This window comes from Topomyia yanbarensis, chromosome 2, assembly GCF_030247195.1.
Source record: "Topomyia yanbarensis strain Yona2022 chromosome 2, ASM3024719v1, whole genome shotgun sequence".
Taxonomy (NCBI): domain Eukaryota; kingdom Metazoa; phylum Arthropoda; class Insecta; order Diptera; family Culicidae; genus Topomyia; species Topomyia yanbarensis.
Genome location: NC_080671.1, coordinates 168,512,993 through 169,089,708, shown reverse-complemented (window position 1 = coordinate 169,089,708; position 576,716 = coordinate 168,512,993). Strand labels below are relative to the sequence as shown.

The 576,716-nt window shown below is 38.2% G+C and overlaps 8 protein-coding genes and 1 long non-coding RNA gene across 17 annotated transcripts; 4 read left to right on the top strand and 5 right to left on the bottom strand.

Annotated features, from left to right (window-relative positions):
• The first annotated feature begins 18,020 nt into the window (after positions 1 to 18,020).
• LOC131682075 (cytochrome c oxidase subunit 6C) lies at positions 18,021 to 18,645 on the top strand. The gene is made up of 3 exons (XM_058963266.1): positions 18,021 to 18,141; positions 18,275 to 18,441; positions 18,496 to 18,645. Exons 2-3 carry the CDS (start codon positions 18,275 to 18,277, stop codon positions 18,563 to 18,565), a joined length of 237 nt encoding a protein of 78 aa, XP_058819249.1. The 5' UTR covers positions 18,021 to 18,141; the 3' UTR covers positions 18,566 to 18,645.
• Positions 18,646 to 19,513: 868 nt separating this feature from the next.
• Positions 19,514 to 21,655, bottom strand: LOC131682073 (fidgetin-like protein 1). 2 transcript variants are annotated; one of them, XM_058963265.1, is made up of 4 exons: positions 21,352 to 21,422; positions 21,221 to 21,281; positions 20,726 to 21,165; positions 19,514 to 20,668 (listed from the first exon to the last, which is right to left on the bottom strand). In XM_058963265.1, the coding sequence occupies exons 3-4, from the start codon at positions 21,140 to 21,142 to the stop codon at positions 19,568 to 19,570; spliced, it is 1,518 nt and encodes a 505-aa protein (XP_058819248.1). In that variant the 5' UTR covers positions 21,143 to 21,165; positions 21,221 to 21,281; positions 21,352 to 21,422; the 3' UTR covers positions 19,514 to 19,567. The 2 variants fall into 2 exon arrangements, with proteins under 2 accessions (XP_058819248.1, XP_058819247.1); XM_058963264.1 differs by having other exon boundaries at positions 20,726 to 21,281; positions 21,352 to 21,655.
• A 7,637-nt stretch (positions 21,656 to 29,292) lies between these two features.
• Positions 29,293 to 81,094, top strand: LOC131682072 (serine-rich adhesin for platelets). 2 transcript variants are annotated; one of them, XM_058963263.1, is made up of 6 exons: positions 29,293 to 29,538; positions 63,445 to 63,631; positions 63,688 to 63,871; positions 63,939 to 69,626; positions 69,756 to 70,379; positions 80,137 to 81,094. In XM_058963263.1, the coding sequence occupies exons 2-6, from the start codon at positions 63,446 to 63,448 to the stop codon at positions 80,190 to 80,192; spliced, it is 6,738 nt and encodes a 2,245-aa protein (XP_058819246.1). In that variant the 5' UTR covers positions 29,293 to 29,538; position 63,445; the 3' UTR covers positions 80,193 to 81,094. The 2 variants fall into 2 exon arrangements, with proteins under 2 accessions (XP_058819246.1, XP_058819245.1); XM_058963262.1 differs by having other exon boundaries at positions 63,939 to 70,379.
• Positions 81,095 to 97,113: 16,019 nt separating this feature from the next.
• On the bottom strand, positions 97,114 to 105,712 carry LOC131682071 (UV radiation resistance-associated gene protein). Its single transcript, XM_058963261.1, has 6 exons — positions 105,448 to 105,712; positions 103,531 to 104,913; positions 97,959 to 98,110; positions 97,831 to 97,905; positions 97,457 to 97,765; positions 97,114 to 97,394 (listed from the first exon to the last, which is right to left on the bottom strand). The coding sequence occupies exons 2-6, from the start codon at positions 104,908 to 104,910 to the stop codon at positions 97,259 to 97,261; spliced, it is 2,052 nt and encodes a 683-aa protein (XP_058819244.1). The 5' UTR covers positions 104,911 to 104,913; positions 105,448 to 105,712; the 3' UTR covers positions 97,114 to 97,258.
• An 8,318-nt stretch (positions 105,713 to 114,030) lies between these two features.
• On the top strand, positions 114,031 to 119,037 carry LOC131682069 (uncharacterized). Of its 2 annotated transcripts, none has more exons than XM_058963259.1 (4): positions 114,031 to 114,181; positions 114,254 to 114,783; positions 114,848 to 115,004; positions 118,775 to 119,037. In XM_058963259.1, exons 2-4 carry the CDS (start codon positions 114,336 to 114,338, stop codon positions 118,785 to 118,787), a joined length of 618 nt encoding a protein of 205 aa, XP_058819242.1. In that variant the 5' UTR covers positions 114,031 to 114,181; positions 114,254 to 114,335; the 3' UTR covers positions 118,788 to 119,037. The 2 variants fall into 2 exon arrangements, with proteins under 2 accessions (XP_058819242.1, XP_058819243.1); XM_058963260.1 differs by having other exon boundaries at positions 114,037 to 114,181; positions 114,231 to 114,783.
• On the bottom strand, positions 115,745 to 427,672 carry LOC131682066 (uncharacterized). The gene is made up of 10 exons (XM_058963245.1): positions 426,488 to 427,672; positions 349,288 to 349,344; positions 312,131 to 312,186; positions 260,308 to 260,359; positions 231,086 to 231,128; positions 138,132 to 138,992; positions 118,401 to 118,532; positions 118,144 to 118,340; positions 117,841 to 118,084; positions 115,745 to 117,778 (listed from the first exon to the last, which is right to left on the bottom strand). The coding sequence occupies exons 6-10, from the start codon at positions 138,982 to 138,984 to the stop codon at positions 116,217 to 116,219; spliced, it is 2,988 nt and encodes a 995-aa protein (XP_058819228.1). The 5' UTR covers positions 138,985 to 138,992; positions 231,086 to 231,128; positions 260,308 to 260,359; positions 312,131 to 312,186; positions 349,288 to 349,344; positions 426,488 to 427,672; the 3' UTR covers positions 115,745 to 116,216.
• On the bottom strand, positions 345,282 to 432,647 carry LOC131679883 (uncharacterized). Its single transcript, XM_058960634.1, has 4 exons — positions 432,518 to 432,647; positions 427,553 to 427,849; positions 349,288 to 349,344; positions 345,282 to 345,637 (listed from the first exon to the last, which is right to left on the bottom strand). Exons 1-4 carry the CDS (start codon positions 432,645 to 432,647, stop codon positions 345,282 to 345,284), a joined length of 840 nt encoding a protein of 279 aa, XP_058816617.1.
• A 6,467-nt stretch (positions 432,648 to 439,114) lies between these two features.
• Positions 439,115 to 490,506, bottom strand: LOC131682068 (nucleolar protein 4-like). Of its 6 annotated transcripts, none has more exons than XM_058963252.1 (8): positions 489,432 to 490,506; positions 464,916 to 465,000; positions 451,963 to 452,037; positions 451,430 to 451,896; positions 451,211 to 451,363; positions 450,974 to 451,119; positions 439,908 to 440,086; positions 439,115 to 439,817 (listed from the first exon to the last, which is right to left on the bottom strand). In XM_058963252.1, exons 1-8 carry the CDS (start codon positions 489,471 to 489,473, stop codon positions 439,657 to 439,659), a joined length of 1,308 nt encoding a protein of 435 aa, XP_058819235.1. In that variant the 5' UTR covers positions 489,474 to 490,506; the 3' UTR covers positions 439,115 to 439,656. The 6 variants fall into 6 exon arrangements, with proteins under 6 accessions (XP_058819235.1, XP_058819237.1, XP_058819239.1 ...); XM_058963254.1 differs by having other exon boundaries at positions 439,914 to 440,086; XM_058963256.1 differs by having other exon boundaries at positions 451,223 to 451,363.
• Positions 490,507 to 570,873: 80,367 nt separating this feature from the next.
• Positions 570,874 to 571,478, top strand: LOC131682070 (uncharacterized). The gene is made up of 3 exons (XR_009304019.1): positions 570,874 to 571,045; positions 571,139 to 571,170; positions 571,230 to 571,478. It is a non-coding gene; the product is annotated as an uncharacterized LOC131682070 (long non-coding RNA).
• Positions 571,479 to 576,716: the final 5,238 nt, after the last annotated feature.

The window sequence follows — 576,716 nt, the reverse complement described above, 5'->3', positions numbered from 1 at the left end:
GCGGACATGCGACATTTTTAATAAAAGTTTGATAAACTGAAAAATTAAGGTGCGCCTTATAACACTCATAACAATGACAGTGCTTTAACAAGTGAGCTTAAGCAGGGAAGCTAGTGTGATGCGGTTTAGCCGTATATCCGAGAGCAAGGATCCAAAGTGGCACAAAGCCGCTGAGGTTCCGTTGGACGAGGCGTTGATCAACCCGTCGCCGGTGTTATAAGCTAAGTTGTGATCCTCTCGTTTGCCAGGTATACTCGAACATAGGGGCTATAGTTAGTTTAAAACCGACTGAGCGGCAGCGAAATCGAACAATACACCAGAAATCGATGTGTCCTTGGCCTCGGATATGCGGCCAAGCCTCATCACTCTAGCTCGGCTGCATATGCTCACTTGTTAAAGCACTGTCATTGTAAAGTGTTATTTTATTTTTTCAGTTTGTCGAACTTTGGTTAAAAATTTCACATTTCCGCTCTCGGATTCGGTTTATTTAGGTTAAAATAAACCCTTTTGGCAAAAAAAACATAAAAATTAGACCACTATCACTAAAGTCTCTAAACTAGACAGCTACTCTGTGTGCGTTCATGCAATTTGTGGTTATGATGATATAGGAACCCACGATCAGTGCATGGAATACTCCGCTGGCTGAAGATGCTTTTAACAGCACAGATAAAATTAAGTTATCAACCAACATTCACATTTTTTTTTTTTTTCTTAAAATACGTTTATTTAGGCCCAAATGCTGTAGCTTAACGAGGCCGATAATTCATTTTTTTTTATATTACATGTCACATGTTAGTGGGGGAAGGGAAAGCCGTATTTAGGGGCGGCTTGCTCCCCTCTTATGTAAGTAAAGGAAAAAGGTAGGAAGTGGGATACATATTGTGTAATTGACATCGTCGTTTGCTGATTGATCATTGTGGCGGATATGCACACTTTGTTGTAGTGTTGTAGTTTCCAGCCTGTAATCGCAGGGGCGAGGGGAGGGTCGATATTTCGGATAATTATTGGCACTCTATATCATCTGCATGTGCGGTATGTCATGATGTTCTGGATAGACGGTTATCAAGAAGAGTGTGCACCGAAGACTCGTGAAGCAATGCCATATTGTAGATACAGGGATAGGTTGGTGAGATTCTACTGTGAATGAGAGAGGGTAAAATGTATTAAACTTGGACATCAATGGTTTTCAAAAAGATATAGATAAGAAGAATATAGGGGTGGTCACGGCTTGCCAGGACGTCCCGGACTGGCACATAGGGTGATCTACCTCGGGCCCGAAGGGAATCTATTAGTTGGGACCTGGCAACACAGTACTCTGCGCACAGCCAAACAACATGCTCGATGTCGTGATAGCCGTTCTCACAAACACAATGATTATTTTCAGCAAGCCCTATACGACGGAGATGCGCGTCAAACGAGTAATGGTTGGACATGATCCTTGACATCGTACGAATAAAGTCCCGGTTCACATCCAACCCCTTAAACCAAGCATTCGTTGATACCTTCGGGATAATGGAATGTAGCCACCGTCCCAGATGCCCATTGCTCCATGAGGTTTGCCAACTATCGAGCATCCTCTGACGAGAGATACTGAAAAATTCGTTGAAGCAAATTGGTCTTTCGTAAGTGTCGCCTTCTAATGCGCCCACCTTGGCTAAAGAGTCCGCCTTCTCATTGCCCGCAATAGAACAATGTGACGGGACCCAAACCAAGGTAATCTGGTAAGATTTTTCAGATAAAGCACTCAGATATTCCCGTATTTTCCCCAGGAAATACGGTGAGTGCTTTCCAGGCTTCGCCGCACGGATGGCCTCAATGGAGCTGAGACTATCCGAAACGATGAAGTAATGGTCTGAGGGCAGGGTGTCAATGATCCCGAGAGTATACTGAATGGCAGCTAATTCTGCGACGTAAATTGAAGCAGGATCATTGAGTTTGAATGAGGCAGCAAGATTTTCGTTGAAGATACCGAAGCCTGTGGACCCGTCGAGAATTGATCCGTCAGTGTAGAACATTTTGGCGCAGTCGACTTGATGGTATTTGTTATAGAAAATATTTGGGACCACTTGTGGGCGAATATGATCCGGAATTCCACAAATCTCTTCCTTCATGGATGTATCGAAAAATACAGTTGGATCAGAAGTATCTAAGAGATGAGCACGGTTGACGTTATATGTAGATGAATTGATGTTCTGTGCCATGTAATCGAAGTACAAGGACATGAATCGGGTCTGAGAATTAAGCTCGACAAGCCTTTCGCAATTTGCAATCACCAATGGGTTCAGAATATCGCATCGAATGAGCAATCGATATGAGAGGTCCCAGAATCGATTTTTCAGCGGAAGAACGCCCGCCAGCACTTCGAGACTCATCGTATGGGTCGAGTGCATGCAACCCAAGGCAATACGCAAGCAACGATACTGGATTCGCTCCAGTTTGATGAAGTGTATGTTCGCAGCGGAGCGAAAGCAGAAACATCCGTACTCCAACACTGATAATATCGTTGTTTGGTACAACCTGATTAGGTCTCCTGGATGGGCACCCCACCATGTTCCAGTTATTGTACGGAAAAAGTTGATCCTTTGTTGGCACTTCTGTTTCAGATACCTAATGTGACATCCCCAGGTACCTTTAGAGTCGAACCATACCCCGAGATATTTGAATGTTGAAGCCTGAGCAATAGTTTGATCCATTAATTGAAGCTGTAGTTGCGCTGGTTCACGCTTTCTAGAAAATACGACTAGCTCAGTTTTCTCCGTGGAGAACTCGATACCCAGTTGGAGAGCCCATGCAGACAAATTGTCCAAGGTATCTTGCAGTGGTCCTTGCAAGTCGACGGCTTTAGGACCTGTAATAGAGACCACACCGTCATCTGCAAGCTGCCTTAGCGTGCAGGAATTGACAAGACATTCGTCAATGTCATTCACGTAAAAATTGTAGAGGAGAGGGCTTAGACATGAGCCCTGGGGAAGGCCCATGTAGCTAAATCGTGATGTCGATAAATCGCCATGCGAGAAATGCATTTGTTTTTCAGACAACAGGTTTAGCAAAAAGTTATTTAAAATTGGCGAAAGACCATGCTGGTGCAACTTCTCATAAAGAATGTTGATCGAAACTGAATCGAAAGCCCCCTTAATATCCAAGAATACTGATGCCATCTGCTCTTTGTTAGCATATGCCATTTGAATTTCTGTTGAGAGCAACGCAAGGCAATCGTTCGTCCCTTTGCCTTTGCGGAAGCCAAATTGTGTATCTGACAGTAAGCCATTTGTTTCGACCCAATTGTCGAGCCGAAACAGGATCATTTTCTCGAACAACTTCCGGATACAGGACAGCATTGCAATCGGACGATACGAATTGTGGTTGGAGGCTGGTTTTCCTGGTTTTTGGATGGCGATGACCCTCACCTGTCTCCAGTCATGTGGGACAATGTTACCCTCAAGAAACCTATTAAATAAATTCAACAAGCGTCTTTTGGCAGAGTCTGGCAGATTCTTCAATAAGTTGAATTTAATTCTATCTGGCCCCGGGGCTTTATTGTTACATGATAAGAGAGCAAGTGAGAACTCCACCATCGTAAACGGTGTTTCGTTCGCGGTATTGTAAGGCGACGCGGCGCGGTAGATTTTCTGTGCCGGGGCGGAATCCGGACATACCTTCTTGGCGAAATCGAATATCCAACGGTTTGAATATTCCACGCTCTCGTTAGTACTGTTTCGGTTTCGCATACGTCGGGCCGTGCCCCAAAGAGTGCTCATCGATGTTGCTCTTGTTAACCCGTCGACAAACCGGCGCCAGTAACTGCGTTTCTTAGCTTTCATTAAATTTTTCATTCGCTTTTCTAATATCGCGTACACTCGATAACTAGCAACTAACCCGTCGTTCCGGAAGGTTTTATACGCGGCAGCTTTCTCCGCGTACACGTCTGAGCACTCTTTGTCCCACCACGGGTTGGGAGAACGTTTTTGGGTGTTCACGTCGGGTACTCGTTTCGTCTGAGTTTGAATCGCGCTATCGAGAATCGAGTTGGACAAAAACTTATATTCTTCTTCCGGGGGAAGTATCTGTGTTGAATCGATAGTTTTGGATATCTCAGCAGCGTAGCTCTTCCAATCAATGTTTCGTGTGAGGTCATAGGGAACATTGATTGGTGTCGATGGTCTTGAACCAGTGGTGATTGCAATTACAATTGGTAAGTGGTCACTACCGTGGGGATCAGATATTACCTTCCACTTGCAATCTAACCGTAGTGATGTCGAGCATAAAGATATGTCCAGTGCACTTGCTTGCGCAGGTGGTCTAGGAATTCGTGTCATTTCCCCTGTGTTCAGAATTGTCATATTGAAGTTGTCACAAAGGTCTTGAATTGTCGAAGATCGATTATCGTCGTATAGACAGCCCCACCCCGTACCGTGAGAGTTAAAGTCTCCAAGAAGCAGGCGGGGCGAGGGAAGGTGTTCAATCACGTTGGAGAATCTTCGATATCCCATCATGGCCCTAGGAGGAATGTAAATAGAAGCAATGCAAAGATCTTTGCCTTTGATTGTTGTTTGACAAGCGACAACTTCAATGCCTGGCGTCGAAGGGAGGTTGATTCGATTGAAGGAGTAGCACTTTTTGATCCCTAAAAGTACCCCCCCATATGAGTCTTCTCGATCCAAGCGGATAATGTTAAAATAGTGGAAGTTGAGGTTTATATTAGAAGTTAGCCATGTTTCACATAGGGAAAATGCATCACAATGATTGTAATTTAGCAAGTGTTTTAATGAATCAATTTTGGGGATAATACTTCTGCAGTTCCACTGTAAAACAGTGATCAGATCCCTAATTCCGTCTAATAAGTTAGCCATCGAAGGATACGATCGCTGTAAGGAGGGGCCATTGTTCAGTCAACTGTTTTAAAAATGTTCTTACTGTTGGTAGAATAGCAACCAGCAAGCTTTTCATAGGATCGGTAATGTTGAAAGCTGTGAATATCCAGTCCACAATGTCAGAAAATTTAAGGAATCCCGTTTTAGGTTGAGTTTCTGACTGTAAAATTGGAGCACTTGGGATTTTTGGTGCCCCGGGGAGTGCTGGGAACTCCTGGTTGTATCTCAATTTCCCAAAACCAGGAGGTATTATCTTCGGATTTGCACCAGCACTTCCAGTTGATGAATTATTTTTATTTTGTACCCTTGTTTGGGACAACCTAGGACCCTTACGAGGAAGTTCAGGTGAGTTTTGATTAGGTCTTTTCCTAGAGTTTCCAAGCGGAGCCAAAGAATGCCCCTCGCAAGGGTCGTTAGAGGCGTTATCGTCAGTTGGCAAGAGAGCGAATGGGTTTTCGGAGATAAGTGGAACAGCTCTTTTAAGCATTTCTGCGTAAGAGCGTCTGGAGCGATCTTTGGCGGATCGCTTCAGTTTATCCGCGCGAAGTTTGTACGTTGGGCATGTCAAAAGTGCATGCGGATTCTCCCCACAGTAAACACACTTCTCAGCGGGCCTACTGCAAGTATCATCCGCATGGCGTTCCCCACATTTACCGCACCGTTGCTTGTTGCTACAGTAGGTGGCCGTGTGACCTAGCTGCTTGCAATTGGAACAATTCATGACCCGCGGTACAAACAGGCGTACAGGTAGACGAGCTCCTCCCACTTCAACGTAGCTCGGAAGTGCAGATCCGGCGAAGGTTACGCGAAACGAGTCTGATGGATAGTAATTACCATCTTCGATGGACTTTGAATGCAATTGCTTGCACTCCAAAATCTTAACTGATTGAAGGTTAGGGTCCTTAAAGCGGCCAGCCCCATCATTCATCAGATCATCGACAGTTAGACCCGCATCACTTACCACACCGTCGATCTCCACATCACGAGAAGGGATGTAGACGCGATACTCCAGCGTAAAGAGGCTATTGCTAACGATATCATTGGCCTGTTTCAAGTCAGTAACGACTACGCGCAGTTTATCTGACTGAACCTTTTTAATCTCGGTTACGGCCGAGTAACGTTTTGTCAGCTCCCGTGCAACAGTTATGCTGTTTAACGGTTTATTTTTGGGCCGAAAGTATACCACCCAAGGACCAGCGGATCCATCCTGGTAAACCTTGACTCGGGGGGGCTGTGAGACATTGGGGGAAAGTGGGGGAAGTGGATCGACCATAACATTATCTGTCTCAGTATCAGATATACGTTCTTCTTCATAATATTCCTCTTCGGAGGGTGATCCTTCTGTTTGTTCCATTTTGTTGCGGGAGCAACACGCTCGACCGCACTGTTTAACTTAAATCAAAATAAAAAATCAAAAGCAATAAAAAGAAAAAAATCGATAAGAAAAGTAAAAAACGAAACACTTCACCAGTTGGTTCCTGACGAGCTGGTAGGTGAATTGATCCTTCGTTTCTTTTATCCGTCACCCGCGTGACCTTCACACAGTAGAGCTGATATAGCTCGTCTAAACAAAGCCGTCTTTCAGGCAAGAAAAATGTTTAGTAACGCACTTCACTGCACTACTTTAACTGATATCGCAGGTAACAATTATCACTCGCGGGACTGTTTATTAGTAATGCTTTACTGCAGCCTCTGCCACAGCAAGCACCTTCGTACCACCGAAAAAACTAAACCACACCGGAGAGAACAAAAAGCACTTGTTTCCCGGTACAAAGTTGGGTTACGAATGAACATTCACATTAACGCTGTATGATGAACCAGAATAGGGCGGATCCATAAACAGTGTCATTTGTGCGCAATCCGAAGGGACAGAGAATCTCTTTCCAACGAAACGATCAATCAGCCAATTGCATAACTCAATTTCCAATACCTGTTAAGGCATTACCTGATGGTTTGTGAGAGAAGGGCGCGTCAATCCTATTACCACTTGTCAGATAAGAACGTTCACAGCAACAGCATCATCCCGAAGAATTATGCGATCAATGGGAGCATTCTTATTTTGTGACTAGAAGTTGGCGATCCACGACATCTAGTCCAAGTTGCAACTTGAATGATACCCTGATGCTGCCTCCCAACCCAATGGCATATAGTTTTTATACAGCAAACATTATATACAGAATAATGGTTATGATGAATATATTTTATCTGATAGATATGATATTGGGTATGTAATATGTGATATGTAATGAATTGTGGAAAATATAGCGCATAAACAAATGTATGATAGACAAAATACGATGAATATAAGGAATATAGTAATAAAATATAATACAATATAATATGACATACACACTCAATTCGGCTCGGCAATTGGGACTGTTGGGACAGCCGTGTAATCAGCAAATTTAGAAACTGATACCTCAGTAAAGTGAAATTTGTTAGCTGATTTTCGGTGAAATATTTTCCGAGTATCAGCTTTGAAACGTCACTTTCACTGTGATCTCAGCCAAAAAATTGTTTACTGGGACTTCAGCTGTTGAGATTTCGGCAAAAGATGCGAAAAAAAGCTGAGATTCGGCAGAAAAATAAAGTGTGTAATATAATATAAGATTATAATACAATATATATATATATATATATATATATATATATATATATATATATATATATATATATATATATATATATATATATATATATATATATATATATATATATATATATATATATATATATATATATATATATATATATATATATATATATATATATATATATATATATTGTATTATATTGTTTGATATATGAATACATATATGGATATATAAGCGTGATATAATCAAAACATTACTGTTATTTAATATTATTCTGATGAATGATGAATGGAAACAATGATGTGTATCTACAATAAATAACAAATAATCGTATATTGCTGAAAATTAGCAATTTTGATAGTTTGGTTTACGTATACTGCTCCGTTTATCTTTAAGTGTGAAGGCAAATGACTCATGAGGTTAAAGCCTTCAATTAAATAAACAAACAATAACCATTAAGTGCGAAAATCGATTGTACTCCTTCCCATTATGCTTTAAATTAGATGTTGAGTATATAGTTATCACTTTCTCGAAATGCTAGTAACTACCTCCCAAGCTCCCTCACATCACTTGTGTGCGTTCATACAATTCGTATACCCTTAATCTTCTACTAACAAAGAATTATATTGTTCAAATAAAATTTTGAAAAATATTTGTCAGAGCATTCGAGTGATATGAATATGTTTGTACGCTGTCGATTGTAACACGCTTCTGCATCGTCCAATATTTCATTTCAAATCCTTGTCCACTCTTGTCGCGATGTTATGGTTGTATCAATCAGAAGGAAATTCAGAAATCATTCATAACAACTTTCCACAAACACATATTTCGTCTAATCTACTTGAATATTGATTTTCAAAAAGACTAAATGTAGCTCAACTATTTTTACTGTTTCATTATAGATATGACGTATATCAATGCAAGGGCTGATCAAGCGTTCAAAAAGCGTTTTACTGACAATGTTTTTGGTGTAGCGTGTAGCGTTTGCGACCGTTTATGGTTTCAAACAGATTTGAAAAATATTAGCAGAACCGAGGAAAATGTTCTTCTGACATTGGGATCATTTGAATCTGTAGAAGATTTTAGTGTTTGTCAGACCTGCCGTGGAAGTTTGAAACGTGGGGCAGTTCCGAAGTTAGCTATAACAAATGGATTTGTATATCCCAATCGTCCTCTGGGTTTACCTCCGCTGGATCCCATAAGTGAAAGGTTAATTTCCCCAAGATTGCCTTTCATGCAGATAAGACGCTTACGTCATGCTGCAGGAAGTCACTCAATATTGGGTCAAATTATTAATGTTCCAGTGGATGTACCTGAGATGATCCGCGTACTCCCACGAAATATTGATGACGATTATGCATTTAATGTTAGTATCAAGAAGCATTTAATTCACAAATCTTCTTATTTGAATGGGTTTATAAAGAAGAATACAGTGATGGAGTGGCTTAAGTATCTTGTGGATACTCCATTATATCGTCGTTATGGAATAGTTATTGGTAAGGACCAGTTAAATGGTCTCGACCACTTATCGTCAGTATCAGCTGATCCTGACAATGAGTTGGAAATAATCGATTCTTCTAATGATTTTGAGCTTTTGATTGGGCAGCAACAAACGCTTCTTTGGAATGAAGATGAATGTTTGGAAATTGCACCTGCTCAAAACAGGATACCTTTGTCATTAATATTCGACGAATTCGGGGAGGAACTTTCGTTTCCTGGCATATATTTTGGTCAACCACGCGTCTTCAAATCAGATGTTCATGTAACACCATTTATGATGGCTACAAGCGAACTAAGGCGTCGCGACAGACGAGGTACAAAGCCACAACATTTACTTTATATGGCCGTAAAAATACTTCGTCTTCGCGTTTCTGACGGCTTGCAAAATACTTTTAAATGTATGGGTACTGCAAATATAACACGTGGTATGTTGAAGGATAGAAAACTTTTGGAGTCTTGCATTGAGCGTAATTTGTCGTTTCTCAAATCTATCCCGAATTCTGTCCAATATTGGCAACAACGTAAACATGATGTTTTTGCAATGATTCGGCAACTTGGAAGGCCAACAACGTTCATGACATTGAGTGCCAGTGAAACTCGATGGCCTAACTTGTTGCTAATATTACATAAACTTTCCGAAGAGCATGATATCGACTTGACAGATCCAATAGAGCAACTAACTGCACTGCAGCGAACAACGCTCGTGAATGAGGATCCTGTCACCTGTTGCATTTATTTATTCGTTGATACCTTAATGAATATTCTTGCATCTCGAAGACATAGTCCATTTGGCGAGTATTATATTGTCGACTACTTCAAAAGAATAGAGTTTCAACACCGTGGCAGTCCCCATGCCCATATATTACTTTGGCTTAATAATGATCCTCATGAAACAATTTCAGAGGACATGCCTGCTACAGTGGAGTTAATAAATTTTCTTTGTTCCGTTAGTGCTAATAGCAATCAGATCCATAAGCATACATTTATTTGTTACAAGCGGAACGAGAAGCAATGCCGATTCAACATCCCTTACTGGCCTATGGATCAAACTAGAATTTTGTTGCCTATGGCATCAGATAATTCGAACCGTAGCCAATTGTTAATAAAAGCAGGGCAAATGCGCGAAAATTTGAACTCAAAAATGTACACAACACTGGATGAGTATCTCTCCGACTGTAATTGTTCGTACGATAACTATTTAGATGTTATTCGTGCCTCTTCAAAAAGACCCATCGTTCTCTTAAAACGCACAATGGAAGAACTATGGACCAATCCATATAATCCATGGGTTGCTAATAAATTACTCTCGAACATGGATCTTCAATTTATTGTGGACGAATATTCATGTGCTGCGTATGTTGTTGAATATGTCAACAAAACAAACAGAGGTATTAGTAACTTGCATCATGAATTGATCAAGCTACAAGATGAATATCCTGATCAAGATTTCGCTGCACTACTGAAAAAAGTCAGTATCAAAATGCTGAATTCAGTAGAAATGTGTGCCCAAGAAGCTGCTTGGTATTTACTACGACAACCAATGTCAGAAGCCAGCAGAAAAGTTGAATTTATACCAACAATGTGGCCACACGAGCGAATAAAATCTAGAAAACACACAAAACAAATGGACGAGGAAGGCATCGATGATGATTCGACCGATGTGTGGACGCTAAACATAATCCAGAAATATGAGAAGCGCGATGGTCTAGAAATTATTTGTTTGGCCGATTTCGTAGCGTGTTACACGAAAGATAAAAGTAGTAGTAACACGTACAAGCAACGAAGTACTCCCCGAGTAATCCGGTGGAGAAAATATAAAATAACAGAGTTTATTTATTTTATTTATTTATTTATTTAACTTCATCTTTGACGCAGAGCGTCATACAGACTGTTATTTAAACTAATTACATATGTACATTTTATCACAAAAGTCACTGCATATCACAATTTACATTACATTTCATATACATAACATTACATATACATTAACATTTATTTAGCAGGTTCCCATACATTAAATTTCTCGTGAAATTCCCGAAAGCAAGTCCCTCTCGGCCAAGTTGACGGTGACAATGCAGCATTTCTCAGTTTCAAATCTACTCCAACCTTGAACGAAATGAAAGGCATCGAAGCTACTTCTTTCCAGTCTGGCACAAGTTTTTTCACAACGGCAGGGTTCTTTCCGAGCGATTTTGTTACCATATCCGCGATGTTCCTTTCAGTAACTGAATTTTTCGCTCTCGTGAAGAATAGCCAGCAGAGTTTAGCGGATGAGCTGGGTAACGAGCTTGACAAATTACCAAGACGAGAAACATTTCTGGAGCCATGCTGCAGTTGGGTTGATGAGAACGGCGACGATTGATCTGAAGGAGAACTTGCTTCTGTAAACGATTGGGTAACTTCGTACGATCTGCCAGCAATCATTTCATTAATAGCCGCAACCTGTTCCTTCAGTTGACTACCTCTTCAAATAAATCTAATGCACGGTTTTCGGTTTGTGGTTCAGTGTGAACAGAAACAATAGCAGGTCGGACGGGTGCAAAGCTGGAAGACTGCGATAGCAACTTGCGTTTCTCAGAAAATGTCTCAAATCGGCGAACATCGATCATGACATCGGTGCAAGGCGTGCACATCCATAGGATATTCCGCTGCTGTGTACAGCTAAGCGCCTCCTGCACCGAGAGGGCAACACATTCAGCATGGTATTCGTCGGAGCAAAAGCCTTTACAAGTAACAGAGGTTTCGTCCGATTCAATATTTAACAAACATTGGTTGCAGATCATTTTGCTTTTTTCGAGCAGTTCACACACAGAAGCAATCTAGCGATCGGTACCTAGTATTCTGGTCGTTTGTTTCAGCAATGTAGGTAGTGGTGAGTGATAATGGCACCGGAAGTTTTTTCCACTTAAGACACTGAACTTAACGTAGCTAATTTGTCCTCGGTGATGATCGTTTAGGCAAAACTAATTATCTTAGCTGTAGCAAAACCACTTAGTTAACCTACGTAAACGTACAAAATACAAAACTCGCACCGTTATCCAGAATAAATCGATGAAAATAACACAGCAGAAACGGAGGCAAAACAGCGTTACGGTTAAATGATTACAAGCGCGAAATGGTACTTCTATTTCTACCATTCCGGAATGAGGCTTGCGACATTCTTGATTGTAACAAATTCATTGATTTGTATGATCAAAATGAGACTTTCATATTGAATAAGTTGAAACAATATGATTGTAACATTAATCTCGAACAAATCGTCGAAGAATACCTTCGTATAACCGAAGAGAGTGAAACCGACGATCTACAAAAGGCAATCAACGACAAACATAACGAATTCGTAAGGGCCATTACAATGGAGCCCAACGATGACGATATCGAACAGTTGCCTACTGGTGCTTTGGCAGCGGTCGTTAAAAAACGTACTAATGTCATGAGCAAGCAAGATTATTGTGCTATGGTCAGGACAACAAATGTCGAACAACGAAACTTGATTTTACATTTAATAAATATATTGCACAGTTTTGACGGAACAAACACACCTTTGCAGATATTTTTCACTGGTCCTGCAGGATATGGTAAAACCTTCACTCTTCGAATACTTATGGAGACATACAATCGCTTCAGTCAAGCACATAATTCGTTGAAAAATGCATATGTTGCTTGTGCTTCAACGGGAAAAGCAGCTGTCGCTATTGGTGGTACTACAGTTCATTCCGCGTTCCGTATTACAATGGCGCGCAGAAATAATTCTAAACTTGGATTTGAAACACTTCAACTTTATCGAAATGCTTTTACAGGTGTTAAAGCGATCATTATCGACGAAGTAAGTATGATAGGTGCAGATATACTTAATATCATACATACACGTTTGCAAGACATTACTGGAAACTATGATGAAGCATTTGGCGGAATTCATCTTATATTCTGTGGTGATCTTCGTCAGTTGCCACCTGTCAATGCGCGTCCAGTTTACAAGCCTTGTAGGAACTCCATTTGCGGACCTATACTTTGGCAATCTCTAAATTTCTTCCCGTTAGTGCAAGTTATGAGACAGTCTGATGTGGAATTTTCATCCATTCTTACAAAAATTGGTAATGGCGAGGCACTTACTGCTTCAGAAACTGAACGGATCGAGAGTCGATTCCGAACAGCCGAGTGGTGTAGACAAAATGTTCCTAATGCAATACGCCTCTTCCATCGTAATATGGATGTGGAGAGGTATAATACTGAAACATTGCGTGATCGTGAGGGACTTGATTTTACTGTCGAAGATATTTTCACAGGCTACAGAAATACGGAACAACTAGCTAGTGCTAGGGTTAAACTACATAAAATGAGCGTTGTGGAGACAGGTGGTTTACCTTACTTATTGCGATTAACACTCGGCATGCCCTATATGATCACTACCAACATTGACGTTGAAGATGGTATGGTTAATGGTGCCATAGGGGAACTCAAATATATCGAACACTGCGAAGATGATTCCAGTGAACGTATTATCCGACTTTGGATGAAATTCGAAAGTGATGTTATCGGTACCGCTTTGAGAATTAAATCAAGACCTTTGGTATATTCCAAACCAGGTCACTTGAAATTTGATTGGGTTCCTGTAACAAAACGATCAGCCAGTATAAAGCTTGGCAGCATCACTTGTAAACGGATTCAATTCCCGCTCGTTAGTGCGTGTGCACTCACAGTACACAAATCACAAGGAGGTACCTTTTCTGAAATTGTGTTTGATTACGATAAATGTTTAGAACAACAATTAGTATATGTAGGATTATCACGAGTCACATCAATGGATGGACTGTATTTAACTAACTCGAAAAATAATTTCAAATTTCATCACTCTAAGGGTAGTAAATCGCCCCGAATGACTGAATTGAGAACAGAGCTAGTACGCCTGTCAAATCATCAACTGCCAACTATTAACAGTGAATTACTGAATTTTATTGGAGCGATAGATCATAGTTGCAGCTTGATAAGTTTTAACGTCCAAAGTTTGAATGCTCATTTCTCAGATATTACAACTGACAATTTACTAACCAAAGTCGACATTTTAGCCCTCAGTGAGACTTGGTTGAACAATTGTTCTGCTGTGAATATAAACGGTTATAGTTGTATCGCCGAATATAAGCGTCCCAATTCGAGAGCTGGTGGTGTTGCAATTTATCAAAGGACCACTGCATCTACTATGGCTATTGTTCATAAAATTGAACAAGTCAGTGAAGAGCATGACGCGAATTTGTCTCTGGCGGATAATAACGGTGATATTTGTGCAACAGAAGTTATGTTAAAAGGTATTAAAACGTTACTGGTTGCTGTATACATTTCGCCAGATACAACATTTAAAGAAAAGCAATTTTTCGTTGCACGTAATTTATTTCCTTATGCTCGGAAAAATATCCCGATGGTTGTTTCAGGAGATTTTAACATAGACATTTCAAGGCAGGAAAACATGAAATTTGTTCATTTCATGAATGAATGCCTTAAGCTTCGTCTTATCACTGATCCTTCACAAACTACTACAGTTGGCGGTACATGCATTGATCTAGTATTTGTCAAAAACTGCAATGTAGAAAGCCGAAGATATATTTCGTACTTTTCATATCACAGGCCCATACTTTCTTTAATTGATCCATTAGAAAGATGAACGATCACTTTGTTTTCAGTAATGAGAGATGGCGTCTGGTCACGGGTTTATTACAATAATATTTTATTGCGTCTATCACTTGCGTTTCGAAGGTCTATGCCTTCATCTTCTGGGCAAAAAGCACTAACAATATTATCTTTGTCATGTTGGTTTGAGCATTTAAACTGAAAACGCAACGTACTGATCTACCTCAGACGGTCCCCGCACACATCACGCAGACTGAGCAATTGATTCATTGCTCAGTCTGCTAGTGATGTGTGCGGGAACCGTCTGAGGTAGATCAGTACGTTGCGTTTTCAGTTTAAATGCTCAAACCAACATGACAAAGATAATATTGTTAGTGCTTTTTGCCCAGAAGATGAAGGCATAGACCTTCGAAACGCAAGTGATAGACGCAATAAAATATTATTGTAATAAACCCGTGACCAAACGCCATCTCTCTTTAATTGATCCAGAAATTTAACATTTTCAATATACGATGCAGAAAGAAATCATAAACGGTTTATAACGCTACAGCTACACCAATCATGTCAGTATCGCACCCATGGACAACAGTTCAATCCGGAAATAGAGAGCAGAAGTCAGCAGCATCCAACGAGAATCGAATCCAGCGCATCATTCGCCAAAGCGAACATAAACGGTCCTTTTCAGGACCACCATCATTTTAATGAAGAATTAATTAGAAGTCTTTCCTTTTCCGAAAAATCCCATTGTTTACCTACATATTCATAAAAATAATTCAAAGTGTATTCTACTTCACTCCGGTTATGTCTCTGACATTACCCACCCATCTTTTTTTCAAATTTAAAAATTTATGAAAATATCACAAGGCTGTATGATATCCTACTCAATCAAACCTATGAGCTTATAACTTGGCTCAGACCGCTTGTTGGCACTTGATATTTGGCCACGTTGTAGCTAAAGGTCCCCGGAACAGGTATGACTTGATTCCAGAGGGTCTCATCTTCGACCCTAGAACAATTTTTTTTCAAATTTAAAAATTTATGAAAATATCACAAGGCTGTATGATATCCTACTCAATCAAACGTATGAGCTTATAACTTGGCTCAGACCGCTTGTTGGCACTTGATATTTGGCCACGTTGTAGCTAAAGGTCCCCGGAACAGGTATGACTTGATTCCAGAGGGTCTCATCTTCGACCCTAGAACAATTTTTTTTCAAATTTAAAAATTTATGAAAATATCACAAGGCTGTATGATATCCTACTCAATCAAACGTATGAGCTTATAACTTGGCTCAGACCGCTTGTTGGCACTTGATATTTGGCCACGTTGTAGCTAAAGGTCCCCGGAACAGGTATGACTTGATTCCAGAGGGTCTCATCTCCGACCTTAGAACATTTTTTTTCAAATTTAAAAATTTATGAAAATATCACAAGGCTGTATGATATCCTACTCAATCAAACGTATGAGCTTATAACTTGGCTCAGACCGCTTGTTGGCACTTGATATTTGGCCACGTTGTAGCTAAAGGTCCCCGAAATAGGTATCACCTGATTCCAGAGGGTCTCATCTCCAACCCTAGAACAATTTTTTTCAAATTTAAAAATTTATGAAAATATCACAAGACTGTATGATATCCTACTCAATCAAACGCATGAGCTTATAACTTGGCTCAGACCGCTTGTTGGCACTTGATATTTGGCCACGTTGTAGCTAAAGGTCCCCGGAACAGGTATGACTTGATTCCAGAGGGTCTCATCTCCGACCTTAGAACATTTTTTTTCAAATTTAAAAATTTATGAAAATATCACAAGGCTGTATGATATCCTACTCAATCAAACGTATGAGCTTATAACTTGGCTCTCAGACCGCTTGTTGGCACTTGATATTTGGCCACGTTGTAGCTAAAGGTCCCCGAAACAGGTATCACCTGATTCCAGAGGGTCTCATCTCCGACCCCAGAACAATTTTTTTCAAATTTAAAAATTTATGAAAATATCACAAGGCTGTATGATATCCTACTCAATCAAACGTATGAGCTTATAACTTGGCTCAGACCGCTTGTTGGCACTTGATATTTGGCCACGTTGTAGCTAAAGGTCCCTGGAACAGGTATGACTTGATTCCAGAGGGTCTCATCTCCGACCCTAGAACATTTTTTTTCAAATTTAAAAATTTATGAAAATATCACAAGGCTGTAAGATATCCTACTCAATCAAACGTATGAGCTTATAACTTGGCTCAGACCGCTTGTTGGCACTTGATATTTGGCCATGTTGTAGCTAAAGGTCCCCGGAACAGGTATGATCTGATTCCAGAGGGTCTCATCTCCGACCCTAGAACATTTTTTTTCAAATTTAAAAATTTATGAAAATATCACAAGGCTGTATGATGTCCTACTCAATCAAATCTATGAGCTTCTAGCTCGACTTACTTCTTCCGAAACCACGTAGTAGCCAATTTTCACTGGAATAGATATTACATTATTCCAGATACCCATGCAATGATAAATGCTTATCTCCTTGGGGACGTTCAAATTTAGTGTGTTCTTTTTTCCTTCATTCATAGTAGGAATCTCTTAACATTTTCCTGGCATCGTAGAACTAGATTACGACACATACCTTTCTACAATAACTTAAAAGCCAGAACGATTGTAACTCTCAAGTAGATGGCACAGAGAGCATCATAACATCAGAGTGCCAATAATTATCCGAAATACTTTGCTAATCTAAGAGGCTTTCCCTTTCATCACTGACATGTGAAATGTACTGCAAAATATATTTATAAAAAAACAATTACTCTGTTCAGTCTGCTGTCTGGGACTTTGCATCTCCTATACATTATTGGAGTATTCGGATGATGTCATTCGTTTAAAATTTTATTTTGTTCAGATTGAACAATAATCATTAAATACATACAAATCTATTAAAACTTTATTGCAAACCATCCCTAGGTGTATTTTGTTAAGATTGTTCAATAATTATTAAATACATACAACTCTATTAATATTTTACTGCAAGCCATCTTTAGATCTAGGGGGCATTTCCGCGGTGGTTGTAGTGCTCACCCACTTCCTACCATAACTTTACATCACCAACATATAAAATGTACTTCAAAATCTATTTAAAAAACTGTTTATTACTGCTATTTTGGACTTTGCATCTCTTGTACATTATTGGAGTATTCGGATTATGTCATTTGTTTTAAATTATATTTTGTTCAGATTATTCAATAATTATTAAATACAATTATATTAAAATTTTAGTGCATACCATCCTTAGGTGTAGGGGGCATTTCCGCGGTGGTTGCAGTGTTCACCGCTAGGTGGCGCATTGTCGTGGGTATTTTTCTCCGCTTTGTGGTTGGTGTCTTCGCTTGGTGGGTCAACTTACTGTAGGGGGGAATTCACGGCGGTGTTACAAATCAGTATTGGTTCATCCAGTTCATCCCATATATCGTTTTCTAATCATTCCGATTTTTCGCTAGGCCCATCTGTTTGCAGCAGAATTTCTGAGGAAAAATTTTCGTTTAAGTTCGTGTAATCACACTTTTTAAAGGTAAATGGTGCTAGAACGTTATAATTATTAGGCTATTTTCAAGAAAAAAGCTACTTCGGCTTGAAACATCTTTAACGCATATATTTTTTAAACAATATTGATTGTACGCAAATTACATAATACCTACTTTCAGATGTCGGAAGTCACCGCTAAGATCCCGAAACCCGTTCTGCGAGGATTGCACAATGCATCAATCAAACGCAACCTCATAGTTGCCGGTGTTCTGTGCACCATCTCTGTTATTGCCACCAAAGTACTGTACGTGGATCCGAAGAAGCAGCAGTACGCCGATTTCTATAAGTGAGTTTTTTAGCGGTCATAATATATACTAGTGATTATAATAATCTTTTTTAGGACCTACGACCCAAACGCGCACTTTGAACGTATGCGAAAGGCTGGACTTCTGGAATCCGTAAAAGAATAAAAAGTCACCCGGCGAATGGGCAATTTAGTTCAGCCCAATTTGTGCATATATTTAATGAATAAACGAAATATCTAAATTCATGTTTTTCGTCAACCCCAAAATTCCGAATCAGGAGTTATTTTCACAACCTTTGAATGCATTAATTCCATTTGGTACTCTTGTTAAGACAAACAGCAACAGTATGTGTTTAATGGTATTTTCGTTTTTGAGTACACTACACCAGTGTATTCGGTGCTACACTCATTCAACCTTTGGTGTAATCAGTTTATCTCTATTTTTGCACCAGGCTTGTAAAACTTCACTGGTCATCTCTTCCGTCATTTCAACGCTGTCGATCGACCGTCTCATAGAAGAGATCTCTTTCATCGAATGCTCAATCTCCGTCGAAGCTCGTATATGAGACGCTCAAGGAGTTCTACAAGCTCGAATATCTATCTGAAACGAAAAAGACGTTATATATATAATTTTATGAATATTTCCTAATCCTGTCTGAGGCTGTCTGTCGATTCTAATGCAGAAACGCTAATGATGTGACCATCAAGAATATGTCAGACAACCTCAATTGATCCCCTTCGACACACGTTTGGCCTTATCAAGCCATAACGCGGGTGGCGGCGTGAAACCTGCCGAATAAGGGCTGAAAACAGCTTGAAGCAACATCTGGGCCCCTATTCTCACAGTCACGTCACTTAGTGACTAGAAGGAAATTTTCTTCTAGTCACTAGGTGACGTGACTGTGAGAATAGGACCCTGATGTTGCTCCAAATGTATGTGATCCAAGACTCACATGTTCCACTTGCACATCGATTTTTTAAACATTTTTAAGACAAAAAACTGACGGGTAGGTTAGGAAAAGTTAAAATATGTCTCGCACAATTCATCCCCAGTTGAAAATTAGTGCTCTAGAGAAACCCAAATCCCAAGCATGATTATTAATTTGGTCAATAGTCAAACTTCAACATTTATTGTACATCACATAATCAAACAACCTTTATATTTATGTTAGCAGGAAGCACCCGACCCGTACAATCGATCCCATTGCACATACTGTTGAAGGTCATTCTGTGATACGCTAGCGCGAACCCTTCCAAGAGCATTTTTAAAATCTGCATAACAAACAGGACGAACGTCCTCCTTCCCGATCACACCAAGTTGTTCGAACGAAATCGATCGTATTGGTCCCATTGAAGCTTCATGACACAGTACCTTCATATCCGCCCCGGAGAAACCTTCCGAGAGTTGACCGATCTCCTCAATTTCCTCAGATGAAAGTGAGTTCTTCTCATTTGCTAACAGACGGATAAGAATTTGTACTCTAGCAGAAAGTTCTGGCAATGGAATGTACAGTCGTTTTACGAGTCGCCGACGAGCTGCTTCATCGAGCTCTTGTGGCCGGTTGGTAGCACCCACGATCAAAATTCGGTCATCTTCGCCTGTAGCCGCACCATCCAGTTGCACCAAAAACTCTGTTTTTAATCTTCGCGAACTTTCATGCTCCGTTTCCGACCTCTGACAAAGAAGGGAATCGATTTCGTCAATGAACACCACTGCTGGCTGATGCACAGTAGCTACAGCAAACAAAGCTCTGACCATCTTTTCCCCGTCGCCGATCCACTTAGATGTCAAGGAAGACGCACTTATACTGAAGAATGTAGATTTCGACTGTGAAGCAATACATTTTCCGATCAACGTTTTTCCTGTGCCCGGTGGCCCAAATAAAAGAATGCCTCGTGGAGGCCGACGCAATCCGGTAAATATGTCCGGCCTTAAAATTGGCCAAACCACTGCTTCTTGAATAGTTGTCTTGGCGTAATCCAATCCAGCTATGTCGTCCCAGGTAAGAGGTGTAAGGCGATCCATAATTTCACTACGAATCAATTCAATCATCTTGGGATCGATGTTCCGCAAACGATCGTCTATTTCTTCATCTTCGCTGTTTTGACTGTGACTAGAAGAACCTGGTGAGCATGCTGATGGCTTTTCTGATTCGTCATTTTGAACTGGGCAAACAAATTTACTCCCTAATGTACGACGGCCGCCAAGTGATTTTTTGCCATAAGAAAACAGAGGAGTTTTACTTGGTGGATTTATGTTCCCGTATTTCTGAAAAAAGTCATACTAAATCAAGTTAAACAGCTGCAGAGGATGTGTGGATATTACCTTTACGTTTTGAATTTTTAGCTCATCTTTGGCCGTTCGAAAGGAGCTGATTGCTAAATTGTTGGTATTGCTATCTTCTTCCTTTGATGAAACTGGAGAATATGATTTTGACGTACTGGGCGCGGATGGTGTTTTGGATACAGATGCAAACCTTACCGGGGCAAATATTTGGCGCGAAATATCTTGAACTGGTTTTGAATTAATTTTAGTTACATTGGGAAGGTTTACTTGTTTATTTGAAGGGTTAATTGTAGAGCCATGTGAATCTAGAATTGCTTCTTTTTTAAACACATTGCTAGCTAGCCTGTCATCTATTTCCCAAGTATTGCAATCTTCGAAGCGTCCCTTACAAAACCTTCCAGATAAATAACTCATAGGATCGCCCAATGCGATTTCTTCAACATCTGCTTCATTCATCTCCTCACAATCCGGACGGGTTTCTAGTAAATTCAATACTTCTTTGCAATAATTATTTACCGAATCTGGATCAATTACCGTCTCTTGATATTTATCCAAATGACACCGAAGAAGCGAGCAGGCGAAGCGTTCATCGTCACTAGTAAATTTCACGGAAGAATCATATACAAACAGATCTATTTGTATTCAATACCAATTGTTACACTTACCTTTTAAGAGCTTCCGCATATAGTTGGGATGTCGAATTCCTTAATATTTCGACTTTTTTGTAAGCATCTTTCTGCTGTTTAGTTTCCCCAATGGCTTTCAGAACGTGAAGTATGTACGTCTCCGTCTTGGCCGGATTCTCCATTATTGTATATAATTGATCAAAATATCATGAATACCAATGGACTTTTCAATTGATGTGTAGCGAAGGGCACTGGTTTTGTACGAGCAGAACAAAAATTTTAATAGAATTTTAAATATATTATAATCATAATGCCCGCTAATAATTGGTAATCTAACGTCGGTAATGTAGATGCAGGGATACCAGGTTTTTCAAATCTTCACATTTCATAAAAAATGTCTTCAACGGCCAGGATTCTGAATGGGTTATTGATTTTAGGCCAGAATTCTGCCAGAAATCAGTCAGACACCCGAAAAAAATTGTCTTCAAAATGAAAAACATGTTCTCAGTGGGCGGTTCCAGTTCGTACCCACTGAGACGTCCAAAAAATTGTTTCAAAATCGTTCAACACGGGTTCAACGATGGACTTTTATTGAACGGTTATTTGGACGTTGTTCAAATTGGTCCAACGAACGTCCTTCATTGGACGGTTTTGGAAACCAACCGTTCTTAGAGGGTAGTGTGGCTCCAGTGACACCCAGTCAAACCATTCAGAATTTGATTCGGATTCCAGAATGGAGTCAGTATGGATTCCAGATCAAACGCAACAACCGATTCTGAAACCGATTCATTCGGAATCGGTTGTTGTAGCATTTGATTTGGAAACTATCCCGGTCAAACCATTCGGAATTTGATTCGGAATCCTTAATGGAGTCAGTATGGATTCCAAATCAAATGCAACAACCGATTCTGAATCGGAATCGGTTGCTGCATTTGATTTGGAATCCATACTGACTCCATTCAGAAATCCGAAGCGGTTCCGGAATGAGTTTAACTGGGCACAACCGATTCTAACTATAATCGGTTGTGTCACTGGAGCCGGACTACGCACTGAAACCATCCAGAATTCCAGTTCATTTCCGGCTGAGCTTAACTGGGTTATCGTTTAAAGCAAAGACGATGTTTTAAATATAAAGACACGCGGAGCCAAGTTATTTTGCCTACTGGTTTTGGCAACCAGAAGTCAAACCAAAAACTCTGCTGCTTCTTAAAAATATAAACAGTATCAAACTTGCAGCGAATTGAAAACCTTATAAATATATATATATATATATATATATATATATATATATATATATATATATATATATATATATATATATATATATATATATATATATATATATATATATATATATATATATATATATATATATATATATATATATATATATATATATATATATATATATATATATATATATATATATATATATATATATATATATATATATATATATATATATATATATATATATATATATATATAAATACTATTTTCCCCGTCGGAAACAATTTGTGTTGAATTGCTCCAAGCCGGACTTCTGTGTGGAGAGTTTTAAAGTCCCGTGATGTTTCCCGCGGTTGGGTTTACATTTCAGGAAAACTGTTATTTTTGTGTAGACTCATTTCCCGTCACGCGATTTGAAATCCCGTGCTCCATTTAAAATACACAGGCACCCAAATCCCGTGACACATTTTCTGAACTGTAAACTAGCCTTAAGCAGCGAGTTGACTTCTCAACAAAAATACACTAAAAAATCCAAACGTTAAGTTTATTTGCTTCAAACTACTTAAAATCCATATGAAGAAGAAATGCTAATATTATACTGCGCACACATACCTTATATGTGTCAACTGTCGGGTTTTATGTACCTTATAGCTATGAAATGTGAATGTAAGATTAATATTTCTCATAAATACACACATTAAGTTTATGAGTCAGTAAATAGTGTCTATATGCCACCGCTTATTGAAAAAATTTATGTGTAAAATCAATAGGCATAGCGTTTAAATTTTTCTCAGTGTATGATTACGGCATAAAAGCCAACTGTCAAAATTCTCTTTGAAAGGAAATTCTGGACAAACCGTTACTGGCTAAACACAGTTCATTGCAATTAATGAAAGAGAAAACTTTTCTCTTTTGTTTACTACCTACATCTGTTATTGGCGAGTAACGGTTTGTCCGGAATTTCTTTGCAAAGAGAAATTTGACAGTTGGCTTTTAAGCCATAATCATATGTGTGTCGAGACTTGCCCTATCCAGCCCTTTTTTGACAATAATTGTTTACGCCAGCTTGACAGCGACGCCCATTTGAGTGAGGATGTCAGGCGTACATTGAATAAACATCCAACGCATCTGGACTAACGTGGGATGACTTTCTCTTACTGGGCTGTCGACGTAAACGATTATTGTTAAAAAGGGCAATTAAACGTATTACGAACAAACAATTTAGACCGCCATTTTAGCACGTAAAAACTGGATAGTGTCAGATTCCGATGAGAGGAACTCGAAATGCCTCCAATAACTAATTTAGTTATAGGTTTCAAGTCCTTTACGCGCAAAGTGGTTTAAAACAATTTTCTCCTTAAGTGGAACCAATAAAATTTTTTACCCAATATTTTTCTCCACCAATGAGAAATATAGCAAAGATCATTTTTTATGAAATCTTCGAAAATGTGGATGCTTTGCTTCTAGGTTAGGGATCCAAACCGCCCGATTTAAGAATATAACAACCCATCAAAGCATCAAATATGATTTCACTTTTGACAAGAATTAGCTCTCATTTCGAACATACACAACTTTGTACGAAGTAGTTTTATAGAGTTCTATGCAAATCATTTCACATACCACTTGGGTGGTTTATTTTCCTCCAGCTGCCATAGGAAAAACTGTCAGCCAATTTAAACATTTGAAATAGCTCGCATGAAGTATTTATAATGGTTCTGAAATGCTCTTTGTCGCTGTAAAAGTCATTCCAAGACATACAATGCCGGTTGGTCAGGTTCCATCGTGAAAATAATCCGGCTGAAAAATTATTTTCGATTTGTTTTTCTCCACCTATGACAGAACTAATACAGTTACAGATTGACAAGTACTCTATACCGGTTTCGAACGAAACCTTTTGCGCATTACATCTATTGCTATCTTAAAGGAAATATATTTTCTTCCACTTTACTTTCTGCAAAGGCTTTGTTTATGTTATAAAGGCTCGCACAGAGTGAAGCCAAATCTACCTATCGAACAGTCAGATGGCTACCTATCGTGAAAAGTAAACAAACATTCTTCTTTTGGTGAACATGCAAAAAAGGTTTAATGATGAGAAAAATAATATCATGGCGAAATATTTCAATCGTCCAAACAAGACACTGTATTCAGTTCATTATACTTTTTTGTAACAATGTAAAATAAATTACATGAAATAGTATTGTGAATAAAGTGCTATAAGCCACGAAACAGCAGGTTTTCACTCCAAATTAATTCATTGTGTAACTCGGTTGAAGTCACTCAAAGTTACATCAAAAACTGTGGGTGCCATGAACAACCCAGTGAGCAAATTTTCTGGCAGAGACCGCTCTGCTAGATTTCTGTAAGTCTTGGTTTGGCAGCCCTGTCAGATTTCTGCGCGTATCCTGTCGGGTTAGTTGAGCTAGGGCGAACTCGGTTTCGCTCGCGTTTTCTGGCAAATTTTGACAGGAACCGAGCAAAACCCTGGCATAACTCGGACATAAACTGTGCAAAGATCCTGGCAATTCCTACCTGGTAGAATTTAACACGAATCGAGCAAGACATCTGATAAAGATGTGGCAGGAAGCGTGCAGAGATCTTGGCCGTACATTTCTGGCTGGATTCTAGATAAAAGTGTGCAGCATCGGTTGGTCAATTTCGATTTGCTCAACTTTTGTTAACTTTCTGCTTGTCACGCTGACCGGCATCATTTTAGGCGGTGATGCGCATTAGAGCACTCTAGTTAGAGTGCGGCCAAGGCGCGTTTGACGTATCCAAACGAGCAGAAATCTGACGTATTTCTATTGTGAATACGTCAAATTTCATGTTCGTTTGGATACCTCATGGCCTCTTGGCCACACTCTAACTAGAGTGCTCTAATGCGCATTCCTCTGAACGGGACTCTATAATACCACAGACTCTAACTTTCAGTTTTATATGCGGATACAGTCAATTTTTTTAAAGTGCATAAATTACGTAAGCTTTTGAAAATTTTCTACCATTTTGACAGTGCGTACGCAAAACATCCAGCATGTACGCCCTCTATACATATTTTCTGCGTAAAGATGCCAGTTCTGTCTGTTCACCCATTTGCATGTACTGTGCAGAGCCCATCCACCGATGGGCCTCCTTTTACCGATCAATTTGATGGCGAAATTGTTTTGACTCGAATATTGCACGGAATTTAGAAATTATAAATAAAGTGAAATATGGAAATAGTACGTAGAACATCAATACAGTCATGATTCGCTGGTTGGACACTTTTTAACTGGACCGCTTTTTAGTTAGACCTCCGCTAGTTGGACCATTGTCCAACTAAAAAACATCTGAACGTCAAAATCTCGTGTCAAATTTACTTTGACAATCAATCTGACAATATTTAGAGATGTGAATAGATGCATTTACACTGCTAACATCTCCTTTGGAGAGTTTTTGAGATTTGTCAGTCGGTTCAACTAGCGAATCAAATTCGTTAGTTGGACAAGGCTGTGGCCCAACCAGTGAATCACGACTGTATAATATACACTTTCATTATTCGTCTTTTCATATTTTTCCAAATAATTATATTTGAATGCTGTATTAAATCCGTTGCCATTTTACCGCTTTTTTTCTCTTAACTCAAAGCCAACTGTTAATAAAACTGTGTAAGGACAATAGTTCTAAGTGAATTATACACAAACCGAATGAACAAAGTCTGCAACACATGTTTGGACCTAATTTGTCGGTAATAAAAAATTATAAACCTAGAATTTCCGGCAAATGGATATCTATTACTTGTAGTGATCTGTGAATGGTACTCTAGAATTGTTGGGCTTTTCGGCTATTTTGCACTGTCTGCCAATTAATTTCCAAACTTGCGCATTTTTTCTTGATAGTTGATTAAATATTCTAGTTGAAAACGAAGATCGAATTGAAATGCCTTTTAACATTGTTTTTTAAAGAGCGTTGGAAGTAGAAATCGCTGTTAATTGATCGGTAGATGGGTCTTGCACGGTATAAAGTGGAAATATACTATCATAGCATAAACCATGTTTATTTTATGTCTTATTTCTATTTTATCCCAATAATGCATTATAGTTATTTAATAGAAGTTCGCATGATTTTTTTGGGAAAATGAAAACAGATCGATGAGAAGAAACGATTTTGTCAAATATTCTTCCAATTTCATTCTAAATGTTAGCATTAATTTCTGGGGTGACTTGCAACTTACATTTACCACATTACTCTATATAAAATCAATGATGTGAATGAAATTGGCGGAACTCTAACTAAACATCGAAATCCCAAGAGTAACGCCGAATAACTAACTATGCATCGCAATTATTAAATTATTAGACTGCGTAAAGATGCATAAATATTTATGCATTTCAAAGATTAAAAACGAATGAATACTAAAATACATATAATAAGTTTCTTAGTATTTTTTTTACCCGTGAAGCCTTACTTCAGGGGTTAACTTAATTTGAAATGGAATTGTTTTGAAATTACAGATAATTTTTTTTTAACAGTCGCATGTGCTTTCGTGTCTCGAGATCTGTCCTATGTGCTACGAGATGTGCTATGCTAGGACGTATGTGAGATCTATGCAGGGAAAAAGACGTATCGTAAGTTGGTAAAATGTCGTATTGATGGAAAGGGCGTATTGTAACGTTTTGAGTAGTAATAGCAAATACAAATTAAATACGCCAAGCACCATCAAATTATGGCTCAGCGAATACACGAATTATTCTACCCTATTCGTCTGTTTCGCCTTGACAGGTTCCAGCATTCGGAAAATATTGAACCTGGCAACGCTACCGTATCAAAGCAGTCTACAAAAAAAAAGAAAAATGTTTGATTTTTCATGTTTTGTTTTTATCTGTAATGTGTAATCCGGTAGTTTTTCATGTGTACGAAAATGCATGAATTTGAGATAGATAGCGGAGCAATTCTCGGCGATTGGCCAGACAATGGACATCATGGTTTGTGTGATTACTGGTGGAAAGGACCAGCTACCGTAGCGGATACAAAATCACACAGGAAGTAGCCACTGCGGTTTGCTTGGATGCAGAAATCACTCGTTTTGAGCGCTATAGCTTTTGATTGTGAACAAGCAGACAGTGTCATTGGACATTGTGAAGAGGATTTTGAGGTGATAAAGAGAACTAAGAACTTGTTTTTCGATAGATTCTTGCTTAACCTTCCGCCACTCGCGCTAGTGCACGTCACTCTGAAAATCTACCAAAATCGTCTTAAGGCACCAGTAGCTGCTCGTTCAGTGAGCCATTTGTGCGATCTCCGATGCGTGAAAAGAGGACAGGACCCGTTTGGCTGCAGTAGATACATTGGATGAACGGTATATTCTTTGTGCGGATTATGACCGATATGATTAAAATTATGCAGAAGCGCAAAGAGGAAAACAGATAATTTATCATTTTTATCGACTATAAAAAAGACGTTCAATATTATGGGATTTCGATTTGACTTTTTGAAACAGAAAGAACGGGCTGCCTAACTCAAACAGCTTCAATCAAAATCCGTTATATATTCTACATTCGATTGAAACCATAAAGTTGTTTGGGATGTATCAGGGTAGCCAGTTTTAGCATTATTTCATCAAAGTGCGCTGTCACTTTGACACTTTTTCAGGTACAGGGTTGCTTAAAACGTGTCTTCGAAAAATCATCCGAGCATTCCGTATTAACATACAGTCTTGATTCGCTGGTTGTATACTTTTTAACTGGACCGCTTTTTAGTTGGACCTCCGCTGGTTGGACCATTGTCCAACTAAAAAGCATCTGAACGCCAAAATCTTATGTCAAATTTACTTTGACAATTAATCTGACAATATTTAGAGATGTGAACAGATGCATTTACACTGCCAACATCTCTTTTGGAGAGTTTTTGACATTTGTCAGTCGGTCCAACTAGCGAATCAAATTCGTTAGTTGGACAAGACTGTGGCCCAACCAGCGAATCACGACTGTATTTGTATTTGGTAATAGTAATTATCGTTACAATTTCATATCAACCGTATTACACTAGAAAAACTGTAGAAAGAGAACTGCGGAGACTCCATTTTGGATCAATTGGATTCGGGTTTAGCTGTCAAAAGACGAATCCAATCGAACATTTTCTATCCTTATAACATTGGACGTGCTGCCATACAAAATCGGGGCATACGTTGCCAAAAATGCTGTTTTTCTTTCCGCAGTTCTCTTTCTAGAGTTTTTCTATAATACACCACTAAAGCAAGAGAAGAAGCAAAACCGTAGACGATTTGTTTAGCATTTAAAACGGTTTGGCTCTTAAATAGAAATGTAAAAGATTTTCGTCAGACTTCAAACTTAATTTTTTTCGAGCAAAATGTCAATAGGTCGTTTTGAAAACCCATCCTAAAACTTTGCATATTTTTGTTTCTCAGTGTAACTCTTTTATTATTCACCTGGCAAAACTTTTCCAGTTGATAATACATGCCCTGATGCACTGAGAAGCTAAAAAAGTCTTATAATCGTCCAACACTGGTCCAATAATGGATGTCTGTTGAACGATTTGTTAAACGTTGTCCAATGTTGGTCCTACGAAGGACCCTCGTTGGACGGTTTTGAAACATCATTTTTGGCGGGTTGCGAATGAAACCGATCTAGATAAATGTCAAAAGCGACGTGTGGTAACACACACACACACAGTAAACGAGAAACGCGTTTCGCTCTCCAAAATTATTGCTCTTCTCGTTTTCGCTTGCTCTCGCCCATCAGTGTCGTGAAAGAAAATGGGAAAAAATGCAAATGGCGGTCGTTGTTATTGTTCGCTGGTAACAAACGAGCTCGATTTTCGGTAAATGGTGCCCTTTTCGTAGCAGTAAACGACCGGAAAATATCGTGCGATGTTAGGTATAAACTTTTCGAGCGTCTTTGTGTTGTTGGTTGCGGTTAATTGAGTGCTTAAAGTGGATTTTTGCGTGCGGAAAAAGTGTGTCACCATCGACGGCTCCGCTGCGGAGCGAAAAGGCTCAAATGGGTAAGAAGCTGTGCTTGGATTTTCGAGTGATTTCCCCCCAGTGCAGAAAAAGAACCAACGCAATCCGTTCCCACTGGTTTAGTTGACGGAATATTAATATGAAAGGTCCGACCATCGCGCTGTTGGTCCCTAGAAAGAAGGAAAGTGATTTTCTCAGTCGTAAAATTCGAATGAAATTTTCCAAAGTGGAAAAAAGTGTCCATGAAAAGTTCGTGTTCGAAAGTGTGTTCGTGTGAAACAGGGAGGAAAAAGAAGATGTCTGTGAGACGGGATAGAAAAGCAAAGTTCGACTCGAGTAAAATTATTTCTGGTCGACGTTGCTTTGCAATATTGCAGATCGAGAACGAACATTTTAGGTTCCAAAGTTCTGAAAACTGTGATCTTACAAAATTTAATCGAGTAATTTCGTTAGTGACTATGCGAGTTATATGGAGGGGCCCTCCCCAGGAAAATAATATATTCTCATCATAATCGCCGTCGTCGTCAAAATCAAAATGGCTGCTGTTGCCTTCACTAGCCGTCGTCGTTTTGCTGCTGCTGATTGCGAGATGCTCACCGATCGTGGCTCTCGCGGTTCACGAGACATTCTGCTGTGTGCGTGCATGTGAGAAATCCTGCTACCGCGATGCTTGTGTTTGTGTTCATCAATGCTGATACCACTCACCATGCACGCACACAATATTCCGATCCACTTTGCGTCATGATGGAAACCGTGAAAACATCTCGCTCTTTTCGCGTGTCGATTGTTCAAAAAGGGACTATTCGGGTACATACGTAAACAAAGTTAGGATTGAACATTGTTTTCGGCATCGTATACGACGAGTTATTGCTACTTTCATGGCTAGGTTCCGAGTAATTTTTATTTGTTTTTTACTATTTGTGTCTATTTAAGATTCTGAAATTCGTGTATTCCGATGACAGTTAAAAATCTAGTTCAATATTTCATTTTCAAATACAACTGGCATAAAACGAAACGCGATTACAACTACCTACACTGGTAAAACTCCAAACTTAATAATTTTCCTTATTTTTGTTTGCGACGAATACGAGATTCGTTCGAAAGCGATTCGAATGAATAGTAAGTCCATTTGATGTTGATGTCGTAAACGGGAACACAAGCTTCTTTCGAACGCATCTCGTATTCGTCGTAAACAAGAATAAAGGTGAATAATGGGAAAAAATTTAAATAGGACGTAACATTTGGGGTTTTCGATTGATTGACACCGGTGTAGTGCAGTGCACTGAAACTGCATCGTTTTTGCACTTTCTATCAGAAGTGCAGAAAACTGGGTATGTTCCATTGACACTACTGCTAGAAAGTGCAAAACCAGTGCACTCCACTATACCGGTGTCAATCAATCGAAAACCCCATTTCTATTTCGATTATTATGACGTCACTATAAGACTTTGTACTAATTTTTCAATACAGATCGAATGCTGACGGTTTTTACTAGAATATTATGCAAAGAGTAAAGTAGTAAATGTGGAAACGACCGAGTAATGAACAGAGGAGAAAGACCCCAAAGAGAATCTCATTGTTACTTGCGTCCTATTTTAAACTTTCTGTACGTTTTCACATGATATTTGGTCGGTGTTAAGGCTCAAGTTACCTCAAGGCTTGGTAGTGTGCGTAAGAAAAATTTTGCTCAGCTTTGCCACCGGATTATACATTTAAACCTTTTCAAAACTCTAAAAGAAGAATATCAGTCGATTTATTAGATCATCACGATTCAATTCATGCAAAATACCTGCCGGAAAAGCCATCGGCTTAGCTGAATCGTGCTTTTGAAAATGTGGCTGTGGTTTTTTCATTGCGCTGTTGTGTTGCGTACCCCAGCACGGTGTAGTAGTGTGACAAAAAATCACAGCCACTTTTTCAAAAGCACCATTTAGCGAAATCGCTAGTTTTTCCAGCAGCTATTTTGTATGAATTGAATCGTTGTGATCTGATAAATCGGCTGATATGCTTCTTTTAGAGTTTTGAAAAGGTTTAAATGTATAATCCGGTGGCAAAGCTGAACACAATTTTTCCTACCCATACTACCCAGCGTTCAAAACTAACACATGCTCAAAAAAGGTAACTTGAACCTTAAGTCAGACCGGACTAAGTGACAAAATATTGATTTCGAGAAAAACGAGTTTAAAGTTTGAATCGCAGCATTCTTTACATTATGATTGGAAATTAATTTTTGCCATAATTCTTGTTTATTGTTACATATTTCAAATATGGCAAGAGTCGAATGTAGCTGACGAAATTCTTTATCCAATGCTATAATTATCTCATTTTTTGGTGTTTTGCGACTTAGTCCGGTCTGACTTAATACCGACCATTTATGTATGACACATAAGCTATATGTTCCTTTATATTCAATATAACCCATTTTATCAGTGTAGTAGTTATAATCTTTTGTAAAAGATTAGCAGTTTTAGGTCCGAATCAAACGATCCTTCAGTTCTCATCAACGCAGCAGAATGTCAGCAGCGGTCCGTCAGGTATCCAACTTTCAATTTTATCTTGTTCGTAATTTTCAAGCAGTCCCTATTCTGACCATAGTTGTTTAGGCCACCGTGGTAGCAAAGTGCAATGTTTGGTATTTTTTACCAAGCGTATAACGTATTGGACTCGCGTACGTCGATATCCTCTTATTGAGCAGATCGCGTAAACAAATGTGAGCGGTTCTTACACGTTTAATATTTGTTCAATGGAAAAGAAAGTTGGATTGACAAGGTATATTCAAATTATATAGGCGTTTTAAAGGGTCTTTCATCAATGCATCAATATATTAAACGTGGAAAGTTCGCCATTCTCAAAATAAGGGCTCCCAACAGAGAGTCTGCCTCAAAGGGACGATAAGCGCGTTCGAGTGGCAGATTTGACGAACACGAAACAGATTCAAAAACTTTTTATATTCAGATTACATTGTTTTGATTAGTCTCACTCCAAATCAACTCACGTTAAATATCTAATCTGGTATCATGTTGGTTTTTCGATATTATTTATTTGAGTTTTAATCCGTAGGACATTTCTATCTTCGTTTTTCACGTGATTTGCTGTTTGACAGAACCATATATTAGAATGTCTGTAGATGGTTTGTTAATCTTAGTTACATTAGTTACATTGTAGATTGAAAATAGAACACTATTTTGAAGGAATGACTGGCGTTTGAGTGATTTCCAGAGCTATTCAGCTAAGGGGCCGTCCATAAACCACGTAGACTCATGGGGGACGAAGAGGTGTTTACGAAAAGTCTACATTTGTATACAAGAGGGGAGGGAAGGTGTTTGCAAAAGCCTACGTAGACTTCGATTTTTGTTCTTTTCGTAATACTAATTATGAATGAGATAAAAAGAAAGTTCTATTAAACATACTAGTCGATTCAGCTAGATATATTTGGACGGGCACTTAGCTAGTACACTATTGAGGTACCTACTCTGTATGCGACCACTAAATTCAGAACCCTCGACACGTTGTTGTATAATGGAACAAATTCTAGGAATCATAAAATATCGGTTGTAACGACGATCTCTTAAAATTCTTCTCTGCGGATTATTTTGACGGTGAAAGTCACGACTGTCTTCCACCGCAGGAGTCAGGATATTTTGGCATTTAAAATGCGAATCACCTGAGTCTGCGGCAGGTCCGAACGAGCGTAAAGTAACTTTGTACTTCATGCTGTCGGTTTCGATTGTTAGTACTGATTATTTTTCATATGAATACATTTTCTAAAAGTTCCAAAGTTTAATTTTGGAACATTTGTTTTGATACAATTCTGAAGATGTTATTTAGAGTCTTTCGAGATAGTGACTAGGATCAGAGTTTCTTATTCGATGTGTTTCGTTGAACGTATTCATATTCATACATCAATGAGGACGGCGGTCAACCAGGAACGTCTTCCGCCATTTTGCCGTCATATGAATATGATCAGTGATGTACCAAATCGGGTTTTTATAATTTTGGGGAAAAAACCCAAGGTTTTTTCCGGTTAAAACGGTTTTTTCGCGGGAAGATTGGGTTTTTTGCAATTTTTTGATATTTTAGTAATTGAACATTAATGTATTGTTATACAAACATTTTTATTTTATTTATGACCATTATTGTCATAAAGTTTTGCATGTATATAAAAATTCTGAATGGTTTTCCTCGGTTGAATCATTGTTGTAGCTGTGATCAAAATTTCTTCACAAATATTGTGGTTAAATTAGTGATAAAACTTTTCAACACGTTTTGGTCTAAGTCGACTGCGTTTCGTACTGTGAATCCACCTACACGTACTAAATATTTTTTCTACTGTTGCTGATGTAGTTGATGCCGAAAGAATTCGGATTGCGATTTGTGAGAGTTCCGACTACGGTTCATACTAATCACGAATGTCAAGACCACTCGCTTTCTGCATATTGCTCACTTTTGCTTTCACCGAACTAAATAGGTATTTTCTAAATTTTGTGTGAATACCTACCTCATTTTGCTAAAAGTATAGCAACCCATAAAATGAGTAACAAGCAGAATAAAAGTAGTTTAGGCACGATTATTCTAATTTTCAATAGTCAGTGTAACAATGACTATTGTTCCCACTATTAAATGAAGCTGGAATATGGAATGGACCGAAATTGAAGTCGCAGGAACAGAAAATGCTCCCTAAAACCCGCTATAAATATATTATAATGTAAAAAATTGGATTTAAACTTCAAGTTTCAAAATCGGACAGGAGCTTTTCGATTAAGTCCCACAACATAAAAACTGTCAAAAAGTATATCCGGTTCTTACAAAGGACTTTTCTTTATCCGATTTTTAATCTTGAATTTAACGTTGTACGAAATTTTCTGTGAACGAATTATACTGGAGGTTTATCCTTGCAGACTTTTTCGTGTGAAAATATTCTAAGCGATTCTCATGCTGAAGGATCTCTGTCGGATTTTTACGGATGATGTTTATATTCGATTTTTACATGCTAAGATATCTGGAGTGGGTTCAACAAAGTATGTTTTATCCTTGCGACTTTTATTTTCGGTCTCTCAAATGTAAATGGAAACATTAAATGAACCTTATACATTCGATAAATCGAAAAAAACCCATATTTCGTCCAGGTTAAAATGATTTGGGAAAAAACCCGGTTTAAACCCAAAAATAAAAACCCGGGAAGATGGAATTTTTCCCAGCGGTACATCACTGAATATGATAAATCGCATTAAATAAAAAGCTCTGTTCCGAGTCACTATCTCTGAAATTTGTAAATAAACATTGCCTAACTGCAAAAGTGTATCAAATGTTTCAAAAATTAGACACAAAAGAACAACTCATGTTTAAAAGAAAGATATTTGCTTCATAAAATATATTCATGTTACAAACAATCAGTAGCCACAGTGCAACTTAACACTTGAAAAATTGTCCCATCTTTTGAGGTCCGAAGAAGGAATAAACACCTATCTTTGAATACGGGCAGACAAAAAGATCATAAGTTTGCGGGCAAAAGATATTTGGCATGCAAATTAAAAGAACTGCTCATGTTTGAAAGAATGAACCAATCCCTATGTACGAGTAAACCGGTTATACGAGTTGATAACAGGTTTGCTTGCAAGGGACATCCTCAGCAGATTTACACCGCATCAGTTCCTTGAATTAGGAAATGCGCAAACCTATGGCTTCACCACAAAAAATGAACAAAAAATAGCTTTTTGGGAATTTGGGTGAATTTTGGGGAATGGTATTCTGGTGAATGACTTTCTGGGAAAGCAAGTCTAGAGAAAATTTTCAATAGGACGTAAGTAACATTGAGAGCCTCTCTTTGTTTACTTTCTTTTTCGTTTATTACGACGTCATTACAACACTTTGGACTAATTTTCCAGTACATATCGAAAGCCGACGGTTTTTACTAGAATATTATGCAAAGAGTAGAGTAGTAAATGTTGAAATGGTCGAGTAATGAACAGAAGAGAAAGACCCCAAAGAGAATCTCTCATTGTTACTTATGTCCTATTGTAAATTTTCTCTAGAAGTGTTCTGGATAATGGCATCCTAGAAAATGGTACAGGGTGCGTCAGCTGGATGTATCCTTTTTTAACATTGAACAACTCCGCCATTTTTCAACCTATTTTCACAAGTAAATAAGTTTTTTAGGATACTTATGCCGATTGTACGTCGATTCCCGGTTTACCATTTCCCGGAATGTCATTTCCCAGAAAACCATTACCCGGAATGTACCATTTTCCGGAAAACCATTTCCCGGAATGTACCATCTCCCAGAATATCATTTCCCGGAATGTACCATTTCCCGGAATACTATTTCCCGGAATGTACCATTTCCCGGAATACCATTACCCGGAATGTACTTTTTCTCGGTAATTTATACTATTGAAATCTAAAGTAAACATGTAATTTGAACTTTAAGAACAAATCCAGAGCTATGTTGACTTACATATATGGTATTCTATAGCATTTTTCGTTTGGTAGGAGTCATTCCATTTACGTATATTTAGATGGAACACCGAGAGAGCTACCAACTTTTAAACTAAACTAACCTATTCTCCTCTATTCATTATTTCACATTATTCCGCGACAAATAAAATTTGCAATCAAGATATGATAAGCTTTATAGATATTGATTGACTCTGCTGGAATCAAACATGATGACATTCTTCTGCATTCCAAGTTTTTGTTTGGTTCGCTTGACACCTTATCTTTGCTCTCTGATCATATTAATAAAAAAACAAGCTCTCATAAACCAATAAAGTACCAGAAAACAGATTATGCTTAAAAAAGGCAAAGTCTCAAAGAAGATTGTTATGAATTAATAATTTCCAAAAAAGTACTCAAATTTTAAAGAAGACAAATTCAAAAATATTTTTCATGATTTGCTCATCTCCAAAAGAAGGCGAATAAGCTCATAGAATAACAATTATAATTCAAAAAGTTATAACCCCATAGAAAATCCTCCCGATTTTCCCACCGACTAAATCGGCTTGCGTCGGCACAATCGGCCGACTATGCCACCAATTAATCGGTCGATTGTTACACCGACTCTTATGGGTGTTTAACATGGACGTCAGTCGACTCAACTACCGATTAAATATGACAGACGAAATCTGTTGAAATCGGTCTGTTTCAACCAATTAAATCGATCGATTAGTTGATAGTTTAAAACTGGAACCAGATTCACACAGATTAAATCTGGCGATTAATATGGTGACGAAAATTGTCCACCGACGAAACCCAACTTGGTCGTTTAATTAATCTGTCGACCTCGATGCACCCATTTTTGTCGGTCGACTGTGAAATTTATGAACTGTCAAATTTTCTATGAGGAAGGTATGTTAGGACCACTAGTACATAAATCCAATAAAACACCAAGAATATTTTGAAAGAGTACTTAAAAGAATGTGAAACTACATAGAAATAGAAAGTACATATGACACATTCTTTCGTGACGTTACAACGATTTGACGATTCTTCATTCCATTAAATATGTTATAACTTTATCAAATGAACGCCTACATCAGAACTTATTACAGATTCGGAAAGTACACAAAATTTCACTAAAGATTCAATAAACATAAACTGAATATACTGGAAGAGGATTGTTTTATAACTGATAATGTAACGTGACGTTACAACGCGTCACAGATGAGAACTTTCAACGTATTTCCATAAAAGTCAAAATATCTGCTCTATAAGATTTTTAACAAGAACGAATCTTCTATGATATATTTCTAAATAGCAGACGAATAACTAGGTGTCATTAAATATATTTTTTATTGTTTTGTTTCTTATTAAGCATCTTTTAACTTTCGTGACGTTACAACGCTCCTTTCTCAGAAAAGCGATATCTCGTTGCGTTGTAACGTCACGAAAATCTTCAACTTTTCTATAACTCTGTAAGTTACGCTGGTGCTATTGTTTTGAGTAAAATTTTAAACATTTATCACATTTAGCCATTTTTATAAAAATTTACTCGATTAACAATATGGGGTTGTCGAAAAATCACGCTACAGTTTATTTTTTTATTTGTAGCAGAAATAATTGATCAAGCCAAGAATTTTTCTCTCATATCTGTTGTGGATGAATTTGAGTGATTTGACATATTTATTTATTTGACACGGCTCAATATGGTAGTTTAACGGAGCCAGAATAGCAGCTTTTATCACATATTTCACAAACAAAAATAAACTGGCAGTATTGCTTTGTTTAATTTGGTAAGGAATCAAGTTCCCGATCCGAGTTTATAGTATGATATTTGTATTGTTGGGCTTAAGCAAGTGGATTTATATGACAAAGCGAGCACAATTTAAATTCGAATAGATACCCGTCAATATTGGATTTAATACCTCAGGCATTTCGATAATGTAGCTGCTTCGATGATGTATTTGGGCGTGTAACGGAAGAATTGGTTAGTTACTAACTGACGCATGTGCGACTACAACGGAGGTTGCGGAGAACCTTAAAACGGGCGTCTCATCGATGATGGCGAAGTGTGGAATGGTTGATTACTGGGGGAAAAGAAATATTCAGGGAACGCATCATTATTCATGGCTAAATACTAACCCGACAACAAAGTTCGGAAATTCCCTCACAACCTTCCATCGCGTGTCCTGGACTACGTTGCTGTTAGCGTGATTGCATCGGAACGTATCATGTAACCAGCGTCTATGAGAGTACAGCGTAGGTGGACTTTTAAAGAAATATAATGTGACGTTGTTCAATCGTTTATTAAAAATAACTCCTCCAGTGCATTCAAGTGTTGTATATCAAATCTTATATAAAATTTTGTTTATTTTCTAAATCTATAATTAGGTTTGATGAAGGAGTTCATTTGAAAAAGTTATAACAGATTTATAGAATGAAGGTTGGTCAAATCGTTGTATATAACTGTGTCGAATGTGTCGATGGTATATAACCCCTTAAGCACTTAAGGATATATATTCTGAATTTATGAATATCACGCTAGTATAATTTCCTGTTTACGAAACAACTTGAATGCGTTTAAATAAACCATACGTAGGAAAATTTAATACTATATCTGATAAATCATTCAAGCGTCTGATAAAAGTTGAATTGCGTGACGTTACAACGCAAAGTGTATCCTGTTCTAACTTTAGTTCCACATATCCAATAAAAGAAATTGTAGGATTTTTAGAAAAGTATTTTTGAATACAAAGAGAATCCGGAATATAAATTTGGACAAAATTTTAGTTTTTTAATAAAATTAAAAAATGGGCATTTTTCGTGACGTTACAACGCAGAAACAATCAAAACTTCTATTAGTTCAAAAAGTATTAGTGGTCAAATCAAGAAAAAAATCTTTCTAGTTTTACTGTTGTACACTCAATAACGAACAAATCCCTTTAAACAGATAAAAATTTCAATAATAGTTTCATGAAATAGAACTTTTCTTAGAAGTCAATAATTCAGGAGCCATTTTCCGTGAAATTCAACTTACTTTTCTATATATTTTTCAACTATTTGTCGAAAAGTCAATGGTTGGATTACATAACATTTCAATGATTTAAACACTACCGAATCTAGGAAAAAATATTGTAATACCAAAACAAGACAAAACAAAAACGTCATTCTGGTGTACAAGCCCGCGGAATGTGTCATATAAATCAAAAACATGCCAAAAATAACGACAAGGAAGCATGCATGTATAAGAAAGAAAAACCGCAAATTTTTTAGATGCATAATCCATAAAAATCCCAAAATAAATATATCTGAAGCATTGTTTATATGTTATTCTAATTCAATAAAATTCCAAACATATTTCCAAACTACTTTTTATGTTCTAAAGTAGAGAGAATTTCGTATTTTGCATGACATTTGCTGCGTAGCAAGTGTAATCAAAATGAGTGGTGGCAAGGTACGTAGTTTAATTTATTTTCCGGGAAATGGTATTCCGCGAAATGGTTTTCCGGGAAATGGAACATTCTAGGAAATGGTTTTTCCGGGAAATGGTACATTCCGAGAAATGGTTTTCTGGGAAATGGTACATTCCGGGAAATGGTTTTCCGGGAAATGGTTTTCTGGGAAATAGTACATTCTGGGATATGGTTTTCCGGAATATGGTATACCGGGAAATGGTATTCCGCGAAATGACGTACAACCACTTATGCCATTTATAATAAACCAGGTTTAGAATACAACGTCGATTAAATGACCACCCCCATTTGATACACAAAAAACAGCTCTTTTGCGGGCGTTTTGCATGACATTGGACAGCATTTCAGGCTTAATCGCAACAATTTCAGCTCGTATATTAGCTTTGAGTTCGTCAATGTTCTTAGGTTGGCTAGAAAAAACTTTACTTTTCAAGTAACCCCACTGAAAAAAGTCTGGTACCGTTAAATCCGGAGAACGAGGAAGCCATTCCAAATCACCATTTTTTTGAGACAGCACGTCCTGGGAACTTACTTTGCAAGAACTTGATTGTGGCGGCTGCGGTATTGCCAGGTGCTTCGTATTGTTGAAATCAGAAGTTTTTCAGACCTTTTTTCTACATTGGTGGACAAATAAGTGCTCCAAAATCCAACGGTAGCGTGCGCCGTCGATGGTCTCTCCCTCTTTGAAAAAATAAGGAACGATAATTGTTTTGGAACACACTCCGGCCCAAACAGTTCCTTTCTGGTCGTGCAGTGGTGTTTGATGCATAACGTGTGGGTTCTATGTCCCCCGATTTCGACAATTCTGTTTATTTACTCCGCCGTTTGTAGGCGCCGAATGCCTACCATATCTTTTACGATAAGCACGCACAGTTTTCACTATTGAACGATCGGTTTCAATGTAAAGCGCTACGATTTCAGCGCGTTCTTTTGGTGTAAATCGACTCCACCTCAAGCGTAAAAGTTGAGTAAAAGGCACATCTGAAGGTAATTGAGATCTTACCACCAGAGGTGTCATTCCGTTTAGTACGTGAGTTTTACTGAATGGATATCCAGGTGACCGTTATAATTATATTGGGATATGCCAGTATGGTGGTCGTATTTTAAACCTAAGTGTCTATTCTCTGTGACTTAGTTGCAACATATTAAAATTGTAAGATATTTCTGATTATCAAACAAAACAATCATTAATACACCCTACAACCGGAATAATAACTGGCAGAATAGTTGCAGGGAAATTAGTATTCGTGTACATTATGGTTGCCAGCGCTCTCTGCTTTACTTAATAGTCGATTGATCCGCTTCAGACCTAGGATCCCTAGAGTAGATCAGGAATAAAACAAGCAGAATCAATAATTGCATCACTGATTACTTAGCACGCGTTGTTAGGAACATGATACATTGGACTATACCAAATAGAGGACTTAATGTTACACATTTCGAGACAAACTGGCGCAAAATTAGTCCCACTCCAGAGGACCGTTGTTTACTTGGCAGACAGATGCCACTTCGTCAGATTTTGCAAATTTTTGTCTCTGTGGGTCGGACCGAGATTCCTTAAGCTAACAGCTGCAGTTCTATCAGTCCGCTAAAAAAAATGTCGTGGTGTCCTGGGTTGTCGAGGAAAACGCTTATTTTGTCCATGTTTTTCGTTTCTAAAATATCTCTTTCATTGAGTAGTCGCTTTCTTCACACTGATTAAGTTCACAGTTATGACCGACCGCAACTAAAACGTAAACGCACTCTCAAGTAGAATACGAGAAACAAAACCTATTATACACGAATCTCCTGTTATTTTTCTTGTCAACTTCCTTTTCTCACATGGAAGTTAAAAAGAGTGTAATCCATGGCTAAATAGCAAATAAAAGAACAAACCAGCAAATTAAATCATCGCATCTTGCCACATTTATTCTCACGATCTCCTAACCTCATATTTATCGTTGCACCACTGTCATAGCTGTCTTCCTCGCGCAACGAAACCTGTATCACTTCTGTTTCTCTTGCGCTTCCCGCTAGAAACTTCTCCGTTCACTCTCCGCGCCTCGGACCAATGTTGCACTGCGTATTGGCATTGAGCCATTTAAACAATGATAAGTTCCCATTGGTGTAGCGTATCATTCTTTTAAAGCTGCTTCACACAAACGATCCTTATTTGTGAATTTTTGACCATATAACTTATTTTTAAGTACATTCCGTAGATTTTCTGTAGGATTTATGTCAGGAGATTGGTAGTGCCACGAAATTATAGTCACTTTATTATCCCACAATCATTCCCTCACATACTTTGATGTGTGTTTCCGATCAATGTCTTGCTGAAACTGCCATATAAAAGCACGTTATCGTCGGCAAAGGGCAGCATGACATCCTTTAGAATGGCCTTACATTCAAATCTTGCCATTATAGTGGAAATGAGGAAAATAGGACCTGTGCCATTCCACGAAAAGCAGTCCCAAACCTTAATATTCTCGCCTCCGTGGTTCACCGTATTTTGCGTATGTTACAGATCAAACTTTTTGCACCTTGGATGTTTCGTTGAGCATCCGAGAAAAACAAGTTTATCTTCGATTCGTCCCTTCAAAGGATATGTCGTCATGTATTGATTCCTTCTGTAGCTTCCCATAAACGCTGTTGAAAATCAAATTGCATTCTTCTTAAAAGGCTTTTGCTTCGCAATAGTGAAACTTTCCTAGCAATTCTTTCTGTCAGATTGAAATTTTGCAGCCTACGGCAAACTGTTCTCGGACTTACAACATTTCCAATTCGTGCTGTAATAGTCCTGGATGACGCGAATGAATAAGATTCCGCTAATAACGCTTCCGACGGCGAATCGGCGGCCTGTATTACACTGGCTTCACCCAGCGCAAGAGCAGTGTAACAACCGATGAGTCAATATATGTAAATTCATTTAACAAATCATCGTTTGAAAAACTTGGCTATATCCAAAAATGATAAAGTTAGCTATCATGTCGATATATAATTCGAAAGACCAACTCATGACATAACAAGGGGTAATAAGGATAATTTTAGTTATTGAAAGGCAATATGGAAAATTAAAAATTACTGGCGATCATTGTAATGATAATCAAAACAAAACATGCGTCTGGTAGATTACAGTTCTAGTGCGCTACATTAACAAAAACCTGTAAAATCTACACTATTCTACAACGTAAGTCATAGACAAACAAGCCATAACTGAGAAAATGAGCAAACACAAGAATTATTTAAAATATTTAAAAACGACCTTTTAGTTATAAAATATATTTACACGAAATATAATCAATATTAAGTAATGAAAAGTAATAGATCATTATTATTATTATTGCTTAGTACAGTTTTAACCTTATGGATCATCCGCCGATAAACTACACATTCATCTAAATGACCTTTAGTAAGATCACTCAGCAAAATTATGCCGAAAATCCGTTAAGCTAAATGTCCATTATGCCAAAGAACCGTTTTTCAGAAGTTAAAAATTATTATGCCAAATGACCTGCAGGACGATCACTTCTCAAAATTATGCCAGACGTCCATTATGCACAATGATTTTATGCTAAATGGCCCGCTCCCGACAGATAACGAACTTCGCCCTTAAGGCTCAAGTTACCTTTTTTGAGCTTGTGCTAGAATGTGTACGGTGTGATTGTGGTAGTATGCGGAGGAAAAATTGTGTTCAGCTTTACCACCAGATTATCCACGTAAACCTTTTTAAAACTCTAATAAAAGAAGAATATCATTCGATTTATTAGATCACCACGAATTAATTCCTGCAAAACACCTGCAGGAAAAACCATCGGCTTAGCTAAATGGTGCTTTTGAAAAAGTGGCTGTGGTTTTTTCATTGCGCAGTTGTGTTGCGTGCCCCATCAAGGTGTGGTAGTGTGACAAAAAACCACAGCAACTTTTTCAAAAGCATTTATCATTGAAAACACCATTAAATTTGGGTAATATCTGTACTGAATCAACCAAAAACGTAGGTGGTCGGGTTTACGCCACTATTTTTTAAAGCAGCAAAACTGAGCTTTTTCGTAAAACGCTTGTATCTTAAATTTTTCCCAAGATGCGAATAAAATGCTAAGTATAAAAATGTCTAATCTTTAATTTGGCACATAAAACGACATGATCCGATGTGAAATGAGCATTTTACAACCAAAACCATTACTAGGTCGGATTTACCCCACCCAACTCTATGTATAACAAACATACAGATGTGACACAAGGTGCTAAAAGTGCACTAAAATCCTATCAATCCTATTTTTCACGGGATTGTCTGCTATAAAGATAACACCAAGGAGCTGGTGTGGCTTTCATTAGTTCTCACCAGTTCTTATGTCACTAAGTTAGTGTCAAATTCTGATGAGACGAAGCCGAAACGCAAATTGCATCACTAATTTGCTCAAATCAATTAGTACTAATTAAAATCAAAATAAATCACGCAGAGGGTTACGGCAAGGTGATGGTCTCTCGTGTCTGTTATTCAACATCGCGCTGGAAGGTGTAATAAGAAGAGCAGGGATCGACACGAGTGGTACGATTTTCACAAAGTCCGTTCAGCTACTTGGCTTCGCCGATGACGTTGATATTATTGCACGAAACTTTGAGAAGATGGAGGAAGCCTACATCAGACTGAAAAGAGAAGCCAAGCGCGTCGGACTTGCCATCAACACGTCAAAGACAAAGTACATGATAGGAAGAGGTTCACGAGAAGAAAATGAGAACCGCCCGCTTCGAGTTTGCATCGGTGGCGACGAAATCGAGGTGGTTGAAGAGTTCGTGTACTTGGGCTCACTGGTGACCGCCGACAATGATACCAGCAGAGAGATTCGTAGACGCATCGTGGCAGGAAATCGTGCTTACTTTGGCCTCCGCAAGACACTTCGGTCGAACAGACTTCGCCGTCGTACGAAGTTGACCATCTACAAGACGCTGATTAGACCGGTAGTTCTCTACGGGCACGAGACCTGGACCATGCTCGTGGAGGACCAACGCGCACTTGGTGTCTTCGAACGGAAAGTGCTGCGTACCATCTACGGTGGAGTGCAGATGGAAGACGGCACATGGAGACGGCGAATGAACCATGAGTTGCATCAGCTGTTGGGGGAGCCGCCCATCTGTCATACCGCAAAAATCGGACGACTACGGTGGGCCGGGCACGTAGCCAGAATGTCGGACAATAGCCCGGTGAAAACGGTTCTCAATTGCAATCCGACCGGTACAAGAAGACGTGGCGCGCAGCGAGCACGATGGATCGACCAGGTGGAAGACGATTTTCGGACCCTTCGCAGACTGCGTCGCTGGCGACGGGCGGCCATGGACCGAGTGGAATGGAGGAATCTTTTGTATACGGCACAGGCCACTTCGGCCTTAATCTGTTAATAAATAAATAAAAAAATCAAAATATTTTTCTCCGAAAGGAGTTTGGTACTCATATTTTGAATTACTTACAACTTTGAGTAAGATTTCCGCTTAAATTTCGCTATGTTATCAGTTATTCTTAAAAATGCTTTCAAATTTATACTTTCTTTAAAGTAAATCACTCGAATATATTTGAAAAGATATATTACTGTACTAGTACAAGTTTATCCAAAACGCGACCTACAAGAACAATACAGAATTGTTACCTAGCAAGCACTATTTGATCCTCACTGGAGCATTCAGAATTGATTAAATATAAGGAACAATTTGAAATTGTGCTGTCGAAGTTTTACATACCTTAAACATAAACATTAAACTAAATATTCGCACACATTTCACTTATCGTGAACAGATTTAAAATTGCTAAGCCAATGAGAAAATCTAAATTATTCGATTAAGAAAACGACACCATCCAAATCTTTCGTAAAATCTTCATATATCTTATCTGCCCATTAATCGCAAGTCAGTCCCATGTTCTATGGGATTCCATATCTACATGGGACTGACTTGCTATTATAGGCAGTTATGTAATTAATAGTTATATTACCTGAGATTATTATTGCAAAATATCAAAGCTTCACTCAATATAACTCGAGTTAACACTTTTTGTAGTAGTTTTGCTTGAACTACCCATGTTAATAAATCAAGAGTGCTGATTCAAATGGTTCTTAGTGACAAATGTAAACAAACTGAGTTATTTGCAGATCAGCGTGTGATTACAACATAGCTAACAGCATGTGATTACAGCATAACTAAATTGAAAGGACCTATGCGTGGAACATTTTAAAACTTCTGCAACTGTTCACAGGCGCTATGCAAAAACGACGCAAGATTCATTTCATTCTATGTTTTTCCCACTGCACATAGATACCTAGTAAAAACGCCCTAAGCATCAAAATAAAAGAAATTATTTTCTTCTGTTCATGCGACTTATTTTCGAAGTTGAATTTAGAAAGTATAATAAATTAAAAGATAATTGGAAAGCTTAGTTATTCTAAAGTAACGTGCCATTGGTTGGTTTTAACGACTTCCAGCCAATGGTTTGTTTATATAAACTAAAGTTTCCCGCAATTTTTTCTGCAAGACTTCTGTTAAATCCAGTGCAACTATTTACCACAGTAATGAATAGCATTCGTATTCCAGTGCTAATTCTGTCGAAAACTTTGGAGAAATTCAATATTTTGCTGAAAAAAACTTTATGTGCAGCGTCGTATGATTCTTAGGCCCGAAAAAAGACCTATGTGAAAGGTCCTATGATTTTCAAAAGGACGCATCATTCTAAAGCGCTTAAAAACTACATTAGTACTAAACATTTCATGTTTTTAGTATTATTTTCCTAAAGAGCATAGTCCTTAGACTATATTGGCATAATTGTTCCATCAAAACACATATTTGTTCTCTAATAGGCATTTGTTTTAGGTCCATGAAACTTCAGCCTCGTTTTTCTCAGTTCGAGCACAATGTCACTTGGGACCTTTTGAATAAGTACTCTTGAAATAAGAAATTTGAAAAGATCAAGCCACTGATAGTATAAATTTGATCTTTTTCTTGTTAATATGGTGGTTTTAATGCTTGACTTTGACAATTCTTGAACTTTTAATGGATCAAGTGGCGAATGACCTGATTCTATTTAGTCTATTGTAACCTGATGATGTTTACAATACCGTCAATACTCTTGCGAGAGGGGTAAAGAAATAGATATTAATAGATAATAGAATAGATAAGATAATAGATAACACAGAAATAGATATTACATGCATCTAAACTACTTTTAGGTGTTTGGTGATGTGGTTCACGTGGATTGGATTTCTTCTAAAACTACGTGTTTCAGTTTATTAAGTTGATCTAGTTGAGCATTAACTAGTAGCTGAACAGTATGTTTAAGAGAAGGTTCCATCCATAAGAGATTGTCATCTCTGATTCTGAAAACAGCGAATCCGATTCGTTATAAACGAGTGTTACTCGCCATCTTCACGAGCCAGAGCGACAGAGCAATTTAAGAGATAAAAACACCCACCTTCAGTCTGATCATCTCTTATAGATGACAGTCCATCGATCCGAATATTAATAATAATAAGGGTAATATTTTAACCTCTGGTAGTCGCACTAAATCAAAATGTTCTAACGATCGAAAGTGCATTCAATTACCTTTAATTCAACATAATAATATTTCATATCGATGCAGTGCAACCGAAGATACTTGGATTTTACTAAACGTACTTTTAATTTTAAAGGTGAAATTCATTTTTTCACTGTAACTCGTTTTAGTGTTAATTTTTTGAACCTCATTTTCGGATTCAGCACACGATTTTACATCGAAAATGACGACTAGCTTATTTAGTTCAGAAATGCTGTAAACTAGTGTAATGGGACATGCCATCCAAAAGTTAGTAAAGCGTTTCGTCCAGTGAAGAGCTGTTGTGAAAACATGAATAATTCTATACGCACACATAGTTTCTAGCCATTTCAAAAACTTAGATAGGAACATATATATATATATATATATATATATATATATATATATATATATATATATATATATATATATATATATATATATATATATATATATATATATATATATATATATATATATATATATATATATATTTATATATATATATATATATATATATATATATATATATATATATATATATTTATATATATATATATATATATATATATAAATATATATATATATATATATATATATATATATATATATATATATATATATATATATATATATATATATATATATATATATATATATATATATATATATATATATATATATATATATATATATATATATATATATATATATATATATATATATATATATATATATATATATATATATATATATATATATATATATATATATATATATATATATATATATATATATATATATATATATATATATATATATATATATATATATATATATATATATATATATATATATATATATATATATATATATATATATATATATATATATATATATATATATATATATATACATAAACGACATAAACTCAACCGTTTCCACGCTAGCAACTAATCATCATTTAAAATACTGTTTTTTTGTTCAAAAATCGTAAAATGATTTAGAAAATACACGAGATAAGCTGTTTGTTGTAATATAGAAAGTTGTCAATCTTAATAATTCAAACCTTTTTACGGAACATACCGAACTTGTCAGAATGATATTTAAAAATTATAGTAATTAATTGACTTTAAAGGGATCATCCGCAAACAATCAGCAATAATGTTGAAGATATTAAATATGAAGACTTTGTGTCTTCAGGAAAGTTGTTGGCAAAAGCTTGCTCTACAACTTTGCTGAAGACATAATTTTAATACATGCACTAGCATGAAAGTTGGTGTACCTATATCTCACCTTTAGGGAGATTAATCATCGAAATAACAACACCATATGAAAGGGCTTGCAATGTTCACAAATTCCTCCGAGGACATTATTAACTTAAATCTAACGATTTGGGCGTAATTAATAGATCCAGAGATTTTGGCGAAAAAAACACTGCGATGGCGTGGGCATAATGCTTTTAGTTATAAAAGAAAATCGTGGAGTAGAGATGAAAATTTCCGAGAGCCTCGGGAAAACCTTGAGCTGTTGCACAGAAGCGCAGGTCCATGAAGGTCCTAGATTGACACAACGAACGTCAATCTCAAAGACGACATATTGAGGCAAGTTGAGTTCACAGCCACAAACATAAAGCTGTTCGCACACGAAGCGACAGGACACTAGAGTGGCTCAAAAATTACATTTTTCAGCACAGCACTTTTTAAGTTTCTTTTGTGGTCCCAAATGCCTGTGCAAAGTTTGGGAGCGGTCGCTTGCTTCCCGGGTTTGCGCATTGCGTTTAAAGTTTGTATGGGATTTTATATGGGGAAATCAATTATTTTGCATTTACGTTAAAAAAGATCGCTATTTCACTCATTATGAAAATCCAGCTTTATAAAACGATAATTCAAACCTTGGTTAACAACTTTGACGAAGACGGTAACTAGCGACGAGTTTTCAAAAAATAGTTATAACGATTTTAAAACTTATTGTTCAATCCAAATGCAGAAATTAATTATTTCTTCCAACACTGTCATTACACTACGACACCGATGCTTTAAACTTGAATAAATGAGAATATATTCATCGCAGAGACTTGGTACCTTCGAATAAAATGTTCAGAATGAATTGCTGAATAACATAGACGTAGTCACAAAATGAAAACAAGAGAGGGTGTGGCTTGTGTACTCCCCAGTTCCCTGTTTAGATAGTTTAGTATAACATAAGGAGCACATTTTCAACGCAGGTTTAAACCGCCGAATTAAGAATTAATCTTACGTGTTTGAGTGCTACTATTTAAGGGCTCTACTGTTATCTCATTTAAAATGGTACAGCGGTTTATAAGTTTTACATATTTTAAAACCCTATTTCTTAGCCGTTCAGAGTCAGAATTTTAAAAACTTCATATCCTTAGATTCCTTGAAATCTCGGAATTGTTTCTATTGACGTTCGTTTGAGCATCTAGGAGCGAAACTAGGATAGTTTTTTCAAACAAGCGTTTTTTATGAAATTGAGTTAGGTTCACGCAAAACAGAGGTGATGTTGGCGAACCAGAAATATACTTCAGGTTAGAACCCAACGCGATTTCCAGACCTGAGTTAGTTTTTGACCCAAGCAAAAACAACACATAAAATTGTAAGTGTAAATTTTAAATATTGTAAATGTTATTTCCCACAACAAAGATAATATGATTCATATTTGGGTCTATCAAAATATTAAGAAAGTTAAGTGGTTGACATTTACAAGGACGTAATGATTCTTTGTCTTATACAAAACAATCTAAACAGGGACTGGGGAGTACACATGCCCCCCCCCCCTTCTTCTATTCATTTTCTGACTACGTCTATGATATTCAGCAATTCATTCTGAACATTTCATTCAAAAGTACCAAGTCTCTGCGATGAATATATTTTCATTTATTTAAGTTTTTAATGTCGATGTCGGCGATGCACCGGCAGTGTTGGAAAAAGTAACCAATTTCTGCATTTGTATTTTACCATAAGTTTTAAAATCGTTATAACTATTTTATGAAAACTCGTAGATAGTTACGGTCTTCGACAAAGTTGTTACCCAAAGTTTGAACTATAGTTTTATAAAGCTGGTTTTTCACATTCAGTAAAATAGCGATCTTTATTAACGTAAAAGCAAAGTAATTGATTTCTCCATATAAAATCCCATACAAACTTTGAACGCAATGCGCAAACCCGGGAAGCAACCAATCGCTACCAAATTTTGCACAGGCATTTGGGACCACAAAATGAACTCAAAAAGTGCTGTGCCCGCTAGTTTAAATCATTTTTTGAAGCTTTCCCATACAACCGCGAGCCACTCTACATGACACACGCCACAAAAGATATTCACTATGGATTTGGTTCTTCCTATCCCAACGCTATTGCTGTTGCCGCGTTGGAATAGGTAGAACAAAATCCATAGTGAACATTTTTTGTGGCGTGTGTCCTGTCTCGCATTTCAGAACAAGAGAAACCGTGCAGCGGATGGAGTAGAGTAAGCTATGCGAGAGAAAGCGAAGCACGAGACATGCAAAACTTCGCGGGCCAGTAGTCTGTCAGGGAGAGAAAAAATTACTGTTTATGAATCAAGACTTCGACGAAACGAGAATAATGTATAAGTGAAAAGCTGAGCTACACCAGCTACAATGAATTCGAGACAAGATCAGAGCTGGACGATTTCAGTTTAGTTTGATACAACTACATACAATACAACAACACGTGAAATTGATAGGCGAACAAACTGAAGCATCACTCATAAATCATACTAAACTTTCAGTGACTGATAGACTATCAATGAGATGATATTTCAAACTCATAGCTGTCAGATTATTCGCTGGTCATGCGATAGCGTCAATCAGAGCTGCCATTTATACAGATTTATCTGTATTATACAGATTTTTTAGCACAGATACAGACTTGATACAGATTGAATACAGATTTTCAATACACAATACAGATTAACACAGACTTTTAGAATTTTAAAATGGCAACGCTTTTGGCGGACCCTTTCTGAAACCGTTTCAATAACACTTTTCATATTCAAAACAAATAAAAACATGAGTCGGGAAATCAACAGATTGATTTAAAGTGCACAATATAAATTCCGATTTAATGCTTGAATTTCTAGTAGACAATACTTGAGTAATCAATGGTAATCAATTATCAAAATTCTTTTTCTTCATTCAACAAAAACAGAGTTTTAATAAGAAGGATACAGATTTTTTTTTCGAGAGTTGCCCAATGGAGCTGTAGAGCTAGGTTCTCGGAAGGGCTCCCCGTCAGAATCACATACTACAATTTGCAGACGAGACAGGCAATGTCACCCAATAAAACACTGCATTAGGCCAATTGTAGCGGGCCGTAATTCTGAATGTGATATTCATTGTACGGTTCAGGTATGTGCGGAAGTAGGGACTCGCGATCGCATGTATCATCGCGAAGGGTTCGAGCATTTGTACGTTAACGTGTTCGATCGCGTGTGCGTTTGTATGTCGCGTGTGCTAACGTGTATGTAACCTCGCGTATATAAAATCTATTTTATAACCGTGTGCATTTCGCATATTCGCGTGTATTCTTTGGATAATCGTGCGCGGGCCGTGAATCTAATACTTTATATTTGGTGTACGGCTCAGATGCTAAATGAAAGTGAGATCTTCCATATCACGAGTTCCCGGCGATGTCGCCGTAGAGCGTGTGGTCTAGTGGATATGAGCTTTATTTTTTTGATTGGTCCAACTGAATGTATGGACCTAAATTACTAGAATGAAGGCTAAAGATTTCCGGACGTGACCGATTCATGATCGCGCGCGTTTGCGGATTCGCGTTCGTAACTTCGTAAGTACTAAAACGTTCACATAATTACCGGAGTGTTATCAAGTTTGCGCGATAGCGGGCATAGGTGTGCGTAGATGATCGCGAAGGGCTTAAGCGTTCGTATGTTGACGTGTTTGTCGCGTGTGCTCGCGTGTATGTGACTTCGCGTGTATAAATTCGATTTTGAAACCCTGCGGCCATTCATATATTCGCGGACCGTCATTCTGATATTTAGTTTGGTGTACGGATCACATTCTGACAGGGAGTGAGTTATCCCATATCACTAGAGTTCCCGGTCATGTCACCATGGAACGTTTTGTCTAGTGGATATGGGAGCAATTTTCCTTAATTCTTCAATTTTATTTATTTTTTTTTTAAATTAACATGGACCTAGACTGTTGGTACCGAGGATAGAGACTTCCGGACGATTCCGATTCATGATGGCGCGAACGCGGGAGTTTGTAGATTAACGCTTGAGATCGCGTTGGTATGTTTATGAGCGCTGAGACGTCAACCTTATCACCGGGGTATAATCATGCTTGCGAGTTGGTGGGCGTAGGTTGTTTAGAAAATCGCGAGGGGTTCTAACGTTTGTACACTAACGTGATTTTCTAACATATTTGCGTGTGTTGTGTGTTCCTGAATGGTCGCGCGAACCGTGAGTCTGATATTAAATTTTCGGTGTGCGGCCAGAATTCTGGCAGAGAGTGGGATCCCTTATATCGATAAGCTTCCCGGTCATGTCGCCATGAGACGTGCCGCCGAATAGGTATGAGCGTATTTGCCCAATTGGTCCAGCTGAAGGCATGGACCCAGGCTTCTGGGATCAAGGATAGACCTCCGGACGTGACCGATTCGTAATCGCGCGCGCGAGGGCATTTTTGTAGGTTCCCGCTTGAGACCGCGTTTGAGAATGTGTGAGTGTTAAGATGTTGGCTATCACCATCTTTGCTGACCCAGCTGAAGGCGGGAGTAGAATGGCAGTATAGGATTCGAAAAGAAGAGATAAAAGACAATATACGAGAAACGCAATAGATAAAACAGGTACAAGATACAGCTAAAGTTATGATCATCACATGAAAGACATACATTAGTACTTCAAACACTACTAATACTTGAATACCCAACCACCACACATAGCACATCCTTTCTCAATTATCTATTTGTTACTAGTTGATTGTTGTTTATGAGCGGGAGAATAGAAGAAAGATAAAGAACAGAAAAAAGGCTCCTATCAGCCCTCCCGGCCTCCTCGATACACCACTATCGAGGTGTATTGTAATCAACATCTTGAAGCGGGCTTCTTATATAAATATTGGTGAATTATTAACATAAGAACTAATTAACCTCTAGTAGTAGCACTTGGTGCAAATAGAAACCAAAAAGAGCGAAGGGTCCTTATATTTAGATAATGTTAAAACCTCTATAATAGAAATAAAAAAAAAGAATGGATCAAGCGTGCTTGATAATTTATAACCATCTTTAAGTGGTGTCTCAGATGATAATACGCGACTGCGTGATTTTCACCGTCAAAATGTTCCGCGGAGAGAAATTTTGGGATTTTGTCCAAAAAAATCACAAGAGCTTTGGATTGAGTGGTCGCTTAAATATTAGGAACCTCTATGTAGAGCACTCTAGTTAGAGTATGGCCACGAAGAAGACACATGACGTATCCAAACGAGCATGAAATTTGACACATTCACAATACGATAAATTTTATGCTCGTTTGGATACGTCATATTCTTCTTCCTCATGGCCACACTTTAACTAGAGTGCTCTGCCTCAATAGTGTACTAGCTGTGAAGTGTCCGCATAAATACATCTAGCTGAATCGACTGAACAAAACTCTCTTTAAATCCTATTAATAATAAGTAATACGAGAGAAACAAAAAATCAAAGGCTTCGTAGACTTTTGCAAAGATAGAATGTCAGACAAAGGTTGGGCCAACCTCGGGCAGTGCAAAAAAGCCATCAAAAATTTATATTTCTGGAATTCACTCCAAAGTAAGAAAATCTTTTTCTTGTGTATCTCGCCAATGAAGGAGACATTTATTCCGTCCAATTGGATGAAGAATTTCGAAAATTTGCTTTTGAATAGGGAGTACGCGTCAAAGTCAAAATGTGGGGGTATTAAAACTGAAATATATCAAATGTCGGTTAATATACAGTTTTCTCGAAAAGACATTCAGCATGTTCTAAAAGGACTCTTGAAGTAATTGAATCTTCATTTGATTGCATAGTTTTTAGCGCATCTTCTCATCTTCTTTTTAGCGCATCTTCACATACCCCGGAGCCGGGGTCTCCCCTACTAGGCACAGTCTTCCTACTAGTCATGGTTTACCATTCGTGTTCGTGAAATATTGCACGAAATCATAGAATATTATTCGTGTATTCATGAACTGAAAGTCGCAACTTACCAGTCGTGATCGTGAAATAGTTTGCGAAATCAAAATATTTTAGTACTTGACCTAGGATCTATCTTGCGTGCTTGTGATATTTAAAAGATATCACTAATTATTTTCGATTTCATGCAACATGATCATAAAATTTTCACGGAAGCTATTTCACAAAATCTTGAGTATTATTCGTAGAATCATTTTTGTTCCATGTACTTTTCAATGAAATATATATGTCCAGCATCAGTAAGTGGCACGAGCAGTAGTCATAAGAAAACAATTAGAACCTCTCTCGTTATTCATTTGATAAGATCCAGTGTGATGTCCCAACAGAAAAAGAAAACTGCGCTGATCACCAAAAATACATTATAGAGCTACAAATCGTGTTTGTGATACAGTTCATGGAAAAGATCCCGCTTATTAGTCACACATTTATGCTCCTGATGATATTGTCGCGATGATCATGATAAGGCAAAGAGAAATTACGAATATCATAATAAAACTGCTGATGTCATCAACATCAGTCACATCACTCCTCATGTCCAATTCGAAAGTAAGCTTTAAAATAAAATATCATGATAACGTGATATAAATTATAAAAATCAAAATCGTAAGATGTTTAAATCAAGAACGTAAATCATACTACTGGTGACAAAAATATCAAAAATCGGGACTGAGAGTCTGAAATCATGCATACAAAACACATTATTCGTGATTAAAATATCAAAAATCGTGATTAAGACTCATGAACATAAATCACTCTAGTCGTGACTAAAATATCACGATTACGTGAATAGAAGTTATAAAAATGGCGACAAAGATCCTGAAATCTTGAATGTAAATCTTATTATTCTCACATAAATCGTGTTTAGTATCCTGAAATCATGAGCATGAATCACTCTACTCACGACTAAAATACCACGAAGCAGAAATTACGAAATTCGTTAAATAATCCTGCAATCATGAACATAAATCACGCTACTCTGACAAAAAAATCCGATAGCAATCATGAATCAAATACTACGGTAACTTGATGAGAAATCACGAATAAGCTCCTGCAATCATGAACATCGTTTAACTGTCGGCTGTGCCTTCCCAAATTGCGAACAAGGATCACAACAAAAACTAAACATGTACAGGGAACAGCCACAGTAGCCCTACCAAACATTCGAATGTAACACCATATATATGTTCGACGCGGACGAGTTTTTTGGATCACAATTAGTTTCATGGACACGAGGTTTATTATTCATACTTGGTCACGGTTTTCGTAAATCCTTTAGTTCACGAAATAGTGAATTTATGAACAGATTTATTTTCCGTGCATACTATTCAATTGTTATGGGGCATACTCACCGATTGCTATGGGGCATACGATCCTTGTGTTGTGTGACATTTTCCCCAGGGTGAACGAAAAACCTACAATTTGAGCATCTTTGTAGAACGCATAATAATATTTTCATTAGCATGTTTTAACAATACATTAAGTATGAACTAATTTAGCAAGTATGAACTAAATTTGCAATTAGACTCTAATTACTAGAGAAGCCGTGTGGTGTCCGGCGGGCTGAAATCTTTTTGCACTATTTCAACCAAGAATAGAACCTCTGGGAACTGCTCCCATGTCGTAAGAGGCGACTAACAACATGCTAGGAGTTCCTAGGCCGAGGTTTTGTTCCGTACCGAAGACTTAATCTGGGCGGACCTTAAGGTTTTCCATATTACCCTCTTTCCAGTCTGTATTTAGTGAATCACTGACATATACCTTTTCTGATTCGCCTTTCTTGATTGTGTACCAACGTTTTAAGTTTCTTCTGGCGGTTGTATATTAGCCGTAAATGACGAAATCTAATTCTACACTAAGTAACAGAATATATTAATATACCGGCACTTCCACGCCAAGGTTTAACTTCCAAAGCTTTGGCTTAAAAACCGTTTTTAAAAAATGGAAACTTTCATGCAGGAAATTTATTGAATTGGCCTAAGATGGAGCTGTCGAATTTCACAAAAAGCTTTTTATGTTGCAAGTGATCTGTAGTTGTGTTAAATTAGGTATTTTTCTATTATATTTGGAACCGTCTACCGACAAATCTACATTTACGAATACCTCCAAAAGTGACTTCTTGAGGTCTCATGAAGGCCTGACACTAGCTTTATGATACTTTTGCTTTTCTAAACAGTAATAAAAATCTCAACATTCAAGAACTTCACTTTGTCAGAAAATGTAGGGCCATCGGAAGCTAAAACTTCGTAAAATCGCACTCCTGGTCCTTTTTTCAGTGCAGTACTCTACGTCACTCGTTCAAATTTGCACCGCTCTTATGGTAGTCGGTATTTGCTAGTATTACTGTTCTCCCATCCATTCTGGTAGTCAAACGGTGGGATAGCAAAATTCTTACAAGTTTCCTATCTCATGCCTCCACGCGATTCTAAGTCTATTGATGACATTTGGTCCTTAGACCGCAGAATGAGAGGGTGCGAACAGAATGAGAGGGTGCGAACAGATCTAGTCGAGAAAACATTGCCGTAAAAATGAATAGTTGATCGGAAATTAGCCCCAATACGACTAATCTGACTAGTATCTATGAACACGGCTCAATACGTATTGAAAATTCGCCGCGTCTGTTTTTATGAACCTAATTTAAAGCTCCGTTATTGCTAACAAGCCCGTGCATCAGATTAACAATCCTTTATATTTCCCTTCAGTGTTCGGTATTATCGCTCGTATACTTGTATTCCACAAACAATCCGATATGGAAAATAAGAAATACTTTCCTTGATTTATAACATCTCGCGCTATTTTTGCCAGTATAATATGCTGTCACTTGGTAGTTTTCAAGCCAATAAATATATCGTAGAGAAGAAGTAGCGAGTTCTGTCCAAATACTGTTGCAATAAATAGTGATCCGGCCCATTACGCAGATAAGATTAGCTTTTCCAGGCAATACTCCCACGATCGGCTGTGTGGAGTTCAAATTGTTTTTGTTTAGGGAACATAGTATACTCTCGGTAGCCGGCTGCCCAGAGTTTAAAAATAACCAAAAACTAAACAAGATCATCTCTTTTTCGAGTGATCGTGCACTCGAAGACTAACTAAACAACTACCTAATAAAATATGCTTTACAGGTCGCATCGTTTGCTTGGAGCGAATCCTAGACCTGATACCCTTCCAAACCACCAAGTCCGCGACACCTATGGAAGAGTCTGATGAATCGTCGTCCTTCCGTTAAGTAGGTGGAGCATCAACACTTCCTGTCTACCTTATCCTTTATCCTTCCCCGTGAACGATGGAGATGGGGGCGGCCGGCAATGATGGCTATCATGCTGTTGAGGTTTTAATATGGGTCGGATTGGTATGAATTCCTACTTACCACTTCCTAAGCAACTCTTATTAGATAATCAGCAGTCAAACATGATGAAGTCAGTGTGCAATCCGCCAAAATCATCGTCACAACGCAACGCAACGCAACGCAAAATTAGACTCTAATTACTAGAGTAGTTAATGCGAAGATCATAGTATACAACGTTGAAAAATAGCTATTTTTCCTTAGTGGGGACATATTAGACCCGTTTACCCTATTCCATGACTGGCGGCAGGCATCATTCCATTCAATGATGCATATCACACATCACAGAAAAAGCATGTTAGGAAGCGTATCCTCGATGCTAGAAGCCTAAGTCCATGCCTTCAGCTGGACTAATTAAGAAAATACGTTCATAGCTATTAGACAACACGCCCGCGTTCGCGCGATAATGTATCGGTCATGTCCGGAAAGATTTACCTCCATACGTTCAGTTGGACGTTTATATACACAAGTCAACACGTTTAATTGCGACATAACCGGGAACTCACTTTCGTCTACTGTACACCGAAAATTAAGTATCAGATTTACATACAAACGCTCGAACCCTTTGCGATGATACGCGGGTTCTCGAAATCCATGCGCCTGCACAAATCTGAACCGTACAATGAATATCACATTCAGCTTCACGGCCCGCTGAAATGGGCCTTAAGCAGTGTTTGAGTGCGTGACATTGATCGTCTCGTCTACAATTGTAGTGAGTGATTCTGACGGGAAACCCTTCCGAGAATCTAGCTCTACAGCTCCAGTAGAACAACTCTTGATAAAAAGAGAAAAGTTGGGCATGAAAAAGTTTAATTATGTTAAACACAAATGCGTTGGATATTCGGACTACTGGTATTTTCGAAATATGAAAAAATATTCAAAAAATTAAGTCCTTGGTTTCCTTCAGATTCAGCTCTAGTCATTTTTGCTCTACATATTCATATAGTCACACCAAACATTCGAATCAGTTAGTTAGATCAATGACTGCTGTTTGTCAAATGTATTTGTTTCAATGGTAAAATAAATATTAGGGCGCACGGTTCTAATTTTCCCTTCGCTCAAACATGTGTATTTTACCGCACTACTGATAATACGAAACAAACAATTATAGGTCAAATAATCAACAATTTAATCCTACATCATTAAAAAGACCAAAAATGGTTTATCACCCTACCGACTGTGCTGTGCATGATTTGTACTGATGTGTCAATGTATGTGAAAGGCCAAATTATGTCATTAGATAGATTAGGAAACACGAAAATCTATCAGCGAATATTCCCGGGTTGTTTTTAAAAACAAGCATCATCTGCATCTGCAAGTACTGATCAGACGAGTAACTAATGGACATTTCGTATTTGCGATTACACTCCACTACTGCAGTCGACGTTACATTTATTCAATCTTGGGGGAAAAACTCTGCCTTTTTGATTTGTTGTTTATTCATTTACTTTAACTCAGAGGATTATTTCTATTATCCTTTTATTTTACCAATTAGGAAGTTTCCGTATCTAGCCTCCTTCTCAATGAAGCAAGCATTTTCCTTGTAATTGTAATTTATTAGTTTACGATACCCTGTTGATTACATTTGTATACCTTACGTTAGGTCAAGGAAGACCTGATTCAAAGGTTATTCTATTAGCAGATCATCGTGTTCAATAGAATTACGAATATTACAATATCATTTATTCTACGTTATCAATGAATTGATAGGAGGTTCCGAAATACGTCCGTAAATTGCATCACCTGCGGTACACTATGAATCGCAAAAAACGCGGATCCAATGAGAAAAGCTGCGATGAGGCAGCCACTGAAGCGCCACTGCAGCACTACTAAAGTGGAAACGGCAGTAAAAACTGTATGACATGACTCTCGGCCTCTGCTTAGCTCTCAACCTCAAACTCACCGCAACGCGAACAACGAAAAAGGAGGAAACCTCTGCTCGCGCCGCGAGCTGGACGAGAAGTCTTCTTTTTGTGGTGCTGTCGTTGTTGATGTTCCCTATTTTTTTATACGAAACACTGTTGTGAGACGCTGGCCAGTGCTGGTGAGCCGTGAGGATTGCCGTTGCCTATTCCTATACACGAATGGAGTACCCGTGCAGCAGCGGCGAGAATAGGGTAACTAGTGTATAGTATAGGAGTTTCGTGACGGTGTTTGTGTATGAAGCGTTTTGAGAAGGTCGGCTGATTGGGCGGCATTGGTCGGCCACTATTGCGTTCCCCGCGAGGGGGTGGAGGCTTACTTTGGTCAACGGGTATGGCACTGACTGTAGATAGTAAGAGAGGAGTCATTGCTGAAGGAGAGCCAAATACGAGGACATAGATCGTGGAAAATGTTTGGCAAAATCATATGTTTGGCGCAATGATCGATTCGCAACTTTTCGTCCCGTCTGTACATGCAGCCAGCAGTCTTCCAGTGATGGTGGTGGTAGTTCCGGTAGAAGAATTGGCACATGTTTTTGTGTGGCACGAACATACAACACAACGATTATGAGCGGTCTATCTTTCCGAGTGGAAAGCTAAAGTTGCGCAAACCTTTGAACGTTATTCAGCATCACACTCACTCAAATCCATTTTGGAGAATTCCATTCATAGTATAGAGTAATGATAGGTTCTCTTACACTCAAACAAGTATACTACTACCATTCACATCTTAGTCCCAGTCCCTTTGAAGGTTCAATAATTTTATAGGGGAGCATATGAAAAGATGGACGTGGATCACCATTCAGACAAAATTGTTAAAATCCTAATTTTATGACATCTTTAATTTTACTACAAGCCTTCGGAGATCACTTGTACGGAATATTTATTTTACAGAAGCAAAATAAAGACCATTTTCCACACTATTTTATTAATGAGGTGGCCTGCAATCGACGCATGTTTACTTTACTCCCAAAAATCAATATAACAAAAATGGCCTGAGATGGTGGAAATTTGAATTGAATGCCCCATATCACATTACCATTTGAGCTAATGCGCTGATCAAAGAGGGCAGACCCTGCTCTAACCAAAAGCTTCAAATGGGTAAGGTGATAACAGAATCAAAGTGAAAATAGGCCCATTACCCTAATTCGATTTACTGTTTCCTTAAACACTCCAAGCTTCAAAATTAGTCGGAGCGCTAGTTTGAATAGCTATGTCTCCACTGTTCTTCAACAGATCCCAAAAATTTTAACACCCATGTACCTATAACCACTTGAAAATTTAATTTTCCCATGACATGTTTTTTTTAATATTCCGAATGTACTGTATGTAATGCTGGAAAAAATGCGTTGTGCATTGCATACATAGAGGAAATTTTAGGAGTAAAAGCGGTGAAAAACTTTTCAGGGTAAAATAGAAAATCTTGTAATATCGGATTTTCAAAAAAAAAAGAGTAAAATTTTCAGGATCTATTGGAGGTATATAATAATTTCGTTTCGTTTTGTAAACATATTAGGATACCAAAATTTGATCTGTCTGATGTCTACTAAAGCATAGGTATACAGTGAAGACCCGATTTTATCAGCCCCCGACTTTATCTACCCCCATTTATCAGCTTTTTGACCCAGCCCCATATGAAAATTGAAAGTTGGTAGTTTAATGGGCTCTAGCAGACGAACCAAGTTGAATTCGAATAAATCCTTTCTTGAGCATATTTTTCTTATCCTAGAGATCCGAAACATGCAAAAAAAATTTTTTCTTTTGCACTGGGAATTTAAGCTAACAAATCAGGAAAGGTTATGAGGCTATATCTAGGGACCAAAGAAGAATATGTTAAGAGATTCGGTTTCTCAAAAAGAAAGAAAAATATATGTCCCGATTTTGTCATTGTCCCCGTTTTATCAGCCTAAAATTCACCAAGGGGCTGATAAAAATGGGTCTTCACTGTATATCGAATATGGTAGACCATTCAGGGGGAATGGTTTTAATTCGCCTGGCTGCAAGGCAATTCCATGTGCGCTTGACGGATTTGATGGTATTGCAAACATCATCAAGCATATTTGAGCATTAATCTTAAAGAAGCTTGTGATAGCCCTAATAAACATTGTATAATATAAGAGCCTAAGTTCAGGGTATCATCCAAACAATATCTGGAATCTTTGCATATATGGGTTAAAGTTCGCATATATATTTTTTTAAAAAGGAAACAACTGCTTTAAGGTGGTTTTTGCTTTACGATAGTGGTGCATCGAGGAGACCGAGAGGTCTTTGAACCTTTTTATTTAACCTTTAACTAACGGTCAGCCAACAGCCTGAACACACTGGCGTAGCCGACTGCCAGTTCGCCGTGGGTTGTCTTTTTCTGTGGGCTGTTTACAAACATAGTTCAACAGCTTAATGATAGTGTCTGTGGGCACGGTTCGCAGTAGAGGTCATTGTATATATTATAATAATTATAGTTTTTAGTACTAGTGTATAATTGTTATGTGTTGGTCGTATGGCTTTCTGTATGTGTTCGCCTGAGTATTTGTGACAGCTGGGCCAGGTAATGGGTGCAGAAATGGCGTACATGATAGATTAATGGGTAACCTTTTCTAGGATTCGTTGGTCACTTTTTACCGGTATTCAATTCCTGCATTCGATTCGATTGATTCGGGATGATCGGATTGGATAAATTAAGGTACGATTAATTTACCGACGTCATCTATTCCATAGCATGAAATTATTCTGGTAGTGTAATTGCCGTTAACAGAAAATAAGTATCATTTGCTGGCAATTGAACGAGTTCAAGTAGTTTGGTTGTATGTTACATGTGTTCTTTTCCTACTTTATTAGTTAGTTTTTCATGTACTTCTAGAATTTTACTTTTTCAGTAATCCAGAATACTAAAAATAATATCGATTAATTTGTGCGCTTCTACTTATTTTGAGGTGTGAGGTAGCATTATATGGGGGAGGGGGAGATTTGTATTTTGTGATGATGTAGGTAGGGGATCATGTTATGCTACGTAGCTTTTTTAAGGGAGAATCCCTTATCTTACCCGTTTAATCCAATTGCTAAGAACCACCTGATATACGATTCCAAAATCAAAGCGAGAGCAAATTATTTGGTTCCTGTTCTAGATGGTTCATGCTTCGTTTTTTTTATTCTTAAGCCTTTGAAATTTTTCTAATTACAATGGAAAATTCGAAGTTTTTGTTAGCTAATTCTCTAACAATGCATACTCATCTTTAGGGGAAGAGGGTTACTGTCAAGCTACGTCATTATCAGGGGGTATTTAGATGTTTGTGACGAAATGCTACGATGGGGGAGGCGGGTGTTAAGAATCACTTGTTACAATGTTACGTCATCAAAATAATTTTGCGTCGAAACGAGAAGAGATATTGGCATGGAGGCAAAGAAGGAATTATAGAGCTTGCCGGATGCATTACATATTTCGATGCTAGTGCGAATTTTTCCCCAAGCGTGATCCTCTATCATCTCTCGAGAGATTCTTAATCATGAGCCAAACATCCAATATAAACTTTTTCTCTGACGTACGAATACCCTCTTACATACCGAACTGCACGTCCGTTATGGTTTTCAAGTGTACATACAAGCGCACGGGCTCCTCACGACAATACAAACCAAATCGTAATCGTAACCTCGAATATGCAAACGAACTGATCCACACATACCTACATCCACGGTCTCGCATAATAAGAACGTCTTTATGTCGACGTGTTAGCGCTAACGCATTAAATAAAAATTCATTGCAAAATCCCCAGATCAAAACAGTCATTTTCAACTTGCGAAACTTCCAAGGAACTGTCACACTTGTATTTTCGAAACAAATCGCTGCCAGAACACTCTAAATCGAACCAATAGAGGCTACAGAATAAATATTTTTATTTAGGTCCGATTGATAACTGCAAAGGGAACGAAATGCGTTGGTCGACGAAATTTTTTTGAATACTTCGGGCATCATCTAAGATTAGCCACATGCTGAAAATAATATATAGACAGTCGAACACTAATCATTTTGCATTTAATTTTATTTAGAATGGCGGCCGATAGTGACGGTGATCAACAGAATAACAACCAGTGCAGCAGCACGCTGAAGGCAGTTGTCATTTGCGAGGGAAACCTCCATGATCCCGGTTTTCAAACAAGACTAGACGGTCTGGTCGCGAAATTAACAACGCTGGTTGAAGAGCCAGCCGATAACGGGAAGCTTACGGTGGACAAGGTAAATTGCTAGATGCCTACATTCGGTTCGAAGAAATATATTTTTTTGTCCCTTAGGTGGAACCATGGAACAGCGTACGTGTCACTTTGTCCATTCCCAAGGACGCAGCGGTAAAGCTGCGCAAACTTGCCGCCGAGGGAAACAGTGCCCTTCGAGCGCTTGGTATACTGTCCGTACAGTTAGAGGGCGACACTGTTTTGTCTCTACGATTGGTGGGGCAAGAAATAGTGCTGAGGACGGGTAAGCATCCAGTTGTTTATCAAACAGTTTTTCACGACTTTAATCGTTTTATTTCATTTTTATTTAGATAATTCTACCACTGCTGGATCAACTGCTAGCGGTGGTGCCAATAGTGGCTTAGGAGAGCTCACGCGGATACTCTCCCAACAACAGCAGCAGCAGCAACAGCAGCAACAACTGCAACATGGGCAACCGCAGACTTTGCCGCAGGATACATTGGCTGGTCCTTCAAAAGTTTCTCCTCCTCACATTCACCAGAAGCAGACACCATCTTCTGTTGCCGCAGTTCCTGCGACGTCTGCATCATTGGCGAATGGGCCCCTTGCGAGCGAAAGTACCATTTTCAAGTCCCCAAACACTATCTGTCCCATGGATGGCAAATTACCGGTCCACGTACCAAATGTGGTGGAAAGCTGTGAATATCCATTTGAGAGTATGACCCAAGCGAGAGTTATTCAGCGAAGGGAAAACACTCTTGGTGTAGTATCAACAGCTCCCGGTTCTAGTGGTGTCAGTAATAAAGTACCCAGCAGCAATCATTTTATTGCACCCAATCCGCCTGTGCCACCCGCTCCGCCATCGTACCAAGCGGCTGTTGGTACAATTCCTACCGTGAAAAGTACATCTTCGGCAACAGTTGCTGTTGGCTCCAGTGGTGGCAGTACTGCATCTTCTTCGGGATCTGTGGGTAATGTGGCCATGACCAGCCCGTTGCTGGTGAATCTGCTGCAGAATGAGAGTGTTATTTCGCAAAGTCTGGCGACTGGCGGTTCGAAGTCAACAATACCGACCATCAAGCAAGAACTTTTGACAAGCGGCAATAGTGGGATGGGTTCTGGTGTGGTTGTTGAGAAAACTACAGGCATTGTTGGGATCGCATCAAATTCTAGTAAAGTGAATGTTATCAATGACAATGAACTAAGTGTTAACAGTGGTGGTCTACAGAAAACATCGTGTATCGTAACTAATAGTAATAATAACAATCCAGTGCATCCAGTGATCGGTAACTGTGTTGGCGGTGCTACTGTGACAGTCTCGTCGACCACAGCGGCACCTTGCGGTATCGTTTCTACCCATAAGACAATATTAGTGAATAACAGTACCGCTAGTGTTGGAGCAGCGGGCACCGATACAGCGTCCGGACCAGCAGCGATCAGTGCTAGTGCTAACAGAAACCCTAATAATAATAATAATATAATGACAAACACTAGTAACATAAACAATACAGCTAGTAACAATCAGAATGTTTTAAATGTGCCGCCTTCTCTAGTAACTCCACCAATGTCAGTGCCTTCTTCAAGTAAAAACGTTAGTGTGCAACAACAACAACAGCAACCAAGATTTAATCTCGGCCCCAGTGGGGCTGCCGCAGTGAAGCCTTCTATTCAGCAACATGCTATGCGACCGCAGCAGGTGCTGGCAGTGGGAATGGCTCAACAACAGCAGCGACCCTCTCAGCATCCATCCTCTCAACAAGCGCATTCTCTGCAAGCGAGCTTAAGTCGGTTTCCGGCCCAATCACAACATCTACCCTTCAGACAGCCATCAGTACCACAAGCGCAGCAGCCGAATATTGTCAACTCACGGTGGCCAGTGCCACAGTCGATGGACTCAGTCACCAAGTCGAGTTATCAGGAATTCACCCGCTATCAAATGCAATACAATCTAAGTCAACAGCAGTTGAGTATTAAGCAACCTCAACAATTACAAGCGGCACTGCCCATGAGCGGTGGTAGTGATTTGCTTGGGCTTAGTAGTCTAGGTGATTTACCGGATTTCACGAAGAACGATCTCGATTCGCTTCTGCCTACGTTGAACAGTGCTGATTTGGAAGGCGCATTTCTGGACGAACTGGATCTGGGCCTCGAGCAGTCCCTTACGCCCACCGGTAGTGGCGGAGGACTAGCAAAATCATCTGAACGAAAATGGAAGCAGCAGTTTCTAATAAATCCGCTCACCGGGGAGCTAGAGGAAACACACGTTGAAGAGACCGAAGAAAATGATGAAGATGCGTCTAAGAGTTTCCCAGAATTTCATTCGGAAATGTCGAATTCGCTCTATTCCGATGATGACACCTCTTGTAGTACTGGATTCTCCAAATTCACTTCTGACGTCAGCGACACAGAGCGATCTTCAACGGCTGACGGTGCGGGCTTAAGTGGATTCGGTAGTGCACCACCCGGTACTGCAAACAGTTTGTTAGGAAAGCTTTCGAAACCGGCTAAAGTGAAAAAGGATAAACTGAAAGATGGAAGCAAAAGTTCAACAAAAACAAAAGAGAAGAAACCACGCGAGAAAAAGTCGTCATCATCTTTAAAGCAAATCAAGACAAAGGCTAAAATTGTGTCTACGGAAAGTGGTGGCGAGTCGCCTGGAAGTCAGGAGAAAATTAAGCTTCGTTTGAAACTGGAAAAGTCCGAAGCTATCACTGTTAGCTTGGTACAACCGCAGCTAATCGGCGGCGGTGCCAGCAATAGTGGTGGTGGTTTAGGCATTAGCAGTATCAATAGAAAAGTGCAATCATCACAAGTGCTAACAGGGACCAGCGGGATGGGAAATATTTCCAATTCGGCAGGGGTAAACGTAGCTGGTATGAGTTCTGTGCAGACGTCATTATCTTCATGTTCGCTCTCTTCCTCCACTTCTGTTGTCTCGGTTGGTAGTGTAACGCAACAGCAAACACAATATCAGTCAATGGTATCCCAACAAGCTCTTGGCAGTAGCTTTACGGGCACTAACCATAGTGCTGGAATCAACACCTCCAACAGTAGTCCATGCCTGCAAACGCCGTCTCCTGCTGGCGAGGAGCTTCGGGTGCCCCCTTTACATATTAGTTTGCGGGGGAAAAATTCCGTGGTTATCAAAAACTCCCGAAAGGATCGCAAAAAGAGCCAGAGTGGTGGCGAAGAAGATAGCGACGGGTGCAACTTTCAGCTCGGTAAAAAGAGCTCGATCAAACGAAGCAGTCATTCCACCGATAGTCGGATAACTATGGTTAAAACAAGTGAATCAAGTATTCGGTTAAAGATCGAAGACTCTGGTTCGCCTGCTGGCCCTTCCTCATTGCCATCCTCACCAAATCATCACAACCATAACAGTGCCAGCAGCGGAGGTAGTTCATCAATGAGTATGCCAATCGCCTGTGGTGTTTCAAAAGCGAATTCGAATAAATTAGAAGATCTGAGTCCGTCAGTGTCCACGGCGGTTGCCCCAGCATTGACGTCAGGTGATTTGATGGGTTTTGATCAGCAACATAAACGATCAGCGTCGGACTCCGTTCACAGCCCTAATGGGTTAATGTGTCCGGAAAAGAAACGTCGATTAAGTACCGGTTTAGGAAGTAATCTACAATCTGCGGGGACTGTCGATGAGTTGGGCATGAATGCGAGTAGTAACAGTGCAGCCACCAGTATCAATGAAATAAATGAAATATATGAAACTCTAATCTCGTCCACCACGAGTGGTCCTATTGGGTCGACGAATGTTGGCACATTGCCACAATCCTCCCTGCTAGCAGCGGCAACGTCGTCAGCAAAAAACTTGAAGAGCTCCAGCACGAACAACAGTATCAACAACAACAACGCGTTTGGCAAATGCATTAGTAGCAGCAGCAAAAACATAGTCAAGCCAACGCAGTCGAGCCCAACGACGTCGTCTGTGTCATCGCCTGGAGCTCTGGCATCTGTACCGAATACTATGAGCTCGACACAGTCCTCGAAACAGCATTCTCCTGCATCCCCTTCAATCGATGTTGTGCAAAGTGGAAAGTCTCCTCCCACGGAAAGAAATCATTCCGACGGTACCACTGAGGAACAAGACTCTGCCGCCGGTGATGACAGCACTTGCAAAAATAGTAGCAATACATCAACCACTACCTCAGGATCGGAAGTCTCCGTCAATCAGCGAATAAACAATACACACCATCATCATCACAATCGTCCACCGGAACAACCAGGCAATTCTCCCTCAACCAGTCTAGATCAGTCTATAAACCAACAGCAGCCGGCCCCAACGATAGTCGGTGTCAGTAATCATCTGTTGACGCAGGGAGTGCGAGGTTCCCCTGGATCTCAGGCGCAAGGTGAAGATAGTGGAATTGAGTCAATGGACGCCCTGTCGGAAAAGAGTCCTCATCAGGCGTCTCACAGTCCGCAAGGCAATGAGTCAAACAAAATGCTTCGAATGGATAGTCCGAAGGATAAAATAGCTGTTGCTGCTGTAGAATTGAAAGAACCGTTAAAAAACGATTCTGGTAATACGAACAACAACAACAGTCATGCAAGTTTGGACGAGTACATAGATATAGAAGCTGCACTGGCCAAAATGGAAGGTCTCAATGAACTACAAGTCACGACCAAACTGAACGGTGATCATTCGACCTTAATGAAACCAAAACAACAAGAATTGGATTTATTGGGTCACAACGCATTGCTTAAGCTTGACAGTGCAAATCTTAGCAAAATTCTTGACGACATTGACGATGACGAACTAGTAATGTCGGATACTGCTGCTAACTTAAAGGGTAAAAGTATTGAAGTGTCTTCCAGTGAAAACTCAGCCCCGAAGCAGCAGGAGTCGTTAGTGGTTAAAGGAGAAGAGGCAGAAGACTGGCTTGGGAAGACAGGGATAAAGCAACAACATCAGCAGCAACAGCTTAAGGGAGAAGTAAATGATATACTCACTAGTAGTAGTAACAATAATCTGACGGACAAGATCGAGATTAAGCTGGATACCAAGCAACTCGTATTGGAAGATTGTTGTAGCAATAAGGAGGTGTTAAGTTTAGAAAGCGAATGTGATAGTAAGATAGATGATTGTAAAGCTGTAATTAAAACTGATCCCGAGGAGGCTATCGTTAGTAGTTTAAAGCAACAGCAGAGCTGTAGCAAAGGCGACACGGATAACAGCAGTACTAGCAGCAACCTGTCGGACACGAAGCCAGAGAAATCTGCTTGTATAGATAAAGGGGGTGGGCCTACCTTATGTACCACTGATAGTAAGTATGGTGCGAACGGCGAAGCAGATAGTGTTCCCGAGCTCAAGCCACGTCACGAGCAACCACCGCTATACAGTTATTCCAGTGAAAAGGCTCGCGAGCGACGCTCAGCTGCTAGTTCTACTTCTTCCAGCTCCTCCACGGCTACCGTTGTGGAAATAATCGATTTGGATGATTCGGGCAAATCCAATGACTTGGAACCTCCGTTGCAAACCCAACCAAGTCAGCAAATCGATTCGCCACTATCAATTGATATCCCTTTGCATCCAGAGTCGGCCGAGAATCGAGTGCGGACACGGGCTTCTAGTAAACTGGAAAGTCCTCTTGAGCCCCCTCGACAGAGTCCATCCATCGAGTCACCGGCTGCCGAACGGTTGAAGAATACTCTTAAACATGCGTCCACTATAGCGAATTTAACGACGACAGCTGTCGGTGGTGGAGGAGATCGATTAAGCCCAAAAACGCTTCCGAAAGCAAGCAAACGAAAACGCCAAGGCTCGGAAAGCTCGACCCAGTCATGTGTCAGTGATGACATAACTGTCCCAACTCGAGCAAAAAAACCGCGAAAAGCAGCAGTAGCAGCGGCTGCTGTGACGAGCGCCGAGAAACAAAAGAAAGTCGGTGCTAGTCGTAATACACAACATAGGAAAGCAGTAATTGAAACGCCTACTTCGTTGAATACACCAGTGATCCAGACAGCAGCAGCTGCAGCGATGGAAGATTCATCCGATAGCGATGAACCTTTGATAGAGATAGCGGGTAAATTTCGAAACTCTAAACTTACTAAACCAAGTACTTCTTCTACTACCAATCCTTCTACCACTTCTACAACTACTACTTCGACTACAACGTCATCATCAACCTACTCCTCATCCTCCTCTACAACAGGTACTGGATCGTCGGCGTCATCTGGACCAGCTACTAGTGAGAAAGAGAAATCCCTTCGCAATCATAAAATACCGTCCTCAGCTTCCAAAACAGCCAGTAGTAGCGGCGCACAGAATTCGTCATCATCGGCAGCATCATCGAATAGCATCAGCTTGGGTAGTGGAGTTTCCAACGCCCACTCTCACAAATCCAACGCTCATTCCAGGTCTGCTAACAGTGTGCCCGCAACGCCCCATACCACCAGTTCTACTGCATTGACCGACGAAAAAATCAGCACTCGTCGAAGTGTTCGTATGACAACGTCGACTCTTTCGACGGCTGCCATGAACAGCAAGGCAAAAGCAAATGCATCCGGCTCCCCAACCGTGACTCCAAACTCTATTTCCACTGGCGGAGCCAGTAGCACAGAAAACCATCGCGAATCTACACATCATCACAGTGCTTCACATCTCAAAATTAATCATGTGAATCATCTACATTCGTCGACAACCGGTATCGGAAAAACTTCTACGTCTGCAGCAACAGCAGAGGTGAAAGTTAGTGCTGGCACCCATGCGGCATCGGTAGCGTTAGCCGATACTGCTACGACCAACATGGAAGTACGACGGAAAACGAGAAGTGCAGGTAAGTTTCAACGGTACCGCTTGACCGTTTACTAGCATAGATAGATACATGAATGTTTGACATCGATGTCTGATCATTAAGCCGAAAGCCGTTAGGCCGAGTGTAGTTCGGCCGAATGCCGTTAGGCCCAATGTGGCCGAAAGGATCATTAGACCGAAAGCCATTTGACTGCAGGGATCATTGGGCCGAATGGGTCATTGATACTTTATGGACAATTATTTATGATGAAAAACCTTTGACATTTTTCAGGTTTCGGTTTTCGGGAAAATCACCTATTTATGGTTTTCGCAGCTTTCAATTCTAAATAAGAAGTATTTCGCGCCAACTCGAATGTTGGCAGCACCCTCTCAGTTTCTGTATATGAGAACTTTGTCACAAAAAGTCACTTTGCATACTTTGTTTTTGCAAAAATGATCTAGACTGTCTTTTGAAAAGGGTCAAACTTTTTTTACCATTTTTTTTTTCAAATGGCTATAGTCTAAAAATGACAAATCATACAAAAAATTGTAGGAGAGATTTTCGCAAAATTAGCCAATTTATTTAAGAAAAATATTGTAACGAATTTGGTATATATTCATAACAAACTTGAATAAAGACTGGAAGACTGCAGTTCAGTTGTTCATCTCAAAAATGATAAATTTTACGAAACAATTGACAAACTTTTCTAAAATTTATTTAATGTCTGATGTAGTAGCAGCACAATACAAAAATAAGAAAAACTTCGCAAGCTTATGTAGATTCCAGTCAAAGTGTGAATTAAGTGCAAAATTGGCATTTTTGCAACATCCTACGGCAACATGGGAACATAATAATATCTTGGAACAAAATTTCATCCAAATCAAAGATGGTGTTTTTTTTTGTAAATCGACTTTAAATTTTTAAAATCGATTTTTTCAGTGTATTCAAAAATTTGATTAATTTGAGAAACTCACTTCTACAATTTTTTTGCAGGATTGTTCATTTTTAGATTATAACCATTTGAAAATAATTGGTAAAAAAAGTTTGACCCTTTCAAAAAACAGTCTAGATCATTTTTGTAAAAACAAAGTCTGCGAAGTGGCTTTTAGTGACAGTCTTCACGCACAGAAAGTTTCATTAAAATCTGAGAGGGTGCTGCCAACTCTGAATACGATTTAGCACGAAATTCGTCATAACTGTCCAAATGTCCACTTTTGAAATGGATTGCTCTATCGGCTAAATTCAACCATTCAAGAGAAAATAACTATCAAACTGTCCAATTCCAACTAAAAGTTAAAAGAAAATTGCCAAATGGCTCATAGCCTGAGACAGTTTTTTTTAGAGGTGTGCGCCGATGCATTTTTAATCGGCGGCGGCGTAAGCGACATATTTGGCCGGCGGCGGCGGCGTTGGCGGCGTCACGCCGTTGGACTCTATCGGCGGCGGCGCGCCGGCGTGTGTCGGCGTAACAAATATTGACACCTATGTAACTAAAAAAATCTTGGCAGTACAATTCCTTTCCCGAATTTTCGGGTTCTATTGTATGAGGCACATACAAACAGACGTTACAGCTTGAAGAAAATTCTAAAAAAAATCATCGCCCACAATGTACTAGCGACATCTGTTGAACACATTGCACAAAATGTAATTCTCGCAACCACATCAAATTTTTTTAACTGTTGCTCTAATAGTGCCCACCCTGCTTGCGAAATGCAAGATAATAAATGAAAGGTGGAACTATTTTTACAGTAGTAAAATTTGAAGAACGAAATAGAAAGATTGTCGATGTCGCATACTACGACTTCGCATGAAATAATGATTGCAATTGACAAATTTTAAGAATGCAGAGTAACGACTGTATTTCAATGACCCATAATAAATATTTATTGTTCTATATTTGGGAAATTAAGCAACGGTAAAACAGTTTTTGTTTTGTTTGAGGAAATTAATTCTTGTTGTCGTTTCATTGTTTTTTGTTTCAATTTAGTCTTCTTTACCGTCGCTCCCGTAGATACCAGGTATCCTAACAGGAGGCGTTATTAATGGCGTTACTGCGCAGAAATATCACTTTTAATTATCCTGTAAGGACACCTTTCACGGTAGACACATCCCAGTTAAGCTCAGCCGGAAATGAACCGGAATCCTGGCTGGTTCCAGTTCGTATTCCTGCTACAGTGACACATCCGATTCTAGTTAGAATCGGTTGTGCCACTGGATCCCGTGTACGAACTGGAACAAGCCAGATTTCCAGTTCAATTTCGGCTGAACTTTGCTGGGATTACTTCATTTTACAGGCTGGCGTTTACTTTTACTTCTTGTAAGTACCAAATGTCCGCGATGATAAGGCATATTCGATTCCATGGCACTACATTTTCTTTCAACGTAAGATTTGCTTATATCTTGAATGCAAAGTATGCTCGATGTGCTGGAATCATACAGATCTGCACCCTGACGAAACCTAAATATACAGTTATTATCATTCATAATAATTCCACGACTTGATGTTTCAGCTCCTGTTGGGTTGAAGCTGATCATTAAATAAGTCTGATTGAAAATGGTCTGAGCGTATCTCTAGTTTTCGTTGCACCTGCACACCGCAAATTTCTCCAGCAGTTCCGGGGATCTTCAAATTCTAATCCATTGCATACATCTATTCAGATTCGATACACCGAATCAATTAATTTACTAACATCCTATTATGTGCTTACTCACAGATCGGCATCGTGTTGTATGGGTGCAGAAACTAAGTAACGCATTTAGCTCTGTGTCAAAATCTTTTCACTAACGCCACGCTCGCTGATATTGCGCATTTTTGTAATTTAAATCGACCGTTTTACCTACGAGTGATGAAAATTCATCTCGTGTTACATCCTCTTTGTCTGTGATACCGGGCTGATGCAACTGCCACTGAAAATCTTTCTTGAGTGGGGCTAGATGACACGATTAATAATTTATGCGACCAGAAATCTTACCCTCTGCATCGCCACATCAGTGCATCAACGTCGCTAAAAGTCAAGATCGCTCTGCCCAACTATTCTTCAAGAAAAAAATTTCAAAATAGGTCACGATTCAATCAATGATAAATAAACCTCGCATTGAAAATAATTTTTGTGTTTTTACAAAACTAGTTCACGCAAAAAAAAAGATTCCATTATACTCAAATGTTTAGTAGGTGGTTGTACCTGAATATGTTTAATATTTTTATGATTCTAGTTCATAACTTGATGCTACATTGATTTATATTAGCTTTATTGACTGAAGAAGTAAAGAATTGAACGATTGTGCAACGATTTTCGTAAATTCTCGTCGTGTTATCGTGATATTTTAGTCTTGAGCTTACCGTCGGATTTTTTACACAGAGTCACGTGTCTTATAGTTTTCTTAATTATTTCACGGACATGAATTGTGGCTAGGTAATGTATTTTTGGTGCTTAGCGCAGTTTCATTTAATTTCGAAAATTACACTGAATCTTAACAAAAGAATAACAGGGTTACAGGCAGGGATGTCATTATGCCAGATTTATCTGGCACAGCCAGAGGTTTTGGCAGCTTCCAGACAAAAAGACAAATCTCTAATTCTGTCAGATTTTTAAGTTTTGGAAGCGGTTACATACACATTTTGGAAATTTGGGTAAACATGTCCCAAATTTTACAAAAATCGATTGATGCACATTCTACGAAAACTAAAATATATGCCAAATTTCGATGACTATGAGGTCGCTGTCAATTGCCAGATTTTGCCAGATATTTTTAATTGAACTGCCAGATTTTCTTTGAAAAATAGTGGCAACCCTGGTTACAGGTCCTAGTAGTTTCCTTGTAATACTCGCGCCTATGAGACTGGTTGCTAGCAGTTGTACACAATAGCTCACATAGAAATTTCAAAACCAAAGAGTAGAGCGAATAATCCATGAATAATAGTCTGAATTCTTTGTAATTGTTTACGTAAGTATATTAAGATTATGTGAAAGATTTATTACTTTATGAACTATATCATGAACAGTTTCACGAGCTCGACTGGTGAATCATGTCTAACCTATAAGGAATCAACTAGATCTTGAAAGTGGATGTGTTTTTTTTTAATTTGTGGACCATTTCACGAATGGTGAATTGTAACTTATATGCTCGCAATCATAACCAGTTGACAAAGCAAGAATGGATTCATGAATTATATTCCGAGTGTCGTGTAATGATTTTCTAGAAAATATCAAGACTTTGTTAACTTAGTGATCTAATTCACAACCACTAATACCAAATAAAGATCAATATGTGATAAATCATGAATCAGTTAACGTCGTATATTCGGACCATAGACAATGTTCATAGATTTGTGGATAAAATTATGAGCTAATGATTTTCGAGTTCGCGAATTGTCGGCGTGAGAAAACAGCGTCGGCGGCGCGCCGCCGGTCTACCTTTCGGCGTCGGCGTTTGTTGAAATTTACCGGCGGCGGCGGCGTGGCGCGGCGGCGCACAGGTCTAGTTTTTTTTCAAACCAAGGGGGGCGTCTGGTGCAGTGGGTAAAAAAATCGATTTTTTATTCGCTTAATTGTTAGTATTGAACCTCTGGAATAGTCTCGCGCAATCTCGAAGGCCATGTGTTCCTTGTGCGCATTTGTTGTCACGCTCGCAGATCGGTTGTTCCCCGAAACCGCATTTTTTTTCAAATTGGCCGACACGATAATTCAACAACTATTCAATAGAGATTTTTTTATGCGAATTCATAAATATGGAATTGTACACTCTGGAGAATGGCTTTCTGGAGAATTGCACACACTCTTTAAATCTCGTAACATTCGGCCTAATACCCTTTCGACCTAATGATTCATTCGGTCTAATAGTTTTCGACCTTATGACTCATTCGGCTTAATGGCATTCACTGTATCGATTTTGTTGGCTATTTTCGGCAAATTTAAGACTAAGAGAAACGAAAGCAATGATGCTAGCAGAAAGGAAAAGGAATGATCGCGTGGTCGTTCTAGGCGAGGATTTGTGAAGAATTTTTTGCCGGCGTCAGCGGTAAAACATGATGATGAGTTATGTTCAATGACCATGCGGTAGACTTGGGTGACACGCCCAACTCCTACTTAGCAGAAACCAAAGGATTCTTCACATTTCCTTACAATCATGTCCATATCAGCCTGATACAGTAGAACCTTACGCCAATTAAAACATGATAACTAATGGCATTTTGTCTTATGATTCATTCGGGCTAATGGTGTTCGGCATAATGACCCGACACATACCCATCTTAGTTGTTTCTTCCGGGAGCACGTTGCATAGCATAAGTTCGTTTGGCATAAGTTCATTTGCCATTAGTTCATTTAGCATAAGTTCGTTTGGCATAATGTTCATTTAGCATAACAGCAAGTGACACATGTCTTGGTTTGGTTGGCTTAATGCTCATTTGGCATAGTTTGAAATACACATTCAATTCTGTTATATCGGGCGTTCTAATGAGGCTTTGTGCCGCTTCGGATCCTTGATCTCGGTTATGCGACAAGGCATAAGTTTGAATAAACCGGGCAAATGTGCAGATCAACAGCTTACTTTCGAGGACTATTTGGTATACAGATTCAAAGAAATGCTCATGTTGAAGGGGAGGGGGGAGGCTTCTCTAATCTTTCGGCCATCCTAAAAAAAATGATTTGGTATTCTTAGTATGTAAAACAAACATAAAGATGTGACGCACACTAAAATACTGTCAAGCCTATTTTCCATTGGAATGTCTGCTTTAAAGATATCACCAATCATAAATGAGTTTTTTGATATTTAGAAATAATTTAAAATTTTGGTATGTTACAACTAAGTCGCAGAGAACAGACATCCAGGTTCGAACAAACAAGTTTAAAATACTTGTTTTGCCATTTGAACAAATGTCCGCTAAAAGTTTACGGCCACCTTGGGATATCCCAATATACTTATGACGGCCACTTAGACATCAATTGTGTTGTCCGCAGTAGTTTTAGTAAAACTCACGAAGTAAACGGAATAACGACAGAACCACCTCTGGTGGTAACATCACAATTATTATTGGATGTGCCGAAAATTTTGTATTCAATTTTTGCGCTTGAGATGGACGTCTGTTCTCTGGGCCTATATTGATGTTGCTTCTCAATTTTGCGCGATTCAGAGGGAACTTGGCCTTAGTCCCACTGATCTGTCACCTATATTCGTTATGAAATATTGTTTGTTTGGGAGCCATGCATAAACAATGTTTCGCAGAGAAAAATTAGTCTAAAATGCACTTCCCCTCCAAGCATGTTGCAAATTGTTGTTGGTTTTATTATCCCCGCTTTTCCCTAACTGTCAATACGCGACATCATTTATGAACGGCACCTTGGTGATATCTTTATAGCAGACAATCCAATAAAAAATAGGATCGACAGTATTATAGTGTGCATCACATCTTTATGTTTGTTATGCATACTAAAAATGCCAAATCATGTTTTGTGATGGCTGAAAGATTAGAGCAGCAAACCTCTCCCCTCCCCCTCAACATGAGCATTTATTTGAATTTGTATACCAAATAGCCCTCGCAAGTAAACTTTTGATCTGCTCTTTTGCTCGGTTTCCTCAAACTTATGGGTAGATTTCTTCTTTCAAGCATGAATTGTTCTTTGAATCTACCAAAAAGTTCTTGCCTTTGTCGCATAACCGTGACCAAGGATCCGAAGTGGCACAAAGCCTCATTAGACGTCAACGTCCAATATAGCATAATTGAATGTGTATTTCAAACTATGCCAAATTAACTGGCCTCATCCCAGGGTACTCCGGTAACCTGGTTTCTCCGGAAAAGAGGACACCTTTCAACCGGTTTTAAAACCCGTCTTGCGGCATGCCAAACTTGATGATTTTGCAAAACAATTGCACCAGAGAACATTTTGAAGGTTTTTTTTGTCAATTTAGCCACAACCCAGGATATTCTGGGAACCTGGTTCCTCCGGTAAAAAGGATACGGCCAAAGGGACACTTTTTGATCGGTTATAAAACCCACCTTGCGGCATGTAAAACTTCATGATTTTACAAAACAAGTGCACTGGAGGACATTTTGAAGGTTTTTTGGTCGAATTGATCACACTCCAGGGTATTCCGGGAACCTGGTCCCTCCAACAAAAAGGACACTTTTCGACTGGTTATAAAACCCACCTTGCGGTATGTCAAACTTCATAATTTTACAAAACAAGTGCACTAGAGACATTTTGAGGGTTTTTTGGTCGAATTGACCACACTCCAGGGTATTCCGGGAACCTGGTTCCTCCGGCATCTTGCTGCATGTCAAACTTCATGATTTTGCAAAACAAGTACAGTGAACATTGCGAGTTTTTTGGTTGAATTGGAGACACCCCAGGGTATTCCGGGAACCTGGTTCCTCCGACAAAGAAGACACTATTTAACTGATATAAAACCCGTATTGTGGCATGTCAAACTTCACGATTTTGTAAAACAAGTACAGTGGAGAACGATTTGAGGGTTTCTGGTTGAACTGACCACATCCCAGGGTATTCCGGGAACCTGGTTCCTTCGTCAAAAAAGGACATTTTTCGACAGGTATAAAACCCGTCTTGCGGCATGTGAAACTTCAAGATTATGCAAAACAAGTACAGAGGAGAAGGATTTGAGGGTTTTTGGTTGAATTGGCTACACCTCAGGGTATTCCGGGAACCTGTTTCCTCCGTCTATAACCAATTGAAAATGCACTTTTTGCAGGAGGAACTAGGTTCCCGGAATACACTGGGATGTGCCCATTTCGACCAGAATCCCTCAAATTGTTCTTCACTGTACTTGTTTTACAAAATCGTGAAGTTTGACTTACAACAAGACGCGTATAATAATCGGTCGAAAAATGTCTTTGTTGACGGAGGAACCAGGTTCCCGGAATATACTGGGGTGTCTCCAATTCGATCAAAAAACCTCAAAATATTCTCCACTGTACTTGTTTTGCAAAATCATGAAGCTCGACATGCCGCAAGGTGGGTTTTATAACCGGACGAAAAGTGTCCCTTTGGCTGGAGGAACCAGGTTCCCAGAACGTCCTGGGGTGACCAAATCGACCAAAAAACCTTCAAAATGTCCTGCAGTAAACTTGTTTTGCAAAATCATGAAGTTTAACATGCCGGAAGACGGGTTTTATAACCAATTGAAAAGTGTCTTCCGGAGGAACCAGGTTCCCGGAACACCCTGTGATGTTGTTGTTAATTCGATCAAAAAACCCTCAGAATGTCCTCCAGTTCACTTGTTTTGTAAAATCATCAAGTGTGACATGCCACAAGGTGGGTTTTATAACCGGTCGAAAAGTGTCCAGGAGGAGGAACCAGGTTCCCAGAATATCCTGGAGTGTGGCCAAATCGACCAAAAAACCTTCAAAATGTCCTCCAGTGAATTTGTTTTGCAAAATCATGAAATTTAAAATGCCGCACGACGGGTTTTATAACTAGTTGAAAAGTGTCCTCTTTTTCGGAGGAACCAGGTTCCCGGAGTTCCTTGGGGTGTGGCCATTTCGACCAAAAACTCTCAGAATGGTTTCCAATGCATTTGATTTACAAAATCATTAAGTTTTATTTGTCGCAAGTCGGGTTTGAAAAATGGTATGAATGTTTTTTGTTTTTCGGAAAGGGGGGTAACTTCAGTACTTCCAACACTATATACGGAACTACGGTCATTTACGGAAAGATGGTCTTAGTTCCTAAAACTAGACAAATTTTTGATCGTTTCTAAAAAATCACATCAAGTTTGGTTAGAACGCGGCTGAGTACCATTATTTCGAAATTAAATATTTCAATGAAATTGGGGTTGGAGACGTAAGAGTTAACTTTTTTATCAGTGATGAGAGGTTTACGTCTTTGCTGGAACCTTCTTGCAACGAATAACCCGCAGAGAATTTCGGACAACACTGCAGTGGCGTTCACTCTTCTCGTCCGATATGGCGGAGAGCAATGCTCGGTCGGCTTATCAATCGAGACTGGCTTGTCCTCTTGGCTTCTGTGCGGTTAGCCGGAAGTGAAAGTCTTCACCCATCTAAAGCAGCACAACTGTTTACTAACTCAAAAATGTGAGTTCATCAAGCTAAATATGTCGGAACATAACAGGGGTGAATGTGAGTCAATTTGGTAATTTTCATTGATACCCTGACGAGTTACTGATGGAATGAAAAAGTTTATACTTGTTTTTTTTCAACTCAGTCAAAATGTCAAAAAATCATTTTGATTCATATTTCTGTCTGATTCAGCCTATACTCAGGCTTTTTTGCGGCCTATCCTAGAATTGTAACAAAAGTAAATGATCCTATAAGCATAAGGTTACCTTACGTTGCATTTGATTTTATATTATGTCCGAGTGAATGTGGTATTCCGGTGAACGACATTCGGGAATGCGGTCTATTCGGGTTTATCGCATTCAGGTAAATGGTTCATTCTAGTTATGATATTTCGGGTACATGATCCATTTGAGTAAGTGGTCCATTTGGCTAAATAGTTTGCGTTCGAACGTCATTCGGGTAAATGATTTTTGGGCGCAATGACATTCGGGTGAATGTAATAGAACCCCTAAAATTATTGCACGCAAATTCGATGCTGAATGTTAATATATACACGACTCATAATTGTGCCAAATGACCATTATGCAAAATGAACATTCCAATCGAAAGCATGTGTCACTTGCTGTTATGCCAAATGAATTTATGCCAAACAACGTGCTCTCGTGTCTTCCGAATATTATACAGGCGTAAACATACATTTTTTTTTAATAATGACCCGTTCATGATGTTGGTCGTAGTTTAACAATCTAATCTTCTTCCTAGGACTTGAATCTACCACCGAGGGCCGACGAAGAAGGGTGTCCCGCGATAGTAAGTGACCAATCGCTTGCGCCTCAGTCGAGAGTAGCTGCAGTAACACCATCACCGATACCGCTGGAAGCCTTGGTCTTCGTCGCAGCATCCGTCAGCTATACGATTCGCACCAACGACAAAAACACCGTTTCCTCTATTCGCACTTCTTTGAGCATTCGGACGATGAAAACTACGATGACAAGGAAGAGCAAAATGACGGCGATTATGAAGCTGAGCTCAATGACCACAAGAAAAATGTCGTAGATTTTATGGCTGAAGTGGATCGCACAATAGCGGATAATAATAAGGACAGCGACAGTGACGATCCACTAATTAATGAGGAGGTTGATCCTCTCTCAACAAACGGATCCGATCCGGTTCCGCTCGGTACGGCATCCGGTGTAAGCAGCAATAACGACAGAGCGGCAGTTGAGGCGCAGTACAATGGTAGGCCTACTCGATCAAAACATACGACCGCTAGTGATACCGGTGTGAGTAGCGGGGCCGCTGGGACACATGATGATGACGATTCCTATGCCAGTGAAATCATCCTCACGACCAACAGTGATTGCAGTCTGGACGAGTTTGTATCGTCAGATGACGACAGCAATGTGGAAATATCTGTGGTAACTATATCTCTGTACTGATGATCAGGATAAATTTCTTCTTTGTGTGTCTCTTAACGAGTTGCAACTGCGTTGAGAAATAGTTTATTTGCTATTTTTATGGGACAAGTAAACTGAACGTCTGTAAAGTGTCTTATTGTGCAACAAATTGGTTTAATTGTAAGATCCGGAATACAATATTCTAATCGAACCAAACAAGACCACACGCTATAGTGATGCGAATTATACAAATTAAATTGTGGAATATTTTATGGAAAATAACATTCAATCCTGTATTTGATAATATATTTTATATTGAGTAACGAAGTTCTTTTTTTTTGGTAAGGTTGGTTGCGTTGATTGTACTGACCATTTCCAACCTTCGAATATTTGTTCAAGTCCTAGTCACCATGTTGAGTATTATGAGCAAATCGAGTTCTGTTGGTTTGTATTGAACATTGTTGGAAGCCTGTGAAATACTTTGTTTGTAAATAGGAAAGGACGTTTAACCAGTTACAAAGCATTGTGACAAATCCCATTCCCACTCCCCTGATATAGAGTATCTACTGTCAAAAATATTGCCTGCTTGACTTCAATTATAATATATTTCGTTTAAGGTGTACGCTACAAGCTTTTTATTTGAATGATCTTGGAGTCTGACTTAACTTTTTTCACCAAAAAGTTCTTTCCAGTATAACTTAGGCTGAGGTCCATCGGCGTAATTTTAAAGAGTTTATCAGTGGTAAATAAACAACCAGTGTAAAACCCGGTTTGAGAATTATATTTCTTACGCAGCTACTTCGGTGTAGTTACATTCAATACTGAAATTCGGCCCTAATCAGAAAAATCCGTTTTTACGCTGTAGTTTCCTTGTCCGATTCTGATATCGGGATACCATATTCTGAATTATACAATGGAAGTTTGTAGCCAACTTTTACATTCCTATTGAATAAAAAGGGTTTTACAAAGCATGATCTGCTCTTTTTCATATTACAGAAAAAAACTACTTTCACGGCACGTAAAATTTAGCTTCATGCAAACCACTCGAAGAATGAAGTTAAGTGTGATTTATTTTTTACTTGTAGAAAACGAAGCTTACATTTTTGTTCTTCGTGCAAAAATTGCTATGATCTCACTTAATTTGAAAAAAAGGATTAACCTAGAACTTTTTTCAGAACATTGTTCATGGTTACGTAGCTTGTCCATTATAACATGTTCTAATAAATGTCAGTGCGTCAAATATTGGTGGGATCGTAGTAGTAGCCTACCATGTACGCTAAGTATCGGCTGCGAAGGATATTGAAACAGATGTTCAAAGTTTCGCAATGGGATTGTAGTACCAAGATTTCGCTTTGCTGATAAATAATCTTATCATGTTGTAATCTTTATCCGTTTTTACAATATGTTTTCGTCTTTAAAAAAAATAAATTTGTTGTTCCGTATCAATCTCAATTATATTTTGTTATTGTTTTGATCGGCTACCACTAAAGAACGAACAGAAACTCTTGAACTTCTTGTTTGTCTTTTTAATGTTGCGTCACCTATTGGAAATGAGTTTAACCATATTCTATTTTTCATTGCATCAATTGAGGAAATGGCACCCTCGATCTCGGTGTTCTTTTGATTTAATTCATACTCGTAACCCGCTATTAGTGTTTTGTGGTGTTCATATTTTCAATACGCTTCAGATAAAGGATTGATTGCGGCACAATTAAGAAATTAAAGTTGTTAGCACAGAAGGCGACAAGACACACGCCACAAAACATATTCACTGGATTTAGTTCTACCTATTCCAGCGTTGTTGTTGCTGCGTTGCAATAGCTAGAACAAAATCCATAGTGAATTTTTTTGTTGCGTGTGTCTCGCCGCCTCGTGTACGTACAGCTTAAAATGCTTTTTGTATTAGTTCAAAATATCAACCACAATGCTAAGGCTAGTCGCTATTTTATAGTGAACAGAATGCCGCATCGGTTTTGCTCGATAGCTTCCCTTCGGTTTTTCTACATACTACCTTTAGTATACCACATAAAATGATTTTTTATTAAAAAGAAGAAATAATTCATCAGTCAATCCCAATGTTCCCATTATTTGTCTGATTAGTTGTCTGTCTAAACATAATTTAATTTGAAAAACCGGTTTTGGACTTGTAAATTATATAGACTATAATTTCTACGTAACTGATACTGATACTGATAAATATGTACATAGAACAAAATTCAATTTTTTCGAAGGGATCAGTCAAAAACATATGGTAGAAAAATTTGATTTGTCACATCAGGGATTTGTCATGCTAGAGTATAATTTCCGGTTCCTTATAAAGCACCGTGTAACATTCGGACGGAGTAAGAAAGCTTCCCAATCCTAGAGCAAATTGTCATCTGAATTTCCATTCAATTTACACAACCGTCATAAAATACACTCACGCGTGAACTGGCACAGTGACATAGTTTAGTTTAGCTTGCAGTTATTGAACGACTCACTAAGATTAATTACACAAACGCTCTGTATTTACTGATCATGTATACATAGTCTATTTCTTATTATTATAGAATACAGCAGAAAACGCTAAGAATCAGAAGTAAATTATTGAATAAATTAATAACTACAAATTAAATTTATTAAGATCGAAATATCATCAAATACGTTCAACACATTACCGCATCCGTCGCTATAGGTTGACGATGGATGTTGAACTAAAAATATGCTATTTTTAAGAGCAAAACACAAAAAAATCGAAAATTAACAAAAAATTAAAAACGCAATTGAGAAAGGTAATATTTATAAATATTGAATTTAATTTAATTATTTCACAAACACACATTTATGAAATGGAAACATATTTGCTTCCATAACACATGCTGCTTGTTGCTGAGCAGAAAAAAATGAAAAGCATTATTTGTACATTATATTCAAATTGTAAATTTAATACCTAGAGTATGACCCATCTCTCAAAATGCAACCCCTCCCACGCACACACATACATCTACATACACGTTCAATCGATCATTCGTTCATTTTAGGTCACAAGTAAGCATTCATTCCTTTCTTTGTCTTAAATAGAATTTTCATTCTAATTAGTTCTGATACGTTGCTATATCTCACTTTGTTCTTTCTTAAAGAGAGTTCAATGTTACACTTTCCTCTATATATACAAATTGCCAGGAAATAAAATAAAAAAATAGATTCACAAATATACATAAAAGTGAGAACAGAACGTGGAAGAAAAAATCAACACGGTGAACGTAGCGTAAATTTACCGGTTAGGTGTATGACTTAGCGAAGATGCAAAAATGATATACACACATTTACAAGAGGTAAAAAGATTATAAAATATATGAAAACTGAAAATAATAAGAGCGAAAGTATATACATAACAATAAAACACTACACGTAAGGAGACAAAAAAGAAGAAAAAACAGTAAGAATGAGAATAAAAAGTAAGTAAAAAATTTGTAATATTTGTAGATTTGTTTGTGGACAGGTTATTAATCTAAGCTCTATATAAATATTGTTGAATAGATATATCGTAAAATTGTGTTAAAAGAAAATGAAAAGTTGTTTTATTTTAAAAATACACAAAATCTGGATAATAAAATACATATAAATAATAAATAACAATGATAAAATTCAAAAATAAATTTTTCATGATCCGAAATATTCCAACGCACTACTTTAAAATCGGCACGCTTTCAGTCGAGGGTGTCTGAGAATTTGTTTGGTTTAGAATAAAATGTTCTTGGAGGAAAAAGTTAAGTATTTATTGTAGTTTAAAGATACAATATGGTTTTTAAGATTTTTATTCCTCTCGAATGAAAATTCGAACATTGGACTTGCTAGGTGCCATAAACTTCTGCACAAACTGCTATTAAACCGAACCGGCTGCTTTTTTCCAGTATCTGATCAAAAAATGACAACCCTAGTTTTCTTCAAATTGGCAATTTTTTTATGATATATGGTTATGGTAGATTGAAGTGTTAAAGGTTCTTCCATTTCTCAATGACATCTGCGTCATTATCGTGATTCCACTGTTGCGCATTTTTACTGTAGTGGCAAGTCGCCGAATCTGGCCAAAACTTGACATTGGAACCTAATGAACGCTATGTCATCTTTTTCAGACACTCATTGAAGTATAACTGTCCGTCCATTGATTGTAATAAATAATAAATAGAGAGTCTTTCAGCCGCTATTGCAGATTCCCTGTCAGATCGTCAGTTTTTTGGCAAACTTAGGGTGCTATTTGTAGATTGCATACTAACGATTATCATGTTGCCTAATAGGTAGTATAACTCATCTTGCTTGTGAGATAAATGATCGGGAGTGAACTTTATCTATTTTGAATTCAGTAAACCAATAGCATCGTCATTGCCGGCCACGATTATCTTCACCAATACTTAGGATATGGTAGGAAATGTTGTTGTAATATCTGCTAATAGAAGGCCCATGAATCAGCGACGCTTCCATAGGTATTGCGGAGTTGGATTTAAGAACATCTATAGGTCTAGATTTCGCCACAACCACGACATGATGGGATGGTAAGTCTCCGAGTACATGTATACTTTTTTTAGCTGCCTTATAGGACTGCAGCTTATAGCTTAAGATTGAACAGAGGAAGGGCAAAGTTCGAAAACGAAAAAAGCAGTTTTTTCCATACCGCGTGTTAGATTTTCAAAAAAAAATCAATCGGCAGTACTGTAAAAACATTCTACATAAGCTGATTCATTTTTATGACGATCTAATACACGGTGTTGAAAAAAACTGTTTTTTTTTCGTTTTCGATTTTTCCCATTCTCTGTCCAACCTTAAGGGATCTCTAAATAGCAACTGCCTACCAAGTAAACACTGGTCCTTGGGAGGAGGACTAAATTTGGCGCCTGTTTGTCTCGAAGTGTGTAACATCAAGTCCTCTATTTTGTCTAGTCTAAGGTATCCTAACAACGCGTGGTGAATCGTCAGTGATACAAGTAAAACTTTGCATTGATTCAGCTTCTGTCTTCTTCCTGATCTACTCTTGGGTCCCCTAGGTCTGAAGCGGATCAATTAACTCTTAAGTAAATCAGAGAGTGCTGTCAACCGTAATGTCCACGAATACTACATTCCATCCAGCTATTCTACCAGTTATTCTTTATACTCTAGTGTGTATTAATGACTGCTTAAATGATTGTTGCGTCAGATTGAGTTATCCTGTTGTAACATCACTATGCTTGTGGATAATGTTAGGTGTGATCCTCCCCATCAGACGTGCTCTCGTCTTCACTCCTACACGCAGAAAAATATTTTTTAATGTCAAATAATATGAGGGTTGAAATAATAAATTTACCAAGTTGTTCTGTGTTCAATAAAAAATACATGTTTATATAAATAAAACAATTGTTGAAATAATTCTGAAGAATTTATTGGATCAAACATGGAAAATAGTTGGACCAACAAAATTTTTTATTGATTTTATCATAACAACAATCGAAACAACAAACAACTTTGTTGAATCAATGAGCTCATTTTGTTGAATAAAACTAATAAAATATTTGGATCAATGCATGTCAAATGTTCAATACAAAAAACATTTTTTTAAATCAAATAATATCTTTTAATGTTTTAAATATAACAAATATTTGAATCAATGCATAGCAAATATTGAAGCAAAACCAATTTTATTGTATATAAAATATGCCTATTCTTTAATAGGAACCAAAGGCCAACTGTCATGGTGACAAATTTAGAACAAACCAATACTCGCCGACAACAGATAACATCAGTACAAATGAACCTCACAAAGTAAACACTTGCCATTGACTTATTGGCCTTTCTCGAAAAACAGGTTACAAACGCATTAATTTTACGCAGTCAAATCATTCTGGAACCGCTTCGGAATCCTGAATGGATACAGTATGGCCCAGTCAAACCCATTCCGGGATCGGTTAGGAATTCTGAATGGATTCATTATGAGTTCCAGCTCAAAGGCAACAACCGATTCCGACTCAATGCAACAATTTGAGCGAGAATCCATAAGGGATTCCAAACCTGTTCCGGAGTAGGTTTGATTGGAATGAAATGAAATTTTATTACATGCAGCGCATACGATTCCAATCACCGTCCCTTTATGTAGTACCTTTGGCCGTGCGCGTGGTTTATTCCAGATATGCGCTATAATGTAGTGCTTCAGAGTCTCGGCTTTTCCAAAAAGATTGTAGAAGGCGCACGAATACGCTGTGTCTTCCTGTTGGACCAGAGATGGTGAAGTACAGGAAACTGCCCTCTCGAACGGGTATTATTTATCTCTGGTGCGGTGACGTGTTTTCAGTTCTGCGATTGTCGTTTTTAAGCCACACAGGGTGTTTTGTTTGAGTCCTGGAATAGAGGAAGGCACCATAAAACGCACCGTGTGCATTCGACTTAATTTATTCACTAACCTTTGTGCGACATCATGATTATTTTCAAGTTGCACTTGCGCCCTTCGAGTCCGGAAAATCTGAGCACTATAAGAATTTACCGAAATCTGAATTCCCTGAATTAAAAATAGCGAATTTCTCCAGCATTGACGCACATGGAAAAAGTTTTCTTCTTCGTAGCAACTTTTATTTTTTATTTGTTTCAATTCAACAAGAACTGTTGATGTAATGCATTCAGTCCTTTTGAATCAATCAGCTGCATGCTTTTGTTAGAATCACTGATTTGTTTGGAACAAACAATAATTTTGTCGATCTTCGAAAAGCACAGATAACAAAACTTGTAAGATTGATTCAAAATATATTTTGGTTGATCTAACCAAAAAAATAAATTTGGTTTAATAAATTCCTTGGTTCACAATAAAGAATTTTTATCGATTAAAAATGAAGAAATAATTTATAGAATCAAACATGCACAATTCTTTTGCGTGTAATTTTCGTGAACATTCATATCATGTGAGAACGAAAACCCATTAAGGATATTCATTACAATGCATTTAGAACAGAGTCAATTACGGTTTTAAACAGAATATTTCATTTTAAAATTTTTCCTTTTTGCTCATCATACCGAAAGGAAACATTAGAAATGGTTTTACAGCCATGGCGGACAATGACAGCCAACTGAAGCTTTTTAATAGCTTTAGTAGTGCCAATATAAGGCTTTCAAATTTGACAATTGTGCGCTTGAGAGATCTCTCAATTCGACTGTCCCCCATTTTACGGTACAGATTTTGAAGGCAGCATATAATAATGATTTCAAGAGAATAGAAAATATTTCCGCGTGCAGATCATTCATTATTTATAAAAAACTGCGCTCCCCGGCAGACTGACACCATTGACACAGCTATGGATCTCTCCAATCTGCATTGGCAGCTGCAGGATGAAAACGAGAACCGAAAAGCGCTTTTTATGCAGACTCTTCCAGTATACTTTTTTCAGTTGATACCCGCCATTCTTTGCCGCTTAGCTAATGCGCTTCAGAAGGATGTGCTCATTCCTCTTTGATGATTTCGTTTTATCTGCCATTCTCTTCGCTCTTACGTCGGTGCGAACAGAACGATATTCCCAAATGCGCCGCGTGCATTAAAGGGAAGAACAGAAAAAATTCGCGCACTTCGCGAATCTCTGTAGTAGTGTAGGTGTGTGAAATAGGCACATGGTTAGTTCTATGTGAACTCGTTCGATGGCGTTACTGAACTGAAGACTGAATTTTGTTAAAGTGAAGAGGGTCTGCTTTGACTCAACATTTTACGCTTGATATGGAAGTCTGTTGTCTATGCCGAAATTGGTGTTGCTTTTCAGTTTTGCACGACCCAAGGAGAACTTGTCCTTAATTCCACTGCTCTATCATCGATGTTGCGTGATATTCGTTATGGAATATTGTTTGTTTGGGGTCCATTCATAAACAATGTCTCACAGAAAAAGTCTAAAAATAATTGTTGGTTTTATTAACCCCGCTCCACTGGTACGTCGAATTTTTTTTGTTTTTCTCTCGGTAATTCCCCCAACTGTCAATACGTGACATCATTTATGAACGGCCCTTGGTAATATCTTTAGAGTAAAGAGACTGGAATAACAAAGAGACGCCATCTTAATTCAGTGAAAACAATTCAACTAGCAACCAAGCTACGGGTTACAAGCAACACTGCAAATGAGCAAGTCTCACGAAACTTGTTTGTTGTTATTATGTTTGTTTCTTTTAGCCACAAAAAAAAATCTGCTGTGACTTCTGGTCTCGACCTAAGACATGACGTGACAATCGGCTTCTTATTTTTCCTTCGACATTCTTCTTTTCGCACATTTTCACCCTGCCGAAATCTTCTGAACAGTGTTGCTATTTTTATTAATGAAAATGGAGACTTGTTAATTTATTTTATGCCGACAATATTATATATCTTGAATCCACTATATTGATGAAGGGAACCGATTTTCCATGCCATGGGTGTTTAGTAAGGTTTGATGAATCCATTTTCTGAATAGTTTTAGATTCTAGTGTGGTTTCTGTCGTATAAATTTAATTAACCACGTATACGGTAAATGCATGATAATCATTTGTTTCGCTTTGCCGTACAATTTCAGTTAAATTTAGTCATTTTTACTTTTTTAACGATAATAATTGTATTTGTCAAAAGTTGTGACAATCTTTACCTATAAATATAGCAACACCACAGAGAACAGACATATAAGCTAAAACAAACTTTCCCAAAAAACCTGTGTAAACATTTAAATGAAAATACGTTGAAAATCACCATCACATACAGGTTTGCATGCATGAGTCACCATTGTATCCAAGTTAGCATACAAGTCCCGTATAGCGATTGCTAGCCGATCGAAGCGCCGACCAGTGGCAAGTTGCTACTTGCTGTTGTCATTTCAAAGCGACAGTTTAATTTCTTACACAAGTTGAAAACTTTGCTTGTCAGTTCTCAGTGGCAACACTGCCAAACATCATTTCCAGCCCTCTGGCAACCTTATACCATCATATGGAGTTTGACAGTGACCTACATATATGGGGCGTTATAGGTATAAAGCCCCAAACAAAGAATTATGTTCGGCACTATACACGATATTCAAGCAATCCACACGACGTTTTGCATCTTGTGGGATGATTTAACACCGTATTATTCGGAAAAATAACATTTAATAACTAATTACAGCTTTTAATCATTCGATTCAAAGTTAATATTTTGATTTTCATGGCAGTGATGCAGGCTGTACAGAGATGTCGTCCTTTTTTTTTTTTTTTTTTCCATACGTTTATTTGACACGGCATTTGCAAAAGCTTTTTACGCCAGTTTCTTTTTTTTACATAGCACGTTACAAAAATCCTTAAGACTAATTTTAACTATACTAGTACTTTGTCTAAAACTAACACTGAAATCACTTTATTGTTTGCTTTTTTCCTTACATTGTTGTATTTCATAATGATCTAGTATTTTCGGGTGTATTTATTTACTTTTTTTCTGTTATTGTCTAAATTTAAAAACTAAATATTCTAGGACACTTTAATTGGTGAATGATTAGCCTTGGATGAGAGTATGAGGAGATGAATTTAATTAAATTTTGACAGATGCTGTTTTTAGAAAATGATAGATAAGTTCCATGTATAGAGGATCGCGATACGCCAGGATGTCTCTAACAGGAACATGGATTGGTCTTCCTCGGACTTGTAAAGAATCTACTAATTGTGATCTGGCTTCACGATATTCAGTGCAGGACCAAACAACATGCTCAATGTCATGGTAACCTTCTCCACAAGCACAATGATTACCCTCAGCGAGCCCAATACGACGGAGATGCGCATCTAAAGTATAATGATTGGACATGAGCCTAGACATCACACGGATGAAGTCCCGACTTACATCCAATCCTTTGAACCATGCCTTCGTTGATACTTTAGGGATAATTGAGTGTAGCCATCGTCCCATATCTCCATTGTCCCAAGATGTTTGCCAACTAACAAGTGTCCTCTGTCGAGAAGCGCTATAAAATTCATTGTAAGCGATGGGTCTTTCATATATTTCACCATCTAGTGCACCAATCTTGGCTAAATTATCAGCTTTCTCATTTCCCGCAATAGAGCAATGGGCGGGGAGCCACACTAGGGTAAATTTATAACAGTTTCTTGTCAGGTTACTCAGAGATTCTCGTATCTTCCCCAAAAAGAATGGATCGTGGTTATCAATCCTCTTTGAGCGTAGAGCTGCAATTGTGCTGAGACTATCAGTGAGGATAAAGTAATGGTTCGGGGGTAAAGTATTAATTATTTGAAAACTATAGTGAACTGCTGCTAGTTCCGCTATATAAACAGAGGCGGGTTCTGCAAGTTTGAGAGAAATTGAAAAATTATTGTTGAAAATACCGAAACCAGTGGCCTCACTGATTCGTGACCCATCAGTGTAAAACATTTTAAGGCAGTCTATGTGTTGATATTTACTTGTGAATATTTTAGGGATCTCCCGCGAGCGTAGATGATCCGGAATTCCACGAATCTCTGCTTGCATGGACGTGTCGAAGAATAAAGTGGATTCAGGAGTATCTAGTATATTGACGTATGTGGGAACATACCTAGCAGGCGTTATTTCTTGTGACATGTGATTGAAATACACTGTCATGAATCTGGTTTGGGGTTGGAGCTCAACAAGTCTTTCAAAATTTTCAATTACCAGTGGGTTCATAACCTCACAACGAATAAGTAAACGAGAGGAGAGATCCCAGAATCGGTCTTTTAAAGGAAGAACTCCCGCTAGTACTTCAAGACTCATCGTATGGGTCGACTGCATGCAACCTAGGGCAATTCGTAAACAACGATACTGTATCCGTTCCAGTTTAATAATGTGAGTGTTCGCAGCTGAACGGAAACAGAAGCACCCATATTCCATTACTGAAAGTATTGTTGTTTGATACAATCTTATCATGTCACTTGGATGAGAACCCCACCATGATCCAGTTATTGTTCGCAGAAAATTTATCCTTTGTTGGCACTTCTTTATCAGATACCTAATGTGGCCTCCCCATGTACCTTTAGAATCGAACCAAATTCCGAGATATTTAAAGGTCATGACTTGGGCTATCGTTCTACCAACCAACTGAAGCTGAAGCTGAGCTGGATCACGCTTCCTTGAAAAAACGACCAACTCTGTTTTCTCCGTAGAGAAATCGATGCCCAGCTTTAAAGCCCAAATTGATAAATTATCCAAGCTATCTTGCAATGGTTGTTGTAAATTTATAGCTTTTGGTCCTGTAACAGAAACCACGCCATCATCTGCAAGTTGTCTTAAAGTGCATGGGCTGACAATACAATTATCAATGTCATTCACGTAAAAATTATAGAGAAGGGGGCTTAGACAAGAGCCTTGTGGGAGGCCCATGTAACTTATTCTGAGTGTCGCCAAATCGCCATATGAAAAATGCATGTGCTTTTCTGACAATAAATTGTATAAATAATTATTTAATATCGGTGAAAGACCACATTGATGTAGCTTCTCCGAGAGAACATCAATGGAGACTGAGTCGAATGCTCCTTTTATGTCTAAGAACACAGACGCCATTTGTTCTTTTTTTGCGTAAGCGAGTTGGATTTCTGACGAAAGTAGCGCCAGACAATCATTCGTTCCCTTTCCCCTCCGAAAACCAAACTGGGTATCTGATAGCAAGCCGTTCGCCTCAACCCAATTGTCGAGACGTCGTAGGATAATTTTTTCCAACAATTTCCTGATGCAGGATAGCATTGCAATCGGTCGATACGAGTTATGATCGGAGGCTGGTTTTCCCGGTTTTGGAATTGCGATAACTCTCACTTGTCTCCAGTCGTGCGGGACAATGTTCTGCTCAAGAAGCTTATTGAATAAATTCAACAAGCGTCTTTTTGCTAGGTCAGGCAGATTCTTCACCAAGTTGAATTTAATTCTGTCTAGTCCCGGAGCATTATTGTTGCATGAGAGGAGTGCAATTGAGAATTCCATCATTGTCAAAGGCGAATCTATGAAATCGTTACTTGTGGGAGCATCGCGAGTGATTTTCTGCGCAGGAGCAGAATCGGGACAAATTTTCTTGGCAAAATTAAATATCCAACGATTCGAAAAATCTTCGCTTTCATTAGTCACGTTTCGATTCCTCATTCTTCTGGCTGTGTTCCAAAGAGTACTCATTGATGTTTCTCTTGACAAGCCATTAACGAAGTGTCTCCAATAACTAGATTTTTTGGCACGACGTATACTGTCAAATTTGTTTTGCAAAATGAAATAATTTTCAAAGTTCTCACGTATACCCCCTTTCTGTTTCATAATTTCTTTGTAGGCAACTTGTTTAGCTTCATATGCATCAGAGCACTCTTTGTCCCACCAAGGATTAGGGGGCCGTCTATTTATTGTCATTCCAGGATTGCATTTCGTTTGGGCTTGTTCTGCTGCTTCAATAATTAAACCCGCTAAGAATTCATATTCTTCGGTAGGGGGTAGCTCTTCTGTCGAAGCAAGAGAAGTGGAAATTAATGTTTCGTATGTTTTCCAATCAATATTTCGTGTTAAGTCATAAGGAACATTGATTGAATTCGTAAGGCCTAATTCACTGTTAATTGAAACAACGATTGGCAAATGATCGCTACCGTGAGGATCAGGTACAACCTTCCACGTGCAATCTAACCGAAGTGATGTCGAGCACAGAGATAGATCTAATGCACTTGGACGTGCAGGAGGTCTAGGGATGCGTGTTGTTTCGCCAGTATTTAAAACTGTCATATTAAATTCGTCACAAACATTGTATATCAAAGAGGATCGATTATCATTGTAGAGGGAACCCCACAATACTCCGTGCGAGTTAAAGTCTCCCAGTATCAGACGCGGAGCAGCCATGGATTCCACTACCTCAAAAATTTGACGTTGTCCAATTTGAACTTTGGGAGGTATATATATAGAAGCGATAGACATGTCTTTGCCTTTAATGTTCGTTTGGACAGCTACAGCCTCAATGCCCGCAAACAAGGGGATGTTAATTCTATAGAAAGAATAGCACTTTTTAATTCCTAGAAGCACTCCTCCATACGGGGTGTCTCGGTCTAGGCGAATAATGTTGAAATCATTTAAGTTGAAATTAATGTTTGAGGTAAGCCATGTTTCACATAGAGCAAAAGCATCGCATTTTAAATTATGCAGTAAAATTTTTAAGGAATCAATTTTAGGTATGATACTTCTGCAATTCCACTGTAAAACTGTGATGGAATCTTTCATTGGAGGAGGTGAATTACCCATTGAAAGATACAATCGCTGCAAGGATGGGCCATTGAGCAATCAGCTGCTCTAAAAATGTTCTAATTGTTGGGAGGAAAGCTGAAAGTATACTCTTTAGTGGTTCAGAAATATTGAATGCTTTAAAAATCCAATCAACAATTTCAGAAAATTTCAATAATCCTACCCCTGGCTGAGGCTCAGAGGAAGTCGAAATTTTATTATTACCAGTAATGGTGTTCTGTTTGGATTGTACGTTCCCAAAACCGGGCGGAATTGATTTCGGTTTTGAATCGGAATATTTCGGTTTTGGGCGCAGTTTATCTATTGGTGGAGAAATTTTAAGGCCTTTTCTTGGCAGCTTGGGAAAAGAAGACTGTTTTCTTTTTCTGGGATTTCCGGGTAAAACAAATGATGTACCTTCGCACGCTCCGTCAGAGTCAGACTGTTCCGAAAATAGAGATGCGTAAGTGTTTTCTAAGAAGATGGGTTTAGGGGTAGCATTTTTCAACATTTCTGCATAGGAGCGCTTAGACCTCTCCTTCAAGGATCGTTTAATTTTATCCTCACGCAATTTATAAATGGGGCATGCAGGGAGCTCATGTGAGTTTTCTCCGCACATTAAACATTTTTCTGAATTTTCATTGCATGTATCCTCTTGATGTGAACCCCCACATTTGCCACACCGTGCCTTATTGGAACAGTAAGTGGCTGTGTGGCCAAGCTGTTTGCAATTAAGGCAATTCATTACACGAGGGATAAAAAGGCGAACAGGGAGACGAATCTTATCGATAATGACATAGTTGGGCAGCGCAGACCCAGCGAAAGTCACTCGAAATGAGTCAGACAGTCGATAAACTTTTTTATCTCCTTCGTGTGATACTGAATGCAATTGCTTGCATTCAAGTATTTTTACGTCTTTAAGTATGGTGTCTTTGAAACGACCAACCCCATGCTTAACTAAGTCATCAACAGTCAAACTCGATTCTGTGATGACCCCATCAATTTCAATTTCCTTTGAAGGAATATACGCTCTATATTCACGCGTAAAAAGCTCGCAAGAAGCAATTGCATTGGCTTGTTTGAGACTACCAACGACAATGCGTATTTTATCTTTATTAACTTTTACGATCTCTTTTACATCCGAGAATCGCGAAGTCAAATCTTTAGAAATTTGAATGATATTTAGCGCCTTTGCTTTACGCCTAATAAATACAATCCATGGTCCCGTTGACGACTCTGGGTAAATTTTAATTCTAGTCGGATTTACATTTTCAGCATAAGGTTTAGGGGGAGGGTCTGTTACTCGTTCTCCCATCTCTTCATCCATTTTACCTAGTAAGAAAAACTATCACAAAAAGGAATGAAAAATATACCTGTTATCTACTATCTATTAGGTGACGAAGACACCGGTAGAACACACCTCATGTGTTACGTTGTAAACTCGGTGCCCGTTGTTTGACAATGTGACACTTGCTGTCCTTCTTCGTCGCGTTGCTTCTTCAGTAGAGAAATAGTCCTACCTGCAACACTTCAAAACTCTCTCCGATTAAGCTGCTCGTCGGTATCACCACCACAAGCGCGCTCTCTCCGTTTCCACCACCTCGGTAGACAAATGGCTACCTGTGGCTTGCTGCGAAAATCCCACTGTCGATGCGGCACTTTTCGGTGCCACTTGTTTTCCTTATTCGTCGTACCACTTCTGCGGTAGACAAATAGAGCAAATGGGTCTACCTGTGACGCTTCCCTCTCGTCGATTAGAATTGCCCGACGACACCAATACACTATATTTTTTTTTCTGTGTGTACAGGCACGATCACTGTCGATTTCTGCCACCGCGGTAGGCAAATTCGTCTACCCGCGGTTTGCTGTCAAAACACCACTTGTCGAGGATGCCGTTGACCACGCCTCCGACGTATCAACTGTCGACTCACACTTAACAAACTCGTCTCTCTCTCTCCCACAATAACGCATACAGCGTCTCGCACTCCGTCACTCTCTCGAGAACAAAACCTTCCACCTGGAGGCACAACCGTCTCGGTCGGTTGCAAAAACTGTTATGATGTCGTCCTTGACAGGGGGCTGATTATTTCGATATCCCCGCACCTGCAGTAACATTGCGTACGGTGCAAAAAGTCAGAATCAACCAATCAGGAGCTGGACCATCCTGACATAAAATTGGAACAACCCCCCCCCCCCTATTGTCACGTCTTGTCTTAGGTCTTGACTAACTAAAACGTGGTTATGACTGCAGGAATGAAATTTTGCAGCAGCAAAACCACATTAGGCCAATAACAATTGCGATTTTTTCGATTGCAAGCGGATCAACAACACAAAGAGGCGTGGTTGAAGTTTTGTACATAATATGTTCCTGTCTTGTAAGTTTGCTGGAAACAAAAGAGCTTTGCTTTATTTTGCTGATTCAGACCAATAACGGAACGACTTTCTTTAAATGCTTGCATCATTTGGTATTCGTTAACCTCATGTTTCGTCCTTCCATTAAACCATGCCTTTTATCGTTAGTTTTTCTAAACACGATGGTATTGTAACAAATTTCGTTTAAAGATATAACTTTTATCTTTAAAATATTTAATAATTTTAATGGATTGGATAACAATACTTTCTTAAAAACAATGCCACATAATGCTAAACATTTACGATTCACAACTCTCTTGTACGTTTGAAATGACATTGACAGTTAAATTGGAATTCCAAACGAAAAATTGCGTCCGTTTGTTATTCAAGTCTCTAGAGCAGACAATCTAATGAAAAATAGGATTGACAGGATTGTGCGTTTTAGCACTTTGTGTCACATCTTTATGTTTGTTATACACACTAAGTGCCGATTTCTTCACTCTCGCTTAACTTTTAAACCAGGTTCACCACTACGTTTAAACCTGGCTTAAGCGCTAAGCGAGGGTGAAGAAATCGGTCCTAAGAATACCTAATCATGTTATGTGATGGCCGGAAAATTAGAGAAGCAAGCCACACCTGCCCTTCCCCACAAAGTCATTGTCGTAGGTATTTACGATGACAATGCAATGAAAAATTAAATGAATATCTATAGAATCGTAAAAGAATTTTGAAGCTTAACCAAAGTTTCCATTTGTAACAGCCCGAGAAGATTTGAGAAATGTCATCAAGTTTCCATATTGAAAAGGTTGAATTCAGTGTTTCATCTATTTATATTATCGCTTTCCGATGCATTAACTACTTCTGCACTATTTCCCCTATTTTTGAATAAATTCTTTAACGAATTGGTTGATAATACATATTTGAAAACTCCAGTAATTCTACTTTTTGTGACACAATACGACACTCAAAACTTTTTATTAATATCAAAACCGGTCACTTTCAACTGTCCTTGAACTAAAATTGGATCTGAGGCAAACTTACCATTTCTTTTTTCTCCGTTTTTGTCCGAATCGCTGTAGTTGTCAACGGACCGTGATATCCTGTGAAGAGTGCCAATTCTGTATCTAGTTGAGCCATTGACATATTAAATATGTAAAATTACCTGGAAGCAGACTTGCTTTCCTTCAGGCCCGTTAACGAAAGTTGATTGAAAGTGAGTGGAACATCTAATTCTACCGACGATGAACCAGAGACGGAAGTCCGTATAGTCTGGAAGGGTTCCTCGATATCGCGACTCAGCACATTAATCGACGATACGTTAAGAATGTCAGTCAGGTTTGTCAAAGTAGCACGGGGATCACCACGGCTCAGGCATAGATAGTACTTTAACTGGGAAATGTTTTGGTTGAGTAAGAACACCGCGTACAGCAGCGCGTTGGTCGGTGGTCCCGATCGACAGTAGAGAGGAAATCTGCGTGGTAGATGAAGCTAATATTTAAAAAAAAATGATTAAACTAAAACGTGAACAAATATTACTCTCGATCTGCCGTAGGTAAAACCTTGATACAATCGAGCATTTTGGATCGCGATCCCTCATACTTAATTGGGTTTCTGAAACGAGGAATTGATAATATTTTCTTAAATTTGGTACTGAACGTATTTACCTAAGAGGAATATTTAGAGTCGATGAACACATCAGCACAGCATGGGCCACATATCCTAGTGCAACGCTTAGTGCCAGCGCTGGAGTTGAGTCCGTGTAAGATTCAGCATTCGGCAGAGGGACGTCGTTAATTGTATAAGTACCGTTACTGTGCTGGAAAGAAGATGAATAGGGTTGGTAGAGGAAAGCTCAACAGGATTAATTTTCTGCTGAATTATGTCATTATAGCCAGTTAACAATAGACCATTATTGTCTATTGTTAACTGACTATAATGACATAATTCAGCAGAAAATTAATTCGTGAGGATAGCCGCCTGATATTGTTTATTTTTAATATTAAAAAATTGAAATAACTCTCCAGGCTGAATTATTCTCTTAATTTTACTATTTGACCAATCACTATTATAGTGATTGGTCAAATAGTACAATTAAGAGAATGATTCAGCCTGGATAGTTATTTCAATTATTTTAATATTAAAAATAAACAATTTCATGTGGCTATCCTCACGAACGTTTAATTACTTTTAGTAAAATATTCGTTATATAATGAAAACTTGTTATATTTACTCACTCGTTTCTTCAATATTGTGCGCGAAATAGGTATACCGTATACCATAAAAATCTCCAAATAATAGTTCTAAGACCCAAATCAAAGTGAAAGCGGTTTTATGTGATACTTTGAACCGAAACAAATCACATGGATCATATCTTGACATTATTGCTATGCTTATTTTTAATTGAATTAATTTACAAAAAACGCATACAAAATAATTTTACCGCGCAACACCAGGGTAGGTAGTAGCCCGTTCCAAGATATCGATGTTTCGTGATGCGAAAAAAAGTTTTGTTCGCTTTGAGGAATGTATTGCAGCATAGTCCTGCGGAAAAACTCAGGTTATAAAGGCAAATTAACCATCGTGGTTAAAGCCCCTATAAACAATACAAATTCAGGTTATCGTCAAAACCAGCCAGGACCTTCCCAATGAGTTCTATTTGCCTTTCTGAAGTCATCTAGTATGATATAATTAAAATTGGAGTCTTGTCGCTGTGTTCAAATATGGTCCAAATAACGATAGAGCCACTCTGAAAGTTTCGCGAATCGCGTGTCTCAGATCCTCGTTTAATATCCCTCCAGTTCCTCCGGAATATTCCTCCAATGTCATCAGGTTTATCTATTCATATTCAATTTCTTTTCGTGCAAACGAATTCGTTCAATTTGAACATCACTTCAAGACTCAAATTTGCATTGTATCATACAAGTTTCCTTATTTCTACTTGTCAACGATGAGCATAGATGTCGGTTGCTAAGCATTACGTGTATCCAGTTCGTGATATATGAAAGTACTTCATGATCTCGTGCTGCTTCCAAATAGACACGTTGTCAAAAGCACCTTCAATATCAAGAAAATCTGCTAAGCTTGATAGCTAATGCGAAAAAGCTTTTTCAATGCTGTAGACAACGTTGTGAAACAGGGTGGTAGTACACTTCCCCCGCTGATATGAATATTGCATTGCATGCAGCCGGCGCTCACTCAAATTAACATCCCGAATGTAGTTTTCGATTAAAAGTTCCACTGATTTGAGAAGGAAGGAGATCAGACAGATCTATCTAAAGCTCTTTGCCTCCTCACAGGTAAGCTATAGGAATAATTGTTCAATTATGTACCGTTATGCTAATGAAATGTTTTACTGTTGCAAGACTACAAGTAAGAACTTTATTACAAAATATGCTAGAAGTATACATATCATCTGGATATTATTCCATCGTTTCCTGGAGACTTATACGGAACAAAACTTTCAATCACCCATTTGATCGATTTGGTTGTCAAATGCTTATGAATCAAAACTAACTGCAAAGAACTTGGGGCAGTTGACGGCGAGCCTGAAAGTATGTGTAAAACAGACAGTTGCGTACTACATCTTCATCGTATGAGTAGAGTATCTAATCGAACTAACACGAAAGTCCTTGAATTTCGAAAGTAACTTATTTAATCTACTAGTCTCGTTGAGACTTGAGACATTTTATAGAGGCTTTTCGAACCACCTCGCATAGAGGATCGAAGGGCATTTCTGTATGCTTTGCGATTCCAAGTTCTTCTACATAACTTGTTGAGTTGAACAAGTTCGGTATTTTACCTCTAAAAGCACGCATAAGTCGAAGCGGACAAGCCTCTTGGTATGCTGCTACTATGAGTGAGTCTGATTTATCCACGACCTCATCCAAGCCACTTGGAGATTCCATCGTCGGAAGGCACCCATGAAACCTAATCGCCAAGCACTCTTCTTAGAGGTCCCAGTTCATAGATTTGGGATTACGATATGTAACAATATCTAGTGAGATGCTTAACACCTCTTCTCTGCCACCTCATGCAAATGTTAGGCGATTTCCTACATTAAGTATGTGAAGAATTGTACTACTTAAGTATTTCAACAATTTTATAACTCTCAAATTGATATCTGAGTTGTTCAAAAATATTTGATGGATAGTTGCTGGCTTTGTCCGAAGAAAGACAATAGATCACAACCATAGCTGTTGTTAGTCGCCTCTTACGACATGGAACAGGAAACCCAGTGGGTAAATTCTTTGCTGAAATACTGCGAGAGATTTCAGCCGCAGGATATCACACGGCCTAATTTAGCCACTTCTCAAAACTATGCCAAATGCCCGCTATGACAAATGTCCGTTTGCTAAACGTCCATTATGCCAAATGTCCTTATACCAAATAACCTAATGCCAAACGAAAGCATGTGTTTTTGCTGTCATGCCAAATGTGCATTATGCCAAACGAGCTCATGCCATGCCAGCCGAACTTATGCCGAACGACGGGCTCCCGTCAAAATGTATTTGGATATATGAACGTCGTCACCTTGATTCCTAATTCGAGGTCTATCGTGTCGACAAAGCAAGCGGCCACCCAAAAGCAGCAACGAGACGTACCTGGCACTCTACGACAATGACTTGCAAGGGACCGGCTATTTCGCGTGTCCCAGGAAATAGATGAGTAGCGAAGCGCTATAACTACGTAAAGTACATCTCTAGCCGGCCAACACGAAGTCTCAACCAGTTTTTTTCTTGGAAATATGCGGTTAACATGGAGGTGTGCAGCACGTAGTGTTGACCAAAAGTTACGGTCTTTACTATTTAACACTACCCCAATGACGATGTCGTGTTCTGGCTCAATCTGGCTTCGGAACATTACACGAAGTGGACACTGGGTGTGATGGAGCGTTGAAAGATCCAGTAGTCCAAAAGAACGCCAATTCCCCACCCTAACGTACCCCCGCTGCACTTAACAGAAATTTCTGGGTGAACCTGAGGCGGAAAATCTGTTCGAACAATTTCGTGGTGAAAATCGAAAAGGAACTGATCAATAATGCGACCAGAGAATCAAAATCCCAAATGCTCAAAGATTCATCCAACCTTCGTAATACCACCCGTCAGGAATTGATTTTTTTGATTTTATTTTTTAAATGCAAGCATTGGCGTGAAAATAAGCTCATCGTCCTCATCAAGGTTTTGAATATAAAGTTGACAAGCTGAACTCACGCCATGATCATAGAAAACCTCATCAGATTGCGGACAGCACAGGAATGAAGCGAGGTGGCGAAGTCGGATGAGCCAGTTAGAATATTTCATTTTTGTTAATAAATACTATTGTTAATAAATAACATACTGTTAATGCCTAATGTGGCTATGTCACATCGTTTTTTTCTCAGTAGGACTTAAACTAGGGATAGCCCCTATGTTTGAGTATACCGGGCAAACGAGTGGATCACATGTTTGCTTGCGTTTCCGATGATGAGTACGCGGCGTCTTCGTCCGATCCTTAGCAGCTTTGCGCTCCTTTGGATGCTTGGACTTGGATTCGGCTATGCAGCCAAATCGTATCACACCAACTCCGTCTAAAACCTCACTTTCGACAGCACAATATCACTGTAAGTTAATTTAGTTGGTATAACTTATTTGTTAGATTCATGAATAAACTATAGAAGTTTTGTCTTTCTGCCCCCTTTTTATGTCTTCAGAACACAAATTATGCAAACCGAAAATTATTTCCACTTACAGGGGAAAAAGTACCACTCATTAATTTCAATTAAATGGCGAACAAAGATTCTACTTAGATTCAAGCAAAAGTTGTTCCTGTAAATAATTTAGGAATTATATTATTTTCAAATAAAACTACAAAGTAGCGTATCGATTTTCTTTTCACAAATTTACTGTTGCAACATTTTTATAGCGCTTTCCGATAAATAAAATTTCGGGAAATGATATTCTGAGAATTCACGTACACAAAATAGCACCAATTTCATGAAATGGTAACGTTATCAATTTAAATCGGAGACCCTGTGCTGAACCTATTCTTTGTACAGGGATGAGTCCAATGTGAAAACGAAAACATACAAAAGCGAAGTTTTTGCGCAATCACTTCATGAAATTTTCGCCTTCTTTTCTAGCAGACTTTACAACCGATTTATACAGTAAATGACAATGATAGGGTTAGTAAGACGATCCTAGTGACACTAATAATTAATGGGTAGGGGAACATGGGGAGACTTGACCAAGCGCAAAATTCTATTTTCGGCTATGGCGTCTTCTATTCGATTCTTAATTTTTTTCAAAAATATTTTTATACTTGTTTCGATCCCTTAAGGTAATTTTGAAAGTTTGGAGTAAAAATCCTTTCCTTGCAGAAAATATTACGTGATTAATAAATTTGCAATAAATGATGTAATTTTTTATCAAACTTTGTATGGACATATCTACTCGACTACTAATTACTATTAAAGGACTAATATACCATCTTAATCCTTGTGAAGTAGTGAAATGATTTTACATAAACTGGAACATTGGAATAGTTATTACTAGAATTCGCATGAAATTGAACGCAATAACTAATGTTGGGGAGACTTGACCAAGATTTTATGGGGAGACTTGACCAAGTGGCGATCAGCTGAAGAAAGATACGAAATTCCTAATATTTATTATGCTTTGGTATCTACTGTTAATGTTAATCACGCCATAAAAAAATCCCACCCCAAACATAAGTCTTTATATTTTAAAATTTGTAAGCAAAGTTAGCAATAGTAGGACTGATTTCGTGACGTGTGAACATGCAATGCAAGCAGTACAGTTAATCCTTGAAAAGAAATGCATTTAAAAAAATCAAAATTTATCAAATGCAACTCTTTTATATTTTTTACTGCTACCTAAGGATCTCGACAATAGGGAAAAAATAATTACAGTATGTTTATGTCATTATTTTTTGTTATGATTTTTCAAAATTCTCTTGGTCAAGTCTCATTGCGGGGAGACTTGACCAGAAAAAACGATCACAGAAAAACTTTTGTAACTTTTCAAAAATTAAATTAAAAATTCTGCAAAAAATCATGAAAACGCGCAATAACTTTGCGCATTATATCTGGATGATTTTTGGGGGATTGAAGGCTTTTTTAGAGATTTATGCAATTTTAGCTGAAAACCTGGTCAAGTCTCCCCATGTTCCCCTACTCGATACCAAAATTGTCACCCAATAATTCTACGACGAAATTTAAAATTCAACAAGAGCACACACCTTTTTTATACAATAAATTTCGTTCAGTCCCCTCAGCAGCCGGTGCCTAGCGGCCAAAACTTTTGTCCTCAGATCTCTGTAGCTTTCCTTCTCATTAGCATACGCCAGTTTCTGCTGGTACAAGAGTTCCTTTTCTTTGCCGCAGTTCCGATAGCTGGCCATCAGGGCCGATTCGCGGTCGATGTTACTATCGGCCATGGTGTTCAACTTTTGCTGTAGCTTTCGAATGCTGCTCCGAATACGATCTTTTTCTTGTAGCAAAATGCGAGAGCGGAATCGAGCCAGCTCGATTTGCCTACGTAGATCTTGGCCTTTTAGCAAAATTTCGGGTTTCAAAGGTTCACGCTCTTGGTATAGCAGTCGGCTAAGCTGCTTGCCCATCCCTCCCCGATTTTGCTGCGAAGATACGGAAGAGCGATATATTAGTTGCTTGTCGCTGAAAAGGTCCAAGTTAAGACAGTAGGCGCTCTTCATGCAAATACGGTCGGTGATTTCCTTCGCACTCTCGCTCTCATACTTAATTCGCCGCTGACGCTCTTGAACCGCGAGTAGTCTTTTTGCATCGTAGCTGGGTCGAATTTCCGATTTCAGAAATTCCATAAAGAGGTATCGAATTTTCAGGTTACTTTCAGCTTCTGTTGGAGTGGGACTAACAGTTGTCCGAATAGGAAATGAAAGCGTGTTGTCTGGTGAATTTGATTGGATTGGCAAACGTCCTGACGAGCTTGAAGGTGACGTTCCGGTTCTAGTTTTCACGCTGTTTTTATTACCCTCCACATTAAGTAAGCTGTTCGAAGCATACCAACTTGAAGGAGAACTATTTCTATTATCACAGAGCATATCGGGTTTTCCGAGAAGCACGCCTAACTTTGTCTTTGCCGTGGGGGATTGTTCCTCGCTATCCAGAATGTGTTCCGCCGAGGTAAAGAAGCCACCGTGCAGTTGGAATACTAACGTATTTTCTTTCAAACGTTTTTCGCTTCGCCTCGTCAGAGGTACCAATCCAGAAAAGTAGACACCCCACAAGAAAAGCTGTTTGTCCTCTTCTGCACTAGAACTAGCATCATCTTCATCTGTCGTACAAGCCGTTGCATCTTGACCACACAACCTATGCTGCCAAACACGCACACAAACGCATCGAAGCGAAGATTTGATCATCATCTTGCAATGAATCTCCGGCCATATTACGTTGCTGTGGATGTCCATTTTTTCGCTGGTGTAAAACGGGGCGGACATTGTGGTCGTGTGCAGGGTGAAATAGACAGAGCATTTTGAATATTCGCATGCTATGTTGTGTCCGGAAATCTGAATCAATGTGCGCAGTCTTAGTTGCTGAGTCGATAGAGGGGCCCAATCGCGACACCTTGGTCGGTCAAACATTTTCTGGAGGAAAGGAAAGAAAAGGTCTGCTGGTAAAGAAACTGGTAAAAAACAAATACATATATTTATGAAAATGAGAGAATTAAAAAGTATAAAGTATCCAACTAGCAGTTTGTTGTCTGATTAATTAAAATTTTGCCATAAGGCTTCTGTCGTTTTTTGTAAACAAAAAAGATATTCCTACATCCTACGATATAGATATGTAAACAACGAGAACGCAATGTTTGCTTTATCAGCATTTATACATAGCTTAGCCTTTGCAATATGCTGGAGCTTTATAATGTATCAAGTGTATTAGTAGCAAATGAGTAATGAGATTTATTATTCGATTTCACTCTAATTAGATTATGGATACATCATATCAATTCAAATGATTTTAATCACCCTTTGCTTAGTGAAGCATTACAATAGTGGCTTAACATACTGTAGGAATAAGATGCGAGATTCACTATACTTTCGACAGAAAGAGGTCATTAATCAGAAAACTGTCTGTACAGCTGCTACAACAGATTGTATGCCCCAATTAATGATCATTACCTCATGTTTTGCAGGCTAATGTACTGTTTTGGCTAATAATGTATGTTCGATATACTTGCTCTTTGTCTCAGATGATCAATCTAGATAACACCACTATTAAATTCAATAATTTTGCAGACTATTATTTTACTAACAAACAATATATTTTTAGAATACTCTTGTGCGAACTATAAACCAACGCACAACACAAGAAAATAAAATTTAATAATAATTTCCTTTCTGACGTGATTTTCTTGCTTTGACAAATCTCTCAGTATTTATTTCAGTTGTGGATCGTCTTTGCATCACGAGGGTATAGGACGATTTTACCTGCTTCGATTTTACCGAATCATTTACTTTACCATTCACACTCTAAACTGAAAATCAATGCACAAGAATTTATATACCAGCAGGGATGCCAGGTGCACAGTTTGGTCATAGTTTCATAGATTTTCAAAGTGCTGCACTGATTTTTAAAGTTGCACAGATTACCCCAGTGTTCTGTTATAATGCACAGATTTCCACAGTTTTCCGTTATAATGCACACATTTCTACAGTTTTCTGTTATAATGCACAGACTAGAACAGATTTCTTAATTTGAATTCTCCTGGTAAGAAAGCCAACAAACTGAAAAGCAAAGGCCGCAACTTCTGGTTTTGAAATGTTTTCCTTACGCACAGATTTTTACATATGCTGCACACAGCGATTTCAAAGAACATTACCCTTCATCCCTGTATACTAGAGGACACAGTTTAAGGCTACTAATATATCTCGGGAATTTGATTGCAGTATTTTGATCCTCATCTACCTCAAATAGGAGATGGATTTTTGATTTTCCGGGACGAAAAAAAGTCCGCCTTCAAAAATCAAGATTGCTTAAATGTAAACCCAAAAACAATTCAACGTATTTTTTTCCGACAGGGAAATTTTTGTTTTTATTAGGTTTGAAAGCTGTTCTGAAAAAGCTGGTATTTTTAAGGAGCAACAGAAGTTCCATTTTGACAGTGCGAAGAAATTTCGGTGGAAAATTTTTCATGATCAAAATTTGGCAGAAAATCCCGGTTCAAATTCTCTAGGTGTTCAGTAGTCTTTATAAAGATGAGTTAAGGATACTGTACACCTCGGAAATTCGATCACGGAATTTGAACCGGGATTTTGTGCAGGAGATTGATCACGAAAAGTTTTCCGCCATTGTGTCTCCAAACTGTTGACATAAAACTTCGGATGCTTCTAAAAACACCAGCTGTTTCAGAAAGGTACAGATTTCCAAATATTAAAAAAACAACCATTTTACGGTGGAGATAATTCATGTTGAATTGTTCCCGGCCGGGTGTTTTGTGTGGAGACTTTTTTTTACGTTACTGAAAATCAAAAATCCATCTCTTATTTGTAATACACGGGGAACAGTCCCACGATTAAATTCCCGAGGTATACAGTAGACAGGTATACAGTAGAAAGAGTGAAGCCAAAAAAGCCTACCCATCGAGCACAATACGAATCCACCTCTGGTAAAATTGAATATAGGCGAGCTGATTGCAGCAAAAAAGTCAACAACAGATGTTTAGACCAATTATACAACATCTGAGATTTTTCGAAGAAAACCACTCGCAGAAAAGTTTATTTAAAAAAAGTCAACAACATATGTTTAGACCAATTATGCAGCATCCGTGATTTTTCGAAGAAAACCACTTTCAGAAAAGTTTATTTAACAAACGTCCTGATCCACTTTGTTCGACGTTTTATGGAATGTAATTTAATTCTACTGATTTTTAAAATGCACATCATTTGATCTTCCCATATCGATTTGATGGGGTGACAAAGGCATTTGCACATCGACATTAATTACATTAGGTATCTTATTAAGTGCAACAGAAGTATTTTTAACCCTTTCATGCCTAACTTTTTTCTCGTGTATGTAGGGTTTTCAAACTATTTTTCCTTGAAAACGGTGGGGTCAAGAAACACAAAAAGCCTTTTTTCATAAAGTCAAGTGCTTCCTTCGCAGTGCTGGAAGCTGCTCAGTTTGTACCTTCCAATGCTCAATGCAATTCTCCTAGAATATTTACAATAGTCCAATTGCGTGGAAAATGTAGCCAAAGACAGTCTAAATCGATAAGTTTTATCAATTTTCAATAATATTGCAACATAACGAAGACATATGAAAACTTCATTTTTCGTCGTCAACGTAAACTGTTCTTGGCAGCACTGCTCCATTGGAATCCAATCAGACTAATTGCAATAACTTCAGTTCTAGAGCTGGTCCTTGAAACTATGAATACTCAAATGAAAGGCAATAGTCACATTTATTAGCCTTACTTGTTTTTGTGAGCAAATTTTGCCGTAATCAAAAGTTATAGCTGTTTAAAAACGTTGTTGTCCACAAACAACATGGGCATGAATGGGTTAAATGCTTTTTTTGCGTCAAAATGATCGGTGAATGGTACCCGATCGGTGGATGCCAGAATAGAAATGTACAGTAACAAATCCATGATTTTTCACTGTGACAGTACAGGAATTTTACAATATTCTGGTTGCAGTTGAAAATCGAAGAATTGACTTGCGCCTTTTTTCCCCTATTTGCAGAGTGGGCAACAAAGCGCATCTTGTGTACATGTTAGAGAATTGACTTGCGCATCATCTACACCAGTTGCGCTTTAGTTCCGCGCACTGAAAACAGGAGAAAAATCGAAAGGCGCAAGTTCACTATTTCGATTTTTAACTGCAACCAGAATAATTTACGGTAAGTTTTAGCGTTATGCTACAATACAAAAACAATAAAGTTGAACGTTTTTACAGTAAATTTCAATGTAAAATAGACTTTTACAGTAAAAAGGGGGAGGGGGGATTATGTATCTTAACATTAAAAAAATGATTTTTATCCATCTGCATCTAACAATGTTAAAACAGTAATTATTATAATACTCTAGATAATACTTACTGTTTTATGATTGTTTGTAGGGTAATAGGGTACAGAATAAAATTTGGCAAGTACAGGAGTACAAGTACAGGATAAAATTTGGCAACACTAGTAAAAAAATAACACCTAAGAGAAGAGACGACAACAGGCTTCTTGCTCTTCTTAATTTTTGCGACGGCCCTGCCGTAAATCTAAAGACAACAAGCGTTCATCGTTGCCAGATTCCATTCGTATACTTTTCGCAATTGCTGAAAAAAATTGTACCTCAAAGATCGCACCTCAACCATGAATTTACAGTGCTAGCTGCTTTTGAAAATTAAATTTAATTTTTATTCATGTCTCTCTTAACAATACACGTAGCTATATCGTCATTCAGGACTTTTATTCAATTTGCCTGAAATGTTGATGCCCAGTTAAGCTCAGCCGGAAATGAACCGGAATTCTGGCTGGTTCCAGTTCGTATTCCGGCTCCAGTGACACAACCAATTGTAGTTAGAATCGGTTGTTGCACTGGAGTCGGAATACGAACTGGAACCAGCCAGAATTCCAGTTCATTTCCGGCTGAACTTTACTGGGTGTGTGTGAAAAGTAGCCAGAACAGATCCAGCAGCACTGTTTTCCATCCCGCTTGTAAATATAATGAACGCTCATGACTGGCAAAACGACCAATCAGAGGCTGGTTCAATATTGAGGTTAGGACTGGATCAAACTAGTTTCTCTTCACTTATGGAGTTTTCGATTGATTGACCCCGGTGTAGTGGAGTGCACTGAAACTGCACCGTTTTTGCACTTTCTAGCAGAAGTGCAGAAAACTGCACTGAAAAAAATCCAAACATTAATTCTATTTGCTTCAAACCGCTTAAAATTCATATGAAGAAGAAATGCTATTATTATCACGCGCACACATACCTTCTATGTGTCAACTGTATAAACTATGTATGCACACACATAAGTTATATGTGCATAGTGTTATAGAATGGGGTTTTATGTGCCTAATAGTTATGAAATGTGAATGTAAGATTAATATTTCTTATAAATACACACATTGGGTTTATGTACCAGCAAATAGTGTCTATATGCCTCCGTTAATTACAAAAATTTATGTGTAAAATCAATAGGCATAACGTTTACTTTTTTTTGAGTGTGGGTATTGAGATATGTGACGTTTAAAATACGCACACTGAGATCTCGCATTTTTATTTTTATTTTATTTATTTATTTCGTCAATCGATGTAGACTGGTATAGTTACAGTAATGTTTACATTTTTCTTATTTACTAAAATATATATATATATATATATATATATATATATATATATATATATATATATATATATATATATATATATATATATATATATATATATATATATATATATATATATATATATATATATATATATATATATATATATATATATATATATATATATATATATATATATATATATATACGTAATTTTATTATAAATAAAACAATTTCAGCTTTTACAGAATCATTTTCTTATGCGTTAGAATTTCTTTTATGTATAAAATATTGTGTGAGTTTTAGTTTGGACATTGTAAAATCAATTGATTCGCAATAGCGGTTATAAACAGCCATCATTCGATTTATAGGGCCATATTTTGCATAATTTGTGCGATATGGAGTTATTGAGAATATGCTTCGGTTTCGTAGCTGTCGAGAAGGTGCATAAAAGTTCAATTTGGATAAAATTTCGGCTGAATCAATACGATGCGAGACGATATTATTAATGAACGAAAGCATTGCAAATTCACGACGTTCCTTCAATGTTTGTATATTGATAAGCATGCAGCGTGCTTCATAAGATGGCAGAGGAAATGCTATCCAACCTAGTTTACGAAGGGCAAATAATATGAATTGTTTTTGTACAGATTCTATTCGTTCTTCATGTGTGCTTGAAAAAGGGCACCAAACGATGCTGCAATATTCCAATATCGACCTAACATAAGCAATATATAATGTTTTAATTGTATACGGATCTACAAAATGATAACTAAAGCGTTTTATAAAACTGAGCATGTTGTTAGCTTTGTGAATAATTGTGTTATAATGATCAATAAAATTTAACTTGGAATCTAATATAACACCTAAATCCCTAATTCTTTCACATTTTGCTACAGTCTGTCTTCCTAAGGTAATCACAACATTCGATGTTTGTCGTTTTCTACTAAAAGTGATTGAATTGCATTTTTTCACGTTTAGCTGTAGGAGGCTTTTTTGACTCCACGTGTGGAAAACTAGAATTTCGTTTTGGAATGTATCAATATCCTCGGCATTTCTTATCTCCAAGTAAAGTTTCATGTCATCGGCATAGATTAGTACTTTCAGTTTTTTGAGAAGGAAGGAAATATCGTTCACATATAAAATAAACAATAGAGGTCCTAAATGAGAGCCTTGTGGAACTCCTGAGGTGACTTCAATTGGATTAGATTGCTTTCCTTTGAATTTGATTATTTGCTTGCGGTTGGATAGATATGATTCTAACCACGTACGCAGCTCAGGCTCAATTCCCATCTTTTTTAATTTATAAAGTAACATTGGGATGTCGATTCGATCAAATGCTTTACTAAAGTCTGTGTAAAGTGCTTCCACGTAGTTTCCATTGTCCATTGCAATCAGTGAATAGTTAATGAATTCTAGTAAATTTGTTGAGGTCGAACGACCTTTGAAGAAGCCATGTTGGAGGTTAGTAATTCTGTTTTTTATTTGAAGAAATATTTTTTCGTTAATGATTGATTCAAAAAGTTTCGGAATGCTGGAGATTATGGCTATTCCACGATAATTGCGAACGTCAGATTTTTTCCCAGATTTATATATAGGTACTAAGAAAGAACTCTTCCATGTTTTGGGAAACTCTCCAGATTGTAAAGACATATTAAAGAGCCAGAACAATGGAGTTGTAAGCTCGGTTGCTAGGTTTTTCATAAATAATGGTGGAATTCCATCAGGGCCAGCACCTTTTGATGAATCCAAATGGTTTAGAGCATTGAAAATGTCCTCCACTATGACATAACTGACACCAATATCCATAGGAAAATCTGGAAGAAAAGCAAAATAATCGCGATCGCGGTCTTGTTCAGAAAAAGTTGTATATATTTCTTGGAAGAATGTTGCAAATAGGTTGCAGATTTCTTTCGGGCTATTATGTACGTTGTCATCCAAGTGCATTGTTGATGGGAAATTGTCTGATTTTAATTTAGTTTTGACGTAGTTAAAAAAAATCTTTGGACTGGATTTAATCTGCTGTTCAGTTTTGGAGTTGTAATCCGCAAGTGCAGAATCTATGGCAATATTTAGTTTATCGCAAATGTCGAGATATTGTTCCAAGTGCTCGTTATTTTGATTTTTCTTGTATAGCTTGTGGGCTTTTTGTTTCCTATTTTTCAGATTTTTAATTTGCCTATTGTACCAAGTAGGATGCTTCGAGCTACCGTGTCGTCTTTTCTTCTTAATGGGCACCTCTTCATGAATAATTTCGAAAAATATTTTGTAAAATACGTCCAGGGCGGTTTCAATATTCGCTTCATTCCTAAGAGTATTTTGCCAGTCGACATTACCTACCTTCCGTCTGATATTGTCATAATTAGCTTTATGGTATTCAAAGACTTCCTCAAAGTCATAGACGTTGGGTTCTTGATTTTTATGGATGAACAAAGAAAATTCAATAGCAGTATGAAAAGCTTCATTTTTCCACAAAGGAGCCAAAGATTCAGATACACAGAAATCATCCTGAGTGTTTGTAAATAAAAGGTCAAGATAGCAATTCTGTTGATTTTTTACATGATTTATTTGATTTAATCCTGTGCTAGCAGTTTTGTCAAAGATGAAATTCAATGTTTCGTTTTCTCCTACGACTGGGATTAGAATATTTTCATTTTCAGAATCCGGAATAAAATCGGCATTGCGCTGGTTAAAGTCTCCGTAAATGTGAACTTTGACCTCGACCGGAAGTTCAAATAAAATTTGTTCAGCAATTTTGAAAAAGGCTTCATACGATGATATATTAGCATGCTCTGGTGGGAAATATACAGAGGCAAAAACATGTATTTCACCTGAAATGTTCGCTTTAACCCACACATGTTCAAATTCTTTAAACTTCACTGTGGGAAGAATTTCAGAATTAAATTGAGCCGAAACGCCTATAAGAACTCCTCCACCAGATTTCTTTTGAGATTCTAAAAGATTTCGGTCGTCTCTGAATACGTTAAAGCCACTACCAAAAATTTCCTCACTTTTTATGCTATCGTTCCAACTTGTTTCAGTGCCTAAAATAACAGAATAAGAGGAGCTCAATACATTACTATAGATTTTGCTCATTTTAGATGCGCTCTGCATACGATTAAAATTTTGACAATATATCAAAATTTCTGAAAGCGTTTCTGATAAAGTTAATGGCAATTTGTCATACTTAGAAATATCATGCAAAACTATTGATCCGTTTTCATCCGTAACCGGTTCGTCATGGTCTGCCTCTGAAGAGTGCGTTAGGTTGGACGAAAACACGAATGCTCACAGGAACAAGCTGAACAGCGCTGAGAAAAGGAATTCGTCAGGACGGGGGTTACAAACCTATCTGGTGCGAAAGTTGAGTTAAATTGATGTACAACCGGGTATGGATTCAGTGTTTCACCACGTTGAAACCTGATACCACGCTGATTTTCAAACGGAGGCCTAGAGAATTGCACCCTTGCCGCCGCAAGTAGATCCTTATCCCGGGGAAGAGAGTTGCCAGCTGTTGGACGACCGCATTGCGTATTGTTGTTGTTGTTGCGATTATTGCTGCTATTGTTGTTGCGATTGTTGTTACGATTATTGTTGCTATTGTTGTTGTCATTGAGGTTATAGTTATAATAACTGCTTCTGGATATCTGATGTTTATTTGTCTCATTAGTATTACGGCTACGTTGGTGTCTGTTTTTATTGCGATCATTTATTACCCGATGTAACTGCTTTTTATTAGCTTTTCTTCGTGCCATCGCCCTATCTTTCATCTTTTGCTGTTGAATTCTACGCTGATTACGTGTGTCGTACTCCGTCCAGTCAGAGCGCCACACTTTCTTCGAACCCGCCCTCCCCTTAAGCCCACAAGCGGTTTGTTTTCCTCCCAATTCGCAGTGCAAATGATTTGTTTTCCTTCCAATTTAAACGTCAAAACGGCACAATACCAACGCAGCTAGATAAGTCTATGTTCCATTGACACTTCTTCTAGAAAGTGCAAAACCAGTGCAATCCACTACACCGGTGTCAATCACAGGGTGCCCAGATAGAATTCTTCAATATCGGCAGGTCACGGTAGTTATCGGTAGGCCGGGTTGTTGTCCCAAAAACGTAGTATTGACATAGAATTGTAAAATACTGACAACACAGATCTCAGACCAAATCCAACCCAAAAAATGAATGTTGAGTAGAATGTGTCCAAAATCAATAAAAATCGGTAGTTTTCGGTAGGAATAACAAAATATCTTGTCTTGTCTTGGTCGTCTGTGAATCGGTAGGGAAGACCAAAATCGGTAGGACTACCGATAAATCGGTAGGTCTGACCACCCTGGTCAATCAATCGAAAATCCCATTAGAAAAACACCAGGTGTGTACTCAAAAGTGAACTAAATATGCTTAGCGTGTGTGGATCATATGTTTTGTTTTTTTGTTTCAGTTTGACATTTTGTTTTTAAATTAAATTTGTAATCATTGCTGTTTTTGTAATTGCAGTTTGTAATTGTAGTTTTATTGAATACGATATTCTGTCGGTTTGCATCTAGTATCAGGACAAGAAAATAAGCTTTTTGTGTTTGTTTTATTGGTGACGACAATCTGTAAGTATAATTTCTAATAATCTACTTGGTCTTACATATTATATTATAGTGTATTAATCATACGATAACAAGCCGAACGACACCAGCAACTTGCTGAACTCATCAGGCGTTGAAGATAGAAAAAGCTACCCGGTTTTGTCATCAGCAATTCAAAATGAACTTGAACTTTCTGCTCACGGAGATTTCACTTCAACTGTTAGACAACAAATTTTTTGACATGCATGGTCAGGAAACCGATAATATGAAAGATTTTTTCGCCGCTCAAAATGCATCCCTACAGAAAAATGGCCAAAAACGATTGAAAACGAGTGGCGAGCTGTTACCGCTGTTGGGAATAGCCAGTTTCGACGATCTGAAGAATTGTAGTCATTACGTGGATAATCAGTACCAAGGGTTTATAGACAATTTGCAGGCTCGCATTGAAATTATGCCACAGGTTGATGAATCCACACCGACGTCGAGCAACAGGACGCACGCGCAAATGCAAAGTGAGCTTTGTGAGGTTCGGATAAAAACTCAGCGAGAGTACGCAAAAATGGTGAGCCATTCGAAAAAGATGATGGACATTTATCTGGATACGTTACCCCAGGAAGCCGATCGCGGTACGATCAGGTGCGTTTCAAAATGACACTAGTAGTTAATGGTTTTGTATTTTCCTTTAACCAGACTGGGAATCGACGAAGTACATAGAGGAGGAGCGAAGCCTGCTGGTGAATGAGTTCAATAGCTTACTGTACTTCTTGAAGCGAGTTTTGGCGGACGTGAAACGTCGTGAGCAATGCGAGCAAGCTATGGAAATCATTAAGGGAACCAAGGAAACGCTGTGAGTTTTTGTTTTTTTCTTTTTATTTAAATACTTATCAAGATGTTAATTAACTAATCAGCCTAGTTCTGCATTATGACGGATTGGTTGATCTTTAGGCAGAGTAAGGCTGAATAATTCCATCTACTGGATATACATATTATCTAATTGGAAAATGGGGTTGCTTCGATTTTGAGGAAAAGCGTGTCTTGTTGTTCACGAGGTGTACACCTATTTCTTAACTAGCAAGTTCGAGTAGTAGATGATACAGTGCTAAGATATCGTCTTAACTATGTATTAGAATATCCGCAAATATTTTGGTTGTAGTGGTTCATATTCATGAACCAGCTGACGATCTTTCAATTTGTTTTAATCCAGAGCTTTTATATAATCAATATATTTCGCGTTATTTGTATTAGGACCGTTTACTGCAGCTACGCTTAACATTTAAACCAGGTTTAAAGTATCTTTGAACCTGATATAAACGTCGAGCCTGGGTGGAGATTCCGTCTTTAAGAGACGATAACTTTAACTCGAAATTCTTAGTTTTTGACATTGCAAATCCAGACGACATACCCTTTTTAATTTGAAAACTTGTCAAAAAGTAATTAAATGTAAAAATTAGGGTTTACTGATTGCCAATGTTTTACAATATGTTTCATGAATTTCAACATATGTTACAAAACAAAATGTTCTTATTCTACTATTATCAGTAAGTTATTTTCAAAGTCAATTTATATGCTGACTATTTGTTTTACCGCTTAACAAGTGCGTGTAGTAAGTTATATATTTTTCAATTTTCGAAAGGCTCTTTTGTCACCTATAAACATCGTGATAAAATGTAAGCTGATGAACGGTTTTATAGTGCTAACTGTGGGTAATAATGATTACGTTCTTGCTGTCGTCTATTCTAAATTAGAGTTATCATTGCTTTTTCGCGTTTATCACAAGTTCCGGTAATACTTTGGTCGCCGTGGTTTGTTTTTTTTTATTCCGCTTATTAGTTACCTTCCCTGTCTCATTTTTCTAAAACTAGCAAATAAGTAAGATTGTATCTTTGCGGATTACTGTGGCTTTATAAGCGCGTGGTTGTCCTTTATTTCGGCGTTTCCTGGGATAATTGACAGTTGCGGGCATGTGCCAGTAGTGACACATACATTTTTTGAGCGTTTGATGTGGTTTCCAGGTAGCGATTTGTCCGAATTTACAGCTGAGAAACTATCTATAGAGCTCCTATTTGATCGTATTGTAGATGTTGTCCTCTACGGGACCAGCGGCTACGGTTGCACATCGGCTTCCGGCTGGATTGTGGCTCACCAATTGGCACGTGTCGCTGGAGGGAACATTGATGCGAATGCTGGTAAATCGCTTTTCGGAAAGTGATGAGAATATTGGATGGTTTTGCTGGGATTGTGTTGTGGATCCAGGTGGACTATCGGAGCAGATTTCTGCGTAGATGCTTTCCGATGGTGTTCGAGGTTCACTTTCTTGAAGAATAATCGAATCCCGAACGCTGCTGTATGGCAAATCATCAAGAAGGCTGAGTTGAGTTCGTTGCGAACTTTCAGCGAGTTCTTCTTCCCTAGTCAGACTTTGCAAATCTTCAAACGAAAGAACGATTTCAGACCGCTTTTTGTCGTTCGCTTTCAGTTTACATTTAGCTTCAGACAGTCGCTGGGGACTGGCAAGATTTAGCAGATGCTGTAGGCTTGACTGTGATTTGCTGTGCTGTTTGGTCTTGACATGGAACTCGCTGTACAGCTTTTGAGTCATGAACGATTGTTGTTTGGCACTGCTGCGAATGGGAAAGAACAATGTATCTTCTGACTCCGACATGATCTCATCGGAATGATCTTTTTCAGTCAGGTTGATGTTGTTAACCAGATCTGGTTTATCTTTGTTTCTGATATCCATATTGCTTCCACTTTTCAGCTCAATGTGTTGCAAAGAGAGACATTTTTGAAGTCCACCTGCAACCAGATCACCTGGGATTCCATTAACTGTATCGTCATATCCGATATCAGAATTTGCTTTGCTAACGTTGATCCCACTTATGTCCATCTCTCCAAACCGCTCCTGTATCAATCGGGACATATCCTGGTAACGGTCTATGCTGGACATTTTTTTCTCGGATTCCTCTTCCACACCACTGTCGTGCTCTTGGTTTCCCGAAGATCGCAAACCCTTGAACCAACGTTTCTTGCTCGGTGTAAACACTTTCATTTTTTCGCTCATTCCGGAAACCAGTGATATTGGTTGTTGATCTTGATCTTGGCGCTGTAGCAATTGCTGCTGCTGCTGCTGACTACATTCAAGGTTCTCCAGATCATTTTTACTCAAAAATATGATCGAGTCCTCCTTCTCATGACCGGATGTTGAGTTTTGGTTTCGATCTGGTCCGCCGAAAAGTCGCGTAAGTTTAAGCCTTTTCAGCACTTCGCTCTTGGTTGCCGAAGTGTTACTGCCTCCGGATGTCGTTATGTGATTGAGACTGTTGAAAGACTGCTGCTGTTGAACGGCATTGATCATCTGCTGCAGTTCCACCCAGTTGGTATCGCTGTCAACGATGCGGGTGAAATTTTCGCAGTTGAATTGACAAAATTTAAGCACCGTTTGAATGCCACCATTTAGAAACATTCGCTGCTCGTTGTCGAAACCCAACGAGTACTTCGTAAACTTCATCTGGGGTGTTATATGTAGCTTGGTTAGAGTCAGCGATGAGGCGAGCTCTTGTTCATCCAACGGGCAGGCGATGATAAAATGTTCAATACTGGCCTTGGCAATTGTGATATAATCTGGGGGAAATAAATAGTGTAAGCTTTTTTATTTAAAACATTGACCAATACACTAAATTTACCCGGTACACTATTCTGGGAGCTACTATTACCGCTCATGCTTGCAATCAATTTCAAATTCAGCGGCAGATTCACTTCCGATTGCATGATGAACCCAATCTTGTGGACACACTCTCGATTGAGCTGCTTGGGTGTTTTGCTGTTGCTACTCGGATGTCCCAAACTGCTGCTTTTCAGCAGCACAGGAGCTGTGTGCTGTTCTATTTCATAAAATTTACCTTTGGCTGATAACGAGACGTAGTAAATCTGAAATCAAGTTGTGGGTGTTGTATTATAGGAAATACAGCATTACGAAGGATTCCTACCTGTCTATTATCCCCGAGTAGTTGAGCGTACTTGCCACGTTCCTTTTCCGTACCGCCCACGCTGGCGTTCAAAGAAGTGGAATCCTTTTGACTAGAGGATGACTTGTGGTCTCCATCCTGGAAAACTGCCAGCAAGCGATAAACTTGGCCTGCCTTAGCCGTTGCCTTGACGTAGTGCGTTTTTTGGCTAAAATTGTCTGTTTTGGATTGGATTGGATTAGTATCAAATCACGATGTCTGAATGGAGTCACGCGTACCTTGGGATTCAGTGTATGCTGAGAGGTTTTCGAGGCAGAGAAATTTGTAGACGCGTTCACGCACCAGTTGAACAATTGTCGTGTAGATAGTAGCCGTCTGGGTTCCTTTGTCGTTTAGGAATGAGAAATAACCTGGCAAAGAAAAGAGATTTGGAATTTGAAAAATGATTTCCCATACATTAAACATAATTTATGGCATGGTAAATAATATGCACATTTGAGTTAGTTGTATGTTGTGCTGGGCTATTGCTTGTTTTCGCTCATCGCTTTCTAATACATAATACCATCTTTGACCCTTTATCATATTTGATCGCTATTTAATTGTAGATGGTAACGTATAATTTTCAGTGTATAAATCTTCTCTTCTATTTCAGAAAGCATCTGTAATGAAGCAGGGTAATCATAGTGGATGTCGCGCGTTCGTTTTATTTGTATCTCTATGAAAAACGACTTCTGCTTCAATGAAGTAAACGGTACAGATTATAAAAGTACTTGGTAAGGTCTGGTGTATTATATATAACCGATTTATTATATAATCATTCTTATATTTTTACGAAACAAGATTTTTCCTGTTTCTTGCATTTCTGTAAATTGTAACAGCTTATGCATAGAATAAAAATGCGATCTCATAACAGTAGTTTTTGTTTTTCAAATAAATGTGAAAAACTTATGCAATGATGAATTCATTTGGTCAGTTTGTGGTGGTGGTCCATTTTCATTATCCTTTATGATTTAGGGGTGTATCGACACCAACAGACCTCTTGGCCCCAATGGTGCTTACTCATAGCATTACGTTTTTGCACTGGTGCAACATCGGTGTAGTGCAAAAAAATATAAACACCTAACTTGAACTGAGTGTAGCACCTACCTCACCGATGAAGTGCATTATCAAAAATTGCAATGCTATTTGACTAGTTACATTTAGAGATAGACAATAACCTAGCTTTAATCGTATTGCTCGTCAAGTGAAAGTGAATTGGGGTGTCAACTCTGATAAAAGCTCGCTAATGTTCGGTAACAGCGCAGTGGCGACCGTAATTAGTTCTGAAAGTGTACCCCAGAGCAATCCACTCTGGTAGACAGTATGTCCGAGACGCATTGGGCTCAAGAGCATGCCTAGGTATGTTAACTGAAAACGGTTTTCATAGTTCACCAGTTGGAATCTGTTTCGTTATGGAAGATGTCGAAGCGCAAAGCGTAAGTACCGATTTTGGACAGCTTCGATTTTGTTACTAAAGTTTTTTCTTATTCGGAAGATGAACCCTAGCTGCCTTAATCATAAACAAGATATGTGGTTTGAACGATAGTACCGAATCCAGAATGGTATCGGTTGAATTCCGTATCTGTCGACAAACCTTGTAATTTGCTGTTCATATCATTAAAGAAGGGGAGGAATATCACTTTGTTTCTTTGTAGGAATCCGGATGTAGTGACCGTCTTCCATCGAGGTAGGAAGAAGGTGTCCACGACTACTGAGCTTATTTAGCTTCGTTATTTGTAATTTGTTGTTTTAATGGTTACAAAACCCGTCAGCATCGGACTTTATATCAGTTCAAGGATATAAATTTGGGAAACCACATCAAGATCCAAAATAAAAATTAACAAATCGTTAAACTAACCTTAAGCTATTTTTTGCTAAAGGTTTATTTGACACGGTTCAATACATTAACACAACTGAGCCGTGGATCTTTTAAGTTTATACAATAAGTAAAATTTAAAAAAAATACTAAGAATGTCTGCCTGCCAGGCATTCAGTCTGCCTTCTCTTGCGTTACCGTTCGCGTCCATGTCGTCATCGGTTTTGTTTTTTTGCTGTTCACGATCAGAGGTTCTTATTCGTTTCTTTTTCTTAGGGGCCACTGTTGTAAATTCGTCTTCATCGGTATTAGCTTCTTGATTGGTGATGCTAGTTGTCGGTTTGGGAGCAGTTGTCTCGGTCATTATTCCTTCATTATTGCTTAATTGGGTCATTGCTTTTTTTTTTTTTTTTTTTCATAAAACGATTATTTGACACGGCATTTGCAAAAGTTTTTTTACGCTGGGGTTTCTTTTTTACATAACATGTTGCAAAAGTTCTTAAGACTTGTAAGTAGGGGTTTGCCCACTACTCGGCTTCTTGTTTGCCCGGCGTACCCTTCTTTTCAGGGCGGCCTAAATGCTTCTACCTAAATTTCGGATTTTCGTAACAACAAAAAAAGTAAACAAACATTAACTAAATTTATCGTGTTTATTTCACTCCAGCTCTCACTTCACTTCTCTGCGCGCTGAAGCTCGATCTGCTGCTAATGGCGGCGAGCGGTATCTTCCGACCGGCCGGGTCAACAACGGCCGCGTTCTCCTTCGGTCGTATCTTAGGCTGCTCCGGCAGCTGTCTTTAACAATTAGCTAGGGAGGTGAGCTTTGCTCCTTTGTTGGAACCTCCCTAGCGACGGTGACGAAATATCGTCGGATTTGCTTGCTCCCCGCAAGGAATCCGGAAGACACCAGTGTTCTTCCCAGGCGGAGCCGTTGTCCTACCTGCCTTCTTCTCCTTGGCTGTTAGCTGTAGAGGAGAGCAAGGCTCGTTCGGCTTATCCTCTACAGCGAGAGGCGCGGATGCTCAGGATCTTTAACGATTAGCCGGGGAAGCGAAAACTCCTTTGCAGTTAGCAATCCCACTTCGGCGATCCAGCACCACTACTGAACACCTGGACCACGGGCCGGCATTTTTCGACAGGACTTTTCACTGTCGCACACGCGCACTAAACTGTCACAGTTATGGTGACGGGAAACTGTCCCGAAAAAAAGACTATTTTTCAGACGTCTGTTCTAAACCGTGGTCCGTCACTTTCCGTCTTTTTCACGATGGCCGCCTTTTCCACTCCACCGAAAACAAACACCATCACCACAAAACCGCACCGCCACATAACTGTCAACTCCTTTGCAGCATAAACAGCAATCAATATAACAGCAAGAGGAGCGCGGTAACCTACCTAAGCCCTATGTTAGTTATTGACAAATGTTTAACAAAAATTATCTAACCTAGCTGCACGAACAAAACCGTTCACATACGCGTAAATGAACAAAATTTACAAGGAAAACTGAACGGTACCGAACAGCGGTGAGCATAATTACACATGTAAACAAATACACTCTACGGAGTGTATACCCAATAAATGGTATATTTCCACCCAGTGCAAAATTGTTACCCTGACGGGTTACAGACTATCACGTTATAATAAAAATTCACTTTCTCATTCTAACACTGAGGATAATCATCATTTTAAATATTTTTATTTCCATTCTATTTTCTTGAATTTCATTGTAAACCTATTGATAGTTTTTCTGTAGTCTTTGTTTATTTTCTTTCCTTTATTTATATTGTTTGATATAACTTAACTAACTGCGAAGATATCTAAATTGTTTGTGGGTAGCAAGGGAAAAAACTAGGAACATAGTGGGGATAATTATATTTGAATATTTATTGTTTTCAGGAAATGATAAATATGGCCCATGAATGTAAGATCTCGTAAAGCGAGGATATCACGAACAGGAAAATAGGGTGGTTTTCTTCTGGCTCGTAAGGAGTCACGAAAAGGAACATAGGGTGGTTTTCTTCTGGCTCGTAAGGAGTCTATTAATTGGGATCTGGCTTCACGATATTCAGTGCAAGACCAAACAACATGTTCAATGTCTTCGTAACCCTCTCCGCAAGAACATTGATTATTTTCTGCGATTCCAATGCGGCGGAGATGCGCATTCAACGTATAATGGTTGGACATGAGCCTAGACATCACACGAATGAAGTTTCGACTTACATCCAACCCTTTGAATGCCTTCGTTGATACTTTAGGGATAATTGAGTGCAACCACCGTCCCAGGTATCCATAGTCACATGATGTTTGCCAACTAGTAAGCGTCCTCTGACGAGAAGCGCTGTAAAATTCATTAAAGGCAATAGGTCTTTCATAGATGTCACCATCCAGTACCCCTATTTTCGCTAAATTATCCGCTCTCTCATTACCCGGTATGGAGCAATGAGCGGGAACCCACACTAAGGTGAATTGATAAGATTTATTTGTTAATTTAGTCAAGTGTTCTCGTATCTTCTTCAAAAAGAACGGAGCGTGATTATCAAGCTTTAATGAGCTTAGTGCCTCAATAGTGCTCGGTAGTAAAGTATCAATGATTTCCAGACTATAGTGAATTGCTGCTAGTTAGGCTGTGTAAACAGAGGCAGGTTCTGCAAGCTTGAAAGAGATCGAGGTGTTATTGTTGAAAATACCGAAGCCAGTGGCCTCATTGATTCGTGACCCATCAGTGTAGAACATTTTATGGCAGTCAATGTGTTGGAATTTACTTAAGAATATTTTGGGAATCTCAAGAGAGCGCAGGTGATCCGGGATTCCACGAATTTCCTCTTTCCTGGACGTGTCGAAAATAAAGTGGAATCGAGAGTATCTAGTATATTTACATATGACATACTTCTGCAATTCCACTGTAAAACAGTATTGGTATCTTTCACTGGAGGAGGTGAATTATTCATCGAAAGATACAATCTCTGCAAGGATGGGCCATTGAGCAATTAGCTGCTCTAAAAATGTTCTAATTGTTGGGAGGGACGCTGAAAGTATACTCTTTAGTGGTTCAGAAATATTGAATGCTTTGAAAATCCAATCAACAATTTCAGAAAATTTCAATAAACCTACCCCTGATTGAGGCTCGGTGGAAGTCGAAATTTTATTATTTGTTCTGTTTGGATTGTACATTACCAAAACCGGGAGGGACTGGCTTCGGTATTGCATCGGAATTCGGGTCGTTGTTTTTGTTTAGTGTCGGATGCTGCTTGTTAGAGTTGGCTGTAGTAGATGAGTTTTGACTAGTTGCCTCGGCGCATATTTTGCCGTAGTGGGCTGTCCGGTTACAGAATTGGCACTTCGTGGTCTGTTCGGGTTATGTGATCAACGTTGTTTGCTTATAAGTTACGCCATCCTTCGATGATTTGCATTCAGGGGCGGATCCAGAAAACAATTTCGGAGGGGGTCTGAGATTTCGATTTTGAAATGCTCATTGTACAATACGTAATATGTAATAAACTCATTTAATTAAATTTAGTTTTGGTGGTCGAATCTGATTTGGAATGATTTTCAGTTTAGAACTAAATAAAATAGAAGTTGTTTTAAAATTTCGCAACAAGTTAAAAAACTTCGGAGGGGTCCAGACCCCCAGGACCCTCCCATGGATCTGCCACTGCATTTGATAGTCATGTAAGAAGATATTGGTTTAGTCACTCGCATCCTCACGCCGTTGAGATTACTGGTGAAAAAATTTCTCCTGGCGTCATTCGTAATAGATTCCACTCCGTATTGCGACATATTTAGTTTGATCTTCCTTAGTGCGCGGCGGCAAGTCATGGATATTCACGTCCACCATGTCATTTCCCATATATGTACACGATTCTGTTATATGTTATTAAATTTATTTTGTTATTTTTTTGCAATAAAGTATTCTGCCTGTGCTAAACTTCTAGACGTAATCGAAACACAGTTTTGACGTGGTGTAGCTGAACGTACGTAACTACCGCGAGATTAAGCTCCATTTCAACTTTAACTGGTTGCTCCACCTCCTGAATTGGAGGTTTAACACGAGTTTTTTTAAATCGATCGAAAATAACACATTCCCGTAGCACGGGTACTTTTGTTTCCTTTGGAATACTCATTGCACTGAGCAGCCGGGGGCAACGGTACAATACTGTTTGTGCACTGAATATAAAACAAAGCGCTGGCTTGTTTCACTGGTAGGGTTGCGATTTTTTGCTTCTGCTTTGAGCGAGGTCTGAAGATAGACTAACCTTAAACTAACTAAAGGTGAAGCCTTGATTGTTTTGAATCGCTGTTTCAACAAAACTAGGAACATAGTGGGGATAATTATATTTGAATATTTATTGTTTTCAGGAAATGATAAATATGGCCCATGAATGTAAGATCTCGTAAAGCGAGGATATCACGAACAGGAAAATAGGGTGGTTTTCTTCTGGCTCGTAAGGAGTCACGAAAAGGAACATAGGGTGGTTTTCTTCTGGCTCGTAAGGAGTCTATTAATTGGGATCTGGCTTCACGATATTCAGTGCAAGACCAAACAACATGTTCAATGTCTTCGTAACCCTCTCCGCAAGAACATTGATTATTTTCTGCGATTCCAATGCGGCGGAGATGCGCATTCAACGTATAATGGTTGGACATGAGCCTAGACATCACACGAATGAAGTTTCGACTTACATCCAACCCTTTGAATGCCTTCGTTGATACTTTAGGGATAATTGAGTGCAACCACCGTCCCAGGTATCCATAGTCACATGATGTTTGCCAACTAGTAAGCGTCCTCTGACGAGAAGCGCTGTAAAATTCATTAAAGGCAATAGGTCTTTCATAGATGTCACCATCCAGTACCCCTATTTTCGCTAAATTATCCGCTCTCTCATTACCCGGTATGGAGCAATGAGCGGGAACCCACACTAAGGTGAATTGATAAGATTTATTTGTTAATTTAGTCAAGTGTTCTCGTATCTTCTTCAAAAAGAACGGAGCGTGATTATCAAGCTTTAATGAGCTTAGTGCCTCAATAGTGCTCGGTAGTAAAGTATCAATGATTTCCAGACTATAGTGAATTGCTGCTAGTTAGGCTGTGTAAACAGAGGCAGGTTCTGCAAGCTTGAAAGAGATCGAGGTGTTATTGTTGAAAATACCGAAGCCAGTGGCCTCATTGATTCGTGACCCATCAGTGTAGAACATTTTATGGCAGTCAATGTGTTGGAATTTACTTAAGAATATTTTGGGAATCTCAAGAGAGCGCAGGTGATCCGGGATTCCACGAATTTCCTCTTTCCTGGACGTGTCGAAAATAAAGTGGAATCGAGAGTATCTAGTATATTTACATATGACATACTTCTGCAATTCCACTGTAAAACAGTATTGGTATCTTTCACTGGAGGAGGTGAATTATTCATCGAAAGATACAATCTCTGCAAGGATGGGCCATTGAGCAATTAGCTGCTCTAAAAATGTTCTAATTGTTGGGAGGGACGCTGAAAGTATACTCTTTAGTGGTTCAGAAATATTGAATGCTTTGAAAATCCAATCAACAATTTCAGAAAATTTCAATAAACCTACCCCTGATTGAGGCTCGGTGGAAGTCGAAATTTTATTATTTGTTCTGTTTGGATTGTACATTACCAAAACCGGGAGGGACTGGCTTCGGTATTGCATCGGAATTCGGGTCGTTGTTTTTGTTTAGTGTCGGATGCTGCTTGTTAGAGTTGGCTGTAGTAGATGAGTTTTGACTAGTTGCCTCGGCGCATATTTTGCCGTAGTGGGCTGTCCGGTTACAGAATTGGCACTTCGTGGTCTGTTCGGGTTATGTGATCAACGTTGTTTGCTTATAAGTTACGCCATCCTTCGATGATTTGCATTCAGGGGCGGATCCAGAAAACAATTTCGGAGGGGGTCTGAGATTTCGATTTTGAAATGCTCATTGTACAATACGTAATATGTAATAAACTCATTTAATTAAATTTAGTTTTGGTGGTCGAATCTGATTTGGAATGATTTTCAGTTTAGAACTAAATAAAATAGAAGTTGTTTTAAAATTTCGCAACAAGTTAAAAAACTTCGGAGGGGTCCAGACCCCCAGGACCCTCCCATGGATCTGCCACTGCATTTGATAGTCATGTAAGAAGATATTGGTTTAGTCACTCGCATCCTCACGCCGTTGAGATTACTGGTGAAAAAATTTCTCCTGGCGTCATTCGTAATAGATTCCACTCCGTATTGCGACATATTTAGTTTGATCTTCCTTAGTGCGCGGCGGCAAGTCATGGATATTCACGTCCACCATGTCATTTCCCATATATGTACACGATTCTGTTATATGTTATTAAATTTATTTTGTTATTTTTTTGCAATAAAGTATTCTGCCTGTGCTAAACTTCTAGACGTAATCGAAACACAGTTTTGACGTGGTGTAGCTGAACGTACGTAACTACCGCGAGATTAAGCTCCATTTCAACTTTAACTGGTTGCTCCACCTCCTGAATTGGAGGTTTAACACGAGTTTTTTTAAATCGATCGAAAATAACACATTCCCGTAGCACGGGTACTTTTGTTTCCTTTGGAATACTCATTGCACTGAGCAGCCGGGGGCAACGGTACAATACTGTTTGTGCACTGAATATAAAACAAAGCGCTGGCTTGTTTCACTGGTAGGGTTGCGATTTTTTGCTTCTGCTTTGAGCGAGGTCTGAAGATAGACTAACCTTAAACTAACTAAAGGTGAAGCCTTGATTGTTTTGAATCGCTGTTTCAACAGTGCTTTAAAACATGGTAATTGTTGGTTTTTGTTTTATTTCTTGTGTAGGTTCTTCCAGCAAGAGCCTCCAGCATTCAAAACGCTTTTTCGCTGCTTCGTGTTTCTTTTGGTATGATGAATGATCGTGTTCGTTGCTGTTGTCCACTGGGCGCTCGTCAATGTACTCTGGGAGGTTTCTGTCATACGCCTGTTGCATGTTATAGTATGTCCGGAGATGATAGTTAGATGGTAGATGATACCCGATGATGGTGTTGTGTCACGGCGTCGGAGGTTGTACATAAACCGCACTGCCAATTTGAAGGTTCGGTGAAGTTACTCTTGCAGGACACACTGCATAAAGCCCCTGTACACTATATCACAGCCTTGAACTAACTTCTTTCGTGTGACTATGGAGAGACTCTTGTGAAGCGACGGAAAGTCTTCAATGTGTTATACATTCTTTGTGCCCCATTGCTTACTTATTGAATCCAGGGTATCTTTTTGTCCATATGTATGTCAAGATTAATTACTTTATCGGACAATGGCACAACCTCGCTACTAAAGATAACTTCAATGCTTGGCACAACTGTGCCGGTTTTGCTGATGGTGATACCTTGAGTTTTCTTGTAGTTATCATTCAAAGAGTTTTTGGTGGTTCACAAGGTAATTGCATTAAGGTTCTCGTTAATCATTTCCACCTGTCTGTCGATTTCGGCAATTGTTCCCGTAGATCATCTACATATAACTGATAATTGCAATTGAGAGCAGCAAACAGCCTGTTGATGTATATGCTGAATAAGAGAGCACTCAAACAGGATCCCTGGGGTGTGATCGATGGTTCCGTAGTCGGATCATATGGTTCCGTAATCGGATTCACAAAGATCACATATAAATGACTCAGCGCGCTGAATAGTTGCCATCTGATAATTGAGTTTACAGTGGTCGGTTAGAGCCCTGGTCAGCATGTCGCAGTAGAATTTCAAAAAATGTAGGAGATTTTATGAAATCACTGGGCACAGTTGTTCTAGAAACGCCTTTGTTTGGCGACATGTTTAACTATTAATCCTGTTAAGACAGATGTCTTCCGTTTAAATGAAAGAAATAATAATGAAAAACTGCTTTTCATTATAAATCAGATACTAGTATTTCAACTATTACGTATAGTCTTCTTCAGTGTTCAATGTAGTATCTGATTTATAGTGAAAAGCAACAGTTTTTCATTATTATTTCGATTATCTTATCCAACTTGTCGAAATTACCCTGGCCAATTCATCAGCCCAGTCATCTCCAGTAATACCGGAATGTCCGGGCACCCAGACAAGGTAGATAATGTTGACAATGCTTAGTTCTTCGATTTGGGTTTGGCACTCGATCACTAGTCTGGACCGTCATTTGCCTGAGCTTAGGGCCTTGCAGCCTAACTATCGGAGTAGAACTTTATGACTTTGCCTTTATAACGGACAAGCTCTGTTGAAAGGACGATTGTACCCCGCACATAATTACGAAATTTTTTGCTTGGAATACGGTACAGTATCTACCTAGCGTGTGATACTGTTCCAATCTCATTTAACGACAGTAGACACTAGCACCAGCACGTACCTCCATCAGTAAACGGTCAGTGTAACAGACCACTTGCGTTTGTTGTCCATATATAGGGTTATCATACGTCCTGGTTTCCCAGGACATGTCCTGGTTTTTCACTGACTGTCCTGGTGTCCTGGGAAGTCGAGGAAAAAGCTTGATTTGTCCTGGTTTTTCTCTTGTAAGCCTAATAATAGGTGTTCAATAAAAATGAGAGTTTTTTCAGTCAGTCAATGAATATTAGAGAAGGGGCCTTGGTCAGCCGTACGACGCAACTTAGTCGCGATGCTCTCACAAGAGCACTGGACGGCACTGACGTCCTTCTTCCGGATAAAATTCCGGGTCCTGGTGGTCAACTGCTTCGTATCCTTGATTCGCCAATTATTTTTATACACTAAAGCACTGAGGGAGCCGATAAAAACGCACTTTGGCAAGTTAGTGGGGTTTCTTTCTTTCGGCACGTACGATATTTTTTCTGCTCATACTCCAGCGTCTTCTTGGCGTAATGGGAAGACGTCTTGTCCGGCCAGAAGACGCACTTCCCAACCACATGATGCTCCTTTAAGAACGGCAGAAGAATTTTCTCAAGACACTCCTCCTGGTACACTTGTTGATTGATGGCCAGACCGCTCGGCTTGAGCAACGGTTTTGAAATAACTCTGTCCGATATGGCGATGTCCAGCATAACATTTCTTTTAAATTTATGCTTAAACTTGTATTTTACTTCGGGGTGTGTGCCCGACTTGTCGCTGGAATAATAGCTGTCATTTCCTGGAATGTGGGTGTTCGAGAGCAACAACGTCTCGCGGTAGTTGTTCGTCATCCACCGGCACTGCGATTTCACGATGGCTATCTGCTCGTCCGTGTCGTCGGGGGACCGAGTCTTCTTCTGACAGATGATGTCCTTCATCTTGAGGGCTCGGTGAATCAAGGCCGGCATCACGCAAACTCGTCCTTGTTGTCGAACAGCTTTTTCAACGCTTCCTTCTTCTACTTCTTCTTTGTCATTATCTTTGCCGGCGACCGTAACCGGCCTTCCGCTCCACGCTCAGGGATGCCAGGATCTAGTAAACTGTACTCATGGGCACGTTTTCGTTTCGAAAGTGGTCTACCGTAAACTTTTTTCCACGATGGCCAAGTGTTTCGTAAAACCGCACAACTCGCTCGCGGAGTACTTGCTGTTTCGACGCCATCTTCGATTGAACTGAGCACCCGAGGGAAAAGAAACATTTCTCCCATTCCCAGTCCAGAGAGCAATTCTCTTGGAGAGAAAAGAATTTACGCTTTTTTCTTTAACTAGAGAAAGGTATTCAAATCATTCTTATTTTTTATTAAAGACCCGTTATATTTCTAATTATTGAGTTTTCGCTTTATTCACTCTGCTCCAGAGTACGACAAACAAAACTTAATACACTCGAATCTCTCAATTGAACCATTCGATGCATTTTTTAATCTCTCCATAGTAGGGGAGAGAGGGTAACAATGAAACACATTTTTTCTACAATTTAATTTTGATGATAATGCATGTTATTTGTGTAATCAAAAGTGATACATAGTGCCACTATGTTGTTAACTAATACATATATTTTTTCCAGCTGGTAAAATTCACGGGAAATAACATTTTTTGGATAATAAACAGTTGGTGGTAAAATGTATCAGTGTGCCCCATGGGTAGGAACTATGAAACACGATGTCATCTATAGTGAAATATTCTACTTATAAATTTTATTCTTTTGTTTTGACGAAGAATGATCCTAACGCTTTGAATTAAAGTTATATTGAGGCGAAAATCGTTTGTTTACGAAAGAATCCACTATATCATCGCGTAGCATCGAACCACCATATATGCATATTAGCTGCAATCCTGAAATAAGAGACAATTTCTACAAAATTTGGCCAAATTTACTAATTTTGCACTATATGAGTAGTATTTAGTGTGGAAAATCGGAACCCATTGACATTTTGAGACAGACCACAAAAACAAACAAAAATCACTGTTCCCCATACGCCATCGTTTCACAGTTACCCAATGGGTCTATTCATGAAAATTGTGAAATCACACAGAACCATGAGTAGTTACCAAAAAACTTTGTTCGCGGCAAATGTTGAGCATAAAATTTGCTATAAATAGCAATAGACTAAACATTTATTCAATGAATGGTAATTCATAAAGATGGAATAATGTTTATCATTGCAAATTTACTCTGGCTATCACAAAACAAACAAATATCCATTAAAAGAGATAGAGTTGACAGATCTCTTCCAAAATATAGCAACACGTGTAAAGAATTAGAAATTGTGAAATATGAGGGAATTAGACGATTGCGATCATGCATTGTGATTTTATTGCGAATGTTTCATAGTTCCTGCTGATCCACTGTTACCCTCTCTCCCCTACCTCGTTATTTCTTTTTCCAACTTACATTTTACCATGGAAATTGAAAAGAGGCGTTCGTATGTACGTACCATATGAATGAGCTGTAGTCTGTTTGCAACAACATTTGGCAATCGAACAAATCTAACCGATTCCAGTTGTGGACCAAACTCTTGTCGCTATCAATGTAGATGAAACAATGGTTCCGGGATCCGAAAAATTTCCTTTAGTGCCTACCTCTAAGAAGACACATCGAAGTTTTGGCGATTCTGCTTCTTCTAGAGTTCTATTGCAAGTGGCAGTTTATCGTTTTACTAAAAATCCATTTCATAAAAAGGAAAATGGCGAAACAACGATAACTGTCGTGGAATAACTTTATTGAGCGCTCTCTCGAGCTGGTAATTATGGAAAAAAATGCACCGTTACTTTCACTGATGCGGTATCGATCGTTTATTTAAAAATGATTGAAACTCAGCAGCAAAATTTGAACAATCTTCGATCCCATACAGTGGTCGTTTGTCCAATTCGCCCTTGAGTTCGCGAAGTGGAACAATTAATGAAGGTGCATACTCGTAATGCGGATCTGATAGTATTTAAAACTTTGGCCATGGCAAAAAGTTTGGCTATGGGAAACAACATGCAACACTTCGTTGCGCATGTCAATGTTAGAATCAAGATACCTGTTTAGATTGACGAAGATAAGACTGGTGTGAGCCTGCACAATCTATCCCGCGTACAACCAATAAATTCACTATTGATGTCGAAGTACGTAACGGTGAAAGTTTGAAACCTGGAGAAACTTTTTTCTAGGTATATCCAATGGTGTTCGTATCGTGAGAAGCAAATCTCACATCACGCTGCGCACATATGAAGGACAGATCCCTACGTGCCAAACCACGTGTGAAAGCCTCTAATGAAACAACATCAACTGCGAGCAAACCCAACAACATTAACTAAATCACCAACAACCGGAGTTGCAACTCAACCACCGACGAATGCTGGAACAACAGAATCTACACACAGCGTGTCCGATCATTGTGATACTACTTACCAATGGTTGTCATTCGAGATTGCCAGATATAGCACAGGGAAGCTACTTGGGACCGTTGATGTTTCTGCTTTGCTTCAATGACGTTTATTTAATGCTTAAAAATCCTAGCCTGTTCCTGCACAGACGATCTCATAATAATTCGTCTCATTTGCTCAATTCAGGATTTCCGATTTCTCCAACAACAGCATGAAACTTTCGCTGGTGGTGGTGTAGCAAGAACTTCGCGTGTGTGTGTAAATCCTAAAAAGCACGGTGATCGAATTCCCACGAAAAAATTTCTGGTAGAGCTCTTCCTCTCAGACCCACAGAACTTTTTTACTGTGGAAGCTCTGCCTGCCCGACCCAAGATCTTTGTAACTGCCGTAAACCTGTGGAGAAAGCACAGTCGATTGATAGGTAACAGGGGGAGGTAATCCCCTTTCGACTGTCCGACTAGCCTCATATGGTCACCCTATCCATATACCCAGACAACCACTCCTCTCGAGAGGGAATCTTCACATAGAATGTTCTGTAAGGAAAACTACATGTGAGTGTAGTATCGCTCGGAGCAAGAATATTTTCATCCCATGTAAGTATTTGTGATCACAGTCCTGCAAGACTGGTAGCAAGATCAACATGGTTACTGCCCAGTAGCCTGCAGTCTGTATGCAGATAATAGTGGCTCTTGTTTGAGATGTATGTGTAATGGTTTGAAGGGCCTCAAGGGCAGCAGTCGGAGTTGTGGTGAAAGCACCAATCAACGCCATAAGCGCAGATGGTTTAGCTTTGACTGGAACGTCATCGCCACTTCCCCTCTGCCACCACGCAAGGCATCCGTATGACAGCATTGGACGTACAATTGTCGTGTAAATCCAATAGATGTATTTAGGTTCGAGACCTTTCCAACAGTTCGTCTGTACTGGTCGAAGGCCATGTACGCTTTCTTGACTCTGCACTCAATGTGAGCAAACCAATTCAGTTTGGAATCCAATATATCTCCAAAGTATTTGACTTGATCTGCATATAGTAGCTCAAAATCAAAAAACTGCAAGGGATGAACCCCGGTTGTTATTTGTTTCTTAGTGAAAAGAACGATTGATGTTCTGTTTGAGCTAACTGATGATTTAACTTGTCGACGTCACTATTCGACAGCTCTTAATGCTTGTTGTATTAAGTAAAAGATTGTTCCGATACAAAGTCCAGTAAGTATTTGGTAATAGTCAACAAACCCGCAAAGTCGCAAATACTTAACAGATTATCTCTGTCTATCTTAGTGACGAGCAAAGAATGCGGTTCCTAAGCATTGCGTTTATCCAACTTGAAATACATGCAGATATTTCATGACCGCGCGTCGCTTTCAGAATATACTGCGAGGACACATTTTCAAAAGCATCGTCAAAATCTAGGAATACACTCAAGTTAGATTGCTTAAGCGAGAAGGTCTTTTAAATGTTGTAAACAATATCGTAAAGTAGAGTAATCGTCGATTTCCTGGATTTCCCACACTGAGATGCATGTCGCATTTTGTGCACTGGTTAGGGAATCCAGGGGTATTAAGACACTGGGGGTAATTAAAACCACTTCATGGAGATACAACATGTTTCATTTTTTTGCCATCCTCAAAACAAAAATCATTCTAATGATAAAACCGTGATTAAAGCACCAAATAAAAGCGAAAAAATAAAAGGTAAATGTTTTGGAAAGCTTGAGGCTCCAGGGGCAGATCACTTGTGATGCATTTTTAAAAATCAGCGAAATTAAATGCATTTATTTCCATCAAAATAGAAATTCATAATGTATTTTGCGTTGCGTGCAATGTTTTTGCGTTGCGTGCAATGTTTTTGCGTTGCGTGCAATGTTGTTTGTGTTGCGTGTAAGACGTCAAAACCTTACAGAAAAACTAGCCCTACATTTAACAAAACGTCGAACAAAGTGGATCAGCGTAGGACGTTTGTTAAACAAACTTTTCTGCGAGGGAGTGCAAAGCTGATGCAAAAATGGAAATTAAATGCATTTTTTCTAATTTGATGCAAATTTGTTATACATTCTTAGAGTGATCTGCCCCTAGTTGAGGCTTCTATTTTATGGAATCATTTTTGTTTGGGTGAAAACACAGAATTTTTCAAGATACTCACCACTTTTGTGCGAAATGAGCGTACGGACCCTCTATTCCACTTTTCAGCGGCTTGCGGCTACGCACACGATTGCACACGCCACACCATAGAAAATGCAGAGTTTTGCAAGCGATTTGCTTAGGTAGATCCGAATAGCCCGCGTTCCCCTACTCAACTAAATTAACTGCTTAGCTTTCTACCAAGGGGTTCTTCTCGTCGATTTAGTAGTACGAAGTGGACAAGATTCTTCGTAGGATTCTACTAGTCTATGTCAATATACGTGATAGTGCCCCACGGGCGATGAGAAACGCACAATCTGCGGCATTGGAACCCTGTCGCGTCTAGTGATCTAGTGGATACGACCGAGCAGAATCGAGGCAGAAATCGTAGGAAAGAATGACAGGAAGAGAACAGCAAAGATGCCCACAACCACGAGGGCGGCAACCATCCTGAAGTCATCGTCGGCAGCTTGGTGATTCCTATGTTCAGATGACGACAAGTACCGCAGCAGTATGGTTAAGGTGAGTGCACCCCGTTTTACTCCTTTGTAAAGAACCATTTTGTGTTTGGGGAAATTTCAGCCTAGATTTGTGTGAAGTCAAATTTAATTCCACACCTTCTTGTCTATGTTACCGACAGCCACAGTAACTGTGACTGCACTGATACCGCAAGTTATGAACTCCGGTATGAGATACATGTCAATAGCCTTATTATATCAATAGCCGGTATGAGATACATGTCAATAGCCTGTTTTGATAATCGGAGCAATACAACCTATCTATCTATCTATCTATCTATCTATCTATCTATCTATCTATCTATCTTATATAAAAGTCAATGTTTGTATGTATGTGATTTAAGGACTCCCAAATGGCTTAACCCATTCATGCCCATGTTGTTTGTGGACAACAACGTTTTCAAACAGCTATAACTTTTAATTAAGGCAAAATTGGCTCACAAAAACAAGTAATGCTAATAAATGTGACTATTGTCTTTCATTTGAGTATTAATAGTTTCAAGGACCAGCTCTATAACTGAAGTTATTGCAATTAGTCTGATTGGATTCCGATGGAGCAGTGCTGCCAGGAACAGTTTACGTTGATGACAGAAAATGAATTTTTCATATAACTTCTTTATGTTGCAATATTATTGAAAATTGATAACACTTATCAATTTAGACTGTCTTTGGCTACATTTTCCATGCAATTGAACTATTGTAAATATTCTAGGAGAATTACATTGAGCATTGGAAAATAAAAATAGAGTAGCTTCTAGTGCGAGGGAAGCACCTATCTTTATGAAAAAAGGCTTTTCGTGTTTCTTGACCCCACCGTTTTCAATGAAAAATAGTTTTGAAACCCTACATGCACAAGAAAAAGTTGGGCATGAAAGGGTTAACCGATTGCCGTCAAAATTTTACACAGTAGGCATTTGTTATGGAGCGTGTTTGTGTGCTATTGGTTGAGGATTATCTGCCCGCTAGATGGCGCTTCGGAACAAATTGTTCTCTCTAATTACAAGATACCATTGCACATCACACAACACGGGGTAGCACAGAAATAAATACCAGAGGTGAGCGCCTACTAGAATACCTTCCGTCAAATTATGTCAATGCAATATAACAAGGGAGTTGAACCTAATTTTATGAACACGGTTAGGATCAAAGTACTGGACCCCACGTTATGCAGCGCTCAAAAAACGGAAGTTGGAACACCTCTGACGAACCTAATTTGTCGGATCACAGACACATAATGTTCGCCATAGAAGCCAATAAACTCAGTGCAAAAACGCAGGAAAATAAGGAAAACAAATTGCTGTGTATTCCGCTCATACCGGAAACAATCGAAAAGAACGGGGAGTAAGATCTAATCTCCACCAGATCTGGATAATGCAGCAAATCACCAACAAAAGAGGATCATAATCGCCTATATAATGACAGTTGCGCAGTTGTTCCTAGGAAGAAATTAAATCCAATTAAAAAGTTTCATATCATATCAGTAATTTATCTTTATACGTCTTCCAATTTTTAAGATGGTCTCCCAAGGGGCACTTATCATGAATCTGACTCAAAATTTAGTGTAGTTTCAAGATATATAGGGCTCATCTTGCGCATTTTTGCGTCGAAGTTGGTATATCTATGTTTTTGAAAATACCCATATGGAGACGCCCTGTAGCTCATATATCTCCTTACAAATTAATTGCCTAAACAACATCATATTACTGAAAAATTAGTGATTTTTTCTAGTTTTGTCAACCATTTCTGCTATCCGATGAGATTGGCTACTATGATTAATGTTTATATTAACCCTTTAGCGATCAACGCATTCAAATGGGTTTATATAAAAGTAGTCGAAAAAATGATATATGGAATATCAAAACTGATAGCAGAAATGGATTCAGCGACCCAAAATTAGTTAAAACCCCAAGTTTTAGCCACATAGACCAATTTTTATAATTTTGTCACAACTTTGTATGAACAGGTGCCACTGTGCGGCGCCGTTATTGGAATTTCAATGTATAGAACTTTCGTCGAAACGTGTAGGATGGATAGCTACTCCCAGGCCCCATTCGTTGATTCTCTGTGCAATTTCGCTTGTTCTGGTCAATCACGGAGTAGCAACTACGAATTGTACGGTCATTATGCTCATGTTCATACTCAAAAGGGAAAATCTACGAAAACATGCCTACATACCTTAGCGACACTTATTGAGAAAACACTCGATTACAAGGTCAATAAATAACTCACTAAAACTGGATTAATGTATCTGAAGAAAATCATTAAAATATACTCTACTTCGTCCATTACTTGAGAATCATTAACCGTTGTGTATCCGACGCGGTACCCGGGTACCTTTTTGGGTTTCAATTAATGAAATTTCCATGTTTTATCCATAGCTGGAAATCGAAACTTTGCGACATCTTAGAACTTCACTAAGTCAAGCTTTTGGGTTAATAATATTAGTCATATAGTAAGGGGGGGAGTGAGGAGGGGCTCCTGAATTTTTTTACTACGTAACAGGCCGACGTACCCACAAAAGTGAAATACTAATAACTACGGTAATTTCCAACCGATTTTGATACTTTTTGGTGTTTTGGATTCGGGAACTCATCCACTTTTAGACTTGGTAAAAATGAATCCGGTTACTTCATTCGGTTCCCTGGAATCGGGATTTCCGGAAGCAGGTTCCAGTACTGGGATACTATTTGTGAACTTCATTGGAATACTAGCAATATGGGTATCAAAATTCTTGGAATTTCATCAGTAGGCTGTATCTCGTGGTTTTGGAACCATTTGGTGCTTTGACCGCGGAACGGACATTCCGGAGCAGGTTCCCGTGGGGCCGTGAGTGGCCATTCCATTAGAATTCCATTTTTTAAATTGCCATAGGGTCCCGTAACAATAAATAACAGACTTTCGAGACAATTTGAAGAGTTTTGATACTCATATTGCTAGGACGTTATTAAAATTTACGAACCATACCCTAGTACTGGAACATTACCCCGGAAAATCCGGATTACCAAGCACCAGATCCATTCATCCGGTTCAACTTTACAGAATCAAAAAGTGCACGAGTTTCTGAATCCAAAACATCTAAAAGTGTCCAAATCGGTTAAAGGAAGCCATAGTTATGAGCATTTCAAATTGTGGGTACCCGGGTACCCACGTTGGCCTGTTAAAGGTGTTTTTTTTGTTGGGCACATAACTGTTAAACAATTTTCGTTTGATAGACTTTGTGGTCATAAAATAATTAAATTTCATTAATTGGCCTAGATTAGAGTGGTTAATTTGTAATTAATTACCAATAGGGGAGGGTTGCCGGTTATGGGTCACCCGTCATTTTTGAGTAAAGCATTTTTCCAGGGCTGTAAATTTTTACAGAGGATCACATCTTAACATAAATTAGTTTTTGAGTACACTCCGAACCGAAAACATATATATCCGCATTTTCTGTGCTGAGCACAGTGTTGAAAAATCAGTTGGAAAATGGATGTTTTCCCGTAAAATCATCGAAACAATTTGAGTAAAAGGTATAGTCTTACTATTAGAGATTTATTGTACAAAACAAATTTGTGTGAAATCATTGCGCAGTAGATTATGAATGAATATGAAAATTATATGCTTTTTATGTTGCTTGAATTCAATATCAATTTCTAGATCAAATTTTCTATTCAAGTTATGAATGTTTACAACCGTATTGATCTGCATCATTTTTGGTTTCGCTTATTTCAAAACACAAATGTGTACATTTTCACCATTACTTTCTTACATCTTTTATATAAGCATATTGTAATATCAATTTTAAACTCACCAGGATAATCCTGCGGGATTTTGTATCCCTTTTTCCGATTGGTACCGGCCTTCGAATTGAACGCGTGGTATAGCTTGTAATTCCGCATGAGCCGATACAACAAGAACAGCTCTCCGTTGGATGAACTCGGAAAGGACGATTTCTTCTTTTTCTTCCGCTCCGAAGTGCTGGTCGATTCGGCTGAGCTAGATGAGGTCATGGTCTGGTCACCGGAGCTGCTTCCGCCGTTCGATGTGTAAGAGAGCCGCACCACACGAGGAAGTGAGAATTTTTCGAGAAACTGTTCGGCAAATAGTGGCTCAGTAGCAGATTCGTTGCTGAGCTTGGATCCCTTGCTTTCTCCGGTGGAACAGTCCCCACCTGACGAAAGGGAATTCAGCTTGTATCGTTGCCGTTGCCTCAGAAGGGCAGCATTTTCCAGCTCATTTCTCCTAGCTAGGCGAGCATTTTCAAATTCTGCCACCGAAAACATATTGGCGCTAGTGTCGTGCGAATTGAACCGTCTCAGTTTGGGCTTGTGGCCATCTCGACCGGACGAGGATACTATCGCTAGCGGTAGGTTGGTCTGCGAGTTGAAGGTTGACGCTATCGAATTGCTTCCGAGCAGATTGTTTGCTATTGGAGGATTGTTGTTGCTGGTAAAGTTCATGTTATGGCCTATTTTCGCTAGGAAAAACATTGGGTTCTGCTTGAATTTGCCTTTCTTATTCAGTTGCTGTTGTTGTTTTTGCTGCTGCGGGGATGGTTTCGGCATATGCGGACTAGATTCGATCAACCAGTTTGCCAGATGCCGCTGCCGCTCGAACTCGAGGCTGGCCCGTTGCATGTCGGCCAGCTTCAACGCCTCAGTCATAGTGAGATCTGTAAAGTAAAAAAAATCTATTTAAATAGTCGTCTCAGAAAAACTAATTTTTTATTGGTAAAACTACAGTTGGTCAGTGCGTAAATTGCTAACATGGCGCGTCCAAGTAAGACAATGTTCAATTAGGAACTGAAAGCATACGCCTTCCGTTGTGTTTGATACAACAGTTCTTCGTTTCCATTTGTAATACATACTATCACTTTTTCATACAATAGACACTTTATGCAGGCTTTTTCTTTAATATGTTGTATTATTAATTACCTTTTTCATAATTGCCCAAAGAGAGTTGCTTGCATCGGAGGCACTCGTATTGCGAGGCGTGCTATGAATCACTTTGGCAGTCATAATATATTAGCGTGAAGCGATATGTGCAAGGTTTCGCGCCTTTTAAAACGATGCAAGTGTTAGATCCCGTGAATTGAAGCATTGAAGGCTTGTTTACACTATCTACACACGCTCGAAGCTCATTAAACGATGTTCTTGTTTGTTAAGTAATTAAGGTCCAATGAAAACAAAAAGGTATTTCTTCACACTACATACACACAATCGCACATAATTATAATGTGCGGATTTGGAAAAAGGTGGATCCCACTTCACCGATGAGAGAGTTTGTTTTGGTTCACTCATGGTTTGTGCCAAAGTAATATATGCTAGTAAAAAATGAATGTTTTTGCTACCGGTTGTTAATGGCGCCAAAGGCGGTTTAATGGAGCTACTCCGCCAGCGAAATGTTATACGACATAGCCACCAATTTTACTGGAATACGTTCAATTATATTCCATAAATAAGGCCATTACAAATATTTTTTAAAAATTATGTCACCCCCCCCCCCCCCCCCCTTCAAAATCGCTGAAAAAAATCAGGGGGCAAATATTTTTTTTTAAAATAACCAAGATTCAAAAAATTGTCACGTTTTAAAGAACAACAATAGCTTCCATAGAGTTTTGAAAACTATTATGGTAGTTTTAGAAATTATCATCCCATGATAATTTTTATTTTGACCATTCTCGGGTAAATGTGAAGTTTAAATGAGATCATCGATCCAGTCCAACATCAAATGAAACGTTTGCTGGTCGCGGAAGGAAGGACCCATCTGTGTATTACCAAACAAATATCCCGAGCAGAGTCTGACAACAAATTGAGAACTAAACTTGATGTTGTGATGTAGTAGGGAATGATTGCTCAGGTTGTTATCATTTTGGTCGTTTTAACGGCTAAAAGATCAAAATCGAAAGCAGAAAAATTGCACTATGACATCAAACAGAAAACTATTCATGCTATCAGTGAAAGCAAATTGAAAACTCATTGAGATGGTGAAATATTTCATTGATAATAAAATAAGTAATCAATTTGATGTTTGTCAAAGAAATAGAAACAAACATTTTTTTCTAAAAATGTAAGCACATCAAAATGAGATCAAAATATAATGTTATATCTGAAAAAGTTTAAACTGATATCAAAATAAGATTTCAATTTGATGCTTGATATCAAAATATGTTGTCTATTTGCTGTAATTTTGATGTTGGACTTTGCTCGGGATCTCATGGGAAGGCTAATACAGACCGACTTCTGAATCGATTCCATTTTAAACGCAACAGTCGATAGAGACATAATCGATCGTTGCATTCGAAAATAATTTCGATAAAGAAACAATCTGAATTCAAATCAGACTCCTGGAGATTTATATGTGGTTCAATATTCAATATGCATGAGCTTTACCGAAAGGTTTTTGACATTTAAAGATTTCATATGGGATCGTAGTATTCATACCGTATATCCGCAGCCATATGTGCGATTCTTATGAACTTGATCAGATCAAAATCTGCTACTAAACCTTCCATTTAAGGCTAAGCTTGTGAAAATCGAATAAGCCGTTTTCCATGAAGCCGAAGAGACATTAATTCTGAAATATTCCAAGAACCAGAAACATGCGAAATTTTCGAGATAGACGCTGGAATCAAAAGAACTTTGTCTGGCCATCAGCGATCAAGAATGCTCTAGCAAAGCTAAATATAGATCTTACAAATAATGGTATCATCGGCACTTACCACAGAAAGAACCGGGAATCTATTATCGATGTCAATTTTTGTAGCCTTGGAGTAACCGGAAAGATGGACTGAAAAGTGTGCGAGGATATATCCACAGCGACCACCAAGCGATTTGGTACAGCATTGTTAACAGGACTATGGACTACACATGAATATGAATATGTAGGAGATATATAAACGAGTGAAGATGGAAAACAGCGATTTTTCACAGGAACGTGTCCGTCGAAGAACTTGAATTTGAGGGTATCCTCTTCAACCTAAATGCGAACGAGTTCACGGCACTACTAACAAAGGCGTGTAATGCGACCATACCAAGGGATGGGAAACTGAGAAACGGTCGCCGGATGCAATACGACGATTATCGATCTACATATAAGTTACCTCCGAGCTTGGAGAAGTTCAGAAGCTAGAAATCGCTCCGCTGCAATAGCAGGGCAAGTAATCAAATTTACCCGCGCGACGATTGGCAAAAATTGATTCCTTCTGTCTAGTGTGTGATACGTGAACAAACAATGAGTGACAATGCCAAGCAAAAGTATATCACGATGCGGGCAAACTGTATTGCTGTTGACTACACAAAATATCCGGTAATACCATCAATTCATGAAGGGGAGCAAATGTTGAAGGTGAACTTGAAGTTCAACGTAGCTTGCGGTACTTTATGCGGTGCAATTCCACCATTTACGTCATGCGGTACTGAATATGTTAAAAAATATTAGTCAATCAGAATCATTCGCTTCCCAGAACAACCTGAAACAAGTCATCGAATGTAATAACATTTTATACAGTATACCAACGTATATAGATGTTGACAGCATTGAAATAAAGATACATGACCTGGCACCACGTACTAGTTCTTTCGCTATCAAACAAATCCTGTCAAAATACGGAGAGATGAAGAGTGCTAAGGAAGATAGTTGGAGGAACTTCTTCCCAAGACTCCGCAACGGAGTTCGTGTGGTGAAAATGCGTCCGACAAAACCTATTCCCTCTTACTTGACTTTCACATGCAAATCACCTCATGGTGTTGAATATTCTCAAGGACCACTAGTCACGCACCCAGGACAGATTCCTACCTGTCAATATTTTGATCATCCGCTACACCACGGGAAACCTTGCGCAGAGACTGCTAAAGAAATTCCACCTGATACGACCAAAGCCGGTATACAATCATCGTATGTTAAACCACAACCAGTTGGTAAACCAACGACTGCAGACCGGACATTCACAAACACCAGCTCAACAACGATCGGCCCCAGTACCACTAAACCAACTGCCATTACCAACATCGAAGTAACAACGATTACAGCAAATGTTTCTAAACCAACAACCAACACCACCAATAAGGAATCTAATACCGATGAAGAAGGATTTACAATAGCGACTCGTAAGCACAAACAACAAATAAGAACATCCGACGATGAGCAAGATGAATGCAGTACCGATGATGACATGGACGTAAACGAAAACGCAAGAGAAGACGGACCAAATGACCCCCAAGGTGCGCTCCACGGCTCAGTTGTGCTAACGCATTGAGCCGTGTCAAATATATTTAAAATTAAAAAGAAGTCAGAAAGCTCGAGGGAAGCGAGCTGCAAGAACCGCTCTCAACAAAGCAGTCAAGCTGTACAAGAAAGCCTTGCCACAAAGCCAACGCGAATTTCCTTAGGAGAGACCTACAAAGTTGGCATAACAAAGATAAAAGGCTCAGCTGCACCACCTGAAAGGTGCCCGGAAAAGATGGAGGTCACCATCGAAAGGTTTTCCCCACAACATGAATCTATTTTCGCCGTACAGTGAGGAGGATGATCACAAAGATGAAGATCGATTTACCAACAAACAGCTTATCGAAATGGCGAAAGCCATAAAAGTGAAGCGATACATGAGAGCCCGGATATGTTCAAAACGATCCGATAATGGGAAGCGACAAAAGCTGATGTTGCTTCCGATGCCGGGACAATATGGAAATCTTTCAGCGTAGTCAATATATCCCTTGGTAATGTTAGAGAGAAGGAGTAATCCTGAACAAGCTAACGAAGTACGTGGACCGTGAGAACGGCATCTCATGTAATTCGGCTTCCTTATAGGCAGGTCTACAGTGAAATCCATCCAAACGGTTGTGGGAACTGTGGAGACAGCAGAGATAAGGATATCGTTTTTGCGTGGTGGTTCCCTTAAGTGTGAAGAATGCTTCAATAGTACTTGCTGGGAAGCAATCGCCCATTCACTGTACAGCATGAGTAACTCTGCAGGATATTATAGAGCTACTTTCAGTACCGAACACTGATCTACGAGACAGACAAGGGGGAATCACAACTACAACTGACGTTCCTCGACTCGACGCTGTGGAACGCAGTGTACGATGGAGTATTGAAGCTGAACCTTCCCAGAGATATAACGATTTTCGGCTTCACGGATGATGTGGTGTTCCAAGTAATCGGACAATCGCTAGAAGAGGAGACACTCGACACGGAGACGATTGCCCATCATAAAACAGAGTTGGTGATGACTAGCAGCCGAAAGACAGCGCGGTCGTAAAATATATCATCGACTTGAACTTTTAAAGTCACGACGATTATGTTAAGGGGAAGGCTGTGAGAGCAACCACAGCTTTGCTTGAGGCACCAGTGTACTGGGCACCACGAACCAGCGGAAATCGCTGGACCGAAGCATGCGAGCAAACTAGTTTCACCGTCAGGGACAAGATCGAGTAGGTCGAGTGAAGCACCAGAGTGGGTCGTCGAGTTTTCAACGAACCGGAAGCAGCGAACCAGAAGCTACGCTCCATCCGGTATCGCCGAACCCTCCTCGCCAAGTACTGGTTGGCACTTTGAGTAGGATTTATGGACTATGCGTGTAGATTGCGACAAAACTGGGAGCTAAATGACTCGCGCAACAGGCATCGGTATCGGGAGAACTTCCGACGAGGAATTGAGATGGCTCGCGAAAACAGGAACTAAATGATTCACAGAAACAGGAGCCAAATGGCTAACGGAAGTTCACCACTGCGATTAGCCGGATATGTGTTCGGAGCTAAACCGCTCTAATGTATCATTTTGTCTTAAGACTGAATCAGCCTCCCCACGATATAACGCTTCGATGCAGTCTCGTGGAACAAAAGGAAGGAAGAAAAGTGAGGACTGTTAGTAGTGGTTAGGCACAAATGTGAGTCCCACCTAGGACCAATGCAGTTTTGAAACTATTTAACCATACTATAAAACATACAGACATTTTCAGATATCGACGAACTGAATCTAGTGGTATATGACACTCGACACTCCGGGTGTAGCTTAAAAAGTCGAGTTTCAGAGTGATTGCACAGTCTTCCTTATATGAAAAAGGCAAAAAATGAACTGATGATTGCTATACATTTCATAAATCCGTACGACTATCAAATGAATTTCTCTGATGTGGCTACCTACTGCGCAACAAGATGGAGAAAAATGCAAAGATTTCGAAGATGTACACGGAACCGAACCGAATTACTATCATGTACCAAACAAACAAATCTACAAGTCTTCAAGCACAAGCGATAAACCAAAGCTGATGTTTCCACTAGAGTTCGAAAAAGTATAGTATGCACAGGATGTACGTTCGCCAGGCTACTGTATACGAGATACGCAATAGAAAAAAATATCAGAGAAAACCATATCTGAGATGAATAATTCCATTGACGCACACGTTACCTTTGGATTCATTCCAGAATGTTTTCCAAAAGTCCATAAGTGAAATTTTGCAATCCTGTTTCTGTGCATTGTTATCAAGCAGGTTCACCTTTGACCGATTTTCATGCCTTATGTGTACAGTCGGTCCATGTGCCGCCATAACGGAACGAAAACTATTCAAGCAACCAAAAGTTAATACCTTAAAGTACTCTTTAATGTTTAAATTAAGTTCTTAGAGAACTTTCAAGCTTTTATTGGGAATTTAGAAATTGCGCTGTTCGGAAAATTATTTAAAACGAAAACTTTAGCATCCCTTTCCTATGTGAACTTTTGATTGATTCAGTAATGTTTGCTTGAATTTTTCTAGTAAAACAAATAGCTCAACCCCGCTATACGAAATCACCCTGCGGAAACGTCCACGAGAACAATCGAAAGAAAATGTAAAAAGAAAAAAAAATTGTGTTTATTAAAATAAATATTTATTTTTTGTTTGCCCCCCCCCCCCTTCAGAAAAAAATTTGTACTTGGACATAATTTTTAAAAAAGATTTGTAATGGCCTAATCTGCTTTTATATACATTTGATTTGAGTTAAATCCAATGCTTTCGTGATTTTTAAGGTGTACACTCAAGTTTTTTATGCGGTTTTTTTGCGCGGTTTTTTTAAATTTACGCGGTTCTCATTTACGCAGATTTTGAAATTTACGCGGTTATCATTTACGCGGTTTTTGAAATTTACACGGTTTTCATTTACGCGGATTTTGGAATTTACGCGGTATCCATCAATGAGGTTCCCCAGTGGCCAGTTTTAGATATTTATCAGCCAACGACACGATTACGCAATCAAATTTGTTTTTTGTGTTGTTTTATGAATTTTAACTTCATTTGCGAATAAATTGGAAATAAAAGGGTCAGTGCAAATTTTCCTATTATGGTAAATGTAAATGTACCTATTTTGGCCCTAGTCGATTTTTCAGAATTTCAAGGTGTGATTTATATTTTCAGTTGGTTTTCATTTATTATTTATATTGGGACCGAGGTCAACGGTATGTATCAGTTGTTTGTAGCTATTTGGGTAAGAAATCTAAGATCATTTTTTTAATAAAGGTGTGCATTTTGCAATACAGGTCAAACTCGATTACCCCTGGCTTCGATTTTCCGGGGTAAATTATTCGATTATAAAAATAAAGTAACTAAGCAAGCTGGGGGTCGTCTATTTCTTGGATACAGTTTAATTTACATGATGGTGTCACATTTCACAGCTAGCGTTTCTTTTAACCCTCATTCTTTCTAGTTAGAAGAGTGCGCACTGTGCCGCCACAAAGAGATCCTTGTCCTTGTCCTTGTTCCTGTCCTTGTAGCATCATTTAGTTGACCAATGTCGTACCGGATTGGCAGCTGATCACCACTTCGCAAACTCTCCCACTCATGTTTGTCACCAGCGAAGGATCACTAAAGGTTACGTAGATGATGGGTTCTCGGTGGCCTCACCGAGCCTAACATCCATCTTTGCTTGAGCTACCCAAGAATTGAAATCGCCTCCAGTGACTGCCGGGTTTCTTATGAGAATCTTGTTAACCTTCCGGAAGTCGCGCTAGTGCACTGAGTGCATGTTGTTCTGAAAATCTAGCGAAATCGTCTTAGGGAACCAACGGCTGCTCGTTCAGTGGGCCATAAGCGCGACTGCCGGAGGGTTAACCTTTTCTTAACCAACTTTTTTCTACCGCATTTAGGGTTCCAAAATATTTTTCCTTAGAACTGTTAGCGTCATAAAAACAGGAAAAACCTGGCTTAATAAAGACAGGTGCTTCTTTCGCAGTGCGAGAAACTGCTCATCCTGCTTCCGATCTAGTCTAATTGCATGAAAAAGGTAGTTTAAGGCTAGGCAGCCTTTTTCATGCAATTGGAAATTTTATCAATTTTGCCAGACTATGAAAATATTCCAAAATTCCATTTTCACCATTAACAGAAATTATCCCTGGCAGCACTGCTTCAATCAGATTAATTGTAATAACCTCTGTTCTTCTGATAATATTCATAACTGTTAGTGCTCAAATGAAAGTTCCAGTTATTAGCCTTACTTGTCGTCGTAAACTAATGTGTAATCCAAAAATTATAGTCGTTTATAAACGTGCTGTTTATCAATAATATGGACATGAAGGGGTTAAAGATTCCATTGAAATTCTCAGCAGGAATCAATTGTTGAGGGGTATAATGCGAGAAGAGTAATATTGTGTCAAAGTCCACTGGAACTCAGAGCAGAATATTCATCAGAATTTTACACCGGATTTCAATGGAAAATAAAAACATGACTTTATGAGCATCTTGAATAATTCATAATCCTCAGCAGAATTCTATCTTGAGAAGTATTCCACTAGACATCTAAGAAGCTTTTCTCTAGAATTCTGCATCAAAATTCAGAGAAAAAGCCATAGAAATGAGGATAAGAATTCAATCAAAATTCTGAAATAGTTTGCATTCGAATGCTACGAAAACTTCGATCAGAATCCTGGAAAGTAACCAAACAGAATCCTGAGAAACATGTCATCATTATCCCAAGAGAGTGCCAGAAACCGACAGAGCATTTTATGTGTCAAAAAGGCCTACAGTAACCGATATGTGTATTACGAGAACAATGTAGTTTTAAAACAAAGAAAATTGCATATTTGGCAACACTGCCGTCAAAAACTAATATTTTTTCTAGATTCGTTGAACAAATCCTTCAAAATCCATCTCGCTAATTGATTCTAGTGCAAACAGGAATAGAGATATTATCCGAAGAAAAACATTTTTTAAACAATTGAGGTTTTATGGATGTTTTATAACAACTCTTAAATCTTAGATTGCACGTGTAGCGTGCTATAAAACTTGAATTTTTACTTGGGAGGAATTCTCTGCAATATTATGACATCAAAAAGTTTCTTCAATCTTAGCCGATAATAGAGATATTGGTGATATGTGAGCAGCCACCGATTCCAGTTTGTTACTATTTACAAATATTATATCGAAAAAGTAAACATTTTGCGATTCTAGTTGAATTGAAGTGGTGATAATTTTTCGTTACCGTTACCCCCTTTCTTGATGGAGTAACAAATAAACTGTAAAATCTGTGGCCTTTTGGTTAACATCCTTACTTAGCTAGGCTTAAGGACATTATACAAGCGAGCCACAACATAGCTCCTACGCCACACACACCCCTCTCCTCTGCCCAAATATGTATCTGACATGAGCAAATATAAAAATACGTTTTTCAACACACCAACCTTGCCGGTGTACCACAAAACTGCTACTTGAGGAAGCTAGAATATTTTCCTATACAATCAACCCGAGTTTTTGACAGAATGCCATCTGTAGTTCTTATTTTGTGCGAAAATATCATCCCTCTTCAATTGGAGTTTCTTTTCGAAACACTCTTATTTTTCTTCTCCTCATTTTCATTGCCCTTTTACATTTCTTATAAAAGAAATGTATAGAATTCGCTCAAATTTTCAAGATTTCTTCCGAGGCCCGGAGGGCCGAGTCTTTTGTACCAATCGACTCAGCTCGACGATTTGGGACAATGTCTGTGTGTGTGTGTGTGTATGTAACGGACAAATTCTCATTCGTGTTTCTCAGCAATGGCTAAACCGATCTTATCCAAACTAAATTTAAATGAAAGAACTAAAAAACAGTATGAACGCTATTAATTTGTTTTTGATTCTGATGCTTAGTTTCCAAGATATGAATGTTTGAATGCGTAAAAATGGCGTTTTTTGCAGTTTTTTAAATTATCTGCCGAAATTGACAATAAATTTTAACAATTTATATGTTTTTAGACAGCTTCAACGAATACCTTTCGAACAAGCTATAGATTGTTGAAATCGGACTATTATCAAAAGAGATATTAAACATTAAATGCGGACGAAACATTTGTATCATTTCCCATTGCCAGAAATATGACCAAAAACATGTAATCTATTATTAACGCCAAAACGGCTTATTTTAGGTCAATAGTATCTTCGGAGAATATAATGGAGGCAATATGCTCTTTCTTTTGGTATTGTGCCTTTGCTGATTAATCATCTTATGAGTGAGATATTTTCACAAATTTTCTTGGAAGTGATTATATCGAAAAGATGTCTTCAGCAAATTTGTAGCTCTTACTTTTGCGAATAACTTTACTGAAGGCTTCAAATATCTATTTTGAATACTGTAAAAGTTATGGCTTGTTGTTTGTGGATTACTCTTTGTCGCCTATTTATTGTTCAATATAGTAATAATCCATTGAAATAAGCCAAACATTATTTCGATAAAACGAATTTTGTATTTCATTTTTCTATCTACAACCGCTAGAAATAATCACCGAACACTTCCAAGTTGTCTGAAAGGAACTTGATAACTTATCAGTGCAAAAATGTTCATTTGTGCGAACCTTCTGACTGCAATTTTTCTTACTTATAACCATCGGATCGATCTGAAACATATCGGAAAATGAGAAGCGAAATAAATAACTCCAAGCAACGGCGTAGCCAAGAGAAGGTTTTGGAGTTTAACACCATACAACCCCCCCCCCCACCACCACACCCAAAAAAATATTGAATTGAAGTTGAAAATGTATTCATGCAGACTGATTTAATTCAATATTACAATAACAATTATCTGATCCGTAGTTTGATAACCTGTTGTTGTAAACATCATGAGGACTTTTGATAAATTGTCGGAATGGGGTCCTCCTGACATGTAACTGATCTATTGGTCTTGATTTCACAGTTGTCTAATAGCATCAATATCAAATTCCTGCCTGAAAACATTCCAATAGAAAATTCCAGAGTTCTGTAATCAATCATAATCCTCAGATTTATTTTCAAACTGAGCTCGTTTTTGTAGAGATGTACTGTAATAAGGGTCTTTATTTAATGGGAAGCGAAGCTAAACTTGATTTAATGTCTATGAAACATAGAACTGCTCACCAAAAAAATGCATAACTTTCAACATTTGCTAAAAATGTTTTTGTCTTTCTCATTCACTCTAAAATTCGTCAATCTAATCCCGACCCGGAGGGCCGTGTCATATGCCTATCGACTGAGTTCGTCGAGATCGGAACATGTATGTGTGTATGTGTGTATGTGGAAAAAAATGTGACCTCCGTTTCTCAGAGATGGCGGGACCGATTTGCACAAAGTTAGTCTCAAATGAAAGGTACAACCTTCCCATCGGCTGCTATTGAATTTTTTATGATTGGACTTCCGGTTCGGGGTTACGAGTTGAAGAGTGCAATCACGCAGCAAATTCCCATATAAACTGAAATGAAAAATTTTCAAAATCAAATTTGTATTTTTGATGCCAAACGACTTTAAAATGCATGAAACATTGAGATGTTTGTAAAAAATTGACTTTTTTAGACTTTGGTACATTTTTGCCTTTCTCATATAGAAAGGTTATGCAATCACTCTAAAAATTTTCAATCATACCGGCCCGAGGGGGGTATGCAGTGAGGGGTTGCTACTTTAAAATTAAAACTAGTTTAAAATTTCTTAACAAGTTGAAAATTTTCGGCAGGACTTGGACCTCCCGGATCTTTCTCCATGATCCGCCGCTGGTTTCAAGCGATGTTTCAGTATCACATAGTATCTCAAGATCGTGGCTGTCGATCCATTGTATGTATGTGCAAATCGTACTGAACATGTAATATTCATTTGCACCATTGTATTGAATATAACCAGCTATGGAGTCGCAGTTGGGGCAAATGAGACAAGCACAATTGCACCACTAGGTGAATTAAAACAGGTTTTTATTTTGGGAATGCGTCGAGTTGAGACGAAAACGTAATATGATTAATAACGAGGATAACACTTTCCGAATGTAGAGAGAAATTTATGAAAAATGACGATTTCCATTCGACTCTAGCAGTTCCTGATCGATTTTGATGAGCATTTAATTTTTGTTATATGACCAATTATATGTATAGATCAAATGTTTAAAAACAGTAATTTAAGGTCAAGATAACATCATTTTGAAACCGCCAATTTCGGAGGTTTAGTATCATCGATGAGTTTTACAAACGTTAAACAGCGCATCATTTGATAAAATAATTTTGACGGTATTTCGTCCAAGAAGTATTTATGGTGAATTTTCTCAGGTTAATATTCATGACTACAATAAAGTCTCAACAAATTCGCTAAAGACACGAACTTTTTTACGTTTTAACGACATTCAATTAGCTAGAGATTACTGGGTAGGGAAAGTTATGAAACTTAGAGCCATAGTACTCAAGTGAGAGCAAGGATGTGAAGTAAACAGATCGGAAAGCTAGAAGTGGCAAAAGCTAGAAGTGGCAGGGTCATTAGAACAGGCTTAATATCATGCAGGCTTAATTTTTGCCTTCTGATAATGAGGGTCGAGCTTAGGCAGAATAACTACGAATCACCCGAGTTCACTATCATGTGTCCTGATAAAGGTAGACGTATCTATCTTTACCGTGACAACCGGCCGGTGTGTATACACTAAGGCAAAACGTATAGCGAAGTTCATAAGATTTATCTTATGATGAATAGAAAAGTAACAAAACTATGTTTTCTTAAGATTAATATGAAAAACATATATACCTTAACTTTTTATAAGTTATTGCAAAGGCCAGTCGTTAGAATTTCATACGAGCATCGTATGGTTCTCATAAACATAAGAGAAAGTATAATATCGTCTAATGATAATTCAAGGATGTCTTAAGGAGCATGAAATTATAGCAAACCGATTTGACAAAATAAATGCGGTTTCATAAGATAATCTTATGATTTACATACGTGCTACTTGTGGCTAAAAATTATACGATATTCTTATGAAATTCGCTGTATTTTTACCTGAGTGTACAAAGTTTGCTGGAAATATTAAAACTGTTGTAATCAAAATTCAGCATCCGACTTTGTCGCACAATCTAAAGCTTGAATCTAATTTTTAACTGTAAGTTCTAGTGACTCGGTGCCATCGACCAAATTGTGTATCTAAAAATAACAAATAAAATTTCTAAAGATGTAAAAAATCAGTCTACTGATCACAGGATACAGAGCTATTAAAGAAAGTTGATCTAAAACAGTTTTATTTTCGCTTACACTCTGTAATGGCCTTTTTTTGGTAACACTTTTGAATTCCACTATTCAATTGTATCTGTGATAGATACGCGTATTTCTAACACTTCTTATGTACATCATCAGTGTTATATTTCAGACTATAGAAAAAATCTTGGATATTATTTCAGAAATTAATAGCAATCTAAAAACCTGTTATAACCCACCTAGTGGAGCAATTATGCTTTTCTCATTACTCCAAACTATGACTCCATGGCTGGTTACATATAATATAATGGTGGAAATGTCTATTGCATTCTGAATACACTTTGCACCTACGGTGACGGTGAAAGACTTGAAACAAAAAATATCCTACTTAAGTAGCCTAATCAGTATTGGATCAATTTTGGCTTCCTGCTAACTAATTTCATCATGCGGGGGTGGGCTTGTGAGGATGGTGAAAAACCTACCAATGAATCACTCCCCAACATAATTTGGTATGCCTGATGATATGAGGGATGGATGGGGTGGTGGTCTGAGAGGGGCGTAATGAGGGGTGATCTGCGGAGGGGTGGAAATCCCTTTTTGTACAAACCTGGCTACATCCCTGTTAAAATCCAGAAACACTGTCAATAGAAAAAAAGTGCCAAGATCCAAAAAAGCCAAATGTCGTCAAAATAATTTTTCGATGTCACATCATATCTCAACGTTTCATGCACGGAGAAAAATTCGTTCATGAATTCGTGAACGAAAGATCACAGTTTCTTGAACTGAACGATTTACAAAAACCGTGACCAAGTTCCTGAAATTATGAATAATAAACCTCGTAATAATGAAACTATTTGTATTTTCAAAAAACTAGTTCGCTCCGAACATATACATGATGGTGTTACATTCGCATGTTTGGCTATTGTTATTGTTTCCTGGACATGTTTAGTTTTTGTTCTGATTCTTGTTCATAATTTGGTCAAACGATGTTCATGATTTCAGAAGCATATTTACGAGTTTACTATCGCATTCTTCTGTCAGACTAGCGGGATTTATGTTCATGATTTCAGGATCTTAGTCGCAGTTTTTGTAATTTCTGTGATACTTTAGTCACGAGTAGAGTGACTCATTTTCACGATTTCTTGATCTTAGTCTCGATTCTCGTAATTTCTGTTCACGTTATCGTGATATTTTATTCTATAGCTTACTTTCGAATTTGACACATTGAGTAATGTGACTCAGGTTCATGATATCAGCCGTTTTATCGTGCAATGAAAACCGATTTATCACAATTTCAACTAAAAAAGTAGTTGAATTCTTGATTCTTTTTGTTGAAAACAATAATCTAGCTCTGTTGTTTTGATGCTGTCCGTCTCAGCCTCAGAATACGAAGGATTCAGCCTCGGCATGCCCAACATGTACACATTTGCTATCTCTTATTCGATGTATTTCAGTAGGGTGTTCATCATGGCTAGTTTGCTGTCAAAATCAACAATAATTTTCAAATACTATTATTTGAGAATATTGCAAAAATAATGAAAATTTAATAACATATTTTATTTTTTTGCTGAATTCAACTAATTAGGAAAACAAGAATGGTTTTGTTATTTTTTTCATCGAATGGCTTTCAGTGATGAGTAGCTAGCCTGTTATGTGTGAGTTGTGGACCCTGGCATAATGTAATCGATCATATTTCGGGGTTATATGTTTCATGAAGATTTAAAAAAACATTTTTCTAGATATTTAGTGGTATAAATAGAAATATACGACATTCGATTGAACGAGTCACGCGTATTTTTGAATGAAAATGTATTCCATTCAGCAAAATCCGCATCAGGTTCATTGTCAGCAGTCATAAAAAAGCTTGATTTTTTTACAACTCTGCACTAATGTGAGGGGGTGAAGGGTAACTGGAACAACGCGAAAAGAAAGATATTGTCAATAAGAACTATTGGTTTATTGAACATTTTCTTTTTTTACAATTCGTTTATTTGACACGGCTCAATGCGTTAGCTTAGAAGAGCCGTGGGTCTTTTATATATTTACAAGATGTAAAAAATAAAAAATGAACTTTTATTTATTTCGAGCCTGTAAAATCCCGTGCGCGCGACTTGCCAGTGCGAGCGGAGATCTTTTTTCGAGTCGAGAAAATGTTAGTTTTCTCTCTAACTGCATCTTCGGGGTCATCCACATTTCGTTGTCGTCCGTATCATCATCCTGATTACTGCCTTGATACTCGTGATCAGATGTTCTTCCTGGCTTCTTGCCCTTGCGGGTCACGATTGTGAACTCTGTATCTTTGGAGGTAGCTTCTTCATTAGAGTGACAGGAAAAAAATGACCCCTATCGGCCCATGCCTGAGTCGATTGCTAGTCCCACCAGGAGTACTTGTTCCAAATTTGAAGCAAATCGGACAAGTCTAGCTATCGGACCAACGTGCCTGTTGTTTGTATGGGATTTTTCGACATTTTATATGGAGAAAACCCACTAACTCGCATTTTCGCCGCTAGGTAGCACTGTATGCATCGTTTTATCACTAGTGAAAATAAGTGAAAATAAGAAAGATAATTTCATTGTCTACAACTTTGTCGAAGACTGCTAGTGAATCCGGCTTTGTTAAAAAAAGTTATTAAACTTTTAACGAAGTGATGTCTGAGTCTGTTTTGCATGGGGCCTAACGGTGCATGGTTGTGGATCAGTACTTGATTCGCACGAACTAAACATTTTTGTGAAAAATAATCGTTAGGTTTAGGTCAATAGTATGTTCAGAAGATTTATAGTAAGTGATACGAGTTACGTTAGAAAATATTAGTTCCAAATTTTACCGCATAGATGGCGCCAACACTAGCTTTTCAACGGAAAGAGATAGAGATTAGGTGTCTTCCACAATGTTGTAGATCTAGCATTTCTAAATAACTCTTCCGAACATCTCGATATTCTATCTCTCTTCTATGAAAAGTTAGTGTTGGCGCCTTCTATGCGGTCACAGGTGGAACTAAAATTTTCTAACCAAAGCATAACTCCTATTATGTACTACAATTCTTGTGAACATACTATTCAGCTAAATCTAACCATTATTTCACAAAAATGTATAGTTGGTGGGAATCGAGTACTGATACGCCACCATGCACTGCTAGGCCCCATGCAAAACTGACTCAAACATCACTTCGTTAAAAATTTAATAACTTATTTTAACAAAGTCGTATTCACTAGAAGTCTTCGACAAAGCTGTAGGCAGTTAAATTATCTTTCTTATTTTCACTTACAGTGATAATACGATGCATACAGTGCCATCTAGCGGCGAAAATGCGAGTTAGTGTGTTTTCTCCTTGTAAATTGTCGAAAAATCCCATACAAACTTCATTGGTTGTTGAATTTGAAGCGCTTGACGCAGCTTTTGCAGTTGTCATTATTGCCTGAACAGCAGCCACAAATTTGGCAACCGTTTGTGGTTCAGGAAAAGATATTGGAGCCTGGGTGTTGGCATTTCCTCCTGCGGGTGAGCTTTCTCCAGTGATTTCTGGGCAGGGTTGTCCGTAATGTGCCGTTTGTTCACAGAACTGGCACGTGTTAGTTTGATCTTGGTATGTATATAGAGTTCGCTGTATAATGGTATCACCCCCTTCAGTTTTGTACTACAGGGTAAGATAGGAGGGAATGGGTTGGTCTACCCGCATTCTCACCACAAAAACACCATTTGAAATACCTGGAAAGTAGTTCCTCCACGTGTCCTCCGTAATGGGTTCTACTTTTCCGAAATAGGACATGAATCTTTTATTGGCCACTTTGCAAGTACGTGCAAATGTAATTTGACTTCCACGTTTCCGCGTCATCCATATATATATATATATATATATATATATATATATATATATATATATATATATATATATATATATATATATATATATATATATATATATATATATATATATATATATATATATATATATATATATATATATATATATATATATATATATATATATATATATATATATATATATATATATATATATATATATATATATATATATATATATATATATATATATATATATATATATATATATATATATATATATATATATATATATATATATATATATATATATATATATATATATATATATATATATATATATATATATATATATATATATATATATATATATATATATATATATATATATATATATATATATATATATATATATATATATATATATATATATTGGAATCTTGATTTTAGCGGTGTCACAATCAAGCACGTGTTTCAAGTTGTTTTGCGAAATGAAGTTTTTCGCCTGGGCGAATTTGTTGGACGTTACCGGCACCGCGTGTCTGACGTGTTCCAGCTGGATGAAGCTGACTTCCGAAAACCGAACCTGCATTTTCACCTTCAGCAAATGTTCCACATCACCAATACTCGGTCTTATGCGGAAAGACCGGAAGTCAATGGCCACCGTGTTAGGCCGAAGAATCACATTTTGTTGGTGAGACTCAGTCATCTTGATATATCACAAGAATAATAGTTACGGTTCCGTTTGTTCTTCAGACAATGCACACAAGAAAAAAGCAACTGTTTGCGCTGGATTGGGTAGCAGCAGAGAGCACACTGGTATTGTGACTGATGCCTTGGGTGGTTGAGAATAGACTGTATTAAATATTTGTAGTAAAACGAAGGAGCTCAAATTAATACGAGAGCAGTGTTCAAAACAAATCTGGTGCAAAGACATCAAAACTCTCTATAGGGTACGTGGCAGACGCTACTCTAACCAACGGCTTCAAATGGGTAGGGTGATAATAGAAACATGACGAAAAAAGGCTCGTCACCCTATATGAACCTTGCCAGGAAAAGAATTTCGAAAGTTCCAAGGTTTCGTGAATAAGTTTTATTTTATCATGAATCTTTATCCCTGCTTTACGAACTCGTTGAAGTCGTATATATTAACCTTCGAACGCGCCCTGCTTATGATAGATTTATTTAATTTAGTACGCACATTTCTTTCTTGCCGGAAGCTTGAGCTGCATTTGTGAGTTCTTTCAACAATTTTATTACATTCCGTGTCTTCGTATAAAGTGAGAGTTAGATACCCATTCGATTGACCAGTGGGTAGGATTATTATTCAAACGTTCAAGACGGTACCTTTAGTGCTGATCCATCTGAGTTCTGTGCTGATTCATCATCGAACTACAACGGCTAATTTAGTTTGCATTGTAAGCTTCTCGTCTGCTGGATGCTTCGTAACGGCATACTGAGCCTAGCAACTTTATTTAAAACAAATTAGTAACTGCAAAACCTGAAACTGTGGATTTTTTCCTTCCATTTGAGACCAAAAATGATTGAATAAGGGGTTGTAGAGTATTGTGTATTGCGCTTTTGCATAAAAAACTCGACGATAGCTGTAGTTATTGCATGTAATTTGCTTCAAATACAAAGCAGGTGGATTGTGACTGGTTCCAGTAAGGAGGAGAATAATTCAAAAGTTAGAAGAAATGATAGATTTTTCCTGATGAAGTTGTTGAAAAATGCACCGTGCGCAGAAACAGCTTGCAACGCCTTCTTTCTACATAATCAATCCGCATTCTTTTCGCCACCCCGAGAAGCTGTCGTAATAGTACGATAAAACTCGAGATTAATCAATAGTCTGTCAATGATTTAAAGTTGGACAGCTGATCGTTACCTTGTCTAGTATTGAAGGCTAATGTGAGTTGAAGTTTTTGCGCTACAAGACAAGAAGAGTCCAATCAGATCAGCATCCGTCTGTTTATTGTTGGATGGTACTATTAATCTTATAACATTACCTATCATGTGTACAGCGAGCTTTTGTTAAATACAAGCGCATGATAAAAATAAGAAACTATTAATCTTATAACATTACCTATCATGTGTACAGCGAGCTTTTGTTAAATACAAGCGCATGATAAAAATAAGAAACCGTAAAAGAAAATATTAAACAAGAATAACGTTTCTACACACGTTTGACAATCATAACTTTTCAATAATGTCCGTGCATTTGCAAAGGACACACGACGTTAATTTTTCATCCTAGCAATATTATTTTTGTTTCAGTATCATTCGACTCAGCTCGATAAGATCGATACATGTCTGGGAGTTTGAATCGATAAAGTGGGTCGTGAAATATTGCCATTTAACAATTATTTTAATTTAATTGGATCGCTGGAGATACAGTTCTCTCCATTATCCTATTTAATATCATGTATTTATTAGTACTATTAGCGATTTTCTTCCTTCTGTGCAAATCACAACACGAGCCTCACCACTGATGACGATTTTCAACCGTGGTGCGCACCGTTGTTGATTGAGTAATGTCTGTTCCGGACTGACAGATTCAATGGCGATTTCGTAATTGATACGGAGAGCCGACCGCACTAACGGGCTGTGGCTGATCGGGATATGCCTAGTCGTCACACAGTTAGCTAGACGATTGAATACAAATGGCCGAAATGAAAATAAAAGTTTTGCTCCGGTATGAATTAAACATAAGCGCTCGAGAGCAAAAACAAGTGAGGCAACAAAACAACCTGTGGTTGGGCATGTTATACTTTTCCCTAAACTTACTGCCAATGCCACCAACAAACTATAGGGATAACGAACGGCGAGCCACTGAAGACTGACGATTATGATGGATATTTTGCGGAATCACACCAGCAAAAGTGAACGTACCTGGTTCAATTTCAATCATAGAGCGAGTAACAAAAAAGAGATAAGCGTTGAAGTCACCCAACCGTGGCATGAAGGCAACACAGTGATGAATATGAAATTTCGTCGCAGCACGCGATAGTAGCAAAATACCTTTCCTTCTCTCCGATGGGTTGGGGAAATGTGTGGAACCAAATCAAACAACAAAAACCGGTGAAATTGAAACGTTTCTTGCACTTGTCGATACAGAATGAAGGGGAAAGATCGCAAATAGTTATATGTCCATACAATATGCATAGATTACTGCAAAATATAGTATTTATTTTCTGTCATCGTGTAGGCGAACGGTTTCCTCCATAGCAAAATGTATATCATGACTGAATGAGCAGTTTTCAATTTGCATTTTCGCCATATATACCGCAATATTATTAGTGCTTTGTTTTTTGACACGTGCGATGAATAGTAGCCGCAGCGGGAGAAATTGCCAAGGTGTGAACAGAAACCAAATGTTCGCAGTTTGTATAACCATGTGGATCGGAATTAATGGTTCGTTTTAAAGGAAATTGGATGAAGTAATATTGCAAAATAGTGGTCGGCTTTTTCACGGAACATACTACTATTTATTACGACACTGTTGGCAATAGTAAACATCAATTTCCAACGTTACAGAGGGATTTGCTTAAGCGAAACACCATGCTCTAGTTGCCCGGACAATATCGTTGGCCGTCTTCTCGCCAAACTCTGGAGTCAACGATCTTTTGCTCTGATTTTCCTTTTACTTGACGATATGAGATTTAATTAGGTATACTATATCAAAGATGCTCGGTCGCCCAAGCGAGCTGAGTAAAGGTGGCGATCGACAAATGTAAATGCCTTTTGAAACTAATTGATTTACTTGTGTTTTCCCCCAAAAAATATAAATCTTGAGCAGTTATTAGTGATGCCCCTTTGGTGAACTACAAATAATTCGAACTGAATGTTGATAAATTTTCTTTGAACTCAAACAGTGGTTCGATATTTGTTGAATAAGTTAATATTTTTTGGTTGAAAAAATCTTTACTTTATATCGATAAAATTGTGTAATGGAGATAATATTGGTTGCATTTTCGTCTTAATGTGAAATTAGCTTTGAATTTTTTGTTGGGTAATTCATATAAGCGCATGTTAGTTTTGCTAACATCTCTCGTGCTCTATTCATACAAATCAATCATTTTCTCATGTCACAGCTGTAAATAATGTCCGATGGCAGCCCCATCACGGTGTGATAGGAAACCTTAGGCTAACCACCTACTGTTCCCGAAATTTCAAAAACCGGACTAGAAACCGAAAAAGAAAGATTACAAACTGATTTAACGGCAACGACTTTTAGCATGAAACAACGGACACGAATTGAAACTTGGAATGTATTAACCCTACCCCGTCAGGGTAAATTGGCACGAATTGCCAATTGAGATCCTAGGACTGAGCGAAGTCCGTTGGCCGAACTTTGGAGAACACAGATTGCCGTCGGGTCAAATCCTGCTATAATCTGGTCTACGAGGTGAACACGCTCCTCGTCACCGTGGAGTTGGCTTCCTGCTCAGCGCGCACGCCTACACTGCGCTAATGAAGTGGGAGCCTATTAATGAGAGAATAATCGTTGCCAGATTATAAACACGGGTTCGAAACCTTACCATGATCCAACGTTACGCGCCAACTGATGCTGCCGAAATGCAAGAAAAGGAAAACTTTTACAGTCAACTGAATGCTGTCTTGGATAAAATTCCGAAAGGTGATATCAAGATTTACGTGGGCGACTTCAACGCGAAGGTGGGCTCCGATAACTCGGACTATGAGCACGTCATGGGACGTCATGGCCTCGGAGAAATGAGCGAAAACGGAGAGCTGCTTTTCAGAGTGTTGTGGCAACAAGGGCATGGTTATCGGGGGATCGCTCTTCTCCCATCGGCCAGTACAAAAAGTGACATAGGTTTCCCGTGATGGCTTCACGGAGAATCAAATCAAGCCCATCTGCATCAACCGAAAATGAAGAAGGAGCCTCCTTCATGTGCGTAACAAGCGTAGCGCCGATACAGCGTCCGACCACCATCTCCTAATTGGCGAGATCCGGCTGCGTATTGTAGGGATTCAACGACAGGAGAAGATCGGGCGTCGGTTTAACACACGTCGTCTGGAAGATGTTGAGGTAAGAAGGTCCTTCGTCGAGGTGCTGGGGAACCATGCTGCAGATATTCCGGAAGGTGGACTCCCTAGCCGACGAAGGTGAGAAAGCAGTAAAGACTGGCGACATCCATCTCCTCTACGATATCTCACGCCGCCTTAGTGGGACAAAGATTAATGCTACACCCAAAATCCGACGGGTATGTTTCTATTACTTTTGGGTAAGATTCTTTTGTGTTTTCGGTAACAGACCACGCAATTGCGCATTGCGGTATTAAACTCATATTCCCGCAAAGGTAGTAAACGGTGGAATGACGAATTTCGGTTGCTGTTCATGTATGCGCATCACACAATCAAACTTTTTTTGACATTAAAAATGTCTTACTCCACTATCTGGGGCTAGGTGTCATTCTAAAATCTAAACTATCTCCCATGTAACGAAACTATGTAAGGTTTGCACGCTTATAACTCCGATATTACTAGATGGATTTTAATCATTCATACACCAACCGATTCAGAAACACCTAACTTAAATATTGGTAATAATTTAATATCTCCCCAATAAAAGTAGACTTTTGGAAATTGGTAAAATTAAAAAGTTCACAAAAAACGGGAAAAATACCATTCGTGAGGCAGATTTCTCAGACACAGCCGTCAAAAGAGGGCAGCTTAGTTGCTCAATGAAACACGAAAAGTCATAAATAGAAGCAACGCATGTCCGTTTAAATCAGTTGTTGCTCTTATCCCACACGAGCAACGTCGTCTCCGGGCGATGCAATAAGCGCTATCGATTTTCGGTAATGTTGGCATTTGCACACACTCGCACCTAAGTGACTAAACCATATACGGTTAGTTTATAAATAGAGGTGACGCGTACCCGTTTGAATCAGTTTTTGTTGTTATGTCGAACGGGTAAGGTCATGGCTGCAGCGTCTGGGCACTACAATAAGCGGTAGACGCTATGCATTTTCGGCAGCGGTGGCCGTGTGCGGATTTGTCGGGTACCAGCATGGTGTCAAAGAATGATTTGCAAAGTGGGTGGGTGGGGTGGTTTGGATTTAAGGCTCAAGTTACCTCAAGGCTTGGTAGTATGCGTAAGAAAAATTGTGTTCAGCTTTGCCACCAGATTATCCATTTAAACCTTTTCAAAACTCTAAAAGAAGAATATCAGTCGATTTATTAGATCATCACGATTCAATTTATGCAAAATACCTGCTGGAAAAACCATCGGCTTAGCTGGATGGTGCTTTTCAAAAAGTGGCTGTGATTTTTTATCACACTACCACACCGAGCTGGGGTACGCAACACAACTGCGCAATGAAAAAACCATAGCCACTTTTTCAAAAGCACCATTTAGCTAAGCCGATGGTTTTTCCAGCAGGTATTTTGCATGAATTGAATCGTGATGATCTAATAAATCGACTGATATTCTTCTTTTAGAGTTTTAAAAAGGTTTAAATGGATAATCCGGTGGCAAAGCTGAACACAAATTTTCCTACGCACACTACCAAGCGTTCAATTCTAACACATGCTTAAAAAAGGTAACTTGAACCTTAATTCAATACGGTGTGTGCTGCTTAAGAGTGTTGCGTTTGAAAAAAAATATATTTATTTTTATGCATGCGTGTGCGTTGTAACTTGTTAATCCATGTTTACGGCGCTTTGTAGCTGCGTAGGGTAAAGAGCCAATTGGTTTTCATGTTTCATATTTCGGTTATATGTTTTTTATCAGTAAGGGATCTGACAACGTGCTTCTGTAATTATTGCACTGTTCAGCAGCGTAGTATTTTATATAGGAGAGTACACTCAGGTTTTTTACGCGGATTTTGAAATTTATGCGGTTTTCATTAACGCGTTTTTTTTTAAATTTACGCGGTTTTCATTTACACGGCCTGTATCCCCTGCGTGAAAAATCTGAGTGTAATTGCATCGGAAACAATCACATTCCCAGCAGAACTTTTTGTTTTCTAATTTCAAACACTTGTTTCGTACTGCACACAACGGAAAATTTTAAAACAGAACTTACCGTCCCAGCAGCAGTTGAAGCGGGTGTTCTTTTTCGATTCAAATTCAAACCATGTCTTAAGCGTTACTGGACTTAAAATTGTTTTCCCAGTTTAACCAGTCAGAATATCTTTCCTACCCTATGTATTTGAAACACAGTTCTAATTGCGTTTTAAGGTATACAACAAATACGGTTGGGTATACTAATTTAAATTTTAAAATAAATCTGTTTTAAATTATGAAACAAACCGCTGTACTGAAGATATAATTATGTCAGTCCTATTACCACATAAAACACCTATATAACATAAAACGCTGCAGAATTGGTTTAATAATACAATGTTTACACTACAGAGTTATAACACGTTTTAATAATTAGCAACAATAAAAATGTCACCAGGATAGCATAAAAACCCGTTTTAACTGGTAGTGCGAACGTTGCATAACAATGTAATTTATCAAATAATTTCATTTTTTCCACCACTAATCGATCAAGAAATACTTAAACTTAAGATTGTTTACTTAAGTTCATTAGTACATTATTGAAAATTTAAATGGAAAATGAAATTTTGTATTTCATGGAGAATCTGTATATTTCCGTTGGCGGGCGTGGGCTTCCTCATCACAGCTCTCAATATGGAACTTTTCTTTTGAATATATTTTCTGGACAGACCAGCCTATTTTTACTAGATGGATCAGCCAAATAATGCCAATCACCTAGTAAGATACTTGATTAATTAATAGATTACCGTTAAAAGACCTTCAATAAATTATGTTTTAATGGGGAGGGTTTATAGCAAATTGTAACATATGAAAACAGGCGAGTGAACAAGAACGTGTGTCGATATGTGTGATAGATAAAAAAGCTATATTTTTAATGTCACCGTGGTCATGTCCTGTACACAACCCTTTAATTTTTTTCAGTATGTGTCGTCCTCGGCTCTGTTCGGATGTAGGATAATTCGATCGATTGCTATGATAGTATTAGTACCGAGTCAAACCAACCGGAATCCTGGCGGATCTCTGACCAAATTCAGGCTGGACTCTGCCCCAATATTGGCAGTAACCAGCCAGAATTACGGATTTTGTACTGGGTAGGTTGGATAGTGGAATAAAAAGTTTAGGCGGTTTCCGAATCCGGCCTAGCTGCCAGATCCGGACCAGTCCCCAAATCCAGACCTCCCGGATCCAGACACGTGCCCAGATCCGAACCAGCTCCCGGATCTGGACCAGTACCCGGATCCGGACCAGTACCCGGATCTAGCACATCCCCTTTTCCCCTTACCAAGTCCGGACCTGAACCAGACCTGGTGCTTAGATCCAGACAAGTGTCTGGATCCGGACCCTCGGTTCGGATACGTGGATCCAAACCATAGGTCTTGCTTCCCGTACATGACGGGAAGGACTGTTCATGTTTTGTGCAGTCGCTACCTTGCTGTTAACGTCCGTGATAGAAAAGAAATTTCAATTTAACACCAGCCGAAATATCCCACCACTATTCCGAGTCGTTTTTTCTGACTGTGCTTTGAAGCTAGCCGAGTGTGAGCCGATCTTCAAATACGGAATGTGTCGTGTAGAGAAAATCGAATCTCGTCTTTGTCCACATAGTGTTCACTTCACTTGATGCGCAATACAATGACAAGCGAAGTGCTACACACTTCCAGACAATCCGACGCGATAATATTTATTGAATAAGAATTGATGAAACATGAGTGCGACGCAGAAAAGATTTGAATGTGTTGGTATTGCCGTTTGAGGAATTTTTTGTTGTGACCGTTTTAGCATGAAACGTCTTGCTATTAGAGCATTTTTTTCTTATTACCGTAAAGGTATTACGGCCGATTTTTGGGTGTACGATACCCGTGAAAGACACGTCTGGGCAGTTGTTAACTGACCGCGCTGACCAGCTGAAACGCTGGTTCGAACACTTTGAAAACTTTTTGCAAGTGTCGGCCACGTCACCAACAACTCGGCATGATTCGCCAAGGGTTCGACGTATTTCCCGCGTCAACACCGAAGCTCCATCATTGCAAGAGATAGAAGCAGCCATCCGGAGCATGAAATCGAACAGAGCCCTAGGGGTCGATCGCATATCAGCAGAGATGCTCAAAGCTGACCCCGTAGTATCTGTACAACTGTTGCATCTATTATTCTACAATATCTGGGACACCGCGACTTTTCCGGCCGACTGGATGCAAGGCGTCTTAGTGAAGGTACCCAAAAAGGGTGACCTGACTATGCGATAATTGGCGGGGCATCATGTTACTGTGCATCGTTCTCGAAGTTCTCTGCAAAGTTATCCTGAACCGGATACACGAGACGGTTGACGCAACTCTCCAACGGCAGCAGGCAGGATCCGTGCCAGACGATCCTGTGCGGACCATATTGTCACGCTCCGTATCATCCTGGAGCAAGTCAATGAATTTCAAGAGCCTCTCTACTTAGTGTTCATCGACTACGAAAAAGCTTTCGACCGTCTCATTAAGGAAAATATGTGGGGAGCCCTGAGACGCAAGAGAGTCCCTGAGAAAATCATCGGTCTAATTGAAGCACAGTACGAGGCATTTTCGTGCAGAATATTGCACGCTGGTGTCTTGTCTGACCCCATCCGGGTCGTGGCTGGAGTTAGGTAAGGATGTATTCTATCACCGCTACTGTTCCTTATCGTAATCGACGAAATCCTGGTAGGAGTGATTGACCGTGAACCAAATCGTGGGTTGCTGTGGCAATCTATTACTATGGAGCATCTGAATGACTTCGAATTGGTTGATGACGTTGCTCTCCTAGCACAACGGCGCTCTGACATGCAGAGTAAGCTTGATGATCTTGCTGATCGCTCCTCAGCGGCAGGTCTCATAATCAACGTCAACAAGACCAAATCGTTGGATATAAACACGGTCAACCCTTCCAGCTTTACGGTAGCTGGGCAAGCAGTGGAGAATTGTCAAAAGCTTCCAATATCTTGGTAGCCAAATGGCACCAAGATCGACGTAGGCGAGGGCTGCTTTTACGAGTTTAAGAAATATCTAAAAAAACAATCAGATTATTCGACGCACCAAAACCCGAATATTAAACTTGAACGTGAAATTTGTACTACTATATGCCAGTGAAACCTGGTGCGTATCAGTGGAGAACACGCAACGGCTGCAGGTTTTCATCAATAGATGCCTGCGGTACATAATTCGTGCATGGTGGCCTCACAACTCTAATGCTGAGCTTCATCGTCGATGTCATCAGAAGCCGATAGCGACAGAAATTCGGGAACGAAAGTGGAGGTGGGTCGGCCACACTCTGAGCAGGGGCGGAAACGAAATCTGGAAGCAAGCGTTAGACTGGAACCCAGCAGGACATCGCAGAAGAGGTAGACCCAGAGGCTCATGGCGGCGCAGCCTCAACAAGGAAATAAAAGAAGTCGACGAAAGTTTGACCTGGCAGCAGGTCAAGGCGATGGCGGGCAATTGCCCAGGATGGCGATCTTTCACAACGGCCCTTTGCACAACCAGGAGTGCGCAGGCATAAAAGTAAGTAAGTAAGTACAGCTGTAAATGTATGTTTGTGTTTTTAGACCGTGTGTACCAAACGCTCAAATTTATTTATTTTCTTAAATATAAAACTAGTTACCGAACGATAAATGCCTGACTCAGGCAGCACTTTGTTAAAAATTTTATAATTTTTCGTACTAAAGCTGGAGTTGTAGGCAATGAAATTATGTTTCATATTTTCACTTGTAGTGATAAACTGATGTAAACATGCGGAGAAAATGCGAGTTAGTGGGTTTTCTCCATATACATTGTTGAAAAATCCAGTAAATACCTTAAGTACGTTGGTCCGGTAGCTAGACTTGTTCGATTTGGCTCAAATTTAGAACAGATGCTTCCGCAGGGACTGGGAATCGATTCAGGAGTGGGCCCATTGGGTTCTCGAAAATTCGTTTTTTGGGTAGTCTAGTATCCACTGAAATGTTTACACAAATATTTTAAACTTATTTTATATCTGTTCTCAGTGTTAAAATAAACAATTTTCAATGTTGTGCGAATACAAACCTAGACAGTGTCTACAATAAATCACCCAGTGAGCGTAAACAAACAATCTAAAACAACCCATTTTGGACAACAATGTACCAACATCGGTCCATTAATCCATTGGTTTGCATATATCTTCATACATATTAAAATTGGTTGCCATGATTTGAAACCACTGCACTGTTCGGCAGCAGATAGGCATTTTCACTTGAAAACTGATTTTGTAGGCTCAGCGTTATTACCCTTTGTAGGTTTGCGCTGGGCCGCCGTCTGGTAGCCAACTATTGCCGCCGCCGCTGCCGTACCCAAAGCAATGTGGCAGAATTGTTTATTTATTTACCACGAATTGCTATTATACGGACTTTACCAGGTCAAGCTTTGTCAGCGGCAGTACCGAGCGAAAGCCTGCCTCCAGCATCGTCAGCACCGGGTCGGTACGCGATTTGCTGGTTGTTTTCCCTCTCGAATCTTAATTGCGGTTTTCCGTTGAGATGAACACGGCTCATGTTTATTTATTTTAGCATCACATCAGAGCGTAACCTGATAGACTCGGCGCAAACATTATTGTAAATCATGGGTTTATGAGTGATCTAGGGCCGGTTCATGAGGGTGCTTTGTGTAGCGAAAAAGCGTGAACAATGTTGCAGTGAGCGTGTGCCATGTGCCGGCTATGCTGTATGGGCATATCTTTCATCCGTAGCTGGACCGTATCCGAATGGCGGTAAGCTCTGTTCGCTGGCAGTACTACCGCGTAGGTGTGAGGAACAAGATCAACCGGTTGTATCCTTGCATAAATCGTTTCAGACTAATTATAGGTTTGTGTGATAGGAATGGTTGATGGTAGATATAATTAGCAGTTGTATAATTTAAATGACACTAGTATTAGTATAAGTAGTATAAGTGTTGTTTATGTAGGTTTCTCTTCCAAGCAGATTAGTTCGTAGCAGTCAGCTATAAAAGTTATAATTGACACCCTCAATCTGCTAAGCTAGAAATGCTATAAAAATTTATGATAATGATTTTTGATTTAGGTATAGTCAAACAATTCACACTCACCAATATGATCCTTTTAACAATATATTGTTTTTGTCCTTCCTTTAAAAACAACTGTTCAAATGTACAGAAACTGCTCAGCCATTGAAGACTTCGAAGCCTGGAAGTTGTCACTACTAGTATGTACCGTATTCATGATAATGTTTGTACCATCAAGCATTAAAAGCATTTTAAAAATGTTCGGTTTTGGTTCTTTTTAAATTTATTTGAAAAGGAATTTTTCTGAGGTGTGTACGAGGAACATATAAGGGAGATCGTAACTCTCCAGTTCATCTCGAACCGGGACATTGGTAAATCTTCTTCGGGCCCGAATGGAATCCAAAAAGTGAGATCTGTCGAAACAATACTTGGCGCATGCACAGATAATACGTTCGGTATCGTAGTAATTGTCGCCACAAGCTTATCTGTCACTATTTACGAGATCAATACGTAGGAAATACGTGATTGGACAAGAGCTGAGACATCACATAAAGAAAATTGCGACCCACATCCATTCCTCTAAATCAAGGTTTCTTCGTTACCTTTGGAATGATAGAATGTAGCCACCGTGCCAACTTTTTAGCGTCCTATGACGAGAAATATTGAAAAATTCATAGAAGCAGATTGGTCTTTCGTAAATGTCATCTTCCAATGCGCTCGCCTTAGCTAAATAGTCCGCTTTTTCATAAACCGGAATGGAGTGATGGAAAGGGGCCGAAACTAAGGTAATCTGGTACGATTTCGTTTTACGTGTTTTCTAGATTTCACCGAATGAAGAGCCTATACTGAACTGAGGTTGTCGAGAAACGATAAAGTAATAATTGGTGGGCAATGTATCAATAATCCCAAAGGTGTACTGAATAGCAGAAAGTAAACTGAAGCCGAATCATTGAGTTTGAATGAGGCGATGAGGTTTTGATTGAATGTCAGTGGAGCAGTCAAAATTTGAACCGGTGGAAAACATGTTGCAATCGAACTCCCGAAATTGACCATAGAAAATGTGATCTGGCATTCCACACATCTCTTCTTTAACCCTTTCATGCTTAACTTTTTTTAGAGCATATAGGGTGCCGACACTATTTTTACTTGAAAATGACGGGGCCAAGAAACTCGAAAAGTCTTTGTTCATAAAGATAGGTGCTTCCCTCGCAGTGTTAAAGGCAGCTCAATTTTTACCTTCTAATGCTCAATACAATATTTACAATAGTCCAATTGCGTGGAAGACGTAGTCGAAGACAGTCTGCATTGGTGGGTTTTATCAGTTTTCAATAATATTGTAACATAACGCCGACATTTCAAAATTTCATTTTTTTTCGTCAACGTAAACTGTTCCTGGCAGCACTGCTCTATCGGAATCCAATTAGATTAATTGCTATAACTTCAATTCTTGAGGTAATACTTGTAACAGTTAGTGCTCAAAAGAAAGATAATTCCAACAAAACAACGAAAGCTGAAAAAGCCTTCGATCTGAGAGAATAGGCTGAACAAGGACTGTAGTATTTGATGACGAATCTTGTTCGACATCCATTTTGGGATCGTTTGGGTCATTTCAGAAGAATGTATTTATGCACGAGACTAGAGCCAGACGTAAAATGAAAACTGAAGAATAAGAAGGAAAAGACAGAAGAAATTATGGGACTTACACACAAGTCAAAACTGGATAGTAAAGAAATAATGCGGTCACCTATCTTCACCTATATTTTGGAAACCGGACCGAAAAATAGGTGAAAAACTTACTCAGCAATAGATCATAAAAGCATCTTTGTTTCACTTGCATGTGCAAAAAGATGGGTCGGTGCTGTCTGGAATATAACCGGAATACACTGACGGCACTTGGACTGGTAATTCAAATCTAATGATCTTGCAATGTAATCAACAATCCACCAACCAGTTCAAAGTTTCTAAAATTGTTCCCTCAGTATACTTATACAGTACAGTATACGGTAGAGTGCCAATGTTATGTTCATCTTGAACTTTCAAATCGGACACATCTCGAAAGTATTGCCACCTCGGAAAAAGTCCTTATGCAAAATTTGAGCCTAATCAGAAAAAAATATCATGAAACGTCGAGATCTGGTGTAATGTAGCAAAAAAGTGCATTTGTGGTACTAGGAAAAATTTCGAATTGAGGTGGGAATTGGGTTGGAAATGCGGCATTTAATTTTTTTTTGTTGCCAAGTGTCTTGAAAATTCATGAAATGTCAAAATCTGGTGTCAATATCTTTCTCTGATTTTTATTTGCAAATCTTAATTTAAAAATTAAAAATACCAGAGAGGTAACTTTCGTCAAAATATTTTTTTACGAGAAGATACAAGAAACATAATTTTTTTGATTTTTATTTTTTTACGAGAAAATACAAGATCCAGCGTTTCACAGCGTCCACGAGCGCTAGAACCTGGCAACTCTGTATGGATTTAGTATATCATGAAGTCAACTAATCGCATATATAAGCCTGAAAGGTTTGAATATAGTGGCTTGAAATTAAGGGGGAAGGACCATTTTTCGCTGCCTTGATGTAATTTTTTAAATTTTGGGAATCATAAATTGGCTGTTTGAAGAAAATCAGGATCTATAAAACTACAGTACCCTAAAAACCTTCAACATATGAATCGTTGCGAGATATATTTGATTTGATGAAAAAATTCAGTAATTTTCGTAACAATTTAATAAGTTAAAAAACTGATGGTGAGGTAAAAGGGCGCATAGCATATCCGACCCAATAAAAAGACGCGAATGAAGCTTTTTATATAAAAATTGGGATAATTTTTCCATGATTTAAAGAATCTTCAATAACTGCGAGCTCACCGATCAAATTTCGACTGATATGAGCGGTTGAGGAGCAAAAGCATCAGCATAACTGGTTCTAAGGGAAAATATAGAGTGCCGAAAGCTCAGAATAATTAAAAAAGAAACAAAAACTATGAATATGTAAACAGAGATGTATTTCCAATATAAATAGCATATTTACAAGAATTCTTGTAGTGAGTCATCCAACTATGACAAATAATGATGTTACGAGGGGTGACAGTTTGATCATGAACGACATTGTCTAAAAGATGAAACATCCAAGTTTTTTCAACATAATGGAAAACTGAACAACATTAACCGAGGCAGAGGGAGGGGTACTTTTTAGTTATGAAGGAAGAGCAAGAGGGGATGGATGTCCTAAAATTGATTAGTTTAATTTATGGGCGGTAATACATCGGCTATTTAATCAGTGCGCACTTTTGCCCCGTGCTATGCGCACTCTTGCCCCGACCATGGGGCAAAAGTGCGCATTTGAGTATTCATAAGAAAATAATTATTTCTCGGATTACAAGCAAAACCAAGAGATATCTAGTATTACGTTTTGAAGATGTGTGATGAGAGTATTAATTTGTAATCATGGCGATTTTCTAGTGCTTTTTTACCAATAGTTATTTTACGAAAACTGTTAGGTGCGCACTTTTGCCCCACCTTACTCTAAAGGCTATCATAAAAATTCGAGATGACACTAGATCTCGACGTTTTATGACAATCTAAGTCATTTAGCATCAGCAATACGAACTCAATTTTTGAATATTCTAAAGGTCCTTGGGTTTTTTCGCGTGTGTAAATTTTTGCGCTTCAGCCGTTTTGTGCAACCCCTTAATCATGTTCGATTGAGCTCAAATTTTACATAGAGACTTTTTTCGAAGTGCCAAAGCTGTTGTGTGAGATGCGTCTGATCACCGCATTTACTACATCGTGGCTTTGGCTAAAATGGGTAGTTGTTTGTCTCAATGAAGGCAGCTCTTGACCAGAAAAAGGCGACCAGGTAGATCTAGAATTTTCACTGGCTTAAGGGGAGCACTCCCTCAAGATATTTCCAAATATCGATTTTTTTGTTTTTGTTTCAATCGACAAATATAAGCCTTGAGAATATTTTTCCAAAGTTCAAAAGCCTGTTCCCGGAATGTTTTTGCCTTTCTCATATAGAAAGGTTATGCAATCACTCTGAAAAACGTCAACCTAATCCCGGCCCGGAGGGCCGAGTGTCACATCCCATTCGACTCAGTTCGTCGAGATCGGAAAAAGTCTGTATGTGTGTGTGTATGTATATATGTGTGTGTGTGTGTGTGTATGTATGTGCGTATGTGTCAAATAATGTCACTCATTTTTCTCAGAGATGGCTGGACCGATTTGCCCAAACTTAGTCTCAAATGAAAGGTGCAACCTTCCCATCGGCTGCTATTGAATTTTGGATCGATCGGAATTCTGGTTCCGGAATTACGGGTTTCAGAGTGCGGCCACACAGAAATTTCTCATATAAACTATAGGAAAAATTAAAAATAGAATTTTTATTTTTGATGCTAAATGTGTTCAAGGTGCATGAAACGTCGAGATTTGATGCAAACTCGAAAAAAAAAATTTGACTACGATTCACTTTTTTGGATTTTGGCACATTTTTGCCTTTCTCATATAGAAAGGTTATGCAATCACTCTGAAAAACGTCAACCTAATCCCGGCCAAATTTTTTTTCGACTCGCATAAGGTTTCTGGATTTAACAGGGGCGTAGTTGATGGTTTACGGAGAGGGGTTACACCCCCCCCCCTCTACTATTCGCGCCCCTCCTTTAAAAATCTCCTTAAATCACCCCTCAGACCACCACCCCATCCAGCCCTCATACCCCTCCCTTTCAACCCCATCATCTTTAAACCACCACTATATCACAAAGCATACCAATTTAAGCTCGGGAGTCGTTCGTTCATGGGACTTTCGCCCTCTTCACATACCCAGCCCCGCATGACAAAATGAGTTAGCAAGCAGATAACATTGATCTAATGCTGATTAGGCTAATGGAGTATGATATTTTTTTGTTTCAAGTGTTTCGCCGTCGACACGTAGCTCATCAAGTTCGTGGCTGGCATGCCATTGTGTATAAGTGCAAAGTGTACTAAGAATGTAATGGACATTTCCACGATTATGTTGAACATAAAAAGCCTCCGTGCCATAGTTTAGAGAAATGAGAAAGGCACAATTGCACCGCTAGGTGGATTAAAACAGGTTTTTTAATTGGCGTAGGGGATTACACTGAAAATATTAATTCGTAAATATTATGAAATTAAGTTCATTCGTCGTTTTCTGCAACGAAGTGTTTTTTCGTGCCGTTTAGCTAGTGATAGGGAAACCAAGGAGATTTGAAACAGAGGAGAGTTGAAACACTGCCCATTACTAGTGAAATAGTACTGTTAGGGATTCAACAATAATGAATTTTTTATTTATATCGTGCTCACAAATTTTACGGTAAACACATTACAAAAAATTAGCAAAAGTAAGATTTCGTTATAGTCTTCAAATTGGTATAAATAGGATATTAAGTGATGTTTGATCATGACAAAATTATTATCGTGTAGTCTTACAGTTACAGCGTTTTTTTCCATATTTGCCATGAACAAATTGTAAAATGTGGATCAAGCCTTACTTCTCGACTTAGAAGAGTTTAAACACCTTGTTTCAACTCTCCTCGATGATGCACTTCTAGTCTCATGGTAATGTTATAATTACATGGACGTTCCTGAACTAATAATAGTAATCAAGGTTCTTCTTCCCTGAATTGACAACAGTGATCAACATTCTCAGTTTTTATAACGACGGAATATGCATTTGTTCTAATTATTTACCCCTATCAGCTTCTGAAGCTTGGACGAAGTGACCATAATTCAAAATAAACCAAATACTACCGATATGGATACCAAATTACCATAAACCCGTACCACTTGTAGTCATAGGTAGTATCACTGATCATCATATCAACCATGTTACTGAATGCGGCATGTCCTAGAGAAATTGGTTGGAAAATAATATAAATCTTAATAGGTATATGGAAAATGGATATCCAATTTCTTGATTTTTCAGTTATAGTTAAATAGTGGTTTGGTAAAGTATCTTACTGTTATTACTGTTTTGATCAGTGCAGAAATTCCTGTATTTGTAACCAAAATCTAACATAATTTTCATAACATTCGTAGATATACGATGTGAAAAATAATGATAATAATTCAAGTCATTTTAAGAAACTATCTTAGTGATGTTTATCGTTTTGACAATATTTAAAATAATTGGATACTTGTTTCAACTTACATTGACCGCTGTTTCAACTTACCTCGGTAGGAGGAGAGTTGAAACAAAGAGAAAACTGTTACAAAAATTAATATAAAGATGCCTTGTTATTGGTTTGTACCAGTTATTCTGACGTAATTTGATAAAGCATAAACAGTAATAAATTGAAAAATAAGCAATCATCAAAAGACAGTTTTTGTCGATTTAACTGATAAAAACAAAAAATTGTTTCAACCCTCCTCGGTCTCCCCTAGGTTTCGTTCATTTCATGAACTGAATGGCCGCTTGGTGAACGAAAGTTTTCGTAAATTTTACATATTTAGTGTACATTGCACGAATGCTATGGTTGATAATGACATTATTTTTCGTGAATGAAACGAAATGATTATTTTATTTTAATAAATGTTTGTGTATATTACGAATGATTTTGTTGATCGAACGAATTCCTTTTTTCCTTCTTAGGGAAGCCGATTTAGATGTCAGCGGCGATGTGATTTACAATATCTACCAGAAGATTAATAATTTTCAATTTCACATATTGTGGTAAATGTTTTTTTTAATCCTTTTTAATATATTATACCAAATTCATTTTTTCAAGATAAAATGTCAAAAAAATACTTTTTTGTGCCGAAATTTGTGCCAGATTTGTGAAGGAACTAACCGCATACTTAGGCAAATATTCGCAAGTACGCTCCATTTCGGTCATTACCTCATCATCTACTTCCCTTACGGATATGTAGAGTTTGTACGTTTTCGTAAATTGTTCGCAGAGAACAATTTGGTTTGCGTGTTCAAGGTCGATACCCTAAGATACTATCTAGGGGTCGGTTAACTTAGATAGATAAAATTTGTTTCGAAAAGAAGACTCATTGGTATCAGCTCTACCATCCAGTTGACCATTCGGGGAAATTTTCGAATCTACCTCCATTGAGCCTGAGGGGATGTTAGCAGCAGGAGATGCCTTCCAATCGGCTCACATTACCGTGTGGGCCTGGCAATATATATGTAACAAAAAGAAAAAGAATTGAACATTTGTTACAAAAGGCAATTAGCAAACACGTCTTCGCTATGTCATTGGTCATTCATTCCGTTTACGAAGGGTGTCACGGCGACGTACACATACGATGTCTGAAAGTTCCATTACGGGTAGTTATAGAGACAGCACGAAATAAATTCACTAGATTAAAAGGACAATTGAAAAAAAAATGCGGTTGGAAGATCGACATGAACGAAAAAATATCCGACATGAACGAAAAAACGGGTTTAAAGTTTGAATCGCAGCACCCTTTACGTTATAATTTGAAATTAATTTTAATCATTATTCTAGCTTATTGTCACATATTTAAAATCTGGTAAAAGTCTACAGAAGAAATTCTGTATTGAGTGCTATCATTACCTCATTTTTCAAGATTTTGCGACTTAGTCCGGTCTGACTTAACACCGACCATATACACTCAGGCAAAACGTATAGTGAGATCATAAGAATTATCTTATGTAGTGTAGAAAATTACTAAATCTAAATTTTCGTAAGATAAACATACGAGACTGATTATCTTAACATTTTATAAGGTATTGCATAAGCTAGTCACTTTAATGTGCGAGTATTTTGTGATCCTCATAGAAACAATAGAATTATACAATATTGTCCTATTATAACTCGAAGATGCCTTAAAGAAAATCAAATAATAGTAAATAGATTTGATAGAATAAATGCCGTTTTATTTTATAGTGCATCTCTAATTTTTTTTTTGGATTAATAAACTATGAGAGACCTAACTCAGGGAGTTAAACACTAAGTTTTTTTTTACTTTTTTGTTATATTAGAAATATGTATTGTTATAATTGAAATATTTGAAATACAGTATTCTAATTTTTACACAATTTTACCAACATGATTCTAAACACTCACAAAAATGGCCCAAATTAAAAAAAATCGATTCGCAATAGCAATTGGATAATATATAAATTCGAAACAAAGATATATCTTTTTTTCCACTGAGGTGATACAAAAACACATTTTTTTTTAATTTTTCGCTGAAAACGTGCAATATTTTTTTAAACGCTCAAAAAATTAAAACTTAAAAAACTCATATTAATAAAAAAATATGCTTCGATTATTTTATGCTAATGCGACAAATCAGAGGTAGAATGGTACACATAACATATATAAACTAAAAGTGGCAATTGCATAAATCAGTCGTTTCTTCGCCATTTTGGCCAAGAATTGATCAATAATGCAGTTGATGTGTATAGTTGACCTTGATATTGATAATCGATTGCTCATAGTTTATTATCTGTCTAGACTTTTAAAATATGAAAGTTATTGAGCAAAATAGAGTATTTCATGTTATTTCGATAAGTGTCAAAAATGCTAGAATCGAACAGATCATGCTATCACGTAACTAGACTAGGCACCACCGAATACCGCCATAAAGACCATTAAAAATATTATCCTAATGCAAACAGTTTACTTTGATTTAGGTAATCTTTAATATAGTCTAGTATTACTTGTTTATTATTCGTGATTTGCAGTCACTACTTGTGAGTAAACTACGGAAAAAATAGGTGAACATATGGACGGATCAAGCAAGCACAGGTTCATGACGTGTTTATAAGCTCACAGTAATAACTCAAAGTCATTCTCTCCTTCAATTAAGGCTATCGGGCGCTTTGCATATAAACCGCACCAATCTAACGGTATGATTGGAAAGCAGTTTCGAAATTTGCATACCCCTGCGTTAGGGCTACACATGGACGCGGGTTTACTCCGTGTTAATGGTCGGTAATTGTGGATTTAAACTACATACATCAGTAGCAACTTACAGATAGGCTAGCTAACTCTTTAGTTCGGGCTCTAATAGTAATTAGAAAAATAATTTCCAACAGGTACAAATGGTCAGTGACGCGGCTCGTTGGAAGATGTTTTCATAGTTTACTGTGTCAGTTTACTGTTAAGAAGCTGTTAAGGCACAACTTCGCATAAATTATTGTTGTACTACAGACATCTAGGTGTTATTCGCGCCAGCATCGGTTCATTTTTGTTATTTAAAACAGCAAACAACAATGTTTACTATTTGCCAACAACTTGTTTTGTGTTTTTTATCGTTAGGGAAAGTAAACATCACAGTTTTGTCAGTCGTGCTGCCGTTCAATTCTGTGGGACGGGTCGCTACAACCAATAACAAGGCAAGGTCAACAGCTTCTAATGAAGAGGGACTAACTAGTAGTTAGTAACTACGCGTTTCTGTGTCTCTGTAGTAGCACAAGCAATCAGTTCGGCATAAACATGAATAAGCAGAGCGTGATTTTCTTGCATAATTTGATGCATGGTGGTTTCTTTAGCACTTTTAACCAGTTGAACGGTTTCTGAGTTATTGCAGATGATTTCATTATTGTGACCGTGTTCCAAACAAGCAGCATGCAACATTGTAAACTGATTGTACCGCATGTGTCAGACTCTACAGATTCTAAATAAATTGGCATGTTTAACGCTTGATATGACATCTACTTAGTGTGTTACCACATAACTAAACTAAAACAACCTATGGATACGTGCTAAGTGATACTGATCAGTCTCATACGCAACCGTAATTTACTTCTTTTGATCGTGGCGACCTTTCGGATTGATCGTTTCGCGTTTGAGTTGACGCGTGATTTCTTTCACACTCACTTGCAAGGGCGGATTTGTCACCGCCAATGCCGACGGACGTGTATAAGCTACATTAGTATGTCCGGGTACTTATTTAAATGTAAACCCCTTTTTTGCTCGACAAACCTTACTGCATCAGGTAATTTATATGTATATCATATACCGCGTAATTTCCGACACTCCCTCACTTGAAAAGATGGATGGCATCACACGGCATCACGCAATAAAAGGAGTCGTCGCACTGCATGCCAACCGCCTCCGCAAAGGAAAAGTGCAAAAGGAAAGTTATGAGATTTGGTTTTTTGTACCTTGTTATGTGATCGATGAACGATGATGCGAAGATTCATTCGAGGTACTTTTTTGTGTCCTGCCTGTTATAGGGTTTATTGGCACTATGCAAAACATTGGTGAGTTATGCTGTTAGTTTGTTAGTAGCGCAGGTTACTAGTGAATACCAAATAACTCGTCAACAATAGCAACGCAAAAAAACTTTTTTTGCCGTAGTATGTGGCCTTTTCTTTCATTTCATTTCCAATGAAACTATTATTGCATCATTACACAGCTTTTGACTGATGAATAATGCGTTTTTAGTTTGTCTGCAGATAATAATTATCGGATTTTAAGAGAAATTGAATTTTTTTGATATTTGGCCTTCAAAAACAATTAAAATACAAATTGAAAAACAAGCAACTTGAGAGTGTTGATTTCAATACGTTGTTCAAGCGTATATTATTGGAAGGTAAAATTGTGAACAAATGATGAATTAATTAAGTTAATGTTTAAATCATCAAAATCACAATTGAAAAAAAAAGATGAGAAAACACCCTTTATACCTAGATAACAAAAACTTATGAATCGTTCATGTACTCACCATAACATGTAAGTAAACTCTGATTGAAATCCTACCTGAAAAGATAATAAAAGTAATTCAGTAAGAAATGGATATAGTTGTCGGAATTAATCACAGATTTACAGTAATCCAAAAAAGCGTCGACGCGCCAATAGTCGCGTACACTGAAGATAAAATTCTTAAGATTTTCATATGTTACTATTTATGAATCTGTGTAGGGGAGAGAGGGTAACGGTAGAATAATGCATGAACAGAATCGGCTCATTCCTTCATATTTCATGAGTTTTAATTACACGTGTTGTGTTGGAAGACACAAATTGAATGTCTCTAATAGATTAGTATACTGTTTGCTTAGTATAAACATCAGGCATCTTACTCAAGTGTGCTAGGTAAAAAATATTTCAATTTGCTGATGACAATATAGCCAGGAAGACAGTTTTTGTTTTGTGTCATTTTAATGCAATAGTATTTCTATTGACACTCAATTTCATGTTTATGCAGGGAATGCGAAACACTGTTAATCCGGAAAATTCAACAATTGAACAATAAACAAGTAGAACATGAAAAAGTCAACAAGCCAAAAAGTGATAGAACAGCGATTATACTGAGATGCTCATATACTCATGAATTATATACACTCCTATACTACTAACCTCGCTGATATGCAGAAACGTCTGTCTACGGCGTAGGACTAATTGTTGTTATTTTATTTTTACTTCCCATCAGATGTCGATTGATGCTAAACCACATATTAGTCAATTAATCATAATAAACTTAATGTTGCAGCTAGCAGCAGCATTTTAGTCGTTTTCAATGGTTTTCAATTAATGTCTCTGTTCAAACGACGCGAAAGTCAGTGAACAGACACCAGTAGACTATCATGGAGAGCGACTAAAATGTTGTAACTGATTGAATCTATAAGTCAATAAGTTGGGATTATGGCTTCGATTTCATGTTTTCAGTGCGAGACAGTCTTTTCTTTTATTTTTGTTCGCTATGGAGAGATGATAAAAAATCACAGAGAAAAGAGAGGAAAAAGAATCAATCAATTGAAATCGACTCAAGAACACTTTTTCTATCTTTTCCACATTCGATTCGAATGCTTTCGGAATTGCGCTCTGAACCTCTCATTTTCGAAAGACGCTTACGTCTTCGTTATCTGTAGGACTTTGATGCGTTAGATGTAACAGCTTTAGTTGAAACTGTTTCTAAAATTGTGGGAAAATGAGCCTGCAATCAAACACCTGCTGGCGTCGGCGGTAAAACATGATGATGAGTTATGTTCCATCATGCGGTGGATTTGGGTGCAACGCCCAACTTCTACTTAGTAGAAGACAAGGATTCTTCACATTTCCTTTCAATCATGTCCATATCAGCCGACCTAGTCCTAGTTTTCCGTTCTAAGTTCACAACTGATTCGCTCTAGAATAATGGATGTTCAATAAAAAATGGGAATGATTTCAAGACCTATCTGCAATTAAAGTAAAGAGTGTAATTTTTTTTTCTCCAAGAGAATTGCTCTCTGGACTCCCTAGAAATGGGTGGCATGTTTCTTTTCGCTCGGGTGCTTCAGTCAGTTCAATCGAACATGGCGTGTAAAAAGCAAGCACTCCGCGAGCGTGTTGTACGTTTGTTTTAGCGCGTACGTTTGTTTTACGAAACGCATGGTCATCGTGGGAAAAAAGTTTACGGTAGACAACTTTCGAGACGAAAACGTGTCCATGAGTACAGTTTACTGGATCCTGGCATCTCTGAGCGTGGAGCAAAAGGCCGGTAGCGGCCGTCCGGCGAAGATAATGACGAAGAAAAATAAGATGGAAGCGTTGAAAAAGCTGATCGACAACAAGGTCGAAGCGAGTTTGCGTGATACCGGCCGAAAATATCTCTGCTCCCATACCTTGCTTCACCGAATCCTCAAGATGGAGGACGTCATCTGTCGGAAGAAGACTCGGTTTCCCGAGTACACGGACGAGCAGATAGCGATCGTGAAATCGCAGTGCCGGTGGATGACGAAGAACTACCGCGGGCGTCGTCCTTGCTGGACGACGAATGTTACTTTTCAAAGCCGTGGTTCAAGCCGAGCGGTCTGGCCATCAATCAACAAGTGTACCAGGAGGAGTGTCTTGAGAAACTTCTTCTGCCGTTCTTAAAGGAGCATCATGTGGATGGGAAGTACGTCTTCTGTCGGACAAGGCGTCTTCCGATTATACCAAGAAGACGCTGGAGTATCTTGAGCAGAAAAAGATACCGTACGTGCTGAAAGAAAGGAACCCGACCAACTTGCTCTTATTGAGGATATTTTCGGCTCCCTCAGCGCCCCAGTGTGCATGATTAGTTACGAAGCAGTTGACCACCAGGATCCAGAATTATATCCGGAAGATGAACGTCAATTCCGTCCAGTGCTCTTGTTATAGCATCTCGACTAAGTTGTGTCGTACGGCTGACCAGGGCCCCTTCTCCAATATTCATTGACGTTTTTTTGTGGAGAACACTGAATTTGTTGAAGATTTTTTTTTGTTTTTTAATTACATGACTGAAAAAATTCTCATTTTTTATTGAGCACTCGTTACCTATCCGCTTTTTAATTTTATTGCTTTCGTTTCTCTTACTCTTAAGTTTGCCGAAAATAGCCAACTTTTCTCTTTAGGTTTTTGTCGACAAAATAAAAAAAATAAAAAATAGACTTTTCGCAATGATTTTTTTTAAATTTTTGTTTTTTGAAAGATGAAGCAACATTTTTTCAGTGCATATTTTTTCGTACAGAAGTATTCGTTCCCTGTAACTCGTTCTCAGATTGTTTTGCGGTATAAAATACAGTAATTGAACAATTTTTTGAAATTAATGCACGTAGAAACGTCTAGCCCTATTGAAAAATTGTTCTTGTTTCAAAATTTTGCATTTTCATGGAGATTCACAAACCGAACACATCTGCAAAGTTTTGTTCGAATCGAGAATGGTCATGTATTGTGGTCGGCCGGTTTCTCATAGAATCCCTCAACTGCTACCAGCTTTAGGGCTCCTTTTATTACTTGAAAATATTCAATACATAGTGAACCATACAATTTTAGGCGTTTTTTGTTAGTTGATTTAGTTGTCCGAGTTAGTCTCGATTAAACTCGGACATTACTGCAATAGTTAGATTTGGAACGGGCTTCTAATCAGGTGATCTTTTTTTGCTAATTAAAGACTTATTCGAATACAGACAGTGTCTATATTCAGAATGATTATTTAAAGTATCTGTGTTTTCGCCAATCCAGTGTTAAATACCAATTACTTCATGCCAACTTAGAAATATTTCCCGAGATCAACGATTTTCAGGTTTTAATCGTTATTTTCTTCTATCATAAAATGATGTCCATTACCCCGCTGTCGGAAAAACAAATTGTTTTGCTCATATATCTTATATTTCTCATACTTGATTATTGCAGTATTTTTCAGAAGCATTAGAAATCTATTAGAAATTTTACCGTATTTTTACATTTTTATTCAATTTTGCAGTTTGTGAGAAACAAAAAGTGTCCGTCTTACCCACCGTGTCCGTATTAGCCGAATTTCCCCTAACTTATGTCGAGTAAAAAAATTGCCTTGCCTTCTGCTAAGTAGGAGTTGCATCCGGTGCATTGGACAAGTGCCGTGGATTTAAAGAGATGAAGTCGAAACGCAAACACCTGTACTAACTATAGCTAGGTTTTGTAACCGATCTGATAACCATTGTCACATTGAAGGCCTTTCAAAAATGCAATAATTTATACTGCACAATTCGTACTCAACTCTCGGCAATTTGTCGCATTCTCAAAATTAAGCTCAATCCATCGTATACAAGTTCATAGCGAGATTGTTCTGTACCCATTGTGATGCATTAGCGTAAGTTCCCACGATACCCGAATAAGCGTAAAGTAGCGCTACCAACACTGTCAAGTGACAAGAAACTGGTTGAGTGATGAGGGTTGTGCAAAAAAGACATAATAGACAATACTTCAATCATTCGTGTCAAAACTACGTTTTCATATGCAAAATTGAAAGTTCCTGGAAACAATCAAGTTGCGTTATAGTCAAAAGAGATAAACTGCAGTGTGCTGCACGGGTTGTCTTTGAACATAGGTAGGGAAATATGATTGCATAATCGGAGCTAGTGTATGCATTGTACCTATACATAAACTTAGGTGTAAAGACAATGGTCTGCACAAATAGTTATAATATTATAATTTTTATGTTCAATTAGTCAACGACACAATACATAGGAAGTCATAGGATGGAAAAAATATATAATATAATTTCTGTCAAGTTCGAAAAATTACTTTACCCTTATGTAAATGATTCTTAAATATATAGTTTATTGGAATATAGGTACTCTTTTTTCAGTGAAATAGTAAATGATTCTATGACCTAGTTTGCATCCCTGAGCCCTTATGTTCGATTATTATTATACTCGAGTTAACGACCCTTCTTGTAGATACAGCGCACAGTGGCGGGTCTTCAAATAAAAGTCGGACAAAACCTCAAATGTTACCTAATTTGGCTGAAAATCACAATTTAAGCTAATTTTGAGGTGCTGAGCTCATTTTCGATGTCAAAAGTCGTAAAATATTAAATGCACTTTTCCATACAGTGTCATTGAACCTTTCTTATAACTATGATCCCGTTTTCATGATTAATTTTCCGTTACTGTTCACCAATGTCAGCAATATCATAAAAAATGAAGAACACTTCTTTAAATCCTTCGTATAACGTGTTGGTTTACTGTAGATTGTCTAACTAGTTTACACAAAACACCATGCGCCTCCATATCAGCAACAAAGTTTTAAAATCTTCTTAAACCTTTTTGCGCACCTAGGCGCAGAACGAGACCATGATATTCGAAAAGTAGAGGTTATTTCCCATAGAATGTATACTATGTGACCGTTCCGAAATGATTCCGAGATTTGTACAGAATAAATTAGTGAAAAAAGTATTTTTGATCTGACCACCTCAAACATATTTAAATTAAAAAGTCATAGTTCCAAGCAAATTTACCAAATGTATTTTGTTCAATAACCAAGCTCTTTTATTCCTCTACACAATGAAACTAGTTGTGCTAAAATCGCACCAAAATCAAAAAAGCAACATGCATTTGAAGTGAATAGAGACATGGTGGTTTCGGAAATGAAAATCATTAAAAAGTCCGAACTTTGCTACGTTTAAACTCATGTTAAAAATCGTGTTCTTATCCAATGATCATAAAATTTTGAATATACATCATTCAATACATGAGAAATTTAGTAAAAATATAAAATATCAATATTTCAAAAAAAAATTTTTGAGGTTTTGGCCAGCCTCCAGCCACTGTGCAGCGTAGGTAGGAGGCCATCCAACTATATAGTTTGAAAGCATTTCTTCTTCCATCCAGATCAGCCGAGTAGACTGCTCCAAACAGCCGCTCATCCCCGACTTTTGAATGTTTAGCCAGGTTTTAGTTCATCCCATTGTCAATCACTAACTCTCCTTATCGTATTTGTGCCTTCTGCTACTCGTTCAATAACAACTCTATCGTTTATTTTAAATGTGTCAGTTTTCGGAAGCCTTAATCATCATATTCAGTTTAGAAAAACTCCATTTGAGGGTATTCCTATTCTCAGTGTTTACAGTGCTCTCGCTATATTCTAATACTGCTACCACAAGGATTAGTTTTTCAGGATTTGGATGGATCTTTTTTTATTTTGATTATAGAGGTTTTAACCTTAAGGTCATTCGTCTCTTTGGGTTAAAAAAATCTCTAACCCTATGTGCGGGGTTGGGACTTGAACCCAGGTGAGCTGCGCACAAGGCAATCGATTTATCAACTACGCTATGTCCGCCACTTGAATTGATCGGAAAATTAAATTTTTGGATATTATACAAAATTAAAAATTAATTAACACCCGCTGCTCCACACTGGCATTGCAAAAGTCAGTAAAACCACTAGAGTGGAAAAAACAGCTCTACAGTTCACATCACAGACATTTTTGCGAATTGTTGTGATTGTGCTTGCTTTTTATATGGTTTGTTACTAATTGTCATTATAAAACTGATTTTATGCTTGATGATTGCCGCCAATGTACGTCCTGGCGTCGTTTTCTAAAAATCGTTATTTAATTGTTATGATCGAAATTCTAAAGATTGAACTATAGAAGCAGTGAGATGTCCTAGAAGGTCTGTTGATAAAATTTCTAATTACTAATGAACCTAGAAAATATCTAATCTTTAATCAGAAGCTTGAGTTCAATATTTACTGCATATCACTCGCGCCAACGCCAACCCCGTTTTCTGATCCGTGACTATGCCGAAGGGTAGATGCATAAACTTTGCGGACATAGATTCCTACGACAAACAACTTCTCACTTTCAGTTCTCCGACGCTGTGGCACAATGATTTTCTGGGCACGTTGTGCATGTATGTTGCCCATAACCACCACGTATATCGTGTTAAGTATTTTATGCGAATGGCAGTGAAATCTGGCGCCACTGACCCCGATTAATTAAAGTCCGATTTCACGTTTTGCATTCGCTGTATCGGAGCGGAGTACTTCAGAGTTACCGGAGCGCACGAAAAGTGGTTCACTTCAAATGCGTGAGCTACCTTGGAGCGTTCGAGCGAGCTCAGTTACCTAGTCTTTCCAAAATATGTTAATTTTTTTTTCTTTCGCACGCTGTATGATTTTTAGTGTTAAAATCATTATGCTGAGGTTTCTTTTCCCGTTGATGTTCGAAAAGGTTAGTTAGTTTTGCTTCGTAACAAAAAGTGCTAATAACTTTTAACTTGTCGTTGATTCCAATGTGATACTGATGTGACCATTTGTCAAAATATACCGGTTCCAGCCAGACGGCAGTTACCGTTAGGCAAAGCTTATGACCGTGTTCTTGGTGTACGCTAATCCACACACCCGTTGTGTTCATGTTCCACACAAATCTAACAAAGGCGGTACTCCGGTGCGCCGTTCGGTAGCCAAACCAATCAAATCAACATTCCTGTAGCCGGGCAGCCTGCATTCACGCGTACAATGAGAGAAAAAATATCTTCGATTTATTGGACTTCACGCCACATCCGAAGCCTGTATGGCTTCATATAACAACCACAAATTATAGTTTTGCGTGGGCGTCAAGGTTACTGTTTCAATTACCGATGGCGAGACGGCACATTATTCCGCTGAGGTTCGATACGGTCGACTGTGGATGGAAAATGATATGCCTGTTTTATTATGGCAAATTTATTTTTTTCCACCCCCACGCTCTAGCTGGAAGGTAAGTTAAACAACATCTTACTCAGATGGTTAGTCCAATGAGGATCGCAAACCAACACCGTTAGCGGAATATTCAACACTAACCGCAGTAAGGGTTTCTCTATTGAATGTGAATCGTTTTTCCGATACGTTATTCACATAGTGGTACAAAATTTATATCAGCGTCGCTCGCCTTTCGAAAACTTCCGCCTAAGATTGTTTGCAAGACCCCAGTAGGTGAAAATATTTTAAGACCAACTAAGATCCGGTTGATTTATTGTCTTATTTACTTTTCAACGCTGCCGAATTTGTGTTTCATCGATTTGGGAGGTTGTTCCAACTTACAGTACCACAAGACTCGCAAATGTTAATAATCTTGTTCCACATGAACGGAAAATCTTTTGTATAGGATATGAAACTTCGCTTTCTAACGCTAAATTCATTTCTGAAGTAGTAGAATAATATGATTGAGGTGAATAAATACACCTTTAAATCATTCAGAAACGTACAAGGGAAACATGTAAGAATTTAAAAAATATATGCTACTTTGGAAAGAAAGTAACTTCTTGAGTAAAGGTTAAGCTATTTTGGCTATTTCAAATGTTTCCAGTAAGGTATCTATGGAATATAAATTCACAAAAGGGAAAATTTGATCAAAGCAATTTACGCATTAGGGCACAAAACCTAACTTAAATTGGGTTTGATTTTTTGTGTTGCGAATTCATCTCGTCAGTAACTAGCACCAACTGGATGTCTAATTCGACGATGTATTTAAACTGGTAGCCAAATTAGCACTAGTTTAGGCGTTCACTTGTGTCCTGTGAATTGTTTTGATTTTTTTGTGTTTAAAATGTTGCTAATTTGGGTATTAGTTTAGATACATCGTCTAACTTGCATGTCTATGTTTGCATCTTTTTGGAAATATCTCCAAATGTTTAACTTATACACACGAATTGTCTTTCCAAAGCGTCATATTTTTTTAAAATTTTCACGTGTTTCTCCTATACGTTCGACTATGTGATTTTACTATTGAAATACAGAAAAGGTTGGTATTTATTCGGGAAGATTCTTTGGAATCAGGATAGCGACTGGCTCAAATGGCACGTTGATGTTAATCGGAGATTTTTGCCCTGCCAAGTTTGCTTTTTCATTATTTTCCTGATGGGAAGGATTGGGGAAGTGGTAAGGTTAGAGGTAAGGAAAATAAGGTTCTCTTTTGAATCTCTCACTCATTGGAATCATTATTGAGAGGAATTGAAACTGGCCATCATTTTATTAACATGAGCATGAGCATGCTGACCATACAATTCGTAATTGCTACTCCGTGATTGTCCAGAACTAGCGAAATTGCACAGAGAATCAACGAATGGGGCCTGGGAGTAGCTATCCATTCTAAATGTGCACAGTTCGAGAGCTCTATACTTTGAAATGCCAATAACTGCGCCGGCCATGTTCTTACAGTCATCGGGGAAGGAAAGGAATGTTAGTGTGGCAAACGTTGTTACGGAGACCGTGTATACCTCTGCATCTCCACTAGGGTGACAGGAAAAAAATGACCCCTATCGGCCCACCTCTGCGTCGATTTCTAGTCCCACCAGGAGTACTTGCACCAAATTTGAAGCAAATCGGACAAGTCTAACTACCGGACCAACGGGCCTGAAATTTGTATGGGAATTTTCAACAATTTACATGGAGAAAACCCACCAGCACGCATTTTCGCCGCTAGGTGGCACTGTATGCATCGTATTATCACTGTAAGTGAAAATAAGAAGGATAATTGAATTGTCTACAACTTCGTCGAAGACTGCAAGTAAATCCGACTTTATTAAAAGAAGTTATTAAACTTTTAACGAAGTGATGTCTGAGTCAGTTGTGCATGGGGCCTAATAGTGCATGGTTGTGTATCAGTACTCGATTCACACGAACTAAACATTTTTGTGAAATAATCGTTAGGTTTAGCTCAATGGTATGTTCAGAAGAATTATAGTAAATAATACGAGTCATGCTTTGATTAGAAAATTTTAGTTCCACCTGTTACCGCATAGAGGGCGCCAACACTAACTTTTCAACGGAGAGAGATAGAAATTTGGTGTCTTCTACAAAGTTATAGACCAGGCATTTTTCAGTATTTCTACTGAACATCTTGATACTCTATCTCTTTTCTATGAAAAGTTAGTAGTGGCGCCCTCTATGCGGTCACAGGTGGAACTAAAATTTTCTAACCAAAACATAACTCGTATTATTTACTATAATTCTTGTAAACATACTATTCGGCTAAATCTAACCATTATTTCACAAAAATATATAGTTCGCGGGAGTCGAGTACTGATACACAACCATGCACTGCTAGGCCCCATGCAAAACTGACTCAGACATCACTTCGTTAAAAGTTTAATAACTTCTTTTAACATAGCCGGATTTACTAGCAGTCTGCGACAAAGTTGTAGATAATTAAAATATCTTTCTTATTTTCACTTACAGTGATAATACGTTGTATACAGTGCCACCTAGCGGCGAAAATACGAGCTAGTGAGTTTTCTCCATGTAAATTGTTGAAAAATCCAATATAAACTTCAGGCACGTTGGTCCGGTAGTTAGACTTGTCCGATTTGCTTCAAATTTGGTACAAGTACTCCTGGTGGGACTAGGAATCTACTCAGGGGTGGGCCGATTGAGTTTTCAAAAATTCATCATTTTTCTGGGCAGTCTAATCTCCACATTTGCCACGGGAAGTTGCTTTTATTAGTAGGGTGGGTAAAGAGTTAGACACAATCTGGATTTACTTTGATAAGTGATGCAATCTATGTCTTTCTCAAAACTGTTATCATGTGTTTATTGACCTGGGCAGCCGGCTGCCGAGAATTTATGGTAGATTTATTGTTTATTGGATTAATTCGGAAATGCTCGGTTTGTAAAAGATGCAACTTCAACTTCGGACAGCCGACTGTCGGGAGTGTTGCTTGTGTTTAATTGAATGAACCGTTGACGATTTTAATATTTCTTGCTTCTGTATTCCGGTGAAGAACAACATTCCAAGAGCAATATGATATATGAAAAAGCGATTACCTTTACTGCCTGGAGACATTTTTTGAAAAAGATATGCTTATACTTTGAAGGGTTCGTAATATAAGTATAATTAATCGTGTATAAATTTTGGTATTTATTATTATTAGAAATGAAATGACAATTATGTAATCGACCAAAAGCACACCAACGAATATGGCAATAAAACCATCCGCTCCTCGCGCAGGTATGACTACCGCAAACCGGCAAGTGATCCCTGATCCCTCCCGCGAACCCAAAACTCAACCCTCGCACACGACTCAACAGTCATCATTTCACTCAAACAAGACCACGCTTACCCCATACGCACGCAGCTTCGTAGTTGGTCCAACAAATACTAACAGATCAATCCACTCTGTACAAACAAATACCATCCCGATTGCCATCAACCGGCGAACACGTGTTCTCCTTCAACGCCCTCAAATCAACGAACTCCCATGACCACAAACTACAAAACATGTACAATTCTGAAAACGAAATTAAGACCACCACCTACCTGCAACAAAACAAGATCGAAAAAAACCGTTGCACAACCAAGGCGGTTCATCCTCAAAGACGAATCACCCTACAAAAAGGGTGAGAAAGGACGCGGACAAAAATAGATGATAACCTCCGCATACAATAAACAAACAAATAATGTCAATAATAAATACAATTAATGCAATGAAATACCCATCGACAGTGCGCGTGAACGTCTCCACAGGAACCGCGGGTCACCAATCTTGACTTTCCGTTAACGTGCCGCACCGATGATGGGAGACCGACTGACGTCTTGACGTCTAGGGCCAAGATGAAGAGAAAGGTGGGAACTTTTGACACTTCTGAGTGTGTTAGTTTTATACTTGCAGAATAAAGCATGCGGCCGGGGCCCTTGAAGTAAACATAAACATCCAAACGAGCATCATTATTCTTTGGCGCACGATGAAAAATGAAAAAAGGCCGAGTTTCATCTCGGACCTACCGTTTAGAACACTTAGGGACACTTTTTACCTCGAATAAAAAAAACGATTTAATTAACTATGATCGAACCGAAACAAAACTTATGGCAGAAAGGCCCACTACGTCACTTGTTTGTAGTTTTCTTCTTCACATCCTCTTGTTTTTTCGGCTTCATCCAAGAAAAATAACAACCTCACTCTGACACAGAAAAAAAGTGCACACCTGTATCCGTCTTGGTCTAAGATTAGGCAGTTTCAATGCGTGTTGGCATATATGTATAAGCAATGTGTACGATTCTCCATCTGATTTAACGTCATTTGGCAAAAAATCCATTCGATTTAACCTCAATCTCGCACTAACATAACTGCACTAGATTATTCAATGGTAGGATATACTTCCACACACACACACAAAAAAGTTACATGTCAAATGATATGAAGTTCAGTTATCGGATTCACAAAGATCACATGAATTATACTCAGCGCGCTGGATAGTAGCCATGTGACAATTGAGTTTGCAATGTCCCATTAGTGCTCTGACTAGAATACAATTGAGTTTGCAATGTCCCATTAGTGCTCTGACTAGAATACTGCAATTGTGCTTGGAAAATGCAGCAAATTCTTTGAAATTTTCGGATTCACATCCGGCAGAAATGTCTTGTTAATTGTTGGCATGTTCGGATGCAGTCCAAGCGCGAATCTTGTGCTTTATCCAACTTAACGAATGTGGTGGAACTGGTTCTGGAAGGTCGAAGCGCCCGCTCTATCCAATTCGTCCACCCATTCATTTCCAGTAATACCGGAATGACCGGGTACCCCTACAAGGTAGATCGTCGCTGTTGTGCTATCGTACGACAAACGCCATTTTGGGGTAAACAGAATTAGATATGCCACATTACTTGTCTGAAAAATATCTACAAAGTGGCGTTTTTAGAATTTTGAAATTCTACTTGGTTACTTAGATATAGCGAGAAACATGACGAGAAATTGTGAGTTTTTGCTTCCAAATCACTGTATTTAGGGACATGCTCAAGTTATATTGAAGTTTTAGATGTTTTTATGTGTAAAAATGTCTGAGAAACACAATGACATAAAAAAATTCGAAAGCAAAATACACGAGTTGTGAGAAAAACACAGTTTAAGGTTTAAACTGGAAATATAGCATATTTGGCAACACTGTAACCAAAAAATAAATCATTGTCTTCAAAGCGCATCTCACTGATTGTTTATAGAAAAATGAACCCAAATATATGAATAATTGAATCAATTGTCTTCTTTAGATTGTTTATACTATTTATAAATTTCAAAATATTCAATCTGAAGCTTTTAAAATCGTTTTTCTCAAAATGAGCTAAATGGCACTTGCAGGCATTGCATTTATCGCTCATATGAGTAAATGCGCCCGGATAGTTTGCTACTCCGACAATAAAAACTCACATTTTCACACGAAAAGTTATTGGCACTCACACAACTTCTCCGGATAAATACAAAGTGTTATTTCTCCGGATAAATAAAACAGCCGGAGAATGAGAGAATGAGTTTATCACGGTACCCTTTTTTCGCTCGCTGCTTTGCTGTCGTTATTCCAAAACACGAAACAAGTCTATCATACTTCTTTGCCGCTTTTCTTTGTAATTAAGTGTATTTTTTAAGTTTTTATTGATTTCCACGAAATTAAAATTTTATCACCTTCTCCGGTGAGAAGGAAAAAGTCAAATACATTTTATCCGGAAAATCATTCTCACGCTATTTGTGGAGACGGAGAATTTTGCGACTCATCTTATCTCGGAAAAGTTGGACATCGGATAAGCTTCTTCTCGCGTGAGTGAGAGAGAATTACAATGCCTGGGCGCTTGTCATAAGATAGAATAACAGCGACGAGATAGCATTTGAAATGCTAAGTTCTTCGACTTGAATTCGACATGCGATTACTAATTTAAATCTCGAATCTATCGAACTAAGTGACTGTCAGAGCAAAAATAGATTCTTTTACCGCAAATTCCTGGTTGAAGTGCCGATTGTACGCCTTGCAGAATCGCGAAGATTTCTGGTTGGAATATCTACAGTATCTACCAAGCGAATGAGATTGGTTTAATCTCATTTCACGACAATAGATTCCAACACCGTCTCAGCTCTCCAACAAAGAACCCTCAGTATAAAAAGGTACATATTCTTCAAGTTGTCGCTCTATCTAGCCAGACATCCATTCCTCGCGAGGAGGAATTGAAAGTTCTATAAGGAAAACTACGTGTGAGTGTATGGTCACTGGGAGCAATTGTATCCTCATCCCATATAACCATTTGGGGCCACAGTCATGTGTGGCTAGTTGCACGATCTATTGGGTTACTGTTCCAGAGCCCAATAACCTTTAGACGGTGTGCACAAGAAAGTGCTTCTTGTTTCAGAAACATATATAGTGGTTTTATGTTCAAGAGTGCCTCCAGAGTATGTTGCATCATATAAAAAAGTGTGTTAATGCGAATACTGGTGATCATTATAAGAAAATTCACGGTGAAACCATATCTCGGAAAACCAAGTTCATTAAGTTTCTTCAAGAAACCAACGGCGACAAGGTTCCATAGAAGTGATGACAGCACACCACCTTGAGAACATACGCAGACGCTTAGTTTCCTTATCTTTATTTGTCTTAACGATGAGCACAGATGTCGGCTGCTAAGCATTGCGTGTATCCAGTTCGAAGGTACTTCATGATCACGTGGTGTTTCTAAAATGGATTCGAAAGACACATTGCCAAAACAACCTTCAGTATCGAGAAAAACTCCTCAGCTTGATTGCTTTTGTAAAAAAGCTTTTTCGGTGAAGTTGGCGAGTTAATGTAAAGAAGGTTATTCAACTGCAAGTTAAATGATGTACGTTTTCCATGGTCCAGTTTCCATTTGCTTCCACACGTTTAGTTAACCTGACATAGTTTTTTTTTATAATTAGTAACATTATAAGTCATCTGTTGGAGCCATAGATTACAACACAAACACAGGCCTTAGGCTTCAAACGTCTCTTAACGATTTACTCGTACGAAAAGGTTTAGTGGCATGCCCGTCGGTGACAAACTTCTTCCGCGATTTTATTGGCTCGTAAAATACGGTAACATCTTGTAACGGTTCAACCAGAAGCCGAGCACGGGCAGTCAATTATTCAAATTGGTCCCGCTCTTTAGGCTAATATGCGCTGATCAAACTGCAACCCACACACACCTGATGGGCCGTGGCGGCATCGCTGATAGTTTTAAATAATAATAACTATCCATTCAGGCCTAAGGCTGCAGGTTCATAACACAAACAATATTTTCAGTCTGGTTGAACGCTGGGTAGGTTGATCCGAATTTTCCGATCTAAGTAGAATACCTCAATATTAATAAATATTTAATGTACCAGATTCAAATTTGTGTTCGTAGATTTGCGATTGAATAAACCAGTGAATCAATAATGTGTACTGTGATAGGTTTCCTATCATTCTTCGTTAACATTAATTTATCGATTAAGACTTCCTGGGATGGCATACATTCATTCCGTTTCGGTTCCGATGGCCAGTTTCTCTGCATGCGAGGTCCATGTGAACGGTAACCGGTTTCGCTTCAATCCTCTCATACTGTCTTATCTCACTATAATGCAGATCAGTGACATATAAATGTTTAATCGTCTAATAAATCCAATTTCGATCAATAAGTGTTACACGGATCGATTCTCGTCGCACCGATCAGGTCGTCACGATCGAATTTCTGGAGAAAAGGGAACAACGGTATAAATACATACATATGTGCGACGGCACGAGTTTCGTGGAGCTGTTAGCTTGCTGTCCACGGGCAGCAATGCGGTTTATGCTATGCTATGTCATGCGGAAGGTCAAGCACGCCACTTCGCGGCGTAAAAATTTTCAGTGTTATGAACCAAATACCTTTCAGATGCAGCGGACCTACATTCCATTCGGTCCGAGAGGGCACTGTCTCGAGAAGGGTCTGATATAAAATTGAAAATTTATCTTAAAGTTAAGACGTTGCAGATAATAAATATTTAAAAAATTATCACATTGGTCGTTTTAACCCTAAACATGACCAAAACGATAAAGTGTATAAAACGAGAATAAAAAAACTGTCTATTGAAATGCTTTTTCTGCTATCAAGTAGTCAATTTGATGTTTCGTCAAGGAAATGAGAACAAAAGCTTTCTGTGAAATGCAATGTATGGATGCACAAAAAAATTTAAAAAAAATTGAAATAATAGTTGAATATCCAACACTGAAAAAAAAAATAAGATGTCAATTTGATGCCGACATAAAAATAATATTGCGGAAGCTATGCAGTGGTTCCATATTCAATGACATAAATTGAATGGTAGAAAAGCCTGCTAAATCAGGGTGATAATCCACTCAATTTCGCCAAAGTATTCTCTGGGTTTTTGTTCCAATTCATCGACATGCAAAGCAATGTTGACGCGTGGAGGCCGAATGACGTAGGAAATATCTTCATATGCTGCACAAGGAAGAAAGAGGTGAAATAATAACCAACATCGTGACGAATTGTTGGAGCGCTGAGTTGTAGTTGGAGTACGCCGCCGCGCCGGCTATTTGACGATGACATGAATATTCATCCCGTATGCTGGCTTGGCATTCACCATGTTGCGCATAAATAAACTCGACGTTATGGGCACGCTCAGCATGAAATTTTTGCGTTCGATGTGCCGACCAGGCGATGATAATTGGATGTTCTATACCTGTACATTGTTCGGCTGTCGCACACCGACTGTGAGCGGTATGAAACCGGGACCGATCTGAATGCCTTGTACCTGCGTATGTGAGGCCGATTTGTCACCTTCAATTTGTCATGTTGGCTGACATGTCTTGTCACGATGCGATGGAAAATGGACATGAATTTAAAATTCTCGGTTTGTTGGTCAAAGTTAAACTGTGTCGACGGTGGCGAAAAAGGAAACTTGCGATTGCTATTGCGATTATGGGCATACTGACAGGTCCTGCGATAAACTAACGCATACCGGACGAAGGTCCATCTGTCAGTGGCTATTCAAGCGTAACAAGATAAGCTGGTTGGTAGGTTAATCTATTTTTAGCTTACTGCACGGTAGGCGTGGGGGAGGGGTTGAAAAACTTCAGACCTAGTGAAGGTTTATGAGCTATCGAATTGAAACATGTTAATCGATTTACAAAAAGCTCATGGAAATGGGCATAGGTGGTAATTAGATTACCTTATACGCAACTTATTAGCGTTATTCCCCGTACATAGGGATAGAAATTTATTAATCCAAAAAAGTAGGCGAAACGTACCAAACAGTTGAAATCTCTACAATCGAAACAAAAAAATATCTGTACCAATGATAAAAATTATTCCAATCCTGCACTAATTCAAATCGTCTTTTTTATAGTTTTCTTGTGCAATGGAAGTGATAGTAAAATCATTCAACTTTGTTTTTAAATATGGAACGAACCGTTTATTGCGAAATATAGTAATTAATAGTAACTAAACTACATAGAGTATACAAGCTGATTCAACTTAGACGTAGAAAGCGGATTGTCGGCTATAGAAATGAATTATCTCAACCGATTTGGAAATCATTCCCCCTGATAGCTTGACCAATTGCGCCCATTTAGTTTACACAAGGACGTAACCAGCCACAGACCCGAAGGGCCCGAGCCCCCCCCCCCCCCCCCGAAACCAAGCCCGATTTTTTTTTGTTTGGATGCCGTGGTAAAGTTATTTTTAAAATATTAAAGTGTAGTTTCACGATTTGTATGAGCATGTTTATTCACAATGGTTTAGTAGAAATACTAATCCCCTAGCAATTTTTGGTTTTGTTCAGTTCAGTTCGTTTGGATAATTCGACGATAAAAAAATGTTCGAAGTCCCACAAAAGGTTTTTTTTAAGTTGTCCTCAAGAAATTTTTAACTTGATGGTGTGTTGATGCAGGTCGTTTTGATGATTAAAAGATCAAAGGGATCATCCATAAATGACGTAGCATTATACGGGGGAGAGGCAGTTTTGTATTATGTGATGATGTGTGACGACAGGGGGGTAGGGGGTCATGTCATGCTACGTAGCTTTTTTAAAAGCAATGCGGTTTATGCTATGCTATGTCATGCGAAAGGTCATGCACGCCACTCGTGTAGGTGTGGTCTTGTATCTTTGGTCGGTTTTAAAAATTTACGGTGACAAGGGTGGGGGGGGCAAGGTTACCGTCAAGCTACGTAATTACCAGGGGGTATTTAGAGGTTTGTGACGAAATGCTACGATGAGGGAGGGGGTGTTAAAAATCACTCAAAAAATGCTACGTCATTTATGGATGGTCCCAAAATCGAATGCAGCAAATTCGCGCTATGACACCAAAAAGAAAACTATTTCTGCTATCAGTGTGATCAACTTGTCAACTCTCTGTGATGTAGAAATTTCGCAAAGAACAATTATAGCAAAAATGAAATCAATATTTGATGACATATTTGAAAAAAAAAACTTGAGCTGAGATCAAAATAAGATTTTATTTTGTTGCTGAAATTCTTTTCATCCCAAGGTGATGATAAGGATCCTCGCAGTTTTGTCTTATTTATTAACCCTTTAAATTTAAATGGTTTTATTAACTTTTCCTTATTTTTGTTCTAACTACATTCAATTGGCTAGAGATTAGTAAGTGGGGAAAGTTATCAAAAGTTTTTAGCCATAGTATTCAAATGCGAGCAACGATTTGAAATATCTAGATCGGAAAACTGTAAGTGGTAGGCTTCAAATCATACAGTATAATCTTTTGTCTTCTACTGGTGGAAGTTGCGCTTAGGCAGTCTCAGCGAATTATTGCTATACAGTGATGTTTCGATTATAACACGCTTATGTTTTCACATATGTATGCATGGATCTGTGTAAATACATATGTACATGTACGTATTTATGTATGCATATGTAAATCAGTATGTATATATTTAAATGAATATATACACATGTACTTATATATAGTTTTATGTACATACACATACATCCTTCTATATACACTCAAGTTTTTTTTACGCGGTTTTTTTTTTGCGCGGTATTTTTTTACGCGGTTTTTTTTACGCGGATTTTGAAATTTACGCGGTTTTCATTTACGCGGATTTTGAAATTTACGCGGTTTTCATTTACGCGGATTTTGAAATTTACGCGGTTTTCATTTACGCGGTTTTTGAAATTTACGCGGTTTTCATTTACGCGGATTTTGGAATTTACGCGGTATCCATCAATGAGGTTCCCTTTATCGCGGATTCTTAAATTTAAGTGGTCTTCATTTACGCGGATTTTGAAATTTACGCGGTTTTCATTTACGCGGATTTTGAAATTTACGCGGTTTTCATTTACGCGGATTTCGAAATTTACGCGGTTTTCATTTACGCGAATTTTGAAATTTACGCGGTTTTCATTTACGCGGTTTTCATTTACGCGGCTCGTATCCCCCGCGTAAAAAAAAACCTGAGTGTATAACTAGGCGTGATATAAACGAAACATTACTGTATGCCTCTTTGCAAAGGGAGACCATACTAACAGACAATCAATTTTATAATTTTTACAGGCTTTAATCACAGAGAACAGACATCCATGATCGAACAAATACATTAATAATCACACCAGCTTATCCCAACCACCCGTTAAACCCTTTCCAGAACCGGTTCGGAATCCTGAATGGATTCAGTATGGATTCCAGCCCAAAGGAAACAACCGATGACGACTCAATCGGTTGAGCTATTGGAGCTGGAATCCACTCAGAATTCCGAACCGGTTCCCGACTAATTTGAATGGGTAGAGGTATAATTATGTCGGCCATTTTGAAACGTCTATGTGAGTCGCTGTCAATTCAGTCGAACTTAGCCACTAAACGAAATCACGACAGTAGTGCACCTGGTAATGATATCCCTGCATTTCAAAGTGTCTTCGATTTTTACACAACTTTAAAGCTTAAGTTGGACGTCTGTTGCTTTAATAGTTTAACTTTTTATTTTTTGTTTAAATTTGATGATTCAATAATTTTTTTGTTCTATTAATAATATTTTCTTTGAAAATTTGAGTGGTTTTTTTAAGTTGTTATGCTTTAATAATTTTATTTCGTTTGATCAAATTTATCAAATGTTGAACTTTACTAGTTTTATTCATTCAATTTGTTTTGTCAATTCATGCATTTCATTTTATTTTTATTAATTTTATTCATTCTATTCGTTTTTCTTAAACTATTCATTATATATGCGCTGTTAAATTTTATTAATTGATATTAAGGGGCCTTTCAAATGCCTATATATTTTATGCAATCGGAAAACGAAACATGAAACAAAAGTAATAACATATTTTTCATGAGCTTTTTGCCTCCTTAGAAATAAATAAATAAAAATCGCAGAAATAACTATTTTATCCTTATTTCAAAGAAATTCTTGCTATTTTGTGTTCATGCTGCTTTATTATTGCTCATTGCTGGTTTATTGAACGAAACTGGGCTTGATTTGGTGTATTCAGCTCGTTTAGGGTGATTTGTACTTGATTGCCGTTGATCCATTATCGCAGTCCTTTCCATTATCGTTGATCCATTACACTAGTTTACAAAAAAAAAATGAAGCTTCAAGAAAATATATTTTTAGACTAATTTTGGGTCGCTGAACACGAAAACAATATTCATTTTTTTGTTCAAAGAAGCGATTTTGCGATTTTCTGAAAAAACTCGTTTTTGAGCACTTTTTGTAGTTTTTAGTCAATATTTCGTGTCAAAATCATTCAAGTAATATAGTCAATATGAAGGTTGAAAGGTGTCGAGATGCTCTTTCCAAAAACATATAATATATGTCGTTCATATGTAAAATTTTTAGTGCTGCAAGCGACTAAAGTTTTAAAAAAGTGCATTTTTGACCATTATTAAAAGTTATTCATTTTTAAATGATTTTTTGACCAAAAAACAAATTTTTTTCGAGCCTTTTAGAATCTAAGATGACAAATAATATGTTTACGTTAATTTTAAGCCTAATATCACTAACATCGGATGTAAAATGTTGATGCTATGGCACATTGAGCGAAATGGAAATTTTATGATTTTAGCGGACCCCGCCCTGGTGCGGCGGTTTAGAGGGTGTAGCACTGGTCTCATAAACCAGTCAAATATTCGAGTCCCTATCGGGAAGGAGTCTCACTGGGATCGTTGCACTAGCCGCGTAATATTCTGTGAACTGAGAATCTGCTGTAAAACCTGTTGAAGCACTAAAATTCCTTTAATTCGTAAAATATGTACTCACCACAGACAAAACAAAACTTTTCCAGCGATATTTCCACATTTTAAAAAGAGCACTTAGTTGTACAATGAAATATCCAAAACCATTCAAATGCCGCAGGATAGATGGATAGGTCGAGAAGACAGTACCCAACACAAACAATTACTATCAAGTATAGAAGATTATTTCCGCCGAAAGTATGATTGTGCGAAAAATAAAAAGTTACAATTTTCACTCAGTGCTTCATACCATCTACATTTTTCATTCCACTTTTGTGACCTTTGGATTAAAATTTATGCAAGAAGATTATTTATCTCATTAGATTTTAAAAGAATTTTCTTCTGTCCTTGATTTATTATAAAAAATTACTAGAAATATGCATTTTTTTTAAAAAAGGTCGAACATTAGACTTTTTTTTACTTTAGTCGATTGTAATCATAATGTACATTTCTCGGCAAACATACGATTACGGCTTAAAAGCCAACTGTCCAAATTCTCTTTGAAATGAAATTCCGGACAAACCGTTACTGGCTATACGCAGCTCATAGCAGTTAATGCAAGAGAAAACTTTTTTTTCTTTTGTTTACTATAAACATCTGTGATTGGCGGGTAACAGTTTGTCTGAAATTTCCTTTCAAAGAGAATTTTGACAGTTGGCTTTTAAGCCGTAATCATATGTTTGTCGAGATATGATCTACGCATATTATACATTTTCGGAAATGGCACATCAATACCTTTCGAACTGTTTTGATCGGACCCTATTTGTACAAGATATAGACAAATAACTAAAATAGTGCCCAAAAACACCTTTTTCAAAGAAATCTTGAAAATGCTTCTTTGAAAAAATGGACTTTTTTCATATTCAGCGATTCAAAATTAACTGAGGAAACACCTTTCTTCTTAGCTTATCGCGATTACCTTAAAATTGTTAAAATCTGTCGCCTTAGATTCTGAAAACATAAAAAAAAAGTTCTGTAATAAAAAAATAGAGTAAAAACAAAAAAGCAGAAGAAAAAGAAAAACTTTTTTTTAAACTCGAACTTCTTTGAAAGAGAAATAGAGTATTATTTTCGTATTCAGCGACCAATTAATCTAGAAAACACTTTTTCTCGTAATTTCATTTTACTTGTAAACTAGTGTAATCTTATTTAAGACCAAAAGAGCTATGTGAAAAATAGAGCAATTTTCACTCGGTGCCTAATAACATCACCACTTTTTGTCGGATTTTCATGATCTTAAGCTTAAAATTCACGTGAGAAATCTGCCTGTCACACAAGATTTTAAATGATTTTTTTGCTGATTTATTTTTTTTATGAAAAATCAACTAAACATTTGTAATTTTACCAAACACTACTTTTTTGACTTTTGTTGCTCTTAACCCTAAATTGTTGATATTTTATCCTAACATGTTATACATTTTGGAATGGGCACATCAATACCTTTCAAATGGTGAGTGTGTTAATCGGAAGATTTGTTCCTGAGATATTGACCAAACACTGCAACAAGTACTCAAAAACACCTTTTTCAAAAAATCACAAAAACGGTTCTTTGTAAAAGAAAATGGATATGATTTCCGTGCTCAGCGACCCAAAAGTGACTTAGAAAACACCTTTTTTTTTCTTAACTTCGTGCAATTAACCCAAATTTTGTAAACTAGTGTTATCGCACGTCTTTTCTAAAATGCAACTGGCTAGATCTGGCCAAAATGTAACTACACCACTATGAGACTCAATAAAAGGTAAAATCTGTTTATCATGACACTCCATTTTGAACGCTTTAGAATTTGTAGCCTTATCAGTCACGAAAATGTTGGTTTTCTTGCAACAAAAACAGATTCCTTGCCAAGCTATAATTCTTTTTCGTGAAAACAAACTTGAACCTGCTAAGAAGCTTGTCATGAGAAAGATTTGTTTTAAATCGGCTTTCGCATCGTCGAGAAAAACACATCCACTGAGTTTCATCGGCACCTGGCCGTACAGCATACGGGCTCGGATTTTATTTTCTCGGTAACATTTGTAGAATTTTCGTCAACAGTTCAGTGGGTAGTATTCATTTTTTAGGCCAAATCACTATCTGAGAAGTGTGATCAGCCGGAAAATCATTTTTTGGATGACCTTGATGTTTTGGAAATACAGTTGAAGATAAACAGTTTCACTTTGATGCTTCAATAGCACTTTGCGAAATCCAGTAGTTTCTTCTTTCGCTAACTCGAGAATGAACGAAACAATTTCATTGCTCGCAAACAAGGGAAAAACGCAACCACCATTTTCAAGAAAAGCTTTCTTAGCCTATGAAGCATTCTGCTAGCACAGAAAATGAAGCAAAGCAACCTGGCGTAGCGAACGCACACGAGCAGAATCTGCAACAACAAAATGTAGAAGAATCGGTTGCTTTTTTGTTCTATTCCTTCTCATGGCTCATCTCGAATGGCTCGCGGTTTGTGTTGGGGTTTTTACCAACAATTACATTTTGATATCATTTTCTCACAATACAATAAATAGTTAAATTAAAAAATAAAGTAAAATTAAATAAAATCTTCTCCAATTCCGGCATCTTTTCGACTTTCCAATTTTGTGTAATAACTATGTTACTCGCTACAATTTCCGTTGCCCACCGCCAGATGCCGGATTCTGCAACCAGACGGCCATTGGTGGTGGCGATAATTGATTAATCCATGTGAAGTTGTATTAGTGCGAGTTTGAGGTTAAATCGGGTGGAATTTTTGCCAAATGAGGTTAAATCAGATGGCGAATTGAAAGCATAGCGTTATGTTGTCTATACACATTGTAACTGTGTTAGTGTCCTAGACGTCAAATAGGTCAATAATTGGCGAACCAAAGGGTCAACGGTCGAGGATATAAAGTCGATAACCGCCATTGTGTTCACAGGACTCCGTGGTTTATAATTTTGTAGCCGTGGTTTTATTTTAAAGGCCCTGTGAACGAAAAACGCCCTACCGTGTGCGCCCGCCAATTACTTACGCCATAAACCGGGCATAGCCAACGCATCGAACCCTCGTCGAAGCTCAAGTCTCAAGTCGACAGAGTCGAGGGCCGCGTAGAGAACCGATAGAGTGTAACTGCAGAATCGACGGATGGAAGCAGTGGAATGCGGTGATGGAGTAGCAGCGACCACGACTGAAGTGGAAAAGGGGCCCCAAAGAAACCCGAAGAATAGAGAAGTGCTATGGTAGGAGATAGACAGTAAGAAAGTGAGAGAAAAGGAATAAAAGTGACGACAAGAAGGAAAAATAAAGTTGTGTTTGCTTGAGGATAAAGATGAGGTCTATGCTATATTTCACCCTAAGGAGGAAAATTTGGCAAAAACCAAAATTTCTCACTAGAGTGAAAATTTGTTGGTAAAAACCAGTATTTGTACAGGAGGGCACAAATCCTTATTTCATACTATGTTGCGTTTCGGCTTCGCCTCATCAGAAACCGACACTAACACATTGTCGGAATAGATTAGCGCCGGCTTGACGCAAATCCCTTAAAACTAAAACACACTATGTGTTTCAATCAAACGTGATGTCCCGTTCGAGCAGAAGTTCTGTTTATGCCGATGAGACACAAGTGAAGCCGAAACTTGTCTTGGCTTAGCAGGCCTATGCGAAGCGCAACATAGGATGAAATAAGGATTTGTGCCTTCCTGTACAAATACTGGTTTTTACCAACAAATTTTCACTCTAGTGAGAAATTTTGGTTTTTACCAAATTTTCCTCCTTAGGGTGAAATATAGCATAGTGCTTTCGCATAGGCCTGCTAAGCCAAGACAAGTTTCGGCTTCACTTGTGTCTCATCGGCATAAACAGAACTTCTGCTCGAACGGGACATCACGTTTGATCAGTCGTTTGATTGAAACACATAGTGTGTTTTAGTTTTAAGGGATTAGCGTCAAGCCGGGGCTAATCTATTCCGACAATGTGTTAGTGTCGGTTTCTGATGAGGCGAAGCCGAAACGCAACATAGTATGAAATAAGGATTTGTGCCCTCCTGTACAAATACTGCTTTTTACCAACAAATTTTCACTCTAGTGAGAAATTTTGGTTTTTACCAAATTTTCCTCCTTAGGGTGAAATATAGCATAGTGCTTTCGCATAGGCCTGCTAAGCCAAGACAAGTTTCGGCTTCACTTGTGTCTCATCGGCATAAACAGAACTTCTGCTCGAACGGGACATCACGTTTGATCAGTCGTTTGATTGAAACACATAGTGTGTTTTAGTTTTAAGGGATTTGCGTCAAGCCGGCGCTAATCTATTCCGACAATGTGTTAGTGTCGGTTTCTGATGAGGCGAAGCCGAAACGCAACATAGTATGAAATAAGGATTTGTGCCCTCCTGTACAAATACTGGTTTTTACCAACAAATTTTCACTCTAGTGAGAAATTTTGGTTTTTACCAAATTTTCCTCCTTAGGGTGAAATATAGCATAGTGCTTTCGGATAGGCCTGCTAAGCCAAGACAAGTTTCGGCTTCACTTGTGTCTCATCGGCATAAACAGAACTTCTGCTCGAACGGGACATCACGTTTGATCAGTCGTTTGATTGAAACACATAGTGTGTTTTAGTTTTAATGGATTTGCGTCAAGCCGGCGCTAATCTATTCCGACAATGTGTTAGTGTCGGTTTCTGATGAGGCGAAGCCGAAACGCAACATAGTATGAAATAAGGATTTTTGCCCTCCTGTACAAAAACTGGTTTTTACCAACAAATTTTCACTCTAGTGAGAAATTTTGGTTTTTACCAAATTTTCCTCCTTAGGGTGAAATATAGCATAGTGCTTTCGCATAGGCCTGCTAAGCCAAGACAAGTTTCGGCTTCACTTGTGTCTCATCGGCATAAACAGAACTTCTGCTCGAACGGGACATCACGTTTGATCAGTCGTTTGATTGAAACACATAGTGTGTTTTAGTTTTAAGGGATTTGCGTCAAGCCGGCGCTAATCTATTCCGACAATGTGTTAGTGTCGGTTTCTGATGAGGCGAAGCCGAAACGCAACATAGTATGAAAGATGAGGTGTTTTCTTAAGGGGTTATATACCATATATGTGGCGCAAAGTTAGCTAAGTTCGTGATTTTTTTAAAAGTGTTTTATGCAAATTTTATTTGAAAATGTGAAAGACAGTTCGTTGATATCACTATCGAAGATAGAAAAAACAAGTTGAATTAAAAAAAATTCAAGGTTGTCGGAGTTATGGCCCATCCCCCAAACCGAGTTTTTTGGCAGAGGTTTGCGGTGAACGCTCTTCAAGCCGAATCGCTCAACTGCAATCCAAAAACTAAAAAGATTATTGAAGCAAAATGTATTGTGGTGTACTTGAACGGAGCGACTTCCAATAAAAAAAATTATGCAAAAAAAAACATGTTGACCAAAAAATTCAGTTTTGTTGTGTTCAAAATTAGAAACAACAATTAATTGTAAGAATCGATTTTTTTATGGAAAAGGAATCGTTCAAGTGCACAAGAATGTAAGCACAAGTAATTAAAAAAATATGAAAATCGGATATATAGTTTTTGAGATATCACGTTCACCACAACGGTACTTTTCATAAAACTTCATTCCGAGATAATTTCGTTTAAGGTTTTGTGTTAACTTCACTCGTGGAAGAACCAGCGCGCTGCAAACGGCTGTAATTTAAAATCTACGATCTAGATGAAATTTCGCACAGATATTTTTCAAAATATGTACTTTTAGAATATTCAATAAACTTTTTTTCGATTTTTTGAGTTCCAACTTTGTATATAACCTCTTAATTGCGATTAGCCACGAGCGTATGCCGATCCTGAGGTGTTGAGAAAGGAAGCCTCATTTTTTTGCTGAGTAGTAGCGATACGCAAGTTACACTTTTTAGCTGTAGCATCATTTTGATTCTTTTTTTAGAAATATTTCTTCGTCAATTTGAATTAAGTATATTGCTAGGCATTTTCTCGCTATTCGTCGTTATGATATTCCTAAAACGTATTGTTAGGCACGTAATGAGTCTCATGGTAGCCAGACGCCCGGAGACTTCCAAAATTTTGAATCACGCAAAAATTCCAGCACAAAACTGTCAGTCTGTCTCCTCCAATGACACTTGTCTAATACGTAGTACTAGTAGTAACAAGTGTCGGGCTAACACTCATTTTCTTTCTTACTGCGATCTACGTACGAGTCTGGCCAGTGCTGGTATTGATCAAAACACAACTTTGGATTACCAGGAGTTGCACATTGAATGATGATTTGTTAGTTTCAGGCATGATTATCTATTGGTTCCTGAGGTGGTTGCACAATGCACGGGCTGAAGCTATTGGATATGCGATCATCGCAATTTTTTTATAAGGACTATCAACAGGACTATTCTAACATTAGATCAAATTCGTTTCACCAATAGAAATTCGTTTAAGAAACGTTGTTATGTGATAAACGTTCGCGAGCAAAGAATCTACGCTGCTTTGAGCAGTTCCATCTTTTGCACATCTAGTGGCCAATTGTCATCCTTATTTTTATCTGGAGAAGATAAATTTGGCATATGAAATCTCAGTTTATGGTAATTTTTGCAGAATTTCAGCACTTTTTGCAATTTTACAGAATTTTCAATGATTGCTGAAACTCGAAAACTATTTCGCTGAAATTCAGCAACCAAAACATACTTTGCCGTAACACGTAATTTTCAACATTTGCTGTTTGTCGGCTGTTCCAGAAATTTCCAAGCTAAGTTAAGTGTGTATATGTAAAAATCGGTTAGTTCCGTGAACTACAACTTGTCGCATAATTTGATTTATTAGTATAATTTAACTTAAAAATTTGAGTCGTCTATGAAAAATCCACCACTCTATACCAAATTGTGAAAAATGCGCGGGTTTTCGGGAAAATCCCCAACATTGGATCCGACACTACATCGTTAGCTTTAAATTTTGTTCCATTCGATCTTACGTCCTCGTGGTGTGAAATATTTTCTGAAGCTGAAAATGGAGCTTAGACTGGCGGAAGTCGCATTTATCCAGTTCCATCACCTACGTCATTCAGTACCGATTCAAATTCAACATGTTAATGCCAAATGGGATGTTTTGTTTCACAGAATAACCCAAAATACGTGGTTGATGAAAGTGGTAGCGTTAGAATTGAGATTCACGTGTTTATAGAAAACGATAAAATAGAGGTACGTTTACACGATTTTGCACCGCGTATCACACCGTAGGCCATTTGCAAAAAAGAACACATTGTTATTTGGAGAAGTCAAATCCGTTAAACTTGAAGTGGCGAGGATGCGGATCGCAAGACCTAATCTCTTCTAATTATTTGTTTATACAATTTAAAACTCACGGAACTAAAATTAAACAAACCATACTATACGTCCATGAAAGACAAATACATACGCAAAGAAAAGCCTTGGTACTACAATTCCTTTGCGGAATTTTCGCCTATGGAAGGTATTGCTCCGTACCGAAGACTTAACCTGAACCTGGACCATAAGGTTTTGCGTCATAGCCTTTATCCATCTGTCGGTTGAACAATAGCGTAAACAGTGGTAAACATTTGAACACTCCAGAACTTCACTCTGTTAGAAAATGTAAAGCCATCGGAAGCTAAAACTTTGTAAAATCGTACTCCTGGTCTTCTCTTCAAAATCATCCAGGGCAGTACTCTGCAACACTCTTTCGAGTTTGAACCGCTCATATGTTAGTCTTTGCCAGTATTGCTCTTCTCCCGTCCATTCTTCTTCTGGGCCACCGATGGATCAAGAGCCCTTGTCGTTGTGTTTATTATATGTATTACGCATAAGAAACATGTCGTATGCAATGTGGCATTTAACCCAATTATGGAAACGTGTCTGATAGGGAGAGTTGAGATGCCATCTTGTCAAAATGCCATTTCGCAGTAAATTTCTTCACATTCATTTTAAAAGATATCTTTTATACTTTTTCTACGCTTGCTTTGTGCTGCAAACTTTGGAAGTGATCATTCAAGTGTTAATAAGAAGCAATACTCCCGATGGCCGGCATATTCGGCGTTCAAATTGCTCCTTTCAAATTCTCTGAATTTGATCGCGAGCGAATTTTGTACATATTGCTAAGATTATATTGTCCATAGATGAATAGGTACCACTATTATATTCCACGTGGCTTTGTCCTTTTATGAAACACCCCGAGGAAGAATAATTATTAAAATGCCTGTTCGACCGGCATTCATATTTCTACTGGAGGTCGCGCGCTTGAAAACTTTGATCTAAAATGAAATGACAAAGCGCGTGAGTATTTAGCTAAATTACAATATCTACCAAGATATATCCTGATTCATTTCCATACCTACTAACACCAATCCTATCCTGTGACACTTGTGTACGATGCAGAAAATTCCTCGGTCATAATATACACAAAAGTTTAACTAAAATTCCTTCCCATCCCGAAATTGACCAGAATGGGCGTGGCCATCTACGTTATTGATCATACTATAATCTTGGTCTGTTTTGGTTGCACGTTTAGTATGATGTACTATTCCCAAGAATCATACACTTGGTTCAACATGCAATTTCAACAGGCTTTGATAAATCACGGGAAACTCACGGGTGGTCAACTAAGCTAAGCTAAGCAGGAGATTATTTGGCATATATTTTATTTCATTCTGTTGAAACATCTATCTCCAAATGTAATCTGGTACCAGCACGGAAACAATACAATCTGGGGACAGCAAACAATACTGTCTTGCCAGTATACCGGTCTGGTTGTGCAGTTTTGATGTAAAAGCACTGGTGTATTCAAACAGCTAGCTACAAATTATGGTATAGACATATATTGAAACATAGATCCACATATAACGTCGCAAAACTTAGAAAATGTGCAAAAAATCGCATACAAAGATTTCAGTATATATATATATATATATATATATATATATATATATATATATATATATATATATATATATATATATATATATATATATATATATATATATATATATATATATATATATATATATATATATATATATATATATATATATATATATATATATATATATATATATATATATATATATATATATATATATATATATATATATATATATATATATATATATATATAGAAATATCGTTTCTGGCTGATGTTTTGAAAACCGGTATTTTACTCCAAGACTCGTGGGCCCCTCCCGAGATTTTTTTCTGGCTACGTGCTTGTTTGCATGATTTTTTTGACCTTGTATCAGATAATGTATATATGGAAAAATGACTAAGTTGGACTAATGCACACATTACCATTGTCATAACGATTAAGCAAATAATAACTTTCAGAAACTTGTGCATTTGAAATAATTAAATAACCAAACAAAGCTATCAAAAATTTTGATATTTAGCCTATAAATGTTAAGAAAATGCGCCTCAAAGCCCCACGTGTCCCAGGTAACCACGCAAATTCTATTGTTATTTTGGGGTTATATGCCATAACAGCTTGGAAAATGGCAAAGGCGCTATTCGCGTTATCGCCATAGCTGAGAACATCTGGGGGTCCGATTTCAATTAATTCGCCCTAGAGATGCAATCGGGAATTCCAAAATTGATATTCGCTTCTCTGATCACAATTGCGATATACAGTTACTAAAGTTTCTGCGAAGTTTGACATACTGAAGTACTCTTATTCTGTCTCTGTATCCAAGATGTGTGAATTGAGTCATCATCAGTTTAATGTTCCATGAACCATGTGTCGAGAGTAGAGGAAAAAACCCACTGCATAAGGGATAACGTAACGATAATGGTTAACTTTTTTCTTTTCTACAGCCAACACCAAAACAGGACTCAAACAGGAATTGTTATGACATGCAATAATTAGTTTTAGGCTTTCTGTGAATTTGCAACTCCATCTCTGCACGCGTGCTTGCCATGGGCGAACGGCTGGTAGCGCGCACCATTCATTCCTTGAAATGTCATTGACATACGCGTGCAAAAACAAAGCGACTCTCAAGTTCCCCATCGTCATCTTAATAAATTGAACTATCTCACCTCGGGGCTTTTACATAATCGACAGCTGGTTTCAACCACCTCTGCCCTCACAAAGCAAACTAGGTACGATGCACATCGCGAAATGGTGCGATCCTCGCATAGTCAACCAACACGTTTCCAGCATCTACCGTCTTCTTACTGGTAACGTCTCCAGCAAACGGAACGGGTCTCTGTGTGGGAAGTATCTCATTGGCAGTGGTGGCGGCGGCTGCGGTCGTTGTTCACTTCAGGAAGGCTGTAGACATCAACCGGCTGCCTGCAATTTATAATGAGCGCTGCGACCTTGAGAAACTACCACATTCCAAATAAGGCGGCGTTTCTGTTTGCTGGATTCACTGCGGCTGAATTGTTGTGATAATTACGGTTAAAGCTATGAAGTAACGCGAACTCATCTGTAAGACTCGCAGGGACATGTATACAGCGAGACAGTTCGAGCGCGGGATCGGCGGGGTGAAACATGCATAACAAAGCGCGTGCAATTGCGAGTTTTGGATTCTTTCACATTGTATGTAGATTCGTGACATTGCAACGCGAACAATCTGTATCTCTGAACGAATCTTGCAGTGGTTCCCAAGCAGGGGTTTGACAGGCTGTGTTTTCCGAGGAGGTGCGGTCAAGCGTGGGAAGTGCATAACAGTTTACATTTTTTCTTGTCGAAGTTCATATCTTCGTGCTGTTATCATTTCTTGCGCAACAAAAGCATTTCTGTTTTTGATTCATTGTGTGTAAACGGTGGTATGCAGCATGCAGTAAAAACGGTTGGCATTGACTTGGTCAGCACGTTTCGATCCGTATTGTGATGCCAGGTACAAGGTTGTGATTTTCCGGATATGATAGCTCCTGCATGAAATATAGTATATTATACCGTGCATCGAAGCACAGTTTATATGTATTATCCATATTATTGCTTCAAAATTTAGAAATTATTTCATTATGGTAGACTCCTAAATCTACCACCGTGAGTTAGTGGTGTTCTGGGATGGTGTAGAAACAGGATTGTTTGAGTGATTTCTTGTACCTTGTCCAAAAATGGGTCTTAGATTCGATTTAGTTCAACATAGCTGGCAATAGTGCACACATTAAGGAAAAAATGTAATAGTGATGAAATATGTACCAAAACTTCCATTTCGCATGATAGGGTGATGAGCCTATTTTCATCCTATTATGCAACGGTCCGCACAACAAATTGAATAACTTCGGATTGAAGCGATGTTGTCAATATCCTTTCACACAATAAAGGATCGGTAAACTATTTCGTACACCTTTATATATTATTGGATAATTGGAGAAATCTACACACAAAGTCGTTTCTAGAACAACCGTGCCTAGTGATTTCGGAAAATCTCCTGCATTTTTCGAAGTTCCACTGCGACATGCTGACCAGGGCTTTAACGGGCCACTGCAAACTCAATCGTCACATGGCAACTATTCAACGCACTGAGGCAGTTTAATGTGATCTTTGTGCATCCAACTCGGGAACCTCATATCATCTGATATTCAACCATCCAGCAGTAGCGCAATTGCGATTTCGGATTTTGCGCCGTCTTTACATGGATGGACGACCGAAACTCAGAGACTTACTAAAACGCCTTATCCAATGTGGTAAAGTGCTTTAGGTTTACTCGCAGGCGATTTGAGCTGCTTGTGAGTTTAACTCTCCTGCTGTTTGTTTTAACCCATCCTTCCAATTCTACTTCCTCCCTCCTCTTTCTCCTTTCCTTCCGCTCAAAAAGTGATGAGAAGACACGGCAAGGCACAAATCCTCACAAACACATACTGGGAACGTGCCATTTGAGCCAAAATATTCTGTGTCCTGATTCCTAGCACAAAAGCCGTGCATTCAGTCGATTACAATGCAATCTTTCTCCAGTCATCTTTGTAGCTTGCGAATTGTTGCGGAGCTGAGTCGATTGGTACATGAGACTCGGCCTTAGATAGTTTTCAAAGTTTGGGGTATCGTATAGAATACATTTATTTTGCCTGTAAATGGTGAAATACTTCCGTTTGAGCGCTACGAAAAGTCGAATCGAACGCCCAAATTATCGCACTGCCATTTGAGCCAATGATTAGAACAAAGATGGTAGATGCTGCTCTAACCAATGACTTCAAGTTAATAAGGTGATGATAGAAACATGGCGAAAAATATGATCGTTACATTAGGTAAGATCATATTTCACTAAATGTTTTGCATTCAAAAAATAGTAGCTCTCGGTAATGATACAAGTATAATATGAATATGAACTATATAACAAAGATATTACATCACTACTAGGAGGATTACATTATGATCTGTGTATTCATATACAATCAAACATCAAACCTGATTCAAGGGTCAAACATCTTATCTTCGAAAAACGTTTGCTCTTTATCTTCGTAGTGAACTTCAATAGTGTTCTTGCTGTTTTACATTTCTTATAAAAGAAATGTATAGAATTCGCTCAAACCTTCAAGATTTTGTCCGAGGCCCGGAGGGCCGAGTCTTATATACCAATCGACTCAGATCGACGATTTGGGACAATGTCTGTGTGTGTGTCTGTGTGTGTGTATGTAACGGACAAACTCTCATTCGTGTTTCTCAGCAATGGCTGAACCGATCTTATCCAAACCAATTTTAAATTAAAGACCTATCAAACAGTAAGAACGCTATTAATTTGTTTTTGATTCTGATGTTTAGTTTCCAAGATATGAATGTTTGAATGTGTAAAAATGGCGTATTTTGCAGTTTTTTTAATTTATCTGCCGAAATTGACAACATATATTAACATTCGTTATCGAGCACTCAGTCGAGATAGAAGTCTTTTGTCATCGGTCCGTACACTCTATAGCGACAAATAGTGTTAATCCGCGTTCAAGGTTATTTGCACACTCTACCTAGTTGAGGTTTCAGTATTTTTTCCCTTCTTTTGTGTTTCTGTTTCTGTACCGTTAGCCGGCCAGTGAAGTGAAGCAGTGTTCTTCTAGTAAGCCGTCTGGATACCGTTACCTACACAAGCTAAGTATTAGTTTTCGTTTCCCCTTCTTGGTTGTCTTAATAACGTGCACTGGGCAATAGGCCCGTGCAAAAATGACTTCCCCTGACGGCGGTTCGTCTCAAGGTGAGATGGACGTCGAAACAAAATCGGCTCCCCGGCTCAAAGTATATCCGAGCTCGGCCACCGGGCCATTTGTGATCTTCTTTCGGACCAAAGAAAAAAAGTGTTTGAATCTATTGCAGATTTCTCGCGTTCTGACAGACCGGTATTCGGCCGTGACAGAAATATCGAAAATTCGCCCTGATAAGCTTCGGGTGGTTGTTAACAGTTCAACTCAGGCAAATGATATTGCTGGCTACGAGCCCTTTACGAGGGAGTACAGGGTGTATATTCCAGCTAGCAGGGTTGAAGTCAGTGGGGTCGTTTCCGATTCGAGTCTGAATTGCGAGGACCTGCTAAAATATGGGACTGGCTGTTTCAAAGACCCCATGCTTAAGCCAGTGAAGATACTGGAATGCAAACGTTTGCATTCAGCATCAGTCGCAGCTGACGGCAAGAAAATATACGTCAACTCAGACTCTTATCGGGTGACCTTCGCCGGCTCTGCCCTGCCCAATTACCTCCTCTTTGACAAGGTTCGTCTACCTGTTCGCCTCTTTGTGCCGCGGGTCATGAACTGTACTAATTGCAAACAATTGGGACACACAGCCTCCCATTGTAGCAATAAAGCCCGGTGTGGGAAATGCGGTGGGAATCATGCGGATGATTCCTGTGGTAGAGATGTCGAAAAGTGTCTCTACTGTGGGGGAAACCCACATGATCTCCCTTCATGTCCCGCGTACAAACAGCGCGAGGAAAATCTTAAGCGTTCCCTTCAGGGACGTTCTAAGCGATCTTTTGCAGAAATGCTTAAGATAGCTACGCCACCTGTCTCTACGAACATCTTTACCAACTTGTCTACTGACGAAGGCGACTGTGATGAACCCCAGGAGGGAACATCTTCTGCTGTGCCTAGAAGTAGTAGAAAAAGGAAGAACATTTCCTCTTCCAAGCTTCGTCGTAAAGGCCAGAAGGTGTCTCTTCATGGTCCCCCTAAAATAACTACTCAAGGAAGTACTGTTGTAAAACCGAAGCAAGTCGCTCCCGGTCTCAGTAACCTGAGCTCAGAAAAGGAGTTCCCAGCACTTCCAGGAACATCAAAAACCCCAAGTGTTCCCATATCTCAGCCAGAGAAAGAAAACAGTGCTGGCTTAATAAATTTCTCTGACATTGTGGACCGTGTTCTTACAGCGTTGAACATTTCTGACCCCCTTAAAAGCATCTTGATAAGCTTTCTCCCCGCAGTAAAAACATTCTTGATGCAGTTCACTGCGAAATGGCCCCTCCTTTCAGCGATTGTATCCTTCGATGGCTAATTCATCGAACGAGGTCAAGGATTTAATCACTGTTCTACAGTGGAATTGCAGAAGTATTATCCCGAAAATCGATTCGTTTAAAATCTTACTAAATAATTTGAAATGCGATGCATTTGCCCTATGCGAGACATGGCTCACTTCAGAAATAGCCCTACACTTTCACGATTTTAATATTATTCGCTTGGATCGAGAAGACTCTTACGGAGGAGTACTTTTGGGGATCAAAAAGTGCTATTCTTTCAATCGGATCGACCTCCCCTCGACACCAGGCATTGAAGTTGTCGCTTGCCAAACCAGAATTAAAGGCAAAGACCTTTGCATTGCTTCCACCTACATCCCCCCTAGAGCCTCAGTTAGCCACCGACGGCTTTGCGATATTGCGGAACTCCTCCCCGCACCGAGGCTAGTTTTAGGTGACTTCAACTCCCACGGCATGGCATGGGGTTGCCTTCATGACGATAATCGATCTACCCTACTCCATGAGCTTTGCGACAACTTCAATATGACCATTTTGAATACGGGTGAAATGACACGGATTCCTGCCCCTCCAGCGCGTCCGAGCGCCTTAGACCTGTCCCTCTGCTCGACATCGCTGCGGTTAGATTGCATGTGGAAGGTAGTCTCTGATCCCCACGGCAGCGACCATCTGCCAATCGTAATTAATATTGCTAACGGTTCAGGGCCACCGAATACAATCAATGTTTCGTATGACCTCACACGAAATATTGATTGGAAGAGCTACGCGTCCGCGATATCCGAAAAAGTAGAATCGACACAAGAGCTTCCTCCGGAGGAAGAGTACGGGTTCCTGGCTGGCTTGATTCTTGATACCGCGATTCAAGCTCAGACTAAACGCGTACCAGACGCGAATTCACGCGGGCGTCCTCCCAACCCATGGTGGGACAAAGAGTGCTCAGACGTGTACGCGGAGAAGGCCGCTGCGTATAAGACCTTCCGGGACGACGGGCTGCCAGCTAGCTACCGACAGTACGCGATGGCGGAAACGCGCATGAAGAGTTTGATAAAAGCTAAAAAACGTAGCTACTGGCGCCGGTTCGTCGACGGACTAACGAGAGAAACATCGATGAGCACTCTTTGGAGTACGGCCCGGCGCTTACGAAACCGAAACAGTACCAATGAGAGCGTGGAATATTCAAACCGTTGGATATTCGATTTTGCCAAGAAGGTTTGTCCGGATTCCGCCCCGGCACAGAAGATGTACCGCGCCGCGTCCCCTCACAATAACGCGAACGAAACACCGTTTTCGATGGTGGAGTTCTCACTTGCTCTCTTGTCATGTAACAATAAAGCCCCAGGGCCAGACAGAATCAAATTTAACTTGTTAAAGAATCTGCCAGACTCTGCTAAGAGACGCTTGTTGAATTTATTTAATAAGTTTCTTGAGGGTAATATTGTCCCTCATGACTGGAGGCAAGTGAAGGTCATCGCCATTCAAAAACCAGGAAAACCAGCCTCCGACCACAACTCGTATCGACCGATTGCAATGCTGTCCTGTATCCGAAAGTTGTTCGAGAAAATGATCTTGTTTCGCCTCGATAATTGGGTTGAAGCAAATGGCTTACTGTCAGATACACAATTTGGTTTCCGCAAAGGCAAAGGGACGAACGATTGTCTTGCGTTGCTCTCAACAGAAATTCAAATGGCCTATGCTAGCAAAGAGCAGATGGCATCAGTTTTCCTAGATATAAAGGGGGCTTTTGATTCAGTTTCTATCAAAATTCTTTCTGAGAAGCTGCACCAGCATGGTCTTTCACCGACTCTAAACAACTTTTTGCTAAACTTGCTGTCAGAAAAACATATGCATTTTTCGCATGGTGATTTATCGACATCACGAATTAGCTACATGGGTCTTCCCCAGGGCTCATGTCTAAGCCCCCTTCTCTATAACTTTTACGTGAATGACATTGACGAATGTCTTGTCAATTCCTGCACGCTAAGGCAGCTTGCAGATGACGGTGTGGTCTCTATTACAGGTTCCAAAGCCGTCGATCTGCAAGGACCATTGCAAGATACCTTGGACAATTTGTCTGCTTGGGCCCTCCAGCTAGGTATCGAGTTCTCCACGGAGAAAACTGAGCTAGTCGTATTTTCAAGGAAGCGTGAACCAGCGCAACTACAGCTTCAATTAATGGGTCAAACTATTGCTCAGGTTTCAACTTTCAAATATCTCGGGGTCTGGTTCGACTCTAAAGGAACCTGGGGATGTCACATTAGGTATCTGAAACAGAAGTGCCAGCAAAGGATCAACTTTCTCCGTACAATAACCGGAACATGGTGGGGTGCCCACCCAGGAGACCTGATCAGGCTGTACCAAACAACAATATTGTCGGTGATGGAGTACGGGAGTTTCTGTTTCCGCTCCGCTGCGAACATACATTTCATCAAACTAGAGCGAATCCAATATTGTTGTTTGCGTATTGCTTTGGGTTGCATGCACTCGACACATACGATGAGTTTAGAAGTGCTGGCGGGCGTCCTTCCGCTGAAAAATCGATTTTGGGAACTCTCATATCGATTGCTCATTCGATGCGATATCTTGAACCCGTTAGTAATTGCAAATTTCGAAAGGCTTGTCGAGCTCAATTCTCAAACCCGATTTATGTCCTTGTACTTCGATTACATGGCACAAAATATCAATCCTTCTTCATACTATCCCAACCGTGTCAATCTCTTTCATGCTTCTGATTCAACTGTATTCTTCGACACATCCATGAAAGACGAGATTCGTGGAATCCCGGATCACATACGTCCGCAAGTGATCCCAAGCATCTTTCATAGCAAATTTCGAGAAGTCGACTGCAACAGGATGTTTTACACCGACGGGTCAAGCCTCGACGGCTCCACTGGCTTCGGTATATTCAATCAAAACCTCACCGCCTCATTCAAACTCAATGATCCTGCTTCAGTTTACGTCGCAGAACTTGCTGCTATTCAGTATACCCTTGGGATCATTGATACTTTGCCCACCGATCATTACTTTATTGTCTCGGATAGCCTCAGCTCAATCGAGGCTCTCCGTTCAATGAAACCTAGAAAGCACATTCCATATTTTCTGGGGAAAATCTGGGAGCGCCTGCGTGCTTTGTCTGTAAGATCGTACAAGATTACCTTAGTTTGGGTTCCCTCGCATTGCTCCATTCCAGGTAATGAAGAAGCGGACTCTTTAGCTAAGGCGGGCGCTTTACAAGGTGACATATATGAAAGACCAATTAGCTTCAGCGAATTTTTCAGTATCACTCATCAGAGAACCCTCGAAAGTTGGCAAACTTCATGGAGCAATGGTGAACTGGGAAGGTGGCTACATTCGATAATCCCTAAGGTATCGACGAAACCTTGGTTCAGAGGGATGGATGTGGGTCGGGATTTCATTCGCGTGATGTCTCGGCTCATGTCCAATCACTACACGCTGGACGCACATCTCCGGCGTATTGGGCTCGTGGATAGCGGTATCTGCGCTTGTGGCAACGGTTATCACGAAATCGAACATGTTGTCTGGGCATGCGCCGAGTACTGTTCTGCCAGATCTCAACTATTCGATTCCCTTCGGGCCCGAGGAAGATCACCCAATGTCCCGGTTCGAGATGTACTAGCAAGCCGCGATATTCTCTACATGTCCCTTATATACACGTTCCTCAAAACCATCAATATCCAAATTTAAATGCCCCTATCTTTTCTCTTATTATTCCCAGAAGTGCCCTCTTCCGCCTACCGTACCCCAACGATGGTTTGATACGACTCCAAGACGAGACAAAACATCTGTCGAATGAACCAACAACACGAGATCTACAGTACAACATCACACACGCAGCGCTGTGTTCCCGATCCGTATCTGAGCCGTACTACGAAATCGTCTGGAGGAACCCCTGCCGGTTCGAGGAAAACCGCCCGGCGTCCCAATACTTGATACATCCGTTCGAATCTGTAATCCTGGTCGTTGATTCCTGATGCCGGAAACTGAAAGTTTATATCCCCCCCCCCGTTCAGCCTTGTCCACCCTCTCTCCCATGTCTCTTATACACAGATGTATGAGTTCACCCCTTCTCCCCTTGAATATCTTCCCAAAACTTATGTGCCCCCTATCTTCTAGTGTTAGTTGATCAATCCGTTCGAATCTGTAATCCTGGCCGTTAATTCCTGATGCCGGAAACTGAAAGTTTATATCTCACCCCCCCGTTCAGTCTTGTCCGCTCTCCCTCCCATGTCTCTGATACACAGATGTATGACTTCACCCCCTTCTCCCCTTGAATATATTCCCAAAACTTAAGTGCTTAGTTTTAATTGATCAATATTTAATCTCGTTAAGAAATGCCCAACAGTACCACTACTTTAAAATTGCCCTAATTAATTCCCCTTAATCTTGAACCACTCTTTCTAGTTATTTCTAGTTAATAAGCTTGTAAAATGTTCCGCTTAGTTAATAATTAATTTCTCCTACAATCTCCCTTCTAAAAATCATAAAGTGAATTACTATACAAAGAACACACAAAATGACCCGTCCCCCATATCTTACAAATATTTTATTATACCCTCTTGTATATGTATAAGTTAGCTGTAAAGTTTTTTTAGTTTCATTATATAAAAACAAAATAATATTGAAATGTGTAACCCCCTAGTTTTAAGAAATTCAAAATGTAAAACAATGAAAAAATGGCACCTTTAAGCTAACGCATACGTGCCTTATCAAATAAACAAATTGAAAAAAAAAAAACATATATTAACACTTTATATATTTTTGGGCAGCTTATACGAATACCTTTCGAATAAGCTATAAATTATTGGACTATTTCCAAAAGAGATATTTATCATTAAATATGGACATTTATCATTTCCCATAGCCACAAATAAGACCAAAAACAGGCAATCTATTTTTAACGCCAAAACGGCTAATTTTAGGTCAATAGTATCTTCAGAGAATTTGGTGGATGTAATATGGCCTTTCTTTTGGTATTATTTTTTGTTGATTAATCCACCTACGAGTGAGATATTTTTATAAATTTTCTTGGAAGTGATTGTATTGAAATGATGTCTTCGGCAAATTTGTAGCTCTTACTTTTCCGAATAACTTGACTGAAGTCATCAAATATCTATTTTGAATACTTTAAAAGTTATAGCTTGTTGTTTGTAGATTACCCATTGTCGCCTATTTATTGTTCAATATAGTAGTTAAGCATTTAAATAAGCCAAATATTATTTCGATAAAACGAATTTCGTATGTCCTTTTTCTATCTACAATCGCCAGAAATAACCGCCGAACAATTCCAAGTTGTCTACATGGAACTTGATCAATTATCGATGCAAAAATTTTCATTTGCGCGCGAACCTGATGACTGTAAAGTTTCTAAGTCACAAACATCGGATCGATCTGAAACATATCTTATATAATGTGAAACTATATAAATAACTCCAAGCAACGGCGTATCCAAGAGAAGGCTTCGGGATACAACTCCACCCCTTGCCACCCACCCAAAAAAATAATTGGATTGATGGATCTTGACCTGTAACTGACCTATTGGTCTTGATCTAACAGTTGTCTAATCACATCAATATCAAATATCTGCCTGAAAACATTCCAATAGACACTCATTCCAGAGCTCTGAAATCAATCGTAATCCTCAGATTTCCTATCATATTGAGCTTACTTTTGAATGGATGTACTGTAATATGGATTAGGGTCTTTTTAATAGGAAGCGAAGTTGGAAACACAGAAACATGAAACATAGAACTGCTCACTGAAAAATTGCACAGCATTCAACATTTACTGAACATGTCTTTATTGTGGGAATGCGTAGAGTTGAGACGAAAACGTAATATGATTAATAACGAGGATAACACTTTCCGAAAGTAGAGTAAAACTTATGAAAAATGGCGTTCCGTTCGACTCTAGCAGGTCCTGATCAATTTTGATGAGCTTTTGTTTTTGTTGTGTTACCAATTACATGAATAGGTAAAATAAATGTTCGCAAACAGTAATTTAAGGTCAAGATTACATCATTTTGCAACCGCCAATTCCGGAGGTTTAGTATCTTCGATGAATTTCACAAACGTTAAACAGCTCATCATCTGATAAAATTAACTTGACGTTATATCCTCTACGAAGTATTTATGGAGAATTTACTCTTCAAACAAATCTAGTTCGAGACTTGATGTCTTCAGCAAAATTTTGGGGAGTGCTTATACAAACCACTTTGTTGAAGACATGAAGGCTCCGTGTGTTCAGGATATCAACATATTTTTGGCTATTTAAAATAAAATATTAGGATTTTACTTTTTATGATCTTCTACTATTTATAAACAATAAATTTTACATTTTATCCAAAGCTTGAGTTTGTGAAGCTCGCAATAGAAAGTTGTTTAAGATAAAAAAATAGATTAAGGAACATTTCATAAATATCATTTTAAAACTCGATATACTCCCTACACGTAATATTCATTCATGCAAAAAAAAGTTGTTTTGTCAGTCTCATATGAAAATATGTTTGATGGGCTCCAGCAGACGAACAAGGCTGAATTTGAGTAAACCCTTTCTTGAGCATATATTTGTTACCTTAAAGTTGCAAATATTTAAAAAGAAAAAAATATTTTTTTTTAATTTGCGCTAGAAGGCCCCTTTAAGAGAAATTTATATTATATAATCAGAAATAGCTATCAAACTAGATCAAGGGAAGGGAAGAATATTCAGTTTATTATAAAGAAGGAAAGAAATATGTCCCGATTTAGTCAATGTCAGCTTAAAACACACCATGAGGCTGATAAAAACGGGTCTTTACCCTAGTAACAATTGTTGTTTTATGTTACTCTTGAAGTCCTTCTTAAAACATAGAATGCCTTTGTAGTGTGCCATAAAACTAGAATTGCTATTTGGGTACTGTATTTATTATTCACTGTTACTCCCCATTTTTCTGAGGATATTTTCTTTCAATTGCATCGAACTACACCAATTTTTTGGTAGTTTTCAAGGGGTTATTTTATCAACTTCTTCCAACATTTTGGTGATCCTATTCCTATTCGTGCGATAGTTTATGTTACAAGGGCTTCCTAAATTAATTGGTATACTTAAGGACTTATATGTTGCAGATTGAGAAAATACAGAAATTTTGAGCTTTTTTCCTATACAATATTACAAAAGCTTATTAAACAACTTTCCCTAATAAGGTTGTAAAAATTAAAAAGTATTTGAAAATTATTAGTAGCTTTAGTTAACGGGCTAGTGACCGTCGCTCCACAACGCAGTTTTTTTCATGACTTGCGGTTAGCACGATTTCTCGAATTGGTGAACTAAAAATTCTGGAATAAAAGTTAGTTTTTAGAATTTTTTACAGATTTACCCCGCCGAAAATCGCGCCAATGGCTCGGAATGAGACTCGCTGGTGCCCTAAGACAATTTCGTTAGATTTTTAGAGCAGCGTGCACCCAGTACACTAACACAAGTGACGGAAGGTTATCGAAAAGTTTCGTGGAAACGAAGATTCTGGTGATGATGATTTTCTTTAACGGGTTTCGAGAGTTTTTTATTTGGTCTTTGGCATTAGGATGAGCGATAATAATTCAAATCAAATATACTACTGGGAAGTCACTTTTAGAAAAGTCGATATCGAAGTAAAGTTAGAACTAGGCACGCATGCACTTCAGAGGTAGCGTGATATCAAGAGCTACAATTTCAGTTTTTAGTTCTCTGCATGTGTTATCAAAAACATCGCAGTTCTAAATATTCTCAATAGATATAATATCAGAAGAGAGTGATGAAAGTTATGAGAAATGTCTCATCGCTCTGTTAGGTGGATTAAAAACGTTTTTTTTTCATTTTAGCTGCAACCACTTTTGAAAATCATCGTCTGTAAATATTAATTGACAAGAGTAATAGAAGAGGCCATTTCGTCATCCAAAAGAAAGGTTGTGAGAATTCTACACACTGACTATTAATTATGTCAGGACAAAACACATGGTGGCTGCTAGTTATAACTGTCTTTTCAAACTGTTGCAGAGTATCAAGATCATCGTACAGTTAAAACTTACATACATTTGAAACACAGACAAACAGATAGAACGTTATGAGAAAATTCCTCTAAAAATATCATCAAAACATACAAACTACATCTTATAGGTACTCTCCGAACCAGTCATTTGCAAGTGGGTCCACCTTCATATGTCATTGTATCCAACGTCGCATATACGATAGCTGCACCAACTAAAATATATATTTAAATAGACCATTGGCGATTAATTGTGTTCTAGTGTTCGATCTGTTAGTCTATGCTTGATGTGCATGTACTCTTCGATGACGAACTAGTGTGATGAAGATTCATTACAGCTCCATCTCATCGAAAGATTTGCTACCATGTGCTCTATTCTCACGGTCACGTCACCTAGTGACTAGAAGAAAAACTACTTCTAGTCACTAGGTGACGTGACTGTGAGAATAGCGCCCCATTACTCCAGGAATGATTGGTAAAGTGATAAAGCAGTTTATAGGTGAGCATTCCTTCAACAAAATTTCAATCTGATCAAAAGTCAAAGAAGAGCTAGTTTGCCAGGTTTGACTTCATCTTAAAATAATTAAATTATAAGCAGCATGTCACCCAAAATAATTAAATTATAAGCAGCAGGTCACCCTATCTATCGTAGCACCTGGAGAATTAGCATGGTGTTCGAGATAATCATTTTTCATATTTTGTTCAGCAGACTGCCAACATAAGATTACTTGCAATGATCCCTTAGTATGTGGAATGCTGAAAGGATCGATGATCTACTCTGATGGATTGTTCGAAAGATGATGTTAATGTAACTTCACATTGACTACCTTGCACATGCAATTAGTACTTATTCGATCAGCATTCAATAGGCATATATAGGCAGTAATGTCCAATTACGAATCCGAACAACTGAACTTGAGCTTCAAATGGGAACTATCATCAGTGCCACGCCAATTCGAAAAACAACACCTCGCTAGCTAATCCTTTCCGGTGAGTTGTTATGCCATTCATCCGTTCGCTCGTCGTCAGAGTGCATACTGTTCGCACAATTAAATATGTATGTACGTACCGTAATTACTCTCACGCGAAAAGCGTACGTATTATGCAATCATCACTACGAATTGAATGGAACTGTAGCAGTGGGGTTGGAATCTACTCTAATTTTCGAGGTTATCTACCCACTTCGAGTACAAGTGTACCAATAATAATTTACCCCATTACTCCCCAACCTTTCGGAACCAAAATGCGATTCTCTTCTTTAAAGTTTTGCTTGTGCGCCAATGTAAGACACCCAACAATACAATGCGGCTCGAAAGGGGTGATTTAATTTTTTAAATGTGTGATCATCAACTGCTCATAAATGCATCCGTGAAAGTACAATTAGTGCCGTTATAAGTGGGATAATTTTCAAAAGACCTGTTGGTTCCTGGCAGAGGAGTGAGCGACGAGGTGAGATACTCGGGAAGTTTTCGAAAAGCGTGCCGTTTTCGGCTCCATTGGTTCAGTTTGCAACAAACGATTATTCTGCATTTGTAAAGCAGGGGCGGATCCAGAAAAAAATTTCGGAGGGGGTCTGAAATGTGTATTTGGAAATGTTCATTATACAATCGGATTTCATAAAATTTTTATTCCCGAGTTCGGCTCGTATTCGGGTTTTGCAATTTTAGAATGTTCGGGCTCGGGCCGGGTTTAGGATTTTCAAATTTTGGTTTCGGGTTTTTCAATTTTCTAGCTCTCGAGTTCGGGTCGGGCTGGGGTTCGAAAAAATTGAAGCCCGATCATTTCTAATGTACAATGCACAGGTTCTACATGTTCCTTCGGCGCCCTCCTGTTATATCTCCGTTACTGCATATTGCTGTTTTTTTATTCTTAGTATTGGCGTTTGGTGTTCAATAAAGCATCGGAATAAATACACTTTTTGGCCGGTTTTTTAACAATGTACTACTTAAAAGGCAATTTAAAAATCTTCACAACGCCCTATAGATGTTCAAAATCGGTTAGAAACTATAGGAGTTACAACAATATTAAGGAAAAAGGGAATTTTGGCGTATTTTAAAGACTATAAAAAATGAAAGATTACATAATAACATGGACAAATCACGGATATTATTAAACAGGCTACTTTACGAAAGATTTTAGAATAAAACTATCCAATTTATTTATAAACTTGATATAAATTAGGCATATTTGAGCGATTTTAATTCTGGGGTGCGAAGTTACCTTACAAAAGCGTTTAGGTATAAAAAAAAAGTCACGAAACCGTTAATGCTATTGTAATCGATGTCGTGTTGCACGATATTGTTCACCATGAAGTTTTTCACCTGAACTAAACTTCTGGAGTTTCTCGCATGGTGCAATTGTATGTAGGTCACCTGATCTAAATTGAGCTCTACTTTCACGTTTACTAGCTTTTCCACCTCTTCCACTATAGGTTTAACGCGAGTTATCTTAAAGTCAATCGAAATAGTGTTATGCCTTAGTTTACGCTAAGAAAATAATACATATGTTCATATCAGGCGTTAGAAATATGTTTTATTCAGACATTTTGTGTGTCATTTGAAAGCAGGTTGCCAGTAGACATCGGAAATTGATGACTAGCGCCATTTTGAAATCCAAAATGGCGACTTCCGGTTACCATAAAACATTGAAAACAATCATCAATATTGCTGTCATTTTAAAGGGGTCAGTAGGTATCGACAAATGATGACTAACACCATTTTGAATTCCAAGATGGCGACTTCCAGTTACCATAAAATAGTAAAAATCATCGTTATTAGGGTGTTTTTGAAAGAGGATGATCAGTAGATATCGAAAATCGATGATCGAAATTTTCCAAGAAATCCAAGATGGCGACATCCGGTCACCACAAAACAGTGAAAACCATCATCGATTTCCGATGTATCTTGACCATCTTGGATTGCAAAATAACGTTAATCATACATTTCTGATATCTGAGGAGCACCCGCTTTCAAATAACACTCATATTGATGATGGTTCTCTCTATTTTCTGGTAACCGGAAGTCGCCGTCTTGGATTTCGAAATGACTTTAATCATCGATTTTCGATGTCTACTGACCACGCCCTTCCATATTGATATTGGTTCTCTATATTTTGTGGGACCCGGAAGTCGCCATTTTGAGTTTTCATACGGCGTTAATCATTAATTTCCGATGTCTACTGACCTCTCCCCCTTTCAAATGATGACCCACATTGATGATGATTTTTACGAATTAGTGATGAATATTTTTTCTCCTCTTGTTTCTCCATTTTTGCGCTCAGATTTTTTGTAATCCCATTTCTGCTCCGACTGCGACTAAAACAAGTTTTGCTCTTAATAAAATGTATACCGGTTTTGCTCGCAGTGAATTTTTAACCTACTATTGCTCTCAGCCGTTCACATGTCGTAAATTTTATGACAATATTGGAATGAAAATACTTAATATGTATTGGTTTTTTCAATAGTGAAACTAACTTTCAATCAACGTGTAAAATTACAATAAAATTCGTTAAAGGAAGCACGCCAAGTCGTGTGTATTTGTGGACAGATTTAATTTTACATTAATTTACATTTAAAAAACACAATATTTTGTGTGTGTTTATTTGTGAATGTGGCTGTTCGGCCATCTATGGGAGCTGTCCATCAATGTCAGCTTTTTTCACCGAACAGCCTAGATAAGCCGTGTAGTGTCGGTAGTGGTTGTTTCAACCGGCTAAGAATTACACTACGAACTACCTGTTCCGGTGGTAACACCAAACAGGGAACCCCAATTCCATAGTGTCATGCGACCCGTGCTATGGGTAAAATTGTTGAGGGGGTTTAAAATATTCTCAACGGCGAACGGAGCCTGGGAAGAGTCGGGCGAACTCCCCAGTAACTGGCTGTGGTCCACTAGGAGGTTGATAACTCTATTATCTTTCTCCGGACAAAACCAGCTTAGAGGCCGTGTGGCATCCGGCGGGTTGAAGTATGCCAACCAAGAATTGATCCACTGGGTTCCTGTTCCCATGTCGTAGGAGGCGACTGAAAACAGGAGTCCTCAAGTCAAGGTGTTACTCCGTGCCGAGGACTGAATGGATGGCAGGACTAAAATATGCCAGTCGCGCACGGAGTGTCGTGGGTCTTACCCTTGCTGTGTTATGTGAATCTCTGACATAGTGGACGTTCGTTTCTTCGCAAATCGTGGGATTCAAATGATGTTCATGTCCCTAATACCCATTTCGGGGTTCGCTATATGCGATTATAAGCCAATGTGTTTGGTATCTTCTAGTTGCTGTACAACAAGTGCTGATGATGAAATATGTAGTGCTGTAATCGAATATGGTGAGAGTAGCACAAATTAATCTTCAGCATAAACGTACAGCAACTATGAATCTATCTCGCCTTGTGCAGGAAGGGAAAGCTTCCATAGCTTTGGTTCAAGAACCGTATTTCCATAAAGGAAACTTCTATGTTGGAAAGCTACTTAACCCCGTCTTCGTAGCTTTCAACAAAAATGGCATGACAAATCCACGTGAAATGCCTCGTGCATGTATACTTGCGAATAGTGCAATTGACGCTTGTCTTATATCGGACCTCACAACTCGTGATATTTGTACTGTCATGGTAAATATGACTGTTGACAACATAAACAATAAATCACCTTCTGATGATTTCAAAAGGGTTGTATCATACTGTAGCAGAAATGGGTTTCCTCTCATAATCGGCAGTGATGCAAATTCCCACCACATAATTTGGGGCAGCTCTGATATCAATTTGAGAGGCACCGAATTGATGGAATACTTAAGTAGTACAAATCTGCCCAACTTTTGCACGAGCTGGCAGAGAAGAGGTGTTAGATGTAACTCTCTGCTCTGACAGTATTACGCATGAGTTGACAAACTGGCTCGTACCAAACGAGCTCGAACCGTCGTTATCTGATCATAAGTACATAGTCTTTGATCATTTAAACGTCTCGCTAGATATCGTCACCTATCGTAATCCCAAATCTACGAATTGGGACCTCTACGAAGAGGGCTTGGCGACTAGGTTTCATGGGTATCTTCCGACGATTGAATCTCCAAGTGATTTGGATGAGGTCGTGGATAAAACAAGCTCACTCATAGTAGCAGCATACCAAGAGGCTTGTCCGCTTCGAGTTATGCGTGCTTCTAGAGGAACACCTTGGTGGAATACTGAACTTGTTCGACTCAAAAGGTTATGTAGGAGAGCTTGGAATCGCAGACGCAGGGACGGGTCGGAGGCATTTAAGTTGGCTCACAAATCATACAGAAATGCCCTTCGATCCTCTGAGCGAAGTGGTTGGAAAAGCCTCTGCACAAATGTCTCAAGTCTCAACGAGACTAGTAGATTATATAAGTTACTTTCGAAATCGAAAGACTTTCATGTCAGTTCCATTAGAACTGCTAATGGTGAATACTCGTCTGACGAAGATGTAGTACTCAACTGTCTTTTTGACGCACACACTTTCCAGGTTGTACGGAGCCATCACTGACGACTGCCCCTGAGTTCTTTTCAGGCAGTTCTGATTCTTGGGCATTTGCTCGTAGAATTGTGACAACCGAATCGATCAAATGGGCGATTGAAAGTTTTGCTCCGTATAAGTCTTCGGGGAAGGACGGAATTATTCCAGTTCTACTACAAAAAGGAAATGAACACTTCAAGCATATTTTGAAAAAGGTTCTTACTTGCAGTCTTGCAACAGGATACATTCCATTAGCGTGGCGGGAAATAACTGTCAAATGCATTCCCAAAGGTGGCCGCGTCACATATGAGGAGGCAAAGAGCTTTAGACCGATCAGTCTGACCTTCTTCCTTCTCAAATCAGTGGAACGTTTAATCGACCACTACATTCGGGATGGTAGCTTGGGCGAGCACCCGCTGCATGCAATGTAACATGCATATCAGCGGGGGAAGTCTACTACCACCCTATTACACAATGTTGTCTACAACATTGAAAAAGCTTTTTCACAAAAGCAATCAAGTTTAGGAGTTTTTCTCGATATTGAAGGTGCTTTTGACAACGTGTTTTCGAATCCATTGTGGAAGCAGCACGAGATCATGGAGTACCTTCGTTAAGACAAGTAGATATGAGGAAACTGAGTGTCTGCGGATGTCCTCAAGGTGGTGTGCTGTCACCACTTCTATGAAACCTTGTCGCCGATAGCTTGTTGAGAAAACTAAATGAGCTTGGGTTTCCGACGTATGGTTTCGCCGATGATTATCATATAATGATCACCGGTATTTGCATTAACACACTTTTTGATTTGATGCAACAAGCCTTATGTGTTGTTTAGCGGTGGTGTCTTCATGTTGGACTATCAGTTAATCCAAATAAAACCTCAATGGTGCTTTTCGCGCAACGAAGGATTACAACCGGAGCTCGTCCATTGCAGTTTTTTGACTCTGAAATTATTGTCGAAGATCAAGTTAAGTACGTTGGGGTAATTCTCGACTCAAAACTTAATTGGACAGCTCACATCGATTTCAGGATCAAGAAAGCTTGCATGGCCTTTGGCCAATGTAGACGGGCTTTCGGCAAATCTTGGGGACTCAAACCCAAGTACATTCAGTGGATCTACACAACAATTGTTAGACCAATACTGGCATACGGGTGCCTTGTTTGGTGGCAGAAGGGAGAAGTCATGACAATCCAATCAAAGTTAAACTATCTTCAGAGGTTGGTCTTGATGGCGATGACTGGTGCGTTCTCGACAACACCTACTGCTGCTCTCGAGGCACTCTTGAACATAAAACCACTACATGTGTTTCTGAAACAAGAAGCACTTTCTTGTGCATATCGTCTTAAGGTTACTGGGCTCTGGAACAGTAACCCAATAGATCGTGTAACTAGCCACACAAGACTGTGGCCCCAAATGGTTTCTTGGGATGAATATACACTTGCTCCCAGTGACCTTACACTCACATGTAGTTTTCCTTCTAAAACTTTCAATGTGAGAATTCCTCTTCGTGAGGAATGGCTGTCTGGCTGGATGGAGCGACAACTTGAAGAATACGTAGTTTGTTATACGGACGGTTCTTTGTTGGAGGGCCGAGCCGGTGCTGGTGTCTATTGTCATGAGATGAGATTAAACCAATCTCATTCGCTTGGTAGATACTGTACCGTATTCCAAGCAGAAATCTTTGCGATTCTGTGTGGCGTACAATCCGCACTTCAACAGGGAATTTGCGGTAAAAGAATCTATTTTCGCTCTGACAGTCAGGCTGCCCTGAAAGCACTTAGTTCAGCAGATTCGAGATCGAAATTAGTAATCGCATGTCGAACTCAAATCGAAGAACTTAGCATTTCAAATGCTATCTACCTTCTATGGGTACCCGGTCATTCCGGTATTACTGGAAATGAATGGGCGGACGAATTGGCTAGAGCTGGCGCTGCGACTGATTTCGTTAGTCCAGAACCAGTTCTACCACTGTCAATAAGTTGGATAAAGCACAAGATTCGCTCTTGGGCTGCATTCGAACATGCCAACCATTGGCGTAGCTTGCAAACTTGCGTTCAAACAAAGGCTTTTCTGCCGGATGTGAATCCGAAAATGTCAAGAAATTTGTTGCATTTTTCCAAGCACAACTGCAGTATTCTGGTCAGGGCACTGACTGGACATTGCAAACTCAGTTATCACATGGCTACTATTCAGCGCGCTGAGTATTATTCATGTGATCTTTGTGAATCCGATTACGGAACATCATATCATTTGATATGCAATTGCCCTGTATTAATGCAATTGCGCATCCGGATTTTTGGTTCTCCATACATAGATGAACCTATGTACAGAGAGTTGAAATTTAAGGATATGCTTTTGTTCCTAACCCAGTGTGGTAAAGAGCTATAGTTTTTTAGCCGTATTTGAATGACAATGTCTTTTCGGGGGTGTTGTCGTTTCGTTATCTCAATATCCCCTCGGGGGTGTTGATATCTCCGCTCACTGTTTAAGTAGAGGTTCTAAATCCCTCCGGGGGTTGGAAGTTTTATTCCTGCTGTTGTAGCACCTGCAGATTGTTCAGCATCACTCCGGGGGTGCAGAATGCTCTGTTTTAATTGTTCTGTGTCGTTGTTTTCCTTACCCCTAACCTTACCACTTCCCCAATCCTTCCCATCAGGAAAATGATGAAAAGACGATTCTTGGCAAGGCACAAATCTCCGATCAACATGGGGAACGTGCCATTTGAGCCAGACGCTACTGATTCCTGAACTTTCAATCAACGTGTAAAATTACAATAAAATTCGTTAAAGGAAGCTCGCCAAGTCATGTGTATTTGTGGACAGATTTAATTTTACATTCATTTACATTTAAATAACACAATATTTTTTGTGTGTTTATTTGTGAATAATAATAGCAATATTCCAAAAGGCTCTTACTTATTTACACTTATTGAAGATCATTATCTTATTTTACTAAAACACCCGGCCATATTGAATTGATTTTAATTTTCACAATAACTCAATTGCGTAGAAAGCGTAGTCGAAGACAGTCTAAATTTATAGGTTTTATCAGTTTTCTATAATATTGCAAAATAACGAAGATATACAAAAATTTCATTTTTCGTCGTCAACGTAAACTGTCCCTGGCCGCACTGCTCCCATTACCCTACGTTTTTACTAGAATCGAATATGTAAATAAATTGGTACGGTCCAAAATTTCATCAGCTATTTTGGAATTGAACAATATTACTAAACTGGAACTCATAATTTGAAACATTTAAATTCGAATACACATGTAATGCACGAATTTGATTCATCGCAGAAAACGACGAAGAATTCGTGTATTGTACACTGGTTTTTGTTATATTTTAAATATTTCAGAATTTTGACTTAGTGTAATATACAGCTGATGTTACAATTACCTCGTATTCGATAATCAGTGTAGATAATAATAGCAAAAGTTGTACATATAAACTGTATAATCAAAATATATCTATTGCTGAATAAATTTTAGAATATTTATCCTAATTTATTTTTAAATCAAAAGTGTGACCTTTTTAAAAAGAGGTTGGAAATAACTTTCACTCAATGGGGAAAATGCAACAATAATTATGAAGTTACAATAATAACATTATTAAAGTAATACATAATAATCAGCAAGTAAGTTCATTGCAATATAATTTACTTTTCAGACAAGTATCACAGATTTTTTGGTATTTGTGATACTTGTCTGATTTGCTGCAAAGTTGAAGTTTTGCAGCAAATTTGGTAAAAGATTGCTGCAAAACTTCAAAAATTTGCTGCAAGTACATATTGTTGAGTAGACGGATGACGATTGCGTGAGGAATTTGAAAAGAGAATATAGAAAAGCTTAAAACAATCCAATCGTAACCAGGCTTCGGCTCGCTTCCCTCGCCCACCGTTTTTATTCTTCTAGCGAACGAATCAATCAAGCAATTTGGTCTGTTTTAATGGCTGAAGTAAACGGTATTTCTTCTCGGCCCAAGCTCCCTTCAGAGGTGTGTCTAAGCGAAATGGCACACATTTCGTGGCTCGTTTATTTCGTTTCGATAAATTATTTTGATGTGGCTTTTCAGCGTTCCTAGCCGTTGTCTATGGCTATTATTCAGCGATATGGGTAGGTCGTTACTACTTAGATTTTCGACGGCCACATTTACAGCAAAAGAATGGAAGGTAGAGGTTCCACGAGAAGGGGGTAGCGGGGAATTTACTTTCGAGTCGGCTTGTCTATGGGGACTCAATAAACTCAATCAATAGAATCCATATACTAACGATATACGTACGGTATAACATGTCTAACACAAAGTAAATGGAGCTATAGAAGAGGTGATTTGAACACGACGATTGGCAGGAAACCTGTTATCAGGCATTTCTTGACTCGTTAGGTTTGTTGACCGGTTTTCGAGTGACTTAATTTAGTGGCACAGCGTGGTGCGTTTATGTAACGGAAATTGACTGATGAATTGAAAGGTTTATTTTCAAGGTTAGTAGAGATTACGAAATGTATGCAAGAAGTATCAAGCAGATTGGGGATTTCCATTCTATTGGCAATGAATGCGTGGATGGCCTGTTTCAGATTAGTTTCTATAGATAAAATAATCAAACGTACCTTGTGCTTGTCGGAAGTGTTGTTCATGAGTGCGACATCTTATCTGAAATCAAACAGTAAAATAATTATTTATTCTGTAAAGTAGTTTTTTTCTCGTAAATATGGGTGAAGGAAAAGTCTATGAGTCTTCTATCACAAACGAGCTTTCGGGGAAAATTTTCTTTTCTTGCCTAAGAAGTTTAAGTTTAGTTTTTAGCTAAGTAAATCGAGTCGAATATTGTTCAAACAATAAAAAAATAATATTATCTTGACCTCTGAATATTTATTTATACGGTTCCTTGAACGGCACATTTTCTGTGAAACCATTGACCAGTGATCGCAATGGTTGAAAATTGCGTTTTCTTATTTGTGCTTTAGAAGGTGATTTTAGTGATTTGGTGTGTTAGAAATATTTTCTACAGTTCGGTTTTTCATCTCGCTCAGTTCAGACGCCAGAAATCGCTCCGCTGCTATAGCAGAGCAAGTGATCATGCAAAAATTGATTCCTTCTACCTATTGTGGGAAACGTGAACAATATGTACAAAGCAAGAGTACGTCCCGTTGCGGGCAAACTGTGTTGCTGTTGACTACTCGAAATATCCCCGGTAAGACCATCAATTCGTGAAGTGGAGCAAATTTTGAAAGTGAACATAACATATGTTCAAAAAATTAGTCAAGCAGCATCATTCGCTTCTCAGAAAAAAAAATGAAACACGTCGTCGAAGGTAATGACATTTTATACAGTATCCCAATGTATATAGATGTTGACAGTATTGAAATAAAGATACATGGTCTGGCACCACGTACTAGTTTCTCTGTTATCAAAAAAAAGTATGTCAAAATACGGAGAGGTTAGTAGTGTTACGGAAGATAATTGAAGGAACTTCTTCCCAGGACTCCGCAACGGCGTTCGTGTGGTGAGAATGCGTCCGACAAAACCTATTCCCTCTTACTTGGCTTTCACATGCATATCACCTCAAGGTGTTGAATATTCTCAACGAACACTAACCACGTACCCAGGGCAGATTCCTACATGTCAATACTGTGATCAGCCGCTACACCACGGGAAACCTTGCGCAGAGACTGCTAAGGAAGTTCCACCCGATACGACCAAAGCGGGGATACAGTCGTCGTATGATAAACCACAACCGGTTGGTAAACCAACGACTGCGGACCGGGCACAGGACGACCAATAAGGAATCAAATACCGATGAAAAAGGATATACAATAGCGACCCGTAAGCACAAACAGCAAATAAGAACATTCGACCGTGAGCAACATGAATGCAGTACCGATGACGACATGGACATAAACGAAAATGACCGAATGACCCCCAAGGTGTGACAGACAATGCACCTAATATTTCACCACCAAGGAAAAGGATCTCAACACGCAGAAGTAAGATGTGTCAAAAAGACCCGACGAACAGGCTGTAACGATTTGTTTTTTTTTTTCTATTTTTACATATTGTAAAAACATAAAAGATCCACGGTTCAGTTGTGCTAACTCAGTGAGCCGTGTCAAATATATTTAAAATAAAAGAAATATTTTCTTTCAATGAAAGTCTCTTTCTTTTGATTAAAAGGGTGAGCGAAAAAATATTTCTAGAGAGTTGTGAGAGTCACGACGTCAATGGTGCCTAAATTGCTGTTTGTTTACAGAATTGACACATAGCCGTTTGATTCTCTTAAATACACAGCGTGGCCTGAGCACAAGGAGTACTACAAGTCAGTGTCACGATTGATGGAATAGCAAAACCGTAGCGGGTAGCTTCTAGTCTCAGAAACCTGAACTCAGAAAAGGAGTTCCCAGCACTTCCTGGGACGTGAAAAAACCCAATATCCAAGACAAAGGAAGAAACCAGTGGTGGATTAGTGGGAAGCGGGGGGGGGGGGGTGCAAAGGTTTCGGCAAGAAAAAAAATCATATATTTGCCTTTTTTTAGAACTTTGGGTAAAGCGAATTGACCAAAACTTTTGTGTGTTATAATGTATCATTTTAATAACATTCTGTAATTTTTTCATGCAAAAATATCCACAAGCGACTCTGTGATGAAGCTTTTTGTAGAACGTTTCTGGAAAAAAAACACGATTTGCGGTGTTAACTGCCATTCAAAAACTACTTAACCAATTTATTTCAAATTTTGCGTACACATTCTATGTGAAAAATACCTAACCCCTATCTTTATCTTATCTCAAAAATTCAATGAGCTATGTGACTTCAACATGACCATTTTGAACACGGGTAAAACGACACGGATTCCAGCGCTGCTTAGACCTGTCCATCTGGTCGCCATCGCTGCGATTAGATTGCATGTGGAAGGTAATCCCTAACCCCACGGCAGCCAATCGTCATTACTATGGCCTCCGAACATAATGAATGTTTCGTATGACCTCACACGAAGTATTGATTGGAAGACATACACGCCCGTGATACCGAGTACACACAAGTACCTTACGGAGAAGAAGTACGGGTCTCTGGCTGGCTTGATACTCGTTACCACGAGTTAAATTCAGACTAAACGCGCACTGTACGCGAACTCTCGCGGACAGTCTCCCAATCCATGAAGGGACAAACAGTGCTCAGACGTATCTACGGAGAAGACCGCCGTATATAAGACCTTCCGGATCGATGAGCTACCCGATAGCTATAGGCAGTATGCTACTTTAGAAACGAGAATGAAAAATTTGACGAATGCCATAAAATGTAGTTACTGGCACCGGTTTGTTGTCGGATTAACTAGAGAAACATCGATGAGTACTCTTTGGGCATATGCGAACCGAAATAACACCAACGAGAGCGTGGAATATTCAAACCGTTGGATATTCGATTTCGCCAAGAAGGTTTGTCCGGATTCCGCCCCGAAAGAGAAGATCCACCGCGACGGGTGTCCTCACAGTAGCGTGAACGAAACACCTTTCTAGATGATGGAGTTCTCACTTGTTCTCTTGCCATATAACAATAAAGTCCAAGGGCAAGACTGAATCAAGTATTGAATAATCTGCCAGACTCCGCCATGAAAAGCTTGTAGAATGTATTTTATAAGTTTCTTGAGGGTAACATTGTCCCTCATGACTGGAGGCAAGTGAAGGTCATCGCCATCCAAAAACCAGGAAAACCAGTCTCCGACTACAACTCGTATCGACCGATTGCAATACTGTCCTGCATCCAGAAGTTGCTCTAAACAGAAATTCAAATGACCTAAGTTAGCAAAGAGCAGATGGCATCAGTTTTCATGGATATTAAGGTTGCACAGAGAATGCGCAAAATTCGCAAACGAAAAAAGCAGTTTTTTCCACACCGTATGTCACATCTTCATAAAAATCAATCAGCAGTACTGTAACAACATTCTACACACGCTGATTGATTTTCATGAAGATCTGACATACGGTGTGGAAAAAAACTGCTTTTATCGTTTGCGAATTTTGCACATTCTCTGTGCAACCTTAAGAGGGGTTTTGATCAGTTTCTGTTACTATTTTTTCTTCGAAGTTGCACCAGCATGGTCTTTCACCGATATTAAATAACTTTTTGCTAAACTTGTTGTCTGAAAAACATATGTATTTTTTGCACAGGTATATATCGACATGAATTATCTACAAGGCCTTCTTTACAATTTTTGCGCGAATGACATTGGTGAATGTCTTGTCTATTCCTGCACCCTAAAGGCAGCTTACAGACGACGATATGGTCTCTATTGCAGATCCCAAAGTTGTTGATTTGTAAAGACCATTGCAAGATACCTTAGAAAATTTGTTTGCTTGGGCCCTCCAGCTAGGTAACGAGTTCTCCACGGAGAAAACTGAATTAGTGGTATTTTCAAAGGAAGCTTGAACCAACACAACTGCAGCTTCAATTAATTGGTCAAACTATTGCTCAGATTTTAACATTCAAGTATCTAAAGGAAAATCTAAAGGTACCAGTGGATGTTAGGTATCTGAAACCAAGTGCCAACAAAGGATCAACTTTCTCCGAACAATAACTGGAACATGGTGGAGTGCTCATCTAGTAGACCTGGCTAAGCTGTACCAAACACCGATATTGTCGGTGATGGAGTACGGGTGTTTTTGTTTCCGCCCCGTTGCAAACGTACACTTCATCAAACTGGAGCCTCGACCCATACGATGAGTCTAGAAGTGCTGGCGGGTGTCCGATTTTAGGCCCTCTCATATCGATTGCTCATCCGATGCGATCTCTTGAGCCCGTTGGTAATTGCAAATTAGGAGAGGCTCAATTTCCATACATGATTTATGTCCTTGTACTTCAATTACAGGGCACAAAACATCTCTTCTATTTCGTATTATCTCAATCTCTTTCGTGCTTCTGATTCAATTGTAATCTTCGACACATCCATGGAAGATAAGATTCATGGAATCCCAGATCACATACGTCCGCAAGTGATCCCAAACATCTTTCATAGTAAATTTCGAGAAGTCAACTGCAATAAGATGTTTTACACCGGTCAAGTCTCAACGGTTCCACTGTACTCGGTATATTCAATCAAAACCTTACCGTTTCTTTCAAACTCAATGATCCTGCTTCAATTTACGCCGCAGAACTTGCTGCCGTTCTGCATTCCCTTGGAATAATTGATTATAAAATTTTGGGGACATTTGTAATCCCCGATCGACGGTATCTATTATAGCCAATTATTTTCAAACAACTTACACGAGTATTACTGAATTATGAGGCATCGGTTCGGAGTAAGAGAATTGACACTTTAATAAACTTTGGCAGCAACTATCATATACAGTTTATAGTCCTCATACAATAATGAATAAACTACGCTTAGTTCTGAACTGCAACCGCGTAGCACATAGGTGACATTAACCGTTATGTGTCCGACGCGGTACCCGGATACCTTTTTAGGTTTCAATTAATGAAATTCCTATGTTTTATCCATAGCTGGAAATTGAAACTTTGTGACATCTTAGAACTTCACTAAGTCAACCTTTTGGGTTAATGATATTGTTGATATAGTGAGCGGAGGAGCTAGGAAGGGCTCCTGAATTTTTTTACTACGTAACAGGCCGACGTGGGTACCCGGGTACCCACAAAACTGAAATGCCAATAACTAAGGCAACTTCCAACCGATTTTGATGCTTTTGGGTGTTTTGGATTCAGGAACTCATCCGCTTTTGGACTTGGTAAAAATAAATCGGTTTGCTTCATTCGGTTCCCGGGAATCCGGATTTCCGGAAGCAGGTTCCAGTACTGGGATACTATTTGTGAACTTCAATGGAAGACTAGCAATATGGGTATCAAAATTCTTGGAATTGCATCAGTAGGCTGTATCTCGTGGTTTTGGAACCATTTGGTGATTAGACCCCGGAACGGACATTCCGGAGCAGGTTCCCGTCAGGGCAGGAAAATTTCGAAAAATGAATTGATTGCTGTTCGAAGCTTCACGAAGCACCTTCTCAAGCATACCACATGCAATCGATGAGTTTGACACAATCGCTGCGAACATTTAGGGGTAAAACTTATCTCTGCTCGGACGAAGCGAGCTTCGCATCTAGTTCGCTCTTTACAATGTTCGAAAAAGTTCACATTAACCTTAGAAGCACACATCGTCGAACACGAGGTAAGCTCTTGGCTCGTGGTTTTTGCGTTTTTGGAACATTTCCACAGAGTTTCGAAGCGATATTCGGTGAACACATATAAAGCGAATGCCTCGTTTATTTGAGAATCGCGAACATCGAAGTTTTATATCGCTTCAAGCATCAGCATCATGAGGCCACCGCGAACATGTTCGCTACGTGACTATCTGTCTTAAAATCATAAACTGTAAATCTTATTTTGAGTATAAATAAAATGGATTATTTTAAGATTATAATTTAGGATTTAGGGATTAGGTGCGTCGCATACCTTACCAATTTATGAGCCACGAGTTTGAATGAGCGTAGTGGTAGTGAAATTCAAATTCTTTTTTTCGGAATGCAACTATGTTTACTAGCTACTTTGATTGCAAACTCGTCTTTTCTTCTTCAATCGGAGTATGTTTTCCCTGCCAAGGAGTTTAGGTGAAGATGTATAAAGTATGTTTAAGGGGGTAAGGGTTTCAGCGTGAAAAAATGTTTTTTGGTGAAATGACTCTTTTGGATGAAATGATTATAATGTACAAAATAATGTACATTATAATGTACAAAAGTTTTGATCAATTCGCTTCGCCCAAATTTCTAAAAAAAATCGCAAATAGTGTTTTTTAACGCTAAAACCATTACCCCTCTCTTAATAATCTCCCGATCTAAAACAAATTCTTCCTAAAAAGAACAATTTTCGGATGGAATCTCACTGCTGACGTCCGAGTTCAGTTAGACGGCGAACTTCAGTTATTTGCATCCACTGAGGGGTAGTTAGGCGTAGTCCGTTGGCCTTTGTTTTCAACTTGTTGCTGTTTCTAACGTTCTTGTGCAACATTCCTAAATCGGCTAGTCATATTCACTCAATAATATGCGATGATTTGTGTGTTAAACGTTATTTTTAATTTTACCAAATGAATTTATTAACAAATACATGAATCCATTATTATTGTCATTAATTGAATTATAATTTCTTGGCATCTGTACCAAACCAAGAGGAAAGCTTCCAAATGATTTTTATAATATTGTTTTATAAGTTTATTGGTTGATTACCTAATCACAAGAGACAAAATATTTATTTTCAAACATTTTCGACAGAATCTGTTCACTTAATTAATGAAGTGTCAAACTTATTACATGTTCCACTTTTATGAAATTTATTTCCTGACTCCTGTACATGTGTTTTGTGATAAATAATGAGAAGTATATTCCAACTTGTTTGTATTGTATTTGTTAACTAATTACTGATGGAGAAACGCAAAGAACTTACAAACAATGTTCTAGTGATTTTTTTTGTTGGAAATCCAAAAACAATTCTGAAAAGGACAAAATTTGGTTTATCTTCTCCATGATGTAATCTTCTCTTATTTGACTTTTACTATTAAAAAATAAAAGAAAGAAATCTTTAGGGCCCCCTGAAATGCTTTATGTAAGGGAAATCTCGGAAAATGAGAAGCGAAATAAATAACTCCAAGTAGAATGAAAGTCGTTCTAAACTCGAACTTTTTCGAATACTGTCTTTCCATTATTATTCGCTTTTTGTCGCATTCCATATTTTGATATATTATTTTGAAGACCCATATTTAAGATCAATACAATAGTAATTCTTCAAAAGGGCTAATGAGACTTTTGTAAACAAACTTATTTCGCTCATTTTTCCGCGACAGAGTTGAATTTTATGAAAAATACACATGAATCAACATCTTTGCCCTTGGTAGAATCGATTTCAAATGTTTTCTGTGTTGAAATGATAACAAATTAAGAGAAATCAGCAAAACAAAAGTTTGTTCACAAATCTTATTAGCCCTATTCAAATGTTGATATGGAATAATAAAATCAATCAAGATCAATTTCGATTTGTTTTTAATTTTGCGGTGGTGTAATCCCTTAAGTGGTTGATTTAACGGCTTCTTTCAAAATTTATCGAACCTACTCCCATTCGTTCATTCGTTAGAGTAGTTTATGTTAAAGAGAGTGTATTAAATTAATAGGAACACTTAAATTTAGGAAGTTATGACCCTCGCTCCACAATGCAGTTTGCGACAGAATTGCTCAACTGAAAATTATTAAATGAAATGAATGAAAACAAACATTAGACTATAGCATTTTGTACGCATGCACTTCAGAGGTCCAAGGGTTACAATTTCTGTTCTAGTTCTCGGATCGCCAACACATTTTTTTCGATTTTTTGGCCCAGTTCTCAAGGGAAATCCAGTTTTTAACTTTTTGCATACATATTGCATTGAATGAAGAACTTAGATAATGTATTCATAAAGTATTAGTAATAATTCGATTGTCCGTTCATTTAAAAGGCTATTTTCTATAACTTTACAACTGATTTAATTTCACTTTCAAAATTTCTCGAAATATCATGTTCTAAAAGTTCTCAACCGATATAATATTCGAAAATAGTTATAAAAATGTCTCATCACTCTGGTAGATGGATTCAAAGCGTTTTTTTAAATAAGTGCACGAAAAAACATGCGCCCTTCTAAAACATACTTCTGAATCAAAATGGTTTTACTGTTAGTCGAAAACAAGATTTACAAAACGACCAGAACTGCCAAATATGAATCGGGAATGGTCGAGTTTATTGACATTCCCTATTTATTTCTAGGATTCATCATACACATCATGACGTTATTTATTTAACTGATAATCGATTTTTTCCTTTGAATGGATATCGATATCTTTATCCTCAAGAAACTGACATAACTGGTTCCTCAAGAAACTGACATAGGAACATGACTAAGATAAGCGAGCCACTCAATACGTAGTGTACATTGTGTTTAACTTCATTTTCTAGCCCTAATTTATTTCATTTGAAAATTTATCCCCGCCCTGTCACGACATCTTGATTTTATCCCTACTGGTAATATATCAGTAGGGTATCTTAAATAAACTTGTTACGTCACTTTTCAGTTAACCCCAGCATCCATAAGCTACACATTGTCACAATTATTTTTCACCTATTCCACCCTTAATACAAGGCCTCTGTCTAGAATATACTTTTTTTTGCATAACTAGTAGGTAGGTATTTGAATAAAGAAAACTAATATCGTCCGGCGAACATGTTAGCGATGGCCCTCGCGATGCTAAATTGATATAATCCTTCGGTGTTCGCGATTCTGAAATACTTCGAGGTAATCTTTTTTCTGTGTTCGCGAACATCGCTTCGAAGCTCCGTGTAACTGTTTCAAAAATATCGATCACACGAACCAAGAGCTTAGCTCGTGTTCGTCGAAAACTACGCAAAAGCTTTTACATATCTTTCCGAACATCAATGAAATGAACAAGAAGCTTCATTTGTCCTCGCCGAAGAGCATGCAAAAGTATCGCCCAAATGTCCGCAATTACGATGGTAAGCGATTGTGATGCGAAGCTTGTGAATACGAACCAGTAACGCAAAGCTTCGCGCTTTGAAAGTGTTCGAACATAGGTTCGGTTCGAATATTTCCTGCCCTGGTTCCCGTGGGGCCGTGGGTAGCCATTCCATTCCAATTCCATTTTTTAAATTGCCATAGGGTCCCGTAACAATAAATAACATACTTCCGAGACAATTTGAAGAGTTTTGATACTTATATTGCTAGGATATTATTAAAATTTACAAATCATGCAGTACAATACAATCCAGTACTAGGGAACATTACTCCGGAAAATCCGGATTACCAAGCACCATATCTATTCATCCGGTTCAGTTTTACAAATCAAAAAATGGACTAGTTCCTGAATCCAAAAAATCTAAAAGTGTCCAAATCGGATAAAGGAAGCCACAGTTATGAGCATTTCAATTTGTGGGTACCCGGGTACCCACGTTGGCCTGCTAAAGGTGTTTTTTTTGTTGGACACATAACAGTTAAATGTCCAGTCATAAAATACTAAAACAATAAGGAAACGACTAATGGAATCAGCCTGTGAACGACGCACGCATACATACATCAACTTTTGTTGTTCCATTACCATAGTTTGTCGTTGCCTGCCGGTCATCAGCCGAAAATGCAAAAATTGAATCCACTTGGCGCATACAAGTGTAGGAAATTATCGTTGACATTGAGCACCTCTAAACAGCTTTTAGTCGAGTCAAGTGCTCTACATCGGGTACCATACAATGCACGGTGGCGTACACCGTACTTAACAAATCATCCGTATATATGCGGGGCTTGGTCAGGGTTATTGAGCTACCAGTTCACTGGGAGTATCGAAACAATGGGCAAAAAAACTTTTGCATTTCGGAACATGCTATCGATGACCAATCGCTAGCGATATGCCACTGGTGTAGGTAGTGTGGGCGTTAGCTGACCGTAAGTGGACACCTCTAAACCAAAGAGGGTTTTGTGGCTAATAAACAAATGAATGACGGTGTACGGCAAACCAAATTGGTCGTTTAGTGAAGCACTTCCAGGTGCATTGAATGCAGGAGATAGCAAGTCAAGGGCGCTCGAGTATTGGTTGATTTCGGTGGGCAGATGTAGATTGGTTTGTTTAATTGGTGAATCCATTTGCGCTGAGGTAAGCTGCTACCTGTTTAAATGTCAACTGATTAGTTTACTGACAATTTGTTACGTTTTCCTTTTAATATTTCACAACCCCACTAAACAATCAAGTTCTTGATAGTCGCTTAGCACACGTTTTACTTTCAGTCCATGATCCACATTGACCTCTTTAAAAACAAAAGCGAACTAATACTGGCTCTTTTTGGTGCTTGCCAAATTTAAAAAGAAACAAACGATTAAAAGAAACAGTCGACGTCGCCATAACAAAACAAAACAATTCTTCAATTTAGGTCACTCGTTCGCTACTCGCCCAAAAATGAGAACATAATTGAGCATTGAGTCAGACAATGGGAAAACAAATTAATTATCACCACCTATACGCTCCGACCCTGTTGAAGGGGGTGGTGTTAATGATAGCAACGGATCAATTTTGCAAGAAGCTACCTCTCCTATCACCTCATGACCCAGTGCGTGGGAAAACCGGCAGGTACCGCTTAGTGCAATAAACGGCTCTAAAGCGTAAGGCGCTTTTTAAATATTTCTGCTCGGTTCGTTACTTCTAAAACCGTTCTCTTTCTTAAGATACTGGACAATTGGCCTCTACTCTACACTGAAACAATACAACAGCAAAAAACGCTTAAGCAATTTGTTGTTATTGTTTAACACGTTTAAAAATTCTCACCGCATGCATTATGGCAGGATTTGTCCCATTGAGGAAAAAGCTACCCCAGCACCAACGTATACGTTCTGTCAGAGTTTCAATTGGCGGCGAATGCGAATAAAAGTTTGCGGCCCAGCCCCGGATCGAATTGGCGTAACACAATAGCAGTGGGGATTGTTGTTCAGGGTGCATTTTTTACATATCAAGCATAAACAGCTATATGTGATAGAAACTGAATAGAAATTCGGTGTATGTTTCAGAGCTTCAGGGGCAAGCAGGTGAGATCAAGCACCAAAGGGGACTTGATTTGACCAACATAAGTTTTATAATTTCTGCGGAGGGCTTAGCAGAGTTGGTAACAAATTCGTCTAGTAAAAATCCGATCTGGACTCGATACCCCATCTCCATTATTCATATCTGAAAAAATCAAAATAAACCCCATATTACATTGATTGCAATGTTAATCTTATCTTATTGTGGCCTAATTTGAACCAATTTAAAGATTTTGTTGAAGAAGTCGTAGCATTATTCCGCTTCTGTCACTTCTAAAATCACAATGAATACTGTTAGAAAAAAAACCTTTTTGATTGTGCTAAGACCGCATATTATTTTTCGAAAGTGGAAGGAACATGATGAACAATGGCGAATTCCATTTATATCGGGTCATGTTCGGTTTTTATGAGTATTTGAAGATTTTTTGTATTATCAATTATAAAAATAATCACCCATTGCACAGTGGGGAAAAAAGGTACCCCAAACGCGACTTTTTCAAAAAGCTGGATAAAGTATACCAAAAAAGGTGTTTTTTATGTAAAAAAGCCTGGAAAATTGATTGAAGACATTTACAATGACCGCACGGAACAATATCATGTTTTACCCTAATCCCTTTTTTTGTTTCAGATTATATTCAAGACTGAATATATAACTCGGAAGAAAGTTGAATGCGGCTGAACAAAGTTTGTATTCCTTATGTAAAAGAGACCAGACAATCTCTCTTTCAGATAGGTAGGGAAACGGTGCCTAAAACGGACACCTTAAGGTTAAGTAGCAAATTCGGCTCATCCATGGATGCTTTGCTCGCAAATTGCACGTAAACCGTGATTTGAGTTTATGTTGCATCAATATAAGAACTTATACTAATCAAATTTTAAACAGAAATATGTTTAAAATGGTTTTGAAAAAGAGGCCCAAAATCGTCATTTCAAAAGTAGTATGGGAAAGATGGACACCTGAGGTGGGTAAGATGAACATGCAGTAGTGGTAAAGATGGACATTCTCGACCAATATATTTTGTTTTGTGTGTGTCTATATTCAGAATGATTATGTACAGTATCTGTTTTTTCGTCAATTAAGTGTTAAATACCAAGTACCTCATGGTCACTTAGAAATATTTCCCGAGAGCAACAGTTTTCAGATTTTAATTGTTATTTTCTACTATCAAAAATGATGACCACTACCGCGCTGTTGAAAAAACAAATTGTTTTGGTCGTATATCTTATTTTTCTCATACTTGATTATTGCAGTATCTTTCAGAAGCATTTGAAATCTTATAGAAATGTTTCCGGATTATTACATTTTTATTTAATTTTACAGTTTGTGAGAAAGGCAAAGCGTCCGTTTTACCCACCGTGTCCGTATTAGCAGACCTTTCCTTAATAATCTCACGAAACCCATTTTACCCCCAAAAGTGGTAACTCTTATGTAAAAAGTCCAGGTTATCGTTTGAATATATAGTAACAATAAGCGCACGAAACGTGTGTACCCCTTTATCCCCATACCTCTCGTAACTCAAGAATAAAGTAAAATATAGATCTAAATTTCAGAAAGAGGCTGGATGCGGCTGATCAAAAGCAACAATTATTATGCAAAAAAGTTAGAGGAATCAATTGAAGATAGAATAACCGCACGAAACGTAAGTATCCATTTAAACCTGATTCTTCCCAATATACACGTTTGAAGTTATACCTTACTCAACGTTTTAGGAAGAGACAATTCATCCCATAACGTAAGTGTGCAGTAAACCTGGCTCTGCATTTCAGAAAGATACTGAATCCAGCGGATCAACCACACGAAATTTAACTATTTTTTCATTCATTTTGTTTAATAATTTGTGTAAAGCTTGGTGGAAGTCGGAGATCAACATTGTTATCGACGGATGAGATTGAGGTTTATTTCAATTGGCATTGCGCACAAAGCGTGGAAATTTACGAATTCCTTCAGCGTCACATCGGATAAAATCTCGAGTACTTTTTCAAATGGACGTAAGTAACAATGAGAGATTCTCTTTGAGGTCTTTCTCTTCTGTTCATTACTCGGCCATTTCAACATTTACTACTCTACTCTTTGTATAATATTGTAGTAAAAACCGTCGGCTTTCGATATGTACTGGAAAATTAGTACAAAGTGTTGTAATGACGTCGTAATAAACGAAAGAGAAAGTAAACAAAGAGAGGCTCTCAATGTTACTTACGTCCATTTGAAAAGTACTCGAGAAATGTCAAATTAGTTGCTATGTGTTGGATGTTGGAAAAATTAAATATTTCGCTAGGCTGAATTATTCTTCAAAACGATTGAATCTTAAAAAAAATGAAAAGAATTATTGTAAAACTTACATTTTCTACTCAATTATTTTGTGCTTGTAGTCGTGAGACAGAACAATCGATGTAGGTAGTTTTTATAAACACTGTTGCTGTTGGAAAACTCTAGGTAAACCAGGAGCTATCAAGTTTTGTGACCTGATCGCCCGTTCAAGCCGGACGGAAATCGCGATATATTCAACTGACTTGTGTATGTGATTCGTGTTGGAATTTCAATGAAAGAAAAGGCTTAAAGATGTTGCGCTTGCTTAAATCTTTTGAATATAATACAAATACTGTAAATACCCAGAACTGACTGAACTACGGTTCAGCTAGGTGAAATTTTGAAAAACCTGCAAAATGAAAAGGCCTTCTCGGCCTTCTCGATTCACCATCATCAAGGCATATTTCAACCAACATCTTAAAGCATCTTCTGTTATAGATCAATATGAGTAGCTGCAATTATGTTCAACACAATATGAATAGCCATTTTTCTGGCTGATGCATTAAATAGAAATTTTCGATTAAACTAGTAATAATTGATGATAATTAATGCACTAAGGTTTTCCAAATTGTTGTTTTTAATATTGTTTGAAGATTTTTACAATACTGTCAATGTGGCTTATGGGTTCATGGGTTCAAACTAATTTGTTATTGTACAAATAATAATAATAATTAAAAAACTGGTGAATCAGATGAAGAAGAACTGTACATAATTTAAAAGGTAGATACAGTGACACAATCTCATTTTCGTACACCGCTATACGGAATGCTTATATGCATTTTACAAGTAAAAATTAAGTTTACGAGACAGATTTGTCTTCACATCTTGCCCTGAGCAGAAGCAAAAAATCGTCCCGCGCAAGTGAAACGGTCAATTCTACCTAAAAATCAATCGGTGCCTATCACACAAGCAGTCCATATAACAATAGCCTATACCTACTGTGCGATTTAGTGATGAGTGACGGTGCCCAGCAAAAAGCAACCCAGATACGGCCGAACTGTGTTGCTGTTGATTTTTCGAAATGCCCCGTAAGACCAGCCATTCGGGAAGTGGAACAGTTATTAAAAGTGCAGATGAAACTCAATCTGGCTGAAGTGAAAACCCTACAAATGCATCATATCAAACATTGCGTGCTGATTTCGTTCAACAACATTAACCAAGCTGAGTCATTCGCCTCGCGAAACAACATGCAGCACACCGCCGAATGCGGCAATGTTAAATATAGCATTCCCGTATACATCGAGAACGGTGCTGTAGAAGTTCGTGTCCATGATTTGGCTACGCGTACCCCTGACGGCGCGATTAAAAAATGCTTGCAAAAATACGGAGAAGTAGACTCCGTTACACATGAGACTTGGAGGAATTTTTTCCCGGGCATCCCTAACGGTGTTCGTGTGGTGAGAATGCGTGTGACCAAGCCAATTCCCTCATACATAACCGTCACAGCGTTAGGAAGTGACGATGTTCTCATTCATCAAACATCACTAGTCACGTACCCAGGGCAAATTCCTACGTGCCAGTTCTGCACGAAGAAGCTGCACCTCGGAAAACCTTGCGTAGAAACTGTTAAGGAAAACTTAACCAATCCAACTGAAATCAGCCCAGAACCATCTTACGCTAAACCACTAACAGCTGCAAAACCAACATCTTCGGATCAAGCACCGACAACCAGCAACAACAACAACGAAACGAATGCCGAAAAATACGAACATACAATGACGACCGATAAGAGTAAGACACAAACTGGAACATCTGACCGCGAGCAGCAGGAAAGTAGTACGGATGAGGACATGGACATGAACGACAACGCAAAAGAAGACAAACGGATCGAACCTCAAATGGCAGTGGACAACACTGGCAATATTTCGCCCCCCTAGAAAAAGGATCTCAACACGCAGCAGAAAGCTGTGTATGAACGAGACAAAAAACTTGTATTCAACTTAAATTTTATTCCAGTCTTCTAAATAGAAGTTTCTAAGATCATTCTCATTATAATCCGGTTAGTCTCGCACTTTTTATCCAAATACTCCCATTTATTTATATACATATATGTACATTTTGATCCATCATTCCATCAACGAAGAACTTATTTCTAGCACATCTAGTGGACATATAATAACCCATACAAAAAAGTCCACTGTCTCTGCGCTTGGCTGCTGTTATAAGCAAGGATGCAAAATGCCTACCTTTTCTGCGGCTGTATTTTTTCTGCCTACATTCTCATTTCTCTTTTGACGCTGCTGTCGTTCGCTATTGCAGGACGCCCAGCGCTGTACGGCAGTCTGTAAGCAAAGCAGTACCATGACAAAGAAATACTGCCCCCAGTACAGCCACCAGACGCGAGCGGTACAGCTTCTCTTTCCTTATTTTACACTTTTTAATATTTTTAATCTATTCAATATTTTCAATCAAAAACGACGACAATAAATGCGGTTCGTTTACGCCACGACCGGCATCATCGCTTTCGTGTGCGGGCCTCTCCCTTTGACTACGCAGAGAAAAGTGTACCAAGCGAGAGAACAAACTTTACTACGCCACACTCTCACCGAGCAGTCGGAGTACAGCAGCAAAACAAAAATGTAGTCTACTGCTCTACGGGAAAATGTACTCGGTTTGGCTACCGTTCTGGCAAGAGTTGTAGTGATGCGTCGATGTAGCGGGCTGTACGGCTTGTGCAAATGTAAATATACCGAAACAAATGTAGTTTACCAGTACCTTTGGCATCCCTGGTTATAAGGCTTTTACGTCCAGGTCTGAGTTCGATTTTCTCCACTTGAAATAACAGCCATTTGAGTCAAAGATGTTGAATTTGGACTCGTTGACGAAGTTTACAATCTTTCCAATATTCTGATAAAATGTTTCAATGTTGTTTAGTAAATAAAAAATCAATTATTTGTTCTTCTCATTGATGAACAGCTTCTTGCTCAGAACACAGGCATTGTAATTGTCCGTTCTCCATACATTACGAACCGTACCAGAGCAGACTTATACTTAAATGCTATGATTCAATTTATTTACCATGTATATAACATGAATTACTCGATTTTCCCAAATTTTTCTAATTAAAAATCGTTTATTTCTCATCTTAAATTGTTTTCAGTTCAAGTTTTTCGTAATATCTGCTCTACGTTTCGCCACATCAAAGCTTTTAACGACATTTTAAATAGTTGAACGCAGCCTTTGAACAATTTCAAAGATTTCATGAAGTGATTTACCTTCATTTTGGTGAGTAATAATTAGTTTTCGTCCCATAGCGGCAGCTAGTTTACTTTTTTTTAACCATTACGTTAATTTGAGGGAATTTCTTAAACTAGTGTAGAGGAAACTGTGCCAATGAACACTTTTCTGTAGTCATAAAATCTATTTTTCTAAGTAAAACAAAAAATAAAGAAATAACAGGTCTTAAAACTGACTAATGAATTGACTTTTTAAAAGTTTACGAATATGAAATTGTGCCATTTTCACACCAAGTAATGATTTTTTATGTGTAGTGTACGGAAACTTTTACACTTTAGATTACAAATGATAAGAAAATGACAGATGATGATTCTACTACCACATGTACAAAACAATACCTATATTAAATAGCGCAAACATTTATGAAACAATATTAAACATATACACTAGAGGTGTACGAATATGAGATTGTGTCACTGTACACCTCAAAACAGAGGGATTCCATGAGAAACCGGTCGACCACAAAATACGACCATCGTCGATTCGAACGAAACTTCGAAGTCGTGTTCGGTTTATGAATCTCCACGATTTTCTCTGACAATTGCAATATATTGATAAAAGAGCATTTTTTCAAAAGGGCGTAAACATTTCTACGTGCAATAATTTCATTTTTTTTTCGATTACTGTATTTTATACAGCAAAACTTTCTGAGAACGAGTTTCAGGGAATGAATATTTATGTACAAAAAATATACACTGACAAAAATGCTGTCATTTTTCACAAAAACAATAATCTATTGTAAAAATTTAAATGGCCAAAAAACCATTTTTTATTTTTTTTATATTTTGGCAACAAAAACCTAAAGAAAAAAGAAATATTTTGAATATAATTGTATGATGGGGAAGTTATCAGTAAAAAAGTTTTTCTAACAATAACTTCAATCTTCATACGTGATTTTAAATTTCATACTAATTGACATACAAAATTGTAATTTTATTACAGAATATAATTCTAAGTATCATTTTAAATCAAAATGCATTTAACAAAAATCATCCAAAATGCGATAGTTTTTGAGATATTTGGAATTTTTCCAGCAAAACCAGTTAATTCGTGTAATTATGCACTTTTCAAAAGTTATTCGCATTACCCCATCACAAAATTTTAAAAATCTAATGCTTATCGTTTTATAGACGTAAAAGAAACTTTTTCATTGTATTTGGATCATGGATCAATAAAATCTATAAAAAAGTTTTCTTAACAATAACTTTTGACGTAGTTTTATAATTCATACTAATTGCTGTCAAAAATACAATTTTCTTTTTGAATATGATTCTAAACGCCATTTTAAATCAAAATGCTGATAACAAAACATTTCTGAAATGTAGTGGTTCTCGAGATATTTTTTTCAAATTTTGTTTCAACAACTCAATTCTTTTGATTTATCACGACCTTTTCAGAAGTTATTCGCGTTTCTCCATCAACAACAATAGGTTTTTCAAAAGGCCCATAACATTTCCTGTAATTTCTCTTTTGATACCAAGGCGATATTATAACCCATTTGAAAGCTACATGAAAACATCCTGGATATGATTGAACTATTTAATTTAATCATAATAGTATTTTGATTGTTTTCGTATAGCTTTCAAATGGTTTACAATATTACTTTGATGTCTAACGGAAAGTTACAGGAAATTTCATGGGCCTTTTGAAAAACTTATTGTAGTTGATGGAAAAACGCGAATAACTTCTGAAAAGGTCATGATAAAAAAAATTTGAAATATCTCGAGAACCACTACACTTCAGAAAATTTTTGATATTAGCATTTTGATTTCAAATAGCGTTTAGAATCATATTCAAAAACTATCTCAAAAACTCTCGTATTTTGAGAGATTCTTGTTAAATGAATTTTGATTTAAAATGATACTTAGAATTATGTTCTGTAATAAAATTACAGTTTTGTATGTCAATTAGTATGAAATTTAAAAACATGTATAAAGTTATTGTTGGGAAAACTTTTTTACCGATAAGTTCTCCACATTCGAAATGTTACTTTTCACTTTAGGTTTTGTTGATAAAATTAAAAAAAATAGAAGAAATGTTTTTTTTTGCAATTTAAATTTTTAACGCAAATTTTTGTTTTTGTGAAAAATAGCGCAACATTTTTTCAGTGTTTTCTGAAACTCGTTCTCAGAAAGTTTTGCTGTATAAAATACAGTATTCGAACAAAAAATTCGAAATTAATGCACGTAGAAAATTCTGCGCCCTTTTAAAAAATTGCTCAAAATAATCTTGCTGATTGTAGAAAATGTTTAGTCTTCCATGCCCGTGAATCGTGCAATGTTTCATAGAAATCTAAGATGGTCGGTCACGATTTTAAATATTTTCGGACGGATCTTCGTGGAATTCTTCGACAACTTATTTTCGAGATTAGCTGTCACTTCCGCAATTTTCATTATTTTGTTATGAAAATTTGGAAAAAATATTATTCAAATATTGGCCGAATAAATCAATATTTTCTGTATCGACAAAAAAAATAAAAAAATGTCGGTTTTACCGAAAATACATTACTTCCTTTAATGATGTTATAGAATTCCTCATGAAAAATATCGAACATTCCATCGGTATCATTGTCTATTACAGCTGAAACATTGCCATGCCGCGGCAGCGGCTAATCAAAGCTAACGCACGAACCAACCGACCCCCGTCCGCCCATATTTCGCTGAGGTTAGTTAAACTATTAAAACATCATCGCAAGACAAATCTGCAGTGTTGTAAACCTTGCGTAGTATATAGTTAGGTAGGGCACTTATTCGCAATAATTATCAAACACAAAAAAAAGAACAATAAAACTGTGGAAAGAAGTGTGCTTCAACTTTGTGACCGACCGCACGGGGATCACGTATTGTAACTTGTATACTACCTATTGTAAAGCCCAGTCAAGGTGAATGTCAACTCTTTTGCACTGCGAGATAAATGCGCGACGTTGGGCTGGTAATTATGACTGACTGACTGACTGACGACGATTTAACGGTGGGAATTCTATGCGTCGGTAGAGGTTTATGATAATTAGTGACTTGATTTTGCTTAGGATGATGATTATATGCGGCTGTTACCTATGCGACCTCGGGTAAGATCTCGGTTGTCCGCTGATTTGAAGTTATGGACTTAAAAGGGGGCAAAGCTAGGTATTTCATCACAAGTTGGAGTCCATTGCAATATTATCATGATTTGCATTGTAAGAATACACAGATGAACAGATTCCGATGCAAACCACGTACAATCACAATAGTAGAGACATGGTCGAAAGGTAATGACTAAGTCATTTATGATAATGAGTTTTGACTATTTTGATTGATTTGGTTTATTTCTCAAGTGTGCTACTTCTTGTTTAATTAATTAAATTGGACTCTGAAAACTCAAATCCATTAACTTTTTTTAAAAATCTTTGGGAAGAGATTTGATTAGGAATGGCAAGATTTTTCCGCTCACGCGACAGTTCTTAGTCCTTCGGAAGCCGCGATAATGTCGGCCTAACCGAGGATCTATTCAAAGTCTATTTCTATTTCGCGGTCTTCACCTTTCTGCAGTCAAAGTATTCAGGCTCTGATGTCCACTCGTAACAATGAACTAAAGTCCAAAACAGAATGACGGTATGAAAAGTCCAGCTACGTCTCAGTCTTCGATATGGGGGTGCATTGATGCTCACTAATTTGATTAAATATTGTTCAAAATAATTTTGGAAGTATATTGTCTGATCACTACATTGAGAACCTATTGTGAGGAATAACTGCCTGAATTATTATGAGCTCTTTTTTTGAAGAAATTGAGAATAGAAAGTTCGGTTCGAATAGGTTGATTGTATATAAAACATAAACTTGCTCACCGAAAATAAAATATTTCAAGTTAGTGGATATTAATGGTGCATATTTGCGTACTGAATTGAATGGGAACTGGGTCTCAAGTAAGCAGTAATGGTAAAGAAAAGATAAATAAATAATCGAAACCTTTTTCTACGGTCACGATCACAATCATTCGAAATTGTCAACTTTGGCAAATCTTTTAATATATAATTTTGGCGGTTGGTTTCGACTAAATAGAAAACAAGTAAGTCTACTAAGATACTAAACTAAATGTACCCTAGTATTACAATGTTTATGATGTGCTCTGTTTCTATGTATATTTTACTAAATAATGCATTGCAAGGTATAGATTAATTATTATTATTGCTAGATTGATAAAAAACGTCGTCCATTGTTGCTTATTTTTAAGGTCAGTTAAAAATAAATGAAATTTATATTTTAATTTCTGTATTAGGCTTATTACTTATTCATTTTTTCGCTTTTTTAATTTTGTTTTATGCTTTTTTTTCCTTTTATTTTTCAATGTTTATTGGGTTTGTTCAGTTTATTCGTTATTTTTTTCATTTTACTGATTGTTTTCATTTTACTAGTTTAATTCACTTGATTTCACGTTTTCGTAATTTAATTATTTTATTATGTTTTACTCATGTTATTTATTCTTTTTCTTTTGATACATTTCTTTTAGCCATTTGATTTATTTATTTTATTCTTGTCAATAATTTTTATTGATTTGATTTATTTTATTAATTGGATTTAATTAATTTATTGAATTGATTGAATTTATTTTCATTATTTAATTTATTTCTTTAATTTCATACTTTTAATTTATTTGATTAATTTGCTTTATTTAATGCATTTGATTCGTTTGGTTCATTTGATTTATTTGATTCATTCCGCCAATTTCGTTTATTTCATTTCGTTAATTTCGTCAATTTCGTAAATGCCGTAAATTTGATTAATTTAGTTAATTTCGTTAATTTTTTTAATTTCGTTATTTCTTTAATTTCGTTAATTTAGTTAATTTAATTAATTTCGATGATTTCGTTAATGTAGTTCATTTTGTTAATTTAATTAAATTCGTTAAATGCGGTAATTTCGTTCATTTAATGAATTTCTTTAATTTCGTTCATTTGGTTAATTTCGTTAATTTAATTATTTTGGTTCATTTCGTTCATTTCGGCCATTCCGTTAATTTCCTTCATTTCGTTCATTTTGTTTATTTAGTTCTTTCGTTCATTTCGTTTATTTCGTTCATTTAGTTCATTTCTTTTATTTCGTTCATTTCTTTTATTTTATTTATTTCGTTAATTTTACTCATTTCATTCATTCTTTGATTCTTTTAAATCTTTTATTTATTGCGTTTATTTCGTTCATATCGTCCATTTTATTCATTCCGTTCATTTCATATATTTCGTTCATTTAGTTCTTTCGTTTATTTCGTTAATTTCTTTTATTTCGTTCATTTCGTTAATTCCGCTCATTTCATTCAGTTTATTATTTGTTTCTTATTTTATATATTGCATTCATTTCATTCAATTTATTTACACATGCTAGTTAAGCTGAAACAACTGGTTTATGTTTTCCAGTTCGTGCCCAGACTGTTAGAATTTAGTTTTTGGCTCCACTTCAATTTTTTCTGCATGGTGTGCGTCTTGGTTATTTTTCTGTCTTTGGGTATATTGTGCGCAATGAATCCAAATCAAAAATAAATGGCAATAATTATCATTTGACTTTCTCGCGAAATTAAAAGAGAATATATGAATCGTAATATTTTTTTATTTTTCAACTGAAACTGATTGGCCAACTGATATAAGTTTTGTTATTTTTTCATCGAATAGCTTTTACTATTTCTGGTAGATTTTTTCTAATCTTTTAAATAAGATCGAAAGGAGTACATAGAAATGTAAAAATCCCATATATTTTCCTAATAGTTTTTACTTTTAGGAATTGATATTGTATAGTGCCAGGTGTTTGGTTTCTTAACCAAAATAACTAGCGTTCGTTTACGCTTCCTCGTCAGAAAACCATGATTTTGCTTCCCAGAACATCATTCGGGTCTTGCCAATTAGAAAGTATGGTTTTTAGTGTGGCGCATTCTCCTCGTCAGTAACTAACGCCAACTTAATACTAGTTAAATCAGTCCAACCATCACCAAATTGGCGCTAGTTAGACACTAAAATTCAAAATGTCTCACGTCTTGTGTGAACACACTAAACTAGTGCTAATTTGGGTACTCGTTCAGATACAACGCCTAGCTTCGCCCCAAGTTTGTGTTAGTCATCTGCGAGATTAGTTCGAGATACAAAAATCCAACTTAATTTTTTTTGTTTTAGCCAAAATAGTAGAAAAGGATTTTGTTTTATTTCTTTTAGTTTCATATTGAAGAGTTTGAAATTACCTTTAATTTGATATCAACATTATGGAAACCAATCAAGGCGTTCTTTTGTAGTCCGGGACGCCAACTGAAAAAAAAACATGTCGACTTTGCGCGACTCTCCCAAATGAACGAATATATTTTAACGAAAGAAAATTCACATATTAATAATAAAGTCTTAAATTAGTTAAAGAATTTATGTTTCGTCTTCGTCTCGTCAGAATCCGATACTAGTTCAGAGATAGGACTAAGCTAGCGCTGGTTTGATGTTAGCTCCAAAAACTGTTTAAATTGCCGTAAGGTTCTACTGTATCGATTTTGTTGGCTATTTTCGGCGAAGACTAAGAGAAATGAAAGCAATGAAATTGAAAGACGGATAGGTATTCTAAAGCGAATCGTCATGTTTTACCGCGGGCGTCGGCTGTAAAACATGATGATGAGTTATGTTCTATCAATGACCATGCGGTAGACGTGGGTGCCCTAGTGCTTCCTGATGGCCCGCAAGAACAGGAGGCAGATGAGAATTATTTAAGTCGAAACTTGGTTTGTTTAGCAAGCCAATGTCATATGCACTATGCTATATTTCTCCTTAGTGGAGACATTTTAGGCAAAACTATTTTGAAGTAGAATACTTCTAACGTTTCAATATGGTCCCTTTTTAAAAATTTCTGTTGAGATATTTTTCCAGTTTTCAAATGCGAATAACTTCCGTTGTACTGATCGAAATCGCTATATTTTTGCACTACCTGATCGGAAATATGTGCACGTATATTGTATTTGATTCCGTAAAATGTACGTCTATTATATAAAACGAAAATAATGTATTTTGTAAAGGCGGTGATTATCTGCGCTGATTGGTCCGTACAATTCAACCAAGCAGCGAGCGTTGCTAGGACTGCCTCTTTGTTATCCAATGAACTTCGCCAGGTATAAAAACGGCAGATAAGAGAAAATTCGTCAGTTTGCTTTCTGACCTCGTAGTAGCTGCTACGTTTTGTGTCAGCTCAAACTCTTCGGTTTGAATATATTCAATAACTGCCGCCAGGCATCATTCCATGCAATGATGCACAGGCGTGCCAGTTTCATGAATACAATGATCAGCACACATCACAGAAAAAGTTTCGCAGTTCAATAAACGGATTGCATGTGTGCGCTTGCGAAGGGGTGGGTGGGTGCGAGAGCCCCGCTCTTTAAATTATGCATGGCGGGCTCAGATAAACTTATCACTTGGTTAATTTTCTTTTGGCAAGCGGTAGTGCGATTCAGGATGACGATTTTAATAGCATTGGTTTGGTTGTTGTGTTGTGTAAAAGAGATGATGTTGGCTTTTTGGATACTGATATAATATGTTTCTGTCATTGATTTGATGCTCCGGCCAAACTGGGACAACTTTTTACATATTATCTATGTATATGTTATAAACACAGTTTAATTGTATAACATGTATGACGGGACTTGTACATCCACATTAAGACCGGTTTATTTTATGTTCAGCTAAATGATTTTACTTATTTTGCAGTTCAACTAGTGAAATGCTCCATTAGAAGTAATGTCTTGGCGCTACATTCGTTGCAGGGTTATTACGAAAACTCCTCGCTAATAAACTTGCTTGGTGAAGGTTTGAACATATTATGTATAGGGCATTCGCCTTAACTCTTAATGCTGACATTCCACGCGCAAATTCCCTTCTGCTGGCTCTTAACTGTAGAGTAAGTACCGTAAACCGGGGTGACATTGATCACTTTTCGAAGTATTCATTACATGTTTTTAGACGCGACACATTTTTTTCAAGTTTAATATTTTTAAACCATGTACTGATGTATGGAGAACATGATTGGATGGTTTTACCAAAAATTGTCCGCTTACAGTTATTTTTCCAAAAATTATTTCAAGTTGAAGTCCGTTTTCGTATTCTAGGGGTGACTTTGATAAACTACATGTTCACCCACATTAAGTTATTGATGTCAATGCTTTTCATTCAAAAGTTTGTTTAAACTAATTTTGGAAAGATAATCATTGTTAAATAGATGTTAATTGGTATTATAAAAAGTATTTCAGTGTACTGTAAAATTCGAGTACCAAAATTGTATAATTTGTGTCCAACTAGAATAAAAGATTCGGAAAACCTTTAAAATTGCTAAAATTGTTTTATTTCAGTGCTTTATCAATGTACAAAAAGTTTCATCCATTTTAACACGTTGGAATATTGAACAATAAAAAAATGTTGCGAATTTTAGCTTAAAAAAGCTTTGAAATAATTGCCAACTAGTTTCACAAAAAATTTATTTAAAATAAACAAACTCCTTAAACTCAATTTGGCACATTCCAATCTAAAGAAAAATAAAAACTTACTTGTAATTTAAAACTCTTGCGCAAATCTGAGATTGATTTGTTTTATAAAAAATAGACACTTTATGAAGCTTCGTAAAAATAAGGTAAAGTCAAATTTCGGTTTTTTGTAGTTTTTGTACCCAAAAACCGAACAATATACTCATAAAGTATAACAAATCAATATTTTATAAGTTTAGAGTAAAAATCATTTCAAATTAAAATGATTCGGTAAACTATTCTGGTTTAATAAGCGATCTACGAAAAAAATTTCGACTGATCAAAGTCACCCCGATGATCAAAGTCACCCCGGTTTACGGTACAATTTATAGTAAATTTAAAAACTATTTGTTATCCGATTTGGCTCTTAATTGCATTTTGATTCCACTATGCATATGTGTAATTCAATAATTAGGGCCGGTGGGTAATGAAGGTGGTACTATCCACAAGAAAATAATCGAGTTGGTAATTGCTCACTTGAAACTTTGGAACAAACCTAACATTTGAATTTTGCCACGCATGTGTCTCGGGTGCACGTTTGAAATTTTCGAGGTATGACCGAGATTCCATTTGCACAAATGCGTCGCAAGTGATTTATGCGAATGTAATGCAAGCGTTTGTAGAGGTTGATGGGGTAAAATACACCCCTAAGAAAATATAATCATAACTTAGCACATCATTTGGGAGAATTTAATTAATGATATCATTTAGCCAACATTTTACCCTGAAATCACAATCGCTTTGCAAAATATTCAGAAACATGCAAAATATTCAATCTTTCTAAATCATTATAAAGTGCTCTTTGAAAAATGGATAGGGAAAAACGCACCTGTGCAGGGGTGAAATGCACGACAACAACGGGGCACAATACATCATAACAAATATCGAAATAGCTGATTTAAATGCAGAACATAGCAAAAATTGTAGCGTTCGAATTAACAGCCTAATACTACGTTCACACTACGAGTTAAAACATGTTTTAACGCTATCTTGAAGACATTTTTCTTGTTGCTAATTATTATAACATGTTTTAACTCCGTAGTCTGAACGTAGTATAAGGGACCATCCATAAATGACGTAGCATTATATGGGGGAGGGGGAGTTTTGTATTTTGTGACGATGTGTGACGACAGGGGGAGTAGGGGGTCATGTCATGCTACGTAGCTTTTTTAAATAGGGGTTGACCAGATGTCACGACAATCTTACCCATTTCATCTAACTAACATCGTTTTTGATTTTAAAAAAAAACAACGAGGGAGGTTAGGGTTACCGTCAAGCTATGTAATTATCAGGGGGGGGAGGGGGTATATGGAATTTTGTGACGAAATGCTACGATGGGGGAGGGGGGGGGTGTTAAAAATCACTCAAAAAATGCTACGTCATTTATGGATCATCCCTAAGTGTATTCTACTTCAATTCGGTTATGTCTCTGACATTACCTACCCATCTTTTTTCTTCACTAAGGAGAAAATTTTTTTAAACCACATTTGCGAGGAAAGGTGTGCCCTATAACTAAATTAGTTAAGGAATTTGCGATCCTCATCAGTTTGATCAGAACTTTTGCTTACGGGGCATCACGCAGGACTAGGGATTTGTTTAGAAATACAAATAGTGTTTTCGTTTTTGAAGCTAGCGTTAATTTCTGTCACTAAGTTAGTGTCTGATTCTGATGTGACGAAGCCGAAATGCAGATTCTAATTTTGTTATAGGTTTTGTACTATTAACGCACAATTTCTGGTTAGTGGAGAAAAAATAGTTTCTACCTAAAATATTTCTCCACTAAGGAGAAATATACATAATAAATAGTTTTAAAAATAAAAAAAAGTTTAATCATTTAGCATGGAAACTTTTTTTGAACTACGCGCAAAGATCCAGTATGATGACCCCCCTTAAAATTTATCACTGTAATTTTGTGTGTACTATTTTGATCTAGTTTTTCGCCTTTAACGTAGGGTGCACGAACCATATCCATTTCATTAACCGGGATGCTTGTCAGAATGTCGCATTATTTCGTTGATAACTCGATTTATAGTGATTAGATTACAACGTACCCTCATTTACGCTGCCATTTGAACTTATGCTTTCAATAGATAGGGGACAGCAGGTGCTAAGATGTATTAGGGTACAGTGACCCTACTTTATAGAAAAACAAGATTTGGATCGTAGGGTAATTTGGGGAGAGATTTTTAAAAATCGATCCTGCATCAAAGCAAACCATTCAATAATTGATGAAATGATTTTTACTAATTGCGACAAGTTTCTAAAATACTGTGAAATGGTTTTTGTAATGAAAAAAAATCATCAAATTTCCATGAACATTTTACAAAAAAAGGTCATTGCGGGAGAGATGCCGCATGTGCGGGTAAGACGCCGCACCGTGGTCACAAACTGAAAAATGGTGAACAAAAGTATTTTTTGGCTCTCATTGATGTTTTTGTGATTCAGTGTCTTCAGCTGAGTTTCCTGAAGTTTGATTGCACCTATAAATCGGCTAGCACCTTCACTTTCCTTAAGGGGGTACTACCAGTTCCAGAATCATTTTTTGTTCAATATTTTAAAAATATTTTTCTTTCTCAACCTTGTGTAACGGTTAAGTTGGTGTAACTTAATTCAGGACACTATTTATCTATATGCTTGTACGATATACATATCTATGTGTTAGTAGAAGTTCCTTAAAAGCACTGTTTGGCTGTTTCTCCCAATGAATTTATACAACTTAGGTTTGTTCTTGAAAGATTCATTTTGAAAAAGCATCAATTCGTTCAAATTTTCGCGTTTATCTCAATATTGACATCACTACAAATCAATGCGTTCACGAAAATTAGTGCCTGAAACTTTAAAGAGTAAACCGAAGTAACTAATACTTAGATACATGTCGCCCATTTAAATATATAGATAAATAGACTTATAATCTTATATGTCACTGTGTTAGGTCCGTTAGTTTGTGGATATACCTTATTAAGAACCTATACCTGACGCAAACGATCATTTAATGACATTCCGGGGTGAAAAAAATACATTTTAGCTATGCATCTTCTTCCATTGAGAGCATCTCACTCGCAATTTTGATGCGGCATCTCTCCCAATTGTAGGGGAGAGATGCCACACGACGCCATTTTCCTCTAAAATTATGGATGATCGTGCTCATGATCAGAATGCCTTCTAAAAGGTCCTAGCTATTCAACCGATACATGATTTACCAAAAAAAAATCGAACAATTTAAAAAAACGAAATTTTAATGTTGTGCTGAAAAATTTTCGGCACTCCGTGATGCAACTGAACGCACAAAATCATTAATCAAATTTTCGTGAGTCATTAAAATGGATTATTTTACATCTCTAGAGTTATAATTCTTCGAAAGACAAACTCACAATATCATATTACCGTATAAAAGTAACCCCATATACGAGATATAGAGAGTGCGGCATCTCTCCTGACGCGGCATCTCTCCCGAAATTACCCTAATCCAAAGCTTAAATCTAGGATCATGTGTGAACAAACCTTCTATTGGAGCTGATTCTCTGCGCGCGGATTTAACTCTAGGACTATAGTGATAGGATTTGTAGTGAAGATAATTTGAATTGAGCGACTAAAAATAAAAGTCGCAAGGACAGTACATGCTCCGCAAAACCCTCTTTAATTATACTAGAGCCGATTTTCCACTATCGGTTTATTTTGAACCAGGATTACCGTTAGACCTGGTTTACAAGGTTAGCGAGGGTGAAGAAATCGGCTCTTAGAATGTAAACTTCAAGCGCAAGGATCTGAAAGGGGCCTTTCAGCATAAGAATCGCTTAAAAAGTTCTGCTCCGAAATGTATATCGTTACAATAACAATCACGATTGAAAGCTGGCGATAAAAACTAATTTATAAGAATCGGATAAATTTTTTCAGCACCGATTTTTGAAAAATGTATCACTGTTTTTTTACAGATTAACGCTACAACCAAAGCGAGACTTGAATATTCGATTAGCAATTGCACTGGGCAGTGGAGCACACTTCCAATCAAATTATTCGCTACGCAATTTGGTTAAAACCTAGTTACACTACAAATGTGCCGTGCCATTAGGTAGTACATTTGAACGCAATTATTTAGACTTGCATCTGGGCTCTCCTGTTGTCAGTAATGACGACGCACGTCCAATAATTACCCTAGCAAATGTGATGATTTAGACTGCATATCTCTTACCTTCGACTATAGACCTTTTCACGTGGATGGCAGCAAGTTCGACAAATGATTTCTGCGGAAAAGACGGAAAAGAAAGACATCATTATTTTTGATTATCACTCAATGACACGCTTATATAGTGTTTGCTACAGTTCAAATTAAGATATAAACAACTGCACCCAAGGAAGGGGGGTGGGGAACTCTGGCAGGGAAATGTCAGTACCAGTAGTTCAGCATAATTTGATCGTACCGAGATTACGCGGAGGCACTCGGCTTAACTGAAGACCGTACCAGGCGTCAACGTATGGTTTTGCCCAGAGTTCATAAACTTTCTCCCGATTATGCGTCGTGCAGATATCGCCTCGCCATGATCTTAGGTTAATGATGCAATAACAGTGGCACGGTAGCCGCATACGTCATGCTTTCGAGGGTCGTGTTTGATTTGCCAGTCCAATGTTACCAGTCGACAGTTCACTGAGTAAAACACGTTGGCATTATGTGAGCTGCATATCTACTTCTATAACATGACTTTGCGATTTGCATTTCTATGGTCATCAAGAATATTAAGGCGCGCAGGGTACAGTTCATACAGAAGCGTTGTCTGCATGTTTATAACGGTGATTGAACACTGATGGTGATCTTTGTATGATCGTTAAGGGTGTCCATTTTTAGGAGGCAAAAAATGATACTGTTTTTGAGAATTTGTGGAAGGGTAGAAACATTTGAAGATCTCAAATATTTTTTTCCATTAGTCTACACATACACAGTAGGGTGGGGCAAAATGATCGTTTTTTTCAGCACAGCACTTTTTTGGTTCGTTTTGGGGTCACAAATAACTGTGCAAAATTTGGGGTCGATTGGTTTTGACCCGGCATAGCGCACTGCGTTTGAAATTTGCATGGAAATTAGTATGGAAAACCTACTTTTTTGCATTTTCAATACTACAGACTGCAATTATTCCTGCAGTATGCCAAAAAACCAATATGGTAAATCTAAAATATATGATGTTATGTTTGTGTGTTATATGAAATATCATTGGTACACCGGCAGTGTTGGCAAAAAAATGATTTTTGGCATTTATTTTGATCTATCAAACTTTGAACAGCTCTAACTTGTTTTAGAAACATTCTAACACCATATATCCTTCGGTAAAGTTGTTCAGCATATCCTGGACTACACTTCTATCTAATTGCTGGCATACTGCAGGAATAATTGCAGTCTGTAGAATTGAAAATGCAAAATGTAAGTTTTCCTATACTAATATCCATGCAAATTTCAAACGCAATGCGCTACGCCGGGTCAAAACCAATCGACCCTAAATTTTGCAGTTATTTGGGACCCCAAAAGAAACTAAAAAAGAGCTGTGCTCGGTTGATGTAGTTATGATTACGTTTTTCCATATAACAATGTCCCACCCTAATACACAGCCAATACATGTAGGGAAGCCCGGGGTTAGTTGGCGGTAGGGGTAAGTTGGCGGAATCCCATTTTCTCAGTTTCTATTAGACATATAGCGCTGCCCCTCGTTATGTACCTCAAGTTATGTGAAACCCATTGTCCAATGTGTTTTGGTTATAAAACATTCTGTTTTGTGGTAGTTGTGGGCGATATTGTGTTTTCGAGCATACCAAGTAATTTTCCTAAATTTTAAACACTTTGTGTTGTTTAGGGTGATTTTCAATCTATTTCGTAAATGAATATATTTTTCGACAGTGCGTGAAATGAGCTTTCAGTATCCGTATAGATATTACATCTATCCACAAGCAAAAGTTATTTTTTAAATTGTTTTACATTTCTTACAAAAGAAATGTATAGGATTCGCTCAAACTTTGAAAACTTTCCGAGGCCCGGAGGGCCGAGTTTCATATACCAATCGACTCAGCTCGACAAATTGAGACAATGTCTGTATGTGTGTGTGTATGTGTGTGTATGTATGTATGTACAAAATGTCATGTAATTATCTCAGCAATGGCTGAACCGATCTTAATGAAAGGCCTACCGTTGCCATTTGACACTATTATTTTTGATTTTCGATATGTTGTTTACTTTCTGAGATATAGGTCATTTTATCAAAACATGGCAGGTTTTTAATAAATAACTTTCAAACAAAGCAACGTTGTCCCACAACCTGCACATAATTAGTAACCTTGTAAAAATACCTTTCTATCAAGCTATATATTGTCAAAATCCGCGACGCGACGGAGATATTGAACATTTTGTATTTCTATTCCTTGCTTACCAATTTTCACTAATTAAAAAGGAGACTGTTCCATATAGAATATTGCTTTACTGGTGTTTTAGGGGCAAAACTAAACCGATTTTGAACATCAGAGTATGAAAACACATCTACGTGATTCAAGGAATTCGATTTTGAAAACATTTTGTGAATTACCTATTTAATAATTAAACTATTTCTCAAAAATCAATATGTAAGTTCACTTCAAAAACAAAATAATGCGTTCATAGTGATTTTTTTTCTAGAGTTCATGTATTTATCCCTTGGATTAGGCGTTGCGTTCAATCGTGAAGTAAATATTGGATGGTATATAACTATACAGATCATCAAGTAATTCACCTTGTAGTGAGATAAGACTTCTCATACAATTATACTCGTGGCATCACCGAAAGAAACTGTATTTTTGAATCCCAAAACTCTAGCAAAAATTAGCTCGTTGCAAAATTTAGATTATATTGGTTACGGCGCAAAAAATACTACTTACATTATTTATAATAAGGATGTAAGGAATCAATATATCGCATAATATACCTATGAAAATAAGGTCTGGCATGGCCTCACATGCCCTCCCCATCTCTATCTCACTCTCTCTCTCTTTCTCTCCCTCTCTCTCTCTCTCTCTCTCTCTCTCTCTCTCTCTCTCTCTCTTTCTCTCTCTCTCTTTCTTCATGTTGGTGGCAACTGTCACGACTCAGATCTATCTTGCTATTTCTCTATCCATTTCTAAGTTGTGTGATAAGATTCTCTGCTAATCTTTATTAATATTCAAGCTAATTTCATGTGTGCGATGCAATTGTGAAGGTTTGAGAAAACAAAACTATTTTTTGTCTGTTACCCTATTATTTTCTTTGCATTTTAGTGTACAAGAGACTCGCGGAAACAAGTTTAATAATACATCCTACATGTCAAATAAAATATTTGTAGTCCGAGCAAATTTGCAAAATATTTGCCTTATGGGAAAACTATAACTATTTTCTAGGTTAAATTGGCATTTCGAAACGTTGCACTATGGGTAGACAGGTGACTATCGAAAACTACATCAACTCAAATTTATTTCTGTTCTATTCAAAGCTTGTATAAACACTATAATAAAGGAAATTCATGGCTATCTCAGAAAAATATGTGGCTTAACTGGGAGGTGGGACATTCCACGTGCGATATTTCAACTCTTCGTATCTCTATTGAATTTTGAATAAAACATATACTCAAATATGTCATGTGAAAACTAAGAACACCTTTTTGTGATGATATTATTGAAAATGCACATACATTATATTGGTATGAACTTTCATGAAAAATAACGGATCAAAGCCCAAAAATATCCACGAATTAGATACGGGAAAATAAGTCTCCCAAAGTCCCCACTCTCAATGGGGGATGCAAGTACAAGGTGTCTTCTAACTTATCGTCGTCCATATCTGCTCTATATTGAGTACACTTCAATTGAAGTTTCAATGGAAGTCACAATTAGTAGTGAGGCATTGAACAATTCAGCACACGTTTCGTTCGAGTTTTCCATATTGTACAAGTAAATTAGCGAGGTTTACAATCAGAGTTTATGCATTGGACACATAGTTGATCTGACTACATTTTTGCCCTCCTGACAGTTTGAACCATTTTTTTATTTTCACAGGATTGGATTGTACAGGGCTTATTTATCCATATTTCCTGAACGAGAATTCCGAACGAAACAATATGCAAGCTATAAGGATGACTGGAAAGAGACTGCATTATAATCAACTGAATGCACGCCTTTTATGCTATCGACATAGCCTAGACACTTCACACAATTTATTTTAATTCAAATGAAAACTTTGAAATATCTACTTGTCTCTTTTACGAATCGCATTCTCCATCTTTTCCTCTCTGTTCAAAGGGTTTTCGTGAGATTTTGTCTACTTTCCGAATCTGTAATAAGTTTTGATGTAGGCGTTCATTTGATATAGTTATGACATATTTGTCGAATGAAGATTCGTCAAATCGTTGTAAACGTCACGAAAGAATGTGTCATGTGACCATGTCTCACTTTACTATATTCAGTTGCGCGTTAAATTACTGGACCAGCAAATTCTATGCTGCACAATATTTTTCGGGAATATACGACCAAAAAGTAAACTTTGATTTCCAAAGCAAATTGAACGTTCCAGGTTCCTGATAATTAATTAAGGTCTATCAATAATGTTGAAACACTAAATAATCTTAAAACGACGCCGTCAAGTAAAGAAGCGTGAAAACGAAAAGACTAAAACAAAAAAAGGATAGAAGCCCTAGAAATCCCATTGTATATTAATTAGCCTTTTCTCGATAAAATAAAATAAAATTAAATAAGATAAAATTTTCAAACTCATTTCATAACTTTCTGATGCAATGGCTCTCAAATTCGTACAATCTGGATTATCTATTTTCTTATTTTATTCAAAAATGTTTTTTAACTTTAACTTTAAATGATCATTGCATTTTAATTAATTGTTTCATTCAGCATCTTTTTATTAATTTTGTTCATCTGCGTTCATTTAATCTATTTTATTCGTTTCATCACTTGGATTCACTCTGATCAGTTTATTCATTTCGTGCATTTTAGTCATATCATTCATTTCACTTATTTTATTCACTGTTTTCATTCAATGCATTCTATTCATTTTTCCAGTTCATACATTTTGTTTAAAATGAAGAACATTTTATTAACCTGACTATTTTTTCAGTTTTATTCATTTCATCCAAATAATTCTTTTGACACAATTTATTTTTTTTAATAATTTGTAACCTTACAACATCGATAAATTCATCATTTCAATCAATGCATTTTCTTCTTTTTTATTCATTTTGTCAATTCACTTCATTTTGTTTATTTGGTTTGTTTGTTTCATTTATTCATTTAATTTATTTTTTATTCATTTTATTTTCTTTGTTCATTCCATTCATTTTATTCATTTGAACCCTTAAATTAAACTGATTCATTTAATTCATTTGATTCATTTGCTTCACTTGATTCATTTGATTAATTTGATTAATTTGATTAATTTGATTCATTTAATTCATTTGATTCATTTGATTCATTTGCTTCACTTGATTCATTTGATTAATTTGATCCATTTGATCCATTTGATTCATTTGGTTCATTTGATTCATTTGATTCATTTTGTTCATATCTTTAATTTTATTCATTTCAGGTTCTTTTTTTATAAAATATGCGGTTGGGGTAAGTTGGCGGTGCTGCTCGCGGGGTAAGTTGGCGGTACTATTTACAGTGCAAAAAAAGTCGTCAAAAATTTTTATTTCTGGAATTCATTCTAAAGTAAGAAAATCTTTTTCTTGTGTATCTCGCCAATGTAGGAGACATTTATTCCGGCCAATTGCATGAAGAATTTCGAAAATTTGCTATTGAATATGAAGTACGCGTCAAAGTCAATATTCCTGGGTATTGAGACTGAAATATAATAGCAAATGTCGGTTAATATATAGATTTATTGAGAACACATTCAGCACGTTCCAAAGGGACCCATGAAGTATTTGATTCTCCATTTGACTGATTATTTTATGGTGTATCTGTACATACCGCCAACTTACCCCGGGGTCGGGGTAAGTTGGCAGGTTTTCCGCATCACATATTTTTGTCTCTAAAAATGGAGACAATGCATCAAACATTTCAATAAAATTCAGAGATGTTGCCAACAGTCTGCCCTTCCATGCCATGTGTTCTATTTTGAAAAATCTAGCAACATCAAAGCGGTAAGAAATGAGAACTGAAAACACCGCCAACTAGCCCCGGTCTCCCCTACGGATCTTGGAAAATACCAAACGTTTCGAAACTACCCCAAAATGAAGAACTAATCATTCCGTCGATTTTGATTAGAAATAAATCTGTGTTGTACAATTGGTGGGAGTTTCACGGCTAAAAATAATTAGAACTTTTTTTGATCTTCTTAAATGCACAGGGACATACTGCTACTTTTTTCATTTCAACTAGTAACTCTTTTTTCTAGGAAATGTGTATTTTTGGAACTTTAATTATCTTTTCTTGTCTTCCATCTACCACAACTTTTTAAACCCCATTTAACGAAGTATATGCCGAAATCGGTATCGGCATATACTTCGTTAAATGGGGTAGACATGGAGCGGATAGGACCATGACCACCATACAGGGAGTCCCTATGTTCTGACAACAAAAAGCTTCTTGCAACAATTGTAGCCGAAATCAATTACAATCGATTGGTATATATATATAAAAGTGTAGGCCATCACTTTGAATTTGACCTTATTTGCCAACTACATCAAATTTCCGTACTTCTACGTATTTTGTCTATTTTTTTGAGAAAATATAAAAATGTGTTCTTTCAAAAATTATAGCCGCCATCAATTACAATCGATTGGTGTATAAAAAAGTATAAATCATCCCTTAGAATTCGACGTTATTTGCCCACTAAATGAAATTTCTGTACTTGTACGTATTTTTGGCTATTTTTTGAGAAAATATAAAAATTTGTTCTTTCAGAAATTGTAGCCAAAATCAATTACAATCGATTGGTGTATAAATTGCATAGGTGATAGCTTTGAATACTTGAAGCTATTTGTCAACTAAATGAAATTACTGTAGTTCTACGTACTTTTGTCTATTTTTTGAGAAAATATAAAAATTGTTCTTCCAGAAATTGTAACCAAAATCAATTATAATCGATTGGTATATAAAAAGATATGGGCCATCGCTTTGAATTCGACGTTATTTGCCAACTAAATGAAATTTCTGTACTTCTACGTACTTTTGGCTATTATTTGAGAAAATATAAAAATGTGTTTTTTCAGAAATTGTAGCCGCCATCAATTACAATCGACTGGTGTATTAAAATGTATAGGTCATCGCTTCAAATTTAAAGTTATATGATGAATATTTTAAAATTCTGAACTTCTTCGTATTTACTGAATCGTCCTAACATACTCTATTATTTAGTAAATTACATACAATAATGTGTTTCTCCACGTTTGTGCAAACATTTTGATATAATAATATCCATGTATAATATGTAGAACTATTGAGTAAACAGGTAATTTTCAAACCGTAAAACTAACAAGTCGCAAAGAATTTCAATCAACCGTATGCCACGTACATTGTAAAAATCCTATCTCCTAAAAACTCGAAAAAGTATAGTACTTTTTGAAAATTTACTATTTATTGCATATATTACAAGTCTAGAAGCTCTAAGGATTGCATTGGTGTAAGGAAAATTGAAATTGGTTGACAAACGGTCGTGATACGTTTGTTTGAACAGAGAAACTCATTTCGTCTGTACTGACTCCCAATTACTGTTTTTACAATTACTTCAGATACACAAATTTGTTTTCCATCATTCTTTGTTCACTGTTTTTATAAAAGATTCTATTCAATGGTGAAGAAAGAATTAAAATTGGTGAGCAAACAGCTAAGATATTGCAAGTCAAAGAAGCGTTCCCATTTTTTTTCTCACTGACTTTGTTATACTCTTTTACTGTAACTTACGGTAGACAACTCTATTCTTCTATTTTTTAATTTGACATATTCACAAAAGACATATCTTTCTATTGGTGAAGACAGATTTAAAATCGATTATGTAACGGCTGAGATATGACCGGTCAAAGTAAGCGTTCCCATTTTTTTACCCCCTTGGTATTCCGAGTGTTAAAAAATCTTGTCCGGCTGGTACTTTCTGAAGTCATCAGCTCACTGACGACCCATACGTTCGTCCACGGTGTTCTTCAAAACCCTCAGCGCAGTTCGGTGTGCCCTGATGACTCACCTGACTTCTGGGCAGGTTTTCCACTTGTCCTGGGGATGCAGGAAACTGCGCCCAAATTGAAGATACTGGTGCGTTTCTCCGAGCTGTATGACTCGTCCTGGTTTTTGAGTCGTCGGCGGTCCCTTCGTGGCGGGGCCATTCTGCCCGATCGTAGACGGGTTGTTACAAGTGGCATCTGGGCGTATGTAACCTGGATAGGAAAGTGGTTACTTTTGCAAGGGTCGGTAAGAACACTCCACCCTCAAGATTCTTCCAGCACTCGCGAGCAACTAATGACGTTGTTGGTGGACTTCGTCTGTTCGCAGATAAATATCTAACTACCGTCGTTGAGAATAACGATGTGGTTGTTTTCGACTACTACGACTACGACTTGTTGGCTCCGTGTCATTGAACCTAAGCTTTCCATGCTTTCTGTTCTGTGAGAGCGGCTCACAATATGCATTGACCTACGAGTTGGAGCCAGAGTTTCGGCATAGGCCCTTAAAGCTACGGTTCATCTCACGTTTCCGATTTTTAGCGTGGTTGTTCTACGTTCCAGTCTTCTTGGCATTGTGGTGTCAGATGTCCTCGCTAACGTTGCTGTTATCTTTACCGCATTAAAGTCTGAGGAGTTTCTGTGAAAAGTAACATAGGTGTCGCATTGCATAGCTTATGACCCATTCTTCATCTGCCATGCTAAATTGGACAACCTAATATAGACTCATTATACAACATAAACATCACTAAATCAAATCTACAACAATTTCATATCCTTTCTATATGAGAAAGGCAAAAATAAAGACTTTCCATCCACGTAGTAGGACTTTTCCATCCACGTAGCAGGTAAAAATTTTCAGAAATAGTTTTACCCTCCGGAAGTCGCAGTGTGTGTAGATACAAGTGATAGTAGAATTAATTAGTCTAACGAAAAAGCAATAATTTTCCCAAAGTTACACTGAAAGAACAATATTTTTCCTTTTCATTATTTCACCTAAACAACGTCTCACTATAAAAACATTCCCCTAAGATCTACATGAACACTGAATAGGTATTACACGCTAGTTTTAATTAGCCCAAAATTGGATTTCCAAGAAAATTGAGTAGAATGAAAAATGTTAATAAATAAGCCCAAACTTTAGACCGGCTGTCTATGTACATATGAGCTTCTTTGACAATATATAAAGTAACGAGCAAGAGCAACGAGTAGATTAGGATTAATCGTGAAAATATATTAAAAAGTCAAACCTATTTATTCGCAGTGCCAATGGAAGAATGAATCGCTAAATTGGCAGTGACCTTCATTGAATGGAGCGCAGTGAGAATAGATACCTTCTCTATTGTCACTCCCTGTTCCCATTGATAAATAATAGTGAGCATTGTTAACGAAGTTGACTTTGAAGTGTGTCAGCATGATACCACCGCTAGTGCTGTATGTATGTTGATTTAAATTCAATGGCACTAGTAAAAAACACAAATCATGCGTACCTACCACCTCAGGCAAGAAACAACGGCGTATGGATTGATTTAATCCCCAAGGTTTGGTTTTCGCTTATGCTGCAACTTGGTGTTCTTGCGAACCATTTCGTTTAGTTCTCCATACATTAGTAAGAATAGTATTAATAGTAGTAGTAGTAATAATCCGCTATATGTGGAGGGCTCAAAAGTCGATACAGACATGAAAACCGGATTTGGCACTTCGCTGTTTCAGAACTCCCCTTCGACCATCCCCGTACTGGGTCGTATGTTTCCTTCGAAGATCTGTTTACTAGAGTCAGAAAACCAGTTTCTGTGAAGGCATCACATCACGTGTATGTTCAACTTCTACCATTCGGTATCGAAGTTGGCCACAGCTGAGTTCCGTGGGCAAGGTACGAATTTGAAACCGAAACAGTCAGTCAGAACAATCAGTCGCTCAACGTGGAACTCAATTGCGTTTCGAAACCAAACACACCAGACGGTAGGTACGGTCTTTTTATGCATCCAGGCCAAATTGCATGGCAGCAAACGAGTCAGCGATGATATCACACTTAGTTTTTTATTACTTAACATACAGGCACGGTAAGACGGTACCTACTGCGAAAACCAGTTTGAGGCGTTCCACCCAGGAACCAATCTATTATGGAACAAGCGTAAAGCATTGGCATTCGCACGATTCGTCACTTATGGTCATCTAAAACGGCCTCCAATGCACCTATAGGTTGAGTTAAGCCACACTGAATAGTTGGTACGCTAGTGCCATAGAGTTCGTTGAATTTGGTGAAATTCGAAACAAGCCTGATCATGCTGCAGTAGCGGTATCTCCGCAGGGAATGAAGAATATGCCACCTCATATTTTTGCATATGCAAATTCATTCGGTGAAACCGGTGATGGTCAATCGCTTCAGCTGAATCACTATGTTGTGAATCATCTAGGTCCCGTGAAAATCTAAATGGACAATCTAATACACAGTTAGTTTATGAGCTTAAGTTTTTATTACTTTTTTAATTAAAAATGCTAAAATCTTGCGTGTGCACAAAACATTAATGTATTCTTTCATTAAGCTTGTAAATAAGTTGATTCAAGTTTTCCGAAAAAACTAAGATCCAAATGTTTGAAGAGTCAAAAATCCGTAACGAGGTCACACATAAATACTGGTCGAAAAACAACTGAAATTAACTTGTACTCATTAAAATTCATTGCACATCCTGCTTAATAATTCCGTACTGTTTAGCGGAGAATGGCAAGGTGATGAATTAATTGGTTATGATTACTTCACTGAGTGCAGTTTGGATGGCAGCAATGAATATTACTGCTTCCGATGAACAAAGTCAGATTCATGGTTGCCGCATAGTCGGTAATGGTCACATTTAAATTCTCGCTAGATTTTGCTCGGAATCAAATCGCGAGTATATTGTAAACTATATACAGCTCAATATAGCTTCAATCCCAAGATGCTTTCGCATAGTTCAGCTATTACGGGAATCTGAGCAGTAACATTAGAGTTTTCATCTCTCCGGGATTTTCCCGGAGACTTCGATCTAGGGCCTCCGAGTTTCATATACATTTCACTAAACCAAGTGGGATCATGGATAACATGGATTTTTTTTAGTACTGAATGTAATATTACTTTGCATTATACATATATTTAGTGATAGTGATAGCGATAGTGCTGCATCGATCAGACCGAGAAGGCTTATGGGCCTTTTTTATGTTTTGTGTTTTTCATACTTTGTACACCCAAAACGGTGAGCTCAGATTTTCTGTTTTTGGGCTCACAATCTCATTCCCAAAAGCAATTCTTTTTGAACATTGAGCTGTTCGCGCACAATTCGGGATGAGCGCAACGCTCACGCAAAAAAAAACGAGACACACACTCACACACAAGGAAACTTTGTTAGTATATAGTTTCGTATCTTTCTTCTACACCTTACATTCCCCCCACCCAACCACCACAAGCAATCTCATCACTATTGCTGCTGCATTGCATTTTGTTTTGTTTCATTCTTTTCTTCGCTGCTATAAATAGCTCGTGACCTGAAACTTCTAGTAAAAAAAATCTTATATCAGATTCAAGATTAGAACCGACAAACTTCTAATCGGTAAAAACACCTCTCTCTTTATTGCCCGTACCATGACGACACACTGGTGGAGTAGTATAATGGCGTATATAACGCTTCACACTTATGATGAGTGAGATAATATCGTTTGCATCCCGCCGCCGCGTCGGTATTTCAGCATCGCCATTGACGCATTTTGCTTTGTACTATTTCCCCGCTGTTATTAATATTTTGTTTGTATGTATGTGTTGGGAACTAAGGCTTACTAGAAAAAAAGATTAACGGGTAGCATCAAGACTGGAACCGACAAACATCCACTCGCTAAAACGCCTGCTTTACACCTTATGCCATAACGACACATAATGAGCAGTCGTTCGAATGGGCTATATAAACTTCGCATCATTGCAGCAGTGATCACAAATGAGACAGTATGGAGACGATGGTATGTGTTATTCAAGTTATCCCTGCACTACATGAGCCAACAGTGTGTAGCTATGGGGTACGATATTGTATTCCACAAGTATGAGGTTGGTTGAACACTAATGCATCGTTTGGGAGCTTTTCGCACACAGTTCGAGGGCGAAAAAAAAACAGAATCAATTCCGCTCTCAACGATTCGTTTTGGGTGTAGCAGTTCAAACTAACGAGCAACCATTAAAGAAATATAAAAGTAGAAACCTATTAGTGTTAGTGTAGTAATAATTGTAGTTTTTAGTACTAATGTGCAATTGTTATGTGCTAGTCGTGTGTCTATCGGTGTATGTGTTCATCTGAGACAGTTAGGCCAGGGAAAGGATGTAGAATTGGCATATATGATTGAATAGTAGGTATTTTATTGGCTCGGGTACAATTTTTTTCTTCCTATGGTTAGATGATCACCTTTTCCGGTATTCAATTTGACCATTCGAGCATGCGGAAAGATCGGATTGAATAAATTAAAGTACGCGACACACGTGAAAAATTTATTCCCGATCAGCATAGTATGGCAGCATTCTAATAGAATGCACATGTTGTTAATGGTAAATAAATTTCATTTGTTGGCATTTAAACAAGTTCAGCACGCTTGACTAGAGGATTGCTCAGGAACACAATTGTTGTTTCAATTTTTTGGAGCTAGCATCAATCCGGCGCTAGCTTAGTCCTGTCGGCTTCTAATGAGACGAAGTAGAAACGAAAATTCCATAACTAATTTTTTTATCTTTATTCGACGGGTTTTTTTTTATTTACTCTATCTCAAATTATATTCATATTAACGCTCATTAACACAATGAATTCTCTCATATACACTCACGATCTCTTTCATTCCAAAAGTACAAACGCTCGTGGCCTTTGCGATAACACAAACCTTGTCACAAACGCGAACATGCAATTGTAATTATCCATACATACTTACGCTCGCGATTTCGCCAACATTAAAACACCCCGGAAATAGAGGGAACGTTTTAACACTTTAATTAATTAACGCGGTCTCAAGGATCACCCACCTTTCGTGCGATCATGAATCGGGCACATCCGGAAGTCCCTACCATCGGTCCTAGTAGCCTATACTCATGCCTTCAGTTGGACCGGGAACTCAAGCGATATGGGGGAACTCCTTTCTAGTATCTAAACCGTACACTTAAAATTAAGCATCAGATTGACTACCCGCAGGAATGTCCCCAAGGTAATAAATTCTAATTTATCTGCGCCAAACTGTTGGAATACGACGATCTCCGATCAACTTGTAAGTAAACTCCAAGTCTGGAGAAGAAGTAGCCGAAAGAGAGGAACGTAAGTGGGTGTACCGCGCTACAAGAACCGCTCTCAACAAACCAACTAAACTAAACAAGAAAGCCTGCCTTGCAGACGTTTGCATCAAAGCCAACGTGAATCCTTGAGGAGACGCCTACAGAGTTGCCATGGCGAAGATAAAATGCCCAACTGAACCGCATGAAAGACGCCCGTAGAATATGAAGGTTGTTATCGAAGGCTTATTAGCGCAGCATGAACCAACGATACGGCCACTGGCACCGTACATTGGGGAAAATGATTATGAAAAAGAAACTCGAATAACCGACCAAAAGCTGATCGAGGTGACAAATGTCACGAAAGTGAAGAAGGCCGCAGGACAAGACGGTATTTCAATCATGGTACTGACAACAACGATACAGGAGAACCCAAATATGCTCAGGACTAAGCTGTAGAATTGCATCGTCGAAGGTAGCTTCCCCGATAACTGGAAGCGACAGAAGTTGGTAAAATTGCCGAAGCCGGTAAAACATCCTATAGATTTTCTAGGATGTATAGGTCAATATATCTGTTAGATTTTGGCGGAATTGTTAAAGAGAATATCTCTGAATAGGTTTACTAAATACACAGAGAGTGTGAACGGTCTGTCCAACATGCAGTTCGGTTTCCGAAAAGGCAGGTCTACAGTTGATGCCATCAGAACGGTGGTGGAAACTGCGTAGACAGTACGGAAAAAAGAACAGAAAAGGAGATGCCGCTATTCTGGGGTGGTCACCTTAGACGTGAAGAATGTTTTCAACACCCGGGAAGTAATCACCCATTCGCCGCATCGCATGAGGATTTCTGAGTACCTCTGCAGGATATTGAAAAGCTACATTCAGAACCAGTCTTGCACACAATATTCGCTCTGGTTCTGTGCTTATATTAAACCCACACTTAGTGTACAACTTATTCACGATGATTCGTACCAAAACACGTGCACATGTTCGCCTGCACAACCGAATCCCATGTACGTACACGGTGTGCGTATACATGGGTTCATGGCATCCGTTTTCTCTTTCTCGCTCTCATCATCACTAGCCTCTTTTTGCCTTACCCCAGTCGTTCTCGTGTACGCATCCGGTGTATGTACACGGATGTTTGAACTAGAGTTTGCACATCGTTAGCTTGGGTTCGATGTTCGAGGCGAACCTGTACATCGAGACGAAGCATGTTTCAAGTCGAACGCGTGCACGAAATTTTGTACACAGGTATAAACTTGCCGATGTTCATGGGAAGTTTGTTCAGAACCAAACACTGATCAACAAAACAGAAAAGGGAGAGAGAGAGAGAAGAATGATAATTACGTTGGGGTTTCCTTGGGGCTTTTTTCAACTTGGCGCCATTAAACGCCTTTTACGATGGAGTATTGTAGCTGTACCTTCCCAGAAAAGTTAAGATTGCCAATTTGTTGGATGGCGTGGTGCTCCAAGCAGTCAGGGAATAACTAGAAGAGGTGAAGGTGCTCACCGCGGATGAGATAGATGCCGTGGAAGATTGGATGCGGGAGAAAAATCTTGCAATCCTAAACAGAGGTCATGTTGATTAGCAACCGAAAGGTAGTGCAACAGGCAATCACGGTCGGAGATTAAATAATCGACTCGAATCTTGTGGTGAAGCTATTGCGCGTGATAATCGACGTCCGATTGAATTTTAATAGAAACGACGATTATGCATGTGACAAGACGACACGAGCGAACACAGCTTTGGTTAGAATCATACCGAATAATTCGGCGATAAGCAGTAACAAGAGGGCATTCCTGGCGAGCGTATCAATGCCAATTTTTCGGTACGGTTGTCTGGTTTTTAGGAATTAAAACGAGAAGAAACAAGTCGTGCACGCTCAGGCTGTTTGTTGACGTCAATTCCTCATGGTAGTGCTGGAAGTGTAATGGAAAATAAAAACATCGATTGATCTTGAATGTGTTTATGAGGAATCGCGGAGAAGTCAATTTACATCTGACGCAGTTTCTGTCCGGCCATGGCTGTTACAGGAATTACTTGGATAGATTCGGGTATGCAGAGTCCCCTTTCTATCCGGAGTGCACATACCTTGAAAAGAGACAGGAGCACGTGGTTTTTGATTGCCCGTGGTTCGGCTTAATGCAATGCGCATTGTCCCGCTGATCGGGCAACGGAATCTCCACGGAATTTATCGCGATGAAAATACGTGGAACGTCACTAACAAAACTATTGTTCAAATTATGTCGCCTTAGCAACGAAAATAGCGGGATGATCAAACGCGTGGATGAATGGAACAATAGGTAATCGCCCCGTGGAGTAGGTCAGATCCACCGCCAGGGACTAGCTCGAGTAGTTCGCGTCGATGCAACGGAAGCGGGGTATTAAGGCGCCCGTATGCCGGATGCCACGCTCCACCCAAAATCGCCGGACCGACCCCGGGAAGCCCTTAAGCAGGTTAGTTCCACCACCGAGAACTAGATCGATTAGGTAGCTTGAAGTGCCATCGGTGGGTCGTCACTGCTCCACCGAATCGGAATCGCCGGACCGACCTCGACACCCGAGTAGATCACGTCAAAACTGTGAGCTGAATGGCTTAACGAACATAAATATGAGGAGAAATTCCGCGGCCGAGAAACTCTCAGTAGTAGATATCGACGAACTAAGTCGAATGATATATGACGCTCGCTACTCCGGGTCTTGATTGAAAAGTCGAGTTCCAGAGTGATTGCGTAGCATTTCTTTATATGAGAAAGGCAAAAATGCATTTACGATTCCTACACGTTTCCCAATTCTGTACGAGTTGTTTAGTTCTCTGATGTGGTGACATACTCCGCAACCAATTGGAGAGAAATACATAGATTTCGAAGATGTGCAGTGGCAAATGATTATAACGTACAAAGTAAGCAAATCTGCAAGTCTTCAAGCACAAGTGATCAACCAAAGTCGCTACTTCAGGAATTAGGAATTAGTAGCGACTGGCTCAAATGGTACGTTCCTAATGTTTATCGGAAATCTGTGCCTTGCTGTGATTTGTCTTTTCATCAGTGGTAAGGTGGAAGTGGTAAGGTTAGGGATAAGGAAAATAATGACACAAAGAACATAGATAATACGGAAATATTCTTCACTCCCAAAGGAATAAAAGACACTTCTCTATGAGCGGATATATCAACAACCCCAGGGGATATTGAGATAACAGAACCACAACACCCCCGAAGAGATATTGCCATTCAGACGCCTTAAACTATAGCACTTTACTCATTAGGTTAGGAACAATAGCATATCCTTGAGTTTCAGATCTTTGTACATTGGTTCATCTATGTAAGGAGAACCAAAAATCCAGATACACAATTGCATTATGGGAAAATGTACTTTGGCATATAAAATATTTAAAATAATCCATAAAGAATTGTAAAACGAACGTGTGAATGATCCATAAAAAAGGGTGATTTGATCCATAGATTATGTAAAATTGAACCATAAAATGGTCGCAAAGGAGCACTAAAATAGTAATAAAAGAGCAATTAAAATCAACCAGTGACCCATAAAAATATTGGAAATGTTCCATAAAGTGATACATTTTGCGCCATAAATTAACTGACATTGATCCATAGAATATTAACAATGTATATTAAAACACGTCGATATGTTCCATAATATCGACAAAAATGTTCCACGGTATTACAAAATGGAGCAATAAAATGTCAGAAAAAGTTTCATAAATTTGATGAAAATGTTTGCTAAATAATTTTTCTTGGTCCATAGAAGATGTAAAAATGAACATTAGAAATGCTATGTATTGATTCATATATCGAACGTTAAATTATGGTTTATGGATATTTACAAAACGATCCATAAGAAAAGAAAAAAAGAAAAAAAAGGATCCATTAATATGTGCTTATGCACTAGAAAAAATAAATTAAATGAATTCATGCGAAATTTTATGGTAAACTGAAAAAATAAGTTGTGCTTAATAATTCTCATAACAGTGGCAGTGTTTTAACAAGGGAGCTTATACTGGGAGCTAGTGTGATACGGCTTGGCCGCATATCCAAGGCCAAGGATCCGAAGCGGCGCAAAGCCGCTGAGGATCCGTTGGACGAGGCATTGATTAACCCGTAGCTGGAATTGTAAGCAAACCTGTGGTCCTCTCGTTTGCCCGGTTTACTTAAACATAGGGGCTATAGCTAGTTAAAAGCCGACTGAGCGGCAGCGAAGTCGGACAGTGCACTAGAAAGCGATGTGGCGTAGCCACATTTGTCAGTGTTCGTGTATAAAGTGTCCGTTTTCGCTTCAGATAGTTATTCAGATAGTATTTGCGACTCATGCCAGCCTGTATCAGTGGTCTAATAACTCTCAGCGCTCTAATATCATAAATACCCTGATGTTTAAAGAGTTGCCACAATGATTTCAGGTTAGCTAAGGTCAGTTAGATGACTAGTGGGATACGGAAGCTGAAGTTTAACTATAATGTATGCATTGTTTGTTGTAGTTTGACATTACAACCAAATGTAATAAACTTTATTATTAGTTCGAATAGCAAAAATTTCGCATGAATTCATTAAATTTAATTTTTCTGGTGCATAAGCACATATTAATGGATCGTTTTACATTTTCTTTTCTTATGGATCGTTTTGTAAATATCCATGGACCATAATTTAACGTTCGATATATGAATCATTTCTAATGTTCATTTTTACATCTTCCATGCACCAAGAAAAATTATTTAGCAAACATTTTCATCAAATTTATGGAACTTTTTCTGACATTTTATTGCTCCATTTTGTAATACCGTGGAACCTTTTTGTCGATATTATGGAACATATCGACGTGTTTTAATGTACATTGTTAATATTCTATGGATCAATGTCAGTTAATTTATGGCGCAAAATGTATCATTTTATGGAACATTTCCAATATTTTTATGGGGCATTGATTGATTTTAATTGCTCTTTTATTACTATTTTAGTGCTCTTTTGCGACCATTTTATGGTTCAATTTTACATAATCTATGGATCCAATCACCGCTTTTTATGGATCATTTACACTGTTTTATGGATTTTCAGTTTTGTTTTATGGAACATGGACAACTTTTTTATGGATCGTTTTTCAATTTTTTATGGATCATTTTTGTTGTTTTAGCGGCGCAAACTTAGGGCTGCCATTGCATTATTGCCGGGCAGTTACATTTCAAATGATATGAAGTTCCGTAATCGGATTCACAAAGATCACGTGAATGATACCCAGCACGCTGAATAGTAGCCATGTGATAATTGAGTTTGTAATGTCAAGTGAGTTACTGAAATTGTGCTTGGAAAAATGCATCAAATTCATTGACATTGAAATTTTAAATTCTTGGATTTAAGTTCGACATTCAATTACTAATTTATTCTCGAATCTGCCGAACTAATAGATTCTTTTTATGCAAATTCTCTATTGAAGTACCGATTGTATGCCACACAAAATCGCAAAGATTTTTGCTTGGACTACGGTACAGTATCTACCAAGCGAATGAAATTGGTTTAATCTCATTTTACGACACATATACCAGCACCGGCCCGGCCCTCCAACAAAAAAGCTTCATCAGATCAAAACTACGTATTCTTCAAGTTATCGCTCCATTCAGCCAGACAGCTATTCTTCGCGAGGAGGAATTCTCACATTGGAAGTTCTAAAAGGAAAGCTACATGTGAGTGTAAGTGTATACGCGTCCCAAGTAATAATTTGGGCCACAGTCTTGTGTGGCTAGTTTCTCGATCTATTGGGTTACTGTTCCAGAGCGCAGTAACCTTTAGACGGTATGCACAAGAAAATGCTTCTTGTTTCAAAAACACATATAGTGGCTTTATGTTCAAGAGTGCCTCCAGAGTAGCAGTAGGTGTTGTCGAGAACGCATCAGTCATCGCCATCAAGACAATCCTCTGAAGATGGTTTTACTTTGATTTGATTGTGATAACTTCTCTCTGCTGTCACCAAACAAGACACCCGTATGCCAGTGTTAGTCTAACAACTGCTGTGTAGATTCACTGAACGTACTTGGGTTTGAGTTCCCAAAATTTGCCGAAAGCTCGTCTACATTGGCCGAAGGCCATGCAGGCTTTCTTGGATCTGAAATCGATATGAGCTGTTAAATTAAGTTTTGAGTTAAGAATTACCCAACGTACTTAACATGATCTGCGAAAACAATTTCAGATCAAAGAACTGCAACGGATGAGCTTCGATTGTAATCTTCCGTTGCGTGAAAAGCACTATTCAAGTTTTATGTGGATTAACTGATAGTCCAACATGAAGGCTTGTTGCATCATATCAAAAAGTGTGTTAATGCAAATACCGGTGATCATTATATGATAATCATTGGCGAAACCATATGTTGGAAACCCAAGCTCATTAAGTTTCCTCAACAAGCCATCGGCGACAACGTTCCATAGAAATGGTGACAGCACACCACCTTGAGGACATCCTCAGACGCTCAGTTTCCTTATCTCTACTTGCATCAAAGATAAGTACAGATGTCTGTTGATAAACATTGCGTGTATCTAGTTAGTGATATGTGAATGTACTTCATGACCTCGTGCTGCTTCCAAAAAGGATTCCCCCACTAATATGCATATTACATTGTGTGTAGCGGGCGTTAGCTCAAGCTAACATCCCAAATGTAGTGGTCGATTAAACGTCGATTGATTTGAGAAGGAAGGAGTTCATATTCTCTTTGAAGTAGAACTGTAACGATTCCATCTTTTCTCGGAGACTTGTACGGAGTAAAACTTTCATTCGCCTATTTGATCGATTCAGTTGTCACAATTTTGCGAGCAAATACCCAGGAATAAGAACTATCTGAAAAGAACTCAGGGGTAGTCGTCAGTGATGGCTTTGTACAAATATGACGCGCTGCCAAAACGTCCGCCAAAAATGATCGGCGAAGAATAAGGCGAGCTAAAGGAATATTTTTTTCAAAATAGCAAATTGGAATACATTTCTTGTGCTGCTTAAATAAAAAAATTTACTATATTTATTTAAAAATATTTGTAGCGGCCTTGCTGGCAAAAAAGTTGTACTATGAAATCTTCGAAAATATACACTAGACACAGTAATTGTCCATACGGGACATAGCTTATAAAACAGATGCCAACAAGACGCATACGTTTTTCGAATATTTGTTCAAAGTTGAGCTTTGTTTATCCTTTTGACGTTCGTGTACGAATCCAGTGTTGCCTATTTAATAAATTTCAATTGACTATGTACTGGAAGAAAACTTTGTTAAAATACTTATAAGAGGTGCCAAAAATTTTCCGTGCAAATTCTCCTCAAACTCAAAACACTGAAATCATGGTGTATAACCTCCCCTCGCCGCAAGAACACATTACAGTTTACTACTAATCGATAGGACAAACTTCCTAGTTGACTCAAGCGGATTTTTTTACAATTCCTCCATGATGATTGTATATAGTTAATTTTTGCTAGTAATTGTATGCTCCCGAATTTTCCGCTCGAAATAGTCACGTAAATACTCCACATAGTTCCACAAATACTCAATTGGGTTTTAAAGCAGCTTAGAAACAAAAAGTAGAGTACATTGGGGAAAAAATGAATCGTAAACGTTTTAAATCTACGAAAATCGTTTGATTGAAACACATAGTGTGTTTTAGTTTTAATGGATTTGCGTCAAGCCGGCGCTATTCTATTCCGACAATGTGTTAGTGTCGGTTTCTGATGAGGCGAAGCCGAAACGCAACATAGTATGAAATAAGGATTTGTGCCCTCCTGTATAAAGACTGGTTTTTACCAACAAATTTTCACCCTAGTGAGAAATTTTGATTTTACCAAATTTTCCTCCTTAGGGTGAAATATAGCATACTACGAAAATGTTCAACAGATAAGCGAGCAGGAGAAAAGCGCCTTTGAAAGCATGTCGAAAACTGAGTACAATTCCCCGCCCCGACAGACACTACGGTTAGCTTGGAATTCTGCTCAAATTATTCTGTTAAATGATGGATGGCACTGACAGTAGTAGATGCGATAGTGAAGTGCTTTTTTCCTGTGATTTATGACTTAACTTCTGGCTACAAGTGACGCGACCGGGCAGGCCAGCAACCATGCAACATGTTAAAAGCACCCAATCATAACTTATCCATCGTGTCATGCTTATGCATGAACAGCACCTAGGTTTAGGTATGAGGGTAAATGTATTGCATCCATCACTGATAGCCGAACGACTGATTAAAACTGGAGTTTCCAGTATATATGCTGTACGCGGTGTTGTCCATTTTCCACATCATGTTACAGGTATGGGCGATTTCGCTTATTGCCTTTCGCCTGCAGCAGCAAAACCCGGTGAACGAACGACCTTCACGTGATCTGAGGAACTTTTTATCAGCATATTATTAATGATCTGCTTTTTTTAGTTACATGATGGGTGGTTATTTCTGTTTTGACGTGCTGATGTACATACTATAATAAAACTGATAATAATTGACTGAGAGTATTTTCTATGTTCATGATATTGAATGTATCTTACTGTCAGTTAGGATTATTACAATTGTAATTTTAATTGCCCTACACGCTGAAAATCAACTGCGTAGTCCGTCAAAATAGAAGGTCAAAATTCCGCAATGGGATTGTATCATCAAAGGTTAGAATATGAAGAAAATTAATCTCTTTTGATATGAGAAGATCGATTTTGAGAAAGTTTTGATGATTATGACTCAACTCAAGAGACTCTTCATTATCTATAAATAACTTGAGCCAGAAGAGATTAAAGTTTGAAGCGATCATTCCCTACTCTTTAATTAAATGATACTGACAACCATAAATTTTCTTCTTCTGGGCGAACTGAAAAAAAACTCGTTTCGTTATTGACTTTTCGCGGTTGTCTTGGCTTCTAAGAGAGTAACATCTTCCTTTCTGCTGCGAATGCCAAATTTTTGTGCAAATTAAAACAGCATTCTTTCGGTTTAGGTCAATGTTCTCGAAATCGACAGCAATCTCCGACTCGAAAAAAAAACAAAAGCACACGCTGGAACCTGTCTTTCTTCCCGATGCGAATGGGATCCGCAAGAAGATGTAAAGCGCAAAAAGTAAGCAAAGATAAACTGGTCAAATTCACGTGCCACGAAAGCTGGGCGATGTTCAGATCGTACGTAACGGTGGAGAGCTGGTGACGTAAAACTGTGGGAGTCGTCCAACTGTCTATTAGCACTAATAGACGACCCAGCGCATGTGGTAGAATCTAGTCCATCGTGGGACGGTATTATCATAATGAATGGGAATTAATCCTAGAGAGGACATGTTTCCCGCACATACGGCAACAAAGTTGCTCGACCGAGTGCTTCAATTTTTCTAAAGGCGACAGTCACTATTCATTCGTGTTTATCAGGTTATTCTGTTCTACCAAACCAGTGTCCTGCTCAATATCTATGCGGGAACACTCATTAAGAGGAAGGGGGTTGGTTATGGAAATTATAAAGTGCGGCCCAGTTAGGAATTTGCTTCGAAAATGTTTCTTTTCCGGTACAGTTTTAATGAAGTTAATACGAATCTTCTACCAGAGGGAGAATAGATTTTGCACTTTGTAGATAATAATCATTGTATAGTTTGTGATCGGTAGCAGCGTTGGCAGATATTCAGAATACTCATCGTTGTTCTAGAGCTGATGTTCGCGTAGAACCATATGCGAGAAGAATGTGTTAGTATTCGTACACCCTAAATCCGACCAATAAGTTTCTATTACATTTCGATAAGATTATGTTACCATGCAATTGCACATTTGCATAATAAGCCCATCCTACAACAAACAACGAATATAAGCAAATGTTCTCAAATTCTAACAATGTTGTTCCAGTAAGACTTGGGACTAACAATAGTTAAGTTTATTGATGAAAATACTGCCACTATCATCGCTTAATATAACCGAACTACCGGAAAGATAAACAAAAAGTCAATTACGAATTAGTGATGTCAATGGTTGACGAAAATGTTTGTAAATAAGTCAATGGGCAAAATTGCTTATATATAATATTTCTTTTTTCGAGTGAATGGGATTGTGATTGTTTTGGAGGGATTTATGTTCAGGACCTCCTTTTTACAGCTCTTCAAAGTGCAGTTCAGTGCAAATTGCGTTCTGTTTCACATAACCTAGTGATATTTTCGCCTTACGAGGATTAAAATATCATCTGGAAATCCAATCACTTCGTGTCCCATTTTAGTTAAAGATTTCAATAGCCCGTCTACAACTAATGAGCACAATACGGGTCATAGAACTCCACCTTGAGGGCATCCCTTGTTTGTTTTCACAGTCAGTGACGTGTTTCCAAACGTTCAAGTTATTTCACAGTTTATAATTTATTATTGTAGATTTATTGTGTAAATATCGAACCCATGTTTCCTCATAGCATTCCGCATTGAACTATTACCGAAAGCATGTTCGATGTCAAGAAAAGTCGCAAGTGAGATATCATTTGTTTCAATAAAATTCTCTAACTCTCCAACCAATATGTGTAACGCATCTATTGTTAGTTTGTTGCTTTGATATGCGAATTGAAATTCGCTCAGTGCAGTGTTTTTCAAGTACTCTACTTCAATGTGTAAGTCAATCATTTTCGCAATTATTTTTAGAAATATAGAGGCTGATTGGCCTAAAGGATTTTGGAAGTGATGTACAGATTTTTGTATAAATATTATCTTTGTTTATCTCCAGTCTGTGGGTATATAGCTTAATATTAGACATGCCTAAAGGTTATCGTCATGTATGGAATTATCTGCTGATGGAATTTTTGTAGCATTATTGGCAGTATTCCATCCATCCCCGGCTATTTGAACGGTTCGCAGGAGTTGATCGTTTATGCGGCCTTTGTGTCTGTAAATACAGCACCCATTGTTTCGTGAGCTTTGTTACCAGCGTCATATGAGTCAGGCTCTGCTTCAATTTGATTCTGTGTTTGTATATTATTAATCGGAAACGAACCAGGAAAATATTTCTTCATCATGATACTAAGCGTTTCTTGGGAATCAATGGTGAATGTTCCATCGTCCTTCTTAACACTGCCTAACCCATTTGTACGACCTTTTTATTTTCTTGCAATGACGGAAGTTTGTTCAACACGCTCGTTCATCAGTCTCCAACACTTTCTTCGAGATTTCATAATTTCTGCGTTTGTACTGTACTTTTTGTACTCATCTCTGTCCAATTAGTTAATCCGGTTAACAGTTTCCTGCTAATTGAGCTTTTCTAGGGCTTTGTTCCAACATGGTGCGTCCTTATTAGTTCTACGTGTTTTGGATGGACAGTTTTTATTGTAAGCTTAGGAATTGAGAATATTTTAAACCTCTCAACTATTGAACCATAGCGCGGATCGCATTAAACTTTGGAATGGGGGTTACCTGTAGGTTTTCACTATCGGAAAACGTGGTCCACAGTGCAATTCTTAACCGGTTGAAACCACCACTACCAACACTAGACGATTTATTTAGGCTGCTCGAACAAAGAAGCTGACGTTGAGGGTCAGAATCCCGATCCCGATCAGAAAATCCCGATTTCAACGGATACAGCGATTAATGTATAAAGGTGAAATTTTTTCAAAAATGTGACCACAACTGCTTGGATTTGTAGTTCTATGTCACTAACAGTCATTCAAAGTCTCTTTGGCCACATTGACCACCATCGACGGATCCGGAAGCCCAGGCAGAAATATCCATGAATAATAATTACATCGGTTTCTCGGAGATGGCTAGCCCGATTGGACCAAACTTAAATGAAAGCTTTTACTATCCCGTAAACTGCTATTAAATTTAATTCTGATCTGACTTACGGTTCCGGTGTTGCGGGTTGTGGTATGTGGTCACATAGAAAATTCCGATTCAAAATGATACCTCGATGAAGGCAAAAAGGTAAAAATTTCGCTAAAATGAATATATCTTTGTGTCAAACAACTTGCATTAGCAGTTCTAGGTCACTGACGGCCAAGCGAAGTTTCCTCGACCGCATTGACCATCATAGACAGTTCCGGAAGTGCCCCGGAAGAATCGCTACAAACGATCTTCACAAACTCTCAAAGTCTCAAATGAAATATAATTACGTCATAGATGTCTATAAATGGTATATAATCGCCATAGATGTTTATATATTTTCGAACGGATCGATTATATGGTTCCGGAAATATAGACCGAACCTTTCGATCACATATGAAATTCCCACATAAGTCGGAACAACTTTTTTTGTTAAGGGGACCACATGAAATTTCAGAAATCAAATTAGTACTTTCGATGCCAAATATTTCCAAAATGCATGAAACGACTAGATTTTATGTTATGTCGAAAACATTTTCCGCTGCTATTGAGTTTTATGTCAATCTGAATCAGTTTCCGGAGTTACGGCTTTAATTCTCAAAAAGGCAAGTGATCTCAGAGGCCCGGCTAGTTACTGTTCTAGAGTTTCAATGAACTTGTAATTTGAAATACAAATGATCGAATTTTTCGGAGCTTCGATTCTCTCACTGATAAAACGACAAAAAGGAAACTTTCGATTTCGTTGGGTCCGAGGAGTGATGCTTCTTGAAGTCACAATTATAGCTTGCCTTTTTGAGGGTTAAGAGTGCGACCACACGTATAAACTGATACTTCTATAACAGTCGAGATCAGCGTTTCTCAACCTTTTTCATACTACGGACCCCTTAGAAATCACCCTGGGTTACAGCGGACCTCCACGGATATACATCAATTTTGTATGCTATCAATATGTTATTTTCAGTTTGTTAAGAAATAAGACATGAAATTTCAATATGGACTCGGAAAATATAGTTTTCTTCGCGGACCCTCAGGAACGACTTCATGGCCCCTAGGGGTCCGCGGACTCCAGGTTGAGAATCACTGGTCTAGATCACTAATGACACCCCGTCGCTTTGAAATTGGCCACACACCTAGAAAAAAAAGTGTAAATTTACGTCTCCTGGCCCTGACATAAACTAGCATCAAAAATGACTTACTTTTAAGTTTGATTTTAATTTTACATGATGTTGAATTTCGTAAATCACGTAATTTTACTCCACATATACGTTTTTTTCTGAATCGCAGTAAGTGTAATTTTATGCCATTGCGCATGTAATGTATATGTTTCATGTAAAATTAAACGGAGCACGGTTATATTTCGTGTTACGGTTTGTTAAATTCTTTCATGCTTGCAATTACGTCAACGATAAAATTCATATTTTTTTGGTGTGCGCCTACGACGGTTCCTGAGTTCATAGAAGTGGGAATTAAATAGGAAAATTTAAAAATCGAATTTATATTTTTGATGCCACATGTTTAAAATGCATGAAACGTCGAAATTTGATGAAATCTCGAAGAAAAAAATTGACAAAGATTGACTTTTTTGTTTTTTTTGGCAAATTTTTGCCTTTGCATTTCTCATATTGAAAGGTGCAATCACTCTGAAAATCGTCAACCTAATTTTCTTTCGACTGACATAGGATTTATGGATTTTCCAGGAGCGTAACCAGGGAAATAAGGAGAACCCCCACACGTAGCACATCAGGTCCGTAGCTGGCAAGCGTGTGTTGGTGCAAAGTGTATTAAAAATGTAATAGACATTTCCACAATAGTCATAGTTTGAAGAAATGAGAAAGGCACAATTGCACGGCTAGGTGGATTAAAACAGGTTTTTTCAAGTATATTCAACTCTTCTTGAAATAATTGTAACCACCTGCCTAAAGAAATGCAGCGAAAAAATCTGTAGCAATCGAACGTAGGTAAAAGCACAATAGTTCTAATCATGACCAAGACCCGCCCGCCTTCATTATTCCATCTGCCAATTTTCACCTGACGCCGACCTTGCGACTAACTGTACAAAACCTATTCCGTAACACAATGCGGGCTAAAAATTGGATCAAGGTTTCCCCGGTTGGACAAGACAACGGGCCGTGCTCATTTGTCCCGGTGAATCAATGGGTGTTTAGTACCTGCTGTTTACCAAACGCTACGATTAGCTCCAGCAAGAAAAGTAATCTAATCGAATCGACTCTCTCGCCTAACTGAGCCGTGTCACGATGGAGGTTGAATTCGAAATGAGCCGACAACGCACATCGACTCGCGTCGCTGTCAGCTCTTTTTAGGCGTCATTACATTATTCGTGCTTTGAAACCCGGTAGGTGATGGAGAGGGACTGGTGTCTTGTTTCAACGCGAAACGCTTGTTGGTTTATGACTTTAGTTCTACTCCGAAAGTGCTTTCTACAAAACAATAATGACATACAGGCCTGGTGTGACGCCGAAGGCGAAGGAAGGGAGGTGACTTTTCTGCTGACGTTGACAGAACGTGCCTCGTTTGCAATCGCATGATTATGACTCAACACATCCTCCGGCGACGACGAGAGGGCTGGGGGAGTTCATTTGATTACGACGCATAGGACTGGTTTGGTTAGCGAAGGGTTACCGTCCATATTATTGAGTTTCACTAATGTTGATGTAGAAAACTCAGACTTTCTAAATACAAGTGCTCGAAGAATAATTATGCACTGTTCCGAATCTCTGATTTTGAGAATGTGAAAATCGGAGCAGTTACCATCAGGGGATTATTCTGATTGAAGAAAGAAGGCCGGGATCTGGTTACACGACATATGTTAGTATTAAGTTGACAGGTGACGCGTGTGTGTGTTTTGGGGTCCGGAACGATCAATTGTTTTTGGTGGACAGGCCCACCACTGAGAAGTCTGACTGAATGGACAGTTTTGGGTAATTAATTTTCCGGAAATTTGAGAGATGACCTCATTTCACCTTAGTGAGACTCGTACATTGAGATTTTGAAGGAAACCAGTTCTGTGCACCACTATTGTCTTGTGGACTATAGGCGCACAGGCTAAGTGGTATTCCTGTTGACATTTAATATTCCATTTATGTATTCAGCGAATTGATAACAATAATCCATATAAATTACTTCACTTAACTTTGGTTATGTTTCGTGAGCACTGAGTTATTCATGTTTTTGCTCCTTACGACGTGTTTTACGCTTTTGTCATAGTCGTGCGGTTTTATTAGAGTTAACTGTTGTATCTCAGTGCGCTGTTCACCAGGAACCAAGGATAGTTATACTGTATTCGGATTTTATTTGACTTCACACAACCAAGGAGATCGGGATTTGTTCTGCAAAAAAATATACATTACTGAAATTATTTCCGAAAGTGACGAGTGGTGTTAAAATAGTCAGGGGACCTGGGGCTATTAGGACTGTGGGGGTAATTCGGACCCCCTCGATTTCTCAGAAAATCGTTATGTATTATTTTGTGTTCATAATTCGAGGAAGCTTCAATAATTGGTGTTGAGCATATTATCCATAAAAATTTCATCTAACAGGGTGAAATTTGTTTTCTTTTGATGTTTCTTAAAAAACCAAACTTAATCGAAAGCATTCTGATTAGACCCACCACATTTGTAGACTATTTTATTTGTCGTAATAATACAGAAATCAGAAATGACCTTGTTTGATTGTTACCCATTCTAAACTTTCTTATATTTTTTTTATTTCGACTAGTAAGTAGTCACAATTGTTTTTGTACTTTTTAACGACATCAATTAGCTAGAGATCCCTATTGCCCCCCATCTTGTAAATAGAATTGTATCCCTAGTTTTAAAACATCTGTGCAATTTCTCATAAATATATGTTCCCCCTTTTGTGTACCAAACTATATTGTTAGTTTTAAGATAACTGTAAAATATTTCGTAAAAAACTATTACTATTGAATTCCTTGTTTTAAAATTTTTCATAAAAAAAATCTTTTGCCCCCTTCTCTTGTATATAAAATCTTATTTCTAGTCTTAAGATAGCTGCAAAATTTTTCTCTTTAAAAAAAATTAAACATTGTAACCTCCTAGTTTTAAGATATTGAAAATGTAAAACAAAAGAATTTGGCACCGCCAAGCTAACGCATTTGTGCCTATCAAATAAACGAAATGAATAAAAAAATAGCTAGAGATTACTAAGTAGGGAAAGTTACGAAAATTTAGAGCCATGGTACTTAAGTACAGATAGGAAAACTAGAATTGGCAGGGTCATTAGAAACAGGATTAAAATCGTACGGAGTGATCTTTTGTTTGCGGTTGGTAGGGATCGAGCTTAGGCGGAGTTACTACGAATCGCTCAAATCTACCAATCACGGCAAAGACAGACATGTTCCTCTTTACAGTGAGACCGACATATTATATATTTTTCTCTAAGCAAAAAGTAATACTTTTAAATGAAATGATCTTCAACTGGATATGTAGGCACTGCAGCTTTGAATACATGCATTCAATATTACAGCCGTAATAATTTTCTTCAAAGATTGAGGTGGGGGTGTGAATGACTGCACAAAGAAAATATTTGTGTCGACGTAGAAGGAAAATTACTTGGGCAATCTCATTCTATTGATAAATAGTAAATTTAAAAAAAAACACTCTTTCTGTTCGTCATGGAATAGGCATTAGGAAACTTTCTTCGGAAGTGGTTTATAATAATGAATATATATTTATTTATTATATTATATATTTTAATATATTTGAAGCGGATTTTAGGAAGCATATTTTGTCCTTGCGACTTTTATTTTTGATCGCTCATTTTTAGGTTCCATGTATTTTTATTTCTATTGCAGTAATCCAGTCACCGCCCGCTGCCTGAAAGGTAGCAGAAGTTGAGCAAAGCAAAATCATTTCTGGCAGAAATCTGTCGGCCTTTTGTGCGCGTTTTATTAGAATTCTGATAGAAAATGAAAAACCGATTCTGATTCTGAACTGTTCTCAGGCCCGGGTCTATTTTAGGGGCCGCATGTTCACCTGATAATAAGTATAGATGTGGGTGGAAACTGAAACCTTACACGAAAAAAGCAGTATTTGTAATATATCTATCTTTATTTACCACATCGAAAAAAATATAGTAAAAGGAAACGAATAAAAAAAATCTAAAATATGAACAAATGTTCCGAATACCTTAAATTTTATGTTCATCGCAGAGACTTGGCGTCTTCAAAGTAATTTTACAGAATAATTTTGCAAATCTGTTGGACGTATCTAAAAAACGATTGAATTCACCTAACAGTGAAATTGGTTAAAAAAACCCGAATGAATTCACTTAACCATTTTGCTATAATTTATTAAAAGTGTTTTTTTTGCATTTGTTTAATCAATTGGCTGATGATAAAAGACACATAAAAAGCTGTCATTTTTCGAATCTCGATAAGAAAGGATTTTAAGTGTTACCATAAGCATTTAAAGTTAGCATAAAAAGGATTAGCTTATTAATTGTTTCAGGTTACTTCTTAAAGTTTTGTTGCGCGGCCATTTTTTTTTGATAACTTTTTTACTTCTCAGAATGATTTAAAACGAAATTTTGGCAACCACGATACTAATAGAATGCATCGCTTCTCCTGATACTGGGAATAATTTCTGATTGTTATTCTTGGTTAATTATTGAGCACAAAGTTTTAGGCTATAATATAGTTTTTCCTAAAAATGCTTTATTTAAATAATTTATCCAGTAATTATTAACACTTTATGTAGTATGCAATCGAATTCCCATCATTTTCAAATACAAGTTTCATTTGCTTCGGTATTTAATTATTTCTATTTTCTATATTTCTTGCTCTGATCTTGTTTTAGAATGATTTGATTGCTTTCTTGAACTTTGCTACTGACGAATACTGCTTCGCGTTAATGCTAAAGCGAAGGAAACATGTATTCAAAAATGATGGGAATTCGATTGACTGATAAACGTAGCGTTGATTAATACCGGATATTTACTGGAGTAAAGCATTTTTTTGGGAACAACAATATTTTTTCTTAGTGAACGTATAAATGCAGGAACAACTTTTTTCATTTAAACTGCTATAATAAACGAACGAAATGCACCAAAGCTTCGAAATTTTGAGAAACATCTTGAATTAGGCTTTAAAATAAACTTTGAAAATTTGGTGCAATAAGGTGCAATGAAAAAACGTTATTCTGAGAAAATAGGGTGAACGTATACATAAGCGACAACTTTTTCACTTAACGTGCCATAACAAAGGAAAAAGATGCACCAAGGTTTCCAAACTTCGAGAAAAATCGTTGATTAAGTTTTAAAATAAACGCTGAAAATCTGGAGCAGTTTTTGTGAATAGAAAAAAAGTTATCCAAAAAATAGTAGGGTTAACGTATAAATGTGGGACGAACGAAACGTACCAGAGCTTTGGTGCAGTTTGCTCGAAAGAAAAAATATTTTCCTGAAAAAACAGGGTGAACGTACAAATGCGGGACACACTGTATTGCTATTTGAATTTGGGTTGCTTATCGCAAGTTTTCGCAGAACCATTGTCGATTTATTTGCAAATGATACTAAACCACATTTTACTAATCGAATGTTGGATTCGCTCTGGAAAATCGAAGAAACGAAGAAAATTGCATTGTTCATATGATCGGTCAAACCATATAGATACAAATCATACAGTGAAATATACAAGAATGCCTAGAATTTATGTAGGGCCGAGTACATGTACCCATTACCCTTCATTGTGCATTTGTAAAGGGTACATGTATTCGGCCCTACGCACTTAGATGCGGATCATAAAAATCTAGGGGCCGGATAATAAAAATCTAGGTTCATAGAAGTCGAACTATTTCACACGGCCACGCATATAGAGGCTTGTATTACCAACATTTACTCACGTTTGGTAAGTGTGTGCTACATTTTCATCTAACGTGATGGACGAGGCTATTTTCTTCTAAAGTGTAAAGAATAGTCATCTTTTCCGATGCTGTGTCCATAAAACGTGTGATCGCTTTCCGGCGTAGAGTATCGAATTGAGAAAAGTCTGGGATAGTGGTACGTGCGTGACGACGAATCAGACAAGAATCATTAGTGGGTCAGTGGATTGGCATTCCAGATAAATTTCAGTATTTTTTGAATGAGAATTGAACTAGCAAGTACACTCTGCCATTAGGTTTGGTCATTATAGAAACATTGAAATCTAACTCTTTTCCGTAATTTTGCTTTTGTTTTGTTGGCTGATAGTATAGCATTTTTCGTAAAATAAAAATAAATTCATAAAAACTTCTAATTTGGAAGAGCATGCAAAATGTTTGATCAAGTTCGATTTGATTGTTTTGTTGAATAAACTCGAATAGTGATGATGATCTGTTAGTGATTATTATGCTAGACTTAATCCAAGCCTTTCTAGTAGTCTTGGATATTACTCTGTTTCTGTGATGCAAAGTAGGGTAAGCATGTGAATTTACAAAAAATAAAAGAGAAGGTGTGATTTTTCCATAATATTCATGTTCGGGGTGGTATCAACCATTTATTTTTACTCCTAGACAGACATATAGCTATTGAATATCCGACAGCTTATGATACTAATGGTTGCAAATTACTGATAAACACCGCGCTCAAATACATGAATGAATGAATGTCGGCGCGAATTGTTGTTTAGTACGCTAGTAGGTGCGCTACAGCACTCCCGGCAACATTACGCTTACTACTGCCCCGCGTGGAACCGAATGGGCCTATTTTCCGACTCGGGTGGACTTTACCGAGCCACAACATCAATGATTGGCTTGCGAACATATGTTTTCCACTCGTTAGCGTTTTCCCCGCTTCTGTGCTTTAGTATAGCACTGAAACTGTAGGGTGTTGCGTCTGGTTTCGCTGTGATCCATGGTAACTGAACAGAGCGTTGTGTATTATGAAGTGGAAGCATTAAAATGCACTTACCACCCCCTGATAAGTGCATGAAGGTATTTTACTGATTGAAACTTTTTGCTACCATCGCGTGCAGCCTAGATTTCTAACTCTATGCATCATATATGCGCTTTAGGTACCGATCCCATACATATTCAGCCGTGTAGGGCCTACGTGAAATTTATAATAATTATTGCATGTTTAGTATAAATTTAATGTTGCCATTGCTCCGTTCTCGTTCGTTTCATGTGTAACGTAGTGTCGGTTATTCGTCGGGGCTATTGCTTCGCGGTGGCTAGTTTTTTTTTGCAAATTATTATTAGCTTTAATCGTTGTTGCTAGCGTTTATATTACGCAATGGTGATTTCTTTGTAAGCATCGGACCGAACCTCATCGGTGGTAGATCCGAGTGGACGGCATTGCTGATTGTGCTGGGCATTGATTCTACAATGAAACATCAATCGGGTCAAGAGTGAGCAATGGTTGCATTAGTTGACTCTGCCAGTTGCTGGTTTAAGTTATTTGCGTATTGAAGATACTAAGCGTTTCTGCATCTCGGTGTATATTTCTGCAGACTTGTTGCACTTGATCGTATACAGTTGCACAGTTCAGGGTCTGCACTCGTAAGGGGTAGAGTTCATTGCCAGGCACGTTCTTACAACTTATCTACAATTTTATCTTACTGAAAAAAATCATCAGTATATGAACTTTATCAGAGTGGTTCAATAATGTAACGAGACAGTGAAAGAGTATTAGATATCTTCAGGTTGCCGTACAAAGATTGGTCGGTCATAATCATAACAGAGTAAATCGCATAATCATAAACGTTGTCCATTCCAACTTTTACATGAAGGAAAAGTTTTCGGTGTTCAGAAAAGAAACTCGTGAGGTAGAAAATTCTAGAACTCATTCAATGTAAGAGTGTGTAAATACTTGACCTAATACGGAAACACCTGCAGTTAGCGTGTTTGGTCGGAGCTCCACCTTTTGCTTCTGAAATTCACACATCGCGACAGGTTACTACGACGAGAGTAACAGTAAAGATTTCCTTTCGTCTTCTGATACTTGAGCTGCATAGCTATTATGGGGAATTTGGATATTTTAAAATCCGCCTTACCCGATTCCCTTAATTTGTCACAATTACTATTACTGGAGGAATGCGGTTGTTAGTGCGGAATGTGGATAGTGTTTGATACTACAGTAAACAGTAATATGAATTCTATAGAATTTGTGTACATAAAATTCGAAAATTCTGCCTCTTCGAACATAAATCTCTACTGGTGGAAACACTGCTCCAATAATTCTGTGTTCAATCCCAGCCGAGATATCTGGTCTTCGCGGTGTCGCGGGAATATAGCTAGCCTTCAATCCGCTGTTCGAAATCCGTACGCACGACGTTCGGCGTGGAACACCTTAGTTTTTCAGGGGAAACTTTGCCACTGCGACCACTATTCAGGATATCTTTTGTGGTTGCCCCTGTTTGCTTTACATGTTACAAATTGCCCGAATCCAATGTAGTTGGAAGCGAGTTGTTTGTTGGTACACATGTGTCGTCCCAACCGGGTAGTACATTATTAATACAGCTGAGGATCCGTTTGGGACAGGTATGCCATATCTCGCGAGGCGTCATAAGATGCCTTCCGAAGTATCGCTCCCTTCGAAGAAATAGTACTGCACACTGGCAGAGAATATGTTCCGAGCTCTCGGGCTCGTAGTTACAAAATCGACAAATGTCATCTTGACTTTTGCCAATTTTTTTGAGATGATACTTAGCAGGACAATGTCCCGTAAATAAATCTGTGATTATACGTAAGTCTATACGTTTTAGATCCATTAGTTTTTTGGCTCTCGTTGTATCTGGATGTATGAATTTCTTAGCTTGTCGAGCGCCTTCTACGTTACGCCAGTCGTTTAGTAGTTGGTCTCTTGTTCAAGCTCGGAGAAGTGGAATTCATTACGGAGGATACATATCCAGAACCGTAGCGTGCGGTTGGCCCCCACCAAGGGCGCTATCATTAAGGGGGCGCTAAAATCTTGATCTTCTGTGTAAAATATGTGAGGTTAATTCATAAAAATAACTGAGAATAAGATTACCATGTCCAGGTATCAACTTGATTACTGTTCGAAAGTCGAGTTGGAAATGAGTGTCATGAGAAGAAAAAAATGAACGAACATGTTTGACTTGCAAGACACTGTAAAGACTTATAAAATTAGCGAAAATTATTACAAACTTTATCGCCCGTTTTAACAGTTTTATTGCAACACAAATGGGACAGAAATCTAGTCCACCTCTATAAAGCTGTAGCAAAAATCGTGGAGAAAGCTAGATCGATGGTGATAATTGAGAAGATAATCCCATGCCGTACCGTAAGAATGGAAGCTCTTCTCGGTACCGGAGAAGTTACACAATATCACAAAGTTACCGTAGCCCAACGTAGGCCCAACCAGCACTGAGGCTTAGTTTCAAGTTCGCAGCTGCAAATTCCTTGCCTGATCATCCGTTTCTGGACCAATTTGATAACCCGTATTTGCTGACAATGTTGCTAACATTAACAAAAATCGAAACTTTCAATTTACCTTAATTTTACCAGCATTGTGTAAAGTTGACCGAGGTAGTTCCCGCCGCGGATAAATCATAAAATAAGTAGGAATAAGTGTGACATTTTCATGGTAGGTACACACTAAATTATTGTGCGAAAGTTGATCAGAAAAAGTAAGCCAATATAAACACCAGAGGGGCGTAGAAATGAGACTTCGCCAAGGGCGCTAGAAGACCAGGCTACGGCTCTGTACATACCATTTCCCAGGTATCTCCAATTGAGTTTTTTGGTTATTGCTGTAACTAATTTTGTGTTTCTAAGGAAAAAAATCAAGCAAAATTCTAGTTTGTGTAATCTAGACGAAAAAATGTATTTTTATGCATAAATTTAGGTCATTCTGGTATGGAACTCTGGAGTGAGACCATCGAGGAAGATCTGTTTACAGCATTCATTTTGTGTAGTATTTGGTTATATTTTCCTGTTGGTAACATAATTTAGCGAAAAAACATAAAATTATTAAATTCTAAGCTATATAGAATGGAAATTGAGAATTTTTCCGTATACAATGTATTGGTATGATGGCCTTATTAAATTACCAAAATAATTATAGACGCATTTCTTTTTGATAAATTGCCCAATTCTATAAATAAATAATACTTAATGCGATAAATAATAATACCACCTTTACCTAAATTAAGCATTAAAACTGAGAAAATCGCAATATTTTCAAGTGATTTGTGCCAGTGGTTCCGGTTGGAATATTAATGTAGGACACCACTTAAACTTCTTAAACTAGTTATGGAATTTGCGTTTCGACTCCGACTCATCAAAATCCGACACTATTTTAGTGACAGGACTAAGCTAGTGCAGGATTGACGTTGGCTCCAAAAATTTCTTTTTTTAGCTTTTATTTTCAAATTCCGGCTGGGGCATCATCGCACGAAAAACGTGTTTTGACAACTCTAATATATCAGGTGCAATATTAGACCCCAGCTAATCCATCTGATCACATTTTCACCTCTGATACAAAACGGCTATCGCTACCACCACGTGATGCCAACCTTGATGAAGATCTGGTAACCAACCCTGGTTGGATGTTTGGTAGTATGCTGGGTAAATCGAAGAGCGTATATCCCCCAAGTTAAAAAGTGCGATGAATAACATCTCTGTTGGAACGGGCGGTTAAAGCAGATGTGCGGTACCTAGTCAGCTATATCCAAGAAGGGAGCTAAAGATCGTAGTCCTGGTTGGGCGGCATTCCAAATAAACAATGCCTGTTCGAACTACTCTACATGGGAATAATGCATTTAAAGTGAAAATAGACAGTGAAAAAAGTGATTTGACTTACGGAAGTCGTCTTCATTCAGTTCCATCATATAATACTTCACAATATATTAAGCCGAGCCGAAGGTTTCGCTCTACAGAACAACACAAAATAGGTAGTTGAGAGTGACAGCGCACAGAGGAGCAACTGGGGTCGAATCCTGGCCAAAACTATTTATTGCGGTTATTGCTGTTATTTTACCTTAATATGAACTAAAAATAGACAATAACTAGTTTTTGGGAGAATTTGGAATCTATCCACCTACCAGTACAGGGGACAATTTTCTATATCCTTCCGAATACTAGTATTTTTGAGGTGATCCTTGTGAATACATTTGTTTTTCCCGTTGCATGAGCAGTTGATCAGTGGAAAAGCAAGAAGAAAAGGGATGCCTGTGCACATATTCATAGAGATATATTTTGCCAAACATAGTATTTGGCCCTACAGCATTTCGGCGTACCTCAAATTAGTATAAATATCAATATTTTCAAATCGCTTGGAATTTGTGGATCGGACAAGATCGGAAGAGATTTAATGTTTTTTAGATAGCCAGAATCTTGTTTTGTAATGTTGTTTCTGCAACATTGCCGGATCGTGCCGTATCATGTAAATTTTTCACATTCAAATTTGGAATAAAATGTTAAAAAAAGGTTTCTTTTAAAGCTGGTCCAATATACAGCAACACTGTTTTTCAGTTATTTTTAAGCTGAGGTTATACAAATAGTTATGTTCAACTACGTTTGTTATAATATTGTCTTATTTAACACAGTCATCATCATATGAAAGCGATTTTGCTGGATACATAACAAAAAATGATTAAAAACCCCTTAAAATATCACTATTTTGCATCCATGCAAAAATTCTTCAACAATTTTTGACATACTCTTTATTTTGCCACATTATGCAGTATGCTTTTAGGTATGTAAAAAAAATATAACTAATTTAAAAATCGAAAAAAATATTTTGGTTATTGGCCAAGAATTTGTTCTAGTTACTCCTCTGTGCAGCGTCGCAATCAACTCTCGTGTGTATGGGAGACGATAAAAGAGAGGTGCGCCCGCATGATTTGGCACTGCGTACTCCTTGTAATGTGGAATTCTGTAATCCAGAATGAACATCGAAATGTTTGTATTTATGTACAAAATTTCGTGCTCGCGTTCAACCTCAAACATGCTTTGTCTCGATGTATAGGTTCGCCTCGAACATCGAACCCAAGCGAACGATGTACAAACTCTAGTTCAAACATCCGTGTACGTACACCAGGTGCGTACACGAGAACGACTCGCACAAGGCAAAAAGAGTCAATTCTAGTGATGATGAGAGTAAGAAAGAGAGAACTGTTGCCACGAACCTTTGCGTACGTACACCGTGTACGTACATGGGGTTCGGTTGTGCAAGCGAACATGTGCACGTGTTTTGGTATCAAATAGCGTGTTTGAGTTCGTACACGAAGTGTGGGTTTAATATGAGCACAGAGTGATAGATAACGTTACATATCATAATCCGAAATCTACGAATTGGGCTTCGCGACTAGGTTCCATGGGTATCTTCCGATTATTGAATCTCTAAGTGACATGGATGATGTTGAGGATAAAGTCACTCATAGTAGCAGCATACCAAGAGACTTGTCCGCTTCGAGTTATGCGTGCTTCTAGAGGAACAGCTTGGTGGAATACCGAAATTGTTCGACCTGAAAAGTTATGTAGTAGAGTTTGGAATCGCAGATGCCGGAACGGGTCGGAGGCATTTAAGTTTCGAGCCATATAGCATACAAAAATATGTTACTTTCGAAATCGAAAGACTTTCATGTCAGTTCGATTAGAACTGCTGATTGTGCATACTCGTTTGACAAAGATGTAGCACTCAACTGTCTTTTTGACACACACACACACACACTTTGCAGGCTGTACGAGGCCATCACTGACGACTGTCTCTGAGTTCTTTTCGGGTAGTTCTGATTCTTGGGCATTTGCTCGTAGAATTGTGACAACCGAATCGATCAAATGGGTGATTAGAAGTTTTGCTCCGTGTAAGTCTCCGTGAAAAGATGGAATCATTCCAGTTCTACTACAAAGAGGACATGAACACTTCAAGCATATTTTGAAAAAAGTTCTTAGTTGTAGTCTTGCAACAGGATACATTCCATTAGCAATGCGGGAAATTCCCAAAGGTGGCCGCGTCACTTATGAGAAAGCAAAGAGTTTTAGACCGATCAGTCTGACCTCCTTCCTCCTCGAATCAGTAGAAGGTTTAATCGATCACTACATTCGGGATGTTAGCTTGGATGAACACCCGCTGCATGCTATGCATTATGCAGTTCAGCGGGGGAAATCTACTATCATCCTGTTGGAAAATGCTGCCTACAACTTTGAAAAAGCTTTTACGCAAAAGTAATCTAGCTTAGGGGTTTTTCTCGATATTGAAGGTGCTTTTGACAACGTGTCTTTTGAATCCATTTTGGACGCAGCACAAGGACATCGTCTTATATCACGAACTGGATACTAGCGATGCTTAACAACCGACATCTGTGCTCATTGTTAAAAAAAAGATACGGAAACTGAGTGTCTACGGATGTCCTCAAAGTAGTGTGGTAAAGAGCTATAGTATAAGCGATATATGAATGACAATATCTCTTCGAAGGTGTTGTCATTCTGTTATCTGAATACCTCTCGAGGGTGTCGATATATCCACTGATCGAGAAGTGTCTTTTATTCCGTTGGGAGTGAAGAATACTTCCGTATTATTTATGTTCTCTGTGTCGTTATTTTCCCTAACCTTACCACTTCCCCAATCTTTCCAATCAGGAAATAATGAAAAGACAAATCAAGGCAAGGCACAAATCTCCGATCAACGTATTTTGAGCCAGTCGCTACTAATTTCTAAGAGTCGTTTCGCGGAATTTTAAGCTCGCGAGAAAAATCTTTGATTTAATTTTTATATTGAATGCTGTACGTATCCCCGACATAAAGAAAACTTTACTGTATTTTAATTCTATTCGCTTTTTAAGAACATACAAAAGTTACATCATGTAAAGCCGATACTGTTTAGTGTAGTCGTTTGTAATTTTTATTTGCTGCACTAATTATCATTATAACCAATCTTGCTTGGCGAAAAAAAATAAGAGACGAAAAACAACAACGTGCCAGCAAGCCATAAGCTTGAAATGGTCTCAATAATCAAGATCATTGAAGGGTTAACCTAGGGCGTTAAGTTGATTCCAACGAAAGAAAAATAATGACAGAAAACACCGGCTCGGTTCAGTAGTGTACCCTATGAAGAATAACTTTCGATTAACAAAGAAAAATCTCATCTCCCATCTCATCTCTTGTACTGTCGACCGAGTACAAATAACGAACTATGTTTTTGTTTCTAATGACCCAAAACCCAAAGCCGAAACGACTAGCAAAAAATCTCAAGATCTCAAGATTGCTCATACCTGGTGCGAATGGTTATTAATTTGGACCATTTTTTCATAAAAAATGAAGTACAAAACAAACTTTACAGCGGCTTAGTTTGAGCTTCCACTGCATTCCAAGCATGAATATATTCCTTCATTTCACAAAGAAAAAAAACCTTTTCGAAACCACCGTTACTTCACTGAAATTACTGAGTATGCTGTAGATGCTGCCCCAAACCTTTGCCCCCAAACTGCTTCCTAACCTCTCAGAAAAGTAACAAATCATAACCATGAACGCATAAAAACTATTCCAAATCATCGAGAAAAAAAATCTGCTCATAGAGATGGAGGTAATTTGCGTAAATAAACGAATAGGATTATTTGGCTGGAAAACCGTATCACAATGGAAGCCGGATAATAAGACGTTTAAGTCCATCGAAAGTACGCTTCATCTGCCCACATGTTGCCGCTGCTTGGGCATGAACGCGTTGACGGCTTGCGCCCGGCCCCTCACGTGTGGCGTCGCGTGTAATTTTCGATGGCCCTCCCCATCGCGCATCGGTCTACTGACTGGTCTGCGTTTTGCTGCTGCCCAACTGGCCCGGTATTGAATGTACTGCATTTGTAGGTCATCCGGCTTCCTATTTGTTGTTTTTTGCCTTCCATTTTTCTGTCTGTAGTGTCAGAAGTGTATTGCCTCGATTATTGTTATTATCACTCGATAAACTTGAGCAGCGAAGGCGCCTAACGGGAAGCGGTTCGAGGGAGCAGTAGATACAAAGTACTAGATTAAGATTGTCGTTGGTGAAGATTTGGTTTGATGGAGATTTTTCTCGTAGACAATGTAGGTTTGTTTGACAGATAGGTGTACGAAATAGCTCGACCAGCTATGATGGCAATAGTCGTAGTCTAGGGCTGTGTGTCTACTGTCGAAGCACGTTTATTAATTCATATGGATTTTGAGAGCATTCAGCTTAATAACCTAAGTAGTAATCATCATTAGATGAATCGGGATTTTCAGGTTTTAAACTGTTCAAGGTACCGCGTTATTCAAATCGAATGGTAAATTTGGGTATTAATTATCAAAGGATATGAGTTTGAATATGTTTGACGTTATATTTAAATTAAGTTAATTAGTTCGAGAACATTTGATAATGTAACATACTTGGAGATACAATACGTGAATAAAAGAGAGCAGATTAGGAAGCAAAATTAATTAGCTCAACTGTCAATAATTGGCAATTTATATCAGTCGTGAACAGAGTTTCAGAGACCTTGTTCTTGCTATGTCCAGCAAATTAATAGTAAACGTTAGTTTGCCATCGTAAATTCCGAGACCCAAATTATGGTTATGACCGTAATCAAATTTTTAGGGTTCGCCTTCGGTCCTCATTATAAGTTAACGCATTTTATATATTATAGTTGATTATATCTTATAGTGCTTGTGATGAAATGCTCTTTTCGATAAATAGCACAAATTAATCTTCAACATACAGGTATACATACATAGTAACAATAATTTTGTTCCACCTTCAGTATGGAAGGAAGGCATTCAAAACTTTGGTTCAAGAACCGTATTTCGAAAAAGGAAAGTTTTTTGTTGGATCCTTACCCCGGTTTTTTTAATCTAAATACAAACAACATGCCAAATCCACCTAAAATACCTCGTGCATGCTCACTTCGAAATAGTGTACTTTTCTTGCTATTTGTTTAAAATTTGGGTGAAGCAAATTGACAAATTTTTTGTCAAATATCTATAAAGGACCATTTATAAATTTGGCCACGCTATTAGGGGGAAGAGCTATGACAAATAGTGACATAAATGGAATGGGGAGCACGTCATATGCTTTAAAGCAATCGGCCGTTTTACGCACGATTGTACGATGTATATAGGAAATTCCATAGAACATGGACACTTTTGCGTGCAGCGGCAATATTGTGTTACTACAAAAAAACCTATTTCAATCCGCCCAGCGGTGCAATTGTGCCTTTCTCAATCATGAATCACGAGAATGTGTGCGTTGTTTATATTCATTAAAAGCTTTTAAATGCATATATTACATTTTATTATTATACATCACATGACAACTATATACAGGAAAATAAATCATTATTCGAGTTCTAAAATTTTGAAAAATAAAAAACAGCCACGGTAATATTGAACTGAAAAAGGTGCAAAATCGGCAAAGTCCCAAAAAGTCGATTTTTATAAAAAAAAAATTTCGAGGTAACATAAAATCTCGACGTTTCATGCATTTTAAAGATGTTTGGCATCAAAAATACGAATTCGATTTCTGAAATTTCATGGGGTCCCCCCGTTGAAAAAAAATTTGAGTTCCGGCTTATATGGGAATTTCATATGTGACCGGACGATCTAGTCTATATTTCCGGACCCATATAAGCGATCCGTACGAAATTTTATAGACATCTGTGGGAATATTATAGCTATCATTTGGGACTAAGTTTGTGAAAATCGGCCCAACCATTTCCGGGAAACTGATGTGAGTTCGTAAATTTTGAAAGATTGCCGCTTTTCCTGGGCACTTCCGGAACCGTCTATGGTGGTCAATGTAGTCAACGGAAGTTTGGTTGGCCGTCGGTGACCTAAAACAGCAAATTTAAGTTGTTTGAGAGACATTTTAGCGAAATTTTTACCTTTTGGCCAAATAGACTTTGCATGGATTTTAGTGACCTAATACTACAAATCGAAGCAGTTTTGTTCCTATTTTGGAAAAATTTTCACCTTTATACATTCATTGCAGAATTTATTAAAATCGACATTTTCTGCGTGTTCGTACTCATCACCCTGCACACCAAAAAAATCTGAATTTTATCGTTGACGTACTTGCAAACATGACACAATTCAACAAACCGTAATTTACGAAATGACGGAACATTACCGTGTTCCGTTTAATTTTACATGAAACGTATACTTTACATGCGCAATAACATAAAATTACACTTCCTACCATTCAGAACAAACGCTGTAAGTGGAGTAAAATTACATGATTTACGAAATTAAACGTCATGTAAAATTAAAAGCAAACGTAAAACTAAGTCATTTTTGATGCTCGTATATGTCAGGGTCAGGAGACGTAAATTTACACTATTTTTTCTAGGTGTGTGTAATTCCGGAACCGGAAGTCGGATCCATTAGAAATTCAATAGCAGCCTATGGGAACGTTGCACCTTTCATTCGAGACCAAGTTTGTCAAAATCGGTTCAGCCATCTCTGAGAAAAATGAGTGACATTTTTGGTCACATACACACAGACGCACATACACACACATACATACATACACACATACATACACACAGACATTTGCCGATCTCGACGAACTGAATCGAATGGTATATGTCACTCGGCCCTCCGGGCCTCCGTTAAAAACTCGGTTTTCAGAGCAATTGCAATACCTTTCTATTGAGAAAGGCAAAAAGGAAAAATCGAAATCATTTGGTTCGTACTTGACCAAGGGGATAAAGAGCGTGGTAATATGAGAAAAAGTTATTTAGTATTGGGCAATCTTTGCGTAACATAATTTATGAATGGTCCACAATACCACTTTTCAACTCATTGTTTATGTTCCATTTTATATTATCGACAACACTCCCGACAGCCAGCTGTAAGGAGTTCAAGTCGTTTTCGATGAAACAAACTCTCGACAAACGGTTACTCAGAGTTTAAACGCCTTCACATCTAGAACATTTACGTACAGTCAATAAACTATTCAAACTTTTTTGGCACGAAAATGTTTTCTCAGTAGCATCGCTTACCCACTTACTACCCAATACGTAGTACTTATGGGAGTGTCGGGGCCTTTCGTTAAGTAAGTACCACATCAACACTTTCTTTGTCGTATTCCAAATAAGGTAAAGATGGTCGTGGCCCGCAATGGTGGTTTTCAGACAAAATTCTCGCTTGGACTGGATCAATTGTTATTCTCAAACAATGCTCCTTAAGTCTGGGTGGAAATAAGAGCCATCATTCTGCAATCTACGAAGTATGCCGGCTTACTAAATGCATTGCAATGCAACATCTCTGGAAAAACGCGATTTGCGGTGTTAACAGCCATTCAAAAACTACTTAACCGATGTATTTTAAATTTTGCATACACATTCTATGTAAAAATATCTAACCCCTACGTTGAGTTTTCGCCGCTATTCCTAAAACATATTTTTAGGAACCTAATGGGTCTCCTGGAAGCCGGGCGCCCACAGACTTCTAATATTTTGAATCACGGGGCCTCTTGCAAAAAGATGTATCGGACACACATGCCTTCCCTTTGCTGTTGCGATCTATGTCCGAGCAAGGTCGGTGCCGTTATTTGTCGCTGAACAACTTAGGATCACTGGTGGGAGTTATATATTGAAGGATTTGTTGCTCCTAGGAATTATCATCTATTGATTCTCTGTGCAATTTCAGCTAGTCCCGATCACCAACAGAGTGGTAACCAAGATTGGCTCAAGCTCAAGCTCAAATCTACCACAATGATAATGATTCAATCATCAATTTTTTATAGAATATCCATACATAACATCATGGAATTTAATTGACCCTGGCTAGCACGTACAACCAATATGCTAAAATGCAGATGTGGGCAAAAGATAGCTGCTCTAGGTTATGTGTGTACAGCAAGGGAAGGAACTGGGTTAGATATGCTACGTTACGCGCCAGTTCGTCGACAGACTAACGAGAGAAACATCGATGAGCACTCTTTGGCAATGGTGCAAATTTTCATTTTCAAATGCCAACTTTCAGTTCAATCAAACCCAACCATGATTCAAATTCAAAGCTTCCCTCAATCATTCTCTTTCAAGTTGGCGTGATTTTCATAACTGAATCGTACGTCTTCATTTCAAATTGATGCTTTCTCATTCACCAACCAAAGCTGTCATCTGCTCTGTAGAGGCCAGTTTAGGTTAAATGTCGTCATGTCTTGCGTTTTCAAACTTACATGGACAGTAAGAACTATATTCAGAGTAGTTTTGCTTGAAAAACCTAGTCAATACCCCAGTAAAGAGATTTTCACAGCGTCAATGAAATTTAAAATGAATGAGCAGGTCGGCTGTTTGAATGAAAAATGGAAACGAACAACTGCGAATTGAACATCAGGAATCAGAATATATTGGCTCAAATGGCACGTTCCCCGTACATAGTCGGGGATTTGTGCCTTGCCGTCTGTTTTCATCATTTCCTGAGCGGAAGGAAAGGACAAGGAGGTGTGGGGAAGTAGAATTGGAAGGGTGGGAAAAATAACAGCACAAAACAAAAATAAACAACAGGTAAGTTAAAATCGCAAGTAGTTCAACTTGCCTGCGAATAAGCCTAAAGCTGTTTACCACATTGGATAAGAAACTTTAGTATGTCTCTGAGTTTCAGTCGACCAAACATGGTTTCGTCTATATAAGGACGGCTGAAGACTCGAAATCGCAATTGCGCTACCGCTGGACAGTTGCATATCAGATGATATGAGGTTCCGTAGTCGGATTCACAAAGATCACATGAAAAAGACTCAGCGCGCTGAATAGTTGCCATGTGATAATTGAGTTTGCAGTGGCCGGTTAAAGCCCTGGTCAGCATGCCGCAGTGGAGCTTCGAAAAATGTAAGAGTTCAAAACAAACTGCTGAAAATTTGCAGCTCTGCTCTTTGGAGCACGGGCCGGCGCTTACGAAACCGAAACAGTACTAACGAGAGCGTGGAATATTCAAAACCGTTGGATATTCGACCTAAAAAATCTCTACAAAGTGGCGTTTTCGGAAATTATGCTTGGTTAGTGAGATTAGGGCATCGATTTTTTTCAAATCTCAAAGGCCCTCCCTTCCACATTGTGACAAATGTCAAAGTAAGCTCAGATACCAAAATTTCACATCATTTGGACAATTTTAGACCCCCGCCCACTTCACTTGAAGTCTTTGACATTGGTACTATTGGTAAATATGAAGAAAAAATATATTAAATGCACTCGGAAAATGTAATATTCCATATTTTGGATGAACCCTAAGATTAATCGATTTGTCGAGCTCAGGATCGCTTCACGGTACATATATGCATACGTTTGAAGTTGGCTGAAAGCCTTCATGTATCAACCAGTAAATTGCTCAAGGAAGCATATATTGAGAGTGGGCGAATTACCCAATAATAACAAAAGGCCTCATGATAGCCGTAATTACTCATCGACGCTCGTGTCCCAAGCTGCATTAATTGCACCATTCATACGGTGGTCTAAGCTTCCACCAGGGACGAGACTCCAGGTAACTGGTGAAATTTATGATAGTAAGTTACTTGGCAAGGACCATGAGGAAATGCGAAGAAAGCAATTATCGTCTAGAAGGGACGATAGTAATAAAACTCTCAGACGGTTGCCAAATAATACAGCATTGTGTACGTAGGCGATCCCGGCGAGGCGCAAGTACCGCCACGAAGGCCGTAAAAGATAAAAATAATAATAAAGTGATCTAGCGACGGTCGTGGGAAAATAATCCAACATAAAGGTATCCGGTCTAGACCGATACCAAATAGATAATTTTACCCGCGCCGAAAGATATAGAATTGATTTGTTTACCAGCGCAAAGGGTTTAGGATTTGAATTGTTTACCCACCCTAAAACAGTCTAGAAGGCAGGAACATAATTTGCCGGCCGTACCGAATGGACGGCGGAAGGGAATAAAAAACACATCACGGTAGGAGTGAGCGAGAAGGGTGGATAGCTAGAACTAAGTAGGTAGGTGAATAGTTAGATTAGGAATTTGTATATATAGTTTTAAGAATATGAAATTAAATCAGTCGTTCAGTCGCTTTTTCCCATAGCAGGTGTTTAGTCATTTTTCTTTCTAAGTAGAAACCGATGACACGTTTTTCCTTTGTAGTGATTCGCAGTTAAAGAGGTCCCTACCAGCGCCCAGCAGACGTCAATCAAACCAACAGAGGAGTTGGTAGTGAAGTATACTTTATCATATAATCTATTTCTTTTTCTCCTTTCCAAGGTACAACCCGCTAGGAAAACCGTAGTCATCATAAGTCGTACTTCCGGCTTATGACCTGCTAGATTTCCCTCCGGGTAAAAGAAACTTTAAAAACCAAAAATAAAATAAATTCTTTATCAAATCCAATAAGGAAGTAAGTGCGAAGCTCAGTAACACGTCGTTGCTAAGCTAGAACCAAGTCGGTTCTAAATCCCAACGACACGATTAAAAAATTCAATGGTTGCAAATTATCAATCTAAAGATCCGAAAGATATAAATGATCCAACATCTAAACATCGAAAGATTCGGAAGATTCGAAGGTGCCGAGAGATCGAAGAATCCAAAGCTCCAAAAGATTCGAATTATCTAATAGTCCAAAAAGTATCTAAAGACGCAAAAAATCACAAAACACCAAATTCAATTCAATGACTCAAAGAATAAAGATAAAAAATAACAGATACGAAACTCTAAAGATCCACAGTTCTAAAGACTTTAAAAATCGATCTAACGATCCAATGATCATTTCGACGACATTTTAAAAGTAAAGCTTCTGGGACATTCCGCGTTCAATTACGACCAATATATAAAAATCCAAATTTGTCTATTAATTGAACCACTGTTCGGGCTCTGGAATCACCCCTCGTCTTGACAAATTACCAAAACTCTTGATACCTCGAACAACTTCCTTATATGAAATCTCCAATTATGTTTACTTTAGAATCAAACTGAAAGATGTTTTTTGATGAAATTTGTTGCAGAAGTATTATTTTTTAGAAGCAGTGCTGCCAACTATGTGATTTTTCTAGTCATATCTTAAAAGTTCGTTTTTCTCTCAATACACATATTTTAATTTTGAAAATTTTAATGCCATCGTGTTCCTCAGGTATTTTTGCATGAAACACATAGAACCTCAATACAATTTTATCCTATCCTGAGATACACCGTTATAAAACAAAGTATCCCCGATTTCCCATATAAAATCGCAAGCGTAAAACGATATAAAACAACTTGAGTATACTGAGTGCACACTAGAGTAAAATGAAAAAAATATCTCTATCGATTCCTAGTCCCACCAGGAGTACTTGTACCAAATTTGAAGCAAATCGGACAAGTCTAGCTACTGGACCAACGTGCCTGAAGTTTTGTATGTGATTTATCGACAATTTACATGGAGAAAAATCCACTAGCTCGCATTTTCGTCGCTAGGCGGCACTGTATGCATCGTATTATCACTGTAAGTGAAAATAAGAAAGATAATTTAATTGTCTACAACATTGTCGAAGACTTCGAGTCAATCCGGTTTTGTTAAAAAAAGTTATTAAACTTTTAACGCAGTGATGTCAGTTTTGCATGGGGCCTAGCAGTGCATGGTTGTGTATCAGTACTCGATTCGCATGAACTAAACATTTTTGTGAAATAATGAGTTTTCAAAAATTTACTATTTTGCTTGGTAGTCTTGTGCCTAAGTGTAGTAGAGGAGAAATGATGAAAACTACGATTCTTGTTTGCCTCTAGCGGGTACCGACAATTTGACCATTTGAAAATTTTCTTAATAGTAAATAGTAGAATTTTATATGGGAAAATGCGAGTTTTTGTCTTCGAAACGATGTATCCTAGAACAGGCTCAAATTATATTGTTGTTATAGGTATTTTTATGGAAAAATGTTAGAGGAATACGACGGGAATAGAAATTTCAAAATTAAAATATGCGCATAGCGATTAAAAAAATTGATTTTTTAACTGGAAATCGTACAGTTGGCAGCACTACCGCCAAAACCTAATATTTTTTCTAGATACCTCGAATAATTTCTTTCAACGAACGCGGTTTGATTTCAGAGTAAATAAAACCGGAGACATAATTAAATGAAAATCAAGCGTTTTAGCAAAACGCGGGTGCTCCCATGGCCCGAGGGATGGTTGAATTGAAAAAAATGGGTTTTTGTATGTTGATCGTAGATGAAAAATTCCTCCAAAATTGGTTTAAATACGTGTAGGTCGATTTTAACCCTCAAAAAGGCAAGGAGTCTCAGAGGCCCGGCTAGTTACAGTGCTCTAGTTTCAATGAACTTATAATTTGAAATACTAATGATCGAGCGTTTTCGGGCTTTCGATTCTCTTACTGATAAAACGACAAAAAAACAGGCTTTTAATTTCATTGGGTCTTAAGAGCGATGCTTCTTGAAGTCACAATTTTTGTTTGTCTTTTTGAGAGTTGGCCCTTATGCATTGCATAAAGCTGAATTTCATTTTTTTTAATGCTGCTTTTAAAAAAAGGTTGTGATTTTAGTAATCTATAAAGAATAATTTTTAGCAATAAGGAATTTCAATTTAATTTTTAGATCTTCAAGACGATATTCGGAATTAGTTTCAGAAGACATATCTGAATATATCTTTTTATTAATGTTTATTTTCTGTCGGCCTCTGTCCGAACTGTTGTCTACCACCGACGACAGAGAGACGACTTCACCACCCTAGCTATTGTCCCACCAACATATAACATATGAATCGGGACCAACAACTGTACTTCTCTTCCGAAGGAAGACGTGACAACAGATGTTTCAAACCAGAAAAACTTAATAACCTCGGCTGGGAATGATTCCAGACTGGGGTGAACAGCAGTCACGCTTTCCCCTTAACCATCGGCGCACAGTGGTCGGAAACCCCAAAAGCGTGAACTTAATTCACTAGAGGCCAAACCATTGAATTTATGCACAGGGTGTCTTTGGAGGAATTGTTCGTATGAATATTCCCAACAATCTGATAACAATTGAAATTAGACATAGCTTACTATGATCGAACTAAAAAAATCAACTTTTTATACTGACGAGGTAGAAAGTTGGCGTCTTCGACAAAGTTTTAGAAATGCTCATACTCAAGAATCTTGTTGAAGAACTTGACCTTGTAGGACTAAAGGTTATAGATTTATAAGGCGTTTTCTACCCCCTTAAATCTAGTTTTTTTTTTAATATATCTTATTATTTAGTAATTAATGATATGACATCCTTTTGTAAGCATTAAATTCATTACGACATGTCTATTTGAGTATATATTAGTGTGGGATCTCCAATGATATTAAAAACTTCACATTTCACACTTGTAATTGAACATCAAACCAAGAATTTCAAAAATTTGGACAAAAAATTAAAAAAAAAATTGTTGTTGATTTTTGTATGGAAAAGGTAAAAAAACATGATAAAGTAAACTTACCCTATTCATAGGGTTATAAAGTGCCACGCACCAAACCTTCTTAGCTTTATTGTGGATAGTTTAGACAGCTAAAAAAGTGCCTGTTCGTGCATTTTGGTTTGCACCATTCTTTCTTATACGTAGTTGAAGTTGGTGTAAAAAAAATGTAAAAATCTTCAATAACTTTGTAACGAATGAGTATTTTTACATACAAGTTTCGACAATATTATGTAGTTTTAATATCTACACATTTGTAAAGAACATAGTTTGCACGAAAAGTCACAAAAAACAGTTATACCAAAAAAAAATAGATTTAAGGGGGCTTCCATAGAAAACGCCTTATAAATCTATAACCTTTAGTCCCACAAGTTCAAGTTCTTCAACAAAATTCTTTACTAGGATCATTTCTAAAACTTTGTCGAAGACACCATTTTTCTACCTCGTCAGTATAAAAAGGTTAATTTTTTAGTTCGATCATATTAGGGTGGGACAAAAAATAGATTCCAGCTCCGAGCAACTTTTTAGGTACCATTTGGGTCCTAGAACAACTGTGCAAATTCTTAGCTCGATCGGTGAAACTATATTTTTACGCCCACGGTTTAAAGTTTACATGGGATTTTGTATAGGAAAGTTAACTTTTACAAAATAATTCCTCCAGGAGTCGCCCATTACTTCCTAAAAATGAATCGTTATGTGGCTTGTATAGGCAATTTAACAAAGAAAAAAAGTCTCGAAAACCACGAAACGATCTGATGCTTGAGAAAAAAGTTATTAAGCAGAAACCGATTGATGCTCTGACGATTGATAAAATATTCATTTTTTCTAGCACCACTGCTGTTGGTTGTCCAATTATACGCAATTTTGTTTTAATCCTGTCTTAACGTATCTATACTATTTGGTCACTTCGCAAGGTTTTGAGGGATAAATTGAGGCTTCTTTTGTACATAATAAGAGAAAGTTAAAAATTTTGCATTTAATAAAACCGTCAGAAGCAGTGATGCTATGAAAAGTGAAATTCAATCTTTAGGGCATCAATCGGTTTTTGCTTAATAACTTTTTCAGCAAGCATCAGATCGTTTTGCAGTCTTCTAGACTTTGTTTCCTTGACAAATTTTCTATAAAAATCAGACATCTGTTTATTTTTAGAAGATAACGGGCGACTCTTGGAAGAATTAATTTGCAAAAGACAATTTTCCCATGCAACATCCCATGTAAACTTTAAACCGTGGGCGCAAAAATATAGTTTCACCGATCGAGTTAAAAATTTGCAGAGTTGTTCTGGGAGCTAAATGGGACCCAAAAAGTTACTCGGAGCCAAATTTTATTTTTTTTCATATAACCATGTCCCACTCTAAAAAATATCTAATTTTCCTACTTAAAGTAATTTTCTTGAACATTTAAACGTTCCGTTCGCTATCGTCAAATATTGTAATCTCAAATATACACATAAGGATCTATGCGAAGATGATTGGCCCATAGCTCAATACAGGACAAAAACCCGAAAGTAAACTTACCTTGCAATTAGCAATAATGTTTCAATTTCACTTCAGACAGATTTATTCTTCAATTCCTGCAATAAAAATGAAATAAAAATCCAAATCAGCATGTAGTTGAATTTCGATGTTGAATGATAATTTAATATTATCATATGTTATTAAACGTGCTTGAAAAATACAGAAAAATACTAACCAAAATACACAGCTTGCGGGACTACTGACAAATACAAACTAGTGGCTGCGATTACTATTACTCTGGGTAAAAATTTCTTTGTTATTTAAAGCTAGTATGAACTTACAAGTCGATGCACGTTGAAAATCAGTGAATCACTACTGCAATCTACTCAACTGTTCGCTACATGCGTTACATTCCAGTTGTGCCTCGATTGCCTGGAATCGATCGCTGTGCTACCATCGTACGTTTGCTTACAAACTTTTATTCTGAGCATAAACGTCTGTTATCTGTGGTAAAACTTAAAAGTATTTAGAACTCCTAACTTTGCTGCTGTAGTCATTATATTTTTTCAAAATGTTTATTTTTGTTCATAATATCGTCGATAAAGTGTAAATTTACAACCCACGCAGTCGACATAGGGTAATTAGTCTATCTTCACCTTATCCTTTATCATCCTAACCATTTGAAACCGTTTGTTAGCCATTTTCGTTCAAAGCATTGGTTGAAATCGTAACATGAAAATTACATTTTTTACGCTTTCTAACACGAATATTTCACAATTTTCGCCATATTGCATGTTTTACGATTTGATGATACTTTGTTTGATAACTCCTTCCTCATATTAGCAAACGATCTGTCAGGTAAAATAAAGACACCAGTCGTTCCGGCATACCATTCCTATCACCATGAGCTGCTATACGCTAACAAGTGTAGCAATTTAGTTGTCACAACATTCTACGGCTAGTTTAGTGTATCGCAGCCTGAAATGGACTGGGACTGCTACAAACGCGTGTATTTTGCTATTGTAGCAATACAAAAAACACGGCTACTTGCAGATTAATATCTTAATTACAATACCAAGGTGAGCCAAAAGAGTACTCAGTCGGATACGGAGCGTGAGTATTTATTTTCCTTCTTTCGACTCGACTATATGACGCAAAACTAAATCAGTTCCATCGAACGTGTTCTACTCATTCGCCAATTCACCGCACGGACAGTTTAACTGCATAGAATAGACCAGTTCACTACTATGTGGATGGTGTTTGGCACCTCATTTTAATGAAATTGTACGTACTCAAAAAAAACCTTAGAAGAGTGCGGGATTCGTACGTGAACAGTCCTATTCAGTGTTAAATCGGTGTTGTTTGAAGTCATTTTTTGTTTATGTGGGTATAGCACTTTTCCAAAGTGGAAGTCGCTTGATTGATTGTGCACATGGGTAATAAACGCTTGTTCAACGCCAATTGTTGCTGACCAATGTTTTCGTGAACGATATACAACTACATGCTCTCATGAGTGATCCAAAGTTGGCACTGTAGCTGACAAATGAAGGATCATGTTACAAAATATCCACAGTGATATCTACCATTCTGAAATGTTAACTGAAAGATATCTTCATGTGGCGTATCAATTTCAAGACTTTAGTGATTTTTCGTCGGAAATCGCCGAGGAACAAACTGACGAACGGGTATCGGTAGTTGTAGGAGATCATACAATTTCAATTGATTTCATGAATGATTTCTGTTTAGAAAAAAATGACTACTTCAAGTGAAAGGTATCAACATTTCAAACCTTGAGAGGCACCCGTCATTCAGCTTCTAGCGATCGTCAACTGAGTAGCCGCGTGGTCAAATTGCTACGAGCGCGTAACTCATCAAGCCGTTAAAGCTCGTAGCATTAGCATATCGGCTCAGTCGCATTTATTGCTTGCCCGCCGCGGGGAATACAGTGCACTTTTGTTTCATTCATCTTGAGCAATTTCTGCTAACTGCATGTGCTCCTATCCACGCGCCCATTCACTATAGAATCGCCACTAAGTTTCTGGCAGCGGCTACGGTCCGCGTGGGTGCATCGAACGAGCATCTCGTGTAACGTTGTGACGCCCCCAACTGCCACATCACGTCTAATAACGACAAACCGTACCCCCCGGAGAGGACAGAAGAATCGCCGTTAACCAACCCGTACCGATAAAACTCAGCTAATCCTTGGGTAATTATTTTTTGTTTGTTTGTTTGCCTTAATCTGTTGCTTTAAAAGTCAGTTTGAATAATACTTCTCAATTTAGCATGAACCGTGCACCGGAGATGATTGTGCCACGTTGCCAGTGTTCTGCGAGCGAAAAGTACTAATCCGATTCTTCAATGACGTATTGTCTTTCTGGATCCTGCGGTTAAAAACTAAGTTTGTAGTACTGCATAGGTCGGATGCTCTGTCTGTAGGTATGCAAGCTGCCCTGATCTTGTGGTACGTATGGTATGGTGTCTGTCTCCTGAATCAGTTATCATTAGCCCGAGCACCAACCTGGAAGGTTTATTGGTGTAGGTAGAATCGCAGTACTAGTACTGCAATTGGCCTGTTCTGTGCATTGAGAAGTGACGGCGAAGTTGGTCAAAATAGAAGTTCCGTTGGCTGACTTTACTTTTTTGGTGTTAGAATTGCACTCAGAATAAATTCTTGCAATTTCACAATTTGTATTAAATCAGACTAACCCTAGTTTACGGTTCTTTGTGATCCTCGATCGTAGTTATGGTGGCTTGGGGTACTCTAGTGTAAGTGTTGGGGCATGGGTTGGTCTTTTATAGCCACACGAAATGAGAGTAAATGTAATAAAGTATTTAGTTAAATTGGGAAATAAAAACGTGTAAGTGGAACCAGCTGATCTTGTGGTGTCGCGTAGGCTGTGACGGGCAGTCGTCTAAGAAATTGAAAGTTAATATTAATCAATTTTTCATTTCAAAATTTTGTAATTGTTTCTTATCAATTATATAAAGAAAGACTGTGAAATAGTGTGACAAGAAAAAATGCCCCCTATTGGCCCATCCTTGAGTCGATTCCTAGTCTCACCAGGAGTACTGGCTCCAAATTTGAAACAAGTCCGTCAAGTCTAGCTACCGGACCAACGTGCCTGAAATTTGTCTGTGATGTTTTGACAATTTACAAGGAGAAAACCCACTAGAAAGATAATTTGATTGTGTATAAATTTGTCGAAAAGTGCTAGTCAATACGGCTTTTTTAAAAGAAGTTATTAAACTTTGAAGTGATGTCTGCGGCAGTTTCACATGGGGCCTAGCAGTGCATGGTTGTGTATCAGTACTCGATTCCCACAAACTATATACATTTTTATGAAATAATGATTAGGTTTAGCTCAATGGCATGTTCGGAAGAATTATAGTAGATAATACGAGTCATGTTTTGGTTAGAACATTTTAATTTCACATGTTACCTTATAGAGGGCGCCAACACTAACTTTTCGAGGGAGAGAGATAGAAATTAGGTTTCTTCTACAAAGTATTAGAACAGGAATATTGCAGAACTTGTTTCGAACATCTTGATATTCTCTCTTCCTTCCATGAAAATATAGTATTGGCGCCCTCTATGCGGTCACAGGTGGAACTAAAATTTTCTAACCAAAATATGATTCGTATTATATACTACAATTCTTCTAAACATACTTTGCAGACAAATTTAACCATTGTTCTTTTTTTTTGAGAGCTGTCCTACTGGAGCTATAGAGTTAGGTTCTCGGAAGGGTTCCCGTCAGAATCAATACTTACAATTGGCGCCCACTAAAACACTGCTTTAGGCCATTTGCAGTGGGCCGTGATTCTGCATGTGATATTCATTGTACGGTTCAGGTATGTGCGGGCATAGGGACTACGCGATCGTGTGTATGATCGCGAAGGGCTCGAGCATGTGTACGTTAACGTGTTCGATCGCGTGTGTGTTTGTATGCCGCGTATGTTAACGTGTATTTAACTTCGCGTGCATCAATTCAATTTTATAACCGTTTGTCTTTAGCATATTCGCGCGTGTTCTTGGGTGATCGCGCGCGGACCGTGAATCTAATGCTTAATTTTTGGTGTACGGCTCAAATGCTAGAATAAGGAGAAATCTTCCATATCACTAGAGTTCCCAGTCATGTCGTCATGGGACGTGTTATCTAGTGGATATGAGCATTATTTCTTGATTGGTCCTACTGAATGTATGGACCTAAGTTACGAGGACAGAAGGTAATGTTTTCCAGACGTGACCGATTCACGATCGCGCGAAAACGGGCGTTTGTAGGTTCACGTTTGAGACAGCGTTTGAAACTTCTTAATTGCTAAAACGTGCACCTTATTACCGTGGAGTTATCAAGTTCGCGCGATCGCAGGCTCGTGTGTGTGCATTGTTAATCGCGAAGGGCTTAAGCTTTCGTATGTTAACGTGCTTGTCACGTGTGCTCGCGTGCATGTGACTTCGCGTGTACAAAACTAAATTTTGTAACCGTGTGGCCATTCACATATTTGCGTGCGTTCTTGGATGGTCAAACGGACCATCATTCTGATATTTTTCGGTGTACAACTTACATTCTGACAGGGAGTGAATTACCCCATATCACTAGAGTTCCCGGTAATGTCGCCATGGAACGTGTTGTCTAGTGGACATAAGAGCTTTCTTTTTTTAATTGGCTCAGTTGATGGCATGGACCTAGTCTGCTGATATTAAGGATAGAAACTTCCGGAAGTGACCGATTCACGATAGGGCGAGCGCGAGAGTTTTTAGGTTCACGCTTGAGGCCATGCTTGAAAATTTATAAGCGCTGACACGATCGCTTTATCACCGGGATGTTATCATGTTTGCGATATCGCGGGTGTAGGTGCCGTGGATGGTCGCGAAGGGCTCAAACATTTGTATGTTAACGTGTTTGTCACGTGTATGTGGCTTCGCGTATATAATTTCGATTTTATAATCATACGGCGCGCATTCTTGAATGATGGCGCGCGGACCGTGAATCTGATGCTTAATTTTTAGTGTATGGTACAGATGGTAGAAGAGAGACAGTTTCTCCATATCACAAGAGTTCCAGGTCATGTCACCTGGTCTAGTGAATATGAGCACCATTTTTTTGATTAGTTCAACCGAAGGAATTAGTCTTGACTGCTAGGACCGAGGTTAGACTTCCGGACGTGGCCGTTTCATGATCGCGCGAGTGGTGGGTTAATGCTTGGGACCGCGTTTGGAAGTTTATAGGTGCTACGTTTACATAACTACCGGGGTGTTTTCATGTTGGCGAAATCGCGGGCGTAAGTATGTGTGGATTATTTCAATTGCATGGTCGCGTTTGCGACTAGGTTTGTGTTATCGCGAAGGCCACGAGCGTTTGTACCTATATGAGTATAGATTGAGTATAGTAGATATATACTAACGACAATTGCATTCTGTTAGACTATTGTAGTATAAAACAAACTAAAATTTAAAAAAACTTACATGAGTTATAGGCTGCTCCCTCCCTCTGGAATCATATTTCCCATGTTTTTTGACACGTATTATAGAATTTGTGATTTGAAAACATCTGAGATTATATTCTGGATTCACCAGACCCGACCATCGTTACCACGAAACTATTTTCCAATGCCCTCAACAATCTTGTGAAGCTCAGTAGATGTTTTTGATGCGTCGCATGATGAAGGTATACAATTTGATGAAAGTAACCCTTTGGGACCATATTCCGGAATCACCGGAACTGATCACCGTGGCCAATTGGCTTTCGAATTTATTTTCATTGCTTTCAACCATCTTGTGAATCTCAGTAGATGTTTTTTGATACGTCGCATAATGAAGGTTTGCGATAGGATAAAAGTGACCCTCTGCGACCATATACCGGAATCACCGGAACTCACTATCGTGGCCAAATAGTCTAAATACTTAATTTACAATGCCTTCAACTATATTGCTAAAGCTCAGTAGTTGTTTTTTTTGATAATGTGACGTATGATGAATAGTTTGCAATTTGATAAAAGTGACCGTCTGGGACCAAAATCTGGATTCACCGGTGAACCGGTTAAGTGTCTTCGTTGTCTGAAATTGGTTCGATTTGGTTCTCACACACAGGTTTCTGCCACTTACACTGACTTTGTCATTCTTGGAGTCATTTTTTTCAATGGATCCAAAGAGAATTCATTATTGGCCTTTTGTAATCGGTTCCAAGAACCTCAGGGAAGATTGGCCAAACCTCAAGTTACTTTAGTATGATATGTTTTAGTAAATCCTACAAGTTTTAAAGCCGTTTAAATATTGTACCATAGAACATTTCCATGTTATTAATAAAAAACCCACGCTATCTGGAATAACTCCGGTTTTTTTTGTACCATGGTGGACGATGTTCCAGCATTATAAACTAGAGGAATATCCGGTTCTTTTGACTTATAATGCATCCAAATTGGTCAACTCTATCAAGAATTATGAACTTTTGGAAAAAAAATCTGCTAAAATCTTAACCCGAGCGTTTAGTTGTTAAGTGATTCAAAGTTTCTTATGTCGACGATTATAAATTATTTTACATGGTTAAAAGTCACTCTGATGCATTGTTTTCGCAATCTTAGTTGGGGACCATTAATAAACAACGTAACGCTTTAGGAAGAGAGAGTGGCGAGTTGGGACATGTAGTGGGGGAGGGGGACTAAGCTTGAACGTTACGTAACATGTTTTCACCGAAGAATTTTTTTTAAGAATTTGTTTCGTGATAGGGGAGGAGGGGATATAAAAAATTGTGACAATTTGTTATATGGGAGCAGGGGGAATTAGTATTGGGCAATTTTTGCGTTAGTAATTTATAAATGGTCCCTTGGACACATTCGCTAATTGGTGCATGACCAACAGGATGATTTTGAATGCCTAGAAGTGTTCAGTTCGATCGTAACATTCGACTACACTATCTTGCAACGCAATTAAAGAAGAGAAACTGCAATGAATGATTTGGGGAAAGACGAATCCAAGCTTACAATTAAGGATTATATTGCTTTTATAGTATTTAAATCTAGGACTTAATTTAAGGGCATCTAAACATTTCATTAACGTATAGTGCTTGAAAACGTACTGCTCGCTCGTTCGTGCCATACTAGAATACGCCGCAGTTGTTTGAGCCCCTTTCTACCAGAACAGTATTCAATGCATCGAGTACATTCAGCGTAATTTTATGCGCTTGGCGCTTCGCGCTTCGCCACCTACTTTAGAGCGATCCTTACAATCTCCCCAGATACGAAAATCATTGCAACTTCATTGATCTTAAAACACTGTCTTTGCGCAGAAATGTGGCCAAAGTGTCTTTTGTTTCTAATCTGATATTGTCTCGGATCGACTGTCCTGACTTGCTCTATCTATTGCTATTCGCCTCCAAAACCTTCGTTCCAACTCTTTTGTCTGTTCTCCTGTATCTTCATACTAATAACGGCAAAAATGAATCCGTCAGTAGCATGCGTAGAGTGTTCAATCACAGAGAACAGACATATAGGCTAGAACGAACTTTTACAAAAGATCCTGCGCAGTGGCGTAGCCAGGGGGGGGGGGGCGGTTTGGGGGTTAACCCCCCCCCCCCCCCAAACCAAAATTAATTGGATTGCAAAAAAAATTGATGCTGACGAATTTAATTTAATATTCCACAAAATATTTTTGGAAAAATATTCTCTGATCACTACTTTGAGAACTGTGTTTAAAGCATCATGAGAACTTTTGGAAAATTATGGGAAGGGGATCTTGTAACTTATCTCTTAGCCAAAATCCAATAGTTGTCAAATTACTTCAATGTAAAATAAAATAACTGTCTGAATTATTATGAGCTCATTTTTGGAAAGATGCTTCAAAATATGGATTAGAGACAATTTTTCGAATGGGAATCTAAATTTGAATAGGTTGATTGCATATAAAACAAAAGCTTGTTTACCGAAAACTTACATACATTTCAACATTTGCTGAAAATGTATTTTTTTAGATTGTGTAGAGTTTAGACAACAATTCAATATGGTTGACAACAAGAATAACATTTCAGAAACTAGTTGGAAGCTGATGTAATTTTGTCTCTAGCAGGTCAGGATCGGTTTTATGAGCATTGGATTTTTGTTGTATTATCAACTATATGAATAGCCTCTTAGCAGGATGCAATGAATGGCGTACTAAAATTTTGTGTACTACGTTCTAGTACTGCAAGTTGTGAGGTTGACTAATAAAGAAAACTAAAATTAATGCTCGATAAATTTTTAACGGTCACGATCACATTCATTCGAAACTGCCAAATTTCGATGTTAAGTAACATTGAAGAATTTCAAAACGTAAAACTGTTCATCTGCTGATAGAATAATTTTGACGGTTAATCCTCCTAGAAGTAATTATAGACAAGAATTACTCTTCAACCAAATTTGGGTCGAGACTTAATATCTCCAGCAAAGTTTTCGAAAGTGCTATTTCAAACAACTTTGTCAAAGACATAAATATCCCACATATTCAGAGTATCGAAATATAGTAGTAGAAAACCTTTACAACAAGCTATTCTGAAATTACTGTATTTGATAAATCTCTTCTGCGGTAATTAAATAATAAATTCACATTGCGTTCAAGGTGCCTTTGAAGCTTACAAAAAAATAAGGGAGCTGGATAGAAAACAAATAATTCCCAGATATTAAAAGGACTCAAAAACACAAAGAGTGATTCCATTTTCAGGAGCTAGCATCAATTCGGCGCAAGCTTAGTCTGCCCACCAAGTTAGTGTCGGATTCTGATGAGATGAAGTCGAAACGCAAGTTTCAGTTCCATCCATCCATAATTTAGTTATAGGTTTTGTGTTCTCAACTCGCAATGATTGTTTCAAACAATTTTATCCGTAGCGCAGAAAAAAATAATTTTCACCTAAATTTTTCTTCACTAAGAAGAAATATAGCAGGCCCAGTCCATTTAAATCCCTATATGTTGAATTCATGTAGCCTTCATATTTTCAACAAAATTGTTTGAAATGACATTATCAAAAACTTTGCTGAAGGCACCATGTCTTTTAATATTTTTGAAAAATTAATTCACCATAATTACCTCTATGAGAGTTAATCACTAAAATTTCTATATCAAAGCAGGCGCTGTTTTATGTTGATAACTTCCCGAAGTTGTCAAAACTTCAAAGTCAAGGATTATTATATTAGGTGATCTTGAACGTTGAAAATTTTTTAGATCATTTATCCCACTTTAAAAGATCGCAATTTTTGACTTCATTGACATATTATACAAGAAAATAATCTATAGAGGTTTGAAAACTGTTCCATGTTGATCCTTCTTGTTTGTAGACTGGAATGACATCTGTTAGACTACTTATGTTTTTGAGTTTTCAATAATTTATCAAACTCATATTAAATTTTAGCATTTTTTCAAAAAAATTGCGATTTTCATCAAAACTCCCTCCAAACCAAATTTCTGGCTACGCCACTGATCCTGTGTAAACATTTGAATGAAAATACGTTGAAAATCGTTATCGCACACGGATTCGCACGCGTGAATCACCATTGTATCCAAGTTTGCATACAAGGTCCCCATAGTGATTGTTGGCCAATAGCAGCGCCGGCTAGTGACAAACTGCTACTTGCCGACAGCATTTCAAATTGACAGTTGTATTTCTTGCACACATTTTAAAACTTGACTTGTCTGTTAGTTATCAGTGGTTCAATCAATGTTAGAATGTCTTTGATTTCAATTTGACCTGCACCTATTTAAAAAATAGTATTCGCGCACTCTTTCCCATACCTAATTTTTTAATTCATTGAAACTGTGGAAATCGAAAGGCTCTCAAGAATTTTACTGAAAGAAACAACTTAAATATGGTTTTATGGACCACTGTAGTAGCGCATGATTCATCAAAATTATCGGTGAATTCATGAAAACTGAAGTCTTTTTCAACCCATCGAGCAAAACCAATAAAACAATCATGATTCCAGTAAGGTGTTAAGTGGAAAACTTAAATTAATGTTGCCCGGGACATCATCAATGTTCTGTATAGAAAAGAATTTGCCCGTGAGCGTATTGAAGACAGGAACGATGAAAATGTTTCCCACAAGGAAACCCGATAATAGGATAAAAGGACAGTTAACGCCTCCAGCGCTCACGGCTTACAGTCTGGATTCGGTTTGCTTTATTCTTGCTCTTTGTGATACTTTTAAGATTGCTTTGAGCAACTACGTTTTATGCGATCTTTACGATAACCAAGTGGCACCCCACAGAGATCATAATTTCGTTCGCGTCTTTTACGCGAGCGAAATGTTAGTAAAAACTTATTTTACGTACGTCTCGTGAAGCTCAATAGCCATTTGAGAGACGTAAACAGTATAAAAAAGTGTTAAAAAAAGCAGAGATGAAAACTGAAACCTAGAATTCCCATCGAGCATCGCAAATAAACATGGTGGAATCGGGATGCTTAGGGACTATTGATATTGAGATAAAACAACTATAGTATCCTCACAAAGAGATTAGTTACAACATCCCATTCCCACAAATTACCTAAAGTCCTCATGGCGTATAAAACATGAGGTTCACGATAACAAACTTCCAAAATTATTATATGAATACTTTATTAAACTAGTCAGCATTAATACTTTTTTTTCTACAATTCAATTATTTTAGTTTGGAGGGGGTTTCAACCCCCAAAACCCGCCCCATTGGCTACACCACTGCAATATTGTGATATAAATCTGTTTCAAAAAGGTGAGCAGTCATATAATTTAGAACAGTCAACAATAGATCTAGAAAAGAGTGTTTCCAATGTTGTCACTAGTCACACATACCAATGAAAAGTATATGAAAGAATGTTCTATTCGTGTTTCAAATTGTGGAAAATTTGAAACAGAATAGTCGAACTGTTCTAAATCTGTTTGAGCAAAGTTGAGCTTGGGCTTGTGCGACCCCCCCCCCCCCCCCCCTGACTGCTACTCCGCTATCGATCTGGACTAGCTGAAGTTGCGCAGAGAATCAGTAGATAATTATGCTTGGGAGTAGCGAAACATCTTTCAATGTGCATCTCCTGGTAATCTTAAAGTGTTTATTGATCAATACCGGCGACGACCAGGCCCGAACGCAGATCGCGGAAGGAAAGGGAAGGAATGTTAGTCCGATACTTGCTTTTGCTAGAGACTGTATGTACTACTGCGCACTCCACAAGTATCACGGGAGGAGGATATTTGTTAGTAAGTATCGAAGTTGGATTCTATTTCTTCTTTACCGACGCCAGAGAGGTGAATCCACTATCTGGACTTAGGGTTGCCAGCCCTCCGGGTTTGACCCGGAGACTCCATTTTGCGAGAGCGATCTCCGGGTTTGGTGGGTATAATTTCAACTTTTTTGAAATTGATTCTTTATAAAATATTCAAAAAGTCTAAGTTAATTATTATTCTGGTTCAGATTTATTTTGCCCGACCAACCCTTCGTTTTAAGGTGACGAAGATGAGTTCACCAAATATTACTGATTTTGTTCGCAAAAACAATGAAAATGAAAAACAATTCAAATTAAGGAAAGTAATATTTTGCTATATGCTTCAATTGAAATTTTGCATGCAATTGCTCCAATAGAAACATCAAACGAATTCTTCCGGTGTTGTTGCTACTCCTGCAGCGACTCTTAACTGTTGACTAGGGAGGTGAGTTTTGCCCCTTTGTTGGGATCTCTGGTGATAAATAACCGACACCACATAGTGCTTCCCATGTGATGCCGCTGCCCTGCCTCCTTTACTCTCCTTTTCCTGTTAGTTGTGAGGAGAGCAATGCTCGTTCGATTTATCTTCCACAGCGAGAGTAGCTGGTGCTTTTGTATTCTTGGCACTTAGCCGGGGAAGTGAAATACCACACCTGATTAAACCGACAAAGCCGTTCTCAAACGTGAAACATTTACAACTTTATTTTAACGCCTTAAAAGAGTGGTGCGCGCTAAAGTTGGCAAAAACATAACACCCTATGGTAATTGTGAGATAATTTTGGTAATTTTCTAATTAACTAGTGCTAAAAACCATGACGACTTACAGAAGGAATGAGAAAGTACATACTTGTCTCTTTTTCGCTTAATTTGTAATAAAAACCGATTAAAGTGCTCTTAACTGTCGAGAAATCGAAATTCCCATTTCTGTCTAGTTCTGCTCGAATCCACCACCCTCCAGGTCAGTGAAAATCTCCGGGTCAAAGCCTCTCCAGAAGTGGCAACCCTATCTGGACTAGATATCGATCCTTTAACTCATGGACCGGGGACCAACGGCTTTACTTCCCTTACGAAGAAAGACGTAACCACAGATTTTTTCACCCCCGAAAAATCTCAATGACCTCGGTTGGGATTGGATAGATCAACTGGAATGAGTGGCGGTCACGCTTACCACTCAACCACCGGCGCGCCGCCTCTAAATCTGTTCCAGCAAAGTTCTCGAAAAATATAACTGCATCCCAGCATTGCGAACGATCTGTTTTAGTCGGTGGTGTAAAATAGAACAGTCCATATACATCAGCATTACGAAAAGCCTCATGATTATAAGTTATAATTTATAACTTGTTCATTGGTATGGTCACATATTGACGATAAATAGCAGAAAGTACAAGTGTCACATAAATTATAAACAATAACAAAATCAGGCAAACGATATTTCGAACAGATTTCCGAAACATCAAAGTGTAATGTGTTCTAGATGTCTTTCTGACAGCTCCAAACTATAAATTTTGAATCAGATTTACATCACAGCCTTGCGAACAGCCTAATTTTTCCAATCAATTTTAACAGTGATGGTCACCTAAATCCACAACAGCAACTCATCATAAATAATGCGCACGCGAATGAATTTTATTCCACGATTTTTTCCAGCGGGATCCAATTTACCTCGTAACCGACTGGCAGTGTCCTCCTCCGATGACCGTTGTTATGCTTCGTATGCTTCTTTGAATTTAAGCAATGGCATTGTTTTGCTGGCATGGCTGTCTAACCAAGCAGACAGCTAGTGTGTTTAGTCTATATTGCCCATAATGGGCACACCGCAACTGTAACCAAATCCTAGATCGGGTGGACTTTTACAGCTCATTTGTGCAAGTCTTTGACTTCACTTCGCCATCCATCCGAGATCAATAGGTTATTTTCTAAATTGATTCCTTCTCCGTTGCGAGTAGTAGGCAGTGGCAGCTCGTCGAACAATCGAAACCAAGCACGGTTCACGAGCTTGTCAGTAGGTTGGGAGGTTCCGACTCTATCCGGTAACAATGGAAACTACCACCAACGAAAAAGGGAGATGGGCAATGAAAGCCTAATTGGGTGGCCCACTTCAGCCGTATTGGCTCGAAGCTGGATTCTATTACTGGTGAAGTCAATTCGATTAGAGACAGCGGATTTTGGACTCCCCTTTTGTGGTTGGTATGTGCCAGTGGTGTGGACTCCGGTCAACAATTGTTGATGCTGCTGCGGGTGCTGAAAATGGGTCAACACGGTTGCCTTTTTCCTGTCAGCTGCTCGATAAAAGGGTAATGGGCAGCGTATGTATAATTGCAATGGTCATCGCAATGCGGAAATGATCGGTCTTCAGCTTAGCAACATCGGTTGGCTGTGGGAGGTTGGTTTTGGGGCGTTTAAATCTTACTGGGCCAGGCTTTCCGATGACCGCGATTGTTGTGTTGGGGTTAGAGTTGGGGTCGCGGTCACGGTCGAGGTCAATCTGATCCATCGGTGGCTATGGCATCGAATAAAGGAAAATAATAGGGGTACAAATGTTGGAGAAGCACATCTTGAAGCTTGTGCCAAATGTTTAGATGAGGAAATGGGCGAATGGCATTAACTAATGCACTTTTTTAAATTCTTGAAGTTTTAGTGGTCTTTCAGATATTTGCAATGTTTCTCGATGTCGGATGCTGAAGTGAAAGTGTTTAATAGCAAATAAATCAGAATGTCTTTCGTTTCCAACTACTTGCTGGTTAAAATGAGGTCTACTAGCCCAGACATTTGATAATATTAAGTTTAAGTCCTAAAACAATTTTCAGATTGATCATGTCAATTTTTGTAACTATTATAGAAGAAACGATGATAAGCTAAACAACATACAATTGAATGTCAAAGCAAATCACTTTTAGTTTCAAAATGCATCAAATTGTCGATGTGCTCATCCGGTGGAAACACGTTCGGTACATAGGTGGTGTCTGTTTACATGTATACGGCGACTAATTTCAGTGCGAAATCGATTTTAGCGGGTCTTCAAGCAAATCGAATCGATCGCCATCGGATTCCGATGTGCATGATGTACACAAAATCAATGCGTTATGCCTGCTACCGGTAGATTGGTGATTGAACCGGATCGAGTCATTCGTGTTAATTTCGTTTCTTCTTTCGAAACAGTTAATCCTCTATGAAAACATGATAACAGGCATTGCGCGGTAAACTTCACACATAGTGCAATATTATCTATTTTAAAGAAATCCGATTTTCTACATCTGCTCCGAAAGGTGGGAAAATCAAGCATCCCACAGTTGTTTTTTGCGAAAAACGTGCGATCTATTAATTACGCCTAAATCGTTAAATTTGGATCAATGACGTCTTCGGAGAAATTTGTCGACACTATAAGACCTTTCATATTGTGTTGTTATTTTAATGATTAATCTCCCTAAAAGTAAGATATATTTACCAACTTTCTTTGCCAGCGCATATATTAAAATTATGTCTACGGCAAAGTTGTAGGGCAAGCCTTTGCCTATAACTTTATCTTTAATATTTTCGTAATTATTGCTGGTTGTTCGTGGATCCCTTTAAAGACAATTCCTTAATATAACTTTAGAAATAACATTCTCACAAGTTCGAGATGTTCAGACTGAACAGTTCAGTAAAAAGCTTTGAATTATCGAAATGAAAAACTTTCTATATTACAACAATGACTTATCTTGTGTATTTTCAAAGTTATTTGGCGTATTTTGAAAAAAAAAAAACAAACAATGGTGATTGGTTGTTAACAGTAAAACGGCTGAAAAAGCGTCAATAGAGTTTTCGGATTACACATCAAAAATAGCAAGGTTTGTCCACAGAGAACAGACAATTAGGCTAGAATAAAATTTCTTCAAAAACCTGTGTAAACTTTTAAATTGATAAACGTTGGAAATCTGTATTTCACTATTGCCATCTACGCAACTGTTTGCTACACGTGTTTGACAACTGTGCTCCAACTGCATTGCATCGATCATTGCGCCACCTACAAACGCTTGCTAAACGTATTTCAGACATCTGATTTATTCGTAGTTTCCGTAGCGGGTATTTACACACGAATCGAGCCTAAACGTCTGTTATCTGTCGTTTAATATTTATTGCTATGATTGTCGTGATTAATCGTTCTATAAGTGAGATTTTTGAACAATTCTTTTTGGTAAAAGAAATGATCGAACGTCGTTGGAAAAGTTGTGTAGATTGCTTTTACGAATATCTTTGTTGAATACAAGAAGTCTATTTTTTCATTCGTTTTCGAGCACTCAGTCGAGACAGAAGTGTTTTATTGCCAGTCCCTGCAGTCTATAGCGACAAAGAATAGTGCTAATCCGCGTTCAAGGTTATCTTGCGCACTTTCCGCCTCGTCGAGGTTTCAGTATTTCTTACCTTCTTTTGTGATTCTGTTTCTGAGTACCATTAGCCGGTCAGTGACCAGTGAAGCAGTGTTCCTCTAGTAAGCCGTTTCACAGTGATGCCACTCAGAACAAAAGTTGGCCAAAATCTCTAAATCTGTCTGAATCATTAAACTAGGTTATTTTAGTACTCTGGATTCCATTTCGGCTTATACGATTTCATAAAAATGGGTTTGGATTGATAAAGGTGGTCCCAACACACAAATAAGAAATTTTTTACCAACATAGAAAAGGTTAATTTTGGCTTTAGTGTTACAATCTGGTTGAACGGTATATTATTCAAAACCAATAATTTCAGGAATTTTCCTGATCTTTGCAAATACCGTTTGTGCTTTCTATCCGTTTATAAATATATTATTTAACCACTTCTATTTTTTCGTCTGTGTTAGATATATTATATACTGCCCATATATGCATAAGAGTCCCATATTGAAAAACAGCAAGCCAAGAAAAACGCTGTTCAAGATTTACATTTTTCATTGAGCCTTATGGATGGGACAACCATGTTTTGGTATTTTTTTCGATATTTTCTGAACAAACCTGGTAAACTGATTTGTGTATTATGATTCAGTGGTGATACAGAATACAGTCCAACAGATATCTCATTTTCGACAAAAATCCATATGGGACTCTTATGCTTATATGGGCAGTATACGTCTTGTAAAACATCTTTTCTTTTTAAGAAAATGTCTCTAAAACCAAGTAAACAAATGATTATAATAAATAAATCATTCATTCGTTTTCGAGCTCTCCATCGATACAGAGGTTGTTTTTTCTAGTCCGTAGTGCTGTGTGTGGCGATAAAGAATAGTGTTAAGGTTGCACAGAGAATGCGCAAAATTCGCAAACGAAAAAAGCAGTTTTTTCCACACCGTATATCAGATCTTCATAAAAATCAATCAGCGTATGTAGAATGTTGTTACAGTACTGCTGATTGATTTTTATGAAGATCTGACATACGGTGTGGAAAAAACTGCTTTTTTCGTTTGCGAATTTTGCGCATTCTCTGTGCAACCTTAATCCGCATTCAAGGTTATTTTGCCAGTTCGGTTCGGTCCTCAGTCTTTTGTTCGCGTGTGAGGATTAAACAATAGCCAGCTGTATAAGCTGGATCGGTTCGTCGTTAGACACCAGTTTAAAGCTAAGTGGTTTTTTCTTTTGTAACACATTTATTGCTTTCTTCCGTCTGCGCGGGCGCTGACCCCGTGCGTTGACGTTTTCTATGGTTCCCTCTCCGGATGGTCAAATGGATGTTGAATCGGGTTCAACTTCTAAGGCTCCCCCCTGGCCCAAATGCGATCCAGAACTCTCAACTGGTCCATTTGTGGTCTTCTTTCGGCTCAAGACTAAATCACTGAATCTTTTTCAGATTTCTAGAGACTTGACGGAACGGTTCTCGGCTGTGACCGAAATTTCAAAGGTACGCTCGGACAAGATAAGGGTGTTGCTAGCCAACTCAAAGCAGGCAAACGATATTGTTTGCTGTGAGCACTTTACGCGGGATTATAACTGTATATTCCAGCTGTAAAAGTACAATCCGAAGGCGTCGTAACCGATGAGAGTTTGACGTGCGAGGATCTGCTGAAGTACGGGATTGGCCGTTTCAGAGACCGCTTACTTCAGCCAGTGAAAATACTTGAGTGCAAACATTTGCACTCAGTAGTAGTTGCGGGAGATGGTTCAAAAACGTACCCCCAATCGAACTCTTATCGGGTGACCTTCGCTGGTACCGCTTTGCCAAATTTCGTCCTCTTGCACAAGGTTCGTCTGCCTGTGCGTCTGTTTGTGCCGCGGGTCATGAATTGCACAAAGTGTAAACAACTGGGTCACACAGCCACCCATTGTAGCAATAAGGCCCGCTGTGGAAAATGCGGGGAGAATCATCTAGATGATTCGTGCAGTAAGCAAGTCGAAAAGTGTCCTTACTGTGCGGAGAGTCTGCATGATATCTCGGCATGTCCCGCGTACAAACTACGCGGGGATAAACTGAAACGTTCCCTTGCGGGATCGTCCCCCCATTCTTTCGCAGAAATGTTAAAGAATGCTACGCCACCATCCTCAGCAAACATCTATACTCACTTGCCTCCTGACGAGGGCGAGGCTGGTAACCCACAAGAGGGAACATCTACTAGGGTGCCTAGAAGTTATAGGAAGAGGAGGAACATTTCCCCTCGTAAAGTTCCTTGTAAAGGCCAGAAGGTGTCCCTTGACGGGGCTCCGAGAGTGACATCTATTGGAAGTGTTGCAACCAAACCGAAGCAATTAGCTCCTGGTCTCGGAGGATTAAACTCAGAGAAGGAGTTCCCAGCACTTCCAGGAACATCAAAAATCCCAAGTGTTCCTTTGTTTCAGTTCGAGAGTAATCACAGCACTGGAATTATAAAACTCTCGGACATAGTGGACTGGATAATAAAAATTTTCAATATTACTGATCCTATTAAAAGTCTTATGTTAGTTTTTCTCCCTACAGTGAGAACATTTTTGAAGCAGTTGACTGCTAAATGGCCCCTCCTCTCAGCGATTGTATCTTTCGATGGCTAACTCATCGAACGAGGTCACGGATTTGATCACTCTCCTACAGTGGAATTGCAGAAGTATCAACCCGAAAATCGATTCTTTCAAAATTTTAATAAATAATTTGAGTTACGATGCATTTGCATTATGTGAAACTTGATTAACTTCCGACATAGATCTCAACTTCCACGACTTTAATATTATTCGCCTGGATCGAGACACCCCCTATGGAGGAGTGCTTTTGGGGATCAAAAAGTGCTATTCCTTCTACAGAATTAACCTTCCCTCGATAACAGGTATTGAAGTTGTCGCTTGTCAAGTAACAACCAAAGGCAAAAGCCTTTGCATAGCTTCCATATATATTCCCCCCAACACCGCGGCTGGGCACCGACGGCTACAAGACATCTTAGACATCCCTGCCAGCACCGCGACTAGTTTTAGGAGACTTTAATTCTCACGGTACAGCATGGGGTTGCCTCTATGATGATAACCGGTCTTCCTTAATTCAGGATCTTTGTGATAACTTCAATTTGACAATTTTAAACACGGGTCAAATGACACGGATTCCTGCTCCTCCAGCGCGTCCGAGCGCCTTAGACTTGTCCCTTTGCTCAACATCGCTGCGGTTAAATTGCACGTGGAAGGTAATTCCTGATCCCCACGGCAGCGACCATCTGCCAATTGTAGTCTCAATCAATAACGGTTCAAGGCCATTGAAATCAATCAATATTTCGTATGACCTCACACGAAATATCGATTGGAAGAGCTATGCTGCCGCGATATCCGACAACATCGAATCTACCCAAGAACTTCCTCCGGAGGAAGAGTACAGCTTTTTGGCTGGCTTGATTCTCGACAGCGCGAATCAAGCTCAGACTAAGCCAGTACCCGGCGCGAACATAAAAAACGCTCTCCTAATCCGTGGTGGGACAAAGAGTGCTCAGACGTGTACGCGGAGAAGGCCGCCGCGTATAAGACCTTCCGGGACGACGGGTTACCCGCTAGCTATCGAAAAAATGCGACGATAGAAATGCGAATGAAGAGTTTGATGAAAGCCAAGAAACGTAGTTACTGGCGCCGGTTCGTTGACGGACTAACGAGAGAAACATCGATGAGCACTCTTTGCGGCACGGCCCGGCGTTTGCGAAACAGAAACAGTACTAACGAGAGTGCAGAATATTCAAACCGTTGGATATTCGATTTCGCCAAGAAGGTTTGTCCGGATTCCGCCCCGGCGCAGAAGATTTACCGCGCCGCGTCTCCTCACGATAGCGCGAACGAAACACCTTTTTCGCTGGTGGAGTTCTCACTTGCTCTCTTGTCGTGTAACAATAAAGCTCCGGGGCCAGACAGAATCAAATTCAACTTGTTGAAGAATCTGCCTGACTCTGCCAAGAGACGCTTGTTGAACTTATTTAATAAGTTTCTCGAGGCTAACATTGTCCCACTCGATTGGAGACAAGTGAAGGTCACCCCGGGCCCCGTGGTGGTGGAGGAACGCTACGTGGGAAGCTGAGCTGCAAGCAACCGGGCGGGTCATAGGTGGTGGATAATGCTTAATCGCGATAGCAACTAGTTGTGATTCGCGACCCGAACCAGCAGCGGGGGCTGACTGCGGGTGTGGTAGGACGAGGTAGTGGGCCCTATACGTCCTAGGCCTAAATACCACATGCCCTAAAGCAGCCCTGACAAGGCGAGCCAGTGCCGCCTTTAAATAAGCGCTTAGCCCAAATCCCTCTTCTCCCGTTATCCTTCCTTCCTTCCTTCCTTCTGCGGCTGTTCGCCCATCTAAATATGGAAGCTGTTCTTCAATGTCAGCTTCTTTCACCGAACAGCCTAGATAAGCCATGTAGTGTCGGTAGTGGTTGTTTCAACCGGCTAAGAATTACACTACGGACTACCTGTTTCAGTGGTAAAAATCTACCAAACAGGGAACCCCAATTCCATAGTGTCATGCGACCCGTGCTATGGGTAAAATTGTTGAGGGGGTTTAAAACATTCTCAATGGCGAACGGAGCCTGGGAAGAGTCGGGCGAACTCCCCAGTACGCTGCATTACGCAGCGGAACGTTCACTCTACACACCGATTTTTTTTCACCGATGATCCACTTAATTTTGCCGAATTTTTGTTGGCTGGGGGTTTGCAGAGACTCTCGGCTGATGGTAGTTCGGTGAAGTTTTGTTGAGTCTCGATTATCAAATTTCGATGTGTACAGATGAACCTGCCCAGAGGCCGTGTGGTATCCGGCCTAGAATTGAGCCACTGGAGTCCTGCTGCCATGTCGTAGGAGGCGACTGAAAGTAGGAGACCCTAAGTCAAGGTGTAGTTCCGTGCCGAGGACTTAATGATTGGAGGGTCTAAAATATGCCAGTCGCGCACGGAGCATTTTGGGTTTTGCCCTTGCTGTGTTATGCGAATCTCTGACACAGTGGACCATTATTTTCTTCGCAAATCGTGGGAATCAAATGATCATGTCCCATTTAAACCTGATATGGCTCGCTAAATGCGTTAACATCCCAACTCGCTTGGTGTCCTCTAGTTGTTGTGCAATTTGTGTTGGAGATGAAATGTACAGTTCTCTAATCAACAATGGTTAGAATAGCACAAGTCAATCTCCAACATAAACGTACAGCAACTATGAATTTATCTCGACTCATGCAGGAAGGTAAAGCTTCCATAGCATTGGTTCAAGAACCGTATTTCCATAAAGGAAACTTCTATTTTGGAAAGTTACTTAACACTGCCTTCATTGCTTACAACAAGACAGGCATGACTAACCCACGTGAAATGCCTCGTGCTTGCATTCTTGCAAATAAGGCTATTGACGCGTGTCTCATATCGGAGCTCACAACTCGCGATATCTGTGTTGTCACAGTTACATTGACTGTCGGAAACGTAGACAAAAAATATATATATTGTTCAGCATACCTACCGCATAACGAATCATCTCCTTCTGATGATTTCAAAAGCGTTGTATCATATTGTAGCAGAAATGGGCTTCCGCTCATTATCGGCAGTGATGCGAATGCTCATCACATCATTTGGGGCAGCTCAGACATCAATCTGAGAGGCTCTGAACTGATGGAGTACATAAGTAGTACAAATCTCCATATTCTGAATGTGGGAAACCGACCAACTTTTGCGAGGTCTGGGAGGGAGGAGGTGTTAGACATAACACTTTGCTCTGATAGAATTTTGCATGAACTGGGAAATTGGCAGGTTCCAAATGAAACTGAACCGTCTCTATCCGATCATAAATATATTTTTTTCGAGCATTTTGATGTCACCTTCAATGTGGTGACATATCGTAATCCTAAGTCTACAAACTGGGACCTCTTTTTGGAAAACTTAGCGACTAAATTTCATGGATATTTTCCAACAATTAGTCAACTAGACGACTTAGATGACGTCGTGGATACGACAAACTCATTCATATTAGCATCCTACGAAGAAGCTTGTCCACTTCGTACTGTTAAATCGACTAGGGGAACCCCTTGGTGGAGGGCTGAGCTTGATAGAATGAAGAAAGTTATGAGAAGAGCTTGGAACCGGCGTCAGCGTGATGACTCCAGGGCTTTCAGGTCAGCTCGTAGTGCATATAAGAAATGTCTTAGATCTGCAGAACGGGCTGGCTGGCAAAGCCTATGCACTAATGTCTCTAGTCTGAACGAGGCTAGCAGATTAAATAAAATTCTCTCCAAATCGAATGATTTTCAGATGAACTCCTTGAAAACCAGAGATGGTGTTTATGTGACAGACGAAAAAGATGTTCTTAATTGTCTCTTCGACACACACTTTCCAGGTTGTATCGATCCGGAGTTGATCAATGTTCACAGATCTCATTCTGGTGATTCGGACTCGTGGGCGCTAGCACGCACATTGGTTTCCACTGAATCGGTCAAGTGGGCAGTTGACAGCTTTGCTCCATACAAATCACCCGGAAAAGATGGAATACTTCCCGTGCTACTGCAAAAGGGATTTGATATTCTTAAACATGTCTTGAAAAAGATTTTGCTTTCCAGTCTTGCTACCGGGTATATCCCGAAAGCATGGCGAGAAATAACTGTTAGATTTATTCCCAAAGGGGGGCGCTCAAGCTATGAAGAAGCCAAGAGTTTTAGGCCTATCAGCTTAAGTTCTTTTCTTCTGAAAGCTTTGGAACGGATAATCGATCATCACATCAGGAACGTTAGTTTAGTTGAATATCCTCTGCACAAAATGCAACATGCATATCAGTGTGGGAAATCCACGATCACTCTGCTTCACGATGTTGTTTACAACATTGAGAAAGCCTTCTCGCTCAAGCAATCTAGCTTGGGTGTATTCCTAGATATTGAGGGTGCTTTTGACAATGTGTCCTTCCAGTCTATTCTGGAAGCGACGCGCGGTCATGGGATACCTGCATGTATCTCAGGTTGGATAAACGCAATGCTTAGTAACCGCATACTTTGCTCGTCACTGCGACAGGCTGAGATACGGAAGTTGAGTATTTGCGGTTGTCCTCAGGGCGGCGTTCTGTCACCTTTGTTATGGAACTTAGTAGCTGACGGCTTGTTGAAGAAACTTAATGAGCTTGGATTTCCAACCTACGGGTTTGCTGACGATTACCAAATACTAATTACTGGATTTTGCATCGGAACAATCTTTGACTTGATGCAACAGGCATTAAGAGCTGTCGAACAGTGGTGTCGACAAGTTAAACTATCAGTTAACCCAAGCAAAACTTCAATGGTTCTTTTCACGAAGAAGCGAATAACAACCGGGGTTCGTCCCTTGCAGTTCTTTGATTCTGAGCTGCTGTGTGCAGATCAAGTCAAATACGTTGGAGTCATATTGGATTCCAAACTGAATTGGTCTGCTCACATTGAGTTCAGAGTCAAGAAAGCGTGCATGGCCTTCGGGCAGTGCAGACGAACTTTTGGAAAGACCTGGGGTCTCAAACCTAAATACATCTATTGGATTTACACGACAATTGTACGTCCAATACTGACATACGGATGCCTTGTGTGGTGGCAGAGGGGAGAGGTGGTGACAGTCCAGTCAAAGCTAAACCATCTGCAAAGAATGGCGCTCATGGCGTTGACTGGTGCTTTCACCACGACTCCGACTGCTGCTCTTGAGGCACTTCTAAATATCAAACCATTACACATACACTTAAAACAAGAAGCACTATCATGTGCATACAGACTGCAGGTTACTGGGCTTTGGAACAGTAATCATGTTGATCTTGCTACCAGTCATACACGATTGTGGTCACAAATGGTTACATGGGGTGAAGATATTCTTGCTCCCAGCGATATTACACTCACTTGTAGTTTTCCTTACAGGACATTCCATGTTAAGATTCCCTCTCGAGAGGAGTGGTTGTCTGGCTTTATGGAAAGACAACAACAAACGCAAGTGGTTTGTTACACTGACGGTTCTCTGATGGAGGGACGTGCTGGTGCTGGTGTCTACTGTCGTGAAATGAGACTGGAACAATCTCACTCACTAGGTAGATACTGTACTGTATTCCAAGCAGAAATCTTTGCGATTATGTGCGGGGTGCAATCGGCCCTTCAACTGAGTTTGTCCGGCAGAGTTATAAACTTCTGCTCCGATAGTCAGGCTGCAATCAAGGCCCTTAGCTCAGACAAATCCCGGTCCAAGCTAGTGATCGCGTGCCGAACCCAAATCGAAGAACTAAGCATTGTCAACACTATCTACCTTGTCTGGGTGCCCGGACATTGCGGTATTACTGGAAATGAATGGGCTGACGAATTGGCCAGGGCAGGTTCAGCGATTGACTTCGTTGGTCCTGAGCCCGCGCTGCCAATTTCGACAAGTTGGATAAGGGAAAAAATACGGTCCTGGGCTTCGTCCGAGCACCGCAATTATTGGAGAAATCTACAAACGTGTCGCCAAACAAAGGCGTTTCTAGAACAACCATGCCCAGTGGTTTCGAAAAATCTCTTACATTTTTCGAAGCTCCACTGCGGCATGCTGACCAGGGCTTTAACCGGCCACTGCAAACTCAATTATCACATGGCAACTATTCAGCGCGCTGAGTCTTTTTCATGTGATCTTTGTGAATCCGACTACGGAACTTCATATCATCTGATATGCAACTGCCCAGCGCTAGCGCAATTGCGATTACGAGTCTTCAGCCGTCCTTATATAGACGAAACCATGTTTGGTCGACTGAAACTCAGAGACATACTAAAGTTTCTTATCCAATGTGGTAAAGAGCTTTAGGCTTATTCGCAGGCAAGTTGAACTACTTGTGAGTTTAATTTACCTGTTGTTTATTTTTTGTTTTGTGCTGTTTTTCCCACCCTTCCAAGTCTACTTCCCCACACCTCCTTGTCCTTTCCTTCCGCTCAGGAAATGATGAAAACACACGGCAAGGCACAAATCCCCGACTATGTACGGGGAACGTGCCATTTGAGCCAATATATTCTGATTCTGACTAGACTTGTCCCTTTGCTCAACATCGCTGCGGTTAAATTGCACGTGGAAGGTAATTCCTGATCCCCACGGCAGCGACCATCTGCCAATTGTAGTCTCAATCAATAACGGTTCAAGGCCATTGAAATCAATCAATATTTCGTATGACCTCACACGAAATATCGATTGGAAGAGCTATGCTGCCGCGATATCCGACAACATCGAATCTACCCAAGAACTTCCTCCGGAGGAAGAGTACAGCTTTTTGGCTGGCTTGATTCTCGACAGCGCGAATCAAGCTCAGACTAAGCCAGTACCCGGCGCGAACATAAAAAACGCTCTCCTAATCCGTGGTGGGACAAAGAGTGCTCAGACGTGTACGCGGAGAAGGCCGTCGCGTATAAGACCTTCCGGGACGACGGGTTACCCGCTAGCTATCGAAAAAATGCGACGATAGAAATGCGAATGAAGAGTTTGATGAAAGCCAAGAAACGTAGTTACTGGCGCCGGTTCGTTGACGGACTAACGAGAGAAACATCGATGAGCACTCTTTGCGGCACGGCCCGGCGTTTGCGAAACAGAAACAGTACTAACGAGAGTGCAGAATATTCAAACCGTTGGATATTCGATTTCGCCAAGAAGGTTTGTCCGGATTCCGCCCCGGCGCAGAAGATTTACCGCGCCGCGTCTCCTCACGATAGCGCGAACGAAACACCTTTTTCGCTGGTGGAGTTCTCACTTGCTCTCTTGTCGTGTAACAATAAAGCTCCGGGGCCAGACAGAATCAAATTCAACTTGTTGAAGAATCTGCCTGACTCTGCCAAGAGACGCTTGTTGAACTTATTTAATAAGTTTCTCGAGGCTAACATTGTCCCACTCGATTGGAGACAAGTGAAGGTCATCGCCATCCAAAAACCAGGAAAACCAGCCTCCGACCACAATTCGTACCGTCCGATCGCAATGCTATCCTGTATCCGGAAGTTGTTCGAGAAAATGATCCTATCCCGCCTCGACAATTGGGTCGAAGCAAATGGCTTACTGTCAGATACACAATTTGGCTTTCGCAAAGGCAAAGAGACGAACGATTGTCTTGCGTTGCTCTCAACTGAAATTCAAATGGCCTATGCTAGCAAAGAGCAGATGGCATCAGTGTTCCTAGATATTAAGGGGGCTTTTGATTCAGTTTCGATCAACATTCTTTCAGAGAAGCTGCACCAGCATGGTCTTTCAGCGACTTTAAACAACTTTTTACTAAACTTGTTGTCGGAAAAGCACATGCATTTTTCGCATGGTGACTTATCGACATCACGATTTAGCTACATGGGCCTTCCCCAGGGCTCATGTCTAAGCCCCCTGTTATACAATTTCTACGTCAACGACATTGATGAATGTCTTGACAATTCCTGCACGTTAAGGCAACTTGCAGACGATGGCGTGGTGTCTGTTACGGGACCCAAAGCTGTCGATCTACAAGGACCATTACAGAATACCTTGGACAATTTGTCTGCTTGGGCTATTAAGCTGGGTATCGAATTCTCCACGGAGAAAACTGAGCTAGTTGTATTTTCAAGGAAGCGTGAACCAGCACAACTACAACTTCTATCAATGGGTCAAACTATCGCTCAGGTCTTCACAGTAAAATATGTAGGGGTCTGGTTCAACTCGAAAGGTACTTGGGGATGCCATATTCGGTATCTGAATGTAGGATCAACTTTCTTCGTACAATAACCGGAACATGGTGGGCTTGTTCGAGCTCAATTCTCAGACCCGTTTCATATCCCTGTACTTTGACTACATGGCGCAGAATATTAACCCTTCTTCTTACAATCCCAACCGTGTGCATTTCATAAATACTTCTGAATCTACTGTTTTCTTCGACACATCCATGAAAGACGAGATTAGTGGAATTCCGGACCACATACACCCACAAGTGGTTCCAAACATTTTTATAATAAATTCCGAGAAGTCGACTGTTCTAGCATGTTTTGTACTGACGGATCAAACCTCGAAGGGTCCACTGGCTTCGGTATTTTCAATCAAAAGTTCACCGCCTCCTACAAACTCAGTGACCCTGCTTCAGTTTACGCCGCAGAACTAGCTGCCATTCAGTATACCCTTGGAGTCATTGAAACATTACCCGCAGGCCATTACTTCATCGTTTCGGATAGCCTCAGTTCCATTGACGCTATTCGCTCGATGAAACATGGAAAGCACTCCTCGTATTTTTTGGGGAAAATACGGGAGCTACTGAGTGCTTTATCTGACAACTCTTTCCAGATTACCTTGGTGTGGGTCCCTTCTCATTGCTCCATTCCGGGCAATGAGAAGGCAGACTCCTTAGCTAAGGTGGGTGCCTTAGAAGGAGACGTTTACGAAAGACCAATTTGCTTCAGCGAATTTTTCAGTATTACTCATCAGAGAACCCTCGAAAGTTGGCAAACTTCGTGGAGCAGTGGGGAGCTGGGAAGGTGGCTACATTCGATAATCTCTAAGGTATCGACGAAACCTTGGTTCAAGGGGATGGATGTGGGTCGTGACTTCATTCGTGTGATGTGCCGACTCATGGCAAACCATTACACGCTGGATGCACATCTCCGGCGTATTGGACTCGTGGATAGTGGTACCTGCGCTTGTGGCGACGGCTATCACGACATTGAGCACATTGTCTGGGCGTGCACCGAGTACAGTTCCGCCAGGTCTCGGCTAATGGATACCCTGCGGGCCCGAGGAAGACCAACCAACGTCCCGGTTCGAGATGTGCTGGCACGCCGCGATGTCCTCTATATGTCCCTTATATACACCTTTGTGAAAACCATCAATATACAAGTCTAACTGCCCCTTCTTATTTTCTTTATTATTCTCAGAACCCTCTTCCACCTGTATCAAAGCATCTGTATCGAATGAGCCAACAAACACGGGACCACGAACATAACACGATTAGCTCGAAATGTAGCCGATCCACATCTGAGCCGTACTACGAAATCGTCTGGAAAAACCCCTGCCATCTTGAGGAGGACCACCCGGCGCACAGTGGCTGGAGGCTGGCCAAAACCTCAAAAATTTATTTTTAAAGTATTGATATTTTATATTTTTCCTAAATTTCTCATATATTGAATGGTGTATATTCAAAATTTTATGATCATTGGATAAGAACTCGATTTTAAACATGAGTTTAAACGTAGCAAAGTCCGGACTTTTTAATGATTTTCATTTCCGAAACCACCATTACTCTGTTCACTTCAGATGCATGTTGCTCTTTTAATTTTGGTTCGATTTTAGCACAACTAGTTTCATTGTGTAGAAGAACGAAAGAACTTGGATAGTGAATAAAATATGTTCGATAGCTTTGTTTGGAACTATGACTTTTTGGTTTAAATATGTCTGAGGTGGTCAAATCAAAAATACTTTTTTCACTAATGTATTCTGTACAAATTTCGGAATCATTTCGGAACGGTCACATAGTACACATTCTATAGGAAATAACCTCTACTTTTCGAATATCTTGGTCTCGTTCTGCGCCTTGGTGCGCAAAAAGGTTTAAGGAGATTTTGAAGTTTTGTTGCTGATATGGAGGCGCATGGTGTTTTGTGTAAAATAGTAAAACAATCTACAGTAAACCAACACGTTTTACAATAGATTTAAAGTAGTGCTCTTATTTTTTTATGATATTGCTAACATTGGTGTACAGTAACGGAAAATCTATCATGAAAATATAAATATAGTTATAAGAAAGGTTCAATGACACTGTATGGAAAAATGCATTTAATATTTTACTACTTTTGACATCAAAAATGAGCTCAACACCTCAAAATTAGCTTAAATTGTGATTTTTAGCCAAATTAGGTAACATTTGAGGTTTTGTCCCACTTTTGTTTGAAGACCCGCCACTGTGCGGCGTCCCAGTACATGATTCCCCTGATGAAGGCCACCCGAGATTGTAATCCATACGTTGATTTCACGATGCCAGAAACTGAAATAATTTTCTCTCCCTGCCATCTTTGTCTACCCTCCCTCCCCTGACTCTTATACACAGAAGTAACACCCCTACCCCCCCCCCCCCCCCCTATATATTCACGAAGCATTTAGCTCTTCTTGTCTCTTCTAGTTTTAACTATTATATTATATAATCTCGTTGAAAATGCCCAACTCTACTACCCACAAAAATAACTATAATTACGAATCTTTACAAAATTCAATCATGCCCTCTAGTTATTCCTACTTTTAAGATAGTCGTAAAAAATTGTCCCCCTTAGTTAAACATTATTTGCTCCACTAATCTCACTGATAAAAATGTCAAACCATATTGCCACAAAAACTAAATGACCCACCTAATCTTACGAAAATAATATTATCCTCTTGTGTAGATATATAAGATAGCTATAAAATCGCATTAGTTTCATTTAAAAAAAACGCAGTCGGAGATTGCACCCTAGAATGTATCGAAGCAGCTAATTGCAGCGCCAGCTTGGTTTATGCAAAATTATTACAATCGGAAACACGAGTAATTGCAATAAATTCTTGCTTCTCTTGTTATTTCATCAAACCTTCGACGAAAGATAGTTACCTATTAAGCTTGGCGAAAAATAGCTCAATACACCACTATGATATTCTGAAAGATGATTAAATTTCTTATAAAATGCATTTCCGATTTTTCTTTCCTTAGTAAAAGTTATAATAAATATTCAAAGTTGTATGTTAAGACGGTATTCTTTATCATAAAACGCTAACATTTCCAATTTTTCAAGTATTTCTTAATCCAAAGTTCAATTTCGTTGCATATTGAGGTGGCATGCATGAATTTTAAAGCTATAGGGAATTAACCATGAATATGTTCTAAATTCAATTATTAGAAGTGTTAAATGAGCTCGTGACCTGAAAATACCTCATTTCTTATCAGATCTTAACATTTAAAAAATACCTAGAGATATTGAAAACTTCCCTGATAAGCTTCGGGTGGTGGTAAACAGTTTAAATCAGACAAATGATATTGCTGGCTACGGGCCCTTTACGAAGGAGTATATTCCAGTTAACAGGGTTGAAGTTAACTTCGTATGACCTCACACGAAATAGTGATTGGAAGAGCTACGCGTCCGCGATATCCGACAAAATCGAGTCCATTCAAGAGCTTCCTCCAGAGGAAGAGTACGGGTTCCTGGCTGGCTTGATTTTCGATACCGCGATTCAAGCTCAGACTAAACGCGTACCAGACGCGAACTCTCGCGGGCGTTCTCCCAACCCATGGTGGGACAAAGAGTGCTCAGACGTGGACGCGGAGAAGGCCGTCACGTATGAGACCTACCGGGGCGCCGGGCTGCCAGCTAGCCACCGACAGTACGCGATGGCGGAAGCGCATGAAGAGTTTGATGAAAGCCAAAAAACATAGCTACTGGCGCCAGTTCGTCGACGGGCTGACGAGAGAAACATCGATGAGCACTCTTTGAGGCACGACCGGCGCATACGAAACCGAAACAGTACTAACGAGAGCTTGGAATATTCAAACTGGCGGATATTCGATTTTGCCAAGAAGGTCTGTCCGGATTCCGCCCAGGCACAGAAGATCTACCGCTCTGCATACCCTCACGATAACGCGAACGAAGCACCTTTATCGATGGTGAAGTTCTCACTTGCTCTCGTGTCCTGTAACAATAAAGCCCCAGGGCCAGATAGAATATCGAATTCAACTAGTTAAAGAATCTGCCAGACTCTGCCAAGAGACGCTTGTTGAATTTATTTAATAAGTTTTTTGAGGGTAATATTGTCCCTCATGACTGGAGGCAAGTGAAGGTCATCTCCATCCAAAAACTAGGAAAACCAGCCTCCGACCACAACTCGTATCGACCGATTGCGATGCTGTCATGTATCCGAAAGTTGTTCGAGAAAATGATCTTGTTTTTGGGTTGAGGCAAATGGCTTACTGTCAGATACACAATTTGGTTTCCGCAAAGGCAAAGGCACGAACGACTGTCTTGCGTTGCTCTCAACAGAAATTCAAATGGTTTATGCTAGCATAGAGCAGATGGCATCAGTTTTCCTAGATATAAAGGGGGCTTTTGATTCAGTTTCTATCAAAATTCTTACTGAGAAGCTGCACCAGCATCGTCTTTCACCGACTCTAAACAACTTTTTGCTAAACTTGCTGTCTGAAAAGAACATGCATTTTTCGCATGGTGATTTATCGACATGACGAATTAGCTACATGGGTCTTCCCCAGGGCTTATGTCAAAGCCCCATTCACTATAATTTTTACGTGAATGATATTGACGAATGTCTTGTCAATTCCTGCACGCTAAGGCAGCTTGCAGATGACGGTGTGGTCTCTATTATAGGACTCAAAGCCGTCGATCTGCAAGGACCATTGCAAGATACCTTGGACAATTTGTCTGCTTGAACCCTCCAGCTGGGTATCGAGTTCTCCACGGAGAAAACTTAGCTGGTCGTATTTTCAAGGAAGCGTGAACTAGCGCAACTACAGCTTCAATTAATGGGTCAAACTATTGCTCAGGTTTCAACTTTCAAATATCTCAGGGCCCATCCAGGAGAATTTCTGTTTCCGGTCCGCTGCGAACATACATTTCATCAAACTAGAGCGAATCCAATATTGTTATTTGCGTATGGTTTTAGGTTGCATGCGCATTGTCTGGGCATGCGTCGAGTACAGTTCTGCCAGCTCTCAACTATTCGATTCCCTTCGGGCCCGAGAAAGATCACCCAATGTTCCGGTTCGAGATGTGCTGGCAAGCCGCGATCTCCTCTATATGTCCCTCATATACACCTTCCTAAAAACCATCAATATCCAAATTTAACTGCCCGTATCATTTTTCTTATCATTCTCAGAAGTGCCCTCTTCCGCCTACCGTACCTCAACGATTGTCTGATGCGACTCCAAGACGAGACAAAACATCTCTGTCGAATAACCCAACAAACACGAGACATACAGCACAACATCAAGCGCGCAACGCGATGTGTTTCCGATCCGCATCTGAGCCGTACTACGGAATCGTCTGGAGGAACCCCTTTCGGCTCGAGGAAAACCGCCCGGCGTCCCAATACATGATGCGTCTGTCTGAATCTGCAATCCTTACCGATGATTCCCGATGCCGGAAACTGAAAGTTAATATCTTCTCACAATACCCCCCATCAGCCTTGTCCACCCTCTCTGTACTGTCTCTGATACACAGATGTAGGACTTCACCCCCCCCCCTCCTTGAATATCTTCCCAAAACTTATGTGCCCACCCCTGTCTTCTAGTTTTAGTTGATCAATATATAATCTCGTTAACAAAAGCCCAACAGTACCACTACTTAAAAATAGCCGTAGTTAATCTGTAATCTTAATAAAATTGAACTACACTCTCTAGTTATTTCTAGTTAATAAGCTTGTAAAATGTTCCGCTTAGTTAGTAATTAATTGCTCCAACAATCTCCCTTCTAAAAATTCTAAAGTGCATTACTATATAAAGAACACACAAAATGACCCGCCCCCTAATCTTACGAATATAATATTATCCCCTCTTGTATATGAATAAGTTAGCTGCAATTTTTTTTTAGTTTCATTATATAAAAACAAAATAATATTGAAATGTGTAACCCCCTAGTTTTTAAAAAATCAAAATGTAAAACAAGGAAAATAATGGCACGTTTAAGCTAACGCAAACGTGCTTTATCTAATAAACGAATTGAAGAAAAAAAGAAGTCTCCTTTTTAAATTTTTAAGAAGTTATACCTCGTTATATTTGGATGACACTCAAAAATATTTGTTTTAATATCTTTTCTATTATCATTCCTACGGGTTTCATATATTCTTCAAAGTTATTTCAATCGTCAAAATACACAGATAAGGATTATAAAAGCGTTTAAAGCATGCATGTACTCATGCGCCTATTTGTGGAAACAAGGACGGGACAGAAACATCGCACTAAAGGGAGAGATTTGAGATTTAAAAAAAACTTTTTCTAGGTCCTAGAGGGGTTTCGGTTTAAGGTTCCTAGTACCGACCCTTTTTGGCGAGAACCGGTTCCACGGCACTGACACTCTTAGTACCGGTAGTTGGACCAGGAAAATACCGGTACACGGTATCTTTTTCAAAGAAAAGCTAGTAACACTCTCATAGTGAAAATGAATGTTCAAAACCATGACTTCATTGATCAGATTTTGTGCGCTTAACAAGTATTCTGATCATCAAAGCATGTTTAATGTGTCATTTAGTTTTTAAGTGTATTACATAGTCTAGTAGAAATGTAATGCACAAGCGAGCATCGCTGGGATCCACAAAGCTGAACCACAGATAACAGACGTTTAGGCTAGAACAAAATTTCTTCAAAAACCTGTGTAAACTTTCAAATTAATAAACGTTGGAAATCCGTGTTTCACTATTGCCATCTGCGCAACTGTTTGCTACACGTGTTTGACAGCTGCACTCTAACTGCATTGTATCGATCACTGCGCCATCTGCAAACGTTTGCCAACCGTGTTTCAGACGTCTAAATTATTCGGAATTTCAGTAGCGGGTATTTACACACGATTCAAATCGAGCCTAAACGTCTGTTATCTGTGGCTGAACGTTCGGCTGATTAAAAACACTCTTCATCGGATATCGATTAAGGAACATTTATTGGCTAATTCGTGACCAATTCTCACAAATTCTCACACTTTAATGATCCTGTTCGATATTCGAGTAACTTTCCCCGTGCGGATGCTGCGCATGTCCCACTCGCTGCACTTGAGCCTGGAATCCGTTGTGGTTGTCGGCGTTGTAGGTTACCACACGATGAGTTCCGTCGGCCTCAGCTAAGGAGTACGAACCAAGAACAACCTCGCCGTCACGATGTTCCCACTGACTTTTGTGATCGCCGGTGTGGTGATCCTCGACTCCGTATTCGTACTTGTACTTCGGATAAGCGTCGTGTTCAACTACTTCTTCGTGCCCCTCAAGTGCGTAGTATTCACCAGAAACTACGATAAGCAAACAGGCTAACATGGCGAATATCTGGAAAATGCAGGTTGGTGCTGTTTATTTTGTTGATCAACTTTACAATGTTTCGAACTCACCTTGAACATATTGTTTTTTTTCTGACGTTTAGAAATCCGCAAGTGAACAACTAGAACTCTATGATTCAACTGATGGCATTATGAGTGCAACATACAACATTTATACCCGAATAGTGGGCAAGGTCTTTGGCTGGGTTGTACTGACATTCGCACGAATTTCACGATGAACAAGCAAACGTTATTCCGAAAAAAATGCACAATTTTTCAATTTACACGTGCCATCCATCGATCGCAATGGTGCTGCTGTACCCTTCTATCCACACACTTACCCAGATAATAGCTCACCGGGGCTCGACCTTGCAAGGCATTGATCGAGGGGGAAATTGGCGCTCTCAAGAATCGCCGGCTGCTTACCCATTAGAGTGTGCTATTTGACTTTCAAAACGGTTTGCAGTTTACGCTTCTTCTAAGTTCTTCGGCCCAAATCCACGCTGCTTGCTCCGGTTCGTGCCAAGAGGTCTCCAGCCGTTTCCATGCTGTTGATGTTGGGTTATGTTCGTTTTCGGGGCATTTCCACAATTTACCGCTAGTTTGGTAAGGAATTTACATGCATTCTCATCGTTGCTTGTTCGAAGCAGAATCAGCTTGCAGTAAAGGGCTATGATCCAACAATTAAAATAATGATTTCATAATATGTTTGAGAAGGTGATTTCTCCATTGATTTTTTCACTACGAATACTACATGGTGAACCTTTGTGTATTATTACAGTTGGTCGAATCCAATATAATTCTAATTCATGGTATCTCGGTTCTGTTGTGTTTTAAGATAATTTTAATATCAATAATTTTCTTTGGTGTTTTTTTCAATTGACATATGGTCGGTGTTAAGTCAGACCGAACTAAGTCGCAAAACATAAAAAAATGAGATAATGATAGCACTGGATAAAGAATTTCTTCAGCTACACTCGACTTTTACCAGATTTGAAATTTTGTGACAATAAGCAAGAATTACAGCAAAAATTAATTTCCAATTATAATGTAAAGGATGCTGCGATTCAAACTTTAAACTCGTGTTTCTCGAAATCAATCTATTGTTACTTAGTCCGGTCTGACTTGACACCGACCATATAGGGTAACACAACGCTTGATTTCAGACATGCGTCAGCTTGGAGTTCTGCCGAATAATCACTTCACGATTGCAGTATCGGCAATATTCCTGGCTTTAATGGGTACTTTGCTACAGAACAGTTCCTGCTCCCGTTTCGTAGCTGAGGCTCCTGAAAACAATAGTCCGTAAGTCAAGGTGTAGCTCCGTACCGAGAACTAAATAGCTGGAGGGTCTAAAATGGAACATTTAGGTTTTGCCTTTGCTATGGTTGAGATAATTTCTGACACAGTGGAACGTTATTTTCTTCGTTAATCGTGGGTGACAAATTATAAACATGTAAACGTTTACATTCCAACTTGCTTGGTGTCTCCTAGTTGTTGTGCAATATATGTTGAAAATGAAATGAACAGTTTTCTTTTCAACAATGCACAGTGGTGCAGAATGAAAAATTAGCAGAAATTTTATATTATTGCTAATGCTAAATAACTCGGCCTTATAATATGTTTAGAAGTGTTGTTGTGTTTTGCAACCCCTTTTATAGTTTGAACAGAAGCCTTATTTTAGAAAGATCTAGAATTGAAGTTTTAAACGGTTCGAGATAGAGTTTGACTGTCTTCGATGAAGTCGTAGAACAATACATTTTAGAAAAAAATGTTAAGGTACACAAGCTCTAATATTCATAATTTTCATTGCTCGAGAAATCCAATGGTAAACTTTAGGATGTTCCTTAAAACGGTTTCATAGAATTTTGTAGTTTTTATTTTAAATTAAAGTAACCTTTGGACAACTTGAACATTATTTTACGGCGCCTGATTTGGTCCTATGCACTACTAGTGCTTGCTTGCTTCGTATCAAAGTAATGGGAACTTTTACATAAAAATTATAATCTTTTGAAACAGCATTATTTTCGAATAGGGCCAACATTAAATATCGTTGCCAAAAATTGCAAATGAAATATTTTTTTATATCTTGCAATTTTTACTCAAACAATAGTTTATTTTTAGTAAGAAGTATATATAACTTTCTAACGCAACAAGCTAGACGGTATATAGAGATAAACTGTTCTCCTTCAAAATATCAAGTATAACAAATAATAATAAATCAAAAATGCAAAAGTTATAGAAATAAAACCATTTTATGAGAACCTAATTTCTTGGTCAATTTCTTGTAGAATGAAAAGTACAATCTATAGAGATAGAGTGTCGTCGACAAAGTTTTTTAAAATTTGATTTTCTTCAATTTTCTGGAAGACTGTGAAACTTTAGCTTGAACCATTAAAAATTTAATTTTCTGATTGAAGAAAATTATAATTACCCTACCCACTATTTAAAAACAATAGAAAAGTCTTGTAAAGTGCAAAATTTTATGATGAAAGCGAAACTACAATTTTTTTCTTTATATTTATATTTCTTTTAATACATCAAAACTCTAGTTTCTTTTAGAGTAGAATGAGATCAAGTAGGTCAGTTTTCTTTAGCAAGCTCGTGCGATGATATTTTTGAACTGATTTTGACAAACAAGCACTCGTTGGAAAGGTTATACATCTGGCAACGTTTTGGCAATAATGGTTTCAGCAAGAAAAAAAATCACTTTTTTACGATTTTTTTAGAACTTTGGGTGAAGCGAATTGACCAAAACTTTTGTGTATTATAATGTATCATTTCAATAACATTCTGTAATTTTTTCCTGCAAAAATATCGACAAGCGACTCGGCGACGAAGATTTTTGTAGAACATCTCCGTAAAACACAAGATTTCTTTCAAATTTTGCATACACATTCTACGTAAAAAATACCTAACCCCTACGTTGAGTTTTTGAGATATTTTTTTTTCAATTAAGGGTTTTTTTACTCATTTGAAGCAAAAATTGCTATTTTTAAACAAAAATTTCGCCATTTTATGAAAAAATTAAGCAATATTTGAGATTTTTTGCAGAAAAATGAAAAGATATAGAAACTTCCGCCTTTGACCTTTTATTCGTTATTTATCGGTAATTAGAAAATGATTTATTTTTCGAAAATTGAAAATGGTGGAGCTCGTTGGCCTCTCGTAGCTAATGAAAATGAGAATTTGATATAATTTAATAAAATAGATAAAATTTCCTATGGCTTATACCTAATTTCAATAAATTTAGATGAAAAAAACTAATTGTTTAGACGTTGAAGAAAAAAGTGAAATCTTTTTTTAATTCGTTTAAAAATGATAAAAAACATTATTTATGCCAATGTTACGTATAAGGCATACAAAAAAGTATATACTTCCAAATATTTTTTGAATAAAGAATCAGATCAATAGAGCAAGCCCTATTCTTGCCGTGAGAAGAAAAAACATGGTTTCGAGAAAAACGCCATTTTGATGCCGCCATTTTGAATATTCGAAGAAAAAAACATCATTTCCTAACTATCGATGAATAACGAATAAAGTATCAAAACGGAAGTACGTACGTCTTTCAATTTTCCCACAACAAACTCTCAAATATTGCTTTGATTTTCCGCCGAATCCAAGAGAAGGTCCCCTTCCTTAAAAATAATAATTTGCAAGTAGTGATTACTTGAACTTACTTGAATAATCCGTGTCAGTAGTTTCGGATCCGTGGTGTGATTGGTTAAAATAGCCACCTGCAAAAAAGAAAAACAAAATGTTATTTGTGTAGTAATCGAAAAAGTTGTAAGCGAAATGGTCAAATCTAGAAGAATTTGTTCTCCGTTTGTCCTTCAAAACCAAAATTTCACGTATATTTAAGGCTACGTAAAACACAACCCTAGGGCTACCAGCTATGCTGGTGGTACGATCCTAATAACAAGAACGATCGACCAGATTCGTACTTGAGATACCAGTGCCTCGAGAGATTCGTAGTAACGCTGCCTAAGCTCCACTCCTGCCAGCAGAAGACAAAAGATTAGTCCGTCAGATTTTAAGCTTGTTTCTAATGAAAAACTTCTAGTTTTTCTAATTATCCAACTGCTTTACATACTTAGGAGTTGATAAGGCTAATCAATCTATGGGTTTTTAAACATTTGTCCGACCTTAATGCTTCGTTGTAAAAGGCTTGTTCCGCTACTTTAGATTCGAAGTGAAAATGGTAAATCTTTATTCATCACAGTCTACTTTCTACTTCTGCCGCAGTCAGACGTACAATCGAGCCAAGTGAACAACAGGACTCTCGATCTAGTGTGCGTTGTCTCGAGAACAAAGGAAATATCGGATTATTCTTGTCATCATGAGTAAAGTTGACGAAAAAGCTCTACTCCGACCCAACGCTGCGGTCGTTGACTTTAAATTTTGTTTAAAACGACCGAGTTTTAGTGAAGTGGGATACCTTCTGAAGGTAAAAATGCAACTTAGGCTTGCGGAAGTCTTGTACCTTCAGTATCATCATCTTCGCAATGTAGTGTTAATATCATTCAACACGTTAGCACAAGCCGAGCGTTTCGTTTTGAAGAACAACTTAAAACACGTGGTTGAAAGTGACAACGTTGGAATTAAGATTCCCGTATATATTGAGAATGATTATATAGATGTAAGGTTATATGACCTATCACATCGTACCCCTCCTGAGCCAATTGCAAAATGCATGTCGCAATACGGAGAAGTAGAATCCGTTAAACCTGATACTTGGAGAAACTTCTTCCCGGGTACTCCTAACGGCGGTTTTGTAGTGAGGATGCGGGTTGAAAGGCCTATTCCCTCCTACTTGGCAATAAAACTTAAAACTCACGGAACTACAATTATGCAAACTACGCTATGTACCCATGAGGGGCAAACTCCTACGTGCAAGTATTGTAATCAGACAGCTCATCACGGACAACCTTGCGCGGAAGATGCAGAGGAAAATGCATCTCAATCGATTGCCAACTCATCTACGGCGAACCAACCTGAAACAGAGTTTTCAATACCAATCCTGAACCACATAAGGTGGCCAAATTTGTGGCAGCTGTTCAGACCATAATGACAACCGCAAAAGAATCATCCAGCACCCCAAAAGCAACTGTAAACAACATCGGCAACGAATGCAGTAACAATGACGACGGATTTACACTGATCAACAATAAGTGCAAGAAGCAAAGGAGAACATCTGATCCCGGACACCAAGCCAGCTTCGACCGGGACGTGAAAAACAAGAGAGAATTAAATGACCCCCCTGACGCTGTTTGCCAACAGACCTTGCGAAAGAAGGTCTCCGCTGGCAATAAAAAGTTGCGCGCACGAGATCCAATTAATCAATTCTTGTTTGTTTTTTTTTTTATTTTTACATGTATTGTAAACGTATAAAAGATCTACGGCTCCGTTAAGCTACCGCTATGAGCCGTGTCAAATAAACGAATAAAAAAAATCTTGTGCTCCTTAAACCGAATTTCGAATGGTCTCTTGATTATTGGACAAATCAAAATTATATCGCAGTGAGAACGTGATGTTTTGTATATTTTGGATTTGCTTAGTGTGTCTACTGGTTCTTTGGGGGGGTTTCTACTTCTAAAACAGGAACCATACAAACTTTTTTTATTTTGTTCTAAGTGGATAAGCTATATTTTAGTTTAAATCTACTGTATCCTTTTTAAACTTCAGTTGTTGTGGTTAAGGTTGCAAGAACTTGCCGGTCTACTACCGCTAGTTCAACGTTTCAGAGGGATACTCCTTTTATCTTGAGGGTATGAACATTTGAAAATAGTTATAATTATGCAAATTTTGTCAGGACTACAAATATTTTCCTTTAGCACGTAGGATGTTATAGTGTATCCTCTAAATAACATTCTGTAATTTTTCTATGCAAAAATATCGATAAATGACTCGGTGGCGAAGCTTTTTGTAGAACGTCTCTGAAAAAACATGATTTTCGGTGTTACCTGCCATTCAAAAACTACTTAACTGATTTCTTTCAAACTTTGCACACAGATTCTATGTAAAAAATAATAAGGGTTTTCGAGATAAATTTTCAATTAAGGGGGCTCCTTACTCATTTTAAATAAAAATTTCAATTTTTCGCGAAAAAATCTGCACCTGCACCTATCTTTTTTATTTCATTTCAGCTATAATTTCTGGAAGAAGCGATAATTTCTAAAAAAAATAAATGCTTCGTAAGAGTACATAAAGTTGAATTATTTAGCAAAGAACTTATTACAATTACAATTGATACCAGCTATAATTTTTAGAAAAAAAAAAAGCAATTATATATTCTTTAAAACAATCATGTAAAAATTCAGAAATTTAGTTAGCAAAAAACTTTGGGTTCATAACTATGACCTATATATTTTAATACAAAAACCGTTTGCAATTGATATCAGCTACAATTTATGGTAGTACAAAATGTTAAATGGTTTTAAAAAATTCCAATAATTCGTAGAAATACAGAAATTTTATTTTTCCGACAAATAACTTTGAGTTCAATGCGGTAAATTTCTTATACCAGTCAGTTCTGATGAGCGATGGATGTCAGCTGCAAATACTGGAGGAAGGAAATTAGGAGTAGGAGTAGGAAGCTGCGAGCCGGGTTTTCATTCGAGGCATACCATGAAGAGTGGTAGATTGTCAATATTTGAACTGATGTTTTTAGAAAATGAACTTGAAATTAAAAATCTTGCTGATCGACTAAAAGCCACAAAATCAGCGTTGTAATAGTTATTTTTAAACTACAGCAAAATTTGTAGAAAAGGGATTTTTTATACCTTTTTTCATAAAATAACTCAAATACTTTATTATGAATGTAACACAAATACATATATATTGTGATTCTATGAATAAATATTAGTAATCGTTCCGCCAAATGCCCCATCCTTTAATCTAATGGAAAATCTTCCTTCTGAAATAATAATTAGCATAGCCGAACTGAACCTTCAGAAGAAATTATAGTGGTCGGCATACCAACCAGGGCTGAAAACGACCACCACGCTAGGAAGATACCTTCCAAGGTCGTTTAGTTTCTCAAAGTCACAGCCCTGAGAGGTGAATCAACAACGACACCAACTCCAGCTCTATACAAACCATTATTCACTATTTGTCTATTCACATTCTTGCGAATATTTTATCGGTTGTTTAAATAAAGTGACTTTTAGTTTCAGCTACATACACAGGGATCGTGCTGCGCTGGTTTGGTCACGCTGCCTTCAGCTGCCAACCGAGCAAATGTATACAAGTTGTTGAAGCTTCGCATCCCATCGATGTTGATGACGAGGACGAGATACCACCAGCCGCGAACTTTGAAAGCCCGTGAGCGGTTATTTCAATTAGAATATTTGAACACTGGTTGATGACTAAACAGAAAAGTACGTCAACGTCGACGGTAGCCTCGATAGCCGTCACTTCCCTGACAGGTGATGTAAATTTTCAGGATCGCGGAAGATTCGCTCTTCGATGCTCGAAGATCAACAGAAAGCTGTTCACTTTAGGTATGATTGATTGGATTCCACCTACCTACCGGTCGGGTTGGAATTATGCTGAACACGTACAACGACCCTGCCGAAAGTTGCAACGTAATATAAAACTTTTTGGCCGTATTCGGTGGTGATGGCGATTCAAAGCGTCAAATTCATGGTGGGCTGGCGATTTGGCCTGGGTTAAATTCTTTTTGTTTGTCGAAAATAACTATTTTGTTTTGAAATTATAGCTGAAATAATTTATGTGTGGAAACGTTCCTTCTAGTGTCGGTATATTGCGGAACAACTTCCTGTTTATATAATACAGACAAAAGTTTCCTGTCGATCATCTCAACTCAAAAATGAGCAATGGTGATTCTAAACCTGACCATCTTGGGATTGAGCTAAAAACAATTGTGGAATCGAACCGCAGAACTAGCCGACCCTGCATTTTGAGCGATCTGAAACCTGAATAATAACTAACTATTTATTACCAGACTGCATATCTCATTAGACCCCCAGCGCTGTGTTTTCGCAACGCACTTTATGGTTATTTAGCAATTTGGAACTCGAGAAGGAAATAAGGTACAGTAGAAAATGTGATTGACCTGTTTTTGTTGAAGTTTCCTTCATCACGTATGACATTTGCCCAGACAATTGAAAGTGATATTTCCTAACCATGTGGGGACATTTAGCACTTTTAAATGGAGTACATTCGAAGACACATTCTCATATAAGATTAGTCGGAGAGAAGAATGTCGAGTTACAGCGAAAGGATTAGATGAACATAAACGTGTTCTGCAATGTCTTACGGAGAAGTAACATAAAGCGGTCTTTAAACAATTATCTCAAGGTAAATGCATATGACTACAACAAAATTTATTCAAGAACCTGTGTAAACTCTCAAATTAATAAACGTTGAATATTTGCTACAATATTTCTAATTGAACTTAAACGTGATCGTAAAAGTATGGTAACTCAGATGGCATTAATATGCCACGTTTAGAATATCCGATAAGCTTTGTTTAATTCAATTCAACAGTAATGCGGTTAATAATTCGAAAATATTAGATAAAAAACACAGGGCGAAAGACCCATCGTGGTTAAAGCCCCAATAAACAATACAATAGCCGATTGTTCTGCATATCCTGTATCTTTGCTGAAAAACAAGAAAAACTGCTATATCGCTTCGACATCTGCGTGTGTTGTGTATGTGTGAGGCAGCAGGCAGCAGAGGCGGATCCAGGGAAGGGGTTCAGGCGACCCTCTACGAATTATTCAACTTCTAGAGAAATCATTCTGTTAAAATGTAACTAATGAGCTCACACATTACATTTTTCTATTTTTAATTTTTCATTTTGAAACCAAATTGTTCACTTCATTAAGGGGGACTTCTGGTATAAAGTGCTCAAACCGACGGTTATTTTGGTTTACGATTTTGAAGGCAAGGTAATAATGGATCTTTTTTGTAATGTTAAGATTTATTTATACATTCATTATGCACGAAAAAAATATTTTCAGTTACGCGGAGCCACACATACGAGTGTTCCAAGAGTATACGTCCAACCATTTCCACGTCGAGGTGCACCGCGGCTAACACGATAACTCTCGATAAAAATGTCTGATACGGGAAATTCAATAAGTTTTGTAAAGCTGAGACTTGTAGTTACTCGATGAACCACAAAAAATACAAAAAGTTCGACTTTAGAAAAACAAAACATTTCAAATGGAAAAAATGCTGTAGAAAATGACCCATTGGGTATTCTCCTCTTGAAAATCTGGGTAGAAGTAGTTTAGAGTGTATTGTTCACACTGTTTTTTTTTATTGCTGTCAGTTTTTCAAAAATTGTTGTCGAAATATTGAAATCTGCGTGTGTTATAGTAAATGTGCGCGAGGAATGCATAGCTGTTTAAAACAAAAGAAGTTCAGCTTGGCCACAGAGTGGGAGACTATTCTAGTGGTTCAGTACTAAAAAAAGCGGATAAAAAAGAAGTCGATTTTTTTGTGCACTACACCAGACGCCCCCCTTAAATTCAGACATCAATTTTCATTAAAATCAGACCCCTCCCGAATTTTTTTTCTGAATTCACCTCTGTGAGGCAGTAAGGTTGCCAAATACTACTTCGCGAAGTCTTGTCGTGACTCGAGAGCGTCGGGGCTCAACGCATACTGGGACGCACCGCAGTTGGCACTATGAAACCCTTGATCCGCCCGTCACAGTCGAGTAGTTGCAGCTGGCGATCATCAGTCGTCCAGGTCCTGTATGTGTGTCACCACTAATGGCAAGTATACATCCGATCCGAACACTTCAAGCGCTTATGTATGTCAACCATTTCTCTCGCCGTCGACGATCATCATATTCTGGGACGCGATGCAGTTGATTCGCGATGCCTCGAATATCCCACCACAGTCGACCAAGCGACCGTGAGCCGTTCGGATACTGTTCCTGGGATTAACGTAAGGATCTTCCTACACACTCAAAACGGCAGCATGGCTTTGTTCTCTGCTGAATCAGATCCGTCCTTCAACAACATCGAGGTTTATCAGAATATTGGTGGCTTAGATTCATCAACGACCAACTCTTTACTCGCGACCGGGTTTTTTCCCAAATTATTTTAACCCGTCTGAAACATGTTTTCTTCGTTTTATCGATTTTATGAGGTTCATTTAACGTTTTTAAATATCTAGCTTTTATAATCAAACGACCGAAAATTAAAGTCGCAAGGATGCTATCCATTAACGATATTTTAGAATGTATAAATCGAACATAAAAATCAAGCGTAAAAATCGGACAGGGGGCCTTCGGCATAACCTGAAAAAGTAGGCAAGGATGAACCTCCAGTATAATTAGCTCGCAGGAAAATCCGTATAACGATACCTTCAAGATTAAAACTCGAATAAAAAAGTCCCTTGTAAAAATTGAAAATAATTTTTGGGGTCTTTATACTGAAAGTTTTTTTATCGACTCTTATATCGAAGAGCTTCTGTCCGATTTTTACGCTTGAAGTTTATATCCTATTTTTCGGGGTAATTTTGATCAGCAAAATATGTGTATCGAAATGAAAAGTAACTCTCCAAATGTTGTGTAAATTTAATATCTACTGGCAATTTTATGGTCCGATATCGTGACATCTCGAACGAGAACAAAATTTCCTAGAAGGATACAGCTGGCTTTTATCGAACTTTTACAGTAAAATAGTCGAAATTAAATAGTTACCAACAAAATTCTCGTATTTTTTGATAAAATTATTGGACAAAAATATTTACGTTTTCCAAAAAAAAACTGATCAGTTCAGTTGAGGTTTATTAAAACTATTAATATACGAGGGATCGTTTGAACAGATGGGAGTTGTGTTATTTTCAATTTAAATTTGTGAATATAAAAGGTACAACATGACGGAATAATCGTTGCCGACATACACTAAATATGGTTTGTTTTTTTGTTTCGAAGATATTGTTAGAGGCAATCATCTTATCGTACTTCACTGAAAAAAGTCTCATTTGATCAAAATTACCCCGGCAATCAAAGATACCCCGTTTTGCGGTACATGCTTCTCATTTTAGGGGATGGTCCACTTTACACGAAATTAGGTAGGTATTCACTCAAAACGCCTACATTCACAGTAAGAATCGCAATCGACTTGCCTTGGAAAATGTTGAACAGCTAACATATCACTTATTCAACAAAAAATTTGTGAATAAATGTGGGATCAGCGATTAGACAACGATTAAATGGATCAAAACTTAGCAGAATTGTCAGATTTAAGGAAAACTTAATGACAATAATGCTCATAAATGAAAAAAATGTTTAGAAAACACTGCATAAATGTTCAGTTATTAAAATAACAAAAAAATGCAAAATACCCAATCTTCGCATGAAAAAATTGTTTTAACCCGGAAAAAACCTTGGGTTTTTCCGCCAAATTATAAAAATCCGATTTGGTATATCACTGGCCACAGCCCACAAGACATCAGATGGTGGTGTGCTTATCGCTGTTCGCCATGGTATAAAAGCCCGAGCGATCAACGACGATCGGTGCGCGAGCTCCGAGAAAGTGTGGATTTCAATGAAACTTGCCGATCGCCATCTGTACCTGTGTGTTGTGTATTTTCCACCTGACAGAATTCGTAATTTCACCCTGATCGATGTAAATCTTTCCTCTGTTTCTTTCATCATCTCGATCGCAGCCCGTCTGATGATATTGTTATACTGGGCGAGACCAGCTTACTCGCTTGACGTGGTGCCAGGAAAGTAATGGATGGCGTTCCTTTGATTTTTGTCAAAAAGTGCATCCTATTTTCTTTCACTGCAAACACTACATTGCAGACGACCAACACGGTTTTATGACTAAACGATCGACAACGACCAGCCTGCTTTCGTTCACAACATATGTACTCGATTTGCGGCCTTCGATTAAATCAACCAAGACCTTCGTTCCTACCTCGATGGAAGGCAAATACAAATCAGTATTAATGGCTGTCTATCTGCATCATTCTTCGCTACATCCGGTATCCCACAAGGAAGCCATATCTGTCCAGTAATATTCCTCCAGTACATTAATGACCTCAATATCAAATTACAAGGACTCCCCACCTTTCTGTCGCTGATGGCATGACATTTTTTTTTGACAAATACGGAATAAAACCGATGCCGAGTTTCTTCTGAATGGTTATTTAGTATAATTCTTTTAGTATTTGTAGATTTCTCTATATATCTAGAAAGTCAAGTAATTATGCGATAGTATCTGTTCGGACGTGCTAAACGCAAAAACAAAAAGTGGAAGAAGCTCTTTTAGACTACAAGTCAGCTGGAAACTATTTCTTATTTAAATACATTAGTGTTCATCTTCGGATTTTTACATTTAAATAAGGTAAATAATTTAAAGGTTCCTCCTAATCTTAGCACTTCTATTTCAGGTAATTTTTCGCTAGCACCTTCCAAATCAACAATATTTATAGCTTTTTTTAAATATATTTTTTAGCTTTAAATCTATTTTCTTCACGTTCTATCATCCGAATTCTTCTAACTTTATTTTCTCCATAGGAAAATTACAAATTACCTTTATTTCCTCCGTTGCACTATTTATTTCAATCAGCTTCCAAAACACTCTTTTCCCACAATTCATTCAAAATCAATCTTCTTTTTTCGCAATCTGCTATGAAAAAAAGTTATGTTTTTTTTTTTTTTCAAATGTTGTAATTCACGCCGACTGTCAGTAACCGGTGTGATCGTCCTCCACGGTGTCTCTGGTAGAAAATATTTAAACAAAAAAAATCTGTATCGCTAAACTTCTCACTAATCGAAAGCTTAGATGCTCTTTTTTCATCTGAGCATAACTTTGAAATGTTCTATCAGGGGGTCTAGAACATTTATTTTTTTTTAACATGTGGACGATGAATTTTATAGGTAATTTTTCAATTTGTAGCTCAAAACAGATATCTCCCTTTTGGGAGGTTTAATCAGTGAACACACACTGTCAGAGGAACGGATTGGTAACGTCAAAGAAAACCTTCGAAGACACCATTTAGCCAGTTTCGCGTTGATAATTATAGATTTCTTGAAATTCGCAAAGCAAACCTTCAACTTATTTTTCTTCTAAACATATTTTTGCTCGGGGTTCCTATGTAACTGATGTTACATTCAAAATTCTATCACTGTTCTATGGATTTTTCGAACAATTTTATCTCAATTAGATTTGTTTTCGTTTTTAGTTTCGTTGAAAATTACGAGTTTATTCACGATCGAAAGACTTTCCCTTTAGAAACACATCAGAATGGTCAAATGGTCTACGAAATCCGAAAATGATATAATTTTGAATACGAAAATGGTCGGAAAAAATCCGAAGCAAAAAAACTCTAATAATATAAAATATAAACAAAATAGTATTGTTTCGCAGATTTGAAGAATTTCTAAAAAGTTATGATAACAGGTTTATAACCCTCCGTTGCACCAGAGGCGGCGAAACACTTTACGCCCGAGTGGGTAGAAAGCATGAGGGGTTCATTAGTAAAGATTTTTTCCCTTTTCGCAATGCACACGCTTACATTACATTGAAATTAAATCACGTTGTGTGTAATGCAAGATACATGCGTTGCACATCTAATTTTTTTGAAATGGTTCAAAATTTTGAGTGGGTAATTACCCACTCGATTATTTTCGAGTGGGTAGTACTACCCATACTACCCACGCTATCCGCCGGCCTTGCGTTGCACAGAGAACAAATTCTTGGCCAATAACCAAAATATTTTTTTTCGATTTTTTTGTTTCGTTATATTTTTTTGACATACCTAAGAACCTACCGTATAACGTGGCAAAATTAGGAGTATATCAAAAATTGTTAAAGAATTTTTGCATGGATGTCCAATAGTGATATGTTAAGGGATATTTTAATCATTTTCATTATATATTCAGCAAAATCGCTTTCTAGTTATGATGACTGTATTAAATAAGACTATATTATTGCAAACGAAGTTCAACACAACCGTTTGTTTAACTTCAGCTTAAAACTAACTGAAAATAGTTGACTTGCTGTGTATTGCCTGTAATACCTTTTTTGAACATTTTATTCCGAATTTGAAAGATAAAAAAGTTACATTATACGGCTAGATTCGGCAAAGTTGCTGAAGCAGTTTTACAAAACAAGATTTCAGATATGCAAAAAATATTTGAACTCTTCCGATCTTGTCCAATCCACCAATCCCAAGCGATTTGAGAATATTGAAATTTTTACTTTTACTGTACACCGAAATGCTGTAGGGCAAAATACTATATTTGCAAAAATGTATATCTATGGAAATATGCACAAGCGTCCCTTTTCTTCTCCCTTTCCCACTGATCAACTGTTTATGCAAGTGGAAAAACAAATGTATTCACAAAGATCACCTAGAAATTACTAGTATTCGAAAGGATATAAAAAATTGGCCTCTGCACTAGTAGGTGGGTAGATGCCAAATTGTTCCAAAAACTAGTAATTGTCTATTTTTAGTTCATACCAAGGCATAATAACAACAATTGCAGCAGCACATAGTTTTGGCCAGGATTCGACCCCAATTACTCCTCTGTGCGTTGGTCCAAAAACACATCTATTCAGGTCTTTTCACAAATCGATAGATGCGAAAAATTTTATCGTTTTTTATATAGTAGTATTTTCAAGGTGAAATATAATAATATTCTAGTGAATTGATCGCAAATCCAACTCCGAAAGGGTAATTCTCAATGATAGATTTATCTCACTTACCATTGAAGTAGGAAGCAGATATTAGGAAGAACGAAGCAGATACTAGGCCAATGTTCTTGTAACATATGTACTAACTATGTTTACTATGTCGGCATACATAAAAATGAATTCTCGATCAAAGAGATGCTCGTTTGTGAAAAACAGTTCTCTGAATTTGAATATCAAAAAAAAGGTACGTAAACATAACTATATAATTCAATTCAACGAACACAATACAAATACACCATAAACTGAAAATTTATTTATAAATTTATGATTATTCATTAAAGTTAAAAAATGTTAGTTTTTTAGATCGCCGTACAAATGAGTAAAAGTATCCATATTATATAAACATAGGTATTTATTTAGCTAAAATAAAAAAAGTTCTGGACCCTTTTAGGAAGAACAATTCAAAACTTATCTTTTTCAAAAGAGAAGCAAGTTTCCGGATAGTGAGTACATCAGTGATATTGATTTGTTTGTGTTAATATTATTCTACCAGAGACAAAAAATATATCGGGTGAACATATTATTCAAATTTAAAATGTGAATTAACGCGAAATTGGCTAAATGTCGGTCATTGGTGTCTTTAGAGGTATTTAATCACGTAACAAGTTCCTCCTTCTAATACTGAATGTCTAAAGATTGATCTCTTTAAAAGTGTGATCTTCAAAGAGCTATTCATTGAAACGTCTTCAAAAATTATCATCAAAGCGTTAAAAAAATTATTGTTCTAGACCCTTCGATAGAACATTTCAAATTTGATGAAAGGTGAGTATCTAAGCTTTCGATTAGAGAGTACTTCAGCGATACTGGTTTTGTTGTATAAATATTGTTCTACCGACACCGTGCCGCAATTGGTTGTACTTGGGTGGTGCGTACACAGTATCGAAACCGAAGTTCGAACAAATAATTTAGACTGGTATGAACACTGGAGAAAACTATACGTCGTAGACGAAATACTATAGTATTTGTTGTTTGGTGAAATGCAACGGCTTTTCATTATTATTATAGTGGATTAAACAGAAGCCATCTGTTTTAAGAGGGTTAAATGAAAAATATCCATAATCTCGTAATTGTAATTATTATAAAAATATTTGTGCATAGCATCCAAACATTGTTGAATACATACGCGACATTTAAAAATTCTAAGTAAATAACGTATATTAATCATATATCTTAAATCCAGTTCGCATGTTAATACATTCTTGGGAATGTACCGCATGAGCCGATTTTATTAGTTAGTTTTAACTAGAATTTTTCACTTGACACAAATCAAATTTTCCAGTGATAGTGAATTTAAACACATTTTTAGATACACATTCACTAGTTATTTTGTTTAGCTAATCCAATCGTAACTGCTGTTGAATGAGCCACCAGAAGCCTTACACCTTTGTATACACTGAATTCCCGTAATGAGTCTGCTACTTCATAGTGTTTGCAATTCGTGACTATATTGCATACGGTGATGGTGGCGCACCGCGGTGCGTCGCAATTTGTTCGTCCATTAAAGAAATCCGACAACGATTAGGTGTACACATTTAGCCAGCTGTGCCCCTCATCGGGCGCCTAAGTACACTGAATTTGCAAAACTTTGTACGCATTTGCTACCCATTGGCTAAAACGTGTATTAGCAGGCGATCGAATAAATTGCACTAGCTAGCTAGCCACCATCCCGTCTACATTTGTGGTACCTACGTTGTCGGTTGCTGGCCGGGGCGCGGCGCTCCACATTCGAACGGCCATCATGACGCGGCGATTTGGTGCGGCATTAGCCGCTCTCATTCTCCCACAGCTTCCCAGCGGAGCCACGCACACCGAATGTCGGAAAATAGATGAAATTATTAATAATCTGTTTTGCCTATGTTGTTTTTTCACTTCTTCTTGCCTTTGGGCGAAACCGTTAGATTCGAGCGCCCGCATGACCGTTCGGAGGTACATCTCGCCGTCCCAGCTTGGGATCAGTACCAACACCCCAGGCACACAGCATCTTGCGGACTTAGGTGATTGGTTCGCTGTTCGGTGCATCTATGTAGGTTGCGAAGTGGAAACGACCGACCGACTGGCGGGTGGTATGAAGGGCGGTATCTCTTCTCTAGAGGTCGAGATCGTTAGTTAATGGTTTGCAGGCTTTTCAGCTCATGCATCCATCAGCTGCTTGGTCCAAAGTAAACCAACACCGTCTGGCCAAACACACGACGGCGGGACTTACGGTGTGAGTACTCTCGAATTCCATTAATTATTTATTTAAATCCAAGTAGTAGATCGATCTGAAATGATCGAGGTTCTTTTTCATCCATAGGCCACAGCTACACTCACTGGACCGCTGATGGTGCGCGGTGTCGGTTCGGATAGCACGTTCTTCGAATTGCATAATCTTATCGAGCAGGATTTACTTAATGCTGATGGGTTAGTGTTAATGTGATACATTTTAGCTAGGGACAGGAAGTACTTTACCATTTCAGGTTATTTAAAACCAAATCGTTATTGGGTCATAATCGGTTTGTCGATTAAGTGTGACACAATACTAAAGAAAGTTTGGTTTTGAAATACAAACAGGGGAAATTTCTACAGTATGGTAATTAAATATATGTCTTTATTTTAGACGTTTTCGATTTCTAGGAAGGGTTTGCGTACCAATTAATTATATACAATCGATAGACCGCATAATATTGCTTCCTTAGCGCATGGTTTACTCAGGTCATCGGTAAATTTTCAGTTCTTGATGTTGCGACATCATTGAACCAGCAATATAGTTGCAGTTTTTAGAATTTGTGATGATGCAACTTTGTAAGCCAGAAATATTGTGTGAACGTTTTAGGAGTAACTTTTAATCGAAATAGTTTCAAGGTTCACTAAAGAAATATCAACATTTATGTGAAGGATATGAATGCAGTTAAACAAAAGAGTGAAAAAATTTTGATCGATGCTACAATACCATCCCGGCCATTACTGAGACTGCATAGGTTCTTTGAAAAAAAAGTTTCGCAGTTAATTATTTATACTTAAGCACAATCGGAAACAATGTTTTTAATCTTGTCACTAGTGTGAAAATTTGGCATTGAAAACTGTTTCAATTTACTATACGTGTGAAAGCATATCATCAGACAATACCTTACGATACAATGCAGAGCTACTGTCCGTTAAGTTAAAAGTCTAAGCCACCTTAAAGGATTGCTTTGGAATCTGAGAATCCTTTGCCCAAGACCATTGCGCTCATGTTGGTACTACCAAGAGCCGAGCAGTGGCACAGCACGTGTCTGAATGTTATTATTATTTTTTATTTGGAGTTTGACCTCGAGGGTTCTTTGCCTTTTTTTGAAAATAATTTGCATTTCAAAGATATTGTTCAATTAACAATTATGAAAGGGAAAAGAAAAATAATCGAATATTAATGCTGTAACCTATCGTGGGTGCACTGCTTTCCACTCTTTGTGTTAATTTTCTTTCTTGATGGCGAGTAATGGTCGTTCCGTCTGCCTTCGCCGGCGTTCGGGTTTGCGCTAGAGCAGCTTTGGTTTTCGCTGTTAGATGTTTGGTGCTTTTTGTGTTTTCAAGTGACTCTGCTATGGCCGTCTTCTTTTTTCTTTATTATTTCCCTTGTTATGTTGGCTATTGGTTTGGGGATGCCATGGAATACTGTTTATCAGGCATTTGCTTTTTGGCCAGCTGAGGAATGCCACGAAGATCCGTCCGAAAGTCTCCAAAATCGTGACCGACCAGCTTATATTCCGATGAAAGACTAAACATTATCCATAGTCAATAAGATTATTTTGACTCAAGCGCATTTTTTAAAAGAGCGTAGACGTTTCTGCGTGCTATAATTTCAATATTTTTCTGTTTGATTACCCTATTTTATTTAACAAAACTGTCCGACAACGAGTTACAGGGAATGAATAATTCTTTACGAAAAAATACAATACAATGAAAAATGTCATTTTTTACAAAAACAAAAATTTATGTTAATAATTAAAATTGCCAAAAAACCCATTTAATGTTTTTTTATTTTGTTAATAAAACCCTAATGGGAAAAGAAATATTTTGAATGTAATTGCATGATGAAGAATTTATCGGTAAGAAAGTTTTTCTAAAAGTTTAACCAGAATGAGTGCCGAAATTCCAAAAGCAAAACTCGGCCAATCAGCCTCTGTTTCCCCTATTCACATGTATATCACAAACGTTAAATTCACATACAAACAATTTGTATATTTTACAAAAGTTGTTAAACGAAATCTATTATTTTTTATTTTTGTTTTATTTTTGTTTTATTCTTTTTATTAATTTTATTCTTTTTATTCATTACGATCATTTTATTCATTTTATCCATTCCATACATTGTATTCACACAAAACATTAAATTCATTCGGTCTATTTGATTCATTTGTTACATTTGATTCATTTGATTAATTTGATCCATTGGATTCATTTGATTCATTTGATTCATTTTGATTCATTTGATTTGAGTTGATCATCATGTTTTACCGCCGGCGTCGGCGGTAAAACATGATGATAAGTTATGTTCTGTCAATTACCATGCGGTAGACTTGGGTGCAACGTCTAACTCCTACTTAGCAGAAGGCAAAGGACTCTTCACATTTCCTTTCGATCATGTCCATATGAGCCTGCCTAGTTCTAGCTTTCCGTTCTAAGTTTATAACTGATTCACTCTAGAATACCTATCAATTTCGTTGCTTTCGTTGTCTCTTAGTCTTAAATTTGCCGAAAATAGCCAACAAAATCGATACAACAAAAATAAATTTAATGAATTAAAAAAAGTAAACAAAATATATAAAAAAATAAATAAAATAAATAAAGCAAATAAAATAAATAAATAAAATAACATAATAATTAATTTGTGTCAAATTAATAATTTGGATGAAATGAATAAAATGAATGACTGACTGAAATTAGGTAGATTATTAAAACAAGAAAACTGAATAAAATGTATAAACTGCAGGAGATGAATAAAATGCATAAATAATTTGCATTAAAGCAATAAAATGGATGGCTGAAAAAATTAGTCAGATTATTAAAATGAGAAAACAATAAAATGCATGAACTGAAGAAAATGAATAAAATGCACAAAATGAAAATAGTAATCAAATTAAGTTAAATGATACGAATAAAATACACGAAATAAATAAACTAATCAGAATCAATTTAAAAAACTAAACGAATAAAATAGATAAAATGAACTACAGTAATCAAAATGAATAAAATGAATACCGAATGAAATATATTATTAAAATGGAATGATGTTTAAAATTACTCATATATTCAAAATGAATAAATCAAACAAAACGTTCAAAATGAAAGAAATTAACAAACTGAAAAAGAGCATGCATGATTAAAATAAAGTAAATAAATAAAACGAATGTTACGAATTTGACAACCATTTTTTCAGAAAATTCAGAAATGTTTGATAAATTCCCATTGGTTAAAGAATGGTTAAATATTATACATGGCACTCTCTAGTGTTTCCATTCTTTTCTGTTTTCATCTTTTCGTTTCCGTTCTTCTGTTTTTGACAATCTCGTTTAAGATTATCTGATGTTTCACTTTTATTTTTGGACCTTAATTAGTTATCAGGGAATAGACACGTTCAATTTGTTTTGGAATTCGAAGATGTCTTCTAAATCATAGTTTTCTACAAAAAAGAATTTTGCGCAGAATACAATGTTCAGGTCCAGTATTATAACGCGTAATTGGAAATAGTAAACTGATACAAGGTCACATGTGCTTTCAAGCCCCTTCAAAAGAGAGCGGCGGAGAGTAAATGTTGTTGGTGAATGAGGTATTCATTTGCATTGAAGTAACTATGTTGTCGACAGCACAAAATCCGTGCATTCAGTCGATTACAATGCAGTACCTTTCCAGTTATTGCTTTCGAATTGTTTCGTTCGAAATTCTCGCTCCGGAGATATGGATTAATGAGTGCAAGACAAACCAATACAATGAAAAATACTACTATTTGTGACTGCCATTGATATATTTGTACATATGTTTCATTCAAAACTCAATAGAGATACGAGGAGTCTAAAAACACACGTGGTATGCCTCTTTTCAAATTTTTTATCTTTAAAAATCCTTGTTACCCAGTTAAATCAAATATTATACTTAGATACCTACGGATTTTCTAAACTATAGTGTATATAATTTCAGTATCAAATTGAATTAAATTGGAGATGTTTTCGATTTTTGGTCACATGCCTCCCCATAGTGCAACGTTTCGAAGCACTAGCCATTCAACTTCAGTAAAAGTAGGGTGTGAACATAAATTAGTCATAGTTTTCTCATAATACAAACATTTTGCAAATTTTCCCAGGACTACAAATTTTTTCTTTGCTATGAAATATTAAAGTTGTTTCCGTGAGTAACTCGGTAGTATACTAAAATGCAAATTTCAAATTAGTGGAAGATCAATATTTCAAATTAGTGAAAGATCTGATTTAATTATCTTAAATAATGGAAATTTCGTCATAACCAATATAACCTGAATCTTGGAAAAGAAGTCACATTTTCACTACAATTTTGTTATTCAAAAATACAGCTACTCTCAGTGATACTACGAGTACAATATGAATATGCGAAATCTATTATCTCACCACTAGGCGGATTATTTTGAGATCATTGTATTGACGTACCATCCAACATCAACCTGACGGCTGAACGCAATGATTAATCCAAGGGATAAATGCATCAACCCTGAAAAAAATTTCACTATGAAGTGAATTTATACATTAATTTTTAAAAAATAACTCATTCATTACTGAGCAAATTTTCAAAATGTTTTCGGAATAGCATTTCTTGGATGTAGACACATCTTGTAACTGTGTTTTCATACCCTGATATTCAAAATTGGTTTAGTTTTACTCCTAAAATGCCAGTATACAACATATCCAAAACAAAAGTAATTGCGTTTAATGGTCATGTTGGATTTTTCATTTGAAACTAGGCTCGTTAAGATCGGTTCAACCATTGATGAGATAATTACATGAAATCAGTGTACATACATAAACACCCACACACACACAAAGATATTGTCCCATTTTTTCGAGTTACGTCGATTGGCATATGAGTCTCGGTCCTCCGGACCTCGGAAAAAGTTTTCAAAGTTGGAACAAATCCTATACATATCTTTTGCAAGTTGTAAGAAATGTAAAACGACGAAATGACTGAATAGATAAAAAAAACCATTTGTGCCAAAAAAGAACAATTCTAGAGAAAATTTTCAATAGGACGTAAGTAACATTGAGAGCCTCTCTTTGTTTACTTTCTCTTTCGTTTATTTTTAGTACATATCGAAAGCCGACGGTTTTTACTAGAATATTACGCAAAGAGTAGAGTAGAAAATGTTGAAATGGCCGAGTAATGAACAGAAGAGAAAGACCCCAAAGAGAATCTCTCATTGTTACTTACGTCCTATTGAAAATTTTCTCTAGAATTCTTCAAATCTGCCATAAAGACGTTAAATTAACGTCGACCATTGAATGTGTCGTCACAACCGAGACAGCAAAACAGTGCTTGATGAGAAAAAGATTGTCAGTTCATGTTTGTGTAAGTAGTTGGCAATTTTATTGTAATGCCTTTTAGGTCAACAATACTTACAAAGAGTTTATAGAAATTGACATGTCGAAAATTCTGCTCAACTTCACTGGATTAGAATCTTGCTAATATGAAAGGTAATCTGGCAACTCGTGTTTTGTTGTTATTGAGAAACCACTATAAATTCACCAAATGATAGCTACCGTGCGTCCAAAGAAAAATGTTCAACAGACCATCATCGAATTAGTTTCACTAAACAACTACCAACCAGCTCAGAAATACTGGTTTCAAATTCACCGTGTAAATGATAGCCCTCTGGGGGTTTCCTCCTATGAGTTCACCAAGAACAAGGAACTAGTCAGAACTAAAACCGAACTCTAGCAGCCAGCCAGAGGTTGGGGCTATGGTTCTGGGGCGTGTGATTAAAAAAACTGATGCTTGTCAATCAATACGAGTATGATAATAGTGCTGTCGGCAATGTCGATAATGGTGATGGTTATGTAGAAGATGAAGATGACGATGATGATATAGCTTCTTGGCTTCAGTATACAATGTAAAGAGCACCAGAAGGGAACTTGCTACCCAGCCGGCTCCAGTTGCTGCCGGATAACTACTGGTTTGTGTAAGTCGTGCCGATAAATTTTCCATGCTTCTCTCCTACGGCATGGTTGGCAACCAGGCATCATTAGAAAACCGTTTGAATTTGCACCTTAATAGCTTACTGACAGGTTGGATCCGCAGGGATTAATTCTATTGAAAAAAAAACATTACTCGGTTTATGTTATAATTTCGAATTTGCTCCACCACAATTCAAATTCTCATTATAAAAGTTATCTTTGTATGCTAACGCACACCAGTGCGCCATTAGTGATCGGAAGCGAACGATTTGACGGCATTTATTCTGAACAGAACGAATATTTTTGCAACAATTTCGTCGATGAAATGTTTCAGTTTTGATACATTATGCATACAATGAATATTAACCATACATACATACAGTCCTCGATGTCAAATGCATGTTGTCTATAAAAAAAGCATTGAACCAGGTTCAGTAAGTCGTACGATTCACGGAACACAACTGTTGCAGTTCAATCCATATTTATTGAATGCAAATTCCGCTGAACTCTGCAACAAAGTATCAAACAGATTTCAAGCGAATACTGGATCGGATTTAGCTTAGACCAAGCAGACAATGTATTATATGCATCCACGTAGTAGTGACAATGAGTGGAATTGGTGGTCAAAGAAAACTAAAGGCTCGTATTTTGAAATTATGATTTGGTTTTAATTATTTTGACAAGTTGAAGGGTTTAATACTATTTAGCAGGGAGTGATTACTTCAGGAATATGTGGTTCAATATTTACATTTCTGTATTAGGGACCATTCATAAACTACGTAACGCAAAAATTACCCAAAATTAACTCCCCCCTCCCCCCATGTAACAAATTGTCACAAATTTCTTTATCCCCCCCCTCCCCTATTACGTAACAAATTCCTTGATTTTTTTTTCTTCGGTGAAAACATGTTACGTAACGATCTAGCTTACTCCCCCTCCCCCCTATGTCACAATATGTAACAACTTGTCGAACCCCCTCCCTCCTAAAAGCGTTACGTAATTTATGAATGGTCCCTTATATCTCGTACAAGTTTCATCGCGATTTCTTGGGAAATCTGTGACATTGGATTTTACTTTAAATTCTAGTGGCAAAGTAGATAGATTGTGTTTGAATAGTGTGTGTGCGAACGAGAAATGTCTCTTATCAATTACTATTCTGTTAGCAAGGAGATTGACCCGACTGTGTGGCTAGACGTGATGCATATTCGATCTCTTCAGTGTGTAGAATATTTTTCCGGAGGTCAATGATTCATATAGTAGAATACAGCTCTGTTCGTATGAAAATGGAATCCGATTGACACCACTCGAATTCCCTGAGCACCAAACTAAACGGTGTATGATAGCATTTGTTTCAATCGGAATTTTTTTGATGAATTTTCATGAATTACCGTCAAACGAGGTAACTTGCAATACTTCGACATGTTTCTGTTCAGGTGAATTTGGAAACGCTAATGATAATTTAGGTTCAAGGCTGTCAAATGTTCTTATATGGTAACAGATAATCATACATTATTATTTTATCATTATTATATCATTATTTTCTATTTTTGTGATCTTAGTTTTTATATTCAACAGGACGCGCTTTTTTACTCGGTATTTTCAATTAACACGCTTTGTGTGCGGTAGAATAGAATGTGAATTGAGATTTTGACAAACAAGCACTCGTTGGAAGTTTATACATCTGACAACGTTTTGGCATTAATTATTTTATACCTGCCAAAAAATTTTCGAACTAAATCTAATAGGGCGAAGGATTTTTTTGTGCTTTTAAAATCTGGTGGTGAGATAAATCACTCGGGGTTAATTAAAATAATGTTTACGACTAGAAAATCAGCGGTTCATCTTTTATTTGAATAGTATGAATACTGCAGGTTATTCGAAAATCAATAACACGAATAATAAATGCAATCCAATGACGTCATTCTGGTAAGAAAATGAGGAAGTGACAAATTATGTTCAAAAGCATGTAACCACGAATCATGGAAATGTTGAACAAACATGTTTTTTTCAGCAACTGCATCTGGCTTTATTCTTCCGAATGATTTCTTCGGTGTCCTTGTCGTCGCCAGTGTGTGAAATTGAAGTTGTGCGTTTTTTACACGGTCGTTCCATTCGCTGTTATCTTTATCATCAACGACTGTGAGACAGTGAGCACTGTCTCTCTCACATAGATGAGGAAAACGAGAATGGGATCCAACCGAGTTGCCAGTCGATCGTCATGTTTTCTTGAATTGTAAATGTAATGTATGTTGTATGTAACAAAATGTGTTTCATGTTAGAAGTAAATCGACCACTGCCGTAGGCGGTCGGTCTTCCAGCTGTGATCGAATAAATCAGTAACCCGTAAGGAAAACGAACTGCGTGTTTTTATTTGTCTTATCCGTTCTATCGGTTTCGAACGGATTGCCGTTTCTTCGGTTTTGCGGGAATCAGCCGTTTAAATGGGAATCTAGTGTCCAACGAAATCTTTGGCCTCATATGCTCGATTAAAATACAAACTAAGGAAGCACAACGTAGGCCCTAAGCATTAGACGAAACATTATGGTAATGACCTACAGTGCCCCCAAACGGCTGACCTATCGTGCCCCTTAGCGTATGTTTCATGTTGATGTTCGTATTTTTTTTCAAAACCAAAAACGACATTTAGTATCGATACCCCATTATTTATTAAATAGCACATATCCACTCCATTTAATTGTAAATAGAAATTTCATTCAATGTCATTAGTCTAAAATGCGTTCAGGCATTACACATTGGAATTTTAATTTCAGGAAAAATACGAGAAGTTGGGGCATCTAATGAAAAAATGTGGTGTCCAGAATAAATGTCAAAAAAAAATAAGATTTCTGAATTTTGTCGACGAGTCCACTTCTATTTTGTTACTGCGGATCTACCACAATCAACAAGGTAAATTCGATAACAACTAATTACAAAGTAATAATGGTATATGCATAAGAAAATCAAAAAAAAAGGTAAGTAGGACAAAAATCCCTATAACCCTAATGTCTCGTATTCTGAGTAAGTCCGCAAAGGTTTCATTTAATTTCCGAGATTTTTTCACATCAAAATGTAAGCGTACATGTGTACATAACTTGTAACATAGAGTAGAAATTTGATTAAAAATAGGAAATATTGGCGGCTATTTTCGACAAACGATAAAGGGAAACGAGAGACATGAAAATTGAAATTCGGATAGGTATTCTACATAGAATCAGTTATAAACTTAAAAGGAAAAAAATATTCACAAATATAATAAAGGGTGAATAAAGAGCCATAATTCCTTGATCAATCACGTTTCTCCGTTACGAAAACAGAATTATGAACAGAAATAATGTGTTTTATAATTATGTTCAATTTTCCTTCAGTTACGTCTGCATAACGCTTTTATTAGTGGAGTTATATATTTTCTATCACGATTTCCGACATGCCATTACCAAATCGATTTTCTTCACGTGAACTACTGCATAATTTTATGCGCATTCTTCACAAACTAAAGGTTGACTCGTAATTTTAGTCATAGATTTGAGAACAATAATCAGAATCTGACTATACGACTCATGAATTATGACATCGATTGTGATCTGGTTTTCTGTAAATTAGTTCACACAAACGAAACAGGCTGGATATTTTCTCGTGAATTACTTCATGACTCGGAACATTATTTAATCCTTTCAACCATCGCGATCTAATTCATTAATCCTAATATATTAGTCACAATTTAATATTCGTGCTCATGCAAAAGTTTTCAAAATCATAACATATTATTCATGCATACAGAATTGGTTCATGATTCCTAGTTGCGAATATTTGTGGTCGTGAAATAGTTCACAAAATCGTAATATATTTTGCAGGTATTCGTGAACTGGTTGATCAATCCTAGTGCTTTAGTCATAATGCACTAATCTTGCTTGTGGAATAGTTCACAAAATCATAAAATTTTCATATATTCGTCAACTGGTTCATGATTCCTTGTGTTAGTAACGACTCACCATTCATGATCGTGAAACAGTTCTCAAAATCATAAAATATTATTCATGGATTCGTGAACATGGTTCATAATTCTTAGCCTATGACATGACTCATTCGTGCTCGTTAAATAGTTCACCGAATCATAAAATATTCATGCATTCGTGAACTGGTGGATGATTCCTAATATATTAGTTACGACTCACCAGTCTATCTCGTGGAATAGTTTACAAAATCTAAAATATTGTTTTTGGATTCGTGAATTGGTTTATAATTTCTAGGCACGGTTTACCATTCATGCTCGTGAAATAGATCTCAAAGCCATGAAATATTATTTATGGATACGTGTACTGGTCCATGATTCAATTGATGTAATAGTCACGGCTTATCGTTCGTGCGTGAAATAGTTCACAAAATTCTCATGTATTCGAGAACTGGCTCATGATTACTAGTATACTACTCACTATCTATCTTGCGGGCTTGTGATATTTAGGGGCCGTACACAAATGACGTAGCTTTTTTCGGCGATTTTTGACCCCTCCCTCCTCCCTCGTAGCATTTTGTCACAAAATTCTAACCTCCTCCTCGTAAACAACGTAGCATTTACCTACCCCCTCCCCCTCGTCTTATGCAAAGCGCCCGGGTGATGAAAAAAAATTACATATGTTTTTCAATTACTTTAAATACATGTCCTTTCAAAATGTTTGACGACTTTTATCAACATTTTTATTATAGCAGCAAATTGCGTGCAAAATAAACATATTTCATGACAAATATAGTGTTGATAGTTTTGTTTTGAATTTTATGTCAAGGGGAGCATGAAGACAAGTTCTCTCAGTTCACAATCGTGCAGCTGCCGATGATTCTAAGAACCATACGTTCATCTAAATTACTAAATTTTGTTTGGTTGAATCCGAAGTGAAAATTTAATTCAGCTTCCAAACTAAGTCTACTAGTTAGCAACATTAGCAAGTTAACAAGTTAACTCCGCATACAAAATCTTTTCGTATTTTTGCGAACTTGTAATTCCGCGAATCGTAAAATTCACCCCATTAAAAACCGCATCAAAAGTAACTTGTTTGAATTTAAATTCATTTCTCTTGGGAATGGAGGATCATTAACCTTTTCATGCCCAACTTTTTTCTAGTGCATGTAGGGTTTCAAAACTCTTTTTCCTTGAAAACGGTGGGGTCAAGAAACATGAAAAGCCTATTTTCATAAAGATAGGTGCTTCCATGGCAGTGTTAGAAGCTTGTCAATTTTTACCTTCTAATGCTCAATACAATTGTCCTAGAATAATTACAATAGTCTAATTACGTGGAAAACGTAGCCAACGACAGTCTAAATTGATAAATTTTATCAGTTTTCAATAATATTGCACCATAACAAAGATATATGAAAAAATCTTTTTCCGTCGTCAACATAAACTGTCCCTGGCAGCACTGCTCTATCGTAAATCAATCACACTAATTGCAATAACTTCAGTTCTAGAGCTGATCCTTGCAACTGTTAATACTCAAATTAAAGGCAATAATCACATTAATGAGCCTTACTTGTTTTTTGTGAGCAATTCTCGCCACAATCAAAAGTTCTAGCTATTTAAAAAAGATGTTGTCCACAAACAACATGGGCATGAATGGGTTAAATTGTTTTCTCTAAACAATGGGTTTTAAACTTAATGCAACGTCGCACAAATTCTGATCCTACCCTCCCCCTCGTCACACTTCGTCACAAATTTGATATACCCTCCCTACCCCCCAAAATGCTACGTCATTTATGCATGGCCCCTTAGAAGATATCCCATTTCAATTTCACGCAATTCTGCACATTGTCATGAAACTTTCACATAACTTGGAATATTATTCATGGAATCATTTTTGTTTCGTGCACTTTTTCATGAAATATTATATAGTTATGTCCAACTGTTAGCGGCCAGTAATAGATACGAGCAGTAGATATAAGAAAACTATTAGGACCACGAACATTCATTTGGTAGGGTTCAGTGTGATGTTCGGACAGAAAACGTTTTCACGATCACGTGATGAGAAATTACGAAATTCGCGATTAAGTTCCTAAAACCATTATCATCGATTATTTATCGGCTCTTTTAGTTAATATAGTGTATACAAGCCAGTGTATCTCTGAATTATGAGCAAGAATCATAATAAAAACTAAACATATCTAGGGACAACCACAGTAATTCAACCAAACATTGAATGTAACGACAAGTATATTTTTGGCACGATTAACTTTATTGGAAACATGAATAGTTTCATGAACGAGATCTATTCTTTACAATTTCAGGATCTTGATCACGATAATCGTAAATTGTTCAGCTCACGGAATCGTAATTATTTTTCATGAATTTCTGAGTGTATTTTGTTTCCGTGTAGAACGGAAAACTAAAGCTAGAATAAATTCTTGCTCAAACCGATAAGGCTTTGCACGACAAAAGTCTCCAATCGGTTTTAACTATAAATAACATTTTTCAAAATATTGTCCCCCATTAATTCATTGCTGACGAATTTCGCGCCAACTCGAACAAATATTGGCAGCACCCTCTCAGATTTTAATGAAATTTTCTGTACATGAAAACTTTGTTACAAAACGCCACTTTGCAAAATTTTTTTTCCGAAAATGATCTAGCCTGTCTTTTGAAAAGGACCAAACTTGTTTTACCAATTTTTTTTTTCAAATGGCTCTAGTCTAAAAATGACAAGTCCTACAAAAAATGTAGTAGGAGTGATTTTCACAAAATTAGTCACATTTTTGAAAAAAAAATATTGAAAAAATTCTTCATTGACTCTTACACTGAAAGAAATCGATTTTAAAAATTTAAAGTCGATTTACAAAAAAAAAACCATTCTTGATTTGAATGCAATTTTGTTGCAAGATAGGTAATTATGTTCTCTACCTACCGTTCAAGTTTGGCACTTTCAAGGAAAAAAGTTATTTGAAAAAAACTTATCCTTATCCAAACTGATTTTTTTTCAGTATATTTTTATCGAAAAATAAACCAATGAAAGTCATAATCATCTCAGAATCCATTTTCCCAGCTGCTAGTTGCCTGATACATTCAAAAAGTATCATAACGGATTTGGTATATATTCATAACAAACTTGAATGAAGACTGGAAGACTAGAAGACTGTATGACTTGAAGACTGCAGTTCATTTGTCCTCTCAAAACTGATAAATTTTGTGAAACAATTGACAAACTTTTCTAAAATTTGTTTTATGTCTGATGGAGCAGCAGCACAATACAAAAATAAGCAAAACTTCGCAAGCTTGTGTAGATTCCAGTCAAAATATGAGTTAAGCGCATTTGAGGCATTTTGTTGCAGCATCCCATGGAAAAGGACCCTGTGATGCTATTAATGGCACTCTCAAGCGAATGGCAAAAAGAGCGAGTCTTGCTCGCGACTATGGGTATACCATAACAAGTCTCCGAGTGTTATATAACTGGACAGTTGAACAAACTGATAAAAAAAATCACAAAATTAATTTTATGCTGCATATTCACTGAACAGTACAACAAAATGTCAGCAGAACTCGAAGAGCTGTATAATAACGCCAAAACAATATCTGAAAATAAAAAAAATCCACAGTTTTGTGACTATTCCTGGTGGCAAAGTAGAGACGAAAAGGTATTCTAATTCAAAAGATGAACCAAAAATATTTTCCTTGTATAGAAATAATACAAAATAGCATGCATGAAGATAGTTTTAAGAAAAATGTTTTATATAAAAATAAATAAATAATTACGTAAAACTCAAATGAAAGGAATGTCAAGAAAGTTTGAATTTAAGTAAAGGAATAAAGCAATTATACACCACTCGTTCAAGAGATTCGATCGAAGTAGCCTTAAGTGTCTGACGCGAAAAATTTTCTTCGCTGTCATTTTTTTTTCTAAAATATAAAAAATAATAGTTTTAGGAAGTTGGAAATGTTTAACGCTTTCCTATAAAAACTACGAATTGCCACGAAAGAAACGATTTTATGAACCAATTTTCGATAGCGTTTACAAACCAAGTGATTGAAGTTTCGTCTGAGATGGCAATATTCATGAAAGGAACCGGTTGATCGATGATTTTACCTGGAAAAGTTCGGACCGAGCCACTCAGAAGTGAAAAAAGCCACCCAAATGTAAACCCCGTACGTTAGAAAAAATCGTATCCAACGACTTTCCTATTACGCCTAAGCCAACCAATACCCAGGAGGCAAATTGCGTGCAAGTGACTATTTCTCGAAGAAAACATTATTTTCCCAAAATCAACTTGAAGGTCTGGAGGATCTGGATTGTTCCTAACGTCGGTGAGGCCGTTTTATTTTTTCTTTATTTATTTTCCCCAATCATAGGTATGGAGAGAGTGCCGAAACGTCAATGATAAGTTTACAGACGACTTTTACATTTTTATTGTTAATGTATGATTCAAAGTTCTAGCTTATTACTGTGCGAATCCCGGAGCTGTTTGCGTGCTTTTGTCTTTATGTTTAGTAAGGGAAAGTGGTCGGTTGTCGGCAACCCTACGTAACTTTTGACAGCAAGCAGACATAGACACTCTGATAAATATTATTTGTGTGTTCCATTAACACACTCTTTTTGTGCCGATTGCTGAAGCAAATAGACTCGAATGTTCTTTTCTACAACCAATTTATTTTTTGAACAAGTGAAACTCTTCTTAAAAGTTTTTTTTTGATGAATTGCTTAGTAGAAGGACTGTCACAATTCTATCGGGATAAATTCTTAAAAACATTATTCGAGGAAGGCGAAAGTTGCAGTAAATCTCAGTGTTTGTATATAAGTGTATTTGTGCAGTGCATGAGTGTGTTTTGTTATTTAGTGTTTTTATTGTGCATTGAAAATAAACTAAAACACTGGACTGGGAATGAATTTCTGAAGATGTTCATATCAGCGGACAAGAAACTGGAGCAGAAATCCGATGAGTATCTGGATAAAACGCCCATGTCGAATTCATTTTCTCAGTAATGGTAACGGTGCAGTGATGGATGGATACGAGATGTTCTAATTTTCTTATATTACTTTCGCTTTACCTGGTGCTACACTACAAGGTCATTATAATACCTTCCGTATATTGAGTTTTTCCTGTAAGATTTCACATAGCACTTTTGTTTTTTCTTCTCAAATATGTCCTGTATAATATGACATCCGCGATTAAATGATCACTCTTCTGTTGACAATACTTTTTATCTCGATATATAAAGGGCCCGAAAAATTAAGATCAGGATTCAGGGTCCCACATAGCAAAGAATTGAGCTGTAATGAAGCAATTGGGCATTTTCTTTCACATTTTTTCTTCTAACGGGTGTTAATAAAATATTACATATACTTTTTTGTTTCATTAGTATACTACTCATGATCGCATGTTTGTCCCATTTTCTATGGGATTTTCTATCTTTATGGGACAGACTTGCGATCATAGGCAGTATAGGAAGTGTTTGGTATTATCCAGAGCGAGTAAAGGCGCTATAACCTAGGCTTATTAGCCAGGGCATGGTGTAAATACCTCTGTCCCCTCCCAAAGCACCAAAGGAGTGACATTAACCTTCTTAGCAAAGTCACTTCCAACGGTTTATTATACATATCCCCTTCAAAACTGAAACGGTCGGTACGGTTGTCCTCGTTTCTTCCTCCTTTAAGATTCAAAACAATTCGTTAATTAAATTATTCATTAAATGAATAATTTTATTGCCGTCTATTTTTGAAACATCCCCCAACTCTGCACAGTAGGCCTGGCCGTTTTAATATTTGCGACATATGAAAATATGCTTCAAATATTAATATTGACAAGAAAAACACTACAGAATAACTGCAGTGTTTTCCAGGATGCTTTTCAATACTGGCTGTGTAAGGGTTAGAATAAAATAGAAGTAAAGGAATAAAGCAATTATTTCATCACATCAAACTTATAATATTTTAATAGTACATTTTTCAAAGACATCAACAAGCATAATAAAAATAAATTGATAATTGGCGAAGTTTTGGCTTTTTCCCCGAAACCCTTTTTTATTTAAGAGTTTTGCGGTGATCACGATTGAAGACCAATAGATCATCTAAAATCTCAAAATTCAAAAAATTCCATTAGTATATGTGTATTCCTCGTACCTTAACGATTAGTTGAATAAATAATAATTTTTTCCTGCATACGAGAACGTTCGCTCCTAAAATCGTATTAAAAAATTCTTATCCATGAAACAAAAATTTATGAATAAAAAGGGAATCGTTAAAGTGCGAAAAAAATTAATTACGAAAAAAAAATTAAGAAGATTGATTGGCAATCGTGATCACGGAAAAACCATTTTTAGTAAAACGACATTTCGAGATAATCGAGTTTAAAATTTCAAATTACCACTGCTCTTGGTAGACGAAGCGCGCTTGGAAGCGCTGTAACTTTCGATCTATTTCTCGGATCTCTATAAAAATTTGGGGAAACATTCTCAAGGAGTTGTACTTTCAGATAAAGTAATAAAAAAAATTTCGATTTTATGAAAAATTAAAAAGTAGTTAACCCCTTAATAAAAATATGCTTAGTTGCTATATTCAGAGATGTAATGCATCTCCGAGCAAATAAAGAGAAGAATAAAAAGTGCCCTTTGCACTTTTCATGCGAACCACCGCTCTTCTCTTTCACAATAAACCTCTTCACTCCGATGTGTGTTGCTCCCATACGCGTATTCTGCTCCATGGCTGCACACCTCAAAAAGTAGAAATAAAGAGGCTCTTTAGTGTGAATCTTGGTCCCACGCGCACGGAAGAAAGCAACCAAAAACATTTTTAAAACGTTCTTCCGATCGAACTTTATCTGAATTGTAGTTTGATTCGCCTTCCTACCTGCATGCCTGTGAGGGGAGGCACAAAAAATAGCTCTTCAAGGTTGAGAACGAAATTGTGCAGCTCTTGGTGCACAGATCTTTCTCTTTTTCGTTTTCAAGTTTCTCTTTGCGCAGTCGTTCTGCACATCGCAGTGTTTTTGTGATGCTCTATTTTTCATCGGTGTATTTCGCTCTTTGCGGCACATTGTGTGAGCAAATAACAAGCCTGGCTATATTAGACAATATCTTCTCACAAACTCAAAAATGGTTTTTTTTTGTAAATCGACTTTAAATTTTTAAACCCGATTTCTTTCAGTGTAGGAGTCATTGAAGAATTTCTTCAATATTTTCATTCGAAGATTTGACTAATTTTGTAAAAATCACTCCTACTACATTTTTAGACTATAGCTATTTGAGAAAAAAACGGTAAAAAAAAGTTTGGCTCTTTTCAAAAGACAGACTATGTACATCATTTTTGGAAAACCAAAGTATGCAAAGTGGCTTTTTGTGACAAGGTCTTCATGTACAGAAAGTTTTATTAAAATTTGAGAGGGTGCTGCCAACTCTGAATACGTTTTAGCACGAAATTCGTCTGCTGGAAATATGCATACATCTGTTTACTGTGAACACAGTAGTTGTTACCGAATTGTGTATTGTGCATGATAATAAGAGATGAAGAAATAAAAATATCACAATCAGCTGGTAATCGTACAATACAAACATGACCATTAGTAATATAACGATCCTCGAACAGCTCTAACGAGGTATTGTATGCTTAACGCAGACCGACCGGTATGAAGAATGAAAGTTGCCTACCTTTTAATTTCAGCGGTTTCCCACTAACTGCAGACACTGGATAGCTCTTACCAATCGAAAGGCTGAGAAACCATCCGTTCTGCCAAGCAATAACTTCCATTGTTTTACGACTGAAGATTCCGGGCAGCTGTTCAGTGTTCACTTGCCAAATAAAAAAAATATCTACCAAGCGAGTTAATTGTTCTGCGAGTGAACAACAAACAACCGTTTCATTTCATGGTTCTAATTGGTGCTAACCAGCGAAAGCCTCTTGATGATTCAATAGCTTTGCTTTCCCGCGGGAGCTCTTGAAAGTATAACCAAGTGAGGGTGAATTAAAAGAGATAAATATTTCCGAACAAAACAGACAACTGTATGTACTTTGCCTACCTACCTACGTGCAGACATGTAGTCCAGCAAAGGTGAAAGGAACAACAACAGAAGAACGCGAGAATTATTCCCGAAGCTGATGCTGCCGCTTGTGGTGCATTGAACCGAGACAGAAACCCCACAAAAGCGGTGGTGATGTTCAACTCTGTGAACGCCGACTTCTTTCTCATACCAAGCGTGATCAAGATATGTATCATGTCCGCTGGTTAGCATACCCTAGGGTAATGGCAAGGGTATCCAGTTGTGCTGCTTGTAATCACTCATTGCTAAGCGGAATGTTTGTCTTGCAAAGAGCCAGGAATGCTTTTTACTGTTTCCGCACAAGAAACAATCGATCAGCATTGTGTTTTTCACAGCTCGGTAGCGTCTTTTCACGTATTTCGATTTTGATTTCAATCTCAAAAATATTTAATTCACGACAAGGTATTTATCATACTGTATCTGTCCAACAGCAATGATATAAAATATATTCAAGTGGATAAGTGACAAGTGGGAGTGGATGAAATATCAGTATACCAAACCTTCTATTTCAAACCTCTTTCACAAAGATATGAGTACAGATCTCATGATATCAAGACAGCGGTGAATTATCGTCTCTTCCAATTACCTAATGTTTCGGTATGTTTGAATCTTGTTATATTCCATCGAAACACGTTCATTATCTATCATGGCCGCTCCAAACAATTGGTTCGTCGAATTTCGCGCCTAAGAAGTAACCAGCTCGAAATAGCGAAAGGTGCATACCGCGGCGAACTGTAGCCAAACCCATAAACATCGCGTTTTGTTGGCGCATGATGCTTGCTGAGGCAACGAAAAACACTTTCTTTCGTTGCGATTTCATGTTAGGTACTTCTCAACACAGATGCACCCCCATGGCTGGTCTGTACGACACATTTTACGAGTTTGGGGCTGTCCTTTTATGCTAGTGGGCGGGACTTTTTAAATCCAATTAATCTTGGCCGTTTTGTCGCGTACTCGTAGCGAGAGATAGCGTGGTACATACGGTTAAGGTGCAGTTTGCATCGCTCTTAAGGAGGCGAGGTTGTCATCTCGTCATTCCCATTGTTGATGCTGACGGGCCAGTTGCAAGTGCGGGGACAAAAAAAATTATTTGAAAGAGTTTTGTGATAGTAAGTTGCACCTTAAGCTATGCACGAAGGGAGGACGGTAACCTGGCTTAGTCTGACCTCCTCCTAATGTGTGTCACGCGGCTGTATCATGTATACATTCGCTTTTTTGATTTATTCGCTGCACGTTCTTTTTTGTATGGTTTCGCTTCGCCACTTCGACCTTTATAACAGTTCGATGTGTCCTCCGCATTTTTGTGTTCATTTTTTATCTTTTGATTGTGTTAAAGACACTGAACTGATTTTGAAGCAACTGAAATGATCGGCATCCGTCAGATGTGCTCAGATATCCAGTTCACTTTCGTGATGTGGGTTCGACTGTGAAATTAATTGATTTAATTTTGACCAGTCGAAATTAACTATCTATTTCAAAACAAAGCTTTGATATTACAATTTCGATGTGATCGTAGACTTCTACTTCAAGCTGGTATTGCGGTATGCTTCAAACTTTTTAATTCTGCCATCCGGTATTAATTCGGTATGAGATTGATACCTGCCATTGCAGGAATTGATGCATCTGTTACCCAAAGAAAACAGCACAGAAGGCGGCCTAGCTCCCCTCCAACAATATCAACATTCATTGTAATATTATGGATGAAATATCCCGAAAGAGCATTATTCGGAAGACCCCTTGTGCTTACCAATAATGAAGAGCTTCGAATTGCCGAGTGGATAGCTAGTCGTACTTTCTAGAAAGCGTAAATCATTAATTGTTGTATTAAGCTATTGCTCATGCTTAAACATTGTAATATCTCGGGTATTTGGGGAACAGTACAGTAGGAGGCTACTGTCGACGATCAAAACGTCTAGCGCTCCATATATGTAGGTCAAGTAGGTCGAGCTTGAGCGATGGTATTTTTCCACTGATTAAGACAAACAAATACGCGTTGGAAAGGTTATAATCTGGCAACGTTTTGGCAATAATTTTGGCTAAATATTTTTCAAGCTACATACTACAGTACGTCGACGTTTTTAATACCTGGTGGTACGCTAGGTCACTCTATTCGAAGTTAAATAAAATGATGTACAAGCCTAGAAAATCAATAGTTCAATTTTTTCGAAGAATGTAAATACTGCAGATATTTTAAAAATTAAAAACATAAGTAATAAATGACGTAATTCAGGTAAGAAATAGAGGAAGTGGTATATGAAGTGAAAAATCATGAAATCATGTAGAAAAATGTTGACAAAAAGTGCATTTTCAGCAGTTGCGGCTGGTTTTGTACTTGCTAATGACTTCTTCAGTGTCCTCGTCGTCGCCAGAGTGTGGAACAACGGGACGACTATGTTTGCAATAACTGTTATTTTTTGGATTCCTTTTTCTTCTCTTTTTCGATCAATTTTCGTTCTTTTTCCATTGGCGATTTGTGGCAAAACCAAAATTAGTCATGCGACACCTATGATTCAGCTCATGAACTGGTAAAGTGATACAGTTTGCTTTTTTCACCCGCAAGTAAGTCGTAGCTTACAACAAAAACTTCATTTTCTTCTCGGAAAAAGCTTACGACTGCCAAAATATGAATGAAACGAGTAAGAAATTTAGTTTTATTTGCAATTATTCTGAAATTACAGCCATTTGCAACTATTTGGCTCATACATTTCTTCGAAATGTATTCGGGGTATTATTGTGGTTATCAAAAATCGTTCCATAAATAATGTTCTAATTTGAAACTGAGACCCAATCAGTACCAATGTCAAACTCCTTCATATTTTGGACTACGTAGGAGATTCAGTGAAGACTATCAGAGAGAAGGATCGGCTGTGTATGATACAAAGTTGACATTTTCCTATTAACCAGATATATTCTTTCCTCGCGTGATCCGGAGAGTTGCATGAATTTACATCATCTCATGAAGGTTTAGCTTAACTTAGGAGGAACTGGAAATGATGTTGCGGCGGCTACGATGCTCAACAAATTACATTTTGGAACAGCACACATATAGCTCTGCGAATAATATTAGAAACCACTATGTTTTACAACCTTTTCGCGAGATGTTTACTCATCATCTTATAAAATGATGGTTTTCCATCATTTTCATAAACAATTATCAACAAATTGATCGGTGATTTGGTGTTTAAAAGTTATTTTTTTACCAATGTTTACAGAAAATATATGCACTATGACAGAACAGAATCAAATCAGCAACACTTTGCTGCCAGCGCTATCTGTGAGCGGTTTCAACGTAGAATCGCCAATATATTTTAGCCGCTTTGCTGCTAATCCTTTATTTATTCATATAACGGCAAATGTTCTTCTAGCTTCCGCGGTAAAGACTCTAGCACTGAATCAGTGAGAAGTGCAGCTTTACGTCGCTTTTGGCCTCGATTCGATGGTTTGCGCAAGAGGAGCTTTGTGAAATGGCTGAGTCTTCAATTGAAATTGATTGTTTATTTGTTTGGTATAATTTCATCTGACATAGATTGTCTTAATGAAAACTTAAAACTAAAAGTAAAATTAATTAAAAATTTAAAGATTACGAACAACACGAAAATTATCAAGTACTCGTTGACGAAACACATTAGTCGACACATTAAAATCGAAAAAATCAGCAAGTTCGTTGAATCGCGAGCAAACGAATCGAAGCGGATCGTGCTGCCCGTACTGTGTATTTCGTGACTCCAGCAACAAGAAGTTACGACGACGAAGTTGTCTCTCAGGAGCGTACAAATGCAGCTGAGTAAGCAGAGCAGAGCTGTCAATATCGCTTTGTAGCGAATAATCCCTGTGAGGTGATCCTTCGTACCTCGAGCGGCTCGATTTTTAACAGACGACAGCGTTCCTCGTATGGCGGCAAGTTAATTGGGTCTCGCCACGGCAGAAACCGCAAAGCGTACTTTACAAATTTTCGTTGAACGCCTTCAATCCTGACGATCCAGTTTGCATGGTAAGGGCTCCATATTACGGCATCGGATTCAAGCAATGAGCGTACGAGCGAGCAGTACAATGATTTTAAACAAAACGGATCACGTAACTCCGTAGCAATTTTAAAGATGAAACCCATTTGTCAGTTGGATTTTGACAGGATATCGTCATAGTGGAGTCTGAAGGTCATTCCACTATCTAAAGAAACGCCAAGATCCTTAACGCGTTCTGTCCTTGTAAGAGAGCAGCCACAGATTTGGTAATCATAAATAATGGGCCGAGTTTTCCGATGGAAGGAAATTATGTTGCATTTTGCAATACTTAAGCCCATAAAGTTCTTTGTGCACCATTCCTCAAACAGATGCAACATTCTTTGTAACTCCAGGCAGTCCAGAAGGCATTTAATTATATTGAAAATTTTCGTATCGTCTGCATAAAACAGTCCGATGGTAGAAGCTCGTTCTAATATGTCTAATCTTTATTGAATTCATAAATAAATTGGACAGTTTTATTCCAAAATCATTCGTATATCAGCCTGCTAAAAATATTCGTGTTTTGTCCATTTTATTATGTAAAGTTTCATTTTTCAAAGAATAAGTCTTTAAAATGCGTTTAAACAGAGCTACATGACAGCCATGAAAATGATATATAGGGAGAACTGGGCCAATTCAGACCTAGTAAAGGTTTATGAGCTATAGAACTCGAACGATTCACAAATATATTTTTTTTCTGAAATCCAGATCAATAGCGCACATTTTTTTTTCAAAGACGACTGTTTCCGATCTTCTACCGTTTTGTGTGTAAGTACTCAAGGAATAGTAACGATTTGAAGCAAGAAAGTTTAGAAAAGCGTGAAATAGGGTCATATGAGCAAGCTTACAGTTTCCCGGGTACTTAACTCTTTGTCTTCTGCAACGCAGGAGTCTAGATCTTTTGGCATTAAATGCGAATCACCTTGGTCTGCGGCATGTCCGGACAAGCGTAAAGTCAAGGTGACTCCCCGGAATCGCAGGACTGACCTCGGCACCTAACCGACCAGCATCGAAATAACGATTTCGAGAGAAATTTCAACGTCGTAGTAGACTAGGCCCACCGCCGGGGACTAGTTCGAATAGATCGGGAAGTAGCACCGACAAATGGTTGTCGGGCGCCTGTTAACTGGAAGTCACCTTCCACCCAGAATCGCAGGACCGACCTCGGCATCTGCCCGGGTAGTATCGGTTTCGGAAGATCTTCCACTGCCAGGGAACTTTTCGTTGGGGTAGGAAAGATCCACCGTCGGGGACTATTCCGAGTAGTCGATAGCGAATCGCCGGCTTGAATCGTCGGGGCACTAGTTAACCGGACGCAATACTTTACCCGGAATGGGTGGACTGACCTCGGCATTCTGCCGGACTGCATCGAAGGAATAATAACGCGTCCGTCACAGGTTGCGGGAGACATTTTTTCGTCGTGGAACTCTCCGCCGAGGTAGGCTAGCTCCACCGTCGGGGACTACGCCGAGTAGCACCGAACGCGACAAACCGCCAGTATAGGGTCGTCGGGACACCAGTGAACCGGAAGCCACCCTCCAATCGGAATCGCTGGATCGACCATGGCATCCAACTGGTCAACGCAGAGAGGAGGACATGTAGAATATCATGCCGTGCAGGACTGATATGGCGGTTATGAGACCAGCAAAATCTAGCACGACCAGCTAGATCTGGAATCAAGTGAAGTGCATTAGCACGCATCCTTCCGAAGTAGTCATTTCAAATGGAATCCGGGGGATCAGGCAAATGTCGCATTTCTTGGTGGAGTTTAGAGGAATAGGGCTAGGAGTTATCTTCTCTGTTCAGAGTCCCTCACTTTGGCACACGATGTACGAAATCGGTAGTAAGGTCTAACTACTGAACGTGTACTGGGTCGGCGCTTTACCACCAAGTAAAAAAAATACACACACACATAGAGAATTTTTTTCCGATCTCGCCGAACTGAGTCGAATGGTATAAAATATTCGGCTCTGTGGGCCTCGGCTAAAAAATCAAAATTCCTTTCGATTACATAACCTTTATTATGAGAAAGGTAAAAAGCTTTTTAGTCACTTTTTGTTTTTATTTTCACTGACATCATGAATGCTCCCCATATCCTTAACCCAAAGCCTGGTAAATATTAATCTAAAATAAAAATATGACCATTTTATGTCTTTTGTTTGCGCATGTGCATTCACGAGGATTTATCTTTCGATAAAGTTCGCTTCAGGTGATGCCCTAAAACTTTAAAGAGGCTGCATAAAAAGAAACGAACTTTGAAAATCCGCATAAAAAACCGTATAACTTTGAAAATCCGCATAAAAAAGTCGCATAAAAAACCGCATAAATAAAAACCGCATAAAAAGACTTCAGTGTATAAGCATGGATTTGTAATGAAACGATCTACTACATCTAACCTAATGGCTTATACTTCTTTGTTGTTTCCTGTCATCGAGAATCGCCAGCAGGTGGATTCAATTTATATCGACTTTTCAGAGCCTTTTGACAAAGTGCCTCAACAATATCGTAATCCGGAAACTACAGCGACTAGGATTTCCAGCTTGGCTGACTAATTGGTTGCAGTCCTACCTCTCTGATCGGTCCGCATTTGTTTGGATAAATAACACGCGGTCAAGCAGGTTTAATGTACCTAGCTAGAGCTTCCATTTCCCGACGGTTTTCAGCTTCCCGGGATACGGGAAGTAAATAATAAATTTCCCGAGCATATAGAAGAAAAATAAAAAGGTGAATCATTTATTTTTAAATAAAAAGAATAAATTGAAAAGTTTTCAAATCCGTTTGATTGCATGTATATCTGTCCTAGAAGCAGTTGGCAGAAAACGGTGATTTGGTGTCCTACACATCATTCAATCATTTGATAACTCGTCAATACGTTTACGCAACTTCTTTTGATGATTTTGGACATCTTGAATGAAAAGATTGAGCTTCTTCAGGGTATTGTGCAGTTGTTTCCTATCAAATGAGAAAACGTGATATATGGAATCCATTTCCGTCACAGTACGATCAGCATCGTTCCGAATTAAGTGTGAATCAAAATCAAGCAGATAAAGGGCGAACTGTACAGCGATGGATAAAGTCTACCATCGATTTCCTGTTACGAGCGAGTATCTGGATTGCTTGATCAGATCCCTTCAAAAATCCTGCCTGCATCCTTGAAAGTGACATTCAAAGAGTTTGGATGCCCATGATATTGGACAGTTACAGCGTTATGTATTTCTTTTCATACATCCAAAAATTTAGAGATATTACAGTAACGGCGTAACAAATTAGACGAAATATGCATTCGATGAACCGACCAAATATTTCTGCAGACGTTCTAGAAACATTCATTATTTTAAATAGCGTCTGCGTTAAGCATGATATCACTACAAACCATCCTAAGTTTTAAAACAATCACTTATTGTTTTTTTCAAGAAAGTACCTCCATTTCCATTACTAATTTGATTGCAAGCCTAAGTTTTGAAACAATCACTTATTGATTTTTTTAAGAAAGTACCTCCATTTCCATTACTAATTTGATTGCAAGCCCTTTCATTCAAGATCTAATTTTTAAAATAAACTATTAAAAGACCTGTTAAAAATCTGATCAATCAGCTCATCGGTTGCAGAGATATTGTGCGTATCACTAACGCTACTGTAAGGAAATGTTTCGGTACAACGGCCGGCAAATTAATCCATTTTTGCATGAAAATATCAACATTTTTAGCAGTGTTTTGAGTAAGGCTTGGACTATATACCTAAAAAAAATCACGAAAACATATCAGCGAGCCTAAAAATATATAGTCCATTGATCTGCAAATCAGTTGGAAAAGCACAATCTGCTCACTCCAAATATTTCCTACAGAATTTCTTTCGCAGAACCTAAGCCGTTTGGAATAGATTAAAAATCTTTTTTTCCGGGGATTTCCGAGAACACACAATTTCCCGGGAATCGGGAATCCCGGGAAATCCAAAAATCCTGGGGTTCCCGAGAAATAAATTTCCGGGATGGAAGCTCTATACCTAGCGGCGTCCCGCAAGGCAGTCATCTAGGTCCTCTCATTTTTATCTTATTCATTAATCATCTCTGACTATATACCTAAAAAAAATCACGAAAACATATCAGCGAGCCTAAAAATATATAGTCCATTGGTCTGCAAATCAGTTGGAAAAGCACAATCTGCTCACTCCAAATATTTCCTACAGAATTTCTTTCGCAGAACCTAAGCCGTTTGGAATAGATTAAAAATCTTTTTTTCCGGGGATTTCCGAGAACACACAATTTCCCGGGAATCGGGAATCCCGGGAAATCCAAAAATCCTGGGGTTCCCGAGAAATAAATTTCCGGGATGGAAGCTCTATACCTAGCGGCGTCCCGCAAGGCAGTCATCTAGGTCCTCTCATTTTTATCTTATTCATTAATCATCTCTGACTATATACCTAAAAAAAATCACGAAAACATATCAGCGAGCCTAAAAATATATAGTCCATTGGTCTGCAAATCAGTTGGAAAAGCACAATCTGCTCACTCCAAATATTTCCTACAGAATTTCTTTCGCAGAACCTAAGCCGTTTGGAATAGATTAAAAATCTTTTTTCCGGGGATTTCCGAATCCCGTGAATGAGAACACACAATTTCCCGGGAATCGGGAATCCCGGGAAATCCAAAAATCCCAGGGTTCCCGGGAAAAAAATTCCCGGGATGGAAGCTCTATACCCAGCGGCGTCCTGCAAGGCAGTCATCTAGGTCCTCTCATTTTTATCTTATTCATTAATGATCTCTGCAGTCGTATCAAGTCTGGAAAGCTGATGTTCGCTGATGATTTTAAAGTACTCGACTCAATAGTGCTTCAAGAAGACATCTGCATGGTACAAGAGTGGTGTATAAGTATGCTTAACGGCATGGAAGTTAACGTTATAAAATGAAATGTGATAAGTTTCGAACGTTTGCAAACTATATGCCGCTATGAATATAGCCTACAAGGACGAGTTATAGAACGAGTCGATTCTATTCGAAACCTGGGAGTACTCTTTGATTGTAAGCTGAGTTTTTGCGACTATATTCCTGCACCGACAAAGCTTTTGGGATGCTAGGCTTTCAAAAACGGAACACTGCCGACTTCGACGATTTCTACGCACAAAAGTCTCATTACTGTGGCCTGATTAGAAGTGTTTTGGAGTACGCGGTGCAAGTGTGGGCGTTCAAAGTGACCGATTAGAACCTGTATAAAGATGTTTCGTGCAATTCGCTTTCAGGAAGCTTCCATGGAACAATCCCGTCAGATTACCGCCATGCACAGACAGATGTATGTTGCTTGATTTGCAAACTTTGGAGACGAGGGGCATCTTTCTGCAGAGAATACGATTTGCTGTCGGGCAACATCGACAACCCACATCTTCTGTCCAGTATTAGTTTGTTTGTGCCTCCCCGTGCGGTACGTATCCCCGTGGATCCCTATTCACCGAACTGTGTATGGTGAAAATAACCCAATCGACAGATGTTTTCGCAAATTTAACGATATTTGTTATGTGTTCGATTTTAACGTGATATGAGTCACTAATTAGAAACATTTAAGTCAAAATACATCTGGACGGTAATTACCGAAGATTTAGAAATAAATTAAATTACATTAAAATAGTGCATCCAAAGAATGACACGAATAAAATAGGTTAAGTTAATAAAATTAACTCAATTGAACAAAATTAATAAAAAATGCTGAAGAAATAAATGATCATCAAGGCTTCTGTCTGTCACGTTACAAGTTAACGCATATTTCATAAGATAAGTCTGTAAAAACGATAAAATAAGATTCTATCACAATTGCACATTATTAAGGCCACTAAGCCGCACATTTTTTCTACAGAAAGTTATTTTCTATCATGCACAATTTTCGCTTTATTGTAATTTTGATACGTCTGTCACGTTACACAATTTTCGCAGTGAGTTTAAAGGTTACCCAACTAAATTGAAAAAGTCTGTTCCGTTGTCCCTTAAATTTGCGTGAACACAGTTTTAAGTTGAAGCTTGGAAAACAAAGAAAATTTTGAAATATAGTTTTCCTGAAGAAAAACTTGTTTTCGATTTTATGGAGTATACTCAATGATCTGTCACGTTACAACCATAATCTGTCACGTTGCAGTTCTGTATTTTTAGTGAAGCAAGGATATCGAGGCAGTGGTACACAAATCATCCTTGATCTGGGAACTGAGTATTAACGGGAAATTTCATGTTTATTTTGAAAAACATATTGGTTTTGATGAACACACTTGAATAACTTATGAAAAGGTCGTAATTTCACTAAGTAACACATTATGTCGAAAGAAAATCTAAAATATCTTAAAACATACGCGTTTTGAAGGACAATTTTTCATGAGCATTTTGAATTGGGCAACATTTTGAAACACATTGCATAACTAAATTATTTACAAAAATAAATAGATTAAAATTAAAAATTAAAAGATTTTTGAAATATGTTTCAAGTTTTTGTTATAAAATCTTTTATTTTTATTTTCTCCACAATGAAATTATTTTTAAACCTAATTATTTAATTAAATTTTAAACGTGTTATGTTTTTTAGCGCTTGGTATTTGTGAGCAACTTATTAAAAGGGCGTATTTTTTTTAATACTAGGACAATTAGATGTATACTTAAAGTCGTTGTGAAAAAAGCTTTCGTACTAATAACTTCATTATAACGCAATTAAAGTTTGTTCTAATTTTAGGCTTGTGTTAACAAAAAATTCATTTTTTGTAATAGCATTTTCCACTTTTTTGTTTTAAAAATTTACCAAAAAATATTCACACTCGCTATCATATAGTCTTGTTGTACAAATGGCGATTTTCGAACAATATATTTTAAAAGTAGTACATTCAAGATCTGATACGCCCTTTTAAAATATTACTCTTGAATTAAAATTGTTGTTTAACAATGCAAAATACGTTTTCTCCCATATAGATGAATTGTAAAAACTTTCATCAGAATCGAAGATGGTCACCATTTTTAACGTAATTGAATCAAACTTGATGGAATTGCTTTATATCAGAAAACATCTGTCACGTTACAGAAGATCAACTGTGTTTTCTCAAAAATGAATAAAACTTTAAGGTTTTCACAATACAGTTTCAAAAAGTACACAAAACTTTTTCGAATTTTTGATCTGTTACGTTACAAATTATTCGATTTTCATTACTTCACAATTAAAAATAAGCATTAATCCATGTTCATCTCAAATTTTCAAACAATATCATCAAATTTAAATTAGACTTTGATGGAAAAATGTGATTCAAGGCAAAAAGTTGAAAATATGGATTTTGTTTACCTTTTCATCTCCTTACGATTTTTTTAGTCAGAAATTTTTGTTCTGGGTTCACTATTCATATTGTTGTATATTGGAGGTTATACACACACGAAAAAAAAACAGTTTGGCGCAAAATTCGATAAAAAACACTTTCGGAGCCTTCACCATGTATTTAAATTTATTCCAATATCCAAATATAAACAAAACGAATAAAATCTATGAACTAAATAAACTGAAAAATGAGTACATGGAATGAAATTAACAATAAAAATAAGGTAAATGAATAAAACAAATTAGACGAAATGTTGAACCATTGCTCCAGACAATTTCGAAATGTTTGTGAAACTCCCATTCTTTGAAGAATGGCTAATTCATATACAATGCACTTTCAATTCTTTTCTGTTTTCACCTTTTCATTTATTCTTTTCTTGGCGGCATCGTTTAAGGTTAAAGTCTAGTGTTTCTACTTTATTGATGGACCTTAATTAGTTATCAGGATGCTGGAACTTTCAACTTGTTTTGGAATTCAAAAATGTCTTGGTCATAATTTCTGAGCCAATACGTTGAACAAGGATTGCAGATGCTGCTCTAACCTAAAGCTTCGTATGAATAGGGTAACGATAGAAACAGGGCGAAATAGGATCATTGCCCTCGTAAATATCGTTTATGTTTTAATTTTTCACTGTTTTCGATTCAAAAAGCAGATGTGATGACATAAGTGTAATATGAATAGTAACTATATGAAAATGGTATTACTACAGTATTAGGAGGATTATACGATGATCTGTGTATTAATCTTCCGACAGTCGCGCTAGTGCATTGAGTGCACGCTGCTCTGAAAATTTAGCGAAATCGTCTTAGAGCCGCTGCGACTGGTCATTCAGTGACCAATTTGCGCGACTTCCGGAAGGTTAATATACCATCAAACATCAAACTTACGAGCGATTGCAATGCCTAATGCAAGGGCCAAACGGCTTATCTTTGGAAAATTTGATAGTGGACTAACGTGTTAATTTTTGATAAATTTTTCATTCAATATTGTGTAATTTCGCAAAATGTTTTCCGAATCGAATTTCTTAAATTACGTAGATGTTTTTTCATAGCTTCATATTAAAAAACTAGTCGCGTTTTGTCCCCAAAGCACCAGTAAACCAATAGTCTTCATGTTACGGTCTCAATTTGCTATCAGGGGAGATGGGAGTAAGAAAATGGCCGAAAAAAAATTACTGCATTTGTGTATGGCCCATTAGTAAAACAAAAATTTCGACAGCACAGTCTTAAATAGCATTCTCAATTTATTAATTCCAGATGCTTGCACTACGTTAGAAGATCGTTGCTCAAAACGCTTCGCAAATGCTGCACTCCCACACCCGGGATGTTGGCACTGCATCGCCACAAAGAATGATTCGGGCGCATCTGACCACAGCGAACAACGATGGTCTTATATTAAGCGATTTCTTCCCACAACCTCTTTCCCATAATGATGTGCGATAATTACAAAAGAAATGAACCGTTTGAACAAGTGCGATAATTCTGCCACCCATTATGCTGGAAATGATGACATTGCCATCTGGGGTGGGCAGTCTCAATCAACTATAGCTATCCGCCGTCCATCCGTCTCGGTTCTGTGAGTTTATTGTGCGAAACCATCTTCTCCTTTCTGACCGCTCCGTCATGATCGCACAATCATCGCCAGGTACCTATAGTAAGAACTTGCAACATGCGATCGGATGGACGGATGAAAAATCAACCAGCTACTAGTATTCAGGTGGGTTTAGATTTCCCATGCGTTTGTAAATGCTTCACAAATGTTTCCACTTTATAGATGAGCAATACCGAGAGTTTGACTGTATACAGTTGCAATGGAACATAGTGCGAGTGCGAGCAGTCGGCTTGCAGTTCGTCAGTGAGTGATTCTTGTTAAGCTGCGTTAAGAGCGGTATTTTTTCCCAAACCGTTTCACCGTCTAGAAGCTATACATGCACAACTCAACTGTGGTTAAATTCACCGAATGGTGGAGAACGCGAAATGATGATTAAGTGCGGTGTCGAGGTCATCTCTAAGCCTTTCATAAGTCGAAAGTAAAATAAATTGTTCCGAAACTGTTTGAGACGTAGTGAACCGAAATGATGAAAGTCGTTTTGATAAGTCAGGTTGCATAATATTTTACGAGATCAGAAAATGATGAAGTAATTCAAAAGAGTAAAACATTTAATGATCTGCGATAGACGAGCTAAATAGTGATACCAGAGAAACGACCGCAATCGTAACAATATTTTGGCAACTGTTCATCGTGCGCCCAAGTAACCAATAAGCATAATAACATAGCCTAATATCTGCATTAGATCTGCATATAAGGGGCTCTCAAAAGAAATGTAATTTAGTGCTGATATAAAGCCAGAAAAGGCAAAATATTGACCAATCACTATAAAGAGATTGAAAGTCCGTTTACGGCATTACCAAAGCTATTATATCGCACCAATGTATAAACGTCAGATTTGAAAGCTTGATATTGGCTTACAAGCATGCATTAACGATGCTAATATAGAGCTTGATTTATTATAAATGCTATAAGGGGGTTTTATTGTAACATTAGTGCATGTGTATAGCTAATGCTTATCGTTACTTGGATGTAATGGTATTTGCGCACGTACGGAGTATCTGGGTTAGGCCACCAGAAGATTCATTAGGTACCTTGATAAATGTACACTTTTTTGTAGAAAGCTAGCAGATGGATCCAATAAATAAAATAGAGCCTTCTGTTTTTATCGCCTTCTAATATGTGCGAGTAGGAAGCTAGTGGATAAGTTCCTGTCATTAACCGCGTGGCCTTTAGATTGGACCATATTACCACGTGCCCAAAAGCGTTTGAAGTTTCATATGTATTCAAAGGTTTTATATAAACATTCATATCTTTTTTCAAAGCGAAAAAATTTGAAGTTTGGTAGAGTTCGAGCACACTATGGATGACTTCAAAAACAATTATTTGAATGAAAGAAATAATAGTCAAAGTAAAACTTGAAATATGAGCCTTTATATAATATTATTATCGGAAAACTATCCGTTTGAAACCTTGCATTATGTGCTTCAATCGCTTCAATAACTGGCCCTCTGGTGTGTATTAAATAGATTTAAAAACAATGTTTCATTGTATTGAAATATGAAATTTTTTTACTAATCTGATGCGTTGAGGTCGAAAGGCAAGCTCCCCGACTTACTAAAGTTAGATATCTGTACCCTTCACGAACAAAATGCTTTAAAATGGTGATTTCAATAACTTTGTTCCGTTCCGTGTCAATCGCAGACCCGATATGTAATACGATTTCTTCTGTTGTGGAATCAACTCTTTTCCTGATATCAAAAACTCTTTCTTGAGTTAGAACAAGAGTTTATTAACAATGAATTAAATTTTTTGATTACCAACAATATTTGTTTCTTATGTTTGAAAATTTACGTAGCAAAAATCCATATACAGGGTGTTTGGTTCATTGTTAAGAACCACTTGGCTGTCATATTTGGAGAAAAGAAACGTTCTACACATACCATCAACCCACACATCTCAACCGTTACAAAGATATTGAACTTTTTGTGTCAAGAACTTATTTGTCTTAAAATACCTCTAACTCAAAAAGTATACTTTGTATTTCAAATCTTTTAGATCCATTGGGAAGGTGAGAAAATTTCCAATTGAGTGATGTATAATTTTAAGTACCCTTTTCAAAGTAATTTATTTAAAATTTCTCGAAAATCTTGATAGTTAACATCATCATTTCAATAATTCAGATTGTTAGTCTTGAAGAGCTGCATAATTCGTTCTTAGACATGATACACTTATCTTTTCTTGTGTTAATGTGTTTGAATTATCAAACTTGGACATTTTTATCTCATTTTCACTAATACTAGCTCTAATCGAAAAAGCATGGCACTTATTGTACTTTTCTTTCTTTTCATTCGAAAGCCATGAAAATGTTACAGAGAAAAATATTTTAATACATTTAAGTTAAGTGAATTAAGTATTCTTTTAGAAGTAAATTAGTTTAAAGCTAGTGTTATTTTGTTTCCTTTTTTATTTTGACTATGTTAGTCACATTTTCTTTTTTACATTTTAATGACATTCAATTAGCTAGAGATTAATGGGTAGGGAAAGTTATGAAAATTAAGGCCATAGTACTCAAGTGAGAGCAAGGATGTGAAGTAAATAGATCGGAAAACCAGAAGTGGCACGGTCATTAGAACAGACTTAATGTCGTACTGGCTTAATTTTTGTCTTCTGCTAATGATGGTCGATTTATGCTGCCTAAGCTCGACCCTCATTAGCAGAAGACAAAAATTAAGCCCGTACGATATTAAGCCTGTTCTAATGACCCTGCCATTTCTAGCTTTCCGATCTGTTCAATTCACATCCTTGCTCTCACTATGGCTCTAATTTTCATAACTTTCCCTACCCAGTAATCTCTAGCTAGTGTTATTGTTATCATTTTCGTTAATTTTCTTTAAATAGTTAATAATAAACAATATCGTTATTATCATGAAAATAATGCATCTCAACAAATTCTACAATTCTTTCTTTGACTCCATTCAATTATCTCTTTTTGTTTCAACACAAAATCATTAGTATCACATCGTTTCATATGCAAAAACAACAATTTCGAACCCACTACATTTGTGATGAGGTCTTAACTACTAAATAGCAGCGAAATTAAAAGAGATATGGATAAAGTGTCGAACAACAAGTTAAAGAGAATGTTAAGGGGCACCAAATGAATTATAGTAACGATAAGTTTTATTGATGAATGATTAGAATAATTACAAAACTCGTCGAAAAACGCTAAGTGTGAGTTATTTTACTAGTAAAAAGTCATTTAGTACCCTTAACTAAGGGATATTTGTACATACATCGATAGAAAATTTCTTAGCTTTCCAATGAAATTTCGAATATAACGATATAAAGCATATTTATATTTATATAAGAGTCTTTTAAGCACTTGCAAATCGATTACAGGAAAAGTTTAGTAATGAAATTACAAAGAAATGAGAAGAGATAGGAATATGATGTTGAAGAACAAATTATGAATCGTCCTAAAATCCAACTTTGGGATAATAGATATTGCTATAACTATAATTCATTATTTTGAGAAATTCACAAAAATCTCCTCAAAAAAGCTTTTAACAACTTTACAACTGAAAGGTAATTAAAACTAATTAACTGAAAAATATGATAACACCACTCAATATGAAATTTACTCACCTTTTGAATGGAACTAAAAAAATTTAAAATATAAAGTATACTTTTTGAGCTAGAGGTAATTTAAGGCAAATAAGTTTTTTACACAATAAGTTCAATAACTCTGTAACGGTTGAGATTGGATGGTATATGTAGCACATTTTTTTTCTCCAAATATGGCAGTCAATCACCTTTCGAGAGGCTCCTAACCCAAACACCCTGTAAAAAATCAGGCTAAAGCAACGCTCTGGTGCTGCTTTTTCCGGCTACTCGTAAAAATGCGGATGGTTTAGAGAATTTTAGGTCTAGTCGATAAAATTATTTCATTGCGTTAGCTTCGCCCATATTCGATTCGTTACTGACCAGGCGTCTGCAATTTGATTTTTAGCGCGATTGGATTTAATTTCATTGAAAATGCGGATAAAAGGTTTGTAAGCACTATTAGTGAAAATTTAGAACCAATATAGTGCGATGGTTCAATACTTATGGTTATTTAGGGATATTGATTCGTACTCTCTGAATGTAGGACGCAGCGCTGCGGAAATTCAGATTTTTCAAGAATACTTGCGGTGGTCGTTGATAGAAATCGTATTTTGGTATGACTCAAGGTTTAATTTGTGGTGTAATAAAAACTATTATATGTGAATCTCAAAAAATATTCAGTTACTAATGCTTGAATATTTATGTAACACTAGCACTGCCAAGCTTTCTGCTAAAATTTATATTTCACTTTTGGAGGGTGGAGCTGTCAGGAATTGTCAGTCAGTGCACGCTGAGTATTTTTTTAAATCAATGCACAAACTTTTTTTATGTTCAGTGACTACTATATACAAAAACGCTTTTAATCCACCTAACAGTGTGATGAGACATTTCTTATAACTCTTATCACTCTCTTCGGATATTATATCGTTTGAGAACATTTAGAACTTGATGCTTCGCGATGTTTTTGATAACACATACTACATGGGATAGTGGCAGGACTCAGAGAATCACTCAAATCAGCATAGGACAACATCAGTGCTAGAAATCTCAAACCAAATCAATGGGAAGGCGAAAAAATGGCCCATAAAATAGACATACAAACGAATTATTGCTAATGCTCTGTTAATAAAATATCTAAATTCCTCAATCAATGCATTGTGGTGGGAAAACTGATTTTTCTAAAGGGGTTATGTATATTGTACTGAGCCAAAAAAAATCGATTTTTTTTTAAATCGATTTGAAGTTTATACTTTACTCAAATTTCCAACGCGACTGAGAATTAAGAAATCAACGCTTTTTCTTTAAAAAACCCACCATTCCACTATGGGTCACAAGGGCGGTTTTTCGGTACAAAAATCAATAACTTCCAAACCGTTCATTTTAGAGAAATTATGTCTGAGAGAATATTTTTGGAAATTAAATTTTCTTACTTTTAAAGCAAAATGTAGCTAGGGTGGTCCTCTCAAACATTATTTTCGAAAAATTATGTTTAGAACTAAATGGTGTAGCAAGGTACTTACTTCAGCAAAGTTGTAGAAAAATGTTGTTCAAGTAACATTTTCAAATGCATCAAAGTTATAGCATTATAGCATTATCGGTTTTCATGTTATAATTATTTTTCTTCTTTATCTTAGGGTGTCATTTTAGTGTTTCTGAAAAAGTCGGTTTTTTAACTATAACTTTTTAAATAGTTAGTCTATCTTCATACTCTCTATGAAGCAATTTTAGTACTTTTCATTGCGCATATTTCTGCTGAAGAATGTGAATCGATATCATTTTTCGTTATCGAATTACGATCATTTTTTTAAATAAAAATGATAGTTTTCAATGACCTCTAACTCAGAAGGTTGCAAAAACTAGCAGCTAAATTTGTACTCTTTCGAAAGTGCATCAAAAATACTGTAAAATATCTCAAAATCAACTTTTGCTTTTTTGTCATTCAGCGAAAAATGTTGACATCAACATTATGATTAAATGACATCAGCATAAGGCTGTTTTTAAGGGTCTGGTCATTGCCATTTAGAACCTGCTTTACTAGATCAAAAAGTCGAGTTGTTAAATGATTTTTTGAGCTTGTCAAATATATGTACACAAATATTGAAAACGTTAGGCTCAGACAGATATTTATTTTACTATTCTACGTAACTACTTTATTATCATCGTCATCCTCATAATTATTATAATCACAATCATCAACATCATCAGCATCGTCGTCGTTATAGTTATCTGAATCGTGTCTCTTTTCTCAAAGTGCTAACTCATTTAATATTGAACTTATTTCAGTGCGTTTACTGTATCGGGATCTTCTAACTGCAAGAACCGGATTAGACGAGTCCATTGCTCTAAAGAAAACATCTTCCATGTTCGCGACTCTTGAACAATTTCTACCGTGACTCAGTCGATCGTTCCGAGCCTCAGCTCCTTGTTCGCTCATGAAACTTGTTGGTAATGGAAGTGTTGACATAATATAAAATGTAGCGCATTTTGCCTTAAAAAGCAAATGAATTAAGGATTACCCTTCATTCTGTTCTAAGTAAGCGACGAATTTCTGTGAATGCTGGTTTGGGAGGAAGTGCAGTTTGAATCTTTTGTAGGAACTGTTAACGGCTTCTCAAAATATTTCGAATTTTTATCGAGCACTTTCGTCTCAATTCGATTACTGTCTTTCCAAAATTGATCAAACCTTTTACATGTTTTAATTGTTACAGCTTTTGCATTCTGAGTGAACTTATTTTTTTCATTTTGTCCCACATCAAATTATCTCATTATTTCCTCAAACACAACTTTTATTCTATTTTTATTTTCACCTTTGGCTACTTTCCAGAGATCGAACAACTTTATTTTATCCATTTTAACAGCACTAATAATACAAAGCACTACACGCGTTGATCAAAGCAGTCGTCGGCTACTGCGATTCGATTCATGAATGAGATTGATACCAATTAAACTGTCACGACTCGTGGTGTTGTTGTTTATATTTGACATCGAAGGGCAAAAATGCTGACTTTGATTTTGAAATATTTTATAGTATTTTTGATGCACTTTCAAAAGAGTACAAATTTAGCTGCTAGTTTTTGCAACCTTCTGAGTTAGAGGACATTGAAAACTATCATTTTTATTTAAAAAAAAATGATCGTAACTCGATAACGAAAAATGATATCGATTCACATTCTTCAGCAGAAATATGCGCAATGAAAAGTACTAAAATTGCTTCATAGAGAGTATGAAGATAGACTAACTATTTAAAAAGTTATAGTTAAAAAACTGACTTTTTCAGAAACACCCTAAGTTAAAGAATAAAAATAATTATAACATAAAAACCGATAGTGCTATAACTTTAATTCATTTGAAAATGTTAACTGAAAAACATTTTTCTACAACTTTGCTGAAGTAAGTACCTTGCTATACCATTTTGTTCGAAAAATAATTTTTCGAAAAGAATGTTTGAGAGGACCACCCTAGCTACATTTTACTTTAAAAGAAAGCGAATTTAATCCCCAAAAATATTCTCTCAGCATAATTTCTCTAAAATGAACGGTTTGGGAGTTATTGATTTTTGTACCGAAAAATCGCCCTTGTGACTCATAGTGCATTCCAAGAAAATCAACAGTGCATATTTCCAGACTTGGTTTTATTTCCAATTTAGAACTATTGTGTTTTTTACATCCTAGATTGCATGATTCAGTGATCGAAACCCAAAACATCATGAAGTATTTGAAATTATTAAATTAAAATTTGTGTTTGCTATTGAAATTGACAAAATGATTGTATATATAGTATATAGTCCCTTTGGCGATTGTTTACTTTTTCGGTCCCACCTATCAGCATTGAAGTATCGCCCTTACGTTTTTTTACAATACCAATTTTACAATTGGTGGGGGTTTGGTGAAAATCGATCTTAATGTCTAAACGGCATAATTCCGAAACCGTAATTTTTGAAGTTTTAAAATTATGCAGAATTAATTTTTCAGAAAATAGTAACAGAGCAAATAAGTACCAAAGTCCAAAAAAATCAATTTTTGTCAAACGTTATTTTTTCGAGTTTACATCAAATCTCAATGTTTCATGCATTATAATGTCATTTGGCATCAAAAATACAAATTTGATTTTGAAAAACATTATGATTAAATGACATCAGCATAAGGCTGTTTTTAAGGGTCTGGTCATTGCCATTTAGAACCTGCTTTACTAGATCAAAAAGTCGAGTTGTTAAATGATTTTTTGAGCTTGTCAAATATATGTACACAAATATTGAAAACGTTAGGCTCAGACAGATATTTATTTTACTATTCTACGTAACTACTTTATTATCATCGTCATCCTCATAATTATTATTTTTTTTTTATTCATTTCGTTTATTTGATAGGCACAAATGCGTTAGCTTGGCGGTGCCAAATTCTTTTGTTTTTACATTTTGTATATTTTAAAACTAGGAGGTTACAATGTTGAAATATTTTTTTAAAAAAGAAAAATTTTACAGCTATCTTAAGACTAGAAATAAGATTCTATATACAAGAGAGGGGGCGAAAGATTTTTTTTATGAAAAAATTTTAAAACAAGGAATTCAATAGTAATAATTTTTAGGAAATATTTACACTTATCTTAAAACTAACAATATAGTTTGGTACACAAAAGGGGGAACAAATATTTATGAGAAAATTCGCATGTGTTTTAAGACTAGGGATACAATTCTATTTACAAGATGGGGGACAATAGTTTTAACAAAGAGGTAAAATTACAACTATCTTAAAACTAGGAATACAGAATACAAATTTGAACTTTTTTAGCGGAGACTTATGCTTGGTCAAGATATTCAGAGGGGGGCTGTAGAAGCAGTTGTATCAAGGACAGGGGAGAGAAAGCGTAGATGGTGACCGGGAGAGAAGAGCAAAACTTGCAACTTTCGCTCAAACGGGAGATCAGCGAAAGATTACCGCCTCAGTCTAGTAGGTCGGATTGGCGGATGGTATTCTTCGGACCCGCGGGGAATCCTTCAAAAGTCATCGGACCTTGAGTCGCTCTCGCTTCAGTTTCCGTAGTGGTAAGTGCGACGGCGGTTACATAGTTGCAGTCTGGAGCTGATCGGTCCCACAAGGCAAGAGAAAGCTTCTAAAACGAGAAATAAAAAGAGAGGGGCTAAATTGGGATATTTGTCGTTTTTATGAAAGTATAAATAAGGGACATATAGGGGAAATCACGATTTGCCAGTATATCTCGGACTGGGACATTGGGTGGTCTACCTCGGGCCCGAAGGGAATCCTTTAACTGAGACCTGGCGTCCAAGTACCCGGCGCATACCCAGACAACGTGCTCGATGTCGTGATAGCCCTCGTCACAAGCGCACAGACTACTCTCCGCAAGCCCAATACGCCGCAGATGCGCATCCAAGGTGTAGTGGTTGGACATAAGTCGGGACATTACACGAATAAAATCCCGACCCACATCCATCCCCCTGAACCAAGGCTTCGTTGATACCTTTGGGATAATGGAATGTAGCCATCGTCCAAGTTCACCATTGCTCCACGAGGTTTGCCAACTGTTGAGTGTCCTCTGACGACAAATACTAAAAAATTCGTTGAAGCAGATTGGTCTTTCGTATATGTCACCATTTAATGCGCCCACCTTTGCTAATGAGTCGGCCTTTTCATTGCCCGGGATAGAGCAATGAGAGGGGACCCAAACAAAGGTAATTTGATAAGATTTTTCAGATAACGTACACAAGGACTCCCGTATCTTCCCCAGGAAATATGGGAATTGCTTTTTGGGCTTCATCGCACGAAGAGCCTCGATGGAGCTGAGGCTGTCCGAAATGATGAAGTAGTGATCTGTGGGCAGAGTGTCGATGATCCCAAGGGTGTACTGAATTGCAGCTAACTCTGCGACGTAAACTGAAGCGGGATCATTGAGCTTGAATGAAGCGGTGATAGTATTGTTGAAGATACCGAAGCCAGTGGACCCATCGAGATTTGATCCGTCAGTGTAGAACATTTTGTCACAGTCGACTTCTCGGAATTTATTATAAAATATATTGGGGATCACTTGAGGGCGTATATGGTCCGGGATTCCACGAATCTCTTCCTTCATGGATGTGTCGAAGAATACAGTAGAATCAGAAGTATCTAGGAAACGAACACGGCTGGGAGTATATGAAGAAGGATTAATGCTCTGTGCCATGTAGTCGAAGTACAAGGCCATAAATCGGGTTTGAGAATTAAGCTCGACGAGCCTCTCGAAGTTTTCAATCACCAACGGGTTCAGAATGTCGCATCGGATGAGCAATCGATATGAGAGTTCCCAAAATCGATTTTTTAGCGGAAGAACGCCCGCCAGCACTTCGAGACTCATCGTATGGGTCGAGTGCATGCAACCCAAGGCAACGCGCAAGCAACGATACTGGATTCTCTCCAGTTTGATGAAGTGTATGTTCGCAGCGGAGCGGAAACAGAAACACCCGTACTCCATCACCGACAATATCGTTGTTTGGTATAACCTGATCAGGTCTCCTGGGTGAGCACCCCACCATGTTCCAGTTATTGTTCGGAGAAAATTGATCCTTTGTTGGCATTTCTGTTTCAGATACCTAATGTGACATCCCCAGGTACCTTTAGAGTCGAACCAGACCCCGAGATATTTAAATGTGAAAACCTGGTTGATCGTTGCACCCATTAATAGAAGCTGGAGTTGCGCCGGCTCACGCTTCCTAGAAAAAACAACCAACTCAGTTTTCTCCGTGGAGAACTCAATACCCAGCTGAAGAGCCCAAGCAGATAAATTGTCCAAGGTATTTTGTAATGGTCCTTGCAAGTCGGCAGCTTTGGGCCCTGTAACAGAGACCACGCCGTCGTCTGCAAGTTGCCTTAGCGTGCATGAATTGGCAAGACAATCGTCAATGTCATTCACGTAGAAATTGTAGAGCAGGGGACTTAGACATGAGCCCTGGGGAAGACCCATGTAGCTAAATCGCGTTGTTGTTAAATCGCCATGCGAAAAGTGCATGTGCTTTTCAGACAACAGGTTTAGCAAAAAGTTATTTAAAATTGGCGAAAGACCATGCTGGTGCAGCTTCTCTGACAGAATGTTGATAGAAACTGAGTCAAAAGCCCCCTTAATATCCAAGAAGACTGATGCCATCTGCTCTTTGTTAGCATAGGCCATTTGGATTTCTGTAGAAAGCAACGCAAGGCAATCGTTCGTCCCTTTGCCTTTGCGGAAGCCAAATTGTGTATCTGACAGTAAGCCATTTGCTTCAACCCAATTGTCGAGGCGAAACAAGATCATTTTCTCGAACAACTTCCGAATACAGGACAGCATTGCAATCGGCCGATATGAGTTGTGGTCGGAGGCTGGTTTTCCTGGTTTTTGGATGGCGATGACCTTCACTTGCCTCCAGTCATGAGGGACAATGTTACCCTCAAGAAACTTGTTAAATAAATTCAACAAGCGCCTTTTTGCAGTGTCAGGTAGATTCTTCAGCAAGTTGAATTTGATTCTGTCTAACCCTGGGGCGTTATTGTTGCATGATAAGAGAGCAAGTGAAAACTCCACCATCGAAAACGGTGTTTCGTTCGCGGTATCGTGAGGAGACGCGGCGCGGTACGTTTTCTGTACCGGGACAGAGTCCGGACAGATCTTCTTGGCGAAAGCAAATATCCAACGGTTTGAATATTCCACGTTCTCGTTGGTACTATTACGGTTACGCATACGTCGAGCCGTACCCCAAAGAGTGCTCATCGCTGTTTCTCTCGTTAACCCGTCGACGAACCGGCGCCAATAACTACGTTTTTTGGCTTTCATTAGACTCTTCATTCGCCTTTCTAACGACGCGTACTGTAGATAGCTAGCGGGTAACCCGTCTTCCCGGAAGGCCTTATATGCAGTGGACTTTTCCGCGTACAGCTCTGAGCACTCTTTATCCCACCACAGGGTGGGAGACCGTCCATGGGTATTCGCGCTGGGTACTGGTTTAGTCTGAGCTTGATTCGCACTGTCGAGAATCAAGCCAGCCAAAAACCTGTACTCTTCCTCCGGAGGAAGTTCTTGAGTGGATTCGATTTTAACGGATATCGCGGTCGCGTAACTCTTCCAATCAATGTTCCGTGTGAGGTCATACGATACATTGATTGTTTCCGATGGTCTTGAACCGTTAGCAATTGAAATCACGATAGGCAAATGGTCGCTACCGTGGGGATCAGGGATCACCTTCCACATGCAATCTAACTGTAGCGAAGTCGAGCATAGAGATAAATCCAACGCGCTTGCGCGTGCTGGTGGTGTAGGAATCCGCGTCATTTCTCCCGTGTTTAAGATGGTCATGTTGAAATTATCGCAAAGATCTTGGATTAATGTTGATCTATTATCATCATGAAGGCAGCCCCATACCGTACCGTGCGAGTTAAAGTCTCCCAGAACTAGCCGCGGTGCCGGTAAGGATTCCGTGATATTACAAAGCGTTCGGTGCCCTACCGAGGCTCTAGGAGGAATGTAGATGGAAGCAATGCAAAGGTCTTTACCTTTGATTAAAACTTGACAAGCGACAATTTCAATGCCTGGTGTCGAAGGGAGGTTAATTCGGTTGAAAGAATAGCACTTTTTGATCCCCAAAAGTACTCCTCCATAGGGGTTTTCTCGATCCAGACGAATTATATTAAAGTCGTGGAAGTTGAGATTTATATCGGAAGTTAACCAAGTTTCACATAATGCGAAAGCATCACATTTTAAACTATTTAGTAAAAATTTAAAGGAATCGATTTTCGGGAGGATACTTCTGCTGTTCCACTGTAGAACAGTGATCGAATCGGTGACCTCGTTCGATGACTTAGCCATCGAAGGATACGATCGCTGCAAGGAGGGGCCATTTAGTAGTCAACTGCTTCAAAAATGTTTGCACTATAGGGAGAAAACGTATCAGAAGGCTTTTAAGAGGATCAGTAACATTGAAAGCTGTGAAAATTAAGTCCACTATGTCAGAAAATTTCATTAGTCCGCTACTGGACTGAGTATCTGTTTGAAAAAAGGGGACACTTGGGGTTTTTGGTGTCCCTGGAAGTGGTGGGTACTCCTTGTTAGAATTAATATTTCCAAGTCCTGGAGCAAATTGCTTCGGCTTTTGTGCATCACTTCCGTTGGATTTATTGATTGCGGTTGGCGCACTCTGAGTGGACGACACCTTGGCACCCTTACGAGGCAATGTAGGGGAGGCTAGATTTCTCCTCTTCCTGGATTCCCCTGGGTTAACCAATGATGTTCCCTCTTGTGGGTCGTCAGATTCTTGCTCAACGCCAGCCAAAAGAGCAAAGGAATTTTCGGAAGCGACAGATGGCGAAGCATTCTTTAGCATTTCTGCATAAGAGTGCCTCGAGCGATCCTTAAGGGAGCGCTTAATTTTATCCCCGCGCTGCTTGTACGCCGGGCATGACTTAAGAGCATGCGGAGGGCCCCCGCAGTAAATACACTTCTCAGTTTCTCCACCGCAAGCGTCATCCTCATGCTCTCCCTCGCATTTGCCGCACCGTTTTTTATTGCCACAATAAGTGGCTGTGTGGCCCAGTTGCTTGCAATTGCTGCAGTTCATTACCCGCGGTACAAATAGGCGAACAGGTAGGCGAACCTTATCCAGGAGACCATAGTTGGGAAGAGCAGATCCGGAGAAAGTCACCCGAATCGAGTCTGACGGAGAATAAGTTGTCTTATCATCTTCAGTTTTTGCGGAATACAATTGCTTGCATTCCAGAATTTTCACCTTTTGAAGTGAAGGGTCCTTAAAGCAGCCAACCCCGTACTTCAACAGGTCTTCGCACTTTAGACCCGGTTCGGCGACGACCCCATCGATCTCCACAACTCTACAAGGCACATACACTTTGAATTGCTTCGTAAAACGCTCGCTGCGAGCAATCTGGTTTGCCTGGTCGAGGTCATTTACTATAACGCGTATCTTATTAGCTCGAACACGTGTTATCTGAGCCACGGACGGGTAGTTGGCAGTCAGCTCCCGTGAGATTTCTAGAATATTGGGCGATTTCGTGTTGGGCCGGAAATACACCACCCAGGGTCCAGTCGAACTGGCTGGGTATGTTTTAATACGGGGAGGACTGGGGGAATCAGGGGAGGGAGTAATTTCGGGTTTATCCGGTATATCCATGGGAATATCATTCCCATCCAATGTTACTTCGCCCTCGGCCATTTAGGCACGAGGATAACACGTGGTGTAAACGAGAGATGAAACTTATATTCAGGGGAAAGGGCAGAAGTAGAGACCGATCGGGGAAAGGGAAATGAAAGAAAAAAAAATACTTAGCTTATATAGCGGCGATTCCGGCTATTCTGGTATTCACTTCACCAGCCTGGGCACCGGCGAACAAAGACTGCCTCGAACAATGGTTGACCTTCACTGACAATTTATTCTTGTTCACTTTATGCACAGCACCAGAAAACGAACTGCTTCGATCGAGAGCTCGGAGAGTTATGCCATAATTATTATAATCACAATCATCAACATCATCAGCATCGTCGTCGTTATAGTTATCTGAATCGTGTCTCTTTTCTCAAAGTGCTAACTCATTTAATATTGAACTTATTTCAGTGCGTTTACTGTATCGGGATCTTCTAACTGCAAGAACCGGATTAGACGAATTTTTCATTTCAGTTTATATGGGAATTTGTTGTGTGATTGCACTCTTCAACTCGTAACTCCGGAACCGGAAGTCCAATCAATAAAAAATTCAATAGCAGCCGATGGGAAGATTGTACCTTTCATTTGAGACTAACTTTGTGCAAATCGATCCAGCCATCTCTGATTAACAAAGGTCACATTTTTTCCACATACACACATACACACACATACACACACATACACACACATACACACACATACATACAGACATACATACACACAGACATTTTCCGATCTCGACGAACTGAGTCGATTAGCATATGACACTCGGTCCTCCGGTGAATGAGAAAGGCAAAAACATTTTAAGCAATTGTTGAAATTTATGCATTTTTTGTTGAGCAGTTCTATGTTTCATAGAATTAAATCAATTTTAACTTCGCTTCCTATTAAATAAAGACCCTTATTACAGTACATCTCTACAAAAACGAGATCAATTTGAAAATAAATCTGAGGATTATGATTGATTACAGAACTCTGGAATTTTCTATTGGAATGTTTTCAGACAGGAATTTGATATTGATGCTATTAGACAACTGTGAAATCAAGACCAAGAGATCAGTTACATATCAGGACCCCATTCCGACAATTTATCAAAAGTCCTCATGATGTTTACAACAACAGGTTATCAATCTACGGATCAGATAATTGTTATTGTAATATTGAATTAAATCAGTCTGCATCAATAAATTTTCAACTTCAATCCAATTTTTTTTGGGTGTTGTGGGGGGGGGGGGGGGGTTGTATGGTGTTAAACCCCAAAACCTTCTCTTGGCTACGCCGTTGCTTGGAGTTATTTATTTCGCTTCTCATTTTCCGATATGTTTCAGATCGATCCGATGGTTATAAGTTAGCAAAATTGCAGTCAGAAAGTTCGCACAAATGAACATTTTTGTACTGATAAGTTATCAAGTTCCTTCCAGATAGCTTGGAAGTGTTCGGTGATTATTTGTAGCGGTTGTAGATAGTAAAATGAAATACAAAATTCGTTTTATCGAAATAATGTTTGGCTTATTTCAATGGATTATTACTATATTGAACAATAAATAAGCGACAAAGAATAATCAACAAACAACAAGCCATAACTTTTAAAGTATTCAAAATAGATATTTGAAGTCTTCAGTAACGTTATTCGCAAAAGTAAGAGCTACAAATTTGCTGAAGGCATCATTTCGATATAATCACTTCCAAAAAAATTTGTGAAAATATCTCACTCGTAGGGGGATTAATCAGCAAAAGCACAATACCAAAAGAAAGGGCATATTGCCTCCATTAAATTCTCCGAAGATACTATTGACCTAAAATAAGCCGTTTTGGCGTTAATAATAGATTACATGTTTTTGGTCATATTTCTGGCTATGGGAAATGATAAAAATCTTTCGTCCGCATTTAATGTTAAATATCTCTTTTGATAATAGTACGATTTCAACAATCTATAGCTTGTTCGAAAGGTATTCGTTAATGCTGTCTAAAAACATATAAATTGTTAATCTACATTGTCAATTTCGGCAGATAATTTAAAAAAACTGCAAAAAACGCCATTTTTGCGCATTCAAACATTCATATCTTGGAAACTAAACATCAGAATCAAAAACAAATTAATAGCGTTCATACTGTTTTTTAGTTCTTTCATTTAAAATTGGTTTGGATAAGATCGGTTCAGCCATTGCTGAGAAACACGAATGAGAATTTGTCCGTTACATACACACACACACACAGACACACACACACACACACAGACATTGTCCCAAATCGTCGAGCTGAGTCGATTGGTATATAAGACTCGGCCCTCCGGGCCTCGGAAAAAATCTTGAAAGTTTGAGCGAATTCTATACATTTCTTTTATAAGAAATGTAAAAACCATGTGATTAAACTTCTGATGTCCACAATGGAATTTTATTGGGCTTTACGTTTCAAACTTTCCTTCAGTTTTTGTACCGCTGTTGTGTCCATTTTATTCAATGTCGAACGCCAATTGCTTTAGAATTGTTTCTAGCGAGTTTGGAATGTTTTTGTCCTTGAGCACGACTTGCACATTGTTGGAGGTGTACCATTGCTGTACTACTTTCTAGTAATGACAGAAAGCTAGGTTTTATCAATCAGCATGGAACAATTGTGTTTTTTAAATAAAGGCAACACGAGTTTTTGCAACATTTCTAGGTATAAATATTTTGTTTGACAGTGCCAGTTGTCATGTGCATATCGCCTGTTAAACCAAGATTTTTTTCGGAATCTTTGACAACTTTTTCTGCTTAAACTTTTGACCTAGAAGTTGTTTGAAATCCTTAACCTTAACGTATGTTTCATTGTCCATTATAACGCAATCAAAATTGGTCAACAATGTTGTGAACAACTGTCTTACTCTTTCTTTATGCGTAGTGTTTTGTTTGTTATCTCATTCGGTAGTCACTGTAACGTTGTATGTTGACAGCCCGGTACTCTTCGTAGCTTTTTGCACTGTTGCGTGTGACATCTCAAATTTTAACCGACATCTCTAATGGAAGGGTTAGGATTTGGGTTTGAAAGCACTGGCCATTCTTCTTTCGCTTTCTGTGGAATTCTGATCTCGGTTTCCTTTCGACCTTGGCTTTCTAGTAGTAAGATATTTTGGGTATTTCAAATGCGCGTTCAGAATTTCGAAGCCCCGTTCCACTTGGCTCAGCACCAGTTTGAAAACTTATGGCAAAAACAAAATAGATGCAGCATTGCTTACGCACTCACCTACAAAATTATGGGTGTTCAAGTTTTTAAATGCAAGAAATACGCCAAATTTAAGTCGATCAATTTTTTGTCGTTTCACGCTCTACAATGAGAAAGAATAAAAAAGAAAGAATTGGTAATGAAATGTGTAAGGTTATCCGTAAATTGCTATCTCTCGTGAAATGCAGAAATAGCAAGTTATTTTACCCTAACGATATAAATTTTTTTGGAACGGTCTATATCCAGGGCCGCAGAGAGAAAATACGGGCCCGGGGGTCCAACGTACGGGCCCCTACCATTATGTATTTCCTGCGCATAAAAAAGTTAATGTTTGAAATCCATTGGAGTTCACTGATACTATGTATAGTACATTGAAATTTTATATTTATATACTAATTTTTAGCTCTAGTTGTTTGTAGTGCCAATGAAGGAACAAAAAGTAGAGTTTTTATACTTTGGGAATTTTTTAATTCCGCTTCGACAGTTTTGGTGACTTTGAGAAGCGCCATTTTGGTCAATAGTATTTATAAAAATAAGGAAATGGAAAGATTGAAAATGTAGTAATTACAAAAAATGGAAATAGCTAAACGGCGACCAACGGCAAAAGATAAAAAACCAATAGGAAAACTAAATATTAAAAGAATGTTCAAAAGAGCTAAAAACAACAAAATCAACCAAATAAACAAATTAATGTCAATGTCAATCAAAAAATGTTAAATCGAGAAAAACCAAAATAAAACCTATAAAAAATAGATAAAAGAAAACAGGAAACAAGAAAAACATATTGCGAAGATTAAAGAATTCGAACATTATTGCACAACTGGTGAAAATAATGAAAAATCGATAAGAAGGTAAGAAATATTTCAAGAATCAATGAAAATGAAAAAAAAGCTACTTAAAAGAATACAAACATTAATATAAAAATTACATAAAGCTGAAAAACTCGATAAATCAAGAATAATAAAATTTATTTAACAAAAAAACAAGTAATATTTAAAGCAATAGAAAAAGTAAATAAAACGTTAAGAATGCATAAAATTAGAGGAGTATATATAAAAAACAAGAATAAAATAACCATAGAGAAATTTAAAAAAATGGACGAACCGTAAAATTTGTAAAAATTGGAATGATGAAAAGACGAAAAAGTAAAGAAAATTGGAAGTATTTATCAAAAACGGAGCAAACAGACAAAATGGAAAACAAAAAATAGTAGAAAAAACCAACATGGTATACTATCGAATAAAAAAATTGAAAAATTAACACGAAGAAAATGAATAAAATGGATTAAATTATTTAAAGAACTGAAAAAACACTAGAAATGAAATTTGACACGAATTCAAACAACGAACTAAACGTAAAGTGAAGAACAAGTGCGCATAGTGTCAAAAAAGATAAATCAAATGTTTTTTAGGAAAATAAAAAAAAATCAATGTAAACGTATAGGAAAATGGTCAACAGAAAAAGTACTTTCAAAATAGGTTAAATGGAAACAATGAAGAAATAACAATAACGAATTAAATCTTAAGAAAAAGGTATAAACAATAAATAAAATTATATTAAATGAACAATGGGAAAAAATAAAACTACGGAAAACGAAAAGCTAAAAACTAGAAATAAGGAAGAAAATAGGAAAAAATTAAACAATAAGACAAATTGGAATTGAATTTGAATAAGTGAAAGCTTTTGGAAATGCAAAAAAAAGAAAAAAGGGAAATAGAAAAAGGCTATTATAAGAATAAATGTAGTAAATAGACAAATTCTAAAAATTAGATGGTATGACAAAGGAAACAAACAAAGAGCAGGGTATTAAAATATGAAACAATAAGAAAAATAAAATAAATCCACACCTTGAAAAAAATAGATCAATGAAATTTAAACAAAATTAAAAAAATGTGAAAATGGAAAAAATGAAACTTGGATTAAATTTAAAATAAGGGTTGTGGTTGAATTTTACGCTATGCTGATTTCGAAAACATTCACAATCCTATAAAAACATGAATTATTCTCTTATTTTTGTTAGTATGTTAGCACACCTGTTATAATGAAAATGTTGATAAAAGGCCGTATTTGAAATAATTGTAAAACGTATTTTTTCCTATCCCTGGCCTCTTTGCGAGGGGGAATTGGTATTCGAAAATCGCAAAAAAAAGCTCCGTCATTTGAGTACGATCCCTTGACAAAAACGTATCGCTATCATCTCGTATCTAAAAATGATTTTTTTATGGATTTTGTAACAATGAACGGTGTACCAAATATATTAAATTTTAAATTTTAATTTTTGAAATTATTCCGAAATATTTTTGGTTTATCAAGAGTTTTTGATGACTCATTTGGCCAATTGAGCTCTCAAATAGAGGTAGGGTTACCGCCTCTAATGGTACTTTGGCCAGCAGAGTTTTACTGAGCAGGGGATAGACTTCAAGAGACACATGGGTATGCGTTGAAATCAATTAGAATTTCGAATTGAAATGATCACTCGAAAGAATTTTGGAGCGCTTCCATTGCTTTTTATTGTATAAATCGCTTAAAAACAAATAAATATGCATTGTTTTATTTCTTAAGTAGCTCGTAGCACTAAAAGGAAAAATATCTTATTTTCTTCACATTCAGCGTAGAGTGTATTGTTTTGGTCAGCACTCTGTGCCGTTCACATTTAGTTGTATGTTTTTGCATTTGTTAACAGTTTTGTTGATTTAGTTGGGTGTAGTACTTCGCTTCCTCAGATATTCACAAAGAATCTAAAAGCACCAGCCACTCTCGCTGTGAAGGATAATCCGAGCGAGCTTCGCTCTGCTCCTCAGTAAACAAACATAGGGTGTGAAATCACACCAGTTTCTTTCGAGAATCTTTGTGAGGAACATTGATCCATTTAAGCCAAGGTTTAATGGGACAAAGTAAACCCAAATGGCACTTTTTAAAATAATATTTGTCAACGCCAAGAGGGGCCCTCCTTAAAAATTAGGGCCTGCAACCCGATTATGATGTTTACGAGGACTGGGTTCTGGACGATTCCTGGTAGAGAAAAGGGCAACTCAAAATTGCAAAATAATCTAGTGGATTCTTCCGGGCGAATTCGAATTTACCTGAACGAAGACACGGAATTCGCCCCCAAAAACCGGTGTGGCAACCCTAAGCAGGGTTTCAATAATAACTTTCGATACTAATCCAACGCTTTCGAAGATTGGAAATTCGATAGATCAAAAAAATCGATTTCATATTGGCAAAATTTGAAGACAACCTCATGACTTTAAATTTAAACCCTTACAAGTCTGATCATATTTTTGTTTCGATTATGGGCATTTTAACCTTAAGGTCATTCGCTTCTTCATTCTGGTTAGGAATTTTCCTATAAAAAATCTCTATTCCTGTGTGCGGGGTTAGGATTCGAACCCAGGTGAGCTGCGTACATGACATTCAATGTACAAATTTCGCTATGCCCGCTCGAGTCTGATCTTGTTTCGATGCGAGAATTAAGTTGGTTAGTTGGTACCAAATGTGCAGTAGTTTAGAATTTTCGCTATTCTAGTTACCTCATACACAAGATATTGAATTTTTAATTGCATTCTCAAATATTTTTTTGTCGAAAAAGTATTTGTCAAATTTTAGTTTCTGGTAAAAATCCGGGCCCCCTTCAGAACTCCGGGCCCGGGGGGAAATACCCCGGTCCCCCCCCCTCTCGGCGGCCCTGTCTATATCAACAGCATTGAGTGTTCCCCATCTTAATCGAATGAGCCGCCTATGCTTGCAAGCTATAACATTATTGTTATTTTATCATTCTATTCAGAAATTAAAAATGGAAAATTAAATCCTAGCCTATATATGTTCATTTATTTTCCACTTATCTGTTTTGTTCCTGGAACAGAAACGAAGGTCAACAATTTTCCTGAAAGAGATGTGACGGAAAGATTTCAAGCCACCGATCTAACAGAGAATTGTTGAACATCCCACGAATAAACAAATAAATAAATGTCTAAGCACTGAATTTGAACAAACAATTAATTTCAATAATTAAAATCATTATTAATGATCACCCGAAACTCTATGTGAAGCATAACGGGCATTCAATGGCTTATAATAGCACAGTAAATCAATTCCCAGTCAAACTCCAAAACGTTCTCCTACAGTTCGTTCCAGTGCCTGCCAAGCGTGCATCATTGGGCGAGGAAGTGCAACTTGAAGTTGGTTCGGTTTTATTCCACGCGATGTCTACAGCACTCTAGCTAGACATGCAGTAAACTTCTACAGGCACTTACTGTTGCCTAGGTTCTCTTGGATGGCTTGGCTTGGTTTTGGCTCGTTACCATTTGGGTTGGTCTGATGAACGAACGAAAAGTTATATAATATGCCCAACTGCCGTCTTTCATAATTATAAAAAACACACTTCTCAAGGTTGCCGGCAACCGTGCCGATGACGTTGGCATCGGCACAGTCGAGACGAACCAATTCCACCCCGGGCTGGGTTATGAGTTGGGAGAGGTTCAGTGTTCGGTGGGCATCAGCCTTAGTTTAGCCAGCGGTCTCTCGTGACGCTCGCGATAAATGCGTTTCAGCAGAAAAGTGTCGTGTAGCGTCGTTTTATAAATGCGTAATCGTTTTATGTGCAATTTATGTTTTACGTTATTTTCGACGGCGATTGCTCTGTGTCTGTGCCATGCAGTTCAGTCCCATGCGGTTGGAAATTTTTCATCGCGCTTTGGCAGAGGTCGAGGCTGGTTTACATTTTCGTGATAGTGCATAAATTGTTGTCGAAGATCGATGTGGAAAATGGTTGTGATTTGCGAAACATTCTCAGCAGTGCGATGGCAAGAAATGTACGTCTACTGGATGGTTTGATATTCCTTTCACTAATTGTTATTAACCCCAGCGCCGTTTGCATTATTATGCAATGCCGCAAACGGTTCCATGAAATAGTTACACTCTATCCGCGAACAGTATGGGCTGAATAAAGAAAACATAATGCGAATCGAAACACTGATGGAATGGGAAGCTACGACAATATTTGTTTGTTGGAAAGAAATCGAAGCCTTTGTTATCTAACCCCGGTATGGTTCTGTCCTGATCTTCCGTTAGGCAGAGTTCATAGCTGTTCCTTAACGTACAGGGTTACAGAAATGATACAGGGTTACTGTGTCATAACTCATCTTAGCACCTCTATTCATCCCACTCATTTGAACACATTATGCAGGGTGATTGGATCATGATTAGGAACCTCTCGAGGAGTAATGGAGAAAAAATCGTTTTACACATACCGTCAAATCTCAACTGTAAAGTACCTCTGAATCTAAAAGAATACTGTGCATTTTAAATCTTTTAGGTGAAAAAATTCCTATTAAATAGTGCCCTCAAATCTATCCGTTAATTAGTTTTAGTTATATTTTAGTGGTAAAGTAGTTAAAAGCCAGTTTTTCGATAAGATTTTGTTAATTTTCTCAAAATAACGAATTATGAATATAACAATATCTATTACCTAAAAGTTGAGTTTAAAGATGATCTATTATTGTTCTTCAACATCATATTCCTATTTCTTCTCTTTTTTGTAATTTCATTAATAAACTGTCAGTAGTCGACTTGCAAGTGCTTAAAGAACTCTACACGGAAAAAAAATCCGTTCATAAATTCATGAACAAAAGATCTTGATTTCGCGAACAGATCGATTTAGGATAACAGTGACCAAGTTTCTGAGATTATGAATAATAAAACTCGAAATCATGAAACTATTAGTGATTTTTTTAATTCAGGAATCAGATTCCTGATACATTCGAATGTTTGGTTTTGTTACTGTTGTTGTCCCTCTGACATGTTTAGTTTTTGTTATGATTCTTGTTCATGATTAGGGAATACACAGCCGACAGTCAAACGATGTTCATGATTTCAGGAGCTTTTTCGCGATTTTTTGTGATTTATGTTCATGATTTCAGGATCTTAGCCACGATTCTTGATATTTTAATCACGAATAATGAGATTTATGTTTATGATTTCAGAAACTTTGTCATAATTTCTGTTCACGTTGTCGTGATATTTTAGTCCCGTGTAGAGATTTATGATTATTTCTGATCATGATTTCATTTATTTCTGTTCATGATTTCATTCTTATTCACGAGTTGGGTGATTTGTGTTCATGGTTTCAGGATCATAGTCACGATTTTCGTAACTTCTGTTCACGTTATCGTGATATTTTATTCTAGAGCTTACTTTTGAATTTGACACATAGAGTAATGTGACTCGTGTTCATGATATCAGTAATTTTATTATGGTATTCGTAAATTCTCTTCGCCTTATCGTGAGCTGTTATTTTTTTAATTGCTATCGGTTTTTTTACTCGTAGTAGCATGAAAATTTGAACTGAATCATGCAAGTGTGACTGATTCGCGGTATCTTGTCCTGTGAACTATTTCACGAACACAATTTGTGGTGCTTCGCGATTTCTCTGGTAGAACAATATTTGTACAAAAAATCAGTATCGCTAAACTACTCGCTAATCGAACGCTTTGATACTTCTCTTTCATCTGACACTTTGATGGTGATTTTTGAACATTGCGTTTCTATGATTTGCTCTCAGGAGATATCTCCCTTCCAGGGTGATGAGTCTTTGGACATACAGATCAGAAGGAGGGGCTTGTTGCGTTAATAAATACCTCCGAAGATACAAATGACCGACTTTTAGCCAATTTCGCGCTCAATTTTAAATTTGAATAATATTTTTACTCGGGGTTTTTTGTCTCTGGTAGAGCAATATTATCAGAAACAAATCAATATCACTGATGTACTCACTATTCAAAAACTTTCATCTCTTTCAAACGAGACAAGTTTTGAATTGTTCTTCTAAGTGTCTAAACTGTTTTATTTTGAAAAAATGAATATCTAAGTCATCATATGGATCCTTCATTACTCGTTTGTACGTTGACCTAAGAAAATAACTTTTTTAATGAAAATAATTCATATCAGAAAATTTGTGTTCTTTGAATTCAATTTGTTATATGTATGTATTGTTTAATACTTAAATTTGAAGAATTTTTTATCACAAACGAGCATCCATTGATCGAGAAGTTAGTTTTATGGTTACTGATTTAAATTATTGCAGTGTTTGTTAGTTCATATGCTATAAGAACATTGGTCTAATATTTGCTTTCTACTTACTAATATCTACTTTCTGTTTAAATGGTTAGATAAAACTGTCTTTGGAAATTAACCTTCCGAAATTGGTTAAAATTTTGAATACTTTCTCTTTAGATTTGCGCATCTATCAAGTTGTTAAAAGATTTAAACAGATAAGTTTCTGTGCCTATGTAGTGTTATAAACGTGCGTTGTAACGATCATGTTTGACTGCTGATTGTCTAATAAGAGTTGCTTAGGAAGTGATAAGTAGGAATTCATACCAATCCTACCAATAATAAAACCTCAACAGCATGATAGCCATCATTGCCGGCCGCCCCCATCTCCATCGTTCACGGGGAAGGATAAAGGATAAGGCAGGCGGGAAGTGTTGATTCTCCACCCACTTAACGGAAGGTAGACGACTCTTCCATAGGTGTCGCGGAGTTGGTCGTTTGGAAGGGTATAAAGTCTAGGATTCGCTCTAAGCAAGCGATGCGACCTGTAAATCATGGTTTATTTGGTAGTAGCAATTTGATTGGTTTTCGAGTATACGATCACTTGGAAAAGAAAAGATCTTGTTTAGTTTTTGGTTCTTTTTAAGCTCTAGGTAGCCGGCTACCGAGAGTATCCTGTTTTCTAAACAAGAGCAATTTGAACTCCACCCAGCCGACCGTGGGAGTATTTCCTAGGAAAGCTAATCTTATCTGCGTAATGGGCCGGATCACTGTTTATTGCGACAATATTAAAAGCAATCGCTATTCCTTTTCTACGATATGTTTATTGGATTGAATTATCTGGACTGTCTTTTGAAAAGGGCCAAACTTTTTTTACCATTTTTTTTTTCAAATGGCTATAGTCTAAAAATGACAAATCCTACAAAAAAAATTTTTGTAGGAGTGGTTTTCACAAAATTAGTCAAATTTCCGAATAAAAATATTGAAAAAATTCTTTATTGATTCCTACACTGGAAAAAATCGATTTTGAAAATTTTAAGTCGATTTACAAAAACACATTTTTGATTTGGATGAAATTTTGGGCACTTTTGAGGAAAAAAAAGTTATTTGAAAAAAACTTTTCCTTGTCCAAACTGGTTTTTTTTTCAGTGTATTTTTACCGAAAACTAAACCAATGAAAGTCATAATCATCTCAGAATCCAATAAAACTCTGTTTGTGAGAAAATATTGTCAAATTAAGCAACTAAGCATATTTTTATTAAGGGATTAACTACTTTTTCATTTTTAATGAAATCGAATTTTTTTTATTGCTTTATCTAAAAGTACAACTCCTTGCGAATGTTTTCCCGAATTTTTATAAAGATCCAAGAAATAGATCGAAAGTTACAGCGCTTCCAAGCGCGCTTCGTCTACCAAGAGCAGCGGTAATTTGAAATTTTAAACTCGATTATCTCGAAATGTCGTTTTACTAAAAATGGTTTTTTCCGTGATCACGATTGCCGAAAAACTACTCAATCAATTTTCTTAATTTTTTTCAATTGATTGTAACTAAATCCATTTTAATTCATAAATTTTTGTTTCATGGATAAGAATTTTTTAATACAATTTTTAGAGCTTAAAACAGCGATTTTTTACTAAAAACGTTCTCGAATGTAGGAAAAAAATATTTTTATTCAACTAATCGTTAAGGTACGAGGAATACTCATATACTAATAGAATTTTTTGAGTTTTTGGATTTTAGATGATCTATTGGGCTCCAATCGTGATCACCGCAAACCTCTTAAATAAAAAAGGGTTTCGGGGAGAAAGCCATAACTCCGCCAATTATCAATTTATTTTTATAAACTTATGCTTGTTTATTTTACTGAAAAATGTACTACCAAAATATTATAAGTTTGATGTAATAAAATCATTCCTTTATTCCTTTACGTAAATTCAAACATTCTTGACATTTTTATCACTAAGAGGTGTGTGACCCCTTAACCGTTATGTATCCGACGCGGTACCCGGGTAGCTGTTTTAGGTTTCAATTAATGAAATTCCTTTCTTTTATCCATAGCTGGAAATTGAAACTTTGGGACATCTTAGAACTTCACTAAGTCAAGCTTTTGGGTTAATAATATTGTTGATATAGTAAGGGGGGAGCTCCTGAATTTTTTTACTACGTAACAGGCCGACGTGGGTACCCGGGTACCCACAAAACTGAAATACCAATAGCTTAGGTAATTTCCAACCGATTTTTATGCTTTTGGGTGTTTTGGATTCAGGAACTGATCCGCTTTTGGACTTGGTTTTGGGGCTACTTCATTCGGTTCCCGGGAATTCGGATTTCCGGAAGCATGTACCAGTACTGGGATACTATTTATGAACTTCAATGGAATACTAGCAATATGGATATCAAAATTTTTGGAATAGCATCAGTAGGCTGTATCTCGTGGTTTTGGAACCATTTGGTGATTTGACCCCGGAACGGACATTCTGGAACAGGTTCCCGTGGGGCCGTGAGTGGCCATTCCATTCCAAATCCATTTTTTAAATTGCCATAGGGTTCCGTATCAATAAATAACAGACTTCCGAGACAATTTGAAGAGTTTTGATACTCATATTGCTAGGACATTATTAAAATTTACAAATCATACCCTAGTACTGGAACATCACCCCGGAAAATCCGGATTACCAAGCACCAGATCCATTCATCCAGTTCAATTTAACAAATCAAAAAGTTCAAAAAGTGAACGAGTTTCTGAATCCAAAAAATCTAAAAGTGTCCAAATCGGATAAAGGAAGCCATAGTTATGAGCATTTCAATTTGTGGGTACCCAGGTACCCACATTGGCCTGTTAAATGTGTTTTTTGTTGGACACATTGTTAATCAAGAATGCCATTTAAAAGAGTTTATGTCGTTAAACAAATATTCCATAATTACTTTTTTTTATTTTCTTGTTTAGTGCTGAGGAAGAATCAGAGAAAGAAATAACCACCACAACATCATGTATTGATTTTTACATGATTATTTATTTATTTCTATATATTACATTTGTCTTAAAACCATCTTCATGCATGCTATTTTGTATTATTTCTATACAAGGAAAATATTTTTGGTTCATCTTCTGAATTAGAATACCTTTTCGTCTCTGCTTTGCTCCCAGGAATTTGCACAAAACTGTGGAAGTTTTGAGTTCCAGATATTGTTTTGGCGTTATTATACAGCTCTTAGAGTTCTTCTGACATTTTGTTGTGCTGTTCAGTGAATATGTAGCAGAAAATTAATTTTGTGATATTTTTATCAGTTTGTTCAACTGTCCAGTTATATATCACTTGGAGACTTATGGTTATAGTATTTCAATAGTCGCGAGCAAGACTAGCTTTTTTGCCATTCGCTTGAGAGTGCCACCAATAGCATCACAGGGTCCTTTTCCATGGGATACTGCAACAAAATGCCATTCTGCGCTTAAGGTTGGAGAGATAATCGGCAAAAATCGAAAACAAAAAAGCAGTTTTTTCCACACCGAGTGTTAGATCTTCATAAAAATCAATCAGCAGTACTGTAACAACATTTTACATAAGCTGATTGATTTTTATGAAGGTCTAACACTCAGTGTGGAAAAAACTGCTTTTTTCGTTTTCGATTTTGACCCATTCTCTCTCCAACCTTAACTCATACTTTGACTGGAATCTACACAAGCTTGCAAAGTTTTTCTTGTTTTTGTATTGCACTGCTGCTCCATCAGACATAAAACAAATATGTAGAAAAGTTTGTCAATTGATTCATAAAATTTATCAGTTTTGAGAGGAATAAAATAACTGCAGTCTTCAAGTCTTCCAGTCTTCTTGTCTTCCAGTCTTCCAGTCTTTTAGTCTTCCAATCTACCAGTCTTCCGATCTTCCAATCCTCCAGTCTTCCAGTCTTCATTCAAATTTGTTATGAATATATACCAAATTTGTTTCTGATACTTATTGCATGTATCAGGCAACTAGCAGCTGGAAAAATGGATTCTGAGATGATTATGACTTACACAAATACACTGAAGAAAAAAAATCAGTTTGGACAAGGAAAAGTTTTTTTTTCAAATAACTTTTTTTCCTCAAAAGTGCCCAACTTGAATTTTTGGCGGTAGGTAGGGAACATAATTATCTATCTTAGAACAAAATTTCATTCAAATCAAAAATGGTTTTTTTTGTAAATCAACTTTAAATTTTTAAAATCGATTTTTTTCAGTGTAGAAGTCAATGAAGAATTTTTTCAATATTTTTATTCAAAAATTTGACCAATTTTGTAAAAACCACTCCTACAACATTTTTTTTGTAGGATTTGTCATTTTTAGACTATAGCCATTTGAAAAAAATGGTAAAAAAAAGTTTGGCTCTTTTTAAAAGACAGTCTAGATCATTTTTGGAAAAACAAAATATTCAAAGTGGCTTTTTGTGACAAAGTCTTCATGTACAGAAAGTTTCATTCAAATCTGAGAGGGTGCTGCAAACATTTATTCGAGTTGGCGCGAAATTCGTCATTTATGTTCTCATTTGTATTCATCATCAACTACTGGTAAAGCTTATATTATAAAATGTGTGAAAAAATCCTTTTATCACTGTGAGATGAATTATTCCGGTTTTTTCGATATTAAATTTGAGCCCAATGACCCCAAATTCACTATACATATATGGTTATAGGACTAAATTCTCTGCTGGTGAGAGGGATGAGGGAGGTGGGGGAAAGGAGGGTGTAAGGGGATGGAGAGAAGAGGGTGGAGAGGTTGATGAATGATGCAACACCCAACCGCATATTATACCCTCCATTTGAGACTTAGTTTATGAAAATCGGTATAGTCGTAATCGAAGAACCGAAATGATTTTAATTCTAGAATACGTCCAGCACCCAAGAGTTCCGGAACTGTCGATAGTTGATAATATATTCAAATAATCTTTGATTGGCCATTAGTGATCTGGAAATAGAAGTAATTTGATGTCCATTTCGATGGTATTACGATTACACCGGTTCATATGGGAAATTCCTATGTGACCGCAGTAATCAACCTGTAACTCCGGAACGAAATGTCAGAAAATGAATGAAATTTAATAGTAGTTCATGGGATTACTGTATCTTTCACTTGAAATGAAGTTTGTAAAAATCGGTCAGGAATTCGCTGAGAAAAAGGTATGACATTAATTTAACCCATTCATGCCCATGTTGTTTGTGGACAACAACATTTTTAAACAGCTATAACTTTTGATTGAGGCGAGATGTGCTCACAAAAACAAGTAAGGCTCATTAATGTGAATGTTGTCTTTAATTTGAGTACTAACAGTTACAAGGATCAGCTCTAGAACTGAAGTTATTGGAATTAGTCTGATTGGATTCCGATGGAGCAGTGCTGCCAGGGACAGTTTGCGTTGACAACCGAAAATGATTTTTTCATATATCTTCGTTATGGTGCAATATTATTGAAAACTGATCAAACTTATCAATTTAGACCGTCGTTGGCTACGTTTTCCACGTAATTGGACTATTGTAATTATTCTAGGAGAATTGCATTGAGCATTACAAGGTAAAAATTGACCAGCTTCCTGCACTGCCATGGAAGCACCTATCTTTATGAAAACAAGCTTTTCGTGTTTCTTGACCCCACCGTTTTCAAGAAAAAATAGTTTTGAAAGCCTACATTAGACCTCTCCACATTTTGAAAAAGTTTTGAAATATGCGTGGGTCAGCTGAAATTTTTGTTCCAGGTGTGAATTTAAGAACTTTCGCCAAAAATAGCCTCATTTGGATATGATTTGGGGGTGTCTCCAATCAAAAATCGTGGTTTTGCTATGTTTCCATAGTAACATCACTTACACTCTGATTTAATAGGCCCTACATGCCCACATATCATCAAAGGTTGTTCCTTACACATATCTTAACATGTTTTAACAGGCCAACATAGCTCTAATCGCAGTAGAAAACTTGTTAACTCGATTTTCATATAGAAAAGTATATCAAAACCAAGGAAAAATACTACTAATTTTTCTTGGTTTTGATATACTTTTCTATATGAAAATCCTGTTAACAAATTTTCTACTGCGATTAGAGCTATGTTGACCTGTTAAAACATGTTAAGATATGTGTAAGGAACAACCTTTGATGATATGTGGGCATGTAGGGCCTATTAAATCAGAGTGTAAGTGATGTTACTATGGAAACATAGCAAAAACACGATTTTTGATTGGAGACACCTCTAAATCATGCCCACATTAAGCCATTTTTGGCGAAAGTTCTTAAATTCACACCTAGAACAAAAATTTGAGCTGACCCATGTATATTTCAAAACTTTTTCAAAATGTGGAGAGGTCTAGCCTACATGCACTAGAAAAAAGTTGGGCATGAAAGGGTTAAGAACTTCTGTATCGATTTTGTTGGCTATTTTCGGCAAATTTGAGACTAAGAGAAACGAAAGCAATGAAATTGAAAGACGGATAGGTATTCTAGAGCGAATCAGTTATAAACTTAGAACGGAAAACTAGAACTAGGCAGGCTCATATGGGCATGATCGAAAGGAAATGTGAAGAATTCTTTGCCTTATGCAGAGTAGGAGTTGGGCGTTGCACTCAAGTCTACCGCATGGTCTATGGTAGAACATAACTCATCATCATGTTTTACCGCCGACGCCGGCAAAGAATTCTTCACATTTCCTTTCGATCATGCCCATATGAGCCTGCCTAGTTCTAGTTTTCCGTTCTAAGTTTATAACTGATTCGCTCTAGAATACCTATCCGTCTTTCAATTTCATTGCTTTCGTTTCTCTTAGTCTCAAATTTGCCGAAAATAGCCAACAAAATCGATACAGTAGAACCTTGCGGCAATTAAAACATAGTAACATATGGGTTAAGAACTTGGAAATAACCTGGGGTATCAAGAACCGGCACAGGTGGCCAATGTGGTCAAAGCTACTTTGAATAATTATTATAGTGATCTAAACCCGCAAATCCAAGTTATGTTGGATCATTTTTAACATTAATATACCATTTGAACAGCATGGTGATATCAGTTTATATGAGAATTATCTACACACCAATTTTTTGTATTTTGTTTCAGCAAAATGTTTTGCTGAAACCTTTCAGCAAAACTGGATTTGCCAAGAGATCAGCTTTGCATTTTTGTTTCGCTGATTTTTAGTAAAGCCTATTATTTTGACGAAAATCATCAAATCTATAGAATTTGATTGCAAAAACAATCAGTGAAAGAATGGCAATTTTGCTGAGTTCCAGCAAATCAAACTGACATTTCAGCGAATTTTGACAGTTTTGAATTGCTGTAATTTCAGCGAATTATATTTTGCTGGAAGTATTGCTGATATTTCAGCAAGGCAAAATTCAGCAAAATTTTGCTGATATTCGGAAATCAAAATTTAGTGTGTATGTGATTGCACTTTTCAACCGGTAACTCCGCAACCGGAAATCCGATCAACAAAAAATTCAATAGCATGTGCTAAGTTATACCGTTCAATTGAAACTAAGTTTATGAAGTTCGGTTCAGACATCTCTGAGAAAAGTGAATGAGATTAGAAAATACATACACACACATACACTCACATAGAGACATTTTCCGATCTCGACGAACTGAGTCGAATGGTAGATGAGACTCGGCCCTCCGGGCCTCAGTTAACAAATCGACTTTCGCAGTGATTGCATTTACTTTCTATTGAGAAAGTTAAAAAAGAAGTGGGGGAACATGGTGAGACTTGACCAGGTTTTCAGCCAAACCTGCATAAATCTCTAAAAAGGTTTTCAATTCTTGCACAGTCATTGAGATACATATTTTTTGTAAAATTTTTAATTTACTTTTTCAAAAGTGATTAAAGTTTTGTATTGAAATATGAAAATCTTTGTAATAATTGAGAACGCATTAATTGTCTTCTCTGAATTGTTTGTACCATTTATAAGTTTCAAGATATTCAATCTTAAACTTTTGAAATCGTTTTTCTCGAAATGTGCAAAATGGCGCTTGTCATAAGATGGCACAACAGCGACGAACTACTACAAACCAATCCGAAATTACCACGAGCCAGCAGGCAGCAGTCTCTGTTACAGTTTCCTTCTTGACAGCAGGGACTTACCTAATCTGCCACCATGCGCCGGAAAAAAAATTTATAAGCTAGTTTCTATGCGTTTTTTATAAGATACGTAAAAAATATCAAAACCCTCCCCATGAGAATTTTCTGTGCACAGGCCTGGATGCATATAAAAAGGAGCGTCAAAAATCACTTGAATTTTTATTCAATGACGTCTAAAAATATGCGTCGTTCACAATACCCCCAGCTTGTTCAGCCTAGTTTTTCATAAAAAGAGACAAAATATTTTATTTACACGTGAAAACTTGTAAAACTATGTTATCAAACGAGAAAACTAGAAGTGGCAGGTTCATTATAAAGAGGCTTCAAATCGTACGGATTAATCTTTTGTCTTCTGCTAGTAAAGTTACTACGAATCGCTCACCGCTACCAACATGTCTCACGGCAAAGCTATAAGTGTCCCTCTTTACCATGAAAACGGACCGGTTGTTTACGCAAAATGCAATTTTCATTTTACAAATTATGAGGTTTTTTTCTACTACAAATTATAGTATGGGTTGGAATATTACTTCATGGAAAAAGACTGGCAAACAAAAACAACTAAGCTTGATATGAGGCGAAGGTTAAGGATTCTTAGTATAAAACCTCTAAAATCCTGAGGTACAGGTTAGCCAACGATTTACTGTGTACGTGCCAATTAGTAGCTCAATCCACAGAAATTACATAAACGATAAAAATATCGCGCGATTACTAGTTACTCTTCCGAACCGCTCTTGCCCAACATTCCCCGGTTACATGCTTCTGCAATAATAGTTAACTAAAGCCAAATTTTTACATCCTCGAGAAAATGTTTCAGCTTTCATTTGTGGAAACTTTCCCATCGACCGGGTTCCCGCTCAGACCAATCAGCATACAATCGAAACTGCTTACCGCAAACAGGCCGCCACCAGAGATAAACTCAAAACCATAAGAAACCGTTTGCAATGCGAGGCACTATCGATTCGGCCGTCCACCCCCGCCCCTTACACAGTTTGCCCCATTAAGCCCATAATTGAAGGCTGAAGTAAACTAAAACTTACCAATTTGCGCTCGATAGCAGACCGCGTCGGATTCCCGTTGACATGCACCTGAGCGCGGGCTGCAACGAGCGGTTCGTGCGAGACCAGTGTTATCCAACACTCCGAAAGCTATGTTTTGTCCAAAATAAGCTTGGTTTTTATATAAATTAAACACAAACACAGCGCTTTTCCACCACCTTTTTCTTTTCCTTTTTCTCGACTTTCGACGCGTTAGCACTTCTGAAAATGCCTGGTCAGGGACGCAAGGGAAGCTGGTGAAAACTCTATGTGTGTAGGTATGTATAATTCAATGAATTCAAAATAATCAAAGTGAAACTCCTTTTTTTCCTCGCTCTGCTTCACATCACAAGCCACCACCGAAACGTAAGACACTTTTCGCCCCCTTTCCTGCAAAACTGCAAACCTGCACGCAATCTAGCAACTCAGATTGTGACTCCTTTTAGTTGTTATTTAGTCACGGTTAATTGAATAATTGTAAACGGAGCGCAGATTGTAACTATGCTTTACTTGGTTGCCTCTAGGAGACTTGCGTTTTATGATGATTGAATAATTCGCTTCTCTTTTACTGACGACTTTCTGAAATGGCAGTACAACACAAGCACTTTTGTTTGCCAATTTGAAACAACTAGAGCTTATCATTAGCACTTAAAACTTAAAACTCCAAAAGATACTGTACGCCAGATGACAGGCTTATGACAGGTCTGCAAACTGCAACTTCTTCAACGCCTTCCTTTTATTTCTGTCTTCTGCACACATTCATTCAACAGTATTGGCATGGGGAGAGAACTTTTCGATTTCTACATCGGATCACAAGTTAGAATCTCCTTCGAAATGGTTCACTACTTTGCCTTCGTTGGTTATGTTAAATTCACCTCACTCGCCACTCCACAATCCGTTAACTAGCAAACTAGTGAAAATAATACAATTCAAATCAACACAAGATTCACAGATAAATATCCAACGGAGAATCGCCTCGTACGCACCAGCTGGTGTGCTGTCTACAATAGCAGAAACCGATATAACTACAGGTAAACGCAAAACTCCGTAAGCCGGATTTGGCCTAACTGGAAGCCCGGGGTGATCTCCCGAAGTACACCAGAACGCGAGGAAGTAACAAAGCACGCGAATCGCGAACCTTTCGAACTGCGGCAAAACACACGTCCAACTCCGATAGCACCTCGCTGCCAAATGCGAGAATGGTTGAATATTGTTTGTTGGAATCGAATAGCAAGAGAAAGAGAGCCCATTGCAGCGGGAGTTCGACGCTGCTGCTACTGCTGCTGCTGCTGCTGAGCTGAGGTACTGGCGATCGGCGATGCTGTGCCGAATGGTAGGATCGTATCGGTGTGTGTTGGCAAAGAACTGAGAGAAGGTGATTTTTAGGAACGGGACATCCAAAGAACCAGTCCGCGGATTGCGATTGAGCGAATGGATCAGTTAATCCGGCTAGCGTTGGTGTTTGTGTAAATTTGCACCCAATGCGAGTAATTCAACTAGAAGTATTGTTTGGGTTAATCTAGTTTTTGATTTTGAGTTTATATGTCTTGAGCAGCATTTCACTTGGGATAGAGCATCGTTTCGAGTTGATGAGCCAAGTCGTATATCTAAACGATGTTGCCAAGCTGATTCTAGCACAAAATAAAGTCAAAATCCGCTTTCTAATCGAGTGTCTCTCTGTTATTTGGGATGTATTGTGTATTGAAAGTGTTATTAAATGCGAATGAAAATAAGCAACAAAAAAATCAATTGTAATAAAAGCCCCCGCTGTGTTCGTTAGGATCAGAAATGTTCTATCTGTATTCGATTCTCCTAAACTTTGTTTGATAAAGCCGACCCCTACTCTGATATTTCAAACTAAAGATTCGTATGTTTCATTCATGCAAATCTCTGTTTCTTTATATTTCTTTGTTTATTCATGGTACCTTCACCAACAGACCCCTTGGCCCCAATGCACAGTGGTCTAGGCCAATAACACAAAAAAAATTTTGGCCCAAACTTTTTTTTGGTCTCTCTATTATATGGTTATAGATGTATGGTTTATTGTTTCAAACTTGATTTTGCAAATAATGAACTGATTTTTTAGTATATAGATGAATGCATAGGGTGGTTAGTTATTTACCGATACGTTAATAATTATTGATAATTGATTACTCGTCAGATTTTTTTTGTCGAGCTGTAGTTATCAATATTAGTATTTTTTATCGGACAACGTAACTATTAGCTGTGTATTGAACGATAATTATCGGGTTTTGGTGAATATGAAGTGTAGAAAGATGAGTATTTTTGTATATGTATTGGAAGAATTTAGCTACAAATTTACGCGAATTTTTCTTTAACTGCGTTTCAGCTGCGCAAGTCTGCGCCCAGAATGCCTAGAGAATCTAAGATGTTGTATATGATTGAAGACATAATACAAGACGAAAAACAATATTTCACATGTTAAAATTATATTATTTCGTTATTACTTCAGATCTTGAAATTATATAGCTTAATTATTATTTTCACAATTTTTTTTCGATCGGATCATTTCAACTTAAGTTATATTAATTTGTTGGACGCTGCTTTTCGAAGTACATGTCGGTACGGAATATGAGATGTACGAGGCAAATTTACAAATAAATTTGAAGTCATGAACTGTAGCTTCTTTTTAAAATTATTGGTATCATAATGAGGTTTTTTTATTTATACGAAAAGCATTATTTTTATAGTAGCTAAAACCCTTTGTATTCATAAAAACTTTTGGGGAAAAATTCACAATTAATTTGAAATTTTGTCGTGAGCATGCTATTATAATCACAAGATTCAAAGTTTGAAAATTGGTCTGTGATTTGGTTTACGAGATATCAGGATCACTGGAAACGATATCAAAATATTGGCGTTCTAGCACAAAAGCTGCAGTTTCGAGAATTTTCAATGAAAAATCATGATTCTTTTTTTACGAGCGCATCAAAACATGTACTATTTGATACTCTAAACATGTTAGAGCGAAAAATAATAATAATTAAATATGAATAAAGAGTGTAATATGAAAGGTCATATCACACTGTTAGAAGGATACAATATTTTTTAATATCAGATTCGGACTCAGCGACCCAAAATTTACTAAAGAAATATGGTTTTGTATCGATATTTGCATTGCATATATTTATGACCGCCTCTCATAAGGAATGGATCCACTGTGCAATGGTGGCTGCTTAATCTAATAACATTTCAGAATTGACATTATTTAATGGAATTCCTCGTCAAGTTGAAGTCAAAAGCTGTCGCCACACTTAAAAACACGCTGAAGGCCGATAACAGCGCTCTGGCACCCATAGTTGGTGCTCCTCAACAGGACTCGCAGAAGAGCGTTATTGCGTGGAGCTCGAACGCGAGCTTGAAGATCCAGGCGTCCGAGGATTGTAAAGCAATCCACCCTGGCAGACAGTAAGTCCAAGACGAGCAGGGCTCAAGAGCAGTCCCTCCGGATGCTTAGAGTGCCAAGCTGTATTAACTGACAACGGTTTTCGTAGCTTGGCAAATTCTTTGCCGTCGATTGTCACCATTTGTAAGGGAGTTCGTGGGGCACTACCAAGCGGGTTTCATGGGTTCCCGCGCCACCACGGACCAAATATTCGCGATATGGCAGTTTCTGGAGAAGTTCCGTGAACACAACGTGCCCACACCTCATTTGTTCATCGATTTCAAATCGGCATATAACACAATCGATCGAGATCAGCTATGGCAGATAATGCACGAGTACGGTTCTCCGGATAAGCTAACACGATTAGTCAAAGCGACGAAAGTTCGGGTGATGTGCGTTGTTCGAGTGTCAGGGATACTCTCGATTCTCTTTGAATCTCGAAGAGGGTTACGGCAAGGTTGCTGCTGATCAACGTTGCGTTAGAAGGTGTAATAAGCAGAGCGGGGATAGACACGAGTGGCACGATCTTCAAGAAGTCCGTCCAGCTTCTTGGCTTCGCCAACGACAATGACGCGGAACTTTGAGGCGATGTTGGAAACTTATATCAGACTGAAGGCTAAAGTCAGCAGGATTGGACTTGCCATCAACGTTTCGAAGACAGAATACATGAGAGGAAGAGGTTCTAGAGACAACAATGTGGACCTCCCATCCCGAGTTCAGATTGACGGTGCAGAAATCGAGATGGTCGACGAATTCGTGTATTTGGGCTCACTGCTAACCGCCGACAATGATACCAGCAGAGAAATTCAGAGACGGATCTTGGCGGGAAATCGTGCCTTCTTTGGACTCCGGAAGACGGTCTGCGGCCACGAGACCTAAGCTATGCTCGTGGAGGACCAGCGCGCCCTTGGAGTTTTCGAACGAAAGTTGTTGCGTACCATCTATGTTGGCGTGCAAATGGAAGACGGAACGTGGCGCAGGTGAATGAACCATGAGTTGCATCAACTGCAGGATGAACCATCTATTGCGCATACTGCAAAAATAGCACGTTTGCGGTGGGCTGTACACATCGTAAGAATGTCGGACGACATCCCGGTGAAGATAGTTGTTGAGGGCGCACTACAGGAACAAGAAGACGCACGGTGGATCGACCAGATAGAGGACGACCTGCGGACCCGTCGAAGACTGCGATGCTGACGACAAGCAGCAATGGACCGAGTGGAGTGGAGACGGTTTCTGCATACAGCAAGAGACAACAAGGATCTTGCCTGAACGGTAAGTAAAATAAGTAAGGTTCGTCCTAGAGCAGGAGTTAGATTGGTGGCGGCAGCGACTTGTTGTGGTGGAAAGCTCTCGTCGTAAAAAACGCTTGAAAATTTGTCGGAGAACAGTTGGAAAATTTCCCTAGTATCGGAGCCTACAATTCCATTAAATGACATACAAGATGGTAAATCTGACTTTTTCGCGACTCCTTCCCATATTTCCAAAACAACTGGGCTTAGATTTCAGTTGACGCTCGACGTTTCACTGGTGTCTAAAAAGGCGCGTCTTTGCTGTTTGTATTCGTGGTTGAGTTGAAAGTAGTGGTTTCGTTATGTGTTTCGGCTATGCAGTCTGCGGTTTACAAAAACACTATTTTGTCTTTATCCGACGTTTCGGTCCGTTTGGATTAAAAAAAAAGTTTTTGTAAACCGCAGACTGCATAGCCGAAACACATAACCTTATAGTTATTACAGTCGACCCCCATCCAAAAGAGTAATGGTTTCGTAATGCAATTGTATTGTGTGGGGGTGTACTAATTGTTCGTTTTGGCACGTGACGGTCGTTTAGGTAGTTAAGAATATTAGAAAACGTCCTCGCTGCTTCGTTCGCGTCATCATTGTTAAGATTTTCGTCCTAGTTTATATCCAACAGCGTGCTAACCATGCTATCGTAGTCAGCGTTTTTAAAATCGTTTACGATAGAGCTTGAGACGTCTTCAAAATTCACCCTTAGGTTACCAGCGAGTACAAGATGTAGCGGGGGATGATGACGAACATGTTGGCTTGAAGGAGTCGGAGCAGTGCAGCAATAAAAAGCAATGTCCCGGGCACTTACAAAGTAAAGGTCCAATGTACATCCATTCTCATTGATGACATTATTAATTTGCCGAAGAGTTGCGCTGTTTTAGTTGTCCAAGACATAACTTGCATTGTTGATGAGCGCAGATTTTTCGATATTCAATCGTAGAAATCCATTACTTGCCTGGCACCACGTCATGTTGTCAAGTTGAAGTAGCCCAGTATAACAATCTCATCAGGCGGGTCAGCGATCGAGGTGATGAAAGAAACGCAGGAAATACGTACATCGATCAGGCTGTAATTACGAATTCTGTCAGGTGGAAAATACACGACACACAGGAACATATTGCGATCGGCAAGTTTCACTGCTAGCTACACTTACTCGGAGCTCGCCCACCGTTCATCGATGATCACTCGGGCTTTTACATCATGACGAACGACGATAAGTACACCACCACCTGATGTCTTGTGGCTGTTGAGGGCGGTGTGGTCGCAGCGGTATACATCGAATGTTGAACCAAACACCTGGTGACAGAGAGTACGGTTGTCGAGCCACGTTTGAGTTACGGCAATGACGTAATAACAGTAGCCCGTGGTGGCGAGCAAATAGCAAATCCGTTGATGAATTGATGAATTTCTGGTAATAAACCTCGATGCTATTGGATGACGGATCAGGTTCAGCAGAGAGCGAAGCCATGTTGCCGTTTTGAGCGTGTTGGATGATCCTTTCTTTAATCCAACGAACAGTATTGGAATGGCTTAAGGTCGCTATGGTGGGGGATGCGAGGCATTCCGAATCAACTGCGTCACTCCCTGGAATACAACGATCGCCGTTTTCGACAGAAATGGTTGACATCTGGTCACAAGATGTCGGAGTAAAAGGCAACTTACTGGAACCGAAGAATACATCAGCCCTTGAAGTGTTCGGATCAGACGTATACTTGCCATTTGTGGCGGGTTGGAAGACCCTTTCACCCATCCCACACACAGGATCGGGACAACTAATTATCGATGGGGGAATCAAGGGCTTCATAGTGCCAACTGCGGTGTGTTCCAGCATGCGTCGAAAGCCGATGGCGCGATGCGGAGAACAGGTACGGGATGGTAGTAGCTTACGGCGAGAGTCAGACGATGAGCTGGAAGCATGAATCAGTTTAACCGTTGTATCGTTTCAATTTGTATAATAATTGCCGAGAAAGCCAGGCTTTGAACACTCCTTCTTCACACACACATACAGGACCTGGACGACTGCTGAATGCTGGCTACTACGGCTTGACTGTAGCGGGGGAACCAATGGCTTCCATAATACCAACTGTGTTGCGTCCCAGTATGCGATCAGCATCGACACTCCTTTAGTCAGAGGTTTAATGTTTTCGTGGTTTCTTGATTACTATACTATGAGTGAACTGAAGTCTTTGCATTATCGTAATACACTCCGTCAACATATATCAATACTAGTATCCCTTGTCTCAGCTGTCGTAACATCTAATTTGTCTGAAACGAAAACTGGGATTTCTTAGTTACGTATGCACGTTTCGACAAGAGGACGCACCGTCTAGAGCCACGATACACATCAACCTACCAGCTTCATTCCTGTTCATTATTACCGAATAGCTCCTGAACCAATAAAATAATGGTTAATTCATAAAGGCCAATTTTTTATACATTTTAACGACATTCAATTAGCTAGAGATTACTGGGTAGGGAAAGTTATGAAAATTAGAACCATAGTACTCAAGTGAGAGCAAGTATGTGAAGTAAACAAATCGGAAAACTAGAAGTGGCAGTGTCATTAGAACAGGCTTAATATCGTACGGGCTTAATCTATGTCTTCTGCTAATGAGGGTCGAGCTTAGGCAGCATAACTACGAATAACCCGAGTTCATTAGCATGTGTCCTGGGAATCCATCGGCAGCGATGGGTAGCCGCTGTAGACACAGCCATTGCCTTACACAATGCAGCAAATCCGCTACGACTGTAAGAACAGTAACAATTGTCTAATAAAAATCTATCCTGGCATTCGAAAGGCAAACAGAGATGAACTGCAGCAATCATCATTTGATTGATACTAATCGTCGATAGGTTTTCAGTGGTGATCTTGCCTGGCTTAATTTTTGCCGGTTGTCACGGTAAAGATGGACACGTCTATCTACACCAGGACACATGCTAATGAACTCGGGTGATTCGTAGTTATGCTGCCTAAGCTCGACCCTCATCAGCAGAAGACAAAGATTAAGCCCGTACGATATTAAGCCTTTTCTAATGATACTGCCACTTGTAGTTTTCCGATCTGTTTACTTCACATCCTTGCTCTCACTACTATGCCTTAGTACTATGGCTCTAATTTTCATAACTTTCCCTACCCAGTAATCTCTAGCTAATTGAATGTCGTTAAAATGTAAAAAAGAAAATGTGATTAACATAGTCGAAATAAAAAAGGGAAAAAGGATAAAGGCCAATTATATACGAACAAATCTGTTAGGTGTGATAAGACTTAAGGCTTGACGTAAGGTCAAGCCCGAGCGCCATGCAAAATCTGCCAAACTCTTGAGTTTCTTGAGAGTAAATTCTATCGTCTCGACGGTATCAGCGAAACCTTGGTTTAGAGGAATGGACGTCACGACTTCATTCATGTGATGTTTCGGTTCATGTCTCTGACGTATTGGGCTCGCGATTAGCAGTATATATACTTGTGGCGACGGTTATCACGATATCGAATATATTGTCTGGACATGCACCGACTATTGTTCAGCCAGATGTCAGCTGTTTGATTCCCATCGGGCCCGAGAAAGATCACCCAATTTCCCGGTTTGAGATGTACTGGAAAACAGCTATTTATCCCTCGTACACAGCTTCCTAAAACCATCAATATGCAGATTAAACTGCCCCTTTATTTTTATTATCACTTATAGAAGTGCCCTCTTCCGCCCGTACCATACACCAACGATGGTTTGATGAGACTTCAAGGCGATACGAAACCCTCTGTCGACTGGGATTACAAACACGGAACCTACAAAACATAAACATCACATGTGTACTCGTGTTACCGATCCATATCAGAGTTGTACTACGAAATCAATCGATGGAACTCCTGTCGGTTCAACTAGGACCACCCGGCACCCCAGTACATGATGGTGGGGATGAAGACCGTCCAAGTCTGTAACTCATGCCGTTGATCTCCCAATGCCGGAAACTGAAAGTTAATATGTTACTGGCTGGCAGACGGCCTTTGAAAAGCTCCTAGTTCTCGATCAAGCCAAGGGGTGGACTCTAATGGTCTGTTCTCTCGTTACCTCGATCGTGAAAGCACTTTTCGACCTATTTTTCTCCACTATTGAGAAAATTTTGTAAAACCACATTTCCGTGTTAGGGCACAAAACCTAAAACTGAATTAGTTATGGATCTTGCGGGATGTCGCGTAGGACTAGGGGTTTGCTCAGAAACACACTAATCTGTCACACACTGTCATTACGTTAATGTCGGATTCTGATGAGACGAAGTCGAAACGCAGATTACATAATGAAGGGGGTGCAAGGGTTTCACCGTAAAAAAATCAGTTCTTTGTCAAATTTTTTTTAAAAAGATGGGTAAAGCGAATTGATTGAAACTTTTGTACATAATACTAAATCATTTCAATAACATTCTGTGATTTTCTCATGCAAAAACACCCACAAGCGACTTGGCGATGAAACTTTTTGTGGAACGTCTCAGGAAAAACACGGTTTGCTGTGTTAACTGCCATTCAAAAACTACTTGACCAAATTATTTCAAACTTTGCATACACATTCTATGTAAAAAATGCCTAACTCCTACGTTGAGTTTTTGAGATAATTTTTAAATTAAGCGGGTTTTTTACTAATAAAATGGCGGAATCGCTGTTTTTCAAAAAAAATTTCGACATTTTATGAGTAAAAAGTGACCAACTCGCTTCACCCATCTTTCTAAAAAAATTGACAAAGAACTGATTTTTTTGACGGCGGAACCCTTACCCTTAATTTAGTTATAGGTTTTGTACTCTTAGCGCGCAAATGAGGCTTTAAACAATTTTCATCTTAGTGGAGAAGAAATAGTTTTTGCCTAAATTTTTGTCCATTAAGGAGAAATATAGCATAATTCGTTTTTTTATTGGTTTGCGTGGAGAGAAGGGGTCTTTTCTCGCTTACAGATACTTCCTTCACTGATTACATGAATATTTACTTTAGGTTTGCCATTTAATGTAATTTACGTAGTTTTAATGTTATTTCGACGTTATCACGACGGTTCCGATCGATTGCGTGGTAAACGATGTTGCCTATTAGCAAGCTCTGTCTGTTGGACTAGGGATATCCATGGACTGTTTTAAACCATTAGCGATCTTTTGGGAAAATTGGACGATGCGCTTCGCGAGTTTTCACGATTTATTGTTACGAGAAATGTCGTATTTACATGCCTATTTCATATAAGTACTGCAAGACGAAACCTACACAGTGGTGTATTACACTATAGATTTATCGGAAATATACCTGTAACTTTTCGGGCTCTTGAAAATTCGTGCATTTTTCGTACACCAATAACGGAATGTGAAAAGAATAGTGTCTTAGAAATTATTTGTAAAACATCGGTCGGTCCCTGACAAGGTATGTTTACAGAAAGTGGAAGAAGCTAGAAGTTCTTGACCTCAAAAACACGATCCAGGCAGCTGACAAATAGGATTACCGTGAAAGGAGTTCATCTGCAATAGAGTGAGAGCAATCTAATTTATTTTGTAATTGTCTAACAGCATGGTTTTGCATTTTACCTATAGTTTTGTATTAGGTTCTTAACTGATACTGTCACCTCAGTTTGTCGCCAGTTCACTAATACTGTTTGCATGGACTTATAGAATTTTTGTGCACGACCCTATTCGCTCTAAGAAGATCGAAAAGAAATCCAGGTCCTTGTAAACTGTACTAGCCGAACTGTCAAAGGTAAACATTTGAGAATTGTTTTGATATACGTCTGTTCTGATTGGAAAACCGGAATCACCAGTCGTTCTTCTAGTGTGAGCCTCTTTTTATGGCATTCTGCGAAGCTTTCTTTTAATTTTCGTTCCCCACAAAAGAATTTAGTTTACCTAATGTTTCAATTGTGGATTCTCGTTGTTTCGGAGCATGTGTTGTTGTATCGATTAAATTATAGAATTGGCAACATTCGAGTAAAAGTGACGTCTAGTCCATTACATTGCTGGCAGTAACGCAAAAATGTGTTGCCAACATTAGTTTTTTGCTTTATTTTTCATTTCAGAGTTTGAGAGCAAGTAAAGGCGCTTTGTCCTAGGCTTATTAGCCAGGGAAAGGTATAAATACCTCTGTCCCACCCCAAAGGACCAAAGGAGTGACATTAACCTTCTTAGCCAAGTCACTCCCAACGATTTATTATATCCCCTTTAAACTGAAACGGTCGGTATGGTTGTCCTCGTTTCTTCCTCCTTCAAGATTCAAAACAATTCGTTAATTAAATTATTCATTGAATGAATAATTTAATTACTGTCTAATTTTGAAACATCTACAAACCCAACTCTGCACAGTAGGCCTGGCCGCTTTAATATTTGTGACATATGAAAATATGCTTCAAATATTAATGTTGACAAGAAAAACACTTCAGAATAACTGCAGTGTTTTCCAGGATGCTTTTCAATACTGGCTGTGTAAGGGTTTGTATAGAGTAGAATAGAATAGAATCCGAAATATACCTGTAACTTTTCGAACATGCTACGAAATGTGCACATTTACTGTGTCATTATACAATATTCTCTCACAAAAGATCAATTTATTGGACAAAACGTTTCTCGCTATAAAGGAATACAAAACAGTTTCGTAAGCTGATGATTGGAATAATAATTCTGCAGTCTTCAACCCATGAATCGTTAGCCAAAAATATCCTGATCGATTCAGATTTGCTTTTGTTGTTCCTCCTTAGCTCAGGTTAGCCCAACAAACCCGAAACCATTGCGAACCTACAGAGTAACCAGTACTGACGAAGTTCACGACAGCAAACAAGTGGCCAAACTGGTTTTCGCTGTTAGTCACAAGAAGGCCTAATTCTATGGGTTGCAATTTTTCGTTAGTTTTGCGCCGAGACCCGTGGCTCGTGCTGTTTCTACGCTCTTTTACTTCTGACGTAAGTAGCTAGCGGTTCCGTTTTCAATGCGTTTCAAAGCTGCAGTACGCATAACCCGAAAGCTCGCTCAATCGGTAATGAGCGTGAATCGGTTAAAAGAGAGAGTGAGTTACCCTTGTATGTTTGGTTTTTAAGGCAAACCGTGTTTTGAGACGAGCTTAACAAAGTTCTCGCGGTTTTTGTAAGATAGAAAGCAGCATAAGACCTCCGCCGAAGGTAGTGTGTCGGCATTTGCGTTCAATTTAAAACTTTTGATTTCAATTTATGTCGATGACGAGAGCTGCGAGAATGAGTAAACTTATATATGCATTCTGTACTTTCAAACTTCGTTTTACATATTGTCAAAAACGTTGGATTCATGTGAACATGGCTATACAAATGATTCGCAGTTGATTAAACTAGTTAACAGTGGAAAGCAAGCTTACAAAGCTTCTGGGCGCTTTTCGGTTTGAGCATGCTTTTTATGGCTTTTAAAAGGTACACACAAAACCAGTTTTGGCTAATCTTATTGAGTATTCTGTATGGTTGAATAAAAAATATGACTATATAGTTATTAGTGGTACATTGTTTGTCTTTTAACTCAGCATTAGGAACATTGACTGCTATTTAGGGTTTCAGCGTGAAGAAAAAAACACTTTTTTAGAACTCTGGGTGTAGCGAAAACGCGGTGTTTACTGGCACTCAGAAACTACTTCCGATTTATTTCAAACTTTGTATACACATTCTATATAAAAAAAAAACCTTACCTCTACGTTGAGTTTTCCAGTTATTTTTTCGATTAAGGGGGTATTTTACTCATAAAATGGCGTTTTGAAATGTGCGCTCTGTGTGCCCGAGATACATGCGTGGCAGATTTCAAATTTTTGAATTGGTCCAAAATTTCGAGTGGGTATTTACCACTCAATTATTTTAGAGTGGGTAGTACCACCCATACTACCCACGAGTGGAAAAAATCCAACTAATTTATTAGTCATTAAATTCACAAAATAGGATGTGATCAATTCATCAAGTGACAATAAACATGTGTTTGCTAAGATAACCGTGGTAATTTATTTAAGGTTTTTTGCAAATTACTCAATAGATAAAATTTATTCTGAGGTTCCTTCCTGTTTATTACAATCGTTTTCTTCTAGTAAGTTGGTAAATTACGCCGACAATCGTAACAGAGTAGTCGTTCTTTTACAATAGCAATTCGTCCGTAAGGAAACGTACACCCTTTTTCTCTTGCTCTTGTCCTCTTTACTGGGATCATCGTATCTATGTTGTTTTTATTTAAAAAATAAATATAATTTCTTTGTAGTTCTATATCACCCTGTGTTTTGTATTTTTTCGCCAGTTTTCAAAAATTTCAATTTCTAACTTTGTTTTTATTTAACACTTTATACACGTAACTTAAAATTCATTGCGACACTTATTTCCGTTAAGTTTTGAATTTGTCTCGTCTGAACTATGACCGTACAGGTAGTTTTTGGTATCTCCAAATGAGTAACTTCTTTTCTCTTCTGCTTATTTTTATGATAATAATAATAATAATGAAACTTAATGTGTAGTTCATGGATGTCTCATATTTATTGCTGTTGTAGTAAGAGATTCTCCAGCTCGTCCGCACTTCGCATCAAGAAGGCCGCACTCTCCCGGTAGCCAGTAACCAGCTGCTTGACGGCGGTAATTTCCGCACTGTTTAGTTTATGCGCCAGAATGGGTCGCTTCATCGACAGATCGGTGGGAGCTGCAAATGGATAAAATGATATTATTCAAGTTGATAAGAAGGACTATTTGTAAGCAAAAGTGTAGTTCCACAATTGATGGAAACGCTTACCAGTACCAGTAGCGGACATCGTGGTAGTCGTGCTGTTGGAACTGCTAACCGAGTTCATAAAGTTCTGATAGTGTTGCGATCGGTTGGGGAAGCCGGTGTTGTAGTCGTGAAAGTTGGAAATGGTCGGTACCGTTGTCGGTATGGTAGGCGTGGAACTTGCGCTGGCACTTGGAATGTTTCTGGAAGTAGAGATTAGGTGTTGGGTTGGTGAATAAGTACATTTTCAAATCTTATGATAATTTCGTGAATCTTTCAAAGATCTGGTGATTTTTTTGCTAATTAAGGATAAGGAAGGACTTTTAACTTGATGAGCCAAAGTGTTTCCCAGTTCGAAATGAATCATTACACGTCGGTGAACGCAAAGCTTTTATATCATAATCACGAAAGCACGGGTGCTCCGAATCATGACAGAATGTATTTTAGACTTTTATATAGGCTACTCAATCATGCGTCATTTCCCCGTCGCACGCGCATCTTCCTCGATTGCACACAACCAGTGAGTGCGGAGTCTGATCCGAAGTGAACGACCTCTTCCAGGTTCTTTGTTAACCTTCCGGAAGTCGCGCTAGTGCACTGAGTGCACGCTGCTCTGAAAATCTAACGAAATCGTCTTAGCGTACCAGCGGCTGCTCTTTCAGTGGGCCATTTGCGCGACTTCCGGAGGGTTAAGCATACACACCAAAAAAAAATCTGAATTACATAAAATAAAATTACACCCTTTAACATTTTAAACAAACGCCACATGTGGAGTAAAGTTACGTGACTCGCAAAATTCAACGACATGTGAAACTAAAATCAAATGTTAAACCACAGACTAACAGATATAACACTATTAGGAAATTCCCACAAAAAACATCGATCCGGCAATTTTCCCAGAACACTAGCTCCACCTTTTATTCACAGTCCCAAGCACTCATTTGCTGATAAGTTATCCCTCAGGTTTGGGAACAATTTTTCCCTAGTAGTCTATCCCCCATCTGCTTGTTCATATGTCAGTGGCGCCATAATTTCAAATGTGGCCACAGTCCCAACTACAAATATCTTTAAAATGACCGTTAAAGCGGGCGAAGCATTGTTTTCGAGTGTTATGTCTGTTAGTCTGTGGTTAAACTACATAAGTCATTTTTGATGCTCGTATTTGTCAGGAAACGTAAAATTACACGATTTTTTCTGGGTGTGTCACCTTATTTTTACTACTGACACTCGCACGATATCAGAATGTTTGTATAATTGGTACAGCTCGGAGATCATGAGTTTGCACTAGAGCCACAAAAAAAAATGTCCTCCATTGGGCCACCCCGCTCCTAGTCCCACCAGGAATGTCTGATCGAAATTCGAGCCAAATCGGGCAATTCTAGCTACAGGACCAACGTGTTCGAAATTTGCATAGGTTTTTTGACAATTTACTTAGATAATTACATCGCTATGTGGCACTAGACGCATTAGTTTATCACTGCAAGGTAATTTTGCTGCCTACAACTTTGTCGAAGATGCTGATTGATATCCAACTTTCTTAAGTGAAGTTATTATGCTTTGTCTGAGTCTGTGATGTCTAAGTCAGTTTTGCAAGGGGCCTCTCAGCACATGGTAGATAATCAGTACTCGATTCCCAGGATCGCTATTTTTTGCGAAATTCTTTGAGTCATCTTTTAACTAAAAAATATAGTTCTACATTTCTCTTCCTAGAGGACGTCAATACTCCTCAACGGAAAGAGATGGAAATCGGGTGTCTTCTACAAAATTGTAGTACAAGTTCTTTCCAGTAATTCTTGTGAACATGTCCATAATATATCTCTATTCCTTCAAAAGTTGGGGCCCTCTCTGCGGTGAAATACGCATTGATAATTTTGTAGTAAAATGATAACTCATCTGGAATCAGGAATCAGAATAAATTGGCTCAAATGGCACGTTCCCCGTACATAGTGAAGAATAATAGAGATATATGCACGAGAAAATGATAAAATCTATATATATATATATATATATATATATATATATATATATATATATATATATATATATATATATATATATATATATATATATATATATATATATATATATATATATATATATATATATATATATATATATATATATATATATATATATATATATATATATATATATATATATATATATATATATATATATATATATATATATATATATATATATATATATAAATATAAAAGTCAAAGTTTGTATGTATATGATTTATAGACTCCCAAACGGCTTAACCGATTTCCGTAAAAATTTGCACACATTAGGTATTTGGTATGGGGCGTGTTTGTGTGCTATTAGTTGAAGATTATCTGTCCGCCAGATGGCGCTTTGGAACAAATTGTGTTTTCCTCCTATTTCGCAGAGTGTCGCAGCAACGCGCGATGGGTATTAGCTAGTCTATATATATAAAAGTCAAAGTTTGTATGTATATGATTTATAGACTCCGAAACCGCTTAACCGATTTCCGTAAAAAATTACATACAGTAGGCATTTGTTATGGAGCGTGTTTGTGTGCTATTGGTTAGGGATTATCTTACCACCAGATGGCGCTACAGAACAAATTGTGTTTTCCTACTATTACGTTGAAAGTCGCAGCAACGCGCGATGGGTATTAGCTAGTATCTATATAAAAGTCAATGTTTGTATGTATATGATTTATGGACTCCCAAACGGCTTAACCGATTGCCGTAAAAATTTGTACATAGTAGGCGTTTGTTATGGAACGTGTTTGTGAGCTATTGGTAGGCGATTATCTGCCCGCCAGATGGCGCTAGGAAAAAAATTGCGTCTTCCTCCTATTTCCACTAGTATATATATATATATATATATATATATATATATATATATATATATATATATATATATATATATATATATATATATATATATATATATATATATATATATATATATATATATATATATATATATATATATATATATATATATATATATATATATATATATATATATATATATATATATATATATATATATATATAAGAGGTACAAATTGTAATTTTCTGATTGTTACTTCAAAAGTTATAGCATTTAATATATTTTTCCACATTTTCCCATAGCATTAATTTCAAAAATTTCAAGCGAAGTGGGCGGGGGTCTAGAATTGTCCAAATGATGTGAAATTTGGCATCTGAGCTTACTTTGACATTTGTCACAATATGAGACGGGGGCCTTTGAGAATTCAAAAAAAAAATTTTTTTGCAATGCCCTAATGTCAAAGTAATGGGATACAATATGCTAGAGCGAGACCCCATGTTTCAGTCCGTGAATACATGGGGACAGTAGCGCTTTGCTCCCTCTAGTAGTTATAATTTCTTTTATTTTCATTAAACTGTTTACACAGGTTTTTCGGAAAAGTTTGTTCTATCTTATATGTCTGTTCTCTGTGATAATGCTCACCACTATTTCTTATGATCGTTCCCTTTTTCCTGTAAATTTTGTTTATTTTAGCTTTTGTGAACGATTCTGTTGGTCTAGTTAGGTGTAAAAATATTGATTCATATTTCTGTATAAATAACGTAGGGATTAGTTAGGTCACCGTTCTTCTTTTGCTGTTAAATTGGTGCTGGTTATGCTGCAAGGGCGATGACAGCTATGCACCGAGGCGGTTTGTCGAGTTTGTTTTGGTGGAGTGTTAAAAGCGGCTATCGAAAAACAAAGAGAGTGACGAACCTTGGCGATTAACAGACGTCCGTAACCATTTTTTGTGGAACAGTTTTTCGCCCCTAGAGAAAAGCTTCAGAGCGCGCGGGCGATGGCAAGATAATACCATCGGAAAGTTCCAGCCCGTGGTTCGGGCCCACGTAAGTAATATGTTGATTCGCCACAAGGGGATAGCAAATCGCTAAGGAGTGCTCTCGCTTCCCCGGCTAAACGTCAAGGAATCGACCATTTTCACTGTGGAGGATCAGTCGAACGAGCCTAGCTCTCCTTCACAGTTAACCGCAAAGGAGATCGAAACACGGACCACACAGGTTCCCCCCTGGGAAGAGCACTGCGGTGACTCCCGGGATCGCTCGCCGCAAGCGATCCCGGAAGTCACCGCAGTGTTGATCCGGCGATAATTCGCCATCGTAGCTAGGGGGTTTCAACAAATGAGTCTTGCCCACCTCCCTAGCTAAGAGAAAAGAACCGCTGCCGGAGCAGTGAACGAAACGACGAAGGTGAACGCGGCCGTTAGCATCCCGGCCGGTCGGAAGGAACCGCCCGCCCACCTAACTACAACAGCATCCAATGACAGCAGTGTTTGACAGCAGAGAAGCGTGACGGTGGGAGAATAAACGGTAAAAGTTAAATTTATTTATTTGTTTGTTTCCTTTTTGTTTACATATAAAAATCCGAAATTCTTGTAGAGGCACCTAGGCCGCCCTGACAGAAGGGTTCGCCGGGCAATCAGAACCCGAGTAGTGGGCAAACCGCAACAAAGTTGTAGATAATAAAATTATCTTTCTTACTTTCATTTGCAGTAATAAACTGATACACACAGTGCAGCCTAGCGGTGAAAAACTAACTAAGTGCACTTTCTCCATGTAAATTGTCGCAAAATCCCATAAAAAATTTCGAACGCGTTGGTCCGGTGGCTAAACTTGTCAGATTTGGCTCAAATTTAGAACAAATATTTTTGGTGGGACTGGAAATCGACTCAGGGGTGAGCCGATTGAGTTTTCAAAAATTCGTATTTTTTCTGGGCAAACTAGTCTGCACCAATCTCCATTTTCCATTGGGTCGTCGAGTATTGAACGTAGAGTTTTTTCTCAAACACACCGAATACTCGTTAGTGTGCCTCATTTAACCGTTGTGTGTCCGACGCGGTACCCGGGTACCTTTTTAAGTTTCAATTAATGAAATTCCTATGTTTTATCCATAGCTGGAAATTGAAACTTTGTGACATCTTAGAACTTCACTAAGTCAAGCTTTTGGGTTAATAATGTTGTTGGTATAGTAAGGGTGGGAGTGAGGAGGGGCTCCTGAATTTTTTTACTACGTAACAGGCCGACGTGGGTACCCGGGTACCCACAAAACTAAAATGCCCATAACTAAGGTAATATCCAACCGATTTCGATACTTTTGGCCGATTCAGGAACTCATCCACTTTTGGACTTGGTAAAAATGAGTCGGGTTACTTCATTCGGTTCCCGGGAATCCGGGTTTCCGGAAGCAGGTTCCTGTGCAGGGGTACTATTTGCGAACTTCTATGGAATACTAGCAATATGGGTATCAAAATTCTTGGAATTGCATCAGTAGGCTGTATCTCGTGGTTTTGGAACCATTTGGTGATTTGACCCCGGAACGGACATTCCGGAGCAGGTTCCCGTGGGGCCGTGAGTGGCCATTCCATTCCAATTCCATTTTTCAAATTGCCATAGAGACCCTAATAATAAAAAACAGACTTCCGAGACAATTTGAAGAGTTTTGATACTCATATTGCTAGTACATTATTAAAATTTACGAATCATATCCTAGTACTGGAATATTACTCCGGAAGATTCGAATTACCGAAAACCAGATCCATTATTCCGGTTCTATTGTACAGAATCAAAAAGTGGACGAGTTCCTGAATCCAAAACATCTAAAAGTGTCCAAATCGGTTAAAGGAAGCCATAGTTATGAGCATTTTAATTTGTGGGTACCCGGGTACCCTCGTTGGCCTGTTAAAGGTGTTTTTTTTGTTGGACACATAACTGTTAACGCCTCACAGCCGTATAGAGCATCAGAGAGTATCTATTGTCTATTGAAAACGGGACTTTGGCCGACTACACAAACTGTAGAAAGTCGGATGTCTCTGCCTGGGCTATGTTAACCCATGTAGCGTCATACGAATTAGCTTAATTAGTTTTGTTAAAAATTCATGTTCGATGGCGAATGACCCACAGAGGTTAAAGCCACAAATAAACAACAACAACAACAACAACAATTCATGTTCATGCATCATTTGCCATAGTTTCAATCGGGAGTTCAATCTCGAACTCGAAAGAGTACCTTATGGGCGGCATTGAGAGTTATTATGCCTCGATAGTTATTACACTCAAGTTTATAGTTCATCTTGTAAATAGGGCACGTGTACCCATGCAATCAGTACAGAGGCATTTTTCCACCCAGATTATCCTGGTCATGTTGTGGATTTCTGCGTACAGTCGGTGGCTCCAGAGTTTCAGTAGTTAGAAGTTGGCGAAGACCTTACCGGTTTTCAGCTCTCGAATAGCCTTTCACACTTTGCCTAGCGTGTGTGTTCTTCATTCCCAGTCTTCATTATGTTTATATGAATTTCAGTGATTTCTTATAACAAAACACTATTTCTGTTTACTTATAGATAAAGAGCTAAGGTATTTCCGACGACTTGTCAAGGTTTTCGAAGTCCTAAGAACATTTCAACAGCACTACACTATATCGTCAAGAGATTCGAGCGTTTTCAGATGGGAAACACCATTCCAAGCGAGGAAGGGAATTCAAACTTCGTGCAGGGACCAAAGAAAATTACCCACAATAAGGATCGCTTTCTGGCATCTTCTCAGGATCATTCCAATAGCTGTGGTTAGACTGATACATACATAGACCGAAAAAGAAGACTGAAATGACGGAGGAATCAGTAAAGAGTTCGGAAAATAGGTACCACTTACACAGCAGGCAATAAGTAACACCAAAGGTTAGTGACGTACAGTGAAAGTGCTACATGTGACATCCAAATTGTCCGGCTTGGGAGAAATCCTAAATGAAACCAGTCGAAGCAGTGATAGATAGTGCACTCACAACACCCCTGCGCCGGAGAAAGGAGGACAAAAAAAATGCTCAGATATTTAATTTTGTATGTATCTCAGATAACTGTCAAAAGGCACAGTAGAATAAAAAAAAGGAGATGTAAAACCTGTGCAAAGGATGGGTCATAAATTGTGCCCTAGCTACAGTGCGATCACTAAGGCTATAAGAATAGGGATTATTCTAGAGAACTATCCCAACAGATATTTGAATATAGAAAAGACTAGATTAGGAGAAGACCTTTGAATTGAACATTCCCATAACCTGGAAAAAAGAGGTGTTAGATTTGACTCTTTGCTCCGGTAGTATAACGCATGAGTTGGCAAACTGACTTGTGCCAAATGAGCCAACCAATCGCCATTCTTTGATCATTAATATATCTTCTTTGATCGTTGAAAGTAGTCCTAAATATACGAACTAGGACCTCTACGAAGAGGGCTTCACTATCGGGTTCTATGTGTGCTTTCTAACATTGTCTTTGTGGGTATTTCCAACATTGAGGTTGATCGTGGATTCAACAAACTCAATTGCTGCAGTTCCATACGAAGTTCTGCTTCGGGTTGTGAATGCTTCTAGGCAGTGGAACTCCAAAATTGCTCGACTTAAGATTAGTAGCCGCAAGTGGAATTCAGTTCACCTATTCAGCATTCACCTTTTATGGATTCTGGTAATTCTGAAATTATTGCGGATAGTTGAAACGAGTTCCGCGGCTGGTTTTGTTTCCAAGAGTCAGTTCTACTATGGTCGATTAGTTGGATAAAACACAGAATTCGTTTTAGAGCAGCATTCTAACAAGCCAATTAAGGACGAAGCTTGCTAATTTGCGTTCAATTTTTTTTTCTTTGGAAGCTAAAATCAAAAAATATTGAAGCATATGGTGCATCTTTCCAAGCTCATTTGTGGCATAAGCAAATGCTTGTCAAATTATCTTATACAATTTCCACCTGCTTATTGGTTAATAAATACTTCACAATGAACTGAATTTGAACCTTTTTTATGCATATCTACCTGTGCCATCAAACTAGTACTTTCGGCTTGGGCAAGACAACTAAATGACTGGCAAGTCAAGAAATTGGGGGTGGGCGTAGTGTAGTTGGTAAATCGATTGCCATGTACGCAGCGCACCTGGGTTCGAGTCCCGATCCCGCACATAGGGTTAGAAATTTTTCATAAGAAATTTTTCTAACCCGAAGAGGCGAATGACCTTAAGGTTAAAACCTCTATAATCAAAATAAAAAAGTCAAGAAATTCATACATCCATATCAAAGTACATCTAAACAAGGTCCTAGCATGCGTCAAATTTTTTAGTGGTAGTGAACAGAGACAGCCTATAAAACGTAGTGTTGATGACGTAGACACTACCATTCGCCGAAGTAACTGTAACACATACGAGCACAAAGGCAGTTTTCATTTTCACGTTTCCTATATAAGGACAACGATACAACGAGAGCCAAAATACTTATGGATCTAAAACGAAAAGAATTGCGTATAATTACAGGTTTATTTGCGGGACATTGTCCTGCTAGAAAGAATCAGAAATCATATTACATTGTCTCAAATGGCACGTTCCCCGTATGTAGTCGGGGATTTCTGCCTTGCCGTGTGTTTTCATCATTTCCTGAGCGGAAGGAAAGGAGAAGGAAGTGAGGGGAAGTAGAATTAGAAGGGTGTGAAAAATAACAGGACAAAAAACAGCAGGTAAATCAATGTATAAGAAACTTTAGTATGTCTCTGAGTTTCAGTTGTCCATACATGGTGTCGTCTATGTCAGGACGGCCGAAAACTCGAAATCGCAATTGCGTTACTGCTGGACAGTTTCATATCAGATGATATGAGGTTCCGTAGTCAGACCATGGGAGACCATCTCAAAAATTGGAAGAGGTATAAGGATAAATTACTATATATTGCAATATTGGATTCCAAATTGAACTGGTCAGCTCACATTGAGTTCAGAGTCAAGAAAGCGTGCATGGCCTTCGGACAATGCAGACGAACTTTTGGAAAGACCTGGGGTCTCAAACCTAAATGGATTTACACGACAATTGTACGTCCAATACTGTCATACGGGTGTCTTGTGTGGTGGCAGAAGGGAGAGGTGGTGATGGTCCAGTCGAAGCTAAACCATCTGCAAAGAATGGCGCTCATGGCGTTGACCGGTGCTTTCACTACTACTCCAACTGCTGCCCTTGAGGCCCTGCTAAACATCAAGTCATTACACATACACCTTAAACAAGAAGCACTATCATGTGCTTACAGGCTGCAGGTTACTGGGCTCTGGAACAGTAACCATATTGATCTTTCTACCAGTCATACACGACTGTGGTCACAAATGGTTGCATGGGGTGAAAACATTCTTGCTCCCAGCGACATAACTCTCACATGTAGTTTTCCTTATAGGACATTCCAGGTGAAGTTTCCCTCCAGAGAGGAGTGGTTGTCTGGCTATTTGGAGAGACAACAACAAACGCAAGTGGCCTGTTACACTGACGGTTCTCTGATGGAGGGACGTGCTGGTGCTGGTGTCTACTGTCGCGAAATGAGATTGGAACAATCTCACTCGCTAGGTAGATACTGTACTGTATTCCAAGCTGAAATCTTCGCGATTATGTGCGGGGTACAATCGGTCCTCCAACAGGGATTGTCCGGTAAAGTAATAAATTTCTGCTCCGATAGCCAAGCTGCAATCAAAGCCCTTAGCTCAAACAACTCACGGTCCAAGCTAGTGATCGCGTGCCGAAACCAAATCGAAGAACTAAGCATTGTCAACACTATCTACCTTGTCTGGGTGCCCGGACACTCCGGTATAACTGGAAACGAATGGGCTGATGAATTGGCCAGGGCGGGTTCAGCGATTGACTTCGTTGGTCCTGAGCCCGCCCTGCCAATTTCGACAAGTTGGATAAGGGAAAAAATACGGTCCTGGGCTTCGTCCGAGCACCGCAATTATTGGAGTAATCTACAAACGTGTCGCCAAACAAAGGCATTTCTAGAACAACCGTGCCCAGTAACTTCGAGAAATCTCCTACACTTTTCGAAGCTCCACTGCGGCATGCTGACCAGGGCTTTAACCGGCCACTGCAAACTCAATTATCACATGGCAACTATTCAGCGCGCTGAGTCCTTTTCATGTGATCTTTGTGAATCCGACTACGGAACCTCATATCATCTGATATGCAACTGTCCAGCGGTAGCGCAATTGCGATTTCGAGTTTTCGGCCGTCCTTACATAGAAGATATCATGTTTGGACGACTGAAACTCAGAGACATGCAAAAGTTTCTTATCCAATGTGGTAAAGAGCTTTAGGCTTACTCGCAGGCGAGTTAAACTACTTGTGAGTTTAACTTACCTGCTGTTTGTTTTCTTTTAGATTTGTGCTGTTATTTTTCTCACCCTTCCAATTCTACTTCCTCCCTGCTCCTTGTCCTTTCCTTCCGCTCAGGTAATGATGAAAAGACACGGCAAGGCACAAATCCCCGACTACATACGGGGAACGTGCCATTTGAGCCAATATATTCTGATACCTGATACCTGAGTTTCAGTTGTCCATACATGGTGTCGTCTATGTCAGGACGGCCGAAAACTCGAAATCGCAATTGCGCTACTGCTGGACAGTTTCATATCAGATGATATGAGGTTCCGTAGTCAGACCATGGGAGACCATCTCAAAAATTGGAAGAGGTATAAGGATAAATTACTGATATGATTTAGAATTTCTAAATTGCTTTGCCTTGATACAGAACAAACGTGAACCTCAGCTCACATTTTAGTATAGAGTATTCATTCTTCTTTCCAAAAAACTCAAAATAATTCGAATCAGCCGTGTAGTTCTTGAGATATCGCCATTTGAATTTCGAAGGCACGAACAATTCTAATGAATTGAATTGAACAAAAATCCTCGACATCACTTGCTTCTACGACATGTGAAAAATTCAGTTTTCATCCGATTATGGTACAATTTTAAGATACTTTTATTTAAGCTAGAAGAAAAATAAAATAAATATTTACAAATGAATCACAAGACATTCATTTTATGGGGCTTTGTCACTCGTCGTGCCACTGTGTAACGGTTTAAAATGTGTAGGATGATAATAGAAACCTGGCAAAATTTGCTCATTACCCTATGTTTCAAAATAACCGAATCAAATCGTCCAACAATACGATATCCTCGAAATAAAAGAGCTCACCAATCCGTGAGCGTTGATCCAAATTTGGCATCAATATTTAGTCTAAGAATACAGTTTCACCCATAAAAAAATCGCGACATATCCAAAATAGAATTACTTACAATTTCATTTGGTTCATATCCGGTGTCGTGTTCTGAATAGGAGACATTTTAGGAACCGGTTCTGTTTTAACCGCTGGTACAGTATCAGTTTCGCACTTCAAATTCATGTTTTGGTACAGATTCGGAACATTTGGAGGCTCGGACGTCTAAAATTTAAAAAAAAATGTTATCATTTGTCTCGCAAACGGTACATAAATGTTCACAATCGCCTTCCGCGTTTGGAAGAGGATATTTTACCATAAAACTTACCGCCGTTGTCTGATTCACAGATTGACTAATGGGTTCCAAACCTATTCGCATCCGTTTGGCATTGAGACTTTCATTCTCACAGGCTAGAGCCAGAATCTGTTCCGCTTGTACGGAAGTAAGGTGAGCAGGCGTAGGTCGTGACTGGAAAGTGCAAATACTCATTGATAATTTGGCTGAATTAAGTTGTGAAATTTCCTTGTGATCAACCTCACTTACAGTGTTCTCCCATCCCTCACGTGTTTTTTTGTTCCGCCGGCACGATTTGAGATAGGTCCGTATACGTTTTCGGGCGCGTTCGGCGAACTCTGGGAACTGTCGTGTACAGGAATCAATGATGGCTTGGATTTTTTCTTTGGGTTGCTTGGAAATCGGAATGATTCGGTCCAGGTTCTCATCAACAAACAACCGTACGAACATGTTGAATGCCTTTAACCGTTCCGGATCGTTCACGGTTGCTTCGATACGATCCTCGGAATCATCTTCCGATAGCTCATCATCATCCTTCTGTTCGGACGAATTGGTCTCGTCCTGTTGCTCGATGGGGGATGGTTGCTGGCGTTCGGGAATCGGTAATTGGTTGAAGGATGTTTTGGCATTCATCGCCAGTGCGTTCTGATACTGCTGCCACAGGTTGGTCATCGTGGCCAGATCTGGACCTTCGGCACCGTTTTGAGCTATATGTGGAGGAAGAAACAGTTAATACGATTTGATTCGGTAAATTATATTGCAGATACACTAACATTTACCTGCTGCTGAGTTCTGATAGTTCCATGCCAGCAGCATTAGTTTGAATTTATCAGCGTCCTTGATCAAACCTGAAACAGTAGAGTGGACAAGCGTTGAGTGGTTTTAATAGTTTATGTTTAGCCGACATGTCTGTTAATTTCGTCTAATAGAAAGGTATACGGAATTCGTTCCAACTATAAAGATGTCAATTTCTCAGTGCGACGAAATGAGACTGTGTGTGCAGTTTAAGCATATAATTAAATTGTGTGACATATTTCGGACCATTCAAATCTAAATCGCACCAGATTTTTTTAAGATTAGCATTGTTGTACATATTCAATTTGGGGTTCCCGGTTCACTAGACTTGTTTGCTTGAAACGAAGCCGAAAAAAAATAAAATACCCAGTTTGTCTCAGACAGAGCCGTCATTATGAAATACTTGCCGAAAACCAAAATTTTGTAAAGTTATAAGTAGGTACTTATATGCGCGATGAATACATTCCTGCTGTTTGAATGCAAAGGAGTACTGATATTCGTAAATAGCTAGTAATTAATTTCGTACAGAAAATTTTCATAAAATATTCGAATTTTTCGTACATATAATCAATCGTTCCTACACACCTAGAAAAAATCGTGTAAATTTACGTCTCCTGACCCTGACATATACGAGCATCAGAACTTTAATTTTACATGACATTGACTTTCGTAAATCTTGTAGTTTTACTCCACATATGGCGTTTGTTCTGAATGGCAGTAAGTGTAATTTTATGTCATTGCGCATGTAAAGTATATGCTTCATGTAAAATTAGGCGGAACACAGTAATGTTCCGTCTTTCCGTGAATTATGGTTTGTTAATTTGTGTCATGTTTGCAATTACGTCAACGATAAAATTCATATTTTTTTGGTGTGTAGTTCTATTGAAGCACTTTTATTTTTTATTACGAGTTCTTCGTGTAAACCACGAAACAACATTCGTTGGCTTATTACGAAATGGCTTCATTAGGCAAACGAATTGTTCGCTGCTATATACGAAAGTCTTAATTATATTTACGAACAGCTCAATAGTGGTAGAATATGGAGTCATTGTTGCTATACGTCAGATAATTGTTAATCATCACGACGGTCTCGGTCTGACTATTTAGTAGCCGTATCCGTGTCCGTCGGTTTCAGGAAGATTTCCTGAACCTCTTTCATTTTCATTTGATTAAGAATCCGCAGCAGTACGGATTCAGTAGAGCTTTCGCGAACTGCTCGTTGGTTTTGTTTGAATAAGTTTGAGTTTTTCTCTTCAGGAGTAATGTCAAAATAATATGCTATTAAATACGAAAAATTCTCTTAGATGAACGAAATGAATTCGTGCGACTAACGAGATTGTTCGTGATATACACAAACGTTTATTAAAATAAACAAAACATTTCGTTTCATTCACGAAAAATAATGTCGTTTTCAACAACGACATTCGTGCAATGTACACTAAATAAGTAAAATTTACGAAAACTTTAATAACAATAGCAATAAAATCGATTCGAGCAATAAAACTCGTACGACCAACGAAATCGTTCATCATATACATAAACATTTATGGAAATAAACGAATCATTTCGTTTCATTCACGAAAAATAATGTCGTTATCAACGATAACATTCCTGCAATGTAAACTAAATAAGTGAGATTTACGAAAACTTTCGTTCATCAAAGGGCCATTTATTCGTACCACAATAAAATCGATTTGGCCACATCGATTGTTTTTAATTAAAAAATAAATCGATGTTGTCAAATATCAATCCCTAAAGATCGTGCGACCAACGAAAGCGTTCGCAAAATACACAAACGCTTATTAAAATGAACTAAACATTTCGTTTCATTCACGAAAAATAATGTCGGTATCAATGTTAACATTCGTGCAGTGTACATTAAATGTGTAAAATTTACGAAAGCTTTCGTTCAGCAAGCGGCTATTCTTGTTCATGAAATGAACGAAACGTACTATTTACAATGCACGAAAATACTTCGTTGCAGAAATCGACGAATGACTTCGTGCATTGCACGATCGATTTCATTATATTTACGAATTTATATTATCAGTGAGATGACAATATCCTAAAGTGAAATTTCCGCCCCACAACGTGTTTCGATGCTTATGCTTGAACAAGGAGTCTACTGTGCGATTTTCAGAGCACGTTTTGTGTATTCAAGTGTCGGATTAAAAGAGTTGCTACTTAGAAAATGCAACTCGAATGAGATAAAATTTGAGAACGGATTCTCCTCGATAAGAACAGTCTTTTAAAAATTCAGTTCGTTTCAGTTATATTTTTTTCAAAATAATCTAATGTAATCTGTTGAATGTTTGATACAAAACTTTTCAAGCCCTTCGACATAGATCCGATTTTGATGTCCTGCTCAGTCTTACGGATCAAACACTGATGAGTGTGCAAGTAACTCAGTGGATTTCTCTTGGCTGGGGAACTTTTGCGAGTGGCTTTCGTTGACAACTGCTTGCTTGATCACCATTTTTTATTTAATTCGTTTATTTGACAAGGCTCAAGGCGTTAGCTTCACGGATCCTCTGGTCTTTTATATATTTATATAAAAAAGATTAATAGTGAAAATATTTCCAATCCGGTACGCGCTACTTGCAATTGTACGCAGTGATATTTTTTTCGTTGCGAGTAAATTATTTGCTTCCTCGCTAACTATATCTTGGAGGTGATTCTCGTTGTGGTACACATCCGTGTCATCATAGTGGTTACTGCCTTCATGTGCATGATCATTAGGGTGTCCCAAAATGACATCATGTTAAAAAAGTCATCGGGCTCACTTCTTAAATGAAAGGTTAGGGTATTGGGACCACTTTCTTCTTCGGAGTGAGTTTGCTAAAACGCTTCCTACTGGTGGCGACTTTTGATTTTTTGAAAAATGGGCCGATTTTGGATAAAATTTCAAATTTATGCCTGTTGAAGTGGTCCTGAACTGTTTTAGATTTTTTTTCAGCATTTTTTATTTTTCTGGAGATCCAAACGGAGAAGTTTGGTTAGTTAGTTTGTACAAATTTGGAATTATAAGAGCGGCAGGGCCATTAAAACTTAGTAAAAAGTGAAATTTTTGGTGTTTTTCAGTATTTTTTCTTCAAAACTGGGTATCTACAAAATTTTAAAAGTACAGAAAACACTTTATATAGTTGAGCCGAATTCAGCCGCGTAATTTTGCTGAAGAAAGTGTATAGCTGTGGTTAATGGGGTATGAGTTATTTAAGTTTTTGTTAGATAACCTTTGACATTTTTAGCAATTTATCAAAAAGAATGCTGTTCCAAAGAGTAAATCAGTTCAAATGTGCTTTGACCACACATTGTTTTTCGAAAAATAGAAGGAAAATCATGAAAAATGACGTTTTCTGCACGTCTTTAGTATGTCAGGATGAGGTTTAATGAGCATCTGATGATTTTTTTTGTAACTTAAATTATAAAAATAATAACTTTGCCAATGACGCCAAGTCTCTAATTATTTTTTGAAGAGTTAATTCTCCATAATTACTTCTAGGAGCCATCTTCAACAAAACGATTGTGTCAGAAGATGCGCTGTATTCTGTTGTAAAACTTTTTCGAGGATATTTGCCCCAAATTTGACTATTTCGGAATTATGTGATCTAAACAGTAAATATCAGTTTTTCAACACTCACCTCACTCTTCTGCATTTTTCTCCAATTCAAAGTTCCTAACATGAAAATAAGACTTTATATACAAAATGTAAGTACGTTAATCAATTCAGCCTTCAAATATACGCCTTCAAATATACGCCATAACTTGCCATTAACTCGACATATTTGTTTAATTTTAGTGATGTTCAAACCCGCTAGGTGGCTATTAGTATAGGAAATATTAAAAAAAATCGTCAAATGCTCATAAAAACCGATTCTGATGTACTAGAGACAAGCGAAAAACGCCATTTTTCATCATTTTCCTTCTATTTTCCGAAAAATAATATGCGGACTAAGCCAACTTAAGTTGTTTTATTTTGTAGAACAGTGTTATTTTTTATGAATATCATAAAATGTCAAAAGGTTATTTAACAAAAACGTAAATAACTCATACCCCATTAGCCGTAGCTATACACTTTCTTCCGCAAAATTACGCCCCTGAGTTCGGCTCAACTATATAAAGTGTTTTCTGTACTTTTAAAATTTTGTAGATACCCAGTTTTGAAGAAAAAAAATTGAAAAACACCAAAAATTTCACTTTTTACTAAGTTTTAATGGCCCTGCCGCTCTTATAATTCCAAATTTGTACAAACTAACTAACCAAACTTCTCCGTTTGGATCTCCAGAAAAATAAAAAATGCTGAAAAAAATCTAAGACAGTTCAGGACCACTTCAACAGGCATAAATTTGAAATTTTATCCAAAATCGGCCCATTTTTCAAAAAATCAAAAGTCGCCACCAGTAGGAAGCGTTTTAGCAAACTCACTCCGAAGAAGAAAGTGGTCCCAATACCCTAACCTTTCATTTAAGAAGTGAGCCCGATGACTTTTTTAACATGATGTCATTTTGGGACACCCTAATGATCATGTGTTCTTCTCTGCGTCATTAGTATTAGCTTCCGCACTGATGGTATTGGCTGTTGAGTTTGTGGTACTTAATCCGGTTTTTGCAGTTGTCAAATTTTACAACCGTTTGTGGTCGAGGTAATGTTATTGGATACTGAGTGTAGATGAGCTTTTCTCAGCGATTTTTGGGCAGGGCTGTTCGTAATGTGCCGCCTGTTCACATAACTTACAGATATCAGTTGGCCCTTGATATGTACAAAGAGTTTGCTATGCAATGGTATTACCACTTTATGTTTTGTACTGCAGGGTATGATAGGAGGGAATGGGTTGGTCTACCCGCATTCTCACCACAAAAACACGATTTGGAATGTCTGGAAAGCAACTCCTTCATGCGTCCTCCGTAATGGAGTCTACTTCTCCGAAATACGACATTAATCCTTTTATCGCCACTTTGCAGGCAAGTAGCGCCAGATTATATAATTAGACTTCGATGTTTTTATTATATTAAATGGGTGATTTTAGTATTTTCACAAACAAGCTCGTAATTTAAGTTGTTCCACGAAATGAATCTAGACCTAGACCAATTTGTTGAACGTTATCAACACCAAGTGCTTGACATACTCGAACTGGATAAAGGCGACTTCCGAAAATCGAAGCTGCATTTTCACCTTCACCAAATGTTTCAGATCCCGAATACTCGGTCTCATGCGACAAGGCCAGAAGTCAATTACCATCGCTGGGTTTGGAATATAATGTTATTAGAAGAAAATGGTATGAATGTATTATAATATAAAGTTGTCACGGTAAAGATGGACACGTCTATCATTACCAGGACACATGTTAGTGAACTCGGGTGATTCGTAGTTATACTGCCTAAGCTCGACCCTCATTAACAGAAGACAAAGATTAAGCCCGTACGATATTAAGCCTGTTCTAATGACCCTGCCACTTCTAGTTTTCCGATCTGTTTACTTCACATCCTTGCTCTCACATGAGTACTATGGCTCTAATTTTCATAACTTTCCCTACCCAGTAATCTCTAGCTAATTGAATGTAGTTAAAATGTAAAAAAATATAAAAAAATATAATATAAAGATACAATCTGGGTTTTAGGGGCGGACATTGCGTAGTTGGTTAATCGGTTGCCTAGTACGCAGCTCACTTGGGTACGACTCCGAACCAACGCCCATAGTGTTACAGATTTTTCTTGAAAAGCTTCTTCTAACCCGAAAAAAGAGGCGACTCTAAAATTAAAACCTCTATGATTGCAACAGAAAAAAAATCTGGGCTTTGCGATTTTAATCCTCTCAAATGGAAATCGAGCTTTTGGTTAAATACGAGCCATCAACGTTTGCACAATCTGTCGGTCAATATGATCGGCTGTGTTTTCTTTGGCTATTGAATATCGCATCCATTTGGCTATTGAATATCGCATCCATCGCATCGCATTTCACGTTTCTTAGATTTAGCTTCGATTAAATAAATTACGATTGGGCGAATTTTTCGGGAAGTATGAGGTTCATTCCTTTTTCAACTACGTCTACGCCGCGATACCACAAAATCTATATTTGTTGGGATCAAGATTTTTTGAATATGTCATGCCATTTATTGAAAATCAGGTTTAGAATACAACTTCAAATAAATGACCACCCCCATTCGATACACAAAAAGCAGCTCTTTTGCGGGCATTTTGCATAACATTCGACAGCATTTCGGGTTTACTCGCAGCTATTTCAGCTCATAAATTAGCTTTGAGTTCGTCAAGGTTTTCAAGTTTGCTAGAATAACTTTACTTTTCAAGTAACCCCACAGAAAAGTCTGGTACCGTTAAATCCGGAAAATGCCATTCCAATTCAACATTTTTTGAGACAACGCGTCCCACAGTGGCGTAACTATATCAAATCCATGGCCAAAATTATTTCACATGTTTTTAAGCATTTTTATACGATAACAAGTGATGAAAAATGGTTTGTCTTGGTTTTATACAATTTATGACCAAAATATGAAAATATTAAACCTCCTTGCAGTGTGATGCAAAGCCGAAAATAAACGAATTCCACAAGCATTATTATTTTTCAATGTAAACGTGTTTTTAGAGTAATCAGTTTGAAAAAACCTCGCATTGAGATTTAGTCTGTTTCAACTGTTTTCATAAATTAAAACATTTTGTTTCAAGTTAATATGTTTATTTTGCTTGTCTGGTTTTCTTATAGAAAAAAAAGTCAAGTTTTTGTAAATTCGGTAATAGAAATCTATTCAAGTGATTATCTTATTCAATCTGAATTATTCACGTTAACACTTGCAATCCGGAGACAAGCAACTGGAATGAGAAGATTGCATAATTTGTTTGATGCTTCGCTTATGTTTCTAAGGCAACTTGTGTACGTTACGTTTCATATAGTAAGGTTAGTGGAAGTTATATTTCACACTTTTCTATTTGGCTATCGTGGTCATAATAGCTCAATTTGGTTCATGGGCGCAATCTAACAAAAAATAATATGGGGGACTCAATCAAATCATTCATGTCATATAAGCTTGAGCTTGAGCTTGTGCTACCACCCCTGGCCGCTACTCCGTTATTGATCTGGATTAGCTGAAGTTGCACAGGGAATCAGTAGATAATTATGCTTGGAACTAGCGAAACATCTTTCAATGTGCAACTCCTGGTGATCCCAAATTGTTTATTGATCAATACCGGCGCCCGCTAAGCCCAAACGTAGATCACGAGAGGAAAGGTGAAGGAATGGTTAGTCCGATACTTTCTTTTGCTAGAGGCCGTATATCCTACTGCGCACTCCACAAGTATCAAGAGATGAGGATATTTGTTAGTAAGTATAGAAGTTGGATACTACTTCTTTACCGACACTGGAGAGGTGGCCTCACTTCTCGACTAGATATCGATCCATCAACTCATGGACCGGGGACCAACCGACTTTATTTCCCTTCCGAAGGAAGACGTCACCACGGATCTTTTCACCTCAGAAAAATGTCAATGACTTTGGCTGGAATTGAACCCGGGCCAACTGGAATGAGTGGCGGTCACGCTAACCACTCGACCACCGGCGCCATCTCAAATTTTTCTTTTCATATGCGATCTTTTAAATAGCCCCAACACTTTTTTAATTGTATTCTCTTAAATTTGAGCAAAAAACACGACATTTTCAAACAGCTGTAAAAAACGAATGGGATTAATTGGGAATGTTTTCTTCGTGGAACAGTGAGAGGACACTCCAAATAATCTTCTCCTTTCACAGGGGACATTGCCCGACAAGGTACTTTTTTACTAACGAATATGTGGAAAATTGAAAAAAGTTAGCACTTTTATAAAACCTACCCAAAAATGACAAAGAAAAGCTAAAATTGACCCCAATTGATTGTAGTTGTTGGAGATTGCTGTGAAAAGCACGATTTTGATTTATATATTGACTTTGGGTAATTATATTTTGAGCAATCTAAAAAATTGAGGGATAATGGCTTTCAAGCTAATAAAATGTATAAAAAATCACTAATTTCAAATAATTGCATACAAAAACTATCAAAGGTAAACGCTTTTCTTTTTAGGCAAAACGTTAGAGTATGTTTCGAAGAACAATTTAAGCTGAAAATATGGACAAATAAACAATAACAATATTTTTTTCTATTTTGGCCATGATTTGAAGTTAGTTACGCCTCTGTGCGTCCTGGGAATTTGTTCTGCCAGAACTTGATTGTAGCGGATGCGGTGTGGCAAGCTTCTCCGTCTTGTTGAAAATAGAAGTTCTTCAGACTTTTTTTCTGCATTTGCGGACAGATAAAGGCCCGACGATTGTTTTGGAGCACACTCCGGCCAAAACAGTTACTTTCTTGTCGTGTAGTGGTGTTTGATGTATAACGTGTGGTTATGTGTCCCCCAAATTCGACAATTTTGTTTATTTACTCCGTCGGAAAGGATGAAGTGAGCATCGTCCGTCATTAATTTTGTCCCACGCAGTTTTCACCATTGAACGATCGTTTTCAATGTAAAGCGATACGATTTCAGCGTGTTTTTTGGTGTAAATCGACACTAAAATGGCTAAAATGGCACCAAATGCTGTTTCAGAATAGTGTTTATTTGTCAAAATCGCCTGGAAAATGGCGAAGTTGTTCAATGTTGAAATAGGATACATCCAGATGGCGCACTCTGTATTCGAGCTAACTTATAACCTATCCAGCGAGGCTTTGTTGTTATTATCCGAAAAACAGTAGAGTGTGTTTGGTAGAGCAGCTTTATTTAAAAAAAACTGTTTTAATCCACCTAGTTGTGCAATTGTGCCTTTCTCATTTATCCAAACTATTATTTAATAGCTGGTTCGTACAATATAACATTATGGAAATGTCTTTCATTCTTATTACACTTGGTAAGTATATATAAAAGCACCTTTTTGCATTCATCGCGGTATCATCCACAACCCGTAACTCCGGAGCCGGAAGTCGGATGAAGATGGAATTTAATATCAGTTTCCTTTCATTTGAGACTAAGTTGATCAAATTGGTCCAGCCATTTTCGAGAAACCAATATAACCGTTATTCTGAATTTGGATGCTTCCGGATCCGTCGATGGTGGCCAGTGTGGCCAAAGAGACTTTGAATGACTGTTGGAGACCTAGATCTACAAATTCAACAGTTGTGTTTACATTTTGGAAAAAATTTCACCTTTTTACATTCATCGCAGAATTCGTTTGAATCGGGATTTGCTGCGTGATCGTACGTATCACCCTGTAATTCAGGAACCAGAACTCGGATCCACACAAAATTCAACAGCAGCTGATGGACCTTTCATTTAAAATCAAGTTTGTCAAAATCGGTTCAAAAAATTCCGAGAAACCGATGTGGACAAATCAACAAATTTTGTTTTGTAACCATACTCGGCGGCGACGCAATACTCAACTGCATATTTTGTCTTCCATTTGAGACTTGGTTTGAGAAAATCGGCTCAGTCATCACCGATGAACCGATGTGACTTTAATTGTGGAATATGCCCGGAATTCCGGACTTCCGAAATCGTCGATAGTGGACAATATATTCAAAGAATGTTTGATTGGCAATCAGTGATCTAGATCTGCGATTAAAAGTAATTTGGTGACCATTTCAATAGTTTTTAGCCTCTAAGGTATTACGATTGTACCGATTTATATGGGAAATTCCAGTGTATCCTTACTAACACCCCTGTAACTCCGGAAGCAAGAGTCAGAACCGAATGAAATTCAGCAGCAGTCAATTGCATTACTGTATCTTTCATTTGAAATCAAGTTTGTAAAAATCGGTAGAGAATTCAGTGTGGAATGGGTGTGATACTAGCTTAGGAACTTGGCGGGTTCCCCGGGGGCGTCATAAACCGTCATAGGTGGCAAATGTGGTCAAAGCTGCTTTGATTGATCATTAGTGATCCAGACACGCAAACTAGAGTAATGTTACATCAATTTTAATATGTTTTACATCATTTGAACATCATGGTGGTACCAGTTTATATGGGAATTTGCTGTGTGACCGCTTTCTTCAACCCATAACTCCGGAACCGGAAGTCGGATCAACTAAGAATTCAATAATAGCTTATAGGAGCGTTATACCTTTCAGATGAAACTAAGTTTGCGAAAATCGGTTCAGCCATCTCTGAGAAAATTGTGTGAGTTTAAATCACACACACACACACACACATACATACATACACACAGACATTTGCCGATCTCGACGAACTGAATCGAATGGTGTATGACACTCGGCCTTCCGGGCCTCGGGTAAAAAGTCGATTTTTACAGTGATTGCATAGCCTTTCTTTATATGAGAAAGGCAAAAAGGTGCGAAATCGGCAGTCCCAAAAAATCGATTTTTACAAAAAAAAATTTTTTCGAGATAACATAAAATCTCGACGTTTCATGCATTTTAAAGATGTTTGGCATCAAAAATACGAATTCGATTTCTGAAATTTCATGGGTCCCCCCTTTGAAAAAAAAATTTGAGTTCCGGCTTATATGGGAATTTCATATGTGACCGGACGATTTAGTCTATATTTCCGGCCCCTTATAAGCGATCCGTACGAAATTTTATAAACATCTGTGGGGATATTATAGCTATCATTTCGTCGCTGTTGTGCTATCTTATGACAAGCGCCATTTAGCACATTTCGAGAAAAACGATTTTTAAAGTTTGAGATTGAATATCTTGAAACTTATAAATGGTAAAAACAATTCAAAGAAGACAATTAATGCTTCAATCTATTCTGTATTAAACTCTCAAATATCATGAAGTTCGGTTGACTATGTTGCGAGTTTTCACTATAAATGTAAACAAAAGTCGCACTCACACGTGTCGTAGGTGTGTATTGATGGCAAAATTTGTATGGCGTGTCATAATTGTGCATGCAAAATTTTCCATAGAAAAAAGGCATCAATTATTAACTTTTATTAATATCTTCGGCTTTATTCGGCCTAGAAACAATCGATGAGATGCATTTTGAAGGAAATTGAGCAAGCAATCTAGAAAAAATAGTAATTTTTAATTACAGTGTTGCCAAACATGAAATATTGCCAATTTAAAAGTAAAACTGCATATTTCTCGCAATACATGTATTTTTATTTTAAAAATGATTATGCAATTGTGTTCCTCAGATATTTTTACATATGAAAACATCTAAAACTTCTACATTACTTAAGCGAATCCCAAGATACAGTGATTTAAAGCAAAAAACTGACAATTTCTCATCACTTTTTTCGCTATAACTCAGTAACCAAGCAAAATTTCAAAATTCTGAAAACGCCGTTTTGTAGAGAATTTTTAGATTAGCAATGTTGCATATCTAACTCAGTTTACCCCAAAATGGCGTTTGTCATAAGATAGCACAACAGCGACGATTTGGGACTAAGTTTGTGAAAATCGGCCGAACCATTTCCGGGAAACTGATGTGTGTTCGTAAATTTTGAAAGATGGCCGCTTTTCCCGGGCACTTCCGGAACCATCTATGGTGGTCAATGTAGTGAACGAAAGTTTGGTTGGCCGTGGATGACCTAGAACAGCAAATTTAAGTTGTTTGAGAGACATTTTAGCGAAATTTTTACCTTTTTTGCTTTCATCGGAGTATCGGTTTGAATCACAATTTGCTATGTGATCGCACGCCACAGCCTGTAACTCCGGAACCGGAAATCGGATCGGGATGAAATTAACTAGCCATTTACCGCGATACCTTTCATTTGAGACCAAGTTTAGCCGATTCGGTCTAGCCATCTCCGAGAAACCGATGTGACTGTTATTCTGAATTTAGATACTTCCGCCGGGGCTTCCGGAACCGATGATGGTGGCCAATGTGGCCAAATAGACTTTGAATGGATGTTAGTGACCTAATACTACAAATCGAAGCAGTTTTGGTCATATTTTGAAAAAATTTTCACCTTTATACATTCATTGCAGAATTTCTTAAAATCGACATTTTCTGCGTTTTCGTACTCATCACCCTGTAATTCCGGAACCGGAAGTCGGATCCATTAGAAATTCAATAGCAGCTTATGGGAACGTTGCATCTTTCATTTGAGACTAAGTTTGTCAAAATCGGTTCAGCCATCTCTGAGAAAAATGAGTGACATTTTTGGTCACATACACACACATACGCATATACACACATCACATACATACATACACACATACATACACACACAGACATTTGCCGAACTCGACGAACTGAATCGAATGGTATATGTCACTCGGCCCTCCGGGCCTCCGTTAAAAACTCGGTTTTCAGAGCAATTGCAATACCTTTGTATTGAGAAAGGCAAAAATGACATCTCTTAAATTCACTGAACCGAGCAAATTTTCATTTAAAAACTTAAGTTTTGAAACTTAGGATAAACAACGATATTGAATCAGATTTTGGTATTTTTTTTTTCTTGCGAACAGCTCTGTTATCTAAAACATTGTAAAATACTGTTTATTATTTTTTAACTGGTGGTGCCGTGCTAAACTAAAAACTCTGACAAAATTGTACTAACTTTCCCTAGCGGTTTTAAGTCGATTGGTAGTTCTTGACAAAGTTTTAATGATATTTAAATGTCTGAAGTATCACCTAGGAGAAAAAAAGATCTAATTTCATTGCACAACCTAAGATTTCATGCCAAGAACATACCAGTATGTACCAAGTTTCCCTGAGCCCCCTCACCGATTGTTATACTTTCGGCCGAAAATGAGAGAGGCAAGTACATTCTTTAATATACTAAAGTTTTAGAGACTTTTTTGGAATAAATTTGTTGGAAAAGATATCAAGTTTTGTTTTATTTCGGCTACCCTTCAATTGTCACGAAATGTAATGAAACGCAGTCTGTGAAAGAACACCTGCTAATTTCCTGGTTTAGTAATTGTTTTTTTTTGTACACACACAGTTTATATTAAACTTAATTGATTTTTTTTTTAATATTTTGAATTTACCAGCATACGCATCTTCTCCTGTTGCCCCAGCACCTGTGCCATTATTTTCTGGCGTTTCACTGTTGAATGGCATCGAAATTGAGTCCTGTAAGAAAAAAAGAGATTTATACATATTACGTGATATTCTAACACTTTATAAGTTGAGAAACTGGGGGTAAGACGGACATGTTAAGGATATACGCAAATGTAATAGACAAGAATATATAAATATTAAATGTTACAGTGTGATATGTTAGTTTTCCAGTATCTGTGTACGTTGTGTTACAAAACTGATTTTTTAAATAAAAAAAACCTGTTATCATCCACCTAGTGGTGCAATTGTGCCTTTCTCATCTTTTCAAACTATGACTCCATGGCCGATTATGTTCAATACAATTGTGGAAATGTCTATTACATTCTTAATACACTTTGCACCTACACACGCTCGTCAGCCACGAACCTGATGAGCTACGTGTCGACTGTGACTGTGACTGTAATTAGCCTAATCAGCATTAGTTCACTCATCCTGCTAACAAATTTTGTCATTCGGGGGTGGGTGTGTGAGTAGGGCGAAAAAGCCACGAACTCAATAGCTTAATTTGGTATGCCTTGTGATATAGTGGTGGTATAAAAATGATGGGGTTGGTATAAAGACGATGGGGGAGAGGGAATGGGGGATTGATGGGGTGGTAGTCTGAGGGGGGTGTAATGAGAAATGGATGGCCTAGGGGGGCGGGGTGCAATGTGGGATGATCTAAGGAGAGTTTGATGGTGGAGGGAGGATAAATGGTGAGAGAGGGGGGCAGAAAGGGGACGTACCCCTTTTACACCCCTAGCTACTCCCCTGCAAAATCCATAAACCCTAGTAGTAGCAAAAAAATTGCCCCTCTGGGTCGGGATCAGTTTGACGATTTTCATAGTGATTGTATAACCTATCTATATGAAAAAGGCAAAAATGTTCCAAAATCCAAAAATGTCAATCTTTGTCAATTTTGGGGTGGACTATCCGATAGAATCGTGACAAAAAGGGGAACTAATTGGCTCACGAAACAAACACCGGTAACGAAAGAAATTCCGTTGTCGGGGAACTCTCAGTCGGAGTAGGATGATATCTGAGTTGATCTCGATAAAGCTGGGAGCGAAATGGCTCAAAGAAGCGGGTATCGGTGTCGGGGAAAATTCCTCCGTCGGGGAACTATAGGTCGCAGTAGGGTGAGTTCACAGTTGTGGACTCAAAGTAGATCGTGATAAGGCCGGGAGCTAAATAACTCATGGGCATTTGAGTTAAATGGCTCAATGAATCAGCACCTAAACGGCTTACTGGGACGAGAGCTAAACGGCGACGTAAGATGGAGACAAGAAGTAAGAGAAGAATCGAGAGTTACATCAAAGCTCATAGGTCGAGCCATTCCATAAACCAAGTGAGGCTCCTTGATAGAACAGAAGAAAGAGGTGCGAAGAAAGCACAACGATCCCTCCCACGAAGTAATACCTTGACGTAGTTCCGTGGGGAAGAAGAGCGAGGAAAGGTAGGATTGTTTTTAGTGGTTAGGCACGAACGTGTGTCGTGATTCCCACACAGTGCCGATGCACTACAGACCAGGCCTTCCGAAGATTTCCTTACTATAAAAAACACACATACACACTTTTTCCGATCTCGACCAACTGAGTTGAATGGGATATGACAATCGGCTCTCCGGGCCTAATGATGACGATTTGCAGAGTAATTGCATAACCTTTCTTTATGAGAAAGGTAAAACGGATAAATAGCTTTACGTCCTTCATACTGCGAGCAAAAAACAGGGGGCGTAAGACGAACAGTTTGTGGATATATTTATCAGTCCACATAATATAAGATTGTAGTTTTTCCAACGAGAGATTTGAATTGATTGTGTATCTTTTTAGTATGTTTGATTCGTGGAAAAGAATCTGTTACCATAGATAAAAAAAAAACATTGGCGCAAAGATGAGCAAGATGAGATCTACAAATCTCGAAACTATCCTAAATTTTGAGTCAGATCCATGATAAGCGAGTTAGATTGAAAGGAAATCTTTGACATCTGTTGCTTAAGCGACATGTTTAAAATTCATTTTCCATCCGATTATCGTAATATTTTTAGATGATTCTATTCAAACTTAAAGTATTTTTTTTTACATTTTAACGACGTTCAATTAGCTAGAGATTACTGGGTAGGGAAAGTTATGAAAATTTAGAGCCATAGTACTCAAGTGAGAGCAAGGATGTGAAGTCTTAATATCTTACGGACTTAACTTTTTTCGGTTCTCACGGTAAAGAGGGACAAGTCTGTCTTTGCCAAGAGACATGCTGGTGAACTTGAGTGATTCGTAATAATGCTGCCTAAGCTCGACCTTCATCAGCAGAAGACAAAAGTGAAGCCCGTAAGATATTAAGCCTGTTCTAATGACCCTGCTAGTTCTAGTTTTCGAATCTGTATTGTATTTGGGCTGCGTTAAGCCAAACCGAACTAAGGGCCATAATTTTTTTCGTGTATTTTTCGTACCAAAATTCATTTTTCGATAACTTACCACTTACGTAGAAAGTCAAAGAACACTTGCTTGCTTTCGTTTGCTATTTGAGCTCCCAAAACATAATAGATATTAGAGTTCCTGGTGTCACATTGGATGTTAAAGCGATTTTAGATAAAGTACCTCAAAATGTCGCTTGGTCCTTTTTGGCTTAACTCAGGCCATTTTATATTCAGAAGTGCCTAAACATCATTTGTTCATCGATTTTAAATCGGCGTATGACACAATCGATGGAGTCAACTATGGCTATGGCAGATAATGCACGAGTACGGTTTTCCGGATAAGCTAACACGATTAGTCAAAGCGACGATGGATCGGGTGATGTGCGTTGTTCGAGTATCAGGGACACTCTCGAGTCCCTTTGAATCTCGAAGAGGGTTACGACAAGGTGATGGTCTATCGTGCCTGCTGTTCAACGTTGCGTTAGAAGGTTTTTTTGTTTATTTAGATTATAGAGGTTTTAACCTTAAGGTCATTCGCCTCTTCGAGTTAGAAAAATCTCTTACGAAAAATTTCTAACCCCTATATGCGGGGTCGCGGCTCGAACCCAGGTGCGCTGCGTAGAAGGCAATCGATTTACCAACTACGCTACGCCCACTCCCTTTGCGCTAGAAGGTGTAATAAGGAAAGCGGGGATAGACACGAGTGGCACGATCTTCAGGAAGTCCGTCCAGCTTCTTGGCGTCGCCGACGATATTCACATAATGGCACGGAACTTTGAAGCGATGTCGGAAACGTACATTAGACTGAAAGCTGAAGCCAGCAGGATTGGACTTGCCATCAACGTTTCGAAGACAAAATAATGAGAGGAAGAGGTTCTTGAGACGACATTGTGAACCTCCCATCCCGAGTTCGGATTGATGGTCACGAAATCGAGATGGTCGGCGAATTGGTGTATTTGGGCTCACTGGTATCCGCAAACAATGATACCAGCAGAGAAATTCAGAGACGGATCTTAGCGGGAAATCGTGCCTACTTTGGACTCCGGAGGACGCTCCGGTCGAACAAAATTCGCCGCCGCACGAAATTGATTATCTACAAGACGCTGATTAGACCGGTGGTCCTCTACGGACACGAGGACCAACGCGCACTTGTAGTTTTCGAACGAAAGGTGTTGCGTACCATCTATGGTGTCGTGCAGATGGAAGACGGAACGTGGCGCAGGCGAATGAACAATGAGTTGCATCATCTGCTGGTAGAACCACACACGTCGTAAGAATGTCGGACGACGACCAGATGAAGATGGTCCTGGAGGGCGACCCTACAGGAACAAGAAGGCGGGGCGCACAGCGAGCACGATGTATCGACCAGATATAGGACGACCTGCGGACCCTTCGAAGACTGCGATGTCGACGACAAGCAGCAATGGACCGAGTGGAGTGGAGACGGCTTCTGCATACAGCAAAAGACAACAAGGCTCTAACCGGTGAGGTAAGTAAGACTACATAGTCGAAAAAAGTTCAAGAAAAATGAAATAAATATTTTCAAAAGAATTGCATGTCATTGATTTTTAGGGTTTTGTCACACGTCGTGTCGTGACACTGTGCCGCTTGGAAAAGGATAGAATAATAGAGCAACTGATGTGCTTCTTCATTAGTTGTTATAGCTTTGGCTCTTGTGTGTTCGCTGCACCAGGTTGCTATGCATCTTTTTAAAAGTAAACAGAATACATCACAAGTGAAGAAAGCTTTCTTGTGGATGGCGAACGAGCGGATCGTGATGGGAGTTTTCCCATGCTTACCCTTAATAGCTTAATTTTTTGAAGTAGTCATTCGCACAGATTTCATCGTCAGTCAAGACTCGACCATTAAGGTTTACCAGTATCTAGCCTAGCTTACGCGATTCGGGTTCTGGCCGCTATTTGAAGCTTTGGTTTATTTGGTAACATTTTTAATTTTCTCAGCGGCGATTTCATATGTCGAGATGTTGAAATCAGCCTGGATTTGTTGATTTACCTTTAATCACTATTAATAATAAACGGTGCCACTGTGACACTGCATTTTGCGATCAGCTTAGAGAGCATCCGTATACATTTTAAGCCTCAATACGTTTAGAATAATCCAGCAGATTTGACAGTTCTCGAGTAGACGGTAATTAATTTTAGAGGTAACATAGTAATTTAAAACTGTGAAAATTAAACTAAGTGCAATTGTTTACAAAAAACAAAACTGGCAGCAAGTGTCCGATTAGGTTTTACACCAATCGACATAACCCTACAAAATGAGACGAATGAGCTTCGTTTGACAATTCTCGGTGGTTTGTTTACACGGGAGTTACGTGAGATCGAATGTAACAGATGAGCACTAGAGTGACTCGCAGTTGTATGGGAAAACTTCAAAATGATTTAAACTAGCGGGCACATAACTTTTTGAGTTCCTTTTGTGGCCCCAAATGCCTGTGCAAAATTTGGATGAGGTTGATTGCTTCCCGAGTTTGCGTATTGCGCTCAAAGTTTGTATGGGATATTGTAAGGAGAAATCAATCATTTTGTATTAACGTTAATAACGATCGCTATTTCACTCAATATGAAAAATCAGCTTTAAAAAACTACAGTTCAAACCTTGGTTAACAACTATGTCGAAGACGGTAACCAGCTACGAGTTTTCAAAAAATAGTTATAACCATTTTAAAACTTATGGTTCAATCCAAATGCAAACATTCATTAATTCTTCCAACACTGCCAGTGCACCACCAACATCGGCATTTAAAACTTAAATAAATGGGAATATATTCATCGCAGAGACTTGTTACCTTTGAATGAAATGTTCAGAATGAATTGCTGAATAACATAGACGTAGTCAGAAAATGAAAAGAATAGGGGGGGAGGGGCTTGTGTACTCCCCAGCCCACCTTTTTAGATTGTTTTGTATAAGAAAAAGAATCATTACGTCCTTGTAAATGTGAACGACTGAACTTTTTTCATATTTTGATACACCCAAATCAGTGGCGTAGCCAGGGGGGGGTTTTGGGGGTTAAAACCCCCCCCAAACCAAAATTAATTGGATCGAAAAAAAATTGATACTGACGAATTTAATTTAATATTCCACAAAATATTTTTGGAAAAATATTCTCTGATCACTACATTGGGAGCTGTGTTTAAAGCGTCATGAGAACTTTTGGAAAATTGTGGGAAGGGGATCTTGTAACTTATCTCTTAGCCAAAATCCCATAGTTATCAAATTACTTCAATGTAAAATAAAATAACTGTCTGAATTATTATGAGCTCATTTTTGGAAAGATGCTTCAAAATATGGATTAGAGACAATTTTTCGAATGGGAATCTAAATTTGAATAGGTTGATTGCATATAAAACATAAGCTTGTTTACCGAAATCTTACATACATTTCAACATTTGCTGAAAATGTATTTTTTTAGATTGTGTAGAGTTTAGACAACAATTCAATATGGTTAACAACAAGAATAACATTTCAGAAACTAGTTGAAAGCTGATGTAATTTTGTCTCTAGCAGGTCAGGATCGGTTTTATGAGCATTGGATTTTTGTTGTATTATCAACTATATGAATAGCCTCTTAGCAGGATGCAATTAATGGCATACTAAAATTTTGTGTGCTACGTACTAGTACTGCAAGTTGTGAGGTTGACTAATGAAGAAAAGGAAAATTATTGCTCGATAAATTTTTAACGGTCACGATCACATTCATTCGAAGCTGCCAAATTTCGATGTTAAGTAACATTGAAGAATTTCAAAACGTAAAACTGTTCATCTGCTGATAGAATAATTTTGACGGTTAATCCTCCTAGAAGTAATTATAGACAAGCATTACTCTTCAACCAAATTTGGATCGAGACTTAATGTCTCCAGCAAAGTTTTCGAAAGTGCTATTTCAAACAACTTTGTCAAAGACATAAATATCCCACATATTCAGAGTATCGAAATATAGTAGTAGAAAACCTTTACAACAAGCTATTCTGAAATTACTGTATTTGATAAATCTCTTCTGCGGTAATTAAATAATAAATTCACATTGCGTTCAAGGTGCCTTTGAAGCTTACAAAAAAATAAGGGAACTGGATTTAAAACAAATAATTCCCAGATATTAAAAGGACTCAAAAACACAAAGAGTGATTCCATTTTCAGGAGCTCGCATCAATTCGGCGCTAGCTTAGTCCGCCCACCAAGTTAGTGTCGGATTCTGATGAGATGAAGTCGAAACGCAAGTTTCAGTTCCATCCATCCATAATTTAGTTATAGGTTTTGTGTTCTCAACTCGCAATGATTGTTTCAAACAATTTTATTCGTAGCGCAGAAAAAAATAGTTTACACCTAAATTTTTCTTCACTAAGGAGAAATATAGCAGGCCCAGTCCATTTAAATCCCTATATGTTGAATTCATGTAGCCTTCATATTTTCAACAAAATTGTTTGACATTATCAAAAACTTTGCTGAAGGCACCATGTCTCTTAATATTTTTGAAAAAGTAATTCACCATAATTACCTCTATGAGAGTTAATCACTAAAATTTCTATATCAAAGCAGGCGCTGTTTTATGTTGATAACTTCCCGAAGTTGTCAAACCTTCAAAGTCAAGGATTATTATATTAGGTGATCTTGAACGTTGAAAATTTTTTATATCATTTATCCCACTTTAAAAGATCGCAATTTTTGACTTCATTGACATATTATACAAGAAAATAATCTATAGAGGTTTGAAAACTGTTCCATGTTGACCCTTCTTGTTTGTAGACTGGAATAACATCTGTTAGACTACTTATGTTTTTGTGTTTTCAATAATTTATCAAACTCATATTAAATTTTAGCATTTTTTCAAAAAATTTGCGATTTTCATCAAAACCCCCTCCAAACCAAATTTCTGGCTACGCCACTGACCCAAATATAAATCATACTACAATCGTTGCTGTGGGAAGCAACATTTACAACATTTACACCTAAAAACTTATGTGTTGCTTTTGCTTCAGGCTAAAACTATCTTAGTTGTGGAAATCGTTTTGGGTTCTAACCTGAAGTATATTTCAGTTTTTCTAACTTCACCACTGTTTTGCGTGAACCTAATTCATTTTCACCCAAAACATTTGTTTGATGTAACTATCCTGGTTTCGTTCCTAGATTCTCAAACGAAAACTTCAATAGAAACAATTCCGAGCTGTGTTGAAGATGTACTCATTGTGTTATACTAATCTATCTAAAAAGGGGACTGGGGAGTACATGAGCTCACCATCTTCTTATCATTTTCTGACTACATCTATGTAAATCAGCAATTCATACTGAAAATTTCATTCAAAGGAACCAAGCCTCTGTGATGACTATATTCTTATTTATTCAAGTTTAAAGTATCGGTGTCGGTGGTGTACTGACAGTGTTACAAGAATTAACGAATTTCTGAATTTGGATTGAACCAAAAATTTTAAAATAGTGATAACTATTTTTTAAAAACTCGGAGCTGGTTACCGTCTTTGACAATGTTGTTAACCAAGGTTTTGACTATAGTTTTATAGAGCTGGTTTTTCATATTGAGTGAAATAGCGATCTTTATTAACGTAAATGCAAAATAATTGATTTCGCCATATAAAATCCCATATAAACTTTGAGCGCAATATGCAAACCCGTGAAGCTACCGATTGCTCTCAAATTTTGCACATGTATTTGGGACCACAAAAAGAAACTCAAAAAGTGCTGTGCTGAAAAATGTCATATGTCGAGCCACTCTAATGAGCACTCGTTGCACTCAAACTCACGCAACTGACGAAGTAAACAAACCACCGAAAATTGTCAAACATGAACTTCATTCATCATGAGTTCATTCATGTCGTCATCTTGTAGAACTCAATTTATAAATTATGTTGTTTTTATGTTTGCTATATATTATTTTCTGTCTTGCAACTTTGATATCCACCCGTATAGGATATTCTATTTCTCGGATCCCTAGTAATCACTTAACTACCCATTAGGGGTTTGCGTACCCCTGGTTGAGAATCGCTGATGTAAGCTATAATATAAAACTCAATTTTTTGGTCTTGTAAAGCAGGTCACACCCTTAACAGGCAATTAAAAATATTTACTCAATCGAAGTGCATTCAAGTTGCAGTTATTCATTCTCTTTTCTGGTGTAATGTTTCAGTTGCGCTTAGCAACAAGAGCAAATGCAATTAATCTACGAACCAGTAGTAAAAGTATTATTGATCCTTACTATCCTTTCAATTCAAGCTGTTTGTAAATCAAAAGATTTACTTTTGAGAAACATAAGGCGTGAAAAATGAAGAAAAAACATTATCTCGAGATTCTCATAATTAGAAATCATAAATGCGTATATGCGAAGCTCTATTGAGTACTAGAAATCCGTAACTGAATTTTAACATCTGTTTTGAAAAACTTCACAGACGATTCTGAATGCACTGGACACTTGATACGATAGTGCTACGATCCTATAGATACTGTGAACCCTTTCTAAACGTTGCTAGCGCCTTATTTCGGTAGTTCCAGGATAATACAGTTTATATTTTGGTTATATGCACTGGCAAACGAAAAAATACGTCACTGGATGCCTTATTGCAGCTAAACTACGAAACTAGAAAAAATGTCCCTTCTTTCCACGTTAACCGCGGAGTCTTTTCATATTAGGATTAGGGAGAAGCAGAGCAGCATATTTCGAACAGGCTAGCTTGCAACGCGGCACAGATACTGCTGACAGAAGGGTATGGTAGCTATACCGCCTTTCACACCAATAATACCACCGAGCGAAGGGAGTTTGGGATGGGGCAGTGCGTAACTGCTGCAGGGGGCGTTTGATGCGTTCGGCGAGCTGTTTTCATTCCTTTCGTATGTATTTCCGGCATCTGATGACGGTGGGGGGTTTTTGGCTAGGGATGAGTCAAGAAGATGAGTGTGGAGTTTAAACTGGAAAGGGACGCAGTTGGTTGTTGGGACGGGAATTTATTACATCCCCTTGGGCTGTTCGAGAGACCGAGGAATAACAGCATCCCCATTTCGATAAAGTGCAAGTAGATTTGAAATGGTGCAGGGTGCGTTAGTATAGATCCTAGTGTGCGTATGTACCTTTAAACAGGTCGCGGAATGGGAAGGTGGAAATATTTCTGTAGCCGTCACTCAGCACTATATGTATGTTGTTTCTAGCCATGAATGAACGAGGCAGTGCAATGTATGACGATGGCATGTGGCACTGAAGGTTGAGGGTCTATTCTGCTCCAAATAGGGTGGTGTTCTAACTAAACACAAACTCCACCGAGGGAGACACGATCCAGGCACGCTATTGCGTATTTGGGAGTGCCAAATGTGAAAGAAAGCGTGGACCGACAGGAACCAGTGTAGATAATATATAATTCTTCACTCTACCGGTCTGTGAGTGCTTTACCATTGCCAAGCCTTATGGGTTGGCTTTATCGTTGGAATGAGTTGAATACATAGGAGCTCCATCAGCCACCCACTATTCGGACATATCCTCGATTCTGTCGTCACTCTACCCTACCCCGGTATGCCGGAAGGGACCCTCGCAAAATATAATCACTCGTCTTCAGAAACTTTAGCCTTTATAAGAATTTCCCCCAACCTTGAAGTGCTACCCAAAACTCACCCTTCAGTGTCCACCCATTTATTTCCACAGGGCGTCCCGTGGTAACTATTCCTAGGTCCTTCCAACTTTTCGTCTTATTCGAACCACCAGCAGCAGCAGCGACTGGTGAGCAAGAAAATGGTCCCCTCCGTTGATTTTTCTTCATCTCAGTCCCCTTCACTTTCTTCCGCTAGTGCCGCTGATGCTACTGCTGTTAGTCCCTTGTCATATCCCCAGGTCTCTTTCTTCGGCTTAAGATTAATTAATTTTTATATTTTCAGCCATCAGACAGCAGGAAAAAGGATCGGACAAAAAGGGTATCCGTTATGGTCCGTCGAGGTACGTAGGAGGAGGCGAAGATGGATCCGAACGGCTCTCGGAGCTTGTACAAGGCTAAGATAAGAAAATAGGGAAAATGAGACAAGGGCAGGAAGCAAGAAAAAAAACTTAGATGAAGAAGCTGGGGGAAAATTCGATTCGGATTTTTTTTTCGACGCTGCCTTTGCCGTACTGAAGCTCTGTGGGTTCGTTATCCAACAGTGTCCCCCTAACCAGTATCCCAGGCCCCGACAGGATCTAACTTTTATCCTTCCTCCGATGCGGTGTTGGGATCAGGGCGAACCCTCTTCGGTCCCGTCCCGGCACTTCTGCGAACCAACTGTACTGTACCCCTCCATCGTCTGTGCACTGTACGAAATGCCTTGAGGACGACCGGAGTAGGGGGTGCAAATGGGAACAGTATACATCAGCATCCAGGCAAGAAGCACTGGTGTTTTTTCCGGCATGCTCGATACCATTTGGAGAAGGTGGAAGGTTTCTTCCTCATTTCTTGCCAGCGCTCAAACTGTCAGGAATTAAAAAAGATAGATGACGTGGGACGGCTTGCGGAGTTCGGTTCGGGCACTCTGTAGAGATAGCCGAATACCACTTGCATCATGGACTGCCGGCGGGTGACGAGGGTGGTGTCCGGGAGAAGGAATAACTTGAGAAGTGGGTGGCATATTTCGTAAGGAACAAGCGGTCCTTTTTTCGGATAGTGGATGGAGGGAAGTCTTTTTTGTGTTTTCCGGAATGGTTGGAAGTTGTATTGATTTTTGGGGCGTATTGGTCCAGCGTTTGCGACGGTAGAAGACTTGTAACTGGGAAACCGTACCCAGAAGATGTCATTCCTGAAGACAGTACGTTTGGACAAGTTCTAAGTTTTCTTTGTCTTAAATATTTGTATTATAAACTATCATAAAAGATCGTCTTGCCCATTGTACAATGGCGAAAGGAATATTATTTCCCATTTAATTTGATTCAGCGACATCAATAATCATCAATATCAAACAGTGAAAATGTATGGATCGAGAACCGTAAAGCATTAATCGAAGTAATTGCAAGCTTACAGAAGTTGCAGACTGTGTCGTTCCTACGGCAACAGATGCTTACTTTGAATACTATACACTGATAAAATATAGATGTAATTATGTTGCGAATTGGTGGCATACAATAGAACTTTTGCGAATTATGCAAATTTTTCCTACATATAACCTGTGACGTTGGACAGTATTGCCCAGCTGGACAAAGCCTCAAAATTCAATTTTGACTTTTTCATAATTCAATAAACGAATAGGAAGAGCTTTTTCGAAATATTAAACCTTGAGAAAGAGAATTCGATTTTGTAGTATTTAAAAGGTGAAATAGATGATAAATATAAAATAAAATAACTATATAAAACCATTGTTATTCCAATGAATATATCTTTTTAGTTAAAAGTCAGTTAAATTGGGTTTCATTATTCATTGGGCTTATATTCACCGTTCGATTTGACCAATACAGGCATTTCTTCTCCCTCAGATATGCACAATAAATGATAAATCGCACTTTAAACCAGACCAGACGTAATGTTAAAAATGGTTGTACTTTTTTAAAAAAAAGTTCGGAAAGAATCGCTTGTGGTACACGATATTTGAAATATATTTTACTTTCTGGAATTAAGTGTCTCGTTTTTGAAACCGACTCAAAATGGAAACAATCCGAATTTTGAGGTTCTTAAAAACCAGTGATGAAGTTGTTAAAAAATCGAAACATGGGTTCATAGATTAAAATCGATTTTCAAATGGATGTTCCTTCACTACGGTTTAGTGTAATCCCCAAAGACTTTCATTTATCACTGTTAAGGTTAAGAAATTATATTCAAAACTTGGATGTTTGCTTTGACATCAGACATCTTAGCTCAACATATATTGTCTCAATTGTTGATAAAAGTGTTTTTAATAAAATGTTGATAAAAGGTAACATTTAAGAATATTAGGTGACAGATATGTTTGAATACGAATTTTGGTAAATGATGATTCTGAATCTAATCTAAATCTAATCGCTCTGTGTTTTTCATTGGATTAAATTTGAAATACCTTCAAACATATTGTGTGGATACTACAACTTTCTACTGGAAAACACGATAAATTCAATCAGTAACCCGACTCACACAAAAATGTGTGGTTGGTTAAAAATTATCAACAATTTATCTTGTAAAGAATATTTCCTATTTTAAACATTTTCATAGTCGTAGTCTTATCCATCATAAAAAATGTGGGTTTTCTTGCCACAAGAGCAGAGCCCTTGCCGAACTGTAATACTTTAACTTAAAAACAAACGTTAACCAGCCAAGAAGCTCGCCGCGAATAGAAGCCTAGAATAATTTTGTGCCACAGGATTTTTTAAAACTGGCTTTCGCATATCAATCGTCGATCAATTCACATCTATTAAGCATCATCAGCACCTGATCGTACGGGTGCGCGACGTTTATCATAAATACGTTAGGCATAAGTACATTACCCGATCAGAATGAAATAACAAGATTATAACAGAAAACAATTTTTGTAACATATTGTGTTATAAATTAGGTCTCGTTACTAGTTAAAATAACAGAAATTTCTAACAAGTAACAATGCCAGATATAGCTTTGAAATATTTCTGTTATGTGTTTCTGATCGGGTAGGCATAATGGACGTTAGGCATAATGAACGGTTGGCATAATGTACGTTAGGCATAATGGACGTTAGGCATAATTTACAAAATTATAAAAGTAATCGTAAGGCTTTCGTTATTATAGAGATTGTTTTTTTCGGGTTTAACGAGACTCAAAAATGAAAAATACTATGCGACATATTTATCCCTTGTAAGTCTAGGGTTTTTTTTCTATATTTTCCGTGGACAAGATGAAGAAAGCATCCCTTGATTTAACCCTAGAACGTTGCACTGTGGTACAAATGTACCCCACGCCTTCTTTGGAGCCGTGTGAAATCGAGAATTCGGCATTTACCGACCTTGGACCCTAACCACAATTCAATTTAGAGTTCCTAGTAAGAGTAGGAAAAGATGGTATAGGCAGTTGCTTATAGTCTTCGCGGAACCAGGTATCAAAGTTGGCGAGGGGTACATTTGTACCCCAGTCTACGGTTGCCGTTGGTGTTTCGTCAGGTTTCGTGCTGTCAGTGGAAATGTGATTCGTGACAATACTAGTTTAAATACTGGTTGTTTTACTACGTAAGTAACAATTAGTATTATATAATCGTTTTTAATCATTTATTTAATTATTTTTATTTAATTTTAAAACGGAACAAAAATCGTTCTCATTTTTGCTGATTTTTATTGTTTTATTGTTAATTTTTATAGTTTTTCAAAGCAATGGATCGCAAGTATAATTTACGGACAATAACTGCTGCAACAGTAACATTGCGTGTTACCAATGTATTACTGGTCAGAAATATTTTTTTCATTTCAATTTCCACCACATTTCGTGGTATTTTCAAAACCCGATTTTTAAACTTTCACTCTTCAAAATAATAGCACTTTTTCAAAAATATCGAAATTCCATTTTAGTGACTTTCAAGACGATTGTTTCAATTTTTAGAATCATTTGATCTTTTTTAAATCGGTTGAAAATTCGCAAAGTTACAGCAATTTTAGTGAAAAAGTCAATACCACGATTTTTTCACTTTTTATTATGTTCAAAACAATTTATGTATCATTGATTGACTTTCACTTATACAGCTGCTTCGCAATTAAAAAACGAAGAAAATGATGTACATTTCATTTGTTTGCATTTTTACCTGCGAAAATTGCGATCAAAAGCGTGGGGTACATTTGTACCCCAGTGCAACGTTCTAGGATGGAAAACGCAAGTTTTAGGGTTAAGTCAACAGTTTGGTACAAGCATATTTCTAGTCTATTATATGTCTAACCAATACAGTTGGATCCAAATATTTAAAAAAGCCAAATAATAAAAAAAAATATTAAAGTTTGGAGCCTATGGAAACTTGCAATGTTATACATGTGACGATACCTTTTTAGTTTCGGTACCTCGTCACAGTACACAAATAAACTATTCCTCGTATAAGACAGTTTCCGTAGTTCTATTTTGATGGCCTCTAAACTATAATAATTGAACTTGAAAATATAGGTGATAATCAATATTGAAGCAGCAATATTCTTATATTCGTTGAATAAATAATGAAATGCATCATTTTTTCTTTCATGAGCTGTTCTTCAAGAGCACATATTTTCTTCTTGGAAAATTGAACCATACATTTATGTAAGAGCTAATCCAAGGTGATGTGCGTTATTCATACATTAAGGGGTTATATACAAAGTTGTGGCGATAAAATGAGCTAAGTTCGTGATTTTTTAGAGGATTTTCTGCAAATTTTATTTGAAAATGCGAAAGACAGGTCGTTAGGAGTACTATCAAAGATAGAAAAAACAAGATGAATTACAATTTTTTTTACAAAATTCAAACCTTGTTGAGCGACTTGGCGGAATGTCACAACTAATCTTCTTACGACAGATGTCTTCCGTTTAATTCCATTATATTAATAATAATGAAAATCAATTGCTTTTCAACTTCAATCAGATACTAGTATTTCAACTATTATTTGTAGTCTTCTTCAGTGTTCATATCAGTCTAAAGAAAATTTCTATTTTAGTCATTTGCAAATCATAGGTTTTACGTAGAGATATTAACGCAAGCTGAATTCCTGCATACCACGCAATCGGTTTGCTTCTTTAATTTGACTTCAGATTTATTCAAGTATATACAGTAGAATAAAATGTTGATCGAGTTTAATAAGCTTCCAGAGTAATTCTACCACATAAAAAGTACAAAAATTTACGCTCTTTTCATTCTAGGTCATCACCGCTAAAAATTTATTTTCTTGAAGTTATAATTTATGCCTAATGTATGCGTCCATTAAGCCTAACGTTTATTATGCCTAACGTCCATTATGCTTAACGTATTTATGCCTAACGTCCGTTATGCCTATCTTACGTATGCCAAACGTCCGTATGCCTAACCGCTATATCACCAACGTTCGTACCAACCGCAGTGCGAATATATATTCGGACCATTACCTAGTTGCAGTATGCATGCGCTAAAAACTCTCGACGATGTATAACACTCGTCGTAGTCGGACACCAAGGCCCAACACCGCGCAACTTCGGAATACTGGGATTGCCCAAGACTACGCACAGCAGCTGGAAGCAGCACTACCCACGGAAGAACAGCTGGGCGCAGCTACTCTTGAAGATGGCTGGAGGGAGATTCGTTCCGCCATAGGAAGTACTGCTATAGCGGCACTAGGTAAAGCGATTTCGAGGAAACGACTGGTTCGATGACGAATGTAAGCAGTTAATAGAGGACATGCTGCATTCTGCACGGGTGAGAATGCTGCAGCACGGAACGAGACAGAATGTGGAGCGATACAAACAAGCACGGAGCAAGCAAACCTCTATCCTCCGGAGAAAGAAGCGCCAACAGGAGGAACAAGATCGCGAAACAATGGAACAACTGTACCGCGTCAACGACACACGGAAGTTCTACGAGAAGCTGAACAGATCGCGCAAAGGCTACGTTCTGCAAGTCGATATGTGCAGGGACTTAGACGGCGACCTTCTTACGAACGAGTGTGAGGTGATTGAGAGGTGGAATCAGTACTATGACGAGCACCTCAACGGCGAAGCAGCAGAGGACGAAGGCGGTATGGCAACGGATCTTGGAGCACGCGCAGAAGACGATAGGCTTCCGGCTCCTGATCTCCAAGAAGTCAAGGAGGAGATCGGTCGGTTGAAAAACAACAAAGTTTACGGTGGTAAACTGGCTAGAGCGCTGCACTTGGTAATCGCCAAGATTTGGGAGGAGGAGATTCTTCCGGAGGAGTAGATGGAGGGTGTCGTTTGCTCAATTTACAAAAAGGGTGACAAGTTGGATTGCTGCAACTACCGCGCGATCACAATACTTAGCGCCGCGTACAAGGTCCTCTCCCAAATTCTTTGCCGCCGATTGTCACCATTTGCAAGGGAGTTTTTGGGGCAATACCAAACGGGATTCATGGGTTCCCGCGCCACCACAGACCAAATATTCAGCTACGGCAGATAATGCACGAGTACGGTTTTCTGGATATACTAACACGATTAGTCAAAGCGACGATGGATCGAGTGATGTGCGTTGTTCGAGTATCGGGAACACTCTCGAGTCCCTTTGAATCTCGAAGAGGGTTACGGCAAGGTGATGTTCTATCGTGCCTGCTGTTCAACGTTGCGTTAGAAGGTGTAATAAGAAGGGCGGGGAAAGACACGAGTGGCACGATCTTCAGGAAGTCCGTCCAGTTTCTTGGTTTTGCCGGCGACATTGGCATAATGGCACGGAACTTTGAGGCGATGTCGGAAACGTACATCAGACTGAAGGCTGAAGCCAGCAGGATTGGACTTGCCATCAGCGTTTCGAAGACAAAACTCACACAATGTGAACCTCCCATCCCGAGTTCGGATTGACGGTGACGAAATCGAGATGGTCGACGAATTCGTGTATTTGGGCTGAGTGGTAACCGCCGACAATGGTACCAGCAGAGAAATGTAGAGACGGATGTGGGCGAGAAATCGTGTCTATTTTGGACTCCGGGGGACGCTCTGGTCGAACGAAATTCGCCGCCGCACGAAGTTGATTATTTACAAGACGCTGATTAGACCGGTGGTCCTCTACGGCCACGAGACCTGGACTATGCTCGTGGAGGACCAACGCACCCTTGGAGTTTTCGAACGAAAGTTGTTGCGTACCATCTATGGTGGCGTGCAGATGGTAGACGGAACGTGGCGCAGGCGAATGAACAATGAGTTGTCTCAGCTGCTGGAAGAATCATCCATCGCGCATACCGCAAAAATAGGACGTTTGCAGTAGGCTGGACACGTCGTAAGAATGTCGGACGATGACCCAGTGAAGATGGTTCTTGAGGGCGACCCTACAGGAACAAGAAGACGGGGCGCACCGCGAGCACGGTGGATCGACCAGATAGAGGACGACCTGCGGACCCTTCGAACACTGCGAGGCCGGCGATAAGCAGCAATGGACCGAGTGGAGTGGAGACGGCTTCTGCATACAGCAAGAGACAACATGGCTCTAGCCTGAACGGTAAGGTAAGTAAGCATTATGCTAACATCAAAAATGAAGCAAAGCAGCATGGCGTAGCGAGCGCACCTGAGCCAAAGCTGAAACAGCAAATTAAGAAGCAAATCAATTGTTTTAATCCGTCCTTTCCCAGCATGGCTCTTCTTGTATTTATTTTAATATAATTTCCCACAATAAAACAAATAGTTCGATAACCATTTATCGTTTATTGGATATCCGATAAGCGTAGAGAGGGCTACTGTCCATTAGGAGGTTAATGTCACTTGTTATCTTGCTTCCAACCTGTGACATGCGGCGGAAAAAGCCAAGAATTGGTCCACCGGATTCCTGCTCCCATGTCGTACGATACTGCAAAAAAGGACCCTCTTCTTCATGCTCTGCATCTTTTCGACTTTCTTATTGTGTGCATTAAATTAGTAAATTATTTTTTCTCATTCTTCTTTCTATTCCACAATATACTGGCTTGCGTCTTTTTATATTAGTTACTGTATTTGGTCTAAAGTGGAACAACTTGTAAAAGAGCAAAGTACAGAAAGAGTGACATTGAAATTCCTATGCATCGTAATCATCGAATTAAACTCATTCCGAAACCAGTGCGGAAATCTGAATGAATTCGGCACGGGTTCCAGCTCAAATGCAAGAACCGATTCCGATTCAATCGGTTGTTGAATCTAAGCTGGAATCCATCAGGATAACAAACCAATTTCCGAATGGTTTTAACCGGGAGAACTCTAGCTACTCAGATTCAAGCGAAAATTAGTGACAAAAATTTAAAAGTTGTGTACAGTGAGCGTGCATGTCTTCAGTAAAAACATGTTACGGCACAAACTAGTTTACTCCCCGATTCCACATGTTACAATTTGTTATACACCCTTCCCGTTAATGTAATTTATTACTTGCCCTCCGACAATAGCAAAATTATAAATTCTAGTACAACACCATGCTCTCTGCTAGGCTTTAAATCTAATCGATTATTTCAATAAATCAATTATCTCTTAGTATGAATCGAACACAATTAACAACTTTATGAAATATAATCAGCGCTCTACTGATAGTAAGCCCACGCTCTCTAAATTAAATATTTGGTTTTACAACGAAATATGAAATATTATTTTCCTTAATTATTTTTTTTTTCATAAAACGTTTATTTGACACGGCATTTACAAAAGCTTTTCTGCGCCAGGGTTTCTTTTTTACATAATATGCTACAAAACTATCACGTTATAGTAAACATCCACTTCCTAATACTAAAGTTCTAGTTTTGAAATTTTCAGTTTTATATTGTAGAACTGTCACAATTATGAATCTAGAACTGTACCACAAAAGATCTAAACCTATTTTAAATAAAGCAACAAAGAAAACGGCAGCGCATGCCACACAGATTTTTTTTTGTGATTTTAAATATATTTTCATGAACATATTTGGAGCTTGAATATAAATGTAAAACTAAGTTCCATCGCAAATACACACAACTTGACGTACTTTCTTCAACTTTTTTTTTATTATTTTATACGTTGATTGTAAATTACTGTTTCATCAAACGGCAAACCAATGCATGTATTTTTAAACCAATATTGCTATAAAATAAATGGCATGTAATATTACATGAACGAAAGTGTAAAATCATATGCCTTTTGATGGTGATGCTTTGAATTCAACTTAATTTTCAATCAAATTTTTGATTCAAGGTTTGTATGTTTGAATTCCTATTGATTAACATGTGGTTTAAATTTCATTATTTTTTGATACGCAGTTTTAATTTTTACAATTATAAAACAATACGCAAGGTGATTACTTCTATAACAATTTTGCTTTGAACCTCCTATATAAAATACTTAATATGCCCTACGGAATTTGAACAACATAATATACCAATGCTTGCAAACCTGGGATAAAAATTAATCGATGTTTTCTCTTCTTCAGGTGGCTTTACTTTTAGGTTGACTACCAAAGATCGCTTTAGTTTAACCTTTTTAAATCAAAAATCAATTCTGAAACTGCTGTAACCTAAATCCCCGCTCACCTACCAACATCTTCAACACACCCCCGCATTTCAGTAGACGCAAACCAAATTAAGTTTGCCCGTGCTTTAAATGTACAGAAACATGCAAGATACCTTAGTGCCAAAAATTCATCACGTATATCCAAAATATAAAACGTGTGTGCCAATAGGTTCATTACCCTACGTACATACCAACCACCAAAACATCATTTGGTGTGTTCCCTTTGTCCCAGTCCCAACGCAAACATACAAGCAGCATACAAACACGTCGCACCCAGCAGTGTTCAAACCAAAGGCCACCCTATCCATCCACTTAGCAAATCATCGTGTATACGCGACTCGAACTTATCGCAGCCGTTTCTTTATTTTGTGCAATCGCGCAAAGTGTATTCACCGATCTGTGCGATTTGATACTTTGCATACACGAATGAGCTCGTCTATGCAAAATTTCCCATGCCATCACTGCCGTGTCACACTTATTGCATTGTCCGGACATTATTTTTCAGGTTCTGCTCGTGCGAAAATCGAGCAACGACTGACGCAAACGAACACGCGTTATCTCCATAAATAGCCTCCTGTATCTGATTGAGTTGTTTAGATGCTCCCTATTGACGGCTCTGCCCGGGGTAGATAGATGGAGTTTTCACGTTTACCGAGATCTATTCATTTTTGCTTGTTTTTCAATAGTGTGCTATTGAAATACAAAAACGATATAGCAATAAAACATAATTTCAGTTAATTCCGAATTGTTTGGTAATTAACAGACGGAAATCTGTTCATAAATAACAAAGTTATTAGCGTTCAAAATAGTAACGCAAAAACGTGACACCTTTTGATTTTAGATTTTAAAATGACACCCTGCCCCAGATAGTGCAGCAAGACATTACGCCTTTTTAATTAAAATACACATTTATTACTTGACAGATTTAGTTAAAATAAACAATATTCTTGTTGAAACAAACAATACAAACAGTGTAATTAAATATTTGGTGGCTAAATACCACGTCATTTACCAATGTTAAAAATTGTATTTTCGTCACCAATCAAAGAAAAATGTTCACACAGTTTCAACATACACTGTCAAAACATCAACAAAGAACGATTTCGAAGCATTATTATTGTTTAATTACGATGTAATGTGTATTTGAGCCGATTTGATGATTACAATGTGGTTGATTTTTATTACATTACTTGATGTTTCCATGTGTTCTACTGCTTCCGTCCATGTTTGTACATGGCGAATCTTCAAAAAAACTATAGAAAAAATATTCATGTGTAAGAAAATAGAAGAGTTGTTGAGAAATAACACAATAAAACAATGAATATAAAGTGAAGGTTCCATTTCTTAGTGTCAGTGTAATAACATGGCGCGCTTCGGGCAATATTGAACGCTCGAGTAAAAGGCGATTTGAGGAGTTTTCGCAGCCTGACTACAAAAAACTATGGACCGAGGTAACAGAAAACAACCCTAAATAGTAAGGGTGAGCGAAAATTTATTTTGACGCAAAATGGTGGAACGAAACGAAACGAAACGAAATTTTTCGCAAACTTTGCGAAACGAAACATTAAGGAAAATTTAGTTTAAATTCGCTAATTTATCAAAAGTCAATTAATTTTAGAGCACTGTAGCTGTTTCTTGGTTAAATCGATTTTACACAAAAATGATAACGATATTAAACCTGTTCTAATGACCCTGCCACTTCTAGTTTTCCGATCTGTTTACTTCTCATCCTTGCTCTCACTTGAGTACTATGGCTCTAAGTTTCATAACTTTCCCTACCCAGCTAATTGAATGTCGTTAAAACGTAGAAAAAAAAACAAAAATGATAACTAATTATCTATTGAAAAATGAAACGATACATCAGGAGTTATTCTCAATAGCCGACTTACGATGACTGGACAGATTCCGATAACTGATCGAAGCAACGATTTTCCTGATCTGTCATCCGCATGGTGCACTAATGAAAAATTGAAGTACATTAGGATTCCGTTTTTGGCAACAATATTTTTTTTTCAGTTGCCAAAACTGGAACCGTGCTAAAAATGGAATCTTACCTTAAAAGCTTTTATTTTCAATTTGTGACATCATAAATGTTACAAGAACATTAATTATATAAGAATATGTGAAATGGAATGAAATAATAGAAAAAATCAACAAATTTAACTTTATTCGCTATACCCGCCCCCATAAAATATAGTAAATATGACTCCTATGTTTGGAAATAAAGTCAAAAGCGATATCCATTATCACAAAAAAATTATTATTGAGCATTTTTCAAAGGATTTACTATGAACAAAAATAATTTTGCCAAAAACGGAACCCATTTGTTGCCAAAAACGGAACATTTTTGTTGCCAAAAATGGAGTATGCCAAAAATGGAGCATGCCAAAAACGGAACGTGCCATACACGGAATCTTACTGTACAGCTTACACATTTTATACAATTATGTCACAGAGAAAAGTCGTCCATCTCGAGCGTTAACTGCCTATTCAAAGGTAACTGAGATATCTTCACCAGGTGCACTAATTTACAAATTTAATAACACTACCCGGTCAGAATGAAGTAACAAGATTATAACAGAACACAATTTCTGTAACATATTGTGTTATAAATTTGGTCTCGTTAGTAGTTAAAATAACAGAAATTTATAACAAGCAACAATGCGAGATATAGTTTTGAAATATTTCTGTTATGTGTTTCTGATCGGGTAATTTACAAATTTTGGGATAAGCTAAGCTAAGAAAAAAGTTGTTTTCTAAATCGACTTTGCGTCACTTAATACTAAAAAAATCCCTGGTTTCCAGGTGTTTTCAAGATTTTTCCGAACGGCTTTGGGTAGTCTTTGCATTTATTTGTCAATATTTCGTAAAAAAAATCGATGAAACAGATTTCAGAACCTTTTCCAAAAATTTATAACGTGGGTAGATCAAAAATAAATTTATAAAGGCTTCAAGCGAATAAATAATAACAAGTATAATTTTTTACCATTCTTAAATATTTTTTTATTTCGACTTTGTTCACTTGTAACCCTACATGTGATTACCATATATTTAATATTTATGGGAAAGAGAATAACAGCCTTTGAACAGTTTATTGATTCTATTGATCGGGAAATTTTCACATGAGATATTGACTAATAACCAAAGGAAGAATGAAATTGCATATTACGAAATAATTTTGTTTTTGTGCTCAGTTACCTAAAATGAGCCTAGAAAAGACTAGTATAATGAATGATACATATTGGTGTGGCCATTGATGGATGGTTTCGGGACGGCGAAATCAGATTCTCTGGGCTGAATTACAATGTTTAAGTTCCAAGGAATGCTTTGCAACAAAAAACAGCATGTGAAATGCAATCATACTTAATAACAATCAGATACAGTTGCTTCACGAAACTCCGGAGTTAGAATCTTCGAATTACAGATTCTTTTTATCATTCTCGACGTGTGGCTCCTCAAATTAAATCAATCATATGAATCATATTGAAAGTAATGCGGACATATTTAACTCCGATATCGCATATTGAGGAATTCAGTGCCCTGAACTGATGATTAATTTTAAAGCTTACCATCATGTGCCCATGAAATGACGATCCCTTGACGACCTACGAGGAATCCAGTGATGTTTATCAAAAAATTTCTGCTGGTTTCTGAGACTTCTGATTCCAGTTACAAGGACCAATGATTGTTTTCGCATCCTATCATGTGCCACACCAAACAAATAAGAGTGAGAATTCATATTTGTAGTTATACGGACAACTGTGTACGTTTTACGACCGGTTTGAGTATTTAGGAAAATAGTTAACGGAATGAATAATATTTTCAAAAAATCTTCCAGTTAGTCTATTATAATGATTCAAGTTTTTAAATAGCTTTTATTTGATGAGGCGTATATGGTGTGAATATAAAAAAACATTTTATAAGCTTAGACAGAATAATTGACTAATGGCTTAATAATTAGGAAAGGAATATGAATATTTTCAATATAGTACTATGATAATCACATTTTGGTTCAGATTTAACATTTAATTCATATAAGGAAAAAAGAATAATTTTCTTATAAGAAAAGTTGTTTCACACTGCTAAGTAGGTTAGATTTTAAAAATTAGTTACGCTTTGTCAAAATTTTTGTTTTTTGCATGCTTCGATATAACGTACATTTTTTAAATCGAAATGTATGTTATATCGAACTTTACCTGTATATTACACCCAGGCAAAACGTATAACGAAATTCATAAGATTTATCTTATGATGCATACCCTAGTAACAATTAAGGTTTTATGGTACTCTTGAAGCCTTCCTTAAAACTTAGATTGCACTTGTATTGTGCTATAAAACTAGAAATGCTACTTGGGTAGACCGTATAGAACAGAATCGCGTTTCGCCCACCCTAACTAAATAGAGAAGTGGACTTCATAGCTCCAGAATGAACTGTAAGCAACCGAATGTATGTAATCAAAATCGACCGTTATTTTTATTACAAGTGCCTATTTCTGAATGTAGAGTGCCGCCACGTTTCACTATAAACGTCATCTATCAAAAAGAAAATCAAAAGTTCTACCTGGTACGTGTACAGCCCTCACTTAGACACGCATACTTTAAAAGTCACAGCCATTCAACAGTTTGCTTTATAGTTCATAAATTGTACACCACTGGTTATTAAATTCAGGAGGTTTGATTATCATTAAATATATATCGTTACATGAATGTATGACAACTATCCCAGTGTAATACGATCCTTGCTGTGTGAAGCGTTAAAATTAAATTTTATTCGTTACCTACAAATTCCTGTACGCTATTACTAAATGAAAGATTTGCAGGAATGCCATAGTCATCACAATACAATCTAATTGCTAATGCTGTAGTATCACCGCCCAGATTTCATTCATTCACATTTTGTCCAAATATGTTATTCCAAATTTTAACAAGCGCTCAGTTAACTTGACGTTCAAAGAATTTTATCTCTCTCGAACAAAAAAAAACCTAATAACTCACCTTGTTGTGCAACATAGCACTGGCCTTTCTCTTCGCTGCCATCGCGAAGTGTAAATATCAGATCCGCGGATTCCAACCGGGTACAATTTCACACCACCACAGAGCAGAACCGGCACCAAAACAGAATAGATTCACACGTGCGCGTGGTTTATATTTTATTACGATTATTTTTCAACGAACAACCAGCGCGAAGGGAAATGCCAAAACACATAAACCACACATTCAAATGTGCACCGCCACGCGACACAAGCAAGAATCGCGCAATTTTCCGCAGCAACAGAGCGGCGTGTCGAAGTTGTCGTTGATCGGAACACGCGGTCAATCGGCACGGGATTGTTTTTTTTTCGTTAGGATTTTTTATATTTTCCAGACCGGTGATAGGGAAGAAAAAAGAAAAAAGTAAACGTTTGTATGATTGATTTTGATCACTTTTTTTTACTGCAGCACACAAGTTAGAAATCCTTGGGAAACTGTTGATTTGTTTTGATAATTTATCCCTTCACCATTTAGTTTCAGTTAAAACTCACTCATTAGTTTAGTACACACTTTGAAACAGAGCACACCGAAAGCTAGTTGGGCTAAGACAACCGATCCGCACTCGACGACGAGCAAAGCAGCACAAACGCTCTGCCAGGACCAACCGATGACTATTATTATCCTTGAAAGAAAAATGTAAGATGGAATGTGCCTTCTCCTTCTGCTTTTTCTTCGCCTGCTTAAGTTCGGGGGGTTCGTGTGCTGTGTTGATGATCTTCTCCGGGGTAACCTTCCTTTCGGGTGTCTCTCGGTTTCTCGTAGGCAAGAAAGCACCACCCAACCACCCACAGTCTGGATGTTTGAATGGCTGCTCGGCTTGTAAGGAGACGCACAAAATACCCCCTTGTATTAGAGGATGCGTGGTACCGAACGTCTTGCTACGGATACGGGGTACAGTCCCTCCGTAGGATGGAGTGTGGGTGATGTGCCTTGAAAGCTTCCAAGAAAATTCAGTACAGTAGCATCCGAGCACCCTCAGCAGCTCAGAGATTCTAAATCCTTCCGGAGCACCGTTTCCCGATGTCACAACTCGCCGAATACTAAGTTTTGACTGACCAAAACATCGTTGCTGCACCCTCTATACATAGGGCACAACTTGCTTCTGCCGGAGCATACGGACAGCGGGGACGGGGCACGGTACGCTTTCTCTTATGTACCGAAAAAGTTTTTTTTTCCTGCGGTGCTTCCTTCCCGAGGCCTGAGATGGCACAGTGCTCCTGCATTATGTATTCGTACGGATAGCCAACAACCAGCCACCTCACAAAAATCTCTCCTTCCTCCCCCACAAAAGCCACGTGGGATGGGGTGCGAACGCTACCTCTTCATTCAATCACTCACTCGCCCAACGTTCCCTGTGAGAGGGTGGTTCAGTGTTCCGTGATGGTTAACAGCTAGGCAGCCAGCCAACCAGCCGTAGCTCTTCTTACCTCGCTCGGGAGGAAAACTCTTCGCAGCAGGATTATGCTGTGCTGTTTGCAACCCTCCTCGTTCGGCCTTGTTCTTGCATCGGTCCTTCGTTTTGGCATTGCTGCAGATCGTCTCAATCAGCAGCGCGGCGGGCGCGATGCTGCACTGTTGTTTTTGAGGACAGCGGGAATGTTGGATGTATACAGTGGTCTGAATTGAATAATATTTTACAAGAGTGTTGTCCTTTCCATTTCTAATAGCTTGCTAATTGCATAGAGAAAGCAGTTACTGAATTTATTGGACTTGTCAGCTTATATAGCTTATCTTTTTAAGTTGGGTGAGAATACGGGGGACCTACGAAAATAATGTAATAGTGAAGATTTCATCTATGGAATGATTAAAATAATGTCCCATTAATTGAAATTTGCACGTAAGTTTTATCCCGGTTATAAAGCGCGTTGGAATCATAATTTGGTCGACTTAAACTCAACGCATTTTTTTCATCATAATTTTAAGCAATCTATGCACCTCTTATTTTGTATTTTGCCGTTCCATGCATATCTGTCCCATATTACCTTTTATCCATTTTGGATATTCACGCATACATATCTGCCCCTTGAAATAATATCAATAAACAAAACGTTTAAAATTAGGAAAATTTACTTAGCTCGAAAACACAATATCGCCCACAACTTTTACAAAACAAAATGTTATGCAGCTTGAGCTTGTGAGCTTGTGCGACCACCCCTGGCTGCTACTCCGTTGTCGATCTGGACTAGCTGAAGTTGCACAGGGAATCAGTAGATAATTATGCATGGGAATAGCGAAACATCTTTCAATGTGCAACTCCTGGTAATCCTAAAGTGTTTTATTGAACAATACCGGCGCCAGCCAGGCCCGAACGTAGATCGCGGAAGAAAAGGGAAGGAATGTTGGTTCGAGACGTGCTTTTGCTAGAGGCCATATATACTACTGCGCACTCCACAAGTATCACGGGAGGGGGAGATATTTGTTAGTAAGTATAGAGGTTGGATTTTACATCTTCTTTACCGACACCAGAGGAGTGACTCCATTATCTCGAATAGCTATCGATCCATGTACCGGGGACCAACGGCTTTACTTCTCTTCCGAACGAAGACGTGACCACAGATTTTTTCACCTCAGAAATATCTCAACGACCTCGATTTCATTTCGTCAGTAATTAGAACCAACTTGGGACCAAGTTAAAAGATTTACCTAAACTAATACCCAAATTAGCACTAGGAGACACTATGCCCCAACAGTCACATGTCATATATGATGTCCAACGCAACTGACAAGTGGTGAATATTGTCTCGGGAAGCAAAGGCCGAAGCTCTAGCTTTGTTATCAAAATCCTGAAGTGAAATGAAACTTTTTAATTTCCTTTCTCGTTGTGATTTTCTTAATAAATTAATTTAAACTTAAATGCGATAGCTCAACAAAGCCGATTGTTCTTTTTTTTTTGCAAAAAAAAACCCTAAATTATATTTATTTATCCTTGCAGACACAGTTTACTGCTGCGTGTCAAGATCGCTTTTCTAGGTGGCGAAATATTTTCAATGTTGTCCACTGCAACTTGAGCTTGGATTGGTTTGTCACCTCTCGCGTTATCGTTGTTGGGTGGATATTTGTTACTACCTGATCCTTAGATGTTGGTTTCACAGCTGTTTGCTGCTTTGCGTAAGATGACTGTGTGATGGTTTTAGTTGGATTATTCGGATTTTCTGTGCAAGGGTTTCCGAGGCGTGGTGCCTTTGTGTGGAGCTGGCACGTAAGAATCTGCCATGGGTGCGTGTCTGTTCATATGAGGCATCTTCGTTTGATTTCAACGAGAAGGTTATGTATGAAGGAATTGGCTTGGTTGCACGGATTCTCATCACACGAACACCATTAGGGACACCTGGAAAGAAGTTCCTTCAAGTATCATCTGTAAAGGAGTCTACTTCTTCGAATCTTTGCATGGCTCTTTTAATTACGCGTCGGGAGTACGCGGAGCCAAATCATGTAAGTGAACTTCTATAGTGCAGAGCTTGAAATTTTCAACAGGTTGTTTTGAACTTGAAGGAGGAACAAATTTCAAATCATGCCCTACTATGTTCAATTCGCGTTTGTTCGTTTGCATCACTCATTCAAACAGCAGAACTATTCAAACATTTTCCATTCATTTTCAATTTCATGGACCCTGTGAATATCTCTCTACTAGGGTATTGACTAGGTTTTTCAAGCAAAACTACTCTGAACATCCTTCCTACTGTTTGTGTAAGCTTGAAAAAGCAAAACATGGCGACATTTAACCTAGACTGGCCTCTACATAGCAGACGGCATCTTTGGTTGGTGAATGAAAAAGCATCAATTTGAATTGAAGGCCTACGTTCTAGTCATGAAAATTGCGTGAACCTGAAAGTGAATGATTAGGGGAGGTATTTAGAAGTTTGTGACACAATGCTACGATGGGGGAGGGGGGGTGCTAAAAATCGCTAAAAATGCTACGTCATTTATGGATGATCCCTTATGTTCAGGTATATATCCAATACAGGAATTAGTTTCAAATTCATATCAAGGTTTCGCGATCACCAAAATTTCTGGGATCTTCATATATTGATTCCCTAGATGGATAATAGAGCAGATCCATCGGGTGCAGAGCCGATTGCAAGAATACCATTAGTCATCGGATGAGATTTTAATGCTTGAGCAATAGAGGTGGAAAGCAGATGTATCAACATAAGAGGGTAAAGCGTACTGTAAGCTCAAGCAAAGCTGAATGTTAGACTATGAAATGAAGATACCAGCAATGCAGCTCGCAGAGATGGCCATATATCCATTATCACCGTAGCCTTTTGTACTCCGTCGTTGATGGCATAGTAACCTCCTGGAAATGGTCAACGTAATATTACAATAATACAGGGGACCAAAATCTACGAGAAGAAGAGGAAAGTTGTTTTTTGACGATGGAATTTCTCAGTGGAAACACTTCCCGCAGTGAGTCAATCCTCTGACCTGAATGCCGAAGGGAAAACGTTGGCCAAAGCATGCGATTCCGATAACTTAAAAGGTTATTGGTGGAATGGGGCACTCGGCACCGTCCAGACAAGGTGTCTTAGCCAAATAACACGATTAGATAGCAAGCACTGAAGCAAACAGAAAGAGGTGTAATACAATGTTTCGTACAATGTTAGTAAATCTAATTGCTTAAAGAGCTGTGCCAAGACATTGACTCCGACCCCTTGGATGATGCACATCGTATTGAGATGGCAAAGATGACAGGTGTCATGACGACCCCTGAGGATCCACCCTGACAAAATGAGGATTAGGGTGTTGAATTGAAGTGCTCTGCCGGAGCACGATCCAACAATGTGACCAAATAGCAGTGATGTACCAAATCGGGTTTTTTATAATTTTTTCCCGGTTAAAACGGTTTTTTCATGGGAAGTTTGGGTTTTTTGAAGTTTTTGATGTTTTATTAATTGAACATCAATGTATTGTTATCTAAACAATTTTTTTGTGATTTTTTAGCATTATTGTCATTAAGATTGGTTTGAATCTGAAAATTATGATGCCTTTCTCGATTTAATCATTGTCTGATCGCTGATTCCACATTTCTTCACCAATTTTGTATTTAAATAGCTTTCCAACACGAGCTAAGCTAAGTCGATTACGTTTCTTACTGCGAATCAGCCGAAAGAATGCGGATTGCAATTTGAGGGAGTTCTGATTGCGGTGCTCTCTCTTTCTGCATAATACTCTTTTTTACTTTTTACCGAATTAAGTAGATATTTACTAAATTTTGAGTGGAAAATTATCTAACTTCGTTAAAAGTGAAACAACTTCTAAAATTAGAAACAAATAAGACAAAAGTGGCTTGGGCATCACATGATCATTCTGATTTTTATTAGTAAGGGTAACTATGACTATTGTTCAATCTATCTAACTATATATAAAAGTCAATGTTTGTATGTATATTATAAATGATTTATACACTCCCAAACGGCTTAACCGATTGCCGTTAAAATTTGTACATAATAGGCATTTGTTATGGAGCGTGTTTGTGTGCTATTGGTTGGGGATTGTCTGCCCGCCAGATGGCGCTTCGGAACAAGTAGTGTTTTCCTCCTATTTCGTTAAAAGTCGCAGCAACGAGCGATGGGTATTAGCTAGTGTATTGTATAAAACGAGCTGAAATTGTGGGCTGAGGACTAAATGAGTGACCGAAAATAAATGTCGCAGGAACATAACATGCTTCATAAAAACCCTTTTAAATATATTAGAATATAAAAATCCGACAGGAGTCGACCAAAAAACCTTCGGTATAAAAACCCTAAAAAATATATTCGGTTATTACAAAGGACTCTTCTTTATCCGACTTTGAATCTTGAATGTAACGTTATACGGATTTTCCTGCGTGCCAATTATGCTGGAGGTTCCTTGCCGATTTTTTCGGGTGAGAACTTTCTAAGCGATTTTCATGCTGTTTACATTCGATTTTTACATTTTCAGATATTTGAAATGGGTTTTGCAAAGCTTGTTCTACCCTTGCCACTTTAATTTTCGGTTGCTTAAATCTATATGCAAGATTCTTAAAAAACGCCAAACAAACAATCTAAATTCGATAAAACGAAAAAAACGGCCGGGTCAAAATGATTTTGGAAAAACCCGGTTAAAACTCAAAAATAAAAAGATGGGTGGGTAATGTCTGCGACATAACCGGAGAGATGTAGAATACATAAGGAACACGTTCTTCAAATATGTTGATACTCATTGGAATTTTCGGACAAAATGTGATTTGGGCGAGGAATATTTCAAATTATTCTTTACAAAAATGATGGTGGTCCTGAAAAGGACCAGTTTTGTTGGCGTTGTTGGCCTTGGTGAGGGAGATGGCTAACGATGAAATTAATTGTTAGCATGAGGAAGTCGCGTAGTACTGGCCAATGGAAGAACAGATAATAATTGATTCCTGAAAATCAATTTTTCTTTATTCATGTAAATTATACATACTTACAAATCTAACAGAAGATTCCTGATCATATTTCTGAATCATTAGTGCGAACATTGTGTAATTTGGTTAAGTACAATGAAAGTTACAAACTTTCCAAACTCGACCTTCTGTTCCTTCAGAAATATTGAAATGGGGTGTCTATATTAAACCGTTAGTCGTGGTCACAATAAAAAAAGATGGGTGGGTAATGTCTGTCACATAACCGGAGCGTCGTGATTTCAATTCGAGACGTTAATTTAAATCTAATAATATTCAACAGAATCACGTTTGAATGGGAAATTTTCAAATAATTCTCTATGGTAATAATGGTGGTTCTGAAAAGAACCTTTGGTATCGGCGTTGGTGTTGATGGTGATGCGCTGGATCGTTGGATATTTTTGGCATGATAGTTACGTGCCTGGCGAACTGTTTTGTAGCCTCGAACAAAACGACAAGACTGGCTTCTTCGGGTCCCATTACGGCTGAACTTTATAAGCTTAGCTCGACTTTGAAATCTTGCACAATCTCACGAATCAGACACTAGTAGGGCCATTTTGTTTGCTACTAGCACGGAGCTGCACAAAAAACCATTTAATGCAGTTAGTTCACGGGGGCTGCCAAAAAGCTTGAATATAAGCATGCGACTTCAACGTTTCTCTTAAACACATGCAACAACACATTCGTTTTGGTAATACTGATAATAACAGTAGAAAGGAATGGAAAAGCAGTGCACGAAACGAGCGAGAGGATAATTTAAATTTTTGTTCCGTGTGCAAGCTACTTCTTTCCACACAACGTATTATGTTGCTTGTTGAAAATTTGCTACACACCTTAAAATGAAAGTTTCAGTTTAACTCTCACTAGAACACAATTGATTGGTCCTGAAAAGAACCGTTGCTTTTATTGTAATTTACGCCCACTCCCACAAACCGACCAAGTAGGCATCACTGGCTTCATTACGGCTGAGTTTTGTAAGCGTAGCTCGACTTTGAAGTAATACACAACCTTACGAACCAGACGCTGGAATGTTAGCCAGCGGATTAGTTGCTCCGTTGCCCTCTAGTTGGGGCGAAATACTAGCACGGCGACAGTTCCTGATCGGTAGTTGGTTGCGATGGGCCACCAGTAGCTGGGGCACTTTTGCGGACCGTCATCATCGCCAACTGCTTTCCTCCGGTGGACTGGCTGCTTGCTAGTGCTTGAACGAATACGAATGATGAGAAAAACCGACCGACCAATATTCATATATGAAAACACGAGAAAGCACTACTATCGCTCTCCCGCTCGTTTTCGTGCCATTCCTGTGCCTTTCCTTTCCGTTCGGCTACCAATACTAGCATAACCAAAACGAATATTCTGTCCTTCCATCGCCTTCAATTTAGTGGCCAGTGCTAGCAAACTTGCATGTTCAGTTTTTCAATAACAACATTTTCAATATTTTCAAAGAATGTTGCAGATTTGAAAAGAAGGAAGGAGAAGATTTTCACAAATTTAAATTCTTTTGTCTTATTTGTTAGCGCTGATAAAGGCTATTTAGTTTGCTACTAGCAAGGAGCTGCACAAACAAATCGATTTATGCAGTTAATCAACGGAGGCTGCCAAAAAGTTCGAATAAAAGCATGCGACTAGTGTACTTTGCATATTCTATATTTTATCAATACTAGAGAGGATCAATAAAATAATTCAAATTGTTATAGCGACATGCAATTGTGGCAACACTGGCCATGAGATGGTGGGAGAACGCGCACATTCGTTTTAGTTATGATTGTAGTAGCAGCAGAAAGGAATGGAAAAGCAGTGCACGAAAACGAGCGAGAGAGGATAATTTAAATTCTCTTTCTTTCTTTCCACACATCGTATTTCTTATATAGCTTTCTGAAAATTATTTGTTATACACCATAAAATGTAAATTTCAGTTTAACTCTTATTAGAACACAATTAATTGGTCCTGTAAAGAACCGTTTATTGTTTTATTGCGGGAGCATAATTCAGACGCACTCCCCGCGGACACGGTGAGCCCGTTTAACTCTTATTAGAACACAGATTAGTTTCTCTGTTGCCCTTTAGTTGGGGCAAAATTCTTGCAGGGCGACAGTTCCTGATCGGGTTGCGATGAGTCACCAGTAGCTGGGGCACTTTTTCCGACCGTCGTCATCGCCAACTTCTTTCCTTCGGTGGACTGGCTGCTTGCTAGTGCTTGAACGAATACGAATGATGAGAAAAACCGACCGACCAATATTCATATATGAACACACGAGAAAGCGCTACTATCGCTCTCGCTCGTTTTCGTGCCATTCCTGTGCCTTTCCTTTCCGTTCGGCTACCAATACATCGCCTTCAATCTAGTGGCCAGTGCTAGCAAACTTGCATGTTCAGTTTTTCAATAACAACATTCAAACAATATTTTCAAAGAATGCTGCAGATTTGAAAAGAAGGAAAAGATTTTCACAAATTTAAATTCTTTCGTGTTATTTGTTAGCGCTGATAAAGGCTATTTAGTTTGCTACTAGCAAGGAGCTGCACAAACAAATCGATTTATGCAGTTAATCAACGGAGGCTGCCAAAAAGTTCGAATAAAAGCATGCGACTAGTGTACTTTGCACGTTCTATATTTTATCAATACTAGAGAGGATCAATAAAATAATTCAAATTGTAATAGCGACATGCAATTGTGGCAACACTGGCCAATTGCTGGCTGGGGGAACACGCACATTCGTTTTAGTTATGATGGTAGTAGCAGCAGAAAGGAAAGGAAAAGCAGTGCACGAAAACGAGCAAGAGAGGATAATTTAAATTCTCTTTCTTTCTTTCCACACATCGTATTTTTTATATAGCTTTCTGAAAATTATTTGTTATACACCATAAAATGTAAATTTCAGTTTAACTCTTATTACAACACAATTAATTGGTCCTGTAAAGAACCGTTTATTGTTTTATTGCGGGAGCATAATTCAGACGCACTCCCCGCGGACACGGTGAGCCACAAAGCACTATTTTGCATCCTCGAACAAACCGACCAAGCAGGCATCGTTGGCTTCTCGGGGCATCATTACGACTGAGCTTTGTAAGCGTGGCTCGATTTTGCAGTCCTGCACAATCTCACGACCCAGACGCTGGAACGATAGCCTACTCTGTTGCCCTTTAGTTGGGGCGAAATTCTAGCAGGTCGACAGTTCCTGATCGGGTTGCGATGAGTCACCAGTAGCTGGGGCACTTTTTCCGCCGTCGTCATTGCCAACTGCTTTCCTTCGGTGGACTGGCTGCTTGCTAGTGCTTGAACGAATACGAATGATGAGAAAAACCGACCGACAGATATTTATATAATCGCGCTAATATGCACTACTATCGCTTTCTCGCTCGTTCTCGTGCCGTGCATGAGCCTTTCCGTTCCGTCCGGCTTCTAATGGCCTAACCAAAGGAATATGCCGTCTTTCCCCCACCAACTGCTCTCGTCAAGCAACCCAATGCGAATAACCATAGGAACAAACATGTAGTGGACCTATATATAAACTTTTCATTATTTTATTGTTCGGTTGGTCCACCATTTTGACGGCTCTGTGCGGGATGGGCTGAAAATTTTCACTTTTCCGAGTCGTTTTCGAAAGATTTTTCAAAACACAATTTTTTGTTATTAGTGCATGTTATACATACTTCAAATTTTAATACAGCATAGAGGAACATATTTGCAACAAATTGGCCTAAAAATCAAATCATTCTGTTAAGTATGATAAAAGTTATTAACGTTCAAAATCTGACGCGGCGCCGCAGCCGATATTTTGAAACGGGACCCCTATATTGAAAGCTTAAATGTATTCTACATTAAAACCCAGCGGTACATCACTGGACACTAGAGTGCCCAGAAAAATAATGAATTTTTGAAAACTCACTTGGCCCACCCCTGAGTCGATTCCTAGTCCCACCAGGAGTACTTGCTCCAAATTTGAAGCAAATCGGACAAATCTAGCTACCGGACCAAGGTGCCTGAAGTTTGTATGGGATTTTTCGACGATTTACATGGAGAAAACCCACTAGCTCGCATTTTCACCGCTAGGTGGCACTGTATGCATCGTATTATCACTGTAAGTGAAAATAAGAAAGATAATTTAATTGTCTACAACTTTGTCGAAGACTGCTAGTCAATCCGGCTTTGTTGAAAGAAGTTATTAAACTTTTAGTGAAGTGATGTCTGAGTCAGTTTTGCATGGGGCCTAGCAGTACGTGGTAGTATATCAGTACTAGGTTCTAGCAAACTAAACATTTTTGTGGAATAACGGTTAGATTTAGCTGAATAGTATGTTCGAAAGAATTGCAGTACATAACACGAGTTATGTTTTGGTTAGAAAATTTTAGTTCCACCTGTGACCGCATAGATGGCGCCAACACTAACTTTTTAACGGAGAGAGATAGAATATCGAGATGTTTGGCAAAATTACTGAAAAAATCTTGTTCTACAACTTTGTAGAAGACACCTAATTTCTATCTCTCTCCGTTGAAAAGTTAGTGTTGGCGCCATCTATGCGGTCACAGCTGGAACTAAAGTTTTCTCACCAAAACATAACTCGTATTATGTACTACAATTCTTCCGAAAACACTAGTGAGCTAAATCTAACAATTATTCCATAAAAATGTTTAGTTTGTTAGAACCTAATACTGATACACTACCATGCACTGCTGGGCCCCATGCAAAACTGACTCAGACATCACTTCGTTATAAGTTTAATAACTTTTCTTGTTCGAGTCAGATCGCTTTGCAGTCTTCAACAAAGTTGTAGATAATAGAATTATCTTCTTAAGTTTCACTTTTTGGTGATAAACTGATGTATACAGTGCCTCCTAGCGGTGAAAATGTTCGCAAGTGGGTTTTCTCCATGTAAATTGTGGAAAAATCCCATACAAACTTCAAGCACGTTGGTCCGGTAGCTAGACTTGTTCGATTTGGCTCAAATTCGGAGCAGACACTCCTGGTGGGACTAGGAATCGACTCAGGGGCGGGCCGATGGGGGTCATTTTTTTCTGTCACTCTACTGGACACGAGTCTCTAACAAGCAAACTCGTAACAGTGGCGAAGGGTTTATTCGCACGATTGAAATCCCCGACATCACTTGGAGAGCGACAACCCAAGCATTCCCAGAGGTATGGGTGGTACTTGAAAAACTTCTAATAGATGATTACTTTCCTGGCAGATGGAAGAGACAGACTCTAACACTGCTGCCAAAATCTTAATGCCACCCAAGGATCCTTTGCCGTATAGTTCAATACGCTTGCTACGTATTTTCGGGAAACTCTTGAAGAGCATCATACTAAATCGGCTAAAACATTTTTTAGGTAGACCGATGACGATTTATCGAAGAGCCGGATCGGATTCCGGAATGGATAGTCAGCATTGGCCACTAGTGATCGATATAGTGGAATGAAATCCCAAAACAAGTTTGAAAAGACCCTTTTGAAAGTATTTACACATATCGACCCTGGCTTACGCTTGATTTGATTAAATGAGTCACGGCAAATGTACATGCGTTTGAGGATATTTGAAGACCTCGAGCATTTTGTAACGTAAATATTTTTATAAATATTCATGTATGGTGGTACAGGTAGTTATCCTAGCTAAATTCAAAACCTCAGTTTTTGGACCGATTTCGAATGCTAGGCGTCGCGGCAACGTGCACTCGGCGTCTTTTATATTTCGACTGTTTTACATTCCTGCCATTGAAAACAAAAATAGAACCGATCATATTGATGGATTCGAGTAATTTTTTCTGTCGTTTTGAAAGCAATTAACAAACTTTACGCGATAACTAATGTATTGAACACTTCTTATATCGAAAAATGAGCATGATAATGGTTGCTTCGAAACATCAATTCGTTAAATAGGGCTACTGTTATTATTACCAGATCGCTTTCTATGCGTCCCCAAACCGGTCATAATATTCGAATGCATAAAAAGTCTGTCGAAATATATAACAAAAATCTACGTCACCAACAATTCATACAAAAAGAGACAATATTGCAAAAACCGTTATTTTTACCCCAACAGAAAGCAATACGAACAAAATGAACGAATCTCGTGACGATTTGAGCGCTAAGACCCCAAATAATACCGATTGATTTCAAAGGTTCCCAAATTCGGCCATCTGTAGGTGAAGTGGAACATTCATTAAAAGAAGCAATGTGGTTTGTTCCAAAGTCGGAAGTCGACTCCGTTTAGTTTCATTATATCAGAAATATCAAGAAGCTATTATACTAGGAACAACACTAAACAAATCAATGTAACTGACCATGTATAAACTGCATAAAGTATTCCAGAAATTATAAACAACAGTGTGCGTTGTTTATGGTGAAACATTGTGGAGTATGTATGATGAAATTTTCGCTACGCTACATAACGTTCCAAGAATGGACGTTCAAGACACCCTACCCCAACATTCCTCCTTCTTGATGGAAGCACCCTTAATCCTCAAACAACGTCTTCCAACTATGAAGGTTAGATTACACCGCACAGTGGCTGGAGGCCGGAAAATCTCAAAAAGTTATGTTTGAAATATCGATATTTCATATTTTTTCTAAATTTCTCATATATTGAATAATATATATTCAAAATTTTATTATCATTGGATAAGAACACGATTTTTAACAGCAGTTTAAACGTAGCAATGTCCGGACTTTTTAATGATTTTCATTTCCGAAAGCACAATTTCTAAGCTCACTTCAAACGTATGTTGCTCTTTTGATTTTGGTCCGATTTTCTCACAACTAAGAGCGAGTAAAGGTGCTTTAACCAAGGCTTATTAGCCAGGGCAATTTATACCTTGCCCTTACCCCTTGGCTAATAAGCCTAGGTTAAAGCGCCTTTACTCGCTTTTAGTTGTGAGAAAACCTCTGTCTCATCCCAAAAGACCAAAGGAATGACATTATCCTTCTTAGCCAAGTCACACCCAACGATTTATTATATCCCCTTCAAACTAAAACGGTCGGTACGGTTGTCCTCGTTTCTTCCTTCTTTAAGATTCAAAACAGCTACGGGAGCTACGACTTTTTCGTTCAATTTTATTTGAGGTGGTCCGATCAAAAATACTGTTTTCACTAATGTATTCTTTACAATCAGGCGAAACATTTCGGAATGATCACATATTATACATTCTATGGGAAATTACCTCTACTTTTCGAATATCATGGCCTCGTTCTGCGCCTAGGTGCGCAAACGGGTTTAATGAGATTTTAAAGCTTTGTTACTGATATGGAGGCGCATGGTTTTTTGTGCAGGATAATTGGACAATCTACAGTAAACCAACACTTTATACACAGAATTTAAAGTAGTGTTCTTATTTTTTATGATATTGTTAATATTTATGAACGGTAAAAGAAAATCTATCATAAAAATGGGACTATAGTCATAAGAAAGGTTTAATGACACTGTATGAAAAAATGCATCTAATATTTTATCACTGTTGACAACAAAAATGAGTTCAGCACTCCAAAATTAGCTTAATTTGCGATTTTCAGCCAAAATAGGCAACATTTTAGTTTTTGTCAGATTTTTGTTCGAAGATCCGCCACTGTACACCGTATGGGAATACTATAGCGTAGTTGATAAGTCCATTTCACTGTATGCAGCTCACCTGAGTTCGAACTCGCACCACCGCATATGGTGTGTTAGGCCGTTTGCCACCTTCGGGCAGATAGGCCAGAAAGACACATAACCTTTCAAGATGTACTCAGTTCATCTTGCGTTTTTGACGATATTTGGACATCGGCAACGACCCGTGGTTGTGGAAATCTGAAATCGTCTTTGTCCTCCGTATATTTTGAATCCCTCTTTTCATAACCCTCCGGAAGTCGCGCTTATGGCTCACTCAACGAGCAGGCGCTGGTGCCCTAACACGATTTCGCTAGATTTTCAGAGCAACGTGCACTCAGTGCACTAGCGCGACTGCCGGAAGGTTAAATAATTTGAACACGGTTGACTGATTTGACCCAAATTTTGAAAAGAGTATCAGGGTGGCATGGAGTGGACATGGTTCTGTAATGCTGGGAATCTTTTTTTGATCATACTACTATTACAATAAATTAATTGTAATTACAGCTGTTTATACCTGTTCAATTATAAGGGCCTCCTAGTTCCAGAGTGCCCAGGGGCCCCGCTTAGTCTTAAGACGGCCCTGTAGTTCGAGCAAATGATGCAAAGTTTCAACAAATTTTATTCAGATTTAAAAAAACATGAAAATGCATAGATGTATTTAAAAAAATATTTTTAATTGTTATGGTTATTGAAAAATATATGAAAAAGTACATGCCTGTCTTTACGACCGAACATGGACAAAATTTCAACGTCGCAAAAAAGCTGCACCCGATGCACGATCAATTTTCTTTTTTCTTCCTCTATCTAGTACAACATTCACTATTGAAAGACGTGTATTTCCCAAGCAAATCATTGTTAAAATCTTACCAATAGGAGCACTAAAGGCGTAGCGATAGAATGAATAAAGTGTCCAGATTCAAAGTGAAGCAGACTTCAATATCATCGCTTTCTGTTTTTGCAAAAACTTCCAAACAAAGAGTTTAGGAAGCGGTTTTCCTTCTTATTCAATCCTCATATTCGATTTAATCTTCATACATATCTTCTTGAATTCGGTCCATTTAAAAATAGCTTCACGAGATACACTGAATTTTTGTAAGACCATCCGAATTTTGACCATACGATATGCCCGCTATTCATATCAAATCAAGAACGGCAGCAACAGCAGCATAGTTGTTCCATGGACCATGTGCTCTTGGAGGGTGGTAGAACCACGGCAACAGTGAACTCTGAGGGTTTGTCTCCACTGTTTTCTCACTCTATCGTTCCTTCGCTCTCCCGCAGCAGGGTGGCGGTACTTGGTCGCAACAACTGTCCTGTTCCTCTCCTGTTCTGTTGGAGGGTGGCTCAAAAACCGAGGAAGATCCGAAAACGACCCGACTCCGAGACTCAAACTCCCTACCCTGCTGTGGGTGTTTTGGCTCGCACTCGCAGTGGGCATGCTTACCGGATAGCATAAGGAAGGCTCCATTGTGAACGTATAGGCAAGTTAGAGCCCATGACGTTTGTGGATGGCGCGTTATCTCATTCCAAAGGACAGCTCAGAGCCCGCACGTGGGTGGTAGGAAGCGAATGTTTCGTGTATGCAGTGCAGCACTCTTCGTCTTTTTATGGACGACCTGGCGGTTACAGCGATGGGGGTGATTTGGTCTGCCTCATTCCCGTATGTTCGAAAGTAATAAAATATAATTTTATGACCGGACTGGGGCTGCCATAGCAGCGGAAATATGTGCTAATTTTTGAAGTATCACCTTAACGGTGGTATAATGATGTGGATTATTTGTGTACGATATACTGCTGAGTAGATGAGTAAAATTGATTTTTCCAATTAAACAATTAGAAGCCTTTCCTGTTATGAATTGTATCTTTGTCACATATTGCCTCAAAACAGTGGGATAAAGCATATTGAACACCATTTTCAAAATTGTCCGACACCAACGAGATACATTTTAATGCTCAGGTACACATCATTTCCAGTATCTTCCTTGACTAAAACTGATGTTCTCGGGAGTAATATTGCAGTACGGTAGCTCAACGATCGCCACAACGAATCGCGACAAATGAAACCTTTCGGCAAAGGCAGCAGCATGGAGCCAGCATTAGAACGTTCAACTCCCTACTCTGATGGATTCATGTTAGTAAGTAAGCCCCCTTTTCCCATTTCAATTGGGAGGCACCCGCTACAAACTCAGATAGACTGTACGACGATGCTGACAAAGTTAGATGGAAAAATGAAAGAGATTCGGTGGAAAACCCGCGCGTTCTGGAAGCGAGGAAGCATCGTTCACTAGACCAAGAGGAGAGAAAGAGGAACGTTCAGTCTTCTATGCCAACGACAGCGTCGTACCATAGCAGCGCCCTTCATTGCTCGTTCCTTTTAACAAAAAAAAACTAACGCCCACCACCCACAATGCTACCGATTCCGTTGGCCTGACGCTGGTAATCATTTTTCCTTTCGATGTTCCTTCCAAAAACTCATTCTAGGAACGCGCGCGCGTTTTTGCCGAAATCAACTTCTGTCTCTCTGTCAGTGTACCGATACTGCTACGGTACCTCTATCTTTGCCGGTTTTTATCGGTGTACGGCGAAACTCATCCTTTCCGCGTTGCGGACTGGAGGATATGCTGAATCGAAAGTGATGCCAGTTTCTCGTGGGTTCGTATTATGTATTGACTTCGAGAATTTATATTGATGTATAGTAAATATAAGTGTTGGTTTTTTTCGGTAAATATAAGACTAAGAGAAACGGAAACTATGACATATAAATAAGAATTATGTATTACTTTAGAGCGAATTAGTTATAAACTTAGAGCGAAAAACTATGGACATGATCGAACGAAAATGTGGATAATCTTTTGCCTTCTGCTGGTAGGAGTTGGGCGTTCCACTCAATTCTACCGCATGGTCGGTATTAGAGCATAACTTATCATCATGTTCTACCACCAACGTCGCACAGAGACGTAACCACTACCGAATCTTGGCCAAAATTTTTGTGTTTTGACGTAGGACTACGTCTTTGTTTTCGATATGGGGGTCCACTTTGCAAATTCTTCAAAAATGGCATATAATTCAACCATCTCACGATAAATTTTCAATTTTTTTGCACAAATCGTCTCGAAATATTTCTAAGAATAGATTCCAATAGATAAACCCAAAGATTTTTGATATCATGGTATTAAAAATTTAAATAATATACAACCTTGTCAAAATATCGCGCATTTACACACAGAAGCTAGCGCTTCCCAAGCCAGGTACGACAGATTTGTGTACCTAGCACGCTACGCTTCTATGAATGACGTCATCATCGACTATTTAAAGAACGGAATTGGCCGGACAACCTCAGTTGACTGTTGAACGGCAGGCGGAGCAGATCACTGTGCTGTGTGTTTTTATAGCCAGTGTAGCTGAGTGAAAAGTCCGTTATACTACGTTCACACCACGGGTTAAAACGTGTTTTAACGCTATCTTGATGACATTTTCCTTGTTGTTAATTATTATAACATGTTTTAACTCTGTAGTATGTAATACTATTATTACACTGCTTGTGGAGGTATGCTATCCAGTGTTATCCTTTCTTTTGTGTTGTCCTCGTTTCCAGCTCATGTTCGCTTGGGTTCAATGTTTGAGGCGAATGTAGGTATATCTAATTTGTTGGCAGGGTTACTATATTCACAGATTTTTCTGTAAAGTCAGAGATTTTTTTACAATTTTTGATCACAGATTCTTTTTCACAGATGGTAGATTTTTGGCATTTTGATGAAAATTTGATAGATTTTTGGAAATATTGTGATTTTTCGGAACTTTGTCACAGATTTTTTTCCTGTTTCAGTTATCACAGATGGTAAAATGATATTTTTGACCGAAACACAGATTTCAATGTGTCATTCCTGTTTGTTAACTGATGCATGTGTATCCTGCATGATAGCAATCTGTGCTTTCATTGCACAAAGACGAAAACTTTCTTAGCAACAAATTTACACGGATCGATGGAAAGCACAGATAAATGATTATGCATTCGCTACATTTGTATACGTACTTCAGGAAAGTTAAAATGATGACAAAATAAAACTAGAAAGCTTGGTCTATACATGAAATGTGATTATATTGTCTAAAATTTGATTTTTCTTCAACGGTCCGGGTTTTGTACCACACACAATCGAAAAGTTTTTACAATTTTTGAAAGCTTATCTTGTGCAATAAAGATTTAGTTTCCGATATTAGTTCGGTTACGGTTTTCTCTCTTCAGATCTTTTCAAATAAGTTTAATTGGATTCGATCGCCTACTAAAAAAGAAATAACTTGATAACTAAGAAGGTTTGGTTCAATATGTAACATTCTATATTGATTGGTTAGGCTTAAACTATTCGTAAGAAATATTTTTGAATCATTATTACTCTAAATGTACTAAGAAAATAAATATTTTACATTAAGTAGTATAGTCTTACGTCTACAGTTCGTGCAACCCATAGGACTGCCCCTTGTAGTTTTTGTGCACTTTTTCGACAAAATTTTTTTTCAAACCTTACTCTAATGAAAGACTTCAGAAAAATAACTTTTTCAATAGATAATTATTGTATGTAAGTAATTGAAAATTATGGAAATGAATTTTTTAACTTTGAATTACTTTAAAAAAAAGCATTACCAATTATTTCCATTACCGCTTTTATAGCAGTTTGAAAATGGTATGTTTTTGCTGAAATACAGGCACAATAAGCAACAAAGGCTATACAAAACATCTCAAGTAACAAAAAGAACTTAGTTAGGTGATGTTTAATGGTAAATAATTATTTATTTACTGTCTCCGTAAGTTTTTTCAGTTCAATTGTGATGTGAATACTTTTTGTAATCAAGATAATTAAAAATTAAGACCTTGATCCATTAATCTACTCAATCCTTTATGACAATTTGAATCTTTTTCAATAATTTAAGATTCATATAAGTATGCTGTTTTCGAACCATACACAAGGTTATTTTCTAAATACCAAGAGAAGCATCAAAAGGCTCACAAGATGATATCGTTTTCAGATTCTGGAAAAATTTCACAAATATTTCACCAAGTGAACTTTGAGCACGATGTTCGAATAATTAATGATAATAGCTCCTAAAGATTTCATGTGCTATCTATGGGGGCAAGAATGGGTAAAAAACGGAGAAAGTTATTTGTAATGTCTCAAAAACTATTGTGAAAAAATGTATAGGTTAAATAATTTTACATGTTAAAGTCAACAATTCGTCAAAATTTAGTATTCGAGGCCTAGAGTTATGTAGAACTACAACAACGTTGTTTCTGAAATAAAAAAGATAGGGGAAAGTGGTCGGTTGCCGGCACTGGTCGGTTGTCGGCACCTGATGTAACTCTTGACAGAAAGCAGATATGGCCATTATGACAAATTTTATTTGTGTGTTGTATTCGCACGTTATTTTTATGCCGATAGCTGAAGCAAACAGACTCGTATGCTCTGTTCTACAACCAAAATATTTTTTTAGACAAGTCAAAATCTACTTAAAAGTTTTTTTTGTCACTTGATTAGTGTTATAAAAAGAAGTAAATTGATAAAAAAAATATGCGCATTGAATATTTATGAAGTGAATTTATTCTATATTGGAATTCAACATTCAATGACGACGAAATGTTCGCCGTTCAGCGGAATTCTCTATATCCCAATCAATATGGATATTTTCGGCACGGTTTCTATGAGTCGATGCCAAAAATCGATGTCGGATGCCATTTTGAAATCCAGGATGACGGCATCTCTATTCTAAAAGCACCCAGATTGGAGGTTTTCAGATTTGTCTATAGAAAACAATTCGTCATATGTATTATGGCGGATTTTTCATAATTTTTCACGCTTCGACATGCTGGATTTTTGCATGGTGGCGAATATAAATTTTGGATAATTAGACATTCTACTATTACAATCTTTACAAATAAAAAATATCCAGATTTCACGGCTTCATATGATAACTCTCCTAGGAAATGTCGCCATTTTGAGTTTTGAAGTCTCCGCCATCTTTATTTTTACAATGACGGCGAATATCAATTCAATAGATCGTCTTGAAACCCAACATTACCCAAGTAACCACCAAGTATTTTCTAGTCTATGCAGTAAAGTAGTATTTTATTTGTAACTCAGATGCTTCCTGCAGTATATTAGCATTTTCATGCATAACTATTGTCAACCTGCATTCAATAAACTATTCAAAAACTTCTTGTCATTAATCAGCATTTCGAAGGCAGAAAAACCGTAGAAGACATTATATATTTTGCCAAAATTGGTTTTTTAAAAGCACTTACCATGCCTTTTCGTTACCTGTGTAACATATTGACTTTTAATAAATAATCTAATTCAACTCTGTGTGGTATAAGGTGATCACCTCGTAAAGAAAGATGTAAGTCGTTAATGTGCGAAAATCATCAGGAAAAGGGTATGGTTACATTTGTCGTTGAACACACAGCTAGCCATGACGCTGCATGGGATTTTTTTTTGACAATTTACAAAGAGAAAACCCAGAGACTATTCAATTGTGCGCAAATTTCAGTTTTTTGATGCGTCCATTTTTATTTTTTTTTCATAAAATTTGGGTGGGAGGTACTCTCTAGCCCCATCCTCCTCTGACGTACCTGCGTGGACTTTTGTCCTATTTTTTTTTTTATTCAAACCGTTTATTTGATAAGGCACGTTGCGTTAGCTTAAAGGTGGCAATTTTGTTTTGTTTTACATTTTAAATTGCTTAAAACTAGGGGATTACATATTGATTTTTTAAAATGAGACTAATGCGATTTTATAGCTATCTTATATATCTACACAAGGGGATAATATTATTTTCGTAAGATTAGGGGGGTCATTTAGTTTTTGTGGCAATATGGTTTGACATTTTTATCAGTGAGATTATTGGAGCAAATAATGTTTAATTAAGGGGGACAATTTTTTACGATTAACTTAAAACTAGGAATAACTAGAGGGCATGATTGAATTTTGTAAAGATTCGTAATTATAGTTATTTTTGGGGGTAGTAGAGTTGGGCAATTTCAACGTGATTATATAATATAATAGTTAAAACTAGAAGAGACAAGAAGAGCTAAATGCTTCGTGATGATATTGGGGGGGGGGGGGGGGTAGGGGTGTTACTTCTGGGTATAAGAGTCAGGGGAGGGAGGGTAGACAAAGATGGCAGGGAGAGAAAGTTATTTCAGTTTCAGGCATCGTGAGATCAACGGATGGATTACAAACTCGGGTGGCCTTCATCAGGGGAATCATGTACTGGGACGCCGGGTGGTCCTCCTCAAGATGGCAGGGGTTTTTCCAGACGATTTCGTAGTACGGCTCAGATGTGGATCGGCTACATTTCGAGTTAAGCGTGTTATGTTCGTGCCGTAGGTCCCGTGTTTGTTGGCTCATTCGATACAGATGCTTTGATACAGGTGGAAGAGCGTTCTGAGAATGATAAGGAAAATAACAAGGGGCAGTTAGACTTGTATATTGATGGTTTTCACAAAGGTGTATATAAGGGACATATAGAGAACATCGCGGCTTGCCAGCACATCTCGAACCGGGACGTTGGGTGGTCTTCCTCGGGCCCGCAGGGTATCCATTAGCCGAGACCTAGCGGAACTGTACTCGGTGCACGCCCAGACAATGTGCTCGATGTCGTGATAGCCGTCGCCACAAGCGCAGATACCACTATCCACGAGCCCAATACGCCGGAGATGTGCATCCAGCGTGTAATGGTTTGCCATGAGTCGGGACATCACACGAATGAAGTCACGACCCACATCCATCCCCTTGAACCAAGGTTTCGTCGATACCTTAGGGATTATCGAATGTAGCCACCTTCCCAGCTCTCCGCTGCTCCACGAAGTTTGCCAACTTTCGAGGGTTCTCTGATGAGTAATACTGAAAAATTCGCTGAAGCAAATTGGTCTTTCGTAAACGTCTCCTTCTAAGGCACCCACCTTAGCTAAGGAGTCTGCCTTCTCATTGCCCGGAATGGAGCAATGAGAAGGGACCCATACCAAGGTAATCTGGAAAGAGTTGTCAGATAAAGCACTCAGTAGCTCCCGTATTTTCCCCAAAAAATACGAGGAGTGCTTTCCATGTTTCATCGAGCGAATAGCGTCAATGGAACTGAGGCTATCCGAAACGATGAAGTAATGGCCTGCGGGTAATGTTTCAATGACTCCAAGGGTATACTGAATGGCAGCTAGTTCTGCGGCGTAAACTGAAGCAGGGTCACTGAGTTTGTAGGAGGCGGTGAACTTTTGATTGAAAATACCGAAGCCAGTGGATCCTTCGAGGTTTGATCCGTCAGTATAAAACATCTTAGAACAGTCGACTTCTCGGAATTTATTATAAAAAATGTTTGGAACCACTTGTGGGCGTATGTGGTCCGGAATTCCACTAATCTCGTTTTTCATGGATGTGTCGAAGAAAACAGTAGATTCAGAAGTATTTATGAAATGTACACGGTTGGGATTGTAAGAAGAAGGGTTAATATTCTGCGCCATGTAGTCAAAGTACAGGGACATGAAACGGGTCTGAGAATTGAGCTCAACAAGCCTTTCGAAATTTTCAATCACGACCGGGTTCAAGATATCGCATCGAATGAGCAATCGATATGAGAGTTCCCAAAATCGATTTTTCAACGGGAGAACGCCCGACAGCACTTCGAGACTCATCGTATGGGTCGACTGCATGCACCCTAAGGCTATACGCAAACAACGATACTGAATTCTTTCGAGTTTGATGAAATGTATGTTCGCGGCGGAGCGAAAGCAGAAGCATCCGTATTCCATTACCGACAGTATCGTTGTTTGATACAACCTAATTAGGTCTCCTGGGTGGGCACCCCACCATGTTCCGGTTATTGTACGAAGAAAGTTGATCCTTTGTTGGCACTTCTGTTTCAAATACCGAATATGGCATCCCCAAGTACCTTTCGAGTCGAACCAGACCCCTAGATATTTTACTGTGAAGACCTGAGCGATAGTTTGACCCATTAATAGAAGCTGTAGTTGTGCTGGTTCACGCTTCCTTGAAAATACAACTAGCTCAGTTTTCTCCGTGGAGAATTCGATACCCAGCTTAATAGCCCAAGCAGACAAATTGTCCAGGGTATTCTGTAATGGTCCTTGTAGATCGACAGCTTTGGGTCCCGTAACAGATACCACGCCATCGTCTGCAAGTTGCCTTAACGTGCAGAAATTGTCAAGACATTCATCAATGTCGTTGACATAGAAATTGTATAAAAGGGGGCTTAGACATGAGCCCTGGGGAAGGCCCATGTAGCTAAATCGTGATGTCGATAAGTCACCATGCGAAAAATGCATGTGCTTTTCCGACAACAAGTTTAGTAAAAAGTTGTTTAAAGTCGCTGAAAGACCATACTGGTGCAGCTTCTCTGAAAGAATGTTGATCGAAACTGAATCAAAAGCCCCTTAATATCTAGGAACACTGATGCCATCTGCTCTTTGCTAGCATAGGCCATTTGAATTTCAGTTGAGAGCAACGCAAGACAATCGTTCGTCCCTTTGCCTTTGCGAAAGCCAAATTGTGTATCTGACAGTAAGCCATTTGCTTCGACCCAATTGTCGAGGCGAAACAAGATCATTTTCTCGAACAACTTCCGGATACAGGATAGCATTGCGATCGGACGGTACGAATTGTGGTCGGAGGCTGGTTTTCCTGGTTTTTGGATGGCGATGACCTTCACTTGTCTCCAATCGAGTGGGACAATGTTAGCCTCGAGAAACTTATTAAATAAGTTCAACAAGCGTCTCTTGGCAGAGTCAGGCACGACACGACAAGAGAGCAAGTGAGAACTCCACCATCGAAAAAGGTGTTTCGTTCGCGCTATCGTGAGGAGACGCGGCGCGGTAAATCTTCTGTGCCGGGGCGGAATCCGGACAAACCTTCTTGGCGAAATCGAATATCCAACGGTTTGAATATTTCACGCTCTCATTAGTACTGTTTCGGTTTCGCAAACGCCGGGCCGTGCCCCAAAGAGTGCTCATCGATGTTTCTCTCGTTAATCCGTCAACGAACCGGCGCCAGTAACTACGTTTCTTGGCTTTCATCAAACTCTTCATTCGCGTTTCTAACGTCGCATATTGTCGATAGCTAGCGGGTAACCCGTCGTCCCGGAAGGTCTTATACGCGGCGGCCTTCTCCGCGTACACGTCTGAGCACTCTTTGTCCCACCACGGATTAGGAGAGCGTTTTTGTATGTTCGCGCCGGGTACTGGCTTAGTCTGAGCTTGATTCGCGCTGTCGAGAATCAAGCCAGCCAAAAAGCTGTACTCTTCCTCCGGAGGAAGTTCTTGGGTAGATTCGATGTTGTCGGATATCGCGGCAGCATAGCTCTTCCAATCGATATTTCGTGTGAGGTCATACGAAATATTGATTGATTTCAATGGCCTTGAACCGTTATTGATTGAGACTACAATCGGCAGATGGTCGCTGCCGTGGGGATCAGGAATTACCTTCCACGTGCAATTTAACCGCAGCGATGTTGAGCAAAGGGACAAGTCTAAGGCGCTCGGGCGCGCTGGAGGAGCAGGAATCCGTGTCATTTCACCCGTGTTTAAAATTGTCAAATTGAAGTTATCGCAAAGATCCTGAATTAAGGAAGACCGGTTATCATCATAGAGGCAACCCCATGCTGTACCGTGAGAGTTAAAGTCTCCTAAAACTAGTCGCGGTGCTGGCAGGGATTCTAAGATGTCTTGTAGCCGTCGGTGCCCAACCGCGGTGTTGGGGGGAATATATATGGAAGCTATGCAAAGGCTTTTGCCTTTGGTTGTTACTTGACAAGCGACAACTTCAATACCTGTTATCGAGGGAAGGTTAATTCTGTAGAAGGAATAGCACTTTTTGATCCCCAAAAGCACTCCTCCATAGGGGGTGTCTCGATCCAGGCGAATAATATTAAAGTCGTGGAAGTTGAGATCTATGTCGGAAGTTAACCAAGTTTCACATAATGCAAATGCATCGCAACTCAAATTATTTATTAAAATTTTGAAGGAATCGATTTTCGGGATGATACTTCTGCAATTCCACTGTAGAACAGTGATCAAATCCGTGACCTCGTTCGATGAGTTAGCCATCGAAGGATACAATCGCTGAGAGGAGGGGCCATTTAGCAGTCAACTGCTTCAAAAATGTTCTCACTGTAGGGAGAAAAGCTAACATAAGACTTTTAATAGGATCAGTAATATTGAAAGTTTTTATTATCCAGTCCACTATGTCCGAGAGTTTTATAATTCCAGTGCTGTGATTACTCTCGAACTGAAACAAAGGAACACTTGGGATTTTTGATGTTCCTGGAAGTGCTGGGAACTCCTTCTCTGAGCTTAATCCTCCGAGACCAGGAGCTAATTGCTTCGGTTTGGTTGCAACACTTCCAATAGATGTGACTTTCGGAGCCCCCTCAAGGGACACCTTCTGGCCTTTACAAGGAACTTTACAAGAGGAAATGTTCCTCCTCTTCCTATAAATTCTAGGCACCCTAGTAGATGTTCCCTCTTGTGGGTTACCAGCCTCGCCCTCGTCAGGAGGCAAGTGAGTATAGATGTTTGCTGAGGATGGTGGCGTAGCATTCTTTAACATTTCTGCGAAAGAATGTTTGGATCGTCCCGCAAGGGAACGTTTCAGTTTATCCCCGCGTAGTTTGTACGCGGGACATGCCGAGATATCATGCAGACTCTCCGCACAGTAAGGACACTTTTCGGCTTGCCTACTGCACGAATCATCTAGATGATTCTCCCCGCATTTTCCACAGCGGGCCTTATTGCTACAATGGGTGGCTGTGTGACCCAGTTGTTTACACTTTGTGCAATTCATGACCCGCGGCACAAACAGACGCACAGGCAGACGAACCTTGTGCAAGAGGACGAAATTTGGCAAAGCGGTACCAGCGAAGGTCACCCGATAAGAGTTTGATTGGGGGTACGTTTTTGAACCATCCCCCGCAACTACTACTGAGTGCAAACGTTTGCACTCAAGTATTTTAACTGGCTGAAGTAAGCGGTCTCTGAATCGGCCAACCCCGTACTTCAGCAGATCCTCACACGTCAAACTCTCATCGGTTACGACGCCTTCGGATTGTACTCTTACAGCCGGAATATACACGTTATAATCCCGCGTAAAGTGCTCACAGCAAGCAATATCGTTTGCCTGCTTTGAGTTGGCTAGCAACACCCTTATCTTGTCCGAGCGGACCTTTGAAATTTCGGTCACAGCCGAGAACCGTTCCGTCAGGTCTCTAGAAATCTGAAGAAGATTCAGTGATTTAGTCTTGGGCCGAAAGAAGACCACAAATGGACCAGTTGAGAGTTCTGGATAGCATTTGGGCCGGGGGGGAGCCTTAGAAGTTGAACCCGATTCAACTTCCATTTGACCATCCGGAGAGAGAACCATAGAAAACGTCAACGCACGGGGTCAGCGCCCGCGCAGACGGAAGAAAGCAATAAATGTGTTACAAAAGACAAAAACCACTTAGCTTTAAACTGGTGTCCAACGACGAACCGATCCAGCTTATACAGCTGGCTATTGTTTAATCTTCACACGCGAACAAAAGACTGAGGACCGAACCGAACTGGCAAAATAACCTTGAATGCGGATTAAAACTATTCTTTATCGCCTCACACAGCACTACGGACTAGAAAAAAAACCTCTGTCTCGATGGAGAGCTCGAAAACGAATGTTTTGTCCTATTTGTTTGAAGGTTTCGTCAAAAAAAATGGCAGCCCGAAACTAACTCAATTGCAATGAATGCCATCCAACAGTGCGTTAGTAGTACGTAATATGCATACCAGCTTTTCACATACACACATTGTGCTTCTGATGAGGGATAATGTAAATAATGCATTTGATAGTTGTTGGAATAAATACATTAAATTTTCTCTTTGAATGATGGTGATTTTTATTCTGCCATATTCTGACATTTTAAACAAATTTTCTTAGGTTACCGACAGCCGACAATTTTTTTTTCTAAATAGATGATCATTTCACTAAATTGCCAGTAACATTTTTCATATTGACGGAACAATTTAAATTCCTTCACCACTTATTAGCTAAGACCTCCAGTTTTCCATTGGTATGATTATGTCCCTATATTACGCAATTGGAGAAATGTTATGAGCTAACGATAAAAGGGTGCCAACAACCGACCACAATCCCCTACTTTTGAGTTTTGACTAACACGGTGCTACAGTGATTTTGTACTTTTCAAGTAACCTAGTATGAGTTGTAAATCTCACCAAATGCATCACAAAACAATGTTTCAAAAATGTTGTATACCCTCAAAATCTTGATTTATGGCAAAAAACATTTTTTTCGGGATTTTCGGAATTTTTTTAACAGATTTTAAATTTTTTGAGGGTTCTAGAAAGAAAAAGAAATGATCTTTCCAACAGTATGCTATGTTATGTTCATTTGCCAATAATACCTTGCCGTTTTGGGATAACAACATGAATACAACCATTATTTTGCTATTTTTCCATGAAAATTATGAAGATAGCTCTACATTCTTCTAAAGAAGCATCATTATTTAAATCATAATTTAGAGAGAACATTAAATTAGTTATTTTTTCCAAATTAGAGACTTGATCACATAAACTCTTAAGGTGTTCAGTGAGGTAATGTCTCGCACTGTACGATTCTATAATTATATCTTCCATTTTTTCCAATTCCAAGTTCCAAGTTCACACACATACATCAAATGTAGGGGAATTATGGTTAAAACCGACACCTTAAGCTTAACAATTTTTCTTAGTTGCCACAAAACCAATAAAATTATAGTTTTTATGCAGAATTCTTCTTCAGAAAATTCTTAACAAGACTTAATTTTTGTCAGCACTTCAAAAAATTAATTTCATTAAAAATTATTGGTTGTAAAACTTGGAAAACAAAGTGACTTTTTGTAGGCACTGCGGGTAAAACCGACACCCTATAGGGGTAAGATCGACACCCCCTTTAATTTATTTTCTCTCCACTTTATTAAAATCTTTATCTTTATTAAAAATGAGATATATGCGTGAATAATAAAGTGTGAGTATGTATGATGCAAATATGTGCTTTTTATTGCTTCATCATGTAGTGAGGGGAAGAAAGTCCGAAAGCGTACTACTATAAATAAGAGTATTTTATGCTATAGGATTATTTATTGATGAGTATTTCCAAATAATCCCTGCGCACATCGTTGCAACCTCCAGTGTCATATTATTTCGTAAGAGAAGATTTGCAAGCGTTCTACGTTCTGCTAATTGGATTCATTCACTTATAAGTGACACACACACTTCTTAGTAAAACTATCTTTTTCAGATTTGATTTTTCGGACTCTGATCATCAACGATCTATTGGGGTATACATAAGATCATTGTCTCATTGTGATAAAATTCATCTATGACAAACCAAGAGAACACTAGAAATTCGGTTTGATGAGCTTTTTGCAGAAATAGCAACAGCTTCGATAGAATCAGATAAGCAAAAATTCCAATTTTTGATTTTTAAAGAGACTTACAAGAAATAAACACAATAAAAGTATTTCTGTGCATTTCTGTTGATACTATAGTGTTCTAATAGGCTAATTGAAGTGTCACAAAGATCCCCAGTATTTTGAAATGAATCGCAAGTATACACAACCATCTTAACAGCGTGTCGGTTTTACCCTAACCATAGGGTATCGGTTTTACCCCAACAGCGCACATTTTTTCATAAAAGCGATTAAAAATATTGAATTTCTCAAACTCGTCTTCAATGCACCTAGTTGATCATAGGACAGGCCGATAATAATAGGTACTTAAAAATGTGGTGATTTGAAAAGCTTTTGTTCGGTTAAAACCTTAAAATCTACCAACGAAATTTAACATCCAGACGAGTATGAACGCTGCTGTCGTATGTTTTGTTTATTTTTATGACATTCGGCGTACTAACGTAAATCAAATTTTTCATCAAATGCTCTAAATAAACGTACTAATAATAATGTATCATTATGAAATGAAAAAAAATTGATTTCTAGGAAATGTTGTGGGGTGTCGGTTTTACCCACAGTGTCGGTTTTTCCCACAATTCCCCTATACGTAATCGAGCAAAAAAAAATTTTTTTAGAAATTTTATTTGAGACCATCACCTTAAAAGTTCATGCGGGCAAGTTTCTAATTTGGAGAAAAATTAATAACTTTGCATTTTTCAATCGATTTAGATCATCATACGGAATTGAATCCTCTCTATTAATTTTTATTTAAAAAAAGGCGCTTCCTAATAAAAATATTAAGCAATCAGTGGTTGAATGTATTATCACATAGCCAGGTTTGGTGAGCACAGAAATGTCTTAGTCACAAGAAGTTAGTGCAACCAAGAAGACCTGCATTGTGGTTTTCATGCCAGTTTATGTACACGATGGTATACTATGAACCAAGAGGTTTCCCGTAGTAGGGGAAAGTAGTCGGTTGCCGGCGCTGGTCGGTTGTTGGCATCCCTAACGGGTGTTCAATAAAAAATGAGAATGATTTCAATACCTGTAAAGTAAAGCGTTTTTTTCTCTATAAGAAAATTGCTCTCTAGCCTCCCTAGAAATGGGTAGCATGTTTATTTTCGCTCGGCTGCTGTCAGTTCTATCGAAGATGGTGTCGAAACAGCAAGCACTCCGCGAGCGTGTTGTACGGTTTTACGAAACGTATGGTTTACGGTAGACCACTTTCGAGACGAAAACGTGCCCGTGAGTACAGTTTACCAGATCCTGGCATCCCTGAGCGTGGAGCGGAAGGCCGGTAGCGGCCGTCCGGCGAAGATAATGACGAAGAAGAAGAAGAAGGAAGCGTTGAAAAGGCTGTTCGACAACAAGGACGGAACGAGTTTGCGTAAAGCTGCTATCATCTGTCGGAAGAAGACTCGGTTTCTCGAGTACACGGACGAGCAGATAGCGATCGTAAAATCGCAGTGGTGCTGGATGACGAAGAACTACCGCGGGACGTCGTTCGTGCTGGACGACGAAAGTGCGACTGAAGCTGCAACACATTCCAGAAGTAAACAGTTGTAGTGAGTTACAGCATCGTCGACATTTGCAAAATGTTGAAACTCATTCCAGTTGAGCGTCGAAGAGCGGAATAATCTGTCTTGCGAAAATTGAATTTATCGAGAGTCGGTTCGTCCTCGTAACGAAGACATCGGCGGAACTTTAGCAAAACTTCCAAAGCAGGATGGTGATTGTCAAGGGGTACTAAAGTTTCGGGCGCCTCCACAACAGAACATTCACGTACTGCACTTTCACTGACAAAAACTGGATCCAAAAACCGGGACTGATGATTGGAAATTAGACCTACCTGTTTCAGTCTATGAAAGGCTATTCCATCAATTAGGAGAAGACTCGCAGGAGTGGTGGTCGAAGCTGTCGGTACGGGGAATGCAAAATCATGACCAGATGGAGTCCAAATGAGCCCGAGCTGGTTGAAAATGCTTTTGCGGAGGTATGTAGGCAGCTCAAATGAAACTGTTTCTAGATGCTCTGCTTAGTTTCACCCAGACACTCTCAATGGAAGAAAATCTTCCTTCCGCAATCCGACAAGAGACAAGAATGTTCGAAACAGCCACAAGAACCCACCGCCACGCGAGCGGGTAATGTTAGTGGTACATTCCAGGAAATGACAGCTACTATTCCAGAGACAAGTCGGCCACACCCCCCGAAGTGAAAAATAAGTTTAAGCATAAATTTGAAGAAAAAAAGTTATGCTGTACATCGCTATATCGGACATAGGTATTTCAAAGCCGCGGTTTAAGCCGAGCGGTCTGGCCATCAATCAACTAGTGTACCAGGAGGAGTCTTGAGAAAATTCTTCTAGCGTTCTTGAAGGAGCATCAGGCTGATGGGAAGTACGTCTTCTGGCCGGACAAGGCGTCTTCCCATTACGCCAAGAAGACGCTGGAGTATCTTGAGCAGAAAAAGATACCGTACGTGCAGAAAAAAAGGAACCCGACCAACTTGCCTCAGTGCCGTCCCATTGAGGATTTTTCGGCTCCCTCAGTACGCTAGTGTTCAAAAATAACCAACGGGCAAGCCATACGGTACAAAGTAGTTGATCACCAGGATCCGGAATTGTATCCGGAAGATGGACGTCAGTGCCGTCCAGCGCTCTTGTGAGAGCTTCGCGACTAAGTTGTTTTGTTTTTAACTACATGACTGAAAAAATTCTCATTTTCATTTCACCCGTTATACAAAAAAAATTATCATCGCACACACTACACTCAAAAAATAAATCACCTTAAATTCACGGGAATAATCACGTAAATGAACACTTTTCAAATTTCAACATACATTACCTGATTCCTATATATGCCATATGATAGCCCTGTACAAGCTATCTATGTATTAGACACATAACCATTAAGTGATATGACGATTATCGTTTACATTAATTTCATATGTGAAAAAAATAAACGAGATGGCTTAGAATATGTTCACTCATGCAGATACTCCGGTGGAAGTTTGCAATGGCAAGTAAATATTCTTGCTACATAATTGCACTTCATTTGAAATGTTATCAAACTGTTTATATTAATTCTAGAGAAATTACAAAAAGTGCATTTTATCGGCGAAACCATCGTATCGTATCAGATAGTTCTGGATTGCTGCGGAGGAAGCTTATACTGTGGTATGTTGTTTTTGACCTTAAATACTGCATTTGATAACAATGGTATTTATGCTTCTAGCCAAATAATCCGTTCCTGGCCAAGCACGTGCCCGTTCCCCAGAAAATAAATTAATTGCAGCAGTGCGATGAGAATGCGTGAGGACGAAAGTATGCTGCCTCCTTTTCCGTTACCCTGTGCATGATAGAGGTGATGATCATCATCAACTTTTGCTATTACAGAGATGTTTACCTGGTTTACACTTCATAGTAAACCTATGGGACGATTAGAGAATTAATATTTAGGAGAAACGTCGCACAACATTATTAAGCAGTAACTCAGTACTGACTGATTATGTCCTCGTTAACACTGCTGTTCCTTTTTAGTTATCTCTACTTGGAATGAGTAGAGTATACAGTTCTTTTCCATAATTTCGATAATTTTGCATATAACTCTTTTTATCAATTCGTTTCAAATATCTTGCTACTCCAATGCTCCATTATCATGGAGCATTGGAGTAGCCAAATAATATCATTTCGTTATCAAATTGAGGTGCAACCCAATGTTTCTATGAACTGGAACCATCTCAACCAATTTTGGATTCAATTTATTGTTTATTTGTTTATATACCCTTTTAGGCTTTATTGTCATTCGCTGAATAGAATTAACAATTGCTTCATGACTAGTGCGTTTGAGAATCGAGTAACTTCACAACTTCGCGCTTGTATTTAGTTGTAGCACATAACTGTTATTTTATAAAAATACTTCAATAAAGCCAATTTCTCTATGTTTATTAGATACTGCTTTGTTTGTAACAAAAATAATTGAAAATTCCTAAATTTAAATAATACACATGAAAATATATACGGTTTCCTGTAATTGTTACGTTTGACTCCATATTATCGTTACGTCTTGTTTCATGTAGTTGATACGTTTGGTGTCATGTAGTTGTTATGTTTGGTTTTGCGTTACTCTTACGTGAATTTCTATTGCAAATTATATAAAAAACACTTAACCTTCACATGATGAATCACATATTGAAACAGACACTATTATATCGGTCGACCCGATAGAGTTTACGTGAAAAGTGCGGTGGATGAGAACCACATATGTTATCACGTAAAAGCAGTGTTTCAAATAAACCACACATTTCACACCGAGGAGCCTGTTTCCAAAGGAGCGGTGGAAACCAATCATTGTTATGCACGTTTCTGGGAGTGAGTAAAAAAATCAAAGCAATCCAAGTTGGTTTTGACTCTTAGGTTTTCACTCCTGGTTTTGGCTCCTCTTGTCCACTCCGGTTTGTGATTCTTGTTCTGGCGCCGCTTATAGACCGAATTTAATCTCAAGCTTTGCTAGCAGGGCTTCAAGATTTGTATGTTTAATTTCTCAATTATCCCAGCAGATTGTACAGGGTGCGCCAGCTGGATGTATCCTTTTTCAACATTGAGCAACTCCGCCATTTTTAGCCGTTTTCACAAGTAAACAAGTTTTTTAGGATATTTTATCCCATTTATTATAAACCAGGTTTAGAATACAACGTCGATTAAATGACCACCCCTATTTGATACACAAAAAGCAGCTCTTTTGCGGGCATTTCGCATGACATTGGACAGCGTTTCGGGCTTAATCGTCGCAATTTCAGCTCGTAAATTAGCTGTGAGTTCGTCAAGATGCTTAGGTTAGCTAGAATACACTTTACTTTTCAAATAACCCCACAGAAAAAGTCTTGCGCCGTTAAATCCGGAGAACGAGCAGGGCAGTCCAAATCACCATTTTTTGAGACAACGCGTCCTGGGAATTTGCTCTGTTAGAACTTGATTGAGGTGCCCTGTCTTGTTGAAAATAGAAGTTTTTCAGTCCTTCTTTATGCATTTCTGGACAGACAAAGTGCGCTTAAGGTTGAACAGAGAAAGGGTAAAATTCGCAAACGAAAAAAGCAGTTTTTTTCCACACCGTATGTCAGATCTTCATAAAAATCAATCAGCAGTACTGCAACAGCATTCTACATACGCTGATTGATTTTTATGAAGATCTGACATACGGTGTGGAAAAAAACTGCTTTTTTCGTTTGCGAATTTAGCGCATTCTCTGTCCAACCTTAAATCCAACAGTAGCGCGGGTTGTCGATGGTCTCTCTCTTTTTGAAAAAATAAGGAGCAATGATTGTTTTGGAGCACACTCCGTCCCAAACAGTTTCTGCTGAAGTGATGAAATCCGAAAGTTCAAATGGAAGGATGCAAAACAGGTGTACTATTTATTGCTGTAATGGCCTAAGCCTAGCCTAGTACGCTAACCATTGAATGCTGGCCTTCGAGGTCTCTCGAAAAGAAGGTTTCGCCATGAACTGTACCAACGATCTGTTTTGCTTTTGTGCTTGATAAAATGAAAATTGAAAATCTAAATTGAGCTCGGGCTTTTAAACTGTATGCTGCAATTATAATCTAGTAACCTGTTTTCACTCCTTGGCGGTTTTCACTCCTCAGGAGCCAAAACAACCATGAGCGATGAAATCATGGATTTTAATGATTTGTCAAACTATGGTTTTAACAACGCCTGCTGACTGGAGTGATTTTTGAAACACTGCGTAAAAGTAATATGATTTATTTTTTGAGTGTAGATAATCGGTCAAGATTTGATAACTTAACAGAAACAAACTCAATCCTTTGCGCACAACTGATCACTACTCATGAAGATTGTTTTTTCTGCAAGAAACTGTTTTTAGCGTTTTCTACTTCAACTTTGCCCACTTAGGTTGCGACTATGGATTCAGAATCAGCTGGAATCAGAGGTGTTGAATATTGCGTATTGGTTGGTTGACTAATGATTAAAGATTCCATTTTATAAAGGTTATTTGCATTTTTAGTGCAGAAAATTTTGTAAGTTCAAATGACTATGACTATGACTGCTTTTAGAAATAAAGCAGTCATAGTCATAGTCGAAAATTTTGGAAAGAATATTTAATATTATATTAACAAGTCAGTTTTAAGACTACACACGCAACATTATGGATTGGATTCATGAATAAATATGCGGACTGCCACAGATCAACGGCATTCGAAAAAAGGATTGCTGGTTGTAAACGGTATCATTTGAGGATGTGGGAGAAAACAATAGGTTATGGTAGTAAGTCGTCATTTAACAGATGCTTCATGCAATGAACCACTTAACTAGTTTGCGGATAAACTCCTTTTATTGCGTTTAAAAATAAGAAGCAAAAATACGCAAATGCATTTTTAGCGACTGTCGCACTGTGCTCTTTCTCTAGTGTGCAGTTTTCGCAGTACTGGTACGTGACGGTCTTCTTCTTGTACGTGAATAATGTGTTCTGAGCATAAAGCGTGGTCACTTGTCACTTTTTCAAGCTGTTCTACAAAATAAAGTGTATGACATCCCAAATTACACGATCACCATATTCACCACCGAATTCTTCTCATTTATACATAAGCTTGTTTAGAGAAGAGCCGACAATAGAGAAGGGTTTACCCTTAGAATTGCCGCCCTCTGAAAAAAGTTTTATTGACTTCAAGTTTGTATCGAATTTTTCGCCAATTTCAATAGAGAAAACTGATTAGTTTGCATTTTTACCGATAGATGATACTGTATGCATAAGAATATCACCACAAATGAAAATAAGAAAGACAATTTGATGTCCTACAATTTTGTTGAAGGCAAATCAATCCTAGTTTTGCTATATGTTATTAAGCTTTGAAGTGAGGTCTGATTCAATGTTGTATGGGGCTTGCTTAACGACACCTGATGATATGGGACGGATCTCGCGGATAGATATTTTCTTTTTCTTTATTTTCAGTTTATGTAGAGAAGTTTTACCTCTCCTTCTGTCTGACATATTTCAAACGGACTGACTGCATTCGACAATTTCAACTACCTACATTTGACATTAAATTTATTGTATCCGCGTGTCCCGTCTCAGATGATGATGGATCAGTAGTCCATTCCCGTGAACTACTTTTTTGCGGGAAATTAGTTGGGTTTAGCTGAATAGTATTTCTACCTCAATCACTTATTTAGTTCTCCGATCTCTTAGACAAGAGCTGAACTTTTCTAACCATCCGGGTGCACTGTTCCACACCCACCCGGGGATGTTTTAGCGAGAAAAGTGCACCCCAATCCAATCGTATGACGTCGGTCGGTCGGTCGGGCGTCGGTGTCGTCTCCAACAAACACCGTAGATAGAGAGCCACAGCAGTCGTCGTCGTACTCATTGTCGCTCGCTGGATGGCTTCCGTCGTACTGCTGGCTCATCTCAACTTTGGTCCTGCCCTGCCGTATCAACATCCTCATCCTACGCTAATATTTAGCAGCAGCAGTAGCAACTCAGCGGACCCTTTTACCCATCATCCTCCTTCGAACGGCATCGTATCTGTATACAACGGCGCAAGAAAGGCGTTGCAGGAAAAAAGTTGAGCTTATATCAACGTTCATTCGCTAGTTTGCCCGTGGTGTTCCTTACTCCCATTGCTGCTGGCTCGGTAGTATTTTCATTTGGGGTTCTTCTAGTCGAACCGTGCTTCGCTCGGACATTTATCGTTCATCTTCTACCGAAGCGGAGAAAAAAGTTAGAACATTTTTTCAGCATCTATGGCATCTTTTCGGTACCGCTTACCAACTTGGGCTTTGGCCTTCATGCCAGCGTAGTGTTATTGCCATATTTTTTTCAATTACTGAGCGTAAAAATCGTGACAGATCCCATTTGCTTAGATGAGCCTAAGCAACGGCTTTAGCGACGAAAATCACGCTAGTGCTCTAGTAATTCCTTTTTATCAAGAAAGTTTAATTCGCTTTTATAAAAATTTTAACCCCAGAGTCAGTCGCCTCTTATTTGAATTAGAAACATCTCCTTAGAAACATCTGTACTCTCTCCCTATGTGTATGGTTGGGAATCCAACCCAGGTGAGCTGGGTATATGGCAAGGACAATCGATTTACCAACTACGCTATGCCCGCCCTGCTCTAGTTACTCAAATTATTCACAAATTCTCAACAAAAACCCAAAAATCTACGATTCTAACTGTTCAAAGGAGATATGCCAATTCAGAAAATAGATATTTGCAATAGGATTCAAAACTATCAATTCACTGCTCCTCACCTAGAACGACCACGCGATCATTCTTCCCCCTTGCCAGCGTCGGCGGTAAAACATGATGATCATTTATGTTCTATCAACGACCATGCGGTTGACTTGGGTGTAACGCCCAACTCCTACCAGCAGAAGGTAAAGGATTCTCGACTTGTTTTCTGTTCCGATTTGTTTATACGATTGGCATGAAAATGAATTCTACTTCCCATATTTAAAGGTTCAAGTATTTGTACTGTTTCGTTTTGAAAGTAATTGGTTCCGTATTGAGAACTTCTACTTTGGAATTGTGAATATGGTCAAGGCTTCTGTCTGTCACGTTACAAGTTTACGCATATTTAATAAGTCTGTAAAAACGATCAAATCAGATTATATCACAATTGCACATTATTAAGGTCACTAAGGCGCACATTTTTTCTACAGAAAGTTATTTTCTATCATGAATGGTTTTCGCTTTATTGTCATTTTGATACGTCTGTCACGTTACACAATTTTCGCAGTGAGTTTGGAGGTTGCCCTACTAAATTGAAAAAGTCTGTTCCGTTGGCCCCCAAATTTGCGTGAACACAGTTTTAAGTTGAAGTCTGGTAATCAAAGAAGAGTTTGAAATATAATTTTCGTGAAGAAAAACTTCTTTTTCGATTTTATGGAGTATTCTCAATGATCTGTCACGTTACAACCAGAATCTGTCACGTTACAATTCTGTGTTTTTATTGAAGCAAGGATATCGAGACAGTCGTACACAAATCATCATTGATCTGGGAACTGAGTATTAACGGGAAATTTCATGTTTATTTTGAAAAACATATTGGATTTGATGAATGAACGTGAACAACTTATAAAAATGTCGTAATTTCACGAAGTAACACTTTGTGTCGAAAGAAAATCTAAAATAACTTTAAAACATCTGCATTTTGAAGGACAACCTTTCATGAGCATTTCGAATTGAAAGACATTCTATAACTAAATTATTTACAGAAAAAATTGAATTAAAATTAAAAATTAAAGGATTTTTGAAATAACTTTCTAGTCTTTGTTATAAAATCATATATTGTTATTTCCTTCACAATGTAATTATATTTTAGAGCTTTTTTATTTAATTAAATTTTAAACGCGGTATGTTTTTTAGCGTTTGGTATTTGTGAGTAACTTATTAAAAGCGCGTATGTTCACCACTAAATATTTAAAAAATTTTTTTAAAAAAGTAAAATATTTTGGAAAATTTTTCTTAAGAGCATTTTGCTTCGAAATGATATTAACTATTAATAGTGTATGACAAAAGTATATTTATGACTGGAAAATATTAGGAAATTTGGAAGCATACTTAAAGTCGTTGCGAAAAATGCTTTCTTACTAATAACTTGCAATGCAATCACCGTTTCTTCTATTTTTAGGCTTGTGTTAATAAAAAAAATCATTGTTTTTTTATTGTATTTTTCAACTTTTTTTGTCTTTTCTTTTTGAAAAATTGCACCAAAAAATATTCGCAAGTCGAAGATGCTCACCATTTTTGACGTAATTGTATCAAACTTGATGCAATTCCTTTATGGCAGAAAACATCTGTCACGTTACATAAGATCAACAATGTTTTCTCAAAAATCAATAAAACTATAAGGTTTTCACAATACAGTTTCAAAAAGTATACTTAAAGTAGTAAGAAAATATGTAGATTAGACATTGTATGCAAACTGTTAGTGTGGTCCACAAAACTCTTTCGAATTTTTGATCTGTCACGTTACAAGTTATTTGTTTTTCATTACTTCACAATTAAAAAAAAGCATTTTTCCATATTCATCTCAAATTTTCAAGCAATATTATCAAATTTAAATTAGACTACGATGGGAAAATGTGGTTCCAAGCAAAGAGTTGAAAATATGGATTTGTTTAGCTTTTTATCTCCTAACGGTATTTCAGTCATTTTCAGGTCATGCAAGAACCATCAACAAACTTTTATAAATGACAGACATGGAATTTTTTCTAGGCTCATAATTCATTTTGTTTAATATTAGAGGTTATACAAATGGGGAAAAATAGGTTGACGCAAAATTTAATAAAACAAAATTTTCGCCTGTGATTGCCATTTTCGGAGCCTTGACCATATGCTAACTATTTTTATTTTTATAATTTATTCTCCTTCGGTATCTTCTCGCAATGAGTGCCACCATGTTAAACCATATGCGCATGCGCCCAGAATTTTTTAGGTTAGAAGATCGTTAACTTCTACTGAGAAAACGAGCCGAGGCCCACTGTGCTTAGAAATTGTCAGGCAACTCAACCACCGGCGCCATCTTCGAAATGCAAATTTATTGAAACGGGAGAAAGTTATTATTATTTAAAATACATAGGTTAGCTTTATACGTTTCCCCGAACCGGTTAAACGAATGCACAAAACGGTTGTCGGAATATATAACAAAAATCTACGTCACCAACAGCTCGAACAAAAAGAGACAATATGTCAAAAAACCGTTATGTCTATTCCTACAGTAGGGGAAACCGAGGTGAGTTCAAAGGGAATTCTGCAAAATTGCATCTCTACCATATTGTTTTGGTTTTCAAGCTCTCTTTGTGCAGTGATCTGCACATAGTGTTTTCGCGCTACACAACTCTGCACCGGTGCACTTTGCTTTGTGTGAAAATTTGTGTGAGGAAATAACAAACCTGATTGAAATATGTCAAGTTGTGCGGTTTTCGTATGTTAAATCGAGGCCCTTGACTTAAAACCAATGTCAGTGATGCCAAACTTCTGACAGATAAGCAAACAGTGCTATACTCAAACTTTAGAGGGGTATCAGTATTTAAGGAAAAAGTAAAATTACTCGAACCTATAAATATAAACCATACAACTCATTCCACCGCCAGTCGTGATGAAATAGAAAGCACGGCGAATTAGTAAATATGTTCAATCGCTTTCATACTTTTGTAAGCTCATGTAAAACATTAGTCTTGGCGTTAGAATGCACTGAAAATGTTTTACATTTGAGATTTGAACATGGTAGTCTTGTGTTTTGAAAACACAAAAATCGTTATTATCTGGAACATTTTCAATCGCGTTGCGCTGACCTAATTTATCATATATTGTATGTAAACAAACACCCTGGTGCAGCTGAATCATTTCATTGAAGATTTGAGATAACCTTTCTTAACCACGAGTTACAACTCAGCTGAAGTAGATGCGAACGCTGTATTATCTCAATCGTAGCTATATTTTGGTAATAGAACCAAGCAAAATATTCCTAAAGAAGATCTCATTGTAAGAGCTGAGTGATAAATTATTAACGTGTCGCATTCTTATTTGTAGTATACTAAGCAGACATTTACTGATGACTGAGCGAAATTCATCTTGTTTTCAAAAAATCTAATCAGTGGGTTTATTTTTTCTTTTGAATTTCCCTAATATACTTTGAATCATTCTTCCAATCCGGGGATTTACCGAGAAATTCTTGTTTTCTTCCCGGGAAGCTGAAAAATGTCGAAAAAAGGAAGTTCTAACTATAACAGTGTTTAGCATGCAACTATTTACAACTCGACTTACAACGGAACGAGGGAGATTTATGTTGTAGTATGGCAATGTTTTCAAACACTCTTCCGAAGGGACGGTATAGTCGCTTCTAAACACTCCGCGAAAGAAATCAGTGAACAAATTTACGGCATCAGCTGGAGATTGTGCACTTGCGTTTCCAAGGAAAACATCAGCGGGAGTACTACCGGATCTTTTTTCTGCTACTAACGAATTTCCAAAATGTTGCAGGGTGATCACGGAGGCTATTTTGCACATAATTCAAATACTCACGAAAAGTGGAATTCCGAGCAGTTTCGTATTGCAGTTCTATCCGACGAAGAGTAACTTTGTTTTCGTCTGATTTATGGCGAAAATAACGCTTGAGTTGTTCTCGCAGAGCATTACGCAAACGGCAAATCTCAGCGTTCTACCATGGATATTTGAAATTCATCCTCCTGTTGACTCGTTTCAGTGGAACCTTTTGGCGGGGTATATCGTATACTTTGCAATAAAACAGCACGACTGCTTCGTGAAGCTCATCACAACACATTAAGTTGGTCCAGTTGACGGTGGCGATTTCGTCAAAGTTGCAACGGTTAAAGTCCAACTCTAGGTCGTCAAACAAGTGAAATGAATCATCTCCAGTCCAGTACATCTAGCCGCAGGACAAATGGTTTGTGGTGAGGGTCGACTTTGAGAATAGCAGTCGGAGGGTCAAGCAGCTCTGCAATATCCGTATAGTTTACGAATGCAAGATCGAAGATCCTCCCGTTCACATTCGTCAGTAAGCAGGTCTGGTACAGACCGCCAGTAACCATAAAATCCGTCGCAGCTATTTCTTGTTCCGATGAGACATTAATTGGTAGGTAACATTTTAGATCGTTATTGCGCGACTACTGAAAGCTTGGAAGATTGTAGTCTCTAAAAACGAGAACAGTGTCGGTGCTGCCAGCATTGTCTAGAATTGTTTGAACGGCATTAGCGTGCGCGTTATACAAATCCGGATCACCGCTATTAGGACGCCACCGCCTCGGCGCAGATGACTAGTTGTTTAGTTGCGATCGCAGCGGTATATTACGTAGTTCGGCGTTGAATATGGCTTCTCGCAGGGTTTCCGTTAGGACAATGACGTCGAAATCACTAGAAGAAAGCGCTAGGTGGAATTCTTGTGTTTTCGTTCTCATTCCTCTCACGTTCTGGTAGTGAACGATAAAAACTAATCGGAATGTGCAACAACTTCGGGAACAGGCAATACAGGAAGTAAAACAGGCGTTGGGAGGGGGGTCGAAGAGCAGTGAAGGTCATCGTTGCTGAGTCGGGCGCATTCGGTTTCCAAAAAACCTTTCTGGAATCCGACTTCTCTTCGAACTCACGATAAGCAATCCCAACTGGTCATGTTGGCGCCGTCATAGCTTACCTTCGAAATCCGTAGGTATTTCAACTTTGTAGGAGACAAAATTCAGCGTACTAGGATCTCTGCCACGAGAGACCAATTTGACGACAGTGATGTTCGACTTTCAGAGTTTATCCGCCGCCGGCTTGGTGACACTTTCAACAGGAGCACCGTGCGAAATTCCTGACAGATACAACCAATAAGCTGCGTTCATGCAGCCTTCATGTTTCCAACTAAATTGTTTGAAATGACATTATCAACAACTTTGCTGAAGGCACCAAGTCTTTTACTATTTTTGAAGAGTCAATTCTCCATAATAATTTCTAGGAGAATTAATCACTAATATTTTGATATCAAAAGACGTGCTATTTTGTTGGAAAACTTCATCGTAGTTGCTAAACCTTCAAAGTTGATGATTTCGGAATTATGCGATCATGACCGTTGGAAAAGTTTTTGAATATTTATTCCACTTTAAAAGTTCACATTCTTTGATTTCATTGACATATGGTCGGTGTTAAGTCAGACTGGACTAAGTCGCAAAACTTCAAAAAATGAGATAATGACAATACTGGATAAAGAATTTCTTCAGCTACATTCAACTTTTGCCAGATTTGAAATATGTAACCATAAACAAGAATTATGGCAAAAAATAATTTCAGACTATAATGTAGAGGATGCTGCAATTCAAACTTCAAACCCGTTTTTCTCGAAATCAATATTTTGTTACTTAGTCCGGTCTGACCTAACACCGACTATATTATACAAGAAAATAATCTGTAGAGGTTTGAAAACTTTTCCATATTGATTCTTCTTGCTTGTAGACTGGAATGGCATCAATAATTTATACGGTATCGATTTTGTTGGCTATTTTCGGCAAATTTGAGACTAAGAGAAACGAAAGCAATGAAATTGAAAGACGGATAGGTATTCTAGAGCGAATCAGTTATAAACTTAGAACGGAAAACTAGAACTAGGCAGGCTCATATGGGCATGGTCGAAAGGAAATGTGAAGAATTCTTTGCCTTCTGCAGAGTAGGAGTTGGGCGTTGCACCCAAGTCTACCGCATGGTCTATGGTAGAACATAACTCATCATCATGTTTTACCGCCGTCGCCGGCGTTGTGATTCTATTAAAATTAGAGAACTAAGCCTTATTAAGTCTTTGGAGAAGTTTTCGTAGTTTATGAGCCCCCTCTTTTTGTTAAAACAACAGTTAGGGTGGTTCTAATTTTACCATGATCAAAAAATTAACCTTTTAATCATTCTAGCTAGAGCCAAACGACCTTCAGCGAAGTTGTTGAATTTTGGAAAAGTTTTCTGCAGACATGTAAGCTCTATCTGTCATACTTTTTATTTTACAACAAATTTAAAGTCGGAGCTTAGGGTGTTTCTTCGAAATACAGTTTTATTCCAATAACTTTTGCTGTATTCATTTAAAACTGAAGTAGTCTTAAGACAACTTTAAGATTGTTTCAAGGCGAATAATTTGTTTCATAGCACCATATATCTAGCTATTTCCGTTGAAAAGTTATGAGCACTTTTTCGCCAAAAATGGGGTTGTTTAGAATAACAATAGCACTCATTTGGGACAAATAAAAGATAATTCTTTTTGAACTATAAATAAGGTCATAATTAGAGTTATAATTGAGTAAAAAATAGCAAACACGATATTTTTTGAAAAATTTAATAAAATTGATTTAAAAAAATCTATTTTTGAAATATTAAGTGCTTATATCTTCTGAACAATAAAAGCTAGAGTTTTGATGTATTATAAGAAAATGTTCGTCTTCAAAAACTCTGAAAAACATCTGAAGGATAGGTTGGAAAAAAATTAAAACTGAAAAAGTTATCGAAGTTAGAAATTTGGTTTTTCATGAATTGACTCTTTGTAATATGTTTAAATTACTTTCACGGTGAACAATATAAAAAATGTAGTTTCGTTTTCATGATAAAATATTGCACTTTACAATACTTTTAAATTATTTTAAATAGTGAGTAGGGTGGTTCTAATTTTTTTAAAATCAGAAAATTAACTTTTTAATGGTTCGAGATAAAGTTTCGCTGTCTTCCAGAAAATTGAAGAAAATGAAATTTTAAAAAACTTTGTCGAAGACACTGAAACTCTATGTCGTGAACTTTTCATTTTACAAGAAATTTACCAAAAAAATTTAGGGTGTTTCTTAAAAAATGGTTTTCCTTGTATAACTTTTACAGTTTTGATTTTGCATTAAGATCACTTTAGGAATACTTTCAGATATTTTGAAGGAGAACAATTTGTCTTAAAATATTGAACCTCTAGCTTCGCTCATTAGAAAGTTGTATACTTTTTACTAAAAATAAACTATTTTTTGAGTAAATTTTGCAAGATATAAAAAAATATCGTATTTGCCAATTTTTGGTGATCTATACTACAAAGCATGCTATTTCATGTGAAAGCAACAGTATTTAATGTTCAGTGCCCGAATCGAAGATAATTCTATTTGAAAAAGTTATTTTTTATATAAAAGCTATTATAACTTTAAAACGAAAAAAGTTAAGTAGTAAAAACTTCAAAAGTTATAGAAACAAAAACCGTTTTTTCAAGAACACCCTAAAGCTTACATTTGAATTTCTCGTGCAATGGAAAATTTAAAAGCTAGAGTTTGCATGTCTTCAGCAAATTTGTATAAAATATATTGCTCTACAACTTCATCGAAGACAGTAAAGCTCTATCTCAAACCGTTAAAAAGTTCTATTTTAAATATTGCTTAATTTAGAACCACCCTAGCATTGGTTTAAACAAAAATAAGGGCCTTGCAAAGTACAACAACTTTGCCAAACATATTGTAAGGCTAAGTCATTTGATTTTAGCAAAAAGTTAAAATTCCTGCTAAATTTGCATTCTGGACCACTGTGCACTGATCCGATTCCGAATTGTTTGCCATGTTGGGTGCATTTCAAACTCGTCATCTAATTGCTGTGCGAACGTAGGAGATGCTAATTCATAATTTTGCTCTACCCCTCAAAAAGGTAAGGGATCTCAGAGGCCCGGCTAGTTACAGTTCTCAAGTTTCAACGAACTTGTACTTTGAAACACAAATGATCGAGCGTTTTCGGGCATTCGATTCTCTCATTGATAAAACGACAAAAAATAAATTTTGATTTCATTGGATCTAGGAGCGATGCTTCTTAAGTTACAATTTTAACTTGCCTTTTTTAGGATTATATTAGGCTAGTCAACTTACGGATTTTGACTTCGTTGGTATAAGTCAAAATGTCTGTACTTATACAATTGCAGTGATGATGTACTATACTTACGTTTTAAAATGGCAGTATTGATTATGTGCGCTTAAATGTATTTAAACACATTAGAGCGAACATACTTTTTGGCACTGTTTTATTATTTACTACTATTTCAAATAGCACATATTCTCAAGTGATGTAACAAATTTGATGAACTAGTACATAAACAATTGAACATACAAATCAAAACTTAACAATTTTGTCAACAATGTTGATATTGCGGCTGGGATAAAATGTTTTTAAATACTGTCAGGGTTGCCACCCCTCCGGGGTTGACCCGGAGATTCCGGTTTTTGGAGGCTATCTCCGGGCCTCCGGGTCTTACATCTATTTCTCCATGTCTGGTGAGATGACCGATAATTTTTATTTTTATTATACTCAACTTCAAATGAGTTCTTCCGGTGGTCAGGCTGGCTGCTCCTGCAGCGTGTGTCGACCAAAGAGGGCAATGCACCGTTATTGGAAATTCCCTAGCGAGTGTGGTGACAAATAACCGGATTCTTTGCGAATTTCGGAAACACCACAGTATGCTTCCCACACTGCTCTGGATCAAAGCAATGCTCGTTATCCTCCACAGCGAGACTGGCTGGTGCTTTGGAATTTAGCCGTGGAAGTTAAATTGTACAGTCATGTGGTGCGCATTATGCTTAACCGAAACAAAACACTAAACGGTAAATATGAGTCAATTTGGTAATTTTCCAAGTGCTACATTGATAAAACCTGAAGAGTTACAAAGATGACTGAAAGAAATAAACTTGTTTTTTTTTTAACTCAGTATGTAATAAAAATCGAATAAAGTGTTCTAAAATGTCGAATGATTGTTTTGATTCAAATTTCTGACCAGTTTCAGCTTTTACTTCTGTTGATCTTGACAGCTATCCCAGGTAGGTTAAAATCCCCGGATGAAAGCCTCGCCAGAGGTGGTAACCCTACATACTGTGTATGAGAAAGGCAAAACCAATAAAAACAAATTTCGAAAAAATGTTAGGTTTGGCCCGTGACCCGTCAAGTGTTTCCACTTCTTAACCAATGGAACACCTGATCCTGCCACTAAAACATCTTCACTTGATGACATTTCCGATTACACACCATCCCAAACTCGTTACAATAGCTCACGTAGATGACACATCTATTGTAATCATGGACTAAGCACAAATTGTCCCGCTACTGAGTGGTACCAGGTTCAGTTCATCCTTCCTGCCCGTTATTCACGCCGTACAAAAGAATATAAACACTCTCTTTCACTAGCTTGTGCGAGAACTTCCTCAGATTTATTGCAATTTCATGACCAAGCTGTGTTTTTGTATAGACAAACCATAGAGAGTAAAGATATGGGGCAACAGCAGCAGTAGCAGCATAATAAAAAGGAAATAAAATTTGATATACCCACCTGTTGCTCTTCGGCTTTCGGCGAATGAATGTATTTTACCGAGTCAGAAAACCCGACAGACAACAATGCGAAAAGTGTGCACGCCGAGTCGTGTACATTAAGAAAATCTGAATATATGTGTACTGTTAACTGTCGAGTTTCAGGATGAAGGAACGGGGAAACGAGTCAGCTATCGGCGTCGAGTTTCCTTTGGGGATTTGTTTTCCTACGGTTAACTTGTGGTTATTCGTGGTCAGGATTGTTGCCTTTCTCATATAGAAAGGTTATGCAATCGCTCTAAAAATCGTCAACCTAATCTCGGCTCGGAGGGAGGTTATAAGTCATGTGCCATTCGACTCAGTTCGTCGAGATCGGAAAATGTCTGTGTGTAAGTGTATGTATGTGTATGTATGTGTGTATGCGTATATATGGAAAAATGTCACCTTTGTTTCTCAGAGATGGCTCAAATGAAAGGTACATTCGTTATCGAGCACTCAGTCGAGATAGAAGTCTTTTGTCATCGGTCCGTACACTCTATAGCGACAAATAGTGTTAATCCGCGTTCAAGGTTATTTACACACTCTACGCCTAGTTGAGGTTTCAGTATTTTTTCCCTTCTTTTGTGTTTCTGTTTCTGAGTACCGTTAGCCGGCCAGTGAAGTGAAAGAGTGTTCTTCTAGTAAGCCGTCTGGATACCGTTACGTACACAAGCTAAGTATTAGTTTTCGTTTCCCCTTCTTGGTTGTCTTAATAACGTGCACTGGGCAATAGGCCCGTGCAAAAATGACTTCCCCTGACGGCGGTTCATCTCAAGGTGAGATGGACGTCGAAATAAAATCGGCTCCCCGGCTCAAGGTATATCCGAGCACGGCCACCGGGCCATTTGTGATCTTCTTTCGGACCAAAGAAAAAAAGTGTTTGAATCTGTTGCAGATTTCTCGCGTTCTGACAGACCGGTATTCGGCCGTGACAGAAATATCGAAAATTCGCCCTGATAAGCTTCGGGTGGTTGTTAATAGTTCAACTCAGGCAAATGATATTGCTGGCTACGAGCCCTTTACGAGGGAGTACAGGGTGTATATTCCAGCTAGCAGGGTTGAAGTCAGTGGGGTCGTTTCCGATTCGAGTCTGAATTGCGAGGACCTGCTAAAATATGGGACTGGCTGTTTCAAAGACCCCATGCTTAAGCCAGTGAAGATACTGGAATGCAAACGTTTGCATTCAGCATCAGTCGCAGCTGACGGCAAGAAAATATACGTCAACTCAGACTCTTATCGGGTGACCTTCGCCGGCTCTGCCCTGCCCAATTACCTCCTCTTTGACAAGGTTCGTCTACCTGTTCGCCTCTTTGTGCCGCGGGTCATGAACTGTACTAATTGCAAACAATTGGGACACACAGCCTCCCATTGTAGCAATAAAGCCCGCTGTGGGAAATGCGGTGGGAATCATGCGGATGATTCCTGTGGTAGAGATGTCGAAAAGTGTCTCTACTGTGGGGGAAACCCACATGATCTCCCTTCATGTCCCGCGTACAAACAGCGCGAGGAGAATCTTAAGCGTTCCCTTCAGGGACGCTCTAAGCGATCTTTTGCAGAAATGCTTAAGATAGCTACGCCACCTGTCTCTACGAACATCTATACCAACTTGTCTACTGACGAAGGCGACTGTGATGAACCCCAGGAGGGAACATCTTCTGCTGTGCCTAGAAGTAGTAGAAAAAGGAAGAACATTTCCTCTTCCAAGCTTCGTCGTAAAGGCCAGAAGGTGTCTCTTCATGGTCCCCCTAAAATAACTACTCAAGGAAGTACTGGTGCAAAACCGAAGCAAGTCGCTCCCGGTCTCAGTAACCTGAGCTCAGAAAAGGAGTTCCCAGCACTTCCAGGAACATCAAAAACCCCATGTGTTCCCATATCTCAGCCAGAGAAAGAAAACAGTGCTGGCTTAATAAATTTCTCTGACATTGTGGACCGTATTCTCACAGCGTTAAACATTTCTGACCCCCTTAAAAGTATCTTGATAAGCTTTCTCCCCGCAGTAAAAACATTCTTGATGCAGTTCACTGCGAAATGGCCCCTCCTTTCAGCGATTGTATCCTTCGATGGCTAATTCATCGAACGAGGTCAAGGATTTAATCACTGTTCTACAGTGGAATTGCAGAAGCATTATCCCGAAAATCGATTCGTTTAAAATCTTACTAAATAATTTGAAATGCGATGCATTTGCCCTATGCGAGACATGGCTCACTTCAGAAATAACCCTACACTTTCACGATTTTAATATTATTCGCTTGGATCGAGAAGACTCTTACGGAGGAGTACTTTTGGGGATCAAAAAGTGCTATTCTTTCAATCGGATCGACCTCCCCTCTACACCAGGCATTGAAGTTGTCGCTTGCCAAACCAGAATTAAAGGCAAAGACTTTTGCATTGCTTCCACCTACATCCCCCCTAGAGCCTCAGTTAGCCACCGACGGCTTTGCGATATTGCGGAACTCCTCCCCGCACCGAGGCTAGTTTTAGGTGACTTCAACTCCCATGGCACGGCATGGGGTTGCCTTCACGACGATAATCGATCTACCCTACTCCATGAGCTTTGCGACAACTTCAATATGACCATTTTGAATACGGGTGAAATGACACGGATTCCTGCCCCTCCAGCGCGTCCGAGCGCCTTAGACCTGTCCCTCTGCTCGACATCGCTGCGGTTAGATTGCATGTGGAAGGTAGTCTCTGATCCCCACGGCAGCGACCATCTGCCAATCGTAATTAATATTGCTAACGGTTCAGGGCCACCGAATACAATCAATGTTTCGTATGACCTCACACGAAATATTGATTGGAAGAGCTACGCGTCCGCGATATCCGAAAAAGTAGAATCGACACAAGAGCTTCCTCCGGAGGAAGAGTACGGGTTCCTGGCTGGCTTGATTCTCGATACCGCGATTCAAGCTCAGACTAAACGCGTACCAGACGCGAATTCACGCGGGCGTCCTCCCAATCCATGGTGGGACAAAGAGTGCTCAGACGTGTACGCGGAGAAGGCCGCTGCGTATAAGACCTTCCGGGACGACGGGCTGCCAGCTAGCTACCGACAGTACGCGATGGCGGAAACGCGCTTGAAGAGTTTGATAAAAGCCAAAAAACGTAGCTACTGGCGCCGGTTCGTCGACGGACTAACGAGAGAAACATCGATGAGCACTCTTTGGAGTACGGCCCGGCGCTTACGAAACCGAAACAGTACTAATGAGAGCGTGGAATATTCAAACCGTTGGATATTCGATTTTGCCAAAAAGGTTTGTCCGGATTCCGCCCCGGCACAGAAGATCTACCGCGCCGCGTCCCCTCACAATAACGCGAACGAAACACCGTTTTCGATGGTGGAGTTCTCACTTGCTCTCTTATCATGTAACAATAAAGCCCCAGGGCCAGACAGAATCAAATTTAACTTGTTAAAGAATCTGCCAGACTCTGCCAAGAGACGCTTGTTGAATTTATTTAATAAGTTTCTTGAGGGTAATATTGTCCCTCATGACTGGAGGCAAGTGAAGGTCATCGCCATTCAAAAACCAGGAAAACCAGCCTCCGACCACAACTCGTATCGACCGATTGCGATGCTGTCCTGTATCCGAAAGTTGTTCGAGAAAATGATCTTGTTTCGCCTCGATGATTGGGTTGAAGCAAATGGCTTACTGTCAGATACACAATTTGGTTTCCGCAAAGGCAAAGGGACGAACGATTGTCTTGCGTTGCTCTCAACAGAAATTCAAATGGCTTATGCTAGCAAAGAGCAGATGGCATCAGTTTTCCTAGATATAAAGGGGGCTTTTGATTCAGTTTCTATCAAAATTCTTTCTGAGAAGCTGCACCAGCATGGTCTTTCACCGACTCTAAACAACTTTTTGCTAAACCTGTTGTCTGAAAAACATATGCATTTTTCGCATGGTGATTTATCGACATCACGAATTAGCTACATGGGTCTTCCCCAGGGCTCATGTCTAAGCCCCCTTCTCTATAACTTTTACGTGAATGACATTGACGAATGTCTTGTCAATTCCTGCACGCTAAGGCAGCTTGCAGATGACGGTGTGGTCTCTATTACAGGTCCCAAAGCCGTCGATCTGCAAGGACCATTGCAAGATACCTTGGACAATTTGTCTGCTTGGGCCCTCCAGCTAGGTATCGAGTTCTCCACGGAGAAAACTGAGCTAGTCGTATTTTCAAGGAAGCGTGAACCAGCACAACTACAGCTTCAATTAATGGGTCAAACTATTGCTCAGGTTTCAACTTTCAAATATCTCGGGGTCTGGTTCGACTCTAAAGGAACCTGGGGATGTCACATTAGGTATCTGAAACAGAAGTGCCAACAAAGGATCAACTTTCTCCGTACAATAACCGGAACATGGTGGGGTGCCCACCCAGGAGACCTGATCAGGCTGTACCAAACAACGATATTGTCGGTGATGGAGTACGGGAGTTTCTGTTTCCGCTCCGCTGCGAACATACATTTCATCAAACTAGAGCGAATCCAATATTGTTGTTTGCGTATTGCTTTGGGTTGCATGCACTCGACACATACGATGAGTTTAGAAGTGCTGGCGGGCGTCCTTCCGCTGAAAAATCGATTTTGGGAACTCTCATATCGATTGCTCATCCGATGCGATATCTTGAACCCGTTAGTAATTGCAAATTTCGAAAGGCTTGTCGAGCTCAATTCTCAAACCCGATTTATGTCCTTGTACTTCGATTACATGGCACAAAATATCAATCCATCTTCATACTATCCCAACCGTGTCAATCTCTTTCATGCTTCTGATTCAACTGTATTCTTCGACACATCCATGAAAGACGAGATTCGTGGAATCCCGGATCACATACGTCCGCAAGTGATCCCAAGCATCTTTCATAGTAAATTTCGAGAAGTCGACTGCAACAAGATGTTTTACACCGACGGGTCAAGCCTCGACGGCTCCACTGGCTTCGGTATATTCAATCAAAACCTCACCGCCTCATTCAAACTCAATGATCCTGCTTCAGTTTACGTCGCAGAACTTGCTGCTATTCAGTATACCCTTGGGATCATTGATACTTTGCCCACCGATCATTACTTTATTGTCTCGGATAGCCTCAGCTCAATCGAGGCTCTCCGTTCAATGAAACCTAGAAAGCACATTCCATATTTTCTGGGGAAAATCTGGGAGCGCCTGCGTGCTTTGTCTGTAAGATCGTACAAGATTACCTTAGTTTGGGTTCCCTCGCATTGCTCCATTCCAGGTAATGAAGAAGCGGACTCTTTAGCTAAGGCGGGCGCTTTACAAGGTGACATATATGAAAGACCAATTAGCTTCAGCGAATTTTTCAGCATTACTCATCAGAGAACCCTCGAAAGTTGGCAAACTTCATGGAGCAATGGTGAACTGGGAAGGTGGCTACATTCGATAATCCCTAAGGTATCGACGAAACCTTGGTTCGGGAGGATGGATGTGGGTCGGGATTTCATTCGCGTGATGTCTCGGCTCATGTCCAATCACTACACGCTGGACGCACATCTCCGGCGTATTGGGCTCGTGGATAGCGGTATCTGCGCTTGTGGTAACGGTTATCACGAAATCGAACATGTTGTCTGGGCATGCGCCGAGTACTGTTCTGCCAGATCTGAACTATTCGATTCCCTTCGGGCCCGAGGAAGATCACCCAATGTCCCGGTTCGAGATGTACTAGCAAGCCGCGATATTCTCTACATGTCCCTTATATACACGTTCCTCAAAACCATCAATATCCAAATTTAAATGCCCCTATCTTTTCTCTTATCATTCCCAGAAGTGCCCTCTTCCGCCTACCGTACCCCAACGATGGTTTGATACGACTCCAAGACGAGACAAAACATCTGTCGAATGAACCAACAACACGAGATCTACAGTACAACATCACACGCGCAGCGCGGTGTGTTTCCGATCCGTATCTGAGCCGTACTACGAAATCGTTTGGAGGAACCCCTGCCGGCTCGAGGAAAACCGCCCGGCGTCCCAATACTTGATTCATCCGTTCGAATCTGTAATCCTGGCCGTTGATTCCTGATGCCGGAAACTGAAAGTTTATATCCCCCCCCCCGTTCTGCCTTGTCCACCCTCTCTCCCATGTCTCTGATACACAGATGTATGACTTCACCCCTTCTCCCCTTGAATATCTTCCCAAAACTTATGTGCCCCCCCCATCTTCTAGTTTTAGTTGATCAATCCGTTCGAATCTGTAATCCTGGCCGTTAATTCCTGATGCCGGAAACTGAAAGTTTATATCTCACCCCCCCCCCCCCCCCCTTCAGCCTTGTCCACCCTCCCTCTCATGTCTCTGATACACAGATGTATGACTTCACCCCCTTCTCCCCTTGAATATCTTCCCAAAACTTATGTGCCCGCTATCTTCTAGTTTTAGTTGATCAATATTTAATCTCGTTAAGAAATGCACAACAGTACCACTACTTTAAAATGGCCCTAATTAATTCCCCTTAATCTTGAACCACTCTCTCTAGTTATTTCTAGTTAATAAGCTTGTAAAATGTTCCGCTTAGTTAATAATTAATTTCTCCTACAAACTCCCTTCTAAAAATCATAAAGTGAATTACAATACAAAGAACACATAAAATGACCCGTCCCCCAAATCTTACGAATATTATATTATACCCTCTTTTATATGTATAAGTTAGCTGTAAAGTTTTTTTTAGTTTCATTATATAAAACAAAATAATATTGAAATGTGTAACCCCCTAGTTTTAAGAAATTCAAAATGTAAAACAATGAAAAAATGGCACCTTTAAGCTAACGCATACGTGCCTTATCAAATAAACAAATTGAAAAAAAAAAAAATGAAAGGTACAACCTTCCCATCGGCTGCTATTGATTTTTTTTGTTGATTGGACCTCTGGTTCCGGAGTTAAGGGTTGAAGAGTGCGACACCACAGCAAATTCCCATATAAAATTAAATGAAAAATTCTCAAAGGGGGGAGTAAAGGAAAATTTCAAAATCGAATTTGTATTTTGGATGCCAAATTACTTTAAAATGCATAAAACGTTGAGATTTGATGTAATCTCGAAAAAAAACTTGACGAAGATTGACTTTTTTGGACTTTGGCACATTTTTGTCTTTCTCATATAGAAAGGTTATGCAATCGCTCTAAAATCGTCAACCTAATCCCGGCCAAAAATTTTTTTGGCTTGTATATGCTTAGGTAGGAGTTGCTACTTTAAAATTATAACTAGTTTAAAATTTCTTAATGGATCTTCCTCCTTGATTCGCCGCTGGTTTCAAGCAATGTTTCAGTGTCGACACATAGTATCTCAAAATCGTGGCTGTCGATCCATTGTATGTACCATGTGCAAATCGTACTGAATATGTAATATACATTTCCACCATTGTATTGAACATAATGAGCAATGGAATCGTAGTTTGGACAAATGAGAAAGGCACAGTTGCACCACTAGGTGAATTAAAACAGGATTTTTATAATATCTAATACACTTCCGGAAAATGTTTATTTGAGCTTAAATCGCTGTGATTATATGAAACTATAATTTGTCGAGAGGAAGGTTAGTTTTTCTCAACTTAAATCTAACGATATACTAGCAGCAATAAACATCATGTGGTACCTGAAAATTCTTACTTTCAAAAAATACAAACAGCTAACTAAAACTTAAAAATTAATCAACAATTTTTAATGTTAATCAATATGGGATGTGCAATAAGTGTATGATTCGAACATCCAATTAAACTTCACTAACTATTCGTCAGCTTAAGCATAAAGCACTGAATGTTAGCTCGTAATTCGCTCCCTTCCCATTGCAATATCCATGTTTAGAAACAGTCTACTGTTTACCAAAAAACAAATGCACTCAGTTTGAATGGTCGATCTAAATACAAAAAAAAACACTGAAACGTTCACTGTTTCCAGTCCGAGGATCAACCCATGCATGGTTCGGCTGCGCTGCTGGATGCACGATTTGCTTTCATCTATCATTTCAGCCTTGCATGCAAAGAATGAACCGAGCTAAGCAACCCCAAATGTTTCACCTCGGTTTGGATCGAGGGAAAAACAGCACCCTTTTTCGTCATATCTCTTTGACTAAGAGCATGTTTTTCGCTGGAAAGGTTTTTTTTTGTCAACATTCCATCCTAAAGCGATAATACGGTTTTGGCTCAGTCGGAAGATTTGACTCAACCCCTCGATCCTGCTCCATCGCTGCAGTTTTCAAATCTCCTACTTAGAAGTTACTTACCAGCAGAGGGGCCACCATCGCCAACCAGGGTAGGGTAAAAAAATCATCCTAGAATTCCGGATACCTCGGGGATATGTATGCGCGATGCTCAGTCTCGCTGTCCGGATAGATGTAGCGGGTCTATGTACAGAAATGTTTTCAACGGCCGCTCTATTCTCGCCTGCCCTTTCAAGCTTCAGCTGGCATCGTCATCCCCCCTAATGCCTGTAGCTCTGCTGCGTTTGTGATATGGTTTTGGCTTCACTGGGCTCGGTTGGTTCTTTGGCGATGCTTTTGCGACGTTCACCCTCTCGAATCCCAACACAAATTCTCTGACAAACAGCAGCTAGGATAGTATCCTACGCGAAGTTTAATACTACAGCTGCCCTCACCGTCGTCACCCGACAGCGCTCGAGCCAGTACCATAGGGATGTTGGCGGATTTTCGCTGCTAAAAATGTGCGCTCTATACCCAATACCCACCCCACAGTGAGCGTTCAACCATCCCATTTCGGATGGAATTTGCTGCCACGTTCTTTCGGCTAGGCGAAAGTTTCCAAAATCCTCACCCCACAGCTCGACAGGGATGAACGGGCCAGCACCTAAACCCGGTATACCGCTTACTTCATTTCATCCGGAGTGGGTGACTGACGAAGGTTTGGTGGCTCTTATATTTATATATCAATCTATTTCTTTCCGCCTCAATATGGTTCGCGTGTACAAAGAGGGGTGGGTTATTATTAGAGCGAAGGAAAAAAAAATCTACAGTCGTTATCTGCAAGAAACTATTAGTACGGTTGTTCGAAAGTGATATAACTTGAAGTGATCAGACGTTTTGGATTAGCGACAGTATCCAATTTGATCCCTGCATGTCCATATTGTTTATAAGCACAACGTTTATAAATAGTTTTAAATTAAATTTAGTTTATTTGTGTAAGTTTTGCTATCAAATGCTAGTAAAGATGATAAACCCAGATTTTTACGCGGATTTTTGAATTAGGGCGGTTTTTGCCTTTCTCAATAGAAAAGTATAGAAATTGTTCTGAAAAACTACTTTTTAACCGAGGCCCTATCTAATGGATCCGACTTCCAGTTCTGGAATTATAGAGTAATAAACACGATCACGCAGCAAATCCCGATTTCAACAAATTCTGCAATGAATGTGAAAATTCGAAATAACCACATTTTCGAAAATGTGAAATTTTCTAAAATGTGGTTATTTCGAAAATCCGCGTAAAAAGCCAGTGTTAATTCGAAAATCCACGTAAAAAACCGTGTTAATTCGAAATTCCGCGTAAAAAATCATCAGCAAAAGACTTAGAATATTTTTGGAAGCTTTATTTTGCGCAGATTTCGCAAAAATATTCCTTTTAAGTGCAAAAAATTTTCGGAAATAATGTAGAGACGGGTCTAGAAGACTTCTTACGGCCCGCACCTCAACAATATGGATATTTTGGGAATGGAGTAGGTGCCAGAAATTGATTTTTGACGCCATTTTGAAATCCAAAATGGTGGCTCCCGGCTTAAAGAAATTCTTTACAATTCAAGCAATATGGTTATTTTCGGAATAACGAGTAGGAGACAAAGGTCGATATTTGAGGTCATTTTGAAATTCTAGATGGCGATTTCCGGTAAACCGAAGTTCTCGCATGAAAAATCATCCGGCGATCATCCAAAACAATCTCGAATATAAAATCTAATCATAAACCAGCAAAATGCAAAATATTTTTATGTGTTCATCCAGAACAGTGCGGTGATTAGAAGTGAGAGGAGAAAGAGGAGGATGTAGTGTGAGTTGGGAGTTTGAATTGATTCAAATTAAACAAATTTCTAAATTCATGTAAATTCAACTGTTTAATTAAAACTATTTGTACTACAACTTCAACATCCAAAAATACCCATATTGATTGGGTAATAGCGGATTTCGGTAAACCGGAAGTCGCCATCTTGGAATTCAAAAATGGCATCAAAAATCTATTTCTGGCATCTACTCGTTAAAACCGTTCCAAAAATACCCATATTGATTGGGTTCGGGAACGTCATTGCAAAAAACACTTCCAAAAAGTCTTTTGCTGAGGTATTATTACGCGGATTTTCGAATCACGGCGTTTTTTTACGCGGATTTTCCAATTAACGCGTTTTTACGCGGATTTTTCAATGAACGCGGCCTTTTACACAGATTTTTTTTACGCAGTGCGTATCCCCCGCGTAAAAAAACCTGGGTGTATTCGTGATTGAGAAAGGCACAATTTCACCGCTAGGTGGATAACAGGGTTTTTTTTATATATAGTCTTTTGTATTAAAAATATGGAACGATATAAAAAACCGGAACTTGAAGACTAGTTCACACCTCAACAAAATTATGAAATCCAAAAAGGGAGACTTCCGGTTTAGTTAAGTTCCCTATAATCCAATCGATATGAGAATTTTCGGAATGGCTTCGATTAGTAGTAGCTTCCAGAGGTTTCATTCCTTCATGATGTTTCCAATTTAAAAAAACGGCGATTTCTACTGTGATTCCGGGGGATTATTGCGGTTATGTGATTTTTCCATACATTGTGACAGACTTGAAAGAAAGAGGATTTTTGTCAAAGTTTGTAATAAAAACCAAATAAAAACAACCAATATCATCATTCGTACTGTAAGTCTCAAACAGTTCGGAAGTGTTTTAATCTCTGTGCAGTGTGTTATTCAACGTATTGTCTCGGTATTGCTTTGTGCTCGTTCTCAAGGCCACATTCCTTAGAACGTTTGTTCGCACAGTGAAAGTTAAATAATAGCGCATAAATGACGTAAGCATTTTAGGGGGTAAGGGGGTATACCAAATTCGTGACGAAGTGAGACGAGGGGGAGGGTAGGGTCAGAAGCTATGCGACGTAGCATTAAGTTCAATTTTTTGCGACGGGATCAAAACCTATAATGTTCCTCAATTCCTAAGAGAAATAAATTAAATTCACACAAGTTACTTTTCACGCGATTTTTCATGTGGTAAGTTTCTCAAATTGCGGAATTGCAAGCTTGCAAAAAACAAAAAGATTTGGTATGCCACATTAATCAGCTAATCTTGCTAACTAGTAGACTTAGTTTGGTAACTGATATTTTCTCTTCGGATTCAACTAAAAGATATAGTTATTTAGTTGAATGAATGCTTTTTAGAATCATTGGCAGCTACAGGATAGTGAACTGAGAGAACTCCATGCTCCATGACATATAAAATTCAAAACAAAACTATCAACACTATATTTGTCATGAGATGGGCTTATTTTGTGCGCAATTTGCTGTTATAATGAAAACTTCAATAAAAGCCGTCAAACATTTTGTAGGAACATGCATTTAAAAGAATTATAAAACATATTTAATTACCTTCGTCCCACTTCCGCGAGGGGGGAGGTAGATAATGCTAAGTCATTTACAAGGGGAGGTTAGAATTTTGTGACCAAATGGAGGGAGGGGTCGAAAATAACCGAAAAAAGCTACGTCATTTATGTACGGCCCCTAAGCGGTTTTTATTTTTTCTTCCACATATATAGCATTATTCCCATCTGCTTGGGTGCTAACCACGTGTGTTGACGGTGACGATGGCTCCCTCTCCTCTTGCACAAGGTCCGTCTACCTGCCCATCTATTTGTTCCGCGGATCATGAATTGCACAAAGTGTAAACAATTGGGTCACACGGCAACCCATTGTAGCACTAAAACGGAAAATGCGGCTAGAATCATCTAGATGATTCGTGCAGTATGTAAGAATGCTGAAAAATATCCCTACTGTGTAGAGAGTCTGCCTGATATCTCGGCATGTCTCGTGTACAAACTACAAGAGGATAAATTATATTTTATGTTCTCTTACCTCCCAACGAGGGCGAAGCGTATGGCCCACAAGATGGAACATCTGCTAGGGTGCCTAGAAATTCTAGAAAGAGGAGAAACATTGCCTATTCAAAACTTCCTTGTAAATGCCAAAAGGTGCCGGGGCTCCGAAAGTGGCACCTCTTGGCTGTACTGCAACCAAACCGAAGCAAGTATCTCCTGGTTTTTGAGGATTAAGATCAGAGTTTCCAGCACTTCCCGGAACAGCAAAAACATCAAGTTTTCCCTGGTTTAAATTCAAGAGCGATCACAGCACTCGACTTATCAAACTCTTGAACATAGTGCACTGGATAATAAAAACTTTCAATATTACTGATCCTATTCAAAGTCTGTTTACTAGCTTTTTGCCTACAGTAAGAAAATTTATGAAGCAGTTGACTGTTATATGGCCCCTCCTTTCAGCGATTGTATCCTGCGATGGCTAACTCATCGAACGAGGTCACGGATTTGGTCATTGTTCTACAGTGGAATTGTAGCAGTATTATCCCGAAAATCGATTCCTTCAAAGCTTTAACAGTTTGAATTTCGAAGCATCATCTGAAATTTGGTACTTTTTCAGTATTGCTCATCAGAGAACCTCTTCGACTACCCGTACTATATCGAAATCCATGTTTTACCTTACCATCGATGATCAAACGTGCGTTGTAACGTTCCAAAACACAACTTACCGTAAGTTGGATCATTTCCTGCTTGTTGCTAATTGCACGGATTCGGATTTTCTAGGCACGCGCGCTTAACTTGTTTACACCGCTCCATTTTGACAAGTTATAATTTCATAACAGTGTGTTGACATAGTTCATCGCATGAGTTTCACTGAGCCTTAGGTCTTTTATTTACTTATCAAAAATGCAAAAAAATAATAATTCAGTGCACCCGTTTAGTGAGTTCAGAAAGTATGTTTCTTTGGAGCTATTTTAAGTTGCGCTTGATACTGCTTGAGGGTTAATCTTACGTCTTTGGTTGTGTCTAATGGATTCAGCCGTAGCTAACATAGCGATATTTGCCAGTTGGATAGTATGGTGTGGTTGGTTGTAAATATTGAATGACCGCAAGGAAAAGAAAGGCATTGTAATAAAGATGGTTTCTTGTTCGTAGCTGGCGAGCTTGCAACTACACGCTCTCTAGAGCCTCTAACCGCATAAATAAATCAACGAACAGTTCTCTCTCCGCTCAAATTCCTAGAGTTTTCCTAAGGCAAATCAATCCTCACCTTTGTTTTGTGCGAGTTTGCTATCGTTTAAAATGTGTGCTTCTGTTACAATACATCGTAGCCTTGGCTTAGTATAAGGATTTGTGCATTGGGTCGGAGTCCAAAGGATTGCAGGTTCGAATCCTGCCTCAGATGTGTTTTTTACATATTAGCTTTGGCTTAAGTCACCATTTCGATCTGTTTTCCCCGTTAGATTCTGCCAAAAAATCTTTTTTTTTGTGGGAGACGAACCACTGCGACCAGTATTTTGATCTATTATGGTATCCAACGAAAAATCCTAAATAAGGTACTTTCTTAAAAACCCAAAAAAAATCAGTTAAGTGTTTCTTTCGACTCCTGTGATTACCGGATTTATTTCTAAAGGCGATGTCATTTTGATTTTCGTCAAGGCGTCACCGACAAATCTTAACTGTGATAAAAATGCCCAGGTTTATGTATGATACAACCAAAGAAGTTGCGAAATTTTTCGTGGGCTGAAGTCTTTATCCTTTTTTTCATTTCTAAACCTTTTTTAACCACAAAAGTTTAGCAACCTTTGGAAAAAAAATATTTTTTCAAATATTTCAATTAATAGATCTAAAGTGGCGGGCAGGGCGCCGTAGCCCACCCGTAGGGTTAGAGATTTTTCTAAAGCGATTTCTGTAACCTAAAAAAGAGTCAAGTATCTTTAAAGATAAAACCTCCATAATCCAAAACAAAAATTATGGACACACGCAAGGATACGTACGCGAAGAAAAAATAGAAACAAGGTGCCCTCATGGGATCCACTATCATTTTATCGCAAACAGATTCACATTACAAATTAGTATTCCATAGGGCAGCTAGCAGTAATTTAACAGGTTTACTTCATTTAGTGGACTGCTCAACTACTTTGTGAGAGTTTTTTTTGTCTTGCGTTAAAGGTCGTCAAACGGTGCGATAAAATGGTTCTCACGAGTCTTTTATCTCATACCTTCACGCGAGTCTAAGTTTGTTAATGGCATTTGGTCCTTAGACCAGCGACGACTGAGTGCATAGGCCTTAATAAAGTCAAGGGTTGATGTATATTCCTTGTTTTGACGTTTTTTCCTTTTTCAAGGATTTTTAGGGACGTGTAACCATCGACCCCCAATGTCTCTTATATGCAGATCGTCACCTCTTCCTCTCCTCGATCGGCCCAAATATCTCTCGTTATCTGTTTTTAGGTCCAGTGGACTGCGCTCAGGGTTACCACATTCACAGATGTTTCTGTAATGTCACAGATTTTTCGCACAATTTTTGATCACGGATTCTTTTTCACAAATGACAGTTTTTTGGCATTTTGAAGAAAACTTCACAGATTTCCAAAGATTGTGATATTTGAAATATTTTTTCAAATTTATTACAGATTTTCACAGATTTTTTTCTGTTTTAGTCATCACAAATAGTAAAAAGATTTTTTTGACCGAAACACAGATTTTAATGTGGCATCCCTGCTCAGGATCGATATATTATTATCACTTTTTGCCCCTTAGCTAGATCAGTCACCGCCAGACTTAGGCAGTGGGTAGAGCTATGGAGGAGCATGAGTGTTCGCAGTGTTTCCAATAAAAAGGTGAATTATCACCGTTACTTCATTCTTACCGTTCCGGTCATTCTTTCTCTGTCAAGGGTTGAGTTTCGACTTTGTTTCATCCGACGAAGTCGAATCAGATGAAGTCGAAACGCAACGCTTGGCTTTTTTAAGTTAGGGTTTGTGCCCATCACGTGCAAAGAGTGGTTTCATAAAAAATATTCACCTTTGGAAGAAATATTGCTTTTTTACCTAATCAAAGTTCAGTTCCAATAGGACTTTAGTCTGGCTAGTATCGATGATCACGGGTCAATAGTTATTGAAGGTTCGCCACCTCTGCATTTTAGAATCTTATTTCAAGTTACTTTATTACTGACAAGCCGGTGCATTAGATTGTCAATTCCTTATATTTCCTTTCGATGGTCGTTGTTATCGCTCGTATTTCTGTAAACAATCCTATGTGAAAAATAAGAAATATTTTCCTTGCTCGAAAATACTCGACGCTATCTGTCCCTATTTGTCCCTGTTACGTGTTATCATCGCGAGTAATGAAAAATCTGGATCTTAACAAATATAGGCTTTCTTAAAAAAAATATAATTCAAATTGTTAACAGCACTCCCGATGGCCGGCTGTCCAGAGTTCAAGTTGATGGAATTTTCTCTCGATAATCGGTTATCGGGGGACTGAAAATTTTACATAGAACTGTGTATATTTATTCTAATTAATCAGTAAACTGTTTAGACATATGTACATACATACAAATCTTCTATAACACACGATTATATTATCAATCACATCGCGTGCTGGAAGAGAATCCTGACTAAATACCTACCCACAGCCCAATTCGTGGTACATATGGGAGTTTCACTGAGTCCCGGGGCCTTCCGTTAAGTAAGAATTACGTCATCACCTCCTTTCTAATAATATTCCAAATTACGGTAACGATGCTCGTGGGCCGCATGGTGCCTAAGCTCTTGCATGGGTGTCATTCCCAAACATTGTTCCTCAAGTAGGCTGTGTGAAAATAATAGTCACCGACTCACCAGTCTACAATCTACGAAGTATACCGTGCTTCCGTGCTTACGCAAGGAAATTTGTTAGTATTGCGTTGAAAATTAGATTTTTTTTAAATGTTTAATACCCGGGATTGCAGTGAGAACTTTTTAGCTACTCTCGCGCAGAGCTGCAAGCTCACGCCTGTTTGAACAATAGTACAAAAAGTTATGAATTTGGCAGTATATTAAGAATCTAAAATGTTGCTTGTGAAGTGACAACATGGTACTGGCACGTATCGGTTTCATACTTCTACGTAAATTGTGTGACTTGAATATTTAATGCGCGTGGTTTTACGTACACGAATGAAGGAATAGCACGGCCTAGATAGCATATCACCGCAAAGGATCTTTACGAAATCTACTTCTTCGTATTGTAACATGCATTTTGTTATAGCACTTACTGTATTATCTGTTGATAAATTGAGTTGACTCATATCTTGTCTTTGACAATTTCAAACCTAATTTGAAAAAAGTCCTTTTCATTTACTAAAATCACGCGAAAATAACAAAAGATCGACGCTACTGTCCATACCATCAAAACTTTTCGAAAATGAAACTGGGACAGCGGTCTAGAACAAAGCATGCGTATAAACGTTTTCTTACTGTCAGTTCCACTCGTCAGCAAACCACAATAGTCACAATTCGTGCGAATGAACACCAAATCGAAAACAGAGACCAATACGCAACGTAGTAATTATATCTGCACACAGTGAATAATGGGATCAAATCAGAACTTCACTTGTGGTACATTCACAGCGAATCATGTTTTTCGTTATCCTCCGTTTATTTTTGTTAGTGGAAACTTTGCCACCATTCAGGTTATCTTTTGTAGCCGCTCCTGTTTGCTCTACATGTCACAAATTGCCCGAATCCAATGTAGTTGGAAGCGAGTTGTTTGTTTGTCCAGATATGTCTGCTGATAATATCTTTGGATCCTAAACATGATAAAACAAAGTGTATGCGGTAGTTTCTGGAAGCGCTTAGCAACAGTTATCGAAAAGTAAGGCGATATTTTTAAATAAAACTTTTTTCAGAATTATAGAGGTTTTAACCTAAGGGACATTCGCTTCTTTAATCGGGTTAGAAAAATTTCTAGCCTTATAAGCGTAGATAAGCTGTGTACAAGACAATCAATTTACCAAATACGCTATGTCCATCCCCTAAATGAAATAATTAAACATTCCTACATGTAACGACAAAAATTAAATCATAAAATATTCGTTGCAAATATGATTAACTGGTGAAATTGTTCCAGAACATTTACTGCAAACACTCGTAACGTACCCCGTTTTAACATGCTAAAACCTATATGCCTTCTATCTGCATGTGATAATACGAACAATGTCTGGGATTTTGTGTCACAAGATAGGTCGTTAAATCGAGAGTTCGGTGCTTGCCATAGTGCTGTTTCAATATATCTTACTATCCAAATAGCATTTAGAATTTCTAAAAACGCCACTTTGTTGCGATTTTCAAATCCAGTAACATGGCACATTGAACACAATTTATCCCGAAAATGGCGTTCTTCAAAAAAATAACACAACGAGTGACGAACGTCGCTCAGGAAATTATCAGTCGTTCAAATTCCTACCCGTACTACACCAATCGACACTGTGCGAATGCGTTGAACGAATGTGGACACCCAAAGCAAAACGACAGATATGTTGAGCGCATATATTTTTTTCGTAGCATAGTTTCTTCCAGTCCCCCACTACACACACACTAAAAAAATTTAAAATTGCAGTTGATATAAACAACAACATCAAATTTTTCGTCTGATTGTTGAACTTTTATCTTTGAACCAGTACAATGACGATTCGTAACTTGGCGAGCTTGCGATAGATAGTAATCAGGTGAAGTTAATGTTTGCCATATTTCGACCAAGCAACTGTGTCGGCGTAGCCCAGTTATTAAATAAGCGCACTCAGTGAGCAAATGATTGCCGGTTTCAGTTAACATCATGATATCATTATTGCACTAACAATCCGTTATATTTTAAGATTTTTTTTTGTTATATCAAATTCAATGAAAAATTACAAGTTTCTTCCCAACTGTGCATCTAAAACGATCCTGGTGCTACAACCAAACTAACATCTTTCTCCATCCTACGTTTCACTGTCAAGGAAAAAGTTTTAGCTTACTACGTTCAGTCCCCAGAAATGAAAGCTTTAGATGCTATGAACACCAACGTAGCTACTGCCTTTTCAACTCCAACTCCTGACACGGTTTTTTTTCACATTTACCCCGCCATCAGCCACTTGAAGCGAATCTAATAGTACCAAGCCCATCACGCTGGGGGTGGAAGCGACACCCCGGACTAGGATTTGGGAATCCTTGGCTCAAATGCGAATCTCGATGTGTGTATGTGTGTGAGTATGTGTGTAGAATCGTCCCATCCTACTCAAACATAAATCCAAACCCACACGTGGTGGAAACCCCTCTGAGGGACATGTTGGAGGGTGCACCGGGGCAGGAAAGAAATAAAATGCGGTGACCGACCAGAGGCGAAAAAAACTGTATACTCCAAGCACGGGGCAAAAAATGAAAATGGAAAAATGAGAAACCTTCGAAACTCTATGTATATACACACCCGTGGACTGGAATGGGAAAGGGACGCAGAACGAAGAACGCAATTCGCTGCTCCTTTGCTTGGATGCGTCCTTTTTTTCGGGGGATAGGATACCGCAGAGAAAAAAATGTATTTAAGGAACGTCAGGCCGTGGGTGGGTGTAGGATCACAAAAATGGACAGCATGCCAAACCCAAAACCGCTAGATGGAATGATTTTTTTTTCGTGCCTAGCTACAGCTAAATAGGGAGCGGGAGCCTAACAGCACCATCCATTCGGCTACAGCTGCCCGGTGTTATGGGGTCTTCAATCGAGTAAACTACTGCACGAGGGATCAGCTCTCGAATGTTATGAAATGGTTTTACAGAAAAATAGAAGAAATGGAAAACTCCAGCGCATATTTCGATCAACGGAACTACTGTCCGAAACCACTTCGGACGAAAGCCCCACTTCCTATGCAAACAGGAAAATCTAATTCCCAACTGCAGTGTTGTGCTGGATATTTCGGCCTCTTTGTAATAATCGCTTATGCACTTTTTGCGTCCCTTGTATAGAAAGGTTATGCAATCACTCTAGAAATTCCTCAAAAGAATATTTTTTTCAGTAAAACATGTAACGTAACGTTCTAGCACAGATTTCCTTAAAAACCTGTTGTAAACTTTCCAATTGATAAACGTTGGAAATCCGTGTTTCACTATTACCATCATCGCAATTGTTTGCTACACGTGTTTGACAGCAGCCGTCTAACTACATTGCATCGATCACTGCGCCGCCTACAAATATTTTCTAAATTAGGACATCTGATTTATACGGCCTTTCAGTAGCGGGTATTTACACAAATTTCGAATCGAGCCTAAACGTATGTTATCTGTGATTCTAGCTTATTGCCCCTACCCCATATGCCACAAAATGTGACAGTTGATTACTTTCACACCTCCATCTCCCCAAAAATTGTTACGTACTTTATGAATGACCTTTTTCAAACAACCGGTATAACGCTCCCATAGGCTGATATTGATTTTTTCGTTGATCGGAAATCCGGTTGCGGAGTTACGGGTTGAAGAATGCGGTCACATAGTAAAATCCCAAACAAAGCTTATTGAAATGGGTGCAACCAACATTACTTGGCTTTGCAGTTAGGGCCCAATCAGAGATAGACTTTTAGCAATGGATTCAGATGATTCGTGCAATCAAACTGATATTCTGTAATCGATTCTCTGATTTTTTTTACATCTTTCCAAGATGTACAGCTATGTTTATCTTCGAACTTGAGTTGGGGTAAAACGGGTTAACAGGTTTCGTGAGGTTATTCTAACCATGTTCTTCGATTTTCTAGACTTTTTCACAAAAGAATTACTACATATGATCAGCCGGATTCAGCCTCTTTCTGAAAAGTGTAGCTTTAACTCCACACTGGCGTTATGGAAGGAATTGGGGTAAAATAGGTATACACGTTACGTATGGTCATTCTAAGTCTGTTCAATTGAATCCCAGGGTTATTTCAAATGAATATACTTGTGATCTATCTGTAGGTATAGCTGCACTCTTGTATTATGGGAAGAATAGGGGTAAAACGGGTACACACTTTTTATGCTATAATTCTAACTATCTTTAACCGATTTCTCGGACTTGTTTGCATAAGAATTACTACTTTTCAGGAGCGGATCCAGAAAAAAATTTCGGGAGGGGTCCGAAATTTTGATTTTGGAATGAACATTGTACAATAAATTATACGTCAAAAGTTCATTTAATGAAAATCAGTTTTGGTGGTAAAAGTTGGTTTCAAATGATTTTTTGTTTGAAACTACTTTTGATCATCCGAAAATCCGAAATCAGCCCCCTGTTTCGTGCGGTCATTGTAACTATCTTCAACAGATTCCCTATACTTTTTTATATAAAAGATTCTTTTGATCAACCCCTTTTCTCGAATGTTGAGTAAGGTACAACTTTTCACTTGTATTATGGAATGAATTGTGGTAAAATGGGTACACACACTTTGTGCGGCCATTTTAGGTAAGTTCAGTCGATTTCCTGTACTATGTATTTCACATAAGAAAACTGCTTTTAATCAGCCGCTTTCAGTCTCTCTTGAAATATTGAGTTCTTACAACTCAACACATTCATCATGGGAATGATTGGGTTAAAACGGGTACACATGTTTCGTGTGGTTATTCCAACTATCTTCAATCAATTCCCCTAATATTTTTATAAAAGAAACTTTTTTCGACAAAGTTGTTTGTTTTAATATTCTATAACCTTTGTAGACGCTACATGACATTTAAATACTCGAGAAAATGACTTTTAAGAATTTTTTGATGAAAAATTCTCCGGATGAAACTTTTTTATTCCTAAATCTTCGAAAATATACCTTACCTTACCGTTCAGGTTAGAGCATTATTGTCGCTTGCTGTATTCAGAAGCCGTCTCCACTCCACTCGATCCATTGCTGCTTGTCGCCAGCCTCGCAGTCTTCGAAGGGTCCGCAGGTCGTTCCCTATCTGGTCGATCTACCGTGCTCGCTGTGTGCCCCGTCTTCTTGTTCCTGTAGGGTCGCCCTCAAGAACCATTTTCACCAGAGCCGTAGCAAACTAAGGGGCAAGGGGGGGCTTTGCCCCCTCATGCGTTTTCTGCCGCATCACGCATGTTTCTCATATATGAAATCGATACAAGATCGAAATTGAAGATAAATCAAATAAAAAGCAATAAAGAGATCTATTTGTATAGAGTATACTGCGTAAAATTATTATCGTCACGAAATTTCACCGCCGCAAATTGTCACAACACAACTAGGCACGGCGCATGTTTGTGTTGGTGGTTACCCAGTAAACGGCCAGTGGGCGATATCTGGCAATTATTCCACCGATCAGATTGTGGTCCAGTGGAACGCCGACGTCGACCCTTGTCATAGACAAGTATATCTGGGCGGTTGTGCAGTAGGTATTGTTCCAATACAACAGTGTGATCCCAGTACAGCTTGAAACGGGCATTTGCCAGAACAGGCACAGACAGACAGATAAAAGTAGTTCGGCACAATCTCTTCCAAAAGCCCATGTTTCAGGTGCAAACTCTTAGCAGCGTTGTTGTGATGCTCGGTATTGGCTGCAATGACTAGTACGCAGCAACCTACCATAATGTGGTCGCAGGTCTCGTGCGGTGAATGGCACATCCGGCATATATCCTCGACATCTTGGTGGCAAACATACCTCCTGTAATTCCCCGACGGCATTATCCTGTCGTGGTTGGCAGTCATGTCGGATTCGATCGCAAAGAGAGCTTGAACCGCAGGTTAGATTCAGCCTTGTCGACGTACGGTTGCTCCAACTGGTGTGGATGGGCACCGAGCACAGCTTCCTGCTTCCACTTTGCAATCTTCTCCGCTGTAGTCGGCAAATTGCAGTTAAGGTTGCTTGGTATACTCCATTTCGATTGGAATTTTCCACAAAGTATTCTCGCAGTTGTAGCACCTGCACTACACATATTGCCTGGATGTCGTATTCCTTGTCCTCCTTCATCCCGTGGCAATTCTAAATGCCTTCCTCTATTTGATGACGCCGAAACTGTAGGTCAGCACGGGGACAGCAAACGTATTGTTTGCTCTGACTTTATTCCAAGTGTTCAGGGAAGATTTCAAGATACAGTTATTTCGGAATTTAAGCTTGATGTCGGTGTGGCGAATCCCGCGGAGCTGCAGGAATCCTATACTATACTTATACGATTAGTCACGAATCGTGTCCAGAATCATCTCGCCTTCGTCGATATCGCAGTTTCCTGTGTCGACCAATCGCACTGATAGTAGCTGAACAGATCGGCATTTTTCTAGACCAAACACCATCCCGATGTCGCCACTAATTCTTTCGACTAGTTTGATGACTACATCCAATCGTTCTGTCGAGTCAGCATAGATCTTGATATCGTCTACGTAGAAAGTATGGGTCATCTCTTCCGGTGAGCTTTCTCTATACCTTATCTGATAGTCATGCCCGTTTTGATTGAATGTCCTACTGAGCGGGATAAAATAATCATCTTTAAAGTTCCTCCTCAAGGTGCGGAGCATTCTAGACCGCAACACGTCTTTCTCACTTCTGAGCTGAGCAGTGTTGTCGTCCCCCCTTCCATCACCTGCCGCAGGAACCGCAGACTACAGACCAACTTTATACATATTCAACACCTTAATACGGAGTGAGTGCGGTATGGAGTTGTATGCCTTCTTGTAATCGATATAGGTCATACTAATGTTCCGTTGGTTACAAACTAATTCTCCAACATTGACTGTATCGATGATGGCTTGATCTTTCCAGTCTAGTGTGTTGTTCATCTCTTCTGCTCCTCTGTTAGGATGCTATTTTTCTCATAGTGGGCCTTTACATAAATAGTGATGAATGTGATCTTGTGCAGACTTGTTAGACAGGTAATTGGTATGTCCTTGGGGAGGAGAATTGTGGTACCACTGGTGATGAAATCCGACGATAAGCGGGGTTCGCGTAACGCCCAATTCCTAAGGTACCGCGTATCCTCGCGTAAATAATTGATTTCGACGGAGACAGCTGACATCTCGTCGATTTCTTCACCTGCTCATTTCTCCTCGCGCCTTAGCCAGGTTGTCCGTCGCAATAGTGTCCGGGGCCTCCAAATACCGGTTCAAAAGCTAGTGACATCGCTGATATCCCTACTCCAGACCTTCGCTGAAATTGAGCTTCTTGTGGCTGATTTGGTCATAGAAGTATAACCCCTTAGTCATTTTGATAAGACACTATTATACTATTGCTGTATTAGTGTGTCGCGTTTTTTGTCAGCTGGTGAACTCCTAGCATGCGAAGCTCAGTAGGAGTAATAATCGCACATAATTTCGCCGATCTTTGGCCGTCTCTGTATGCGGTCAGCCTTCCAATAGCGGCACGGTTGTTCGATATCCGACTCTCCAACCTCTGCTATAGGTTCTGGCTTTTTCCGGTGATGTTGAGACGGATCCCCTCTAGGTGTAAGTCGGTATCCTAAATATCTTACGGTTGGAAGCACGTTACCATTCATGTTCTGAGGTTCACAGGTCGACTTTATAGAATACTGCAGCTTCGGGATCCTGGGGCGCAACATTGTATCCGTGTCGCGACGTTGCACAATCACCCCATCCACATTAAAAACCAAATCGGGTAGTAGCTCTTTTTTCCTTTTTGTTAACGACTAAGAGTGAGTAATTTTTTTGTTTTTATCTTGTAACGAGCGAGACGATGAAGGAAGAAAGTTTAGAACAGCGTGGAATAATGTTATAGGAGTAAACTTAAAGTTTGCCGACGACGTAACCTTTTGCGTTCTACCGCAGGAGCCAGGACCGTCTTGAGTACCGTGGCTCTTAATATTAAAAATACTTCTTCTTTCAGGTCCTTGCTTTAAATGTACGTTAAATTTTATCAAAAAATATTTGCCCCCTCACGCAAAGCAGGATTGCTACGGCTCTGATTTTCACCGGGTTGTCGTCCGACATTCTTACGACGTGTCCAACCCACCGCAAACGTTCTATTTTTGCGGTATGCGCGATGGATGGTTCTTCCAGCAGCTGATGTCACTCATGGTTCATCGCCTGCGCCACGTTCCGTCTTCCACCTGGACTCCACCATAGATGGTACCGAACACCTTTCGTCTGAAAACTCCAAGGGCGCGTTGGTCCTCCACGAGCATAGTCCAGGTCTCGTGGCCGTAGAGGACCACCGGTCTAATCAGCGTCTTGTAGATAATCAACTTCGTGCGGCGGCGAATTTTGTTCCATCGGAGCGTTCTCCGGAGTCCAAAGTAGGCACGATTTCCCGCCAAGATCCGTCTCTGAATTTCTCTGCTGGTATCATTGTCGGCGGTTACCAGTGAGCCCAAATACACGAATTCGTCAGCCATCTCGATTTCATCACCGTCAATCCAAACTAGGGATGGGAGGTTCACATTGTCGTCTCTAGAACCTGTTCCTCTCATGTATATTGTTTTCGAAACGTTGATGGCAAGTCCAATCCTGCTGGTTTCAGCTTTCAGTCTGATGTACGTTTCCGACATCGCCTCAAAGTTCCGTGCCATTATGTCAATGTCGGCAAAGCCAAGAAGCTTCCTGAAGATCGTGCCACTCGTGTCTATCGCCGCTCTCCTTATTACACCTTCTAACGCAACGTTGAACAGCAGGCACGATAGAACATCACCTTGCCGTAACCCTCTTCGAGTTTCAAAGGGACTCGAGAGTGTCCCTGATACTCGAACAACGCACATAACCCGATCCATCGTCGCTTTAACTAATCATGTTAGCTTATCCGAAAAACCGTACTCGTGCATTATCTGCCATAGCTGATCTCGATCCATTGTGTCATACGCCGATTTAAAATCGATGAACAAAAGATATGTGGGCACTTTGTATTCGCGGCACTTCTGCAGAACCTGCCGAATCGCGAATATTTGGTCCGTGGTGGCACGAGAACCCATGAATCCCGCTTGGTAGTGCCCCACGAACTCCCTTGAAAATGGTGACAATTGGCGGCAAAGAATTTGGGAGAGGACCTTGTAGGCGGCGCTAAGTAGTGTGATCGCGCGGTAGTTGCAGCAATCCAACTTGTCACCCTTTTTGAAAATTGGGCAACGACACCCTCCATCCACTCCGGAAGAATCTCCTCCTCCCAAATTTTGGCGATTACCCAGTGCAGCGCTCTAGCGAAAATATACAATAATAAAAAAAAGTTTTAAAGAGTGATAAATGTTATCATAACATTAAAGGATGTTTTCATCATCCTTTCTGCAGTTTCCCAAATTGCAGGTCGTCATAAGGCAGTGCTTATTCTGTGCAAGAAATGTTTCGTAAGAGCGATTTGAGTTAATCCTCTTCCGCTGAAATATTGAAACAAACAAAGTATCATTCTGCCCCAATGTGGCCCGGAGGACCGAGTGTCATATACTATTCGATTCAGTTCGTCGATATTGCTAAATGTCACAATTTTTTTGGTGATACGGAAAGTGTTAGTCTATTGGGTCAATTCTCATATAATAACTTTAATGCAACATTTGAGCAACATTCTACCAATGTTCATGGACATATATTGACCAATCGTTCTGAAATTTTGCACAATTCTTCTTCACATCATTGCCCAAGCAACTACAGGAACTTTTTCCAGCAGTTTTATTAGTATTAATTTCACAATTACATGCTTATCGACTTTTTAGCAAAAATTGGACTTTTGGCTACAAATTGCTACGAAAAATTCCAAAATCGAAGGATTAAGAAAAGAAGAACAGTGCAAAATTTTAAAACGATTGGTTCAGTAGATTTTGAGTTATGGTGTATACCGCAACACAAGTTCTCGACGAAGCACCTTCGGTGATTTACTATCACTCGTTCAATTCTCAGAATTTGGCAACGCAATTTTGTGAAAATATTGTTCAATCATAGCATATTAAATGGAAATTGAGAGAACATGCTAACACTCTCTATATCACCTTAACAATTTTGTTTAAACAATGTCTCTTTTTACTGAATTAAACTTAACCAACCCCCTCCCCTTAGGACAGCGGATGATAAGCAAATTGAATGTTGTTGAACTCCATTCTGCTATTCTTTTCAGTAGGATGGATACAAGGATAGTGTGAATATGATCACTTCCATGTTTCAGGATTTGAGTTATTTTTGAGCAAGTATATTGTAATACCATTCTATGTAGTCTACATGGGCTTGCCGAAAATCAATAAATAAATAAATAAATTACATGGTATTCTTTTCGACTACCATGTTACATCGCGCAGACTTAGACTAAAAACTAACTGTTTTTAATTTAAAAACGATTCTCCACTAATGTTAAATCAAACGAAAAATGATAGATATTGTTGAAGAACTAACAGCAAACATCCAAAGAATTATTCTGGACGTACCGCATGTGATGAGTAGAGCGTCGAAAAAATCCATTCTCCGGAAAGATCTTCCCGGAAAGTTGAGGTCAAGTTTTACTAGAAGCGCAGGAGAGTCTATCAGCAGGTCGAAAATGAAAAGTCGTTGCAGAAAGATTCATCTATTTCGCAGTGCATGAAGATTGAGAGCGCACGGCGATCTTCGTATGAAAGGAGCTGGAATCGATTTTGCCAGGGTAACCGACATGATAGAGTTCTTCTGTACGCGTTCGATACGATTAGTTCGTAAGGTGTGATACATAGCCCTAACTCCATATTTTAGAATGCTGCGCACCAGCATGATGTTTTTAGACAATACACATCATTGATATCGCGAGTGTTGCGTTTGATGAACCCAAGTATAACGTAGACTCTAGCTATAACGGAAAAATAATGTGCGGTAAAACATAGCTTCCGGTCGAGAATGACACTAAGATCTTTGGCGGATACGACTCGTCACCGGGAGCGGCACTTAAATAGCATTCAAGCACGGAGAATGTACTCATGTATGGGTGCTTGTGCTGCATTTTTGAATACTCACACTCATTCCGTTTCTATCACTCCAGTCAATGTTCCTATCGACGTCCATTTCCAATTCACAACAGTCTACCATAGTTGTTATAATACGGTAGATTTTCAGATTGGCATACATGACTTTACACAACGATAGTTCACTACAGATGTCGTTCACAAAGACCGTAAATAAAAAGGTACAAGATGACTTCCTTGAGGAACGCCCGATGTAATGTTGCAAGGGTCCGAGAGTGTAGTTCTAAGACGCATCGATACACTACGGTTCTCAAGGTACGACGAGATCCAACTAGTCAGCCAGTCCGGCAATCCTTTAGCTTTCCCACAGCAAGCTGATGAGGAACACGGTCGAAAACTTTCGAGAAATCGATGTACTAAACATCGATCTGTGGTCGTTTTTTCCAATTTTAGAATCAGCAATGACACGTAGCTCATCCAATGACTGGTTGTCGAGCGTTTTCTTACAAAACCATGCCGGTCCGAAGTGATGATGTATTTTAATGCGAGAGAGATGACATGTAAGAACAAACTCTCGAAGATTTTTGGGAGGCAGCTCAAGATTGAAATTTTTCTATAATTGGTGAATCAGAAAAGTGAACTGTCATAATCCACTTTAAAGACAAATTTCAGGAAAACTATTATGACCAATAGCAGTTTAGTCAACTTTTTTCAAATGGAGTTTGACAATAATATTTACTATAACCCTCACTGAACAAAATAGATTTTGATGTTTTTACATCGTTCGACGCCGAGTTCTTCAAGTAAAATTACAATTAAACTTCAGATAAGAATAAATTTTACTGTCCCCGAAAAACGATGCAGTGATATAACGTTAGATGCTACTGTGTTCGAAACTGTTTAACGAGTCGTCGATTTAACATTTGCTGTTGAAACGAAAAAATGTATTATATCAATGCGTTAGATCTATATCTGTACCTATATCTTATTTTTACAGCAAAAATTGAGGTCGTAAACTAACCCTTCTACGGATCATGTGCTTTGTTGATAGCTATTCTTATTAGTTTAAATGAACAAGGCGGTCTGACTTTTTTCAAATACCAACACCCCATTGGAGGAAAATTCCAGTCAAACCAATAGATTCATAGCATACTTTTTTCAAAAGATAAATGATTTCTATCACGACTACTGATTCTGATTCTTCGAGGATGTATTCTTCAATTGTACCTTGCCTTATTGATCATTTTAAAAAGATGACATTCTTTAGATAAAGAGCAAACAATCCTTTAGAGTGTAGATTTTAGATGTAATCTCAATTTTTATTGATCTGACGTTTATTGACAATTGAACGTTGTATCAAGATCAAATAAATTAAGAGTTTTCTCCACTAAAACCCAACTGAAGTATGCAATAACCTTTTTTGAAAATTATTCTAATGATTTTCACATTTGTGTTAGTAGTTCAATCCATTCAAGTCAGCCGATTCCGACTCGGTTTTAATTGTTACATTTGAGTCGGCATTTCGACAAAAGCCAACCGAAATTTCGTTTCAAATATTGCATGTGTTTAACAGGGAAGGAATTCTATAAAGATCCCTCCTAAAATTTTTGAAATCGTGGCCGACCATGTAAGATTCTGATGAAACTTTACACGTAACTCCGGCATGGTATACTAAACATTTTCCACAGTCAATAAGATTATTTTGAATCAAGAGCAATTTTAAAAGGGCGTGAAAGTGTCTACATGCGACATTTCCGAAAAAAAAGTTTGATTACCGTATATTATACAACACAACTATCTGAGAACGAATTAAATGGAATGAATACTTCTCTATGAAAAATATATACACTGAAAAAAATGTTATGTCATTTTTCATAGAAACAAAAATTTATGTTAAAAAGTTAAATTACAAAAAAAATATATTTTTTAAACAAAAATCTAAAGAGGAAAGAAACATTTTAAACATAAAGTCAAAAAGTTTTTCTAACAACTTTCAACATGGTTTAAATTTCATACTAATTGATTTACAAAACTATAATTTTATTACAAAATATGATTTTAAGTCTCATTTTAAATCACAATGCATTTAAGAAAAATCTTCCAAAATGCGTTTGGAATTTTGCTCCAACAAAAACAATTAATTCGTGTAATTATTCCCTTTTAAAAAAAGTTATTCGCGTTTTCCCATCATAAAAGGTCAACAATGTAATGTTTATCGTTTTGAAGACGTGAAAAAAGTTTTTCAGAGAATTTGTATTACGGAGAAGCTTTCAATAAAAAAGTTTTCATAACAAAATCTTTTGATATATTTTTATAATTAATAGAATTTGCACTTAAAAATACAATTATCCGCCATTTCAAATCAAAATGCTCATAACAAAAAAATTCTAAAATGTTGCAGTTCTCGAGATATTTTAATAATTTTTCATCAGCACAATTCTTTTGTTTTGTTATGATCTTTGCATAAGTTATTCGCGTTTCTCCATCAACAACAACAAGTTTTTCAAATGGTCCATAAAAATTCATTGGGCATCAAGACGATATTGTAACTTAGAGGTGCGCGCCGCCGCGCCACGCCGCCGCCGCCGATGATTTTGACACGCCGCCGATTTTAGGAAAAAATGGTCAGCGCGCCGATTGCCTTTTTTGTGCTGCGCCGCCGATCATATTTAAACTCGCGCCGAGTCCATTGTAAACGACCCAATGGGTCACGCGCCTCATCGAGACGACCAGATCTAAAAAACCCATCAACTTAATGATCATGACAGGAGACCCACCGTGTACTCGATCGCGCTGGTATGAATCGACAACCAGTAGAAGAAAGCCAATCCGCGTGTGCTGCACGGTGTCTTTTTTTAACAACTTTATGCAAAAAAATTCAGCATCTCTGAAACTTCAGGATATGAAAGAATGGGCTTTCCCCTTTCATTTGAAACCAAAATCAAAATAATCCGTCGGAGGGTCTAGAGCAACTTTTTTTTGAAGTTTTTTTTGTGAAAACATAGATTTTACAATGGAACAAGTTCATATTTCTGCCCCCAGATGGAGCTTTAGACATTCGAACAACACTAAAAGTAAGAATCTGATAGATTATTTAATTGTCTACAACTTTGTTACCAACTAAAAACCGATTTGAAATTATCCCGAAAAGTAGTTTAATATTTTAACGAATTCTAAGTCTAAGTTAGTTTCACAGAAGACCTAGTGGTTTGTCAATTCACAAGCACTTTTTTTATTTGCTAAATAGTTGTGTTTAGTTCAATAGTGAATTCAGCGGAATTTGAGAGCTTGGAAAGTCTCATCTTTTAGCTGAAAATTATAATTCCCTGATACAGGGCACCATTCATATTGTTGGGATGAGAAGTTTTAGATAAGTGTTGACCAAACTAGTATGATATTAATATTCTTTTTCATGATGGTAAGTGATTCCTCCCGCAGAAACAGCTTTTTCAATTATGTATGCCTTCTTTTTCATTTATTCGAATGTTCTCAGGGATGACTGATAACCAGTGTTACCACAATTAAATCTGTACCGGGGGTTCAAAAATCTTTTCTATCTCTACCATTATGTGGAAAATTCTGTACCGAATTCTGTACCAAATCAATAGCAAGATTGTTTAAAAATCATATGATGTGCATATTTTTCATTTGAGCCGGCGAGCTGAAACTGACACTAAGATTCGATACGCGTGAAACCTGCTTGCAGCAAATCAAAGGGTTGATTTCTGAATGAAGGCCGAGCAGATCTCGGTGAATTGTCTGCTTTTAATCTGCGGGAAGCAGTGGCGTAGCCAGAAATTTGGTTTGGAGGGGGTTTTGACGAAAATCGTAGATTTTTCAAAAATGTTGGCGGGTCTATTGATGACATTTAATCTGTAGGCCGCGATCGACTGGGTACTACCGTGTTCTGCAGTAATAGCGAAATGGGATGGTGTGAGCGGGCATGGGCGCTATAACCGTAGGCAGAACTAAATACCTGTCGCAGGTGTCAGTTATGTTGGGTGGCGGACTACAAGACAGGTTAGGTTAAGTTCAACGAGTGGCCCAAAAACACCACTTTACTATCAAGGAAAAAAGGATGAGCAGAAAACTCGCAACTTCGAAACCGTAGCATTGGAGGAGCTTTGCTAGACGTGGTAGAAGGTGTGGAAATACGGGAATCGAGCAACGGCACAAGAGCTGGGCAAAATGCACCAACGTGGGATCAAGTGGCAGGCGATCAGCGAAAGGATGTGTGTAGTGTGGTCAAAGGTAGGGTTGTGGTACCAGTACCGAAAATCTCGGGAATACCGACCCATTTTTGGTACCGTAATACCGGTACTGAATAAAAGCCAGTACCGGTAATACGTTACTATACAATTTTTATGAAAAATATGTTAACTCTGCAGGGGGATCTGTTTTAAAATATCGGTCTGCAAGATAACGTTTAATTATATCTAGATAAATCGTTGAGATAACACCTTTGTGTGGGAATGAGGTGGGGCCATCATCATAATAATTCTAGAAGTTAAAGTTTTATTAGCGACATTCTGATTGGTTTCCATTATTCACTGGGTGGCGCGTAATAAGACTATGGTCTAAGTCATGTCTGTATTTGGTTTGCTCTTAAACCTTTACCTATAAAAGAACGAACAGCTATTTAGTAGCTAACAGTTTTAGACTTGGTGAACTGCTTCAAATGAGGCGATTTGTAATTATTGGTGATCGGAAAATTCAGCAAAACTCTATAGTTTTTCCCGTAAACTATGGAGTTTGAGGAGCCTTGATATGCATTAGAGAATAGTAGGCAAACGACATAAAGGTCGAAACCAATTTTCAGAAAAGCAAGAGAGGAAATGCGATTAATCTGCTCGGATTTACTGCCATTCTCGCTTTGATTTACTGTTGTTTATAGGGTTTCATACATTTACCATCTGTTCAAGTCGACGAAAGTCGCACCACTTAACAGTTTCTGATTTCAAAGTGGCCTAGATTTCGATAAAAAAAGAAGGTGCCCTATACGAAAAATATCTTCTGCCATTCCGAAGCAGTTAAAAACAATAAACATGTTTTTTGATCAGCACAAATCAATCATCTGAGAATAAGATCATCAGTTTGAGCATTCAATTTCAGCTTGAAGCTTTTTTCGGATTTTTTTAAAAAAATGTTCGAGTACCGGTACTTTACCGGTACTGAGGGCTTAAGTCCCGTAGTACCGGTTCTCGCCAAAAAGGGTCTGTACTGCGAACCCTAATCAAAGGCCATTTCTTCGACTAGAGCAATATCAATATGCACTGACCTCACAAAACCGAGAAAGATGCATTTTATGCTCAGCTGGAGCATGTCTATGATAGCTGCCTATGGCGGAATGTTAAGCTCGTCATCGGTGACATAAACATCCTGATAGGCCGGGGGCATTGTATAAACCGGTTATTGCACAGGATAGTCTGTACACATGTGCAGAAATTCTCACGATTGATAAGTATATTATGACGAACACCTAAATAGCGAAGTTGTAGAAGGCAAGAGTATTGCAAAAATCAGCTTGGAGACGCGCGCAGTCGACGACAGATTCCGGATCTACCTAAGATTCATGAAAAAATAGGACGGTTGAACCGCTGGCAATGATCAACTGTCATGTGAGCTCAAACTCAAACACAGAGTAAGGGATTGGCTAGAGCACTCCACTGGGTGCTTTTGAAGATCTGGAAGGAGGAGATTTTACCGAAGTATAGGATGTAGGGAGTAGTATGTCCCATCTATAAAAATTGTGTTAAGCGGGATTTTTGCAACTAATTACCGATTAATCACACTACTGAACTGCCCTTGTATGCAAAAGTGACGTAAATGCCATCGAGTATATTTTTCAGGAAATCAATTTTCAAATCTTGCATGGTGCGGGTAAAAGCATGCTTTCGCCACTTTGTTTTTCGCATTTCAACAGATTTTTTTTATTTGAAGTCGTTTGCACTGAAGGATGCGAATTTTCGTAGCGAACTTCAAAATACGAAAAAGTTAAATTTGACCAAAGTGGCGTTGAAGTCACTTTTGCATACTAGGATAGTAAACGTCATCTACAAGGTGTTCTCCCAAATTCTTTGTTGCCGCCTATAACCGTTTGTAAGGGAATTCGTAGTGCAATATGGCCTATATAATTCACACATACGGGCTGCATTCATATCTTCAACCAAGCTATTTGCAATAACATTCTTGAAAACTTTGCTGAAGACACTAAGTATCGAACTAAATTTGATTGGAATTAGTAATGCATCAAACTGAAAAAATTAATCAACAAAATTATGCTACTAAATACTAAACCTCCAAAAGCTGATGGTTTCCAAATTATGGAATCTTGGCGCAATTCAATTCGATACCTAAATATACATCATAAATAGCAAAAAACGTGACAAATCATCAATTTTTTTTATTACCAAACTTAGCTCGTGGCACTTTATAAGTGGTAAGCCAAAAAAATCAAATGTACATAAAAACCGATTCTGACCAGATAGAGATAAGCGTAAAACGCCATTTTTCATCAGTTTCTATGTAGGCGTTTTCGTTGAACTATTTTGCTTCATATTTACATGATTTATCAACTATAGGGTCCTCACTAAAATATTAGTTACAAGATCCCATTCTCACAATTAACAAAAAGTCCCCATAACGTTTAAAACATTAGGTTCTCAATGTAATGAACAGATAATATATTTCCAAAATTATTATTTGAATATTTAAATAAACCAGTCAGCATCAAACTTTTTTTTTCTTCGAATCCAATATTTTGGTTTGGAGGGGGTTTTAACCCCCAAAACCCCCCCTTGGCTACGCCACTGGGGAAGCTTCATTTGATTCCCGACTTCTCGCATCCCAGTGTCCAGCGACAGCTCCAGCTCAACTTTTCGATGTCACTTTGTCGGCGGCCCAACTCAATATTTGCCGACTATTTGATGCGTTTGCAGTGTTTAATATTTTACGCTGCTGTCACACAAAAAGTTCTGCACCGATCTAAACTTTTTGACAAAAATCTGTAATCCTTACCGTACAGAATCTGTACCAAAAATGTTTAAAAAATCTGTACCTTTCTAGATAAATCTGTACTTGTGGTATCACTGCTGATAACTATTCTTACATGAATCTCCTACTCTGTTAGCATCTTCGTATAAAATTGACTTGTCCTGAACTTCAACATTTATATTTGAACAAACTCAATGAAGCTTTTAACGCACCATTGCAATATTTCGCGGATTTCATTGCAACGCTTGGTTAAAAACGCTGATTATCCGTTTTCAAAATTAACTCAATGTGACAAAGAGTGAACAAAAAACTTTGAGTTTTTGGACCAAGATTTTTTTTTTGGGATATATTCGAGGACTTCTATGTACATAAGGTTATTGTTGTACTCAAATCATATTTTGTTTTCAAAAGTAATACATATCGCATAATCTAGGATCAATTTGGTAACGATATCTCGCATAATTGATAGGAAATGGCCGTAAAATACAACTGCCACAATATGCTTTTCGGAGAAAACTTGAATAAATCGTTTCACGCTAACCACTAATTTGGACAGTTACTACTGTGGGTTGCGTTAAATTAGAAACGGTGTGTCCCAACATTTCGTCTTGAATGGAATTATAATAGCTGACTTAAGCGATCATAACCTAAGTTATACGACGTATGGTCCTTTCTAAAACATAAATGTAAGCAAACCCTTGTAACCAAGCAATACCTTCCGATGAATGGTAATCCCTTCGAATCTATCGGGAAGGATTACAAAACTAAAGCACAAATAGTTCTCTGACTCTGTCAAACATCCTTATTTTCAGAAGTTCAATTAGAATTGTCAACGTAATGAATCCCGTCTAATATTTTCATGCCACTAAACCCAATTATTTTTTTTTATGGTAATGTAATAAGTGCGAGAAAACATATTTCCAAACCACTAGGCCTCGTGTGAAACTAGCTTAGATATAACTTTGTTAAAATCTTAAACAACTTTTCCGGATGATTTCAGATCAATATATAGTGGTCGACAAACTTGTAGACAATTGAATTTTCTATCAATTTCTCACTTTTAGTGTTGTTCGAATTATAAAGCACCATCTGGGGGTAGAAATATGAACTAGTTCCATTGTAAAATCTATGTTTTCACGAAAAAAAAACTTCAAAAAAAAAAGTTGCTCTAGACCCCCCGACGGATTATTTTGATTTTGGTTTCAAATGAAAGGGGAAAGCTTATTCTTTCATATTCCGAAGTTTCAGAGATGCTGAATTTTTTTGCATAGAATTGTTCTAATAAATACACCGTGTGCTGAAGATTATATTCTAAAAAGTTTACTCGATTTATAAATTATAAAGATTTATTTGAAATTGTATTTAAAACACAGTTATACGCTGCAATTTGCAAGTCGCGTTAGATGTATTAACTCGTAAAGCAGCTGTGATCATTATCGGTGATAGAAATTCACATTTAACAATCTGTAACTAATTCGAGGTTAGTTTCCCACTAAACTGCTTTTGTATAACTCCATAAAATTAGCAAATTTTCATATTGTAGTTAACGGAACCTAATTCACGCACTTCACAGTCACGATTAGGTCACTAGTGACGCTGCTGAAGGTAATATCATTGAAACTTAATACTAAAAATACTAGGATTAATGCAATATAATATTACAGAATTGACACGAAGTCACAAATAAGTTGCGAACGCAAATATAGGAGGAATAGAAGAGGAATAAATACTAAACGTAAGTTATGCGCTCTGAATTGTATATAGCATATGCTTATAACATATCATTGTCATCCTAGGAAGTTTTTATTATTCATTGTGAATAAATAATTATTCGGAAATCATTTGATCCTCTCATTGCGAAGCAACAATTTGACCTGAATGTGTATTGAGTGAAAGAATTTTGGTTTACTTTACGATAATCTTATTGGTTGTAATAGTTTTGTGTGATGCTTACCATTACCAATCTTGAGGCAGCATATTGTAGTCCATATGGAAACAAAGCTGCTTTCGAACCGCACGGCAATTCAGCAAGACATTAAACTGTCACCGTATCTGTGAGCGGTTTGCTTATGAACTGTGAATTTATATAGTGCTCCGCTGTTTAAAGACTGGACAAGCGAATATCAGCCGAATAGGTCGGTAAAAGGTATTAAGATATTCAGAAGTTAAGCAATATACTTGTTCTAAGCGTTTCTTGTTTTACTAATCAATCAATCGATATGATAATAAAATAGCCTGGACAATACTTTTGCTGACTTCCTACTCGCATAGTCATCCGGATCGCAGCAATCAACAGTCAGTCTGTGGAAACCATAATACTCCCTACTGTTGAATTCTCAGTAGTTAAAGACTCAAGTTACTTAGTGCAAGAACATATTTGGCTCATGCGGAATTAGATAGCATATCGACCGAATGATGTCACTTTTTCATGGTTAGAAACAGTTAAAACTTAATGAACCGACATATAAGCCAGCACAATTGTTTCTACAAAATCTGTGTAAATATTTAAATAAAAATACGTTGCAAATTACCATCGCACGCGTGAATCACCATTCTACTCAAATTTGCACGCAAGCAAAGCTCGTATTGCTGAACATCTACTGGCGATGTTGAAAACAGGCCTCGAAAGTTGACTCACGTCACGTCATGCCTTCGATATAGTAATTCAAGCCGTACGACTTTTAACTATTAACCTTGGTCTGGTAGTTCAGAGGGTAAGGCGTTGGTGTCGTATAAGCCACCCGTCGTATAAGCCAGCCCCCGCCAGGAAGGATTCTTAGTAGTCAGTAGCCTCGTAACACTAGCCATGCAGTAGCACTGCACATTCCTAAAACCTGGCTGCAAAGTCTGCCGAAATGAAACTTGGAACGAAAAACTAGTGAAACATACTTCTGTCAGCATAATGGAAGGTTTTCTGTACGTTTACAACTGGTTCTCTCTAGAAAAATCCGCATTTCAATTTTCTTATCCTTTGTTTCTCTTTTCCTTTAATTTACCGAAAAAGTCTACAAAATCGATACAGTAGAACTTTGCCGCAATCGAAACTACCATACCATATTGGCCTATTGTTCGAAAGTGATTCGATGTTTAACCTGTATTGGAAGCCGCACCATTTTGTAATTTTATCATGCTAAGGATTTTTTCCAACGATATACGTGGACAAAATATTGAGTGCGGTGTATCAAACGATCAGAGTGGCCCAGAAAACGTCCCGTTAATTTCTATTTCAATATTTCAGCAAAAAACATTATTGGTTATCCGCAGAATCTCGTGCTCGTGACTTTCTATTGAGAGTGGAGACCTTCTTTAGCGGTGGGGATACAGTTGACTGCTTGTCTGCTGTATCTTTGGGATTATTTGCTTCTTTCATGTCTGACGTCCAGGTCTTCATAGTTAAAGCTGTATTGGTGCCGACGGTCGGATGTTGCATCTTGCTTCTTGCACTTGCGCGTGAGCAACGTCGCCTTTTTATCCTCACCGATAGTGCTAACAGTTGATTTTGGGGTGCTGGATGCTGTTTAGCAGTTGTCATTATGTCCTGAACAACTGTCACAAATTTGGGAACCGTTTGTAGGTATTTGTATAGAGATCACTGTTCAATTAGGTATATCGTCGATGAGTCGGCAATTCGCTGAGATGCATTCTCGTTTGTATATGTATCTTTGTATTGCGCAAGGATTGTTCACGATGTGGCGTCTGATGTTAATACATGCGCGTAGGAATTTGCATGTTATGGGGACAAAGCGTGGTTTATTTAATAGTTCCGTGATTTTTAGTTGAATAATCGATCCACATTCTCAGCATAAAGAAATTTCTCCAAGTATCAGGTTAATAAATTCTATTTCACTTCACTCGGTTGTATAGGTCTGGCTCAGGCAGAAGTAGAAATTAGACTGAAGACCAGGTATTGTTATTTTATCTCAGAGGAATATTTATTAAAATGAATGGCATAAAACTTTGCTTTCTGAAACTGTGTTAGCATCGATATTCGTAACGGTTGGCATTGCAAGCATTAGGAGCGGTTGTTTAAATTTATCTTTAGTAATCGCAATTTTGGATATTTACTTTTATTTATTTTTTTTTCCATTTTCTCAAATAAAATTATTTCCCGGTTAAAAAACAGTGTTATGCTTAAAGCTGATGACACCGCTACGTCATCAATATTTGGTTTAATTTTGACACACGCAGACACAATAGTCAACATAGCAAGATGATTGGGCAAATTACTACTTTCCATCCATATCAAAAAATATCCCACGCCGCTTTGCGCCGCCGCCGCCGATGATTTTAGCAAACGGCGTCACGCCGATACGCCGCCGCCGGCGGCCCAAATCACACCTACGCCGCCGACAACGACATTTTTCATCGGCGCACACCTCTAATTGTAACCCATCTTATCTTTATGGGACTGATTTGCGATCATTGACAGTATAGAAGGATTCCATGAGAAACCGGCCAACCGCAAAAATGACCATCGTCCATTCGAACGAAACTTTGTAGTTGTGTTCGGTTTATGAATCTCCATAATTTTCGCCGGCACTTACAGTATTTTGATACAGGAGCAATTTTTCAAAAGGGCGTAGTTGCGTCAGTGTGCATTACAGCAGAACTATCTGAGAATGAGTTACAGGGAATGAATACTTGAATGAAAAAAATATGCACTGAAAAAATGTGTCATTTTTCACAAAAACAAAAATTTATGTTATAAATCTAAATTGCAGACAAACCCATTTTTTAATTCAACAAAAACCTAAGAGGAAAAGAAACATTTTTAATTTGATCTCATTACGGAGGATTTTTCGGTGAAAAAATTTTTTTTAACAAAAACAATAACTTTATACATAGTTTTAAATTTTATACAAATTAACATAGAAAACTATAATTTTATTACAGAATATGATTCTAAGTACCATTCCAAATCAAAACGCATTTAACAAAAATCTTCGAAAATGCTATAGTTGTCGAGATATTTGGAATATTGCTCCTTTTGCAATTAATTCGTCTGATTAAGCACTTTTGAAAAGTTATTCGTGTTTCCCCATCATAAAATGTCAACAATCAAATGTGTTTCGTTTTAGGGATGATCCATAAATGACGTAGCATTTTTTGAGTGATTTTTAACACCCCCCTCCCCCATCGTAGCATTTCGTCACAAACCTCTAAATACCCCCTGGCAATTACGTAGCTTGACGGTAACTCTGCCCCCCTTGTCCCCGTAATTTTTTTTTAAATCTATTCTATTCCCCTTTAAAAAAGCTACGTAGCATGACATGACCCCCTACCCCCCTGTCGTCACACATCATCACAAAATACAAAACTCCCCCCTCCTCCATATAATGCTACGTCATTTATGGATGATCCCTTAAAGAAGTAAAAAAAACTTTTTCAGTGTATTTCGATCTTGGAAAAGCTTTCAATAAAAAACGTTTTCCTAACAACAACTTTCGACATATTTTTATAATTCAAACTATTTACGTTCAAAAATACAATTTTGTTTTGGAATATGGTTCTAAATGCCATTTCAAATCAAAATGCTCATAAGAAAAAAATCTGAAATGTGATAATAAATTTTATTCCAAAAATTATAATTTTTTTTGTTTCATTACAACCTTTTCATAATTTATTCGCGTTTCTCCATCAACAACAATGGGTCTTTCAAAAGGTCCATAAAATTTACTGTCATCGACAACTATCGCATTTTAGTAAATATTTGTTAAATGCATTTTGATTTGGAATGATTACTCAGAACCATGTTGTGTAACAAAGATACAGGTTTGCATGTATGTTAGTATGAAATTTAAAAACATGTTTAAAGAAATTTTTTTACCGAAAAGTTCTCCATCATGCAATCAAATTCGTAATGTTTCTTTTCTCATAAGGTTTTTGTTGACAAAATAGACAAAATTGAACAAAATGGTTTTTAAGAATTAAAATTGATTTTTTGAAAAATGACAAAACATTTTTTTCACTGTACATTTTCTTCGTGCGGATGTATTCATTCCCTGTAACTCGTTCTCAGATAGTTTTGCTGTTCGAACACAGCTCACTACAGTTTATGAAAGAGAAAACTTTTCTCTTTCGTTTACTACCAACATCTGTGATTGGCGTGTAACGGTTTATCTGGAATTTCCATTCAAAGTGGATTTTGACAGTTGGCTTTTAGGCCGTAATCATATGTTTGTCGAGAATTACACTATTCATAAATAGATCTCCGAAGTGTTAAAGAAATGTAAATTTATTACTTTTTCGTAAATACCTATCACAGGAATAGAAACACAAGACACGGGAAAATTTGATAAATTTTATACCCTTGAACGTATATTAGTAACATGACAATACTTGTTAACGGGTTAAATTTCAGCACTCTCAAATCGGGACTATAAAAACTGCCCCCTGTCTTCGGTTCGTCCCGGACGGATATTGCAATGTCGACAGTCCGAAATCCTTAACCCGGAGGCAGCTGTAAAACAAGTAGAAAAACGTCCCATCGGGGTGAAATCGTTCAGCCGTGGATTTTGCACGAAATGAAAACTCAATTCCATTCCATCATGCGTACCTACTACACGGACACTCTTATAATAGGGAGGTATCTTCACTCGTACTACAGCTAGGAGCATGTGCTAAACAAGAGTCGTTGCGTGGATTCCGTCAAAAGGAGTGTGCAATGAGATGCAACTATACGCTTTCGACGTGGAAACACACCAACTTGCGGAAAGATGGGACAATCACAAAAAACAAGGTTACCGAATTTTTGTTTCCTGATGCTAGGCGGGACCGTTCGATGGTGTGACATGATACAATCCGTGCTAGGATTTGGGTTCCAAATATTTGGAAAGTGCGCATAAATGACAGTTTTAGTAGTTATCTCAAAGACACTTCCTATTCAAAGATAAATGAATATAGATTTTTCCAAACTTTTTCTAATTATTCACCAGATAATATTTTCGCACGCAAAATTTATAGAAAGAAAATGATGGTCTAAACGCAGTAATAACTTCTGGGTGATTAGTGTGTGTCCATAAAAAGATCGCTACCGTCCAGGTTGACGTTTCGTCACATTACGTCGATCTCCTGTATTTCAAGCAAGCTGATTTTCGTTGGTTATTTTTCTAAGCGTACACTCCACATTGCCTAGATCGGATTACCGGAAA

What these genes read in the sequence shown, in the direction of transcription:
- LOC131682075 (XM_058963266.1), top strand. Translation starts at nt 18,275, where the DNA reads ATGTCGGAAGTCACCGCTAAGATCCCGAAACCCGTTCTGCGAGGATTG. An exon ending in CAGTACGCCGATTTCTATAA is followed by an intron (nt 18,442 to 18,495) that starts GTGAGTTTTTTA and finishes AATCTTTTTTAG; the next exon opens with GACCTACGACCCAAACGCGC.
- LOC131682073 (XM_058963264.1), bottom strand. Translation starts at nt 21,494, where the DNA reads ATGGAGAATCCGGCCAAGACGGAGACGTACATACTTCACGTTCTGAAA. An exon ending in TATGCGGAAGCTCTTAAAAG is followed by an intron (nt 21,282 to 21,351) that starts GTAAGTGTAACA and finishes GAAATTTACTAG; the next exon opens with TGACGATGAACGCTTCGCCT. An exon ending in TAAAAATTCAAAACGTAAAG is followed by an intron (nt 20,669 to 20,725) that starts GTAATATCCACA and finishes GACTTTTTTCAG; the next exon opens with AAATACGGGAACATAAATCC.
- LOC131682072 (XM_058963262.1), top strand. Translation starts at nt 63,446, where the DNA reads ATGGCGGCCGATAGTGACGGTGATCAACAGAATAACAACCAGTGCAGC. An exon ending in GGAAGCTTACGGTGGACAAG is followed by an intron (nt 63,632 to 63,687) that starts GTAAATTGCTAG and finishes TTTGTCCCTTAG; the next exon opens with GTGGAACCATGGAACAGCGT. An exon ending in ACGGAAAACGAGAAGTGCAG is followed by an intron (nt 70,380 to 80,136) that starts GTAAGTTTCAAC and finishes TCTTCTTCCTAG; the next exon opens with GACTTGAATCTACCACCGAG.
- LOC131682071 (XM_058963261.1), bottom strand. Translation starts at nt 104,910, where the DNA reads ATGTTTGACCGACCAAGGTGTCGCGATTGGGCCCCTCTATCGACTCAG. An exon ending in AAATTTATTGTATAAAAAAG is followed by an intron (nt 98,111 to 103,530) that starts GTGTGTGCTCTT and finishes TCTTCTTTCCAG; the next exon opens with CACAGTAACGGTACTTATAC. An exon ending in TTACCTACGGCAGATCGAGA is followed by an intron (nt 97,766 to 97,830) that starts GTAATATTTGTT and finishes TCTACCACGCAG; the next exon opens with ATTTCCTCTCTACTGTCGAT.
- LOC131682069 (XM_058963259.1), top strand. Translation starts at nt 114,336, where the DNA reads ATGAACTTGAACTTTCTGCTCACGGAGATTTCACTTCAACTGTTAGAC. An exon ending in ACCCCAGGAAGCCGATCGCG is followed by an intron (nt 114,784 to 114,847) that starts GTACGATCAGGT and finishes TCCTTTAACCAG; the next exon opens with ACTGGGAATCGACGAAGTAC.
- LOC131682066 (XM_058963245.1), bottom strand. Translation starts at nt 138,984, where the DNA reads ATGACTGAGGCGTTGAAGCTGGCCGACATGCAACGGGCCAGCCTCGAG. An exon ending in AGCATACACTGAATCCCAAG is followed by an intron (nt 118,341 to 118,400) that starts GTACGCGTGACT and finishes AATCCAAAACAG; the next exon opens with ACAATTTTAGCCAAAAAACG. An exon ending in TACTCGGGGATAATAGACAG is followed by an intron (nt 118,085 to 118,143) that starts GTAGGAATCCTT and finishes ACTTGATTTCAG; the next exon opens with ATTTACTACGTCTCGTTATC.
- LOC131679883 (XM_058960634.1), bottom strand. Translation starts at nt 432,647, where the DNA reads ATGGCTTCGCTCTCTGCTGAACCTGATCCGTCATCCAATAGCATCGAG. An exon ending in GAGATCACCCCGGGCTTCCA is followed by an intron (nt 349,345 to 427,552) that starts GTTAGGCCAAAT and finishes TCTTTTTTGCAG; the next exon opens with GTGGCTATTTTAACCAATCA. An exon ending in TACTGACACGGATTATTCAA is followed by an intron (nt 345,638 to 349,287) that starts GTAAGTTCAAGT and finishes CAAAATAAACAG; the next exon opens with CACCAACCTGCATTTTCCAG.
- LOC131682068 (XM_058963252.1), bottom strand. Translation starts at nt 489,473, where the DNA reads ATGGCAGCGAAGAGAAAGGCCAGTGCTATGTTGCACAACAAG. An exon ending in GAACTCAGCAGCAGGTAAAT is followed by an intron (nt 451,897 to 451,962) that starts GTTAGTGTATCT and finishes CTCCACATATAG; the next exon opens with CTCAAAACGGTGCCGAAGGT. An exon ending in GATGTCCGCTACTGGTACTG is followed by an intron (nt 439,818 to 439,907) that starts GTAAGCGTTTCC and finishes ATCCATTTGCAG; the next exon opens with CTCCCACCGATCTGTCGATG.